At 36.1% G+C, this 518,568-nt stretch overlaps 2 protein-coding genes across 42 annotated transcripts; both read left to right on the forward strand.

Annotated features, from left to right (window-relative positions):
- The first annotated feature begins 20,120 nt into the window (after positions 1-20,120).
- Positions 20,121-467,318, forward strand: RIMS2 (regulating synaptic membrane exocytosis 2). 41 transcript variants are annotated; one of them, XM_053972006.1, is made up of 42 exons: positions 20,121-20,569; positions 104,220-104,430; positions 112,278-112,289; positions 132,331-132,638; positions 208,688-209,613; positions 250,699-250,907; positions 252,274-252,393; positions 254,196-254,295; positions 255,033-255,156; positions 259,921-259,967; positions 261,117-261,229; positions 266,851-266,898; positions 274,217-274,347; positions 277,017-277,188; positions 277,733-277,886; positions 285,627-285,653; positions 292,663-292,731; positions 303,474-303,630; positions 306,795-306,911; positions 317,013-317,078; positions 317,676-317,783; positions 320,629-320,694; positions 323,157-323,219; positions 326,569-326,643; positions 329,036-329,107; positions 330,611-330,790; positions 331,904-332,013; positions 332,839-332,871; positions 339,017-339,070; positions 340,481-340,525; positions 350,962-351,051; positions 359,556-359,588; positions 369,710-369,745; positions 375,084-375,184; positions 394,672-394,844; positions 395,820-396,062; positions 412,819-413,060; positions 460,333-460,474; positions 461,859-461,971; positions 462,708-462,809; positions 463,774-463,913; positions 464,369-467,318. In XM_053972006.1, the coding sequence occupies exons 1-42, from the start codon at positions 20,400-20,402 to the stop codon at positions 464,585-464,587; spliced, it is 5,721 nt and encodes a 1,906-aa protein (XP_053827981.1). In that variant the 5' UTR covers positions 20,121-20,399; the 3' UTR covers positions 464,588-467,318. The 41 variants fall into 41 exon arrangements, with proteins under 41 accessions (XP_053827981.1, XP_053827986.1, XP_053828011.1 ...); XM_053972011.1 differs by lacking the exons at positions 326,569-326,643; positions 339,017-339,070; positions 340,481-340,525; positions 395,820-396,062 and adding exons at positions 76,514-76,546; positions 76,944-77,030; XM_053972036.1 differs by lacking the exons at positions 250,699-250,907; positions 266,851-266,898; positions 285,627-285,653; ... (10 more) ...; positions 369,710-369,745; positions 395,820-396,062 and adding exons at positions 76,514-76,546; positions 76,944-77,030; positions 250,514-250,581.
- A 39,916-nt stretch (positions 467,319-507,234) lies between these two features.
- DCSTAMP (dendrocyte expressed seven transmembrane protein) lies at positions 507,235-512,062 on the forward strand. Its single transcript, XM_053993591.1, has 3 exons — positions 507,235-508,260; positions 510,759-511,079; positions 511,777-512,062. The coding sequence occupies exons 1-3, from the start codon at positions 507,235-507,237 to the stop codon at positions 511,846-511,848; spliced, it is 1,419 nt and encodes a 472-aa protein (XP_053849566.1). The 3' UTR covers positions 511,849-512,062.
- The last annotated feature ends 6,506 nt before the right edge of the window (positions 512,063-518,568 follow it).

Genomic DNA, 518,568 nt, shown 5'->3' on the forward strand with positions numbered 1-518,568 from the left:
AAGAGGCCATAATGTATCTTTGACTCTCTGGATCACTTACCTTTATGGGGTGATGCAGGAAGAGAGGCAGATCTGAAGAGCTATAAGTAGGATGATGAGAAGAAGTGGAACAGATCAGGAAATAGGCTGATGCTGGCTGTGTGCCTGTTGTACTAATACGGTGCACTCTGTGCCAAATACAGTTTATTTTCTTCCTGAAATACTGAAAAAATTGAGCAAGAATACAAAGTCCAAAATGTGGCTTGTGACACAGCTGTAGTCAAGTCTTGCACGATTTGCAAAACCAGACTAATCTGAAATGTGATTAAAATTTTTCAGCCTTGTCAGTTTTGTGTGAGTTGAAGCCCTTGATTATTGATTTGTTGAGTCATGGTAACCTCTGGCGTGAACAAGCCCTGCTGCTTGGAATTTATTAGCTTTGGTGCAGAACTCTGAATGTAAAGAGAGCTTTCAGTTGTGAAGTTGGTTAGGTTGTGTTGTGGTATTGGTATAGAGCAATGGGTGTGAGCCATGTCCAAAGGATCTCCTCATATTCTTACACCTTTGTAAACTGTTGCTTTCAGAGAGAATCCAAGTGAGGAATTCAAAAGGATCAGGGTTGGCTAAAAATTGCTAGAAAGATTATAACTATGCTGGGAAAAGGAATTTTAATGTTAGGAGGGTACTCAGAGTCTATGCATTCGGTTATGAATTCCTTTTACAAAATCTTTGGGTATAGTTTTACACAGAGATTCATCTTGGCATCAAGTGGGGCACCCTCTTGGCATCCCAGGAAAAAGTCTGTTTTCCAAAGTCAAGTCTTGCTGTGACTTCTAGAAACATGCTAGTTGTAAAATCAGTGTAGCTCTGAACTGGGGCTTTCTGCTTGGGGAAAAAAAAAAAAAAAAAAAAAAAAAAAAAAAAAAAAAAAAAAAAAAAAAAAAAAAAAAAAAAAAAAAAAAAAAAAAAAATCAGTCATTTGGAATTTTGCAGGTGGTGGCTGCAGTCTGTCAGTTCACAGGATCCCTGGCCATGGATTTGTACATTGCTGGGCTAGCTGCTGTTGATTTATCCCTTTTGGAAACCCTTACAGTTTGTCTCTGATGCTTTTTGTGGTCATCCTCCTGAAGTACATAATACCACAGCACTCAAAAACATTTATTTAAGTGTAGTAGTTGCCAGGTGGTAGCTGTGCTTGCAAGAAGTGCTCATGTAAGTCTGTTACAGGTCATTGCTGAAATGGTTTAGAAATTAAAATAAAGGAGCTGAAGCCGTTAATCAGTTTTTATTTGGCAGGGTTTTTTATTATTTTTTCCCCCTCAGTGATTTGAGGGGCTTAATCAAACTTCATCTTAATTACCTTAATGGAGTTACCTAGATTTATCAAAATTATTATATGTAAAAAGACTGTGGCTATCTGCATGTGTGTGTACCCAAGTGTATGCAGAATAAAATCCTTAGTACCACACAAAATACTGAAAATCTAAGGAAACTGGTAGTGTTTCCCTTCAAAATTTTGGTGTTGTTGATTAAAGAAAAAAAGGAAGATGACAGATAATTTTCTAAGCCAAGACATTACCTACAGACCTGCTGAGTAAAAAAAAAACAAAAAACCAAAATTCTGTATATGTTCTTTCTTTGGGAAAAATTACTTAAGGAGCAGTTTGAAAGAAAAATAATTTCTTTATTGCATAAATACTTAGAACAGTATTCATAGCCTTGGTGAATTTAGCTGTTTCATGATACAGGAGCTGTGGAGTCATCTATGTTTTATTTCATTTTTATCATAGCCAGACTATGTAACGAAACAGATATTTGAATAAAGTAATTTCTTTTACTCTCCATGTGTTAGAGATACCTGAAACAAACTAAATGACCACTCAGGTATGTGGAAATATATAAACCTTTTAGACCAACTGAAAATTTCAACAGGAGGGTTTTTTGCCAGTGTCTGTGTGACCCTTCTTTACTTTGCTCATATTAGCAAAATCCCATGGCTTTTGGGATAAGGGCTTTTTTTTGTTTCCCCTCCCAAGCCAGAGGACCCCAGGCTGTTGTGATTCCTGTATTATCAAGCTTGTAACAATATAAAACAATACCTGTGTGCACACCTACACACAGTACAAACAATAAACACTGCCAGCCACAACTCCCAGGGGCAGAGTGTCGTGCCTGTATTGGCACCTGTGCAAACAGAGACTGTGCTGGGTATTGCTGCTCCACCCTCCTTCAGCTGGCCAGGCTGAGCCTCACCTCTGCGTGTGCACACAGCTGCAGTGGGGCTCTGCAACTGCTCTGGGAGACACTCCAGGCAGTGACTGCTTACCCTTTGCAGGCCCCTGGACCTTCAAGTGCCTCAGCCATGTGGTCCTGCTCCAGTGGATCATACTCCTGTTGTCCTGCTTGTGGGCTAGTCTCACTTGAGGTTTGCTAGTCTTGACAGGTACATGCACACAACACCAGTTAGAAATAGGGTGCAATAATAATATGGGATGGACTGCAGCAGTGCAGTGTAATTGGTAAGCTGTCTACATGGGACTGGTCCCATTTATTCTCTTTGTCCTTGATTTTCCTATGCCTCTTTCTTTCCAGTCTACTTTAGTCACTCCCTTTACACACTTTTGGTGGTTACCTTAAGCATCCCAGAGGGAAGTCTGGCACACTGCTGCAATCCACTAAAAAAATTAATCCTCTAATAAATTTTACACACTCCCTAAATTCTTATTCCTCTGAAGTCTTAAATCCTTTAGGCAATCCCTCAGTTTGCAGTTTTCTAGGGAGTTTCCTACACTTGTTTAGTGGGTTTTGCACTAAGAGCAGTCATCTGTAGTGTTCCCCTTCCATGTTACTTGGATTGGTGAGTCTGTGCACTTGGTTTTTGCTAATTGTTCTGATCCTTGCCGTGGCTTTGTGTTTAATTGGTAACCTTTAGTCAGGTAACATGCTCTGTTATGGAAGTATCTCTGCAGTACTTTCCCAGTGACTGGACCAAGAATGTGGTGGAGGCAGTAGATTTCATCTTGCTTAACCTTAGATGTCTACAGTGCAGGCCCAGTGAACAGCTTTGCATACCTGATCTGTACTCGGTGGAGGTAAATACTTATTTCAGGAGTGTTTATTCCATGCTTCAGACATTTATATTTTAGTTAAAACTGAATTTTTATACTTAACATTATGATGTGAAATATGATTAGTTAACTTATGAGTATCTGTCTAGGTTTGGACAGAATTGCACACAGAGGCAATGAGGTTTAAAATGAGCAAAACCAGTGACAAGCGAACACCTTGTGCCCCTTCTGCAATTCTGCACCTAAAAGTCTAAAAATATTTGAAGAGAGATGAATGAGATTTTGTAACTGAAGACAAAGAAATTTCTATGGATAATGGTTTGTGGGAAACAAGCTCAGTGTTAAACCAGAGAAAGATGAAAAGGTGTTTGAAGAAGAGGGACTTTAATTGGAAAGAAAAGACTGTGATGTGCTCACCCAAGACTTCTGGGGCTTTAGAAAGTATTTGAAGAATTCTAACAGAAAATCAAAGATCACAGTTCAAATACCACCAACCAAAAACTGCTGAAAGTGTCATTGCTTACCATATTAAATGAAAAAAATATACACTTCTCTCAGCTGAAGATCATGTACTTTATACACAGTTTGAAACAACCTTAAGGAATTATTTTCAAAGGTAGTGAGTAATTACTGTTAGAATGACTTTAAGGCAGAGCTGCTGTTTTCCAGTGCCTTCAAAGTTTGATCTGTTATCTCTGAAGTTTTTAGAATGTAAAGTGGAATATCTTGAGTTTCAATTTTTTTTTAGTATTAATGAATATTAATATACTCAATGATTTCATTTGTCCAGGGCTGGAACAGTTTCAGCAGGTACAAAAAATGTGTGCTCAGTGGGTAGATGGAAATGATCAAGAGCATATAGTATGTTGCATCATGTTTTCTACTTTTACGGCTTGTGTAGGCAAAACCAAAGATCTTTCAGCAGACAAAGGAGCATTGCTGATTATTAAGAAGATAAATGGATGGAGATGGTATTTTGACTCTCATTGTAAAAATGTGATTAAAAACCATAATATGATAGAAGCCCACAGATTTAATATAGATTCAGTGGACATATTGTGTTCATGTACTTATTACAATACTGACATCCAAGCCTCTAACTTGTATTCAGTCAGAGTGGAATTATTTGAAGACGTGGCTTTTTTTCTAAGAGCCTTGTAGAATACGACAATTTTTGTCAGCAACCTGAAAAATGCCAATTATTTATAGAACAGTGTATGAAAGCTGTAGTGGCATAAGGTACAAGTGGGCTGTGGGATGCAGCAAGGGATAGGGGATCTGTTACACCTGCTAAGAGAGGCCATTGCATCAAACAACTGCCTGAAACAACTCCACTAGTTCATGACAGAGCCAAGCCTCATCAACAGCTGCAGAGTCACAGTCTGGACACTCCTGCTTTTGCTATCTGGGGCAAACATCCCTGTGTAGCTAAGCAGCAGCATTTGTCATTACTCATTTCCCTTTCACTCTGTCCTGTGAGAACAGCTGTTTGCTGTTTTTCTGCACTTTGAGATCTAGGGTAGGAATCGAACAGTACCTGAGGATGAAATCACTTCTTCCTATTTGTAAAACTGTTTTGATCTGAGGATTTCAGATTTTCCAGCATGATGGTTTTCTTTCTCTTCTGTTTTTGTTCTTTTCAGATCCTTGCTTCCCAAAATAGCACCCTCCGAAATTCTTGCTTTCTCTGTGGTCATCGTTGACTTGCCTGTATGGCTTAGGTTTTGCTAATCAAAAAATATAAATGCTTCTTTCTTGAGGTTATTTCTACTGTATAATATCTGGGGCAATATTACCCCTAATCCCTCAAAAAATGAGGTTTATTTTGCTTTTAAAGACTTGTGGTTGCTTTAATCATTTGCAGATGCCTGTGAATCTACACTATGGTATGCACAGTATTTGGGATGCATTAAGGGAAAGGAAACCTGGACTCAAAAATTCATGGAAGAAGAGACGTCAGGAGAGCCAAAGGGGAAAGATTATTAACAGAATATAATTGCAGACTGGCCAAAGGGTTGCAGTTTGGCATGGCAGGAGATGGGGGAGCTATAAGGCACAGATCAAAAAGAAAGGAGCATGTCAGCAGTTTTCTTGCTCAGTTTGAGTGAAGACGAAAGGGAAAATTCAATCCCTCTTATGCTCTAAGAATGTAAGGTGAAATATCAAAAATGCCTAATTTTTTTCCTCACAAATGGGATAATCCAGCATTTAAGTCTGAAGGCAAGAGAATCATTGGCTCAGCTGGGTACCTAAAGGTATCATATTTATAGACCAGCTATTTCAGGAATAGAGCCTGTGTTCTTTTGCATCACTTAAGGCAAAATATAACCTTGGCAAACAAAACCACTGGCAATATTTGCAGTTGCATCATTCTCAAGTGAGTATTTAACATCATAAAACATTAGGACATTCGTGATAAGCTGCTGTTTTTACATAATCCTATCAGTTATGGCTGTCCAGTACTGCGGTACAATATCTCGAACAGAAAATGTTCACTATCACAAGTTAAAGCAGCATGGGATAGGTAACTGGATTATGATACTGATGTCAAACTGTGGAATAAACTTAATTCAGTAATTGGGTGTCTAAATGTGATTTGAAACTAAGGCTTAGTCAGAAGAGGGTTTTTTCCCCTCCAGGAATAAAGGAATAAAACCAGAAGTCTGGCTTAGTGACAATTCCTTAAATTATGGATAATGTGTAGTAATTTGCTTCAAAAGACAAATACCTTTGTGTTTTGTGCCTTACTCTATGGAGAGTCTTTTGTGTGAACAGTCCTAGACAGAGATTTTGACTGTATGTTGAAGAAATGTCATAGTGAATTTTGGACAGAGCCAAAATTCCAAGGGATGGTCACACTAAAGGGTGCAGTCACAGTAGCAGACATGGAAAAATGTGGCAGAACAGATCAGAACTAAATTCTTAATAAAGCTATTAAAATGAGTTTTAAAATGTTTAGTACCAAAGATTTTATTCATAAAATAGGAAAAGCTAAAATAGTATGCAGTAGATTGCTAAACTAACCAGTTTCATATTTCAGTGAGAGATACCTGAAGGAAGAAACTGCAAATCTGTCAGGTTCTCATTTTATCTGTCTTAATTCAACCTACTTTTCATATCGCCAGAAGCATAAGACTTCAGCTGCCTTGAGGAAGTACTATCAGAAGCCAACACATCACAGTTTCCCAAATTTTCTTGCAAAGCTGCTGCTTTAGTGAATACTGTGCTGAAAATGTCTCTCTGGTTTTCTTGTCTTTGGGGATGCCAATGGTCTGGTGTTTTGGGCCACAATGTCCAGTTCAAGATCAGGGCTGCTTTATTCTGTGCAACTGTTTCTGAGTAGCCAAGGGGAATGCCAATGCTGACAGCAGTTTTCCATCCGTTCCTTCCTGACCTGCAGATATATGTTTAATGCATAGCTACAAAAGACTCTTAGCTTGTCATGGAGGGCGTTAGATTTCCCTGCTGGAGGCTGGCCATGCCAAAGCAAAGCTTTCCACTTGAGTCATTTGCTCACAGTTGAAATCGTGCAAAAGTTGCTGTTTTAGTGAGGTAATAATACTTTAGACTTCCCTCTTATGGAGCCATACAGTTCTCTGAGGTCACACTGGTTTTTATCACCTTTGTTTATCGACTTTCTGACTTCAGGACATTTTATTCAGTTCTGACAGTTCTTAAGCAGCATGTTTTTTATCAATGTCTCCAGGAAGCAGATACCATCAACAATGTCCAGACCTACATGTGCGTGACCTGACCACAGAATTCCACTGTCTTGAAGATGTTTTACCTCCAAAATACAGTAAATTCAGCACAAACTTCAAGCCAGCTGGTTAGAGATCTTGGTCCATCTATCTGGTGTCTTAATGAAAACCGTAACATTTACTGTGTATTGTACAGATTCATAAAAAATTTTCAGAGATCCTCTTGAAAGCTTTCTGAAAGTCAATACCAAAGACCACAGTCTAGGTATGTTTGGTATGTGCCCTGTGTCCCCTGTGCACTGGTTGTTCAGTGACAGTGCACAGCCTGAAAATACGGTCAGCACAAGACCAGCTGCCAGAAGTAATCTGCTGTTCTTAAGGCACCTGAAGATGCAGTGATGTTGCAAATCCAATTCAGTGTAAGTATGTAGAATAATTTTCTGGAGAGGACTGTGATGCTATATCAGTCTTACAGTCACTAAAATTGTCTTTCAGGAAGTTTTGTAGGTTTTTCTTCTACATTCTTCTAAAGTGGATTCATTCTCTTGTGCTCAGTTCAAGATTTAGAGCATCATTTTGTGATTCTTTTTGCTGCCTTTGAGCAGATCTGATCTGTTTTACCCTACACTGTGTCATGCCTTCCAGTTCTTCACTTTTACGCTGTTTTTGTGTTAATGCAAGATTGTTTTCTCACAGTTATTGTCTTATTTAAATTAGCCAAATAGATTATTTTTCGATTGGTAGGACAGTTTCAGTATGAAGTGGAAGTCTCCTCTTTAATTTGGGGTAGGGTTTCTTTTCTGGTAATGGTATTTGCTCCTTTGTTTTTTATTAGTTAATTCTAGCTATTATTAAAATCAGGAACCCCCTTTTTGCTACCTGCCAATGTGATCTTTTCTTCATAAACATTTATTACCTTTTTCCATTTTAATGGGATTTTGTCCTGACCATTTGGTAAGTTCTGCTTTGCTGGTCCCTTTCTGACACTGCCACTCCACAGCATTGCTGTGACCCAGCCCTCCTACTTTTATTGAAAAATATCAGAAAAGTCTTAGTTCTACCAACATATTTTGCTGAAGATACTCAAGTTTTGTTTTTCTGAAACCTGAAAATTATGCCTTTCAGTGGAAAAATTGTTTTTGAAAGAACTGACATTTAAACACCATACATTTGAGTGGCTATTTTTTATTCACTTCTGCAAGTATTTTATTTAAATTTATTTTCCACAATGGCAGCATATCTGTCACACTCACTGTTGGCACCTAAAACTTACATGCCTAAACGTTCAGAAGAACAAATAAAAATGAATACAGGTTAAAACCATGTTGTGCCCATATTTTATTATCATCAGTCTGATGTGATTTTGTGGGCAGAAGAACATGCTCTTGCCATCAAGAGATAATTTAGTTACCAGAGCTGGATAATGGCTTTATTGGTGCTGCTGTGTGAACAGATTCCAGATACCCAGTCATGTTCAGTCCATAATTAGTTCTCCCTACTTTCCCATTTATGCCCAGCCATGTTGATGAGGGTGTGTTACTGTTAATAAGGTTCTGCAAGATGTTTTAGGAAGTGGTTTTGTATCATGGTAGCATTTGGAGGGTTTTTGTCCTCACTTACTTGAACTGTGTACCTGCTGCTTTGCTGCTAATTGGTTCCTCATCAGTCTCACAGGGCTCTTTATGTGGTGTCACTCACAATCAGTGCAACTTCTCTGTTTTCCTCCAGCAGGGGAACCTCAGTAGTTCATGATTTTATTATTGTTCTTCAATTTGATACAATCTGTTCCTGACCATCTGTACCCACTCATGCTGAGAATATCAATACTGTAATTTTCCATCTCCCTCATAACTTGAGCTGATTTTTCCAGCTTGCAGCATTGGATGTACATGCCAGGATCTTGTACATAACATGGAGCAGCAGATACTTCAAGGTTTGAGCTCCTTGCTGAGATGGGATTGGACTGATGCTTGTTGCACGGATTTGTTTGGGGCTACCTACTAATCCAAGGAGCTGAGGTGGATATTGTCGTGGAGACAAAGTGCAGGCTCAGCCAGTAATATTTCTACAGAGGAAGGTGGTCAGCCTTGCATCCAGCTCCCACACTTGAAGAATCAAGAGAGAAATTTCTGTCTGGCCTCTATCTTTGATTTACCCAGCCTTGGTAGACCTGTCGGGAGTTTTCACAAGCCTGCTGACATAACTTTGGATCAGAGTTTCCTAAGCAACCCAACACAGCAAGGTACCAGGTTCAGAAATGGGGAAAAATGGGGGAAAAGTGGGTTTGCCTGTGTGTGGGGTGTGTGTGCATGCGCGCATGTGTGTAGTTTGCATAATTCTGGCAATTTGTATTCTACTGTAAGCAGGTTAATTTGGCTTTTCCTCTATTTGTTCATATCTGGTGCTTAGAGGATTTGGAAAATCCTATTCTCAGCCATCAGCTAATTTCATAGAACCTACTACAACTGTTATATGTTGTCTGGTGGACTATTTTATGATTGGGGTTTTTTAAAATTTTTTTGAAGTAAAATACTTCTAAATGGCATGTGATTATAAATCTGATAAATTAAATCCTTTCAGTATTTAAGTAATCCTTCAGGTCATGCAGGACCTACATTTGTGTATGTGAGAATATAAGGGAAAATAAAGACACATAATGGACTATAACAGGAGGTTTCGGTAGTGTTATAAAGCACAGGAATAAAGTTCAGATAATTTATGGTCCACTTAACAGAAACTCTCAATGGAATAATACCTCTATAAATCAAAATTTGTCCATTGCTTATTTTAAATATGTGATTCTGACTCATGAATCCATGCCCTGTAGAAATTTCTATACCTTCTTGAGTCATGCAAATGTTGCCTCCTATCACACCAGATATTGCTTTCTTGAGTGATTAGCTCTGTTTAACCCTACACTGTTGTCATATATTTTTTACTTCATCTAACTTCACCAGTTTGGGGAAAAGATATTGTGCTAATGTTTCTTCTTTTTCAAAAATACAGTAGAATTCGTTGTACCAAAATTGGAGAAGTACAAGAGGCAATCAGTATATACATTATGTAGAACCAAATATGAAAAAAAAAAATATACATGAACAGAATAATTGATGCTGCTTTCTTCATGTTACCTTTTTCCTGCTTCAAATGTCTGATCACAACAAAATGTCATTTTGAAGGACATGTGGACATCATCCACTAGGGAGACTCCTCCTCAGCTAGTGAACAAGTTTACCTTTTCCTCTTTTTAAGATATTCTGTGAGAGAATAAAGCAAAGCTGAGACATCTTTGCATGTCCTTCTCATCCTACGAACTGATAGAAAGAAACATGACATAAAACAATGGAATTAAATGCTTGCTGGATATGGAATCACGGACAGTAACAGTGTAGGGCAGTAGCAGACAACTCTATGAAAGCCAAAGATGTTACATCAGGTGGACAAAGTCAGAGGAAGCAACTTTCTGACTAGAAATGAGAAGCAGCTCCTTGTGAGAGAAGCAAACAGCCGTGTGTCCAACATGTCCTCTTTGCTCTCAGGATGTGAGTCAGCAGTGTTGTAGTTGTTTGCAGTCGTCTGCTACTGCAGGTTAGGGACTAGGCTAAAAGGCTTTACTGAAGTCCAGGCAGACAATGTCCACAGCCTTTCCCTCATCCACAAAACAGGTCACACCATCACAGAAGATCAGGTCGGTCAAGCAGGACCTGCCTTTCATAAAACCTACCTTGCCAGGCCTGATTCCCTGGTTGTCCTTACATGCCCTGTGTTGGCACTCAATGTGATCTGCTCCATGACTTTCTCTGGCACTGAGGTCAGGCTGACAGGCCTGTAGTTCCTGGAAACCTCATTCCAGCCTTTCTTGTACACATTTGCTAATTTCCAGTCAACTGGGACCTCTCCAGTTACCCAGAACTTCTGGTGATGAGCGAAAGAAGCATGGCAAGCTCTTCTGCCATGAAGAAGACACATTTGCTAGTTTCCAGTCAACTGGGACCTCTCCAGTGACCCAGGACTAGTGGTGATGAGTGAAAGCAGCATGGCAAGCTCTTCTGCCAGCTCCATCAGTATACCTAGGTGGATCCCATGTAGCCCCATAGACTTGTGAATGTCTAAATCACATTGCAGGCTATTTCCTCCTGGATTATGGGAGCTTCATTCTGCTCCCCATCTCTATCTTCCAGCTCAGAGGACTGGATATCCAGAAAACAATTGGTCTCACTGTCAAAGACTGAAGCAAAGGAGCCTTTAAGTACCTCAGCCTTTTCCTCATCCTATGTCACTGTTTCCCTCTGCATCCAGAATTGTCAAGTGTTGATTTATCCTACACACATTGTGGACTGCAGTGATATGTACATAAGAAGCAATGCTTTATTTTAGTGTATAACTCAGTTTTCTACATTTTTATGGCTGAGTTTTGAATGTGTTACAGACTCTTTTTATAGGTTTTGAACTCTTGACAGCCATGAATACTTTTCAAAACAACTGTGAATGATGGATGGATACCTACAAAATCCACAGTATCACCAAAAAATGCCATCAGCTGTTATTGATGGTTTTTGCTTGGTATCTTTTGAAATAGCTGGCACAGGGGAGACTATGCACACAGAATGTGGCTACTCATCAGACCAGCTCATATTCAAGACAGAAATACAGGAAAGAATGCACCCAGATAACTAGAAAAAAAAAATTTGGATATTTAATGTTAACACATACAGTGGGAAGTAAAAAAGGTTATTTATCTGCCCACTGTTATGGAGAGAAGTACAGCAGTAATGAGCATTGTAAGGACAGGATTGCTTTAACGATGCAACTATAAACATGTGCCCCTCAGTGCAGCTGGATACTTTCTTGCTTTTGCACATGCAACAGGTTTATTGCCACCCCTCCCCCGGCCCCTCGCCCCCCACTAAATTAAGGTGTAGAACAAATTCTGTCCACTGTGTGGTCGATGCTAGAAAGTGTCAATACTTGCTCAGTTTGCTCTATGGGAGAGCATGTATATTTACTGTGAAAATATTTCCTATCGAAAAGTAGAGACAAAGCTGGGAAGTCTTTCTGCACAAGTGTATCCTCTTTGGCTTTGTAATGTATCAATTCTGTAGCATTAATCTGAACTGTAGTATGGTGGTTAATGACATTTAGGCTAAGCAGCTGTGTTAACTCAGTGTTTCTTACTTTGTCGATATCAGGGTAGTTACTGGTCCTGTTCTTTTCTTTTCCAACTTATAAACCCCCTGCTTTTGAAAGTGTCATCCACTAATTTTATAGTGGATGTAGTCCCTTTTGTAAGACACAAAGTAGACTTTAGCAGCTGATATTCTAAAGTAAAGATTCTCTGCACACTGGCACCAGAATAACTCCTTTTGCATTCAAAGAAGGAAATTCCCTGCATCTTCTTTTTTTGATATACCTCTTTGAAATGCAAGAGGAAATGTCAAAAATGAACTCATATTTTATTATTCCTTCCCTTCCATCCTTTCCTTTGTAAGACCATTCTTTATAGAGAAATATTTTTTCCTGTCCACTATAAAAACAGACTATGTTCAAGTGCTGCTACTTATACTTCACTATCATCAGGAAATCTGGAAATAAAATTACAAACTTGTCATCCATTTGTATATTAAATACCTTTGTCTGACAGCAATTCTAACATACACTTTTTGTATTAATTTGTAAGATGCTATAGCATAAAAAAGGTAATAATTGTACTCAAAGGTTGTATATTTTCTGAGACTAATATTGCTAGTAAAAATAGCCAAGCTTTTGTGCATGTGAATCACTTCTCAGAATGTTTTGATTTTCTACTTATTACAAAATCATTATGAATGTAATTATACTAATGTAGCTAGTGAATTAATCTTGTTTTAATCATACTTGTACTTTTAAGTATGGCAGAATCCTGGTCTGGAGAGCAGAACACAAAGCAGCCATCATCATGTTACTACGCATTTGCTGACTCTCATTTGGCCTAATGCAATTTTCCCCTTAGCCTAGTAAAATGCCAAAATTGATTAACGTTGATTAAGACTGTTCATAAACTTTTCATGGTGCACAGTTTGATTTTATCTGAGGCATGTCAACTAGGATCTCATGGGGAGCCTTTTCAGGGAAACAGTGCTAGAAAGTGTCAAATAAGTGCTAATGATCTCAATGTACAAGAAAGAAATTGTTTTCCAATTAGACTTTAGCTTTTGCCATTCTAGTGCCTTCTGTCTCTGGAGTGTAAAATGAAGTTTCACAAGATACTGGCTCCTTTCTTCGTGTACTGGAGCTAAAATTGTAATGTATGCTTGCTTGAATTAAAAAAAAAAAAAAAAAAAATTGCCTGTACCGTTATGCTTTTAGTAACAGTTTCACAGTGCTACCACTTCTGCCTTTATGTATTATTTGAATTAATTGAACTTCCTGGTAATTTTCTGGTCATTTGATAGATGTGAAAACTAGAAAGGTAGAGTTTTAGATATAAAATACCAGATGCTAAACTTCAATTATCATCTCTTTCAGGCATGTTTTCATTATCAAAGCTACTATAGTCTGGGTCTGTGAGAATTAACTGTAGTTGAAAATCCAAACAGCTAAAGCCCTGCTGCCTTTGGATTTTGAGGAAAGCGAAGAGTCAAACCAGTGTTTTCTATCTCTTGCCAAGGGAGAGATCAGAACTTAAACTGGATGCACTGAAAAAGGCACCTCAGTAATGGGCTGGTTTTGCATGAATGGATGTTACCTTGAGAAATTTCCACTCAAATGCTACTTTGGGGAAACTCTAAACAGTTCTACTGCAGCAATGATGCTCTGTCTCCCAAATTGTGTCTCGTTTTTCTTCAAAGATCAATTTAACACCATCTTGTAATAATGTCCATAGTCATCTTCCACTTCTCTAGTGTTGCTACCTTTATGTTACTGCTGTCTTCTCATTTCACTTGTATTTGTCTGAGTTACTCATGTATTGTGTTTTGTCTGTGCCTATCTGAGTTTTCTGTGGCAATAGGCTGTTGCCTGTGCTATTTTTTCTATTGATTTCTAGGGCACTAGACTCTTCATACATGACTAGGCTTTATAATAATAATAATAATAATAATAATAATAATAATAATAATAATAATAATAAGTCAGGATATTATTAATAATTTTAAGAATAATGTTAGTAAAACTTAATAAAAGTTAGTAAAAGTAACAGTTAAAATAACTTTTAACTAATAATGAATAATAAATTGAGAGACAAAATCACATAGTGCAGTCCATGAAAAAAAAAAAGGAAAAAAAAAGGGCAGTCATTTCTATCTAGTATAAAATCAGGAGATTTAGGACTTTCAAGATGCCACTACAATAGGAATGAATATATTCCTGAGATTTGGAACAGGATATTCTGTACCAACTCTGGAGGACAATCTTGTGACTGAATTAAAAAAAAAAAAAAAAATCACATGGGTCTTAAGAATACTGGTGTTTCTTCTAAAGCAGCTTGAGTTTCATAAATGCCGGAGGGGTCAGGGAAGAGGGATTAGAAGGCAGCAAAGAGGGAAGACAATGCTGCATCCATAACTTACAGGAACATATGATAATGTTCTAAGCACCAACTGTGCCAATGTAAGCCTGTGCTTTATGTGTTGAATAACGCCTATATACTCATCATTTAGAAACCAGTGTAGTATCTGACAACTCAGAACAATTTAAAAGAAATCAGAGCGCTCAAGCTGGGGACAATTTTTAATACCAATAAAGGTATTAAAACCAATGAATATTTTGGCCTGTAAGTGGCCAAAAGAAATAGACTTGTATGATTTTCGTAGGATTCTTGATTCTACAATTCTTTTAGCTGGACAATTGCAACACTGTTGATGTATTACTATCAGGACTGTTAGATTATAAGAATTACCTTGCTGCCCAGTTACTTAAAAACATTGCTGGTACAGGTAGAGAATCAAATAGAAATGTATAATCAAAGAACTGTCATTACACAGGAACTTTTAGGTTCTTTCAAAACTTCCTCCTTTGACTTTTAATCAACTAACTGAACAATCAAAATTGAACTATCAAATTCAGATTGAAAATACTGATTTTAAGGTCCTGTAAAGATTTTAGCCTCCAAATTCAGCATGTCTTATGTCACAAATATGACAGAATCTTTCAAACTGAGCATGGAAACAGAAGTGCAGGAATGAGGCATAATAAAGTTTATAGCATTGATCATATTTACAAACTTATGTACCCTGTGTCTGTGTATAACTGCTTTGGACAAAATATCCAAGCTGCAGAAATCATGTTTAGCAAGTATCCCATTAATAGAATAGTTCAGGTTGGAAGGAACCTTTAAAGGTCATCTAGTCCACCACCTCTCTGAGCAACATGTTCCAGTTTTTACAACCCCTATGATAAAAAAATTTCTTCCTTCTATATATCTACTTTTGTCTGCAACAGGCTAAAACATATTTCCCCATCTAACTTACAGACCCTCTTTAGGTGTTTACAGGCTACATTAAGCTTACCAGAGCCTTCTCTTCTCCTGGCTGAACTACCCCAACTCTCCCAACCTTAAACCAGAAAACTATCTAATTGATCTGAGCCTCTTTTCAGTTTTCAGCCAACTGTGCTTACAGAAAACCTATGTGCCAGGGCCTCTACCATACTGCATTTCAAAATACAACCCAGCTTCTCGGTCCACTGAGAGAAGGCAAATCAATCTCTTCCCAGCAAAGATTTAGGAATAAGATTGGACATCCTCCATAACCCAAGCAGTTCCAATGATGCCCATGGAGAGCCCCCAGTCCTCTAATCCAAAAGGTTTTTGTTAAAGGTTCTCCTTGAGCAGGGAAAGGGTTTGGAACTGGGTAAAAATTAAGTTACACATTTCAGCACAACTTAAGAAATTCACTCTTCTGACTCGGTGAAGATACAGATCATATGTGTAGAGTGGAGGAAGAAATGTGTTCTCTAGATACCAATATCTTTCCATCTACTGCAGACAGATCCTTAACACCAGTTAAATTGGGAGGAACTATTTCACTAATATAGTTGATTATGGTCAATACTATGTATACTATGGATGATCCTCTTTTATAGGAAATGACATTAACAAAAAAAATCTAACTTCTACCCATAAACATCTAGCATTGTTCAAATCACTTGTGGGGAAGTATCCAACTAATAGAAATATAGAGGAAACATATATAATACATATGTTACATAACATATATAATATATGTTACATAACATATATAATAGGTTTCCTCAATTTAGACAGAAAAAAGATGGGAAAGATCCAAAGCTGCACCAGAAAACCAGCCAGTGATGGTTGGATGGCACTTAGTACAGGACCTGGAAAACATAATTTGTTGCAGCGCAGTTTTTCCTTCCTGTATGGGAATTTGAGCAGTCCCTTGCAGATTGCTTTGATGAAGTGTCCTGCAGGAAGCATTTCTTGCTGGTTATACATCTTATTTGATCCACTGAGAGTCTGAGTACTGGTCATTTTCAACCAAGAATATGTTTTTAATTTCCTCCATTCACTGATCCATAACAGAATACTTTAAAGTTCCCTTCTTGTCAGCTACATAAAAAATGTTTTCTGTGTTTCAAATTGGGACAAAATAATAAATAATTAGTTACATTGGATTTTTTTCCCTTATACAAAACATTATACAGCAGATGTTAGCACTTCCTCTTCAGAGACGACTTATACTTGACATGCTTAAACAATGAATCTACCAACTCATTTACTCTTGTAGTTGCTATGAGGTAGGAAATGGGAGTAAGTATAATGAGACCCTTAGAGAAAGACATTTTGTGGTGATATATAAAACTAGGTTACAATATCACTGTTTCCTTGGGAACCCCTCATGTCTAGCGGAACTGAAAAGGAAGGGATTAAAAAGGGTATAAAAATTATATTAATAACACTGCTGGTGTCAGTACATTTAGATGACTTACAGAAGCCACCAAAAGAAAGTACCACATGCCTTTGATACACAATTAGAGTGAATTTCCATTTACAGATTTTGCAGCGAAGAACAATTTCAGCAGAGGATTGTAAACCAGGAATGGGAATAGGGTTTTTTGGAGGATCTGAGTGAGTTCAGAATGAGAATTGAAAAGAACAGAAAGGGCAGGAACCTGGAGACATATGAATGGCTAGAATTAAAAATGAATGCTCCTCAAAAATAATTTTTGTAAATTATCATACTACATGACAGTATGATCATTTGTTGGTTGATTATAGACTGCTGTTGACCCCATTACACTGGAGTGGGTAGGGAAGTTGGTGCTGTGTTTTCTTCAATATATCACCTGGGTAATGTAAATAACAGTAACAACATGAGACAATTCTGTGCAGGCTGACAGGAACATGAACAAATAATTTTTGTTTTCAGTTGCAGAAAAATGTGAGGAATGATAGGTGGACCTGCTTGTGAGAAAGGAAGGTAGAAGCTTAGAAAGGTCAAGTTGAACCATTTTTTCATTGTCATCAAGATGGGATACCTTCTACCCTGAATCTGCTCTCTCTTCTCAAAAGTCTGCTCTCTCTTTTCAAAATAGCTAGATAACATATGGGTATTACAGTTCCTGTCCCTGTATTTGTTTGTTTACAGTCACCCATCTAATGGTAGGGGATTTTGTGGAAACAAGGCAAATACCACGGAGAAAAGAAAGCTCTTGAAATTCTACAGTAACGCTGAGAGCAAGTATTTGTCATTTGTGGATAAAACCTCACAGGCACATTGAAATGAAGCAGGCACTGTAAATCCAGGGAGTTCAAAGGTAAATATCTGTTGGAAAGAATCTTAGCTGAATGAGACAATGCACAAAAAAACTGTAGTGATGTCTTGCAACCAAAACTACAGCCTGAATACTGCTTGTGTTTATGGTTGAGGAATGTCATGAAATATTCTTGAACCAACTGTGTAACCTGACAGAATGATTGCTTTCAATCAGTCTGGTTCTTTGTAATCATTCTTAGAAGTGATTGAGTGATTTATCTCCTTCTTCACTTCCCTGGGATAAAATGTATTTTCCAAAGGCTTCTGTACAGTTAATTCTTCCATTCAACATTCACAGATTGATAAAGAATGTACTATCTTTGGTAATCTGATGACACATGGATCTAAATTTCCTCTTCTTTTTGACTTCGATGCCAGATTTATCTAGTGCCTGGAAGAAACAAGGAATTCAGTGAGAGCCAGCTGGCTGGAATCCAGTCTGAAAGGTGAAGGTGATGTGAACTGGAAGAGCAGAATGCTTTCAGGAATGAATGAAAAATCATATAGTTTATTTTTAAAGATATCTGCTTAAATATAATACGCTCAGTGTCTTACATGATGGTTTATGGTTTTTACCATAGGGTTTATTATAAACAAGTTTATGTAAAGAAATGTAACAGTCTCCTTTAGCTAAGGATGCCAGTGACATTTCTTAGAAAAAATTAAAATTCAATGAATATATGTGCCTGATAATAGCTAGAGATTATTGTTAAGACCTGCTTTACCACAGCAAACCTCTCATGTCCTTCTGACAATCTATTCCTCCAGAATTTGTTTCCACGAAGGAATGGTGTTTTCACACACAGGCAGAACTCTTTAATTTGTGGACCTGCATCCTAGAATTTATTCTCTGTGGAAATACAGCTAATGAGGATCATGATAGGTTCTGGAAGATGACTTTTTTACCCCATGTATTTGCACCTGGTTATAAATTGATGTCATGGCAGATAACGAATAACACCAGCTCCAAGACTATATGATCTAGAATGAGATTTCAAACTGCTCAAATTAAATCTTTAAAAATCACTTTATTATTGCTGTATACACTTCCATGTTATCCAGCACTGATGTTATGTCTCATGAAGTGAGAGAACAGCAAGCAGAACTCTATTGTCTCTTACAGAGTAAAAACATACAGATTTGGATTGAATCGTTTCTTTGGCATTCTTGGATAGGGTATTTCCCATTTATTTGGTCTGAATGGCATTTTGGGTACTTTAGGATGCTATTTCCAGAAATTATTTCCTGCCACAAAATGACTGCTCAGGTGGGGGATTTATAGGTAGCAAAAGAGTTTTGAGAGGTTTATTTCACCACTACCTGGTGCCCATGTGGGAGGAGGACTTCTCCAAGCTTCTCTAATGGGTGTCACATTCTTGCTCTTCTGGGTCAGAAGAATCTGTCCAGACAGAGGCTGGGGTAGAGTTCACACCTTGCGTGGGGTGAAGGACACTCCAACAGGACCTTTTGTGGGGGATCGTGGAGCAGCAGGTCTGTTGGGCTGGATTCGCACGACTGAACAGCGATGCGGTTCCCTCCCCGAGGGCACCGGAGGCCGGCCCGGCGCACACCCCGCGGCTCCCTTGATGTTGCTCTGCGGTTCTCTGCCCGAACTACGGAGCGTGCCGTGGGGCCTACGAGGGGAAGGGGATACGGGTGCTCTGCAGCCCTCCCGGGCGACTCCCCCTTGCCTTTCCCTCTGCCTCCATTTACTCCTCCCGGGGCCGGCGCTCCCCAGCGCCAGATCCTCCTCCCAAGGGCTGCGCTCGGGGACTGGCCCAGCCGAGCGGGTGCCCCTCTCCGGCCGCCCTGCGGGCGGCAGGGGCAGCGGGAGCGGCATGAGCAGCGGAAGCGGCGGGAGATGCGGGAGCGACGGCCGCGCAGCATCTCCCCCGCCCTTCCCCCTTGCCCCCCCGCGGCCGCCGGGCTCGGTCCTCCCAGCGCGTCGCCGGCGCCTTGGCTCCTCCTTGTCCTTCCTCGCGTGATTTTTATCGCGTCCATTTTTTGTGCGGGGATAAATAAATAAATAAGGGCAGCTGCCGCCCGCCTCCCCACGCCGCCAGCCCGCGCGGCGCCGCTAGGGGCGGCAGCCGGGCCCCGCATCGCCCCGCGCCGCTCGGCTCAGGAGAGGGAGGCAGCGGGGCGATGCGGAGCCCCCTCCCGTGACTCCGGCTCTCCGCCATGCCATGGGTTAGGCGGACTCCATCCCGCAGCCGAGAGGGCACCAGCCAAGCGAGGCGGCGGCAGGAAGCGGCGCGGTCCGGCAGAGGAGCGGCGGGAGGCGGCGGCGGCGGGAGGCGAGCGCGGCGCCCCGCGGCCCCTTCCATGGACAGCGGCGAGGAATTATGAGCCGCGGCCGGCGGCCGGGACTGGCGCTCGCCCGCTCGGGCTTTCCCCGCTGCGCGCCCCGGGGCGCCGGGGCTCCGCTCTCGTACGGCACCCCCCTCGGCCCCCCCGGCAGTCGCTGCCCCCGTCTCCTGACCCCCCGACGCTCGCTCCGTCCCCCCTCTCCCTGCCTGGAGCTCGGGGTTGGGATAATCTCGCTCGCACCCAAACCACAGCGCTCCCGCGGCTAATCCTGCCCTCTCCCCTCTCTCTCCCCACCCCGCCCCCGGCCCTTCCTCTCCCGGCGCTGCCTTCTCCCCTCCCCGCTCCCCCTGCTCGCCCCCCGAGGCCCCTCCGTCCCCGTCCTCCCGCTGCCGCCGGCGGCCCGGCGGGTGGGTGCGAGGTCGGGGCTGCCGGGCACCCCGCCCCTCCCCGGCGGGGCCGTCATTAGGCTGCCGGTTGATTACAGGGTATTGATTTGTATGTGCTTCTCCCGGCGCCGGCCGCTCCCGCTGGTGCTGCTGGAGTTCGGGCAGCGCTTCTCGTAGCGGCGGCGGCAGCTCCCACCAAACATGTCGGCTCCCGCCGGGCCCCGGAGCGGCCCCGCCGCTCCTCAGCCTCCTCCGGCCCCGCAGCCCGAAATGCCGGACCTCAGCCACCTCACGGAGGAAGAGCGGAAGATCATCCTGGCCGTCATGGACCGCCAGAAGAAGGAAGAGGAGAAGGAGCAATCCGTGCTCAAGTAAGGAAGGGCGCATCCCTTTCTCGTCCTCCCGGGCCCGCGGCCGCGGAACTCTCTCCTCTGGCCCCGGGGGCGGCACGGCCAGGGCGGGAGAGAGGAGTCGGGCGGCCGGGGTCGGGCAGGGGGCTCGGCGCCGGGCGAGTGTGGGGCACGGCGGGAGGGACCTGCGGGAGCGGCCAGGGACGCGGCAACGCTCGGTTCCTGCCTTAGTCGCGCTCCGCGGGGCGGCTCCGGCTCGCACGCCCCGGCGCCGGCGGGAACCGGGCGCCCAACATGGCCGCACAGGTGCCGTCCTCACCCGGCGTGTTCCATCGGGAGGACGGGGGTGGGTCGGGGCGGCGGTCGGCGCCGCCGGAGGGGGCGGACCGGCAGCATCGGGCCCAGTGCCGGGGGCGCGGCGGGCTCCGCGCTGGCGGCGGCGGCCCCGCCGGGCGGAGCGGCACAGCCGGGGCCTGGGCTCCGGCCGCCTGGCTGGTGGGTTTGCCACAGCCGCCATCTTCCCCCGACAACGTGTCTGCCGCCCGCCCCCGCCCCGCTGCTCTTTCCAAGCGTGAGCCCCGGCGCCGGGGGAAGCGGGACGCCTTCCGCCTGCCCGGCGCGGGCGTGGGGGCGGCCCCGGCCCCGGCACCGGAGCCGGGAGCTGTCCGGAGCGACCCGGCTCCGGCACTGGGAGCTAGCTGTCCACGGCCACCCTGCCCAGCTCAGCACCGGGAGCTGTCCACGGCCACCCTGCCCAGCTCAGCACCGGGAGCTGTCCGCTGCCACCCTGCCCGGCTCAGCACCGGGAGCTGTCCGCTGCCACCCTGCCCGGCTCAGCACCGGGAGCTGTCCGCTGCCACCCTGCCCGGCTCGGCACCGGGAGCTGTCCACGGCCACCCTGCCCAGCTCAGCACCGGGAGCTGTCCGCTGCCGCCCAGCTCGGCACCGGGAGCTGTCCGCTGCCGCTCGGCTCGGCACCGGGAGTGTCCGGGCACGGGCGCGGGGCCCGGGGAAGCGCGAGCTTTCCCCGTGCGCTGTGCCCCGTTCCCGGGGTGACACCGGTCTCCTTGCAGGGGTCCCGCTGCCGTGCTCGGCGTGGGTCACGCCCTCCCCCCGTCGGCTGGCAGACACTGAGTAAAGTCGAGAAAACTGTTTTCCCTTCGTGATGGAGTAACCACGCTGACTTCTAGTGGCTTAAAAATAAGCAAAGCTACTGCTGTCGTGAACGTGACTTTGATGAGTGTGGTGAAGATGAAGCTCTAAGCTCCAAGGGTTTTTATTTTTTTTTGTACCAAAATTAGCGTTGTGTCTTAGGCAAGTTAATTGCAGCTGGCCTTTCACACTCAGCACCTGGAAGCTGTCTTCTGGGCTTTAGTTGCTGACTTTGGAAGTCTGTTTCCAAGATTCACCACATTATTATTAGCATCATACCAAAAACTTCAAATATAATTTGTGTGACAGCTCCTAGATATTGAGGAGATCTAAAAACATTTCAAAGTCTGTTTAAAAAGGTTTCTTGTTGGATGAACATTCTGAAGCATGTCAGTGTAGTGTGAGCACTGGAAATAAAGTACCATACCTTCTTCTGTCACCACATCTTAGTCTCTTACTCTACAGTTTATTTGCTATTGGGATACTTTTATTTTGAAACAATTTAGACTATTTCATTAAGTTGTGTGATATAGCAAAATAAATGCAAATTTTTGTCTAAAATTTCTGCACTCTTAAAAATCATTAACAAAAATGGAAGTTCAAGTTGGAAGCTGCAGGAATTCAAGGAATTAAGGTTGCATTTTAAATATATAATAATAGCATTAAAATTTTAAAGAAGGCTCCTGTTAACTTTTGCTGTGGACAGTAATATTTATGACCAAATATAAAGTAAAATATCAGTACAATACTAGGATCAGCTTGAATGGTTAAGCTTGCAAATGAAGAATAAACTCAAGTAAGGTAAAGCTAACTTAAGAAATGAAGCAGAATTGTTTTCATTTGTAATATTGAGAATCTTGGAAGCAGACAATGGGCAAAAAAACAGTCTTGATCAAATCTAAAGATAAAATTTATGTGGGGTTTAGTTTCTCATTATGTCTCACTAAAAGTGTCCTCTTGAGTTCTGTGTAAGCTGTGAGGGAAATGGTAAGGTGTAAAGTTTATATATAAAGGATAGCCAAAAGCAGCACTATTAGGAACACGGAATTTGAATAGATGGCCCACAATATTTTAGAGGGTAGTAAGAAGTGAGCTGGTGTCAGATGAATAACTCATCAGTTTCATTTTTCTTAAAATGAAGTGTCTCCTTGAACCATCAGGTATATGTTTATTCTAAAAATATCTACAGATTTATCAAGCACAACTCTCCACCAAAGTCATACCAGCTCTTTATGTAGATATTACTGAGTTTAATTCTCTTGATATATTCCTTCTGTCAAAAGAAGAGAAAGAATAAAAAATACCTCCCATGTTTATATGAATGAACTACTGTTATTGCACAGAGATAAATATAGAGCTAAATACTGCAGTCTTTGTTCAAGTGTAATTCTCCTCGAAGGCAAGCTTCTTTTGAAGTGGAAGGTATTTTTGCCTCAGCAATAGAATTGTGTAATTTCATTCCATGGAGAAATATAGCAGGATTTAAAAAATGCTGAAAACAAAAGTTGATATTTAGAGATATTAACACAAGAACTGTTCAAATGTTGAAGAAAGCAGCAAGCATGTGTTCCCTCTATTTATTTTTTAAAATAATTTATTGTGATCGAGTGTCAGTATGAATGACTAGTCCCTGGGCTCTACTTCCTTTCTCCATTCTGTTTCTATCTTGTGTTTTTCAAATTCTTATGCTGTTCCCATCACTGTGGTATTTGAGCATTTTCCAAAAGAGCATTAAGTAGTGTGACTCACATCTGTAATGTGGACTATTTATTCTTTTCCTTTCACTCCCTGGGGTAAAGATGTGTGGATTTAAAATAGATACACAACTTCTCCTTATGCTTGTTTTACTCTTTTTGGGGAAAGGAAATACAGATGGTATTGAGTTGTAGTCTGTAGCAACTAATAGTGATCGGGTCAGCGTGAATTCTTGCCAGGATTTGATGGAACATGATGGCATGGAAAGCAGAAGCTTTCCAGATTTGCTCTGTCCTTTGGCCTGGTTTGGTCTGTGAACTACGCTGAGCTACAGTTGTGCACTGTGTTCCTGAGGTAGAACTTTTGCTTCAAAAAGGATGGGTGGCAAACTTTGCTGTTTTGACTGTCTCTTTTCTGGAATTTTTGGGACCCTTGGAGTGCATTTTGAACATTATGGGCTAAGAAGTTGTCTTTTTGACAAGGTTATTGAATATATATTTTGCATAACAATTAATATGCATAATGCGTGACAGAGTGAATTTATGTCTGCACTCTGGATGTAAGTCTTTGCTGTTTAAAGAATATTTACATATTTTCAACTTTTTTCTTTGTGGGTATTTTACTGACTTGGATAGAGGATAGAATTTTTGATGATCACTTTTAAATTATTTGCGTCCTTCCTCTTATAAAATCTGGTTTTGTGTGTGTAACAGATTATAGACGGCACATTTCCTCCATACAGACTGATTTATGGGATCAGTCTTGTGCTTTTTAAATTTGAATTTGTACTTTATTTCTGTATTGAAGAATCATGTTGAGAGAATGCACACAGGAAAAAAAAATAGATGTTAGGATGCTGCCGTTATTTATTAAGACTTCTGTTTCCGTCTATGTGATGTGCATCTACACTTTCCTACTTCAAATATCATGAATTTCCAGCTCTTTTGCTGAGCAATTCTAAAGATAAAATGTTCTCCTCATAAAGTCAGACTCATAGCTCTGAAAAGACATGTATTTCAACTTTTCACAAGAGTCTGGCCCAGTAGTAGACAAATTTTCACAAGAGAAAATTTTTTAATGAAATCATACAACTTTTCATATATTTGCAAAGCATCACAGGTTTACCATGAGGTCCTTTTAAAAGATTTCTTTTAAAAGTGTGTGGCTTTGTCAGCTGATTTACCTAAGAAAGGTGGATACACAGTGGGCTAGCTAGAGGATGGTGGCTCTCTGTGAACCACCACTGTCAAGTCCAGAATGAACTTTAGGAAGGTACATGTGACTGTAGGCTCAGTTACTGTGGTAGTGATAGCACAGACATGGTAAAAATGGGGTAGCTACACTGAACGAAACAAAATCTCTGACAAGCAAACCTCCAGGAAGCTAGGCTTTGTGAGCTCTGTATGACACTGTGAGTGAGTGAGGTGTGGGGCAGGATATATATATATATATTTGTATACAGTTGAGGAGTTGCCCTCTTTCCTGCCCTGCCATGTCCTATTTCCTTCCTACCACCTCATTCCGCTCCCCTTGTATTATTCCTTATAGTCTCCCCTTTCGTTTTAATAATTTGTACTGCTTTTTGGGCCTCTTTCAAAATTGTCATTGTTCCTTGCTCTTCATTCTTACCACATGCTTAGACATTTTATACTGTAGATAATGCTTGTCAAGTTGTTATGGCTTGTACCATTTGCTCTTCAAGAAGACTTAGTGTTTACAAATGTTCTCTAAAGAGCCTAAATCACTTTTAGACACTGTCTACAAATGATTAAAGTAGTACTTCTTAGCGACTAAGCAGAATGTATTTGGAGATTATACAGGGGCAGTTACACTAATTATTTGGTTTGATAATTTTTATGTTGAGTAAAGTTTTGGAAGACTGCAATAGTGCTGACATTCCACATTCAAGAAGTACAAGTAGGATTGGTTGGATGTAGAAAGGTTTGACATCGTATAGGGCTGAGAAATAGTCTAACAGATGCAGGATTTAGTTAAAAAAGAACCCCCAAAATAGACCATTCAACACCAGATAGTATGTGCTTTCTGTAATCTTGTCAATAAATATCTTTCTCTGCTTCTTAAAAAAAAAAAAAAAAAAAAAAAAAAGAGAAAAAGTCATTTAATTTTACATCCAAAAGAGAGGAGTAGAGATCAAATTTTAAGGTGCTGGGACTGTATCCTAGAAAGCAGTGACTGGGTGAGATGCAGTAGTCTCTGGAGATGAGTTTAGGGGACTGAATGGTCCATTCTGGCTTTTGTCTGCATGCATCTCTGAGTTGGGTCACATCTAAATAACTGAGAATGTCAAATAATTGATTTTTCCATTGAAACAATGGCTAATTAGTGTATATATTGTAAGGTCAAAATACACAGAAGTGATAGGTTACTGCAGAACTGGTGTAAAATATGGTTTTACCCTGCCAGTGAAGTTTTAAAATACTTGCAATATATTCAAAGTTCCATAATAGGGAGGAAAAAGTAAATTAATAATTTGAATTTGCAATTTTAATGCAGTGGAATGGGATTTTTTTCAGCTTAATGCCACCTCTCACCCACTTGCTTTAGTGGCTTCCTTCAAGTTTTGTTATCATGTTTACAGTCAGAATGCTAGGGCAGTTTCTAAGACCATTAGAACAACCTTTTCCAAGAAGGATTATTTTGGTGTGATCTTTTCTTTTCCTCTAACGTCTTCACTGATGATGCATTTTGACAGAAACGTGGGGAGATAAAATCCCAAGAACACATTAAGTGATGAGTTATGATCTCATCTGTAACTGTTTTACTGCAACTGAAATTATACATTAACAATGACATTTGAGGTAGGGATGATTTTTTAAGTTAAGTTTAGATCACATAGACTGTTTTAATAATATGTCTTACTATATCAAGGTTATTATCTACAATTTACCATAGACAACCTAATCTCTCCAAGAGTGGGCAAGTCTTTATTTTAATTTAAACTCATAAGCAAGAAGAATCTCTTGAAATACTAGTTGTCTACGAATGGCATTAAAAAGCAGCCGTCGTTCAGAGAAAGTTATTTGTATTATAAATCTGAAGTTCATATCGACCAATATTGTTTTCAGTGCTTACTGAGTTTAGATCTGTTTTGCAGGACTACATGGTGTAACAGGAGGAACTGTTACATCCTTGAAATAATTCTGTTGAGGGTATGTTATAGTCTATTAATAAAAACAGTTTACAGCAAATCCGGTAGTGCATTTATAAATTCAGTAAACTCCATCAACTTCATCTCAGGAGTTATTTATACTTCTGGTGATACAGTAACATTGCAAAGTGAGTGCTGTGCAGCTGCTTCTGCATGATATCATGTGGTGACTGTGTCCTCATGTAGTTTCTCCAAGCTATGGTCTTGAAGTTGCAAAAATGTCAGTAAGGACTGAGACTGTAAGAGTTAATGTAACAAACAGTAAGAGATTGTTAGCTTTATAGGGGAATAGCAGAGCATATAAGAAGTAAATACCTGTAATTTTTGGAGAGTAAGAGTTCAAAGAAAGTTCTGCTGGTTTTTGTCATTGAAGGTGGAAGACAGTGTTTTTATAGTCTTGAATTTAAGTATCAGCTATCATCATATTACATGCTTGCAGAGTGATCTCAGTTGCATTTTGATAAAGAAATCAAACTCATGCATTTTGATAGAGGAAACATAATAGTCATAATAGTTGACTTTATGTTTCTGTATCTTTAGGAGTTTCTAAGTTTTGATGTGAGGTCATAAAGAATTTGATTTCAAATTTTTATTAAAAATCTAGTGAGATATCCTGGTTGTGTTAGCAGGAGTTAGCAAGAGTTGAACTCGTGTTTCAAACAAATGCTTCTATTTAGAAAATTCATAGGAAAATCTTTAAACTTTAAACAACACATAAAACCTATTATTTTCTTTGTTTACTGTCTCTATGTGGTTGGTTCTTTCTTCTTAAATCTCATATGAGGTTGCTTAAATACTTGCTGATGACCTATTCTTTATTTGACATTAATATTTTTAAGGTGAATCATTTCTTATAGCAAATATAATATTGTATTTGTACTCAGAATATTTATCAGGTCATAACATTACTAGGTATTTGATATAACGTGGCATTTTGGTTCTGTGTATTTTTGAGGCCAGACTTACTTTAGAATGTGTACTGTCTTAAGCATATGATTTTTTTAAGCATCAAATTTTTTCACCTTTAAATAAAATTGTGAGTAAGAAGCAATTAACCTGTTTTGGAAAATGGTTTACAGCGTCTTTCCTATAACTTTTCAGAAATGTGTACTCCAGCATATTAGCAAGAAATCTTTTTCCATGTCGTGTTTATCTAACTCTTGGTGCATTTATACATTTTTCTGATTACAGAAAGGATGAGTGAAAATAAATGTTTTTAAAGCTGTTTAAAGCCCAGAGAACACATAGAATAATAGAAAACATTGCTGGTTGTGACCTCAACAGGTTTTCCAATTCATCCTTTGCCTCAAGGCATGACCAGCTCTTAAGACAGCAGTTTCTGTCACTTATTTGTATAACCTTGTGATTTGCAATTGTGAGACCCCACCTAACTAGTGAAATAAATAGCTTTCCTGTCTGAGGCAAGGGCACATAGCAGACGATACACTGAATTCAAAGCTAATAATCTCTGCAAGTGCTGTGTTGCCAATGTAGCATAAAGTGAAGAGCGGGCCAAAGAGATCTTAGGGTAAAGCTCTTGTATACAGGATGAATATTTTACATTTTTTTTCAAAGGATAGGTTATTACTGAAAGGTGTGAGAAGAATGACTTCACTGCTCACTCAAACAGGGATGGAGATTTCTTGAATTCCCTAGATAATTTGTCTCTGTTACTCAAAGTCCTTATCCTTACCACTAGAATTTTCCCCTTACTGTTAAACCTAAATCTCTTTCCTGCCATTTGCTTCTTACTCTGTCCACATTGGAAATGCAATGCAGTCTGTTATTTTTCTGTTTGCAGCAACCTTTTATGTATTCCTCAAATGTGATCGTATCTCCTCCGGTATATTCTCATCACTCCTTTCTGTGTATTCAACAGGTCATATTTTCTAGATTTCTGACCATTCTTGCTGCTGGTATTTATATGTACTTTTTGACTGATTTTTTAAAAATACAATGTCCAAACCCAGACACATATTCCAAAAGTATGGGGAGAGCATGAGGATAAAACTGTCTTGAGCAGAACTCTGTCCTTGTATAGGCACTGTCACACGTGTTTGGGGTTTTTGTTGTGGTATAGCACTTATGGATTCATGGTCAGCTTGTGATCTACTATCCCTTCACCATGCTTTTCTGCAGAACTCTTGTTGATTCAGTCATTCCTCATTTTGTATTTTGAATTTGATTATCTCAACTATGCAGTGTTTGTCTTTAGTGCCATTGAGTTGTATTCTGTCTATATCAGATGCCTCTTATGGATTGTGCATTCAAGTGCTTAAATAAAATGCACAACAGCCCTTGGAGCAGGAATGAGGACTTGCCTCTGGAGAGAGAGAATCCTAATCACAGAGATATTTTGACTTTTTCTTGCTTGTCCATTTGCATTCCTGACTGCACAATTGTATGCCTTCATTGTTAGGATGCAGAATAAACTTTTCCATTCGTTTGGGAAGAGAGAGCTTGTTCAAATCTCTTCCGGATAAAGGAGGCCTTTCACCAACTTGGAAATACACAAATGCTATATTATTTTAAGGGAAACAGTTGCATCTGCTGCCATATTTATTCAGTAGGTGCAAGATGTTTGGTTAACTTACAAAAAATTTGACAAAAATTTGAGGTCCCAAAAATACATTATTACTGTAGGTTTAATGAAAATAAGAAGATGGGTAGTGGAAGTGATTGTCCATACTCCCGATTGAAAAAGTCTACTCACACCATTCTACATACTGAAGAGTTCTTATAGGGGAGAGCCAACACTGGCATCAAAATAAATCCATCATGAAGTGTGAGTCCTCACAATATCAGACTTCTTTAAGTTCAGCATGCATAGAACTGTTTGATTAATGAACACCATTGCTTCAGTTTTAGTATCTTTTTCATTCCCACATTACATCATTTAGAGCTTGGATTACACTATTTGAGCCCAGAAAATCTTTGGGATTCTTCTGACCAGATCTGAATACCTACAGAGGAAGACATCCATTTCTGAAATCACTTAGGTTCAATTTGAAGCAAATGGAAATAAAGAGGTGCCTTTTTCAAGGCATCCAAATTAGACATTTCATCTCAAATTAGACATTTCAAATAGGCCAGATGAATTGCAGAGCCTATTTCTGGCTGTGGACTTAAAAAGAAGATAGAGTGAATATGTCAGAGGTAGAGGTCTATCTCACAGACTTCTGGAACTAGGTAAGTTGAGTCTCCCTTGCAGAGTTCTGCTTTTGAGAGTAACTCTTCACTATTTGGTCCTGTAAGAATGCCATGGACACTTTGCCAGCTGACACTGACATTTATAGTTCCCTAGAAGCTGTCAATCTGCATATTTTGCTTATATTTCTATCAATTATTAATTAGGATATGCTCATTTATCCATATCTTTATTATTTGAGACTCACTGCTGGGAACCTGAGTATGCTTCCCTTTTAGTCCATGGTTATTCTTAGGATTTAGTATATTTTTTATACTGAATTCAGAAAGCCTTTGAAGAATGAGATCTAAAAGAAGACCTTGGAATATGAAATCATTCCAGCATTAAGATTAAGCATTCCCATCATCAAAAGAGCATTGCAAAGAAAACCTTCCTATGCCATTCCTCAATAAGAATGAGTAACAGATATTTTAAGGTAGAATCTCATAGATGAAGCTAGTCAGATTGCTAGATGGGAAGTCACAAACCGGATTTGTCTACTACTTGTAGGATTAAAACAATGTAACATTAAGACCCAAAGAAAGCTCTATAAACTCAGTTTGACAGTTTCTTTCCTTAACTCACACTCCATCTCTCTTTTGCTATGTATTGTTTTAATGGGATTTGTTTAGCTACTGTGTATTTACAAGCTGATAGGTCACTTTTGATGGTAGTCTGTTAGAAACATACTGTTGTCCTACTATGCATTCTGAATTCAGCATTTTCTTGCTTTGAAGGTCTGAATAAACAGGTATCTATGGAATAAGCTGTATGGTATTTAAATCAAATATATTTTTGCTGAATCAGGCCCTAAGACATTTTGGGAGCATGAGTTTTGATTCAGCATGCTTTCATTAATTTGGCTAGTCATTGTGATTATGATTCATTTCATTCTGTGTTACCAACTGCTGCACAGTAAGTGACAGCTGAACCATGTATTATCTAACAGCTAGAAAAATAACATCACTGTCATTTCAGAAGGCTGAGGATTATGCTTTTATCAAACACGTGTTTTTTACTAAAGTTAAAATGCTTCAGGAAAATATCATATTTTTTCAAACTACTTGTAACATTGCAGTAATGAAGTGATGAAATATCACAGCAAACACTATGAACTATTTAAAATGAAGAACTTAATATTATTCTATGGATAGAATGAAGCAGCTTGTTCTGGTTTTTATTAATGTATTAACTTTTTGGATAACAGGTTATGCCTGTTGATATTTTGATGATAGTCTGATTTACATATATGTAGTAAGTCTGATGAGCTATGTTTCAGTGAATTGTAAATATTTCTGAAGTGTTGATATTACTTCCGTGCTAATACATATTATATCAGAAGACATTTCAAGTGAAGCAGTAATTCTAATTTCTTTGTGGAACTTTACCAAAGATTCTACCAGATTTAAAGTTAAGCAAAATCCCAATATGATTGAAAGAAAACTGTATTTTCCCTAGTATCCATATTTCTCTTACAAAACTGTATCTTCCAATTTTAAAAATATGTATAAAAAAATCCAAATCTATTTTTTTCCTGCCCTGTTTATGGTTCATCTGAAAAAATTGCTGTAGAGGATGTTCTGAAGGCACTGGACCAAGAAAAGGTGCTTTCAGGGTAGAGTACAGAGAAAGTACTTGTTATTTGAAAGCCTTGAATTTTGTCTGCTTGATATCTGAAAATGCAAGTGGCTAAAGCTGAATGAAATTTAATGTGCTATAGCTGAGCACTAATGTACATTTATGTATTTTGAATTTATTTAGACATGGTTGGAAGATAAGTGTTTTTAGCTACTTTGTAGAGTTTACATGAGCTTGTATTCTGCAGAATTTGCCGAGTGCTCTTGTCTAAAATTTGGTTTGAGTTATATATTCCTAAGCTTTCTATAACACAGATATTCTCATGTATAGAAGTTTTTATTTGGAGAAAGACAAAATAAACATTTAGTCACATTGTTAACTTTTAGTAGGAATGATCATATTTGTTCTGCACAAAGAAGAGTGATAAAAATGATAGAATTAGTCAATGATAATGCCATGTCTAAACTTAATGTCTCAGATATAAATAACTATTTCTTAATTAAGTATGACCAGTTAGTTACAAGTAAGAAGTTTGTTTATTGAAGGAATATGGGCAAAATAGTGCCTTTGTTTAGATTTATAATTTTTCCTAATAAAACTTTAATAATCAAAAATAATTCACTGAATCTGGAGTTTCACTATGGAGACTCAATAGGTATTGAGTGTGTGGTCAATATAATACGTAAAAGCACTGATGTATATTTTTTCTTATTATTATTGAAATAATTAATGATGTAGTCCTAATTTTATTTTTAGGTTAAAAAAGAAAGAGCAGTTTAGAATTAGTAACATGTTTTGTCACTCTTCATAGCCACAAGGTTTTTCTTTGATAAGGGCTTAGGAGTGTTTTATTATAGTAATCCACAAAAAATTTGTATTTCAAAGGGACTGCTGGTCCTAACACGAATAAGACTAAACATGATGACCTATTTTAAAACAGCTCTTGCCTGCCATTGAAACTGCTGGATTTTCAGTAAAGCTGCCCAAAAGAAAGATGTTGGTTTGTGTTAAAAGAGGGAAATTGCCATTAAAAATCTTCCATCTTGGACATAAGTATATTTTATTTAGTTCCTGAATGGCATTAGGATGTGGAAGGAGGTTTAAACTCCACTGTGCCTTTCTATTGCTTGGTATGTTTGGACATCATTAGTTTCTTTTTAGGGACTGTATGAACATCTGCATAATAATAGTTTTTGTAATTACATCACCGAAATGTATTCCACCCTTAGTTTCAATTTAATAAAGATTTTTTTCAAAAATTTTCTCAGTATGTGAAACAAAGGAAGGAAAGGAGTTATTGAACTGATGTCCACCAACCCAACTATTCTTTGCCTTTTAATTCATAATTAAGTTTATATTGCCATAATAAATGGAAACTTACATAAAAACTTACATGGAAGAATGTAACTCACTAGATTCATAACTAAAAATGGTATCACTTCTTGTGGTGTGAATGAAGTATTCATGCTGCATTTACATGTCCAGGTATTGGGGTCCAGCCGCAGGGGTGGCAGAAGGCACCAAGACCTGCACTTGTGTCAGAAAAAATTGGTTTCCCCCAGCTCCAATATGGATCTGCCACTGGCTATATTGTCCATCAGTGACACTGCTGGTCAGTCACACATTATCTCTGTGAATAATGTGTAAGAGAAGATAAAAAATCTTGTGAGAGAAAGGAAGTGAGAAAAATATGGGAGAAGCAACCCTGAAGACGCCAAAGTGAGTGAGGAAGGAGGAACAGGAGGTGCCTCCAGGCACCAGAGCAGAGATTGCCCTGCAGCCCATGGTGAAGACCATGGTGAGGCAGCTGTGCCCCTGTAGCCTGTGGAGGACCTCATGCCAGGGCAGGTGGATGCACCTTGTATGAAGCTGGGACCTCATGGAGAGCCCACTTTGGAGCAGGCTCCTGGCAGGTACTGAAGCCCGTGGAAGAGGCACCCGCACTGAAGTAGGTTTCTGGGCAAGACTTCTGATTCTCCAGGGGCCTCATGCTGGAGCAGGATGTTCCTGAAGGACTGCACCCCGTGGAAGAGGCCTGGAACAGTTCCTGAAGAACTGTAGGCTGTGGGAAGGATCATGTTGGAGCAGTTCAGTAAGGACTGTATCCCGTTGGAAGGACCCCACATTGGAGCAGGGGACAAGTATGATGAAAAAGGAGTCACAGAGATGAAGAGCTCTCAACTGATCACAATGTCCCTGCCCCCTCCACCTGCACTGCTCCAAGTGTAGAGGTAGAAGGTTCATAAGTGAAGCTGAGCCTGAAAAGAAGGAAGAGGCAGGGGGGAAAAGTGTTTTCAGATTTTTTTTTTTTTTCACTGTCCTGCCCTGTTATTAAGTGGCAATAATTTTAATTAATCCTCCAAAATTAGAGTCTGGTAACTGGTGAGTGGTGTCTCTGTCCTTAATTTGACCTATGAGCTTTTCCATCATATTCTCTGCCCTGTTCTGCTGAGGAAGGGGAATGAAAGAAGAGCTTGTTGGGTGTCTGGCAGCCATCCAAGGTTAATCCACCACAATATTTATTTAGCAAATATATTTGCAAAGGCTAACTTGAGCTTAGAGATACTACTCTTCCTGGGTCCCTGTGGAATCAATACAGTAAGAAAAAGAGAGGCTTCTCTAGAAGGCAGATCTGAGAGGTTAAATTCAGCTTCAGAGCCCCAGGCAATTCTGTGCTGTCAGTGCAGCAACTGCAGCTCCATTGCCAGCCCAGCTGCTCCTTCCTGCCTCCATGACACCATCATAGCCCTGGTGCAAGTATCTGTTGAACTGCCTAGTGAAACTATTTCAGAGAGGTTAAACTAATGAAAAAATATTTTCCCCCTTCATCACTTTGGCAGAGCATCTTTTTAAGCTACAGAAAGGAACTCATCTGATTTACTCTACCATCCTACAAAATGATGAGCTAGCACAGCTGAGGGGCTGAGAAAGATTAGCTACAGTACTTTTGGAGTCTCTGAGAGCAATGGAATTATTCCACCACTATTTCCACAGTCTGCAAAGACTGGTTATGTTGCAGTCATTGAGAAAACCAGCGGACAAATGTACAAACTGATTTCTGATTTTTAAGTTGGTGTTTAAGGTCTGTGAATCAATGCCACCAAAATTAGTGTTGAAAAAATTTTTGGTGAAGAAAACAAAATGCTCATAAAATTTTTCTGCTGAATAACTGGAGTTGGAAAGTCATTAATGTTGTTACTTTAGGTAGAACTGGGTTTTGTGTCTCCATATCAAACAGCGGGTTTTCTTCTTTAACACTTTTAAAGCTCTGATTTTCAGACATAAGTTAGTTCAGCTCACAGGATGAAGACAAAAAGGCGAGATGAAATACCTCAGATGACTCAGGTTAAGTGAATGAGCTCTGTAAAGCTGTGTTGTTGCATTTTTCACTGTGATCTGGAGCATAAATAATGAAAGGTGTGTAGCAAAGGCCGTAGTTGTAATTGCTGCACACATGCACACTTGTATTTTCACAGGTGACTGGACAGTCTTTTTGTTGTGTAAAATAATGGGAGAGCTGCTTCACCCCTAGTATTTCAGATTTTGTATGGGAAGATCTTCTGATTATTTAAACCGTGTGATGGGTTTGGCTCTAAGTTTGTTTGCAATTGACTTGAAATATAGGCTACATCAATATTTTTAAAAAGAGGACATAGAAATAGTTTTGTTCTAATTTAATCTCTTACCAAAACATAATTTTAAATAGAGATCTTGTAGGTAACAAAAATTATGATTGACTTTCAATATGCCAGGGTCATGAATTCATTAACTTCTGAATGTTTTTAAGATTACATAGAGAAATACAAAGTGTGAAGTTTTCATTGCTAGTGTCTATGCCAACACAAAAGAAAAAGACCTTGCATCAAGCATTTATTTTTTTTATAATTGCAATAAAAGTAATTGATTCTCCTAAGTTGCAGACCTGCAGACTTACTTGTGCATTTGAGATGTAGCTTAATTGAATTAAAAAAAATGACTGACAAATGTAGCAATTAAAAATATTGCCATGCTAGTAGCAATTTTCTGAATGCCTACCTAGCATTCTTATTTTTAAGCAATGCTATATTTAGAAGGACATTTCATTTTTTTCAGAAGAGAAATGAATCTATCAGGACTAGGACTATTATGTAGGAATATTAAATATTCACATATTTTGTACTACTTGGTTGCTAATATTAGCCCAGTATTCATAACGACCTACATTCTACTATTGGTTAGAATTTTTTTTCTCTTGGATTGCTGTAACTGTCATCTTTGATCTGCATTGTATTGAAAAATAAAACAGCTGTCCCCTTTCTTATGTCTCCCCTCTAGAATCCTGGTAAAAATTACTACAAAAGCAATATTTTAACATGTTAACATGTGTAATATCCCCAAATGACTGTGATGATCCTCCTTTCATGATCAAAAGTAAAAGTATTCTGGGAGTTGACCATTTAAGTCTGTCAGTTTTTTGTATTTTAATACAGACTTATTTGAAGCTGTTCACTTCCCCCAACTCAATTTATAGAGATATGGTAAAGCTTGCAAGAAAATATTTGGTTTAGACCCTCTCACTGGCAAATAAAACACTTCATGGCTTTCTTGTTTTGCTTTCCTGAAAATTTTGTTTCCATAATGAAACAATAGAGGTGAATTTTGGTTTAACTTGAATTCTTTTATTCTATTAGAAGTCTACTAATGTCATTAGATCGCTTCTGATTTAATCTTATTGTGAAGGAAAAGAAATTACGTCCATCATTTCTCATCATTTATGTCAAAACTTATAAGGGCCATGCGGGAGTGAGAGACTGCAGACCACCTTGCTCCAGCCCTGTAGAATTTAAGCCATGAATTTGTATTTCCTGAACTGTCTTTGCTGCCTGAGGAAGAGTGAAGAGAACAGCAATATGAAGTGAGGTGTAGTGCCCACCCTGGTGAAATCTTGCAACAAATGAAAACACAGTCTGTCACATTGGAATTGTATTCTTTGGTTTTGTAAGATTTTCTGCCTCCTTACTTGATAAAAAGTATACTTATTTTATTTTCATATTCACTGTATAGGCTTCCAAATTTCCTGTTAGCAGTGAAATTAAAATTTACTGTTACCATTGCTTGAGCAGGAGGTACATGTAGTGAAAGCATGGATTGTAGCTTGGCTCCTAATATTTTGCAGATGTCTTTATTTTGCTTACACAGTAAGGTGTTTTCTGGTAATTTCTCTAAAGATTGATATTATTTTCCCTTCTAAGAAGTGGATAAACATCATAATATCTAGTGTTCCACCAAATGTAGTTGAATAGATAAAATATGTAAAATAAATGCAGAAAATTGAGCCAACTTGTCCAGAAATATCCTAGCAAGAGTAACATCACCGTTATCCATTATAACTATTGAAATTAATCCAGCTATTCACTGTACCTGTAAAAGGTGAAGAAGCTAGCAAGCCTTGTAGTATCAGCACTCAATGGTTTTCACTGTTGGTTCTAGACCATGCTCCTTTTATTTTTTTGAACTTAATTACTTGATTAACCTCATACATCTTTGACTACTCTGCTGCCTCTGGATATTTTTGTGTAACATCAATTTGTGCAATATACACAGTATAAAGGTTCACATTTTAATAAGCTGAAATTAGTGTGTGTTTCACAAACATGATAAAGCCTTGGGTTAAAGTTCAAGAATAATCACATGTGTAGTAAGTATTCTGCTTACAGTAATAGAAAGTGAAGGAGCTGAAGGAAATTGCAAATTGATATTTTCACTTATGACATCAGCTTTTATGTAGATACAGCTTTATGTTTTTGTTTGTTTACAGTAGATAAAGGGAGGACAGTAGGGCTTTCAATGGTTCTTGTTCTCGCTCTTTGGAAACAGCTCACCTTTAAGACAAGGCACACTATTTGAGTTACATGAATCAATTTTTATACAAATGTTTCTGGAAACAAAAAAAAGTATTTGAAGAACATTTCTGATTTAAAGCTAAAATAAAGCTATTTCAATAATAACGTGCAAAGTAGAAGTTATGAATGCACTTAACTATTACTAAAAATCTGAAATATCCTCTGTACGTGTGTGCATATGATTTTGATAAAAAACATAACTATTTTTGAAAAATAAACAATAGCTACTCAATATCCTTTGGGGTCTCATTAAGAAAATATTTCTGATCCAAAGTTTTTTACTTTGCCTTTTAAAACATCTTAACACTATTTTATCTGTAGTAGACAATATGTAAATATAGATGTTGTATTGCCTAGAATAATCTTCGTACCTACAGCTTTCTACTAGCTCTTTTTGGTGGAAAATCCCTATATTTCTCTTGCTAAAGGAATGGGTGCTAACAAAATTAACTGCTGTCCTGATAAATTCATACAGTTTCGTCAAGTAAGCATCAAAATAACGAAATTCTAAAAGGGCATATTTATTTAATGTTCTTTCTAAGAGCTGGCATCTGATAGTTGAAGCTTTTTTTTTGTGCTGTCAGCTGCACCATTTTCAACTGAAGTACTGTTTTTAATTTGCTTCTGACAGACAGCCGTGCCATTCAAAATGCGCGAGCCTGGTTCCTATCAGTTTCTGTTCATTTGCTTATTCACTTCCTTGCTTTGCTACAACCTACTTGTGTTTTCTCAATCTGTCAGATACACTTAAAGGAAGTTGTAGTCTACATTTCTACCCTAGTTTTGTTTGTCCATGTTTCTTTATTTTAACAATCTGTTTTATCCAGTTTTAGTTAGTGCAGATTGATCTATGTTCTTTGGAGAATAGATAGATTGAGTCAAGGTGCTTGTAAGAATGACACCAAAATGCTGAACGTACAGTGAAATCACCCAGCCCTGTTTCTGCCTGTACTGAAGAGGAATACAAAGCTTTTTTGAGGACTGTTTCTTTCCATCTCCAGCTGTTTTGCCGGTGTTTCCTGGGCACAAGTGGAGAGGGAATTGACCTTAACATTTGTTAGCAAGTTTTGGAATTGTCTGCACTCTCACAAAGAAGGAAGTGATTAGAAACAAGAACAAATCTGACTTAGATTATCCTTTTGCACTCCCAAAATACATTTTTACTGCCTTGAACAAATGTTGCCCCTGAAGCAGCACAAGTAGGTTTTGTTCCTTTCTCTGGGCTTTTGATAAAAATAGAGCAAAAGTGCATCATCCACGAGACTCATATCTTAGTGTACTCATCTTTGTCTCTCTCTTTCTGTTTCTTTTATTTTCTGTCCTTGAGGAAGGATGTTATTATTGCAAAAGTTTTCACTGGGAAGTCTAGTGGTTGAAAATAAAGTTGAGAAATTTGTGTTTTCAGGTAGAGTATTATTCTCTACTGAGTACTGAGAATCCAAGAGCTTCTCAGAACACATTTCCCAGTATCTGCAGCATGGTACACGTTCCATGTTCACTGGATTCAGATATGCAACTCAGCTTTGAGGTATTACTCCATAATAGCATAAAATTAAAGTGTCTACCAGCATTCCAGGCTTCCTGTGTCTTGGTTTCCACAAAATGGAAGCCTCTCTGTGACAGTTATGGTATACTATAAAAAATAGCTGATCACAGAGGTAAGGATATCTGAGTCCTGATGCATGACAAAAGACTTGTTTAGGTTTACCTTCTGTCCCCTCTGAAATTCCATTACCTGCAGGATGCATGGCATTGTAGTATCTACTGCCCATGTAATATAGCAGTACCTATTGCAGCAAAATCTGTAGCTTGCCCTGCAGTCATGTTTTTAACTGTAGTGTGTGGTGATGTGGTTCTCCCAGGTTATTCTTATTTCTTGTTGGACATGGAGGTTGCTGAATTTTATGCAAGTTATGTTTTCTCATATTTTTTAGGAAAAGTTGAAATACTCTACATAGAAAATGATTAAAGCATGAAAAAAGTGACATTGTCCTCATTTGAAAACAGAAAGTTCAGCCTCCTTGACACTTAAGGTTTTAAAAACACTATTTTGCCATTAGTACAACTGTGCCACCAGGAGAAATGAGGAATCCAGTATAACCCCATGACGGTGCACTTGATAATCATTTCACTCTTAATAATCTAATCCATCCATTGTAATGAAGCAATTAGCTTGCTCTGCCCCCAGCTGTAATCTAAGAGCGAAAAATGACATTTATTCTTGTTTCAGCAGCTTTGCTGTTGAATACTATTAGGTGGAGTTGATTTGACCTGCCGTTTCAGGCCTTTTACATTGCAGGAAAAAAATGTTTTTGTATGTCAGGAAATTTGTTGCAAGGACATTTATGATAGATGAATTTAGCTTGCTGTCATAAATTTCCTTGGTTCAGAAATAAAGGTAATATAACATTGGAGGAAATAAAACGGAAAAAAATAAAGAAAAAAAGGACAAGGAAAGGAGAAACCACAGCTGCTATTAATTCCTCAGGTTTCATTTGAAGTGATTAAAGAAGTGATCTGTGACAAAGTATTACTCTTTCCTGATTTCATCACTGACCCTCAGAAGCTTCCATGTATTTTTCAATTTCTTTTATGGTCTAACACTCAATTTCAATATATTTTATTTTTCTAAGTCTATCTGGTGAAAATAGGAACAAAAATTCCTTGTATACTTTTTAAATGGGATAAAGACAAGATTTTATTTGATGTGTAATATTTAAGGATCAAGTATGTGAGTATGTCTATTTTGACTTCACAAGAATTTGGTAGCACTTGTTTTCTTTCTTACATTAATTTTTTTCTTTCCCGTGCTGTGCTTATTCCTTGTAAGAGCTTTTTATGTTACAGGTAGGTTTTGTCTAGTGCAGTTTTTACTCCACTCCTACAATGACAAGGAATTCAGCATCAGAAATGGCATTTGGGAGATGTCAGGAGAAAGAAGGGAGGAGGAGAAGGGTGTTCAGTGCAACCACTGAAAGGCAGTTCCAGGTAAAAAGTGACTTTAGGAAGTTTTTGAGAGGAGAAAGCACCTTTCTTTTGTGTAGAGTTTTCAGGGTTTTATTTATCTTCAAATTCTACCAACAGATTTTTCTACTGCAGTGTATAGTGCATGTTCTTCTGAGCTCATTGGGATCTTTTCAGATACTCAGTAAGGTCTTGATGTACTTAAGACTTCATCACACCTTCTCAACTTTTTTTTTGAATTTGCATGTTCATTGAGGTAACAAGATATTATTTTCAATTTTTGCCAGGATTTTTTTATGACAGAACTTTTTATGTGATGCTAAAAGCCAGACAGGTTTTGATATCTGGATTCTGACGGAAGGAACCTGAATTTCTGCCAGGTCTTTTCCCCAGCTCTTTGGCAGCCTCCCTGGCAGGCTGGTGGGAAGCCTTATTCTGCATCCTTTGACTTGTTCAATCCCTGGTTCTTCAGCAACAGAGATAGCTGGAGCTTCCAGGACCCTTAATTCTGGGCAGCATGTCAGGCAGCTTTTTGCAAAACCTGAACTCCCAATTCAAGTGGGTCAAAAAAAAGTAATTCTAGTTCGTGGAAAAATTCTAAATATGTGATATTCAGTCTTCCATAAAACAAAATCACTACTACGTTTGAACCTTGTATATTCCTTTCCTTATGTGAATTTGGAATGCTCTCCTCTCTGGATTTTTTTGGTATCTCACATGAATGTAATGCCTTTCTCTCATTTACCTTTATCTTTTCCATCAGTGACAGAACAATATTTATGGTTAAAGAGTGCTTTCGCAAATGAAATATTGAAATGTTAAGAATCTGACATGTTTTTCAGGTAAGACAAAAATTTCAGCCCAGTTAGTCTATACAGTGAGAGATTATTATTAAGTTTGTCTGCCTCTCTCTTTACTGGAGACTGAAGCCTCTGAAATTACCACTGAAACTGCATAAACCAACTAAGTTTTCATCCTGAATAGGCATAAAATGTTGAATTGGTTTTGTTCTATTATTTGATTAAAATGAACCAATGCTTCATTCTTATATTAATCTGGCAGCATAGTCGGCTAAACCTTTGCTATGAAAACTTTGATATTATCTATACCATATAGTATTTAAATATACTCTTTATGTATTCAACACAGACAACAAACAAAATGTACTTCTAATTATTATCACTTAACAAGTAGCCTTCTGTTGTCTAATTTAGAACAAGAATCTTCTTTAACTCCTCAGAAAACTAAATTAGTCCCATCCTTATAGAATAGTAGAGAACAAATTTAATTGCCTTCCTTTCCTTATTTTTCCTTGTCTAATTTATATAGTTAGCATTTGGGGGCTCACAGGAGTTTTTATATTTTAGATGTTCATGGCTACTCTGGGTTATGCTAAAATTTGTGGTAACCATTTGCCATTAAAGTTTTTTTTAAAAACGTAACTGCGATTGGCATTCCCCAAAGAATTTAATCTTAAATAAGCCTCTGCTTTCATTAATTTTTGGACAATCTGGAAAAGATCTCATGCTGAAAACATACAAAGAGATAAAAATAAAAATTTATAAATGTAGTAGGAGAATAGTAAATAGAACTAACACAGATTTCAACCTTAAATTTATTTGAAGGCTGAATCCATGTTAATCAGTTTTTTAAAATATATTTGAGGCAAACTGCTAAGTCAGACACATGGTGGATTTTTTTCTTTTTCCATTTATCATCAGATATTCAAAGACATTAAGATAAAAATTATGTAGTTTCACACTTTCACCAGTTTTTAATGGCGTTTTTCTTGTTTCCTTTTTCTTTTTTTTTAGTTTAGAGGTTTTTCTTTTGTTTGTTTGTTTGTTCACTTTCACCACCAGAATTTGAAAAATTTTAAAACGGTTTTCTAAAAAAGGTTGGGGCCAGAGAATAACACCCTTCTGTTTCCTGGTTTATAACTTCCTCTACCATCTGAATTTCATGTTGGGTTATTCTCCCAGGACTACTTTACTGGAGCAGTTCCATACACTCAGACAGCTGCCCTTTTAGTCAGGAGTCAATCTCTGAAAAAAGAATAGGTAGCTGCACAAGAAGAGGCAAAAGAATGAGAGTAAGGGGAAGATCTCTGAGGTATTCACAGATAAACAGTTTGGAGAAAAATAAAATTTCTTCTGTACTATCCTTGGATTTTTTTCCAAATGATGAAGAGCAAGTGTTCTAATCAGAAAAATGCTTTGGAAGATGCTGAGGATGTGGTCTTACACCTATAGGATAAGACTAAATTACGGTTTACTGACTTTCCAATGAGGAAATCATCACAATGTCTTAAAAATCTGGAAGATTTTATTTTCATATTTTTTTAACATTCCAAGTGAGAAATCTAGAAGCTTGACTTGTGGGTGAAGTGCTCATCTACACTTGGAAGAATATAACTAATTCCCTCTGTTTTTCACCATTCTTGCTTTAAGCCTGAGTGACTTTATGGCATGTTTTTCCAGAATTGTGTTTATTCCTTGTTGCAGGCTACACGTGCAAATCTGCATGAAAAATTGGAGTGCTGTGGTGCTGTTGCCAGACTGTTTCATACTTATAGAAGCAGTTTTATTGGACAAAAAAGTGTTTTTTTTCTGAAATCCTTGAAACAGAGGAGGAATTTTTTATTATTTTGGAATTAATTTGGGGAGTGGTGATCAGTTTGGATGTTCTAAAGATTTTTGTCTTTAATCTCTTTACCTGACATCCATGGCAGACTGAAAACATACAAAGAAATTTTGGATCAAACTGGACTTCTCACCTTTCAGCCTGGCACTTAATTCACATCTGGAACTCCTTGCTCATTCTAAAGAAGAGTTGGATTTTCAGGGAAGGATTATGTGTCCTGATGATGTCTTCTGTGATGGAAAGTCTGTCAAGAAGATTTTCTGGACTTCTCTCTAGACTACAGTGTAGTGATGGAACTGAAATCATGTTCTTTCTGTCCTTCAGAGTTTTTGGTTATTTAAATTCCTCCTTTTTCTTCAGTTTCTGTTATAAAATGGCATGCCAACCAGAAAGTCTGAAGGAGTAAATGTCAGAAGATTAGGCTGAACAAAGAGACATTTGGAGAATTCTGAATAAGTAAAAAATTTGAAACTTCCTTGTGTCCGTTTTTGTTGCCACGAGGTGGGAGATTGTGTTGAGGTGGGGGTTGTCCCTCTTCTCCCAGGCAGCTAGGGATAGGACAAAGTAAAATGGATTAAGTTGCACCAGGGGAGGTTCAGTTTGGATATTATCATGATGTGGTTTTGTGGGTATGGTGGTATTCAGTCTAAGGTTGAACTTGATGATCTTGGAGGTCTTCTATAATTTTAATGATTCTGTATTTCCACTGTTTAGGAAAGGAGGTTGTTTTCCTCCAGGTACAAGTTAGAAGGTAACAGAAGAGCAGTGGGAAATCTCTGGCTTTCCACCAAAAACCTTTGCAGAGTCTAGTCTCTGCCCATTTCCAGGAAGAGAATGAAAAAATTGAGGATATCCAATCATTATCAAATGTTAGCATAATAAAATTTCATAGGCTTACTTTTTGAGAACATCTATTGAAATCAGGATTTCTATTTAATTTTATGTTCATCTGGTGTCTTCTATTTAGTCTACAGAACAGTTAGAAAAGAGGCCACCCAAAAGGTTATGGTCATAACCACCTACGAGGAATATATTGTGCTATGTTATGCACAAATATTTCAAAGAACTTCTCAGAACATAGACTTTTAGAGAGGCTGCTGGTTTTTGATTGTTTTGTTGTGTTTCAAAGTGACATAGATCAGAAAGTCTGTTGGTAATATGGCCATGTAAAATCACCAAGCATGTTTGCTAATTTTTTTTATTATTTGCTATAGCTGTGCCTATATTTAGCCCATTTTCACCTGTTTGCTTTTTGTTACATGATTGATCGAAAGCTCAGATGGCATATTATTGCCAGTCGTGTTTGAATGACTCTGTGGGTCTTTCCTAAATGCTATTTTGCCACTTCTGGGATCCCTATGGACCTGGCTGCACTTGTAAGTTCTAGCCTTGACAGATCGGGTGTGTTGTTTTACCTCTGTCTGATTATGGAACCACAAAAGCCTTTCTGTTTGCCAAATGCACAATGTAGGAGTTGGGATTGCTTTCACAGGCTTGTAATACCTGTAAAAAATGAAGCTATTAATTTTTCCTCAATTGTTAAAATAATTGTAGATTTAAAATTTTCAATTAATGAGGCTTCTGTGTCTCAGGAACATTAGGAATTTCATTTTCGAATTTTTATAAGTAATTATTTTCCAAGCTAAGGGTGTAAGATGATCGAGAAAGCAGTCACATTTGCTACTATGCACTCCCAAGATAGCTGTCACAGCTAGGAATTTGGTTTAATATTGCCAGGAGAGTGTTAAAAAATATATGTGAAAAGGGATATAGTAAAATCAGAGATTGAAAAATCTAAGGGGAATGCTATGGGCCTTACAACATCTCTCAAACTTTGTAGGATATGCTATTGTAAAGGGGATAGAAGAAGTTAATGTGGATATGATTCAAAAAACTAATTCATGGGGCAAAATAGACACAGATATGTACATACATGGTGAGAAAAAGTTTGCTAATTTCAGACCACTTTTTTTCACTTCCTACAGTGCTTTACAAGATGGCACTACAACTGAAGGGGTTTCTAACCCAGTTATGTTTGGTAATGCCTATCAACAGATCTCTTTTCCGGGCACGAGACATGTAGTTTGCAATATCCTTTGGTAACAGGTCTGTAACACTAGGCCCAGTTGTTCCCCTGGTTGGTGAGGAATAGAATTAAAAATAATGCAAAGCCTCTTGATTGAAGATGGGAATATAGATACCTGTTTATGATTTTTGAAATGCATAGTGTATTCATAGTGGGATGGTATTTACTATGGAATGATATTTTATTCTAGAGAAATGTCATAGAATATAACAGATGTATTGGGGAAGAAATTGGGGTTTTGCAGAAGAATCAGATATGATTTTGTTTTGGTTTGGTGCCAAAGGAGACTTTCACTAATTCAGTAAATGATACAGTCATGTGCACCAAGATAAACAACCTTCAACATGACGGAAGTCATGTGAGTGCATCCTTAGACTTTTAATATTTTCACCTCAAATAGCGGTGAAGAAATAAGTAGAATTTGTCAACTTCCACAGGAATATGGGGTACTAAGTTAGCCATTCTGTTGAGAGATTAATGGATGGGCAATAGTAAAACAAGGTTAATACAGATGTGATTTACTATGTAGATAAATATCTGAAGTCCTGTGCTAAGTAATTATTGATTATTCATTGATAAATATGCTGGGAGAGAAATGGTGCACTGTGCCTTTCTCAGAGTCTTCTGATGTACATTTTGCAGAGGTCGGAGACATCAGGAGTTGAAATAGTAAGAGAAACCACAGTTTCCCTGCTTTGTAATATCCTGATGTAGTAAGAACTTACACTGGAATTCAGGAACAAATATTTAAATACTAGAGGAGATCTGTCTTTTCCCCCCTCTCTCCACAGAACTGGAATAAAAATATTTTTTCAATGTTTTTCTAGTTTTTCTGTAAGAGTTGGAATGAAATATCATTTGGTCCATCTTGACTGTTAATGAGGCTGATCGACATTGGTGTTACAGTCCATTGCAGAGTGGAGAATGATCTGGATTGCCCTGTGGATTGTAAATCTCTTTGAATTTTTGTAATAAATGCCTTGTTTTGACTCACTTTCTCAATAACACAAAAGACAGACAAAATAATTTTATTTGTGAATGACAGACTAAAAGATTAATATGTACAATGACAGACTAAATGATTAAAATGTACAAATTACCAAACTGGTCCCCTGCACACATATACAGGCTGATATCTTTGACAGGGGCTAGGCATAAATGTGTACAAGAGAATATCTCACCATACAGTTTTAGGGCCTTTTTTGCTCTATATGAAAACCAATCCACCTTGACCAAATTCATTGTGTTTAAATAGAGTTTTCTATATATCCCCTGAACTGTTTGGTTTTACAGTTTAGATATTTTCAGTTTATCTCAGTTTGATCTTGGGTTCTTAAAAGTACCACACATAGGTTTTTCCAATGTGGATATCATTCTCTGCCTCTCATCACCCTTACTGTCCTTCTTGTTAGTTTTTTAAAATAAATTTTCTTCTTTCTGAGGGGTGGTAACTAGATCTGAAAGAATAAAAATATGATAATACTACATATTTATCAAGTAATATAGTAGTATATTGTCTTTCATAATCAACTCTAAAGTTATTTGCATTTGATTTACTTGATTACTATTAGAAGCTGATTTTTTTCCTGAAACATAATAGCTAATTTATCAGAGACCTTCACATCTCTTGCTAGGATTGGTTGTTGTTGTTGTTGTTGTTTTTTTTTTTTGGTTTTTTTTTTTTTTTTTTTTTTTTTTTTTTTTGTCATATGTATTACTTTTTATGCACCCACACTGACTGTTATCTGGCATTTGGTTATAAGATTACAGCAAGTTTGTACCATTGTGGAATTCTTTCACTGAAGTATATATTTTAATATTTGCCTTGTGTTTGGATGACAATAGTCAGGCTTTTTAACTGCCCTTTTGAAATGAGAATGCATTAGATTATGGGATGAAACATATATATTTAATTTAAAAATTTGTAATGCTCCCAATGAAGGTTTTTTCAGATTTTTCTTGTCCTAGGTACAGTCCAGATGAGAAATTCCTGTAGTGTGATAATTTTATTAAATCAATAAGATCTGAAGTAGATTTGAATACAAATATTATTTACTTGCCTTCTAATGTTCAGTTACTGAACTTAAATATTTTCGCACCTCAGAACTACAAGACATCATTTTCTCATTAGTGCTAGACTGTAATAGTTATATATGAAAATGTAAGGGAAATTCTGGAAAATGTGGTCATAATAAATGCATAAATATGACTTTATGCAGTAAAATTTTTTACTGCCTTTACCCCCTTTTTTAGAATTTTTGTAAAATATTTGCTTTGCCTTAAAAAGAGCAAAGCTGTACTACTTGGAACAATTTAGAGAATATAGACATATGTGTATATGGTCATAGTACAAGATTTATTTACATAGCTGGAAATCCTGTTAAAATGATATATGTGACTGTAATTTAGATAACAGAACAGATGGAGTGCTGTTCTTTTCAGGTTAAGATTTTAAAATTTATTTATTTAATATCCATTTTAATCTCTGGGTTTTCATGGATTTTTTTTTTGGTTGGTTGGTTTGTTTTGGTAACATTTAGAAAATTTGGCATTACACTGCTTTCTGATAGTTTTGTGAAGATTATAATGTATTTACTGTGTTGCATTTGCACTGTGTTCTGTGAGAGCAGTGCTTGCAAAATGTACAAGGCTCCTACAACCAGAGGATTCCACATAACACAGAAATACCTACTGAAGACTATTCCCTGAGTCTCACCAGTTTAAATACCCAAGGCACCTTTATAGCTGACTCTTGAAAATGTAGGTATTTTTGGGGGTGGGTGGGTGAGGGCATGTGTACTTAAAAATATCTGGAAGTGTTTGAGGAAAAAGGGAGAAATGCCAAGTTTCTACTGGTATACACATATTTAGTTCCAAATAAAAATTTAATTGATTCTTTTGATTTTAAGAGGAAACATGATAATTATTCTTTTTTCCTGTTCTTTTAGTATGTATGGAATGAATGGAAGATGAATCCCTAGGCAGGATGGATGACTCTTAGATCATCAGGTCCAAACCCTAGCTCTTAGTCAAGCAGGCTTAATAGCCTCTTTCATAACTATTTTATAGTTATGAAATCTATTTTATAGGTAGAGCTTGATTAGTTTAACTGTATTTTGCTCTCAATATTCTTACTTGAAGATGTATTAGTATACCATTCTTTTTGCAGCTAGAAGCCATCTTCTAATTTCCTGCTTAAACCAGTCCCAGACAATTTATGCCTGTTCTTTATTGTTTTTCTTGTTTCTCTGATATTTGGCAGTACTTTTACTCCAACTTTTTATTTCTTATTTTAGTACAACTCAGATGTTTCCTCCTATTTCTTAAATTATGCTTGTATCCCCTAATCATCCTCCAAACTCTCCAGGTGTTAAGTTCATTTTTCTTGAAGATGGATAAATAGGACTATGTGTGGTGTTCAAGGCAAAGTTTTTACAGGACCACTGTGTTGGAATTAATGCTTCTTTCTTTACCACAAGTGGCTGGACTAGTTCTCTCTCTCCAGTTGCTCTCCTCTTTTATTCTGCAAATTATTTGCCATTCCTGCTTGTTGTCTGCTATGAATGAGTTTTGTACATTGGCTTCCAAAGACTTGATCTTGTACTGGGTACAACTGGCTGTAGCACTTTGAGAAGGAACTAGGAGCACAGAGACTAAATGATCTTGTATACCAGCAGCACACTTAATCACAGATATATTTGATGTTAATGAGTTATGTGACCTCCCTGCTCCACTGAGTAGAGGGCAAGGCCTAGGAGCAAACCTGGGGGTCAGCACTACAATTCCTTACATGACTTTCTGTGAGCGGAGATTATAGAGTCATGAACGGTTTGAGTTGGAAGGGACCTTCAAAATCATTGGTATGTTGTTCCAATGCCCTTGCCAAGAGCTTGAGTGCCACTCAGTACATGAGGTTGCCCAGGGCCCCATCGAACCTCACCTTGAACAATTCCAAGAGTGGGGCATCTATAATTTCTCTGGGCAGCCTGTTGCTGTGTCTCACCAGTCATACACTAATGAAGTTCTTCCTAACATCTTAATATTTCACCTTTTACTTTAAAACTGTCCCCTTGTCTTACTGTGCAAAAAGTTGCTCTCCTTATTTTACAAACTTCCTTTAATACTGAAAAGCTGCAATTGGGTCTCCTTCTCCCATCTCTTCTTCAGGCTGAACAATCCAAACACTCTCAACCTGTCTTCATAAGAGAAGTTCTCCATCCCTCTAATCATCTTTGCGGCCCTCCTCTGGACTTGCTTCAGCAGCTCCACATCAGAACAATACTGATGACTGAGGAAATAGTTATTTCCTTTCAGTTTGTGGTTCTATAGGTCCTAAACCCATGAAATTCAACAAGTCCAGGTGCAAGATCCTGCCTGTGGGTCAGGGAAAGCCCATACAAAGATGCAGATTGGGCAGGGAATAGATTGAGAGAAACTATGAGGAGACTTTGAGGTGTTGCTGCATGGAAAGCTGGATACAACCTGGCAATGTGCTCTTGCAGAGCAGAAAGCCAGCTGTATCCTGGGCTGCTAGAGAAGTGTGGCCAGCAGGTCAAGGGAGGTATTTCAATACCTCTACTCCTGTCTTGTGAGACGCCACTTGGAGTACTGCAACCAGTTCTGGAGTCTCCAGCATATGAAGGACATGGACATACTGGGCCGAGTCTAGAGAATGGCCACAGAGATGCTCAGAGGGCTGGAGCACCTCTGGAGCCAGAAGACAGGCTGAGAGATTTGGGGTAGTTCAAACTGGAGAAGAGAAAGCTCCAGGGACACCTTATAGAACCTTCCAGTATCTGAACGAGGCTCATAAAAAAAGAGGGAGAAGGGCTTTTTACAAGGACATGTAGTGACAGGACAAGGGGGAATGGCTCTAAACTGAAAGAGGGCAGGTTTAGATTGTATATTTAGAAGAAATTCTTTACTGTGTGGGTGGTAAGACACTGGAATAGGTTGCCCACAAAACCTGTAAATGCCCCACACCTGGAAGACTTGAAGGCCAGGCTGGTTGGGGTTTTGAGCAGCCTGGTCTAGTGGAAGGTATCCCTTCCCATGAGTGATTTTGATAATGGTCTTAAGAACTTTGTTATTCTTAGCGACTTTTGTGCAGCATAATCCTCTTCAGACTTTTATACTTTCCTCAGAAATCCAAATAAATGAGGCACATCCTGTATCTTTAAGTTAGAACAATTTATCTTCATTTTGATAATATTTTTTTCTTTCTTTTTTTTTGTTACTTGTTACCCCTCTGTATTTGCTTTATTTACTTATGTTTTATTTACTCTTTTTTCCTTTCCTGTCTGTTCATAAACAGTGGGAAAGTTAATTTCTTATAACTTTTCCCTGGACTTTAGTTTATTTTCTTTACAAATCTGCTTCTTAAAAAAGTGCTCTGGCTTCTGGCCTTGCTTGGCATGCAGTATAGAAACCTGTCAGACAGCCATTCTTACCTTCTTGGATGCGTGTCTGGGAGAAGACATATTTGGAAGAATTCAGTGATTGCCAGATGTTTCAGCTCAGAAATAGGAAGGAACTGCAAAAAAGCCTCAAAACTACTTGTCTGAGAGTTTCAGTAGATATTTTCCACTCTGGCAGCTTAGGTCAGAATGGAAATTAATTCTTTAATTGGAATGTCATGTGGGCTTCTCTCTGGACTTATGCTTGAACAAGTGAGGAATTTTCAAAATTAGTTTAATACCTAGTGTGTTTCATCCACAGGACTAGTCTTTAGAACATAATTTGGACCCTGTTATCATGTTCTTTCCCACTGCACATAGTCATTAGTAGATACTCTTCCTCTTCTGCTTTGGTGGGTTCACCCTGGCCAGCAGGTAAACACAGCTGCTTACTCCTCCTCTCCAGTGGAACAGGGGGAAAAATAAAAGAAAGGCATAAAGATTTGTGAATCAAGATAAAGATAGTTTAATAGGTGAAGCAAAAGCTATACTTGCAAGCAAAGTAAAGGAATTTATTCACTGCTTTCCACTAGCAGCCAGATATTTAACCAATTTCTGGTAAGGTTGGCCTCAGTGTAGCCATGACTTTCCCTGCTTCCATGACCCTTTCTTGAGTTTTTATTGCTCACCAAAATATCATATGGTATGGAACATGATTTTCATCAATAGGATCAGCTCTTCCAGCTGTGTATTCTTCCAGTTTCTTGCCAACACCAGCCTACTTCTGGAGTGATAGACTGGGAAAAAGCCTTAGCACTGTGCAAGCCCTGTTCAGCAATAACCAGAATTCTGCTCTGTTATCAACAGTGTTAGTCAGAAATGCAGAAAACCTCAGGACCATACAGGCTGCTGTGAAGAAAATTGACTCCATCCCAGCCAAATGCAGTACACCTGCAGAGATCCTGTCTAAAAAAAACTCCACAACAGGAACAGGAGAATAGGGGATTATTTGGAATCTAGTAGTGTTATGTAGAACAAAGCTGTGCCTTTTACATGTGACACACAGCTATTCAGGTGGTTTGGACATTGAAGAAATATTCCTTTGTTCTACTTCCAGTTCCCCAACAGTTCTTTTTTCCTTACTATACCCTGAGGTGACCTTTCTCTTCCATTTAGACATTGATAAATTATATCAGTGATGTTAGGTTCATTTGGGGCCTGTGTGCCTCACCGTGTTTTATTCTCTGGCAATACAGTAATTCCTTCATCTCTGGACCAACACTTCTTTTTTTTTGTTCTTGGCTGCCATTTTTGCCTGAAATGTAGAAAGAGTCTTACGGAACATTATCCCTATAGGTTTTTCTCAGTAAGATTTCTCTTAGAAAGGGATCCAAGATCAGTTCTAAAGTGTTTGTTCAATTAAGATAATTGAAAATTGTATATTGTTCTGAAATTGAAACATGGCTTCACATCTTGGATGTCACTTTTCATATGGGTTGTCTAGAATAATTTACATTTTATGTATATTAAACAAAACTATTTTGCCCTTCCCTCTCTGAATCAGAGGCAAACAAAGATCCTCACAGTAAAGTGCATAAAAATTCTTGACTAGTATGAAAGCACTAAGAACATAGAAAACCCACCAGTTTTCTAATATATTTTCTAACTCTTCAGGTCCTCATTTTATAAACAGAAGTGAAGGTGTACAAAGATACTACATCAGGTTGCCTTGCACTGGTCCTCATAAGGATGGAACCTTTAGAATGACACCTCTGATCTCTGTTACAGGAGCTAATAAAGAATTAGCATTGGCTGTTCTTGATTTCTCCTGAAAGCTTAGAACGAGTATGATGGGATTTGTTCCCAGGGATTGTCAACATTATTAGCAGAGGAATGCTCTGGGTCATGGGTTCAGGGTTTAGCTGAGTTGGGAAATAAGTGCAACACATATTAGGATTTATAGAGGATTATAATGCATCTCCTGTAAGATGCCTGACCCCAGCAGGGAGCTCAGGAAAAAGAGTCTTTCTATTCTTATTTCAACTGTCCAGATCAAAAGCTGATATGATTCACAGAAGCTCAGACCTGTCATTATGGATATGGTTGTGTTCAGCCCAGCTTAGAAGACTCTCCTTGCAGATGAAATGTCTGGAGGATTTGTCTTCTAAAATATTAGAATTCTCTTTAGTATCTGTGATCTGAAGTTACTCTCAGAGTAACTTTTATTTTTTTCTGGTTTCTGTATGATGTCCAATGGCACATCCTTTGTTAAATATTAAGGCCTTCCACAAAACATTATTGCTCAATATGACATAATATTTTTGAATTTTTTTAAAAAATATAGCAGTTTGTTCTCTTGCAGCTTTGTTTATGTAAATAGAGACCATTATAGAGGCATTAAAGAAAGAGTGAATTAAACCTGTGATGTGGAATGTCAGGTCAAATGGTTGAGCAGTGACAAAGTTTTATGCTATTGAAACCAGTATTTTATAACAGGAAGTGCATGATCAATCTTGTCTATTAATAATGAAGAATATTTATTAAACTAAACATACCTGAATTCATATGTGTGTATATACCTTTTTTTCCCCCCTTTAAAATGATAATGTGTTAATTTTGCTTTCTTACCATAGAAAAATAATTTAGGAGACGGGCACAGATATTGCTAAAAAAAACCAGTCCATGATCTACTCTGAAAACTCAATAAGATTAATTTTACATTTGGTAGGATGTAAGGGCTGATGTTCTTTGTATGAAATAATATCTCTTTTGTACAGTGTATGAGAACAGGAGAGGCTAAAGGCAACTGATCATGTTATGTTTGAAAAATGGCTAAGTGAAAATGACAGTATGGAGTTCCACGTACGTGTGATTGAGTCTGTCACCTTTAAGAAAGCAATAAAAAAACAAAACAAAACCTCTGAAACAAAATCTTAGTGCTTTATAGTTGCTAGACTTTAAATGCTGGGAATTTTAAATTAAAGTCATAGCTTTTTTCACTTATGTTCTTTATCATATGCAAATTAATCTATCAGGAAAAGGAATGTCAGTAAATAATTTTCCTAAAAATGATTAGAGGTTAAAAGTAACATAAAATATAGCACAGTGAAAAATTAGGCTGTAAATTGAAATAGAATTTATTTCATTGTCAAAACAATGCTGGATAAATTCGTGGAGGTGAAAAATTCATGAAAATGTACTTATTAATGTAGGAAAGTGACTTAAAACCACAGAGAACATATTAAGACAGTAATTTTAACTTTAAAAAACCTATACATTATTAACAAAAATTTGGCATTTTTATGGTCTCTGACAACACTGGGAGAACTCTAGAACAACTCACAAGTGTAAAGGAACATTTTTTTTCCTGCTGTAAATGTATTTGTGGGAGGTTGTTGTCTGTGAATGTATACTTGTACTACAAACATGGTATGCCTCATGTACTACAGAATTGAAATGTACATTTGTAAAAAGAGAATTGCAATTTGTTTGCAATTGTGCATTGAAGAAAACCTTTTACATAATGAAATTAGTTTTTATGGAGAGTAGGTAGAATAGTACACTTAAATGTCTGTATTACATACATTAATTCTTTATGTTTATATAAAATTTTCTTGTTTTATTAAGGAGAACAAAACAAGAAGGAGTGCTAGATTTTTAAAGAATGCTAAGTGAGGCAGGTGTAATCAGATTTGAAGTAAAAAGAGCACCTAGGTTCATTGGTGTAAACATGGAATAAAATAATTGACTTGCTGACTCTTACTTTTAGAACACATATCAGTGTCACTCTCCACAGCAGCCTGTGCTTACAGAGGTTTTGTTTTACCTGGCATGTGCTCATGTGCACGATGGAATGTGGACCAGGAATTGTCAATTCCCATGGATGGCTCCTGATTAGAGGGGCAGTGCTGTATCTCAGCTGTGATGCACATAGCCTGTTTAAAGCACAGAAAGAACCAGTATATCCAGCTAAATATATTTCTGGATTTTCTTTCTAAGATTCTAAATAATCCTGAAATTTTATTGAAAAGTTTTTGCAGTGTACCAAGGTATATTTTTTTTTCTGAGGTGGAAACTTTTATTTTAAGGACTTAGCCTTCTGAAGTATATATAATATTTATATAAAAATTAAATAATATTATGTATTTGGTATTTAATCCTTCTTATATCAGTATAAAAATAGATAATTTGAATACTTTATTGACATTGTAGTTGTTGTTAAAATGGAAGCCTTAAATAACTGTAGTTCATGGGCCTTTCTGTCTTTGCAGAAAACCAATAACTTCTACATCACAATGTAATCCATAGGAGGAATAAATTCCATTTCACTTTTTTGTTCATTAAATTGTGCAGGTTTTCTCAAATAGAATTATGAAACCAATAATTTTGCTACTTGTTCTTCAGTTAGCAACTTGTGTTTCTGATCTGATGGTGGTTACCCACCCCGTCTGTATATGGTATTACTAAAATACTGAATATTGGATTACTTTCCCCTGTCTCTTTTTTCTGTTTAGTGGTTGAAAATTGTGATTTGGTGTAGGAGGCGTCATGCTGTCTTATGCTTCATACAACATTCAACATTCAGGAGGCTGCCAGAGCTTAGGTTAATAATAATAGATTAGCTGAGCTGTGATGGAGGAATGATATTCAGTCAATTTTGAGGGGATAAAGAAGTTTAGCAAATAATTTAACAGAAGAGCAGAGCACGATGCCTTGGCCTGGAGTGTCTGGTACTCGCTGTTGTACTCGGCACTGGCTCATGGGGGTGCTCCAGTCATGACTCTGGCGAGGTTTCTGACCTGGTGCCAATGGGAGGTGAAATGAAAGAGGAAGTAAAAGGCAAAGAAGAGATAGGCAAGTTATATGTCTTTCCTCAAAGTTTTTTTCCTGTGATTTATGAATAGCTATTTGAGATGCTTTTTATGAAAATTTTGGACTGGCTGGGATATTTCTCAGGATCAGTCCAATGAATGCTTCTACTGATGCTTTGGTTAGTGGGTCGCAGGAGACGAAGGGATGCAAATAGTCCTTCTGGCAAATGATGACTAAAGACATAATCCAACACAGCCCATTCTTCACTTGGTATTTTCCCATCATTTCAGGCTGGTTTCTGATCTTCTGTTTAGTTTACCATCACTCATTAACATTGTCCTTTGGTGATAGAAGTATATTTTAAAATAAAAGTTTTTTTCAGTTGCTAACTAGCTTTTTCTGCCTATTGTATCTTTTCCTGTCAATATTAATTGTTCTAAGACAGTTGAAATTTTAAGAGTCCTTATAGTAATTCAACATGCAAGACATGATTTATTGCAAAAGTAGGATTCCTTCTTGTTCAGTATCTTCATGTCCTGAGTTGATTAGGAATGAAGCACAGTGACAGAACAGCTGAGACTTCAAGAAGCACAGTTCCAATACAATAACCTAACTGGTTATTTTAAATTGAAATTTAGGTCTTCAAATCTTGTCAGATTCATATATACACTAATCTTACACCTAGAGTTGTTTTTGGTATTTTTTACTCTACAGTTATCATTGTATCAGTTGTCACATAAACTTTCTATTCAAGACAGAGAAAACTGCATGCTTGCACTGGTGTAAGCAGACCTTTGTCATCCATCAGAGTTCCTTCTTTTTATTTTTGTACCACTTAATGTAAAAGAAGAAGAAAATAATGTATACATGACTTATATATAGTATTATTATTACTTAAGGTGGGGCTCAATTTTTTTGCTGATTTCCATTCTTTTTTAATGAAAAATTACAAAGCAAAAAGAAATACATTTTAGTGGAAATAAAAAAAATTGATAGAAATAAATTAATTCAAACAAAATTTAGAGACAAATTGTTGTACTGATTTATTAATTTAGGATAACTTCTAAATATTCTGCTTATCAGTGTTGTTACTTCAAAATTCACTTCTGTATTAAATTCAGCGTGAAAGATCAGTACCTTGTCTGTCATAAGTAAATCATTATGAAAATTAAGAGTGACTTTTGTTGTAGGAGAGAATTGAATTTTTTGTGCTTTATTTAAAAAAAATCACTATTGAAACAATAGTTATTGTTGGACATAGTTAATTTTTTTCCATGTGACACTTTAGGCTTCCTCTTCAGAAAGAAATACAAAATTGCTGTCTCTAGTCATCTCTACTCAAAAAGTGTCAAGCTGCTGTAAACTTAATTCAGCATGGAGCCTAACATTTCATAGTTAAAATGTTCAGTCATCGATTTTACAGCTATGAGAAGTTCCTCCTAAAGAGGTGTCATTATGACCATATGGTCTAACTACTGTGTAACAGATTGTAGAATTTTTGTAGTAGTATGTGAGAAAAACTTTGGCTATGAGACCTAGTTAAAAATTTTACAGCTAGCCTTCTAAATCTTCACCTTATTTTTGGATATTCAACTTTGTTGTTTGATTACTAGCAGAATTTGTGTCCTTTCATTGTAAAGCTAAAAAGAAATACCGATAAAAGCCAGTACTCATGCTTTTATCAATACACATCACAAGATCTCTTGTCTTCCAAATGTGTATTAGTGTAAGCCCATATTTTAAACATTTCTGGTCAATTGGAAAAGTCATGAATCTTCAAAAATTTTTCCAGATCTCCTGAGTATGTTTTATTTGCCTGCTTAATTTAATCCTTAGGTTTGAGCAACTTTTCATAGTGGGACAACAGTTGGAGCTCTAAGTCTCTTGTTTTCCTTTGGAAAGGAAGATGTCTTTTATATATCAACTCATTGAAACATCTTAGATAGCTTGTGTGAACTTCTGTGAACAGTCAAACATGAAAATGCCTGTTTGATATCCATGACATCAAGATTATGAATTTATCCCTTTTGTACAGTACGTTTTGAAAATAAAAATAATTTAAAAATGGAAGTAGCCAGTCCACTTTCTGTCAGTTATGGTGAATCCTTTGCAAAGAAAGTGTTAGGAATGTGGTTTCTTATATCAGTGTGTATATATATATATATATATATATATATATATATATATATATATATATATACATATTTAATTTATATATATATATATATATTTATATATATATATATATATATACACACATATATATATATGGTGGACTTTAGAGTGTTAGGTAAATGGTTGTACTGGATGATCTTAAAGGTCTTTTCCAACCTAAATGATTCTAGGAATGTTATGTTCACTTTGTCACATGGTGATGAATTGCTCTGTATTAAGCAAAGAAGGATTGATGGCATCTGTTAGAACCCACCTGTCATGTTACTGGATATAGTTATTTGTTAGATGTGTTTTGCTTTAGGTAAGAACAATTACAGGAACTGCATTTGCGCATTTCAGTACAAATATTCATTACCTTATTGACTTTTTTACAGCTAGTACATTTTGTAATAAGTTCCAACAATCAAAAAATGGAACTTGCATAGATTTTGCTGTTTCAGCTTTTCAGATGACAAAGCTAAGGTGATACTTCAACTCTTTCTTTTGGACATATGCACTTAAATGAAAAACACAATAATTTATTTTTATGCTAGTGCTTATCTATCATTTAGACAAATGGCAAATCTTATTTTTCTAGAAACTTGTTTGAATCCTCCTTCAAATATTTGGTTTTGTAGACTGCAATAATATTTGGAAATGGATAGGTAGTGTAATGAATGATGATAGAATAAAATATAATTTAAAAAGTGGAGCTGATACTTGTTTGTGGAATGAGCCATTTCTCTTTGAAACTGAATGAACGCAGCACTGATACTAGCAGTGAACAATGAATGTACTACTTTGCCTTGAACAGCTACGCTTAACTTGAGAAAAGTGAATAATTTCCAAAATTGCTAAGGCTACTCACAGTCTTAGGAATATTTGCAAGATCAGGATGTCTAAGAAATTTATCTTCTGACCTATGCCTACCTATCACCATGCAACCTGGTATTTGCTCTAGAGCTCCTGGCATGTCTAAGTTTGGGCCTTAGCACAGATGCGTCTTAACAGGAAGAAGCAAGAGATTCAGCTTGTCACAATCAAAAAAACAGCCAGAAAAGTTCCTAACCTCTGTCTGACCATCGTCAGATAAACAGCAGGCTCACCTTATGAAAACCTGTGTTTTTGAGTCTGTCATAAAATGTATTTTAATAAGGAAATGAAAGAAGGTGACCAGAGTACAAGCCCAGACAACAAAAGGTCCTGGGGGAACGTCACTAGTTCTGGGCCACCAATTAGACTTCAATGTCTGTGCACTACACCCTGAGCCTGGCAGTCCAACCAGTTTTTCATCTGCTTGTCCAGCCCATGTGTCCCCAGTTTGTCTAGAAGGATGCCATGGGAGACCAGGTCACGAGGTTTTACATTCCCCTCACACAGCCAGTCATTTCGGCAGAGGTGGCAATCTGATAATTCAAACATGTTTGCATTCTCCTGTGCTTGGAAATGGCATCCACCAGGATATGTCCCAGAACCTTCCATGAATGTCTGGTAGGATGTTCATTCTCCCAGGTGTTGAACTTATGATATTATGCAGAAAATGCAGAGGCTGACAGGAAAGCAAGCTCTGTAGTCCTATAAGTACAGACTTCATCTGAGAGTGCAAACCAATCTGGATTTCTATCCCCTTACTTTTATTTCTGGCCAGACAAGCTATTAGCCAAAGAATCAATACAATATTTATAAAACAAATGAATTTGTTCAGTTAAATATTGACTTTTACAAGAATATTCTGTGAAAAAGATAATCTCTGGTACTATTGCACATTATTTAAAAGTTCATACATGTAGAGAAGTTACAGTCATGTACCCAACTTCACGGAAAAGACTGGAATTCAGAAGAGTAGTGTCCTTATCTTTCTGTTGGCTAGATCTATAAAGCTTATTTGTCAGATTTTGGGTGTCTGCATTATGTTTTTAGGATACTTAACTTCCTTAACGTCCAATTAAGTGCATAATTTAGTTTTCTTGGGGTACTTTTTAGGCCTCATAAGAGTGTAGCACAGTAGTTGCTAAATCTTGCTATTATTCCTTGTCTCATCAGACACTTGTGTGAAGTTAGGGATGTTCCTAAATATTTGCAGTCTTTTGTTGTATCTATGGACTTAAACATATAAGTGGAGGAAAGGAGTTGCCTATGGCCTCCGTGTTATATCATTATGCAGAGAAATAATATTTTTTGTTGGAACTCTAACTCTGTTTCTTGAAGGTTGATTTGGCCTTGCCTTGTGTAAGACTTGTGTATTTGCTTGCCTGGTAGCTATGCCTGTATTATGGCCACAGCATATGGATATGTCCCTGATGGAGTAAAAAATATGAGACATGTATAAAATAATGCTGTTATTTTTAAATGAGAAACCTGGAAAGTCTAAGGCTCTTGCAGTAAGATTTTTGTCTCTGACTGCTTAAAAGCTCTAAGCTATCAATTGTATACAAGACTAGTAATCCTGGGGTAGAATTCCTTCCAGGAATGATTACAGGGAATTTTCCCTTCTTTCCTGGGGAATGAATGATAATGAATTTGTGTTTTGCTTGTTTTAGAAAGGACTTGCAGTATCTACAACTGATTTATATTTAAAGAGCTATATAAATTTTAAGTGGTCATTGACATTCCAACCAGAATATATTTTTATAGAGCTATCATGGAGGTGGCATTTTTAGATAAAGTATATTAATTATAACAGTGTCATCACAGATGCTACTATTCTGGCCCATTTTATAGAAAATAGCTTACATTTCCTGTCTGCTTAAAGTTCCATAACAGGAAAGACTACTGTGGCTATTCCACAGGGATGTTTGACATCATACATATTTTTTTTAATTGCTAGTTGACCACCTGCTTTAATAATTCTCTTAACTTCAACTAATATTTAGGAAAATGGCTAGCATTTAAAATATTCTTGAAGATATTTAAAGACATTTAAAATTTATGTACTCTCTTTATGGTGTTCATGTTGAGCTCTGAGGTTTCTAAGTAACTGCCAATAAATAAAATTATTATACAGGTTTTTAGACATTGCTTTTAATATTATTTTTAATTATAGCTTTTTCAAAGCTGCTGTTAGTGATGTACAGATCAAATTCCCTTTCTTTGATCTGCTGTAATAATATCTGCAATTAATGCTACAATGATTATAGGAATTTTGACATTCACTTGTGGTTTCAGTAACTAATTTAGATAATGTTTATGATGAAGTCTACCCATTTACGTCCTGAAACTATACACAGGAACAACAAAAGACAAAGGGTATTATTAGTGTCAGTAAGTTTGACCACAGTGTTGTGGTGTGGTCATCTGTGGCAGATTTAATCTTCATTTTGAATTATAGGCTTCTGGGGTTTTGACAAGCTTTATAGCAAATTAGAAGTTCTGATGTGCCTTTGTTGGTTATTCCATAGTTTTCAATTTAATTAAATGTGAAAAAGAGATTTGGCTTTGTTTTTTATTTTATACTGTTCCCTCATTTTAACAATAGATATGGAAGTGATAATCCCATTCTGTTCTGCAGGGGTTCTTGTGTTGTCCTCATCAACATATATCTTTAGTCTTTCAGTCATGCATTAAATAATATGACTAACATCTGTTACATTTGGTTTGTTCTCTCACATTCTCTCCCTGGGGGAGGAATTTAATGTGCAGTTAGTGGGGTTTGTTTTAACATGGAGGGTTTAAAAAAAAATATGTATATTTCTTTGTGTTCATATTAGAAGAGGTGAGATCAGTGCACTTTGTACCTCCAACAAAAGACAGGATGGTTTAGGAGTGGATGATTGTTGTAGGAAACTTCTGTCTCCATTCATATAGACTAAAACCATTATTATGTCTGAGGAAGGAAATTGCTGAGCATGATCTTTATCTTGGACATGCTGGACACAAGATGCTGAGCTTTTTGAACATAAGAATTGAAATGTCCCACTCAATGCTCTCTTCTGTTAAAAATCAATGCAGAGAGTAGAAAAGTAGGCCAGAGTACTTATGGTGGAAAATGTTAAAGGGAATATGATGATGGCTGATGGCTTCCTGCTGATGAATTTTGGATTACTGTGGTGATGTAGGTAATTATAATGGCAGCTAATAAATACTGGCACAATTAAAGATGAATATCAAACTTTCCTAGCAAACTAGGAAAGGAGAAAACTGCTGTAGGTGCTGTATGGTAAGCCATTGTCAGGAGGAATTCCAAGAGAATTCTGAATTCTGATTGACTAAATTGATTTAACAGTTTGATGATATATATGTCCAACAAAATAGAGATACAGAAAGTGGTCTCTTGTGCCCATTCGCTTTCTGTTCAGCTTGCACCAGCTGTTCTTCATTCCTAAGGTGATCTTGTTTAAGTAGTGAAACCCTGTTATCACTTATCACTGTAAAAGTGATAAAAATCAGCACATCCAGATGCTAAGCTGGGCTTTGAAGCATCTTAGAAAAATTAGGCAAGATTTCTAAAGCCATGATCAGTGCAACTCTTCAGCTTATTTGCAAAGATATAAATACATTTTATTTATAGAATGTCTTTTTATTGACACCAAAAGAGCTTGCTATTTACTTCTGAAAACTGTGGAAGATGGCAGAGTACTTCTAGCACTGCTTTGTGTTCTAAGAACATTTTGCAAATCAGTGTTATTCTGCAGTGTTATTGTATTAGCAGTGAGAAACATTATGTGTAATTAATTAGGTAGTAATTTTATGTGCTTTTTATAGGTCAGTCTAGAGTGCTTATATTCTTTGCAGAAATCCAGTCCATTATCTAAGTAATATGATAACCAGGTATGGTTTCTGCTTTGAGCTGCAATAGGAGCCACTGTATGCAAGTTCTCCAGAAAGTAAAAAGATCCCTTTTCTCATAAGTTGGAAGAATTTTCTAATTTCTCCTTCTGAAGTTCAGTAGTTTTGAATTTTTATAGTCTTATTAAATGTAGCCCTTCCTTTTGTGTAGTGCTACTGTTTTTAATCAATGCAGACAGTGAGATAATATTGCATTTATGTGGGAAAGGCACTGTTTGTACTACAGCTATGCTGTATTCAGAGATCTATTCAGAGATGCTGAAGCAATTTTTAACAAGCTAAAAACAGACTCCCATAGTTTTAGCTACGCAAACTACAGAGATGTGTTTGGATAGTTCATGAGCAAAATGGACACATAAACCCCCATATAATTTTATGTAATATTATTAATTGTAATTTAAAAATATCTATATAGTATACATTTGAAATAGATTTAAATTTTGTGGTGGTGGTAATGTATTAAATATGCCTTATGCATCGAATGCCATCTTTATTTTATTTTCAATGCATGTTTTTTTTCCTCAAAATGTTTTAAGTTGCTGTGAAAAGTACTCACATAAAGTTAATTTCAAATATATCTCACTTTTCAGTTAGATGGCTGTTAATTTGTCATTAGGACATAGATGGTGACATATATGACTTACATGAGAGGGTGTGATCAGTTGAAAAAGGCTGCATATTTGAAATCACACAGAGGAAATTTTCTGAGTTCACAGTAGGAGAAGGGAAGAGTGATTAAGTAGATTTTAAAGTTAGATGAGGGACCATTAAGATCTGGTTGCACCACATATGTGACCAATCTCTTTGAGCAATTGCATCAAGTTCAAGAACGTGATATTTAAATAGAACATATTTTGAGATACAACCAATACTGACTTAAGTTTCACTACTGTTATGAGTAAAATGCTTCAATATTTACAAAACTTAAACTTTCAAAATTTGTTCTAATTTTTTGTTCTAATTGTTCTAAATTTTTGTTCTAATCTCTCCCCTCTTTCTTCCACATGTCTCTTGCTCAAGAACAGATATTTCAGTTTATATCAATCCTATTCTATTCTATACATTAAGATAGAAGCCCAGGCTTCCAAGCTGGGACTTGTATTCACCATGCAGACCAACTTGCATTATCTTCTCATCCATAGCTGCTTTTCCTGAGTCAAGATGACAGCTTGGTTCAGTCATAATGGGCCTGGCTACAAACTGATATATGTACACTGTGAATGGTCAAGGGGCTACAGTGCCAAAGAGAAAATGAACCAACCTCACAGTCAAAACGCCTGCTGAAGTGCCTGTGTTTCCTGTGAACATAACGTTTGACAAGATTGAAATCTAAACAATGCTTTTATAAATTTTCCTATAAGGTTAAAAATCCTCAACTCAGGTCTCACATTTTCCCAATTGTCATGTCACTCTTGCCCATCTTTTTTGAACTCTTTTAATGTTATTTGTCACTTTTCACCCCTGTTTTGCTGTACATGATTTGAAAGAAAGATTTAACTAAATTGTGTACATTGTTCATGAATTTTGGGATTCATCTTAGCTACCTTTGTCTTTCTTAGAGTTGATGTCTCTTTTAAAGGGAAAAAGAAGTGCATTATTAACTACATGAAAAAAATTGAGACAATCCGTTTCAAAATCTGTTGTTTCTGCACCTGTGACAAGCACATCCATATCTCTGCATTTTCTATTCTCCATCGGGGCTGGCTTTTCAAGTAAGAGTTCAAATGTGACTAAGAATACTGAGATCTTGAGGGAATAGAACAGATAAGTTAAAGGAAATCTGGAATGTTTGATACAGGCACGCAGTGCCACAGACAGGCCTCACAGGGTTATGATACATGTGCCTGCTCTGTCTTTGGTGAGTAGGGATCATGTGTAATAATATGAAAGCATTGTGCTTTCCAAGACAGTGTTCCCCAAAAGTATGAATCAGTTTTAAATTTTGTTCATTGGTTAATATGATTGTTTTCAGAGACAGCACATAATACCTACACAGGACCATTGCCCTTTTTTCAGGAATGGGAATGAGAAAAATTTCAGAAGTGGTTGCAGATATTCTGTACATTGTCTTATTCTAGAAGGTCAAGATCATGCTTCCTATTAATGTTTTTATTCAGATCAAGGGATCTGAATAGACAGGACTTTAGAAAATAGTTTTCTATTGGCTGAAGTAGTATTTTAATTGAGATGCTAAGATTGTCTCTAAAATTGTGTCTTAAAATTTATTTGTAAGTCACAAAGAATAAAATTACTGATTATTGTGGTTTTGTGGATTTTATTGAAAGCTATTTTAAGAGTTCAGAAAATCTGATGGAATCTCTTTTCTGGATATGACCAGAAAGAATGGAATCCCCTTTAGAAAATTGGGGTGGTGTGAGTGGAAGAAGAGCCAAGGATTAGCAGTGAATCAGTCAATTGAAATTCCAAGAAAATCAGGGAAAGAAATAAGCAAAGTTCTTGTAAGTATCTGGAAGATAAGAAATAAATGAATAGTAGTCAATGTGGATTTATCAAGAACAAATCATGCCAGAAAAATCTAATTTAATTCTGCAACAGATATCAGCTCCTGTAGACAGAGAAGTAGTAATAGATAGCGTATCTTGAGGAAGGCTTTAATATCTTCTTGAAAAACATATTCCTAAGTAATCCAGGGCAGGTGATACAGAGAAAACTACTGTAGAATAATAATACTTACCCATGAATAATGAACTAGAAAGTTTTACTTCCTATATATGGATGATTTTCTGTCTAAACAAAGATTTACCAAATGAAACTTTGCTGAAGTTGTCAAGCACATCCATTAATGTTCAGAATGATGGAATAGAGTGCACTTACAAGCATGTTAGAGAAGTTATAAATGATTTTTAGAAAATAGAGACATGTTCTAAAATTACTGAATGATATTCAACAAGGACGTTATTCAGTAAGTGCTGTGCTCACACGTAATCATTAATTGAAATTGAAGTTAGCTACTGGCTACGTGTCTATTCCCAAGTGCAGTATCTAGGCTCTAAACTGCCTCTTATGCTGAAAATGAACTTCAATTGCACGTGGTTATGGAAAGGATACTTGCTATCATAAGTTGCATAAACATTACAATGTCCTACAAAACTGTCAGGCAATAATGACCACCACTAAATGCCCACCTAGAATGAGTTTAGTTTTCAAAATTGCAGCTCAAAATAGCAGTGGGTAAGTTCACAGTAGTCCAGGTGAGATCCCTAGAAAACAGGCCATGAGAAGAGGCTAAACACTTTAGGTAAGCTTTAGGACAGAAGACTTAGGGAAACTTCAAAATTTCAAAGAAATGAAAGGCTGCTCTTTTTCATGCCCCGAGTAGGTGATGGGACAAGAAGTATTGAGCTTAATTTGCAGTTTGGGAGATTCAGAGAATATAGAAAATAGAAGGTCTAAGTTTTATTTGACATTCAGCTATTTAATGTACTGTTTTCTCATTTGCATCTCACACAACTTAGTGCATTGAACTTGTGCTTGGGGTAGACAATGACTAATGAGAAAAACCAATCTGAAACATAGTAATCTCATCCTTCCATCATTAATTTCTGCAGTTTTGAAAAGTCTACTCCTTGTGTTGATTTTGGGTAGGTTTTTCATTTAAGAAATATGTTTTCTTTAAACAAAAATGCATGTACCTATTTCCTCAGAAGAAAGGGGTATTTTTGTTACAAAACAGCAACAGAGAAATTTACTAATTTGTGAACTTGAGAATCACTTTTAAACTTTTTTTTTCTGTAGATTGCCTTTACTTCTAATTTATTCTACTAGTAGAGGTATAAAAATACTGAATTAACAAAATTTAGTTTCGTACTCCCAACTGGAAATCTATACTGGTGTTGTAGCTCTGCAGAATCTGTTCACTTGTGAATTTTTCAAGGATGTTTAGCATGTGCTACATAGGACTATCATCTGAGCTGCCAACACCCTGTTTATTATGCAACAGTGATCCAGAGCTTCGTGTGCAGAGAGACTGCAGGACACAAGTCTGCTCCAAAAGGCGGCTCTTTGTAAGGCTGGTTTGGAAGAGAACAGAAACAAATTAATGATATTTTTTATTTATGTTCCTGTTGTATCTTTTGCAATAACTCTTTTCTAGAATTGCCTGAACTCTGGAAGAAATTTGAATCCATTTCACACAATTAAATGTCACAGTCTGAGAAATACTAGCTTATTGTTTGCTGTGTAGTTTTTAAGCTCTAGTGTATATGATTTTCCCCTGGTGGGTATCTTAGAGATAATAATATTATAAAATTGTTATTTAACAGGCAAAATAACATATCAAGTCCAAAGTAATTACCAATGCATTTAAAATTAATTACAGAATTAAAATTAATTTTTTTAAATTCACCTGCTAGCATCTGAGCCCAGGGTTGCATATTTCACTAGCAGCTGGTGACAGAACAAGCATCTAGGAAAGCACTTTCTGCAGGAGATGCTTGGAATGCCATCTACTGTTGAAAAAGTAAAAATCCAATCCAAAAGCAACTCAAAACCCTTAGGAGAAATTTATTTTTTAATGGTTTGTTCTAAAATTAAACTTTACTTACATTAGAATTCAATTAATGTTCTAAAAAGGTCCTAATGTGTTTGATTTCAATATCCTAGCTTTTGTATCAGTTTTAAAATTAGGCTTTCTGCTTAATTTTATGAATTCCTTGAGAATTTCAGTTAATTGCAAAACATTTTGAAGCATAAGTAAAAAATAAAGTCTCATCTTTCCAATACAGAATTAATAAAAATTGCATTAAGTAAGGAAAGTTGTGATCCAGATACTGAAATAAATCTCCCTAAAAAATCCTTATGATTAAAATTTTAATTTAAAATATTTAAGCCTTTTTTTGAGTGCTCTCTAAGAAAAACTATTGTAGGACAAAACCTTATTTGGTATTTGATTATCTGTTACTGAAGTTCACTCTGGTAAAACTGTGTTTGGAGATTATAGATTTACTAAAGTTTGAGTAGTCTTGTACACACGTGTATGTTACATTTGGATGTATTTATGCATGTGTTATTACCTTAATAGTAGGAAATGTTTGCATTTTGGTCATGAACAAGACTATACAATTCCCAGTCATCTTTTATAGTCATCCCTATTTCCAGAAGTAAAGTATGGCTCACCATATTATAGGCAAGAATGTAAAACATTTTTCCCTCTTTACACAAAATATGTGTAAAAAAATACACATAATATTTTTTTTCCTTTTTACACAAAATATATGGCAGACCTAAGTGCTATTCCAGAACTTCTTTGGAAAAACCTGACTTTTTGAAAATAGATACAGTCAAGTGAACACTAGGTGTCAAAAATTAATCTTTGCTGGAGTTTAGGTTGTAGAAATATCTGTAACTTCAACATTTTTTCAATGCAAATCTCACCCAAGACTAGCTATGAGGTCCCCATAATTACAGAAAATTGCATCTAATAACAAATGTTATGTGACAATTGGACAATTTTTTCTCTATTCCTTCTTGGAAAATCAGAGGAAAGTCCAACATTTTTTTCAGATTAGATGCCTGCTGTCTCAGATTGATTTCTTTCATTCTCTGTAAGTCATCTGCCTGAAATATCCACCTATCTGCAGGACTTAGGAGAGGAACATTTACTAAATTGGAAAAAAAAATTAAATCCAAATAAAACTATTTCCCTCCAATGAATTGAAATGTACATGTGCTTAAAGCTCAATTAGCTAAAACATCCTGAGTGAAAGCAGTTGCTACTTACCTAGAGGCTGTGAACAAGTGTCAGGCTCCCATGTGAGGTGTTTCAGCCTGTATAAAATATGAGCACTGAGATCAGAGAGAAGTCAAGGCTTTTCAGATTGTGTCAGGGAGACTTTAGTGTGACCAAACATACAGCAGGACAGTGACTGTTGTCTCAAAGTTGATCTTTTGACAGAAATTGAAAGTTATTTGTAAGAACATTGCCTTTTGTTTTTTTTTGTTTTGTTTTGTTTTGTTTTGTTTTGTTTTGTTTTTTTTTGTTTTGTTTAAAAAGGGGTCTACTGACAGAACAAACTGATTAGATTCAAGGAGGTATTTACTTGTATCTCATGTCGTTGAAGTGGATTTGGAAATTCATTATAGTGAAGAACGATGGAACATTAGCTGCTCTTTAAATGAGCTGATAGAAACTGAACAGGTAAACTGCTTTTAAAGAAATATTTGCTATGGTTCAAGGATACCTTAAAACTTGTGTGTTTTTTTAATCTGCTGCCCCTGACATCCTTCATATGCATTAATTTGATCTTTGTTTTGTTCTTACTGCATTTCTAATACAGGATAATTTTTGGCTTTATGTGTTGCAAGTTAGCTAGTCCAATCTTGCAGCTATTTTATATGATGCTAGAGAGGAACATCTGACAGATATTGGATGCTTTAGCCAGAAAAAAGCAAATCTGTGGAACTCCTAATTAAAAAATATTAGTAACATGCTAATCTGAAAAAAAATTCTGGAGTTTTAGGGTTGAAAGATACAGCTTCACCCAATATAATTCCTTTGTTATGATTGTTTACACTGTTTTCTAGTTGTTGCCCTCTTTGACAACTTTGTGTGGTCCAAGACTTTCTATTATTTATTATTTTATAACTTTTGTACATGCCTCATTCCCTCACCAGACACATGATACCTACGTGGGAAGCAGCTGGCCTGCTGCAACTGGGCAACAAATTATAATGCTGAGGGCTTTCAAATTCTGCCTTAGAAATTCCCGCTTACTCTGTGATAACCAAAATACTTTTTTCCTTACTAAGTATAGGAAAAAGCTGCTGTAGTCCATTTTAAACTGTGTGGTAGGTTTGGACAGACACACAGACCTTTTAATATCACCTCTCTGGTCTCAGCCTCCTGCTTGCAATTTTGTATAACCTTCAAAAGAGAGCATTGATCCATGAATTAATTATTGGAACTGTATATAACGTATGTATGTTATATACAGTATATGTGTAACTGTATATAACATAATGGCTACTGTTCATTGTAGTACTTATTTATTATTACAGTTGTACTATAATAACTTTCTCACGTGCTGATTGGTGAGTTTGACACTCATTTTTATCATTTTACACCATAACAAATAGCAGGGAAGAAGTCTGGCTGAGTTAGGGCGTGCGAGAAGCAAGGGAACTTTCATTTGTAGAACACAGTGTGTCCATCTCTCATCCCAGAAATGAATGGTAGGAAACATTTCTGCCCTGAGGAGTTCATATCCTAAGATAAGCAGAATCTGATTTATTTTGCTGATTCTGAAATAATCAAAACATACTGTCATTTCTTCTGTTTTAGAGTTAAAACTACAGGGCTGTTGAGCGCTGGTTTTGGTCACATTGAACCACATTTTAGTAGATATTTTATAAAAATATTAGTGTCAAAATTTCACTTTCTGGCTTGTTTGTCTGGAACCTTAGATTAAACCAGCCCATTTCTAATTAACATCTAAATGTCAGAGTAGGCTTTATCTCACAGAACTTGTTATGTTTATGGATGATATTCATCTGATGTCATTCAGGAAGCTCATTCAGCTTAGACTGTTATAGAGGAGCATGAATACGTCTGTGCTTATCTGTAAACTACGTATGGTGCCTCCTTGTTGTTTTGGTACATCTTTAAGGAAAATTTAGTTTGGACTTCAAGGAATGTTTAACCTCTTATGCTTGGATTTATGTAGGTTTTATATTTGTTCTGTGTACCAGATGTTGTTTCTAGCTGAAGTACCCAACTTCTCCACCTGCTTGTTCACTTATATCAAATATTGGATTACTGCTCAGCTACTGATTGTGGAAGTGTTTTTTTGGAAACTACTGGTATATTGTTACAAACAGAGCAAAATTACAATAAAATCACCTGCATATATTTTCAGGAAAATATTCCTTTGGAAAGACATTACTTTGTTGTCCAAAATATGATCCTTCTCAATTCAACTACTTATACTCTCTAAATTAATAAAACACTTGGAACAGTAATATACATTAAAGACTTTAAGTTTGATCAAAATAGTTAAACTGCATGTTATTACGTCTATGTTCTTATAGCATCAATAGGGTAATCAGTGCAAAGAATCAATTCGGTAATATATAACATTTTACGGTTATATAAATGACATGGATTTATATTTGACCTCCTTTCTTGGAGTTAAACATACTTACATAATTTAACTTAATTAATCTGTAGAGATGCCTTCTCAAGAAAATAGTTGGTTGTATTTGAATATATGTCTGTGTTAAGTCCCCTGTTTTGTCAAGAGTGAATGCCGGCAAAGTAATATACTGTGTTTGTGTTGTGTCTTGACTTCCGATGTGTGAGTTAAGTCACTGCAGTCACTGCAACTAATCATTTTTGTTTGTTCATTTGGTGCAGGGCACATAATTGAAATACTGTTATGAAGATTTAGGAAAAAAAAAAAAAAAAGAAAGACTCCACAGCAGGCGGTCTAGGAAAATGGATTAATGAACCTTGCATTCTATGACAGGGTGGTGGAAACCTCTGAATGTCACTGGAGCTGATGATCTTCCATCCTTTTCAGCACAATAAAAATGAGGGCATGGGTATCCCCAACGTGGTTTGGATATAGTTATGCACCAAATGCAATGTTTTGGAAAGAAATAATGGAAGGTACAGGGAAGCAAGAGGGAAGGGAGGTTAGATTTTTTTTGTTGTTTCTTTAAATCTATTTTATTTTCAGTGCCATTTTCAAGGGTATAAGTTTCAGGGGAGGAAGTTGTTCTAAATTAAGAAATATTGCCAATGGAAAATACTTTTAGAGATTATGATGTTCATATACTATGAGAATGGGAATATATAAATTCCAGAGAAAGCTAATTACATAACTTCATTAAAATCTTTTCACTATTTGTGCATTGAAAAGACATTTGTTAACTATCAAGTGATTTTGGAATATTTCAAATCTGCTTATAATTGTGGACAGTTATTAAAGAGAGAGAGAACACTTCAAAGATGTTGGCACCTTGACTCTTGTGAAAGCTACTGTCATCTGGGTTAGTGGGGTCTGGAATGCAAAGAAGGAAAAATCCTAATCCTGAGAATAGTATTCAGTTTAATTCACCTTATAATACAATTGGTTATGAAGTAGTTAGCATTCATGCTGCTGTTTTTATTTGAAAGATAGCAGCTTTACAGATTTTTATTGCATATAATATAAATCTGGGTTTGAGACAAAATTCTCTCCTACTCTCTCCTCTCAACTATTTCTATTTCTTTATTGTGAACAAAGCTGGAGGTCAATGTCAGTATGGTATCTGCAGAGGAAGCAAACTTGACAAATCTTTTTATAGATCTGAGACTGTCCCTCACCCTTCCTGTATGATTTGCTTTAGGAAAACCAGATAGTTTGGTGCATTAATATTTAATCTTATGTTGATTCTTAATCAAGTTTAGTGTAACATGCATTGCTCATTGAGACTACTGCACATACATCCTGCTTTGTCATTAGGATCTGATTCCTCTAAATTTAAAAATTTCATATAAGTGTACCACTCTCTGGATTTCCTAGTCAATATATTTGATAAAAATAACTACTCTAGAAGCATCAACAGCTTCATTAAATTGGTACTATCAAAACTACAGCATTAATAGTGATAATAAAATATATTTAGATTTTTTTTTCATGGATGAATTCCAAGCAAAAGATTTACCTGTTTTTTCAAATCTCCTCAATTTCAACAAAAGGGCTAGAAAAAACTTCCATCTTGGTCTATCCTAGGCCACTGAGTTGGTTAGGAAATACAGAAAACATAGACTATAATTGAGCAAAAGACTGAAACTACTTGCCTGTAGCATTTTTAAATTAAAGTGATATAGAGTTATATAGTGTTATATATAACTCCACACAGTGTTTCTAGGAGACATTAGGTACACCCAGTTTACTCCTGCAGATTTGATCTCCTTGTGCTTGTAGGTCCACGGATGGCAAGTTGTGAATCTTGCGAGTATTACTGGGTTAGGGGTAGATATTATGATGTTTATCCCTGCCAAGGATGGCTGATTCTAAAATCTGGATTCCCCAAACATCACTTGAGAAGGACGAATATGGATATCTAGGAGCTGTAGAGTCTGTTTTAAGGGTTATTTTCATAGATTGAGGCACTTGAGTTCTTCCCCTATGTTTTTGTGGCTATGCATCCAAGTATGTGAAAATAGAGATGAGCTCTGGTAACAGAGTGCTTGTTAGTTTACCTGTCTCCAAAGCACCTTTTGGAAAAAATATTTTATGGCTTTGACATAGTAGATTTTAGAGAGAAGCTTTTACTGGTGGCAGTAGATTGAAAAATAGAAAAGTATTAGGAGTTTAAAGGGATAATAATAATTTTATATTGATGTTTTCATTACTTATTCTCCTGCTTCCATTTTTCTTGTTCTCTTCCCTCTCCTTTCTGTTCTGTTCTCATATTCATTCCCTGTGCCAGTGGGAATAGCCTTAATCTTTGAGGAAATTTTTAGTACACGGAGAGAACCCAACATCAAAAACTGTTCACTGAGACTTGAGATTTAGCTTAATGATTCCAGCTACTGGGAAAGATCAAAGGGGTCTGGCACTTGGACTGTGTAGGCTTGCAGAGGAACACAAAAGTAATGGTGCTGTGTGTGTTTCAAAGGGCAGAGGTTTCCCATAACAAAGTGCAAGGTGTAAAAATTCTTTATTGTTGGCAAGTAGAAAAATCCTGGCTTGTTTTCAAGTGGAGTAGTGTATGGAGTTGTGATCTTTTAAAAAAAAAGTTGTGACAAAATTTTAAAACTCCTCTAACATTTTAGAATAGGTGGTAAAATACTTAATATTCTGCACCGTTAGAATACATTGTCTCAGTTACTGTCGATCAGACACCTTATCTGCAGCCTGTTGGTGTTTTTAGATCAGAATTTGTTTCTAGTGAATAATGAGAAGTGACACTGTTCTTGGTAGAGTTTTGGGTGGATAGAGCTGAAAAGACATGGGAAGGTTAAATGAAGACAGGTAGCCTGGAAGGAGCAGTATGTAGTTATACTACTTGGGGTATTTCAGTTGGTCTGTTGAGAAAATGGAAATTTGGGGGTTTGCTGACCTGGCAAGACACTTCTTTTAAGCAATTGTTTGTTGCTGATTTTTGAAAGGAGGATAGAAAGCAATGCATAAATATGGGAGTACACAATCCAGTGAAACACAAAGCAGCTCTTGTAACTAAAGGAAATACAACTGTATGTGTACATGTAGACAGGGTTCAAGTTATCTGGAGTCTCTTTCGTCCTTTTCTGTCTAGAAAAAGATATTTAAACCACAGCAATGCTAAAAATACATTCAGTGCATTTCATCTAATATATAATTATTTCTATCAGTTGCTACAACTTGTAATTTCATCTGAATGAAATCTTTTGGAAAAAAAGAAGCAGAAATTAGTCAGTGGTTTTCAGATTTAGATCCAGAATCTGTATTCATTCTCTGACCTTGAAAGATAAATACCTGGCTATACACCTGAAGGGTTCAGGCCTGTTGATCCACAAGGTTAATATTAATTTAAAATCATATGGTAGAATCTATTAATTCATCTGTTTTCTTAATAATTTCTTTTTAAATTGTAGCGTGTCTCCTATGCTCGTTATAAAGTCAAGGAAGATAATTTCCTAATCCAGGGACTGAAGGATGTATGGAGAGTGCTCAAGGAATGCGTCACTGTTATATAATAATGGAAGCTCTCGTCCTCACATAACTGCAGTGTTGGAAAGTGGAGAGTGAATGAGACAAAATTCTAGGAGGCAAAAAGATTAATTTGTAAGAGAGATATTTTGAATTGTAGGGTCATATAATATCCTGACTTAGAACACAGTGTTCCTATAAAATGCTGAGAAATTCATTTTCAGTGCAGGTTTTCAACATGTCTTATAATGGACAATGCGTTTTATTTAATGGTGCGAAACTAAAAATTGATTGTAAGATTTTCAAAAATACCAAGGGTTTGCAGCTGCAACTGAAGCCACCATATATATACTATAGTGTGAATATGCTAGATCTTGTTGAAAAAAAATGTACCAAAGATTTCAAATTACACACAGTAGTACAGATCTTACAGTAACTTGTTCTCAATTCCACATGTGAAAAAGGATTGACCATGGTCACTATCCAAAGGGAAGATGCTGGTTGTAATCTGATTATGTGAAGGGCTCGGATTTCCTTTCTTTAGTTCTATAGAACAATTCACAATGAAGTAATAACTTAAAAGAGTTGAGTACGTATGTTTGGAAATAATGTATGGAAAGGAATATATAGATTAGTGATATATTCAGTTTTCAATGTTCAGTTGTCAGGGAGGTCACATTTCAGTGTCTAGTTCTGTGTAGGCAACTTAGGAGCTCTGAATTATTATCTGGGAATTTCCTTCTCACAGCTGACCATGGAGCCTTAAGGCTCATAATGTTGGGGATCTAAATTAAATATCCTGAGCTACCTAGTGAGAAAAGTGTGGACATGCTTTGATTTCCCATCCCTCCCATTTCTCCTGCTTTGAATTTTCTGCATTGAAAAACAAGTGTGGATTATCTTGATTAAAGATAATAATATGATTAAGATGCATGGTAGAGTGGAATTGCAATGGCATGTGACTTTTTTTTTTTCTTTTTTTGTTTAATATACCTGCTTGATTTTGTTGGCCTTGTTTATTTATTTATTTTGTTTTTTGTACTGGAATGTTATTTTTATATACATTTCTAAAGCACTGAAGAGGCAAAACCATGCTAGAAGACATTTTACTGTGTGTTGCATGTTCAGTTTTCCCTTTTGGTACTCAGTTTGGGAGAGATATTAGTCTTTCTCATTGTCCACTTACTTAAATCTCACGTAGTCACTGAATCCTGTTTATGGAGTTATTTCCTGTGCTATCATATGGTGGATGAGATACGGAGGTGTTTTGGTGAGCTTTATTTATCTGTGCAACACCAAGCATCCACTTAAAATTGTGAGCCTGTGCCTCCTGTTTAGGTAGGTGAGAGTATTCTCTATAGAGACATTCAGAATATCTATACAGGAACCTTTTTGGGTTTTTGAACATATAGGGAAAGTAGATCCTAACTTGATATTTAAGACCAATACCTGCAATTAGAGGATGTAAATATTCCTGTATGTATATGTCTCTGTTCTTGGGTTTTGTCATGGTTTAACCCCAGTCAGGAAACAAGGCCCAAGCAGCTGCTCATTCCCTCACCAGTAGGAGCAGAGAGAGTATTAGAAGGGTAAAAGATAGAAAACTTGTGGGTTGAAATAATGACAGTTTAATAGGGAAAGTAGAACCTACTCACACAAGCAAATCAAACCAAGGAATTAATTCACTGTTTTCCGTGGGCAGGAAGGTGTTCAGCCATCTCCAGGAGAGCAGGGCCCCATCATGTGCAACAGTGACTTGGGAAGGCAAATGGCATTACTCCAAACACCTCCTCCTACTACCCCCACCTTCCTCCTACTACCCCTATCTTTATTTACTGAGCGTGAGGCCACATGGTCTGGAGTATCCTTTTGGTCAGTTTGTCCTGGCTGTGTCTCCTCCCAACCTGCCATGCACCCCCAACTTCCTCACCTGGGTGGCAGTATGAGAAGCAGAAAAGGCCTTGGCTCTGTATAAGCCCTGTTCAGCAATAGCAAAAACATCTCTATATTATCAACTCTGTTCAGCACAAAGTCAAACCACAGCCCCCTACCAACATTGTGAAGAAAATTAACTCTACCCCAGCTGAAACCAGCACAGGTTTGATATAGAACATCAACTTGCTCGTTTAAGTTAAAGCATGTATTTCAGATGGAATATTTTCCTTAAGAGAGTGGACAACTATTAATCAGTACTAAACAGACCTACTATATGAATTATCCAGTTATTTCTTTAAGCAAGTCCTAGTAAAGTTCACTGATGAGTAAAATTCCTTAGCTTTCCTCCCTTAGTTTTTAGTTATGTTTTCTACAAGTCCTGACATCACTGTAGTTTAATAAATATAATGCAGATTTTCCTTTAATCTATTAGTTTAGTATACTGCATTTAAAATGGTATATTACATGTTAAAAATTTGCCTTGAACTATGACAGGCATTTTGGTTGTGAATAAAAAAGAAATAGATTGTAGTTCACATAATCAAAGCACCTTCCTTTGTATTTGTAGCTGAATGTATTGCTGGAAATGTTTTAATATGGTATTATGTGCAAAAAATTGAAAGTCAGGTAAAGAACATTACTAATTTAATTTTTAGTTTTAACTAAAAATTAACATATTAAAGTTTTCTATACTTGGCACTCCCCATTTTTAAAACTAAATGGAAATAAGCCCATAGTATAGCTTAATATAAGCATACAACAAATGTTAAAGCAAATCCTTTTAATTGAAAATAGGAACTTTTCCCTTCCCGATCGATACAGATTTTAGTACTTCAGGGTAGTTGTTTTCAACATGTTGCACTCAGTTGTGCAAACTTATCTTTTTAGGGTCAAAGAAGAGCAAAAACCACAGCCGACACAGTAAGTAAAGTATCTTCAAGATGCAATAGGCTTGACTTTTCTACCTTTGCCATGTTCTGCTCTCTGCACCTTTGATGGTATTAGCTTTCACTGATACCTGATAGGCTGCAGGTAGTTTGTCATCTGCTTCCTGACTGGCTTGTAAGAGAGCTGCCTGTAGCTTCTTACTCCATCCACATGTTAGCTGGATGTAGGTTCTTGCTGCCTGCTTGTGAACTGGTGAATTGTAAAACTTTACTTCCCTTACACCCTTAGTGGCTGACTTAGTTCCGCAGCTCACATTCCCGTTGGCTCTAGCTTTTCTGCCTGTGTATTTCTACTAACATTGGATAAGAGAACATTTAAACTAGTGTGGTTTTATTGGTTATTCAGTCACATTATTTGCTTGTTTAAACAGGTGGTTTCCCTTTAGTGGGATCACTGAGCTGGTAAATAACGTTCTTCAACCACAGCAAAAACAGCAAAATGAAAAGGAGCCCCAGACGTAAGTAAGCTGCTCTCTGTAGATTAAGTAACATCTGTATAGCATTAGAACATCCTGGAGAGTATTTTTAAAATAATTGCCCCTTTAGAGCATACAGGTGAGGGCATTTTACAAGCTGAGCACCATTTGCCTTCCAACCCCTCACTTGCAAAGGGAAAACTGAAAATCAAGTCTTACTCTCCTTATCAGTAACTGAAGTGATTAGAGTGCATTGGAGTGCAATTTAAGGAGTTACTACTACTCTGTGTTTTGGTTTTCTTTTTGTTTGGTTGTTTGGTTGGGTTTTTTGGCAAATGTTCCTTATAATGAAATTTCTGTTGAAGTGATGTGTTTTCTGTGCATGAGGAGCTGGAATTATAAGACATGTAGCATTATTTATAGCATGTCTATGCACATGCGTGGTCTGAGTCATGCATAGAATGCTATATGAATCTACATAATATGTCAGAAGAGCTTTCTAAGGACCAGGAAAATATCATGTCATTTTTTTCGTGCTTTCAGAATATCTGTAAAGTTTCAGAACTTCAGCAGATATAAGGTGAAATCTTGGGTCAATCAAAGATGAGGAAATTTTGACTTTGATGGAGCCAGTATTTCATCTGTGAACCTTTTATATGATTTTTTTTTGCTATCTGAAAATCTTAAGTTTTAACAGAAACTGGCAAAGCTAGGACATTGAGTCTTAGGGTAGAACTTAAAGCATGGAGAGGAAAATATTCCTTTAATAAAGAGAAACTAAAAATATTTATTATAAATTTTCAAATTACTAAAATGTATTTTGGATGTTATTTAAGCTTTAAACAGTTAAGTTGCTCTCTCTTCTTTCTTCTAGAGGTTTATGCTTTGTAAGTTCATGTGATAAATGGTTTAAAGCATGCATATAACTTACTAATTACTTTCCAGGCAGAATCAATTTTTGTTTATTTTTTAATATATGTATTTAAGTGGACCTTCATACTTGTGGGTCATGAAAGCCATGATGTTTTTTGAGAATACATGGTGAAAAAATGTCACAAATTAAAATGGAAAAATAGGACATAAAATTGATATTCTGTAAAGCAATGTATTATTCTGAGCTCTCTTTCTGATATTCTCACTTAACTGCTTATAAAATTGTGTATATATTAATAGTGATTTTTGGGGTTATTATTAGATACTGGCAATATTATATTTTGTTCACAACACCTCAGTACTTTGTATTCCCAGTTTCCTTAACAGCAAAAGTTGTTCTGCTCACTAGTGTAAATATGAAGCATATGGTTTTCAAGAAACTTAAAATACTATATGAGCAGTGTAAACAGATGAGCTATAGTTAACAAAAATGTTAATAAATGGTTACTGTTAGAATGGAAGGATCTTTTCAAATGGGGACCTCTTTGGGAACCAGTTTTGTTCAGTGTTTCTATTATATAACTAAGACATTAATTAATTAGTATACTCACTGAATTTATAGATACACTTCTCCCAGTCTTGTGTTAACACCTCATGGCAGGATTATATTAAAAAATTATCCTGAAAACCCCAAGCTATGGTTATGATGCTAATCAGAAGGAAAAATGCAAAGTGATGTTCTGTAGGGGTCATTTATGTGGTTGACATAGGACAAAGAAAAATTGTGTAGGGAAATGTTCTTTGGCAGAGAATCAGGGAAACCTAATAGTATATAAGTTGAGCTGTAGCCAGTATCCTGAAAGAGATTAATGTCATACAGGAATGCACAGACACTAGCCAGGAAATGCTGTGAAGAAGTTTTCCCACTGCTAGGCTTTGGTAAGGTCTCACCTGGAATAGCATACCCTTCAAAAATTATGTAGAGCAGTTGTAATTCAGTGGAGATAGCAATGAATAACTAGGTTTCTAAAAACCATGGTATGTGCTAGGAAAGAATCAAACACATGAGTTAATTTAGCCTCCTAAAGAGACAATCCCAGGGAATGAAGGAGATGGACAAGTGAAAGGAAATTATCACTTTTCCGTGTTCATCTCATGGTGAAGCTGAAAGGAGTAAAGTTATGTTAGGGAGGACTGAACTTGGTAGGGAGAACCTTTTAATGGAAAGAAAACTTAAAATGCTTGCATACTTTGTTTAGGACTTGTTTGGAAGCTGTGAAAATCTTAAGGAGCAGGTTTGGCAAATACCTGTTAGAAGAGACACAAGTGTAGCTGGTCCTGCGCTGGAACAAGAGAATGGACTAAATTACTTTCTTTTAAAAGTGTCTTCCAGCACTGCTTATTTGTGATAATTTCATTAATATATTAATTATCAGGATTTGTTTTCGTGGTTATCGTAAACATTCAGGGAGAAAATTGAACAGAAATACTAATGGTGCAACTTTTAAATTTTATTCATTTTTCTGACATTAATGGCTTGCAAAGAAGTGTTGTACTGGAGAACACTGTGAGATACTGGGGAGGAGAATAAATGTGTGTAGAAATTTTTACCACTATTTGTACATATTGGGGCATTTTCCACTTGAAATCACTGTCAGTATCTGAGTCTAATTTTGATATATACCTGATTGTCCACCTTTGCTGATGAAAAAGCTTATTTACAGTGAATCTGGGGAGGACAAAATGTGATGAGCAACAGCAGAATAGGAGTTAGAAGTGTCTGAAAACAAGGTATCATGTTACAGATGTCACTTTTGCTCTGGAAAAGGTATTTTTGTAGAACCACTGACCATGTGTCCTTATGGGCAGAGGTAGGATTAGTCTGATGCTCTTGGACATGAGTTCTTTACCACAAAAATCACAGAATGATTGAGGTTGGAAGAGGCTTCTGGAGGTCACCTTGCCCGACCCTCCTTCTCATGTGGGTCACCTAGGGGCACTGTTCAAAACTATGTGTAGCTGGATTTTGAATATATCTAGGGATGGAGAATCTAGAAAATCTCTGGGCAAGAGATACATGTGCTGGAGCTTGGTCACCGCTAGAATGAAAAATGTTTCTCTCTGCTCAAAGGGAACTTCCTGTGCTTCGGTTTGTGCCTATTGCCTCTGATCCTGTCACTGGACACTGCTGAAAAGAGCCTGGATCCATTCTCTTTGCAACTTTCCTTCAGGTGTTTGTATTTATTGATAAGATCTCTTCCCTGAACTTTTTCTTCTCCAGGCTAAAAAGTTCAAGCTCTCTGTCTGTCCTCATGTGAGAGATGCTTCAGTCCCTATCTTTTTGGTTTTTTACTGGACTATCTCCAGTATGTCCATGTTGCTCTTTAACTGGGGAGGACACAGAACTCCAGGTGTGTCTTTGCCAGTACTGAATGAAGGGTAGGATCACCTCCTTCTGCCTAATACTGCCCAGAGTGCCATTCACTTCCCTTTCCTCAAGGCATGCTGGCCTGTGTTCAACGTGGTGTGCACCAGGACTTCCAGGTGCTTTTCTGCAGAGCTGCTCTCCAGCTGGGCAGTTCCCAGCCTGCACCGGTGTGTGTGCTTCCTCCCCAGATGCAGGACTTTGCATTTTGCTTTGCTGAACATTGTGAGATCCTGGGCAGCCTGTTTCTCCAGCCTGTTAAGGTCCCTCTGGATGGCAACATGACCTTCTGACATATCAGCCACTCCTCCCAGCTTGGTGTCATTCACAAACTGCCTGAAGGTACCCACTGCCCCATGATCTACATCAGTAAGTTATTGAACAGGACTGGACTCAATATTGACCCCTGGGATAAACTTCTAGGACCTGGCCTCCAACTAGACTTTGTGCCACTGATCTCCCTGCTCTGGGCCCAGCCATTCAGCCAGGTCTCAGTCTACTTCAAAGTCTGCTCATCCAGTCTGTACTTCACAGATTCTCTAGGAGGATGCTATAGGAGACAATGGGAAAAGCCTTATTGGAGACAAGATACACAACATTCACTGCTCTCCCCTCATTGTGGTCATTTCATTGTAGAAGGTCATTACATTGGTCGAGTGTGACCTTCCCTCGGTTAATGCCTGCTGACTCCTGATCACTTCTTTGTATTTCATGTTCTAGAAATAGGTCCCAGGATTAGTTGTACCATCACTTTCCCAGGAATTGAGATTAGTCTGACCAGTCTGTGGTTCTGTAGATCCTTATGCTTCTTCAAGATGGAAGTGACATTTTCTTTTCCGCAGTTGTTAGGCACCTCTCCCAATTTCTGTGATCATTCTGATATAGAGAGTGGTCTTTCATATCTTGTCTTGATGAAGAATACTTCTATCTCCAGCACATGCATACTTCATCATGAGTTTTATCTGCAGTGTTTGAGATATTTCCATATTTTAATCCTTGAAGAGTAGAAATTCTTAGCTGCCCCCTGAAGCAGCTGTCTTTGATGCTTAGCAATCAGCAAACCAAGTTTTATTTCTTCAGATTTATAAGGTATATACTTTGTAAAAAGTGTATTCAGGTTGCTCCTCATTAGGATGTGGTGGTCTTGTGCCTAAGGATTTGACTTGGGGTTTATATCTTTCTTCTGCATGAATCTTGGAATGTTATGTAATGGTGTTAATCTCTAATCACAATAAAGGAATTCCCATGCTAGAAGGCACTGAAGATTTCGCTATTGCAATATTGTATATTGGCAGCATTCAGCAATGAATACCTGAGAACACACATAAGGAGAAGGGTATGCATAGAATGGTTCTGATACAGGTATTTTAGTGACTTCCTGAGGCAGTGGCTGCATGCATGCTGCTGGATTTATTCCCTGGCAATAAGGAATCTGTTTGCCACAATTATTTGCAGTCCCCTTTTAAACCTACTTATATTCTTGGTTTCAAAACTTGGTCAAAAGGAATTCTACAACTTAATTGTCTGTATGGAGAAGTTGTCACCCTGTGTTTGCTTAAAAACTACTTCCTGATATTTTTAAATGGAATGTTGTGTTATATAATTTATCTGTAATATGTATAAGCTTTAAATATTTTTATTATGTTCCACGCAGTCTATTATATTTGATACAGTTAAGCTGCAGAGTCAGAGTTTTTCCTTCTATGATAGAAACTGCTTCTGGTCATCGTTGCTGTCTTATCTCCTTTTAAAAGCCTGATTAGATCTTTTTTTATTTAACAGTGATCAGCGTGACAGTATTCAAGATACAAGAGCTCTGTGTTTTTAAGCAGTGATTTAGGAAAGTTTCTAATGTTTGCTGCTTAAAGATATCCAAATATTGAAAAGATGGTGTTTTTTTTTCCCTTTTTCCATAAACATTTTTGTTTATTTTCAGGCTGGAAATTTGGTTGATTGCTAAGAACTGTAAGAGGTCCATCCTGGAATTTGACAGCAGAAATTGAGCCTCTCTTCTTTCTTTGATAGTTATGAGCACATTATTAATGAACAGTAGACAAAATACAATCAGCATCAAAAGTCATTAAACATAAAGCTTTTTGTAGCTAAACAATTTCAAAACAAATACATTATTTCATTGTCTTTTTGTATTTTTACTAGAAGAATTCTAGGGGAGGTTAAAAAATGTACATTGCTTAGCAAAACATAGGTATTTTTTTTCTGCTAAAAATGGCTTGTCAATAAATAGATATTCATGGTTATTCAGAAAGTCATGTTGTCACCTTAAGGAAATGAAGATTGAAAATTACCGTAAGATGATAATCAGTAAAACCTTTTCCTGCATGTTTTTCTATAAATTAAATTAATTTCTCTATTGTGCTAGACCATTCCAGCAAAGCAGTAAAATTTTCTGCTTATTAGAATTTCTAATGAATTCTGGTTAAACTAGATTGACATTTCTCAAATACTTAACATAAATCAATGGATCATTAATTTTGAATTCTAAATTTACTGCATAAAGAATATGTCTGCCAACCACGAGGTAGTTTTGAATGTCTTCAAATTGTCTAATGGACATGTGATAGCAAGCCCACATCAACAATTATTTAATACAATTTACACAATATATATACATATATATATACATACTCAGTGGGTTTATTTGCAGTCAGTGTAGTTCTTGTTGAGACTGCTTTTTTATACAACCTGTTAAAAACAACACACTCCACTTGAAAGAATAATTTCTGGAAAGAGAAAAATAGGTCTATGCATCCAATACACGTGTGACATTGGAGTCATGAGAAGTCTAACATTCTGCTGTGTTTGTTTTCTAGGGCAGTAAGATAGAAAAAAACAGAGAGTAAATGAGTTAAAATTATAATTTGCAGTATATTAAAAGAAAAAAAGGGGGGGGGGAGATTGTAGCTATTGCAAAGTAAAATAGAAATCCACAAAATACCTCTTAACTATGAAACTGGTTTTGTCTCCCTAATATAGTAAATATGAGGTACCAAAACAACTTCTGTTGTTTGATTCTGATAACTTGTTGCATCTCTTACTCAGACTATTAAATTTACCATTTGCAACATGACATGATAGTTTCCTTGACTGATGGTTGCCCTGGACTTTTTTCTCAAGATATTTAATACAAGAAAAACTTACTCATGTTGGTTGGATTGTTCCCAATGTTAATGAGGTTAAGATACCTCTTCAGTGAAGAAATGGCTTGTTAAGCACTGGAAGAAGCTGCCTGGGGAAGAGATGGACTCACCATCCCTGGAAGTGTTCAAGGAATGACTGGATGTGGCACTTGGTGCAGTGGTTTAGTTGACTGGTGGTGTTTGGTCAAAGGTTGAACTCAATATTGGAGGTCTTTTCCAACATTAATGATTCTATGAATATAGTAGAATTCAGTTTTATCAGCAGGTAAATATAGTGATCATAAGACATATATTTCTTAATTGTAACCTAACTGATCTATTTTAATCCTTAACACACATGGATTTGTAATTCAGCAGAACCACAGAATATGATTAATTAAAAAAGAATAGATGCTGCATTTTGGAAAAATTAATAAAGTTGATTAATAAGGAATTTTAAAAAGAGCTGGAAAAAATGTAAGAAACCTATTGTCCATTTGTGAAAGATAGAACTAAACTTTAAACAAAAGCCATGTAGTATGGTACAATGAAGAATTCCTTGTGGATCTGGGGTTATAAAAAAAGACTTGCATATAGAAAGAAGAATACAACCAGAAATATTTAGCTGACCAGCAGTTAGCATTATGGGCAAGGAAAAGGTAAAAGAAAATCTCCAAAGTGACATAATCTGTGTTTATATACTTTACTCAAATAATAAACTGGATAAAAGAATAAAAAAGTGAAAATATCCACTTATTTATGAGATAGGGCTGAATTTGAGCTTTATCTGACCTATTTTGTATACTAAAATCTCTAGAAGTTTTGTGTTATGCAACAGAAGTAAAACATATTATGTGATTGAGGAAGGGAGTGTTTCCACATGTGTATGCATAGAGGTGTAAGGTGATGCTTACTAGACAATAAATTAACATAGAACAGCTCCTAAAAGCTTTGTGGGAATTATTTTTGCTCTAATTTTTGCAATTTCTTAGATTTTGTGAATGTCACAGGCTGTGGCACTACTAATATGCTGACAACATCCTGATTTGAACTGCTTTCAAAAAGAAGTAGACAGTACCCCTAGAGGGATGACAGGTTGTCTGAATGAGATAAGCAAATAGATTTAGAAAATGCTGGCTTAAGCTTAACTTAAACAAGACAGAAGTGATACTCTTATTATAAGAGGAAACCATGTTAAGCCTGCAGCTAAATCAGCAACCTCAGTTTCAAATGCAACTTTTAGGACAGAGGCAAAAGATGTTCTTGCAAAACATAGAGGCTATACACTCATTTTGGCATTAACTGTAACCCTAATGAATGCTGTAATTTTTATTTTCCAAAGAAGAATTGTGCATTTCATTCTGTGAAGAATTGATTATAAAAGTCATACATCAATTTATATGATTTATCAAGTCTTGTTATTCGGAAAGTCAAAACTTCTACAGCAGATCAGACCCCAGCTGCTGCACTCTACTGGCTCTACATTATTCATGATAATTTAATGTCATTCTCCTTAAACTGACTGGGCATGTTGTATTCTGTAAGTGGAAGTGATGTGAACCCTATTTTACATGCAATAGTACTAGTTCCAAGTAAGATTATTCCAAGAAGTGGCATAAGATGGTTTTAGGTTTCTAAATGAAATCTGAATCTTTTTTTTTCTAGTTTGTCAGGGCCTAAACTGGCAGAGGAGTGGCTTTTATTTCTGAGGCATTCTGACTAAACTATGGTGAAAATACAAAAAAAAAAGTAAATGCAGGTAATTATAAATTCTTGTAAATATAGATCTACTTTGTTGAAAACTTTTTTTTTTTAAATTAGAGGTGACTATTCAGTGCAGCCACAGCTGCTATGATGTATAGAGTTTTTTTTTTTTTTTTAATGGATTATCTATAAATTTTCAACCATTCATGGTACATAAGTTTTTATTTATGTCAATTTGAGGGAAATTCAAGTTTGTGGAAGTAACTTTTTAATAACTGGTTTTTTTTTCTTTTAACCAAGGAAATATTGCAATAAGCAATATATTCCTAGCTTTCTTATAGAGATTCTGTCTTGATAAAATAATCTCTTAGTCACATTATAGAGATGAATTGGCAGAGACTAAGCAAAAGAAAAGAAAAAGATAATATCTTCTGGTTCATTATGTCTTTTTTTTAAGTTGGTAGAGAATTCCATCAGCTTTTTTAATATGTTTGCCTTTCTGTTCAAGCGAGGAACAATTGTCTTCTCATAATTGGATAGAAAATAAAAAATACATGTGTGATATTACACTGGTGAATTGTGGTCTGGTTCATGATTCTCATAGTGAACATAACAAATATCAAAATCTGAACTTCCATGGGGTTTATATTATCTCATTCACTTTGCATGGCATGCTTTATGTCATTATTTGCCCTCTGGTAGTTTCATTTTGAATTAATATTCCCATTAGGAATATTAGCCCAGCACAAAAACTTTATACTATAGAACAGCAGTTAGAGTGCTTGAAATGGAAGGGAAGCTTGGGAGCTCAGCAATTCTACAGCCTTCCTGCACAGACTGAATCCTAGTCTGAAACCTAACAGAGAAAACCAGAATGTACAACCAGGCTGTGCTTCGTGTATATGATTTCTGGGCACCAGTTAGTTGAGACAATTCCTTTTAATAACACAAAAATTGTTTTCATAGACCATCTTCTTCCAACTCAAGACTACTTTTTTTCTAGTTTAAAGATACTCTTATCTCTCTTTAGCAAGTTCCCAATGTATTTTATTTTGGCTGTCTGCACTGCTCCACTCTGTTAAAGTTTTCCTCACCATGGATATTTGTTATTTTGTCAGTATTTTCTGTATTCTAAACATTTTGAATTTAAGTTAATACTATTGGATTTGGAGAATAGATCAACACATTATAGTGTTTTCTGCATTATCTAGTTTAAAAATATGTCAAAATAGATGCTTATAGGTTAGTGTTCTTCTTTTTGGTTGAATTTTCCAAGAGAAAATAATAAGCTTAGCTGTCAGAATCATAAAATCAAAGGATATTGGAACTAGTTAGACTTTAATGGAACTGATCTCTCTCTTCCCTGAAGCCATGCTTCTGTGAGTCATGCAGCCACCCTCATAGTACTGCAAATGTAAAGAGTATGTTCAGGATGCACTCACACAAGACAGCAGAGTTATGAGTGTCTGTTTTCATCATTTGGGAAGAATAATTACGGTTGACTTGGGCTTGTTTTGGCATTACATCTCTTTTTATATGAAAACTGCTGACTTGAGCTTTCTAGCGTTCAATACTTGTAATTAGGCTCACCTGGTATTATAGACTAAGAACTACTTTCTCCAGGGATGATTCTCTAGACTTTTTGCATAAGACTGTAGATCAAAACAGTCCTTTGGTACCTCTCCTCAATATATTTCTCCTTATCATCGTCTTTCTACCTATTTCATCCTTTCTACATTTTACCTGAAAAAACTCAGCATGGCTTTTACAAAAGAGGAATGACCTCCCAGGATACTGAGGTTATTGAGGTATGACACATGAGTAAGGGTATGAATAATGTAAAGTGTTAACTTGTATAGTTTTTGGAGAGCAGTATCTTTATCCCAGAGTAATCCTGGTTTTGTGTTGTTTTGGTTTGCTTTTTTCCCCCATATAAACTGTTAGTAAGAAAACATGAACAGAAGATACCTTCATTTCTTCTGCTCTACATGCTACTGAGTGATGGGAAAATTTCTGGAAATAGCTAGAAGAAGTTTTTAAATTATTGGATGAATTGGGAAGACAATTCATCCAATAAGATGAATTGAAGACAATTCTGATGAAGAATTTGAAGTCAGAGATGTATAAAAGTTTATTTAGTAGTAAAAAATAACATTTCTTGAAACAATCTAAATGGCTTTACTGATGGCTTTTAACTGTTTGTATCAAATACATCAGGCTTCTTAAATCAATAGTGACTGGTGCAATAAAAAAAGGCTTTCAAAGGGTAGTTTTAATGAACAGTAATTTGACATAAAATTATTATAAATATTTCTATTTTGCACTGCAGGTAGAGTTATCATGATAAGAGCATAAAGAAAAATGTTGAATAAATATTCAGGAAAGAGGAGAGATTCAGTGACCATGGTTGAATCAATTATAACACCATAACTGCATAAATACCCTCAAGATGTTGGCTTGAATTCTTGGAAAATCATTAATTAGGTTCACAAACCAATACCAAATTTCAAACCAGGAAGCAAGTTCTGAAACAGTTAATGCCAGGAACTATAGAAATGGATCTGGTGGATACTTTTTAACTCTATTGAGTTTCTTGGTACTGAAGATGTTTGGTACCTCACAATGGCTTCCTGTGTGGTCTAAGCCATATATATTAAGATTTACTGCTGAATGCAGGTGCTGAGAGTAGTTTGTACCTCTGGAATGACTTCCACAAATGAGCCAGCTGTGGGCAGTGCTGAATGCTAATATGGGCACTTCCAGCTGCTAATACCAGTGGAAAAAGGGATGGTTTTCATACTGTAGGTATTTTTGCTTGCTTGCAGGTTGAAAGCAGAACCAGACCCATCAGTCAACAGCATCTGGGGAATTCCTGTCCCCTGGAGTCAGGAAACACAATTAGGCTTGCTGAAAATACAATTAGGCTTCCCAGCTGCAGAGCTTTTCAGATGAAAGTTCAGTAATGTCATTTACACGCTTTTAAACTCCCAACTTCTTTCAAAAACATTTCTGTCTAATTGATACCTGTGAGTTAATGCAGAGTTAATGCTGTGTTTGTCTTTGGGAGGGTTTAGTCTCTCAGCTGTGTATTTTTATTTTGATGTATTTGCAGTGGTTGTGGTACAATTTTCAGAGTGAAGATGAGTAAAGCGTTATTATCACTGTTGTCTTGTTTTATTCCTTTGATAAGGAATAGTTGTAGTATTTTCTCAATTAATTATATAAAAATATAATTAAATGTTCATTCTTTAATTGAAGAGTTGTTGGGGGGGGGGGCAGCAAGGCTAGAGGAAAAAAGTGTCTATTTATTCTCCCTTATTTAAGACAGGAAAGGATTAGACTGATTTAGAAAGGCTGACTACAGGATGTGGAGCTCTGCCACGTTTACTTACGGAAGACATACTAGATGAGACAATTGTCTTTTATCACCAGGAGATTTCTGTTATGTGGTGGTAGTCTTCACTCTAGTTTGGTTGTAGAGATTTGAGGACAGTTGAACAGATAGTCAGAACATTCAGGCATGCTCCAAAAGGAGGCCAGTCCACAGAATATTTGTATCATGAAACCCTCTCTCAGCTCTTCTATTTTACAGATGAGTGTACCTTTTTACTTTTTCAACATCATCATTCCCATTTGCTTTTGCTTGTGAACTCATGGGTGCCTTCTGTGATCACAGTAGAAGTAACATTGATTTTTAAAAAGTAGGAAATGTACTTATCTCTTCCAAAATATGTTTTTCTGATTATGTTCTATATAGAGGGAAAGTAGAAGTAAATTCATAGTGATGTGGCTCCTGGAGTATCTTGGACTCAGAACAAACACAGACAGATGGTGCCAGAGTGAGTTGATCAGAAGCCTGGGGTGAGGAGGAATACTACTGGGTACGAAGTCTCATCTATGAATAACATTAACAGACGGTGAATATTCTCACAGAGCAAAAAAAGACACTGTCACAGAAACAAAAATCCAGTTTTTACCAAGTCCTATTTGGAATTTGGATTTGTCACTGACATGATTCAATCTGAAAGCTGATCAGTAATTCAAGTTACTCTTTCCACATGTCACCTTTTTCTCATCCTTTAGGAAGTTTTGCATCCATTTGTATATTCTCTGTTTCAACAGCTGATTAGTAAGAATAGGTTTGTAGGAAATAGATTTTCTTGTTTCAGTGTGATGCTATTAAGCAGAGAGAACTTTGATTTTGTCAGCAGGAAGAGAGTCAGGCCTCTAATCTCAGGTGTACTTTATCCATATATACAGACTACGTCAGAAAACAGTTTTGGAACAGTTATGGACACCCCCTTCTCCCAGTTATGTGCCTAAGAGCTAAACATGTTTTATTGTTTCTAGTGCAGTGTTCACCAACAGGGTGAAAACCACTAATATTTGTATGACAAATGATTAACAGGTAACTTCAGAAACAGCAGCATGTTGTCTGTTTCAAGATTAAATGTGAATTGAAATTAGCAAGTATACTGTAGTCATATTTCATCATATCTAGTGATGTTGCTACATTCTTCTCTTTACAGTATCTATATTGAGTTTCTTAAGAAAATATAATGCTATGTGCTTTATGTTGGAAATTATTCTTTAAAAGAATAATAATAATATTCTTTAAAATAATATTCTTTAATAATAATTATTCTTTAATAATATTCTTTAAAATATTAACTATTGGATTTGGAACTCCATTGTGTACATTTCCCATTTCCTAGCTGTTACAGTACTAATTACCTATGTAACTAAATGAATATTCTTTCTTTGCTTAGACATGCAACATTGATGAATTGTAATAATCCTAGGATCACAACTTTATCTCCTCTGGTGATTTGTTCATGTATTGGCTGTGATATCACAGCCATGCCTTTGCCTCTCTTTTGACTCTGCCTTTAGAGGCCAGGGAAAGATGAAAATAAGATGTAGATACAATAAGCTACTTCTTTGGGTATCCATATTGAAAGAAAGTTCTTGCTTCCAAGGTTGGAAACAGACTGTTACAAAGATCCTGCTGTAGCAGCTTAGTTACAATAGCAGAAAGAATTGGAAATATATCAGTATTGATATTGTTTCATCTTTAAGCAGTGATGTCTGGTCAGTCCTGGATACAAAATACATACAAAAAAAGAATGGCAGTTGATTTTGAATATGATGGAATTGACCACGTTCTGCAGTAGGGAGGATAATAAATATTCTTTTTTTTCCCCCAAATTTTATTCCACAATGTCTACAATTAGGATAGTAGATCTTTTACAAAGTCATGGCAGTTGAGAGTACCTCTGTGAGAAAGAGCAAAAGGAAAACCACCTAATAAAGTAAGGCTTTCCTTCTGCCAGAGTTTGCAAAGTTTGATTTGCATTGAAGACACTTAGGGATTAGGCCTGCAGATTTTATTATTTAAAAAAAAAAAAAAAAAAAAAAAAAAAAAAAAAAAAAAAAAAAAAAAAAAGGAAAAAAAGTCTTCTCAGCAATTTACATGATGGCATAGCAATACAGTAATCTATGTGCCCTGATTGATAATACGGAAAAATAAAATGCATGAAAATAAGAACTATGATGCAAAAGAGGAAGTGCTTGATGAGGAGCAGAACTAAAACTTATTCTTCTTGTTTAAGTGCAGTTGTGCTAATACAAATGTGAGTAAAATCTATTTATATTTACAACAGTATTCAAACTTTGTAGGAAAATATATTCACAGATCTGTCAGTGTCCCAGGGCCCGCTGCTGCTGCTTCCTTCTCTCTGTGGGGTTATGGGCAGCAGGTCAGCTGGTGGCTTGGCTTCATTCTCTTACAACCCTCATGTATGCCCAGTAACTCTGAGCTCTTAATGGTTAATTAATAGGATTTAATTAAGAGGTTAAAGGATTTGAATATAGGATTAAATTCTGATCTTCTCTCTGACACTGATTAGTTTGGGTGGTTTTGTACAACTACAGTTACTTGGAAAACTCAAGCATTATCTGTCAGAAACAGAATTAGATTTATTATTATTTATACAGCTTTTGACGCAAAATTTCTTATCTTTTACCAAATACTTTTTATCAAATACTTTTAATCTTAAATGAAGAAATACTGCTACAACCTAAATTGACACATTTTACTTCTGAGAAGCAAAGTTTGAGTTCAATGCACTTCTACAGTGAAGGGGGAGGTATGGAAGCATGGATTTAGATATAATTAGTGTGGGGAAAATCACTACACACCTTGTTCATGCACTTACAAAAAGACCCTCCTGCAGGTGAGAACATCAGTCTCTCTGAGCTCCTTCCTCATTTAAAAAAAAATTATATTAGCATGATGAAAGTAATTTGTGTTTTGGACTTCCTGTTACTTTAAAAATATGAGCAGTATGGAAAATAAAAGTCTTCTGAGAATTGGCAAACTGTTTCAAGAGGCTCTCCCCCTAGAGAGCTGCTAGCAATGTGGCTTCATTGCTACTACTTTTACGGTAAGAATACTGGCACAGTCAAAGCCAAGATGCATCAGAAATAATTGCAAACACCACTTCTGGTGGTGATTATTCAGCATCAGTTGTGTTGACCAGTAATTTGCTTGGGTGAAGTTGAGACAACCATGTGTTTAGCACAGCCAAGACTTGCTTACACTGGCTTTCCCAGCATTGCTCACATTTATTTCCTGTTTGTTAGAAAAGGAAAATCATCAAGATAGGAACACTCCTGTCACAGAAGTAAAAAGATAGGGGCTACTTAATAATTGAAAATGCTCATGAATGTTGTAAACAATGTGGAATGAACTCATTCTAATCATGATACTGCAATGTCAGGAGGTGTTACATTTCGGAGCCGAGACAGTCTGACCTATTATTTAGTGTGTGTTTATTTTGGCTATGTGTGTAATTGTCCAATGAAAAAGTAATTTTTCCTTTCATAGTAAGGATAAAAACGTTTATCACAGTACCTTACTTATTTTGGACATTTCTGAAACTACAGGTGTGAAGTGAATGGCTTCCTATTGCAAGTCAACAGATGATGCAAAAAAAGTAACCCGAGTGACTATGAGAAATACTATCTCTGCTGGAGAAGCCCTTTATAAATGTAATAATGTTGCAATGTGTTTAATTGCCAACAACTGAATAAGCCTCTATTTCTGCCACATTTGGGGTAAATACTGTATTCCTTTAAAAGGAAATTTAGAATAAAGTTAATAAAGGTGTCATTTGTGGAAACAAGTAAAATATAAGATAAACTGTGAAACTTCTTCTGAGTGAATAATTTAGATAGAACAGTAATTTGTATACTTTTAATAATAAGGTTGTATAAAAAATAATTTCTAGTAATTAAAATATTTATAAATGTGTCTCAAGCTCCTTAAAACTGATATTTAATAGAATTCCTAAAATCAGCACTATCAGCAAAAATGTAGAGATAATTAAGGGGCAACTAGATTTATAATGTTTTTATATTAGTGTAATAGTTCTGCTTCAAAATAGCATTCAAGTGAATCAGGAAGAAACATCTAACTATAAAAATCAGCATGTTTTTATCAGCATAGATACAAAAAGTAGAATGATAGGATAAAAACAGACTGTAAAACGAAACTTCTTTGGGAGCCAAGTGTATTTCTAGGAGTTTAGATTTCAGGTGAGAATTTTTTTATAGAATATGAAAGTTTGTGTACATCCTGTCTCAGCTGTGTATGAAAAATATCCCAATAGGATTCTTGAGTTTTGCATAAAGCTCATAACATAGTAAAGGTGCTGCAATAGCTGCAAAACAATTATAATTCTAGAAAATAAAGTACTATTCTATTAAAAAAAAAAAAAAAAAGGGATGCTATTTCCTTTCTGTTCAGCAAGGAGCTCTGACCCTTTCTACTTCTTTTTTTTTTCTTTTTTTTTACCTGGGGGTTTTTTGTGGTTGATTGACTTGCAGGTCTAGAGACATTTTGGTTTCTGAGCTGCAAGTGGTGGTAGTTGAGAGTGTCACGATTCTGGATGTGAATAATGCTATGCCTGATGTGCTTATTTTGCACAATATACAGGCTACAGATCTTCCCTTTCTGTTGCGCCTTTTCTCCTAGAAATTAAGGACAGATGCTGGTTGTCATCAATATGAGTCTGAGTGCAGAAGGAAAGGCTCACTATTCCTATGCACAGTTTCTGAAAACTCCACTTTCAGTTGTCCAAAGTGCTTAGCAGCAGCAGTACATGATAATTCTATGGCATTAGTAGAACTGAAGATTCAAATAGTATCACCTATTGTAAGGTGTCTCTGATGGAGTCCTTTTTAATATTCAGTAAAACTTGAGCTCACGTTGCATTGTTACCCTTAAATGAGAGAGTTCTAAAAGTTTCCTTCTGTCACTAGGACTATTTTCCGAACTTGAAACACATTTGTATTTGAGACAATTGGTTTTTTTCCTATCAGAATTCTCAAAAATTATTTAAATGAAGTTGAAGGTATTTGGATATGTAAAGCATGCAGATTGACTGTTTACATCTTTTTTCTTTTGTAATGAGTTAGTTAAAAAAATTGACCATAATTATCTGTAATTTTTACAGTTCCTGGCAGCCTACTTTTGCTGTAAGTTCAACTGCTTGCTCCTGATCGTAACTGTCAGCTGAGGTTCAGTTCTTACAGCTTCAGCACTTTATCAAGGCAGCTCCTTTGGGATAGTGTGGATTACAAACAAAGGGATAAGGCCATGGAACTGGAGATAAAATATTTTTAACTGCATGAATGCAGTTGTGGAATGAACTTGGAGAGTTTCCTTGGAGAGTCAGGCACATTTTCAATTATAACTGGCATGGTCAATCTTGCTTCAAATGAGACCTAAAATTACCTGGGAAGTGTTGGCCTTGTTGCAAGGGTAAAGAGCAGAAGGAAAACTCTCACTGTTGTGCGTAACAGTATGGATTTAGCTTACCCACTTGATGCTTAGACATTAAAACCAGAGTCATACTGATACTTCCAGTACAGCTGGAGAGGTAAAGAACTAAATGAAAAAATCTATTAGAGGAAAAAAGAAGAATTTTTTTATGGATAAAGAATTAAAAATGCAGCTAAGAATGTTCATTTTAGAATCAAATGAGAAAAATATGGTAGGAATAGACAGACTCACAATGGTTTAAGAAACGATTTTCTAATTTTTTTTTTTAAACTATGAGCAGCTATTGAGCAGCATGAGCAGCTATGGAGAATGAGGAAAAATACCATAGTGTAATCACCATAATATTTGCATGAAAGTTGTGGAAACTTCTGTTTTAACATAGGATTTTAAAAAAGATCCAGAAAAGAATAATTAAAACCTTCTCAGTTACATTGAAATAAAATAGAGTGGTGTGAAAATATTCAAAGGTGTAAAGTAGTTTCCATATGGACTTACAAAGGAACCTTACTTATTTACAGGTGGTTACTCTCATAACTATCAGCTATGGAGAAATTAGGGAGCTTTGTCTGAATGATTTGGCCATTAAACTTCTGGAGCAATCTTTAATTTTAAATGCCCATATTTCTTATTATCACCAAAGAAGTGTTGGAAAAGATCTTGATAAATTGGATGTTTTACTATATTGTGTCTGTTTAAAACTTAGTTGTAACTTTCTAGCTTTATGTCTATTATAGATTGTAAAAGTAGAATAAACAATTCAGTAAAAGATGAATTTTAATAAACAAGAAACAATTAGAAAGATACCCCTTCTCGGTTTAATATTGCAATTAGTTTGAACTGCTGAGGAAAAAGTAGAAGCAAGTATCTGTTGTTCTGGGGAAAACTGGAAGTGACAGGTACAGCCAGGAACTACCTACTTCCTTTTAATGCATCTTGTCTGGCTTGTCTCAATATCATTAAACCCACACAGAAATATGATAACATTAATTGTGTCAGTCCTTTTTAGTCCATATGTTCATCTTCTTCATGTTCACTTTTTCTTGTGTTCACAGGCCTATTGTACTTAGCTATTGCTCCCCTGTTAACAAAGAGCAATTTCACTTCTGCTAATAAACAAAGTTAATAAACAAAGGCTGCAGTTTATTCAATACTGAGCATTATAAAGAGGAAAAAAAAAAAGGTAAAGTAATCCTTTCTGTTCCAGGTAGGCTTTTTCTCTAGCTGGTATGTTTTCTGTTGATTCATTTACAGTCATATCCTCATTTATTAAAATCCAGGGCCTTTTTTTCCCCACATTTTCTTGTCTTTTTTTTTTTTTTTTTTTTTTTTAATGAGTTTCTGACTGTAGTAAATTAAACTAGAGTCACTGACATGACTTCATCTGTAGTTAAAAATTTATTTAGGGTCATACCAAATTAAGTAATTCATTCTGACATCAGGAAGAATGCAAAGGGAGAATATTTTCTATTTTGTGAGGGAGGTCAAATAAACTGTGAACAAACTGTGATGCAGAAAGCCCTAGTAAGTGGGGAAAAGAGAGAATGGAGCAAGGCCAAGTTGAAGACATCATATTGGCCATGTATTTTACTTCTAAGGACAGCCTGTTAGGAGGTTCCCACCAGCAGAGAATATTTGGGTTCATTCTCCAGCATGAGGCAAATGATGTTAGGTCATAACAGAGCATCTTTACCCTGATCCCTTGCATGGAAAAGAGAGACTGAAACAGAGATCTGGTATTTTTGGATGCTCATTAGCTCTGATATAGTTGGCTTTTCCCACTTGAATTATAAGTGAGCAGCAGCACTGGTTTGAACCAAGGGCAACATCATTTAGCAACCACACTCCTTTCTTTCAATTCTCTTTCCTCTTTTTCTTCTCTTCAGCATTTCAGGCACAGTCAGTGTAATTCACTTAGATTTAGAATATATTTATGCACACAGACTAATAATATATGAATTTTACAGTATTTTTTCAGGGAAACTATCCAAAGACATCATGTTTCATATGTGTGAACTTATTTTAACTCTGTTTGTGTCCTTTTTACCTAGGATTCAGATTTTGGCCATCTTGTGGTTTTTTTTTTGTTTTTTGTTTTTTTTTTTGTTTTTTTTTTGTTTTTTTTTTTTTTTCTTTTTTTTTTTTTTTTTTTTAGGTTTTTTTTTGTGAATTCAGTAAGAGTATGATATTGCTAAATAAATACTTCACTGATTGAGAGGCAGGTAGTATTTTTATTAGTGTGAACAAAGTTATTTCTTTTTTAAGTAAGTAAATATTTCACCATGTTTAGGGCTGTCTTATTCTCTAACTAGTAATTTTCTGTAGGCTCTTTAAAGATGTTCTGCACTTAAAATTACATCACTGTTCCTCTTTGTCTCTTTCATGTTAATGAATATCTCTGAATAATTAAAGTAAAGAATAATTCCTTTATAGGGTAGAGATTAAGAGACATGAAAATCATGGGTCTTTTCCTAGGTACCTCTACCTGTAAAACAACTCAAACCATAACAGGTAAAAAAGCTAAAAAATTCCAATTTTCTGACATTTTCAGGAGGATTTACTCTGTATTAAGAAAAAAAGTCACAGTGAAATATCTCAGTATTTGACACTGCTGAATAAGGCTGTTATTGTCATTATACAGCTTACATTTAACCTTCTTTTTCTAAACAAAATACTGAAAATGCTAGGAAAAATCTGTCTGTTAACTTTTAAAGTGGGGAAAATGCATTTCCCACCTGAAAAAAAATAGTGTACATTTAGCTATATTCTTTGCTTAAACAGATAAAAATCAGAATATTTAGGCAAAGTGCAACTCAAAGGAGAAACTATACACACTTTTGAGATAAGCTTGGGAGTTATTGTTTCTGCATAGATTTCTTGGACTCAGAGCAGAGGTAGAAATTCAAATTGGATTTTATAGTATCTTTCTGTTTTAAAAGAAAAAGTTTGTGAACATTTACCTAAAACTGGTACTTTCAGCAGGAATCAAAGTAAGCACCTGTGACTAGCTCTTTTCAATATCTTAGATTTCTCCTATTTATTGTAAATTCCAGTGCATTGCGGCTTTGGTTTTTCTTGCCCCGATCTCGGGCCGCTCGGAAGCCCGGCTAGGCTCTGAGTTTTGGCCGGGAGACCGGGGCTGCCACGTGTGTGCGGAGCTCTAAGGCTGAGCCCCCACATGGGTTTGCCATTCTTTGTAGCTGAATGCTGAGAGGAGACAAAGGGATGAGGAAGGCACACCTTGTCCTGCGTGGCTGGAGAATGTTTATTCCTGCATCGCCGCCGCGGTGGCTGGAGCGGCGCCTGTCTCCTAGTGTGTGTGGTCAAGATGGCGCCAGGAGAAAGGGAGCACGGGGTTATTTGGGGGGCGGGCAGACAGGGGCAGAAGCCCCCCTCGCCCAGTGGGGACAGGCAGCGGGGGAGTGACGTGGACCACGGCAGCCAACGGGAACACAACAGGGGTGGGTACAGGGTTCTGGGACGAATGGGATTGCAGGGATAGGGTGACTGACACAGAAGTTTCAGGAATGAACAGGGGGTGGCTACAAGAATGGCATGGGAAAGCTCCTATGGCAGATAACCTGGAGTGAACCACTGTGAGGGGAAAATGGGGGTACATAGAACCGGCTAACTAACATTTATTAAAACCCCTAACTGAACCAGCCCAGGATGCAACAGTGCATAGATTAAAAAAGCAACATTTTTACTTGACAGTTTTATTTTTAAGCCCTTTCAACTTGCACTCTCTGAATGTATTTTTTTCAATCTAAGGTCTAAGCTTTGACATTTCACTTAGATAGGTGCCCCTGAAGTTAAACCTACTGACGGTTAGTTAAAAAATAGTTAATTTTTATTTGAGGAAATCGGACAGTTAGAAATAATACACCAATTCCAATGAGGCAGTTCCAATGAGATCTTGCCAGTGAGAAGGTTAAAGTGCTGTGAGTTGAGTGAATGTTTGTAGAGATCTCTGCTGATTTTCACTGATATGAAAGCTGAAAACTCTAAATTGTGAATGGCTTCAGTACTCTAGTTGTGTTATCTGCCTGGGTATGATAACCTATTCATTTCAAATAGAATTGGATGTGAGGTATTTGTTTGAAGTTAGATTTGAGTCTTTGGTTGGTTAATAATTTTTCTTTATCTGGTAGACTTAGAGCAGAATCATGGTCTTCTGAAGAGGAGTTTTGTGTGATACCCTTTCTCATTTCAGTTGAATACTTGTAAAATCAGCATTTTTCAATTAAGAAATGTCCTATTTTGCATTGCTGAACATTGGGGTTTTTTTAATTTTTCATTTCTATTTTACTGCCTCTGCATATCCATATCAAAGCATAAACTCAAGGTTTTTCTGCCCTTTTCACTTCACAGAGTTGAAAGCAAATTGGGTTCATTGGTCAGATTTTGAGAGAGCTATTCTCACAGTAGTTTATAAAAAACATAAAGATCTGTTTTTTTCTGTTAGTAAAACTGGTTACTTTTTTTTTTTTTCAACACTGCTAAGCCAAATAGTTCTTGTTGAATATTTTTCCTCATGACTCTGCTTGAGTTTATACTTCATATCTCTTGTCTGATTCCATAAAACTCTTGCCAATAATGTAACAACAGGAATGTTTTCTGAAGAGAGTCTTTGAACTGACCTACTGCTCAGAGCATGGTTATTGCCAAGACTCAGTTAAGGCAGCTGGAGATCTGTCTGGGCAAGTTTTGAAAAGCTTCAAACATAGTGATCCCACAGTGTATTGGGACAACTTTCTTCAGTGCTGCATTGCCTTCCAAATGTACATGCTTCTTCTAATGCCCAGTCTGAACCCCCTCACAAAGTGCCATTTTAGTACCTTTTGCTGCTTGATTTGGATTTTTGACTACCAGGAAGAATTTGGCTCTGTAATTTTTCTTTTCAGGTAATGTTTAGATTAGATAGCTAGTTTCAGACAGGTGTTAAATCACTCCTTAGTCCTTTCCTCTTCACTGGATTAAACAAAGACATGATAATTTCTTTTTTGTTGACAAACTGGACTTGTCAAATGTGTCCAATTTGTCCACATCCATCAATAACAGGCAGACACCAACCTGGGCACAGTAGTCCAGGTGCAGCCTTGCCAGTGCCAGTCAAAGGGAATAAATAACTTCCCTTAATCTGCTGCTCATACTCTTGCTAATATGGACCCATATGTAATTTGTCCAATTTGTAATGCAAGCACACACACCACTGGCTTATTGCCTGGTTTCCACCCTATTTTCCAGGGGTTCTTATCAGCAGAACTGCTGTTCAGCCTGCTGTTTCCCAACCTCTACTAACACATGGGGTTATATATATAAGAGTAATATCCATTAAGAAGTGGGTGTAGGCAGTGACAGGTTAGCTGGCACAATTGTAAAAGCAGGAGCTTCAAGAGTACAGTACAGGGAAGAATGTCATATGCTACCAGACAGTCACTGCCACCAGCAGAAAAATTGTTAAATGAATGCACTTGGCAGAACTGAAAGTGAACAAACCCTTTTTGAAGCCTGGATTAAAGCCACATCTGTGCTCCATGCCTGGGAATACAAAATAGGCAAGTGCTACATCTGTAATAAAACTTTGAGAGAAGTGTAGCCAGGAAATGAGAAGTGGCTTCTACACTTACATCTGGCCTAAACATCCTGGATTCTTTCTTAACAATTGCCCTTCTAGTGGTAAATTCTTTAGCAGATTTAGAAATTTCAGAAACATTTATGTGAACTTTTAGGGAGGCAGGTATAGTTTAAGAACTTCTTGTCAGTAATTTTTTTGTTTTTTAGCTTTGGTAAAATGCTGAAAGTTTTAGGGATATTTCTGGAGTGGAGGAGAAAATGAAAACTTCTGTATGGTAATAAAATGTCAATAATAAACTTGATTTTTTTACTTGCCTTTGGCATCAGGAGAGGCTCACAGTTTGCTGCTTTTTTACTGATATTGAATTTTCCATTCCTGGAAAGGTATGGGCAATCAGGAAAAGCAGAATTAACTCCATTCCAGAACAAAGCAAGTATTCCAATACAAACTATATCTTGACACTGGCAGAGCAATCCAAATTCTTACAAATAGTTGCTTTTCACACTGAGATGTCTTCTATGAAGTTATCTTGGATATGTTATTAAAAAAAAAAACCCAAACTTGTCTAGTCATATAAGCTTCATGAACTTCATCACTGTAACTTCCAGCTGATACAAGTGTGGCTCAGGGAAGTAATTCTCACAAGAACAGAACTCAATTACCAGTTTCCCAGACTAAATTTTCACTATCATTAGGTGTCTGTGTAAACTCATGCCAACTTCTCCTTTTCCTTTAAAATTTATAGCATTGTTAAAGTACATACTTGTATTTTTGAAGCAAATGTAGTAAAGGAGTGAGGACTTTGCATCAGTACAGATAGATGGCATGTGCTATAGGGGCCATTGCCAAAATACATTTATATAAGGGTCATGGATATGCATTTCTGAGTTTTCTACTTAAATGAGCTGTTAATTATGATTTAATATAACTATCTGGATTTACAAACAAAAAAAGTCCCTATCATGTCTAAAAATAAGGCTTTTCACTGTGGATAAAATTTTGGCCCAAAATACAACTCTTGGGCAGAACGCATTTTTTCACTACTAGAAACACATTGAGGTGGTGAAGTGTGTGCAGAGAAGGGCAATGAATTTGGTAAAGGGTCTGGAGTCCCATGAGGAGCAGCTGAGGGCGCAGGGGTTGTTTAGCCTGGAGAAAAAGAAGCTCAGGGGCGACCTTATTGCTCTCTACAACTGCCTGAAAGGAGGGTGCAGCCACGTGTGGGTCAGGCTCTTTGTTCAGGTAACCAGTGGCTGGATGAGAGGAAATTGTCTCTAGCTGCACCAGGGGAGGTGTAGATTGCATATTAAGAAAAAAATTCTCCATGGAAAGGTTTTTCAAGCATCGGAACAGGCTTTTCAGGGAAGTGTTTGAGTCACCATCCCTGGAGGTATTTAAAAGATGTGTGGATGTGGCATTTGGGGACATAGATCAGCAGTGACCTTGGCAGTGCTGGGTGAACAGTTGGACTCAATGATCTTAAAAGTCTATTCCAACCTAAACTATCATGGATCGCTCTTGACCTCTTGCATTAGCAGAGTAACTCACTGGATAGCAGGACTGGAAATTGTAGTCTTGGGATACCTGAGTTTGGTTTCAATCTCTGAAGTTTGTCTTGGTACTGGTTATGTTAATTTCCCTAATAAGTGAACTTCCAAACCCCTCAGGTAGCAATGAATGCAGACAGCTTGAACAAAATGGAATTTTATTTTGCATTATGTTTTCTGAAAAGTATACATTATAAAGGTTTTGCTAAATGTGTTTCAGATGCTGTGCTATTGTAAACACCTAATTATTGCTGCGTGTTTTTAGCTTAAATTTTGGCTTCAACCTGTGCAGGCTAGATTAAAAAAAAAAAAATTATCTACAAAATAGATCAAAAATTTTTAAGTGAAATTCCTAAAATGAATACTCTATATTTTGTTTCAAGTACGCATATTCATCTCAGGTGGTTCTGCTTAGTAAATAGAACACATATGGTGTCTAACTGAATATTTCATAGATTCTTGTCTTCTCTGTTTAATCTTTTCTGACAGCTATCAATACATGTAATATTTTTCTCAAAACAGAAAAAGATGTAATTTTGGCTGATTATGTGTTTCTTACTAGAACAAGGATTTTTTTTTAATTTAATTACTCTGCATAACCTTGGAAAGTTAATACTTTAAAGGAAAAGTTATGACCTTTACATAGATTCTTGTGCCCAAGAGGAAACACAAGTGAAATTATTTTAGTACATGAGGCTTAAGATTTGGCAAAAGCCTTGTGCTTTTTATGCATCAGTGAGACTGGTAAGCAAGTAATCATACAAACAAAGGCTGTAGATTATAAGGAAGCCACAAAACTGAATGCAGCCTAAAAATAAACTTGGAGTTCAGCATAGATAATATGCTTTAAATGAAGAATGCAGTGTTAAGCAAAATTAAAAGGCAGGCAAGGTCTCAGAGATTACATGTGTTATTGATGGAAACAGGCCAGACTGCCAACTACCAATTATATAGTGTTGTCATTGTAAAACGCTGAAATGTGCCAGGTTTCCAGACTTCCACATTTTTTTTTCAACTTCATTCAGCTCTTTCTTATTAGTAACTCATGTCCTGCCCCATTCAACAAAGAGCACTCAACAGTGAGCTCTTTGGAAGCAAGGAGAAGGCAGAGGAAGCCCCTTGCTCTTGACTGCCCAAATGGCTTTTAGGGCAATGCCAACTCTGCCATCCCTCCTGCAGAGGTCTCAGATGAGCCCCTTTCCCTGCTGGTGCAGGTGGGACAGGGCTGAAAGTGAGGGGAAACTGAGCCATTGCTGTTGGGAGTCCACACTGCTGGCCCTGAGGACAGCCCGTGGACTGGTCTTGAAGTGACAAGAGCAGGTACACAGAAAAAGGAGACATAAGCAAATGAAGTATCCCTCTTTCCCTCTTCCTGGGAAAGGGTTGGTGGCAGCTGGGAGCTCAGGCAGCAGGTCAGTACAGAGGAGAGGCACGACTCCAGCCTCCTGTCCTTCCTGCTGGGGAGAGGGAGCTGCCTGCCTGTTCCTACAATTCCTCTGCGGTCTAATGTAAAGTACATTCTTAGGGGAGTTTTCCTGAAAAATAAGATAAATCCCAGCAATTCTTGCCATATATGTGAATATCCACAATAAATAACTGCCTAAGTTAATTTTTAACTGACTTGTGTGATATTTGTTTTGGTAGGCACCTCTGAAAATTCTGATGAAATAGTTTTGCATCATTAATTTATATGTGATCTATGTAAATGATATATTTATACTTAAGGAAGTTGGTCTCCTGGATTTAGTTAGGAGGTTATTTTTTGTTCTATCTTATGATCCATGTGTGCTTTTTTATTAACTTAATCTCAAGATTCTCAAGAAGAATAATTCTAAGGAAAAATAAATGCCTTTTGCAATTTTTTTTTTTTGTCTTCTGTTACCTTTTCAATGTTTCATAAAAAGTGCTTAATTTTTTGGGTTTTGCCTAAACTTATTCAGGGAACTAAAAAATCTGCCAAAATTAGATTAATAACTTTCAATTTACTAAACTTTACAATCTCGATTGCAAAATTAGGCAAGTTAAATTCCATGATAAGAATTTAAATATCACTGTTCAGACCCCTTTAAATCACAATGATAAAAAAGAGAGAAGTCAAAGTTCTTTTTTTTTTTTCTCAATGGGTTTGAAACTCTCATGATATGCAATGTCACCCTTCCCATCTTTTTCAGAATCTGCAAAAACGAAAATATTATGGCTATGTATAATGAAAATTTAATTTCCCATGACATCATTTACCTTTAGAAACAGAGCTTTTGAGAAAAATTACCATTAAAGAGCATTAAATATGTCTGTAGGTTTGGTCAGCATGAGACTGCCTATTATCATGTATTGAGATTTGATGATCGTGGACTCTGGAGTATGAATGAATTAACATGAATTAACTTTGCAGTTCTGGATGCTCATGGCCACTGACTGCATTTGTTTCTAGTTCTGGAAATAGATGGTAAATGTATGTGTGTATCTTAAGCAATTTTTCCTGCATTTTACACCTAAGACTGTCTTCTACTTTACATTTTACATGAGATGACAGTTTCTATCCAATGATATGAATGGCTTAAATGATTTATAATAACTTGTTAAGGTGAGGCAACTTATTATGGGCTTAAACCCAGTGCTTGAAAAATCAGTGAAAAAACATTTTGGAATCATTATTCTATGCAGTATTGTTAGATAAATGAAGATAAGCCAGATCAAGAAAATATATTTGCATCTGACTGGTGGAATTAGGTAAAAGTATACTTTAAAGAATGAATTAGATTTTTTTTCTTCCTCTTTGCCAGTTTATTGTTTAGCACCATGGGCTCTTGGATCACTTATCCTATGTTTCCAGGTGTTGTATTTGTAGCAAACATCTGATCCCATCCTAAAGCAAAGTTACATCTCTTTGTAACAGCTGGACTGTGAGCTCAATGTTATCAATGTTGAACTTCCTCCTAGAGTTTAGTTATAATGAAAAAGAAATAATTCTGGAATGTAATACTTCTGGAGCATCATAAATTAAATATATTTGCTTTACTACAGTATTTCTCTCTGATTTGTAAAAATGATTATGATTTAGTGACTGTGAAGTATTTGTGGGCAAAAGTAAACAACAACTAATGATCTCTTCTCTTCTGCAGAAAATTACATCAGCAGTTTGAGATGTATAAGGAGCAAGTGAAGAAGATGGGTGAAGAATCACAGCAGCACCAGGAGCAGAAGGGTGATGCCCCAACCTGTGGCATTTGCCACAAAACCAAATTTGCTGATGGCTGTGGCCATAACTGTTCCTATTGCCAAACTAAATTCTGCGCACGCTGCGGAGGAAGAGTGTCTCTGCGGTCCAATAAGGTATGGAGCTATGAGAGTTGAACAGCAGGCTTCTCCTAAACTCAGGATCTCTTACTCATTGCTTATGAATCCAAATCACATAACTACTGAAACAGATTTCCTTTAAGGAGAAATCTACTCCAGGGGCTTTTAAGATCTCTGTCCTCATTTCACGTAATTTCCAATTGCATATGAATTTGTGATTATGGCTTTTAAGTTAATACATATCCTTTTTTGACAAAGAAACTCATGCAAGTACATTTCTTTGATTGGAGGATGAGTCTCTGTTTGAGAAACAGAAGTATATCTAGTGATCTAGTGATGCTAACAATATTGATTATTACAAACTAGAGCAAGGATTTGTTTCTTTCTTGCTTGCCTAGGCTCTTCTGTACAAGATTATTGTAAAATTAGTGTTAGAACATTTTATATAATATTGTGCTTTAAAATATTTATTAGCTCTTGTACATATCCACAAATATTATGCATATTTATATGTGCATACACATGCAAATGTTAACCTATTTCTGGGAAATAATTAAATGCACTAACATATATTGTTCTGTGTATGCTGGTGGTTATTGTATAACAAGTGGTAAACCAGCAATCTGAATTTTTACAAAAGCTGAAGGATAGAGTAAAAAATTCAGCACAACTGATGTAATCACAGAAAACTCTTTTGAGATCATTTTGCTCAACATTTTAGAGAAAATGTTCAGATCTGATACACAGAATCTTTCTCAGATTCTGACAGATACTTGTAGAAGGCATATGACAATATTCAAGAAGTATTATGCTAATCTTTTTTTAAAATATGTATTTTGTAAACAATACAATTTTATTGTTTTAATGTTTATTCATGTAATATTTTTATATCATTTATTTACATAAGTATTTTTTTTCAGTAGTATGCTCATTGCAAATACCATGCAATTGATAAATATTATCTTTTGTAAGGTAGGAGACAATAGTATGCATACTATGTATTTCTTGGCCTAAGATTGAAAAGTAGGTTTAAATAATGGACTGAAGTTTTTGATTAACAAAGTATAAAATAATAAAAAATATAAAAAATTAATAATAGTTCCTGATAATTAAAGTAGCTGAGATTATGTGTAAATGTGCCAAATTGTCTTGGTTTTCATTAAGGTAACTTAAAAATGCTGCCTTCAGTAGGTTTACGTATTTTATTTGGTTTTTTTTTATAACTGACTAAGTCATGTTGCTAGTAATAAGAGAGATAATTTCTGTATTCATTTCATCTGATTACAAAAGCCAATTAGGACAGATATTTGAGTCATTATGCCTACATCTTTAGAAACATAGCATTAGGAAGAATGCTTCATTTCCTAATGACACATTCTGTTACACCATTTAGATTCTCCTTGAGACGGATCATTTGAACTTGACAGACAGATATATGTCTGACTTCTCTTGTCAGATTTCCAATGAGATTCTTCCACAGAGTCTTGGGTAATTCCACTGCTTCACCATGCTCACCACAGATAGCTTTTCTTACTGTCTAACCTAAATCTGTCTTTCAACAAGTCAGCTTCTCCATTCAGTCTGACACTGTTCTGCAACACTTCTTAGCTGGCATTTTCTTCTATTACTTTTGCTAATTTAGTGCGAGGCTTTCCTGCACCTCATTCATTTTTGTTCTAGATAATTTATGAATAAGGTGAACAGAGTATCTCTAGACTGATCTCCTGTGAGGCTTTGCTGGTGGAAACTTTCTCTTAAAAAACACTGGATCATTTATTCCTGTTTTTTCTTCTTGTCCTTTCATTAGTTAAGTTTTCTCATGGATGAATTTATTCCTGTTTCATGGCAGCTGAGATTCTTTAAAAGCCTGTAATCCCAACTGAGCAGTAGGAATAAATCCCATTTTCTCACTTTCTCTGTGACTACTTGAAAGAATTCTAATACATGTAACAGATGTGAATTCCCTCTACTAAAGCCATTCTGACTTCTCCACATTTTATCATCATTTATTCATATGCTTGCTAATTTTATTGTGTATTTGAGTTTCTGAAAATCTGTCCAATGTGGATGTCAGACTCCTTTGTCTATTCTTCAATTGATATAATGTTGAAGTTCCTTAAAAATATCATGGTATTTCTGCCAACTTTTATACTTCTTATCAATGAAAGACTGTACTACAGCTAATAATTATTTTAGACTGGAGATGCTTTACACTAACTATCATTTAATTTGAAAAATATGGGGTTTTTTGTTGTTTTTTTTTTTTTTTTTTGACTCACTTTATAGCTTCTCTTTCTGAAATATCAGTTCCAAGTACGTCCTGCAGTTTATTCTGCATAAAATATTCTCGAGTAATTACCTTCCTAATCACTGGGAATAGGAACAAAAATGATCTAATTCAGAAAGATTGTGACAGTCTCCTATTTATGCCCTGCTTTATGCCTACACTGATTATTTTATTAAAACTATTTTGGTCTACCAGAATTCATTCTTATCTCTCTTCTTTTCTGAATACAACTTCAGTTTCTTGAAGGATGACTTCTAATAACTTCCTATTTTAAATTTGCTTTTTTTGATCTTTTGATCAAAAGATCTATTGACACATTACATATATATATCTTTATCTATATATATATATATGTATTACATATATATATATATCTGCTTTGGACCTTACATAAGGTGATACTTACACTGTTTGAAATGTTCTTTGGTGGATCTGTTTGAGATCTTCATAATATCAAATTTCAAGCTAAAATCCTACCTTTTACTCCAGATTCTCCTCTTAAATTGTTTAGTACAGACCAGTATTAGCAGCATGTGCCTCAGAGGATGGAGAATTGCAAAGAATACTCCTCTTTCAAAGGTCTCAAGGCTGACTACTGCTTACAAGGTTCATGGCCATGAGTAGGAGCAGGGAGTGGAAATGTTTTGACTGTTGCCAGAACATTAGATTAAGATTCTCAAAATGTTTGGATGACTTATTCCTTTTATAGTTTCATTGAAGTGACTTATATATTTAAGCATTAGCATTCAAAAATTATCATTATGTGGGAGTTCCTTCTAGCTCAAACAAATAAAAATGATAATGGTAGCACTTCTGTACAATTTGTTATCTTGGTGAATGGTGTATTTAGCTAAATGGGGATTAAATTTCAAGGGAGTAAAAAAACCTGACAGTCATCTTTTATGTTTATGAACAGTTTCAGATTGATTAAAATTTAAATAATAAATCATGTGAGAGCAAGCAGTAATAGTTCTTAGTAATAAGAGTACCACCGATATATAAAATATACTCTTGTTCTTTCTTTTTTTTTATTATATGCTAATTTATATAGGGAAATGCACATTGAATGAGTCAGTTAACAACAGAATGAGGTTAATGCAGGTGAGAGATCTAAATGCTAAAATTTTAGAAAAATACAGCCTCCAGATTTGATACAACATTGTGTGCAGCGAATATCAATTTTAGCACCTCAGAACGGCAATTCACTAAACCAACATTTTACTTGTACAGAAAGGAAAAAAATGCTTGTCTGTAAAGTTAATGCATGCTGAATACCTTCTTTCAGAGTGTTTGGCAACTTACTATCACTTGGAGCCACTGAAACATCCTTCTTTCTTTGTCTTTGAAGAACAAAAGTAAGAGATTTTCAGTTGTTTTATAGGACCCAAAACCAACATGGGAAACACATAAGGTGTAAATAGGGAATTTCTCTCAGTTCCCCTGGTTCAGTGCAAGCTTTGCATTCTGATTATTTCCTCGGAGTTGTTTGATTTTGAAAAAACCATCAAGTTATCTTTGCTTAATGATTCTAACTGCTGGACTTGCAATGTGATCTGTATGGAGTTGCAACACGATATTATAGCATATTTGTGGTAATGCATAATCCTTTCATTCCGTTGAGAATTAGCAAGCACCGAAGAATTAGTCTGTCACAATCAGGTTTTCTAAGTCACTAGGATTTGGAATAAACTCCATGATTTATTATTGCATACAAGTAAGTTGGTCTTCAAGAGATGTGGTTTGACTTTGCATTTCTCTGCAAAAGACACTAAAAATAACTCTAAAAATGAGGAAAGGGTTCCTCTAAACAATTTGTGAGTTTTTTCTTTTAAGTTTAATCCATGTAAAACCTGTAAAAACTGATAACCTGCAACTGTATTCATCTTTCTGAAGAACAAGTATCTCTGGAAAAAAAAGAAAGTCAGTGGTAAATTATTCCAAAGACATTCCAGTTCTTATTCAGAAGTTGTAAATTCACAGTTGGAGGGTTTAAAAGTTATGCTTCTCATTGGGATGAATTTCACATCTCAGTCTCCCCATGGATAGAATAGAATTTGTATTATCAAATGTGTTGAAGACTTTCAATCTTAAACCTGGTCCTGATTATATTGGACCAATATTAATGCCATAGGAACATCTATGATAGTTAAGACATCTCGAAGTGATGATAATTTAGAAATGATCAACCCCCCCTGTTTTATTTGAGGTGATCAACCTCTTTATTCTTTTGAAAGTTATACCCAAACTTGTCAGAACTACAGTTCAGCTAGTGTACTTCATGGTCCTTAGCAGCTTTCCCCACTCCTTTCCTGGCAGAGTTTGGCTTCTCTGATGTGGCACAGCTGCAACCTGGGATCAGCCTTGGGGAAAGAGCTGTGTGAGGATGATTTGCAATAAGCTCCCTTGGGAGCTCCAGTCCTTTGCCTGGGAGCTGCTCAGTGCTCAGCCTTGGTCCCTGCCTCAGCCATGCAGGTGCCTGGATGGATCCCTCGCTGAGCCTAATCGATTGGCTTGGCTTCCTGGATTGCCTCAGCTCTGCCTCATCACCATGGACTCTGCTGGGGACCTGGATTCTTTGTTGACCCTGGGCCCTATCCTTGGGTTCCCCTTGGGTGCATGCTGTGGGACACAGGTCTGCAGGTGGGAGCATGACCTGCTTCATCCTCCCTTTCTGCCTTCCCCTGGCCGTGGCCGAGCTGCTGACCCTGCTTCTGCTGGGACAGTACAGATGTGGTGCTGCCCCAGCGTAACCCTTCAGCAAAACACTTCTTCAAATTGTTGCATTTAATGCTGAGAGTTAATACCTTGCACAAGTACCATTTTGAACCAGGAGATATTGCTCCTTTCCAGTCAGAAAACATTACTTGCAAGCTAATACCTAGCAGAACTAATATTCAGAATCTGCATTTCTGTACTGATTCTTTACATTCTCTTGATTGTTAAAAAAACCCTGTGATTTTAATACAAGCAATGTGGATATGATCAGTCCCTTCAAATGACAATTGCACAAACTATTTCTGTTATTAATTTTATTTATTTGAAACTATTTACATTCGATAGCTCTTTTGATCTCAATAAACAGCAAATGATGGTCTCAATTTCAACAGAGGCTACGTGTTTGAACTCTTCACTACTTTAAAGCTTTCATAAACCTTGGAGGTTGTTATGATCCTGACACAGTGAAGAACTCACAATTTTACCCAGACTTATAATTTTAGGCAATTAAAGTGAGAAAAATACAGTCTTGAAGAGTAGCTTTGGCTCCTGCAGTCAGATGCCAGATTGACCTCATAACAGATCTTTTTTAAAAAAGGATAAGGGATAAATACTGACCCATTCTAGGTTTTTTTTTTCAGTATAGGATGGAATTTCACTAATTTTGCTAACATTTCTGTGTGTCTGAATACTCATGTAGATAAGGCCTTGTTCCTTAAAACCACTGTTAAAATATACCTGCGTTTTCATGTGGAACAGGACAAATACCCCTGTTCTTTGAAAACTAAATTGAATGATTTCTCTAATGTCTTTGCTATTGAAATGCCTGACTAGGCTGTCTTTCATATTGTCAATCATGTCATTGCTTGCAGTGTATTGCTATGAACTCAAGAATGTTTGACAGTGTGTGTGGAGGAAGCTGAGAGGCTGGAGGAAGTCATAGGTGTTTGATAAAGTGTGGTGGCATGTCTTGAACTTCACATATCTTTGTATTTCGTAGCTTGTTTCTGAAAAGAGATTCTTCATCCTGGATATTATTCAACATAGGTTGATTGTGTGAATTAAGTCTTGGTTACTGTTATGATCAAAGTATGTATGACAGTATTTTGAATTCTACTTATGGATCATAATTGTCTTGGATAGTAGAGTGTGTTTCTTCAGAAATGAGGATGAGAAATCAAGGCTGTAGTCGTTTCCATATAAAATGCCTCTGAACACTACTTTCTTTCTTACTGCAGTGGGACAGGAGATGATGCTAGGAAAGTATGAGGCCAGCTGGTACTGAGCAGAAAAATATGTCGCTGCACACAGAGTGATAATGCATGGATGTCCTGTGATTTAGATAGCTTCCTATGCTATTTACTATTTCTGTAACTGAGAATATCACTAAAACCCATAGCATCTTTAAAATACTTTAATCTTTTGCCACTGAACATAAGATCATAGAATAAATTGGGTCAGATGGGACCCGTGGAGGTTTTTCCAGACCAAACTCCTGCTCCATGAGGATTAACTTCAAAGTCAGATGAGGTTTTTAGGATCTTGTTCAACTGAATTGTAAAACATCCTAGGAGAGCGAATCCCTAACCCCACTGGACAACCTCTTTCAGTGATTAACAACTCTTTTGATTTTCTTTTTTTGTTACATACAATACAATCCCTTAATTGTTGCATTTTGTTTATTATCTGTGCATCTTCAAGAAAATTCTGTCTTTGTGTTTCCTATAGCTAAACTTCAAATAGTTGAGGGATGCAAGTAGTTCCTGTCTTCCCACATCCTTCCCTATCCCAGCCTTCTTTAGACTAAACAAGCCTATTTCCCTCAGCTTCTTCTTGTATATTTTGTGTTTTATTGCCTGATTGTCTTGTTTGGCCTCTGTTGTATTCTTTCCTGTTTGTTTGTAACTTTAGGATTGGAGGGAACCTAAGTCTTCTCTAAGAGTTACATGTTATAAAGTTACATTTCATACAGGTATCGGAACAACAAATCTATAAAATTAATTGTCACCCTATTTTGGCAAGCAGTTGTATTCCCAGCACAGCCAATGCTTAAGCAAGTGCCTAGATTTAGTCTCTGTATTGGCATGTGAACTTAAAATACCAGATAAAAATCATCATTCTTCGTTCAGTAAAAGAGGGAATATTTTTGACTGAAAATATTTTGAATATTTTTTTTCTAAAGTATTATTCCATTTACCATTTTAGACAGCTAAAAAGAAAATTTCTTCAAGGAAAATAACAAATAGGAATGTTTGTATTTAATATTGATGGGTATGAAAAAGAAAGTATATGTGTTATAAACCTGGCATGACACGCAGCAAATACTTGTGACACTCTGTCTCCTTGTGCTTTATAACTCCAGGATTTTAAAGATCTCTAGAGTGACTAACATGCAGTTTTGCCATTTGAATGCCCTTTATTTGTCTGTAGTAAACATTCTTAATTTCACTGAAGTCTTTGCAAGTGCAAAGCATAGATGAATGCTAATCATTTGCAGTACTAGGGTCCAAGGTGTGAGCTAAGTGCTGCATCCTTTTGATGGGATGACCCGTTCTTTTGTGAAAATAACTAAGGCATGACTCCCAAATTATGAAAATAATTTCCTTTGAGCATTTTTTGTACAATTTTTTTATTATAAGATAGTCTCAATTTCACTCATGAAAAGATAATAAAAATTATTAAAATTACTTATTTTTCACTATATCTCTTTCACCACTAGGGAAAATAAGAAAGTTATATATTACTTCCTTTGATATTTATTTGTTTATCTTACTAAAAATTTCTAGTACTTACTTTCAAAATGGATGTGATTCTTTTCTTATTTGTGGTTTTTTTTTTTCCCCTGTCCTTTCTTTCTTGCTTTCGTGGATATGAACTCCAGGAGGACAAAGTGGTTAGAGCCTTTTTTCTGTTTAAAGTTTTTTCTTTTATGGTTGACTTATTTCCTGCCCTACATTTGCTCTCATTTACACAGGTGTAATTCCTACTGAAGGCAAGGGGAATTACTGTCATTAAAATGAAAGCAATGCTTGGCATAAATGGCTTAACTGTTTTTCAAATAGCTTACTAATAACCTATGAGTTGTTGTGAACAGTATGCATGATATTCCTCTCTGTTTGCAGCTTTTGTGAGCATGCCCCTGCCTTTCCTTTGCTTTTGCAATATATGTGCACAGCTTAAAAAAGTTAAATGTCATTTGTGTCATAGGTGTTTCTTTGATAAAATTCATTTGTATTCTTGTCAAAGTGGCATAAAGTGATCATAACGATTTTTCCGCTCTGTATCACTGATATGTATGCTCTCCACATTTTAGGTTGTAATTTTTTTTGGCATGGTAGTTCAGTTCTGATTGTCAATGGCAATACCTGTAAATATTAAGAAAACATATCTATCCTAAACGCTTAGGATATGCCAGCAATGTCATAGAGTTATCCACTAATATAAATTATTTTCCAAACTGGTTTGTAGGCTTTCCTAAAATATAGTGCACATATTGTATTCAGCATAATGTTGAAACAATGTTAAATGTTATGCATGTCACTGACATTCTGTTTGTCTTGATAATAATACACATACAGGAAATATTTTAATCTTTATTTTAGCAAGGTTAAAATGGTAGTATAAATCTGAATTTGGGAATAAGCCTGGGTATGCTTCAATTTTTACCAAATTGGTGTAACTGCTTTTAAATAACAGAATTGAGAAAACTACATGAGCTAATATAAATCTGTTTTTCCATCAAACTCTGCTGTATTCTAAAGAACTAAAATTACAAAAGCAATTTGCCCTGTAATGCTTGGCAAATAAGTTCCTGATTGAGATGGAATAAAGAAATTCTTTAATGTTCGTATACTTTTAGCTAATGTATACAGGAAACAAGAGTGTACAGGCTTTTTTCTATAATAAAATGTAATTTTTTCTTCCTGATAGAAGTGTCAAGGCTCACATTTGACTTGCACATATGATTCAGAAATTGCTTCACACAGAAGTTGTAAGCCTTTATTGTAAGCCTCAATGTTGTTACCATTGAGGACATATCTTTAGTAGCAGGAAGTGACATTTGAGGTGGGCCATCTCCTGGTGCCCCCATCTGTTAGAGGGTACGCAGCTTGCTTTTGGCCTACATCATCAGAGGTTTTCACAGTTAAAAGGCTGTGAAAGTTCGAAAGCTGTGAAGTAACAGCAGTTTGTAGAATAAAGAGGTAGCTGTCAAATACAAAAAGCAGCTGAAGAAAAGGAACAGTTTTCTCCTTGAAGAATGTACCCTTTCTGTATAATCTTGCAAGTAATTGATACATGCTAACAGTACTTATTTCCACAGTCAGTCCAACAACTGATGCCTGCGATATCATCTATGTTGGAGTCATGTCAAATACTAAATTCACCTGGAAAATAAAATTAAAAAAACACGTGAAGGTTATATTATTATCTAGCTTTACCATGTACATGTGTTAAGGAGGAAAGGAACAGGAGCTTCCCTAGCTAATCAACTAGTTAGATTTTTCCATGAATAAGGACAGTGGCTGGAGTTGCTTTATGTAATGTCTGTTTCTGCTGATTTTGAAATAGATATTTTAGAAATTATGAAGGCAGAAAAAACAATGAATATATTAAGTCAACTTTTTCTCAACTGTAAACATTGTAAAGAAAGAACAACAGTGGTATTTTTCTTTATATTTTAGTACTAACTGTAAGGTTAAAAGCCCGGGTGTATTGAATGCAGTGTAATGTATCAAAATAGGTGCTTTCAATATAAACAGTATTTTTTTGTATGCTACAGCATTTACCAGTAGATTAACACACCTAGTGAACCCTTAATATTATTTTTTTATCCTTAATTTTCCAGTGTTAGTGTAGAAGGTCTCAATTCCAGTATTTCTTAGGAGGCCTATTCTGTATTATGTAACCATGGAACGGCAAGTTCAATAGAAAATGCCCCTAGATAAAGCTATAGATACTTCATGACTGTTGATGGTTTGTTGACCCACTTAAAAAAAACAGCTTTGGAAAATGAGATGTATTGAAAGTATCAGGTCTGTAAAGAACTAGAAACATATTTTATTGTGGCCCCTGTAGAAGTCTTGTTACAAGATTGCAGGGAGAAGCTGGGACTGCACATGGAGCTGAAAAATTGGGACAACCGTAGAGCAGTTTATTGGTGCTATTAATGGTGGTGGGGAATGGAGTTAGACATGGATCCTAATTGTATTTCAGTGTTTTACCATTAAACATGCACAGAAGGGAACTTGTACTAGCTGTCCTTCTATTGCACTTGTGAGACCTCACCTGCAGTACTGCATCCAGCTCTGGGGTCCCCAGCACAGGAAGGACATAGACCTTGGAGTGAGTCCAGAGGAGGCCACCAAGATGATCAGAAGAATCAGAGCACCTCTCCTATGAGGAAAGGCTGAGGTAATTCTCCAGGCTGAACAATCCCAAGAGAAGACTCTGGGAAGACCTTATAGCAGCTTTCCAGCACCTAAAGGGGTCCTACAAGGAAGATAAGGCCAAACATTTTTAGCCGGGCCTGCTGCAATAAGAAGAGGGGAATATGATTTTCAACTGAAGGAGGGTTGGTTTATGTTAGATATGAGAGAAGGTTTTTACAGTGTGGGAGATAAAATGCTAGAACAGGTTGATGAGAGAGGTGGTGGAGTGGCATTCTGAGCAGCCCAGTCAAGTTGAAGCTGTTCCTGCCATGGCAGGGGGGTTGGACTAGATGAGCTTTAAAGGTCCATTCTATTCCCAAGCCATTCTATGGTTCTATGATATTAATACCTCTTCCGTGTTTACAGCTCACTGTGCCTCTTCCCACACAGAATATGGGAATGACTCATGAATGTCTCAGTCCTTCATTAGTCAGGTATATAAAGAAGTACTTTTACAAAATTGAGGCCCCAATGTGCCAGAAAGGAATAATTTAAAATTAAAAGAGTTAGATCGTATCTGAGAAGGAAACAGTTGATGTTTTAAAATTGAAAAATAGTGTGAATTTTTTCCAACTTTTGCATGTTTTTTCTTTAAGAAACAAAGGTACATTTTAAAAGATTTCCTGCATTTCTGTCACTAATTTTCAGTCAAAATGTGACTATGAAGTAGAATTTTCTTTGAGAAACCAGAGTCAATTAAGGCTGTTAAAAATGAAGTTGATTTAAAAAATAAAGGTACACAGGAGCATCTCCCTTTCACATAGATTTTGACAATTCCTAAGCAAATAACTTTATTGAAATGAGCAACACCCTTAGCTAGAATAGTAAAAATTTTTTACTATATCACTGAAAGTCATGGAAAATGTGATTAAACTGATGAGGATCTAGGAAGTACAATACAGTTTGGGCAAAAATATATCTTCATTTTAAATAGTAGGAAATGAAAAAGTAGTAGAATTTCTAAATTTTTACTGAATTTTATCCTGAATTTAGATGAAATTATAGACTTTGTACCTTTCATTGGAGACCATGACCTTAAAGTAACCACTGATACTTTGGAGACAGCAAATAAGTAAGCAACCTAATACGTTTTTGGAAAGAGCTGACGGGAGAAAATGGGGTTCCTTCACTTTGCTGGTCATTGTTTGGCTTTTTAAAGCTGATACAATTCCTGTGGAGTGTTTTGTTATGGACATTTGAGGTTTAGATACATTGATTCATATTTTTAAGTGTTTGTTTTCAAGTGACAAGTTTTGTAGTGACATTAAATCAGCAGTGGGTTAGCCCTCAGAGCTCCTGATACTTTTTTGGTTCATTCATCTCTTCTATTGGATTCAGGAGCTTGTTTTTAGAGAATCTGTTTTAAACTGCCACAGATCAAAGGCTTCACCAAAACTGTTTATAATTTTGTACAGGAAAAACCTGAGGAAGAATGCAAGGGAGCTTGCTTTTTTTCTGTCTTTATGTCCTGTGCAAGGAAATAAAATATTTGGCACTTTCTTTGAAGTAAGTCTTCTACCATTCTAATGTTATTAATTTTGAAATACTTAAGACACAGACAAATAGCTTGTATTTAAAAATCTGTTCTGAAACCTCCACCAGTCCTAAGAACTTTATTTTTTACTTAAAGAATTCTATATAAAATTACAGTAGAAAGGACAAAAAAGCAATTATCATAGGGCATTATTCTTTATCCCTTTATCTTACTGCAGTATTCTCCAGTTTTACTTCACAGGTTCCAAAGTAATCAACATTGTTATTCCAGTCAGGAGAGACCTAGGTGTTGATGATAATGTTTTCTGTCACTTTTGTGAAAATTTCACTGTTAAAAAAGAACATTTTCTCATTTTACTTTTGCCATTCTGAAGAGGTCTTGGGCCCTACCAAGTTCCATATTATTTCTAAACCATCAGTGTTGTAGTTCTGTACCTCCACAACACCTGAAAACTTTCTCATCTCGAATTGAACAAATGTGAGAAATATTTGTAGAAGCCATAGGTTGCTTCTCCTACCTCTGCCTTCTTGCTACTGGAAAATATCTGCTTGGGGAAGCTCTTACCTTGTTCTTGACATTTGACTCGAGCTGATTTTGTGTCTTATGAAGAAACAGACTCAGAGTCTCATCAAGATTTTCATGGCCTGTGTATGCTCTATGTATCTTTTTAACAAAGAAATATGTTAATTTCCAGATCACTGAAATTTGGAAAAAAACCCTTTTTTAGAAAAAGACTCACAAAAACTATAGAATATTTCCTATACTTAGAATACCTCTGACAAAAGTCTCCTGTACCAGCTATTACATAGGATCATTTTCTGAGATACCTCTTTGCTGTGGGAAGCTTAATGATTTTCCTCAGCTCTTGAGTATTGTCTTTCAGATTGGGATCTCTAAAAGGCATTCAGAGAGTTGGCAACTTACATCTTCCTGAATCCACTTGGGCCACTTGTCCCAGCCTGTTCTCTGATCCTGTTTCTCACATATCTGTTTGTCTAAGTTGCTCTCCTTTATCTTACTACATTCAGTCTGCACTCTTGTTTCCTTGATCACTAACAGAAAGCACCTCCTGTAGCAGAAGGTGAACAAACTTCTTGGTTGAAATTGGATTGCCAAACATATTTCAATACTAGGTTTTCCTTTTGCCTGTCAAAATTATCCTGCAATCAAGACACGTCCTCTACTCCAAATATGTTATCCAGCTTTATTTTCAGTGTTTTCAGGACTGTCATGATGTGACACGATAGAATGTAGTCACTGTACATAGGTTTTTAAATCTGTAAGTAGCAGACAAACTTGCCTGAAATCCTGGTGAAGACTATACATAGTAAATATCTCCTACTAATGGTTAAATTGGCATACAAATGTTTTCTCTAAATTATATCTCATGTGTTGCTAACTTTTTGGGCCTTACTGTCATACCAAAATACACTGTTGGTTGGCCATCACAGTCAAAGAATGGGAAGATTACACTACATTGTAGTCCATAGTCCAACTTTATATTAACTTCTTTGAGTTGTTGGAGATGTTGTGGGATTTCATTTTTTTTTATTTTCTTCTTTTTTTCTCTTTTTTTCTTTTTTTTTTTTTTTTTTGCCTTCTCTGCAATGCCCATTGGTCTATTTTGTCATGCACAGATTATTGGCTTACACTCCACAGTGTTCAAGGAAAGGGGAATGTCTTCCTAGGAACTGCCAATCTCCTTTTCCAGCTTCTGCTTGATATTTAATTGGAAAATAAAAATAAACTTCTTCACATTATGTAGGTTCAAAGAGGTCTTAGCTATTTCAATCCAATGGCTATGTGGGGTTTTAGATCCATGTAATGAGACTTTTCTTTTGATATCTATGTTCCATGCTTAAAGAACACACTCAGATATGTTTCTTGCTTAAGAAACAGAAAAAATGACTATGAGTGAGTCTGAAATTCTTTTTACAGTCATATTTGTACTTCTGTATTAGATGAGTAAGGTTTTATATACCTAAAAGCTTGTATAATTTTTTTACCCACAACAGTCAGTGTAAAAGACACTAATCCTTCCTATAAACCTTGTCCCTGACATATACACTGTGGTGGTGTAATTTTACAGTACAGAAATTAGAAGTAGCTGGTTTGATTTTAGATGTACTGAATTTCTGAAAAGCACTAGAGGTGATTTAGAGAGAGTCCGGTGATATTAGAGTGACCAGTTTTTGTTTTGCTAGCTATTTTTCCCATCCTGATAGAAATTTATCTTTTAACTTCAAATTATTGAAAATAGATTAATTTTCCATTGAAATTCTTCTTCAAGCTATCCTAAAATAATCTTGTCTTAAAACATGTATGGAAACATTGCTATAACAATAAAAACTATAGCACATCAATAAAGTTTCACTTTGTTCAAATTAATAGAGCAAGATCAATTACAAATAGCAATTCTGGAACCAGAAGATGAAACAGTTCTTGAGCAGTAAGTTTTATTTGCCACCTGTTGCAATATTCAGAAACATTACCATGTGCTATTAAGTTCCAGGTGTAGACCTTTATCAAAAGTAGCTCAGCAAATTCCTCATTTCAGTCCCAGGTGTGTAACAGCACACCTAGGACTCTTTGGACACAGTTAGACATTATGGCACAGCAGGGGATGGTATAAATGTTTAATTATCTAGATTCAGCTTCAGTGGCTGGAAACCAGTGCCTATATATATAAATAATGAAGACATTGCTAGTAATAGAGCTAAGCAGCAAACCTCCCAAGGTGGTTTTCCCCCCCTCAACTGTTTACTTAGAGCTTTATTTAGCAAGTGCCTTCAAGGAACAGTTTAGTGGTAGGTTGAGGAATTAAATGAAAAAGGCCTTGCATCTGAGTTAATATCTATTTGCTCTTTAGATCTGCTGTGTGAAAAATGGAATTTGCATGGCCAGCATCTGTTGATATATGAAATATTGTATGCACAGACAAGACAGTTATTCAGCTTAGTATGAGTGCACTTATGTAGACAGTTTCAGCAGATGTTGAACTTCATGCATTCAAGGAAAAATTTAAATAAATGTGAAAAATCCTGTGTTAAAACAAGATGTCACCTATGAACTATAAACAGGGTATTCAAAAATTAAAACTTCCTTGGTTTGAATTATTACAAAGATGCCGTCATTCGGCGTCAAGAAGATCTATGGAAAAGCCTGGATTTCAGGTAGCTAATACAATTTCGGTCAATTTATATTTGTTACTGTTTGTGGCTTTTTGAGAATTAGTTTCATGTAGTTCACAAGCCTTTTTTAGCATTTTAGATCTGCAAGAAATGAAATACCAATGGTTTGTAAACCAAACACATATTAAAAGGATTTCTGTTTGATATGGGGGATAATATGCTTTCACAAAATAAATCCATACAATGTTTTAATACTGATAGAATCCAGATGTATCTTTATTAAGTGGGAATCTGAGTAATATTTTTTGCTATGTATACATGTACCTCCCATTTATCTTTAAATGTTTAAAGTTGGACAGTGTTAATCATTAGTGTTCCTTTAACCTGTTCATCTTTCAGTTTCAGTGTAATTGCTACATAACTTCAGAGTCATGACCTGTTTAATTAAGATGTTCTTGCTCTCAGATACTTGGTCATGTGATTATGAAAGATGATATTTATTACTATTAACGATTTGGATTTCTTACTGTTTTAGGTAGACGAAGTATGGGATCTTTCTAAGGGATTAGAATAGTTTAACCTCCACATTGAAGATAGGGTTCAAATGCCTATTTCTCCCAATGTGTGCAATTGCCTAGTGTCCTTGCATTCATTATTAGTTAATTTTTAGATTATAACACCATGATGATTATATATTTTTCAACAAATTGGTTTTGCTCTGTAGGTGTGAAACAAATTCCTCCTACTCTGCTTCAAATTATTTTTTAGTTTTATCTAGTCTTTGTTTGACTTCTATTTTTTATTGACATCATTTTGAGTGGCTAAAGAAAACTTCCTGTGTAGTGAATGTCTGGCCTCAGTAACTTGGGAGGTGCATAATTGTTTACATTTTTGTTAACATTGTTGTATAGCAAAAAGTGAAAATTAGTTTAAAATGTAGCCTATAGATTCAGACACCAATCTCAAGTACTCATTAAAAATGCCTCAAAAGCTGTATTTTATTCAAGAGAAAGTGCTTTATTAATGTTAGCCATGTTGCAAAAGACTTTTTTGGTTGTTTCCAGAGATTAATATGATTGCTTTTGTTTTATAGGTTATTCATCTGTTTATCTTAACTGGCTATTTATAAAAGACTTTGAACTAAAATAGCTGTGATCCTAGAATTTTAGACTTCTGTAATTTTTTTGTTCCATAAGCTTAAAAAAATGCTGTAGATATATTTAGTATTATGAATGGGATTCTGATACCATCATAGGTAAGGGTTTGTTCATGCCCCAAGTCCACCGGATGGCTGCCTGCTGTGTAAGGCCCTTACTTAAAGGAGAATGTGCCACCATTTACACCTTACACTTAGCAGTTAGGGAAGAAACAGAGGGCTTTATCAGAGAGAAGTAGATCACCATCTTTACCTTCCCTGGACTTAAATGTGGGTTAGGTCTGGTCTAGGTCTTAGAATTGAGAATTAAAATATATACAACTTAACCTTCTGAGAAGATTAAAAATTCTTGCATAAAGCAGCCATTGTGTCAGGATTTAAGCTGAACAAAAGTGCCTGTTTAACCACTTTTCTTTCTAAAGCCTCAAACATTTAGTCTAGCCCATTTATACAGGCTGCATGTGGTGTCTTCACAGAGCTGACTTTCTTCCTTCGACATTGTCTGTAGTGAATATTGGAAAAAATGAACGGAGAAGCAGAAGCCACATGGAAATGTATCAATAGTAAGATTCAGTGGTTTAACAGGGTAAATTGATAAGAGCTTCCAGTTGGAGTGTGAGTGAGTTGGAATGTAAAATTACACAGCCTATTTAGAAAGAATTCCCAACAAACTCCATGGATTTTTAAGGCAAATTCTATGTCCTTTCTAAGGCACAGACATAGTTTCCAGGATATACTTCTAAAGCCTTTTATTCTTGCGAGAGCTTCAAATACTGATGCAAAGTTTTTCAGGACAAAATTCTTTTTATAATTCAGTAATATTCTTTGAAAAGTTTGCTGTTGTTAGCTGTCTAACTTAGTTGTTAGCTACAAATTGAAATTGTAGTGTAGGTTCTCTTTTTAAGAGAAATTTAGTGATTGATGTTCTTCAAGACACTTTGTCCGTGACTTTTTTGCTGTTCTTGCTTCATTTGGATTCTCATACTAGGAGTTTAGAAGAACATGAAGGACTTATTAAAATATGACAGCTTTGGACTATCAGTTCACATACACAGAATATGTAAGTAAAGAGTTCTATCATGATATATTTAACTTTTCTTGCAAGAAGGAATGATACCAAAGAACTATAAAGCAGGAAGTGATCATTAAACTGTCGATACAATTATCTGAATGAATTTGAAATAGAACTAAGTTTAGGGAAGGTGATAATTCTCACTAATAATACTTTAAAGCCTGCTAATTTATAATAGCAGAGAAGGGAAAGCATTCACCTAGCTACCACTGCTGAAGTAGAAAAAGGGATTACATATGTGGAATTTGTAGCTATTTAAAAGTGAGAAGTAATTATGGAAGTATATAAACATGTCAATATATATAAAGTAGAAGTATAGGCAGTTAACTATATTTGCTTCCTAACAAAGGGGACTATTTGACATTGGATTAAAAAAAAAGAAAAAAGAGCTTTATTTCATTGTTCTTTTTTCCTTTTGTTTAATATAATTGTTCTCTCCAGCATATTGATAGGCAGATATACTTGACTGTGTGAGGTGTCACTAAGTGTGTTGCTTTTTTACCCTTAGTCTGTTCTATTTTGAAATTCACGAAACAAACATACTGACATACATATAATTATTTTTTTAATGTTAGATTTTCTTGCTGTTCCGTCAGGGTTAGCTATGGCTGCATCTATTGCAGGCATAAGATGTGCAGCTGTTGTAGTATGCAGCTTGGTGTAGGTTTCCAGGCTGGATAGCACAGCACTGAGAATGGTGCAGGGAGCTGATTGTCCCACCATGCCATGAGCTGATGTGGCTTCACTGAGTGCTGTGTGCAGTTTGGGGTACCACACTGTACAAAGGACATCAGACTATTAGAGTGAGTCCAGGGGAAGGAGATCAAAGTGGTGAAAATTCTCAAGGGCAAGACTTATGAGTAGTGGCTGAAGTCGCTTGGCTTATCCTGGTTGGAGAAGAGAAGGCAGAGGGGTGACCTCACTGCAGTCCACAACTTCCTCACTGGCACAGGGAGGTGGGCTGGGGAGCTTCAGATGGGACATTATGAAAAGGCTTTCCAACTAGAGGGTGGTTGTTCAGTGGAACAGTCTCCCCAGAGAACTGGACACAGCACCAAGCCTGTTCCAGGAGCATCTGGATAATGCTCACAGTGATATGGTTCAGTTGTAGGCAGTCCTTTGAGGAGCAGGGAGCTGGAGTCCATGCTCCTTATGGATCCCTTCCAACTCAACATATTCTATGATTCTGTATGTTATACATTTTGCTGAGAGCTGTGCTGCTGTGACTACATTGTTAGAGCCCAGGCAGCAAGTTCATGTAAAGTTGAAGAATGTTTATGTGGGATTCAATACAGCAGTAACTACATGATAAGCATCTCAATTTTTCTATTACCATTATGTTACACTTCATTAGAGTTGGATCTTTCATTTTTCTCAGACAATTTCAGTAATGAATGATGACACAGATGATGTAAATGGTGTAATTCTGTTGATTTCAATTTAGTGCCATCTGCGTACAGACCCCAGGCTTATTGTGGTCCTGTCACATCTCCTCTCTTTTGGTCCCTTGTTGATGTTGATATTGTGTCTTATATTTATACATAACTTGTGAGCACTTAGTGTGCCATTCATCTTCAGACAGTTTACATGTGTTAATTAACGAATATGCTCAGCACCTCTGGGCTGTAGATAATTTGTTATTTTTATTAGCTGTTCCCTTAATGAATCTGTGACATTAGTACAGATTTTTTGAACACAAAGAGGCATAAATAACACCTAATTGAGAATTTTAGGAAACAAAAGTCTCAAAATGAAATCACTTTATGATACTTGAATATTATTTAACATTGCCTTTGACAGCAAAAGTCTTGGTAAAATAAAATAAGTTGGAAGTGTCATTTGGATTGTCAAGTGTCAAGTATCCACCCAATTTTCGTAGAAAACAAATATTTAGTATAATAATAGCTAATAATAATTAATTTTTATTAAAATATTTAAGAAAATATTGTAATAATATTTTATTTTAAAAAAACTGTAATATTTTCAGACATTCAATATTTGTTCAAAAGCTGTGAATATAATTCACTTTGCTAGAAAAGTTTTGAAAATTAGTAATTCTAATGCCTATTTGTGTTTTATTTGTATTCTATTTGTATCCTTATTGCAACCATAATTGCCTATTTGTATTTTTTACCAAAAAGATTTGTCTTTTCTCCATCACAAATTTCTAATCCATGAGCTCTGACAACAGTCTTTACAGAGAAAATTATTTTTTGAGGAATTAAGGGAACAAATAGGCAAAAAATATTGGACTGAGGAGTTAAGTAACTTGTTTTTGTGCAGTGATGGCTAAGGGTTAGTGTAAAAAAAAAAACCTAACTTCTTTGCAGAAGCTTAAATTATAGAAGACCAACAGAAATTACAGGTTAAACTGAAACAATGAAGATTAATTGAATAAAGAAATAGAGGGGAAAGCTGTAATCAACTTCCTAGATGAGTTCCTCAAGCCTTAGTACTGGGGAAGACCTTTAATATCTTCACTAGTGGCTTTGGCATAGAGAACAAGAAAGCTGTAATTAAATACATTGGCCACAAAAAGTTGGATACTTATCAGCACAGGGGAGCAATGGGATACTGCACAATAGAGAACCAGATGACCTTCTGAACTCCCGTAGTGAAAATGAGTGCGATAAAACACCTAAGTGTAAAACCAGGAATTTAAGAACTAATAAGGTTTTGTTCTCTGAACTGCAGGCCAGGGCCTCTTGTGTGGCTCAGTCTTGATCAACAGTCCTGAATTCTGCTTTCCATAGCAGGGTAACTGAGTCCAAGCTGCTTATTAGGAGCAGTTTTTGCTCCATGCTGTTCTCCTACACTGTGTGCTGGCATTGTCTGGGAGATACTGGTTAGCAAAGGCCTGACTGTGCCAGGAAGCATAAGAATGAGCAGGAATCCTGGGCCAGCACCTGGCTCTGTGACAGGGTTATGTCTTGCTAGTATAGGCATAGTCTCAAAGGGCAAAATCTATTTGGTCTTGAAAAATGAAAGCAGAGAGGGTATGTGATTGGTTATTGTAAAAACATCAGGCAGCAACCACTGAGGAGAGAAAGGAGCTATTTACATTTAATGGCAATACTGGTAAAAGAATAAATAGCAATAAACTAGTTTGGAATATGTGAGCACTGGAAATTGAAAGGCATTCTTTCCATTGTAGCTGTAGGACTTGGGAAAGTGTTTTGACAGATTTTGGGCTCATTATTCTTACTTAACTTTAAGAAAATTTATTATGTTATGAAGTTTAAAAAAAAAATTATTTTCTTTGAACCAGCAGGCAACTGGAAGCAATCCATGAGGTTTCTTCCTATCCAGTATACTTAATGAGCTTAAGTTTACTAAGAAAACTGCAGGAGCTGTGTGCTCGGTTCTTTTGCTTTTCTGAGACTGTTACAAATCTGAAAGTTTGGTAAACATGTAGCTTGGTCAACTGTACATTCTCAGTATATTAAGTAATTATTCAAATTTCCAAGGTTAAAGATATCCTCTGTGAACCATGTTGTAAACTTTGTTCACTTAGAGCAGGTTTATTTCATACCAAACTTAGTGCACTTACTTAATAAACCCTCACAGCCCTCTGGAGCTCTGTGTAGGTTTATGGATTCCATTTTGGAAGCAGTGCAGCTGTATTTGTTGAGACATAATACTGACCGGTTTGTGCTACGTCCAAAGCACACCACATGTCACAATAGCCATTTTCTCACTGGAAGGCTGTACACCATTCTAGTTCTTCATGATGTCATGAAAGCTCATGAAGGAGCTAAGTATGGTCAATATGGCACTGTGTAGAAATTATGCACTGTCTTCATTGGCATGGACTGGACAGTTCTGAGTTGTGCCTGTGCCATAATGAAAAACAAATTATTGCCTTTACAGATCTTCAAGAATATCAGATATTTTATACATTAACTTCTTCATTTTATACAATGTGTTTTAGGAAGGATGTGCTTTGGCTTTTATTAACCCAGCTAGATTAGTGTTCTAACAGTTTCTAGTCCTACTGTGCATGTAGATGGGTTGAAAAAATGTATGAACAAAATTACTAGTATATGTCTTAAAGATAGTAAAAGAGTGATACGAAAGAGATACACTGTCCATTAAGACAAAGTCACCATTAGTACAAAAGAGTATAGCTTTTAAAAATTGTAGTCACATAATTTTCTCTTCTGCTTGAAAGATAGTGTCATGTAAATATATATACACTGCATCACATGCATGCACAAGATGTGATATGCTTATTTCACTATGACTTTGTTGTTTATGGCCATTATAACTTTTCATACATAATGTATCCATTCACTACAAAGTCAAGAGCAAATATAATCACTCCCCCAGTACAAAGAATTTTTGTAGTGCAAATACACATATCCCTTAAAATATATGTAAAGGTATTTGTCTCATACTAGTATTATAAACTTTCCCACTTTTCTTAGCTGGTATTGGAATTCTTGTGATATTTAATACAATTTTGAGGGATAGATATCCATTTCTCATTATAGATATAAGACAAATATTCTAGCAGTTTTGACATTCAGCCAAACTGATTGTAACATGAAAGTCAGTACCATAGCACAGACTAGTGGCATAGCAAAATATTGAAAAAACAGGTAATCTTTATCAACTTTTATCAAAGTCATGAATTCAGAGATTAACTTTGCTCATGCAATGTACCTCACTGACTAAATGCGTTAATGGAACAGAAGGAAATGAAAAGGGGACTTGTCTGTACAGTCAGAACAGTAAAATGAAATGGAAGATTTTCTGTTTCATTAAAGTTATAACCAGACTCTGCTGCTTACAGTGTATGACCATAAAGATTTATTCCAATAAATCTAAAATAATGATTTTGTGTCTTTAAAATAGATCTTAGCAGCTGCAAAAGATGCATCTGTATTCTGGACCCAAACCTCTAGAATTATGTCTCTATAGAGAAATCCTACAGACATTGCAAAAGGTTCTGTGTTTTCCAAAAATATAAATGTTGGCTATGGATAGCACATGCTATATATAAGTCTTCCACACTCTTAGACACTTCCATTAGAAAGGGATACCCAGAAAGCCAACCCAGAAATTTTTAAAGGAAACACCTTATAGAAAACAGCACAAATTTTCCCTCACCAGTAGTGGAAATCAGTACTCTTGGCTGTAAGAGAGAACACAGACTTCAGATGGGGAGAGCAAAAGGGAACTATTATTTCTGTAATGAAAACATGAGACATGTTTTGGTAGTGTATAGAACCAAGTAGGCAAGATTTTATATTTTAGCTAACTTCTATAAGTCTTCCAGTCTGATTTGAGGAAGATTGAATTCTAAATAATAAGTAGGGTACTAAAAAGTTTTACTTCTGACAGGGACAACTAATAATGTTGTTATTTTACTGAAAAATTTTGGGAGAACTTAATGTAATCTGAAAAAAACCCAATAACCAGAAAAGCAGTTCCATGTAATTTTCTGGGGAGATGATGTTCAAAGGGATCCTCACAGTCCCAAACCCAAGACAGTCACTTATTAAAATCATAGTACTTTGGAAAAAATGTTACATTTCAAATAGGCAAGATGAAGAAAGATTAGCAGAAACAGGGACTAGAGGTAAGGAAGATACCATTGACCCCTACTGAGACTGGGTCTGTGTTCCCTGAAAATGGACAGATTTGCTACAGTAAATTGTAGTTTCCATGACTGCGCAGAGGAAGGTGACTCATGTTACATAGTGGCAGTGCTGGTTTGGCAGTGTCTATTCCACACTGGCATGTGGACTCTTTTGGGTGGTGACCAGTGACAGGATAAGGAGCAATGGCCACAAACTAAAATACAAGAAGTTCCACCTCAGCATGAGGAAGAGTTTATTAACATTGAGGGTGGCAAAGCAGTGGAAGAGGCTGCCCAGGGATGTCGCTCCCTCTCTGGAGGCATTCCAAACCCACCTGGACACGTTCCTGTGTCACCTGCTCCAGATGACCCTGCCTTGGCAGAGGGGCAGATCTGGATGATCTCCAGAGGTTCCTTCCAACCCTAATGATTCTGGGTATCTGTCATCAAAGTGACTAATGGAGAGATGTACTACATCCCTGAAGAAACTTCCTTAGTACAGGGGGGCTTCAAACATTGCTCTGCTTCATGATGTAATGAAGTTTTGTACCGGTGAAATTACGGGGAAAAAATAAAAGGACAAGCAGTAATGTGTTTGCAATCATGATTAGTTACCTTGATGACCAAGCAGGGTTTTTCTACTCTTCCTTTTGTCTCCTATTTCTTTTCAGTGCTGTAGTCTTGTTACCTTATATAATTTTAAAAGAATTGTATCCTACATGAAATATGAGAGCCAAAAACCCCAACATAAACATGTGAAATTTGCTTAAGACTACTAGCAGCAAGCACAGCAGTTAATATAATGCTAATATATATTAGATTCTTCTGCCAAGCAGGTGAACTCTAATAGATTTGGTGGAATACTATGCAAGCATTGCACTACAATTTTTCACCTCAGCACACCTTTAATTTGAAGTAATGTTCTAAAGGCTGATGAGGATTTGTTGTAATCATTTCTTAGGTTGTAGTGTCAAAGCTATCAAACTCAAGCTTATGCATAATCAAATATATTGAGCCTTTTAATATCATCTTAAATAAAATAAGGTTTTTATTTTCTTCTCAGGATTTACTGTTAGACCATCTATAACTGTACTTAGAGGAACAGTGAGTGATGTTTTTTAAGGTAGCTGTCTTTTCACACTGTCTATCTGAAAATACTAAAATGTGTCCTACTATATCCTTTTATTAAAATGTTTTGTTTTCACTTGAAATATTTGCAGATGTAATTTACTGATAAATATATTTCCCATTTATTGTGGTATGTCAAATATGTTTTGAAGAATTTTATCTAAGAACAAAAAATGTTAATATATTTTTTAGGACAGTACAAAGAAGTGATTGTTTTGTGCATTATTTATTTCTGATATGTAGATGTGAAATTGCTGATTCCTGTAGGTTTTGCAGAATTTGTTTTATGGGCCCATGTAATAATAAGTGCTAATAATATGTGATGAAAGCTGCTGGACAGTGTTGGAAGTGGGAGCATGTTAAGAATAATCTTGCCAAAAATAGTGAAGAAATCAAAAATGAGTTAGAACTTATTAGTTCACTGTATAGAACTAACCTTTGAGAATGGAAAGCAGATGGAAGGTTTAAGATCAATTTGTCTAATCCAAATTTGGAACACTTCTTTTCAGTGTTGTATATTTAAAAAAAATATTATTTGAAAGAATGGATGTAGGAGATAATGCGAAAATGTCGGTATGTTTAGTGCATTGTTTTCAGCAATGAAAAGTTGCTTTGAACTTCAGCAATGCCTCTTGCATGCACTAGGTGGAGTTTCAGCCTTTGCTATGGAAAAGTGCCACTAGCCCCTGAGGTTCTAGTTTTGAGCTAGTACTTAGCGTTGGAGAGGAGATTCTTTCCCATATTTTCCTTTTCAAATTGGCAGTGTTCTCGTGTGGAGGATTGACGCCCACAAATTTCAACACTGATTTTTGTGTACCAAATGTGCTCATGACTGTTTTTAGGAGGGCGGTTAGGAGAGTTGCAAATGTGTGTAATTGATAGTGTGCCTACTCTGGAGTGCAGATTTCTATGTAAGGGGTTAGTCTTTTTTAATTTCAGTTTTAGAAGGGAAAATTCTGTTTTCTTCTCCCAGGTTTGCCAAAATGCATGTATTGAGCATGCAGACCACTCGTGTGGTCTTTGCTTCTCTGCAGTGCTGCTGTCCCAGTCCCAGTAATCGCTCTGGCCTGCAGGGACTTGGCAGGGCCAGAGCTGCTCTGCATGTGTGTGAGCTGCTGAGCACTGTGTCCCAGCACCTGGGGGCAGGAGGAGAAATCCTGTCCAGGAACATGCCACCGTGCCGTCTGTGCTCTTACGACACCATCTTACAAGTGTGTCTGTATGTAATTGAGAGGTCTGCACTATAAATTACCAGTATTTTTTAAACTGCAAGAATGCTTCTACATGCTGCAGTAAGATGGGGAAGGCAATTTTGTCCAGTGCTATTTGAGGGCTTGTAATTTTTGTGCTCACTGAAAGTACAAACATTTCTGTCTATGTGACAGTTCCCATTCTTCCCACTGTGTGTGATTATTTGAAGCTAAAATTTTGTTAGGGTCAACACTATGATATCCTGCATGTTGAAGTTATGTTGGAAATAAGGCTTCATCAGAAGTGTGACCTGTAATTATCATTAAACACTCCTAGAAAAGCAGAAAAAAAAAATCTGCAAAATTCATACATCTCTGCATTTTAAATGCCATGCGTTTGATATTTTTTTTTTTCAATCTGAAATACCCTAAATAAACTTTTCAGGAATCAGGTTAGGTCAGGAGTGCTCTTCCTGATTCTACTCTTAGAGGAGGGGATAGGAAATAATTTTATTTCAGAGGGAACTCTTATTCTGTTGGGTACAGGAGAATAATACTGGTCATCCTGGAGTCCATTGTCTGGGGACAAAATTTTGACTGTCAGCCAAGGAAAAAGTTGCCCAAGTGTTTTGGCTGTAGTATCTAGCTTTTGTGATATTTTAACATCTACTAAAAGAAGTGAAAATAGCAAGTGAGAACTTGGGGGGATTTTATCTCATTGTCATTCAAGTTGTTATATATTTGTATACTTACATAATTGTATCACATCTGGTCCTTTCATTGCTCTGACACATACATGGAAAGTTTAGGACTACTTTCAGCTGTGTACAGACCTAGCAGAAATATTAAAATCTTTTAATTGCTATTGATGAAATAGGGCAAAATTACTTCTGTCTTGGGTTCTGAAATTTCACTTTGCTGCTTTCTCATGTACTTCCTAGCTTAATTAGCAAAGGTAAAACAGACCTGTTCTTAAATATGTCTTTGAATGATGTCCAGGACTGAAGCATACACAGTTTTGTCCTTTGAATGTCGTCTAAGGACATCAAATGTACCTGAGAGAGCAAGCTGCTTCTTGGGGAGTCTCTCTTTTTTGCCCTCAGTGCTTTGGTGGTTTGTTCTGTGTTGTTGATGTATGCAGACATGAGTTCTCATAAATGTTAAGAGCCCTATAAAAAGATAAGAAGGAGGTTTTCTAGGATGGGGCATACCACCACCATTAAATGGGCAAGTGATGCCTCCTTTTCCTGCCCCAGCCCAAGAGTTTGAGAATGAGGCAGTTGGTGACTGTAGTTTGAGTATGAGCCTTGCATCCAAATAACCTTCTATATGAAGCTCTCATTGAAAGATTTTTTGTGAGACTTGACTAGAGAGCATGGCCCAAATTATCTATTAGAAAACAGCCCGGAGAATGAAAGCAAGATACTGATGGCAATTTCTGAAACCTTTTCTGGGGGGCTGAGCTAGATGTATGGTGGAGGTAGAAACTACATCTTCCATGTGATTCCATGGAGCTGGCTGCATTTAAAAGAGTGATGAAGATTGATGTAAGACTTTTCATGTCCTAAACTCTAAACTATTGAAAAAAAGTGAGCTTGCTGCAGGATTAGAACTGGAGACATAACTAGATTGAAGGCTGAGCATAGACATTCAAGGAATATATAGTAAAAATGGTACAATTTTGTCTATGAACTTAAACAAAAATAGATAAAGGGAAGAGAAAGAAAAGGAAGCTAAGGCTTAAGAAAAATGAAGATTAAAGAGTGAAGGAGGAAACTTGCAGTGAATTAATACTGTCTAGAATCCAAATTTTAAGGTAACACAATAATCAGTTTGAATGTGTTCATGGCTGGTGTGTTGTATTTGATTCACTGCATTCCGATTTATTCTCATATAACATAATAACTCAATGTTATTATGAAATTAACTTACAGGTAGTTGGTGTTGATTTCCTGAACTGCCATGTGACTAGGGTAATCAGATACAAAAGCTTTGCAAAGAAGTACATTTTAGTATGTTAAAAAACCTCATTACTATATGCAGGATCACACAACTGGGAAACTGCAATAATTTTAATAATTTAGTAAGTATATAGTGAAAGCTAAATTGTGGGTGTGAAGTGGATGGACACACCACCTTATACATTGTGTTATTTTAGTTATAAAATGGCTTTAATTTAAAGTTGCTATGAAATTGTAGTCACTTTTTGAAGTCAGCATCTTCATGTAAGCATTGGATATAGACCACCATGGACAAAAATTAGCATAGCATTTTGGCGAGTTATAAAATTACTTGTTTGCAACAGAAGATGGCCATTTCTAAAGTTCCTTATTCTTAGTGAAAGAATTAAAATGGATTAAAAGTTTAATGATTTTTAAAATTCATTTTTTCTCTCATCCTCAAATTATAGTGCTGATTTGCAAAGCTTATATTTATTAACATTGGAACCTCAGTATTAGAACCTTTTCATTTATATAGCTACTATCTTTTTTCTTTGTATTAAAAATAATGAAAAAAAACTACTAAAATTATTTTTGTTTGTATTTTTTTCCAGAACTAGTTACTTCAAGGTTGTACAGACATATTTTATTGTATTGTAGCTAAGATATTGTAATTTTAAAAGAATTAAAACCATAGTCTTTCTGCCTTTGGAAATGGTAACAGTCAGTTGATGTGTGCTTGCTGGAAACGTTGTATACAGTGTTTACAAGCTAACATTTACATTTTACATTTAAATATGTCTGAACAGGTGATGTGGGTATGTAACTTGTGCCGAAAACAACAAGAAATCCTCACAAAATCAGGAGCCTGGTTCTATAACAGCGGGTCACACGCACCACAGCAGCCAGACCAAGAAGGAATCAGAGCTCTGAGGAACGAGGAAGCACCTCAAGAGAAAAAAGCAAAACTGCAGGAGCATCCGCAGTACCAGGGACCATCAGGTGACATATCCACACAAGCTTTGGACAAAAACAGATCTCAAGGGCTCACAAGGCAAGACTCAATTAAGAATGGTTCAACAGTAAAGCATCCAGTAACAAGTGACACATCAGACAGGTAAGAAAGTATTTAATGATTATCCTGGTATTATTTGATGAATTTGGGCTACAAATTTGCTTTTATCTTTTACAATTTTGTCTTATTTTTATTGTGTAGCCTATAAAATACATACTGGGCATTTTGAAGAGCACTGAGAAGCCTTTTATTGATTGCAGATGGTCATATCCAGTGTGTACTCTTCATTCCTTCTCACTGAAAATAAAGGCAATGAGACAGTTGCAGTGTGACAGAGTTTGTCCATGTGCTTGCAACTTTGTCAGATTACAGTAACTGTGCTGTGCAGAATGTTACAGTATTTCTTTTGTGGCCACTGTAGCAAATCCAAAATAGGACTCAAAAAGGCAGATTAATGGAAGACAGCATCTGTTCAGACTACTGAATTAAGACATCTGGTTGTACTTGCAGTACATAGTATTGAGGATGGTGAAATCTTTGTGTAATGACTTGAGTCTTTTCATGGTTTCTCAGTTTCTTGCTGTTAGCTACTGTCATATGTCTAAATATTTTTTTCCTTCCCTGGTTTACATTAGTGTTACTGTGTTGTTTGAAACTGTAATTCTATCAGTGCTAATGTAGTTAAGAGTTGGTTTAGCCAGAGACTGGAGCAGGAACTTCCCTCTCTTTTTCTTGATGTGATTATTCCAAAAGGCACCAGACAGCTCTCAACCCCAGTGGCTATGTTTTACAGGAACACAAAAATAAAAATTGTTTCATTGAATGAATTTAAATTTTTCATAAATAACACTGCTATAGAACTTTAAATATGGTGGGAAGGGAAAGATGAGAGTGTGGTTGTTCAGGTGTTTCCATGGAAATGATATCCTCATGCGCGTGTGAGAGACCTCCAGCTGGAATTTGGCAGCCAGAGCAATATGATCTGGCAGCTTTTCTCTGCTGCCCAGATATGACATCATTACAGCATTTATTCTGCGAGCTTGGAACAAGTTACACATATATAGTATCTTTTACATTTAGTATAAGGAAAATAGTTTCCGTTTTTCTTCACATCTTGTATTCCCCCATATTTTATTTCCTATTTTCGGTCTTACATGAGAGCCAATTGAATGTAATGAATCTAACCTTTTTTGTTTAACTTATTCTGCCTATTGCTGTTTGCTCTGATTTCGGCTGTTGGCTTCAGTACTTAGTTGTCCTGAGTGCTCCTCAGTTACATGTACAGTGTCTGAAAAACACAGCTGGCACCCTAACCTGACATTAGGGAGCAGGAGTGACAGACTGATTCTCTTGTGGTTCATTTTTTCCCACTGATTTTGCCAGGAAATTTGTATCATAGATAATGTGATAATAGAAAAATCCCAAACCCTTGTTAGCAGCAGCATTTTAACTCTAAAAGTGTTTTTATATTATATGCATGCAGAAATATGGAGGGAGAGAATGATACATAAATAAATATATAATTGAAATATGCAATATGCATTTACCCTAAGTAGAGTTAAATGATAAACATGGACAGTATAAAGTAATATTTTCCTACAGGAAGAATGTAGGCTTTGTGCCTGAAATCAGAACTATTTTGCTGATTGTGATCACTTCTACTTGATATATTATTTAAGTTCAGATAGTTTTTTCAGTCATTAGCCTCTTTGTGTTTTATTTGGAAAATAATACTGATGTTCCCTAATTAACATATATGAGTATGCTTTGAATATGATATATATTATATAGTACTGAAGAATAGAGGGTCTTCTGAATAATTTTATTCCCTCATGTTCCTCATATAGACTTTTTTTTCTGGACCTAATGAAAAAGATTCCTCTATGATGCCCATTCAAGTCTTACTGGTCAAATGGACTTTTAGAGGAGAATATCAACAGCTCTGAGAAAGACTACCCCAGAATTCAACTAGGTACCTGTAAAAACTGAGCAACTAACTAGTATGTTAGACCATTTGTCTGCATGAAGGAATTCTTTGAGAAAAACATGGCCATTCAAAATGTCCAAAATAATAAGGAAATATACAAAAAAGTCTCAAGTATTTAGAAGTGGCTGTTGCTTGCCTTGCACAATCACAATAATGGAAGTAAGTAGAAAGTGAGAACTATATTTTCTGTCTTATTTTTCATCAGAAGGACATTAGTTTTGACACAAAAAATAATTTAAAATGTTAAAAACAATAACCACTTGTCAAAAGAAAGTTATTGCTAAGGCTTTATACATTTGGGTTGTGATTTGAATAGAAAGGTAAAATATATTCTTTTTGTCAAAGGTTTTTAGTTCTTTCTGTAGCTTCCATGGGTGTTGCAGCAATGCTTAGAAGTTCTTTAAATCAAGTATCATATATCTTATCTTGGTCATCTGGAGACATGCTGGTCACAGAGTAAAGGGCAACATTCAGTCCTTTAATCTCAAGATCATCAATGTCCTTTCTGTCTCATTCCTTACCATGTCTTTTCTGGTTGTGTTTTTTTGTTTTTTCATCCTTGAGTAGGATGGAAAGTAGGACTGATGAGTAGGACTCACCATATTTTTTTTCCTGTTTTCTTTATTAGTATTATTCTTCATTAAAATTTTATTGTTTCAACCATTAGACTAGTATTCTATTTCCTTGATGTAAGCAACAGTCCCATTTGCAATTGATAGATCCCAGCCTGTTTAGACAGGTAGATAGGTACTTATTTATAAATCTTCTCTGACTGATCTGTAATTTTTTGCCTGAAGAAGCCTGGGATGATTTTGGATTGCACATTCTCCAAGAACATGTTTTTTATATTGTATCCATTACAGAAAAAAGTAAAATGTAAAAAAAAAAAAAAATAAAAATGTTCAGAAGTAAGTTGTACTTAACAAGAGCAGAACAGTTTTTCATTACTTTTTTTTTTTCTAGTTCATATAATAGAATCACAGCATGACTTAGACTGCAACCTTAAAATCATCTAGATCCACCTCACCTGCCATGGTCAAGGACATCTTTCACTGGACCACTGCTTAAAGCCCCATCCAGCCTGGCCTTGAACATTTCCAGAGATGGGGCCATCCACAGCTTTTCTGGATAACCTGTTCCTGTGCTGCACTACTCTCATAGTACAGATTTTCTTCCTTTTATCTAGCCTAAATCTACCCTCTTTCAGTTTAAATTCCTTACCACAGTATTTACATTCTGGCCCATGGTGCTTTTACTGACTTTTATATAGTAAACCTGTGGGTAGGGCAGGGGCAGCAGGCACACGTGTATGATTCACTAAATGACCATGGTGTGTTTGACATAGTTTGAGGTGAGACCAATGTAATTTGTCCCACATGGGGGTTTTGTGCTAAGCAGAGTTGAACTGTGATCATGTGTAGTGGTTTTCACAGACTTAACCTTGTGTGCATGTTGTATGAATGCTGATACAGTGTAACATTTGATTCCCTGAAAACTGCAAAATGATGTGAATCCAAGAAATGTGAAATATTATTTTAAGTAAACCATAGACTCAGAAGGTCTATTTTGAGGTCTGCTGAGCACAGATGGTAGATTTGTAGCTGCAGTTCTTTGATTTGCAGATTCACGTTAATTCTGGATTAGGCAAAGAGGTCTGATTTTATTTTATTTTCATCAAGATCTTTCATGTAGTCTATTGTTCCCAAGATCTACACTACTCATCATACAATATGTGTTTTATTTCTAGCAGAAAAATCATTTAAACAGACATAATATTTTTTTTTTCAGTCATTCTGCAGGAGGCAATCAGCTCGTGAAATGGTTGGTTTCTTCATTCCAAGCCCATGTTTATATTGTCCTATTAAAATGTGTACAACATCCTAACATTAAAATCTGGGAAACAAGGAACCTAATGCTGATATGAAGCTTTTTTTTATTTGTCATTCTCTTTGCCTGAATTATTGGATCTTTATGCTTAGCTTTTAAAATAATTATTTTTCTTGCTCTCAGTACGATCCATTGTAAAGCCATTTCAGTAATTTTCCACATATGAACTCAGTGTTTTAAACGGTAAATATTTTGTGACATTCCAGAGGTGTTGCTTCACAAACCTTTATTGTGTACATATACATAGCTCTCTAAAAGTAGTAAACGACTCATGCATCTTCCCAAAGCAAGGTTACAATGACACAGCTATTAATATATATCTGTTATGTAGTTCAGGTAGATGTGAATTTTTGAGGGTTTAAAAAAATTATTATTATTTTCCCTAATCTGTATTTTATTAATCCAAAATATTCTTCAAAATTTGAAAATGATGACTTTAATTTCACAATATATGTTTTCTCATTAGTGGAAGAAAAACTTCCTCAAGGATATTTTTCATGAGATTCAATGAAAAAAAAGAAAATGAAAATATTGTGAGAATGTTAATTTTCATGTGTTATGAGTCAATTTATTCCTGCTATATCTATCAGAGGTTGAGCCTTGTCACAAAGAGAGAATTGGTTCTTGGTATAGGAAAAGATCATGATGTGTAAGCTCATGATCTGAAGGAAGACTAATAAATAAAGCTGCCTGAACCCTTTTCAGATTAACTGTAAGGATATGAGATTAAATCATAAAAACCAGAACGAAAACAACAAATTGAGAGAGTGAGCAGCTGCAGAGTTGCACAACAGCGGTATTTATTTTCCAGGCCAGCAGACACAGTAAAGATATATCCTACTTCCCTCTCCCTTGTTTTCTCCTTTCAGAGATACATATGTATTTGGGGGTTTATTTTCTATCAACCCTCTTACTTTGGAAAAAAAAGAGGATTTTTAGGGTGGTTTCCCGTAGGCTTGGAGAATACATTTTATTCTGAGTAAGAAATGCAAACAAGAGGCTACTTGGGTCTAAAGATGCAGGATTTGTGCATGTATTCTTTATGAAATGTGTACATGTGCTTCCCACATATAAAGGCTTTATTCTGTTGTGTCACCAAATAGCAGTAGCATTGAAAGTGGTTTCCTGTGTCCCTTTCATTCCATTCTTGGGAGGGATGCCAGTATGAGCTGGCAGTGTAGGATCTGTCTTTTGGGACTGCAGTTGGGGATGTCAGGGTGTGAACAGAGAGGAAAAAAGAGACCAAAACAAGAGAGAAAAGGAGGAGACAGGAAAAAGCAGGCATAAGTGAGACGAGAAACATGAAAGAGCAGCATGAATTTAAAAATGAAAATGTGAGTCCATCTGTTTCATGTTTATATCTTTTTAAACTGATTCTTCTTTAATTGCTGGATCATGAACAACTGACACTGAGAACAGCACTGATGGTAGTTTATTGCAATTTAAAATATGACAGTGTAACATTAAAGTCAGTCAATTATACTTATTTTGGAAAAGCTGAAAACTACCCGTTTCTTGAGATTATCACTATTTCTCTGCTGCAACACTTATGACACATCACTGTAGTGCAACCTCTGGTTTTGATTGTTTCTATTTCTGAGTACCTGATTTGATAGATTTCTAGGCCAGATGTGTTAAAACCCCTTCACTTGGACCCGTGGAGACTAAGCATGTTTGACAGCAAAGTATTTTACCTGATTCTCAAGTAAAATAGAGGTATTTTAACTTTTTTTTTTACCCATTTCTGAGATATTTAAATACAGTGAGAAATATTAAAATAATTATGTAGAGAAAGTATTTAAATTGTGTTGGTATTCAAGAGTCAGACTGATAAAGCTGTGTGCAGATTTTTTCATGCTCAGACAACAGTGTCTCTAAACTTTTTAGAATTCTTTATGTAAGGCATAAAAATATGATTTTTTTTAACATTTTTGACCACCACAGTGGCAAAACCCCACAATTGTTGAGAAGCATAATGATATTCTTTCAGTTAATGAATAAATCTAATACTCCATTCAAGAAATTTGCAGGTTGAGTTTAAAATAGAATCAGTATTCTTTTCCATGCATGACTGCAAAGGCCTCACAATGACTTTCCTTGGTGCTTGAATGGGATGCAAAGGGCTTTGGAGGTACTCTACAGTAGAATATTTAACATTTTTATTAAGTACTGACTGCAGCTAACATTTATGACACTAAATGTAGTTTTGCTTTTAACTAAAATGACACTGTAAAAAAGCAATATCAGAAAAAAATGAGGGTAGCAGCATTTATAAATTATTTCTTAAAATTAATAAGGCCAGTACCTTTCTGGGTTGAGCAGATCTTGAAGTGCAGTTTTGTTGACCTTGCATAAACTTGAATGCTAGAGTGCACTGTGTGCTCATAATCCTTAGTTGTACTGTCCTCTGTTCTTTGGAGGCTAAGTTCTCTTAAGAAGTATAAATAACAGATTTTTTAAAATTTCATATTTTAAAAGAAATGGTGTGTAAGGGTGAATAAGATACATCTGTGGAGTGTAGCTGATGGAAATTTCTGACATTTGGTGAAGAGCTCTGCTAAGTCAAGTTTATTGTTTCTAGCAGCCAAGTAATTTTGGGATCTACAGGAAGCAATTAAATGAATGGCTTTTGTTTTCATATTTTTTACCATAGCTATATAGACTGAAATAAAATAAAAAAGTGAGACTGCATGCAAATGATCTGGTGTAAATGGACAGGTGCAAATTCTTTGGCTTTTCCTTTGTGTTTCTAGAAGTCACAAATGATAAAGAAATCAATTCTGTAGTGCAATTTAGTTGTCACTTATCTTTTGCATGGTAAGATTAAAAATTTGAGTAACTGTCAATCTATCTTTTTAAGTCAGAGTTGAGGAAAAAATGTAACAATATTGAATGTAATAGGGCCAGGGTGACCATATTTTTATAATTCAAAGTTACATTATTAAGCAATAAGATTTTCTTTCTACCTTTTCTTTAACACAATTATTCTGTTTCATTTTCTGCCCTTCTTCAAGACAAATCCTTTCATCCCTTTGCCTACTCTGGAATATCCTTATATAATTATTTATTTAGTTAGTTATTTTATTAACTCATTTTTCTGTATATCACTGTCTCTTTTCCACCAGCATGAGAAACAAAACCAAATTCTGGCCAGACATTGAAAGTGGTTTCAAAGATATACCCATGATCTTTTTTCACCTAGAGACATTCTTTTCTTCTCTAAGCCACTTCTTTTACTTTCCCCATGATGTAGTTCCCTTCTTTTCCTCACTTTACAAGCAATAATTCTGCAACCATTCCTAAGTGTCCTTTCAGTTTTGTGGTGAGCAAATTGGACACTTTTCTCCCAAGCTTTGAGAAATCTTAATTTTGTGCCTTTCAGAAAAAAAAGAGCTCTCTACATTCTTTACTAACCAGAATAAAGATAGCCACAGACATTTTAAGGGAATAGTTGCAGCAAAGTAGTGCAGTACAATGTCATTTCAAGTTAAGTCGGAAATGTAGGTGACCTGAAGTCAGTGACTCTTAAAGTGGTGTTCTAAAATCCAAGGTAATATCTGTATATGATATGCAGTGGGTTGTGTATACATGTGACTTGTTCTGACTTCCTGCACTATGCAGCTCTGTTCCCTGTAACCATGCCCTGGTGTTTTTAGAAAATGACATCATCAAGTGCCCAGTTCTGCAGCACTGAGCTTCCTGAAAATGCTATTAGGGACCTCAGAAAGTGTAGCATCTTCACAGAATATCAAGAGGTTAAGTTGCTCCAAACACAGTTTTCTGAATTTCTGCTCCACTGTTTTGTCAGCTGGTATTATATGCTTGAACTGGCCCCTAGATGTAATTTGTCTGCCTAAGCAAGTTTCTGTTATGCAGCGTGTAATAGGACGAACCATGAACTTCACTGCAGAAGCCCCATTTTCTTTGTAAAAAGAAAATGGCAAGAAGAAGAGTTCTTATGGTAAGATTGTGATAGAAAGAAATACATTTTAACTGCAAGAGGTTACATTTGTAATAACTTTGTGAAAATGCTGGACTTTAAATTAAAGTTCTTGATGTTCATTTAAAAAAAATTTAAAATACCTAGCAAGGCCAAGGAGATTAAAGCAAAAACATCTGATTTGCTTTATAATGCCAAATAAATTGGTAAGCCTCAGAAGGACATTGCATTCTAAAGTTCCAAATCAGTGCACAAACCCAATTTTTTTTAAGAGGTAGATTAATTTTAATTGAATCTTTTTGACTCTGCCATGAGGTGCTGGGCTGACAAAAAATGACCTGCTTGAGTTGCATCTTTGTGCTGCAGTTAGAACTGTGAAAAATATTTAAGCTAGAAGAGAAATCAAAATTAGTTCAAGAATCTCAACCCTTGAATATAAGAAATTTGACAACTCAAAGGTTAGTTCAGTAATTCCACCTCCTCACTAGGATGAGATAATTGCATTTTATTCCTAAAATAGGCATGTAGTGATTAATCTTCCTGTACCATTTATTAACAATGTCTAGAACAAAAATGTATTCTTGAAAGAAACCAAATTTAACTTGGATATGCATTTCTTATAAAACAATGTATAATTTGGTTGCTTCTTGTGTCTCAAGTACATACAATGAAGACTGAAGAATTGACTTTCATTTATAAAATATATATCAATATTTGAAGCAATAAATTTGATCTTCTGAATAAAATAAAATTGAAGTAAAGTATAATTTAATTTCTACTCAGCAGATTTTTTAATGTAGACATTCTTTCCAAAATTAGAAAGTCAGTTCTAAAGACCCTGAGAGCCAGGGTAAGAAGGAAAAGAGGAAGATATGTCACTTAAATAATGGAAAAGATAGGAATATTTTGTAGATGGGACTCAAACTCTCTAACTTTGGATATTAAGTGCAGTACTAATAGTGCCTCAATTTTTAAAAAAAATTGTTTTGGATGGTGATAAACTGCATTGCAGTAATGATTGATGCACTAACATAGATCTGGATCATTTTCACCTACTTTACTTCTTTGCTCCTCCTTCAAGTAATTAAGAGCATATATAAGAATGTTTGTGTCCTTTTGGTAGATAGTCCCAAAAGCTGTCAATTGTTTTTGGTGTTAAGGTTAGCAAAGCTAACCAAACAATGAGATTTTGCTCAAGACAAGGATTTGAAATTTCATTCTCTATGTGGCATACAGATATTTCTTTCAGGAGCACTTTTTTTTCTGTCTGCAAATGAGATTTATTTAGAAAGTTATTCTGTGGTATGTCACCAAGTATCATGAAGCTGTACAGTTACAACAATCAATTATGAAATTAACCCTAACTCCCTTCCCAAGTGGCCAATGATGCCTTTATTCCACTAAAATAGAACTCCTGTATTAAATGGAAATCTTTCCAAAGTAAAATATTTACACAGTCTTAATGCTTATAAAATCCATGACACTGTAAAAGGAAATGAATTCCAGAAGTGTGTGATAATCAGGAAAATATTCTTCTGGTATTCCAATCAGCTGAATATAGGAGCACCCCAGGAGACCATAATGACATGAAAGGAAGATAAATTAGTCTCTTTGAACTCATCCCCAAGATATGGAAGGCTCAAATTTTTAACCAGTGGACCGAGCAGCAAAAATTAATAAACAATCTAGTGCAAAGATGTGTTATCATAGCTTCTGTTAAACTAAATGAAAACACTGATTTTAATCTTACTGTCATTTGGACAATGATCTGTCTTTTAGTTTGCACATATATTAGTCTTTGTTTCCAACACAGATCACCTGGATACATTGATACCCAACATAAGTTTGGACCTTTAAGGACCAAATCAGTCATCTGAAAGTAGAGATATGGCAATAAATCCCAAGATATTTTCCAACTGAAAAAAAAAGTAATTTCTAAAATTTCTAAAATTAATTAAACTCCCAAATTCATTGTGAATGAGAGACCATTTCTGCAATGTATAGCTAGCATGGATTTCAAGATCAGTGTAATTGCTATTTTCTTTACATAACAAGAAACTTTATGATCAGCCCCACTTAATGATCAGTTCACCAAAAAAGCGCATGTGTAAAGGACGTCGTAACTGTGGTAACTGTGTCTTTCATGAAGAAAACATTATCTCTTTATCTGAGTGTATATATTGGAATAATTTCTGTTGGGGGCATTTACATAATTGATAATCATCGTTGGACTGTTGTAGGATTTATTTTTTGCTGACTGTTTGCTTAAATGTCTATAACTTGGAGAATAAGGGATATAAGTACAAACTGCCTGTGAGCACTGAAGAAATTAACTTGCACCTTGAATACCTTATCCTGAAATGGAGAGGAAAGACAGGTATCTGCAAACTGTTAGTGAGTGTATTTTCATGTTTAGCTTTTAGTATTTTACATTATTAATCATGCATAATACTTTTTTAGTAGTATTTAAATCACCTTTTGTGTTTTTGAAAGGTGAAAAATGATCACTTTTTATAAAATTGAAGAACAGAAATCTCTTCTGTAGCAGATGAAGTTTTCAGTGCACTGTTTCAAAAATCAATCAAATCTCTGTTCTAAGCCAGCAGTTCTTGTCTTGTGAGACACATCTCATCGGTGAACCATCCAGAACTGCAAATGAAGCATAAAGCAGGATTCTTGTACTATAATGAGGTGCAAGGAAATATCAATTGATTGTAAATCAGCTAAAGGTAAAATTGGTTGAAATATGCTATTCTAAACCACATGTTCTACAAGGTGCAGCAAGTCCTGAATATTGAGCTTTTGCATCCTTGTGTATTACACAGACTTCTCTACTTCTTCAACCAGTGTTCAGAAAATTTGGTGTTCCTGTTGGATAAAGGAGCTATTCCTTTAGCCAGGGGAATGAGGTCTCAGTTAGATCTTTTCTAACTCTGATTCTTCCACCTTAATAGTACTCCTTTAATACATTTAGAAATATTATTTATATATTATATACTATTATATACTACATGTATGGACATGGACAAATGTATACCTTCACGCTAAAAGGTTAGGATGCCTAGCCATTTCAGTAAACTATCAGAACTCTAGGAAAGCAGAGAACTGATTATGGGACCATCATTTGATCCAGAGTTTCAAGAAATTTATTTTGTGGAGATGTATTTCTCCTGTAGGAAGCTGACCAGCTCTGCAGAAATGAATGAAATTAGTAGCATTTATGAATTATTTTAGTACAAAAATACATGCTCTTAGCACATGCTCTTGCAGTTGAAGTAGTGATTTGTACATTTATTAGAAAGATAGATTAGTTTTCTTGTTTGCCAAATGCAATTTCTGCCTCAGTAGCTCTTTATATAAATTATGTCTTAGGTCAGGATTGTGGTTGAAAAACCCCATTTCCCTAGATCTGAAGTCTTCTTTTTTTGTATGTGACATCTGCTATCAATAGTTTTGCTAGAAACCGTGAAGATCTCTAAAATACCTGTGTTATATGTGGGGAAAATGCATGAGTTAGAAAAAGGAAGAGAATGCACACACTTGGATTTTTTCAGGTATGGTGTCAGAACACAGCTAAGGCAGGAACTGGAAAGTGTTCTCAGATCTAGCAATAGAAATGAAACCACAGATTTATATTCCTGCCTCCTATATAAAGTAATTAGACAAGCACAAGAACATGTCATTAAATCTGTTTTTGGGTGCTCATGCAATTTTGAGTCACATGATTTTTTCCCCCCTACATATTCCTCTTTCTTTCCGTTAATTATACAGGAAGGAAAAGGTGGTTAGCTTTTCAAACTACACTCCTTAGTCATCTACATTTAGGTGGGATGAATCTGGGTGTCTTTGTTGTTAAGGTCAAACAATCTAAATTCAACCTCTGAATTTACCTAAAATCAGTACCACCTTCATTTATAAACATAGACTTCCCTAAGCAAGGAATACTTAGAAAAGCCCAGAATTGGCAAGTGAGGTAGAAGAAGGCACTGGAATTTTATTGCAGACCAAGCAAGTTGTATATACTGTGTAATATTCAGAAGGAAAAAGATGTGGGAAATAATTAAAATTTTACATAATACATTTTAGATAATTATTTGCAACCATTCCATGCCTTGTCATATTTAAATAAAATTTCCCATATTGCCTTTCAGCTAATGCATTAAAGAGAATTCTGCAGAGGGGTTTGAGAAGCCATAATCTATACTGAGCTAAGGAAATGAAACAATAAGTCAAAGTTATTCATGTTAAAGATGTCTTAAAAATAATTATACTCGGAAGTATATCCAGTTGGGAGGCATACTTATTAATTTCAAGAATTAGTACTGTTGTGGTATAGTCTATCATAATAAATAACAATAAGTTTTCAAATTATAATTTTTCTATTTCCTTTGTCTAATTTGTTTGGTTTTTTTCCCTGTCTTACTCATCCTCAAATGCGCAATTTGTGCGTGGTCAGTGCCAGTTTTTGTATGTGTCCATACCAGCCCTAACAGTAGGATTTCCCAAGTGAACATATGGCACATTTCCTAATATCTGTGTAAGGAATAAAGTTAGACCTACCATTGTGTTATCTGAGTTTTAAAAAATGTAGAATTATTTTATCAGTAAAAGAATTTATTGTATGTCATCTGACATTTAACTTTCACAAGTATTTATTTTTTCATTTCACAGATTTAAAATTTCTTTAAAAAGAAACTGACAAAAAATACAAAATATAAGCTTCCAAGTATTTTATTTGTAGAATATAATCTTTCCTAAGCAGTAAGTATGCAGGCAAAATATCATGTTTAACTTGTTTGCCACTTTTTAGGTAGTTTTAAATCTGTCCTGATCAGTGGATGATGATTATTTCTTTTATTTACTTAGACCATGATGAAATGCAGGGAAATGAGTTGTTAGGAAGTCCAAAGCTCATCTGGAATTTCCCGTCAAGACGTAGCTTTTTGGGCTGATGTACTTTGTACTCCTTGACTTCCCTGAGAATCTATAGATGTCAAGGTTAGTTTTGTCTTTTATTAAAAAGTAGGCAGTTGTCTACCTTTTTTCCTGTGTGTTGAAGACATAAGTATAAGAATTTCTGGAGATGGGAATATCCAGATACCTGTAAAAGTGCTAAAGGTAAACTGACAGCTTATTATATCCTCAGTGTAAGTAGGTTAATGAGAGCATCCTCTTTACCATTTTGAATATTGTTGTACTCACTGGGCGAGTTCGTGACTGAGGAGCAGAGCACAGACTGCTTCCACTGGCACTAGAGCAGTTCAATATCTGGAAACGTGCTAGAGGCGCAGTGTTGAACTGTGCTTTTGGGCCTTAATCCAAAGACTGTTGGCATGCAGTGTTATCCCTGATTTCACTGGAATTAGACTACTTAAACACTTGATGCTACAAGGAATGTATTTCAACAGACTTTGGAATGGCAAAGTTCTAGTATCCTACACAGCAAATAGGATAAGGGCTTACGGTCCACACCTCCAATGTGGACCAATGACATTACTCTTACCTGCAACCTTAGTCACATCACTTAATCTTCATATCCTAAAGCATTTAATAGAGAATATGCTTACAAGGCTTGTAATAATTAACTGTTTTTGAAGCTTATTCTAAGGATAAATTATTATTATTTCATTGTTCGATATTACTGCTGGTGGAACAGGAGATAAACTTTTGTGAGTCCTTTGTGCATGGGATGCCTGTAACATCAAGTCTGATAGAAAATGAAGAAGAGGGAGTCAAATACACCTGGGAGGCAGTTCCATGAGCTCCAGAATCAGTACAGCCTATAATGGAATATCATGTTTTTTCATCCTAATTCTTCTGTGATGTGGTGGAGGGCCACAATAACTTAAGCATCTTTTCCTGTTACTTCTGATAATTTTGTCAAAGGTCAGATTGCAGTGTTGTGCTTATTTGCTGACCATGCTCTGACTGTCTTTCTGCTGTGAAAGTCATTGAGTAATGGCTCTCAGTTCTACCTACTCTTCCTCTGTGCACAGTGACTTGGGTCTTTGTCCTCCTGTGATGATACAAATTTTCACAAGAGATTGCTGGAATTTAACTATATAAATACTTATGCCCTATGAAATTACCCAGTCTCCTCAAGCATATTAGTCATGATGATAGATGGTAAAATGGAGGAAAAAAGGGATAAACAGACTACCCAGATTTCTAAGTCTCATCTATTGGCCCAAACAGTGTAACTTACAGTAAAGGGAGAGTATAGATTAATTTAAATGGCTACATGGGAGAAATATGAAGAGGGACACTGAGAAGAATTAAATAAATGAAATGCCTCAAAAAAGAAATAAAGAAATGTGGAGATACTGAGAATAAAACACGAGAAAAACCCCCAATATATTATGGGGTAAGATGAGGATGAATTTACTTTCTTTTACATTACTATACTTTGGTAGTGGATATTTTCTGTAACGAGGTTTGGTCTCTTAGCTGGAATTTCAGTATCTTCCATTGTAGATCTGTGACCTCACTACCAAGGATTAAAATCAGTATCACTTTTCCATTCTTGATTAATGTTTAACTCAGTGAATTAAATAGTTCTTTCAATATTTAATTATTTTACGGGAGAGAGAACAGTGTCAACAGCAAAGACAAATTCCCTTAGGAATAACCAGGGGGATGTTGATAAGAACTTTGTGGGCATATTTTAGGAAGCCAGTAGAGAAACCTGGGACTCAGTTTTCCATGCTTCCTAACACTGTTCTAATGGCCCATCTACCTGTAATAAGAAGAATGGTGCATTTTGAAGGACTGCTCAGGCGCCAGCAGAACAAGAAGATTCATTTTTACGGTTCTTGGACAGAGACTGATGCTTCCCTGTAGCCTGGATTTAGGTACTTTTATCCTTTTGGGTTTGAGGTTTTATTGGCTTTCTTTAATATTTCCTATAGTAGGTATTCAGAATACTGGCTTCTATGACTCCTGTTGTTATGTGTTTAAATTTACAGTTGTAGATTTTGCATTTGTTGATAAACTTCTCTTGTGAAATGGAACCTTTGAACATTGATGTGATGAAATACAAATGGGTGTGTGCTTTATCCCAAAAGAAAGTCTGCTTGCATTTCACTTGCAGTAGTGAAGTGAAATGCCCATCCTTGAATGGAATTTCCAATAGACCTTAAAATCATGTCCTACCTTGGAGCATCAGTTTGCTGACCCAAAAGGAGTAGTCTTATATACAGTAATAATACAACACTATGTAATGTCCAAGGCCACTGTTGTTAGCTTACCTGTTTGAAAAGAATTTGTTCAGAAGTTTATTATTTTCATAATGAATGTCAGTCAAAATTTTTTAATCATGAGTATTTAACTAAATGCTTTGATAAGGGCATGTTGGAGAGCAATGGTGGTATAATACAGGTATTTATGTGCTATTAATTACAAAATTTTATGTAGAGTCTAAATGGAAAAAACAGTAGACATTAGACTTTCTGTACATTTCAAAAATCCCACTTTTATCCTCAAACTCCAAGTGACTCAGCTCTACAATTTTCTTCTGCGTTTCCATCGAACTATACTTACATACTATCCAGTAGATTAGAATGGATTTGAATCCAAAATTGTTTTTGATAGTATCTTTTATCACAGAAAAATCTTTGTCTTATAAGCTGTAATGTATAGCTTTAATAAGTTTGTATGACTCTACCTTGTTTAAACTACAATGTCCTGTGAAATCTTTTTTATATGCTTATAATAAGAAGTGATGCATGTAAGTAATTGTTTGAGATAACATTTATACATATTGTCAACTTTCTTGTATAATAGATTTACATTTCTGAATTCTCAAATCAAATCAAGGAAGTTTAATCTTATGTTTGAAATAGAAATATTTTATATAAATTTGAAAGTGCTCATATTTGGGAGCTTTCTAGATAACTTTTTGTCTTAAAAACTTGTATCTGGTGAACTTTTATTAAGATTCAGTTTGGCTACAGAGAATGGTGTCTCTGTGGACCTCAGTGTAGCTTGGCTTAATGGATTCAATGATGCTTTCTCAGGCTTGTCTTTTCATTTTGAAATAGGCTGTCAACCATGTCAGGTAGTTCAGACTATCTAGTACTCATTTTGCTCTTTAAAGTATCTGCAGTATCTTTAAAGTACTTAGTCTTCATTTCCATAAAATCCTTAATAAAATTGGTGTGAAAATGAAATATATTATTATTAAACCATAAATAGCAAAAGCATGTACACATATCTTTTTGCAAGTATAAATACACCAAATACCATAAAAAAGATCACTGTCAAAATTATTTTAATGAGGCCCTCAAAGAATAGGAAGTGCTAGAAACAGAAGTGCTTGAGCAGTGCTTGGCTTACCTGGTGCTTTTTAATACACAATTAGGGATGTTCCAAGAAAAAGAAGCCTGTGCATATAGGACCTCTTTTTCTTCTAGTGTGGGTATTGGAGAGTATAGAGTGAGAGCCCTGAAGAACAGAAAAGGAGATCTCAAGTTAAATATCAAATAGGTAGAAAAGTAATCCCTGTCTTTTTCAACATTCTTATGTGAAGCTTTTAATTTGAGAATGCTGAGGGTATAATTTCCTGAATCTTAGAAATTACACTAAATCACTGCCCTTCCCTACAGGAATTTTTTTTAATATAAGAAACAGTGACACGTTTGAAGACCCGTAACAGCATTGAAATAAGGTAAATAGACCTTTAGCATTTTGTTCTCAAACAATATCAATGTACAGAAAATAAATTTTACGTGTGGCTCTACTGACTTCTTTTGATTGTCAGTTTCATTCTGGTTCTCAAAGGATGGGTACTTCAGTGGGCAGAGCCTACTCTGCTCATGCTCCTTCATTCTATTCCCTCCAGCCTCTTCATGTTAGGTCTCCTTACTTCCTTGACTCTTCTCAGATGAATGATGACATTTTGGAAAAGGTGGAAGTACCTAAAAAGAGATGTTAGTAGGAAGTCCACATTATAGGGTCACTTCACTACTCTAGGCCACATAATAAATGCAGGAAACAATTGCTTATTGGCTAAGGGGTCTCCTGGAGTGCATTAGAAGGGTCAGGAAAGAAAGGCAATTCTGTTTTATTCTCTTCCACTCTTTTTTTTTTTGAAACAAAAAATAGTATTTTAAATCAATAGTACAGTCAATTTTGATGAAAATTCCAGATCTCCAAGAACATATGTATTTGCACAAATCCCATTTCTTTATAGCTGAATTTTCTGCTAGCAGCAACTATGAAGTATTTGCCTTTAAAAGTATTCTTTTACTTCCCTATGAAACATTTTACATGCATGAGTATCTGCAGGGCACTCTTTATTCCTTACTCCAAAATAAAATTAAAAAGCTAAGAGTTTTAAATATGTGTCTTTTGTCAGTAGTTTTAGGACAATCTTAAAAAGAAATAAGCAAGAGAAGAAAAAAGAGTGTATGCCCTAACTTCCATTTTAAATATCTGAGAATAAAGACATAGAAAGAGGAATGTCAAATGTTCAGCAATTTGTTGCAACTACAAGAGCCTTTTGACTGTGATGCCCATTCATAAGGCACACAACAAAAGGGTAATGTACTTGAAATGTATGATAAAGTACTGGTCTTGTACCTACTCCATAGCCAACATTGCCTCTGAACTGTGGAGTGGTGCATACTATACTGATTGCAATGACTTGAACTTTTGTGACAAGACAACTGTTTCTTGGAGCAGATAAGAAAATTTGTTTTTTTTATTGGAATGAAAGTAAAGGCATATTTTCTTGCATTCCAGACATGAATTCTCTGTAATATAATTAAGGTGGTTGCCGAGTATTACTTTTTCATTTTTTATAGCAAGATAGCCACAAATATCCATCAGTTCCTACTTCAGGATCTCAAAAGTTACCAGCTTTGACAGACATAGAGCCTATCACTTTTATCACAAGTTGCAATAAATTGCTCAAATACAAATGCTTCCATAATGCACAATATGCTATGGACAGAAAAAACCAGCTATTAAAACCTATTTTGGGAAGCACTTTGTAGGGTTTCACATCTGTTTTGCAAACAGATTTATTAGCAGATATTTTCATTTAAAAAAATATTTAACATGGGTGGTCGTGGGCAGTCACATATATATGTTTTTTAAGAGGGCTAGGAGATGAATTTGTCCCCATTTCTTTTTTCTTTTAAAATTTGTGTTGTAGCTGCCATCCTTCTGGCCAAAGAAGCCTGGATGGCTTCTTCCTCCTGAGCACATCAACACACTTGAATTAGCTGGAAAGATGCTTATTCCCACATCATCTGAGATTCAAATTGCTTTCAGTGGAAAAGCTTTAATAATAGACCTCATTTTATGTTGGTTTATTTGGAGATTTTGTAATTAGTGCTAAGATGTTAAAAGCTGTGGATAGAAAATGAAGTATTATAAAGGAAATATTTTTAATTGTTATTTTTTAATTTGACAGTGATAAACTATTTTCTGTATTGTTATGTAATGTCATCCTCTGGCGTAAGCATTGAAAGAAAAAAAAAAAAGGTTTTTAGTCAGGGATACTTATTTTCTGTACATTTCATGGTATTCCCAGTGCATACTATGTTGCAAAAACTCACTCTGTTCTGTTAGATGACTGATCCTGCATCTTGCTCTTTGATATCCAATACTTATGTGTTCCAGTACACAGGCTCCTAAAATAGTGGGTTTTCCTGGAAATAGATGGGTTTGGAGCACCCTAAGAAGTGATTGATTTTTCTCAGTTCTATCATGGCTGATTCAGTGCAATAAAGTTTTAAAAGATACCGAAGACATTTCATTTTGAAATGCAGTGCTTCTGTATAATGCAGCTATTCATTTTAGTAATTGTTCAAGTTTGCATGCTAAATCATTGCCTTGATGCTGTATGTACAATCCCTGACAGAATGATTACATATAGGATGTATACTGTTTGCTTCAGTCATGAATTGATACTACATTTAAATGTTTGCACTAGAACCTGTTATCTCAGACACAGTATAGCTTTTCGGATATGAGACAAAAGATCTGTTGTTACAGTCTCAGTGCTACATGTTGTTTATTATGTGCAGATTTTTTATTAGAGTGGTCTTTCAGTCCTTTAGAATTGCTATTACGTTAAAAAAAATTAAGAATTCTACATACATGGTCACGGATATTAGTCATTTTTACAGGGGAGGGAAGGAGGAGGGGAAGATGCAGAAATCCTCCTCCTCTTAGATAGTAGTAACAGTGTGAGGATGTCTTGTCCTCCTTTTTTTTACTTCTGAGATTTTATTGCTGGCAGCCAGATGTGCTGAAACTCCTGACGACAGCATCTATTCACTGTGTGTTTTTAATAGGCTTAGAGAAATATGAGTAGAGTACATGAAAGCAGCTCAGCTTCACACTTCAGCTGGGAATGCCCAAAAAGCTTACTGCTGTTTAGAATTCTTGCTACAGTCAGGAGAAAGCTGCTCGGGTACTAAATCTTCTACGACTGAATTAGAAGAATAATGACTGTACAATTAACTATCAGCCCCTGCTCATTTAGGCACAGTTTTTACAGAGATCAGGAGAAATATGGAACTTGATTGGCATATTTGTATTTGATGGTGTGTACAAAATAGATGACTTTTAAGACAGGTGGTGAAGAAAAATAGAAGGGAAAGAAAGGGAGAAAATGCAATTTGAAACACTGCGCCAGGTCTGCAATTCTGTTTTATCTCATTTTCATGGGGTTTTCTCATCCCCTCCAAATATTTTACAAAATGATCTTTTTGGACAAACGTTGAACAACACTAGGTAAGTAGAAATTAAATATTTTTGCTTTATCATTTCTCTTTTTATGCTGATGGCAATCTATCTGCATGCTTTTCAGTGGGGTACTTTTATAACTGCACTCCTAGATATTAATATTTTTATGGTAGCAGTGAGTCTGTTAGTGCTTTTATGTTTTATGTAAGGATTTACATGAGAACTCAATCTGCAGAAATAAAGCCAGCAAAGATAGAATAAAATATTTAAGATGGTTATGTATCTTTCAAGTACATTAACTGCCATTAGAAGCTAGCATTATTAGCTGTAATCCTTAAAGCATATTAAATATTCATAAACAAATTTGTCAGAGAAAATGATTTCTATGTGGATATGGCAGTGAAAAGATTAAATGCTCAGAGATGTGTCTGTTTAACCATACATAATTTATTGGAAGATGCAAATTAGCAGTCCTGCATACCTTTTGCAAAATAGAGAGCAGTTCCTTGTTTTTAGAAGATTTAGATCCTGTGTGTAATGCTTTTCAATAATGTTTTTAACTGGTCAAATTATAGCTGATTAGTGGATGCTTTGCAGCAGGTCAGTCAGCTCTGTAGGGTATCCTTTTGTGAATAGCTGCTGTTTTGTGGGAATTAGAAATGATAGGGTGAAGTTGTTGTTTACTGGTGTGAGACAGTTTTTGAACAGGTTTATTAGGAATTTTGGAGGGGTAAAGTGAATTAATAATGCCACATTTCTGTGTCATTATTCAGTAAACATATTACAGTACTGATGTTTAGAACTTTTTCATATGGCCATTAAATATTAAACATAAAAATATTAATAATTTTATCTAAGAGAGTGGAAGTGCAGGTCAGAAAGAAAAAGACTCCTGTAGTTTTTTATAATGATAGTGCACTGATGGAAACATTCTGGAAAAAGGGTGGAAGTAATAGGCAGAGACTACATCCAGCATTTTAATCTTCTTCTCTGTCTCTGTGGGAGAAATCTCTTTTAAATGGGATATTATTTCTTAAAACCAGGGATATTTGCACTTGATACTTCAGAAGATGGTTATAATTTTATTTCCCAGAATTTTGTTGCAAGGATTCTCTCCCTTACTGCTAATATTTCCTTTTAAAATATGTTAATATTTATTTAATATTACTGTTCTCAAGTTTGTTATCTTGGTTATGAATTTCTAACTAGGTATGTAAAATGATGTAGGTAGTTTTAGCAATCATAATCACAGTTATGAATTCACGTATTTTTAGGTATATATGAAATCTGTATTCAGTGAGATTTTTCTTATATCCCTTTGGTATACTGTGAAATATTTGGAGCTCTACAAAATGGAGCAATAATTTACGTATTATCAGCTGTGACTGTAAAGCTGCATATTTCCAAGTGCATAGTTTCAGGCCTGCAGCAACCAGCAAAGCCCTTAGCAACTGTTCAAATCAGCTACCATCCCAGTCCTGATTCCCTTGATCTGCTTTTGCAGATCAGAGTACATGCTTTTAGCAGATCAAGGTGCATGCTTATTGCTAATTTTTTTTTACAGATACATGTACATGGTGCTTTTTGCTGTTTATTTTGCTTGTGAGACTTGGGCAAAAGATGCATATAGTATCAGATCAAAAGACAGAGTTATTTTATTCATTTGCTGTGCCTTAGATTAGGAGTATATTTGTTCTAGAAGACTGGCAAACAAGAAAGGATTATTAGGAAACTGAGCCTCCTACCTAGTATGGGCTGTTTTACTTAGGACAAGAATATTTCTGTATTTATAAGGAGCAATGTTGTGTTTTTCTACGTATCAATGCTTTTGGACTCAAGAAAACATTGTGCATTTTTAAACGATATGCAGCAATAATTGTGAGAGACTAATTCATGTTTTCTCTGTCTTTTGATACTAAAGTTAGGTGAAAGTATTTTAAGGTTATTGAGTAAAAAGATTCACTCTTCAAAATAACTATTTGTTATTAAATCTGATCTTGATAAAACATTTTTGAAGAAGTCATCTATTAGTCACTAAAAAATCTCACTGGCATTTATTACAGGGGGTAGTCCTTTGATTGTCTTATTGATTTAAAAAATCTGTTCTATTTTTTTTTTTTTAATTAAATGAATGTAGTATATAATTTAGGTAGATTTTTCACTTAAGGCTTTGCATGATGAATGTAAGGCACTTGCTAAAAACGAGTTGTTCATGCATTAAGAGTTAATGCTTCAGAACTGTGGTGTACCTCCAGCACGTAAGAGTCTGCTTTGATGAGGTGTAATGTGCTCTATCACTTTAGTCTTCAAAGTTATATGTTTTGTCCTTTGATGATCCTTTCTCTTTTGAATAAGGTTTGTTTTTTCTGTTTTTACATCTGATAAGTACAAGTCAGAGTCCAGAAAGATAACAGCTGACATTACACACAGAGTGATTAATTGCTACTGACAGAAAGTAGTAATGTGAAGAAAACAGGTTAATGCATACAAATTGTACAGTAGATAATGAAGTGTAAAACAAAGTCATAGGAAAGGAGGTAGTATACTGATAATTTTAATTGAATAGACATTCCTCCTAAGTTTCACATCATTTTTTTCTTGGAGTTCTTATTCTTCAGTTCTTCAGAAAGTTTAGATATGCTGAGATTTTGTTGAAGAAAAGATAGAGATCTTGGGCTTTACTTTCTGATGCTATGCTAAACATTGACAGGAACATACATTAAACTCTTTTTTATAATTTCCCATAAAAACTTTATATGAGTTGGGTTTTTATTTGCATAGTTTTAGTTTTGTGATAACTGATGTGAGAGGGCCCAAATGGTAGTAGGCTCCTTGTGAGTTAGATTGATTTTAGCACTTAAATGGGTTTAGTTATCCCCTCCTAGCAGCTTCTAATGGAGGAATATTGCTGCTGAGTTCTCTTCTGCCAGCTAAAGGGCAGCACTTTCCTGTAAGATGCTATTGTGAGTGTAAAATAGAAAGCTGGTTTGCTGGGCTTCCCTCCTGCTCCTACACAGCTCTGTCTGACATTACCAACTCCAGCCAGCTGAAGCAGTAAGAGCTATCATTTTACCTCAAAATTGTGTTTCACTTGTGTTGAGTGGTGCTATTTCCTGGGCAATAAGTTACTTTTTATTGAAAAATTATTAGAATGACCTCATGTTGGGAAACCATAAGAATTGTTCTGCATTTTGAGCATTTGGCAAATAGCTAGTTTATGGAATAAATTCATCATGTGCCCAGAAAAGAAATCAAGAGACCTTTTATGAAAACACAGTATGTGCTTGCATTACATCCAAATTTTACAGCAGCTTCTAAAGGAGGCTTGCTTTTTTGCAGTCTAAAATTTTTCTGATTACTTTCAGTGACATGCTATTCATTCAAATGACAAAAAACAATGAAATAAAGTTTTAAAATATATTTATATATTTTAAACCTTTAGTAAATTAGTAAACTGGATTTTCAGATTTCCATTCTTCATTTAGTGTTTAGTGTACAAATATTGTGCTGTTGGATGCTCTATTTGTAGCAACATGCTTTGAGAAGTCACAATTGCTTTGGGCAGTATTGAGATTAAAACATTACTGCATAATGGCAAGCATCTTTTGTGACTAAAATTGGTACAAAATGTACAGAGGACTATCAATCCAATTTTGCAATTGCAGTTTTAGAAGTTTTTCTCATAAAATGGAAAGTGGTCAATTTACCAAAACTTGGTTTCTCACATGACATATTGTTAGGATTTTTTTACAGTTCTGTGAAAGTGAATTTGCTGTCTAGCTTGGCCACACAGGGGCATAAGATAACTAATATATTGAGCCTAGAACCAGTACAAAGATTGTTCACCAAATTCTATGTACAATAGAGACTTCGGAATTGTCTCATTTTGAAATTAAAAACACCTAGTTAAAAAAAAACAAGTTGTATTTTCTTTCATTAAATTAAACTCCAGTGTTTTTGAAGACTCTTAAGAGTCTTTCACTTTTGAAATCCCTTGGTAAGCATCTTTTACATAAATACACTGATTTTTAAAAGATGAATAAAATGCCAAAATAAATTAACTAATTGGCAAAACTAGACATTTATACTGAAAGTATCATTTTAGCAGAAACAAATGATTTCTTTTTATTATTTAATTTTCTGTTTTGTTTCCTCCAATATATCTAACCAATATATCTAGTAGCTATTTTCCAAAGGTCCATTTTATAATGAAGCGATCAAATGATGTCAAGAATTACTGTCACAGGCAATTGCTATTTTTTCTGGTGTTGATAATCATTACTTTGACATTGAAGGAAAAAGATCATTTTCCCTTCCTTGTTGGGAGAAAAAATTGCCAGAATACTTCTGTAGAATAGATTTGAGGTTGTTTTTCCTGACTATATTGGTTCAACATAGCAAGAGGTTTGATAATATTCTAAGAGAATGTTGCATTTTTAAATATTACTAGTCTAAGAGCCAAGAAGAAAATCACCATAATGGTGTTAGAACTGACAGTATATTGTCCATATTCTGTGGTGCAGTACTGCTGAATACTGTAATTGAAACTGCCTCTCCTCCCTTTTCAAAACTAGATTGTCTACAACTACCTTTAAAATTTTAGTTGGGACTTTCACATCTGCTCCTTTTTACCTCCATAGTAGATTCATAGAATCCTGTTTTAAGTGTATTCCTTGAATTTGTAGCTGATGTACTTTCTCAAGTAAAACATACACAGTGTTGGTAAATACATTTATTTGTATTCCTACCATGTAATTTTTCTTTAATGTATTAAAGACATAGCAAAGCTATTTATTTCCTTCTCTTGTTCTTAACTGTCTATGTCTTGCCTCAGACACAATCAGAATTCCAAAACTAAGCTGATTGCAGTCCTAGATCTCTGTATTACTGTAGGAAAGTTGTCCATGTCAAATAATCCTCTATCTTATTTTCTTCCTAAAATGAGAGAAATAAGCCATATTCAGGTGAATCCCTATGTGCATATATATCTATATATATGTGAACTTCTCTAAACACAAAGGGAAGACTGGCAGCTGGGGCAGCAAGTTGCGTATAAAAGGCAGAGAGAAACTCATACAGCTGTGTATTTGTTTTTTTCTGCACCTTTGCCAAACATCCCTCACAGAGCACTCTTATGTCCTCTTTGAGCTGCAAATAAGTGTATCTAACTTCATCTGTCCTTTGGCCCTTGATTAGTTTCTTTGGGACAAAGTAGGACAAGTAGTATGATTTTTTCTCATCTTCTACTCATGTTTCTATTTCCTTTGGAGGAAGCAACTGAACGTACTAACTTGCCCCAAAGCTATTTCTTTCTCAGAGGAAGTTCTGTATTCCATCCCGCTTGGCGGCTGTTGGGTTTTGGGTTTGTTTTTAAGTCCCCATTTCTAGGAAAAACCATCCCTGTAACATTCTGTTACAGATATTTTCAGGGAGAGAAAAGGAAGAGATTTCCTTACAGAACTGTTTCTTTTCCCATCTCTTCCAGCTCTGGGGAGAGATACCTTCTGTTACTTCCATCTCAGTTGCTACAGATTTAATAAGGTGACATATGCTTCCTCCATGCATCTCACAGAGCTGTGGATATTTGCAGCCATAACAGGTTTCTCTCTATTCTCATTGTGCATCAACTGCTGTTATCTGATGATGGCAATAAAATCCTAGCTGGCATGTCATCCTAACCTCCCACCAGGAAGAAAAAAGAGGCTGGATCAGAGGTGGATAATTTGTCTCAATTCAGCTAGTATGTTAAATTCAGAAATTTAAATAATCCTAAAATAGAAATGATTAAATATGCTTTAAAACTCGACTTTTTACCTCACCTGGGTGAGAGCAAAAGAAATCTAAGGAATAACTGAATTACCAAGAACAACTTTTTGAAGAGAACATGTAAAAAATATCTTCCTATTCTTGAATAACTCAGATGATTCCTGTCATTTCTCAGAATAGCCCAATAAAATGTGGGTATTATTTTCTTTTTCTGGAAAAAGAAAAGGCAGAGAGCATGATATTAAAAATGGCTATGATATTGTATAATTGAAGCATTTAAGAGATTTGTTCAATGACAAGACCCCAGTATTTCATGGGAACTGCATGTTCCAACATCCAAAAATCAAGGTTGCTAGTCTTGACCCTTGAGTAGGTAATCGGTACATCTGAGGGCAGAGCTTTGGTGACTACAACAATAACTAGCCCTATGTATCCATTTTACTCTTCTTCAGGGTACTGTCACTGATAAATAAAACTGGCATGAATGCTAACCAAACCTGCTCCATCCTGCCTTAGCTGAGTTAGTTTCTTGTATTGATGTGCAGCAAAATCAATACCTCAGACTGTTTCTTGTAGCTGATCAGACTCATATGCATAAATATTTCATTTTTCTCAACTGTGTGGTCAAAAGTTCCTAGTGAGAGTCTTCAGCAGTCCTTCTTTGTTCATTATCAAGTGTGCTAAAAAAAATCACAGAATATTCTGAGTTGGAAGGGACCCACAAGGATCATAAAATTCCAACTCCTGACCCTGCACAGCACCATCCCCAGGAGTCACATCTGTGCCCAAGAGCATTGTCCAAGCGCTCCTTGAACATGTCAGGCTGATGCTGTGACCACTTCCTTGGGGAGCTGTTCCAGTGACCAACCACAGCCTCTGGGTGAAGAACCTTTTCGTGATATCCAATCTAGACTTCCCTTGACACAACTTCAGGCCATTTTCTCAGATCCTGTCACTGGGACTGCAGAGCAGGCATCAGTGCCTGCCCCTCCTCTTCTTCTCATGAGGAAGATGTAACTGCAATGAGGTCTCCCCTCAGCCTCTTCTTGAACAGACCAAGTGACCTCAGCCACTCCTCCTATGACTTTCCCTCAAGGCCCTTCACTGCCTTTGTTGCCCTCCTTTGAATGCTAAGAGCTTAATCTTTCTTATACTATATCTATCTATCTATCTATCTATCTATCTATCTATCTATCTATATATATATATAGTATATATACTATATATCTATACCCAACAGTTTTGTTGGGTCCAAAACTGTACACAATAATGACTAACAGCACTCATGTAGCCCTCACCTTCTTTACACTCCTTTATCCTTTTAGCTTTTTTCTTTTGGATTAGTAATCACATGCACATTTATGGTAAAATCTGCCTATGAATGGCGCTATCCCTTTACTGGGTCAGGAGCAGTAATTATACTGCATTGTAGAAACATGGGGCTTTGAAAAGCATGAAACATGGGGTTTTGAAAAGCAAAACTTTCCTTACCAGAAAAAAGCTATGTCTTTTGCTTTGTTCCTTTATTGAGAAATTTTGCTGCTGTTCCTGCCACAGTTACTTATTTACTGAAGTAGTCGAATGAAGACCACTTCTGTTGGTGTGGGTTTGGACATTTCTTCATTATTTCTTTCTGTTTTGTTCTTTTGGGTATGGTATGGTTATGACTTGAAAGAGAACTAAAAGGAAAACCAGACTTTTTTAAACCTCTAATACCACGTCTTACAGATGGACAGAATAGCACAAATAACATCGGGATGTTTGGCTGTGTAGGTCTGGCTAAGCTGGGGAAGATGGAAGGGAGGAGTGCTGCAGTTACCCAGCTCCTTTCTTGTCAGGTGCAATGGGACTTTCCCACCAGTCACTAACTATGGACCCATCATCCCTTTAGATTTCTCGGGAATATACTCTGGATTTTCCACTATAATGGCAGAGTGAAGGTTTACTCATAGAGCTGCGTGAAACACTGTGTTTCAAAATGGTTCAAGAAAGATTAGTATTGAGCCTCAAATGATTTCCAGGGTTCTGAGAAAGGAATAAATTAATATAGTATTGACCCCTGAAAAAGTGTGAAATCTGAGATGAGTTTTGGAGGTAATAGCCTAATTTTAACTTTACCCTGAGATAAAGGTTTGAAGCAGAAGCTGGGGGTATTTCAAGTCCTTGGCTTCACTTCAGCATGTGCTTTGCGATAGGGAGGAAAAGTCAGCCTTCTGAAAGCTGCTTAATGGGTTCTGAACCTGAGAAGGAATAATTATGAGATTGAGAAATGAAATAAAAATATTATGTACTGGAGAAATTTGTCCCAAAGTTGCCTAAGTTTGAAAGAGATTAGAGATTGAAATGCTGAAACGTTAATTTTGTTTGTTTTATAATAAGAATTGAGTTGGATGTATTGCAAGTCAGAGGGAATTTGTATGGTGTCTTTATTTATAAGAATGAAAATATGTCTTGATTAATACACTTTACCCTTTCTGCAATATTTGAGTCATCGTTCTGATTAAGATATACTTCCAAATTCCCATCTTCTGGTATTCAAGGCAATTTTTTGTCATGAAACTTCATCAATATTTTGAATAAATAAATTTTAAGCCCTTGTCTCCTAGAAAGTAGAAGTCACATATATTGTAATAGGTTATTAATAGGTTAATTAACTGTTAAAGGTATACAAAACTAAGTTGACAAACAAGTAATGCAATTATAATTGCTTTAAGATAGTTTTCATTATTAACCTTTAAAACAGGACATACACTCACAGAGAAATGTTTAGTCTGTGGTTTAACTACAGTGCACCAAATATAAGACCTTTTGGCATGTATTATGTGTCGTAAAGAAAACATCATTTCAATAATAAATAAATAGTAGAATAATGAAATAAGAATATTTCTTGCAAATTTTAGTATTTTTTTTCTCTATATAAGACATTCAAAATATTTTTAAAGTGATGAAGGAGATGATGAATGAAACATTACTAAAAGATGGAACCTCAGAATTTCAGAAAGACTTAACACCACAATTATTGATTATTTCTTATCCTACAAAATATATTTTCAAGTATAGATATATAAACTTAATTATAATAACATTAAAATCTTTACCTAAAACAGGATGTTTAAAATCTCCCCTCCCCTCTTACCCTCTCCTCTTCTATACACAGATGTTTCTTTTTAAGTTTCTTGATTTTCCTAATATTATGTTTTAGGTTGTTGTTCCTGTGTCTTCAGATTGCACTCAGAACAAGTGAATTTTGTGTGGATTTGAGGACCCCAGGGATAGTCAGTCTTTCATTCACTTAAGGACCTTCATTTTTTCCTGCTAATGGTGGCATTGTTCTGCTACAAAATTGCAAGAACAATGAGTGTTTTAGAGAAAACTCAATTTTTATTGCTCTTCTGTATCACAGTGACTCTAAAACAGTTCAAGCATTATTCAAATAACCTACAGCAAAATCTTCAATGTGCCCTGTTTACAAGAACTCTTCCAGTAAGACATGCTTCATCTACCTGTCATACTTTGGAAGCTTTTGAAAAGTGTCAGGGAGAACAGAAAAGATTTTAAAATGTAGGAAAGATTACAATATAAAAAACTGAATAATTCAAATTATTTATGTCCACAAAAGCTTGCTTGTGCTTAACATGTCTCTTTCATGTTGAAGTTGCTCATTTGTAAGACACAGCATAATAAGGATGTATAAGGACTACCTGCAATCATAATTCAATTTTTTTTTTAATAAAGCATGAGAATAAAGTATACTGTTGTTCAGTCAAAGGACCTGACAAGTACAGAGGTTTAAATTCTACACTTGCCACTGTCAACATCTCCTTTGTAGTGCCAGGAAAATCATGTGAACTTCACAGCTGGAGTTCCCAGGAATATAGGTCTTATTTAATACCTCATGTGCATCTATGGATTTTAGTTTATAAATATTTGCAGAGGTCTTATGGTCATGAATTTGTGAGTATACACGAATGAAAGTCCAAATTAAATTTTCCCTTTTCTTTTGGAATTTAGGTACATCTCTAGGCATTAGAACATGTGAGTAACTTAAGTACCTTAGAGATACACAAGGATTTTGTGCCTTGCCCTTCACTTGCACCCTTAGTCTTAGCAGCTGCACATTATTTCATATTACTAACCAGATTGTTTCCTTAGGTACTACCAGTTACATGGCTGATGTGTCCTCACTACAGTGAGATTTTTTTTCTTGAGATAGGTCTTTCAGAACTTTTTAATTCAAATATTGAACATTATTCATATACAAATAAAGCAAATGCATTCACAAAAAAAATTATTAACAATTGTGAGGATGTACAGTAAGCATGATAAAATCGTACAGTCATAGAATCCTTTAGTTTGGAAAAGACCTTTAAAGTCATCAATTGCAACTGTAAACCCAGGACTGCCAAGTCAACCACTAAATCATGTCCCTAAAAGATAATAATAATATGATATAAAATTTATTATAGCACATCTAATACATGACACACATATTAATATTATAAACATTGTAATGTAATATACTATATAATGTAAAGTGTAATGGAGGCACTAAAAAAATTGGGTAACCATACAAGATACTCAGAGACTATGCTCTCAAGATTGCAGTAATGTACAAAAATACCCTCTTCTCCTGTTAAGCACAGACAAAAACTTATTTTTAATTATTAATTAATAATTATTTGTTTGTTATTAATTCTGCACAGAATTTTGTGTGGCCTCATGACAGTATACTGGTCAAAAACCTGCTAATCTGCATTTTTGTGGATTTTGTTATTACTTCCATGCAACTAATGCAAAGGGATTTTTTTACTGGATTTTGGTCTTCTGATGTAATCCACTATGAGTAAGTCTGTTTCTTGGAGTTCATGGCTGAATATAGAAATAAACCCATTTCCTACTTACCTTTAGTTAGGAAAGTTTTAGAATAATCACTGGTGTCTAAATGATGTCCCAAAAATCACTATTTTCATTGAAATTATGCAAAATATGTTGTATTTCATTTTGATCAAATTCAGGTGATATCTGGACTGCACTTGTGGCATACAGAAAAAAGTCTGTTGCATATATTCACCTTGATTGGAGCAAGTGGATATTGAAACCAGAGCTTAGTTCAGATTGAGAACTAATCTCAAATCTACTGCTCTTTCAGCTGAAGTGAGACGAGCTAACTAAAGAGAAGAACAAAAATAAATCTTTTAATACATCTTTGGCAGGACATCAGCTTTATTTGAATTCTGGGAGTTTCATTATAACAATTCCAAATTTGGAGTGATGTGGTATTTATGTGATATGGTTTTGTCTCCAGAAAGTAATGTCAACTTGAATGAAAATGTGTAGAAAAAGTAGACTGAAATGTAAGGAGTGCAATAGGGTGGAGGTAAGATAGGAAATAGACTTTATTGTATAGACCTATTCACTGAGTTGCAGTTATTTCTATCTTTTGCCTATCTGTATTATTTTCTTCTCCTGCTTCGGAGAAAAAATGCTGCAAAATAATAGAATATCTCATTAAATCCTATGTCATGTATCCCTCGTGCAAAACTTAATATGGCATTAGAGCGGAATATTTCATTATCTCCATGTACCTAAATAAGGCATTAGAGAAACAAATTTCTTTCCTTATTACTTTATATGGGGTTGGATCTGAATTTATTACATAAAAGCACTTAATTAAAAGTCCAAGGTCTTTCTTTGCTCATAACACTATCTAAAACCAAATAACTTATCTTTGTTTAAAATTTTAAAATGATTTTGCACTAATGGCCATTGGTGGATTTTTTACTTTCCAGAAGGGAATGCACTACTTTAAGTTATATAACCAAAACCAAGAGAAGGTAAATGTTCTCAGCCTAATAAATTAATTTCAAAAATTTTTTTTCAGCACTGTACTGGATTAGTCTATGTACTGAGCAGATCTAGAAAGAAAATCTTACTTTCTATTATTTGGACAGGTTTTGTACTTAACTACTTCATACAGTGTTATTTTAGAGCATGCTTTAGCAAAGACTGAACTAGATACCCTAAATAAAGAAATGCTACAATCATTAATCTGAACACACTTTATACTGATTGCAAATTGACTAATGCCAGCATGAACCTGATTTTATGTTTATATACCTATATACACCTACAGAAAAAAAAAGAAACATACTAAGGACCTTTGCATATAGACCTAGACTTTGCCTGTACTTTAAACTTATTGTGAAGTCCAATTTAGAAGCATTACTAAATGGGAAAAAGGGGGTTCTGAGAACTGCTGTGATGGAGAATAATGTCAGTATCACAGCAGAAGTCTGTATTAACTCTGCAGTGAAAGCATAGCCTCCATTTCACATGATTATATTTTCTTTCTGTGATGCACTGTATGCTGATTAGCTTTACTTTCTGCTGCGGGGCTCCTGCATTTTATTTGTGCTATATAATCATGTATAAAAATAAGGCAGTTTGAATATTTAACCAGGAATGATACTACATTAATGCAGGTATCCATAAATTATCATGAATTAATTATGGTTCCATAGGTAATGTAATTTCTTTTTCCTTCGAAGCAGAATATTTAACTTTGTTGCTTGTATGAAGGAAAACAATCTCAGGTGTTCTTAACATTCTCTCAGGAAAGTTAGATTTATCTGAGTATCTTGAAATCTCATCTTTAGTCCTGTAAAATAATATTATATAGATATATAAACTGGGTCTCTTTGTTTTCTGAACTCTGTACAAACAGTACAAGGAATAAGGTATTAGGATAAATTTTCCCAGTTTCTTTGTAACTATACGATCTGCTAACTGAAAAAAGACTGTCACTGGCTAAGGCTGCTTTCCCTGAATCATTATGGATCTTGATTAGTCAATCAAGATTTTTTTTTCACTCTGGTGGTTAGTTTTATTTTAAGTTTTATATTCAGAAATAATGTATTTGATACAAGAGGATTCAATATCTATTGTTACAGGATGATAGAAGGCTCGGATTGGAAGGGACCTAAGGGACCTTAAAGATCATCCAGTTCCACCTCCCCTAACATGGGCAGGGACGCCTTCCACTAGATTAGGTTGCTCAATGCCTCATCCAACCTGACCTAAATATTGTTGTCCTCCAGAAATATAATACAACAAATAGGTGCACATTTTGCCATATAATCACTGTATCTCCCAGGTAGCCATGTATTCTTCTGTAAACTGTCTTTCTCTATATTGATGAAAACTTTGGCTTCTACAGAACTAGTTGGAAAAAGGAGCTTTGTGTTTGAACTCTTCAAGATGAACATATGTTTATTGTATTTCACTTGGAAACTGAGTTTAAGATAATATGGAAAATATTTTAGAAACAACCCTGAACTTTAGACAAACATCATTTGTAGCATGGCAAGTTAATGTTTTCTACAAAAAGTCCACAGATGCCTGCTGGGGCTGATCATGGCTGGTAGGTTGTCAACTAAATAAAAATATTTGAAAACTCTTTTTGGTTTTGTGTAGTATTTCTAATTGTTAAGTATAAGGGGTAATATGCTGTCCTACACATCTCTGAGACCCTAGTATTTGGATCATTGTGCATAATTCTGGACATACATTTTTAGCAAATCTGGATTTCAGAAAAAGCATAAGGTAAAAAATTTCAGGAGAGAATAGTGAAGAGAGATGGAAATATGTCCAGATTGGTTTAGCTAGCATTTAAAATACTCAGACTAGCAACAGCTATATGTATATGATTACTTAAACCACAAGAAGAAAGAAGATTTATCTGGGAGATTAAAAAAAAAAAAAAGACATAGAGTGCAGTGTAAAGAGTGGAAGGCTTCAACTGAATACCCATGCAAATTTCTTAACTTACCACAGTATAGAATTCATCCCATAGGAAATAGTATAAGCCTTAAATTAGATTGAGTAAATTCTAGAAAAATGTACTGTGGGGAAAGATCTTTCATTGTCATGGAAACAAACTAGATGATCTAATAAATGTTTTCCATCTCTAGCTGTGTTCTATTTCTGCCATTCACTTTCAGGTGAATTTAGAAAATTGAGGTATTTTTTATTATTTTCACTGTCTGGCATTACAGTATACTATATAACAGCTGAGATTTAAGTGCTGTATCAGGAAGTTTATATTTCATTAGGATCAACTAGGAATTATTGTTTCAATACCACAAATGCCTAATTAAAACACATGGACTAAATCTCGTTAATAATAGAGCAAATATTGCTACCGTTATTCCTGTTTTTTTCTGCATCATGTGAGCATCACTTCTATTATATTTGTCTCATTGTACTGTCTCTCAGTCCAATGCAAGTCAAGTCAAAGAACTGAAATGAAAATTAATTACTTTTATTTATCCTTTATCTAAATTATCCCTTTGACAATTAGGACCTTGTTTTCAGAAAAATGTGTATATCATGTTTGTGTGTTACCTTTTACACAAGATTTTATAAAGTAAACTATTTGCTTGAAAGATTCTCAAAAGAATAATATTGCAGATGAAAGACGTGTTTCTTCCCATGAGGTTAAAAATTAATTTTACCTAGCACCAATCTAACACTCTTTCTTCCAAAGAGACAACTTTCACCTGACTGTACCAGTAGTTAAGGCAGCAGTTGTGCTTTACTTAAATTCCAATTGTATATTTAGTCTATCTTCACATGACTTAATTCTGAAATCAAATATCTATATAAAGAAGTAGTAAAAAAATCCAGGGACAGAATGTAGAGATTCTGAAGGCATTCTTAATGCTTGCTACACTTATCTGCAGTTTCTAAATTTTCAGCAGAAAGGTTTTACCCTTTGCATTGCTAAAATAATTTTCAGTTATATAAACTTTATGAGTCAGACAGTGTATTTACCAACACATGAAATGGAGCTTCTATTAAAAGTCCAAAATCTAGAAGGAATATTTCAAAGACTAACGCTGCATTGGAGGGGCTGGTATCAGGTACCAAGAAGGAAATGAGGCTTTTGTCTCACCTGACTTCACTTGCTGCTTGGAAGCACCACAGGCCTCCAGTGAAATCAGTGGAGACACAGTATTTTAGGGCAGAGCCCTATGACATATTTTAGGCAGCTGCATTAATTTAAGTGTATGGCTGAGCTGAAGAGGGGAGGCAGTAGTGGCTTCATTGTTTTCGGGAGCTCATTTACAGAGGGATGTGAGTGCAAGGGATGCAATTACTATTCCTTGAAAATTTCCTTGATGCCTAGATCCCCACTTCATGGCTCACATTGCCATCTAGCATTTCACATGCTGAAGATAATTAATCAGGTAATGGCAATTATAATGAAACTCGGACTATTCTGAGAAAAGGACTGTAACACAAATATTAATTATCTCATATGAATATGACCATTAGATGCACCCAGATTTGGAATCAGTTGTCTAAATGAGGTCAGTGCATCTTTCTTACAGGGATTTGAGTGGTTACTTTGGCATTGTAATGCATGGAAATATTTAATGGTAATGTAAAATCTAGAGAAAACTGAAGTTGCTAAAGAATAAATATTTGTTTATAGCATTAATTATTTCTTTATTTTTCCTGAGGCAAAGCAGTTCCTTCTACTTAGATTGTAAGATTCATACAGAGAAAAGAAATCATTTCTCAAATAGTGTGATAAATGCTATCCTTTTCCTTAGTAGTTGGTATTTAGTGTCTATTAAAAACCCCCTTATTGCTTCCTCTAGCTACTGTGGTTGTTGATAAGAGCAATGGTGCTGCTTAGAGAATAAACCTTAACATTTTATTATGTAACAGTTAGATTAAATACATAATATAAGATTAATGAAATTCATATTACCACAGCCTGAGTCTGTGAAAATTAAAATGCTGACTGAGGCTACTCAAATATATCTATTGAAATACAAAAAAAATCTTTGAATGTTATTTTAATGGGAGGTCCAAGCCTGCAGCAACTTTTGTTCATCCCTGTATGCTTAGAAAGCAGTGGAACTTTTCAGAAGGTAAATTTATCAAATGATTCAATGCAACCACATTTTAATGTGGTTTGCCAACAATGAGCTCTATACTGTAATACTTGCCATAGAAGCAGATTATTTTCAACTAAACTACATATCAGAGTAATAACTTCTAGAGTTAATTTTTCAAGCATACTGTTAAAAAAAAAAACAACTATTTAACACCATTCAACTTCCTGCACTGCACAGAGATTGATTTCTGAACTGAAAACTTCAAATATAATCTTGCACAAAAAATTCTCAGAAAATATTTCAGACTCATAAAACATCATCATATTCCCAATGAGGGTACATTTTAAAAGAGTCTATTTCAGCTTATTTGAATTTCTCTTAAATCTGTTCTACATCCATGATAGCCTAAGGATAACTACAGTGCTGCCTACCTTTCCTTTCCTTATGGCTGTCAACAGCAGCTGGTGCAACCAAAGACTGAAATGAAAAAGAATCAGCATAAAATAAGTCACATTTTCCAGAATACTAATTTAGGTTCCGTGCACCAAAAGAAAAATAATAATACTAATTCATTAAAGGTAATAAGCAATGCTTGCCAGATATTTGTCTAAGATGTTTGCATTTATTCTGATTGTGTTTAAAGAATAGCTACAGGACAAAAATGTATACAAGTGCTTAAAATTAAACTTATAATTGTCTATTTTAACTTCAGTTTATCTCCTGTGCTACAGTTTCCAGAAATTTCTCTTTTTTTTTTTTTCTTTTTCTATAAAGTAGAGGCAATAGAAAATTTAGTTGAATAGTTCTGAATACCATGCAATTAATTCACTCAAACAAAAAGCATACTTTACCAAATGCTTCAGAACACATATCCAACTGCAATGCCAGGCTGTCTGGTTCCAGATAAGTTTTCTTCAGTCATCCAGAGATGCAATGTAGACTGTAAATTACTGTAAAAATCCATCAAGGTTATTTTTCAGAATATGTACACATACACAGGTACACATATTTAAAATATATATTTAATAATTAACAAAAATTTGTGACTATCCTAAAGAAGAATTACTTTTTTTAAATATTTGGCATACATTTTGAAAAAGAAATATGTGTGCATCTTGTAAATCAAGCAGGTCATAGAAATCTGTGGAGAAGTATGTAGGTAGTTGGTAGATCACAGATACCGTTTTTATGACTCAGTTTGCATAATTCTTAAAGTTCTGAGAAATTCCTGCCAGTTCTGCAATGGCTTGTCACCTAACAAGCATGTAGTACTGTATGAGGTTCCTGAGTGTGATGCCTCAGGTTTCAGCTTTTATATTTTTCAGATTCTGTACTGTTTTAGTGTGTAGTTCTGCACTTCATATGAGGGGATAGTAAGCTCTCTTCACAGAGTCAGTTCCTTCTCTAGCTGGGGACCAAGGACAAATGATCCAAATTTCAGGCCGAAGAGCATAAACAACAGTGGACTGAAGAGAGAAAAACAAGAAGGATGGGACTTCATAAGCTAAAGCTATAATTGAACAATTAACTCCAATGTGCTAATGGACCAGAACTTATAAAAGTGTGAGACCTTGTGACCGGTTGTCCATTTTGTGACCATTTTGGTTTCATCTTGGGCGAGCTCTTGTACTGCCCAAGGTGTATCCATTCAGACCTTCTAATAAATACCTACTTTATTCTTTAACTCCATCTAGCCTCTCTTCTAGGTCAGCCTTCACAAGGCATCAATCGAAGCACTCTGGTGCAGTAGGGGTGCTCAGAGGCAGAGGACACTCAGAGACCTGAAGGCAGCACGAGGTACTCTGACCACGTCACAGAACCCTCATAACAGCTTAGTTAGAGAGTGCACAGCTGCAGCCTGGCATCTTCAGTCCCTGTTAGTGAAAGAATGAGGACATCCTAGAAGGTGACCGCAGTCAAAGGCTCAAAGTTGAGAGACATGAAGCAAAGCACTCCAGGCAGTGCTCACTACTTCCTGGAAGCACCAGGGAGGCGGGGGATGCTCCAGGCAATGGCAGCAGGAGATGAGGGAATGAGAGTACATACTAAAAATGCCAAAACCTACAAAGAATTTTCTCTGCTGGTCATATGGCCTGCTTCATTAGGGCCAGTAATCTGGTCAAATGTTGGAGCAGGGGCCTACATTCATTGATTTAGGCCTCCCATATACTGCTTAGAAACAAAGTGACTTAAATTCTCATATTGCTTAATCTTCTAATTTGCAATATAAGAATGGTTAATGATCAACTTTGCATTTTACTTCCACTTCATGAACTATTTAGGAAGCAATTTTCATCATTCTCATACCTAAGTTCTTGCAAGGAAGGAAGATTATCTTGTTTTCTTCTCTTTGACTCTGCAACCTTATTGTAGTCAGACCCTATTTTCTGATTTTAAGATATGATTTATTAGAAGGTGGGACAAACAGTTGCATCTATTTTTCTCTCCTATGTGTAATGGATATTTATGCACATATGTAATAAAATCTGGCAGCAGCACATTTACAAATATATCATCGTCTCTTAGAGTAAGAACAAGTAAATGTTTCTGTTTCAGTTCATTTCCTGTAAATGTAAAGCTTATAAAATTTCAAGCAACAGAATATGTGTTGAAAGCAGGCTGTTGATGAAGACAGATCTCATGAAATTGGAGAAAATAAAGGAAACTTTATAGGTTAATAGCAAGTTCATAACTAATACTTTATTTTTTTTTGGTTTTACTTTGATACACTGTTTTATATACTCTCTCTTACGTAAAATATTGAGATTTTGATAACTGTAATTAAACAACTGTTGATATGGACTGCATAAAATTGACTTGCTAAGCATATTAAGCAATATGTTGTAGATATGTTCTTGTGGGAAGATACAATAATACATAATAAGCCAGGTCTCTACTGATGGACAGTTTGAAAGAAGATATGGGCTAAAAAGTTACATTACCACGGTAAGTATTGTCTAGCTTTTTGAGCAAATGGGCAAAGTGTTGTATCTTAAAAATATCAGCAGGTCACATACATAAATTGTGAATAATTTAGTCTAATCATTATTTCTCCCTCCTTTCTAACCATTCTTTCTCCATCTCTTCTACTCAAAGGAGCTTGAAGGAATCATAAACTCCCAATGGAGTCTTAAGCTAACTGTGGAATCTCCTTCTATGAATTCTCGTTGTTAAAGATATTATCAGAGAAGTTTAAGATACCTGCTAGACTTTAATCTACAACATTAATAATTTCTGTGTAATCAGCAGCTTTTTTCCTAATTTTCTGCTCTAGATGGTAGTGTGTTCAGGTTCTAGCTAGAGATACTGAAAAGTTACATTCCTTCTGTTTTCTCCTGTTTAGTGGATTATTTACTATGGGAGAATGGTGGGATGGATGAAGGAATACTGGACAAAATTCTTTGTATGAGATTGGTCTTGATAACCTGATGAGCAGGTTTGTTGTCAGAAGCAGTATGAGAGAGACAGGACTGATTCAAATATTTTAATTTGAATGAAATTGTTTATCTACAATGCGTTCTCAGACTGTAATAAAACATATTAATAACATAGAGAAAGGGGTTGAGTGCGCCCTCAGTGAGTTTGCTGCTGACATCAAGCTGACACTGACTGACTCATATGAAGAACAGGATCCAGCCAGAGGGACCTGGACAAGCTCAAGAAGTGGGCCTGTGGAAATAGCATGAGGTTTAACAAGATCAAGTGCTGGTGTTGCAGCTGGATCAAGGCAACCCTGGTATCAATCCAGGCTGGGGGATGAACAGATTGAGAGCAGCCCTGCCCAGAAGCACCTGGGAGTGCTGGTGGGTGAGAGGCTGGACATGACCCAGCAGTGGTCACTCACAGCCCAGAAAGCCACACGTGTCCTGGGCTGCATCCAGAGCAGCGTGGGCAGGAGGAGAGGGAGGGGATTCTGCCCCTCTGCTCTGGTGAGAGCCCACCTGTAACATTGCATTCTGCTCTGGGGTCCCCAGCACAGGACGGACATGGACCTGTTGGAATGAGTCCAGAGCAGGGACGCCAAGTTGATTGGAACACCTCTCCTAGGAGGTTAGGTTAAGAGGATTGGGATTGTTCAGTCTGGAAAAGAGAAGGCTTCAGGATGATCTAATTGAGGCCATCCAGGAGCTCAAGGAAATCTACAAGAAAGATGGACAGAGACTTCTTATGAGGCCATGTAATGACAGGGCAAGGGGGAATGGCTTCAAAAAACTGAAGGAGAGTAGGTTTAGACTAGATATTAGGAAAAAAATAATTTAATGTGATGATGGTGAGGCACTAGAATACATTGCCCAAAGAGGTTTTAGGTGCCCCATCCCTGGAAATTTTCAAGGCCAGGTTGGATAGAATTCTGAAAACCTGATCAAATGAAAGGTGTCCCTGCTTACTGCAGGGACATTGGAACTAGATGATGTTTAATGTCACTTCTAACTCAAACAATTCTATGAATCTGTATGTTAGGGTTTTGATATCTCAGTAGCCTTTGAGATTTTTCTAAGGAGCAGAAAAGGAGTATGTGCTGTTATTATCAATTATGCATTAACCATTTGTCCATAGATTACAGATGACAAGGTAAGCATTGGCAACAACAAGGCTGTATCATGCAAATATATCCTTTCATTTAAAAGAAACCCCCTTCTCTATTTTCACTGTTAGAAGAGTAATTTCTAGGTTAGAAAGAAACTAGATATTGATTTTTGGTCTAAACTGCTCTGGTAACATTTACTTGTATAAGTTAAGTGAAAAATGTCCATGAAACTCTCTATTTTAAAGAAAAGTATTTTAATTATAATACAATACTAGTAATGGTCCAGCGTAAAAAAATATTTTTCTATTTTTGTCACCCATAAATAGATAATTACTTAATAAATTGGTAGATTATTATTGTATAAATTTGCTGACCCACTACTGCATTCACTGTAGCCTTGTACATTACTGTAGCTCTAAGATGCTCAAATCCTGACAGAAATAATCACTTAAAATTGTGGAGGAGAGTAATAAAACAGACCATCTTCCAGCACACTATATGGTGGAAGTGGTAAAATGATATCCAGCTGGCCTCCAAACAGTGCAGTCAAGATAGTCAACATGATGGATTTAATGAAGGGGAGTGAAAGAGGCAGGGCTCAGAGTCAGAAGGTTGTTCCCATGGTTTTGGTATAGGAAGAAGCCTCTCTGTGGATATCATAAGTGAAGTGCAAAAAACTCTGTCACCTTCTCAGCAGTATGTGACTTATTGTCATCATTATGGTTATTGTGCTAAGTTATTATGGTTACTGTAATTAAATCTTACATGTGAGAAAAGAGAAAGAACTGAGGATGTTCAAGCAGGACTGGAGGTGAAGTACACTTTGGAGCAAGAACATGAGAATCGGAAAAATTGAATGGATTACTAACATTTCAGGAACTGTTCATAAGAATGTTGCAATTCAAAGTTCACTCATGATCAGGATAAAATTCAAGGAAAATTAGTTGGGTAGAATACTAATAAAGGAACAATAAGAGTTTCAAAGGGATGAGTTGGACAATGGGTAATAGCTTGACAAGTCAGTACCTTTTTTTTGGTAGTGACTTTTGGCTTGTGTTTCATTACTTAGTTGTTCATTTAGACAAAGTTCTGTTTTTCAGAGAGGTGTGAATATAAATCAAGTATGACCAGATTCACTTATGTGGGAGATAAGTGTGAAAAATGCTAGTAAGATCATTACCTGTAGCCAGTTTTAGATTCAGTTCTTCTATAGGGATTTTCCCTCCTGGGAAGAGCTTCAGAAAGCTCTACAGCGGAGTTCAAAGTCTGGAAAACTTGCCTTAAAGTTTAAGAGGCTAAAGATGCAGCATTTTTAAAGAAGGTGAAATATTCACTTGACAACAGCTGATAAGTGTCTTCTTCCTGAAAAGTTTTCTTAGGTGCAACAAAATCCATTAGCTGCAAGGAAATTACATCTCAGATTAGAATAAGGTGGAAGTTTTGTTCTAGGATTCAGAGACTTGACATCAAAATACTCTAAATCACAACTGAATATTTTTCAGAAAGTTGTTTTTCAATGTCAATGCAATTTATGGTTTGATGTAAGAAATCTTCTAATCTTTGTAATCTGAGAGAGCTCAGAAGTTGATAAGAATAATTCCCTTACAATTTAATTTATGTAGTAACTAAAGACCAAGTGGAGGATATAAACCTACAAAAATCTATATCATCAGAGATTTTAGACAAAGGAAGATAAGGAAGGCTGTAGTAAATGTAAGGGAGTAAATGTCTGGGTGGAGATAAAACTATGCTATACAGGAGCAGAGTGTAAATGTGCATAGCAGTAATGCAGTCTGCTTATGAACACATGGTAGTTTAAAGCTGGAAATATATCAGGCAGCATGGTCATCTTATAGCTCTTCTTCCTCAAGATAATCCTATGGGAAATGGTCACTACGTTTATTTCTTGTGAATATAATATTTTTTCTGTTTTGTTACTTTGTCTATATAGAAGAACAATATCAACAATAACATGAAAAACCAGCAATATTAACTGAGCACAAACTGGTGAATATGATTTCACTTTTGAAGCAAAATTTTTGAATTTAAGAAATTATTTTGAATTCAAGAATCCACCTTGATAATAAAATATTTTACACAATGATGTTATTTAATTTTTTCTCCTTAGACATTTGTTTTGTATGACATTCATTTTTTCCAGTAAAACAGACTATTGGACTTCAGAAAATTTTGCTCTTCTTTTGGCATCCTTACTAATGTGTTTTGTAGCTGCTAGCAGTCAAGAACATATATTTTAATTCAAGCAAATTTTCCACAGCAGACATTTCAAATATTAATTTTGCTTTAAAACAAGCCTTAAGACATTGCTATCTTACCTGAAAATATTATTTTATATCTTGTTTATTACTTAAATATCTACTACTGTATGTTTTTAATTGTTTTTATTACATGCCTTATGTATAAATTTAGCAGTAGTTTGGTTTCTATGCATTTTAAGAAGCTTTTCCAGGTGGTGTGCATTGCTGTTTCCTGTAGCCCCCGTCAAAGTATTTATAATGATTCTCATAAATTTATTTGCCCTTGTTCATCTCATAAATGCTGAAGCTTAATGGACTCACGGTTTTATATTGTTCAGAAAATATTAATATTTCAAGGAACCACTTTCATTACAATCCATTGTAGTCTTTCCAAATCATTCCAATTCTAACAGGGTTATTGTTAAAGAAGCACACCTTATCATTCGGTTTCCATTTCCATGCACTAGATCATGTTACTATTTTTCTTAAATCAAGGAAGTGCCTAGGAATTTTTTTTCTCTTTTGATAAACTAAATACACTATATTGATGGAGTCTTTATTAAGTGACATATTCCCAGTGGTTGAACCATGCCTAACTGTACTTCCAGGAGTTCAATCATTAGATGCAGACCTGATTTTCAAAGGCAGTTGCAATATAAATTTAATATAATAATACAACTTCTGTAATCAATTAAATTTCCTCAGTTCTTAGTTATAAATTCAAGGATTGTATCAGTCCCTCTGCTCTCTCTTGAAAATTGAAGTGACCACTTCTCAGTTTGGAGTCTTCCATTCTAATGTTATGACTTGCCTGTTTTATCTTGCTGTTAAGAGTTGCATTTTTAGCTCTTCTGCAACATGATTTTTGAAGTTATTTCTCCCTTTATTCATTCAGTCAGTGTCATCCTGACAAGTACATGCCTATTTGGGAGATATATAAATATCAATGTGTAAATAACTATTGGCACAACACCCCCAGTGCTTCAGGGTCTAGGAAACCACAGTTAACACATCACCTTGCTCATTGTGTAGCCCATTTGAAGCTATTGTGTACAAATTTATAAATTCTGTATCATTAAAAAATAAAAGCCAATTGTTACTAACATTAATGTTTGTACTGATGGAATGGGAAATATTGTGATCATACCACCTAATATTACCCAATATCAATAAATCATGTGACTTCCTTCCAAACCACAGGAGAGCAATACTTGCTGGGTGTTTCTGTCTGCCAACTGAAAAAAATTTCTATTTCATAGCAAGGCTCATATAATTGTTAAAATTCCTGTGCTCTTAATGTACTTGCAGAAATATGTCATACCTTTCTAATCTCATCTGACAAGGGATTTTCCTAATATATTTTTGGCTCCATTACTAGGTTCTTGATAACTTCTAGATTTATGTTAATTATTCTCATCTTTTTCTCTTTTCTATGTCTTATATTTGTGTAAATGCTTTCACTAACCATCGAAGTAAAGGACAGCTGCTAAAATGTTCTTAAGAGTAATAGATCAGAATTTCCACTTTTCAGTTCACATTTTTTTCCATCGTTAGATCTGGTTCCTGATTTGAAATTGTTTTCAGCTTGGGAGTACAGATGACTTTAAACCCCATTGTATTACAGACTAGGATTTGACTGTCACTCATATAACATATACAAAGCAATTGTACTTAGGATGTTACTCAGATTCAGTTCCTGTTCTTCATCATCCTTTCAGGATGATACCTGTATTCTGTTGATGAAGAATTTTTTCCTCACTATTGACAGCTTTCTAAAAATTTCTAGGTACATTTTGACATTGATAGCCTGAGATGTCCAGTATGTGTCATATTTGGTTATTCTAATGTTTCCCCATTATTGAAAAGGTTTTATTTTGTTGCTCTGTAGGTTATAGTCTATAGTCTTAATGATTTTGTCATTTACTCAGCTAGTGTGACTGGATGCTTTGTAGACAGACTGAAGCTCAGCAGCCATACATGAAAGTGGAACAAATGATTGCTGTCCTGTCACATGGCACAAAGTACGTGTTTGATGATGATCATGCATGACTGGGAAATTATAGCAAGCTTGTACTCTGTCTTTTGTTTTATATGCTAAAACATTTGACATAATTTCACTGAAAGTTATTCAGAGAATGTAAAATAGGTAAAGGAATTAAAGGAAAGTAATTTAGAAAAGTGAATTATCTGACCCCCATTCATTGACATGAATTGTATGAAGAAATGAGTTTTTCAAGGGATGATGCACTTATTCTTTAAATCCACACCTTGACAAATGTTCAATTCCAAAATGTGATCAATAATGTCTTCAAAATTAGTCATTAGTTCCTAGTGTTCCGCAATCTTCTAACCTATGAAGGGGTTATGTGGCAGTGTCATTAATTCTAATATATATCATTGCTAGTGGCAGAAGCCCATCAGACAATAATTATAACCTGTAACTTGACTTTAGAAGGCAGTATAGCATCCAATAGTGTATCAATTTTTCACTGATTTTAAAAAAAAAAAATTCATTATATTCTGTCAGCAGAGATCATCAGTGACCATATCTATCTCTTGAATATTTCTTTCTCTCTCTCTTTGGACATGTTTATTTGGCTTGCTCTTTGGGCCGGATAGACCTTAAAGCAAGTATGTGAACAAAATATGGTTTCATTATTCAGCACTTCACTGACATCTTGAACAATTTTAGAAGCTTTCCAAATTCCTTACCTATACTTTTCTATTAGTGAGAAAAGCTGCCCTTTATCCGAAATGAAATTCAGGGGATTAAAATGCAAAGACAAGCAGCATTTTTTCCCTCCTAAGAACTGTTCCTTTGCCCAATTATTACTTAAAGCTGACTTCTGATAGCCATAATAGTATCTGGCAGATATTTTGCAAGACTGAGGTTTGTAATGTTTTACTACTTGCCACAGGACACATAAACAAAATGTCCCTTAGGTCACTTTCCTACTTCCCTAGTATTTGCACACTTTCAAGTCAAACAGCCTATTTTTCTTTTTGTCCTTTTCCTTTAGGCTCCTGTCTACTCAGGAAAAAAGCCAACAAAGCAACAACCCACCAATCTTTGCATGCCTCTAATGTGAAAAAGAATCCTTTTTGAGAGAGAGGGGTAGAGAGAGAGAGAGAGGAAAGGCCTTTAAAAACTAAAATGGAATGTATGTACCCTATGGGGAAAAGTGCAAAGGTGATTCCATTTAAAGTTTTACAAATCAATGAGATCATATAATGAAACTTACAAGAACACTTACATTTTTACTGTATAAAGAGCTCAGCCAAGCAGGGCTATGGCCATGTTTATTCGAAACCCATTCAATATTGCAGCCTATAAAACAATTCTTTGTAGCCAAATTCACCCATTTACTAAATACACTGACTCAGTGGTACAGTCTTTGTTTGGATGAGAACCCTTTGGCTGTTCTCAGCTGGACTGAGCTGCTAATTAGTGTCTTTCCTTCAGAAATGTATAAAGGTTCTCAAAGGAGATCATATATCTTCAAATACAAGATAGGGTGAAAGGTGCTGTAGTTGAGTCCAACCACTTTCATTGCTGTTTAGGATGGAAACTGACACTTCTGGAAGGTTTACAAAATACTGCATGCACTGTGAGTTGCTTTTTTCTGTTTGTTTGTCTTGTCTTTTCTTTTTGCACTTAAAAAAAATGAGACATGTTGTGTGAGATTTCAAGGAAAGGGAAGGAATGACCAAGAGCTTTACCAGTATCCGATATTTTTGAAAGCACTCAAAGATAAGAATACCGAATGACAACACTAACAGCAAACAATACTTTATACTCTAGAGAAAGAACAAATATGTTCCTGGTAATCTGACATACCTAAAATTCATTCTTGACCTCAATTACATCCATTAGGCTATCCATGAAAGAGTAAAGAAGATGCAACAATGAGACAGCTGAGATTTTTTTCATACCATCTGGAGCATGCTTGTCCTCCTCTCAAAAATCTGTTGCTAGATAGAGCCAGATTCTCACACGTCGGTGAAAACTAAAGTCTAGCAAAACTAAAATCAAATTATGCTTCCTGGAAACAAGAATGAGATCACTGAAAGCCATGAAGTGCAGGACTAGTTAATTAGATGGTGGAACAAGCAGGATCCAAGCCTTGTTTTTCAACATTTCTTTATGAATGTTAAACAGGCTTCTACATACCTAAAACTCAGGTTCATCTTTGAATATCTTGGTCAGATGATAACCTTATTTAAAAGTACTTTTTCTGTTGTAAAACAATGCAGATTTCATGCCTCTATTACTCTATTTGGAACAAAATCACAGAAAAAGATTTCTTAGATGATTAGGTTGCATTTCAGTTTTTAGTCTTAGTTCATGACTGATTTGTATTCTCTAGCAAGATATTTCATCTTGCTAGAGAAATATCCTGCTAAAGGTGTTCCTTTCTCTCAATATGTATCTCTAATTAGAGTAGAAATAAATATCTTGACTTTAATTTTGCATAGCTAGATAAGCCAAGCTATTTTTTGTAATAATTTTTAGTGAGACTCTCCATTTTCTTAGTCATTCCAGTAGGTCTTTGTATCTTACTTTTTTTTTGAGGGTGACTCAAAGTGTACAAGGTACTCTAAACAAAGTCTTACAGTGCATCATACAATGTTACCACACTTCTTTCTGTTGCCAGAAGTAACTTTCTGAATAGTCCTAGAACCATGATTGTCTTTCATATCTGGAAACTCTCAATTTTGGCTGGGAAACATGAATCATCCTGGACTGCACATTTCTGTGTTTATTTGCTGCCAGACACTATATAACTTTATAAAACAACACTTGCACAACCAAGTTTTATGACTAAGACAAGCAAAACTGAAGTTTAAAGATTCAGTTCAGGTTGGTTGAAAAATCAGAGGTTTGGAGTTTTTTCTTCTGCTCCCAAGAATGGATGTCATAACTCTTCATTTTGGTATTTTTAGGAATCAGGGTCCACTGTAAGAACTATTTAAACTTATTTAAAAAATTTTGTGTTTGCATTTTAAATGAGAGAGCTGAGATTCCATATTTTTTTTTCTTTTTCTTCCCCCCCCCCCCCCGCTAAATACATAGGTCATCTAAGTAATATTCAACTTGCAAGAATTTTTTAAGAAGCAATGAGTCCATCACTTAATAGAGGGTAAAACATGGTCTACTACACAGAAATCACCATTTGATACTTTAGTGACAAAAAAATTATTAGATATGCTGGAAAGCAAACATATTTGGAGAAAATAGAGAAACTATTTTGGCTGTATAGTTCCCCTTATAACTGTGCACCTACTCTAATGCTATAGGACTATGATGCATAATGATAATGTAAAAGTCTGGTTCCTTGTGCCTGTTAAAGCATCACCTTTATATTTTCTTTTCCCATCCTTTGACATTTTCATGATGTGAGGCCATATGGGTCAGAGATTTCTGTACTTCAGTCTCTTGTCTCTAACAATGATGGGCAACAGATGTTCAGAGAGGAATATGAACAGCAGTGGAAGTGGAGAACAACTTAGCTGCCAAAAAATTCAGGGACTTTTTGAGGCATTGTTATACATAGATGGTGTCTGGTAGATCTGTTCTCACATTTTTAAACAAATTTCTTATTCCACTTAGTGTTTTAGCATCCACACACTACTACTACAACATGTGAGTTACGTCCTTTGTGGAATAAAATTGTTTCCTTTTTGCTAGTTTTGAAATCTGTAATTTGACAGTTTCAGCCAGTATTTTCAGTTTTGTGAGATATTGTGTTTTTCCTTCTTATACATGATTTTATGAACTGAAATCTTCTCCCATGAGCCTACAGTTTCTTTTCAACATTTCAAACTATTATTTCTATGCTTTTGACCACTATTGACCACTAAGTTGATATTTCAGAAAAATGACCACAATGTCTCAGGCTTTTGAGTAGATAATAGCTTATTTATGGTTTTCTAGAAGTTAAACCTGCTTAGGTTTACTTTTGCCCCTTTATGCTTTTTAACATTTAGTATTATAAACCAGCTTATTATCCAAACATTACTGTAGGATCATCGTATAGCAACGTGTAATCTGATCACATGCTACATTTTTATTAAAGTATGTTGAGATTAATATTATGTGAATTAAATATCCTGATGAGAGAAGTTGCTAACACCTGGGTTGAAAAAAATGGGTGAAATAGGATGACTCCTAGTAAAATACCATTTATAATGAAATGAGTATGATGAAATACAGCTTTAAAAATGCAAGTGACAATCTTGTGCAGGAATATAAGGAAGTGTTTTGCCTAAGTTTGAATATGTCAGTCATCAATTAGCCTGCTCAGAATACAGTTTAGATGACACATTGTCTTTGACAGCTGAAGAATTTTTGGTCTGTTTTTATCTGTCCCATATCCCATCTCACACATTCCCAGCTCTAAAGGCACAATTTACCATCCCTTTGGACAGATGTACTGCAAGTGCTCATTCATACCTCCTTCAGGTTAGGTGGTGCATCATTGAGCAGCATTCTGGACCACTTCCTATGGCATTTTAGATACTTAATAAATAAACAAACAGTGGTTGAGTCAAAGTGAAAGCATAGATACAGGGGACCCTGTACTTTCTGTGCACTCACTGGGGTCCTGCTGCACCATAGCTTTCTATTCCATTATTTCTTAGTGATACTGAGTATTGATACTGATATTGATCATGGCAAAGAGAATATCTGTAAATAAAATTCAGAGATAATGTGTTAGTCTGCTTATACATTACTGGACTTCTATTTATTTTCATGCAATTACACTATAAAGAGAATTTGTTTTACATCGCTCTTTCTCATACATCTTAACTTCATACTAGTGCTTAGGGATCATTTGTTAGTTATGCAGCTGTACATTATACAGGGACTTTTTCTCCCTTTGAAAAACGTTTGGATTAGAGATACTTTACTAGTTGTTCAGACTTCTATTTTTGTTCTCAATGCCCTTAAACACCTATAGCAACTGTCTTTGAAGGCTGTGTAATTAGCTCCCATAGGCAACTTGAGCTTTTGTTTGAAGCTTCATTTAGGAGAAAAATCCCATGTGAGCCATTGTATTTTTTAAAAAATTTAATTTTCCACGCTGAGTTAAGAACTGCTGTACATATAATGCTTACACAGCTAAAATAGGCATCTCTTACCTTCCCTTGCTACTTGTCTTTATTTTTTTTTTTTTGACTAATGACAAGCTCCTCATAGTTATACCTCTTAAGTAAGTGTATCAAAATGGTCCTTGCTTGCTGAAGTATTATTTTTGGGAAGTAAATTTTTAAATGAGATCACACTGTAAATTAATTAGTTAGTCATGTATTCTGCTTGGTAAGGTATTCTTGTAGCCTCCAGCTTAAATGGGCTATTCCTACATAGGAAAAGAAGCTTTAGAAGAAAAGTATAATTATATCTTCTTATTCTTTTACTTTTTGGTTGCAGAGTAATTTTTTTTTTTTTTACTTGGCAAGTCCCAGTATAAATGGCAAAAGATATTAAGCATATTTTATGAAGACATTTTACTTTCCTGACATTATTTTTGAGTACTAAATGGTTGAATATGGGGCACAAGTATGCTAACATTCATGTAACAGAATATAGAATGTAGCAAAACATAATATTGCATACAGTATAATATTCCATTACCAAAAAGGAGGGGGTTATTCTGTAATGGTATGAAAAGAAGAATTTTAATCAAGTTTTTAGTGTTTGGGGTTTTTTCCTTCTGTAAATTGCTTTAAAGTGAATTATTACAGTAATTTGAATGAACAAAATGTAAGTGCTAAAATTTTAGCTGAAGCTGATGTTATTTGGAGATGAATAGCTGACTAAGGTTGCAGTGAACTGTGAAAGCACAATTGAGAATGCCAAGAATAATCAGAATGCAAAATATTTCAGATTTCATTATACCGTAACGACAAGTTTTTCTTTGTTTGGAGTGCCTGGATTATTTGCCCAGCTAATCTGAATATACTGTATTTAAATTAGACTGTACATTACTGAAACATCCTTTTGTCTCTGAACAAAGTTGAATTGTATTACCAGAATGTTCATGTAACATAATTGAAATTAACTATTGAATCATGTACCTGTTCCCAGTAAATGACCTAAGAGCCACTGTACATGCTGCAAGTGCTACTAGAAATTGAGGCCTTAATTTGTCTTTAAGAAATAATTTGCTCTTAAAATATTATTTTTCCTTTTTTAGTGTTATTATAAAAACTTTTAATTTCCAGCAGTTTTATTTAATTTTGACACAAAGTCCATTTTTTTCTTCTTTTTTCTTTTTTAATGGGCTCTAAATATATATTATTCTAACTTCCACATCTTTTTATGATGAAGGTTAAAAATTACAGTTCTGTGTTTTGATCTTAGCATTAAAAATGAGCTACTATGGGTATTTAATTTTCATTTTGGCTTTAGATTCCCATAAAAATGTGAATTACCTTTGAGATAATATATTTTTTTTCTTACTGTGAAAGTCTACAATCAAATAATATTGGGGTGTATTTTGATTGAGGATGAGGAAAAGAGTGTTTATTTAAGCTGTTTCACAGCTTTCTGAATATTTGCACTTCTAATCCTTATACCTGCTGGGTGTAAAATTAGCTGCTTACATAAATTCCCATTTTATCTTTCAAAATCTAAAAAAATATTTAAATTTGGATTCAAAGGTCTTTGTAACAATACAAGCTTCAATGTAGTCCTCTTGGAGCTAGAGTAGTACCATAATTTCCCAGTGTGAGAGTGTGTTGAAAATGGGGAAGAAGGTGCTGCAGTTTGGTTGAAGGGTGAAAAGTAAGTAGAAGTTTAACAATTTAAAAACCATGATCAAAGTGATTTGACTTGATGTACATTAGATGACACAAAATTGTTTTTTCCGTTGTATCATGCACAAAAAGTTTGCAAGTGATTTGCATTTTTTTTCCTTAGTAAATTTTCAAGGTATTTCTTGTTACTTAATAACTTGAATAAAGAAAAAAAAAAAAGGTGATTGAGGATGCTTATTAAGGAAGAGATACTTATTAAGGAGAAAATTAGATTTTTGGTAGAGCTGTGAGCGTTATTTGTTATAATCTCAGTAAATAACAGTTATAGGTGGCAATACAGAAATGGTTCCTTAATAACCATGTGTGACTTTCAAGTGTACACTTAAACACTGTTTGTTTAGGGGACATTTCTTGTCTCACCAGCTGAGAATCTCTTAGTCAGGAAATGTAGGAGCTCAGATCTCATAGCAAAACAACACAGACTCTATTGAAATGGAATGAACTCCCATAAGAACATCTTCTTCTCCCCTGCAGTGTTTAACTGTGTGTATTTTACATAGCCCTGCATTTTGACCTTGCGAACATGAGCCAGTTGCTCTGTCAGCTCGCATTAATGCTTAAGCTCAGTAAAATATCTTAATGAAGGCATCCAGCTCAGACCCTGTCAGGGAATGGGGTTTTCAAAGCTGACTGCAAAAGTTCCCTACTCAAGTCAGATGATACTGAACAGTGCCTGAATGTCTCTCAGAAAAATAATGAATCTATATTTCACTAGCATTTACTTAAGAAAATTGTTATACTCACCAGCATTTAAAAAGAGCTTTGGCTGGAACTGTTCTGTTGGATTGGCTATTATATTTGGGATAATAATATAGTACTTCAACAAACTATTTAAAAACACATATTGGCAGGAAAACTGCACATTATCTAAAACCATTGGCTATTAAAGTTTATTTCTTTGAGGGTTTTTTGGCAGGTCAATCTAACACAACAGACTGCAGAAATGTCTTCTCTACTTAGCAAAAATTTAGAATTTCCTGTAAAATTTGATGCAATAAGCTTCACTTAATTTCATCTAAACTTGTATCAATAAATTGTCACAGTAATATGGATTGATTAATGAGGCATTGATACACTTCAAGAATATGTATTTTTTTTAGCATTCAAGGTAATTTGGCCCAGAAACCCAGCCCTGTTCTGGCCTGCTTCAAAAGAAGTCTGGTTGAGGGAGATGTTCCTGCTCTTCTACTCTGCTCTCACAGGCTCCACCTAGAGTACTGTGTCCAGCTCTGGGATCCTCAGAAAAAGAAACCCATAGACCTGTTCCAGAGGAGAGCCAGAAAGAGAATCAGTGCTCTGTAGAGTTTGCATTAAAATGGAAAAAAAAAAAAAAAAAAAAAAAAAGAAGAGGGAGAGAGAAGGCTCCAGGGAGAATTTATAGCACTTTCCAGTACTTAAAGGGGGACTACAAGAAAACTGGAGAGGGACTCTATCAGAAAGTGCAATAATAATGGGAGGCAATGGTTTTAAACTGAAAGAGGGTAGATTAAGATAAAACAAAAGGAAAAGGAAAATTATGGGGAGGGAACTGATGCACTGACACAGGTTGACCAGAGAAGTTGTGGATGCCCCATCCCTCGATGTGTTCAAGGCCAGGCCAAATGAGACTCTGAGCAGCCTGGTCTGGAGGAAGGTGTCTATGACCCTATGATTCAGTTTCTATGTTATTTAAAGCTCTGTAATCTATATAGAACACTTAATTTTGACTAAATGGAATTCTTCTTATATTTGTAGGCAAAGCCTGGAGATACTCATCATTCAGGGTTAGAAACTGAAAAATTGACTGGATAATGCAAAATAATTTTATTTAATATTAACTGAAAAATCAGAACCCTCCAAGAACACTATTGATTAAGTAATCAATACTCCATTTTTTTCAGTTTACAAAACATCTTTAGGCTTAGGGCCTATTCCCAGTAAAATTTTATTAAATTTTGATTAAAATATATAAAAGGATATTTGCCTGTCCAGAAATCATGAACTCTTTTTAATATGAACTAAAAAGATATATTTTAAATTTAAAAACTTTTGCTCAAGGTACATCAATCCTATAACAACTGTTTTATTAGTCCTTTGTTCTTTCCTGACATTTAAATTATTCCATGAAGCCACATATTATATGGAGCCATATAAAACTCTCTGGGTTATTTTACAAAAGTTCTTTGATACTCTTGGAAAATAAGACAAAACCAGCTGAGGCATTATCAATGAAAAAGCCTTGCTTTTAGATCTTGCTTTAAACCTGGTGAGTTCTCTTTTTGTCTCAAAAGTCACACTGGACATTTGGAGGGCAATGTTGTCATCCTGGCTGTTAGTTATTCAGAGAAAGAAAAGAACATTCATGCCAGATGGTCTCATCCTTTTATCAGACATGTAATGGTGATAGACAGCATGTGAGTTGGGCAGCAAGAAGAGAAACAAGACGGAGGCAAGAACTATAGATGTCAAAAATATACTTTAAATATTTTGTCTTGTAGAACAATGGAATAGATACCAATGCAGGGCAGGCATCCTTTGCATCTCAAAAAGCAACATACATGTTGATTCTGGGCTTTACAACTTATAAGGGGGCAACACTAGGATAATAGTGATACAAAAATACAAAAATATTTTCCTCAACTTTAGCTCTTGTTCTACAAGATATTTTACAGTTTTCGAAGACTCTAATTCGAAAGCTTTCAGAGAAATATCAAGGAATGCAAAAGAGCAGGCTCCAGGGAGACCTGATAGTGGCCTTCAATATATAAATGGACTCACATGAAAGATGGAGAAAGACTTTTTTTAGGGCCTGCAGTGATAACACAAGAGGCAATTGTTTTAAACCTAAATAGGATAGATTGGACTAAAGGAAAAAAAAAAAAAAATGAAGGTGATTAGGCACTGTAACGGGTTGCCCAGAGATGTTGTGGATGCCCCATCTCTGGAAGTGTTCCAGGCCAGGCTGGATGGGGCCTGAACAACCTGGTCTAGTGGAAGGTGGCCCTGCTCATGGCATGGGGTTGGAACTAGATGATCTCTAAGATCTCTTCTTACCCAAACATTTTTATATTTCTATGAAATGCTCCCTGTTCTAGCAGTAAATAATCTAGTTATGCAATTTTTATTTCTCAGTGAAAACACAAGCAAAAAGAGACCAAGATGCACAGGGGTTCTATTAAACAAATTATTTTAATATTTTTTAATTTCACGTGAAATTAAAAGTTATGAAAAGTTATATAATCATTGGCAGGGTATTGAAAGTAGACTCTTAAACAACATCCAGATCAGGTATGACTACATGTAGTATTACTTTTTTAGTTTTAGGTCAATATGCCATTCATCTCAATTCATGATGCAGAAGCTGCATCACAAATACCCCACCTACACAGTCCGAAAGTTAAGGACAGGAATTTTTTTTCCTTGTACTCTGATCCTAGTAAAACTTGCTTTTCTTATAAACTTATAAAGCCAAGCTTAGAGCATGGCTTTTATTTTCCTGTTTTTCTGTTTTTCCTGTTTTCTTACATGATTGGTTTGCCTTTATTTGTTTAGGGTTTTTCTTTTTTTTTTTTTTTTTTTTTTTTTTGGTGGGGATAGTATAATGTTTTGGCTTCAGTTTGGATTCTTTTTCTGTTTTGACTTTATAAGTCTACAGTGTAAAAGTCTGTGTCTTAGTTATCTAGTCTTCCTTTAGAAGGAGATAAATAAACGAGTCTAGGAAAAAATTCATCTCTTTCCATTAAAGAGATGAAATTTAGATTCTGTAAGTGCCATTTCTTTCTAGCTAGTTTTAAGGACTGACTGATGACTAAAGGAGCTTGCTCTGGAGTGCCTAAACTACTGGGTCTTTCCAATAAGGTGAAATCACCTGGACCCTTGGGTCTGGGGTTTCTTTTTTTCCCTTTTGTTTTATGAAAATTTTCATTCTTTTTAATGTGAAAAAGGCACTAGTTCTATTGAAAACAACATTGCTAATGGTTTTAGGCTGCTTTCCTTCTGGATTTAAAATTGAGTCTTAGTGACGATGATGATTTCTAGTTCGGACATCTTAACATGTAAAATTCAGTATCAGTCAAAAGTTTCAATTTCATTTAGAAGTTTTGAAAACTGCCTATTAAATGAATGATTCTTCATTTTTTTTTCTTTCTCCCCACAAAATATCAGCCAAAGAGGTGTAGATATCAGTTCTTAGCCATGACAACTGTGGTAGTTCATTCAGACCTTACACAATGTGGTAAAATGCAACAGGTTCATAAATGTTAACTTTAGCTTGAAGATTGTCTCCCTTGGCTCTCTTTATAGTCAATGGAAAGGGTCTCGAGGGGATCATCCAGAGAACCTAAACTAAACTTAGTTTTCTGTTCTGAATTGCCCATTAGAATCTTCTGCCTCCACTGGCTGTAGTGGGGAGCTGGGAGAGCAGATTCTCAGACCTGACTTGGAGTGTTTGAATATCCCCAGTAAACACACAGAGGGCTCTAATGCTCTGGAAGCATTACAGGTCACTGTACACCCATTAAGGGGTATGCTGGGAATTAAGGTTCTTATCCCATACTGTATAGGGAGAGTTAACCACAGGCTACTTTCTTTGCATCTTTAAAAGCAGTATCACACTGTAGCATGTCAGATGGAGTAAAATCTGTTAATTCCAGGGTAAAATATACTAGATTTAATTTTTGTTTTAAGATACAGCATGATAGGGGATTTGGTGCATTTAGTTTTCTAGTTCTGATTTTTTCTGTATGTGCTGAATTTTAGATAGGAGTTTTCAAATACACATACACACACTCATTATGTGACAGATCAGGTTTTATTGCTATTGAATGCAACAAAAATATATTTATTGAATTGGATGACTTTTATCTTGATATTATCTTTAACTTTATGTAGTCTTGATAATGTTAGCCATAGTATTTATTAATTTTTAATAGATAAACGTGATTTACTAAACTACCATTATATAGGTACCTCAAAGTAAAAGAAAAAATAAAATCCCTGTGTATTTCTGATGTCATTTGGTAGTAAAATAGAAATTAAGTTATTATAAACTGGTAGGATAACAGGGTGAATGCAACATAAGGCTCAATGAACAAAATAGTCCAGAAAATCACTCTTTGTTAGCAATACTGAAATTTAATGTACCTTTGACAGCATCAGTTTTATGTTCAAGTTTAATTTTGTAGGGAATTTGAGAAGAAAGATTTTGTTTGTGACTAACCCTTTCATCACTTTTATGATACAGGTTTATGAAACCCTGAGTTATAAGCTTTCAGTGATGTTTCCCTGTAGTTAATTTTAAGCAAACTTACAGAAGGATATTCAGCATTTCCCCCCTTCTTAATTCTTTTGTTTTGGGAAGGCATTCTGTCTAGAATACAACACAGTGAATCTTTGGGTGATTTGGTATTTTGGGGGCAGGGATTTTTTGTTTGTTTGGCGGTTTTCTGGTTTTATTTGTTTGTTTGTTTTTTGCTATTTTAGTGAATTATTTTTAAGGACTATGAACATGCTGGAACTTGAGCCTTTACTTTCTGAACTGGATTGTAGGTTTTAAAACACTTCTCTCTGGGGTTAATACAGACATTTTTGGGAGAGTATTCCTTTGTAAAGGCTTATAGGCATGCTGCTCATTTTGGCAGAATTGCATGAGTCATTTTTAGATGGACTTGGAGCATCTAGATTCTGCATATCAAGTTACTGTTTGTGAGTCAGCAAAAATGAGTTGCTGATGACCTGTCATTTGCCAAAGACAGCGGATGTCAATACCTGTGGTTCCCAGAGGCACCCCGTGCCTGTGGAGGCATGGTGCTACCTCCCTGCTCACCACTGAGGGATCTCCCAGCTGGATCTGCAGTGGCCCGAGCTGCAGGACCACACATCACCCCTCAATCCTCACAGGGAGTAGGGTGTGATCTGTCAGGTACAGCCCCAACAAATACTGATGGCCTTAAGGTTCCATGGTGAGTGCCTGAGGTGTCTGTGCACCAAAGCGATACATCTCGCAGAACTCCAATTATTGTAAGGTAAGTAATTATTCTCTCTTTTGTTCTTTTTTTTTCTCTTCCCATGGTTATTCCTACAAACAAGCAAACTGATTAAGCTTCTCTGTATGCTTTAAAGGGCTTATCTGAAAAAGTGATGGCTGCAAAAGCTATCTGTAAAAACAATTTTGAATTGGTCCTTTAGTTTTAAAAATAAACTACCAAGAAGTCTGCCTCTTGTGAAATTTTTATAGATCTCCCTGATCTGCAGTGACTAAACGATGAGTAGATAAATGAAATATTTATTGCATACACAGGTGGAAGAACTAAGTATGCTTTCAAATATCCAGAGCTGTTGCATAATATCTGGTGATTCACAGAAGAGTAAAGATAATAGTTTTCAAAAGATTTCAGTCTCCTTTTGAGGTTTTAAATTCTGTGGTCATCTTACATTTTTTGAAATATAATGCTTCTAAAGAAGTGACTCAGTACTTTAATTATTATAGATATTTCTTCTCTTTTGGTGTCTGCACTTTGGAAAATAAACAGAAAGCAGACTGCTTATGTATAACTGTATATTTTCCTCTGATGATTTTATTTTCACTGGCTTTCTCTGAGAATTCTGCTGAAAATTTCTGTTTGTACAGGGCACTGAATTCTCTCAGAAAGCCACCTCTCATTAGAGCCTTCTGTTTTTTCTTCACCAGTTAATTACATTTCTTAAGCAGAGCCACAAATGTAAACTGAGACACATCACTTTTATGGTTTATTCAGTAGACTGCATTGCATATTTTGAATTGGTTAGCTATGTCCTGTTATTAAAAGAGTCTGTAAAGGAACATGTCTTTGTGATACCAGTGTGCAGTTACATTTTGTATATTCAGTGACCCAATATTTTGTAGCGTTTCATATGAGCCATAAGAGGAAATGAACAAAGACTAAATGCATGAATCATTATTTGCTGAAAGGATTTTTTATTCACATTTTTATTGTGCCTCTCAGAGTGAACATGTATGTTTTTTGTTTTGCAGGCATTGAAGGTTTTTTCTAGTGAATATCAGAATAAATGTGCAGTTCTCTCCTTTTGCTGTTCTTTCAACTGGAAAGTACAATGCAGCCCCAGCATGTACTCTCCAGTATGAAAAGTATGGAGTTTTAGAGAATATTTAGAGACTAAATGCTATATAATAAAATATATAATAAAAAACTGTTTCTGTCTAGAAAAAATCCTAACCCTGAAAGGTTCAAAAAATACATGCATTAGCAGAATAGAAAATCGCCTTGACACTCAGCCAGTTGCTTTATATAATTATCTCACTGTATAATTAATACTGGGGAAAGATAGATAAAAGTAGTTAAATACTTAATGCCAGAGGGATGGAAATTTTAATAAAGTATTAATGCATTTACTGTAAAAAATAATTTTGGTTCTGAATACTAGAAAAATATAATTTACTTGTATTTTGGCATATTTTCTTTTCTAAGCTGATAATAAAAAGTGGTCCAACCTCATTGTCTTGGAAGCAAGGGATGCTATGTATTTATAGAGATATGATGTGTAGAAACCTCAAATTAATGAATTCACTGAAGTGTGATTTTCAAGAGAGAAAAGACATGTTAAAATTTCCAAGGCTTTCTTACTCTGAGGAGCATACTTCAGGGGCATATTGAACTTTGATAATTGAGAAATTTCCATATAAATGTCTTTGGAAAAGTGACAAATGTAGGTGCAATACTCCAAAGTAGATAAAGAAGCATCTCTCCCTCTCACATTTTTGATCCAGCAGTCATTTTATATCTTGCATAATGTCCCCATTAGATCCTGAGAAGAAAAACAGCTGCAGTTTTAACTACAACAGCATAACATGTTTAATTTTACTGTCCTTTGTTTCAAAATGTTTTAGAAGCACTGGTAAATTGTTTTCTATTTCAGAAGTAATGTAATCTGGGATTTAGGAAAAAAGATTTGCATTCTAAAGACATTTACTTGCCATGTTTGGTTTTGTGTTCACTATGAAAACATAACAAATATCTCTTTTACTGATCAGAGTGTGGTATAATAGCAGTATTATGATTTATATAAAAGTGTAAATCTTAATCTATATAAAGTGGTCCACAGAGTTCATAAACATACACTTATTGAATGTTTTGATGCTAGCTTTTTAAGGCCTGAAAACTGGTTTACAGTGAAACTGTCTGATGGAATTGTCAACACCCTACTGGTAAAAAGATTTGAAACTTTATTGAACTTATGGCATGATTGCCCATTGTCTCAGCCAGCTATCATCACAGTGACAGATCTCTGGATGTCTTTTAAAAATTGGCAATATCTGTTGGTTGTGCCTGGAATTAAAATTAAAGTTACATCTGCTTGGACATCTTTGTCTTTCTAAAATCGGGCTTCCCACCAATAATTACTTTAGCCACTTACAATAAAGGCTGAGGTTATCCATATAGAAATTTGTTTCTTCTTGACATTCTGCTTTTCATCAGAAAATCTAACCTAGTAAGAGATTTTTTTTAATGGATAATTTTTTTCCATATTTAGAGGGTATGGACTTCTTTAGATGATGCCACATTATTGATAATAGTGATATCAGTAGGAGATGATCACACATGACAAATGCCAGATTATGCTTTGTTATAAATGATTCATTTTGAATTTTGACCAATACTTTTATTTTTTGTCTTATTTTTATCACAACAACAGGAAGGAGAAAATGAAAAGTTTTAGTAAAGTTAACTACAATAAACAATTCAATGATACATGGAATAATTATTTCCTGTTTTCAGTTCTCCTTTTGTAAAAATCCTGTCTTAATTATTGTTGAAATATCTTGAATTCTCTGGATATGACTGAGTAAGTGGACTTGATTTCATAACTTACATTTTAAGTAGGCTTTGAAACTTACTGGTTAGCTGATAGTTATCCTGACTGGATAAGTTTTGTGTTATTAACCACCACTACAATATGTGTGACAGGAACATCAGCTTTCAAGGAATAGGTGACTAATTCTTCAAAGATGAGACAATGGATGTTCCGCAGTCACAGAAAATTACTAGTGATATTAGAGTAGTTTTTACTCTTCAGTATAATAAAATCTAAAAAGATGTTTGTTAAAACAGTAGTCTGGATAGAAGAAAAAAATTTATTTCAACCACTCACTATTTAGATCAATTTTCTATACTGAATATTCACAAAGAATGTTAGAGTTATGAATGTTTTTCTATGTTACAGTTTCTTTGAGAGAAAAAAATGGGCAATAGTCAGGACTTTATTATTTTAAGAAACGTGTATTTTAAACAGTATTTCACATAAGTTTCTGATGTTCAGAGTGCTATTTGGCTGGGTTTTATGGACCAGCTATAAAGAGGTTTTAAATCCCCTACAGCAGCATTTCTAGTGAGATAAAAGTAAAGAAGAGGAAAATAGTTTTTCTGGTGAAGATTATCTGTCTTAAAGTAATGGTTTTGGGAAAAGTCATGAAATATGGACTGAGATGTCAGGCCTTTCTGAGAATCTCAGACTGCTTGCTGTAATAAATTTGTTGATGTCAGAACCACTAAATAGGCCTCCAAAAGTAATGAAGAGAATGTAATTTACAGTAGATTATGGTGCACATGTTCTTTGGCTCCTCTTCCCATTTCTTTTTCTACAGCCTCCTCTTTGAAGTTGTGCAGATGTATTCTTCCCTCTTTGTTCGGCCTCTCCATTTCTTCTTGTGCTGAAGGCATTGAGGAGTAATCTGTGGTCACATTCTGGCTGCACAGTAGCTTGTGAAGATTGAGTCATATATCCTTCTTATACTTTGCATTTTCCATCTAAATTCCAAATAAAGGTTTTATATTTGCCATGGACTTACTTATTTTTCATCCATTACTAAAGTAGCAAGTTCAGAAGAATGAAGTGTTACTTCTAATCAGAGTATGTGTGTGTTGATGTTCTATGCATCTTGGTTTCCATACAAGACAATATGGGCAATGCACATTGAAACTTCCTCATACATTTGCAGCATTGGAGGGTTTCCTTAAGTGTTGTGATTTCACCTCAATTGTGCTCATGACTACACACCACTCTGCACAATATTGCATAATAATGACAAAGATAGCATGTTAAATAATTTTAGCCGTAAAAGTAATTGTTAGAAATTGGAGAGTAATTGTACCATTATTCCTCAGTGTACTACTTACTGTGAGAAAATCACACAGGTCACCTCAAACCAAGAATTCTGGGAGTTTTCTAATTAAAATTGCTGGTTTTAATCTTTCTATTTACTTATTATCCACTTCTTATATCAGTGTGTTTCAGTTTTATCCCCCATGATGATCTTGAATGATTGCTTGAGAAAAACCTGTGTAGTCCGTTCATATGAAGAGATACCTTTCAATCCAATGCCTGTTTTTTTGTTGTCACCTCAGAATGGGGTATCATAAAAGATGACCCAGGAAGATAGTATGATTTGTCAGTAAAAGGGTCTGAAGAGAAATGCTTTAAAAATATACTTTGTTGGAAGGTCTGATTTGCAAACATATTGTCTGATGGAAGACATCTGATTCACAGCACTGCATCTGAAAGCTATATGCCTCTTTGTAAAAAATAGTGTAAGATCATGGAGATCTTGGATCCCTCGTGTTGGTAATGTTGTGGTTTAACCAAGGTCACAAGATACTTTTGATGGCAAAGAACAGGAATATGTGTGGATTCAGGAAGACTAACTAAAATATGAAAAGTGTACCTATATAAGGTGGATTTCTTTTAATTTTCTCTTTTGCCACCTTGTATTATGTGCCTCAGTAAGCCAGTCAACTACTGGACATAAAAAGAATTGGAAAGTTTAAAAAATGCATGAACAGAAAACAAGTTTTGCAATAAAATGTGTGTTCAGGTTGTGTTGCTGGAAGAAACCTATGTTTTGGTCTTGGCCACCAAAACAAATGAAATTCTGTGTTAGAATATTTGGAGTATTTATGTCTTGGTGTGCTACATAAAACTAGCATAATTAGTGTTAGACAGCAGGTAGCTTGACAGCAGAGGGGATCAGGAAAGGAAATCAAGTCTGACTTGAAGCTCCCTTTAATAATCAATGAGCTTAAGAAAGAAGTCCAGAGGATTAATTGTTGCTTGATCTTTGGATGTAATATATATTAAAAACCCTCTCTTAAGCTGGTGCTTGAGCTTGGTCATGGAATCAGGCTATAACACTGCTTTTTCACATGTCCTTGTCAAAATCACCTGTTGTTATTCACTTCTGAACTCTGTTCATGTGAGCATTTTTGTAGGGGTTCCTAGTGCTGATATACTTATCCTAACTTTACTCATGCAATTGTTCCTGTTTTTGATAAGATAATCACCACAGAGACATTTTCAGGCTAGCTTGCCATAAACAATGAAATATGGAGGCTTGTACACCTTGTTAAACTCTATCATGGAGATTTACTGAAAATTAAAGAGTTTGTGAGTATATATCATAAGGCCCTTTGTGATCTTGAATTCTTAATCTTGGCCACTCCCATATGTTTTGAGAGACAAAGGGCACCGTTGTTTTTGTGTGTATGTGTGTGTGCTTTGTTTGCCTTTTTTCTTTTAAGGTGAGGAGTAAATTATTGTTTTGTTGCTGGTTAGGAGATAAGTTTCTCACTTAACTCCCTCCCTTTCCATTGAGTTCATAGACAAGAAGGTGCCATTGGCAAGAAATGGTGTCGTATTCCAGACCAGAAGATCCTCTGGGGTAATATCCATTCCAAGAAGGAAGACTAAGGGACAAATCATTCCTAATCATATAAAGCCTAACAAAATTGTATTTGAAAACTTGGGAGTGGGAATGATAAGAACATCTGAAAGCAGGAATATTTCTGAGCATGTGCATAGACAACTAAATAAAAAAGAGTATCATGATTTGTTCCTGCACAGGTACTTAGCCTGTACTTACACCGAGCAAATTTTAGCTCCTGTAGAATGTACAACACCCCTTCTTGCTTCTAACTGGCATTGTTATTACATAAGAAGAAATGAGAGAATTGTAGATTAGAAATATCCTGATTTGCATTTTATGTTGTGTCCATCTTTCCTAGCACTGTTTTTTTGGTTTTTTTTTTTTTTTTTGGTTTGATTTCTGTAGGCAGTATTTGTAAAGCTGTAATCTCAATTTACAGTTCTTGTTTTTTGTTTTTTCTTTTTTTTTTTTCAAATCGCTATTTATGACAATTTCACTATCATTTTGAGTACAACTTCCTTAGATTAAGAATTTACCTTGAGATGAGATCCTTTGCCCAATGTACCAACTAGTGATCAATGCTGGTTACAAGACCTACACCTTCCATATAAAATAATTATTGCAAACATTTTAGTCCACTTCACTGAAATGCATATGCCTATATTTGTTTGTAGCTCCCCTGTATTTTTAAGATAATAGCAGTTCCCAGTCCAGGTTCTTGCAGGATTTATAGGCTTCTATGGTAGTCCCTCTGTTTATACATAATTTGCATAAAATGCCAATCATCTCATTGTCTCTATTAAAATCTTTCATTATTTCATTTTATGTGATGAATAGATCCATTATCTTTGAGAATCTGAAACAAAATCTGCAAGTCCAGGTTCTTGTACAAGTTAAAGTCTGTTTTTTAAATCTAGAATTTTTGAACAAAAAATTACCATCTTCAGTCAGTGAGACAACATGGCTCTTCTAATGTTAGGTTGACCTGACCTGAAAATGTTGAGAAAGAGAGAAAACAGAATTTTGCATTAAGTTGAATTAAGATGAATTACATAATTGCCAGCTTTTGCCAGCCTTGCAAAGTCCTCAAATATTTTGTTGCACCACCTGCTGGGTCTCAATCTTTGATGATTCTTGACAAAGATTGTTCATAATGTCTGGCAAAACGTTGAATCTCTTGGCTATGAATGAGTTTTTCATGTTAAGTTTCTGTCTTGCAGATATGTGTGTTATTCCTAATGCCTTTAGAAGTTTGACTTTTTTCTCATATTTCAGTGTAAAAAATTTCCACTTGACATTACCTTAATGTTGAAGCAGAGTAGGTGAACCTACCTCTGCACTTGTCTCTGGAGGTCTCTGGGTATGTTGCACTGGGAGGACTATCTTCTCCCAGCTAATGCTGGTGAAGTGTAACTTTGTTGCAGGTAATTAATGGCCCAGTGGAACAGACATCACAAGGCACAAGAGCAAGTGCAGAATAAACAATCAGCAAGGCAGGGCGCTCTTACATCATAAAGCATAAATAAAATTCTTCCCTCTTAGCTTAAAGGAATGAGGAAGAGAAAATACGTCATGATGTTCCTCTATTTTTGAAATGAAATTTGTGTTTTAATATTGTATTTTTATAACATTGAATAGAAAATTCTTCTGTATCAATAATGTCAGCTTTTAGCCTTCACTCTATTGATCAGCAACTGCACCTGAGTTCTCCATTCACAGACAGTTTCTAATGTGTTATTGAAGATATTGAAATTAGTCCAAAATAGCAAAAAGGGGCCAAAGAAGTGATGTCCACAGCCACTTCCCCAGTAATATCTTTCAGTCCACTTTTCACAAAACTTGACCTTAGGAAACCTTTTCTTTTCTATGAGGTATTGAGGATGATAATTCTCTTAAGAATTTTCCTGTGGTTTAGGTATTTTTTTATCTGCTGCAAGAATTTTCTAACATGGCTATAATTAACCACTTCCTTTTCTTCTCTGCTTCTCCCTCCACCCTCTACTCCAAATTTCTATGTATTTCTGAATCAAACTCAATTCCAACAGAGTAGTGTTGGTTTTTCTCACCTTGCTACAGAACTTGCAGCAGTAGGGAAATGGCCAGCTAGTGGAAATGTAATAGTTCTTCAGGTCATGCTTTTAATAGCATATCATCCATAAAAACCAAAAGAATCTAATCCATTGTTTTGGGAAATATCTCCCTAATGATAAGGGTAAATGAGCTTGGTGCCACTGTAAGGCCAAATAAAAGGAATATAATTAGATTTTTTATTCCTTCTCAGCAAAGTTTAAATCATATCTGGCATTAATCTCATTTCTGTAAAAGCATCCAGGAAGAAGGAAATCAAACTTCTTGATCATGGTTATTCTTCTCTTATTTTTATATATGAATCTATTAATATTGTAACTGTTTTGGGTTAGTTCACCTCAATATGCATTTCAAAATTACTATATACCATGAAATATTCTTTGCTAATTGTAAAAGTCAGATCTGTCCTACTACCCATTTTGACCATTTAAATTACAGTAACTAAATTACTGAAACTTGATCATTATTTTCTGCTCTGTCAACTCAAGCATCTTGAATAATTTTTATAGCCTGGCTCCCCAGCCTGTTATCCAGTTGATCTCATTCTTGAAAAGTGCTTCAGTGAGAAAACATTTAACCTTTTCTGTTCAGGTCAACAGTGAAAGTAAAGTTTAACTTAAAACATACTACTGGTCCCCAAAATTTGACAATAACAGTACTGAGAGAGATGAAGTCATCGTTAATCTCAAAAAGATTTCATGAGTTCAAAAAATGCTTTCAAATAATTGCTTTACTTTTTTTCTTGTTCCATTACTTTTTTCTTGCTCCTTTCTCTGTTGCCTTAGCTGATTGATCACACTCTGCTTAAGACTGAGTTACTGAGTGTGTTCTGTAACTTTTGTAATGGACTTGTGTTATCGGAGATGCTGAGAGCCTGTATAATTTGTATAAACCTCTCAGTCTTTGTCAGCTGTTTGCCATTTGAGTCTAGTTGGTAATGACAGGCCCTCTGGTTATTCTTATACCTTTTCTAGAAATTCTGGAATTGATGGAAAAAATTACCAGTGTTATGTCAAAAATCTGCTAATTACACAGCCTGAACTTCAGTCAGAATTTCATCATTTGACTTTGTAGGATCCTGCTGAAAACAAGTTTATTGGGTAAAGCAGATGATGGTGACGGGATCTGTAAAGCATGAATTAGTTGGGATGTTTATGTACACATTAACTTACAAAATGAGCATTATTTTAACTGTGGAATATAAAAAGCTGGCATCTCATTTTAGAAGTAAATGTAGAATAACTAAATCTACCTTCACTGCAGTAGAATGTAGAATACATTTATGGGCTTGTTTATGTTACAAGATGAAGTTTATTTTAGCTGTTTAATTTTAAATCTCCTTAGATTTCCACACAACTGTCTTGGAAGTAACATAGTCATATATTTCAGTGAATTTTATTCAGTGCTATTTTGTTGCTAGTAGTTCTATATGGACTATTCAGTATTGTTTTGATTCCTGCTAGAAGTGGTTGCTATTTTCCTCTATGTGGTCTGTACTGTTGTCATCTTAGCTGGGTGCTACCTTTTTGTATAGAAGCTGCTAAGCTTTGCACTTCCAAGTGTTCACTTCCACACATTTTCTAGAGTACTTATCTTCCATATGGATTTTTGTAAACATCCATGAATATATTTTCTTCTTTAGAAGGCTTCATATTGAGCCTCTTTTAGGGAAGGCATGCTCTAATGCAGACATCTCTAACAGATGATAAGAGAACAAAAGGGGAGGAATATCCTGAGCTGGTCTCAGCACTGCAGAAAAACAAAGTCATGCTGGTAGAAATACCTACATCAGAGATCTGAACTGAGTATCTAAGGATGGCTCTTTGACCTGTTGATGTTTCAAATCCCAGGCTGTTATTATCCATGTGAGGTTGTTATTGTATGGTAGTGTGGTGGGAAATTTTTCAGTGTCTCTGGAGACCCAGCAGCACAGACATGGTTTCCATCCTAACCTCCTGCCTGAGGGGCTCTGAACTGAAGGAGCTCTGTCTAGGCAGACATAACCATTTGATCCTGAACATTTTGGTATGTAACAGCTGTGGATTGTGAGCCCACTGCTTAAACTAGTGTGAAGGAAGTTCTTGTGCTTAAAAAACGTTGTAATATCATGTCCTACCAATACGTAATATAGTGCTGTAGTTTTTACAGAAATACAACTTAATTTCCTCTAAACTTGTGGTCTGCTTCTATGATAGACTTAGGTGCTACTTTAAAATGCAGACCTTTAATCCCAATTCACCAGTATGTTGAGAATGACAGCTGAACCAGAAATTTAAAGTTTTCTGTACCAATTACCATGGTAATTTCCAAGAGCTATTGAATGCACCTGTCTCATTCCATGGTGGTCCAGCTGATGTTCCCTAGCAGGAACACATTTGCTCTGACAGCTTGGTCTTGGAGAAACTGGTGCAGACAGCCCATCATTCATTGATGAGCCACCACTGATCTAATTCACAAGATTTAATAATGGGTCTTTACCTCCCATTACTGAGGAAACTGGACATTTTCACAGCGGTTATTTTATGCTTGCTCTTTTACGAAGGCATCAAAACAGCTCAGTATGATCTATTTCCTCTCTTCCAGACTGAAATATGAATCACAGAGATGTTTTAAAACTTAAGTTCATTGTATGATATCACATTTATTTGTAATTGTGGACACAATGAAGAGAAAGAGAAAAAACCAGAATATATATTGAATCTAGTTAATTAATAAGAGTTTTAAAAGTTCAACAGTCCAAAATAGCCTCCAGATGTTATTAGGGAAAACAATTCTCAAGTGACAGTTCACGTCACTGATATTTTCTTAGTTTGGTCATTATTGAAATAGCTTTATTTTTTATGTAATGGTGATAATTCCCACATAATAATGGAGTGTTTCTTTGAAAGAAAATTCTCCCTGTTATCAAACTTAAAGGTTTCCTTTGAAGAACCAGGATACTTCCAGCTGCTGGTAAAAGTATCTGCTGAACAATCCCTGTCGTAAGAAACTGAAACACTTAAAAAAGATTAGACTCAAAATTGGATCAAATGATGTATAGATGAAGTCTATTATGGTACATTCTCTGTGATGGCTGACCAAATAAACTTTGATGTCAGAATGCCTTTCCTAAGAATCTGAACTCATGATTATTGAGGTGGAGAAAATCTAGGCTTCTGTTAAGTCTTTAGTTTTTCCATGTCATGCTACTTTATCATAGCTTAAATATATTGCAGTCAGATTTGGTTGGTGCTTTATATTAAACATAATGTATTCATAAGCTAGTTTGCATAGGTAGAAAAAGCTGTGGAAAACTAGAAAAATATGTTTATAATTTATTTATTTAAGGCAAATGAAGACATACATTTGCTCTCTATTATTTTCATCTTTTCAACATATTTTGAATGGGAGTTTTGATGGCTGTTTTTGGAAATAATTAATCCATTGATTTTCAAAGGTTTTTTTTTTTTTTAACTATGTAAGAAAAAAATGTTTTCAGTTTTATGGTATGTGTGACACATCAGACTAATATAGATGCCACAAGTATTTTAGCCTAATAGTTGAAAATTATGCCAAAATTTGACTTCTTACAAACTAAAAGTATAGATATTACATAACTTCATTGGAGACCTAGAACATAAAGAAAATGCTGGAACTAGTATCACAAAATATGAAATACTGGACCTGCACAATTTTAAAAATAGTTTAAATGAAATGTCCTGACCAGCATGTACATTTGTAGGCAATAGTACTGTAGCAAGGCTCTAATCAGCTAAGTACCATAATCCTCCTTATAGGGTAAATTCTTACTTGACCTCCAGCTATATACAGCACATGGTAACAGCATTAAACTATAACACTCCTCTCATGCTCTCAATAGCTTCCCATTGGGTCAGCTCTCTGACTTGAATTGCTGTTGTTGCAGATACTAAACTTTATTTTTTTCCTAGATGCCTTATATTTTATAAGTACATTTTGGGGGAAGGGTTTGTAAAATACATATCTAAAAAATTGTGTCTCAAAATTAAGAGACTGTTTATATGATTTCACTGAACCTAGAGGATTAAATGAAAGCGTTAGCGAGAACAGAAATTGATGTATTCTCATGATCCCGAGGCTTCCAACTTCCCAGATGTGCAGTGGCTGATCAAAAGGTAAAGCAGGGAAGAATGTGTTGTCTGAAAACAATGTCTAATGCTCAGCATTTCTTGTTCTTCTGGGGGATGATTAGGAAGATATTTTTTACTTTTAGTAAAAAACTCAAAAACTTTTTCTTGTGCTTCAGATATATGCAAATATTATCTTTAAAAAAATATTTTGCTACCCTATAATTTAGTTTCTTAAATTGTATTCTATTTTCTGTGATAAAAATAATTCTTGAAACATTCTATTTCTTTTAATAAAAATAGTGTATATAGAATTTTGAAATGTTATTTTATTTTATATTATTTGTACTTTTTAGTAACAGTTCAGTATTATATTTACTCATTCTTATGTTAGTGTTTCTGTGATCTACTATTCTTTTAAACTAATTTGAATCCTGCTGTTAGACAGCTGTTAATTGATTCCACCCTTCTGCAAATAGTTTCTGTAGTGTCAGTACTGCTGCAGATAACAAGAATGCCCATTCCTACTAATTATTCTTGAAAACAATCTAATCAATTTGCTATTTAGTAGAGTTTTTGTTATTATATTTTTCGAGACAATTTTTTTTACTGAAGGAAAAGGTGCAATATTGCTTATCTATTAAGTGGAAATAATTAGAAAGATATTAATTTTGAAAATGTTCAGAACTAGAAATAATGAAAAATCTTGGCATGTTTAACCTATTTATAAGAGGTAGTAATTCATCAATATATCTGAATGAACACTCAGTAAAATACAGTTGTTTTATTTCTCAGTTTGCAGTTCTCTAAAATCATATTATATGATTTAAGGGCTACTGAATACTTAGGCAAAATAAAGGAGGACAAAATAATTTCTACTGTTAGTCCAGTTTTCCTATTTGTGATGTTTTTGATTTAAGGAAAAAAAAGCAAACAAACGTATTACCTAAATATTTCTAGATTGGCAATTGATACTTACAATCACCTCTTTTGTTCAGCAGTTTTTCCCACGTTATAATTCTTTTCCTCATACAAATTGAAATTAACCCTGCAATGCTGAATTTTTGCTGAATTACTCATATAGAATAAAAATGCATTGTTTCATGTTTCTGTGCAATCATGTCAAGTTCAAAGAAAAATTGTTATCAGTGGTGACTTTATTATATCAACATTTTGTTACTACAGTTTTCCTTTCATTCTGTTGATACAAGCCTGCAGTCAGTGAATTCTTATTTTCAGATAAAATCTAATAGAGATCAACATCTGCTCTACCAATCTTATGCTTCAGTAAATTTGCTGAATTGTAAACTTAATTCATATTCTTTGGAGATATTTAGCTGGAATGTGTTCTAATGTTTCTAAGAATGATTTCTATAAAATAAAATCACAAGGCATGGCTGAAATGAGGAATGAGATATTGTCTCATATGAGCTTTACCTAGTGAATTCCTTAGAGTGACCTGTGAGTGTTAGATGTACTTCAGAACAATTTTTTAAAGCCATATTGGTCAAATGCAATAAACACATTTTCTATTTATCAAAGTAGGCTGTTTAAATTAACTTGTGAATTGTGTACTGGTTGCTTACATTCTTCATTTTTTTTGTGGAGGTGAGAAACTAAGGAGAGGGGAACTGCCAAATCATAAGTTTAATCTAGTATAAAACTAGACAGCATAGAGGAACTGTAAAGAGAGATCTTGGTGAAAACTGGAACTGCTTTGAAGTCAAAAAATGCCTCCTTTTTCAATAAGAGAGCCATAGCTTCTTTGAAGAATGTACAAAATGAATTCTCCTGCACAGTATGACTCAGCAAAGGCAGAAGTTTTAAGCGGAGAATGAAGAGTAAATCATTGGCAGCTATCCTCTTAAAACCACTGCCAAAAATTTTGCAGATTTTTCAGTCTGGCAAAGGAAGGCTGTGGAAATCGTTTCCTAAATGAGAGAGTAGAAACCACCCCGTGAAAGGCTGACCCTAAAGCTGCACAGTGAGTTTTCTGGGTTCATTGCACTCATGGGGCTTTGGGTGCATGGTCCAGAGAGTGCCCAGCTCAGCTCCTGGCAGCCCAGGAACGGTGTGACAGGTGCTTTATCTGCTCCCTCTCACCATTGTTTTAAAACAAGTGTCCTGACTGCTTGTTGAGTTCAACACATAGAAATACAAAATTTCAGATAGTAGAAGAACTATTCTTAGATGATCACTCAGGGACCAACAAATGCAGTTTCCCTGACAGAAGCCATATAGTAAAGGAGAAATGAAGCTGTGTTCAGGGTATTTGATGAGGTCTCTAACAAGAAGCCCTGTATCTTGCAAGGCTTTTGTGACAAAGTTCTGGTGAAAAATGTCAATTTTTGCCTTCTCTGAATTATTCTTTCATGTATTGAAAAGATCACATTTTGAGTTAAGCAAAATTATTGCTATTATTCTTAATATGTGCAAAGTTATTATTAATATGTGCAGAAGAGATATTTTCAGTTTTAATTTTCCATTTAACATTATTCCTTGATAATTTATAGGAAAAAGAGAACAAAATTTGAAAGTATTGTTTAGTAAAGTATAATTAGGTCTTACAAGTAGATGGCCAACATGCATTTTCAAGTAGCTGATGGCTCAGGCCCACCGAGACCATTATTTAATTGACCCAAATTATCATTTTTAATTGACCCAAAGCTTCTGATAAATAATACTCTTCAAGTAAATGCATCTTGCTTCAGGTAGAGAAACACATCTTTAGAATAGATATTTTCATCAACATTTTCCCCAGTTCAAATGTGTATTCTGTTAGTCTGAGAAAAAGATTATCAGTAGGAGGGTCTGATATCTAGTTTTGACAGTGATATAAATACTTTACATATTACAATGTTTTTTAATGTCTCTGCCTTCTGAAATGTGTTGGATACTTAATTTTTAAAATATCCTTTTCTACAGTACATTTGGGTCAATTTTCTAAAAACCTAAATCAAAGCAGAAGAGTGGTTTCTCTTTAAGGCAGAATACAAGTGAATGTCAAAGAGTTTCAAGACATTTAGTTCCATTATGGAAATCACAGCCATCAAAGCTGAATAGCTGTCTTATATTCTTCTATGTTATATTTTAAGCACTTAATTCTATTGTGATGTGGAGGAGTTGAATAATTTAACTTTATGAGCAGGAGTACAGATTACAGTCAAGCTATTTGCTTTTCCATAATACTAGTGATATCTGTAGTGTACTGCAAATAAGGTTTCCATCAGTGCAGGGTTATGGGTTGTGTATTAAAAGGCCAAATGTCATGTATTAATAAATTACAATAAAAATAAATATACAGTAATTAGTAGGAAAAAATAAATTTCATAGTCTGTATCTGAAAAAAAAAACAAAACAAACATTTATGGAATGTGCCTCACAGAGATTTTTGCACAGTTTTTTAACCATAATAGAGATTTTATTTTATGGTTGTTTCAAACAAGTAGCAATCATAATGGCCTGGAGGATTTTTCAGGAAAGGTGTGATAACCTTTTCAGAAAATGTGGTAATCCTTCTGACAAGAGATATATAGTGCTTAGTTCAGCTGGCAGCTGGAGGGTGCATATTACACCCTTAACATTCACTTAGCTTTTAAAGTTCCAGGGAAGTCCTGGAAAGGCAGGAGTAGTCATTTTCCATGGTGTATCCAGCTGGAGGTACTTGATGAGAGGTTTATTAAGGTATCTTTAAGGTAGTTAATGGTGAGAAATGGATTAGACAGATGCTCACGAAGGTGAGTGAGAATTAGCTAGTGATCTAAAAATAGCAGCAGATTTTTAATAGTAGGGACAGGCCATAAATTTTCATCAGTACTAGTTGCCTCCTACTGTAATTTCATAACTCTGATTTAAAATGTATAGCATTCATTTTACAGCTCTGTACATAGCAGGTATTTTTAAAATTTAAAAACTGTTGAATATTAAAGAGATGCTAATTGTGCTGTAATGACCAGTAGAGAATGACAGACTTTAGTACTAAGGGTCTGGTGGCTGTAGGGCAGGATGAACCCTTTCCTGACAGAAGGTTTCTGACTGATCAGGTGTACAGGTACAGTTAATTTATTTCTGATGGACAGGACTACAGCTTCTGGTGAGTTCAATAACTTCAGTAGCGAAGTAAGCTGACTTCAACAGGAATGAAATTAATTAGAAAGGGGGTTTGATGATGTCAGTCAACATAGGCCATGAATTAAATTAGTTACTTTTTTCTGTTAGGCTGCTTTCTCTGAAGAAAAGCACTATATTTGCAGGTAGGTCTTTTTCTTGCATGTGCCCTAGTAATTGCCACACTCAGGGCAGCCATGCAAAGCTTTTTCCTTCATGAAAGGTTAGAGTAGATTAAGGACCCAGTTGCTCTTCACATTACTGTCAGCCATAGATGGTTTCCTATTTTTATATCTGAAATGGAAGAAGGAAAATGACTGTTTATAGTAAATGTAGCACATGAGGTTAGAGAATATTTGTGCAAGTGGTATAAAAATATAATGCTAAATCAACACATTCTCCTCTCATTAACATAGTTAATGCTAGAAAAAAACAGGAGTATTTTTTAGTAAGTCATATGCCAGTTCATCTGATGATGTATTTCCTTAATAGAAATACATTTTCCTCAGCAACAAGTCTACAATGTTTTTACTTGTACAGAAATCCATCTGTTTTATACCCCTCAACCTTCCCCCCATGACATTATATCCATAATGTCATCAGAAGAGGATTGCATGCATATGAGGACACTGTGACATGGAGTGATATATTTATTTATATGTGTATATACAGACGCACATGTTTTGTGTATGTTTATATAATCTTCTATTTGTAGCTAAACCAGTTCTTACTGTTGTGTTGTTTGTATTGCTGTAGATACAAGTATGTAGATGTTTAATACTGAAGCATGTGTACACTCAGACTGCTCCAAGGCACACACGTGAGATTTGTCGGGCTAGAGTCTGTATGGCTTTGTGTGTTACACCATTCATCATGGAGTTGATCCTGCAAACCATATGTTCTGGAGTTTTTTAATGCTTTGGAGGATCAAATTGATGCAAAAATTGTGGCTCTGATCACCTATGTGATCTATAGGTTATATAGACTGAGTATATACAGTGTGAGTATTAACAGTGTAGTAGTGCGTGTACATTTCATGTTTACATGTATTTGTCTCGATCTTGCAATGAGATTCACATGAATGAATGCCTGTGTCTGATGAATGCAGATTTTTCCTATATATGGGACACAGCTGGGGAGAGGAAGTTATGCACACTTTTGCTATAGCCACGACAGAAATTTTCAGGGATTGGGTAATTTGCTATTGGAACAACTTATTTTGGGATGTGGCATAATTTTTCATCATCTGAAGTATTTAAGTGAAAAATATTTATCTTCCTTAAAGCATTTCTGCATCTAACCTCTGTTGTCTTAATGAAGCTTCTAAGTCTTTGCAAACTTAGTCTGCATTTGGGTAGTTCTGTTCTAATTGTCCCTTCCTGTTAGCCACTCTGGTTTTAGCCTTCTGAAACTCTGTTCATGTTACATTGGAGCAATTCAAGTTGAGTCCCCAGTAGCAGAATCTGTAGAGATTTTGTAAAACTTACAGAGGTTATAATTTGTGCTGGTACTAACATGTCAATATAACAAGACAGACAGGACATCTTACCTTCACCATCAGCAAATAGGCATCTGCATGATGCTTATAGAACTTGTCATGCTTCGCACTAAGAGTTTCATTTTTTCAAGATTGAATTAGTTTTCTCATTTGTAGATGTCATTGCAAAGCTAAAGTACTTTACTATTTACAAGGCAATACTGGGTCCAAATCTTTCAAGCAGAGTTTAGTAATTCTGTATGGAACCTAAAACAGTACAGGATGCCAGTTTGCCAGTTACCCCACAGGCCATGCACACTGCACCGACAGCTGTTGTTTTTCCTTGTTGAGCAGAGACTGCATTGCTTCCTGGCTGTGAAAAGAATGTTTTCTCTCCTATCAGATAGCCAGAGCCCTTTATACTTTCCTGGGCACCGAGGAGAACCTCTTTCTTCTTCTCCCCTTCACTAAGTTGAAGTGTTTTCTTTCTTCTTCTAGGACAACTGTGACAAAACCAGAGCTTAGTATTTGCTCGCCTTTTTTTCCTGTCCTTCTAAACACTAGGCAGGATCTCCTGGCTGCTGCCTGCAAGGCTGCCCTTCAGAATCAGTCATCATTTTGTGAGTGTAGAAAATATTTTAAAAGGGATCTTAATTATAAAGGTAGAACTAAACATAAGAAGAAAGGACTAATAACGCAGAAATAGCTCCTCCTTTGTATTTTTATTACTTAAAGTTTGAGTTGATCTACATTATCCCAGAGAAGCCTGCCTCTCAGTCTCTTTTATCTGGAATCTCTGCTCAAGTTTTCTGCAGGTAACTTCTTCAGATCCATATAGGGTGAAAAGCCAAGCATAAATCAGGATATGTCTGGAAAGTAGCATTTTACATGCTTATTACCCTGTAAGGGTTGATAAACGGAAGATTTGAAGACCCAGTTTGTTTTTTTTTCTATTTAACTGATCTCTTCTAATTATGTAGCAAACAATGTTGTGTCAAACAGAAAACATAGCATTTATTATATGTTCCAGACACACCCTTTATGAAAATATTGCATATAAATGAATCACATGCTTCATTTGTCAGTGTCAGGAAAGAAGGCTTCCTCTGAAGCCTCAGTAGCTGCCTATAGCTAGATGGTGTAAATGACATCAGTGAGTCAATGCTTTATATGGCACAGGAACTCCATTCTGATATTTGTCTTGTTCAATTGCTTGGACTAATACTGCTACCATCCCTATAGGGTGGGAAGGATTGTTTCTCAACTCAGGCGGCACTTTGAAACTCTTTCCCTTCACAACACAAAAAAGTGGTTTGTTTTCTCAATTCAGGACATCTGATGTCATCTGATTTAGAAAAGTGCTGCCATTGAATCTTTGTCTGTTTTCTGCCCTTGGTACAAATTATAGTTTTGTGGGAGCTGAAATGTGTGTTTTTGAGCAGTAACAGCTGCTAAAAGAGTAAACTAACTGAATGATCCTTCTAGCCCTGATTTCCATGGTGATTATAAAACTCTATGAATCAGAGTACATGAAACAGAGTATATGAAACTCTATGAAACAGAAGTATATGACCAATTTATATTGCTGTAAGTGATTACAAAGGATTATAAAATTTTGGTACTTGTAAGGCAGTCATGACTACAAAGTATTGTATAGTATTTGTATTCTATATTTTATAAAGTCATATTAGCATTTTTCCTTCAAAGCTGTTTTTTATTCAAACTGTGCACCATAAGCAGATTTATAGCATGATATCCTTTCTTTAATTTAGTACAGAAAATGTGAGAGCACATTCACAAAAAATGCAATGAACGGATTTTTTTTCCATCAGCTGGTCGTTTTATCTTTTAACTAGCATTAACTGTATATTTGTGCTACATAAAATATTGACAGAATTCTCTTTCTGCTTTCTTGCCATCATTATTTAGGAAAAGAAGCCCTTCAATATCAAGAGAACAGAGCAGAAGATACGACCAAAGGGACGAGAGAGACGAATATTCACAGTATGCTACATCAGACAGTGCGATGCCCAGGTCACCATCAGATTATTCAGATAGGCGGTCACAGCGTGGGCCCCAGCTATACGAAGAACCTGAACTGGGTGATTATAGAGATTCCAACAGAAGGAGCCGCAGGCGTTCCAAGGAGTATCCGGTAGAAGAAGAAGATGCACAAAGCAGGGAAGAATATGAAAGGCAAAGGAGGGAAGAGGAATACCAGGCACGATACCGGAGTGATCCTAATTTGGCTCGTTATCCAGTCAAGCCGCAGCCTTATGAGGAGCAAATGCGTATCCACGCTGAAGTGTCCCGCGCACGTCATGAACGCAGGCATAGCGATGTCTCACTGGCAAATACAGAGTTGGAAGATTCTCGGATGTCCATGCTCAGGATGGAACGGCCATCAAGACAAAGATCAGTGTCTGAGCGCAGGGCCGCCATGGAAAATCAACGTTCATACTCTATGGAAAGAACTCGAGAGGCTCAGGGACCAAGTCCCAATCGTCAGAGGACCACAAATCATAGTCCTCCTACACCTAGGAGGAGTCCAATTCCTCTGGAAAGACCAGACATGAGGCGCTCTGATTCTTTAAGGAAACAGCACCATTTGGATCCCAGTTCTGCTGTCCGGAAAACAAAACGTGAAAAGATGGAGACCATGTTACGGAATGATTCACTCAGCTCGGACCAGTCTGAATCTGTCAGACCTCCACCACCAAAGCCCCATAAAACAAAAAAAGGAGGTAAAATGCGCCAGGTTTCATTAAGTAGCTCAGAAGAAGAACTGGCATCCACTCCAGAATATACAAGTTGTGATGATGTAGAGATTGAAAGTGAAAGTGTTAGTGAAAAAGGTAAGTTTTCTAATTTTTTGATTGTTTCACTATATAAATCTGATTTGGTTTCTATTATTTTGGACATTTATTTCAGCTATTTAAATTGATTGCAACCACACATCTACAGCCCTTCACAGATGACTCAACTTTGTTGTGATGGGAATTGAGATTTTTTTTTCTGATTTTGTGTTTCATTTATATAAATTTAATGATTTATGTGGAAAAGAACATCACAGCTCCTATAAGTACTCGGATAAGTTAAAGGAAAAAACATGCCTACTGAAAAACCTATCAGTGAAATCTGCAAAATATCTAAAGCTGGTCTGTCATATAAGGCCACGGTTTCATGTCCTTTAATACCAGATTTGCGTGCTCCTGGAACACAATGAGTGCATATTTGATCTGGATCAAGTGTGGGTGCATGACCGCGTTTTTGTTGAATTAACTGGAGCACATGATACAGCCCTTATGCCAGTTTCATGCTGTCTGCTGCAGGTTAAAGAATGTCTGATCTGCAAAATAACCTGTGTGTATAAAGTTAACCCACTGAAGTTTTGAGACAAATTTAAAATGACTGATGAGGTTTACACCAATGGAGATTTTTTTTCTTGTGGTGCTTATGATGATTTTTGGTTTTACTGCTTTTTGGAAATAGTTTTGGAGTTACTCCAATGTCAGAAAGAAAACTAAGATTGATTGAAATTACATCCCAGCCTATAAAAGGATAATTTCTAATTAAATATGAAAGTATTGGGGACCATGAATTTAAACTCAATCAAATGAATATTATTAGTTTGCTTACCTTCATGTATGTTGTTTTAAGCTTTTTTTGAGTTATTATTTTACCAGTGAAACTTTATTACTTCCCCTGAATGGTTATCTGCTGTTGTGGATTGCAAATAGAAAATTTTACTACTATTTATTATTATTATTATTATTATTATTATTATTATTATTATTTAATAATTATATTATATAATTATAATTATAATTTAATAATAATAATAATAATAATAATAATAATAATAATAATAATAATAATAATGCTATCAAATTGATTCTGAAGTAAGTAATTAACTTGAGTAGGTGAAATAACTCTGAATTTTCATATGTCAATATCCTCAACCATGGTCTGATAAGTAAGGAGCAAGATAGTGTAGAATGGAAGGAAATTTCACCAGGTTAAAGTAGACAGTTGCATGTACTTATGTGAAACAACTGTGCTGAAACCTTGACCCCCTTAGTCTTCCTGATGAGTAGAAAAAACTTATGCCAACTTTATGGTGTTCATGATTTTGTTCTTAGAAGCAACCTTGAGGAAAATAGGACCAATCAATACAGGGAAAGTAGTAACAAAATGTTTATTTAAGGCAATTGAATGTAGGAAATGTAGTATACAAGATAGTATAGACAATACATTTTTTGTACATATAACACACAAAGCATATATATCTAGGATTATAAAAGCATAGAATCATTTAGGTTGGAAAAGATCTACAATATTATTGATTACCACTAATTTAGCACTTCCATGGCTTCTAACACATCAATAACCCTTGTGTCTGCTGCTGTATGGCTCGCTTTCCCCTACCTCCATGGAGACAGCAGAATGAAGGACCCCACCAGCACAATGCCTCTCAGGCACTGGAAGAGTGCTGCCTAGTTTATCTGTAATAAGTCTGGTTTCATGCCTTTCCCCTTCAGACCTAGTTTAAAGCTCCCTCCATAAACCCTGCTAATGCCTGAGAAAAATCTTTTCCCCTTTTGAGACAGGTGACTCCCATTTGTCATCAGCAGGCCTAGTGTCATGTAAACTGTAAACATGATCAGAAACCCACAAAGTTCTGCTGGTGATGCCAGACTCAGAGTCAAGTATTGATCTGCTGGATCTTCCTCTCTTCCCTCCTCATTTCCTGCAACTGGGAGAATGGAGGACAAGTCCACTTGTACTCCTGTTTCCTTATCCTGTCACCCTAAAGCCCTGATGTCTCTCTTTGATTGCCCTTGGACTTCTTATTGCCACTTTGCTGCCCTCCTGAAAAATCCTAATGACTGAGGGCCTTTCCAGGATAGGAACCTTTCCCTTCACAGATGGGTCTCAGGGATGCACCAGGCTGACAAGAAGTGGGTCTGGTCTACATATTGGGCCTTTTTCTCCTTTCAGATGGGAGTTTAAAACTGGCTCTACAATTCTAGATTCTCTGTCATAATAATGATCTTACAAAACTTACAGCTTTCACTTAAATAATTTTGCGTTTTTAGTGTCAAAGAAAACATTCTTATTGATAACAATAGTTAATAATAATGACAATGTCATGTCTGTCCTGATTTCTGAGGGAGTGAATGAAGCTAGATATTTGTTATACAAATTAATTTAAAAAGCTTGCAAAGATTTTGCAGGAAAAAAAATGCTCCATACTGTGCTTTGTTAATCTTGATTGAATTAGTGTAAGCGCTTTGTCGTGACATACAGGGTGTAACTGTGTCAAAGTGGCCTAGCGGTGGCCTGCAGCTGGAAGTGATGTGGAGAATAACTTTGGTTTTTCATAAAGGAGAAGAACAACTGCTTGAACTGGGGAAGGATGTGACTGCTTTGACTGTGTCTGCTCCCAGCCTGTGCTGGGGGTCCTGGGCTGGGGGAAGTGACCATGCACAGCACAAGAAGTCATTCCAGCAGTAACACTTGCAACTGGAACCAGAGCCCGCTGTGCCAGCCTCAGCAGCCCTGGTCACATACACAAATAATATCCTCAGACCCTCCTACTTCTCCCCTGCTCTTTAACCACTGGAGTGGCATTTTTTGCAAAGATGGACTGGGACTTCCAAGCAAGGAATGTGGACCTGGCAGCGTTGACATGAAGGGCTGGGATGGTGTTTGGTGGGGTGAGATGTGCTAAGACCATGGTCAGGAGCTGACACTGACAGGCGAGTTCATTCTTTAGAAGCTCAGGAAACAATGCATGAGAACATGAGAACAGTGTTAAATGGACATAGCTAAGATTACAAATGTGTTTACCTGAAACTTAGGTTGTGCCAGAATTAGACATATTTTTCAGAATTAATTTTGTGCTAGTCTTCACAGAGATTGAAACTCTCTTTAGTGACATAACTGAGCACCAACTTAACAGATGGCCTCTGCCTTTTTCTGTGCATAGGATGAACAATTCTTTCTTATTGTGTTATTCAAATTTTTCTGAAACTCACAATATTTTTTCCGCATTATGTAAGGGACCCTTCTTCACTCTTGCTGTGAATACCAGGCCTCTGTAACTGCCAAGATTTACAACACTTACTGCAAGCCTTGAGATCAGTGTAGCAGACAGTTCAAAGCTATATCTCCATGACAGGACCTCCTGCCTGTGTTAGGACATACACTTTGGAGAAGAAAAAAAGAAGTTGCCTGTAATTAGGTATATTGCTATTTTCCCTAAGTATGAAAGATCAAAATTGCTTAAAACGTTAGAGAAAAACAATTCTTGAAATGCCAATGTTTTTATGAAATTGTAAATTATAAATGGCAGTAAAATAGCTCCTCCATCACTAAATGTTCTAGACTATAAATGTTCAAATCACCAATTCTTTCTCAAAACAATCTCAGTTTACATGGTGCAGTTTGAAGGCTCTGAGAAATGTGGCTTATAAAAAGAAAACAGTTTTTTGTGATGGTATTGTAGCAGAGTCAACTATGTCCCCTACAGAGGTCCATATAAAGCTGTATTTTGTGGTGTGCAAGTTAGGCCAACCTTTCTACATTGATTGTCCAATTTAAGTGTTTTCTATTGTGAGGGACAGTTAGAATACTTTTTTACCTTCATGTTCATTTAGATGTTTCTCAGTGCAATTCTAAGGAGTAGGCCTTAAGGGGAGGTTTGAAAGGGCTCCTATAATTTGTTAGCCAGCATGAAGCAGATGTGAAGCAGATGTGAAGCAGATGTGAAGCAGAGTCCTACTGGCTAATTCTGTGTGTCCACAGGCTTTGCAGATAAATGTACAAAATCAAACAGTACCACTGTCCATGTGTTCCTTATGGCAATACTGTCACACCTGCAGTCTGCCAAAGGACCAATCTGAAGAGTCTCAGGAAAGCTTGTGATCCCTGGGGTTGTTTTACCCCCACTCAGAACACAGGCACGAGAGACGCGACCTGCACTGAAGCTGGGGTTCTATCTGCACCTTCCCCAAACACTTGAGGGTCTTAAAAGCCCTACAAGAATTTACAAATCTCAAACTCTAGGGATTTAGCAAGAGACAATCTCTACATCGAAGAAGAGAATTCATTCAAGGAAATCTAGGTGTGTGATAGTTCTAAATATGGCCCTAATTTGTTCTATATATAAAGTAGGACATAGTAGATTCTCCAATGACGGTAAACAGTTCAGGCATACACGCACACCATGCTCCCCACACTTTTCAGAGCACCCTGTGAGAGGTATGTGTTTGCACAAATGGGGCTGACATCTAATGTGGGTGGAATCTGTGGTGGGAAAGCCAAATGTGTTTGTGTTTTGTCAGTTCTTAAATTTAGTGTTTGCTTTCACTCTTATTTTATTAAAACATGATAGCTAGTTAGTTTTTATTATCAAAGATACTCATATGCATAGAAAGAAAGAAACCTTTAGGTTGGAAGGGACCTTTGGGATAAAGTCCTGCTATTAATTTAAGAGTGACAATTTCAGCACTAAACCAGTGTCACATCTATGCTTTTTAAATACCTCCAGGAGTGGTGCATCAACTAGTCCTCTGGGCAGCCTGTTCCTGTTCTAGTTTTTTTCTAGTGTCCTGTTCCTATCTAGTGTTTGATAACCCTTTTGGTGAAGAATTTTTCCCCTTATATCCAGCCTAAATTTCCCCTGCCACACCATGACGCCATTTCCTCTCCTTTCTGTTGCTTGTTACTTTGGAGAAGAGTCCCACACCCACGTGGCTGCAACTCCTCTCAGGTAGTTGTAGAGGGCCGTAAGGTCCCCCCTGAGCCTCCTTTTCTCCAGGCTTAACATCCCCAGCTCTCTCCTCATAGGACTTGTGCTCCGGACTCTTCACCAGCTTTGTTACCCTTCTCTGGACTTGCTCCAGCACTTCCATGTCTGTCTTGTAGTGAGGGGCCCAAAGCCAGACCCCGTATTTAAAGTGCAGCCTCACCCATGCTGAGTACCAGAGGATGATCACTGCCCTGGTCCTGCTGGCCACACCATTGCTGATACCAGCCAGGATGTGACTGGCCTTCTTAGTCACCCAGGCATGCTGCCAGCTCATATTCAGCCAGCTGTTCACCAACCCCCTAACAAAACGTGTGAATAGACTCCAGCAATCTTAAAACATTAAACATCCCTGTGTTGTTGATTGAAAGCTCCAGCGCAGGCTGTGTGAGCAGAAATATGTGCTTGCAGGAGCAGGTGAAAATACACTGTTCTTTGTCACTAAGCACACTGAAAACATAAATATATAACCTTGCACTGGCTGTGTTCTGGTCATTTGCAAACTTGTGAAGAACTGCCTTTTTTTGTGATAGAAGTTAAAATATCTTCATGCCTGGAACAGCTTCCAGGACCCACTTGTTTATTGTAGATTTGAAACCAATCTGATAGACATCCAGTTTAGTTTTTGATGGAGAATTAGGTCTATTTGAAAACAATATGCTTGTCACAAGTTAGAAAAAATTATGGTATCTCATGGTGTGAGAAGCAGAAAGCACATTTCCTGAGTGCTACTGCAAGAACAGTGCATATTTTACATGAGCAGAGATGCCAAGGAAGTGGGATTCCTTCAGAGAGCTCTCACTTTTAAATTCAGAGAGATAAGGGACCTGTTTTCAGTCCTGCTTGTGCCAGTTTCATACATCTTCAACAACTTTGGCTTCAAAGTTACACTGAGCTAAATTAGATCAGAACGAGGTCATTGTTTCTAAAATTTGTTTCATTCAGGTTAGAGAGTTCCTGAAAGTCTAACTTCTCTGGAACAAATTATACTAGAAGGCAAAATTTCAGGACTGAACTGCAGCAGCTGAATGAAAAGATTTGAATTTTCACACAGTTTCAGTATAGAAATATCTTACAATTCAAAGCACGAATTTTAAATTATCAAAAGAAGAATGATTCCTTTTTTAAAATGCTGAAATATTTGACATGTTTTATTAAAACAGATTTCAGAGAGTGAAAAATTTTCCTTTTATTATTTCACTTAATATTGCAGTTTAGGAGATTGTGTTTTGTTTTTGTAATTAAGTAATTTTTCTTTTTATAGACACCTCTACCTCTTATATAAGATAAATGTAACTTAAATATATAGGTTGACTGGAAATTCAGAACTCTATTATTCCAATTTTTAAGCTTACTCCCATGAACTGCCTCTATTTTATGTGCAAATATAAGAAATATTGAGAGATAAGAAATATTACACTTTTCTCTGTCTATTTTTAAGCAATAAGAAGTCACTGCTTCAAAAGTAATTCTTACAACATTGACTAAGAAGTACCTAACTACTTTAAAATGTTAGTATTGCCTAGGATATTTTTTATAGAAAAATATTTTTCACAGATGTATAGATAAGAATAGAACTAGAAAGTTTAAAGTTACAGAAATTTCTAATTGTAGAGAATATTAAAAAAAAGTTTTGCTAAACCCTGTCCTACTTACACACTTCCATGTTCCTTAGAAGATATGATAAGGATGTGATCTTTTGCAGCATTTAGAGGACTCTACTGCAACATATTTTAAATTTGCAGGAATTTAAAATATTGGCATAAGACAATAACGTCTCTCATTTTAAAAGCCTGCCTTTTCCCTATTCTTGGCTGCATATTCACATCCTTATTATCACTCCTGCTGGCAGAAGCGTTCAGGCAGGTACACACTCATCAAGCCAGGAAACTTTTGTGGGGTAACTCTTAACTAGGCCAAAAGATGGCAAATATTAACATTAGAAGCTTCCTTATAAAATGATGATTGTCCTCTAAGATATTAAAATACATGCTGAAAAGATGTGTGTAACTTATGCATTCTCAGAATGTGAGGATAGACAAGGATTTCCTGAAGTCAGGAAGAAGAAATATTTTCATATAGTAATCAGAGCATACAGAATATTTTAGCATAGGTAAATGAGCATGAATAATTTCCTATCACTTAAATTCAAACAAAAATATCTAATATTCAATTTTATTGATTAAAACCTTGCCTAAATTGCAATCTGAACCTTCTGTATACAAATGTACAGGAATAATTAAAACTGTAATTCTTTCATCATGTTTCCTTTTACTCTGTGACTTTGCTGGAACTATGGCTATAGGGGAAATGTTGCAAAAGATTAATAATCTTCTGAGATGATGCAACACTAGAACTATGAGTTAGTACTAAAGTATTTTAGTGTATTTGTTGTAGTTATCTATGGTTTAATGTGAGATTAAGTTTATTATTAACAAAACAACATGGTTTTTAATATTTTTAACTTATGGATCATTGGAACCCAGCTTTAGTTTACCTTTTTAACACTAACTGCAACATGTAGTTTCCCCTGGAATTTGTGAAAATTTTCTATTCTGAAGGTAAAGATTGTTCTTTTTCAGTTGAAATTGAAGACCACCAAATTATATGAGTGACAAATATTATAAGTTTCATCAAAACATTTTTGCTTTCTCTGCACCTTTTTTTTATCTTTTCCAAATTTAAATAGAAAAGAAACTTGAATTATCATTCCAAGATAATTTTTTCACTATCCTTTACCATCTTGGCAGGTGGAATATCTGCTGAATAAAATCAGTAAATATCCATTAGCTTCTTAACAGTGATGAAAGAAATTTTTGTACAAACATGGCTGGAGAGGGTGTCATCCTATGAAATGCAAGCCTTCCAATGTAGGTAATTCTTATCTTATTCAATCTGCTCCACTTATTTCAAACTACAATTACAGTTTAACTAAGTTAGAGATTTTTACTTGATATCCAAATCTTGCATCAGGGCTAAGTGCTAATAATTAATACAGATTTGGCACAGATAAGACAAAATGAAGAACTGCTGGATTCTGTGTAAAACATTTCAGTTCTTTACAATGCCATGCTGGAACAAAAAAATGTCATGGAGTTTTTTTTTAAAGTTTTCTGAATATTTATGTAAATACTGTGATTTTTTAGTCTTTTTTACAGAGGAGTCCCAGCAAACAGAACTAATGACAACACAAAAAAGAAAAAAAAAAAAACACATGTACTTTCTCCAGAATACATGAAGTGTGTATTTTTCAAATTATAATTTTCTTCATACTTTGATGAAATCATTATTCTTCTAATAAAACAAAACAAATTTATCTGTCACAGATTAGACTCAGTGTCATTTTAGATTATGTTAGTACTTTCCTATGGTATATTTAAATTGATTTTGCAGGTAATTTTGTTACTTCTTCAGTTAACTATCAGAAACTAAATGGGTCACTGTCAAATAGATTTAATTAATGAAAAAAATGATTATTTAGTTTGTAGTATTTTCTCAATTTTATGGTTTGGGTTGTTTTTTATTTTTTTTTTCATTTTCTGTAAAAACATGTCTTTCTTGCTGTTTTTATTTTTATGTGTATTTCACTAGGGATAGGATAATCAGTATGGAAGAAATAGAGAAACCAAAGTGAAGAGGAAATAAGCAGAACAGAACGTACATATGTCATTCATGTGAGAACTGTTCCTAAGATGTTCTGCCCTTTAGCCCTGTTGTCCCAAGCTCCCCAAAATGTGTCATTCAAGACCTGGAGTTATTCACAGAAACTGCTTGAGGTTAAAGTGAATATTGTTGAAGGTGAGACCTGGAAGCATATGCTTGTCAGAGGAAAGCATGTTCTTTCCATCTTCTCACAGTTCTCACTCCATCCAAGTCTCATCCATTGCAATTCACAATCTGGGCACCAGGAAGAAATACTTGATATGAAGAGTCTGGGCAAAGTGGTACCAGTTTCTGTGTCCTTCTCTCTCTGGCTGTAATTTCAGCTGCAGCAGTTCAGGAGCTGCTCTATAAATGTAAAGCTGGTCCTGGGAGGAAGGCACTGGCACGAGTGTGAGGGGTGAGACAGACACTTTGGGCAGTCACAAGGACAGTCCTACAGAAACCCGTCCCAGTCAGAGCCTCAGCAGGTACTGAATGATGAGTGCCTCAAAAATCAGGCAATCTACCTAGGAATCTGTTTATTGATTTAGGAATGCAATTTCACCCTATTTCTAGCTAAATTGAAAATTCTAGCTAACTTTTTTCCAATAATAATATCCTCTTGAAAGTATATTTAAAATCCTATAAATGTGTTTTAAAGTTTTTGGTGTCTGTCAGTAATATAAAAAAATTATTAATGCATTTCTCCTGTGATGGTCCACTGATTTTAGGAGGAAGACAGAAAAAAAAAGCAATGTAATGATAATGACATTTATGATAATTAAGAAAATAGAGAATTGGGTCATTACAGTTTATCAAATTAGTGCTCAGTGGTTTTGTTATAAAGTTGTGTTGAGAAATTTATTTTGCCTTGGAATACAAAGTATCTGCATCTCTCTTAAGAGTGAAGTTTTATGCTAACATATATAATAATACTTTTACCTTTTCTAGTGAAGTAGTCTTATTTTTCATGGAAAGGGTAAGGACTATTGCACAAAGAAAACAAGAATGCTTAGCCCCCACTGCTTTTTCTTGGCTGTAAATCATAACTTTTATTGCCATAAAGTCCGTGGCTTTGAAATGTGAAAGGATTAAAAAAATTAATTTCTAATTTACTTTGGAAAATATTTCACACAAAATATATCATGCTTTTCCACTAAAATAGTGACATCCTATAATATTCAGCTGTATTGAGGACAAAGAAAGTCTGCAGACTTTTGGTCCTAAGTAGTCCTGAACCAGGTTGAGCGTCGTCACATGTTTACAGAACCATTACATAATCAAAGAGAAAGGGAAAATGGAGAAATATCTCTCAGAAATGTCACTGAGTTACCCCAACAAGATTGCCATTACTTACACTGCAGCCTGGTCCCCCTTCATATAACCCATCAAAGTCTTTACATTACTCAGTAGTTCTTCTACCCTTTACTGAATTTTGAATTTTTCTCTTCTATAGATTTTTTTACCCTTCTCTCTCTTTTGAAGCCATGTAGTTTAGGCAATGATTTGTTTGATCATGCTGCAGCACTTAACAGGCTTTCAGACTTGAAGATACTTTTAAAAGAGTTTATTTTAGTTAATATTTAACTTGCTAAATTGTCAAAAGTGCTGTGGAAGTCAGGTCCATCTGATTTCTCCATTTCACCTCACTGATTAAGTTGTTTCCAAGGAACGTTTGAGCAGCCTTTATGAGCATAAAGAAGTAGATTGTGAAAGAAGTGTGTGGCATTAGAGCTTCTGGTTTATGTCTCATCTGTTTCAACAGAAAAGTGAACCTAATAGCCTGTATTCATGCAACACTATATTCTGTGTTAAGATATTCTTTTGAAATGTATAAAGGCAGATGATCTGAATGAATATGTGCATTAAAAACACCTGTGTCACACACTGAGGTTTAGATCAGATTGAAAGCACCAATTCTTATGAAAATGTACTCAGATCAATGGTATTCTAGAGAAATATTCTATAAGAAATAGTTCCTGTGTTTATACTTTCTGCCTTTCTGAACATTTAGATTATGAATATCTTTTAGGTTCCTAGTTATATAATCTGTTTACTTGGAAAATGTAAATATATGGGCATTAGTTATATAATCTAAATAGAATAAAATAAAAGTTTTCATCACAAACCTCCATGACTATTTCCTGTTTTGCCTATTTATAGGCCATTTTCTGTATACATCTATAACATGGAGAGGCTGGCTTGTGATGCACTGGCTCAATAAGGTGAAGCTGTGGTGAGCCAGAAGCTCATTGTCATCTGGAATGAAATCACTCTCTCATCCTCATCCTTTCTCATGATTGTTGATCTGGACCTGACTTTTAGTGAGCCATTTTAGGTGACTACACTGGTATCAAACTAAGCTGCTACAACAAATGAACACATTCCTTTCGCCTTAATAAGCTGAAGAATTACTATGGCATATCACACGTTTATCAGAACTGGCACAAAAAGCACAGACTGCTGGAAGCAGCATGGAGGAGTGAGAGCCATGGCCAGTGACGAAGAGCTATTAGATAACTCAGCTGCCTAATGGACCACATTTTCACTAAGCAGTAAATAACAGCATGACTTTCAAGCAACACTGGCAACGTCATAGGCAAAATTGCAAATTATAAAGGGTGATGTGACAGCTTGAGAGGTGGCAGAGTAGGTGAGAGCCTCTTGGTATTCCTATTTTCCTAAAATTGAAACCACAGATCTTATCTAAAGATAGGTCTGCACTGCAGCCCAAAGCATGACTGCGGCTCATCTTGGCAGATGCAAACTAGTTTTGAGGGCAGTAGTTAAAAGTGCTGATAGCTGGAGCTGCAGAGTGCTGACTGCTGAGACCCTGGGTAAACATTCACGTGATGAGTGTGAGCTGAGCTGCTATGTCCATGTCCTTGTTACTACAGAGGCTCTGCTAGTGTACAGATACCCTGTGAGATAAGCAGCTTTTCAACCCTGGCCTCTTGGAAGAAGATGACTTCTCTAAGCAGTAAGCTTGTGCAAATAAGAATCCTTTGTGGCACCTGTGTAAGATGAGAAAAAGCATCTAGGAAAATGCCAATACTTCGTGTTACTGCTGTAGATTATGTTCACAAAATACGTGGTTGTGGCAAACTTTGTACCATGAAAATGTGTTATCTACTTAATGTTGTTGCCTTTTTTACTAATAGTTTTCTGTAAGAAAGGAAAAATGCAGCAAAAATAGATACACATTGAGGCATCCTGACATGATTCTCATTCAGTATTTTCTGAGCCTGAATTTCTGTTGCTCCCTTCTCTTTTTATCTGTACAAAGTAACTAAAAAGTGGGTGTAAGACATTTATATTCTGATTTGCTAGCATTAATACTAACACCTTCCTTGTGTTCACTCCAGAGCAGATCAGATGATTAGACAACATGCATTTCAGGGGGAGATAAAAGCTTTATTTTTCAAAAGTGGTAAAGTCTCAGTGTGTCTATGAAATTCAATGAGAGCACAGAATGCTTTAGTCAACACCTTTCTTCTTTTTAGATATCTGCAAAGAGACTTGCACACAGTGCCCTGTCTCTTTGAGTCGTTTACATTTGTGTCGTGTGAGTGTGAAATCCCGTCACCCTTTGAAGGCGCTGACCTTCAGTGACTCTGCACAGATACAGATCGCTGAGCGTTTGACAGAGCTGTGTGAAGCTCAAGTTCCCTTTTTATTGACAACAATAAATTGTGCTGTAGGAAGTACTATGAAAGTACATTGTAATTATGTAATTCTATTCCTAATTATAGATAACAGTTGCAGGTCACTTGTTTGGAAAAAAAAAATAAAACCAGGTTGTAGCACTGTCTCTGACTTCCTGGTTTGCCTGTGGGTTCTGTATCAGTGAGACTTGGCTGTTTGTGCTGTAGTTTTCCTTGCCAGACTTGTGCTGTAGGCTGATTTTTTTTCTTCTTTTTTTTTTAAAAATCCCCATAAAAATTCAGAAAATGTAATTCAGCCATTTCGAAGAGTGAGTCTGCAGGGAAATGTTTTGTTTAGTCCATGTTAAAACACTTAAGACAATAATTTGAAGTGGTGCATAACCTTCCTTCTGAGGGTGTGCATTTCATGTCACTGAGAAAACTGGCAGAACAAAAATCACAATTCACAGAGGCTTAGGAGAGAATTGTTAGTATTTGCTTGCTAATATCTATGGCTTTGCTGAGCTTCTTGAGGTTGCTGTGTATAGCTGCAATATATGGGGACCTTTCCTAAGGAATTAACTTGTTTTGTCTTGCATCCTCATAGCCACAAGAGGATTTTCCCTTTAAGTGCTCTGAACCAAGGCAGTACAGGATTACAAAAGAAAGACTATATATTTTGTATTCTTGATAAGTCTTCTACATCTTTCTGACCCCAGGACTCCTTATGTTGGTTGGTGAGAATTATGTTGAATATTGTTCAGATAGTACTCTCTGCAATTTAATTAAAATCATTATCATAAGTTATTTTGACTTATAAAAATATTGTTCATTAAGTAAATTCCTACAGTCAAGACCTCTGGCAGAGATGCACTAAAATACATTATTGAGTGATTTCTTTGGCAATAATAAGCCATAGACGCTGTCTTTCCTGTTCTCTATTACATGGTTCTTGTCAGTTTATTGCAACCGAATAAGCAAGATCAAAAACAAAACTTCAAAAATTGCATTTGGTGAAATGAATTTCAATAACTTTTTAGTTTTTAATATATTTCATCATTCTTTTAGCTGCTCTATATTTTTCTGAGTATTTGTTATTCCTTAGATCTTTCTGGCTGAATGTTTTTTCTCCAATTTGTTTTGAAAACTGATGCTGTAAGAGTAGAAGTTATTAAAGATTTATCTTTGTATTATTGCAGCTAGCACAGTTGCCAAATCTTTTCTAATCATATTTGTCAAGAGAGGTTGTAAATAATTTTCAAATGGATTGTCTAATAGCAAGTGACAAAAGGGAATTCAGCTCAGTTGTAGAAGATTGATGGATTTGAGTTTCCCCCTGCATTTTAGGCTTTGGATCTGTATTCATTTGTAGATCCCATTTCATGAAGTTTGTTTATTTTATCTATAACTGAAGTTACATATGCAACAGCTCCCAAAAGCTTTACTGTTCTTGGAGGACAGAGTGAGTAGGGTGTCTTCTGGTGGATAAAGCTGCAGTTCAGGTGTTGCACAGCTGTGACTGGACTGTATCACATCAGCTTATGATGTCCTAGTGTCCACTAGAAATGTTGATACATACCTTTGCCTGTCCAATTTATTCTTTATTACGCTGAGCCTTGCTGGGGTGCAGAAATATTTTGGTTCCACAAGTATATGCCAAGTAGCTGGCATTTTCATTTCCATGCTACCCCAAAACTTTCTCAGCTCCTCTGGCTCATCAGAAGCCTCACTAAGCCCACTTGGATGGCTTAGGAATGCACAGTAGGTCTTTTTCAAGGCCAGGGATCTGGCCTGCCTATCAGAGGTTTAAATTTGGTATTACATAGCATAATCCACCAAATGCTTTGGCTGTTATGTTCCCTGTAAAAATAAAGCAGATTTTGCCGAACTAGACAGCCCCATCGGATCATGTACTTGCAAACTATTTCTGATAAAAACATAAGCATAAAATTGTAGCTGCATTTCCAAATTACAGGCTGAGGAATAATCAAGAGAGTTCTAATCCTTGACTGCTGCTTTTAGATACTATTGCAATAGAACCAATATAGTGCTGTCTAGAGTCTAACTTGGTGAACAACATTTTATTGAGCAGGAGAGCTCTGCTTTAGGACTTGTAGAGTGTTTCTGCTGGTTTTTTTTTCTAAACTGTTTTTATAGCTTCAGAGAATTTAGAATGAATAATTACCATTACAACATCTAATGCAGCCTGCTATTTATCACAGTCCATTCAGTGACATGCTGTTAATTTGTTATTGAGCTCAATAACTTGTATTACTGAAGAACATCTCGTGCCTGATCAAAGGGCATTTCTTGAAAGGCATCCAGCATTTGTGTGAAGGAGAGATGAGAATCTATGATGTCTCTTAAAAGTTCATTTAAATAGGTGATTTCTGTTGCCATTTAAGGTGAGGGTTTACATTCAAAACATTAATCTAGCCTTGCATGTATTTTACACCTTCATCTTAAAAGATACAGTCTTAATTTTATGTATTCTAAAGCATTCTGGTAACGTCAGCGGTATTAATCTTAAACTGTAAGTTTCTGCATTTGCCTAAGATTGTGTGTAAACAGAAATAGAGAGCAACAATCATAACTATATGTAATCTGGGCTCCTGGGATTGCTGCAAATGGCAAAACTTCATCTCATTAAACTTGAATACATCTTCATTAATAATTATGAGAACTGAGCCTATCTAAAAAAGACAAAATAACCTTAGTTCAACACCTTAACAGGTCTCCTAACTGCTCTGATCTGGAGTTCTGCTAGATGTTGCTTCCATCTTTTAATATGAAATGTTTTGAATTTAAAAGATGTGAAGAAATAAGCAGGACAGATTATACTGTGTTTTAATTATAGAATGATATTTATGTTTGAGAATATGCATTGCTGTGTGCCTCATGTGAGCTGGCTGATTTGTTTTAGGTTTTCAGCATAGTCTAGATGTTGTGAGCTAACAACCTGTAAATAGATTCATATTATTTAAAGAGGAATATTAAAATTAGATAAAAGTTTATATAGGAAAATATTTACAGAGAAGAGAACAATAGGTTTGTTTGGAAGAAAATTTCTAAAACAATTGCATTTAGAGTAAGTTCTTTCCTGTTCTTTAAAATGAGGGTCCAAGAAAATGGTTATTTCTATCATTACCATTCCAGTAATAAGAGAGAATAAGTTATATGGCGTAATAATTTAACTATTTATTTTATTAGAAAAAAAGGCTTATTGAATTTAAAATCAGTGAGGGGAGGCAGTTCTAAAATTATATGAGGAGAAAATAGAGATTCATAAATCAGGCTCAAATTATTAATTAAATATGTTTTGTGTACTTGAAAATTGGAAATTTACTTGGAATTACTGAATTCATGACTGTTGAAGTTCAATACAATATTTTAATACATCAAATCTAGAAGCTGTATTAATTTGATGAATCAGTCAGGTAATATTTAAAAGGGAAAAAATGGGTTTTATGACAACTGAAAGTCAAATATTGAAGAAAGAAAGAAAAAGAGCTCAAATTCATAATCTATTTCCTGATTAATGCATTTGTCAAAGTGTGAGAACAAACATGAAGTCTTTTTCCTGTGGACTGCAGAAGAACTTGTGTTTTTTCAGATTTTATTTTCTTCCCCTGCAGTTTTTATTGCTGACCAACACATTGTATGGTATGGGGCAGTCCTTTGGTCAAGCTGGGGCCAGCTGTCCCAGCTGTGTCCCCTCCCAGCCTCTTTGCTGGTGGGATGGGCTGAGAAGTGGGAAAACAGTCCCTTGCCAGCTCTTATGGGGCGAACACTGAGCTCTGGGTGGCACAGGGGAGGGTTTGTGCTGGACGCACGTTCCTTCCTGACAGTGTGAGCAGGTAACACCTGCCTGACGGAGCACAGGTTGAAATGCTTGGTGAAGGTACTTCTACCTTGAAGCACTTGCAATGAACTAAAGCAAAAATATTTATGTAAACTGTGCATACTCAATAAACTTGGCATCACATGCTCTACAAGGCCTTTTTATGTAGAAGAAGAATATTGAGACTATATTGAGACTAATACTATGAAGTATTTCATGTTTGCTGAAAAGAACTGAATTTTCTGTGTCTCTAAGACTGATGTATTGTGTTACTTGGATTGGCTTGAATTTCTAACAAGATGCAAATGGGTAAAATTAGCAATTGAATGTATCCTCAGAGGTAAGTGCCATCCCCTTGTGTGCTCTGAACTAGAGCAGCATTTGCCATCAGCCATTTCTACACGTTTGTGTGTGACTGGTAATAAACTCAATAGAGTGGCTGGGGTTACCAGCATGATCACAGTTTGCATAAATACAATTATGCCCTTTGCAACTGAGGGTTTGTTTGAGCATCTCTGGCAGAAGTGGTAGAAGAAGAAAGCATGTCGGACTTTGCAGCTGATTGTATAGATAATGTCTTGGATGAGTTTCAGGACTAATCTAAGTAGGCAGCAGCCCAGAATAATTAGGGTTGGTGAAATTGCCCAGTTGATTATTTTGCATGCTGAGCTTGCTGTTGCTGCTGTAAAAGAGGTTAGTGTTTGGTGCAGTGGCTGCTGCTGAAGACAGGAAGAGGATGAGCTGAGTGGTTGCCTCAGACTGCAGTGACATCCATGGCTTGAAGGAAGCAGGAACATCAAACCTGGCCCTGAATCCTTAACCCTCACCTCCATCTCCTCTGCCTCCTTCTCCCAAAATACAGGCCATCGCTAGCCCTCAGTGCAGAAAATTTCAGTTCTCTGTACAAAACTGAGAAACTTTTCTTTGGCTCTGTACATCTGCTAACATTTCTCATCTCCTGAACAGAGCAGAACAAAGGATGAGTAGATGTCTTTCTAATGAATTTTTTCAGATCATAATCTAAACCAGCACATTGACCATCCTCCCTTTGTCTCTATAGATGATACCTTATAAAGATGGGAATAATATGTGTAATGGTATCTCTTTACTTTCTCTCTTGCAGCAACAGAACAGCTCTTTATGGTTGGTGGGCCATTAAAAAAAGGTTTTTCTTCCACAGAAATTTTTCTTTAAAGTTATTGCTACTGACATCTATAATTTCTACAGTCAAAACCAGAAAATTAATTGATAACTGGAATATTAAAGTGAAATAATGAATGACTCTTTTTCTTTCATATTCTATAACATCCTTAGAAGGAAAAAATCCCACCTGTTAAAGGGACTTTCACATGTGCAACTTGTTACTACTAGGGAAAAGGAGAGGTAATAAAATGAGGATTTTTGGCTCATTTATATTTGCTAACTTTATTTCTTCAGTTTAGGCTCATACTACTCATAAAAAACAAATAAGGAAACTTCTTTCCCTTTTTTTTTTTGGTGCAATAGGTACAGGAATATGAAAACATAATATTTGAGACTAGGTAGGCTTTTCTCCTTTCCTTTTGCTATCAGTCTGGATGATATTGCTAACTACATCTGAGTTTCTCATACTAGTTATGATGGTGGTGATAGCATGAAGTCAATTCAGAAACTGGGCAGTTTTGGAGCTGGTTATATAGAAGTCAGGAAAATGACAGAGAAGGAAATTGAAGGTGAAGGAGAAAATGTAATAGTGATTGTGAGTATATTCCTGAAAGCTGTTTCACCCAGCCAACCACCTCACAGGCTTCTGGTGTGGCCCATACATGTAATCAGCAGGAAGAGCAGTGCCATCAGGAACGGTGAGTAAAGCAGCCTGCAAGCAAAGGTTTGGTCCCCTGGATGACAAGGTGGCAGCTGCAGATCCCTGATGGCCAGTGGTATCTCCATGGTGCTCTGCAGTAGAGAAATCTAGGCTCTGCAGTCAGTGGGAGTTCTATTCCTTTTTTAGTTGTAGCCAAGTTTATTTGTTGAGAGGGGAATTATCACTGAGTATGAAACCATCAAAGTGTGTTTCCTACATTTACCTTTAAAATAAATTTATATTTTAAATGTGTATTTGAAGAGTTTGCACAAAGACCTAGACAATGAGATTATTTTCTGTCAAATTAATCTCATCAGAATATTTTTGGTTTTCCTGAATTTAGTAGGAAATCTCTCATATGCATCAATTGGAGTGAGGATTGCGTTTTAATTACAAAACATGAATCCAGTTAACTTAAGCACTTTCAAGATAACCTATTTTAACAAATGCAAGTGCTCAGCTACTTTCTTGCAAAAACTAATGTTTGCAGACTAAATTTTTCTGCAAGAAGCCAATATAAGCTGAGCATGACAGTAAGTTTTAAGTGGTCATTTGACTCAAATTTCTTAAGAAATCTTCTCAAGTAAAACAACATAAAAATGGAAAGTGGTAGAAAGTTTTAATATCAGGCACAGGCATGAATGAAAAAAGATTGTTAAGTAATAAATATTTAAATATCTGACTTTGAAGCAAGTCCACATTCATGTGGAGGACCTGTAAAATACCTGGAACAACTTCTGCTTGGTATATACTACAAAACTTTAAAAAATAAATAAAGAAGAAAGTGTTTTTCTTGCTTGTGCACTTTCAATGACACTAATTTTCCTAATTTTTATTTGGAAAAAGTCTTGAAAGTCAAATCTGTGTTTCCTGGGAGCCATAATTTTGAATTAAATATTTGTTACCTTTAAGAAAAGTCTAAATTATTTTCTTTAAGAGGAAACCAAAACTATGATTAATTATTAGTATGATAAACCTTTGCTATGATAATGTATTGACATACCAGATAAAGTCTGCTCTCAGAATGTCTGTGCAGATGTGACTAAGTAAAGCACTTACACATCTGCTGTGAAAATCATCTGCGCATAATTATTAATTGCATCTGTGCCAAGACTGCAATGGTTTTGCAAAGCTCTGCCTCATCATTGATTGAAAATTTTAGTCTTCTTTCCAAATACGTTAATATTTTTTGAGGAGGTGTTTTGAGTTACATCTATACAAATACTTCAATATGAAGGCTGGTGAGTTATCTTTATGATTTTCTAAAAGTTTCTTTTTATGAGCATATTCAGAAAAAGTATCATATTGAATGTAGTTTCTGCATAAGAGAAGTGTATTGGTGGAAGAGTAAGATTCAAACCAGGGAAATTCTGACTGGTGGTGGATAGCAGATGTACATTTGAAGTCCAGGGTTAAAATATCTCTCTGATAAGAAGGTTGTAAGGATTACATCTTTTTATAGCATCACACATATGACTAAGCAGTAAAAAGCATGTCATCTCCATTCTTTTTTCTAAACTAGGTTGTGCTGTAAAACTTGATTTATGTCATGATACAATACGGGATTGTCATGCAGTTGAAAATTGTGCATATGACATGTTTTGCTTCCATGATGTTCATTCCTCATGAAATAAAAGGCTCACAGTCTGCATAAATTATAGATGAGAAAAAAATGTAAGTCATGTGTTACTTTTAGCCAGATGCTTCAGCTAGAAAATAATAAAAAAGTGTTTGGGGACTACAAGTTCTTATGTATTATAAAGCTAAGATATTGTGATTTTGGAATTTAATTTTTAATACTATGCTCAGGTAAAGTGACAATAAAATATAGAGTTTAATCCAAATTAATCTCAAGGTTTTCTGTCCCAGATTTTATTTTTGCAGTTGTAGATATTTATATCTACAGGGAGTTTAATTTTTCATAATTAGCTTCTTGATTCAACTTATTAGTAAACAACCTACACATTCTTTTGTTTGACATTATTCACATTTGCAGAACGAGTTTGTTTGAGGTGGAATACTCTCCTAAGCCAGTGAGAAGAACAATAGAACACTTTATTTGTTAAGAATGGAAAGGATGAGAGATTACAATCATTATAATGTAGTGCTCATTCACTGAGATGAACTTCAAAGGGCGGACTTGTTCGTTGTGACCTTCTTTCTATGCTATAATTGCTCTGAGTGTTAATGATTTCCCTATGAATGCAGCTTGTGAAGATTTGCCACACAGGACTCTTGCAGTGTAACAGTTATAAACTGCTGAAAAGAGATGGGGGATATAATGGAAAACTGAGAAACAAAACTCCTTAGTGCTTTTACCAAGTCTGTAGGCAAACCAGAGTTTGCTGAGTGGTTTTGAAGAATGCTTATACTATTAGGTGTATCTAGGATGTGGAAGTCTTTAGTCAGAGAAAGATTATTCATTTTTCCCACTCTGTTTACTTTTTATGTCCTGTGACATCAATAAACAACCATCTGCCCTACAGAAGCCCCATAATCCTCTAATTCAAGTCCTTGGGATTAACCACCTTTTATCCAAACATATTTCTGTGTCTAGTCTTTAGTCTTTTTCATGTTCTGGCCTTTTTTTCCCCTGCTAGTCTTGGTTAAAGCACTGCCCTTAAGAAGAGAGACTTTTAATGTAGTAATTGTCTTGGAAGATGTAAGCACTGCCATTTAAATTTCTTTTAGTTTTCCTTCTATTAATATTTTTACTTCTTAGCAAATAGACAAACTAGGGCTTTTGTTTGTTTGAGGGGAAGAAGGCGGCTGTTTGTGACTTAATTAAATTTCAAAAAATATAATTTTGGCACAGGATGAGATTGGATCAACCAAAGTAATCATATTCACATAAGAAATTTAATTAGTAAACAACTTAGAACCTTTATATTATGGATAAAAATTTATGTTGGTTTGCTTGTGATTTGTTCACAGTGGATTCATTCCCATGGAATTTTGGTGACAAAACACTTGACAAGTAATTTCCTAACAGTAATGGTTTAATTATATGAAAAAATACGGAAAATGAAGTAGTCAGAAAGTATCTGCCAACCTGAGGAGTCAGAGTCATAGAGCAGGATCTGTCTTTGCTTTTTCTGGCACCCTAGTAAAGAAAGGGAGATAAAACATTTGGAAAGGAGAGTAGAGAGAAGAAAAAAAAATAGTGGTGAAGGAAAAGGGAGAAAAATGGAACAGTGTGGACCTGGCAAAAGGCATTTGCAACACAGAGAACTGGGACACAGGGCTGATGTAGGTCTATGCAGTAGGATAGGAGGGCAGTAAATCCGGGCTAACACCCGGGATTCGCACATAAGAGCACAGAACTGCAGTGCAGCAAACAGAGCAATCATGAAGATAATGCCTGTCATTGACATGAGTCAGACTGATAAAATGGCTAAAAGCATTTCTAATGCAAATCCTCCAAGTTCTGTCATGGCCACTCACTCCATGGCCCTTGTAAAATATAATTCAAATGATCTGTTTCTGGAACTTTGTATCTTTTATTGCAATTTCAGCTTCTTGAAACAGCTGTTCTGTTTTCCTGAAGTTCAGTGATGGTTTGGTTAATAAATAGGATGGAATGACATATGCTTTTGAAGAGAAAGTGAATTGTAGTGGGGATGAGACATATTTTCTACTCTGAACATTTATCCTTTTGCTTGTGTGTATAAATAAATATAATAATCAAAATAATCACACTGACAGCTCAGCAATTAAAACAGAGATACAAATAAGCAATTCTGCATACAAAGAAAGTAAAGGCATACTTCTTTCTTTTCAACTTTTGAATGATAAATTTTGAGAGAATTCATGAAGCTAAATTTGGAGTTTATTTCCCTTCAATGCTGTTAGATTCTATACTCTTAAGTAAATCTATACAAATTCCTACTGTTTTGCTCTTCCTTACCTAATCTTTCTAATTTGAAATATTTTGTGAATGAGATGTGGGATCCAGTGCACTCTCACAAGTCTACAGACAGCAATAAGCTGAGTGGTGCTGTTGAAACACTTGAAGGATGGGATGCTGTCCAGAGGGACCTGGACAAGCTCAAGAAGAGGTCCATGGGAACATCATGAGCTTCAACAAAGCCAAGTGCTTGTGCTGCACCAGGTCAGGGCAACCCTGGTATCAATCCAGGCTGGGGGATGAATAGATCAGAGCAGCTCTGCCCAGAAGCACCTGGGAGTGCTGGTGGGTGAGAGGCTGGACATGACCCAGCAATGGTCACTCACAGCCCAGAAAGCCACACGTGTCCTGGGCTGCATCCAGAGCAGCGTGGGCAGGAGGAGAGGGAGGGGATTCTGCCCCTCTGCTCTGCTCTGGTGAGAGCCCACCTGCAGTGCTGCATCCTGCTCTGGGTGTCACAAAATAAGAACGTGGACCTGTTGGAAAAAGTCCAGAGGATGCCACCAAAATAATCAGAGAGCTGAAAGACTTATCCTATGGAGAGAGGCTGAGAGAACTGGGGCTGTTCAGCCTGGAGAAGAGAAGGCTCTGAAGAAACCTTAGAGCACCTTCCTGTACTTAAAAGGGGCCTACAAGAAAGATGGAGATGTAATTTTAAAAAGGGCATGTAGTGATAGAATAAGGGGGAATGGTTTTCAAGTAGAAGAGGATAGTTTTAAGCTAGATGTGAAGAAGATGGTTTTTAGAAAGAGGGTGTTAAAACACTAGCACAGAATGTCCAGAGATGTGATAGATGGGAATGGGGATCCCTGGAAATTTTCAAGGTCAGGTGGGCTGGGCCTCTGAGCAACCAGGTGCAGTAGAATATATCCCTTCCCATTGCAGTGGGGTTAGTCTAGGAGTTTTAGTGGTCCCTTACAATCCAAACTATTCTCTGAATCTACAGGATTGTATTTTTAAAGTATTCTGAGATTAAAGGGTGACATTTGCTATACTGATGTTTGATGAAGAAAATAGGGAAGTACATGACAGTGGCCTTGGTGATGCTGTAAATCCATCTTGCATGCTACCAGCATTTTAAAACAATTTTTTTTAATATATGAAATGAGTCCATCATACAGAGAGATTTATCTGTTAAGGCATTCATTGCAATATGAATTGCAATATGAATATTTTTTTGTATTATTTCAAAAGAAAAAATTTACTAGCATCAGTAAATTCACGAACATCCAGAAAAATCCATGGTTTTAGAAATGTTTCCTAAACAGTCAATTCACTAGGAAAAAAAAAAAAAAAGCAGATTGTATACTATGCAATAATCTAAGCTTGCTATAAACTTCACCTGTTTTGCTTATATCTCTGCATTGTTACACAGAACTTACAACTAAAGAAATAGAAAGTAGAGACAAAGCAGAGAACTTGACACTACCAAAGCATTTGCCATTTCTTATTAATTTGTTTTGTGACTGTCATGATTTATAACAAAAATTGTTTTAATATCTTTCATTATGTTACTCTTAGTGGTGAGTCCTATTATTATTTGATTTATATGCAAATTTATAAATAAATTAAAACATGGGGAACAAATAAACTCTGAAGTTACTTTCTCATTCAGTGTAGAAATTCAAAAAAGCAAAGTGTTCATGAATCTTATGAGATTGTATTCTTAGCACAATATATTTGTTTAATATCAGTTGTATTATTCCTTCCTTAGCCACAGCTGGAAGTGTTTTATTTCCTCTGGAAGATGACTTTTAAATTGGTGTCTTAGTGAAAAGAGCTGCCATCCCTGTCAAATCTCTTCACTCCACTGTTCCTTGTAAACACCCCAGAGATGTGGGAGAAAAAGATGGTTTATTTCTCAATTCCAAAAATCAGAAAAGTTCTGCTTGCAAAGCAAGTTCCAGTTGGAGTTGTACAAGCTTGAAGAGGCTCATGAGGTACAGGCTGATTTTCCTGTGGAAACAGTGCCTTTTAAACTTGCAGTATGGGCAGATTTCATCCAGAAATCACCAGACTTCAGTGGTGCTTCACATTTTTGTAGTTCTTTTTTAGCATAACAATGACTGGAAATCTTAGTTTTATTTGTGATGTTCATTGGCAACTTTTGCGTTTTGTCTGGGCAAAGGTGACTTTCTGAAGTTCTTGTTTTGAAAGTTAGAGTTATATGAGTTTCCACTTATGCAATCTTCTAAGAAATTAGATGCTAGATGCCCTTTACCCATCATCGGGTCTTTACAACTCTGCAAAGAAAATGGCTGAAAAGTACCAGCAATAGTAGTGGAAATCCAGCATGGCAAGTGTATGTGATACTTAATGTTGGCATATTGAAAGTTCTTCATTAAAGTATGGAACTTGCTTTAGGGAAAGATTTTAATATGCACTGAAAGATACTTTTTGCCTGTAGTTGAGAAGTAATTCTACTGGTAGGAAAGGGTACAAAAATTGAATTTTCTTTTCAGTTTGAAATGTTAATGTATCCTGGTATCTGTTATCCTGAGTCATGAATAATGAACAAGGCAGAGCAAAGGGCAAAATATGCAAGTCATGAATTCAGAAGTCAGCTGAGAATTTTTCTATTTCCTTTGGAGGCATTTATACGGATTATGGTTATCTTTTCTACTAAGTATAATGCTAATGCATAGTCAAAGCTAGAAATCTAGTTAGCTTGTTTATATCTCTAACTGTTGTCCCAGCAGCAAACAATGTGAAAAAATATGGTAATATGAAATAATAGGAAATAAATTTCCAGGAATAAGTATTGAAACAGTGGCAATATTTTAAAATGTTGACTGTTTATAGTAATGTTGAAGCAGACATAATACTGTCATTTTTCTTTATCAAGTGTTCTCCATAGTGTGCACAATGTAGTGCAGATTTTGGACAAAGTTCTAATGAGAAAGAAGCTGGGGATTTATGTGCATTGTGTGCAGAAGGGCAAAATAATGAAAACAATTGATGTAGAACTGATTAACAAAACAGTATTCAACATCTGAAAAATGCCTATTGTTTTACTGCAAGCAGATCTTTTTCATTGTGAAGTTCTGGAACAATTCCATTAAATATAGCATTAGCTGCTTACAGAAAGATCAAAAGTTTGTGAATTTTCACATAAGGCTTTTGTAACAATGCACATTATGGCATAATATACTTCATGTGACCCTAGTCACCAAAGGCAAATTGTTTCAAGCTACAAAAGTAATTATGCTTGACAGATGAAAGTGATGTATTATAATTTTTACTGTATTTTATAAATTCAAAAATGAGAATTTTGTATATGAATAAAGACCTTTTTCCTCTCAATTCTAAAAAAAAAAGTGTGTCCATGAATAACTTCAGTGTATTTAATGTAGTTTAATTAATGGGCATACTTTTGTTTCAATGATCCTTATTTCTGTAATGTTAGCAGAAAGCAAAACAGAAAAATCCCCATCCACACTTATTTAAAAGGGCTATATCTATATAAAACAAAGCCAAGCATTTTCCTAAGCCAGAAGAAATAAACTACTCCATAAGTACAATGTGAGAAATGCTGACCAAATTCTTTCTCACATCTGTATTTGGAATACAATCTGACAACATTCTGGGTGATGTCAAATATGGACTGAGAACAGTATTTTGGTGTTGGTAAATATAACATAATACTTGCTAAGGTATAATTAATGCTTTTTTAATATTGACATTAACAATATCTGAATTGAGTAAAAAGTATGTGTGTATACTCCCAAGCATCACAGCTGTGATCACATTTATTTATTCTTTTACTTTATTTATACATAGACTAATTAAATTTACATTAGCTTTCTGTGAAATAGCTGAACTAGGCGAATTTTTAATGTAATTTCTTTCTCTTTTCCAAATAATCATTCTAGGATGTGATTTAACTTAAAAGCAAACAAGAACTGTAAAGAAGAGCTTTTACAAAAAGGTACTTGTGTAAAAAATTAAGGTTACTCTTGAAAACTAAATTTGCAGTGTACCAAAATAAGATTCTACATATCAGCCAGATGAATCTAAACTCTGGGCATTCACCTTTGATAAGGTATTTGCTCCTTTGTGCACAGAATCAGAGCCCATCTCTCATTACTTCTTCCCTTGAACAACATTGTTGTGTTTCAGAATCACATATGAATTAAAAAAATGTAAGTAACTAGATTGCATGGTCAGCTATACTTTGCTTTGAAATATTTGATCTGTACCAATTTCTTTTTGCTTATTACCCCATGGTCCTTTTTCAGCATCTGCCTTTTTCACTGTAGGAAATGGATGGTATCTGGAGAAATGAGACATATTTATTCTTTTAATTCTTATTAAAAGAGCTTGGGTTATTTTAATGGTCCAATCTTTTAATGGTCCTTTGCAGAACACACATCACAGTAGTGTTTGAATGGCTTGCATTCATTCCTTTATCTCTGTAAGTGGAAGAAAGCTTTATTATCTTGGTTTTATGGTCTGGAAATCAATGGATCACTGTCAGAACTAAGCTTAGCATTCAAGTCCCTTGTATTTTTGAGTCCTTTGCTCATTACTCTTTTGTGAAGAACTGAAGATCCACATTTCAGCTAACTATTTTTATAATTATTAGATTTCAGTTGAGGTCACTTGCTAAAATCTGGGTTCTGTTCAGGGACAAACCATTTAAACAAAACCGAGGATCAATTTTTTTCCTTCATTCAGTTCACTTTCCTCTAACTGCCGGCTTGCTTCTTCAACTTTCTGCATGACAGTCTTCTTCCTTCTTCTGGGTCTCGTAAAATTTGCAAAAAACAAAATCTCTAAATTCTTAAACTGTAATATACATTTTATTTTCTTCTAATAGCATTTGTTCATTTCTGTGGATTGACTTCATAACCCTTTTTCTGTGTTTGAAGCTCTCCCAAATTTGCTCTTTTTATGATTAATTTCTGTGGTAGTACTACCACAAATCTCTTCTAGCAGATTAAGTAACCAAGGCATTGTACAAGGCCAGGGCTGGGAACAGGGCCTGAAGTCTCCAGTGTGGAATGTCTGCCTTTGTCACGCAGCGTTTGAGGAAGAACAACCCACACCAGTGCTTTCCTGTGCTGTCTGCCCACTAGTTCTCCTGATGGGTGCTGTTGGAGTCCAGGACATCCCTCTGGCTGCCCTGGCTGTCTCAAGACTCTGGCAGGGAGCTCAGAGACCTTGGCAAGAGGTCCAAAACATCTGTGGCTTCAATTTTAGCCTGTGGAAAGCTGTCAATTTTGTACGAGGAATTACAAGTCACAAGGGTTTGAGTTGTGTGATAGTGAAATTAACACAGGGTGAAAAACAGAATTTTGGGGTTTTTAAGATAACGGGTTCAGGGGACAAGATGGAGGGATTCGGGCGCGTCCTGACCTTCTTGTTCTTCTTGTCCTCCGTGTCTTGGTGTGAAGGTGGAGACACACTGTCCAACATAGATCTTAGGTATTGGTGCGGGAACTGTAAACATGGTACATGTAGTTTTGAGTATATAATGTGGGAGCCACCCAGGACTCGAGGCCAGACTGCTATGGCTTCTGTACTAGGCGGACCACGGCAGGTCAGAGAGAAAATATTATAGATAAGGAAGAAATAAACAACCTTGAAAGCGCAATCACAAGCATTCCAGGCTCCTCATTTGTCTGCGTTCAGGCTAGGGAAGAAAAGACTCTCTACGATCTCTCTTGGGGTCACCCTGACCTAGGAGCCCCGAGAGAGAAATCCAAAGGGTGCCTTTAAACTAGGGAAAGTATTGCAGTCTTGACATCCACCATACCTGGTGTGCTGGTTACACAACAGTTCTGAAGTGTTTGTTACTGGAGTAGACAGCTTCTACAGAAGCTAAAAAGTGCATGAATCTTGGAGAGTCAACTATTTCACTATGCCTGCTTTAGATTACTTAGCTCCCATTCCTCAGTGTACCCAAGCTGTCAGGATGAGGTCAATGGTCATGTAGGTCTCCTGTTACACTGTGGATTGGTAGCTCATAAGCTATGGCTTACTCTAAGGTATCACCTGGAATGCTTCCTTGTCATGTTCAGGGACACAAAGAATGAAGTATGAAAGTGGCAGCTGCCAGTGAGAAGACCATGGCACTGTACTGGCTCAGGAAGTTATGGTTTGATGCCGGTTGAGACAAGTAGCTGAGTAAAATTGTATCGAAAGTTGTCTTGCTCTAGGATTGCACTCACCCATTTATTTAACTCCCATGTCTGATTACACGATGTTGATTGCATGTGGAAATAAGTATAAAAGATTTGGAAAATAAGTATAAAAGATTTTATGGTTGCAAGGGACATTTAAGTTAAAGGCTTTGAAGGATCCTATTGAACTTCTCTGCTCCCTAGGAAAAGGCAATCTCCTACTAAGTTCTTGGGGTGTGCAGTAGCTGAAATTAAAGACAAAGTGCAGTGAAGTTTTAGTTTCCCCCCATTGGAACACTTTTATACTTGGAAATATATGAAGGTCAGGAAATAGGATTTTTTTAATTGTAAAATTTTGTTGCTTCTGACTTTACTTCAAGAAATAACAAATTCCTTATTATACTTCCCTTATAAAAGAAAGGATGTTGCAAAAACAAAGAAAGAAGAAAGTTACAAAAAACTTCTTAATAACATAGTCATTTATGAAATTGAGTGTTGGAACTAGAGAATCTTCCCATCCAAATCATTCTATGAGTCTACGAAATGTAGAAATAATTTTTTTTTGCATAAGATCTCATTTGAAATCAACAAGGAAAAAGAAAAAGATGCTGAATTGTGGCAGAGAAGCAGTTAAAAATCTGTAACTGTTTACATTGAGATGAGTAGTTTGCCAAAGTTGCAAAGTTGTTATTCCCAAAGCATATCATACTTTCCAGTTCTTTATTGGATTTGACAGAGGATGATCTAAAAAAAAAAAAAAAGGAAAAGCAGAACAGCAATGTCACCCTAAAAAGTCATTAACTGCTTGTGTTGTGTAGAGTGTATAACTGTGAGCATAGCCAATTCTACATTTACAAAACCCTTTATGTCAACAAATAAACCTCTTTATGTCAACAAATGAATCTCTAGGTTTGCAAAAATCTGTGGTATCTCCTTATTTCAACAAATTCGAGAAAGGGAATTACAGTCACAGTCCATTATAAAATGCAGAATAATAAATGCTAATGGTGTCACTAGTTGTATATTTTCAGTATTACCAATCAAAATTTCATTTGAATCCAATTTTATTTTCTTTTGATAGATATGAATAGGCCAAATTTACTTGCATTATAATAAGCAGCAACAGAAAAATACTGGTGGTTAAAATTATTTCTAATCACTGTAAAATAAGTAAAATATTATCACAGACTTTTAAAAAATGGCAGACTCAGGTACTACAATAGTCTAATCATAATAAATTTATTATAGCTTATTCATGCTCTGCATTTTTATAATACCTTCACTCTGACAAGACTGCAGTACTTACAGTACAGCAAAGATGCTCTATGCAATTTTGTCTGTGCTGAGCAGACAGAGGCAGAAGAGTGTTTTGGGAAGTCTAAGAAAAATTTGCTGAGCAGTCTTCCAAGGGACTAATGGAGGCATTTCCAAGTGTTCACTGCCAGATTTAAATCAGGGGAATGATTCTTTTGTTGTTTACAAATCAGCTGGCCATATCTGTAAGGTCATTGTTTTGACACCTGTGCCAGCTGTATCCCACACCTGTTTTTTTCACATCTGAGTGTTATAGTCATTCATATTAAGAATGCATAATGAAAAGAGGAAGCCTCTTTAATTTAAAATGAATAAAAAAACTCAAAAACCCTCCAATCAACCAAAAATATTTACATGTAATTTTCATATTTCTTGCTATGCTTCTTCATCAAGGACCTTCCGCTTCATACTGCATAGAGATGAATAAGTAGTTCATAAGTGAAGTGCACAGGTCTTTGGACAAATTATGATGCATTTTCTGTTAGTCTTCTTTAGGCAGTAGCAGGTTACTTCACTAGCAGTTTATCTGAGAATGAAACTGAAGTGGACAGTCACAAGACAAATGTAAAACTTTGGTTTGAAGAGTTGTGTTAATCTGGATAAATTATATTGTCAGTGAGGTGCACACCTAAGGAAATGAGCAAATGAAGCAGGGGAGAGAATGGTTTGAACCTGGCTGTACTACAACTGTCTTACTCAACTCTATCTGAAGTCACTTGAAGTCTTTTGAAGTATATTGCTTTGTTGACCTTAATACATTTGTAACAAGAGTAAGTTACTGACCTCCCTTTAAGCTGTATATTCTCAATGTTTACATCACAATTATGCACCTTCTATTTTGTGAATGCAGCTGTTCTACCTGCAGAAGAGAAGGCTGGTCCAGCCTCTGCTACACAATGTGTCTGGTTCTGAAAACCTCTGTGTGAACCAGACAGGTTACATTGTCTGAAGGACTGCTTTGAGCAATGAGAGCCTCCATAGTGTAGGGCCTGGTCCAATTTATGAGGCAGAATTCTCTGATGGTTTCGCAAGCATTAAGTATTATGACTTTTTTTTTCTTATCACAAATTTCCAGAAATTTAAACATTAACAAGTAGAGGATGTGAGGGAATTTTCCTTGAAAAGTAGTGGAAAATACTGACCTTTTACTTAAACTCATTCTGGAAATATTTAGCCTCAGGAGATATATTTTTGGGTAATTGTGATCATACAAAAACAAGAGACTGAGATTAAATCCCTTATGTAACTTTTATTACAGCTTCAGCTACCATGAAGGCTATAATTATGAGTGTAGTTCTTGTTGACTGTGGAAAGGTCCCTGAGCAACGTGCTTCTTTATGTATTCAGTGAAATGAAATAATTGCAGAGCTAACATCCACTATTCTTCTGTGGACACTTTTTCCATTGTTCTATATTCTTCTGAAATATTGAAGACAGTGCAAATTACAATGAAAAAATATACTTTTTTTTCATTAGGATTCTAAATTAATTTAAAATGCAGGTTGTATCTGTATCTCTCTATTTATTGCTTTACCAATCTTACCCTTAAATCTCCACAACATTTTTTAAACCATATTGGTTTTCTTTGAAGTACATTCTTAGGGAATTTCTGTTTGAAGGAGATTCCATCCAGCTTGTATACATAGACATAAGCAATCTTGGATAAATGTTGGGAATATGATTTTTTTTTCTGTTTGTTTTAATCATATAATAAAATTTACTTCTTATTTTGTGAGTAGATTTGTATAAATTCTTGCCATTTTCTAAGAATAGGTATAAAGAGGGAGAACTAAAATCCTAGAAAATATTAAAGAAAAGTCAAGCCCTGTATTTCTTATGTTTGGCACTGAAAATTGTTTGGAATACTTCAAAGTGTTTGATGGTACATCTGTATGTCAGCAGCTCATTTTAGGAGGTTAATTGTTCATTTCATTATGCAGACAGTCCACAAAGAGCAATCCCTCGAATTTAACCCTGACTTCTGGAGAATATTCTCAAAGCTCCAGAGCTCTCAGGAGACAAATAATTTTGCATTTAGATCTGCATTTAGATTATGTTCAGTAACTAATAAATGGGGTCATTAACTGAAGAAACAATGATATTAACTAGTTACTTATTTAAGCTACACCTTTCTTTCTGTGCACAGAAGATCCATTGTGGGAATGGGGGACTTTACCATAGTATTGTGAAATATTATACATGAATACATTTGTATAGGGACTAAATAAATGCTTCATGGCAAGGTAAGTCTTGTACCACTCTTACCTTCCGAATATTTAATTTTGCATCCAAACCTTCTTCTTAATGTAATGTGTATGGGAATTTTCCTGCATGTATGTATAAACGTGTATACATGAGCAAAATAACCTTCATTGTGCCGAAGTGTCTTAAAAAACAACCACCATCATTGGTATTTTATTTTTGCACATCTGTTCTTTAAGCTGTAACCCAGGTGTAACAGATCATTGCTCTGAACTAATTTGATTATACAGTATCACACTGTCAAGCCTGTGCACAGAAGGTGTGAAACTAAATAAGACAGTTGATTATGATTTTTATTTCTGGGATCCACTGGAGTTTCATTTTCAGGTTTTCTGTTCCTCTTTAAAGAGGTAATTAATTTCCTTCAAAGAAGGTGGTTTGACAAAAATAGCATGTAAGCAAACTCAAAACAATAGGTATTTTTACATATACCAAATTACTTTCTTCATCATGACTGCTAAAGGGGAGATCAATAATTAATGATCCAATTACTAGTTTACAAAGGCTTTTATTGCAGTGTCAAGGTGATGAAAAAGCCTCTTGCACTGTTTTTTTTGCTTCCACTACAGCTAACTGAATCAGCAGATGTACTGCATATTTCTAGATCATTTATGGCATGTGTACTGCCAGGGATAGATGATGCTTTGGACTTACACCTGCTATTAATCTCTTGTTTCTTAAAGAAAATAATTTTAAAAGTAAAGGGAATGTATGTTGTGTCTCCTGCAGTTTAGTTTTGCGAAGGTAGCAGATTAAAAATTAAACTTGTTTAGACAACCAGAAAGTTATTTTTACTCCACATGTAAAATGTTAGGTCAGGTTTAAAGAAAAAAAAAAACTGCTATAAATTGTAAAGAAATGCTGTATTTCTTTGTTACACACAGTTTAAAAGGTGACATTTACTTCTCTCTTGATTGTTAGGTAGAATTTTGAAATTTGCCCGTGTCTTTCTGCATAATGTAAGCTGAGAATTACAGACAAGAAAATAAATCAGTTTAACTTCTGAATGATGATTTACTATTGAAATACTAGTTGTTCAAATATGTAATACAGAGGATTTTTTAAAGGTTATTTTTATTTCTAATCTGAAATGTGCATTTCCTCATCAGTGATCAAGACATTTAGAGTGAATTTAGAGTCTTCTTCTGTACCCACTGAAAGTTTGTAAGAAATTATTGGTAATACTATGCTTAAAAACATGGACTGGACCTTTTTTTGCATTACTCCTTCCCTTCAGCTGTCCTTGTAGGATAACAGCCATGTCCAAGGGTAAAAGTAAAAATGTATTTTCATCCCAAACAAAATCTAAAAACTGAGCAGAAAAAGGCAGCAAGTATATAGAACTTAGATACTGGTTTGGTTATTTTATAAGACTGTTTCACCTCAAAAAGTTTAAAAGTTTTTCTATTTTTAAGTTCTTATTATTTTTGTTGATGATTAATTTTTCTATTAGATAAAAATAATTATATACATTATTTTTATATTGTTTATCTCTTACTGAAAATCACAAAATGAGTAATTCTTAATATTACTTGTTGGTAGCAAGATGTCAGTGGTGTTGACAGGAAGTAGTGGAGAGAAAGGAAAAAAATGTGATCAATGAAACAGCTGGGTGATCCTCAGTCATGATATGTGGGTGGCTGCTGGGCTGATGGTGGAAATTGATTCTAGATAATGATGTGCCTATGAAAGGAGCCATCTCCATGTTAGTAATGTCTCCTTTCATTAGGATTAGCTCTACATGATATTGGGGTTAAAAGATAGGAAATTGTTATGAATAAATATATTTATGCTTCTTTACACTTGAGCTAAGAAGACTTTCCTTCCTGACATGTTCACTATTTCAGCTTTACTTATGGTTGATAGTTCTCTTGATGAAATTAGTACAGCTCTGTCATGAGTACAACTGGCATGTTAAGTCCTTGTCCTTATTTGTGAATTTGATATTGTGCCTCATGAAGAACCCATTCCTTTGCTGTCTTTCTTGGTCTCCTGTTGTCTTCATTTTGCAAATTTGAAGCTTACTTATTAATTAAGATATACTGATTCAAAGTTGCTTGGGGTTATTTTCTGTAATAATTAGTGTTGGCATCAAAGCAGTAAAAATTGAAAGTAAACAAGTACACAATATAAGGGAGGTTTTTTTGTTTTCTTTGTTGGTTTCTTTTTTCTTTTGTTAATAAGTATTAGAAGGAACTATGCATATAGAAAACATTATTATAGGCTCCCTGTCAATGTATGCCCATTACTAAAAGGAATGAAATGCACCTGGTTATGCACTGCCTCTCAAAGGTAGAGAGCTTATTTCTATCCAAATAGAAATAGGGTGTTACTTAGAATTCAGTTCATGTGCATTAAATCCTATGGGCCTGAGACTTGGAGATGCCAGGCAGCCTTGTTGGAGCTACTCTGGTGGTAATTTTGGCACAGTCACAACTTCAGGATGTAGAAAGTGTGTATATCTGCGGAAAGCTGAGTATAGGGTAAGCCAGGACAAAGTGAACTGCATAAACAAATATGTCTACTAATGCTAAATAGAGTTTTCCTGAAGCTACTTATTTCTTCAGTTTAACCAAGCCCTCTTCAGTGAGTGTATATAAAATGGTAATGAAAAGTCTAATGGAAATAGGTACTGAGAGCATACAAAACCCCAAAGCTGTTTCCTAAACTTTGCAGCTATTTCTCACAAATTTTCATAGTGCTCCAATTATGAACTGTCTTCACTTCAAGGGGACTATAAGGCTGGTTTCCAACTGGCTTGTCAGGTTTTACTGTTGCTTCCTGTTGGCAGCAAAGCAGTTGAGTTTGCCTGGACTGGTTTCAAAGTCTGAGGACAGAATTTCTTGTGCGTGTGTGGTTTGGTTCCCAGTTGTGCAGCAACTCCAACACATCACAGAACTGTTGGATTCTGTGCTTCCTTAGCAGTTGTCAAGATGGCTCATTTTTCTGAATCAGGATTTCAGTGATTCAGGAAATACAGGGATTTTCCTCACCTTCTAGATGCCAAATGATTCCTCTGTGCATTATATCCAAGTAGTTAACTTTCAGCAGGCTAGTCTGTGAAAAAGGTTGGGCTCGTTGGGAATACCTAAATGGGCTTTCTGGTTTTAGTTGGTGAGAACATTTTCACAGTATTACACAACACTAAGCTGCTGGAAGAAGGGCCAGATATGAGATTCTTTAATAGGATTATTCTCCCCTGCATTGTTTCCTCTTTATATAAATCCCTCATTCAGGTGTAAGCAAGCTGCTATTGCTGATACTGGTTCCAGGCCTGAGATGGTGAAGAACTTGTGATCAAGCTGTCAGTTGCAACCCTAAGGTGAAGAGATGCATGGTTATAACACACAGTCAGGGAAGATGTGTGAGGTCAGCCCAGGAATACCTATGTGGTCTTTATGGATGTGAATAGGGAAGAAAAAGGAAAAGATGTATTTTAAAAATAATAATGAAAGAGTAATAAATTGTTTTTGATTACTTGCTGCTGGGCATGATCCAAAAATACTGTCTTATTGAAACTTTTCAATGTTTTCCTTTGTATTCTGCCTAAAGAACTTCCTTTTTTCAGGTACAGGGTCTAAATTTTGTAATGACAGAAGGAAGAAGGGAAACAGTGAAAATGCTACCAGTAGGGTCAAAAGCATAATTTGAAATAAGTATCTTCCTAAGATAAAATCTTAAAGATAATCAAGCCAGAGAGAAACCCATAGGACATTACACTTAATTAGTTCTTGTTTTCCCTGATCTTATTAAAGTAGCAGGGAATATGTAACACAGGTGTGCAAATCTGAAATGTTTGAATCCTAATAAGGAAACAAACTGGCAGTGGTAGACTGGGACCACAGTATAAAATGTCTGTCTGTCTCCCATAACTAAACTGTACTTGTCCATTTTCTTGTTGATTAAGTTTGTGTATTGAATCGTATGATAGAGGTCATGGTGTGGCATATAAGGTCACACTTCAGGTGTCATATGAGAGACATAATTGTAAGTGTATAAGGTCATCCAGCTTGTGTACTGAGCTGTGACCAAGTGTATTTGCCATGTTGATATGCTTTCTTTCCATGTATTCCAAGGAAACATATTTCTCAAGATATGTTTGACTAACAGACTGAACATAATTTTGTTTTAGAAAATATAATTTTGAAGAAAGTATTTTCTGCAATTTAAATCCTTCCAGCAAAACATAATTTAAAAAAATACTTCCAGTAAATATTCTTCTATTAATAGTGCTCCTAAGTCTCAGTTTCAGGAAGGGAACCAGAATGAAATAGACATACTGAAACCCTTTCACCTTTACATTAGGTAAGCATTTACATCAAGAGTAATATGTTTTCTGTTAAGCAGTTCTTGTAGTAGTTGAAAGCAAGGCTACATAGTTTTTGAGGGTAAACCAGGGTCTTCAAGTAAAATCTTTTAGTAAGATTTTCCCCTGAACAGTATCCCTTAAAACAAAACAAAACAAAACAAAAAAACAAATAAAAGAAATTCGGGATATTACTAAGTTCTCAGCAACTAGCCCATGAGGTCCAGAGACATTTCTTTGATAGCAGCATCTCTATTCAATATTTGTATGGTGTCATTGTCATCATTCTTGCCACATGGGTATGCAGTTACCTGCTCCCACCTCCCCCAGTCTCTTTTCTCACCTGCCTTGTGGAATACAGCACTCTGCTATTCACTAATGAAGATTTATACATTTTTCTCCCCTGCATTTCTCTGTATTTCACTTATTAAATGTCAAAATATATTTCATATTCTTTACACAAAGAACAGCTTCTCTTTTTTTTGCTTTGGTAGGACCAGATATTTCAGACATTTTCCTAATCTGTTCCATGCTGAATGTTGACAAATCCAGAGAAATAATAGTTTCCCAAGAAGAAATGTTGCAATACATAGTAGGATTTTTCAAAGCCTTCTGCAAGCCCTGCAGGAAGGTGCTTCTTTTTGTAATCAGTGCTCAAACTTCATCAGTGACTGTGTTGGAAAATATTTCTGTGCTTTACAGTCAGCTGTGTGACAGGCAGTGTTGTAGATGTCGGCAAGGCAGCTTTACATCTGCTCCTGCACCAAAAGCTAGAATGTCCCTGAAATGTCCATAGCTGACAAAACAATTGTTTAAGCACTCATATAATCACCTCCAGGCAATTCTAGCTGTGTAGCTCCTCTTTGGAGTCACCCACTGTGTGGCAGTCTGGATGGATAGTATTGTTAACACAGAAAGTAACCTGCTTAAATGGAAGTTCTTAATAGCAGTAGTCCACTTTTTACTTCAGAGACCTTCTGGTACAGGGCTGCACTGGGAGCTGTGCAGTTAGGAGAAGGATATAGACATAGGTATATGGGATGTGTTCAGCTCACTGTACCTTATGCTGAAAATTAGCTTGGAGGGGGAAAATACTTAATGGCAAGGTTAAATCATTTGCAGTTTTGAGTAATGACATATATGTTCCATTACTGGCTCAAGTAGTCAGCAGTATGTGTTCAGGATACACCATGTAGTCAGGTAGTCTCCTCAGCCTAAAGTTATATGACCTGTCCTTTTTGGCAATGAGATTTGAATTTGAGAACAAGTTTTTGGTTTATTTGGTTCAAAGCAAGGATATGTTTTTAGTTTACTAAGGGAAACAGTTGACAGTTTAGAAAGGTCTTGCTTTAGGTAGAAAGGGCCTGGGTTGGGCTTATATCCTATATGAAGATGTTGGGCACTTTAGAGCGTCCAAATAACTCTGTATGAGTAGAACAGCCAATAACACAGAGTGCTTTATGGTGTGTGCCTGTTTGGAAGATAAATGATTTTGGACTTGACCATGAACTTAAACAGCATTCAAAAAGGAGCAGACATGCACCTTGTATGTTAGATACAAATTCTGTAATGCTTTCTAAAAAATACTCAGTTATTGTATTTCTGTGTGAGAAAGCCATTATAGGAAACAAAAAACTACGTAATAAAACATTAAAATAAAGGGAAACAGAAACTGACTAAAAGTCTTTTAAAATATCCTCTAACATTCAAAGTTCCCATTTCTACAGGAAGGTCCCATTGCTGGGGGTTGCCAAATATAAAAGAAAAAAAAATCTTTTCCTCTGCCTTTTCGGTTTTGTCCAGAGAAAATAGGAAAAGCACACTGAACACCAGTAAGGTTACAGTTTGGTTACAAATTAAGGTTACAGTTAGGTTACAAAGGCTTCAGCTTAACCCCGTTTCTACAGAAGGGCAAGGTTACTGATGTGGTTCTTCTCCCGACCTGATTAGCCCTTGGAAGCTTTCCATATACACATAGAACTCATTGACATTAATAAGAGCAGACCTCACATATGTCCTTTCCTATATCCAGCTGCACTCCTGAACTCAAAAGGCATCTGAATATTGTTATAATGGCATAAACTAGGATTGTATCTTCCTTAGTAATATATTAGGTCCTTTTTCCATGAATCATGATTTTGATATTATATCTTTTGTAATTTAGCAACGAAGTGACATTTTTTCCTGTGCAATTTCTGCTTCATACCCTAAATATATATATTCTCAATAATAAATTATTTTCTATTGTGGATAATTAATTTCTAAGAGAGCAACAAGTGCATTTTCTGGTAGTCAGATTTACAACTATGGTGTCTGTGTTACAAAAGATCATGACTTAACTTTTATTTTATTTTTTTACTTTTTTTTTTTTTTTGTTTTGTTTATTTACTTATAATTTTTTCTTGTAGGCAAAGACCTACGTGCTTTACATATATTGCTTTTAATTTTACAAGATTTCAACAATAATTTATCTAGTCAAGATTTTAATATATCTAGAACTTCCATTGAAAAACTGATGTCCAGTGACTTTATCAAGCTATTAATTTTATTTCAAAAAGTTGTAGGTATACTAAGCCATTCATGTCTGTCATGGAAATGTAATACACTACAGGGTTTCCAGACAATCATCCTTTTATTAACTTGCATAGTATTTATGCCTGTCATTTAGATCAATTAACACAGTATTAAGGGCAAAATCTATAAGATCTGCAATAGTTTTACAACTTCTAATTTATATGATAATTTTTGGAAACATATGATTACATATTTTACACAGATGAAACCAACCAGTGTTTGGATGGAGTTGTTGCTTATTCTAATTTAATTTTCATTTTATAAATGCCAATTATTTAATATTTACTGCGAGACACAACTACAATTAAAAAAAGCCTTCTACATCTTGTTTGAAAGGAAGGGAAAATGGTCGAGCAAGAAGAGGGAGTGCTTTTATCAGGTAACAGGCTCAATTTTGCAGGTGTTCCTCTGTGCAGCTTTAGTTCCAGGGCTTATCACTTGATGAAGAGTAACTATTTTTGCAAAATGACTGAATCTAATCTTGGACACATACTGTTTGTGGATGCACCATACAGTAATAAAATAAATGGGTAAGAGGACTTGGAGTAAGCAGAAACCAGCTATATCAGCAAATGAGCCTGGGACCAATGCTTAAAGGCCCCAAGGAATTTGTAAATCAGGCAATATGTAGGCTGGAACTCTTGCTATCTTCTGGATATCTCTAAATGTATATTTATGAGTAAGGGCTAGTTCACTGATGATTTCACTCAGTATCCCTTGAAGCAATATCTGGAGGCAAAAGTAGCACTGGAAGTTCCATTGCAGAAGTAGTGTTAGCAAAATGTTACTAGCTTTCAAAGAGTATTTCTTCCCCCTTTGGCAGGATAGCCACACTTTTATCTGTAATACAGGCAAGATGTTAACATTCATTAATAGATTTACAACCTATTTATTATTTAGAAAATGTGAATTAATTGAGGTCTCAAAATAATTTTATGAAGTTACTTTATCGCTGTTTTTATGAAAGAAAAGGCTATTTAATATGCTACAAGATCTCTGCAATGTACATGTAAGGGACTAAGTTCAAAGTATCTTTTTGAAAACAAAGCCTTTGTATTTTTAATATTTCCTTCTTTAAAATGAAAATGAGACTTGATTTTTTTTTCTATACAACATATGCAAGTTTCTATTTTAGGAGGAAACAAGTGAAAAAATTGTATTTCTCATTGTACATATACAATGTATTAGGTTGGACTTGATTTCAAAGGACTTTTCCAACCTAGCTAATTCTGTGATACCTCTCCAAGGAGAATGTTTTACTTTACTAAAGCCACTATTATTTTTTTGTAGTTTTATGGGGCTGTATCTTCACATCCTTTCTGTAAAGTTTTCTATACAAGTGTTAAGACAGTGCTAAGACTTGTGAGTTACATTTCACCACCCTACTGATGTAGTTCCAGTGGAATAGTCTGGGCAATGCTGAAACGGGATCTGAAGTAACAGAAATAGAAAAATGTTTTTTGAGGCCTGTATTACGGAACCCTAAACTACTTTGCTTTAGTTTGGTCAAATTTGATAGAAAATGAAACATTTGTTTCCTGCAAATAGTAATATAAAAATATTATGCAGCATTCAGTAGCAAAATATTTTTCATGTAACATGTAGTAACAATGGTGAGGGGAAAAAAGAGAGAGACATAATAGTGCAGAATGTGTGGGCATAACTTACAGTTTAAAGTACCTACATAAAAGAGAATGTTTTATTGAAATACATGAGTCATTCCCTAATTCTTTGGACAGCAGCATTAATTTAGATCTCTTCTTAAACTGTTTTTCAAATCTTTCTTTCTACATGGCAGTAGACATCAGTGTGTCTGCCATGGAGGTTAAATTCTGACTCTATGAAATATTTATGTTTTGTCAAAAACCTAAACACTCCCATTTGTGATGTACCTGCACTTACTAGAGTTCATCCTTATATTTAACCAGTAGACAAAGCAAAGTTAATATGCTTTTTATTCTCAATATAGTTTCTAGATTTCTTTTTTCATTTAACTTTCCTTAACATCATCTACTGCAAAGTGAATACAGTGTGCCATTCTTTTAAGTATTTTATTGATCTGATTAGAATAAATACTGACTTGTGTTAGAAAAGCAAAGAAATAAATTCCTTAAGACATGCTGTATTCAAATGCTTTCCCTTCTGGATATTCTATTAGGAATACAATTTGTCTTTTCATTTAATTTACTGTAAATAATTTTATAGGGACAGTTAATAAATCTGGCACAATGATGCTTTGCTCTGTACATAATTTTATGCACACAGAGACACACACAAATGTATCTCCTTCCTCACTGTTTTTTATATTCCATGTACTCTGTTGTTGGAGCCTCAACTTTTTATTGGAAGCCCTTTGCAAGTCCTGCTGCAGAGGTCACGAATCAGATAGGATAATCAGAAGTCTTTACAATTTTACTGTATCTTTGTTTGTCCTTTCTTTCACCCTTCCTTTACTGCACTATCTTGTCTGTCTGATTCTCACAGGAGACATGGATTACAACTGGTTGGACCATACGTCTTGGCATAGCAGTGAGGCATCCCCAATGTCTTTGGTGAGACATGTGGAGCCTTACCATTTAGTTTCCTTTATCATTTTACATTTCCTTGGTTTTATTTACACCTTTGCATGTTTTCTTTTTTTGTATCCTTTTTTTATCCCACACCTATAGGGGACAGTCAAAGGGGAAAAAGAAAAACTAGTGAGCAGGCAGTTTTGTCGGATTCTAACACCTTATCCGAGAGGCAAAAGAAAATGGTGTGCTTTGGTGGCCACTCTTTGGAAGAGGACTTGGAATGGTCTGAGCCTCAGATAAAAGACTCTGGGGTAGATACGTGTAGTAGCACAACTCTAAACGAGGAACATAGCCATAGTGAGAAGGTACTGAGATTATGGAGCCTGCATTTTAACCTGCTCATTTGGTCTTTGTTTGCTCTCTGTCACTCATTAAAATAGTGCATAAAATGAAAGATAGGGTGTTTTTAGAGATAATATAGCATTTCTTAAGGTGCAGAAAAGAAAAACAAATGAAAAGTCTTTGCTTGCTTGCGGCTTTTACTGTTTGGCAGCCTAAGAAAAAAACATTGAGAGGCATAAAGGAATGTTGTTCTTATGGTTGCAAATTAGCATATCTTGATATTACCTTAAAGAACAAAGTAATTAACAATAAGGATTCTACCAATTGGCTTATTTGATTTACTATTTCCAAAGTCCTGGGGCTGAAATTAAATTAATAGTTTAAACCCCAGGTGAAAAAGGGAGAAAATTGGGTCTCTCTGCACAGAAAAGTTGTTTTTCTTTTTTCCCTTTCACTGTCATGGTTGTTCATTTGTTTTGTTGCCATGTAATTTTTGTGCAGTACTGTGCAGAATTAAAGGCTTTGCCATCTGCTTTGGTATTTTTTATTTTTGCTTTCTGTTTGGTGGAGATTATGATAAATCTTTTTAGAGTTATTAGTTGTAATGGGAGCAGATTTATCTGTGTCTGCTAATTTTGCATGAAATAGAGCATGAAATAATATTTTTCTGTGAGAAAGTACTATGATTACACAAAAGAAAATCTTAACAATTCATTAATTAGGCCAATAGACAAGTATAACTGTGCCCATGTATAGTAATGGAATAATAATGCTCATTGTAACTGTGCTTCATGTGTGAATTAATTATTCCAAGAAAGAAACAGAATATTAAAATGAAGAAATGAAGTAACCTTTTAACAGTATTTTTTAATTTGAATCTACTACTACTGAGAGAAAATAAAACACTAAAAATATTTATTGGTCTTGGATAAAAATTGAAATGTTTGAAGTAGTGGAAAAATAAGAAATTTCTTGTATCAAACTTTCAGTTTGAGTTAAACTTCTTTTCCAGTATTATTCTTATACTAGATCTTTAGCAATGTTTTTCTCAGTACTTAGGTGTGAATTTGTGTGAATCATTGTGTGTGGATAACTATGTGTACTTGTCTATATCTGTCAAATCAAGATTGAAAGATCATTGTAGATGTTTACAAATTGGATTTAGTAAAATTGATAATGTTATTAAATATTAGACATCCATTTTGATGAATGATATGTTCAAATAAATATTTTCCAGCACAGTTTTCTGTCTTTTTTTTACATTAAATTTTAGTGTAATCATAATACTTTCATAGCATTTTTAAAATATATCAGCAAATGAAAAGTATTACTGAAATATTTTTCATTAAAATGCTATTCACTGTATTTTCCATTAACACCATATGATAGCATCCAGTAACTTGGCAACCATCCAAAGATGGAGATCGTCTCATTGGTCGGATTTTGTTAAATAAGCGACTAAAAGATGGAAGTGTGCCTAGAGATTCAGGAACAATGCTTGGATTGAAGGTTGGTGATGAACAATTTTGAAACTAACAACTCTCTCAGTTAAACTAGCTACTTTTATAATTAATTTTGCATTCTCATACTATATAGCATATGCATGCCAATATTGATAATGCCTTATCATTCTCAAAATTACAATATACACATTTTATATTCATTTACCTAGAGTAATTTTGCAGGGTCCTTGGCAGAATTTAAAAATTTGTGTTTTTCTGGAAGACTAGACATGTTTTCAGAAGTTTTCTGAGGATGTCTTCTTAGCAAAGTACGAATTACACCCTTGCTAGGCAAGCTAAGTCCTGTCTGTGTTCTTCCGTATGGAGCACTGCACCATGGTATAACTTCTATTTCCCAAGAAAGAGAAGAAAAGTGAAAAAAAAAATTATCTCCCTTGAAGACCTGGGGAACATCTGTGAGTTAAGGACATTTCAATCCAGATCAGAGTATGCCAATGGTTGAATTTTTCTCTTTGATTGTTTGATTTGCCACATTTTAGAAACACAAAATGGAAATTTTTTTAATATTATTGGTTTTTATCACAAAATGTACTCTTTTTTATATGTTAACCTCTTTTTCATGATGTAGTGCTCTTTAAATATATTATGAATTATTTCTAGCTCATATATTGACCTCAATTTTGTGTGATATAATTTGCAGTCCCAGAAATGCTAGTACAAGAATGAGTACAAACTATAAACAGTGGAAGAAACAAACATGCATTTATTTTGATTCCATATCATTGCTGTGAGAAATTATTAAGAAGTTTAAATTTTCTGTTCTCTATTTAACATGATTTTTATATCACCTCAGGTATACAGATTAGGTTATTGTCACACCCTATGAGTAAGGATTAAATCAGTGTAGTTATGTATTACATATACTAACATGCTTTGGAAAGATTTTAAATTTTTATTTAATTAATCAATAATTTTATTTGAAGTCAGCAGAGGAGCCAGTTGAACATCAAGTTTTATATGTTTATTTTTGTCTAATTGCCAGAAAATGCAAGAGAAAAGATTAACAGCACCATTAGAAAGCACTTTTTGTTTAAACATCTATGTTAAAATTTCTAAAATCTCATATTATGAAGATGAACTCTCCAGTGAGATTCATTAATAGTTCAGATTCAAGAGTAACTACTTTTTAATCTCAGTAGACATCTGGAAAGAGTGATTTCCAATAGTTATCCCTGACCTGAATTCTCAATTACATATTGAAAGTAAACGAAACTGGATTTAGTATTACAAATTTTAAATCCTAGTATGAAGACCATTAAGAAACTTCAAGAATTTAGTTATTACTGATTCTGACATGTAAGTCTGATTCTAAGATAAATATTAAGGTCAAACTTGTTGAAGTTCCCTGTAGAGAAATTTATAGTGTGACAAGTGTTTTCATATGACTTGCCAAGCCAAAGGGAATTTCATTGCTTAGTGTGAACATCCTGAGTTCTCTTACATAAATATATCTTTTTCCAGTTAAAAAATAGTGAAGTGAACAATCAAATGATCAATAACTTACATTGTTTTGGGTGGTAATTTATAACATGAGATACTATGCAGGTATTTGCTAAAATTTAAAAGCTTTGGGATTCTCTATTTTCATTGTTTTTCAATTGTACAAATTGCCAGAATAGCTACAAAAATAATCTATCATAGCCAAACTTCTATGGTGCTTTTTTTCACGTGTATATGTGTTACTACATAAAATCGAAGGAAAAAGCTAAATTCTTCTTTCTATTGCCAGAACATTTAAATAATTTAAAGTAATTCTTATAATGTGAAAATACTTCCTATTTGAAACAGGTAGTAGGAGGAAAGATGACTGAATCAGGTCGACTCTGCGCATTTATCACCAAAGTTAAAAAAGGAAGCTTAGCTGATACAGTGGGGCATCTTAGACCAGGTATGTATCTACTATAGATCTATACTGCTGAGTTTCTTTTCTGAAGATGAGAACAAGTGAGCAAGTTTAATTACATGTGAAATTATATTAAATAAATGTGATGAAATACTGCAGAATTCAACCTGACACTCTTACTAGGTGGTGGCTTTTGTGAAATATATATTCTCATGTTGTTCAAAAAATATTTTAACATTTTTGCTCATTTTTATACTCAAAATAATATTCTGTTGATGTCCTCCCCAGTCATTTTGTGGTGTATATTTTGTTTAGAGCAAACCAAGCTATGACAAAGGCTTGAGTAGAACCACCTTGGCTAGGAAGCTGCTTCTGTTCCAACATGCAAACCCTAGATTGCTACAATAGAGCATGCTCAAGAAATATTAACTATTAACCTAACAGCTATCTGAACCAAGTTGATGAGATATGATGTTTTAGTTATGAATTTTCTAAAGAGCATGTTGGGATTTTTGTAAGCCACAGCTGCCAAAGCAAGTAAGAGCAGCATCTAACTCAGTAGGGGTCCTACTGATTATATTTTTGTTTCACAGAACTTTACGTGTTTGAAGCTGGGCTGCAGAAAACCTGCAAAAACTCAGGATTTTCCTGCATGAAGGCCTCCAAACTTGTTCTGTAACACAGGTTACACAATCCAAAAAACTGACAGTAGAATGGCTTAAATCGTTATTTTAAGTGCTCTCCACAGCAAACTTCCTAAGCAGGGTGTTATTCCTTGACAGGTGATGAAGTATTAGAATGGAATGGAAGGATACTACAAGGAGCCACCTTTGAGGAGGTGTATAATATCATTTTAGAATCCAAACCTGAGCCACAAGTAGAGCTTGTAGTTTCAAGACCAATAGGGTAAGTAATTCCATGTATTTTTATAATAAATATGATAAAATTGTTCACTTTTAGGATGGAGTATATAAAAAATTCATTAACATTGTAAACAGAAAAATCTTATGCAAAAATCTGTAAACCAAAGTGTAGCTAGAATGATAGATCGTGCCAGTAAGTAAAAAGAGATGGTGTGAAATCCTGTGTTCTCAGAGTCTCGGGTATCATCTGCTATTATGGTTAAAAATAGGTTCCCTTCTCTAGCTTTTCAGTTGGTGGGCCGGCCTATATTGGCTCTGAAACTGGTTATACTCCTTGTTGTAATTCTTGACTGTTGATTTTTATTTCTCCATTCCTATTTTTCATAACACATACATAAAATTTTGAGATCATATTTGGTCTGTGAACTGATGATGAACTCTATTTATAGAGAGTCTGCAATGTAGAATTTTCTGTGAAATATAGTATGCTAATGAAAAAAATCAATATGCACATTCACATCACCTTCAAAATCAAAATCAAAAATCCACATTCACATCACCTTCATCTAGGGAACTATTAAATTATTGCTTGTTACATAATACAGAACACATCTGAATGAATAGTTAGAATTGTATGGGACTTTTTCTTTGGTGCTGTACATTGCCCATTTTTATTAACCTTCAAACCTACCTCTCAATGTCTAAACTTAATTTTTTCTTGCATAGCAGTAGTTGATTTGTTGTATTGGACTGTGAGTATTTCCCCTTCTCCAACTGTTCTTTTTCTTCCAAGTTCCTACACCCTAAAGGCATATGCATCATGTTTTTAATTCTCCAGTGGAAGTTCCATATGTGGTTACATCAGGGTTGTGAAGAGAGGAATGATTATCACTGATTTTGAAGATATTTACAGATATTAAGAATTTTCTTTTTTTCCCCCAGAATCTTTGGTGATATATAGGACACAACTGGACAGGGTGATAGGTAATATCAACTGGATTCCTTTTTCCATTTTATTTTGGACCAGATGATCTTTCAAGATCACTTCCAACCTGGACTGTTTGAGGATTCTATAATTACATTTTAATAAATATATGTGACCCTTTATTTGAATGCACAGTAACTTAATATAAGAAAACATTACTAAAAATTAAGGAGTACTAAAAAATCTAAAACTATATAATCTGAGAACGGCATTCCAGTGAGGACAACATACGGTTTCAGCTATAATAGAACTTATTGTGTTGGACACATCAGGAACTTAAGGTGTAGGAACTTAATTTGATAAGACAATTTTAAACAGACTTGATGATAACAAAAAAACAGCTTTAGCTTGTCAGTGAGATGAAAGTTTATCTCCTGCATATGTATGGAATTGGAACCCCTTTAGGGTAATGACTGTATCATCTGTCATGTCTTTAAAAACCTTTGCACAGCTTAGGAGGTGTGGGTATAATAGTAATGCTAAGGGACAGACTACATTACTTGTCTCAGAAAAGGAGGTCTCAAATTAATTTCATACACAAATATTCCATAGAATCTCTCAAATAGAAGTTTATAGCAAAAGTTTCAAGGAACAATTCACATCTTGAAAATACCCATTTTTAAAAATCTTTCTGCATTCTTTTCATTGTGTAAAATCTCCTGTATTATTTCTTGTGCTTTTGTATTTGCTGTCTCTTGTTCAGCTTCCTTATCATCATGCCCTCCATTATGTCACTGTCACTTGAGCAGGTAATCTATAATTCCTTAAACCAAGTGATGTGGGCTCTCAATATGCCTTTTTCTGCATAACCACTTGCCTCCTGGTCTGAAGAACTGAGCTAGATCAGTGATAAAAGAGTTGTTCAGTGCATTTGATTCCCAGTGTCAGTTTGCAGTAGATGTAAAAGAGTATCAGTGATGAATGCTTCCTACAAATTAGTAGGTTTTAGATTTTGGTTAGGTGTGTGCAACACTTTGGAGTTTGATATTAAGAGCATCGTGTCAGAAATGTTTTTCGTGAGGTTAGAGCTGATGAAATGGAAAGACTATTACTTTTTTCAGTTTAGAAGGTTTCAGTTCGTAATCAAATGGACAGTAAAAATTAATAGCCTATGCTTGTCCAAGGAACCATAACTTCATAGGATTATGTTCTTCTCTGGGAAATAAAGTTTCAGTGTATGTACAATATTTAAAAGTTCTTATTTCCTAGATATCAGCAGTGGCATCTATTTCATTAGAATTATTGATGCCCAGTTGAAGGATTTTGCATATGCATTGAGATAAATCTTATTATTTATAAGGAGAATTCCTTGATGGTTTTATGGCAACACTTTAAATAGTGCAAGAAATTTTCAGTTACCAGCAATTAACTGAGCTGAGAACCTGTTTGCGTCCTGATAATCTGAGAGCAAAACCAAACTCCAGTAAACACAGTTATTAGTTTTTTCTCTTTTTTATGGGCTGAGTGCTATGAAAATGGAAGATGACAAGCTAAGCTGACACGGCAAATAAAATTGAAAGCCATTCTGAAAAAATACCAACAAAACAAAACTTGCCAGTTTGTCATGCAATTTACCACTTTTTTTCATCTTAAAATAAAAATTGATGGCCAAGTTGCTAGTCAGTGTGAGCTGGCTATCCCTTATACACAAGAACTTACTATTTTCTGCCTTCTAATTCTCAGAAACAGTAACTTAAAATGCATGTTATTTTCATGGTTTCTTCAGTTTTGAATTTGGAAGAAATAATGCACTGTGTTTTAATAATTACTCTATACAACTTGTGTGCAGTGGAACATAACTTACTGTGCAAAGTCTTTATGAAACTAATTTTGCTTCTCCTCCATCTGTTTATCTCTATGAGAGTTCCTTGTAAGAAAAGCCATTCACACTACCATGAAATACAAGGATCTGTATGCTTTAGGAGCATAAATGATAATGTTCAAAGCTCTCAAGTTAATTTTTTCAGCTATGTATAGAAAACTCCTATTCACTCTGTTCAGAATGATTTATGTATATTATATATATATATAACTTTTTTTTTCAAAGTTTTCTTTTCAGACTCATACAATAGAAGAAATTTTTTTGCATTTATGAGTTAAGCTCAAGAGTGTAGTTCTGAGTCAATTACTAGGCGAGTATTGGATCCTGTTATAAATTCTCCTTATATACAAACTTATATATTTGCTTCTTCAATAGTGCTTGTGATTTTCTCACAAGTTTTGGGTACTAACAACAGAGATTTTTTTCTTGTCTGTAGTGGGCTCTTAGAGCAGTTTTATGCCTTCTGGTTTATTTCAATTATTGGATACTGTGCATCAACTCACTTGGAAAGATTCCTCAGTGTACTTAGTAAAGCTGTCTTTCTAGTAAGTCTTGAAAAATGTTTGGAAAAGATATACTAAAGGTATTCTGGAAAAGCTTTTCTAAAAGAAATAGATAAGTTATTTATGTATCATACTGACTCTTTCATTGTTTGAAACAGTAGATATCACTGGAACTTTTTTCATTTCCCCTTCCTTTTCATTTGCCTTTGTGGTGGGTTGACCTTGACTGAGCACCAAAGACTTGCTCTTCTCTCCATTTCCCTCCTCAGCAAGACTCGGGGAGGAAATAAGACAAAAAAGTTTATGGGCCACTCAGCAGTTTCCATTGTGGACAAAACAAACTTGAAGAAGATTAATTTGTTAGGAATTAATAAAATAAAAGGACAGTGAGAAATAAAACCAAAACTGAAGCCCCCTTACCCCTACCTCTCTTCTTCCCAGGCTCAAATTCACTCATTTTCCCCTGTTTTTTCTGTCTCCCTCTCTGCCAAGGAGTCCATGGCAGGGGTAAAGGGAGTTGCAGCCAGTCCTCCTCCTCCACCTCCTTCCCTAACCTTGGTGTCTGCAACAACATTTCTCTCGTGGCCTTTTCTTATCATTGTTTTCTCTCACAGCTTGCACAGCTGTTTTGTTCTTTATTAAATATGTTATCACAGAGGCACCCAAGGAGCCAGCTGGGCCCAGCTCAGTGCAGCCGCAGCCTCTCCTCACCATGGCCACCCTTCAGGACTGGCTGTGGCCTTGGTAAAACCAACTGCACTGAAACACACAACAGGATTGTAAATATTGGTTTTGCTATGACTCAGAACTGAAGCTCTTCATCTTGCTTGCTTTTGCTCAAATAGCTCTGAAATGGTTTATTAGCATATTGATAGTTTTTATTAGCATACAGTAATGTTTGCCCCTCAGAGGAATAAGATATTCCTTTGCTTGGGGGGATGTGATTGAGTGCTTTAAAATTATGTGGCTCTGCACAAAATTTAATGCAGGTGTTGCAACTTGTCTTGTATATGAATGAATGAAATTTTACCAAATGAACTTATACATTTTATTTGGCTATGGAAAAGGTAAGATTGATTAAATTTGTGGTTCAAGGACAGTAAAGAATATACTGGAATAGCCATGACTGGCAGCCGAATATGTTTCAGTGAGACTCCAGTAAATTTAATTAATGTATAATGTCATCGTAAATCTACTGCTCACAATTTTAGTCTACCATTAACTCTGAGATTGTTCTTTTATTTACTGAATTATTTTATTTGTGATTGTGCAGCCTGTCTGCTGCATCCACCAATTTTTTTTCTGTAGGATTTAATTTGACAATGAAATTATTTATACTGGATAACAGATAATCATCCCAGTGGCTGAAGACAGCCAGCAGATCATGCACCATTCCTGAGGCATTCCATGGTGGATTGGGAAGTGTTACAGTGTAACTGAAATTTAAATATGCTTGTTAGATGAGGGATCAGCTTGTCTTAATTTTTCTGATTTCAGGGACATTCCCAGAATACCCGACAGCACACATGCACAGCTGGAGTCCAGTAAGTTTCAATTATGGGGTAGGAAAATCTTCTCTCCCTTTTATGTAAGCACAAATAGAATGAAAAATGTCCTCTGCAGTCAGTATAGGTCTTGTCCTTTTGTCTATATTTGTCTCAATATGTCATCTTACTGTATTATCTATCATCCTTTGTTTAATAATAAGCTATCAAAACTCAGGATATTGTGATTTAGGTTTGACATTGGTTATAAACTTAGATGAGGTTTGATTGAAGAAAGTATAATTCTAACTAATATATAAGAACATTAATAGCAATTTTTAATATCCTGTTCTCTTGCTTTGCATTTCAATTGCATCTCATAAACTAAAAATGGGAAAGAAATGTTCTTTGTTTACAGCCTGAGTGATAGCTACTTTGAACTCAGAATACCCTTACTTTATTAAAGCAACTCAGTGCTACTTAAATTGACTAAACCCATATTTCAAGTAGGGAAGAATAACTTGTTCTTTGGCTTGGATCTGATAAGATGGATTTCAGCCTGGAGTTTTTTTTTATCATTGTTTTAGAACGCTATTATAATGGAAGCCATGAATAAATGAAATGGCATAAGCTTCATTACAATAATAAGAAAAACTCCTTCAATGACTTTTTGCTCATTGCCCAATTCTTAAAATTCATTTTATGTTTTGTGAGATGTGGATTGTCTTTTGTATTTATAAAAATGCTTCACTTTTTCTCTATGCTTTGTATGTCAAAACTTGTCCTTTGACCATTTTCAGACCTTGTAGATTTGAAACAAAATGCACAAAAAACATAGTGTACATCTTGATATTTTTGTAAAAATATAATTAAAAATTAGTCTGATTGTGCAAGATATTAAGTCAGAAGACTGAATTCATTTGACCACAGTAAAGTGTTTATTTTTGGGCCTTCAACTTACTGACATAATTACAGTCAGAAATAACTGAATAATCTGTATTCCATTCTATAAATAAAAGCTCCTGATTGCATCTGATCACGAAAAGATTGAGTATCATCATTTGGTAATTTTAAATAGATTTTAAAAAGTGATATTTATCACAATTTTACTGCATGTTTGGTTATATTTCTACAATTTCTGTTTAAAGAATGTTGAAATATATGCATAACTGCTACTATGTATAAAATATTTTTTTTTTACAATTACAGGTTCTAGTTCATTTGAATCTCAAAAAATGGACCGACCTTCTATTTCAGTGACTTCTCCTATGAGTCCTGGCATGTTAAGGGATGTTCCACAGTTCTTGTCTGGACAACTTTCAGTATGTAAACATTTCATTGATATTAATGTACTTTTTGCAGCATATACAACTCTTACTATAGTGCTAGCTACCTCTAACAGAAATATCTTGTTAAACTAGCTGCATTTTTTGTTTAATGCTATACATCTCAGTCTAGGCAGGAACAGAATTTCATAATCATATTCCATTTTATTAGCTTTTGGAAATTTTATATGAGTTGAATTTGATATATACATATATATTTATCTGGTAAGCTAGACTGGTAGAGTCAAATTTTTACAAAGGTCAAATCTTGGCCTCCGGTTATGTTGGTGCTGTTGAGAGTAAACATTTTTTCAACTGTCACATTTGCATGTAGAGTTGGTAGATTTTATTTACTGTGTGCCTGGATGCTATGATTACTTATTTCTTATGCACAAACTTTCCCCGATATCCCTCTGATATTTTACTCATGTTGTATTCTTTGTATTGATGCTACTCAGTTTTGTTCTTCACTCTCACAGAGAAAAAAGTTCATTATGTGAATATTTTCTTTTAAAAGTACTTTTTTTTTGGTAATAAACTGAAGAAGTTGGGTTTTGTGCACCTTTCCATGTTATTTAAAATTCCAAAGTGTGATTTTTCAAAAGTGCTCAGTTGAGGCCTGACATATTGAAAAGGAAAGGCAAATGGAATGGAAGCAGTGCAAAACTGGTGTTAAACAAGTTTGGAAATGTCACATTCATGATACCTCCAAATTGTATTTGTTGAGTGTACCATAAAAATATGCATAAAATCCAAGCAGACTGTTTCTAGGTGTCACAGAAATGGTTTATGGTGTTGATAGAGGAGACAGAAAATATTTTTGTCTCTTCAGTGGCCATGTTGGCTCCATTTTGCAGTGCATGAGACATTATTTGTTTGCTCATCAGAAAAAACATTTACAATATATAATTTTCTGTAGTTGTTATACTTAATTACTTTGAAAGATTCAATCCTTTGGATAAATGGAAAACTAAAAATCTTGACCGTAGAATGCAGAGTTCTTTGCAAAAGTACAATGACAAGGGAACATGAACTGTCAAAATACGCAGACCAAAGTTTCTAAAAACCCTCTTATTTTTACAAGACAGTAAAAATTGTTGATAGGGGAGACAGGGAAGAAATAAATTCCTTTTTTCTAAACTTCATAAAATATTAGGCTATCAAAAGGTTGTGTTGCCTAGCTCCCAGCAGCAAATTGAAGAGCCAGAGTTAGCTGCTCAGTTGACCAGTGCACACACATGATGGAATAATTGGCCAAATAGGAACCACATAGAACTGACTTTCTCACTTTTCAGTTTCAGATCAAAATCATAATGAGTTTAAGATTAGGATTTTTAGTGAAGTCAGTAAGTCTTTTGATTTAGTGGTTTCATAGGATACTGTAGTTTAAGGTATATAATCATTGTATTGGGAAATTTTGAGGTATATTCTAATTTATTGAGAATAAAAGAAATCCAAAGGTTTCATTTCTCAGAATGGCATATAAAATTCAGTGTTTAACTCAAGAAGGCATAATTCCTATTTTTATTTATTTTTTAATGTTTCAATATATAAATGCCTATTATAAAAAGTTTCTTTCCATCAAAGGAAACCAAAATAATATTAAGAGACATTAGAAAATCTTTCCCTTTTTTTTGGTCCTTCCTTATGTACTGTTTGCAATTACATTCAATACTCCCTACTTGATATTATCTGTGTTTTCCTCAGAGAGCAGCTGATATCTATCTGAGAACACAAAGCTTCAGCTGAGTGAAACTGAAGTCAGAAATACTCTGTACCTCTCTAAAGTTGCAATTTATACATCTAACAATAGTAGACAGTTTGAAAGTTTGGATGCTTGTCTTGTCTGCCCAGCTAATGAAACATTGGAAATAGCTGTGTTTCATGTTAATCATGTTAAGGGTACAACCCAGCTCCTGCTGCTATTGGGTCAAGACTTTGGGAGGCAAGTACTGAACTTTTTGCTTTGCTAGTCATAGTGTCTGAAGATGCTCTGCATAGGAGGCAACATGGGGCCTAACTGGGCAAATTGCAATGTGTAGGTTAATATGCATTTTTAGAAATAGAGGACTTTATGAGAATTGGAGTATTCTACAGGAAGAGTGTTTTCAAAACAATCAGTGTAGTTTCATTTTGATCTTATATTTTAAGATAGTTTTAAAAAATTAAAAATGTTGTGACATTAGATTTGGGTGTTTATGTTCTTGAAAGTAGTATGATGAATAGTTTTTCCTTCACTTTTTAATATTTGGGTTTATCACTCTATAATTTTTAAAAGTTTTGAAACTTTAGAAGAGTTAGTGAAAAAATCCTGTTTGTACAGTTGGAGATGTTTTGAAAAATTATAGCGAACTATGAGATTTTCTAATTTTGGACCTTTAACAAAGGTGAAGTAGTGAGGTAAAACTGAATTTTGAAAATCTCCTCAAGTTACAAAAAATATTTTATTTCAAATGCTACAAAATAGATGTGCTTCAGTATTTTGGTCTTCCATGTCTTAATCAATTCTTTTCTAACAGAACAGTTGGTGCATCACATATTCATTCAAAATAGCTGAGTAAGGTAGAAATTAAAGGAAATACTAAATTCTGAATGTAATTGTGAATGTGTACTTTATGGGGAGTGCGTAGACAAGAGAATAACTACAGAACCCTGGCAATAAAGGAGCTTTAAATCAGTAAATGAGGATGTTGTTTTTTGTGGAAGTGGTGGGTCAATGATATTCTGTGTGATGGTGGCTGAATTCAAGCAGGTGTGATGGATCTGAGAGAATAGATTAAAGGAAAGATTTTGGAAGTGTTTTCGGTATTTTCTGTGCCTTTGAACAGTAGCATGTATACTGAGGGGTTGCTGTTAGTGCAGCTGTGGTTACTGTGAAATATAGGCAGTGAAATACAAGAGTTGTAGGCAGAAATGGAGATACGACAGTTTGGATGAAAGTCTGAAGTATTTGAATGAATACTGGAGCATAGGCTTATTCAGACAGTGCTCTAGATCCTTAAAGGATTTTTTAAATATAAATAGTATTTTGGAATCTATTTCTTTATGTTCAGTGCGGTTTTGGCTGGTTTAGCTACAGCAATGCCACTGTAGTATTCAGGGATGTCTTCCTCTGTCCAGTCTTCCATATGTTTTCCTCTGTATTGCCATTGGTCTGTGTAAGTGTTTTCTTTGTGGAGGTTACAGTGTCAAGTCTAGAGCTGACTAATAGGATTGACCACAAAGTAAACCATTGCACATAGACAGGAAATCCTCTTTACCTTAATAATTATTCTGCCCAAGTACATATTTAATTGAACAAATTATGTGCAACTACAGTAAACTATTGTGTGTTATAACTTGCTAATATAATTTATCCATATTATCTGTGTTTTATTTTATAGCACTTTTTATTTGTGTTGTTTTTCAGGGGAATATCTGACTGTTATTGCAATTATAGATTTTTTATTTGCTTTGTCTCATTCCTGTTTCTGTATTTTTTCACTGAGTTGTTTTTCCTTTAATATAATTTTGAAAAAGTCAAAAGTATTCTTTGTATGTTGGTGCTCTTAGCTTAACTACTGAATTTTAGCTACATTTTCAATACTGTATGAAAAGTATAACTTGAAATGCTTTTCCACTAGTTAGGTTTAGGGAATAATAATATAAGACCATGTGAATGGATACAAGTATAAAATCACAGTATTTAATTTTTGTACTGGTGGAAGTTCTAGCAGAAAAGGGGTGTCATTTATCAAATGAATCTATTTCCCTGTATACTTGAACCACAGAACCACTTCAACAGATTTTCCATACATATTCAATTTATAAAGAAATAAAAATAAAGTTATATTAATTATAGTTGCAATATATGCAACATAATTGAAAGCCTTTATGGTTCGTTATCAAGGGCCTATATGTCAGCACATTGAGGACATGAGATCAAGTACAACACATGCTACCCCTCCCTTTTCACATGTACTTTTTCCTTTTCTTCCTCCCCTTTATACCTCTATAAAATTAAATTGCTGTTGCTCTAATGTCAAGACCTGGAAAATGCTAGGTAGTGTGCACAGTGTGTTGATTTTCCTCCATTTCCAAGGCAGAATATGACAGGTGAGGACCCTTGGTGCATGGCGAGAGAGATTCTGTCCTTCTTAGGATGGCAATGTTCTGTGATAACTTATTTTTTCCCTTGTGAAATGGAGCTGAAGCAAGCTGAAGATCTACTTTTATTGTGAGTAGGTCACATTCTGACACCCTTAACACTGGACTCTGCAGCTCTGCCTATGCAGAATGGCAGGTAGAGTTCAGCTGCTGCACCTTGCAGAATGCAGGGAGAAACATCAGACAAAACTCGTGATCCAGACTGCCAAATTTTCTTATGTATCCTCTTTCTTTGATGTAAGAACAGATTACTTCACACATTTTATAGAACAGATTTCTCGATCATCTGTGCATGCCAAATAAGCGAGGAGGGTGGCAGAAGCATCATCACAGTGCCTATTTCCATGCTTTGAGTACATTTCTAATGGAAGTGAATATTAAGTAGTAGCTTCTTTCTATCATTTTGAATTAGATCAATAATCTCAGGAAAACTGAGCAGAGATAAAGGAGATTCCAACCTGCCAGATGGCTGTGATTATTGTGACCTACTCCATGCTCCTGTTCTCCCCCTCACCAGCCCTCTGAGGTATCAACACATGCTCCTTTTCCTGTCCATGGCCCATACTCTGTACCAATTTTGTGCCACTCCATTAGCTGTTGCCCTAAGCCGAAGGTGGGAAGTGGTTGCTTGGAATTTGCAGCTAGTCCAGGAATTTGTGTTGCCTTGATGTAGTTATTCTATGTAGCCATAGGAGGCCACAAGGTTGCATGTGGTCTGAACTGTTACAGCACAAAAATATGTTATACATGCATCTATATGTGCGGTTTGCTAAATTTTCTAGATCCCATTTCACGCAAGGATATTTTGTGTATACCATATGTCATTTCTGTCATGATTACTAGAGAATTGAAATACACAGATTGTACCTTCCCCCATGTAAAGTTAATGCCAGGGAGCACTAACTTTCTTTTAATTATTTTCTAAGTATTTAGGATGACTTTCCATAGACATGACTCTTAAAATTGCAAAAAATAAAAAAATCTTTTATTTTACTCACTTTCCTAAGTAACCAAAGCTGTCAGTATGTGAATGGTACTTGTTTCTCTCTGGATATGCATGTACAATCTCCCTGAAAGAGATTATCAACCTTATGTTTCTAACCCCACTTTTAAATCACACTTTGCCTACCTGTTGTTTTTGTTACATGTTATTTCTAAATCTATTGTAAATGTTGTCTATAGACTTGCAAAGAGAAATCCTTGCTCCTGGGGAATCAGTGGCAAAATTCCTGCTGATTTCCCTAAGGCAAGAATTTCCACCAAAGGGTTTTGATATGATTTGGTAACAAATTTGCAGATTTAATTTACGCATTGCATTAAAATACTTTTTGTTAGATAAATATGTTGTTGGTGTAAAGCTGTGTTTAAAGTAATAGTTATGTGTCTTTGTTTTTACTTTTGGTCTTTTAGTTTCCAGCGTGTTGTCCTTTTTGGTTTTGTTTTATTGCTTTTTCTTTAATTTTGCTTACCAGAGCCAAAGCCTTAGTAGAAGAACAACGCCTTTTGTTCCTAGGGTTCAGGTAAAGACTTCGTCTGCCTGACAGAAACTAAAGTTGTGGGTTTTTCTTTTGTTCATTATGGAAAATGCATAGTAGGAAAACGTTACATTATAGTCCGTTTTCCCATATTTTGAGTGTGTTGCTTTAAACCATATTAACAACTTTCATGTCATCTTGTGAGCAGCTTGTAAAATTCTGCATGGAGGTTAAAATATTAAATTAAAATTTAAAGAGACATCTAGTTTTTGTTTGCTGTCTGCCCAATATTAAACTTATACAGGTTTCAATAGTGATGATGGCTATGCATCCCACATACAAAATTTGTGTATTGTTTAAGCAATAAATAATTTTGTGCTTGAGTTTATTATATAAAGATGAATGTCTCTTTAAATCATTCATTGTCATTACTTAACACATATTTTTTTGCATTTTCCACATAATAGTAGCGCCTTGAGTAGAAGACAGGCAAAAAATTTGTACCTTGTTTAAATAAACAAACTTCTTGTATATGAAACTTGGTTCTTGCATTTTTAAGTACATTAAAATCACCAAAACTCTACTTGAATAAAAAATTAATTCCTTCTTTTTCTTGCACTATTTATTTAGCTTTGATATTCTGTTTAGGTACAAGTTGTTTGCCTTTTTTTTCATTAGGAAGCTTCTAAGATACTATAGATTTATGCAAAAGTAGGTTTTACTAATATTCTACAATGCTTATCTTGCTTTGCTGCATGTTTTTTATTTTTTTTTAACTAGAATATTATCTGATTTTCTTACAATATATCTTTATGGAGATGTTCATTTTTTGTGTGGCAGCTTTATAAATGTTGTTCTTTGATTAATTGACCAAAATGTAAAGGATGATCAGAAAGAGATGACTGAATTTCATTATGAAATGGAAAAGAGATCATATATATATTTAAAAAGGAATTCTAAATAAGACTGTAATTAAGACATCAAATATGACTCATATTTGATAAAGTACACTTTTTTCACAACATAGTATTCTCAAAAGTATTTCTTACATCTGCTTAAATATAAATTCAAAATTAAGAACTTCTAAAGAAATGAGAGATTAGAAAATAATGCCTTGATTGTATGATTTAAAGTTAATATATTATGTGCTATTGACATAAACTGGTTTTGTATGATAAATTTAAAACATCCTTTAGCATGATTAAGAAAGTTAGTTGCTGCTCATGATAATGAAATCAGAGAGGTACAATTACGAGTTGTTAAGTAGTTCATAGAGGTAAATATTATATATGACATAAGTAGTTTTTTAATATTTATTTTCTTTTTATATATGTGATAAATAAATTTAAAAAATATATGAGAGTTGATTGTTCAATTTAAAAAGGAAATCTCTGCCTGAAACCTGCATGTTTAATGAAATACTGTAATGTAGAAATAACATGTAGTAGTTCCTTGTTTTTTAATTCCATTATACAAAATAAAAACATAGACATAAAAATTGTTTGTTCTACTTAGACTAATATCCTCTAATGAAACAAAAAAAGTATGTTGCTCAAAAGATTATGGTAGCTGAGAAATGAAAAGAAGTGTCATGTTTGCTCGAAAATATCTAACAAGAGGTGAAAATGTTTAAGGATTACTTGCTCACCCTTTGGATGCATTATTTTTTATATTGTAGGTAAGAATTGTCCTTAGCCACAGTTTTGTCCCTACATAATCAATGCCTGTGGAGTCCTTGTGGACCTGTCTAACAGGGATTTTTTTGCAGAGCCTAGTAACTGTCAATGGCAAACATAAGGGTTTTGACAAGAGTTCCTGAAGAACTCAAAATTATGACCTTGGCAAAATCTTTACAACTGCTCTGTAACAAAAAGTCATCCATCTACCCACTTTTAGTGGTGATAGTAGATAGTATAAAAAGAATAATGTTAGATATAGTTACCATGCAGGCTGCTGAAAGAAGAGGAATTCTCCAGTGGTCTTCAAACAAGGGTATTAGGATCAGTCCAGCAGCAGTCCAGAACTCTGGTTACTTTTTTGGCATGACAAATTCACTAAATCAGAGCTCTGAGCTGCTGTTTATGGTTGTCAGGAAGTATACGTTTCATTGTGGGCTGAGGTGTAGCTGTGTCTGTAGAACTCCTTACAAGAATGAGAATCTCCAAGCATTCTCTTTATATTTATTTGTTTCATCGCTCTCAACAGGAAATGCGTATCTTTATTCTTGCTTGCATCTTCTTTACTTGTTAGTCTGAAACTGATCCTTTCTGGCAAAAGCTCCTCTTCCACACTTCCATCCATGACATTCCATTCATCTGCTAGCTCACTGAATGATTTCATAGAATCATCATTATTTCATTGGGAAGAGAAACACTCAGTTTCTTTCCTATCAAATGCCCACTGAGCTTTTACTAATTTTACAGTACTTGTAAAAATGCATCTTTATTTCCTGAACTTTTAGATTCAGTTTGGCATACCAGTAATTTTCTAACTTGTGGAGTGATGCTTTATGAACCTTTGTAGGGAAAAATCTGTTCTTAAAATTGTGTTTTCTATACAGTATCTCTTGTTTACTTGGCAAAGCATTCTTTTGAGCCAGAGTTGCCCCTGGGTTTTTTCTAACTTCAAAAATTTCAGCCATCCTTTTGGCTTTAATACAGAACATCAATATATTTGATAATGTATAAAAATATGTAAAAGGTAAAACCATTAAAAAAGAGATTTTGAAAAGAAACATAGATTAGAGCAGCCGAAATACTTCCATAATTTCCTGGCCTTTTTATCGTACGAGCTTTTCCATTTGACAGCCTTTTCTTGTAGTTGTTCAAGCATATTAGAAAGCAGCTGAAGCAGAAAGCAATAGTAGTTTGATCTAGGAACCCTCGATGCTTAGGATTTTTTAGGGGTGTATTTAACAATATTCAAAACTGGCCTCAGCTATGCCAAAGACATTACTACCTCAGGGCAGTTTCAGCATCTGCATAAGCTTAAGTCAAATAAAAAGATTAATGCAAGTATTTTTAAAAATAAACTGAGATTTTTTTTTCAAACAACAGATCCCACTGATGGATCTTTGGTTTCTGAATAATGTGAGAAAGAAAAATAGTACATAATTTAAAAATAATAATAAACATAATAAACACCTATGTAGGTTACATGAAAAATTGTAATGAAGAACAGAATTAAAAAAAATGCCTGGCCAGCTGTCTATAAAAGCCAGTGATGTCTGAGTAGGTTGTGGTGGTAAAAATCAGCTGTAGGGCAGATGGTCTCTCCCTGTGGCACAAGTTTTATCTCTTTTCATGAGACTTGTGAAGTAACCCTTATATAACAAAGACATAACTGTAGCATAGGATTTAAAACTTCAAATATTCTCTGTTTCTAAATCTAAATTCTGTCTGAAGATATATTTTGCCTGTATGTCCTGTATATAAAACTACATTGGAATTGTGCAGTTGAGCAAACAGTCAAATATTCATGAGACAAGAGTATAGGGAGTTCAATAATAACATTATATAGAATATCTTAACTGATTCCCTTATCAGGGGAAATAAGAGTAGGGGCTCTTATACATGATACTTCTTTTCTAAACTCTGACCTCAGTCAGTGCTCTAAAGTTTTTAGTGAAGATGAGATATAATAGAAATAGATGAAATATAGTAAGCTTAATTTATATAATTTATACTAACATCAAATACATTTGAGGTGCCTTGAGGAAGAGCTTTCACTTGTACAGTTGAAGGAAAGATCTAAGTACATCAATAACTGCAGTGAGTGATTAACCCAAATAAAAGACACCTAAGCCCATTAAGTCTGTTTGAAACTAAGGCTACTCCAGAGGGTGAGTTGATTCTCCAGGGCAGTCACCTTCTACTGAGGCTACAGAGGACCAACCTTACACATTCTGTGATTCTGTGAAACAGGAATGCTAGCTAGATATACTAGATACCTGCATCCTAACTTCTCAGAACACCAGCAGTCAGCTTTTATATACTGTTTGTGTAGGAAGCTTATTCCAAAAACAGGACATATACTGTTTAAATATTGTTTAAACTGAAGAGGTTGAATCTGTGTATCAAAATAGTGCCTTTATCATCAAGCTATGCCACATCCTATTCTTCTCTGGAGTATAAAGTCTCATCTGAAGCTGATACACTTTGGCTGGTAATAGGAGTGTCTGGTGTTATCACAGTATGCTTCAGTTTAGCATAGCAAGTTCCAGACCTGATACCCTACATGAGTATTGCTCCTGTATTAGACCATTACTGGTTAAAAACCAGAAAGAATGAAACTGGGGTCAGACCCACATCTCTGTTTCCTTCAATCCTCTGAAGGCAGAAGAGTTCCTGTTTCCTGCACTCTGTGGCAGTTATTCCTACCTGGTAGCCTGTCTGCAGCAGATGCACCCCTCAGTGAATAGCAGACCATCTCAGTGCATCTCAGTATCAGGAGGCACTAGATGAATTTAGATGCCTGTTTGCCTGAATGTAGGTCACAGCAAAAGCTTAATAAAGCATTAGGTGCATGTCTGGCTGCGGAAGGAGCCCAGGGAAGGAAAGTATATGAGCATGTGTGTGGCTAATTAGTCGCCAGGACTTCAGTGTAAAGTGGGAAAGTATTCAGGTTGCACCACTTTCTAAGTGAATCTTAGGTACCTACATCCAAAGTAATCTAGACAGACAAAATCCCATTCAAGAAGGTTTTGTTCAGGTGTTCGTCTCGACATTAGCATCAGCTAGGATGATTTTTTATGTAGCGTATTTTATGTGTTGTTAGTTTAGCTTTCCCTTTCCTTCATTTAGATCAGGATTGCTTTGTTGAAGTTTCTTAGATGTTCTAAACTTATAAAAATGTGTGTGTGTGTGTAAAACATCTTGCTAGATTTTTGTTCATCCCAGTCTCTCTTTCAGCATATATTGTGTTGGTTAGCATGGCTAGTTCTTTTGTCACCTCACAGCATTTCCCTCATTCATTCTATTTTTGCCCTTCTGTTAATCTCTGGTCCCTGACATTAGTGGTTCCATTCTTCCCGTGTTTCACCAAGAAGTATCCTGCCTGATTTACTTTCACAGTAATTATAAAGCAGCTTTTTATTTGTCCCTTCTTCCTTCTTCTAATCCCATTCTCCCCTCTATGGGCTTCTTTGACCATTCTCTCACAGTTTCTTCCTTCTCCTTGCATCCTAGTCAAACGACTGCTTGAGTTACAAGTACCTTTGCTGCGTATTGGAGTGCTAGCAGTGTGAATAGAGGAGAGAGAGAGAGCTTTCTGGTCTTAATTCTGACTCCTGGCTTTTTCTGCAACAAGGCAAATTAAAGAGCATTACATGGAAAATATGCCCATTTAGTTCAAGTTTTTCCAATTTTTTATTTCAGAACATCAAGAGAAAAGTAGAAGGTATAAGTCAATGCAAATTTTGAGCCCTTGTTCCAAACTACAGTTTTTAAAGCAACTCAATGAAGTGGTGTCAGATGATTTCAGTTTCTGCTTAAGTAATTCTCTAAATATTTTGACTGAAGTTTTCATGTAAAAATTCAGTCTGAAACAAATATATTTAGCTTGCATATGAACACATAATTCTGGTTGTATTTTTGGTGCCTATTTTCACATTCATCAGTCACAGTTTGTGATAGTGTCTGTATCACAAATATATTTCATTCTCCTTAAGCAAGCATAATTTTCCACAAAAAACAAACGAAGAAGATTGTCTTCAGTGCTTGAAATGTGGGACTAGCCAAGTCTGTCTTTTGCTTCAGGACTCCCAAGGAAACCTGAGGTGGATACATTTAGTGTCAAAGAACATTTAAGTTGACTTGCACTTCAGAGGTCATTAAAGCTGTACTGTTGATACAAAGCTTTCTGCTTTTGATCTATAGCTGGATGGAGATAACTAGAAGTCCAGATAATTCTCAGTGTAGAAAAAATACTGTCAAAGCCCCTGGCTTGCAAGCATGTAGGAACAACATTTAAAATTCACACACAGATGAGTGGCCACAGGGCCCTTTAACAATTAGTACCAGAAACCTTAAAGTCTGTAGCAGGGCCAATGACAAGGCAATGGAGGACAAATATCCCATTTTTAATATCCATTCAAATGGTTGGTGGCTACAAGAGTTGCAAGATCTGAAGCAATGAAGGAAGTACACTGCCACCAGTAATTGAGTTGGCGTGTCTTAGTGTAATCTCACTTAGTGAAGTATTAGCAATGGCAGAGAGCTAAATCAGCCTCTTCTTTATGGGTTAAAAGTCTCGAGAATTACATCAAGACTTTTCTTTAGGAGTCTGAAATGTTGAAGATGAGGAGCTATGATAGCAGATGACAACTCTGTTTCTGAAATTATGTGAGATGGTTTCCACAGAAAGTGCACCTTCCCCTCTTTATGTCTACATTAGCTAGGATATATTCATGCCTAAAGGTGTATTGCCTGGTTAGGTGTGCAGCTGGGCATTATCCTCTCTGATTCCCTTAAGTTCAGGCAGGGTCACTGTTTTCTTTAAATGTCCTAGTTTGTCCCGTCTCAGGCAAAGTCCTCATGCAAAGAGCCTCCTCAGTAAGCTGTAGCTAGTGATACTGCAGTGCTACCACCATGTAATGGCTCCCTGGCCATTTGGAAGGCTTTGTTTTGCCCTAACTACATCATTTCCCCTTTCTGCAGTGACTGCTCTGAAGTAGGTATATCCCTTTCTTGGCTGATGTACTTGCAGTCATAGAATTCAAACTGAAAAAGCTAAATAGCAGCTTGTAATGACTGTAGTGAAAAAGGATAGCAAATCAAGCCTTAAACTGGTTAATAACAACTTCTACAAATGAATAATAGTGGTTTTTACCTTGTTGCTGAGTTGGACTATGAAGAGGGTTGGACTACTGAGCCTTCCTCTCAGTATTTATGGAGGACTTATATGATTTCAGAATAACTGTATTTATGTTGAAAAATATTAAGTGATATGAAATACTTATGGGTTTATCCCATAGTCTCTTTAGCACAACAGCAGATGAAAAAATGTTAATTCATTGTGCATAAACTCAGAAACTCAGAAATGTATATATATGAATACCATAGTAATGCAAGTAATACAATACAAGGGAGAATAATCCTAACCAGAGCACCATGTAAAAAACAATTAGTGTGAAGTAAGGTACTTGCAGTACAGGGTTTTAAAAAAAGAGTAACTCCTGGTATATACTGAAGCTATTACGATATTAACTTATTTTTATTCTTTGTTATAAATGAAAAGTAGAATATAATATTTTCTGTTTAAGTAACCAATATAAATAGAAGCTCATGAGCAAAATTATTTTTAAGGATTAATATGCAACTTCATTGTAGAAATAAGTTCACTAATTAATATTTTCTTCCTACAGATAAAACTGTGGTATGACAAGGTTGGTCATCAGTTAATAGTGACCATACTGGGAGCAAAGGATCTTCCTTCAAGGGAAGATGGGAGGCCAAGGAATCCTTATGTTAAAATTTACTTTCTTCCAGACAGAAGGTAGGGTGAACACAAAGTCAAGGAATATTTGATTTAGTCTGATACTCAGGTGGCATGCACAGCTGAACTTATCAGCCATACTTACATGGAAAAAAGCTTACAGTGCTGAGCTTTTGTGTTGAACATGCTATGTAATAGCAAGGTGTCTTTGAACACTAAGCACAAACTTGTTTTCCCTGGTTATATTATAAAATGCTGAATAGAAAAGGAAAGGAAAGGTAAACATATGTCTTTGCATGGGGAGCTGTTATTTGCAAAGAATGTTATTAGTGTATTATAATGCCTTTATATGCTAGTTATTCTTTAGAGCAAAGAGGATGCTACACAGTCAGGTTCATAAATTTCTGGACTGATGAGTCCAGCAGTTTGGTTTGCCCCACTTTATGCAATAAAGCAGCAATAGGTTTTGTCCACAGTATAAGTTAGTTAATGCTGAAGGGGACTCAGCTGGGAGTTCCCATTTGCACTTTGAAAACTTTCCCTAAAGCACAGGACTCATGTTGATCTGGATGGTTTAATATATGCACTTCAGAAAAATTAAACTGTGGTAGGACCCCTATTCCTGAAAAGCTCCTTCACTTCTTAGTCCATGATTTTCTGTGTATCAATTTAGGTGTTGGGAAAAACAGCGGAAGAGATAGTGTGTTTTCCAGTTTATTTTTTTTAATTGATGTTTCCTCAGATTGTGTCAGTAGGGGAACATGTTTACCTTTATTTTATAATGTACCAACCAAATAATTCAAAGCTTTAATGTCACTCAAAATAACAGATCAGTGGATTGCTGAATCTGTAGAATAGAGTGTAACTGGTATTTTTACTTCCTTTGCTTTTCCAAATAGCGAAAGTAGGAAGATTCCCATTTGGCTTCAGCAGGAATTAAAGCTATTTAGTATTTTGGAAGATCTTGCTTTTTCACTTTCACTGTAAACCATATGTTGACAAGCAAATTTTCTGTGACTACCTAATTTGCTGTGTCATTGATGATTAAAAGGTTTTGGGTAGATTTTCTCAAGGTCATCAGTATTTGAACAGTTGGTTCAGGTCTCTAGTTTATTCAAACTGCTGTAGTGTGTTTGTAGCTGCTGAAGCTGTGCTAAACTGAGAATCAGGTCTGCTTCAATTATCTTACCTGCTTTTTCAATAGTAATGAGTAATTAATAGGCTAACAAAAGTGTGTTCACAATGTTTTACAATGTAAATTGTGATAAGTAAAAAATATATTGACATTAAATTTTATTAAGCTATAATTTTTTTCTCATTTATGAGAAGTATTCAGAACTTTCTTTAGTTGTTTTATGTGCTTATGATCAGCAATTTGTCTTATAGAATTGTGGTTTTTTTTCTGATGTAGAAATTCATTTTCTTTCCTTAGATTTAAAAGCTAAGTAAGCAACAGTATATTTCTTGTGTAGTAGAAAGAAACATGCTGGAGGTAAAATACTCTTAAGTAAGTCAAGCATTTAATTAGATGAAGATACTGAATTATCTTTGAATTAAGAAATTTAATTGCAAAATGTTGTACAATGTAAATTATTTCAGTTCACAAGGGTAAACAAACCTTTTGTATGCTAGAAACAATTAATTTTTTTTAATAGTGTGTCTAAAAATATTATTAGGCAATTTTTTGATCCAATTTCCAAGTAGCAGTTCAGAAATACAATGACTTTATTACAATTGCAATTATTAATGAATGGACTGCATCTGCATTGCCTATTAAAAATCCTTATAAATGAGTATGGCAGCTGCATTATGCAGCAATCAGCAGGTTTAAAATAAGCATTGTTATGAGGACTCTTGTCAGTATTCTCAGTAGGAGGAGTGTGGGTGTTTTCCAGCGAAAATTGTTTTAATCAGAAAATATTAATTCTTTCAAGCAGAAATATTCTGCAAAAGACATTGCTTTCAACAACACCCTGGAGCCGGAGCCAAGGCTGCCAGGGTAGCTTTGCCTGGAGACCTCACCTGGTAATGGAGGTCCACCTTCAGCCTGGGTGATTCATTGGAGTGACCAAAGGATTTGGGAAGCTGTTTTGAGAACACTGTTTGTTCCAGTGTTGCTGGAAAAGAACGTGTGACTCACTTTTGGGGCTTCTGGTTTCCCAGGTGGATAAGGAGCCCTTAGCCAGGAAAACCCTGCACTGCCCCCAGCTCCCTGACCATTCCTTCACGTGGGCCAGCTGCTCCTTCCTGCTCTGCAGTTGGAGGGAGCCACTGTAGGACTGGAACTTGACTGAACCAGCTGGATCATTTTTTGAAATGCAGGTGTTTGCTGTGCCCAATGTTGTCTGTAGAGATCTTCTACTGTCAGATTGTGCCTTGTGGAAATCCCATTTATGGAAATACATTTTATTTTATAAAATGCTGTTTCCAAAATAAAAGAGAATAAACCCAAAATCACATTAAAACATTTGTAGTTTTTGGGAAACATCTTAAAATTGGAATTGGCACATAAACTTGAAATGACCTAACCATAGCTTTTAATATGAACTTATTAATTATCCTCAATATATGCACTGACCATTATAATAAAGGAAAATTCATGATGTAGATTATAGTACCCATGATCCTACAAACTGAACTGCTGATTTAAGATTTCCTATTTTCTGTTATATACGTAATGCAGTTTAATGGTGTTTTGAGCATATTTAATATTTAACTGTTTTTTTCAGTGATAAAAATAAAAGAAGAACAAAAACAGTAAAGAAAACATTGGAACCTAAGTGGAATCAGACATTTATTTATTCTCCAGTTCATCGGAGAGAGTTTAGAGAACGAATGTTAGAAATCACTCTTTGGGACCAAGCACGAGTTCGAGAGGAAGAAAGTGAATTTTTAGGAGAGGTATACAAGTATTGGTAGTTGCTATAGAAATACAGTTGCAATCATACTCATGTATAGATAGAGTATTTTCGAAAAAAATACTAACTGTGCAAAGCAAAGCTGGTTTTATTGTTTTATTTTTTCTTTCACTTAGTAGTAAATGAATAGTAATCTCGCACGTATCACATAAATCTGATATGAGATTCTTTCTGTGTTTTTTCTGTTTTAGTAACAGCATGAATGTGGTTTCTCACTTTCTAATTGTTCATTAAAATCCATATTATCCATAGTCATATTTTATTAAAACTTTGGAACGTTGCTCATTAACTTGTTTGAAAGCTGTGAAGGTTCTCATAAGGTAATAAGGGTTTTGTGAAAGATTTTTTGATATATTTAGTGTTCTAAAAGGCACAAGAGATTTTTTCATATTAAAGCAATGTTTTTATATTACTTCAGACAAGTCCTTAGCAGTAAGAGAATAATAGAATAAAATTTATGAGTATGTTTATTTTAAAATATTCTGTCAGCAATGCTTTCCTACTTTTAACCATTCTTTCTTTTTTAGATTCTTATTGAGTTAGAGACAGCATTACTAGATGATGAACCTCACTGGTACAAACTTCAAACACATGATGTCTCTTCATTGCCACTTCCCCATCCCTCACCATATTTGCCACGCAGACAGCTCCATGGCGAGAGTCCCACACGGAGGTTACAAAGTAGGTTATTATTAGTTTTACACACTGTGTATAGTTCATTTGATTAATGCATAATAAAATCTATTAAATTCTTGTGAATGGAAAGCTGACAGAATTTTTATGTTAATTTGTAGCTGTTATGAATTAGATCATTTTGGTTACTGATGAGAGTCTGACGTGCTACAAATTGTATCAACCACTGCGATTACACCATTTTTTTCTTATAAGACAACTCAGTTCAGATCCTCAGCTCGAGTAAATTATCTCAGTTTTTGCAATGTGCTCTTTTTATCATGAAGCTCTTTCTTTTGTATTATGTTCATAATTTCATTGTTTAAACAAAAGTAGGTTTGCAGAACCTCTCTCTTTAGCTTGTACTTTTAAAAGTAACCTGTGTATAACATCATATGTAGATAAATTAATACTATGGCCTGTTGCCTTGCTTTGATATTATTTTATGTGCTTAGATTCACAAATAGAATTTCTTTAAAAATTCTACTTTGTAGAGTTTGTTATACTCAATCCATAGTAATTATCAGTAGATATTTTGAAAATAGAATATATAAAATACGGTAATATAAATAGATACATAAGAATAAGACAGTGAAGGGGGAAAAATCTGCTTATTCAATACTTCATGGTTTCTCCAGTTTAACTTTTCAATACTGCCAGTGATTTAAAGCTCTTCTTCACTGAATAAACTTTATAAAATACCAGTTGGCAGTTATATTAAAAAAAAGGCAAACCAAATTAACCAACCAAATTAATAAAATTCCCAAAACCCAAAAGACCCACCACCACCACAAAAACCAACAAAACCAAAACTCCAAAACAAACAAAAAAGCCCTAACAGCACAACAACAACCCAAATCCAATTTTTAAGATTTACTTGGAGTTTCTTTGAGTCATTGTATGTGAGCATGTGTGCGTGTTTCACACCAACTCACAGAAACTTATGTGTGTAGTCATGAAAGCAAGCTTGGATATTTCATATGTTCTATGTAGAGTCTTTATTACATAACCCATTGTATACAAATATTTCAAGGAGTTGATCTGTTTTGCTTCTGTGCACTTGATGGTGAGAAGGATTAAAATGCTCCATATCATAATATTCTGAATAGACACACTGTCGGAGACTTACATTGCATAGCCTTGAAGCTGTAATATTATACTTGTCCCCAAAAGGACGAAAGAAGTGATAGTTAAAAGATAAGGAGTTCTATTGCAATTCAATCCTCTTCAGTCTTCTCATATACCATGACTGTTATTTAACTAAAGTTTTTAAATTATACTTCTTATATGGTCTATACCATCTTTTAACACATTTTAAGAAGCTTCCATCAACTATTTTTACAGACCAATTGAATTCTTTGTATGTAAAGTTAGTGAAATTCTGGTTTTAAGGGAATATTCAGTCCTACAAACAAACGCTGTTTGACTATCAGAATTTCTGTCTGTGCAATAAATAATTGCCATTAAGAATGAATTTCTGATTTATTTTTTAACATATTTTAGTGATGTTTGAGTAAAGATCTGTTGGATGATATTGACTCAAAATATGAAAGACATTCAGGTTTCTTTATCTAGTAATACTACGTAATAATAAGTAATAAAAAATAGCTAATAAATACTAATCCTCATAATGTGCTCAACTGAACAATTGCACCTGTTTGTCTGTAAATATAAAGGAAAGGATTTAGCAAAACTTCTGTTTTGGTGAAATACTAAGATTTGGTATAGAAGTCTTGCTTTTCAATGAAGACAGTTTAGCCTGACTATTCCCAGGGTCCTAGTTTTTCAGCCTCAGGTTCATAAAACTTCAATCAAATAAGCAATTTTAGATGTTCACTATTATTGCTGGAAAATTCACATGTTCCTACACTAAATTATACTATTTCCTTTTGTATAGAGATAGAGAGCCTATAAAGAAGGATTTTCTCTAGTGGCCTAGGAATATATTCATGTCTTGAATCCTTGTGTATCATAAATAATTTTCAGTTTAAACAGATAGTTTGAAATGTAGAGAACATGGTATCCTGGAATTAAAATCCTTGCTTTTTGGAGTCTGAAAAAGTATACAACTGGAAATTTAGTATCTGATCAGAGTTCAGCTATGGTAGAAGAATCCATTTAGCAATGGGAAAATACTATATTTCTTTTATTTCTGTCACAACTCTGAAATGAAAATAAAAGTACTTTTTGGTGTCCAAAGAGGTCGTGCAATATCCTACTGAGAGATCCAGTACTCAACTGAACAAGGCTGTAAACAATGCAGTGTAAGTTGGCCAGGCTGAAAGAGGCACTGCACCAGATGGGCTCCAAAAATGCTCTTCCCAATCTAAATGTCATCACCAGGGACAGGTGAAGGGCAGACAGCACCTCTTAAGACTGTTTGTCTTCACCGAGTGAAGTATTTATACTATATTAATAACGCACAGAAGTGCAGGGTTTCAACTTTTTTTTTGAGGTGTAAGTAAAAAGAGTATAAAATTAATATATTAGTTTCTGGTGTCTGAAGAGGCTTTTGTATCTTTCAATAACATTATTGTATATGATGAAACAGAAAATGTTATCCAGCAGCACATTATGACAATGTGAAGAAAATCTCTAGAACAAGGCATGTCTAGCATGTTTGTCAATGTTTTTCAAAGCACTTAGAACATGTACTAGGCAGTTATCAAGCAGGCTGATTTCAGTTTTTGGGGGTGCAAAATCTGAGCAGTTCAGTCCTCCTACCTTTTGTTCTTTTCTGCAATGCCTCTATGTATAGAATCAGTGATGAAAGAATTTATTGAATACCCCCAAAAATTGTTAGTGTGAGAAATGACAGGAGAGATATTTTGAATTACAAGGTTGTTTTTTGTTTTTATAAATACACATTACACATCTAAGCTTTTTTATCTTTATGATTGTCGAGTAGGGATAAACTTATTTATTTGAAGACAATACTTAAGTGTTACTCTCTAAAGGTAGTTTAAATGAACCACCTACATTTACCACTTCTATTCTCTTTTTAATATCACTGGATTGCAATGTTCCTGAAGAAGAGCAGACTGTCAGCCCTGAGAGTGAAGTTGTATTTACAGATTGCCAGTAGCAAAGAGCAAGCTTCCCACAGAGCCCCATATGCTGTTTTTTTAGGAACCAGATTTCAGAGGCAGTAGCTTAGTTTCCACATATATTTATCTCTCAATATCTTTGAGTGGGCAGTGTGTTGTAGTACTGACTGATCTAAGTCAGCTGTCCACCTTCTCTTTCCCAGTCCTCTGATCCATACATTCCAATAACTTCCTAGTGATAAAGAATCATTCCCATACTTTCTCCTTTGTGTTTTTTGACAGACATCTACTTAGAAACTGGAACTAATATACAACATAGGATTATGATTTACTAGCTCTTTCAGCTAATTATATTTGAGATTTTCATAACCTGATCCAATGAGTATATTTTAAGCTTTTTCTGATGAGAAATGTGGGGTAATGAGTAGGTCTCTTTTACTTACTGTGCTCAACTTTCAAAGTGAGTTTTTAAAATGACTTCATTTTCTCTAACATTTACCATAAAATCAACCATACACCCAGAATTCCGACAACATTAATTAGAATTACAGCCAAACTGAAGTTCTTTTTATATTGCCTCTGAAAAAGACTGTAACCAGAAAATTAAAAATAATTTTAGAGAATATTTAGGAATTCCCATTTTTAGTAGGCTATTTTTCTATCTCACATTAGCTAAAAATCTTATTGGAGAATACATACAAAATTGATTGTGCTTTGGGTGCTGTGTCCATGGTTATTAAGATGTGCAAGTTATTGTTAGTATTTCTACTTGTTGAGGAATGACACAGAAATCAAACAAGGTTTATACTATGGGATTGTGTATCTAAAATTAGTTCCTCTCCATGAGCCCAGAATATAGAGATAGAAATCAAATTGGATATGATGCATTCTTATGCCATTTTTTACAGTTATATCCATGTAATGTGAGCATTTGTGCAGTGTGAGCTGATCTTGGAGAATTGAGAAAGAATATCGGGTTATTTTTTGTTTTGGAGAACAACAATTTTTTTTGGTTTTATATTGATGCTGAATTTGTTTTAGAAGCAGATTTTGTTTTACTCTGAGTGTTTTAAGACTTTCCCAAAATACTTAGCATTGAAAAGAAAACACTAGTTTTCTAAAATAGATTCTGTGGCTTTAAAACTAAGCTGTCTGAATTATTGATCTGCAAGCCCGCAGAGAGTGCAATGTGCAGTGTAGGTAACTGCTAAATGTGCAAATGAGAAGAAATGTGAGTATAGCAATAAACCAGAGATTTTCAGGTCTCTTGCTGCAGCATAGGTCTGTACAGCAGCAGGTCTCTACAGTTTTTAAATACCACGAGAATTCACAATATGGTTTGAAAAATAAAAATTTTATATTTTGAGCATCCTCAGTAGGGGAAAAGTAATAAATCTATAGGAGATAAACTCTGCTGAGAACAAGATCTCAAATATTTTAGAAATTACAGTGTTTGAAAATCAACATGTAGAAGTCAAAAATGTTTTTTTTTCCCAAGCTCTGAAGACCAGAAAAAATCAATCAAAATGAAAGTAAATGTAAATTAATAGACTTTGGAGTAGTTTTCTTGTAAAGAGAATTTCATTACTTTTAGAATGAAATTAATCAATTAATTCATTCACTGAATTTCATGATTCTGCAGGCCCATAAAAATCTGGAGGGAGAGAAATTACAGTAATGAAAATTTAAACTCTTGGGACAAAATTTGAGTACAGTTATGTTCAAAAAAATCTGCATATGGTGTGCAAAAAGCTGTATATAACTTTTTTTTTCCAAATTTTATTAATTTTTTGGATGGGAATAAAGAAAATCTATAATGTGTAAACAAAGTGTTTTGAGAAACATGAAAAATTTTGTTATATCTTTTCACTTTTTTACTTTGTACATTTTTCCATCAGACTGTGTTTTCTGCAGGAATGCTGAGACCTTAACATGATAAAAATTATTAAATCTGACTAGAAAAAAATCAAACAGATAGACTGATTTAAAAAATAAATAATCCCATTGCTTATTAATTTTTGAAAAACATTTTTAGATGGACTTGTCATTGCTGAGTGCTGACAATTTTTAGTTTTTGAATGTTCTGTGGCTCTATCATCTGATCAAGGAGGAATATCATAACTGTTAATTTAGTCCCTCTCTTCCATTCTTTAAATGGTAAAGCTATCAAGTCTATATTGTAGAACATCAAGATGTACATTTTCCAGTACCAAAATCATTAAAATTTTACAATAATTAATTACAAATGTATCGGAAACTTTAATCTGTAAAATATAAGCTCCTGTGAAATGATGGCCAATCTTCTTCCACTGAAAATTATTCATTTCCTTGGAGCTCTGTAGAAGCTCATTTTATTGCAGAATCAGGATCTTGCTGTCTCAGCAATTTCCTGTTAGTTTGTTGTGAGTTTGGGAAGTCAGCACAATAATTTTTGATGAATGTCACTGAACCTCACTTGAGGAAATGATAATAATGCTGTTCACTAGTAGGTAAGTGAACTGTAGTTAATGGACACATGCGTCAGAGACTTTTTTTCCAAATTATAATATGGAGCATTTTATGGTCAGTGGCACAGGCCATAATTAATTTATTACATGATTTTTACCCTAGAGAGCCAAAATGACGATTAATTTTCTCTTTCATGCTTCTTCCTTAATTTTTATCTTTCTTTGAATGAAGCACAGGCCTTGGGCATGTTATCTTTGTTTGCATGCATTGATATTTTGTTCACAGACTATGGATATATATACCAGTATTGTATTTATTGTACATCTATTATTTATTTATTATATTTTATTGTACATCTATGGTTTATTAAATACTTTAATTAAAAGGTATTTAACATGATACAGGGATGTCTAAAAAGCCTTAGACTATCAAAATATTTTCCTTTTTCTAATAAAAGAAACTCATTTAGGATATTAATTTACTAAATTGTAATTAAACTACAAAAATACTTAAAAACCTGTTTTGAAGCAGTTTAAGAGAATTACCTTATTTCTCTGATACTTGATAAAATCATGTTATTAAACTACTCTTCTGTTGTGTAATGAAGTTTTCAGATGGTTTTAATACTATTCTGACTTCTTCCTTTCTGTGCTGTGACCATATAGAAACAAACATTGCTTTCTTAGTCCTTGATGCCATGATAATCTCATTAATTTTATATTCTTGTGCTTTTCAAGAAGCTCTACACTTTTGAAGATCTATCCAGCAGTTTAATTCAGAGAGCCCATAATTTTTAACTAGATGAATAATTTCTAGACTGTGTTAATAGATTTTTTTTGTGGGCATGTGACACGCTTCCACCGTTGGTGTTTGGGTAACACCTGATATTGTCAGGGTAAATTAGGCAAAGTCCCTAACCAGCATTTTTTCATAATTTTGTAGCCAAATAATTGTAATTTTTAATGAAGTTCATAACCGAAGAGATTAGTATTAAGGAATACAAATATTAGAGAAGTTAAACAATAAATCACATCTAAAAGGTTGTAAGTGACGCTGAAAAAAACCCCATCATTCACTTTGAAATTATATTGCCTAGTGGAATTCTGGGTCTGGGACATAAAAATGTATTACATTTATCAAGAAACCAAAGTTGAAAATATAGACAGTTAGAAATTGTAAGTAGTAGGTGATTTAGTAATATGATCCACATATTAGAATAGTTAGTACGTGGATGTCAGAAAAAGTGTGACTTGCCAGAAGGCACTTAGTCATCCAGTGAATCCATTAACAGCACCATTTGGAAAGAAATTGAAATTTTCTCTAACACTGTCATATCATATCATCTGAGGTGCAGCATTTACTTACAGACTGGCACTCTTTTCTGTTTAATATCGTGTCTGTGAGCTTTTTAACTACAAGGAATAAAAAAATTCATAAAATCTTGCTAATGACAAGATATCATTAATGTTATTCTGGCTTCCTGCCTTCTTTGTATTATGACATCTTATGGAAGTCATATTTCAAAATCTATGAATGCAATTAACATTTCATGTTTCCAGAATTGTCCAGATATCCACATCCTATTCTTTGGTTCAGTTTAGAAAACTTGGTATGATTGTTTGGAAAGCTAAAATACATAAACCAGTCGGACTTAAGGAATGCAAACAATAAATCAGGTATTGCAAGTATTAATCATTGAGCTCATATCAGGATTCTAAAATTCAGTGGTAACAACAGTATGTAATTAAAGTTCTCATGTATGTACATATTTACCAGATCAAGACCAAGCAGTAGGGAGAGGATTGACTGGCACATCACTTCAGAGTCTGTTAAATTTAAAGTAGGATTCAAAACTACATCTTGGGAAAGTTCTGCTAGTATTGCAGTGCCAACAGAAGCGTGTGATATTTTTAAGGGTAGGAGCTCATATTTTATGCCTAGCTGAATATACATTTTGCCCTTAAAAAGTTAAACACTTATAGTAAAAGTGTGCAATTTTATTGCAAAATTGGAAATGACTGAAATTGCTCTACTAGATCTCTGTGGCTGTTGATCCAGAAGTGATTGGCATTTTTGTGGTTTAATTTCTCTTAGCTGCTTGAGTTTCATTTTGAAGGACTGTGGCCTACACTATCAAACTCTTCCATCTCTGGCAGCAATTATAAAAATGTTTAAGGTTCTAATCATCCCTGTTACATGTGCTGATTCATGTATTTTTCCCTGATGCTACTTCATTTCAATATTTGTTTTCCAGATAAAGGCTTATATTCATATAATTCAGGTAAATTTTCAGCATGTCAGAAATGTTTATTGCTTCCATATATGTGCAAAATTTAATTTGATATTTTATTGGTGTGCTTTTGCTACCTATTGTGCAGATACTAAAAATTGCATAAAAGTTCTTTGGCTTTTCTTGTCTGCTTTTCAGTAATAGGTCTTTCGTTGGCTTTCTTTCTCTATTGTTAATGTCTCAGTATTGATATTGGAGCAATATTGTAACACCATACTTGCTTTGCTTGCCTTGATTTTAGGTAGAGCTATGGTAGGAAAATTGTAGTGAGCTTTATTAACTATACTAGGAAAATGCTATCTTGCTTAAACTGGATTAAAAGGAATGCTATTGTGTTACAGCTGTTTGAGAACTAGTGTAAGTATTTTTAGGATACAGACATGGGGTAAGTGAAGTACTGGCAAAATCAGTATTTACACTGGTATATATTTTTGCAGTTTCTTGTTGATATAAATCCCCCATTACAAATCCAGCTCTGTCTAAGGAATTTGCCTTAATTAAATATAAGTAAATTAATAACATACAGTTTTTACCAACCTAAATTTTGTAGTGCATTTCATTTAGGACTTTTTGCAGTTTTAATTGTTGGAGTCTCTGAGAATTGGTTCAACTAATTATCTTTTAGTTATGTTTAAAAAATGAAATTCACATTGTTATGAAAACAGATCCATACCATGGTGGAGAGAAACAAAATCCCCTTAGAGCAGAACTTTCTTGAGAGTAGTAGTAATAAAATCCATTTTCCATTACATCTAATCTCACTCTCCCATATTTCTTCTACTCCTTTCTCTCCTGAAATAATCCCACATTCTTCTCATGTTTTACAATAGTTTCATATGGGGAGAGACCAAGTTTGGTGCGGCATCTGCGGACTTGTTCACCTTTGGATTAGCTGCAAATTTTAGCTGGATAGTTTCTTTTTGATTAAGGACTTCCAATTTGTATCTCTCTCTTCTGTCTAGAAGTGGTATCTCTCTCTTTTATCTTTCTCATCTATCCTATTCTAACCATTTTCAAAGATCTCTAGGAACTTAATAGAATTTGATATTTATACTCTGTCAGTGTAGATAAAGTTGGTTGAAAGCCTCTAAACCCCACTATTATGTGCAGGATGATAAAGTGACTGACATGGAGACAGCAGGACTGCATGTGAAATTAGCTCACACTAAGGGCCCTCGGGCACAGGCTGGATGGATATCAGAGAGCAAATTCTTAAAACAGTTGTTATGATACTCTTTTGGGGCTGCTTATATGCCAGCTCTGAACATAGAAGAAATACAGGCAATGCTAAGTGACTTTAAGTGATTGTGAAAGCCTTCTGTGAACTCCAGGGAAGGAACTGCAAGCATGCTTCACCACCCTTGGTTGCCCCAGGGAGTCCACAAAACCTTGTAAAAAGCTTCCTGCATTGTAAGGGACAGGATTGGGAGCCTGGTCTGCTTCTTTTTTTCCTTTTCTTTTTTTTTTTTTTCTTTCTCCACAAGAAAAACACAGAATTCCTGAGCCATAAATTTGGCACTTTCTTCTGTATTTAGACTGACTCACACTAATTTTATTTCTCATTCTATTCCCTGTCCTAGTTCATTTTGATAACTATGTTAGTTGGTCATATGCACTTTAGTAGAGCTTTGAACCTCCTGTGTTTTCTTGAGGTCTATCAGAAATGTCTGTGGGGACTATATGAAGCACAGAAGGTATTTTGTATTATTTCCTCTGTATATTCATAAGAGAGTTAAGAAAATCTGTGGGACAATTTCAGTTGTCATGTGGAAGGCAGAAGGTTTTTTGGAACCCTCCACAGATTTTTGGTTGCTTTGTAAGAAAATATTTATGTTTGCATATTGTTTCATTCATCTGGGAGAGCTCCAATTATTTAGAATATTGCTATGGAGGGAAATGTGATTCTGGTGAAATAAAATAGAATATTCCAGTTGGCAGGGGCCTACCACAATCATCTAGTCCAAGAGCCCAACCATTCAGTGCTGCCAAAAAGCTAAAGCATGTTATTAAATACATTGTCTGAATGCTTTTGAAACATTGACAGGCTTGGGAAAACCAAAGAATATTCTGTAAACAATTTTCAATTGTCCCCATATTATTTTTTATTTTCAAGCTGTTAAAGCTTCCATTGCCACCAACACTGCATCCAATGAAAGTTTTAAAAAACCCCAAAACTGTTTCCTTAATGAAATTAAATGAAACACCTTATTTTTTCTTTACTTCTTATTACTTCTTTACTTCTTTTTACTTCATCCCTGAGGATGAAAAATGAAAATATTTTTATACTAAGAAACTACTGTATTATAAATTCCTTTTCTGTGTAATAGAAAGTAAGAATGCAAATAATAAAAAATTAAATAGAAAGTACTTGCTGAATTAAAATTTAAAATCATGGTCCTAATGGTTTTTAGGTGACAGGGTTTTTCCCCAACCCTGTGAGTGCTGTGAGCTTCCAGTTCTGCTGTGCACATGTTCTCACAGAGCTGTCGTGCTGGGTGAGGTGGTAGCCTGAGCAGCATTGCAGGGAAGGAGTAAGGAGGTGTGGAAGGGCAGGAGGATGCTGAATGTTGACAAGTTCTGATGGGGAGGTTTCCCAGTGTCCCCAGAGAAAACTCTCCCCTAAAAAGTTTTATTGATACTCAAACTTGCTAAATGGAATAAAAATACATATTTTGATTTCACTGGGGCTGGGGTTATGCTGAATTAAGGCATTTTTGAGGGTTACAGTAGCATGGGATCTATTTTGCCTTCCGTCCCTAAGTGTAATAATTGTTAATCTGGGTGGAAGCGATTTGAAAGTCTGTATTTACCATCTATTACTGCCTAGTTATCAGACAAAAGCTGAATAATACCTCCAATAAAGTTTTATAAATAAACAACATACTAGTGGGTTAACTTCAGGCAAACCATTGGCACCAATGCATTCATTTAATGTAGACATGAATGAATGTCTTCATTCTACATTAATGAATGTATCCTTGAATATAAGATTTTTACTGAATTCTGAATTTATATAAGAATGGATTTAAACTCCTCGCTCTTGATTTTAGGACCATATTTTATAATGTATATATCACAGAGTTTAAGATATTAACTAAATACTAAATAACAGTTTAATTCACAATATTAATTTGCAATAATTTGTGAGAGGCTTCAATGTCACACTTCACAGATAAAATATGATTTGTTCTTTCTCTTTTTTGTAATCAGTGCTCCAAATTAATTAATGAAGTAGTACTTTGAAAAGACATGGCTAAGGTGGGGCACATGCCTAAATCTTCACATTTACATCATCAATAGGTTAAAAAGAAAAGTACCATCTAAAATTAATATAAAGCAGATTAAATTACTCTTGCAAAAATTCAAAGAATTATTAAACTAATCTGCTAGCAATTATACTGACATTACAAATACTTGCTTCAATAAAAGGTTTTGACCTGTGCACTTTCTAGTTTGTTCCATTTCTGAAGTTAATTGAATGTTTTAAATATGTATAATCTGATTCTTTTGCAGAAATGATGTATTCTGGGCAGTAGTTCTTGATATTACACATTTAATTGACATAGCATTGCTTTCCTTCCCCCTTCCTGAAAAAATTGCCAGAGATGAAACCAAGTCATTAATTCTGCTTTAAATTTCTTCTGACTTCTTTACTATCATTTAAAATTACTTTTTACGGAAATGAAAAATATTAAACATGATTATTTTTTTCAATTGGTTAAGTCTGTTAGTAGTTAGAGCTGGCTTGTAGCAGCTTGAGGAGATAGAGTGGATGATCTGAGCTGAACAAGCTTCTTTATATCTCATCTTACAGATGAAGCTTTCATATTTAAGGATGTCAGGTGTTACAAGAGACTCCCGCTTTTCAGTGGCAAAGACAGTTTGAGAAATCACTGAAATCTGATTCTTCCCTTGCTTTTATTCTTTTTCTACTCACATCCTTTGGGCAGGTCTCAATCCTGGCCTGTTCACTTTCTCTTGCACTGGCTCCTCCCTGAAGCTTGGATCTCTAGATCCTGGAAGATGATGTAGAGCTGAGATGTTAGGACATTCTGGAATGGGTGTATGTGGCTTGAGAAGACAGAGAGAGAAAGAGAGAGATAATAGAACCCTGTCTTTTGTACCTGTGGTCTGTTGTAGCTTAATATCTCTTCTCTGACAGATGTATCCTGTGACTACAGCAATATATAATTTTAGCTACACAGCTGGGAAGCGGAGAGCCCACTGTGACAACAGCTGACTATTTTCATCCTCAAAGATGCAAATATCTCCTCCTGAATACAGAATATAATATTCTAAAAATATGTTAAAGCTGATGTACTTAGCTGTAAATATAAACATAAATAAAAAGCAACCTCAATTGTAATTAATTAGATTCATTCATAAGAATGAATTAGTTGATTAGTAAATGACATCTATTCAAATAATAGTTGATTCAGCCTTTTTACATCTTTCATTATGAAAACCTTTCCAAGCAGCCACGTGGTGCGCATCAGCAAACTCAATTGCCCTCATCTTCCCATTCCAGAATCCTCTCTCTGATAGGGCCTGAGTAACATTATTGGCATCTCTGCACATCAAACCCACTGCAAGATCAGTGTCAGGGTTACCCAAAGACAGAATCCCACTGCTTTCCACTCCCTTTGGGGGCTTTTGCCTTTCAGGTCCCAGCCAAAGCCCAGCCAGCTAGTAGGTCTCTCTTGCTTAGTATTTGGTCACAAATATTGTCCTCATTTAATGGACCTGGATTTGAATCAGTGACTAAGAAGAATGGAGACTAATCTTTCTTGCTCACTGGCATGTGTATCACTACAGCAGTAGAAAATTCTCCTGAAAATGGCAACAGGGACACATCACAGGTGGAATGGATGCTTTCTTTGGGGAAAAAGAGTGACTGAGCCTTTGTAGTACTATAATTAAGAAAATAATCAGAGGAGGTTGAAAACTTTTCCATCATTTCTACCCTCATCTTCTAGGTTTTCTTGAGTGCTAATTGTCATCACTTGCTTATAATTTTTTGTTTTAGAGAAAGACTTTACTTGTTAATTCTTGAATTCAAAGATACTTGTACTCTGCCCATTGTAGCATGGCTATCTCTAAAATTTTATAATAAATTGAGCTACCATATGAGATTTGCATGACTTTCCCTGAACTAATTTTAATTTCCTATTTGTGAGGAAAGCATCAGCCTTTAGTGCAATTAAATAACCACAGTTAAAATTTCTTTACTGAAATTGCATAATGTATTGGCAGGCTATATTGTTTTCTAAGAATTCACACATTTCACACTTACACCATGTTTTAGCTGAATAAGTTTTAAACTGAGAAATTTTTATCCTCAAAGAAATAGTCTGCAGTCTAGATTACAAATTCATACACCCACATCTTAATTGCTGCAGTGACTTCTGACTTCTCCTAAAAGGCACAGAAGAAACAGAAAGTATACAAACAAATACGGCAGGAACAATCAGAAATATGGAATGGTTTGCATTTGTACAGGAATTAAGGAATGATATTTCAGCTTAAAAAATGCAAACCAAAGAGATATCTATAGCAGAACACAGAATGCTGATTCATGTTTCTCAGAATATAAAAACTTGGAGGGCATTGTCTGAAATGATATAACAGAAATAAAATATGTGTGAAAAATATATTCACACAATGCATAGTCAAACTGCAGAATTTACTGACACAGAATATTACAGAGGCCAAGAGAATACTGTGACAAAAAATGAAATTACATTAGTTTATGGAGAATAAGTTAATTGCTTCTTGTAAACAGGATGGCTTAGGAGAAGTCTCAGGTCTTGTAAGCACATTCTTTCTGCTAAAGAAAGACCTTTCACTATCCTCTAGTGGGTAGGTAAACAAATGTTCAACAGTCTAAAAAATGACAGCAGTTCTTATAATTCAAATAATTTCTAAAGTTTCTTTAAATTGAAAACTTTTTATTTTTTGTCAAAACCACTCTCAGTACATGTTCTCCCAGTTTTTTTCTGGAAAGGGAGGGTAGACATCCTTCTGTGCCACTCACCCAGATAGAGCATTAAGACTGCTTTGTCCTGGGCTTCTTTAGGTTTACTCCAAGTTTTTTACGGTTATTTTTGTGTCTATATTTTTCAGAAAATTTGTCTTGAAGCAGGAAAAAAAAAAATCTTTCACGTGATTGGAGGTGTGGTGACAATTAATGTTTCTGCCTTCTAACTACCCATTTTTAGATGGCCAGAAACTTAAAATAGACACACCATCTTGCTGAAGAACAGGGATTTTTTCACATTTAAAAGAAGTAAATGAATAATTCTCAGTTGCATGCCAGTGTTTAACCCTGATATCAGCAATCAAATACTGTTTAAAAGATGCCACAGAAGATTGAAGTAAATTTAGGCTGAACAAAACCTGACATAATTACTTTTCCTGTGTGACCTACATTTGGGCTCTAATCATGGAAGTGGAATCTGCTTTTGCCAACTCAGCTCTAGATATTTTGGCAGGTATACATTTAATAGTTTGCTTGTGTTCCATGGCACACTATATGTGTGAAGCTGCCTTTTCTCCTGATAATCCTTATTAAGAACTTCAAGAAAGTACTACATGCATTTAATATTATTGCTATTAATAATCTTTCTGTTATTCAGAGACTTTGGGGAGGGATGGTGCCTTGTATATGAAAACTTGGAAGATGTGTGGTGCCAGTTTCTGTACAGAATGAATACAAATATCTGTGTATATGGAATGAATATAAACTATATAAAATATTTCATAAAAGCAATGTGGTGGAGATGTATCTCAGAATTTCATTTTATATTACTTTAAAGATTTAGCTGAAATAATTCATGCAGTCATATATGGTCAACAATTATATAATTAATAATTACCTTTATATACTGATGCTAATGCATCATGGTAAAGTATGAAATCCATACAATAATTTAAGTATTATTGACAGAGAATAGTTTTAACTTACAGGAAGGAAAATGATACATGTCTTTTCTTTCTCCAGGATCCAAAAGAATCAGTGATAGTGAAGTCTCTGATTATGACTGCGATGATGGAATTGGTGTTGTTTCAGGTACTAATGTTTAAATTTACTTATCCAAGTTCAATAGAAATATTTCTTATTTATAATTTATTATGAATTTTGCAATATTTTTCTAATGAAAAATAAGTGCAACTTAAGTATATATTTTTCTAAGAGACACAAAATAAATATTATGCATAGTGCATATCTAATCTCAAAAATTAATAATGCGGGAAAAAGAGTCAATGTGTGAATGTCCTTATTGTTTTTATATAATGATACAAATGGCATAAAGGTAGTGCTTTTAATAAATGTCAAGAAGTGTTCATTTATTTTTTTTTTTACAGACATATGTTGTTGATATATCCTGTAAAATTTCATGATGGAATAATAACACTGCCAAAGGTCTGAAACATGAACGTTTAAGGCAGGACAGGAGATAGCAGATAATCAGTTTCACTAAGTATTGGAGAAAAAAGTTATCATGTCAAAGAATATGTCTCCTCAGAGAAAAGATAATACCAGATAAAAAATAATCATTGCTGAAAACAATAAAATCATAACCATATGTGTTTGATAACTACAATAGAGAATTGTAGTCATCAAAAATCTTAATATTATAGAATCATGGACATTTTTAGGTTGGATCAAGTCCAACTGCTAGAACTGCAAAGTCCACTAGTAAACCTTTCCCCTGAGTCCCACAGCTGCATATCTTTTAAATGGCTGCAGGAGTGGTGACTCCACCCCTTCCCTGGGCAGCCTGTTCCATTGCTGGACAACTCTTTCAGGAAAGCATTTTTCCCAGTATCCAATCCAAAGGAGGCAGCTGTGCCACCTTTAACCAGTATTGAGGGCTACTGCTATCAGCACAGAGTGGGGCACTCTTCTCAGTGTATATTCTGTTACCCTGCTGCTGTTCGGAGATTTTTAACACACAAGGTTTTCTGTGCTAGACAGTTTCTGGTTCTCTTGGGTGAGGTCCAGCTCAAGTGTTAGACAGTGGGGTTTGGGAAAGGCTGAGCAGTATAATCTGTCTGGTCTACGCAGCAGCTGTGAGAGCGTGATCCGCTCAGGTCAGTCAAAGCGTGTTCCTGCCACACGGCCAACCATCAGCAAACGGGGTACAGAACGTTCTGCTGGAGGCTAAGGAAGGGGAGACAGGAAAGAGGAATGAGAGGAATACAGCTCACCTTGGAACTAAGAGGGAATAAAAAGAGGTGATATAGGCAATCTTGAATATTGTGAGATGGTGTGAAGCCAAGTATTGATCAATCCAGACATTTAGTAAACTATCTAATTATATGAGTTGGCCTAGTCCTGTTTAAAAATCTGTTACCAGTCTGAGCACAGATGCATTTCTGTTTTGTCTGCCTAGTTATGCTTTTATTTACAGGCTATTTCATGGTTAGCTCACAGGCTGTGCTTATTTTTTGACCCTGGTATGTTACTATTCCATGCTATGGGTCTTGCACTTCCTGAGCTAAGGAGATAACTTTTTCTTTTTTTTTTTTTTATAATATATACCATGTAAATTTTATGAAAAAGCCCTTTTTATAAACTGACAACATTTTACAGACTTAATGATATGAACAGGGCATGTCATATTTGTGATAAGGTTCCAGCAATTTTACCAGATAAAAAAAAGAACACTAGGCCTGCAAAACCGCTAAAATTTCTGTGTTCCTTAAAACATTTATCTTCAAACAGTAACAAGCTCAGTTTTCAGATTATTACCTTACTTAGAAAACGATTAAGGAACACTTACAGCATTTTTATATTCCCATTCCCAGTTTGCTTTATTACAATCAGAACACAGGAAGGATAGATAGCCAGAGTGATGTGAAGTACTGGAACCAAAGAGCAGCCATCCTCAGAAGCCCTTTGTTCCTATTTAGTGTACTTTCAATCTTTGATGAGCTTTCTGTCTGTAATTAGTAGTCTCTAAGGCTTTTAAATTGCCTTTCCTCCCAAAAATAAGGGCTTTCATATTACTGTGGGTCAGTTAAATTAAAAATGTATTAATCTAATTTAGGAGCTTAAAAATAAAGGTAGGAAATAACTGGATTTAATAGATATATTTCTGTGCCCAGTGCCCAGTGTAGCATCATTTTGAAAGTGAAATTTTTTCCTGTCCTGGAAAAAGGTACCAAGTTTTGCAGATTTTTTTTACCAGGTGCTTGAACATCAGCACGATTCTTATGAAACACCTAGATTTACAACTTTGATTCAATAAACTTATCTTTTGACAGCTTGTAAAATTACGGTCTTTACAGTTCAATGAATGAGCCTACTTCCCTTACCTGAGTTTTGACACCATTGAGCAGGATGGGAACAAAGAACTCCAGATCAGAAGGCTAAGAAAATGAACTCTCTCCTTTACTTCAAATGTACTGCTCTATATATAGAGAACATTGTGTGGATTAATTTCATTGGTCTTAGAGTAAAAACATCCCACACCATTGGTGTGCAGTGAATGACGCACGGTGGCAGAACATATCTATAAACAATGTGAACAACAAGATAGATTAGAGAATTATTTACATTCTTTCCCAACTGCTTCCCAGGCTCTCTCCTGGTTAGAAAACCTTTCTCTTTCTCTCTGACAGAGCTGAGAATACCCACAGAGTTTCTGACATACCTTTAGTTTTTTAGGATCTTCTATTGAATTTTTGCTGAACAATTCTACACATTAGTTGCATTTTAATTCAGCCTGGTTGTGTGGGTAGGAAAATCTGATGGTGTTTAGGTTTTGAAATATTAATTTAGCGCCTTACCTTTTTTTGTGCTGCTGCCACTATGTTTGTCAGTGTTCTGGTTTAGTCTTGTCTTGTCTTACTCACTCTCCTTATCATTCCCTCAATTGTTTGAAGTTCTTCTATTAGTTTGTAGACTCATCACAATCTTGGTTTAAATATATGCACTGTTTGCATGAAACCATTTGTCTCTCTTTGTTTTCTTTCTTTCTTACTTACCCCAGTTCTTTCCTTTTGTATTTTCAGGTTTTATTTAACATGACACTTTGCTCTTCTTCTGTCTGCTATATAAATAGTGCATTACATGAAGTAAACTTGCAAACATCTTTCGAGTACTCTCAGTGATCCTTTCCATAAAATTAATTCCTAGTATCACACTTGTGAACTAAACTCCAGAAACCTTTAAGAGGAATAAAAATTATCTCTTTGCTCCTCTTCAATTTACTTTTATTCATAATGGTTGACTATATGTCCTTCAAAGTTCCCTTCCAATTCAAGCCATTCTGTGATTTTATGACCTCTTGGAAAAATTATTTACCAAATCTATCACTTCTTGTGGCTTGGATCTTAGCCTGCTTAGACAAATGTAACAATCTTCAGTCTGTTGTTTCTGTCAACAGGAAAGGCTTTTAAAAAAATAGTGATAAACAGCTTGAAAAATTTCAATGTCTTTTTTCTGGCTACACATGTATTCTCCAACAGCAATTGTCACAAAGGGTTATAACATATTACGTATTTAAAAAGCAAATTTATACTAGATTCTAAAATAGCTCTCTTCAACTATAATGTACATTCATCTTGGGAAACACTAGAATAGAGTCTTTATTAAAATTTCATCTTTGCTGTCATTAATCTTACCATAAGATAGTGGAATGAGCAGCATTAGCCATTCTGGTTATGTCTTTATATTGGTTATACATAGCTCTCAAACAATTTAAAGCATTTATTTTGCTGTCCTGAACAATAAACCTTGGCCCTCAAAGTTGTCTGTCACCAGCAGTTCTGTGTGGGAGTACATCAGCATCTACATCTGTCCTTTAGAATGCTTGAATGTCATTTTTGATAAAAGCCATACAGTATTTTTATATTGATTTTTTTTAATGCCAGAAAGGTTTACAAAACATCATTTATATTATAAAAATAAATAAAACTCAGTGAAAGGCAGGTTGGCTTTTTGGGTGTTTTTTTTTTTTTTTTTTTTTTTTTCTAGTGTCCAAAGTTAAGCATGCATTGCATTTAACAAATTCAAGGAATATGGACTATAATTTCTAAATAGTTTTCTTCCCAGATACTTTCTAGTATTTTTGGTACTTTCTAGTATCTGGGAACCTAGGGAATACAAGCAGCCTACTGAGTCTGAGTTTATGAATAGAGACATGTATTGTCAAGACCATTTAATCATAAAATTCTCACCTATTGTTTTTGCAACACTAAAATATAAAGTAAGATAATAATGTTTAAAATTCAGTTCTACACCAATATCTCATCTGCATTACGACAGATTACGTATTATGAAACACTTGCAATCTGAGATATGTTTCAACAGAAGCAACAAATGAATCATTGAAGAATGTAAGGCAGTGAATTCTGCATAGACTGTGTTACAAGTCTCTATAGAGAAGAGCTTTTCCGAGTAAAAGAATGCAGTCTCCAGCTTTGAGAAGGAAAACATTTATAGTGATACGTTTTTATCATTATGCAGAAGATAGCTGTATGTTTCAGGAGCAAATAAGAACACAAAGAAGATATTTATTCAGAGGATAGTTAGAGCCAAGTAAATTAGGAAAAAAATAGTAACCATCAGTACAGAAATTATTGCGGAATTTACAAAAATATTTCTGTGTTTGAAGAAGAATGAAAAGAAATTATCTATTTTTGCTTCACTTCTCAAAACACCTGAGGAATCCTTTGTTCAAAACACTGTCATGTTTCAGCCTTTGCTGCAGAGGAAATGTCTTTTTCTCTATTTGCTGATAACGTGGGCTGAATTTTTATGCCTGAATCCTGTGGATCGTTGCTTCTCAAAGCAGATACAGAAAACACTTTGGTTACAGATTGAAATCAACTGCCTATAGAAAGATTCTTACAGCATTAGCACATAGAATGGATTACTTCTATCCCTACTAAAATACAGATTTCATTGTAGCTCACCAGCTAGCCCTAAGCTAGCTGGGAGCCTGTAGTGACCCAAAAGCCCAGCAACTTCAGACATATACACTGATAAGGTTTTTATTTTATTGTATGTTGATACCAAATGCCCTGTTCTAAAATCTATTCTTTCTGGGCTCTCCTCTGAGTTAAAAATGTTAGTCTGTGTATCACAAAAATCCTCCTTCCAAACTGAAATTCAAGCCATGTTAAATAGTCCTTATGCTGGCTGCCTAGATCAGTGGATCTTTAACCATTTTCCTTTCTTTCAAACAAATAATGTATATATTATTTTCAACTCTATGCCTAAAGTTCTTTCCACATTATTATGGAAATTAATTCTTCAAGCTTTTTTTGCATTTTTAGTTTTATTTCTTATTGTATACTTTCCATTTTACATGTTTATTCCCTTATTTAAATTTGGAATGTAATACTTTTATTATTTAAAAGAATAAAGGAATTCATCAGTATTATTTCCTCAGCTGAAAAATCATCTTTCTCTTCAAACATCCAAATTCTCTCAATACATTTCTTTAAACTAGTCAAAACTATTTTTTAAATATAAGCTGTATCACTCTACTTTGAAAGAACAGATATAACTTGATTCAAGTTTTATTTTCAGATTATTACTAGTTATCAATAGCAATCTCTTTGAGGAAAGTTAAGGAACTATGAACTTGGTGTGTTAGTTTATATTTTACTACAGTCCTATATCTATGGAGTGACAAAGGCATTAAAAACCAATGAAAATTGCAATGAAATTACATTCCTATCAGAGATTCTCTTAGTGGAAAGGAAGCATGTAGCAAGAAAGTAAAGGAAATATAGCAAGAAAAGACTGATAAATTCAAATCAACAGTGTGATGAGGAGGGTAATTTGGAGGACTTGCTGGACAGATGCAAATATGCATGGATGAGTGCTTAACTAAGAAGAAACATCTTTATAGTACCTGTGGTGGTTTGGGGTTTTTTCCTCAAGCTTTGCATGTCTTTCTGGGCACAGGAACAGCACTGAAAACTAGCAAGTTCTAGTTGAGTGGGAATGCTTTTCCATAAGAAAAGAATTGTCTCAAGTGTAATAGGCCCATAAATACATTTAGTGCTGTAGAGCTAAATATACCTGTGAGGAACTGAGTTGCTATGCAGCAAGTAGCCAGTTGTTCCTTCTGTAATGTTTACTGATTCCTTTCACTGTACATTCATTCTTCCCATATTTGCAGAATAATATTTGATACAAAAAACTCCCCAAAGCAATGCGTAATGTATCTTCAACTTATAAAGTATTCAGATATTAATAATTCAATTTATTTGATCAGTGACTGTCAGCAATTTTTTTATAGAGGACATCTAAACAAAGAGTTTAGATGTTCAAATCACCCCAGAAGCTGAGCACATTTGTATGAAAGAACTGAACTCTCTTCAAAGTGCCCATATGTGAAATGTTGTTTTGTTATGCATTTCTGGCAGTTTGATTATATAATTGTTTTTAATTAATGCTTGTTCTAAACCAACCACCGTAAGTATTAAAAAGTTAAATATCTGAAAGCTTGACACTTCAATCAAATACAGATGTTAAAGTGGAGAAAACACCACTTAGCATCAGAAACAAGTCAATTTCGTTGCTTGTGATGAGCAGCCATTCTAGTACTGCCTTTCTAGAACAATTTTTGTACTAAGAGTTTCTTTCAAGTAAATCAAGCAGCAAGGAATCTAAATTAAAATCTTCATTAGTACGCTTCCCTTAATTCTTTTTAGGGCTATTTTAGGGCTGTTGATGTGAACCTAGTATTTGGAAGTTTGTGATTTTCTGCAATTTTGTGCCTGAAAGACTGATAATTTAATAATTCAATCATCAGTATTTACAGAACATGTATCCTGTGTAGCATAATATTAGCACCGTACAGCTATACTGTGTGGATTAATACTTTAAGTCAAATATATTAATAGTCTCTCTTAAATCAGATAAAACTAAAACTTCAGGTCTGAAGAAGGTGTATTTAGTGTGCTTTTTAAAATCCCTCTTTTCATATGTATCAGTTTTTAATGAAACCTTCCCATGACAGAGGAAAGTGGTGGCATTGCAGTTATCTTTGTCATGTGTCTGTCTTTGAGGTGTCTGCAGCTCACATTTGTTTGCCACTGATTATCTCTACACTGATTATCAGGTTCTGTGTACTCTCTATGTTGATTTAAGAGGCTTGCCATAGTTATAGAGCCTTTGATTCTATGGTAATGACTCAATATTTATAGCTACAAGCAGGATAATGTTTATCCTATTTTTACTACTGCTATAAATAACTATCTGCTGTGCTCAATAGCAACTCATTGGCCAAGCTGCCCTTATGACCTGTCTTTTCTGTCTATAATTTCTTTTCACAAGAAAATGTGTTACTTAACTTCTCTAACCTTATTTCCAGGATGTGCAATACTTTTGAAATTGGAAGTTAAATTGTACCTACAATACAGGCAGTTAAATCAGAGTTACATTAACTCTACAAAAGTGAAGGATAACTTTGAAATTACTTCATTAACCTATGTTAGTGGGTTGTCTTACTCAAACAATTGCTTTTCAATGTGTGACCTGTTGGAAAAAGAGGAGTTTGTAAATATAGTTGTTTTTTTTTTTAGGTAAATGCATTATAAATGTCATTTTTTTTTTTTTGCCAACAATATTATTAGATTATTAATCTGTTTCTTTGATCACAGCTAAACACCTCTAGTTTTCTTCAAAAAATGTAGCAAAAATTTATCTAAATTTAACAAAATTGCTAGGAATGCTGATTGTTTCTGCCTTTTTTATTGTCATAAGGAATCAGTACCAATGTTAGTTACCAGAAAGCACTGCATGACTACCTCCAAATTAATGTAAAGCACATATTTGATCAGGATTTGACTTGACAATTAATTACAAAGTCATATATTTTAATTTATTGCAACAATACTGCTCATTTGGTCAACTACAATAACAAATTAGAGCTGGAAGAGGCTTTTTGTTCCAAAGTGATTAATTTGTTCCTATGTGCAGATTTATAAATTCAATAATTTAGATTTACTTGTTCTCACTTCTAGGAATTTTATAGACTATTTTAGCATTTTTTATAAATTTAAAGAAGGTTCTAGTTTGTGTTTTGTTAATTGATTACCTTGCCCTTCATTATTTTTATTCACCTAGAAAATCTTATGATATTGCTCATTCGCCTCATACTTCGATGTCTGTACATACCAAATATTATATAAACTGCTGATTTTTTCAAAGGATTTACCTATATCTTCATATTACTACTCTAGATTGTTTTCCATCTCCAAAAGCAACAAATTCTCCTTGTGTATGCAGAATTCAAAGAACCGTCTCTGTCATTTATGTCAATAGATCTGCATTATTAGGATAATAAGACAATATTTCTCTCTGTTCTTGTACTGTAAGTCATGTTTTTTTATTTCAATATCTAGAAGTTTATAATAACTTGCTGCTCATTTATTTGTGGTGGATTGACCCTGGCTAGGTGCCAAGTGGCTGCCAAAACTCCATCGCTCCATCGCTCCATCGCTTCCCTCACGAGCTGGCCACGAGAGAGAAAATATAACTGAAGACTTGTGGCTGGAGATAAGGACAGGAAGAGACCACTTGCCACTTATGGTCATAGGCAAAACAGACAACTCAGAGAAATTATTTTATCACCAATAACATCAGAGTAGGATAATGAGAAAATAACCCCCTGAAATTTCAAAACTTTCCCCCCATCCTTTCCTTCTCTCTGGTCTCAATTTCACTCCTGTTCTCTGCCTCCTCCCTCTCAGCTGCACAGGGAGATGGGAATAGGGGCCGCAGTCACTTCATCACATGTTGTGTCTGCTGCTCCTTCCTCCCTTCACTCTATTCCTCTGCTCCAGAGTGAGGTCCTTCTCATGGGAGACAGTCCTTCATGAACTTCTCCGATGTCAGTTCATCCCATGAGCTCCAGTTCTTCATGAGCTGCTCCAGCATGAGTCCCTCCCATAGGGTTCAGTCCCTCAAAACTGCTCCAGGCTGGGTCACAAGTCCTGCCAGCAAACCTGCTCCAGGGTGGGCTTCTCTCTCCACAGGTTCACAGGTCCTGCCAGGAGTCTGCTGCAGGGTGGGCTTTCCACTACTGCCTTTAGCTGTCACTTTAGCTCTTTTACTTCTGGTTAAAGAATTGCAGAATTGCAGTATATTGATTTCCAGACTGACTTGCAAAAATTTTATTTATTTATCTCCTACACTTTACTAGTGAGTGAATAACACACATAAAATTTCCCTTGTCTTGCCTTTGATGATCTCAGAATTATGTTCCACTGGCCCCTATATATTTTGTCAGTGCTTATAATAATAAATTTACTTCATATATAGGATAAAAGTCTGTATTTCATTACTGACTCTTCGCTGAGGATGCACATAACATGACTGCTGTGTAGTGAGGAGAGACTATATCATCCTCAGCATCATCATATTAGTGTAATGTAATGGTGACGTGCTTTTTTTTTCCCCCTTTATGTACACATACCAGATACACACAAAGCAGTTTACATCTAAACATAGGAGGAAGAAGTTGTTTACAAATTAGGATTGTTTACATATATCGTTGGTTGTAGGGCCATGCGGTAAATATGAGTACTCAGTTAAAAGTATTGAACATACTTGGAATCATAAAGTGGAATGAATTAATAAGGTTTTGTTTAAGACCTAATGGACATTTTCCAGGAAGAAAAAGAAGAAAATCATGAGCAGAAGATTATTCTCCTCTTGGAAGATTCTCATGGCAAAAATATAACAGTTGCATGACCCAGAATTTTTCCAGTGCCGGGTGGATCTCTCTAAGTATTCTTTACTTGGTTACTGTCTTTGGAACAAAGAAATCAGTTATATCAGTTGTCATAGCCATCAGGAACTCTCTGAAGACGTATTCCTGCTAATCTTCAATTTCTTATCATTGTGTTTTAATTTCATCCTTACAAAATTTTGGGAAACTTACTTGAAATGGCTGTATATCTAGCATCTTTTTTTCCACAGAGAGTATTGCATCATGGGACAGTGAACTTAACTTTTTCAATTACATGAAGACCATCACTTTTAATACATCCAGATTTTTAAAAATATTTTTATTAAAAGCCTGTGTTAAATGTCCATGTGGTAGCCTTTTAGGCCAGTGTAACTTGGAGGCTTTTTCTTAGACTATTTATGCCTTCTATTGGGCTTATTCAAGATTTCCCCCCCATCCCTTCCTTCTCTCTGGTCTCAATTTCATTCCTGTTTCTCTACCTCCTCCCTCTCAGCTGCACAGGGAGATGGGAAGAGTGCTTGCTATTTGTGTTTTTTAATTCAGAATTGTGAGTGGAATCTGATGTCATTGAGTCATTGTTACTTTAATTATTTCTGATACAAATCTTTCTTGAACCCAATCTCATTATTTAACTCCATAGTAGCTTCCTATCCCAAATCTGTAAACTAAACTTTGGATTAATTTTTAATTATGGACATTTCTATTTGAAAAACATTATACACAACAGTTGCAATATAATTTTAATTAAAAGTGTGATAATTAGCTTTTTTTATTCCAAATAAAAATCAGTTTATTTTTTTTTTATTATTAATACATCATATTAGCCATAAAAGGTTAGTCCCCAGTTTGGTGCATGGCATTAATTTCTATACTTTTTTAAAGTATAACAATAGGAACTGTAATTGTACTTAAATAAAGCATAACAACAGGAGTCAACTTTACGTATGTATGTATTATTATAAAACCCAAGAACACATGATAATATTCTTGATCAAATCCCATCTTTTATTGAGTTTCTCACTACTACAGATATGGCAGGAAGTTGAAAAGTGCAACTTCAGATTCACTGAATATTTGCATTTCTTTTTAGATTACCGACATAATGGGAGAGATCTTCAAAGTTCAACACTGTCAGTGCCAGAGCAAGTAATGTCATCTAATCATTGTTCTCGATCAGGGTCCCCTCACCGTGGAGATAGTATAGGACGGACTAGATCGTGGTCTCCCAGTGTCCCTCCCCCACAAAGGTAAACTCTTCTTGAACTATGCAGTTATGTAAATTAAAGTGGTATTGATCTTGTACCAGTACTGGAAATCATCTCCAGACTTTCACAATGGCAATGAATTGGTTAGATCTTTCAAAATTACATAAAGCCAATAATATGTTTTTTTTTTTTTTTTACATTTAGTGATGTGCCTAATTTATATATAATTCTATGTAATTTATGGTTTATTATTGCTATTTATTTATTATTATATGATTACATAATTGTATCTTACTCCTGCCTATTTATATATGGTTTTTCATCAAAATTCAGTGCAGTCCAATCAAAAGAAAGAAAAGTATCTCTCCACATTTTCATTTTCCAGAGCTATTTACAGGTGCCATGTTTTATAGTATGCGATAGTTTGATATTTCCTTAGCAGTCATATGATAGTGGATGTTTTCAACGCTTTTATTTCTGTAGAGTTAAGATTCTGGGGAGCTTCCCTTGCTCCCTATAGAAGCTTCCTTTCTACTCTTTCTTTCATACTTCCAAATCATCAAGAATAAACTGACAGACATATAATTTAGTAGTAAAAGATATCAACTCCTGATCTTGGAAGACCTCTGGTAACTATTTATCTTGAGAAAATTAGACCAGGAAATTTCTTCCAAAAGCTAGTGCTTTTGGATAACATCTAATAATTGATTTAATACTCTGCAGGATAAACTTTCTTAAGAGAATAGAAACAGAAGGATAGATGTAAATGGGAATGAAACATGTTTTCCAGCTCTTTTGTTGCTATGTATGAGTAGGTTTCCAGATGATGTAATTCAGTTGAAATAAAAGTAGAAGTTTTCTCTTTTGCCCGTAATGTTCACAATTCCCCTTTGGTACTGAAGATCTGTTATCCAGTATTTCCTGGCAGGCCCATGTTCCTTTCCCTTTCTTTCAGCCATCCTGATTCTCTTGTGTTCTGCTTTCCTTTTTGTTATCTTTGTTCTTTTTGTTAAAATTCTCTTGACTTCATAGTATCTAACTTATGTTTTTACTTACCATTTCCTCTAATGGATGTAGCCTATATGATGTCCTTTTGCATTAGTGAGATATTAGGATTCCAGATTATCCCCCATCATCTCATACAGCTAAGAGGCAGAAACTGTGTGTTTCTTCTTGAAATCTAAATCCATCTAAAACCAAGTCAGCCTGACCTGAAATGAGACATAAGTGGTAGACACAAAAGGGCCTATTCGGATTTTTACTATACTGATTTCAGCCTAAGTAATTGCCTACGCTAAATCTCCAGAGGTTATTTGTCTTGGATATAGACATAAATGTCAGCAAAATCTCTTTGTGTGTATGTTTGTGTCTTTATGTTTTTCTGTCTGCATGTATGCTGTGTGCATTTTGGGCGGAACTTTTACCCAAGCTGGTAATTAACACTTGTTTAACATCATTGAAAAATCTACTTTTCATTTTCTTGTAGTCTTGGATTTCTTTACATGTTCAAAATCTCTTGCTTTTTAACTTTCCTAAAGCTAAATTTTTAAATAGAGTTTTGAATTTATTGCAGCTGTTTCCTACAATGTCAGAATGAAATGCATTATTTGTATAATATTTCCCTGCCCACACACCAAATCAGTTCTTTGAGGACTTGTTGAGCTCAGAAAATTAGGTTATGAGAGCTTGAGGATTTGTAGAAGACAAATATAATATATGGGTTACAGAAATACTTTTTTTTGTTCTACTGAAAATGCAGGTCTACTCAGGAAATCTATAAGAATTATCAATCACATTTGCACCCTGTCCAGGTGAATTTGTTATACATGTTATACTCTATAGATGTCCTAACTGCAGTGAGCATTCTGCATGCCCAGAGATTTCCCATTAGTCACACCTCTGCAGGCAGGAGGTTTTGGGCCATAGAAGTTGCTGTTATTTTTTAGAAACCATTTTGCAGTCCTCAGTCCTACTTAACTTTTTAAGAAACTCCACCAAAGGCCCACTGCATTGTAGCTGACAAGAAATTTTTACTGCTCTTGTTACTTTTTACTAGCCAAAGTAAACCCGATATTTGGATTCATGAATGCCAGAGTGGCAAATGCTTTATGACAAATGAGGTGTATCTGAAGGCAAAAGTTTATGTGTAATGCAACATCTTTATAGCACTTGTGTGCAGAAATAAATAATGTCATGGCAGCAGCAGTGAAGGATATATGTACAAGTCAACACTAGCCAGAAGTACAACAGGTACCAAAAGGACAGACAAAGTGACAAGAAAGGAAAGGGGAACTGAATAATGTAAAACAAAACAAAAAAAAACCAAACCAAACCAAACCAAACAAAAACAAAAAAAAAGAAACTGAGGTTCACACTAGTGCAGGTTGAAATAAAGGACAGGAGACAGAAGAATTTATTGGTCTTGAAATTGTGTGGAGGGAAGCATCCAATTTGTTATTTTCAGATCAATACAAAACAATTATGTTTTCATTATCCAATAATTATTACAGTAAACCATTGTCTCCTGTTTTCCTATTCTTGTGGATTTGTTTTACAGAGCGCAAAAAGTAAAGTAAGTGTGTGTCAGTAGGTATTGATAGATAAACTGTGCAAAACAATCGACTGGCAAAACTTTGGTCTCATTTAGTACAGGTGATCTTTACCCAAACCTGCACCAACCCACTAATTGGGTACCACATACAGTCCTGTTTTTAAATTCAGATGACAATGTTTTCAACAGGCTAAACTCTACTGTAACAGCCACAAGTCCCCATTGTGTCTGACTACAGTGTACATCTTTATAGTAAAGCCAAAATCAAGAACTCATGAAAAATTATTTACAGTGTATGTTTCTGTCAGAAATGAATTTTTGCTTGAAGTCTGGAAAGACTAATGAAATGTTGTGCAAGATTAACATTTTTTCATGAAGGAAATGAAAAAGCTTTCCTCTTATTTCTAGAAGAAACACATTGGAACAAAAAAAGAGATCTCTATCCCTATCATGGACTTGGCACCATCTTCTAAATGAGAAATTTTTTTTTTTTACTTTAAGATTTAAAATTATTTTACTTTAAATGTATGGAAAAGTCTGGTTGGCTAAAAGATATTGTTACCAGCATGATTGCTGATAATTGTTTGTACAAACCAGTGAGAGGATGTCATCCAGGCACACTCAAAACTCAGGATCTGGTATCTTCTATCCTCAGTCGGAATGTGGATCAGGGACTGCGAGGGACTCGATCCACTCCGGTGCATTACAACACCCTGAACCGGATGGACAGACACCGAGCTGTAGATGACCACTACTCCCCAGACAGAGAGAGGTAAGTACCTGGCTGCAATTAGGAACAGCTGTAGCCTACAGGCATCAACGTGAGTAACTTCAGTATGGTAGCTTGCTAAAATAAATTACATACCTAATCCCAGAGATTAGCATTTCTCGTTTATCCACTGGTACATTACAAATTATCAGTGCACATAAGGCTGACAAAACTGTCCAGTGAGTGTATGTTTGCCAGGAGGGAATCTGAAAAAATCTGTGAGAAAATGTATAATAGCTGAATAGTTTAGTTGTCGTTTTTGTGTGTTATATCAATGAATTCTTTAGGTACTAAACATCTTTTTAAAAAATCTATCAGTAGACTTTGTTGTATTTGCTGCTGAATGAAGAGGCATAAAAATAGATAATTTCAGCTCAGTATTAATGTAATGCTCCCTTTGGATACAGTGCAGTTCACAAAGTAACAAAAGTATATTCTAGTACTGTGTTCTGTTTTTGTCTTTGCTCAACCTTCTGAGACACTTTGTAAAAAAGAAAAGAAAACAAATTATTAGGACAGCATGTATGAATTCAGAGTCTTTGTGTTTAGAGGCACATCTGACTATGAATAATGTTTTGCCTAATGGAACTTCCCAAACTGTAAGCAGAGCTTTAGCAACATCTATGAATTTTAATGATGTAAAAAAGAATTGCAGCAATAATTGAACGATGTAGTTAATTTTGCTGAATTAATTGTGGCAATGACTTAATGACATTAAAAAAATTATTGTTTTTTTTTCACCTCATTGTCTTCAGGTAGAAAATCAAAACAAAAAGCATTTATTACCTTTAATTTTTAAAATATTTCAGCTCTTTTTCACCAGGTTGAAATTCCTGTACTTTATAATGAGAAGCATAATTTCTAGCTTTTGTCTAGTTTTATAATTGCATATAACAAGGAGTAATACAGATATGTTTTGTAATCTTGAGTATAGGACTAGTATTTGAAGTTAATGTTTTTACAGATAGCTATTACAGGTTATTCTTCACATGACATCAAAGCTCATCTTTGGAGTTTCTAACTGTAATACAAAGAATTCGAGAAATCAGTGCGTTTTTGTTAGCAATATTGAACAGAAAAGTTTAATATTTGTTAAGAGACCAGTAATGTGATGGTCAATGCTTGTATGGAATGCAAGACAATATTTTTCAGAAGATTAAACCCTAACCCAAACCCTAATTTCAGAAAATAAAAATAATAATTAATTTTTCCCAAAGGCATGTTACCAAAAAAGTATCAAAAGGAATTAAAACCCAAATCTATTCAAAGTGATTTGTAATTTAATTTGGTGAATAAAAAAGTCAAATGGGCAAAAATAAAGCTAATGAAAAATGGTGAAGTGTTTATCATCTAGAATAGGAACTGTATTCATTACAATACAGTAGATCAGAAGTCAACCTCTTTTTTGCATTAAAATATTTAATATTTCAATTTAAATTATGGGGAAAAAACCTATTTGGTTGATTCATTAATATATTATTTTCATACAGAAGGCAATAACTTGAAGATTCTGAGCAGTTTCCTTAAAAGATGATTACAGAATGTTTTTGGGATACAATGTTATGTTGATTTTTAGACCAGTCATCCTTGAAACAGGATTGAAACTCATCCTTAGAGCTTGTGTATGCCTTATGGAATGCTGCTGCATTTGCTCACTGTGCAAGTTCATTTGTTGCCTCCCAGATAAATATGTAGCTGTGAAAGGTTGCTTGAAGTTTGGTACCACAATGTTTTTCCATCCCTTCAGTCAAATAATCCCTGCTGGGCTGACTTGATTTAGAGAAAAATAATTGGTTTTTTTAGACTATGTCAGAAAAACAATGTCAGAAGATTGCTGGAAATGAGATTATTGAATTTTCACGACTGTTCTAGATTAAAATGTGTTTGCTTGATAGGGGTGCTCTGAATCTCTGAACTCAGTTTTATATGTTGTCTGTATTTTCTAAAACCCACTGAGAAATTCTCCTCTTCGCACATGGTGAGTGTTTGCTTGTGCAACACTTATCAATAACTTATTGATAAGTTATGCCTCTATTGTAACATGCAGTCTCTGAACAGGAAAAGACTATTTCCAGTATTAACAGTGAATATTTTTAAAATTCCTTGCTAATTTGACAGTGATTTTATGCATGGAAAGATTATTAGATTACAAAATTTTTTAATGAATATTTGTGATACTGTCACTGCTATATAATAAAACCCCAATGGTATCCCTAAAGTAGCTATTTAATAGTATTGCTCCTGAAAACTTCTAGAACTGCAGGCAGTTGGGAGAAGTTGAAAACTGCAATTTTTGTATAGGTTTGTAATCTCTCTACATGTTATCCACACTTGGCTCTGAAAACAAATCACATATTTCCTTCCCACAGCTCTGATGTTTTCTTGTTTCCATGAAACAGCTTTTGAAGCTGTTTTGAAGTACCATCTTGTAGACATGCTCAGTTGCTAAGTTAAAGTATGACTGAGAATATAATTAAGAAAATACTTTCCTTCCTTTTCTAGATAATTCAGCATTAAGTTCTCTAATGTATGTGGCACCGAGGAGTTAGTTGAAACCACATACAAAAAGCCTAATGATCTCAAGTTTAATTGCAATGTAAACATTCCTTCAAAATTGAATGCATAATTAGAATAGAAAATAAAATTATTTTTAAAAGCCCTGAAAGACACTTTAAAAAAAATTAATTGGAGATAATTTTAATTTAAAAAACCAAACCCTTAAATATGTAAAATATGGCTATATCATATACTTATTTTTGTATAATGTAAGGGTAAATTTACAGTATAAATTTGCATCTGTTGCTGTATTAACAAAAGTGTCAAATTGTATTGTGTACACTGCTAACTCAAATTGAGAAACCATGTTCATTTGTTACCTGTATATTTAATATAGGTCTACTAGTTAATTGTTATCAAAATGTGAGGTTTTTTGTGGGTACTCACAATCTTATGAAATAGCCAAGATTTGTAATGTAAAGAAATATGAATGGTTATGACCTAATATGCATCCAAGTTCCATAAGAATATTTATCTGTAATGGGATAACCTCGTAAATGTCAATTTGACATGTTTTGATAAATTCTCTAAAACTGATTTTACCTCACTTGGGAAACTGAAACTAATCAAACTATAGAAACTATTGAGAAAATTTTGGAAACAGTTGGATTTAATCTCAGAGTTTTATATTTAAACAATCAATATAATTAGGTGAATTAGAGGAAAAATGTGAGACTCTTGGCATAGTTCCAGAAAGAAAAAAACAAACAAAAAAAGCACCAAACTATACCTGTGTGTTTCTTTCTGAAAGATATATCAACAGTTAACAACAAACACCAAGACAGTGTGAGAAAATTGTACTCAGGCCCACAATGTCAACAAACTTAGATATTCAGCAACTATAATTTACCTATATTTGACATGTGAGGTGGGTCCTCCCTGAGGAATAACATTGCTAATGGTGAATTTAACATAGGTATGTTAATCCAGAGCATGCTGAGAATGCCTAACTCAAATAGTCTTGCAGGAGAAATGTATGAGAAAGCTCCTAAAGTATGAGTGTTTTTCTGAAAGGTGCTTAAAAGAAAACAAGAGAAAAGAGAAAAATTATCCACTATTCATTCATCAAAGCTATTGCACAGTTTCCATTTGAAAGAAGAAAAGTTGCTACCTGTTTTGTTAAACTAATAAGGTAGTCACAAGCATGGTTATTTAGAGAAATATTGTCCATTATTTTAAAATCACTTTAAAGATGTTATCTGGATGTGCTGGGACTAGCAGGACTAGCACACCCTTATTAATGAGGGGAGATTTCATTCACATATTTGAATACACACTTGGTTTTTTCAGTCTGTTGAAAGCATGTGGCTTGGATTTTTTTAACATGAAGTAAATGTTGAAATATATGCCAAAAAATTCCATTTTCTATAATTAAACCAGTGAATACCAAAATAATTCACTACAATGTGCCTGTTACATGTTAGCTAAAACACAGTGTAAATACCTGCTTCTATTATTTGACACAAAATTAAAGGTGGGCAAGAGCAACATCAATTTTACATTTCTAAATGTCATCTTAAACCATGCAATTGCATTATCTATGGGTAGGAGGCTCCTAATCTAATACTGCTATTAAATAGATGTCAGATTAGGTCAAACTAGGTAAAGATTTTTTGGATACATTTTTCCATATTAAAACACTGAAAAGAACGGATTTTTTTTTCAATGTGTTTATTAAATACACAGCTGAATAATATGTAATTCACTAGTCATTTATTTATTATTTAGTTAAAATTTACTGTAAAATCATTTAAATGCAGATTAAAATACAAAGATATTGTAAAGTATAAAGGGTTCCTGATGCTTTATTTGGAAATTTTGGGATAATTTTTTCAGGTTTCAGTTGTGTCTATCATGTGGGTAACAAACCCACATGGGATATGTAATGTCATTGTTTTGCTTCTTCAAATACCCAGTAAAGTGAAAGAAATGCATTGCTGAAAATTTGCTTATAGCTATGTTATAAAATGTTTGCATCAGTTTGAATCTCAATAATTGCAGTGTTTCTTTAAGTTCTTTTTCTCCTTTCAAATCACTGTTTAATTGCACAATTATCTGCACCACCCACCTGGTGCCTCCATGAGTCTGCTGAAGCATGATTATCTCCAACAGGGATGGTGGAGTAGGCAGGTGGTAAAGAAGAAGCTTTGAGTCAAATTAAAAAAAAAAAAAAACACCACGAAGAGTCATAGATCTATTCCTCAGAATAAAATGCACAAAATGCACACACAGATGAAAAAAAGAAAGAAAGCCTGTGTTAAAAAGATTGCAGTTTTGATAAAAGACTTCAGCGTTGCACCTTTGGAGCAATGATTTAAAATGCAGCATGGGGAGCACTGTGATAATGTGATACTGACTTACTTATTTAAAGTCATCTTGATGGAATGTGTGTCAGCTGATGATCATCTGCTGATAATTGCTATTGTTTCACAACTAAAGTCTTCAAATTGTCAGTTACATTCTGATGGAACATTTCTAGGATTTCATTTATTCCATCAGATTAGCAGAAATTTCTATAGAATTGATGTAGCAAAAAGCATCAATACCATTATTGGTGGAAAAAAATGTTGATATTTATAAGTAAAGAAAGACTGTTTTTTTCTTTAAAAAAAACCCCAATTATTAAATAAAATTATTCTAATGATATATTCAATTAAATATTGCAGGTGAAATTACATAACCAGTGCTTTATTCTTGAATGGCATTTGACATTATTTAAGAGTTAAGAGCTCGACTTCACATTTTATTCACATAGCTGGTGTGATTTGCCAGGTGTTTGGGAAGCAACATGGAAAACATTCTACCACAGAGAAGATTAACTGTTGCTTTATTCAGATGAGAATATAACCTTTTAGAATGGCATAACTGGAGCCTGAAAAAGTAACTAGTTGTAGTAGTTGCTTTCCATTGTTGAAATGAGTAAGCTGGTCATAGAGCTGTGCCTTTTCTCTGAATCCACATCACGTTATTATTCCCAACTCCTTTTCCCTTGAACAATTCTGTGCTCAACCTCACAGTCAATGTGATTCCAAGCACAATTTTTTACTTCATTCCTTCCCACAGAACTTTCCCTAAATTTCATATGGCAGCTTTCTCTTTTTTACCACTTTCAATGTCTCTTTCCCGCTTAAATTTCTAACTGGTCAACCCCAAGAACCACCTGTTTCTTACTCTGCAGTCTGATTAAGCTAATTTCTATTTTATCACATTGCTAGTTTTTCAGAAAATTGTAACTTGACAAATTGGGGAGTGTTTGGTTAAAGGCAAATTCATACCAGTAAAAAATTATATTTATTTTTAAACAATTTAAATAATTTTATAATTTTCCTACATTTAATTTGTTATTTCAGTTGAGAAAATGTAAAGGAGTGTTGCTAAAAATAAAGGATAATACTATTGCAAATGATACAATATTTTGCTTTAATTGCAATCAGATAATACACTGGAAACAGCTGAATATGGGAATATATAAACAGTGATAGGATGAGAGAAATTTCTTGTGTCAACTGAATTTCATTCATGCAGGCTCTAACAGAAAGGAGCACTAAGACTTATTTTGTGTCTAGAATTATTTATGGATATTTCAATAAGCACAAGAGTGTAATAATACACAGTACTTTAGCCTTTCCACAAAAGCACTTGGGAGTCTGCTGTCCACTCTAGTAGTGAAGCTGGAGTGTCAATCAGATTTTAGGCTCTGGTCACAGAGAGTGAAAATTAAAAGGAATAAATTATCTCCTAAATGCCTCTTCTTTACTATTAAATAAAATATACCAAGCAATAGAGAGCAGGTTAAACTCCCCTTGCATAGGAAGAATAGAAAGGTATTCCATGAGGCCCAAGGGAGGTACTCTGTGTGTGTTTTCAAGCATGCTTCTGAGACTCTTCTGGTATGCTAAGCCTGATCCTAGATACTAAGTACTTCCAATTTGGCAATCTAATCAGTTGCTGGTTTCTGTTTTCTTACCCTAATGTTTCACTGAATTTTGTAAGAAAATGGACAAATAGGTGAGCAATATCAGATAAATTTTAAGTAATATTCTGTTCACTTTTAAAAAAAGGAAAGTTATCCTGTTTTCCTATGTACCTGGCATCTTGTCAGAACAGTGGGAATCTCTTTTCACCTGATGCAGTGTGGAAGGGGAGATGGCTCTGTGTGTGTAAAATAATGATGATATTGCAGAACTTATAATGCTGCCTTATTAGACTAACTTCATTATTTTAATCTAAGTAAAATGAATTTTTGCTGCAAATTTTCCGTCTATTCTATCTGTAACAAAATAGGTAGATGTTTCATAAGTCTATGAGGATGCAGGTTAGGTTCATTTTGCTATACCATCATTTGACATACTAGTGCCATGTACTACTATAATGTAGGATGTAAAGAATGTGTGATGAGAGGCTAGAAATCTAAATCAAGGTTGCAAAACAACAACAACAAAAAAAGGTATCCTGTAGTTCTTTTGTCATATTAAAAATCTGACATATCTAAATTTTGTCCATGTCTCCATTGTCTTCTGAGCATTCCCATGTATATGTGCATATAGGGTAATTATTTTTATTAACAGCTCAAATTATATATTTAGTTGAGATGGAGATCTGGAACATTACTGGAATTCTTTTGCACTTAGGCAATGCAAAGCCTAATGTTTTTACTACATTATAATACATTTACTTTATGATTTTAAGTGGTTTATACTAGGGATTAGCCAAATAAATATGGTGTATGTTTCAGTTTTGGACATTGAGAATAAGTCATAGGCATTTTTGGTCTTGCTAACATATTTATAAAAGCATAAAGAATTTATTTTAACCTAAATATATAAAAATGTATAGTAATTAATTTAATGGTAAAAAATCAACCTGTGATATTGACTGGATGCTCAGAAGAAAGATGGCATTTAAGCATTTTGCTCTGCATGTTGAATCAGGCTGGATATTAAGAAATATTTTTTCACTGAAAGAGAGGAACTATGCATTGGAACATACTCCCCAGGGAAATGGTTGAGTCACCATTTCTGGAAGTGTCCAAAAAACAAGTAGAAGTGGCACTTTACAATATAGTTTAGTGGGCATAGTGGTATTTGCTTCAAGGTTGGGTTTGATGATCTTTGACAATGATTCTATGATTCTATTAAGTTAGATAGTATGGTTAACATGGACTCTAAGAAAGAAGGAAAAGTATGAATAGCCAGCAATTCCAGAGGGTCAGGTCAAGCATAAGCTCAAGCTAACTCCATTCCTATATATAGATAAGCAATGTTCTGGATGATGAGGAAGCTTATTTTAAACTCATTACAAGTTGTTGCATATCAAATTGTATAAGTGGTCGTATCTAAATACCATCTAAATGCTACCATACTCTGATTCTGAAATCCTGAACTGAATGAAAAAAAAAAAAAAAGAAAAAAAAAAAGGAAAAGGTTGAATTGTCTGCCAGTAATTCCCAAGAAAAATTCCCAGAACTTGGTAAGGACACTGGAATTCTGAGTTTCCAGAAGTATTAGAACAAAACTCGATACCAGAAGTTGGGAATTCAACAGTTTGGTGGAGATATGAAAAGTTGTTAGGACTGAAATCCTAAGCAGAACATGAACTGATGGTGTCTCATTCACATACAAATAAGTGAAGTGAACAGTCGTGAACAGTCTGGGTTGTTCCTTCTTACGGACAGTGAGTAATCTAATTGCAAATAGCATGTGCATTTCCATGTTCCATATCTTCTGCAACACATGTTCTGCCTGAAGTCCTAGTTTTGTTTAAGATGTTGGTTTTTAAATAATGGTTAAATATATTGTATTCATTGATGTCATATATTTTTCAAAGACTACCAGGAAAACTTGTCAGCAGTTCACTGGAAAGATAAAAGGCCAAGTGAATTGTTAAAATTAAAATGTCATTTACCAGCTGGAAATACTTAATTGCTTATTAATACTAGAGCAAGAGTTTTGAGGTGTTAATTCCAGGGTTGCACCTGAATAATTTAAAGGCATATTCATGTGGATGTAGCCTGGGAATGTATCCATGTAGTGGAGAGAATAACCTGGTATGCAGTTTGCCATCATTGTGCATTTAGCTCCTGGGGGTTAGACTCCTACTTTTTTATTTCATTGTTCTTCCTGTGGGTGTGCATATATTCCAAAGAAAATTTTAAGATCGTGGTGAATTTTTTTAATGTTTCTTGACAACATGCTGACTTACAGGCTGTTATGGGTAGACTGCTTTTGATACTTAGGTATTTACATTACTTTAAAAACATTCATAGTTTTTCACAGCTTGCGGTGTAAACTCTGTGACTATTTTAATAATTATTAGTCCTTCTTCAGATTTTAACTATACCATGTCAAATTGGGCCCTGTTGTATTGTCTACAGCTCCTCATTCTTGTAACAAACTGCAAAGTTTAAATTGCATAATCAGAGATTTAAGGTAGTTGTTTATAGTGGAAACTCTTCTTTTGCATTTATTTGACAAGAAGTGAAAATGAAGATATCTTATTCTATATATAATTGACCTAATATAAGGAATAGTTTCATGTGGGTGATGGTGCATTTTATCCTCATGCAAAATAGGCAAATATAAAAAGTGTAGGTAATATACCTACTGGAAAAACAGTAATCATAAGCAAATTAAGATATGAGAAATAAAAATGAAGGATGAGGTTTTCCATGTTTCTTGTGAAGTCAATTTAACTTCCAATGTGGACAGTTGTGATTAGACTTCCCTTTGAAATATCCTAGCTTCATGGAAACTGTAGTCAATAACTCCCTTTTAATGGTAAACCCCTCTCTTTTCCAAACCCTTTTCCCTGTACTGTGTGCATATACTTATAGTAAAAGTAAAATTACTTTCTTCTATTTTTGATGATTGGAGACTATCTCGTGTAACAAATATATTTAAAATATATAAATTTTGACATTGTTTCATAATACAAACAAAATATAAATAACTTAGTTTTATTATTTGAATTGCATATGTTTGTTTGTTTGTTTTTTGGGCATATTCTGGTACTGATGTTATATCTCTTAATTATTTACTTAAATAATGAAACACTTTGATCTAAATTCCTGTTTTATCACAATATGATCAGTATTAGGAGAATTTACACTTAGAAATGGGAAAGCTCTGGAGCTATGTGAGGACAGATTTCAAAATGGTGATAGCCTTTCAGACAGATTAGGTAAATCTCTTTCAAAGATATTATTCATACTAAAGTTATGACTGCCTTCAAACAAGGAAATAAGCAATCTGACTTCTTGAGTTGCTTTCAGAGATTTATGTATTTTTTCTTCCTAACTGAAATACTGTAGAAATCCCAAATTTTAGCTATCTTCTTGATCCATAATATCCCACTGGCTTCTCAGAATAAATATGTGAATCATCTAGATAATTTTATGTTTAGAACCATATATCATATTATTTTGTTAATAAGTTCAGTGGTCTTAAACCATAATGTTATTATTATAATGTTTTCTGTTTTATGTTGTGTATCATTCCTTCTCCATCTTATTGTCTCATATCTGTATTTTTCTTTCTGCCATCACCTCAGTCATTATGTTACTTTACCTCGTTCCCGATACACCCAGTCCTCAGATCACCATTACAGGGATGTCAGGTATATGTTTTACTCTGTGTGACTATGAGTGGGTAATGCATGTACTTCTGTGTACCTACATGTCCACTTCTGGTTTTATTTGTCTGTTTATAGTGGTAGAAAACTTAGAAATTGAGTTAGTATCATCATTAGTTTTGTTAACATAGTGTTCACACAAACACAGGTAATTCTTCCTGTGTTTCACTGGAATATTTTCTCACTGCCAATAGTCTATAATTGATGGTCCTCAAAGTTAATGCTTTATTTACATCACTCTGATGTCTTTTAGAGATTATATAAAGAAAATAATTTAAAACAGCAAATACTAATAACTGCTAATACTATGGTTTTAATATGCATAAAATTATATATGAGTGGCTGTATTAAAGATTATGATAAAACTGGAGAGTGATATCTTTCTCAGTCTTGTAGCTCTTGTAGCTGTGAGCCAATATACTTAAATTTTTAGAAGTAGCTTTGCAAAGTTCACCGAAGTTCCAGTCATGTTCTGTTCCAGTGTTTTGTTCTGTTGTTGACATTGCTTGCTTTTCATGTTGTTTTGTCTTCGTTTCATCCTTTTGTTGCTTTTCATTGTGTTCACCCATTCTGTTTTGGCAGCCAGGATCACACAATGTATCCTCTATTTTGTGAAGATGCAATCAGATTACTCCGCTCCCGTACGATGTGCCGTACCTATTCTGAGGGTGCTTACTATGATCTTGAGAGGTATATAATGTGGAGTATGCCATTAGCTCTGCCACACTGACACAGCCATGTTTGATGTACAAACTGAGAATGTGATCTGTGTTTTAAGAGATAAATACATGCAGTGAATATGTTTCCTAATACTCTGGGTATGTATACATCTTAAAACAGACTACCTGGGGCCATGGGTAAATCCCAAAAGGTACCAAATAGCTTTGCAGAAGCCAGTTTTAAAATAGCTTATATGGATATTATATATATCTGTGTCTTTTATAACCCTTATTTTTACTGGAATTTTCAAGAGTGCTTGTAGTATTTATTATTCTCTTTGAAATAACAAGGAAAACCCTATCTACTTTACAAGTACAAGAAAGAGTATCTTCTGAAGTCTTATACTTTGGGTAACTGAAAAATAGAGTGAAAAATAGAAGTGTATGCTTATGTAAGCTTATGTTGTATTTATTTTTATACTGTATATTCTGTGGTTTAGGACTACTTGTACACACTCACAATATCTGTGTGTGATTGCAGAGTATCACAGTTCCTATTTACACATGAAATACATGGAGAGAGAATTTGAGTCCATAACAATTTCTGTGAAATAATTTGCCACTTGAAATACAGTGGCTTTTAAGCTATGCTGCTCAAGTACTGTAATTAAGATATTTTCAGAAATGTTGCAAACTGAAAAAGTTCACATAGTTGTGTGTAAATAGAAATAAGAATATCAAACTGAAAACTGTAATCCAATAAAAAGGAAGTGGTGACTTCAGATCAGATACAATAGCTGATAGAGGTGTTGCTTTACAAGAGGGGCCACATAAAAATTTCCAGTGCAAGAAATAAAGAACTCAATATATAAACTTCATGGCTGCCCTCTGGATATGAGTCTAAGAAGTTCATTAATGCTTGCTCTGGATTCAGATCCTATATTACCATATTTTTAAGTGAATGTGACTTTTGGATGCAGAAACAAAAAAGTATCTGAAAAATCCTTTGAAAGAAGAATTTCTTTTTAAAAATTCTCCAAAGCTGTAGTGTATTAGACATTTTAACATTTACAACTCAGTCAAGCATTCCTATTCCTCATTTTTATTGTAAATATATGAACAATTACTCTTTAAACAATATTTCCTCTTTTATCTTTATACTTTTCCCCAGTTCAATGCTTACTCTATAATACATTATTTTGTGGGTCAAGATGTTATTCCTGTCTTCTTTTTTCCACCTTCTTAATCAATGTCTTTTTGATATCAAGCAACCACATCTCTTCTTTCATCTTGTATTTTACTTTCACTTTATCATGCATATGAAACAACTTTCCTTGCTTTTACCAAAATAGCAAATATTGTTCTGTACACTCCAGCATTCAGGAAAGAATCTCTCCTCTGGGACGGAGATTTTTTTATCTCACATTACTCTGAATCCATCAGTGTCTGTGTCCTGCAGGCAAATAAATGGTATAGATATATTAGTCAAAATTGCTTGCCTTTGTTATTCATGGCTCTTTTTATTGCTTATATTGTAGTCATTCACAGTCACCCCATTAACTCTTGTGGTCTCTTCTAGCATTTTTTTATTTTTTGTTTTTCCTCTCACAGAGTGACTTCTTCGTTCTCTTTCATCTTTTCTCTGCTGAATTTTGTGTCAGTTACTGTTTATCTGATATGACAGACTTCAGTTCATTAGTTCTAGGACACATTTACATTATCAAAACCCTTAATTTCTGAGGTCATTCTTAGGTTAAGGCAGTCATCATTTTGTTTTTCTGATAGCTCCCCCCTTTTGAAGAAGTCCAACTCTTTCCCTCCCAAAAGGAACAGCAGCATTGACAAGATATTTACTCCAGCATATGCCTAAGAAAGGCAATAAGCACCTGTGCATCTTCAGTGACTTCAGAGCCCTTAGGACCTGGGATCTTCCCAAGAACATCCTGCTGCTCAGTGCCACACCCCGAGTTCCCTTGACTCTTCAATGTTACAGTCAGCACGGTAGCTCCAGCTGGGATCAGCTCACCCTGCTGCAGCTACTCACACTGCATGTATACAAGGCATCATGGCTGGACATGTTGAGCTTTACTTACACTTTGATTTATATCCCCCAGTTCAGAATCCTACAGAGTTATATGAGCTAATTCATCATTTGACAGCAACACATTTTAAATTGTCTGACACACAAATGATGACAATGACAAAGTAATCTTTTCAATGTTCTTATTCTTAACCTTGTCCTTGTGTTTAAAAAAATATTAGCAGTTCATTCCAAATAAAATTATGCTCACTGTAAAAACCTCACTGTATGAAATTCTTTCTCCACTTAACAATCTCAGAGCTCAGTTTAATCAACAAAAACAGCACACTGTGCAATTTATTTTTTTCCACTTAGCCTTTGAGTTTAGTGTTGTAGGTCCATAAAAACTGGTTTGTGTCTGTTTTGTGCAGGAGGTGAGGTTTCTTTCAGGCAGCATTTCTGTTGTTTCACTTAAGGAAATTAGATTTTGCTTCCATTTTCTTTCCTTTTGTTTTACCCAGTAGACATTTTCTAACATCCAAATCCTACTTTTGATGAACACACTCTGTTGTTCAACTACTGGTTTTCTGTCAATATAACTTTTTACTTCTATGAAATACGTGTGCATTGATCAAGTGTTCTTAGTAAGTTGTTAATTATTTCTGAATAGAATTTGAAAGCAGAAGTTTAAATTTATATATCTATATATGAAAATATATGTTCAGAGTATACAGCTGTATTGAAGATAAGTGTGCTCTACCTTCATCACATCTTAATAATACAGTAAGGGAATAAATAATGAACAAAGCACCCTCTAAAATGTCTGAAATATCTGTGCTATTTATTCCATATTCAGGAGAACTAGGCAGGAGAGAAGAGTGCCTAATTCATATTATGATGACACAGCCTATACTCCTGAAAGGTATTTTAATTTATATAGTAAAAATAGATAGAGCTGAGTAATAAATTTTTATGAAGTGTAGTCTAAAATTCTAATTGACCTAGACTAATGATATTTAAATTTACAGTGCACTTTATGCCATATTTCTCTAAATACAGAACAACTAATCTCCATAGTTTTAAGTACCTCATTTTCTTTTTAGCTCTCCATTACTTTTACTTCAGATTTTTTAAGCATAATTCTTAACTTGAAAAATTTTTTATTCATTAGATGTGGGAGGAAAACTGAATAGTTCAGAGGAGCTTAGGTACAACTGAAGGTTTTTTCTCAACTTAACTGCACCATAATTTAAATGGCTAACCTCTTCTGTCACTAGAAGTCATTCTAGGGCAATTTAGAGTCCTCAATTTCATTCTTTCAATAACCCGAGCACCATAAGATGGTACTCAGCTTTTAGCATGTTACTGCCCACACTGACTTAAAAAAGGACTAACTAAATGCCTTCAAATTGGTTTTTAGTGTTTGCCATGCTAGGAACCAAAGTAGTATTGTTCTTCCTAAATTTTCTTATGCGTATAATGTATCACAGTGAGCAGAATATCACTAGAATCTGACATGTAATCTGAAAAGTTTTGGAATGTCTCTGGTAGTAGTTATTTGATAACAGCCTTTCATGTTTAAAGAGCTAGGCCAAAAGAGAAGTAAATCTGAAGAAAAGAACAAATCAATGTTCCTCTCCCTCTTTACAATTAGATATTTTATACTTCTCTGTCCATTTTTAAGTCAACGTCTGATTTTTCTCTATGCTATGTGAACAGGTAAAGTAGGGATTTTTTTTCCTAACTAATAGCAAGAAATTTTTTTTTTGTTTGATTGTTATGAATAAATACAGTCATATTTAAGAAAAAATAAAGTGCACTGCAATTTTAAACCCTTATTTATGTATTTATGGTGTCTGTAATAAAGTAGTTTTATCAAAAACTCTTATTTAATATACTCATTAACTGGAGAGACTGGCTTCAGTTTTGAGGATATGGATTATCAGGGAGAGTGTAAAGATGTACCTGTCATTCTCCAGCAGTAGCCTAATTTATATGGGATTAAATCTAAATCAAATCTAAAATTCAATTAGATTAAACTGAAATTACTTTCATCCAGCCATTGATCTGGCTACAAAACATGAAAAAAAAAAAAAAAAGCTGCTCCCCTACCATCCAGTTGGACATAGAATAAACAGGGGCAGCTAATTGACATTCACATATATTGCACCCCATATGGTCTTCCCTCAACATAATATCCAGGAGATGTGGGGTTATTAAGTTTGTAAACATACTGCAAACCCTAAGATTCTGCAGCATGGGGAGTTTGAAGAAAAGGCAGACAAGCAAAAAAATACTTCTGTGATTCCCAGGAACAGATTAATGAAAATTCTTGGATCGGTGTTTTCAAATCATTAAAAAGTTTTTCCTTTAGCCTATGGCTAATATTTTAAGTACGTATAAATGATTTTTTTTTTTTTGGTCCAAATTGATAATATAGTGGTCTCTTGATTATTTCTGATAATCCCTGTCTTCTCACTCACTGTCATGTGGAAATCTTGAATACAGACAACACAGGAGTTCCGTGGCTTTACCTAGCAAGATCCTGAAAGTATAAAACTCCAGAGATTTAGTTGAAACTCCTTAACCAAATGGTGGATTATTTTTATCTAGTTTTAATATGCTGGAGTAGTGGCACATAAGCAGTTTATCCAGATTTCTTAAAACAGCTTTTTTTGTCCCATTATTTCTTTTCCCGATGTTTTTTGTTAAGATAAAATACTTCTATATGTGCTTTATGTTGTCTTCAGCTGGTTTGATGAAGTGATGCTGCAAAGGTTTGGGCAGCCCATATTCAGTACCTGGAAAAACAATACCACTTTAAAATTTAACTAGTTTACATTGTTTGACCATTGAAGTGAATTTTCTTCTGCTTCTTACATACCTGTGAGAAACCAACTACCCTATCAAATAGAAAAAAAAAAAGATTACAACTGGACAGGTCATGTATTTGAAGTTAAAAGCAATATTTTAAACTCTTAATGTATATTATGTTATTTTAGTTACTGTTTTGTCTCCACAATTAATTTTTTATTATTCCACAAGCTCAACAGCCATTGAAAACATGAAGACATTTATGTACAAAAAGATAAGAGATCAATTATTCTTTATGTAACTGAAGTTTATGGCTTAACTGCTGAAAAGACTAGAGGTAAAACATAATAATTGTATAAGGAAAAAAGCCTTATAATTTTTTTGGTGTTTGGTTTTGAAACAGTTGCTTTTCTTCATACCTGAAAGAAAATATGAAATGTACAAAATTATTTGAAAACATTTGGAAATCTTCCCATTTTGTTGAGAAGAGGTCATGTCACATGAATTAGAGTGATAATAGTAATACATCATTTTTTAATAACACTTCTTTATTTTGACTGCATTGTAAAGGTGGTACAATGGTGCAAGTTCATGGGCAGATGATATAGTCAATGGTTCAGCTGAAAAATATGGGTAAGTAAAAAGTGTAGTGTTACAAATAAAACTAAAATGTATTTTGGATCCTTATACTAAATGTTCATTTATAATTGTACCAAATTTATTCCTAATAAATGTATTTTTCTTGATGTCTTTCTTTCTTGACTCAGAACTAAGGCACTTATGTTCTAGTCTTTTTTCCAAAATTAAATTGTTTTATTCAGTTACAAATAGAAAAAGATCATTAATTATGTTTGAACTATTTTTAAAACATGTTCTCACTGTTCAGGGCTGCTTTAATGAAAAGTGGCTTTTTAGTGATAGCTGCCTACATCTGCAGTGTTGGGGAAGGTGTCTTTGAGACCTAATACTTTTTTACTTTTAGAAATAATTCCTATTCTATCTGTCTAACCTATCTTCCATTGTGATTGATGCATAAGCCATGCAAAGTGCTGTGTGCCTTAGAATCTGTAGTTCTTCCCAGTTGTAGCTGGCTTCTGATCAAGAAAGCACACAATTTTCCTTGCTTTTAGTTCGTTGACTTTACTGCTTCCCCCTCATTTTCTTATAGCTCTTTCAAGAATTTTCTTTTTTTTTTTACTTCCTTCCTGTGTGAATGTGAACAGAGAACATGGAGACTGTTAAATAGAAATGTAAAAAATCTGATACAACCCAGAATGAATCCATCAATATTTTAATGTGGGCTTCTCTCTTCTTTAGAGAGGAAGGATTTATGAGAGTCTTTTGGCTAAACATTATTGCAGTTGCAGAGACCAGAGACCAGATATATTCTCTAGCTTTTTGAACCACAGTGCCACTGTTCATTGGCTCTTCATTTTTAAGTGCACAGCAAGGGCCATACTTATTACTTCATCCTGGAAACAGCAGAAACATGCTAAAAATGAACAGCATTTAAAGAGGGTTGGAAAGTACTTGGTGTAACAAAAGCTTTTGCTTTTGACAGTCATATTAAATAGTCTTGGCTTACTTCTCTTACTTTTTATCCTGAATAGATGCTAACATAGGTAAATATCAGGGGTAAATATCTAAAAATAGTTTTTTAGCATGAAAAAGAAACTTATTAGTTACTACTCTCCGTCTCCATTTAAATTTAGCTCCTAAAATGTTTGGCAAAGGAAAAAAAATATAACATCATTTGTTGTGAACCTTTATGATTTTTAAATAAAACATAAGGCATAGAAAACACTTTAATAAAGACTGCTGAAATGGATCAGATTCTATACGGATCAATGGATTTAAAGAATGCCTTTAACAGAAACTGAATGCTATTTTGCTCATTCATAATTTAAGAACTTAAAAGATGATAAAGTCTTACATACCTGCTCCTGCTTGAATGATCAGATTGAAATCCTGGTCTCATCAAGGGACAAAACTCTTGATGTCAGGGAGGTCAGAATTACAGATCTGTTGCCAAAAATTAAGAAGAAGAAAAACATGTATCTGAAGTATATGAACACAATAACTGTGTGGTTACAAGTCTGATTGTGGTAATTTACTTCCATATTATTGGTGTTTAAAAATGTCACTAAAAAAAAAAAACAGCAACTATGTATGTGTGCCATATAATAATAAAGTTATATTTAAGATCTGAGGAAAAAAATCTCACAAAATCCATCAAGATCCAAGTACTTTTCATATTTTGCATTTAGTACTGCACTTTAAAAAGACACATTTAAGTATATGCTTAGTTTTAAGCCTACAAGTACTTAGATTGATTAGTCTATAGTCTAGGTACTCTGCATTTGAATATTCAAGCTCTACTAGGAAATTCTTCTTTTTCATTGCTTCCCTCTCCAAATCCTCTAGCATTGTCTTATATACTACTATACTTAAGTCATGAGACACAGGTTAATTAAAATCCAGGCATGTTCCTGGTTTTGCTCATACATTATGGTATAATATTCGAATTGAGTGGGTGAAATATTGTGTTCCAAAATGGGAAAAACTGTGGAATATATTTATAATATAAAGCTGAAAGTGTAATATTTTTGAATACTTCCAGTACTTTATGGAAGTTTAGATTATTATCTGGAGAGAATCACTGCAGTAGATTCAGTTATAAAACTGAGCTGGGGTGAAGGAGAGGAGAGGATTTCAGCTCTCATCTTTGAGAATTTTGAATTCCCAGCTTTTGAATCCTAATCAGCTTTATCGTGATCCTCAGTGAGTCATCTCATGAACATAGAGATGCATATTCCTCCAGGGTGATTCTTTTATATATGTCAGTTGAGGGTCTGTGTTAAGGATGTTGAAAGTTAGAAGTAGTTGGCAAAATACAAAATACTATATAGGGCAGCTGGCTATATAAGTGAAAAGGTACATTGCAAGTACCAGAAGCAAGGAAGTAAAAACACTCTACAACTTTCTTGCAGATTAAAATTATATGAAATGCACATCATTTCAGTCTTCCAAGGATTTACGTTACTTATTGGTTTTATTGATATTTGATTGTAATAGCTAGTATATACCTCTAACTGCATCCACAGAGTCATATAATAATTTGGTTTGGAAAAAACATTGTCTGCTTCAACTCCCTATGTGAAGCTCGACTTGCTATTCCTCAGCAAATATATCAGTGATGACACATATTTTGAAGAGTACATCTCAACAGGTGTAGATACATATGCTTTCCTTAAGCATTTTTATAATTGTACCATGCCATGTGTTAGCATGGTCAGCTGTGTCAACAGCAGTCATGAAGTACTGCAGTGTCAGGCTCAGACCTGAGCAAGCTGTGAGCCACTGCATTTCTGTGGCTGCAGCAGAACACAGTGAAGCACAATGTGCCTGGGATCACAGCAGAGTTCCCTGCTTTGTTTGCTTAGCTGAGTTAGCAGAATAGTTCAGACTCTGTCATGTTGCAGTTCAGTCATGCCTGTCACTGGTGGTTATCACATATACCACAGGGTAATATGCATGTGACCAGATCATATCAGTGTATGGATGCATGTATATATCTATATCTATATATCTATATATCTATGTATATATATATAAAAACCATATATAAAAACATTATACAATATTACAGCAACCAAAATATCTTCCTTTACCTTTTTTTTAAACCAGAGTACCTAAAAGTTTTACATTCCTGTCTTTTAAAAACTACAGCAGCACATGATTTTATATTAAGTTCCTTCATGAGTGTAGATGAGTGTTCCTTTATGAGTATAGATGAGTTATTTGGTGAGATATCCTGTCACCAGTTTTTCTAGAGATTTGACAGTGTACTGCTCCTTCCCATTTTTCATTGCAATATTTATGACTCAAATTTAAGTTTTTTTGGTACTAGAAATCTCATTTGGTTTTAGACATGCTTATCTATGTTATGCTAACAGAGGATCTTGTGTCTGTGACTAAACAGCAAAGTTCCTATAGCTAGTAGAAGAATAACATGTCCAAGGATCGAAATCCAGCAGCCATCCACAGACACTGACAGGTATTGCCATTGTATATTAGCTGGAGTCTGAAATTATGATACTTAGAAAGTGTGGTGTTGTATTTTTCTTGTTCTGTTCAGTGTTTCTAGATGGAAAAGATGCACTAGGAGCTGAATTGTAGTGTACTGTAATCCTACAACAATTCTATTTTTATTTCTTCAGTTTTTTGTTACAAGAAAAACCTAATGCTAAAATGGTAATTGGCATGATCTCATCATTTGTGCAGAGTAAAAAATTTAACATGGGCTTTTAAATAAATTATTTTCAGTCATTTTGGGGAAAAAAAAAAGTTCTATTTGTTATGTAAGCTGTTACAATTACTTACTATTGGAAAATGTTCATCTCTTATAAAGCTTTCTCTATCCATAAGTTTATATTAATGACTGTAATAGTTTGTTGAAAATTATTTTAATTTGTTAAGAATAGTAACAAATCTGAAAAATTAAAAATCAGAAAGTATTATTTACTGCACTGGGAACAGAGTTCACATTTGAAATTTGCAGTATATATATGTATAAGTGAAGATAAATCAATATATAAAATAAAATTTGGTAGCACCTTTGGTTAGGTACTACAGCAACCAGAGTTTACAGTGTACCTAAATGATATCAGATTCTAGTTCCAATACTTGATGGGTTTGGAACAAGAAGTTAGACTGTGAATACTCACAGAGCTTTCTGTGTAGTGACTTACAGTGAGCTCAAACTGTCTCATAGTGGTTGGCTTGCTTGGTTTAGAAGCGAACACTGCTGTACCTTTTTCTCAGAGCAAGGGAGAGCTATGCTTGCAAGTCTTGCAGACTTTGGCATGGAAATTAGCCATCTACCATGCCTGTCTTCCCTAGCAAAAGTAGAAGGGTGCTACAATAGTCAGTACTAGATGGAGGAGGTCATTATTTGACATTTCATTTACTGTATTTTCATAATGAAAGTCTGTTAGCAAAGGTAAACAGTGCTAGTGTACATTAAAATATTATATGGATGTTGAATAGTTTAACTAAGACTACCGTATTTCCCTCTTTAAAAATCAGTAATTCATATGATACAATTTGTAATGAGAAGAAAGTTTCATCTAGGTAATTTGTAAACATAAGTCTTTAAGAATGATATCTGAAAAGTTAGAAATTTCAATTTTTAATTTAACTTCCTCCCATAACTATGGCTGGATTTTGATATCCATGCATAATTGTTTACAGTGATAAGGAAGGAGTTTCACTGCACAAGCATATGATAGATATGAATGATAATTTTCCTATAAAAGGGACAGTTGCTCAAGACTGGGATCATGTAGTATGTGTGTTTACTGTTAAAAGGATAAAAGAATAGGTAAGGATGAAGACCAGAGAGCAAAACTTTTGAATTGCTCTTTATATGTGTATGATGTAAAACCACAACGTGAAGCTTTCAAGAGGAAGACTGTCCCCTTGAAATAGCCCTCCATTTGCTGTAGTGGTTATTGAGAGGATTGCAGCCTGTAGCCTGGAACCTGAGGGTGACAATCAGTTTGATCTCAGGACTCAACTTAGTCTTCAAATCCTTCAGTCTACAGAACAGCATTGTCACAGCTTCAGAGGTTTACTGCCGAAATCCACCCTCTCCTTCACTCCAGGGAACTCCCAGTTGGTTTTGCACTTGAAGGAAATGCCCACTGGAGATTGTAACAAACTGTATACTAGCTACTGAGTGTGACATTTTTGAGGCCTTTATCTGTTTAGCTACAGTTGCTCCATGATGTTCTGCAGAACACAAAACCTGCCCGCTAAGCCATTGCTATTGATCCCAATGGTAAAAATGCCTCCTTCCTTACAATCAGGCAATAGGCCAGACCCCTAATAGCCTAAAAACTACTTTTTATACCTATAGAGCTAAAGAGAATGAGGCCTTAAGAGTAACAAATGGGAGCCTTAACTTCTCATGAAGTCTTTATGAGAAGCATGTGGTTGCCATTCACCTGTTCCTCTGTGTGTCCTACTGGCTGTTGGAAGGAGAGAGGAATGGAGTATGGAGTGATACCCTTACTGTATTGCCCAGTCCCTGCTGCTCCAGGGTAGAGGGTGCTGCAGCTCTGATCACTGACAGCAGAAATGCTGACACCCAAAAAAGTCTCTGTGGGCTCATTAATATTCTTAAATATGTGGATAAGCAAGATAAGGGCGGGTTTTTCAAGACCTGGATATAATTATTCTTTGTAATTTTGTTGAAATATTTTTTCTTGTAATTTATTCCCATAGTTAAAGAATGTATTCAATGGTCATTTCTTACCATGATGCAGATGGGTGACATTTTTCTCACCTTCCATAACACTGAAACCTTTCTTAAACAGTTACTTAAACTAAACAACATTCCTATCAAAGCTAAGGTTGTGTTTCTCTGTCTGTCAACAATGTAAAAGAAGCGAGACAGTGGATGTTTTTGCTGATGAAGCTTCCTATTCAGAAACAGAACTGATAGAAGAAGAAGTGAGGTAATCTTGTTGTGGTTTCGTGCCAGGCTCATTGTGATTTTTCTACAATCTTTAGTGCCTCAGCTTATAATTACCATTTATGTGTTTCACTGTGGTGTGTTTGCTTGTTAGGAGCTTATAGATGTAGGTTCATAATGTATGGTATTATTCTGAATCTGTCTGTGCCAAGTCCTTCGTATGCTCTAGGAGTGCAATTAGGACCTCATGGAAGGCCTGAAAAGCCTGTTTTTAATGAATGTTTTGTAAACGTGTTTGGCAAAGTCAGCCACTATATTCTTTTTCGATGCTTTTAGAAATAAAATGCTGTTATTAACATAAAAGTCTTCACAATAAGGCTGTGGTATGTCTCTCTCCTTTTTGATACTAATTAAAATTTGACTTCTTGTTACACCTAATCACCATCAAGCCACTCATTGTATTAACTGACTTCATTGTAAAATGCATGACTTCGCTCAAGGAAAAGTCCTGAAGGGTACACATTCCCCATTTGTATTCTGTATCTGTTCAGTTACTCAAGGAGAGCTGGGAGAAGTGTGGTTTTAATAAATAGCTCCATTAGGGTATGGATTTTACTTTTTAAATTGCCTTGGTTTAATATATTTGAGGATATTGCTAACAAATACTACACCTTGAAAACACACCAATTGCATTGGGAAAAAAGGTGGGGCTTGATTAATTTCTGAAAGTAATGGCCTGATTAATTGCCTAAAATAGTAGAAGATATCACTGCTTGATTAAGAAATTCTATTTTACTCGGTCTAATTTCTTCCCATTACATCTCTAACAATAACTTTTTCCACTGCTGTTTTGGTACAGTTCCATGGGTTGTGGGTTAAAAGAATTTTTGAATTACAAACTAATTTTTTTCTTGTTGTTGGAACCTTTGTAAGTACTAATGATGTAGATTTTCATCTGGTTACAGTCTCAGCACCACATATGAATCTATCACTTACTGACTAGCCTATATATAACAGACATTCCCAAGTCTAATAATAGTTAACAGTGCTACATGGTAATTATAACATCTAGATTGTGGACTTCCCTGCAAACAAAAGTGCTACCTCTAGAGAGAATGCAATCTGTAAGAAATCTGTAAAAATCTATTCATATGAGAAAAAATGCACAATTAAACTGCACTATTAATGACTTCTTAGCTTTATTGAGACTTAATATTATGTCAGCTACTCTTTTATTCCCAGGTTGATACATTAATTGAAAAAATAACAATATTTTGACCCAGAAATTGTCAGGAAACAGACTATTGCATGGATAGTCATTACTGAGACATTGGAAACATTTCAGCCCATTTATCAAGAGTATGGAGCAAGTCAAATCATATGTGTAAAAAAACTATATGTTATCAAGAAGTTATCTCAGAAAATTTATTCCCCCTAAAAATGTATATAATAAAATGATTTGCTCCAAACCAGTATCATGCAGCATATTTTATAACTAATAGAAAAGTCAAAGTTCAACTGAGCTGCTTTTTGACTAACATTACAGGAATTGTGAAGCAGCAGATAGACAGCCATATCAAAGATCCAGATCAACAGAGCAACGTCCTGTGCTAGAGCGGACCAACTCCCGCTCCCGATCCACAGAGCGTCCTGACTCAAACCTCATCAGGTCGATGCCTTCATTAATGACTGGAAGATCTGCCCCTCCTTCACCTGCCTTACCGAGGTGAAACAGACAAATCAATCGGACTAAACCCCTTCTGCCCCACCAGCTCACCATTTTATTTTCCCAGTAGCTAATTGGTATCGCCTCATCCTTAGCTGATCACTAGCAGCAATAGATACTAACCCTTTCAGTGTGAACACACTATTTATATTCTACTCTGGATATAATGGTGTGACTACCATTGCAAATTGCTTGCTAACAGTATTTAACTACATTTGTTTATGATTTCTCATTTGTCAGGAATCCTGGATGGTTTCCACATAAAGCACCTCATAACTATCATATTCTTCTCTTACAGAATGAGAAATTATTTGTGTTCATCAGACATTGCTTATGGAACAACCATCATAACATCAAATGAAACTATTTTTTTAAAAAAAAAAGTTTCTTTAAATGCACTGTACTAACTTTGTCTATTACTTATCATTTTAACCATCATTTTCTCTGACTACATTTTACTGTGCCATAGTCTGTACTGTTCCTGTTTGAGTACCCCTTATTGATATTTTGAGGATTTCTATACATTATTCTTAGCTTAAACAAACATAATACAATAAAAAGATGAGCACATTCTGGTCTAGATCATGTTCAGGAAAGCCTCTCTGTATTTTAGAACTGCAGAATACATTATTTCGTTTTCTGAAAGTTAGAGTTAGTATCATCAAATCCCCAGTGAAAATTGGGTCAAACATCATTGTCTTTCCTCAGTTCATTACTCTGTTTAGACAAATTCATGTAATGTCACTGCAACTCAAAGGTAATATAAAATTACAAGCTGAGTAAAGATAATTGAATTTGACTTGTGAATAAATCTATGTGTATGTGGCTATTATATCCATATGCACATGAATATGCACACAACATGTTTTCTGGCTTGACTGTGTGAAAAAGCATCTTATGGAAGCATCCTCAGCCTTAATTTGGCTTCCTTTAATGGAGAGATTTCTCTTTTTAATCAGGTCTTTTTCTGAATAGAGATAATAGTTTCCCTCTGGGACTGCAAGGGTCTCAAGTGTTGTAAAGTCTACTTAGTCATGTTATCAGTTCTTGACAATATTTAAGAATGACTTTGTCATTTAATGGCTGTGGTTTGTTTTGATATGTGTCTCCTAGGTCACATCCTCGAACTGGGTCTGTCCAGACAAGTCCATCAAGTACTCCAGTAGCAGGGCGAAGGGGCAGGCAGCTACCGCAGCTCCCACCAAAGGGGACGTTGGAGAGAAGTAAGTGGATGGCTTTCTCTCTAATGACATTTCCAAATTGCTCATGAAGGTCGATTATATTCATTATTTTTCTTTTGCCATTACAGTTGAAATCTCTTGAGTTTTTGTGTAGAGAGCTGGGATTTGGTAATGGTATTGCATTTTGTACTGTGTTTTCTTCTATTATGTTTTAATATCTATGATACTCTTGGCTGACATGAATAATCAGCAGTATAATGCACACAACACAAGGTGGACTATTAGCATGATCCTGTTCCTTTTGAATTCAGTAGGTGTTTTGTCATTGACTTCAACAGGCACAGGAAATGATCTTTAGTATGTTGTCTAGTGACAAAATTCTGGCTCTTTTGGGAGTCAGGAACCTAGCTGATCACTGGTGGGCTCAATGGAGTGTACTAGAAAATGCTAATATAAAACCTCTGCATCTTGAAACAGGAAGAGCAAGAAGACAGGTAATAATCTTTTTAACATAAGAAATGTCAGCTATTTCATGATTCACGTTTTACTGGTACTGTAATTGTGCTTCTCTTTAAGCAGTGGTTGATGGAGATATTTTCTGAAATGTTTAGAGACAAAGGTATATAAATACATTCTTGACAGCAAATACATTTTCACACTTCTGTTTCTAGTAACTAGGTGTGCTGTGCAAAATCAGTCTAAATGGCCATATACACTCCTTTTTTTTAATCCTTCTTAATATGTATATTATATCTTTTAAAAATTCTGTTGTTCTGTTGTTTTTTAACCCCTGTGCTTTGGTTCCTTTTTTTTGTTTGTTTGTTTTTGTGTTTGTTTGTTTTGTTTTGTTTTTGTGACTTTCCGTAGACAATGGAGACAAGGAGATAGAGTCTTATGAAGGTCTGTACATAAAGAAGGGCTTGTTTTTCACCTGAAAGGCTTTTTTCAGAGGCTGTATAGGGAAAAACAAACCCAACTGCAATTGATGTTACTTGACTGCACAGACATAGTCAGAATTATTTTCTTAATGATTTAGTCTTTATTTCTAGACCTGTGGCTCATAACTTTTACTGGATTCTATATGAAAAAAAGACAATATAAATAATACTATCTTAATATGATTGTCATTAGAAAAGTATCTAGACATGTACGCCTTTTTAAAAACCTAGAATTTACCCTATGGTAAATAAAAGCATTTCAGCAGTTATGTATGTACATTTCCAGGATTAGCAGATATTCAGGCACATGTTTATATATAAACATTGGAGGATATTTGACATGTTTTATGTTAGCCATTCATTTAATCAGAATCATGCTTTTATTGTAAATATTTTACAGTGTGATACATTTGCTGAATTAGTAGGTAATTTGCAAATATTATGGGAAAAATATTGAATTGAGATAGACTTTCAAAAAGTTAAAATATTTTTGCTTTAAAAAAAATCCTCTTATACTTTACAGTATTAAAACCATTTAATTTACTTAATAGCAAACCACAAGATATCAATTGCAGTCCTTGGTTATACCACTGAGGGTCTTTATGTAGTATTACTGTGTTTGTCTCTTCAGACTTTTTAATTTAGTATTTCCAATGTTTACAGTATTTATTTCCATTTTGGAAACAAAACTTCATGAAAAGGAAGCTCTTGTTTTCTTGGGTCATCACTCTATTATATTAATTTCTTTGTCACCTTATGTGTTGTGAATTGCTTATATGAAATAGTCTAGATATTCCAGGAAATAGTCACATCTAATCACATGATGTTTGCTGTTATTGCTGTATATGCTTGTATGTTTTACCACTCTTCCCTGCTCTTTGCTTAGTATACCTATTTAGACTGTGAGCTCCTCAGAGCAGCAATCGTGAAGCGCTGTATATTATTACTGTATTTGATTAGAGAGGGCAAAAGTCTTATTTATTATTTACATCATAGGTTCTATAGAGAGAAACGTAATAAATACAATAAAATAACTATTTTTTATAGGAATTTTAGAATTGTTTCCTCTGGTAAGTACTGCTGGGACTTGAGGAAATCTCTTTTTACTCAAATACTGAGTAATATTTCCTTTTACTTTGTCTTTTGAAAAAAGTAGTCTTTTGGAAAATCTGGGTTATGGAAAGTTGTCAGATCCATAGATTCTGATGTTCTAATATACAATCAAAGCATCATAAGTGTCTCAAGATGCAGTCATTGTCAGTAATTATGAAAAGATGTCTGGGACCACCTAACAAGACACATTTCATATTGAACTTACACATATAAAGATGGTAAACTCTTTTAAAAACCTAATCCACAGATACAGCTTTCATAGACTATTCTATGTAATTTTCTGTCATGAATTAAGAGCTCGTATTTTAATACCAATAGAGTTTGTCTTTGAGGTTTTGCTGTCCTTCTCTAGGATTTTCTAACATTTTTCTTTAAAGGGAGTAATAATTTTCTTTAAAAAGGATAGTGCTCTGCAAGAACAGCAGATTACCTAACTTTGTTCAGTGACAGAATATAATTAAGATTAATAGCAGTCTTTTTACTGTGGAGAATTGAATTTTACATAAAGTTATTTTAGGCAAATAAAGTACTAGTTACAAAACCTGAAGTTTAATAGAATTGGAAAAGCTGACTATCATAGAAGGAGTTTATGTTAGTATTTAACAAATATAGCATCAAGTAAACCTGCAAGTTTTGTAGATATTTGAGTAAGTTTCAATGCCCTTTTTTAAGCCCCAGTGATAATCAAAAGTTTTGTGTGTGGTTGGGAAGGCTATATGACCATACCAAAAGATGTTATCACAGAGTATTCCTTTCTGCTCTTACAAAACACATACTTGACTCAAATGAGAGAGGTGTTTCTATATTACATGGAAACGTGCTGTGAAGGTTGAATTTTCTGTATTTTGAAATCAAGGATTTTAGTATTGACTAGATTAAGTTAAAATCAAACTGATGAAAAGAGTTAGTTAAAGGTATCTTATAGGCAACAATGAATTGAAAGTCATCTCAGCTTTGTAAAAGAGAAAAAGAAAGAAGGAAAAACATGTGTTGCAGACTCCTACAGTGGTCTCAGTTTGCATACATTTGAATAATCTGTATTTCTTACAAGGTTGTATCTGCATACCTTTCCTTTAAATGTAGTACAAATGCTAGAACTCAAGTAGAACGAAGGGAGTAATTTGTTGCTGGAGATATTTTTATGTTACAGGGCAGCACTCACTAGAATGTGGAATATGGTGTGCTTATGGCTGTGTGACTAGAAATGGGAGGGAAGGAATCTGCAGGGAAAAACCCACCCCATTGGGTAATTGCTTTCCAAATTAGGACAACATAAATAAAAAAATATTTATTTGGGTTAGATTTAGTCCGTAAACTGTATTATGTGGTTGGGACATGGACATGAAGGTGCCTCTTCAATACTTTATTTCAAAATAGCCCAAAATGTTTGCTTTCAAGAAAGCTACCTGGGAGTAGCTATGATTAGCTATGAAGGACCATTCCTATCTGTGGTGTACTGATCCAAACATGTTAATCAGTGTCCCACATGCTCAGTAGACCATACAGTATCCTTAGTTATGTTGCATTTACAGCCTTTTATGTTTATGATATTTTTGCTAATTCCTTAGGTTGCCACTGCTGTGTTTATTGCAGTATCAGATTTGCCCGTTGAGAAGAATGACTGGGTATTTCTGAAATGCATTGCCTTCTCTACCCAGGCTATACCTTAGCATCTAGGCAGTTTGAGTTTTGCTTTAGATTTTATTACTTTACTATATTTTTATGTTATGTTGTTAGAAAATAGTTCTGAAAAGATGACTGGGACTACCTAAAAAATTATCACTACTGAAATGCCAGAAGACTTCTTTTTCAGCTAAACCTTTGCTTGTATATTATAAAATTACACTAGAGATAGAAATGTCTTGTTTAAATGACTATTTGTAGAAAGTATTGTTAAATTGAACTTGGTTTTAGTGCTGAAATATTGATGTACTCTTAAGTGTTCTGTATTTTTCGCACTAGTTGACAAGTGAATAGTGCAATATTTATAGTTCTTAAGGGTTAACGTGACTTTTTCACTTATATGTGGCTACAAAGTATTTCTTTGTTCTTAGTCGCCTTGGTAGAAGGATGAAATCACTGACCTAATTAAAATGAAACACCATAAAGTGAAAGTGTTCAGTATTCACCCTTTCAGTTCATTGTTAATTACTAATCAGAGAGAGAGTACTTTTTCCTAATATAGATTTTTTGCTTTTCCTTTTAAAAATAAACATAGCCCTTTCTTTCTTCTTTCTACAAAAACATCCCCCAACCATTCACCCGAGCCTGAAAACTAGAAAATCATGTTAGGCCAAATGGATGTAATAAAACTTTAAAATTTGGAAATGAAATGCTCAGAAATTTAACAAATAGTAGAGCTCAGTAAGGATTTGCCTTTCTATTTATGCTCTATCATAAAGACTTTCATTATATGATCTCATAGTAATCTTGTGTCTTGGAAAAGTTATTTCAGAACCTGTTAAGGCCTGACATTAATGCTGATTAACTGTCCTCTCTTAACTTCAGGTGTGGATAATCTTTTTCCAGAATTAAATGAGATATGAATGGAATTAACAGGAATATTTTATTAAGTTTAATCAGAGATAGCTAGAAACCATTAGTTAATGTTTGTATGTCTGAGATATATATTCAAATCTCTAAAAGGGACAGATGTATAGTGATAATGTACTGTTGCAACTCATGCAGTCTGGAATGGAAGCTACAGAGACATTCTGATGGTTAGAAAAGCCCAAATACAGCTGACAGAAGTACATGCTATTTATTTTAAGGGGTTTTATCTCATTTAGAACATAATTTCTTTAAATGAGAACTCATTTTGCAAAATGAAAAGGAATTTTATAGTTTTTTGCATAGACCTACCCTAGTTTGATTGGAGACACAGAAAGGTGGTTGTAATGCAATTGCAGAGGACCAGTATTAAGACGGGTCAAGATACTCTATCAGCTATGATTTTGCAGGGTTTTAAAAATATATGGCATATGGGTATTTTGTTTTATAAAAATGATTGATCACACATATAAAATATAGGATAGGATCTTAGATTACCTTCAGCTTGGCTATGAACTTGGTATCTTAGGCAAACACAGCAGTCTAAAAGATAGAAATGTAGAGCTTTGCACCATCCTCTTTTTTGTGTGGATACTTCTGTGGTACTGGCTGTACTGTGTTAGAAACCTTTATACTTGTACAGTGTAACTTGCATTTTGTGTGCTTGACAGCAAAGTAAACAGAATAGGTTAGTTAACATCAGTAACATGGCTTCCTTAGGATACTTTCTGAGTCTACTTTGGGGTTTTGATTTCAACTACGATTTTGCAAAAATACCTTTGGGTTTCAACTGTGGATGCTTAGTTCACTTTCCTGAGAGGCAGCAGAATCCTCAGACCCTGAAGAGTATTAAAATATTTAATTTGGATTGGTACAGTTTCTATAGAACAACTTGAACAAACTTTACCTTTAACCCAGTGTTTAAAGTATTTACTTAAAAGGTTCTGACCTTTCAAGGGAAGTCATAGTTTATAAATTAAATTTGAAGGAGAAATTAAACAGCTTTATGAAATTTGAAGATGTTGCTGTCTAGGTCTGAGACTACAAAGGACATGAAAGGAAAATGACTGAGAAGTTATTCAGCTGTGCTTATGACAGCCATTGTTCATTTACCTTTCAGGGTACCTACATGCCAAAAACATTTTAATTCAACTCTACTGAAAATGTTTTTTTAAGGTCTTTGGCACATCTTCTATACATTTGTTTCTATGTGAGAAGGCTGACTGTATAGATTATATTCCTGCTGAATATTATAATTGAAATTTTCAGTGTCCTGATTTCAACTGGAGTTTAAATGTCCTGGTTTTATCATGGAGTTATAGAGCAGAAATCTGAGCACATAGTAGTTTGCATTGCACTGCATTGATTATAGCCTGAATTTCTCTATTAACAATACCCTTCTAGAAACAGTAATTTTAAAATTACTATTACATGCTAGCTAAACCTAAAGTCAAGTAATTCAATGAGCTATTTAATTGAACATATTCTTATACATGTAATGAGAGAACTGGAAAGAATTCTGGATACCAAGAACATGAAAAATCAATAAGCAATCAAAATCTGAGCCTTAAAAAACTACACTATATTGAATTATATCAAAGCTGTTTAATAAATAACTGACATTTAAATTAAAGCAGGCATATGGTATATCAGTAATTCAGTTTGACACTCTTCAATATTATTACTGTTGTTACCCTCATGAGCTTTGTCACAAAAGAAAGGTGTGGTTCTTTATTAATGACATTAAAAATAATTTGGTGTTTCTTATCAATAATGGCACTTTCACTGTTGTTCCCAACAGTATTCTCTAGTATTTAAATATTCTCTAGGCAACTGTAGATACTAGTGGAAAATGTCTTTCTTTTTGTGTTCTAACTACTCTGAAGTCCAGGTAAAAGAAGCATATTATCTGGCAAAATGAGGATATTTTTTTTTCTGAACTGAAAAAGCATTTGCTCAGTTTATTGTGCTCTTTTTAAGGTACCAAGTATGTCCACTAGTTTATGAGTTATATTCAATTTTAAATATGCTGTTCTTGGAGTTTATTCCCAGAAAAACTAAAAGAAAGCCAAGCAGAAGATTCAAACTACTTATCTACCAATATCTGTCTGTTTTCTCTGCTTTGATACTTATTGTCTGCTTTCCAGTGCTTAAAAATTTAATAAGAAATTGGTGACAAAAACATTAAGGGCTGCATACAAGCATCACTACTTGCAGAAAGATCTCATTGAAATTAGCTAGAGATATAAATGAAAAATAGCGCAACAATTTATTTCATCTTTGATTCACTAAAAAAATAATTTCTGCCACAGACTGAGGGTTTGTATGTTATTGTGGATGTTTTTTGTTTGATGTTTTTCTTTTATTTGAACAGCTTGTAACAAAGCATGCGTGTTTTTGTCTTGCTTTTTCTCCCTCTCCCATCCCTTGCTTATCTAATGCAGCAGGAGATGAAGAAAACAAGCGTGCTGGAGTTGAGGAGGCAGAGGTCGAGGCAGGTCTGTCTGACCACAAGCACCTATTTCCTTTAGATATGTTTCCCCTGAGTATATAGGGAAGCTTTACCAGCCAGCTTGTAAATATATTGAGCATATAAAACACAGAGAATATTTATATCATTTTATGAAAGAACAGCACTAAAAAAATTTTTGTAGCATAGTTTATTTGCCAGTTGTGAATGCTTAAAATAATTCAACATGACAAAAAGTACCCAACTATTTTACTCTTTTTTATTCTTTTTTATGGAATTCCTCTGTCACTATGCTCAAGTAACAGACTTAGCAGATCTGGGTGGGTACTTCTTAGATGTGGTACCATCTACTTTGAATTAATAATTTTTACATGCAGGGAAGTAAATTTTTTTGCATGATGACAATTTTCTTTTCCCTTAGTTTGCATAAGCAGACTGATGCTGGACAAAAATAGTAGGCAACTGCATTAGATGGAAATACTTCAACCATTCTGTATGATGTCCTCCATCCTGCTTGGAAGACAGTTGGTAGTGTGATGACAATCGACAGTTCATGATCAAATCAAACAGTTGTAAATATTTTTTTCCACTCAAATACCATGTGTTTAAAACATAAATTTAACTTCTAATTTCAGGAAACACCCAGTACAGGTTCAAAGATATGCAGAGATCTAAAGATATAATTTCTCTGTTCTTCAGTTTCCTTTTCAAAGGAAGAATCATAAATGCATACATTTGCATTTACATGCCTTGTTAATAGGTTACATTCTGTTGTAATAGAATTACATTCTGTAATTAACAGTTAATATTCACCAAAAATGGTGGCAGTGTGGTACAAAAAAAAAAAAAAAAAAAAAAAAAAGATGAGTTGATCAAGAAACACATTTAGTATTAGCTGGTAGGAAAAATTGCTAGCATACATATGTATGCCTAAGATGCTAAATGCTGCTTAAAAGTGTAAGTGTCTGAATCCTGTGCCCTGAACCCTCTTCCCATTTTTATTTAAGAGAGGAAAATACAGATTACTATTTTCTTCTATGGAAAAAAGTCAGGAATAATTACTGTGATGGGACTCATTATGGGCTCAAAACTCTGGATGCTAGGGTAATTTCATTATTTCAGTGGCAGAAAGCAGGTTTACTTTTTTTTAAATTTTAGTTCTTACTTAGGCATCCAAAGTGTCCTTTAAGATCCTTCCCTTTTTTTTTATAGTAGAGTTTATTTGTTTATTGCTTTTGTTATGATTCCGTCTCTGTGGTGCTCAGTGGGGTGTGTGCTGTGTGCTCTTCACTCTGTGTGCTTTGTGGTAACTCAAGCCTAGTGCATGGAGTTTTGCTCACCTAGCTTGCAACAGGTTTCTGTGTGCTTGTAGTTACATTGTTCTTCATAGTAACTTTCCAACTGTTAATCATCATTGTCTGTTTTTAATGTTGTAAAGACTGTGAGGAAAAACATCAAACCCCACCTGTTAATGGGCGAAAAGGCAAGTTGATTATGATATTGCTTATGAATTGTGGGTGCTTGAGAAATTTATTTTTTTGCTGCATGTGTGTGTGTGTTGCTTAGTTCTTCTAGCTCAAAATTAGTAAGTTCACACATGTTCAATTCCAGTGTGTTGTTTTACTTCTTGGATATAATTATTTTCAGCTGAGGTTTAAAAATATTTACTGGAATCAAAATCTCCAGATGTTTATGTTTTTGCAGCTAACTCTATTACAGAAGATATAGTTTACACTAGGCAGATATGTGATCAGGTTGGCTATAGAGAGCTAAGGGGGCAGGTTTATATTTCTTCTTATTTTGGAACTCCTAGGCTGCCTTGCCCTAAGAGGCCAAGCAGAGTTTGCAGACACCTGCAAAATTGCATTGTCTTCCACTTTTATATCAGGTCTAAAATCTTTTATATTGCTTGGATATATATTTTACAAGCTTGACACTTTTTAATGTGAGTAGAAAAAAATTACCATTTTAATTATCATATACTTTTAGAGAAAGGCTTATGTTATTAGCAATCATTTCTATTGTCTTGTTTGTAGTCATGTTTGATGTTCTCTTCTCTTTCAAATGCTGTAGAAATAAGCTTAATTCAAAGCACTGAAATGTTAACATGGAGATTTAGGATTCTTATCTAAAAACAGAACAAGAATGTTGCAAAGAACAACCATAGCTTACTTTGATGTTTTACTCAAGTTCATGCTTCTAAATTGCTTTGATAATTTTGAAGAAGTATGTTACTACTTTTCCATGTACTTCTAAGACCTTATAACATGTAGATTTTGTGTCATTGATGTCTTCTGCCAGTGAAGGAAATACAAACTAGTTAGTGTCTTGGATTTATTAAAATTTGGGTATTCACTCTTACAATTCCATCTCTACCAGGAGCCTACAAGGGGTATAGACCCAATTACACTGTTATGGACCATTCCTAGCTGTCTATTCCCTAGAACAACTTAGCAGAGGGAATACGGATATCAGGAGAGCAGGGATTCTCTTTTGCCTGTGCTAGTTCATTGTCTGGGAAAGACAACCACACCATTTTTAATGTCTCTTATTATCAAGTGTAGACAAGACCAAATGGAGTGCCTTTGCAGAGAAGGGGCCATGTCACCAGCCTCTCAGGGCAATCTGAGGGGTCACCTCACTTGCTCTGGTGGGTGTCCCAGCATAGTCGTGAATTAATTCAAATCTGGGAGTCTGCTGTTGTAACTGTAATCCATGCTACTTACCAGATAGTTCAGTGTCATACTTTTAAGATCTAAATTCCAGTTGTACTAAGATTGGAGGCTTATGCCACTGATCTGACAAAGCTGACAAAACAATTAACAGTGATTTAGTCAGGCTAAAGTTGGTTTTGTTCTTGGTTTAATCTTCCACTCCTCCAACAAAACCTGTATTTTATACACTTATAGAGCCTGAAATATGTACATTGCACAATAAACTAACTACTACTAACTATTTAGATAGTTTGTTTCATACTTAAGTTCTCTAAGGCATCAATTTTATGTTTTAGAAGTTTTTTTCTGCAGAACTCTTATGCTCCAAAAGAATGATCATTGTCTACTATTGAATTTCAAATATTTATTACCCAAACTGTCATACCTTTCCATAATTCCTCAGGTCTTTTAATTCTCTTTCATGTATTTTGTATGATATCTTTTGATCATTTGAGTTTGTGAGAAAAGGATCCAGGTAATGCTGTCCTTTACTATCTTAATTTAGGGTGCAAAGAAGATGATGTAGTTACCAAAGCAAAAAGTGTTTCATATTTTCTAACTCTTCAGAATATTTTATAGGATTACATTACAGCTTTGTCTATATTATGGGAATCAGGAATGCTTTGTAGTTCTCACCTCCCAGACTGAGAAGTGTCTGGAGTATATTTGTGTCTTGAGTTTATAGCAAGACAAGACCCAAGTCTCAGTCCTGCCCTTTTTGTGCACTCTGGTTTCCCCATGCATGGGAGTCCCACCACTCTGTGAGCAGTCTGGATGCCTGAAGGAATATAACTGAAACTATGTTGTATTCCATATTATTCTAAACTGTGGAACAGTTTAGACACAATCTAAAGAATTTAGGTGATTGAAGGGCAAACTAGCCAGAATAGAGAGACTCCAGTAAAGGAAGTGATGACAGATGGACCTGCTTAAACTGACTTGCAGAAGTAGTGTTCAAATACACTTTTTTGAAAACAAGCAGGTTCCTGTCAGGCCAGAAGGTTGTCTCATCTTGATGGCCGATCCAAGCATCTTTTTCCATTCTAAGACCATTTGGATTTGTGGAATTGGGGCCTACACTTTGCCTGAACTACTGAGCATGAGTGCTGTGAGTCTCCTAGGTGCTTTTTCCTCCTCTGGCTCACTGACTCCAGACTTCACTAAGAGCCCACAACATCTTCTGAATTTTGCATGAGAAATTATATTGGATGTGTTTTACGTGGGCTGTGAGAATACTTAACATATTCCTATGTGTTATGAGTACCTAGAGAAATACTGCATTTTAATTAAATTCTAGTTCAAGCAAAGTAAGGTTTAAATAGAGTGTAGACCTGGTTAGATTGTGCTAGTTGTAGACAGGCACATAACTTGAATTCGCATGCTGGAAAAGGAGTGAAATTTTAAAAAACCCCACAATAAAACAACAAAACCAACCAGTAAAAATAAAGTACCAGTAAAATGCTCTAGACTGAAGAACCTACATTCTGTTAAAATTCCTTATGATATAGGGGGCTATTTTACAAATTTAGCTCTAAAACTACCAGGAAGATGTTACAGATGAGAAAGAGTCTAGCTACTAACTTGTCCATAAATACCTTCAAATTTTACTTATAAAAAATTTGAGTTTGCATCTTTCAAAAGTACATTGCAATACCACATGACATTTCTAAGACTGGTATGTGACAATGGGATGTCATTTTATCTGCTAGACAAACACAGTTTGTCTGGTTACAAGTCTACTGTTCCAGAAGTAATGCAGAAGAATGAAAGGGCCCTTTTGGTACAGACAGTATTTGTATGTAAAGGTGCATGTACAATTTTCATGTAAATTTGCATGCAAATTTGAGCAATAAGAAAACTTTTATGTTATTAAGTAGAAGTAATTGACATTCAGAAAACCTAGAGCTTTCTGAAGAAACAAATCTGTATTTTTCATCTTTGTGTAAGACATTGATTGTATTTTCTTTACTGGTTGGTATTAGTGCTTACATCTACTGACTTTCAGAGCCTTTTTATGAGCAGAATGACTTTTTTTTTCATTTTAGAATAATACCATAAGCTTCAGTCTTAGCTGCATTTAAAAAGGGTAGAGCACCTGTGATTGCTTGCAGAACTTTTCTATTTTGTGCGTGTGTTTGTGAGATATATATAATCATATAATACAAAATTATTATTATTTTCTGCTTAGAAAATGTTTGAAGACTTACTAGAAGATAGCATCTTTTTAAATAAATATAAAAATAACATGGAAAGAAAATCCTAAACCCTATATCAAGCCAAACCTTACCTTCTGCATTCTGCAGAGTGAATTTGTAGGCTGTTCACATTTCCTTGCATGCACAGAGTATTCCCTGACATCCAGGGCATGGAAACACAAACTGAGGAGACACTATCAAAAAGAGGTGTAGAGCAGAAATTTGTACTTTGCTCCATGTCTATTTTGGACATTACTTGTCATTTTCTTTATTTTCTTTTTTTTTTTTTTTTTTTTTTAATTCATTATTGATTAAATTCTGGAGAAATTTTTATTTTTATTGTGATTACCTAGTGCAGCAGTATGAGGATTGCCATACCAGCTTCTGACTAAAAATCCATGTAGCCCAGTGTCTGGTCTCCAGTAGACCAGGTGTGGATAGTGAGGGAAAGGGATATAAGCAGGACAAGTATTCCTGTGTTGGGAGTAGTGTGGCCAGCAGGAGCAGGGAGGTCATTCTTCCCCTGTACTCAGCCCCTCAGTTTGGGAAGGACGTTGAGACACTTGAGTGCGTCCAGAGGAGGCAACGAGGCTGGGGAAGAGTCTGAAACTCTTCAAGTCCTGTGAGGAACGGCTGAGGGAGCTGGGGTTGTTTAGCCTGAAGAAAAGGAGACTCAGAGGTGACCTTATCACTCTCTACAGCTCCCTGAAAGGTGGTTGTGGTCAGGTGGGGGTTGGTCTCTTTCTCCAGGCAGCAACTGACAGAACAAGGGGACACAGTCTTAAGCTGTGCCAAGGGAAATATAGATTGGATATTAGGAAGAAGTTTTTCACAGAAAGAGTGATAAAGTACTGGAATTGTCTGCCTGAGGAGGTGACAGATGACTGGGGAGTCACCATCCCTGGATATGTTTAAGAAAAGACTGGATGTGGCACTTGGTGCCATGGTTTAGTTGAGGTGTTAGGACATGGGTTGGACTTGATGATCTCGGAGGTCTCTTCCAACCTAGTCATTCTGTGAATTCTGTTCTAGTGTATAGTGAAGTTTATCCAGGATCCTGGCTGCCCAGTCTCCTATGCCTTGTGCCTCAGTAATCTACATAAACAGCAGTGCTATCTTTGCAGGGTGTCTTCATCTCCCTCAGAGGTTCTCTGTTTCTTGTCCCTTAAATCAGTCCTGCCAAAATGCCCCGGAGTGCTTATCTAAACAAGGGACTCGGAGGAGCTGTCCTTCCACATGTCCCAGAGAAGCCGATTGAGAGCGGCCCCGCTCTAGCACAGCCTGCCGTGGTGCAGGCATATAACCAGAAGAGGGAGCAAAGCTGCTGTATTTTAAAAACATGAAAAAAGATGTGAAACAAACAAACAACTCCTCCCCATGCTCGAAATGATACTGGAAAAAAAAGTCTTGATAGTGGCTTACAAATAATGTCTTTGTGTTATTTAAATGTACTTTACTAAATATTAATATACTCATGTTTAATGTAACATTAATTGACTATTTTCTTCTCAGCCATTTGGAGTATTAATTTTTTTTTTCCTGGTGTTTCTTCATGTTTTACAAATCCATTGTATTTATAAAAGTAGCAACATGTTACTCTGATTTTTAGCTAAAGATAGGCTATGACTTTACTGATTGTTATTTCAACAAAGGCTCTCTGGGACCTTGCCTGTAAAATGTAAAATTTTTCATAAAAATAAGCAATAGAAGATTACAATCAATTTATTTCCCATATAGAGGAATCCACTAGCAAAAACTTTAAAATATAAATTTAAAATATAATTGACTGAATTTGCAGGTAGAGAATATGATGAGAAGAGACTGCTACTGAACTAGACTTAAGTGATTTACAGTTACAAATAATGAATGTAGCCTTGTAGTCAGCTTGAAGAAAACATTTCTGGAGTAAGGAATAATCTACAGTGCACTATTATGTTTTTAATGCTAGTAACAATAATATGAAATGTAGATATGTTGCAGTACTTTTTATTGCTGACCTGATGATTTACATTGAAGTTCTTTTAATGTATTCCAAGGGCAGCCTCAGGAAATGAAGCTTAAGGTTTGGGTACTGGGGTTTTTTTGTTTGTTTTTTACTTTTTTTGCAGAATGTGTATGTAGTTCAGTAAGAAAGATGAAATCAAAACAATAAATAATTAAGATATGTCAGAAATTTTATTGGAACACTATTAATTAAAAAACATTATATAAGCCATTAATGAACAATTGATTTATTTTAAAATTTTATAACATTTCTTAGCATTCATTAGTTGATTTGGCATTAATTTGCAAACTATTTTCTTGTGAAGGTTGTGTGTACGTATGTGTATGTGTGTCCCTGCCTTTATACTGTCCACACATTGTCAGCGTCCAGGGCAATGTTCTAAGAAGCATTTAAGATTTTGAAGGAAGGACAGATCATCATGTCTCAAATACGTTGATCTCTAAAGTACAGAAACATTCTATAAAATATTCTTCCAGTGTATGGAGAAAAAAATGTAGATCAACTGATACTGTGACAAAAGAGGAGGCTAAAAGATTATGTCCTCAGGTTGGCTGTGGGTTACCTGGGGAGGCAGGAGGTCTTGTTCTGCATTTGTCAGAAAAAGACTACATGTGTTCCTACTTGTTTTTGGGTACTGGATGAGTCTTGTTCCTGTTACATCAGGGTAGGGAAGCATCAACACTGTTTTAATGAGGCACCTGAAGGTTTCTCTGGTGTAGGAACATCAGCAGTCTGGCATTAAATCTTGATTGCTGACTTTGTGTCACTTCGAGTTGGCCTTGATGCCATTAGCAGCACACTGGTGCTGCAAGGTGGGACTGGATTCATTCCAGATGCAATTTAGTACATCTGGGACGATTCATGCATCATGGTTTGAAGCCATGTGCTTTCCCCTAGTAGAGGTTTGACACACTGAAAATATTTCTCTCTGTGTGAGCTCTAGAGACTGATGTCTCTTTAATTTTCTTAGGGACCTTGTTTTGTAAAAAGTAAAACTTGTATGTCATGAATTTAGTCTTCATTATTTCTTCTTCTTGTATTCTTAATGCACGAGTTGAGATCTTGAGTATATGATTCAAAACAGTTTCTCATCTTCTGACAGTTTATCCCACAGTTTTAATGACTTATTGTGCTGCATTGGTTTAAGAAGCACTAGCCAAATCCACTTTTGACTTATTTTTACAGTAGTTGTCACATATATTATTAATAACATAATTCCTTTCTGAACATTCTTCATATAAAATTAAAAATAGAAAGAAGTTCTGAATACTTTTAATTTGCAGAAAAAGATGACTAAATTAAGCATGTCCTTATGAAAAAGTGAAGACTTTATGATAACCTAATGAAGTCTAAAACTAGAAATACACTGATAATAATTGGTTCCCAGAAAAGTTACGTGCTGAAAAAAAGATAAAAGCTGACATAGATTTAATTAAAAAAAAAAGACAAATTCCAGTAAAAGAGAAAATATATAACAATGTTTAAAGTAAAGGGTAGTTGTGAGAAATACTATTACTGTTTGTAGTATTGAGAAAAGAAGGGAGGAGGCAAGTATTAGCATTAGAAAAATCCTTATAATTAGTATCTGGTATTTTGCTGCATCATCTTGTACTTCTGCAGTTTGCTGCATCATTTCCAATTCAACTGCAACGTTCCTGGTGCTAAGCTGGCATGGTTAGAAATTCAGAAAAGCTATATATATGCAACTATTCTTCTCATATATTATTTCCACATTTTTAATATTTTTCATATTAAATATTTTAAACAAAAGTGTAAGAAATGCTGAGGTTGTACTTGACACTGTGTACTGGAGCACACCATGCCCCCTCTCCCAGGCAGCACAGGAGAGTGTCATTCTCACAGGGAATGGCACAACACCAAGTGTCAGCCCAGCTGCATTATTCACTGTGGTGTGCAGTGCCCAGGGGAAGGTGCAACTCAGTCTAAAGAAACAACTGCATCTAAAGATTGTCCATTTCATACTGGTGGGAAAAATCTGCATCAGGCACCTGTCAAATCCTTTTAGCCTTAAAAGTGCACCAGCTGATTGAAATACTGACTCAAGAATCTCATATTTTATGTAATCTATATAAGATCTTTTCGTATAAATATTTAATAATTTTTCATCTCTCTTTATACATAAGTCAAAGCTGATTATCACAACAGCTGACAGGATGAAGTTTATGTTATGGGAAGTGAGAGTGATAACAGGATAGTGATGATCTAGAAAATGTATGGTTTCTTTCAAAATATTTACTATTTGACCAGAGTTGGCTTTGGTTAAAACAACAAGGGAATAGATGGTGGCCTTTGCCTTGGGGAAAAAAAGATATTTTAGAAACTACATTGTGTAAAGTGCATTATTAACTAAACTTATTTGTCTAACCAGAGAGTATATGTCAACACTGACATTTTGGCACTTTGAATAAGCATTAGCATCTCATGCTAGTTCCCAAACAGAAAGCTGTCCTTTAAGCTCTTCTTAAAACATATTTTTCTCATCTTTGTAAAACATAGAAATGGAAATTAAATTAGAAAATGTTGAAGACAAGGTCAAATATTTGGTTAAATCCAATGGGTATGCCTATTTTTATTTCTCAGTTGAAACAATAACCATTACTAGTAAAACTCTTGCAATATTCTAGAAGTCAGTGAAGGTTTTCACTTGATCTGGAGTACTGCCATCCCCATATACTCAATCTAAACGTTGAACTTAACTGCTGATAAAATTAAACAGCCATTTGAATTTGCTGATATGCCATAAATATAACTGAAGCTATAGAAAAGAGGTCATTTGGAACCTTTTCTGGAAGTGTCTGCATGTTCATGCTATGACTTTCCTCAAAAACATATAGTAGCCTGTCTTGCTTTTTTGTAATGTTGTTTTTCTTTTTAAGGTTAACATGAGGCAAAACTATTTATTCAAATGATTGTATTTTTATTTGATTTTTATTTCCTCACTCTTGTCAGTTCAAATGTTATTACAGAGTGTTACCAAGAGGGTTAACTATTTTCTAGATACTGAGCTCTCAAAGAATTATCAAGATTTAGTAAAGCTTTTCTTTTGATAGGGAACTTTTTTATAAGTGATTTTGGTGGCTGAGACAACTACAGTTTTTAGGTTCAGAACTAAACCAGGAGCTCTGAAAAGGACTCTGACCTAGACTAAGAGAGAAAGAGAGTGAAAGAGTCTTCTAAAATTTGCATTAAAATAGCATGGAAATCACTGGACTTCCTGATATTCTTCAGTATTTAGATTATTTGTTTATATAGTTAAAAATTCCTTTAGATTACTGTATGCCTACTTTTTATCTTATTCAAAGTACAATCTCCACTATTTGACCTGAATTACAGTTAATGGTATTTTTTTCCTAGCAGTGACTAACTATTCCTTAAATTAAAAAGTAGTTTTTACTAAGGTCATTGAGTTTCTTGATTTGCTAGCTAAGAAGATACTTCTGGACTCATTTGAGAAAAAGAAAGGATAAATGACATCAGTAGATATTTTATTGTGAACTATGTATATTCATACAGAAAAAGAAAGAATCACATTCTTGCTAGGAGTAATCATATTAAGATTTTATTTCCACGGTTTAGTAATAGAATGTTCTGTTTGAAATTTCTCATTTTGTATTCACCATACATGGTACTTCAAAGATGATAGAGTCTGTTTCACCTTGCATATCTGTGGTGTCACGAAATCATTACAGTGACAATTTTACTTAAACCTACATTTCCATCCATTTCAAAAATCAAAGCAGCCTTTTATAGGACAGCAGCCTGTCATGGACCAGCAACAGCCACAGAGAAGAAGGGTGCAGGATGCATACAGATAACACTTTCACATGTTTACATTTTAAATGTTAGATATCCATCAGTTTTCTTGAAAAAGGAAAATAATTGTAAAGTCATAGGCTAAAATACTTTGCGTCAGTTTACTTTGAATTGGTAAGATTAAAAATGTTTTCCACACTTGTCATATTATTCACCATCACTGGCTATTTCTGTGACCGTAAAAGTGATAACATCTGTGGGCAATGGTTGTGAGGAACTTCGCCCTTTACAGGATAAGCAAAATAAGCAGATTCTTAACAGCCCAAAGCAAAAATGGAGCTTGGAGTATTGGATCTCTCTTGTTAATTGGTGTAGATTTGGTTTTGCCATGAGATTCCAAAGAGTTTAAAACTGATAATATTTATGCTAACTACCTAGTTTGTCAGAAGATAGAGAATAAAAATGTAAAAAAAAAAAATTGACAACCTCAAAATGCTAACAGCTCTCAAGTCTAGAGAATGTAGTTCTGTGTATATGCTTCTAGCTATATCTCTTTTCCTGAGCAGTTACATCAGAAATTCCAGTTTCAGAAAAAGGAATAATTGGTGCAAGAGTTCTTATTGAGTAGTTGAATCTGTCCAAATTAAAAACTTAATTTAAATCAAGCTCCAGATTTTGAAAATAAATCTGACTTAGTTTTGGCTTAGGAATTAATTGTTAAAAACTTTTTCAACTTAAATTAGGCATGCATGGTTGCTTGTTCAGGTTTTTTGTTTGTTTGCTTGTTTGTTTGTTAATTTGTTTGGTTTGGTTGGTTATTTTTGTTAATTAAATCTTTGCATAATCTTTTTAACCAAAATATTTCTAACTTCCTGTATAACTTACAGAAACATAATGATGATGTAAGAAGCTCTAGAATGTAGAACAGTAACTTTTAAAAATGGGCCAAATTATTGTGTAAACAAGCCCCTGGTTTTTATATCAGTTGTTAAATATTAAAGACAGCAGAATACTTGACAATTACATAGATACTAAGTTTCGGATAAGATGTGCTGTTCCAGAATGTTTAAGATGTGTAATAATTCTCTTCACCTCAGGCTTCTAAGAACTAATCTAAATTTTATTGCTAATGATAATACATTTGTTTAGATCAAGTTGTCCCAAATGATATTAGGTGTATTATAATGTAAGTTACATAATATTTCTGATTTTTTTTTTTGATTTACACTAGAAGTTACATGGGAAGACCAGCAGAAAAAGGTGAATGGTACAATAACTGATGACAAACCATTGCCGAAAAAGAAACACCATTCTGAGACAGGTTTGTCAGGGTTTGGAAAACCACATGAAAGCATGAGACTATAAAACCACATTTCATGCTTTTGTAATGCGTGTGTGCTTTATGTACCTTATTTTTTCAGTTTGGTGTGAAATATTTAGCATGTAGAGACCATTTAGATTACATAGTTCTGTTTTAGAATAGCCAAAATAGATCTGCTTTTGTAAACAATTGTGTTAGAATGCGCATACTTTAGAAAAGAGGTGTTCTGGCACAATATTAGACATAGTTTGCTTTTTAGTTTTGAATTTTGTTATGACAATATATTTGTGCAAGCCTCAGGAATCCAAGTATAATCTATGCTGATTCTTATTTAGTTGACCAAACCAAGGTATCTACTGCATGTATGGTGGGAAAATCATCTTCTACAGACTTAAATCTGAAACCTTCTTTCACTATGACACATGGCAGAAATAATGTTCCAGTGTAATTTTTTATATAAGCTGCAATTTAGATCTTCATACTTGGAAATTCTCAAATCTAAAAAATCTCTTCTTTCCTCCATTCTGTACATGAATGCATTTCTTCTGAAACTAAAAACTGTCATAAACTTTCTTTCACCCCAAATGGCAAGTTCAATTATTCCACTATCTTTGTTCCTACAAATGCATAGCAATAAAATGTAAACCTAGTAATAATAATGATGATGATAATAATAGTATTGTTCTGTCTTCATAATCAGAGAATAAAAGGTCCTAATCACATTAATTTATACACTTGCAAAGGAGTAGAATTTATACACTTTGAGGAGTAGAAAGGGGAAGGGAAAAGAAAGGGAAATGGGATCTTTATATTGCAGGTTTCATCCTGTATTTAAAGATTGATCCAATCTACTCAAGTGAATGGGATTTTTCAGTTGCAAGAATACCTTGGTTTAATTTTGTATTGCAAATAACTCTACTGGGCATATTAGTTGTCTCACTCTAATAACAGCCCTTCTCCCAGTCACACAAATTAAAGTTTATAAGGTTGGCTGGCTATGTCACCTCCGAAATTAATAGTGTAATCTCACCTACATAATAATATAATACTGATAATATCCAAGTGTTTTGCTGAAGTTCAGCTATTGTACAGCTGAAAGTGCAAGACTCAGAACTGAAGAAAACCAGCAAAATCTGTCTTGATTCTAACCTAGGAAATCGACAACCTAGCTGTAAAAGTCCAGATGTGCACTTGCATTTCCTGTTCCCCAACTTTTTGATGCATCAGAAGAAGTTACAGGATAAAACAAATACTGTTTATAAGAATCAGGATCAGAATGTGATATATCTTCCTTTCCAGCTGTTTTAACTGTTGCATGATAGATTCAAAATACAATGTCTACACATATGCTCTGTTGTCTTTCCAGGGAGAGTTGATCAGAATAGTGCCTCTGCCCTGACTTTTCCCTTATGTAATATCTGGGTAGGAACATTAACTCCATCTCCCAGCTGAGGTGAGCTTAGGACTGTGTTTTAGACAGATAATTTATTTATAGTTATTGGCAGTACTTTTAGGGCCACCATCTCCATATTTTAGAAAGAGGTAACATATTTTTTAGATGGCTATTCTTGGGGCATTCTACATTTTGGAACATGAGTAAAATCTTATAATTGAAAGACAAAACCAGTCAGAATAATAGAAATCAGAATCAAATATAAACAACAAAATGCTCTCACTTTACAGGTGTTCTGTATATTAAAATGATAGTTATCTGATTTTTATCTATTTTTCTGTCTGTAACCAAACCACTGATCTCCACTCAGAATTGGTTTGAAAAGCCACAGTCTCAATTGTCAAAGTCTAGAATAGACACAAAGTTATGTAAAAGTTGTGTTCTTCACTTTACAGTCCTAAGTCTTTCTGTGAAGGCTGAGGCCTGATAAGAACATAACTTCTGTTTTAATTTACATTATTAGTAATGTCTTGTGCATGGGATGTTGATACATGAGGAAGAAACATCTGAGGTGGTTCTGAACAAACTGCAATGGGCCTCAAATGGCACATCCCTACATTCCTCAGATGCTTTTGCAAACTGAATCTGTCAAAAAGCTTTATGTACTTCAGTGGTAGGAGTGGAGTAATGCAACTTCCAGGACTGGCATAATCTGCTATGTGTGCACACTACTGTTCCCTGTAGACATCCCTGTATCATTTCAAACAGTTATTTTTCAAGGCATAGCAGTCAGAACATCTAGAGGAAGGTGCCATAACACTATACTCACATTTGGACGCTGAGCTGTATTATATCTGTGACCATGATCTAACAGTGATGCAGCCTGACAGAACCTACCTAAGGAAGCTTCAAATTCCTTGAAGCCTTACAATATGGGATTTATCCTCTTTCTTTCATCTGAGAATGCTTTAAACATTCTGTCTGCACAGAAAACAGTGAAGTGGTACTATTAAAACTTAGTCCCTGAATGCAGAGGATGCAATGGAGGCAAGAAGGAATAGGGACACCTCATAGTTGCCTGTTTTGATTGCCTTTTCATCTGTTGATGAGTTTTCTGATATGACCTGTTATAAAAGCTTATACTGTCTTTAAGTGCAGTTTGTCAGTTAAGAATTTAACCTAACCAGTGCCATGGCATTAGTATAGCTAAGAAAACCTGGGGGAACAAAGAGGCATTGATTACAAGAGTACCATGAGTGAAGAACTGAGATCTGTGAGCAAATTGTGGAGAAAAGCATGAATAGTTAACAAAAATAATTTCAAGCCCCAGAAAAATAACAGTAATACTGTACCTTGTAAAGCATTAATATTGAATAAATATGCATGACTAGAAATGGGATTAGCAAATTTGTTGGAGGACAATTGAAGGTCATTAAATAATGTAGCAAAATGGTTCTTGTGTTGCAGACTTTGCTGCAATAGAAGATGATAAGATTTCTCTTCCTGAATAGCAGAAATCAATGTGTTTTCTTTTTTTAACAGTGTCTAAGCTCTAAGTTCTGATGCAATTTGCAGAATTAGTGTTATGCATATTTCAGATTCAATTGTATTTATGCAAAGATTTTGAAGGATTGGAAGGGTAAAACTGCAGAATCGTAGGTAAGCATAGCATAAAAATTCAAGCCATATTTTGAATCTGTGCCCTTCCTTTAGCTGATGTCAGCACTCTGTCAGAGAATACTGCATTCTAGGACAGCACTAAATCAAAAAGCATGAGAAACAGTTACTTGTTCATACCTGAGATTATTAAGTACCTTCAGCACTCACCATTGTGTCTGAGCTGTAATAGATGGTATTTGAAAGAAAGTGAATAAAACTCTGGACCTCTAATCAGATTTTGTTTGTCAGTGAAAATAAAAGAAAAAAAGGTACAGCAGGCTGTGGCAAACATTTTTACGTGGTTTTGCATTTTTATATGTGAGGCCTTCAAAGAAGAAGTTGGAAAAGAAGGTTGTGTGTAGAGAATGTGCCCTGTACTGATACAGATAAGGCTAGGCAGGATATTCTTTTGTTTTTTTTAAAGCAATTTTTATCAATATCATCACTAGTGTCTTTTGAACCCTTCAAGGTAATTAAAATGGAAAAAGGACATAGTTTAGGGTACCATGGCAGAGATACTCACTTCTGTTTCCTGTCTCATGATCCAAAATATTGGAAGCTGAATATGGTCTAGCAACCTGTGTCTCCATCCAGAGGTGAAAATGCAGAAACTGCCTTTGTAAGATAGTGAAGAAAACAGTATTGGCTTTCCCATGTTTTTCCTACAGAGAGGCAGTAGATTTGATGGCTATTACCTGAAACTATCCTGTTTCATTATCACTGGCTGTTGAGCACATTGCGGTGTCATCAAATATCCAACCTTTGCCACAGAAACTTTTGATTTCCAAGGAGCAGTTGAAGAGCAGAACTGTCACAAAGTGCTGACATATATTAATATTATTGAACAAAAGGACACAGGGTAGTTAAAATGGATTTATAAATCTTGGACTGGAATTAAGTAAAAACTGAGTGTTGTCCTTGTAATTATTTTGGGGAAAGACATATTTCTGTAAAATATGGAAGTAAAACAAAGTTTTAGAGAAATCATAGCAAGGGTAGGTTGAACACATCAGAAAATGTAAAGGTAATGTATTCTTACAAATGGTAAGTCTTTAGATGGATAGATTTACTTTCAATTTAAAGGGAATCATGCTTATTTTTGTGTGTGGAACATTTAAGTCTCTTTCCTGGGCAGGATTATGCCATGACAACTTCATAGACAAAGACCTTCAGAAATTTAATGTTATGTAATGAAAACTAATTGCAGCTTATCTCTTACCATGAATTCAATTGACTAGTGTGAAAAGAGTAGTCAAAAATCATTCAAAATTGTGTTTATTTTAATAGAAGTTTGTAGTCAGAATTGACAGTATGAGAGATTGAGAATTATGAAAAGGGATATATGGTTAGAAATGGGTGGGAAAAGGCAAAATAATTATAGGGCAGAGAGAGAGAGAGGTAATTACCTTTTCAGGAATCATAATATTTCCAATCCAATGTGTAACTATACTGCATTAATATTTTGAAGAGTTACTATTTTGTCTTTTCCCCCCTTATAAAATTATCATATAAACTTTATTCAGAGAAGCAAAACAATAAAATCTGTCTCTGGATTCTTCACTTGTTTTATCTATTGAGACTTATGAAAAAGTTATGCAATCTACATGGTTTAATTTGAATTAGAAAGTTTATGATACTGAGAATATTTACAATTTCTTCCTCTGTTATTTTCTACCATTGTCTCTACTGTCCTTGTCTTTGGATAAGAGTAAGATTTTTCATACTTACTGTCTTTACCTATTGTGTTTTTTATATAGTGTATATTACATATATCTACATTATGTAATTGCAGAATTAAATGTATTGCTTTAGTCTTTCCTGTATTTTCTTGCTGTATTTTTCAGTAAAAATGTCATCATATACCCAGTATATAGATGCTACTTTTTGTGTGTAGGTTTATGCTTTAAGGTAAAGAACTATAACTAAGAGGGAGAAACCTCATTAAAAAAGTTCAGTAGTGTGGGACAGGCTCTGTGTCTAGTTGTGGCTTAATGCTTTTAAAGACTATTAATTAATACTGATTTTATTCACATCCCAGTGTAGTAAAATAGCCTTTTCATCTAAATCTTCTGCTAACAATTATTTGTACTCTTAGCTTTTCTATCTTCTCTTGTATAGATGTATCCTTAGCATTGCAGAGTTTGAGTGGTGTCAGGGGATATCTTCCCTGAGAGTTAAATGTATTATATCAGTCTTCAGGTCTAGTCTCATCCAGATTAATGACACAAAATTTATGGAACATACAGGCTCTATGGAGCATTTCTGTCTTAGAGTCTCTTCTGTGTTTTAAGATGATGCTTATTTGATTGTGCTATTGCAGATTGTATTTTATGAGGAGTGTCCAGAAATGAGACTTTACAAATCTGAGTTTCTGTTTGCAGTGAAAGATCTTTGGTTCTTACGAAAAGATAAAAATGAAATTAAGAAAACTCTTGAGGGAAAAAAAAAAAAAAAGAGTAATTAACTGATGTCTCTCTGTCCTCTGCTGCTTTAAGAATTTTAGTTTGGTGTGCTTGCCATGTAAAGTTTTTTTGAACTGTGAGTTCCCAAACACTTCTCTTCAATGGGTGACATTACTTACAATGAACACTTCTATGTCAATGCATGATAAAAGAGATGGTACTTATTTTGGGCACATTTCAGACTTAAAGTTTTTGCTAACTTTTTATGTTTATTTATTGAGATTTAAATTTGTTTGTAAATCTGTATATAATAGCCTTATATATAATACTCTCATACACTGAGATGAACAACTGATGCAAATAAATGCTAGTTCCACAAAAAAGCAATAACTACAAATGGAGACTGACTATTGACGTAATGTAAATTTAATAGAATTGGTGACATTGTTTTATTCTTGCATTTAAGTATATTTCTATCAAAAAGATTATTTTGTAGATTCAAAGCTACAGAAACAGAGAATTTTCAAACTATTGTCTGAGATTTTTGGCATGGCATCTTAATCAAGAGGAAAAGTGATTCACATAAGTTGTACTGTTTTTAAATTAATCAGTCTGTTAGTACTTTCTTCTTCACATCATTATTTGAAAGAAGTTGGTGCATTACCATGCCACAATTTCTACTGCTTCTTTAATATTTCCAACAATAAATACCAAAATATCATAATCCATTTATCTCAACAGGTGAGGTAGCAGTTGATCAGGTATCCACAGTGAGACAGCAACTATTATCTTTTTTCCCCCTCTGGCTTCTATTAGAATTATTCTTCCCATATGTTTGATAAGTAAAAACTAAAACTGAAAAATATTTGTAATTAAGAATGATTTTTGATTGCCACTTTGATATGTAAATATTTTTTTTTCATAATAAATACTTTGCATGAGGACTTAAAAAAAGGCTATTCTTGAAAAGTATTGGTATATGTGACTGATATGCATGCAAATACTGGTCATTTGATTCTAAAATATTCAAAGAGAACTTCCTTGCTATTCAGTTGTGTCTGTCTGGCATTACTAGAATACCTTGCATTATGTTACCAGGCATATTCCAAGTTTGGAAATAATGTGATTCAATACTTTGAAAATTTGTAGAGAAGGATTTCTCTTACTGCAGTATATGTCTCAAAGCTACTCATTCTCATGGATATTAAAAAAAATAAACCAAGGATAGTGGGGTCTTGGTAGAGACTTTCAAATAACTGGTTTTACTATAGTAGGAATGCTCACTACAGGGCTATACATATGTAATAGAAAATATCTTTAGAACATTCTGAATACTTTTAGCTGTGTTTTGGTGGTGCTAATAATGATTTATTTATTTATTTAGCACTTACAGCAATTATAGCTATGTTATATTAGTATGAGTGTAACATGACACAGAGAAGTAGATCTTTCTATTTGCTTATTTGTATTTTTTCCAATGGATTCTTTGTACTTGCTCAGATAAAAAATATTTATACTCCACTATTGTTTTTTTAACATGCAAAGACATAGCAACCTTTGTCAAAACTGACAGCTGCTATGCTTTCACACTATATATCTCATATATAACTCTAATGTGTGTTCATTCTGTAAGCAAATTTAATTTCCTAAAATGATTTCTAATTATGTATGTTTCAAGCTGCTTGATTTTGCAATAATTTTGGTACAGTCTTGGCATTTGATAGTAGATTAAAATATAATCTAACACTATAATATAAAATTGTTGAAGTATAGAAGACAATTGTTATCAGATAAAATTTGGTGTTGTCTTTAATTTTGTTTTACAGATTTATGTTGCTTATTCTCATTTTGCATTTTTTCAGTGGTATATTGATATTGACTGTAAAATGCCGATAAAATTACAATATTTTTGTTGTGTGTAAAACTTTCTGGACTTTATCTAGTATCTTCAGTGTTACTAATTTATGAGCAGTGTTTTGTGACTCATTAGAAAACTGCATGTTGAAATTAGGCCAAGTTTATAGATTTTTTTTTTCTATTTCTGTTGATTTTTGGGAGAAAGCATTTGTTCTGCTAGCAACAGTGGCTTCACAGTTCTTTGTAATTATTATTACTTTTCGAGATGAATTCCTCCCATTCTTTTGCTACAAATAGATTTTCAGTACATAGCATGGCACTGTCTCTCAGACGTTTTCCATGTCTAAAATGGCAGTGTGCTTTTGAATGTGAAGTAATAACGTAAGTAATGAGATTGTTGCTTTGGCATTTGACTTGCATGCATTTGTAGTAACTTAGACTTCTGTGAGATGAGACCAACATTGGTTCTGAAAAGGTATCCTGAACTGGCCATGAGACTTAATAGCTATACATTCTCTTTTCACACGTTCTGTATTTTGGTCTTGATAATTTTGCCTTTGGCAGAGCATTACAATAATGCAGTCCTTTCCAGAGTGTGTTATGTGGATTCTGAAATGTCTGAGCTTGTACCTACACTTGCAAAAAGAAAAAAAAAATTATTTTCTGTTTTGGGTATCTGAAGTTTGGTTCAGCATAAATTACAATAATTTAATAATTGAAAAATCTAACAATACAAGTCCCTTAAACATTAAACTGAGTGTTCAGTACTTGAAAGAGAAAAATAATATTTTCATTCAAGTAGATAACTTTCAAAAGATTGAACAGTCATGAACAAAAGTATTTATGCTAGTTAACATACCTTTTACTGTCCAGCTTTTTCTTCAGCATCATTACAGGGATTGACTTTGCTGTCAGTTATAACTTTTATTATTTCCTCAGCTTCTATACTAACTCTGTCTTTGCTGTTCTTTTCTAACAACAGTAGTTTAACCACTTCTTTCTCAGCTTTCTTTTTTCTTCTAGTGTCTTTTATTTATTTATTTTTTTTTCTCCACTTACTAACTCTGCTCTGCAGACTTCTCTCTAAAACAATTTTTGGCCCTTTCCCTCAGTGTCAGTTTTAACCTTCTGAATACATCCTCTCACGCCCATCTCCTTTGTCTATGTCTGTACATTACACGATGTGATCACAGAAGAAGCGGAATCATCAAGGAGAACAAACTCAGGTCTGTCTCTTCTACTGCTTTTCTCTGTGTTATTTTTTTTCATTTTACCTTTTCTATAGATTTTATCTCAGCTCGCCTCACATACTTTTCCCTCTCTTCCCCCACAATATACTTGCAAAATATTGTCAAGGTGTAAGAATTTTAGCTTAAGACGCTTATGTAATTTCTGTTACCTATAAACTATGAACTCTATAAAAAGTGATGACAGGTAGCTGATGACAAGTAGGCTATACCTTAAGACTTTAAACTGATTTGATTTCTATCATATCAGTTCTTATTTCCCATTTCAAATAATCTGAAAATTAGCCTTTAAAGTTCCAGCTAACACATGAAAACAATATATAGTTTGTTTATCTATGCATTTGAAAAGTGCTACAAAAACTGCGGAAACTCTTCTATAATTAGTTCTTTTTGACTCTGCGAGGATATAATTTCAAAACGGAATGATTTCAGTAAGTTAAATTTCATGCATTAGAATTTCAAAATTAGGTTTTTGAATAAAACCTGTTTCAATTAGAAGTAGATTCTTTAGTGAACAAAAGCTCTTTTCTCATGCCAAAAAGTGCAAATCAAAAATTTATGATAGTATGGGAGCAAGAAGTCAGAACACTGGAGTCCTCACTTAGCTGTATTTTTTATGAGGTTTTTATTTCATATTGTACATTACTTATGGTTTCTTTCACAACAAATTTTAAGCTGCTATTTTATTGAATTTTCCATGTAATTTATATTACTGACAGAGAACTAACATCTATCAAGGCATCCTAGCTCTGAAAATGCAATATTTGTTCACATTTCCCTGCTTGTTCAGTTGTGGTATGTAGAACAACAGCAAAATTCCCCATATTTAATTAAATTAAATTCAGGTATAAAGTTCAAATTTTACAATTACTGTGTAAAAGCTTTAATTAATTTCTTGTTTCTCTGCTATTATCCCAAGAAATTAGAGAAGCCACTTGGATGCCATTTAGGTTGGCAAATCTGGAGAAGTTTTGGGGTACATTGACTGGTCCATTAAACTTAGCTGATATTTAGTGAAACATTTTTGTCTTTTCTCTACTATGACTGGCTTCTTCAGAGCTCAGTTTTACCTTTCGTGCTGGTCTTGTCCTAATTAGAGTCATAGATTATTTTTACAGAATCTCGCAGATGTTATTTGCTGTGTTTTTCATGTTAAACAAATCTCCAGATAGAAATTGTTAAAATTACAGGGTAAAAAATGTTGAGGATGGGTAGGGAATATAATTGGCAGAGTTTTCTGAAATTGTTCTTTTGTAAATCACTACTATTAGGAATTAATAAATTATGCTGTCGAAAGACTGAGCTTACTTACCTTGTACTTATAATTCACTGCCAGTTCCTATGCAGTGATTCTGAATAACTTTTATTTCAAAAATGGACTTAGCAGATTGGGTGACCCATTTCCTGTCTTTTCATAATAAAAGCTGTAGGCATTTTTATTCAAAAACCTTCCTCTGAGTTACTGATTGAATCAATATATTAAATCAGAATATGGATTCAGTCCATATCTCTCTCAGTGCTGGAAGAAATCAGACCTTAAAATGGTCAGAAAAAAACATTTTCATTACCTGTGTTTCTTGAACATATATAAGTAGGTAATACTCTGTATTATTAAATTTTTTGACATTGCAATTCTGCAAAACACTACTTAGCTCACAGTGTTAAGTAAATATATTAGGCACTGATGAATTTAATAGTCTAACACACAAATGCAAAAGCATGATCAGCTCTGCAGTTGCAATAGTTGTTATTATTGCCCTTAAACTCAGGAGAAAATTACTGTGTGTATAGTAAGATATTTTCAGATGCACATTTGAAACAGATCCTCTTCCATGTTTGCCCTTGTAACAAATTAGGTTACACATTTCAGTACAAGGCACTTGGAGCACAGCTGAAAAACAAGGATTTCATTTCAACGGCATATTTTAGAATAAAGCGTTTTCCCATTGCTTTAGAAATTACTTTAACAAATGTGAATCTAGTATTATCACTTTACAGATTTTCTTAGGAAATGGTTTTCACATAGTTTATTTATCATGGTTTATTTTTCATGTGACTAAACATTCATGTATTCCAGAGGATTAGCTATTGATTTGAGCTGTTATTAGACCAAGAAATCTTGTGAAAGCTAAATATCTGAATATGTTACAATTGTACTGATAGACAAACATTGCAATTTCCTCTCTCTGGATATTATAATCTATAATTGTAAAAAATAAAATTTTATTCCTTGAAAAAAATCTAAATTTTTTATTGAAAAATTTTATGAAAGTGTGTGCAAATCTTTTGCTGTATGTTTCAAGCACAAAACAAGTCCAGAAATATAAGCAGCAAAAGTATTTTAACATAAATTTTGTTGTCTGACAGCAGTAGAGCTTGATAGCATCCTTAATGATTAAACCCTGTTTTTCTTGGGTGAAAGAGGAGCTTTGTGATCCAGGATTTTCACAAACCTGCTTTGAGATGCAGGGTTTTTGTATTTTTCAAATTAATATGTTTCATAGGTTTAGATATTGTGAAAACTGTTGAGAAGATGTGTTCCTGTTCATATCCCCATGTCTTCATGAAGAGTACTTCCATTCAGGAGAAGTGGAAGCTAGCTCTTGTCTGCCCAAGAGCCTTAGTGAGAAACAGATATCTTTATTTTCATCTCTAAGATGGGTGAGACCAACCAGTTATCATCGCGGCAAAAATTACTGGCAATTGCACATAATACTTACTGTGTTCTTCAAACATATGAAATACAGAGAACATTCTTCAGAATTCCAACAATTGAGCTAGATGACTCAGGTAACTGCCCAAAAAATGAGCATCAAAACATTGCAAAGGTGAATCCATGCCAGTACAAAGGCAGTCAGTGCACATACAGAAGAAATAGTGCTGAGTAATTAATTCTAGGATGAGAAGGGGTGACATACTGATGCCCAGGCATTCTAAACTTTCTAACGTGGATGGAAGTTAGAAGATAGTGGGGACTGTTCCATTTCTAAAGGGCCATGAAAGGCATGGAAATAGATATTGAAGTCCTTTTTTGCAGCTTCTGGTGTAAAACTGTCATGTTAAGAGCACACAAAGGCTTGATTAGAGTTTTTGTTAACTTTCAGAGTGAAATTCAAATAGACAAGGGCTTTGAAATACCATTTTTTGGTGCTTTATTATGAAGTGTCTTTGTAATAACGTGATTGATGGAAATGAAGCCTACAAAAACTAACAAACCCTACTGAGGGTGAGTGACCAAATTGGAAGAGCTCATAGACCTGGAGAGTGGAGGGCCAAACAGTGAAAGGGTGTGGCAAATTTACTGTAGGAAAAAACAAGGACAAAAATGGTACAGGTCAGAGTGTTTAAGAAATCAACTGCAGTAGAACACAAGGAGCACAAGTCTTTTAATTCATTCTTATCTTACAGAACTGTGAGAAGTTTTTCAAGTTATCCAAAAGTGAATCTTCTGTGATATACACATATAAACAGAACATGACACCCTCTGCTTTTGAGTTATTATTATAGTCAGTATTATGTGACACACTTTCCTTTATAGAACAAGATGATGCCTTGTTCTGTTTCCATTTTCCTTATGTTGACAAAACATTTCTGGGTAGGATTTGTAAGATTTTAGCACAAATATGATTAAATTACTTGTGCATCTCTGAACACTTCTGTGATATTTAGTTTGACAGGCTTATTTAAAATCAGATACCCTAGACTGTGAAAGAGAAATTTAAAGCATCTAAATCTATATTTGGTCAACAAAACCCAAAGGGTAAACTCCAAATTCAGTCTAATTTTGTAAACTCTGAATTCAGTCTACAGGTACTTAACATAGTAATAGATGTATCATACTGGATGGCTGGGCAGCTCTTTGTCCTTATTTTTATTTTGTTTAGAATTAAATCCAGAAACCAGACTTCCAAAGTAGCCATCTGTACTAAACCACAAAAATAAAGGCTGATGATCAGTCTGCTGAAGCTAAAATAGTAAAACCATCAGATTATGTAATTTAAAATGACAGCATAATTTTGCAAAATGTTTGGTAGTTTAATTTGTAACTATTCTGAGTTCTAAATGCAGGTGATGATTTTGTGTTCATTGGTTAAACCTTTGAGTATGTTTCTAGTTATTGAGATGCTAATGAATATGTCTTGCATTCTTTGATGCTTGAAGAATCTCTATTAATACCTGTTAGCCTTTCTGAAAGCAGAGGCCCAATTATTACCAAATGTTTATGCCTATGATTGGAAATGGCTGTTTTAGAATGTGAAATTCTCTGTGGTTATGCTGTGGAGTGTACCAGTGGTGGGAACTCTGAGAAGCATGCTTGGCAAACGGGAAAGCTTTATTTATTTATTTATTGGAAAGCTTTATAATAAGGCTGTGCTCAGGTTTTCCTGAAAACAATGCAGAGTTTGTAGTGTGGCTGATCTGAATGGATTTTTATGAGTACAGAATATAAGGGCCTACTCAGACATTTTTCTTTCACACTTTCAAAATCCTATTTCATGTCATTTATATAGGAAGGATGTGCCAGGATTCTTGGGAGAAGCAAAATGGAATGTTTTAGCTAATATTTGACTTACTACTTCTTTCTTCCATGTTTTTTCCATGTAGACATCAGTACTTTATGAAAGTCACCAAAGTGTGTGTACACCTTTGTATGAGGCACAGAAAAACATCACCAGCAACCCTGCAAAAATCACCATGGAAATGGATCTAGGCAGCATAAAAAAGGGTTAGCCATAGCCCTAATCATCACTTTAATAAATATACAAAATAGAACTTTCCAATTTGTTTAAAAAGATCTTTGTCCTTTACCATCTGCAGTGATCTATACCTAACAATGGAGACCTTAGCTGACCCTGTCAATTTATAAACCCAGGATTGTAGAGATTCTTTAACTTCCCTGTTTAGATTACCACACCATTTTATTCAGTTATTGTACTAAACATATCCATGTATTCTGCAAATAATCCAAAGAAACATTGTTAACATGCTTTTAGCATTGTGATAAAAATTTATTTAAGTGGTGAGAAATGTCCCCCGGGTTTTAGTTTTTCTTTAGTGTGTCTGTGTCAAGCTTGAAACCAACAAGAAAAAAAAAAAAAAAAAAGCAAAAAGCCATCAAGCAATCCTCAAATAGAAAACAGGAATGTGAAGCCATGTTCCCTGCTAGAAAGCTGGCTGCCTGAAATAGTCTTCTTTTGAGCATGCCCTTTTAAGGGAAATAAGATACATTTAAACAGTAATATTAAGTATCAAGAATATATAAGTAATATTAAGTTGAAGAACACTTCAACAACCATTAATTATTTTCATTCAGACTGTGATGTTGATCACAGACTTGGAAAGAACTTGTTTGCTGCAACAGTACTTTTTTTAATATTTGCTGCAAATTGGACATAAAGGCCTGGAGTGAAGTTCAGTAACCATTTATATCACAGCATCTGGTACTTTGCTAGACCTGTACCAGATAGGCAGTTATATTTTTCACACTGTTGAAAGCCAGAATGACAAAATTTAGAGCTAATTCCTTAGAGGTAGACCTGGAATTTAATAGCTCAGCAAACAGGAGGAAATGTAATCCTTTGAGTACAAGACCTTTAACTGGCAAGTTTTGACATTCAAAGCAAATACTTCTACATTTTACAATTTACTTTTAGGAGACAATCTTCTTTCCTTTGTCTGATTTGATAATAGGGCTGTGAGGATGGTGGAGGGGCTTGAGTAGAAGCCATACAAGGAATGACTGAGGTGACTTGGTCTGTTCAGCCTGGAGGAGACTGAATGGAAGACCTTGTGGAAGTCTACAACTTCCTTGTGAGGGCAAGAGGAGAGGCAGACACTGATCTCTCTTTGTGGACCTGAAGGAATGGCCTGAAGTTGTGTCAGGGGAGGTTTAGGTTGGATACTGGAAAAAGGTTCTTCACCCAAGAGTGACTGGGCACAGGAACAGGCTCCCCAGGGGTGACAGCACCAAGCCTGACAGAGTTCAAGAAGTCTTTGGACAATACTCTCAGGCACATGGTGAAACTCTTGGGGCTGTCCTATAAAGGGCCAGGAGTTGGACTCAATGATCCTTATGGGTCCCTTGCAGCTTAGAATATTCTATGATTTTGTGATGTTGTTTTAGGGATTTCTTTTTCAGAATAGAATTGATTTTCCCATATTCTCATGAATGGCATTTCAAGAGAAATCTCTAGTAAGAAATTCAGCTAGCATTTTTTGAAGTACTTACCCAAAGTTAGGGTACTACATGTATATTCAATTTTAAAAATAAAATGTTATTTAATAATTTAGACTACCTTGAGAAATCAGACTCAATTTTCAATAAGGCACATAAGTAGAGGAGCTAATTTATCCACTGTATAAATAAAATTCCTAGTCATATTGCTGATATCAAGTGTCTGCAAATATGAAAAATAGAAGGATAAAACCTTTTATGTCACTGTCATATCTTATGCCTAAAATCAGAAACAAACAAGGAGTTCCATATCTGTCTTTTGCAATGACATGCGTATCCTCCAGCACTGAAAGCTGCAATTTTTTTCATTCAAAGCAAGGAGGTCAAGATTTATTTTAGGCCTCTGCTCAGTTTATGTCAATCTCATCATTCACCTGGATCCCAGGTGAGTGAGAAGAGAAAGGTCAAGACAGAACCAGGATCTAACCTTGAGTTTGGAGCAGTCAGTTGTGAGAGAAGGGAGAAACCCTGGGAAGCCCAGCACCTCCCCATTGTAACCTTAAGGCTGAAGAATCAGGCTGCCCCTTATCTTCACCAGGAAGCCAGCAAGTTTGAGCAATTGTTCAATGCTGCCGTCAGTAATTTTTGAGCAATTGTTCAATACTGCCATCAGTATCTATGACTAGGGAGAAATCTGCTATCCTGCTTCTTCTATGGAACTGTTATTCTATTCTCTCATGTGTTCCAAGGAACTTGGAGTCCCTGCTACATGAGACTTCTTGGTGTGACATGAGTGAAGTCTGATGGGGCCCTGGCACCGCCAGGTACCCATCAGAAGAGCAAAGCTCATTGCATTAAGGCATTTCCAAGAAAATCAAGGCCATTTTAGATCAGTTTTATTTCTTGACAACTCTGCTCTTGAATGAGGCTGTTGTACTCTTTTCTATTCATTTTATCTTCCAGAAATATATTAGATTGTTAGAGATCTCTCAGATATATTAGGACCAGTTAGAAAAAACAGGGAGTTAGATGATGGGAACATGACTCCCAAATAAAATGTCAGTGGTGATTATAATAACAATGTCTACTCTGATGGTAGAAGAAGGTTTTGAGAGAGAATAGTTTAGCATTTTGATCTATAGGTCATTTCTATATTTCATCCATATACTTAAATATATCTGTGTTCTGATCAAGCAGAAAACATACAGTTGCTTTCTGTAATGTGCAGAAATATCTCCTTCATAAAAGCATTTATTTATTTTTCTCCAAAGTACATTGCTCTGAAAAAAAATTAGTTCTTGATTTGAGAACATTACACCACAGGACACTATATATGTTTTTCACTTTGTAAATCAAGGTTAAATTAAGTAAGTAGAAAAAGAATGACTAATGCGATGATACTGGTCATATATAAAAAAATCAGATCAATATTTTTTAGGAATGACTAGTGACTTTGTCTTCTCATATTTTTGAGTTTGAGACATTTTAAAATAATCTCATAGTGATTTATGGGTTTTCAGCAGTTTCAAGACATTAAGGCTCCTTAGAGCTTTTTTTGTTTTGAACACATTACAAACAAAAGCATTAATTACTTTAGTATCAACATCCTGAACCTGCTCTGAAATCCTCTAGCCGTGATGAATAGGCCCATAGCTGCAGTGATCTTTGCTGCTGCGACATTAATATTGTTTTATTTGGTAAATGGATAATATCAAATTTGTAAAGTTCTGCTGCTTCCACCCAAGTAAGGTCTTTCTCAATTCCATCTTCAGTCCTTTCTAGTACTTCTTCAGATACCTCTTCACAATAAATACAAAACCTCAGTTTGAAGAGTAGAATCCACTGTGTTGAGCTTTCTACAAAAAATCTAAAGAATGTATCTACTGTAGAGATTTGTCACAGCACTTCAATTACACATTTAAAATTCAAGAATCTAATAGACTTTTTTGTTTGCTAATACTATTATATTAATTTCTACGGTCTGGTTTGAAAATATTTTTCTATATACTTTGTATATCTAGACAAGAATGAGTGAAAATTGGACAGGTTTCAAACTTCTTTATTTTGACAATGTATTTATTTAAAGATACGTGTTTGAAAGACATCTAGACATAAGGATGAATGGACTTCTAGGCGTCTTAAAAATTATTACCCTATATAAAATTTCTATATTAAGATGATATTTAGGCAAAGTAAAGATTTCTTTTCACTATGCATATGGACCAACCTAGAAATGTCATCATTTTCTCTGAGCTCAAGCTCATGGGTGTTTTAATGACTCAATTCACTTTCCTCTATTGTGCTTTATGTTGGATCAGTGATATTGCTAACAAATTACTTTCTGCTTTAGAAAGTAATGCAACAATAAAAGACACTGTATTTGTAGATTTTATATTGGTAACAGCAATTTAAAACTAAAAGAAAAATAAAAATATTGAAAGGTTGAAAAGCAAACAAAGCTATCATTCTCTGCTATTTTCCTAGCACTATCCACAGCGCACATAGATAGTAAGGCCAGGCTGCCCAAAGGCCAACTCAGAAGAATGAAAAAAGCCTTATTTAAAAATGGTGTAGAGTGTGGGGCAGGAAAGGTCAGGGAATGGGAGAAGTTCCAAGAAGATTGCTGAAAGTGTAGGCTTATGACCTGCCATATCTTTTTCCCATTTATTTGCCTAATACTTCCACTAGAAATTGCCAACAGAACAATAATCTTGATCCCACATGTAATAGGAAGCCAGATCCTATTGAAGTGTAGTATATTACTTATGCTCTCTGTAGGAACCCATTTTTCCTTCTTAGGATTCTACCTTGCTTGAGTATGATTTCTCTCTCAATTTGACTTCATCCTCTGCTTTGATACCCACCTACAAAATGATATTTCCTTAAAATACAACAACCCTTGTTTTCTTCTTCAGTCTGTGTACTGTAAATTAGATCATAATCTTTTGAGTAATCATCAATAGCTAATAACTGGAAAAATATTTAGTTCTAGTAATGCATAGTATTTTTGGTGTGTGGCTTGGGGGCTGTTGCTCCATATTCATGGTATTGTTTAATTGCATTTAATATAGTTTTAAAAGGAAACAGAACCTATTTCAAAGTTAATGTATTTCTAATTAAGGTAAATTTCATTTGACTTAAAATTCTTTCACATTATTTACCAAAACTGGATTTCAGATAATTTATGGGCTGCCAAATTATTTGATAGGGATCCAATGTATTTTCATTTCTTTGTGACAGATGAATGCCCTGAGCCAGTTACAACCTTTGATATATATTCAGAGTTGGCATCAGTCCACTGAGTTTATGTGCATGAACTGGGTTTCTGAGTATTGATTGTAATGTCTTTTGTTCTTCATAATTTTTAACTCTAAGACAAGTTACAGTAATATCATTATTAAACCTTTTAACCTGTAGAAGCTATGAGAATTGATTAAACCAATGAAGATTTAAAGTAATTGCCAAAACCCATTCTGACACATTCAATTTTTATGCCTGAACCATTAGACTGTATCTTGTGTGTGCACTGCATAAAACCTACAGCACAAGCAATTTTTTTTTAATTTCTATTTTTGTGTCATCCTGATTAAGGAAACTGGAAAGTAACTCTACCTGACACCTGCCTTGCTCTCTTTTTCTTGAGTATGTTAATGATTCTGGAAGTGCACAAAATATCCATGGGTTCCCTTCAGTAAATGTTCAATAACAGTACACACATGTATGCACTAGCATGCAGTGAATATGCCTCTAGATTTAGAGCACCATACTTGGTTGGTTGACTAAATTCTTTATGTTATATTAATTTGGTGAGTTTTGTTAATGTTTTCCTTTTCAATGCATTTTTATATTACTTTTATTATTATTTCTGCATTTTTTTTTCTCTCCCCCTCTTTTTGCTTTACATATTGCTTTCATTTGTTTGTAGAAGAAAAGAAAACAGATCCAGAGAATGGGGATACAGGTAGGGTGACTTACTAAAAATATTTTTGTGTTCTTCCCTTATATTCTTTGATCCATCATGTTTGAGCAAATATGTAGCAAAGAGTTGGAGTGCAATTTTGATGTATTTTGCAGATTTCAAAATAGACACTAGGAAATGGAACCTAAGAAAGGGCTTTTCCAAATGTATTTCCTTTGCTATTTTAAGGGTGTCAAATAAGGGTGAGAAATGGTAAGAAAGCGACGAGAATCAGCTAAATGCAGATATACACTTTAAGACCTCTGTTCTGTCCTCCCCTCTCCAGACACAGAGCGTGCTCACCTGCACACATTCTTCTGCTCTATTAGAGGCTTCTGATTTCCAAAATATCAGTCTTTATCAGACTTTAGTCCCCTCATCATAAGTTTTTTCCCCATGCCTTAGTGGCTGTGCCTCCCAAATTTTCTATCCCTTTTGTCCATATGTATTCAAAACTAAATCTGTTCTAATGTCATAAGAGAAACTCCACTCTTCTTCCATACCAGATTTCCTTTAACTCTTTGTGCCACAGAAGTCTCACTGTACAGCAAACTCCTCTTCCAAACTCAGATCCTGCTATAGGATCTCCATCACCACCATCTCTAGGAACTAGAATGGTTTAGTAAGTCTCACTGGAGAAGACAATGAAAGAAAGAATGAAAGAGCAGAGGTCTCAGCTAGTTTGATTTTTATTGTTAACCAGATAGGTTTGCCTTAGACTGAGCTGGATGATAAGGCCCGTTTGTTGTCCCTTTTGTCTCTAGAGGTGTGGATCACAGACTATCAGCTGGAGAGTCTTACCCTAGAGAGTAGCCAGTATTTGACCTGAAGAGCAAATAACAGTCTTTGGCTCTAGGCTGAATTCAGTGATTGCTTATCTCCTTGTAATACTGTGACTCAGTGAGCAGCTCAGGGGTTAGGAAAAGTTAGGTATTAACCAAATCACTCATTACAGCCCTTCACTTTAGTGGTGAAGTAGCTGAATCTTATCTTGTTTCATCTTAGCTTATTTCAAATTAAAACATGAAAATAATGTTTTTTATTTAAGCTGAAGCAGTGATTTTAGTGCCCGTCCTGAGTCCTGTTGTAGGAATGGAATTATACAGCCACCACCTAGACCATGGTAGGAATTATGTGGATCTTACCTCAATAGCGCTTATCCCTAGCTTCCACTTCAATAAAAGAATCAAGCAGAGTTCCTTTTTCTATTATGTTTAATAGGCAATAGTAGTTCCAGTTCAAGCTTGTCACTGTTGAGCAGGACGAGAACGAAAGGACTCCAAGTTAGAAGACAAAGAGAATGAGCTCTGATTTATTTCAAATGTACCGCTCTATATATAGAGAACATCGTGCAGATTGATTTCATTGGTCTTAGAGTAAAAACATGTCACACCATTGGTGTGCAGTGAATGATGCACGGTGGCAGAACCTATCTATAAACAATGTGAACAACAAGATAGATTAGAGAATTATTTACATTCTTTCCCAACTGCTTCCCAGGCTCTCGCCTGGTTAGGAAAACCCTCTCTTTTTCTCTCTGACTGAACAGAGAATATCCACACAAGCTGAGTGCCTCTTATTAGGGGCCCTGCCTGTTGCTTGTTACTGGATTTTGTAGTCTCTATAGGTGGCTTCATTTTCTGATTGCACTCCTGCTCGCGCAATCCTGTTTGCAGCATCTGGGGTCTTCTCTTCTGATTTATTCCCATAGCCTCCAGGCAGCCTTTTGTCTGTGTCTTGAGAAATTTCTCTACTTTTGTCACAAAATATCCTATAGCTAAATTTGAAATTATAGTTCATTGTCTAGTGGTTACATTTCCATAGATAAAAACAAGCATCAAATTCATGTGGCCCGAGGTTTAATTTATTGTAGTCACTAGAGCTAAGATCCGGCACAACAGTATCTCACTGCAGTCCTTGTGGATCTGAGGTTACAGGGCTGCACTGCACAGTACTTCTGTGCTTACTCTGGCATTTCAGAAGTCTTTGCTCTGTAGTTATATTACTTTTCCTCAGCACATTCTCTTCTGAAAATATGGGGAATAGCTGGTAATGAATCAGCACTTGTCTCTCTGTCAGCCAGGAATTGCCTTGTGCCCATGAAAACCCCACTGAACTAACCTTCAGGCCATGGGTTTTTAATGCTAGAGACTTCAAAATAACCAAAACTCCAGAATGTTGCCTACAGTCCAATGACCCCAGTTATAACTGGTGAGCAGCACCAGGCTTTGTTCTTCCCTTCAGTCTTAAATTTTTGTGTTCATATGGCTGGAATTTGAGTGTCTCATTGGATATTTCTGTTGGACGCACAACTACTGTTTATAAGCAAAATTCTGGAAGGATGTTCATGAAGAAATGAACGCATTTTACCTGGCCAAAATTTGGTTGCATACACTTTGATGCATTGTCGCAGTACTTCAGTATATCGGAAGCAGCTTTAACTTTTCTAGTGCCAGTCTTTATAGTCCTGAAAATGTGTTGTACTGGGCTCCAGCTCAGGATCTAGTAACACAAGGGCTCAGTCAGCCCTTGAGTGATTCAGGTGTGTGAAAGCTTATGCTCCTAATTTTAACCACTGTTGATAACTAATGATTAGATTCAGGTTAGTTCTGGTTTGTTGACACAAGCTCCATGAACAGCTCCTGACTGCAGTGGAGTCCTTAGGGTAGGACTGGTGTTTGGTGTCCAAACTCCTGTTAAAAGCTGAAGCTTTAATGCACCCAGATGGTTACTGAACTTTCTAGAAATATTTTCTTCTTCTGCTAAACCCTCCCACATAGGTGTGAGCTAAGCAGAAATTTTGCCAGAAGTGGAGGTGACGATAGCCCTGCATTCCCACCACTCAGTGCGACGTTTTCATGCTGGGCACGGAAATAGGAAGTGCCATGACACTCTCCAGCCTTTCCTGCTGCCGTGCAGGTCACAGCTGCATCTGGCTGGAGTTACAGTGAGCTCAGCCCGGGGCACACAGTAACCCTGCATTCTCTGCATGTCAGTTCTATGCATAGTAGAGCCAGAGCTTTCTTCTGCATTATGAACTATCCACTGCCCTTGGGTTTTCCTCCTTTTGTTCATAACTGAATTCACTTACTTGTTAAAGACAGTTTCAAAAATACAAAGGAAGTTAGATTTTCCTTTAATAAGATTTGATGGGAATTGAATAATTTTTTTTCCAACATTTTTCTGTCTTGTTTTTCTCTTGAGAAAAAATAAGCTACAAATTTTGCTTGTTTTGTTGCAGAGGACTCACACCAAGGCCTTATATCTTCTGCTCCCCTTTTGAATGACATATATTGTACATATCATTGGTGATTGGATTTGTGGAAATCTAATTTTCACTTTGCCAACTGATCATAGATAAGAATGAATATTTTCTCAAGTAATTCTGGAGTTTCTAATTTATGCTCAGGAATTGTTATATCTTCACTTGCACTTTCCTAAAATTTGGCAGAATGTCTGGAGACAAGGAAACACGCCATGATTTCATAATAAAACATAAGAAAAATTGAAAAAATGTCCCTTTTTGTGAAAAATGTCTCCTTGCTTACATTACTGAAAAATGACAAGAAGATTTTGATTTCAGCAAAAGATGATTTCTTTCTTTGAGAGGAGGCTGGAGTATTTTACTTAAAAAAAAGCATGTGTTACTTCTGTCATTGAAAACAGAAAATATCTTCCAGTGTAACTTTTTGTTTTCAAGAGAAAAAGAATAGAGCTTTTAAAACTAGATCCTAAAAAATTCACTTCATCTTAATGATAAATTGACAAACACTGCTATGGGTTCTATAACGGTTGAGGAAAATTATGATAGGAAAAAAACCCTGTATTTTATTTTAGAAATTTTCATCTGCTGCTCTCTTTTTCATTTTATTTCTCCCTATAAGATGCCATTTATTCTTTCTCATTATTTTTTCTTAATTTTAATTTCTTTTAGATTTTTTGATGAAGTCTTTCATGTTGTTGTAGGGGGTAAAGATAGAGAGTCAGAATACAAAAACTAGAAGTCAGAGTGTTTATAGAGAACAGAACAGCTTAGTGTTTTTGCATTCCCACTTCCTTTTACCTCTTCTCCTTCCAGATTTCCTATGAAGTGCCACATCTACCTGGCAGTTCTCCTAGTATGTGCCACTACCCCTATTGTTCTCAAGAAAGGAAACACAAAGCTGAGAGGCCCAGGTTCTGTGCCAAGCCCCACTTTGCTGTTAGATCATGACTTACAACTGAGGTTTAGAGTTTAAACCAGGTTTCTGTAGTACACTGGAATCTAATATTCCCATCTCAGTTCCATAAATGCAGTCCATATTGCTCAATACTTACAATATACAGAAACTTCTGTTTATGATTAGTGGGATTCTGAAATTTTTACCCTAGACAACTTTTGCATTAAAATGATGGATATTTTAAGACAAATGTTATTCAAAATGAATGCTTTTTAGCATTCGGTGGATAATGATTTATTCTTGACTTATACCAGGTTAAAGTGAAAAAGAATCATACTTATGTGTGTATCATAGCTAATTACATTTTGTTTGAAAATCTCTTCTGAGCTGTTGTCTTCCTCTCATTTTTCTATTTCTCAGTCTTCCACCTCAGCTTTGGCACTTCCTTATTATTTTACCTTGTAAATTGTGGTACAATACCAGTTTGTTGAAACCAGCCTACTGCTTGAGTCACGTAGTGAGACCCCATCCCTGACTAAAGCTAATCACATATGTTATCCAAGACAAGTGACTCCTGGAATTGTTCTTGAAGCTGTGTTTCATTAGAATGTAATACAGTGATGCCACTGGGTGGCTCTTTAAGATTCCTTTAGTAGCTCTTTGATTTTTTGAGCATACTAAGAATATACTCAAATAGTAAATGGAAGGTCTGCTAGTCCTAGGCTGTTACTTGATTATTAATTTGATATGTCAGATTATAATAAATGCAGAACCAGAATCTCTACCCAAAATAAGCAGGCTATCTTTACATTCCTGCTTATTAAATAAAAGACTCAATTTCTCTTGAATATTCTTAAAATAGTAAAATTATATTCCATGGAAACAATGTGTTTCATTTATATTGAGTTCTTTTCATAAAGTTGGCTTCATTTGAATTGTGTAGATAATACAACACTTATTAAGATTCTGCTGAAATAGTTATCTGCTCTTTTCCTCCTGTTACAACTTTTTGGTTTTCTGCAAAATCATAATTCAGGAACTAAAATTACATGCACGGAATTTAAGTAAATAAAATTTCATCTCTTTCTGTTAAAACATCCATGAGCATAATTTTAACCTTGGAAATGATGACTGCTTGTGTATTTATTTTCTTTTTTTTCCTTCTGTTTTTAACTTAACAGGTGCACTGGATGTAGAAGAAAGGAGTCGCCAAATGAAAATGAACAAGTACAAACAGGTAGCAGGATCAGATTCCAGGCTGGAACAAGATTATCATTCTAAGGCAAGGGAGTTTTGTTTTGAAAAGCAACAAAATATGCTAAACTGAAATATCCAACATCCTATTAGAAAGTAATAGATGAGTGCCAGGTTGTTTCTTCAGTAAAAGCTGCTTGTATGTCTATAATAAAATTCTGGAAATGTGCAGCAAAAGTCGTAACACACAGTGTTGTTGATTATTAAAATTTAAGAAGGATAAGTTGAAGCAAATGAAAGAAGCAGTGTAATTGTCTATCAGAATGAACAATAGTGCCACGATTTAAAAACTCAAAGAGTCAGAAAAAAGATGCTTATTGAGTGATGGATGGCACGAGAGCTATTGAAACTTGTTCATGGCTTTCATATAGTTGAACAGAGAGTTATCTTGATCCATTGAAAACTTGAAGATACAGTGTTACTTAGTTTAATAGTGGCTTTTTAGCACTTGGAAAAGTATTTTATACACTAACAAAAGCTTTTACCCTAGCTGTGGCAGATTGCCAAGAATCTGAATATCTATGTAGTAGTATAACCTTAAATATACTATCCAAAATTTCCTGCTATCTGGAACAGGGTCATGTCATATAGAGTATGTTAATTAAAGTAATCAAGATATTTTCAATTTAAATTTCTATTATACAAAAATAATTTAGTGTCCTCTAAAAGACTTCATTAATTGGGGTCGCATTTTAAGTGGAAAACACGAGACTTCTGACCTATAAAATTTGGCTAAGGAAAAGATATCTGGTTTAGACTTTTATTTCCCAGTTGTTTTTCCTTGCTCCCAGGATTGGCAAAGCTACTGTAAAAGGAGACATTTAGTATTTGAATGCAAATAAACAATAATTTTCTAATTATTAATTATTATTATATTTAATTATTTGTTTTCCAGATAATGTAGACTAATACACTTCACATAATTACTTTCTAGAATATAAATTTCAGTGTGGGAAAATAGAAGTGCTATAGCAAAGTCCATTTCCAAATGGAAAGCCCTATTAATGAAAATAGAATTGACAAAACCAAGATGGTGAAAATGGCTTAAGATACTTTAAAACTCTGTGGATGTGCTGCATGGTTATTTGGGTATTTTGCAAATGTAGTTTTAACTGCGCAAGGCATAGGAATGTTTATTAACATGTAAGAGGGACTTGGATACTGTTGTGTTTAGCTGTTTCTTTTATTTTGACACTTATGGAAAGTATTTCTATATTGTCGGCTTTGAAAGGTGTTACCTTTAAGAGATGAGCGTAATACTGTGAGTGGACCTTATCGTAAGTGTTGTGATTGTATGTACCACAAAAATATGACTTTATGTATTGTATGTATAACCAGACTTAATCTGCTGATTTTCCTGCTCCCTCAATGCTTAACTGAAATTTGAGTCAGAAGCAGGACTGGTGCAGATTAAATTGGTTCTCATGTAAAGGAGTGAGATAGAACATGACTACCTAAGGAAGTATTTACTACCCTTGTTTTTCCATTTCACCTACACCATATTATTGGGCATCACTCTACATCTTTTATCTTTTTAATTAAAATTTTGCCTTCAGTATTATTGGAATGTATTAAAGAGGAAAGTTATTAATGGAATTATTTTATGAATATGGTGGTTTATTTATTGCACACATCAAACAATGTCTCCAGAAATAAACAGTTAATTTCTTCTTCTGCTTAAGTGTAGTTTCACTACTTGAAAGTGAGTTATTTATTCTATCAACGAGCCTATGAAACTAGACACGGTATATTCACATATATGTAGTAATTCAACATGAATTCTTAAAATTGTGTAGTTTCAAAGCCATGTGAGAACCATAAATCTCATAAGCCATATGAGAGTTCTGACTTCACTTTTTTACTACCAGTGCTTCAGTTCCTCTTAATTAAATTCCTATATTATCTAGAGACAGAAAATGAGTAAGTAAAATTTATCTACCTGGTTTCTACAAAAATTCTTTTGGAATCATGAACCGAAACATGTATGTTGAATGCTGACTGTAATGGTCGGTACAGTGTACAGTGACTTCGATTTTTTTACACTTCTCAACTGGCACAAGCTAGCACTCATGAGTGCCATGCCTGAGAAAAATACCATTAATTAGGCATGAAGCCACATTCAGAAAAGCCAGCACATAGAATTTTCTTTTACCTTTTTTCTTTCTTTCTTTAAATAGAAGTCAACTGGTCAACAGCATCTTTATGTCCCTCTTGATTGCTTTAACTTAAGAAAAAATATCCAATATCTTTCCTTGCTGATAAGGCAAAAGCTATAAAAATAGAAGTGCTGTTAAATATTGAAACATTAAAATAGGCATCCTGTATTATATGTCTCTAGCTTTGTTCTACCTCTGAAAGTCAGTACTAGAGGCTTTAGAGGAAGGTACATACTCTTCTGTGGTGCACAGTCATACATTAAGAAGTTTGTGGGAAAAGTTTAATTCCAGACCTCAGTGTTCTTAGAAGCTGCTGAAATATGAAATTGATTCTCCCTTATATTTTTTCCTCATGATTGATAAAGATTGTATTTCCATTATTCTTAAACATGCCTCATTATTTTTGGAACAATAATTATTCTGCTTCCATAATATTTTGTATATATTAGTTTAGTAGGGTGCAAAAGACATTTCCTTAAATAACTTCCTTCAGAAACTGCCAAAGTGTGGTTTAAGGACAGACATATGGAAAGCAAGTAATATATTAACTTTCATATAAATGTTTCCAGCTAAGCAGATGCGAGAAAAACGTTGTAGGAGCTAAGGATTAGGTAAATTAATTTCTGGTATTGGAACAACTATTTATTTCTGCTTATTGGGTACTAGTAAATTTGTACTAAATAGGATATATACTAAAGTCTGAATTGCAGTGCTGGTAGATGCTGACATACTGGAAAACCTGAATTATGGAAATAAAGAAAAAATGCTCAGTAGCACAAGAATGTTCCACCAGAGGCAAAATGAGCCATTTACCGTACTGTGCCTCTGCAACACCAACCTGATTTGTGTAATTTCCCTCAAGAATTTTTCTGTGACTAGCTTATTGTTTTGCATAAGAGCTAAGCTTCCCAGTTCTAAATTGTTAAGCCAGATGTACTGTGAAGAGGGAAGGGCCAAGATGGGAGCTGAGCAAGCCACATGCTGGACTTACACAGTTCACATTTTGTAGAACTGCCCTTTGGAGTCACTTCCCAAACTACCTCATCAAACCTCTCTGAACCTCTCTTCCTTGCTTCCTGTTTTCTTACTCCCACCATTCTGGCAAACAACTTGGTAGTGTTATGTTTGGTGAGCAGCATCTTCCCCTGGCCATTCCCACCAGTGCTCAGATACAGGAATTCCCTCTGACAAATTGAGGATGAAGGGTGTGAGAAATCCTGTCATTACTCTCTCATTGCCCCATGACTAGAACATGCACAGTGGATCAGCTGAAGAGAGTTAAAAAGCTTTGTTGTAACTGAGAAAAAAAAAGAGAAGATACTTCCGGTATAAAGTACCCTAGAAATGTTTGCAATCAGTGTGAAACCAAGTGAGAATTCCATTAACTCAGGCTAATGTTAGCCACTACCGAGAAGTCTGGTCACTGATGTCAAACTAAAGGGAGCTGGACTTATGTAGGAGTTGCAGCAGTGAAAAACTATGGCTTTCTTTAGGAACAAAGGTAAAACAGAGACTGACAACTAGCTGACACACATTTAAACCTCTAAGTATCTTGAGACTCATTTTATTTGTTTTATCAGGGAAAAAATTAATGACCTACAAAAAGGCAGAGAAATCCAGTTACATAATATAGCAATTAGTAATAGTCAGTAATGTAGTAATTAGCAATAGACTATGTTAGAGCAACAAGGAATAAAGTCGGGATAAAAGAGGTAAAAGAGCAGATAAAACTGACTTTTTTGCTGAACAAGCTTATTTAGCCAAATGTAGAAAAAACTACATCAAATACAGAACAATACAGAACATCAAAGAGGATTTCCTAACTCCATCTTTAATATTGATTATAAGACTGAAACTTTCTGCATCATCAGATGTATGTAAAGCTGCATTTCTTGATAATCAATAACCACAATTCAAGTTTTAGATACAAGCATAATTCTCTGTGTTTGGTGTAGGAGAATAGCACTATAAGGCATACTAGTATGCTAGTTTGTGATCTTCTAGCCTGATAACAAGACCAAGACAAATTAAACTGTGGAAGAATCAAACATGTGTTTAGCTTTTTGAGTAGTGTAGATACGGCATGCAGACACAGAACAGCTGCAGTTCTTCAGAATGAGACACTTTGATTCAGCAGTGAATCAAGTGCAACCTTAGGGGATTTCTGTGTGAGAGAATGTGAAAAAGGTAAGATCTGGAGGTGGAAGAGGCTGAATTTGAATGACTCAGAAGCAGATCTTAATTGTAAGGTCTTGTAAAGTGCAGAAGTGCTGCCAAGAGTTGCCTTTTCCCTCTGAAACCTGCAGTAAGTAGTTGTGCCATGGGTACAGCTACATATGGAATCCTTTGACCTTTGCTGTTGATTGAAAGATTTCATGTAATGGTGTTTTGGGAATCCCTTTTTCTCCTCCTTTAAAATCAAAGCAGAGCAGTACACAGAACAGCAAAGAGTGCTAGCAAAAGCACTTGCCACCTTTCTTCTTGAAACCCTTGTGGAGAAGGGAGTTAAACAAACATTCAATTAAAGGGATGTTGGGAACTTTGATATTTGGCTGCATATAAGCTGTATTTGATTTATATTAATTTTATATTGACAACTGTTTTAGAGTTCTTGGAGGATCATGAGATTCCCAGTAATAATTTGATAATTTACAATAACTACGAATATACCTCTTTGATCTAAAATTGTTTCTTACCACTGGTGCTGTTAAGGATGCAATTAAAAATATCCAAAATACTAAATACAAAATGGAAGCTATTTAGATATCCATATGCCCTCAAAACAGTTCATAAATTGTTTTGTATATGCTTCTTTTTAACATACCAGTTTAAATTTTAAAATTTTAAATATCTGGATAAAACTTAGAGAAACAAAATAAATTGAATGGAGCTGTGCTTTAGAATAATTAAGAAAGCAAAGACTAACACAGATAAGATAACACAGATAATATTCAGTGCAGTAAATATCTGTAGAATGCCCATACAGATAAGGGCCTTACCAGTAGAATTGGGTAGGGTTACTGTGTAGTTCCCTGCATCTTCCCATTGCCCACCTCCGCACCAATAAGCTCTTGCCTTTGGAAAATAAACCAAACACCAATTAAACCAACTGAGAACTTCCCAGGTGAGGAAACATTTTACTTATTGCCTGTTCCATGGCTTTTGTACTTTCCTATGGACTAATGAGTATTGTAGTTTGGGCCAGAAACTTGGTAGCTCCACCAGCTGATCTGGAAGGACAGGTCCTGTCACTGCCAACAGCCTGTGAGTGCTCAGGTCATCTAATCCATCACTCATGTGTGTGTGATATGTAATGAATTTTGCTGGTCAGTGGCAGAGAGTCTCTCTAGCCCATAGTGCTAGTAGCATTTATATTTTCAATCAAGTATTTAATTGTATTTTTAATATGAGATTTTTTTTTTAATAAATTGCTAAAATGGAAGTTCTGGTTCCTATAAGTGAGAGGATTTAAAGCTCAATTATAAGACTTAAAAATATATCAAGATGAAATAAATTCAGAATTCTAGAATTGACCTCTATATACATGGTAATGTAGAAAATACCTCTTCTTTAATTTCTATTTTTATCAAACTGTATTTTGCTGATGTGTTAGAATTCATTTATTGACTTTGAATATAGATGTGGGTTGCTATGATTTCTAGTATTTTTTTCTTCATTAAAAGGTGTGAAAACACTTAGAAAATACTTCTGTTGCTGTCATTTTTATTTTTCATTAAATTTAAGCACTCTTTTACTTTATTTTGCCTTTGATAATTTTTTGATTTATTTTTTTAGTCTTGAGTATCCATGTCTCCATCAGAAATTTAGGGTATTTTTAAATGTAATACTGTGGTTAACAAAAATACTGCATTCACATATGATGATTGTGGATGAAATTTAAACGTCAGAAAGGAGATTGATGCTGTCTTTAGCTGTCGACAGGTACTTTCTGTTGTCACATTTTCTTAGATTTTTTGTAAGCTTCTATTGGTAATCGTGTTTAGAAAGAAGAGGTTAAATACATTATGGAATGTTATTGAAGTACCTTATAATTTTACAGTGAATTTCAAAGAGAAAAAAATGCTCAGAATGTAAAAAAATAAAACTATCATTCTATTTTGGCTCTGAATTTTCATTAGTTATAGGAATCTACTAGGGGAAAAAAGGGCTTTTCGATTGCAGAGAATTGGGTTTCCATTAAAAAAGCTCAAATTCTAACTGCAACACAGTCTTGTGTTTTATAGCAGTGAGTTAAATATTCTCTTGCAAAGAGCAAGTATTTTCAAGGAGAAAAAGTTTTAATAAGCACATATATATATATATCTAATATACTGCAAAATTTATATCAAAAGCTTTCTGTAAAAGCCAGGTTCAATTGAGCATTGTAACCATTCCATTACTAATCACATTTTAAACTCATCTGCGTGATGTTTTGATCAACTTCCATCCAGAGCAATTACTGCAATCTATCTTAAAACCTTGTATACTTTTCATAATAGAATATATTTTCATTTCTGAATAGCTTTGTATAGACATGTGAATTGTTAGTCTTTTGGTTCAGAGGTGCTCTCTTTTCATATTAAACTCAATTATTTTTGTGTACAGTTTTTTTCTGAATTTAAGCTGTAAACTTCCAAGATGCTATTGAACTAAGTGGCAATTAGTGTGCAAAATAGTGTGACTGTGCTTGAATTAATTATTTAGGTTGTTCTAAAACTGATGCTATGCTGATATTGGTGAGAAAATCTACAGAAAAAAAAGAAAAAAATTAACTGGGAAATATGTACTAAATATCTGGATACCAAGGTGTGACATTCAAAAATAGAGAACATATGAAGTTAATTGAATTGCTGCAACAATCAGGAAACTCTAAGAAATTAGAATAATAATCTATGATAAGATGTATTACACCAGTTTGTGATACATAATTCTGCACCATGCAAATATGTACAAAAAAGTCATTATTCACATTTGAAATACAAGTCTAGAGCAGTGGCTCCATGATGGACGCAGGTTTGCTAGATCAATCTGCTAGACTGCTGACCTTGAAAATTTGAGGGAAGTGTGGCACACACTTAGAAAGGTCAGACCTGAAATCTCAGTGCAGGTCTTGCATGGAGCCTGCTTAAATGTGTAGAATTCAAAATGAACCATAGAATCATAGAATGGCCTGACTTGAAAAGGACCTTAAAGATCATCTGCTACCCTTCTTTGGGCAGGGACACCTTCCACTAGACCAGGCTGCTGAAAGTTCCACCCAACCATGTCTTTATCACTTCCACATATGGGGCATCCACAATTTCTCTGGGCAACCTATTCCAGTGCCTCACCACCCTCACAGTAAAGAATTTCTTCCTAATATCTTATCTATTCTTTCAGCTTAAAGCCGTTACCCCTCTTTCTATCACTACAGGCTTTTGTAGAAAAAATCCTTTTCTGGCATTTTTTACTGAAGGCTTCTCTAAGGTCTTCCTGAAGCCTTCTCTGTTGCTTTTCGTTCTTGCAACACTTCTCTTCTCCAAGTTGAAGCAGCAGGACCTTTATCTGCTTCACAGAGGGTGGCTCAGAAGGGACAGAGCACTGTCAGATTTGCAGGCAGGAATGCTGGTTGCCCCCTCACCTCACACCCCTCCTGTCCTGCCCAGCTCCAGGAGGTGCTCCTGGGACAGCCCCTGGAGAGCTGCCCCCATGGTTTAGCTGAGCACACCTCAGGGGAAGGATTTGGCCAGAGTTTACTTTTATCCTTTGTAACTCTGGCTATAATAATGTTACAGTGGTGTGGATGTTTTATTGACATCTGGGAGTGCTCCTCTTTATTAAATAGGTTGATTTTCTTTGATAGCAACCCCAAAATTATCAATGAAAATGTAACCAGCTTATCATATTTTTTAAACAGTAAGTTTGTGGTTTTGAGGAATTTTTGCCAGCTGTTACATGGGAAAGGACTTTAACTACTTAAACTCTTAGTTAACTGTGTATATAACTGAATATAACTGTGGCTTCAAGCATCTGTACTGCAAGTACTTCATATGAAGGATTTAGAGAGATGTAGCACACAGCCATTATTCTGAAAAAGGTTCTGCACAATGGAGCTAATCAAAGTAGGGTCAGGACCTTGGAGTCTCAGCACAGGGAAGGTTTTGTAAAGCCTCAATGCCTTCCACAACGCTCATAGTGAGAGTGTTACTAAGACATGAAATTACCTCTGTGTCCTTTCTAACCTGTGGTATTTTTTATTGTTCTTTCTGGGAAACTAAAGGCTTTGCTTACAAGAACTAGTATTGTTTAGTGCTAGGAAACAGAATATTTTCTTTAATAATTTACCAGGAAGAGTATTATCCTTCTTCTGCAGATGGAAATCATTGTTTTACCAGACATTTCACTGACACTCTGGAGTCAGTGAATAATAGCAGGAAATAACACAATTTTGTCTGAGATTCTGCTTGTTCTATCACAGTAAAATTATTCTGATTTATCTTTTTTCTTCAAACTGTAAAATCCTTGAAGGATGTTATATTTGTCGCATCATATAGAGCATCTTGGATACATTAATTTCAGAGAATCAGGATGCATAATTATGTTTCTGCTCTCTCTTGAGTGACATATGCCATCATGTAAAAAACAAATCTGATGATTTGCATAGTTCTGCAGTTTAATCCAAAACTACTAGCTAATTAATAATATCTGAACTTTAATTAATATCTGATTTTCTATTAAAAAAATTCAAAGCACTGTGACATAGTGTTCTGTAAGTGAGGGACAATAATTCACTTCTGGCTAATAGGCTGACTCTCAGTTTCAAGAATTATAAAGAAGCAGATTGGGTGATATTTAGGAGGTATTTTAAAAGGTTTCCCTCATCTAAGCTAGTTTCTAGTCACATAAATTTGGGAAATATTATACTAATGCTATGCTGAGGAAACATTTGTAAAATGAAAATAACTTCAAGTCTGAAGTTATTCTAAGAATGCATAGACATTAAAGATCTTCAAAAATGTTTACAGAAGTTTTAATCTCAGAATAGTTCCAATCTAAGTACTTGTCTTGTCAATATCAAGCAATTGATATTTTTAATTGTTTCTTTTCTGCAAATGTTACGTATTTAAGTGTTTAAGTGGTTTCTGTGGTGAAGATGAAATTGTAAATAATAATAGATGTTGCATGTTTTCAGTAAAAGTGAACTCAGATTAACCTTACAAGCAAGCAAATGTAAATAATAATTTTTAAAATTACATATGGGAGACATAAGTAGTAAATGTTTTCTAATTACTCCCTCAAGGACAATGACTGAGAGAAAAAGAGAGTTCAGTTTTTCTGATCTGTAGGAGCAGTTTGCTTGCTCAGGATCTCCCTTCTGCCTTTTTTTCACTAGTTACAATAAAACAAGAATAAAGCTGCTGAGGAAATATGTTTTAGGGAAAATGTTTTCTAAGCAGTTTACCTTGTTTATGGACTGATAAGGAAAAGATGTTGTCTATTTTGCTGATTTGTTCCTCCTTTAGCTTGACATGAATCAGCAGAAAATTTTCAGGAAAGCTATCAGCTGAACTTACATTTTCTTATTGTGCAGGGATTTTCCAAGATGTATCCTAATAATCAATGAAAACAAAACATTAAGAAAAAAAGATTATGTGATGTCCCCTCAAATCATGCTTGATTTTGCAGGCTATCCTCTGGTATCTGCGGATTTAAGGACTTGGAAAGTGAAATCATAGATGTATAAAGATATATTTATATCCTGTTCTTGAACAATTGTGGCCCTAGGCACTTCTGCTTACAGGAATAAGCGCTCACCAGATGGCCATGTGTCAATCCAGCTGTTCTCTTCAGCATGAATTCTTTTGAAGGTGCTGTGTCCCAGGACAAATTTGGTGAAAGGCATATTAATGTTACATAATGAAGGCAGGATTAAGGGGAAAGTTCGTATTTCTGTTCTTAAGCCATCAGATCTGCTGAACTAGTTAACAGGCTTTTGGGTTGAAATAAAGTGTAATGAAATAGAAATTCTGTGATAAGAAAAGATGATTGCCTTGCCATCTTTTTATTTTATTTGTACTTGTTTTCGTGAGACCAAAGGACTGAAATCAAATTATGGAAATAAAGTTTAAAAACCAGGTTAATGTATAAAAAAATGCATATGATTTGATATCCTAGCTTGCATTTGCAAGTAACATCTCAAAGAAGCCCAAATTAGGTAGAACAACCATAGACAAAAGAGGTTTTTTTAAAGCAGAAATTCTGCCTTGTTACTCTCTTTAAAAAATAAGCTGTTGACTGGATTCCAGGACTATATGAAGTGCAAAAGATTTTGAGTGCTGTGGTGGAGAAATGGCATGTGAACCACTTGAGGAATGGAAACAAATATAGGAAGCATGCTTCGATTCATTTTATCCGATGTGAGTAGGGTGTACTAGTGTTAGAAGACCAATAAGGAGCAGAAAAAGCAGAGTTATCCCTCAAACTGGACCCATTAAGCAAGTGTAGGCTCACCAGGTTGTCCTACAAACACTCTGAAGTTCACCAGGAGTTAAAGTACTGGAAATACTGTTAAATGTAATTGCACAGTAAATGGGGAAGTCCCTGGATACCTGTGTTTTGCAATTGCCCTGACTTGAACAGCCCAGACTTTTTACAGTGAACTGTGTCTGTGATGATGCATCTTCAGGAGTCTTGACATGGTGCTGTGGATTGCTAAAGGATTACTGGTGTCTATTTTAAATAAATTTTCTTCCTTCTGTGTAAGACAGAATGGTTAATATATGGCGGTCAAAAAGATTCTGGGAAGTGTAAGAAGATGTACCTTAGAGTTTATTACCCGCCATCACGTAGCCAGACTGTGTACCCATTTCTTTTAAGTGAAACTTGGTGACTGACTTTACCCTGTTTTAAATAGCAGTTAAAATTCTGGTGGAGATCAGCATTATGAAAGGGAAATTGGATAGTAAATGTTTCAAATAAATAATTGGAAGAGCTTGTTTTATTTTCCAATTTGTATACTTTCCTGAATGCCTTTCACATTGGAAGAGGGGGAGTGATTGTTGAATATCCTTCTACCCTTAATTATGATTGCAAGGTACTTCTTTTGAAGCTCTTATTTGTTCACTTTCATATTAGGTAGACTCATATTTCTTCAAGATCTTGGTTTTTTTTCAGAAACTCTTGGGAATATTCTGGTTAGAGAAATGCATTCTAAGGTTCACTTATAACTTGATACAAGGCATCAGCTCTTGTAACAAGATGAAGTTCATCCACAGGGCACATAAGATTTTCTATTCCTTGCAGCTTATATAGTCAATGATAGCTGTTTCACCCTGGACATGTGCTGTACCTGGGTCTCTCTTTTGCCTCAATTAATCTGTCAGAATCAACTTTATTATTCCAGCTGTCAAAATTCCTCCTAAACATCTCAATTACTCTGATAAATAATAGAAAGCAGTTACCTTCACTTTTAAAGATGATGTCTGGTTATCTGGTAGATGAGGCATACCACCAAAGGGGTCCGTGGTATTGCTGTGGTGTCATGTCCCATGTTTCAGTTATATTTATTTGATGTATTTGATGTAGATTTGATGTAGAAGCTCTCTCTATGTGTAAGTATTTTAAGGTAGCTTTTAATGAGACATTAGGAGGCACCTGCTTGTTCATCATAAACCCTATATTTTCACTCCAATATGTAACACATCTTAGATTGCCTTTTAAGAATTTTTTGTTGTGATGTTTATAATTATTCCTCTCTTTATTTATTTGGTTTTTTTTTTATCTTAAACAACAGTTTTTCACCCACTGTGTTTTTCAAAGAAGAGATGGGATTTTAAACAGTGTCTTTGTGATTTTGAAGGGTATGGAACAATGTAGTAACTTTATATATTCCAGCAGAAAGTCTGCAGTTCTCTCTCCTTTCAGAAGTTTTAAAATTTGGTTCTGACTTAAAGTAAGATTAAATAATAACATTTAGTTCCCTAGACTACATGGAAGTATCTTTGTGAATTAATTCTGCATCAATAAGAGCTTGATTTCAGAACAGGTATTAGTGCAGTTGAAATTAGAAATTGCCTTGATATTCCAAAAGTCATATTGTATGGAAAAAACCCATCAGAGAAAAAGTCACTTGGTGTTTGAAGATTACTGCAGGAACATATTTTTTTGTAGGAAGACAAACTTGTTGACAAGCTAATTTTCAAGCTCACTTAAAGACACAAATACATAAGAGCTGCCTTACTGCTTCCTACTTTACCAAATATTTACAGGGTCTGTAAGTTCTCTTGAAGTAATGCCAGAATATTTTCTAGTGCTCTCCTGTATTTATATAGCATTGTGCACTTTGAAAGTTCTTAAAAATAATTACACCATGTGAACATATGTGAAGCTGAGGATTTTTTGTCTTTTGATTTGGCTTGCCTCTGGACAACTTCCCTCTAGATTTCTAGTTGTCCCTAGGTGCTGATACACTGGGGACTTCTGTATTGCTTCTGCCCTTGAAGTTTCAACTTCAGCTCCTGGATCACCCTGAGTAATTTGGGTTGGAAAGGACCTCAAAAACTGTCTAGCCCAACCCTTAGCAGGAGTCCAAGGCAAGGTCAGTGTGACATCAGTACAGGTTCCTCAGGGCTTTTGCTGGTCAGGTCTTGAAAGTATTCAAGGATCAAAACTGCACAACTTCCCTGGGTAACGTGATCCATTACTTCACTGTGCCTATGGTAAAATTGTGCCTTCTTACACCAGTCAGAGCTGCTGTGAAATGCTTGGCTCTGTCTTTTTGATGTTCTCCCCTGTATGATCTGATAAACTGTTAGGTACTCCCATAGCCATCACTGCTTCAGTCAGAACGAAACCAACTCCACCTAGCCAGCTTGGTGGCTTTCCAATAAACTTAATCTAGTTTATCGGTGTCAGTGTTTCACTTTGGGTCTCAAAACTGCTTACAATATTCTAGATACAGGCTAGTGACTGCTGAATAAAGGGGAATCTCTCTTGTTCTACTTGTACTCAAGTCAGTACAACTGAGGCTGTCCTTCTTTCCTGCAAAGGCCCACTGCTGACTTGATCTTTTTCATTGTTATTTTCTTTCCTTAATTTAGTAGTAAGATGCTGTTTGCAGCATTGCTTAGTTCCATAGTGAAATCAGCTTTTAGGAACTCCTTTGTAAGATTGAATATGTGAGTACTGGTTAGTGAAATTGATAAATAGGTGACACCACACTACAAAGGGAAGGATATGAAAACTTTTGACGAAAGTTTTTTTTCACATATTCAATAGAAATATGAATGTTCCTGTTTATTGATGTTTTAATTGGGGTCTAAATTTATTGGAAATTTGGATGGTTTAGAGGGTGGATTTTGCAAATCAGATTACAGTCAGTTCTTTTTTTATTCAAGGTAAAAGTTGATTGGAATGTTTTGAATACTGAGGAAAAAAATTATTGCATAAGGAATGGGAGTGATGGATGAATGTATAGAAAACCACTGTACATCCATCTGGATTAACTGGTCCAGGCACTATATTGATCAGAAGTAGCACCACCATAGCTCTCTCCTTTATGTTAATGCAAGGCAAGAATGCCAGTAGAGGTACACAGGGCCAGGCTCAGGAGATCAAAGGGTGCTGAATACAAAGCAAGAAGTGGGGGAAGGGAGAACAATTGGTACAATGCCAATGTGACTCATCAGGAGAAAATTATAGGGTGAAAAAAGTAGGATCCAAGAATTAAAAATAAAAAAGAGGAAGATAGGATAGGATCCAGGACTACAAAGCAGAAGACAGGATCAGCAGCCAAGAATGAGTCTAAGGTAGACTGGCTGCAGCTCCATATTGAGAAGCCCAAGGCAACTGTGAATCTCATTATATACCTAACATCTAATACAAGAGTAGTGCAAGAATTAATCCCCTGAGGGACTGCTGTGTGCCATGTGATAGCTAAAGCAGAACTGGCAAAGGCAGATCTGGCTGGCTGTACCTCAATTGTCTTGATCGATCTTGACAGGAGTGGCAAATGTAAACACAGATTATTGAGCTGGCTATGTATAAATTACATAAAAGGGCAGATTAATCATAGCCTTCATCTTGAGTTTTTGTGTATGCAAGCTAAAGATAAACATATGTACTTATCTGAGTGTGGTATTTTGTAAAAACGTCTGAATTTTCTGCTTTATATAAGTCTAATGTTATTGTTGTAATTGTTACTAAGTATTTGGCTTTATTTTTAATGGTAGACTTCATTAGGCAGCCATTAACAAAAGTTTTAGAAAGAACCAAACAATCCAGTAACATTCATTCAAGTCATATGTGGTAATAACTAAATTTTGCAATGCCTTTAGAGGTTGTAAATTCACACCAAGAGGTATAGAATGTTTCAAATTGCTGTGCTGTGGCTGCTTGAGAGCTTTTGTTAGTGAGCCAAAGAATTATTGAAGTAGTCCAGCATGGTTCTTTAATCTGCTGGTAGTAGCACAATAGACAATTGTCTGAAACATCTTCCCAATATTTTGATCACTATAAACATTGACCAGATTTGTATATCCCTATGTAAATGCTAGCAAATGAAACCTGATGAGTAGACTATAAAAAAAAGAAAAGATAATAAAATAGAAAGATGTTCAGAAATCACTGACAATGCAAATTGCCTGGACAACTGCATGACTGTATAGTCCAAGATGGAAGACTGGTAACAATAGAGTAAAGCAACATGAAACACTTTAAAACTCTCTTTGAACTACAAGTTCCAAACCAGTTTCTTTGCAGAAATAAGAGCATCAGTGTATCAGTGTCAGATGAGTTGCAGCTCTATGTGTCCTGTCAGCCATTTACTGGTAGTTCACAAAGAGGTCAAAATGTTTGCAGAGGTTGTTATATTAGGAAGCAGAGTAGGTATTTGTTTTTCAGCTTTAATAATAATGAATTTGTCCCTAAAGGACAGTAATCTCTTGAAGTTAAAAGGCATAGGTACTAACACTTAACTTTTGTTAGGTGTTAGGTCCTTTTGTTAGGCTCTCCAGCTGATTATTCTGCGAACACAGATAAAAATTATTTTAGAAACTTTGGAATACTTGTTGATAGAATCTGTATATTCTCATTCTTCAACACTGCAAATTAAGACAAAACTATCTTACTATGAAAATTTCAAAAGGAACTTTTAATCAATCCCTCTGCTTTCAGCAGACTTCCCATTTTTGAAGCAGCTTGAAGAGGTTGGGTTGACTGCTTAATGGGTTGCAAAGTCCAGAATGTTGCCTGTATTATATGTGTCCTTATTGGGGTGGAAATGAAATTCCAACAAAAGAGAACTGTATTTCCAGCCTGGGGAAAGTCAGGAGTTAATTTTCCTGCTGTCGTGGCTGGTATTTAAAAAGAAAAAAAAAAAAAAGAATCTGAAAGAAACCTTTTAGCTAATCTTTATAGTGTGGAGGTACATTTCACCACACCCTGACCTAATTGTTCAGCCCAGGGGAGGTGTGATGCTCATTTCTGTCCTTGCACTCGTGTTTTCTGCTGAGGGGTATTGGAGCACACAGGGTAGTTGCTGGAGCAGATGATTGAAAGCAGTGGCCATGCTGATCCAGCCATGGGGACTGCAGTTCCCTGTTGATGTGCAGTCAGATGGTGCAAATCCTACAGCACAGGATGCAGGGACAGCGCTGGAGAGGGATGGGAAATGGTATCTGTTTTTCAGATATAATGGGGGGGATAGCACTTGGTTAAAAATTACTTTTTCAGTCCAATAGTTGATCTTGTTATACAGTGGGTGACATTTAGGAAAAAAAGAAACTGAAATTTGGAGGAAGAAAGAACTTTGGATGTGAAATATATGAAGATGTGATGCTTTGGGGCAACTTTAACCACACAAAAGCTGAAAAAGCAGTAGCACAAAACTGAAAAAATGGTTGCATTTTAGAGTTGGAGTATATGACATGAGGACCAAACACTTTTGAAAAAATCAATATTTGCACAGTGGAAGTGCAATTTTACTCTTGAGGCAGTCAGCAAAGGAGCACTTCCAAAGCTGCCTTGTATAGAACCGCAATTTAAGAAGCAAATTCGAAACTAAAGTGGCAGCACGGCTTCTCTCAGGCCAGAAATACGGTTCCTTTGGTTTTCTGTGCTGGAGTAACGGAAACGCCAACGTGCAATACCCTACTGTAATCAGTTTCCTAAAAAAATTAAGTCAGATAAAAGGTTAAAAGTACACCTCAGCAGAGAATAAAGGGTAATTAAGAGCAGTTAATGAGTGAATATGAGGTATCTGAACTTTGTCCAGGAAGAAAGACAATTTAATTTCATTTACATTTAATTTACATTTCCTTGGTAGGCAGCTTTTTTGTACATATTAGAGCAGGTAACAGTAACTCAGACAAGGTACAAGAGACTGTAACTCAGACAAGGTATAAACAAAAATCTTTAAAAATATTTTATATTAAGACATTCTGATTTAATGAAATTATCAATTAACTTTCCCAGTTTTAATCTTAAAACATCCTGAAGCTGTAACAGTCAAATAATATTTCAGTGACATCTGTCTCAACAAAAAGCATTTGATAGGAAATACCTTTATGTATAACTGAGAAAAAAGAGACAAGGTAATGATTTGATGACCTTTTCCACATTATATTTCTAAAATTATTTACTTTTAAGTTGCTTTTTTTGCCAAAACAATTCTCAGCCTTCACTCTGTATCACTAGATTATAACTATTGCATTGGCTAAAAAAAACCCCAAACCAACACAATAAGGGTTTTTTTATTTATGGAAATGTCTAATTTGTTATATACACCACATTGCTATGTAGCAGTTTAAAAACTGACATTCTCTAGGTGTGGAAATGAAACAGAAAATCAAAACCGCATGTTTTTGACACTTTGTGTACTGCAGAATGACTCTAGAATAACTTTGTGCAATATGATTCAGTTTGCCACTTCGTGTTTAATTTAGAGGGGCTCATTCCCATGAACTGTTGGGCAAGCTCAGTGTAGGATCTGCAGGTTGAGTCCTGTTATTTGATGAGTCACCACATCTAATTATCTATCCCCCAACTGCAATAGGACTAACAATTCCATCAATGACACACGTATGCTGTGTTCCCCAAAGCAGAGCCACGCCAGCTCTGCCACGGCAGCGGTGTGCCCAGTGCCACGGGCAGCAGGATCCCTGCTCACACAGGCATTCATGTCTTGGTGTCTCTTAGCTTGGTGGGAGCCAGTGGCAGTGTGGCCATGGCAGCAGAGGGTTTGGCACAGCCATGCCATCTGCCCAGGGCTCAGATGGTGCTGCAGGCCTGAGGGCAGCTCTGCATTGCCTTTTCCATAGTGTGCAATGGTAGCCCAGTCTTTACTTTCCAGTCTCAATAGCTTTAGGCTAAATCAGCAGAAGCCACATTCATAACTTTGTCTTAAATGAAGAATCATCCTAGGGAAGGTTAGGTAGGGGGATAGGACTCAATGCATGCACATTTCTCTAGGCATAATAATTTTTTTATCTCTTTAAAGGGCTAAGTAGTTGTTCTTTTAAAAGGATACTCCTTTTATTCTGGTATAATGTTCCATTATCTCTGATGATCAGGACAGCTGTTTAATCATTGCTTTTACATTCCCAATTGAACGTATAAGTAATAATATGCACTGTCTTCTTCATCAAGAAAAAACATTAATGTCATCAATAGGACCAGTCAGTAAATATTAAAACTTTTGAATGTTATAATCACAGAGGTACTTCAAGTTTATGGATGGCTAAGTTCACTTTTACACTTAAAGGCTGGGAGGAACTTGAGTGGTTGTTGATGAACACAAGTATGGTAAATTAGTACAGATCAGGAAGAATGATAAAGATTAGCATAGAATGTGCAACCATTTTTATAAGTGTGGACTTATGGCTATGATTGGTCACTCTCTGCAACAGATGTACAGTCTAACTTGCATGAGCATTTTTGTCTTGTTCATTTCCCTGTCTTAAAATGAGCAAAATTACTTACTATTTCTACACATAAACATAATTTCTGAGGAAAGGCACTAAATGCTATTTTGAAATGCTATTCAGATATATCTGAAATCCTATTTAGATACTACACAGTCTTTCAGAATATTTCCCAGTATAACATTCCTTGCAAGAGAACAGAAACAAAAGCTCACAAAAGACAGTTCTTCTAAAACTATAAAAAAGGGACACATTTAACAGCTAAACCTGGACACCCTTCTCTTCTGCAGTACTACACAGGTCTGCCATTTCACATTATGATTTATTTTCTACATTTGGTTGAGTACTATGTCACTATCCTCCAGAGTTCAACAAGCCACTGGTTAGGCAGATTATTTTTTCCCATTGTTTTCTTTCAGTCTTGTCTGTGCTGCTCTTTGTCTGTACTGCTCTGTGCTGTTCTTTTTTTCCAAAGAATCACCTGGTGATCACTGACAATTGATCTTGAAGTACTATTTTCCTGAAAAGGTTACCAGTAGCAGCCCATTAGATTTCTGTATACACAGAAATGCCTGTATATGAAGGGAAGAAAAAATATCTTTCTGCTATTTACTATATTTGCATATAGTGCCATGCAGAGCGGCACAGATTTAACATTAATTTAGGGCTAACAAAACCAAATATCCATTGTATTTTGTTCAGATCTAACCTGAATACTGCTGCATGATACTGTCTCTATTGTATGGGCTTACTGCTGATCACCAGTCACCTGCCAGTTCCACGTTTGATATTACTGTTAACCAGCTCAAATACCTTCGTAATCTTTTAGTTTCTGAGGCACACATACATTTTCCCTGCAAATCACCTCTAGTCTAGTCCCATCCTTTCAGACTCCCCAGCCCAGCAGTTCAGCAAGATGCGGGTTTGTTTGCACAGCTGCAACATCACTTTGTCTTTTGATTTGATAATCTTATCTATCTATTTACTTGGAGGAAAAAAATTAACATTTTTCAGTTAGAAGTTCTTGTAAACAGGCTAGCCCCAAAAGAGACTTGTACTTTATAGATAGCACGCAGCACATTCTGTCTCCTGTTTAATCTTTCATGAGCTCAGAAATCATAGCCAAGTCACTAGTCTCTCTGCTTTCCTTTCTGCAATGGCGAAACAGTTGTGGTAAGAATATTCTATGAGGGTTTAGATGTCTTTTCTAAGCTTTGTGAAACTTTTGAACATGCTGGAAATTTTGTACAAGTTGAAACTGAGGACCGGGATAGCAAAACAGAGTAAAATTAATAGATACCAAGACATAACTTCTATTCTGTATCAGGGAAAAACTTCATTTAAAAGTTCAGGCAGTGTGGTGACAAGGGCAGTTTAGACAGCAGGAGGGACCAGGTCCATAGCTGATCTGTGGTAGCATGTCACAACAACACCATATCTTTGTCCCTTTGCTCTTGCAGTATCGGTCAGGGCGGGATCCTCATCGAGGCTCAGACAATGTTTCCAACAAGTCTTCGGACAGCGATGTCAGCGATGTCTCGGCCGTGTCCCGGACCAGCAGCGCTTCCCGTTTCAGCAGCACGAGCTACATGTCTGTCCAGTCAGAGCGCCCAAGGGGAAACAAGAAAATAAGGTGAGCATGATGAGCTATAGTGTCAGCCATAGCTGTGTAATTTTAGTAATGGAACACTTATCAATGTTTGTATTTGACATTCGCATTTCGCCTAGAATGACATTTGCAGGGATTTTGCGAAATACTGGCTTAAATGTTTTTTATACCTAATGCTTCTTGAAGTCTTCATGGAATTTGTTTTTAGCCAAGTTTTGTTGTCTTGGATTATCTAACATACACTGAAATAACAAACATGTGCTGTCAGCAAGCATTAGACATGCTTTCTGAAAACCATTTTGTAAAATATACTTAATTTGGCTGAAAAGACAGTTTTAACTTGAAAATTTGTGCCAGCAGAGGCATCTTATTTTTATTTTAAATAGAACGCTGAAGTTTTTATAGATGTATTTATTTAATACTTACAGAGACCAATTAAATATATTTAGTACGTACACTTGTCCAATTTAACTGTAGGTGTACAATTATTGAGCTGCTCTTCAACAAGATGTAGATTGTGTGTCTGTGACCAAAACACAGCATTTTCTTTGCCTGCACCCTATGTGCACTCATAGGAGCTTTGGGTTTCATTTGGTGCACAAAAAAAAGATAATTTTTCTGGAGAGTGTAACCCACCTCCATCACCTATAGAAATTCTCAGAAAATTGTCCTCTTAAAATAAATTATTTTCAAATTTAAGCATCTGCTTGTATGAGCATTGCTAGGACCACCTTGTTTCTGTCACACATTTCTTTCTAAATGTGAAGTATTGCCATGCAAGTTTTATTTGAATAGGGACTTACTAAGAAAATGCTCCAAAGCTCTCTAGTGTAGGCTGAACTCCTAGCAAGCAGGACTTACATTATATCTGCTTCTATCCTTTAGTTTTTATTTAATTTCTTTTGCATTTCCTTTCTTCATGCATGTTCTTCTCCTTACTTTAATTTATTCTTTTCTTTTTTCTTTTTGCATGCCTTTTTCAATTTTTGTTGACTTCAGAAGGACAAGGGATATAGAGGGGAAAAAAGAGGGAGGGCTGGAAGGGGATGAACAAGATGAAGTATTTCCTGAGGAGGAAGAAAAAGAGGAGGAGGAGGAGGAAAAAGCAAAAGAGCAAGAAATTAATGAAAAAGGGGAAGGGCAAGAGGTGACAGAGAACTGTGATAAGGAGGACATCAAAGAATCAGGGCATGATGAAAAAGCTCAAGAAGACCAAGCTGAGGAAGGGAAAGAGGATGACAGGTAAAATATATTTCTGTTTATATAGATCTGTTATTTTTCCTGTACTAGCACCCTACTTGTCTTCCCTTTTTATTCCCTTTGCTTGTTTATTGCCTCTGCTCTCTGCAGCTCTTTTTTTTTTGTTTGTTTTTGCTTTCAGTCATCATGCTTTCATATTTAATCAAGTTTCATTCTCAGCTTCAATGAACTTGTTCTACATACCAAATGAGGCAGCACACCAACTTGACTCATTAATATGCATACAACTGCAGCATATTATTTTTTAAATTAGTTTAGACTAAAGTTTGGGTTTGACTGTAACAAACAGTAGAAATTGTAAGCTTCTTTATTATATTTCCTACTTGAATTATTATTTAATGGAAAAATGTTTTGTTGAGTGAAAACTCAGCAATGTCAAAATTATCCTTATTTATATTTATGGCCATACTAAAGAAGAAAATTTGGAAATTTTTTTCAGTCCTCTTTGTGGTGCATACTGATTGACAAACAATTAGAATAAAGCAGAGTCTTCCTTTTTCTTTTTTTGTTCCATATGAATAACTGTTGAGGATTGCTGTATTGTGGAAGGGTCATGCACTTCACCTGCTGTGTTGCATCCAGAAACATTGCAGCACAACCAGCTCTGGTTTTATCAGATAACATTCTAGAATTATACATTTTGCCACAAATCCTTAAAACAATGTAAATGTCTGACATTTTGTATTGCAAAATCCATGCATGTTGCATTGAGAGAAATACAACATTCCTCCTTTCTTTATTAGAAAAAATGAGTTTCAGATTTGATGAATATTCTTGAACCCATTCTCAGTCACACAAGAATGGCAAAAAATCTCAGAAAAAATACATTTTGTTTTAGCCTGACAATTCTGCACTACCTCTAAATAACTTACACCTGTAAAATTGTGCTCATATACATTAGGGTAAGCACAGAGTAATCCATGGAAATCCATTTTCTTTCCTTGCTACACACTTATATATGTTCATGCTTGTATATGCTCACATACATAATATACTCAAGACAATGGGATACAAAGAGAGAATCAAGATGCCTAGTGTAGTCTTGGGTGATATGAACTAACATAGCCATACTACTGCCTTTATATATTGTGCCATCATTCCTTCACTTACGTTCATGCACTTTAGCTTTTAGCAAAAAGAGTTGCTTAGAACCAGCTAGCTTTAAGAGTGCCTTGGCATATATGTTCCAGGGACTGTTGTATGGTAGTGTGTGAAAGGATTAAAGACCTTTTTCTCTTCCGTTTCCCACTAATTTCCCAGTCTAATGGATCTTGAAGTCCTGCCTTTCTAAAGCATGACTCTGTTCCAGGTTTCTAGATTTCACTCAGGCTGGTCTTTGGCCAATATGTTGTCCTCCACAGAAAGTAAAGTCCCTTTTGAGAAACAGCTCCTTGTTTCTTGATCCAGCTTGTTCTTCTGGTTGCTAGCTGCTCTCTGCCTTCAGGAAGAAGTGACACAAGTCAAGAATCTCTACAAAGAAACAAGATGTTATTAAGTGACTGTTGTGTAGTGACTTTTGTTTGTATTAGATTTTGGCTCCCTTCATGGAAATCAGTCTCTAATATTATTTCCCCACTTTGCACATTTTGACCACTTTTAGTATGCAAGTTGTGAATAAACAGAAAAGTTTATATTCACCTTCCTTTACTATGGTAAAGGAGTATGGCTCACTTTTTAGCATTGTCTGAGCATTTTTCTAGGGTAAGAATCAAACAGAAAAGCCAGATTGATTCTTGGATAGGGGCAGCTATAGATATGTGTACACATTTATATACACACATAGCTGTGTCTCATTAACATATTGAAATATTGTGACTTGTGTATTCGGTGGACAAGCCTGAAGGCAGGATCTAATCACCATTCTGCTCATTTCTCTGGCAATTTTTAAAATAACACACACTCTTGGAAATTTATAAGATAAGGTAATGACTTCAGCTTCCAAAAAAGAATGTTTTCAGACACACCACAAATATTAAAAGTAACCAAACATATCAATTAAACATATCAATAGGTATTTGAGAGACCCAGCAGAACAAAGGCGGACAATTCTTCCTTGATAGAATAGTAGTAAATTATCATGTAGTTCTTGAGATCTTGGGCATCAAGGAAAGTTTCAAGATATTTTTTACTTCAGAGATGCATCTGTAATTGGACAGCAGCCACCTTTCCTCTGGGCACTGTGGAATGCAGGGGCTGCTCACAGTCACTCCATCATCAAAAATTACCTTGTTAAGGCTACCTCATACCTCTTGATGTTACTGTGTTTATATACTTCAGGAATAATGGTAATAGTCCCACTAGGGTCTTCAATCTGCTGAGATCATGGGTGGGTTGAAATGACTGTAAACACAGACATTCATCACTAATGCCTATTTCAAAGAGTACCTTGGCACAATAAAAGGTGTTAGCTTGGAACACTGGAGTACATTAAATAATTTTATCTTTTTTTGGCAGAAATAGTTGCAGCATCAGATTTTTAATTAAACCTTGTAAAATTAAACTTTGGCATATGCTTGACCTGTAGGGAAATCATAATTGTGTTCTTTCTATGTAGTACATGTTAGCAAACAAAGGGTGGCTCCAGCTTTGCTGTTGAATATTTATTATGTAGTGTTCACTGGCTTTTTTTCATACTTTGTCTCCTTGATAATTTCAAGACCAAAAATAAAGGCTTCTTAGATATAATCTTTGATCATTAATACCTTTTATTGAACTTAATCTGTTTAAGACTGCTCTAAATTTTATCCTTTCTTAATATTTTTCTAAATATCAATCCCAAGCATTAATTCTGATAGTCACAATAGTTTTGTTTTACCATGTGAATGAACGGGACATGTAGTGACAGAGCAGGATTTCACTGTTGAAATACAGTAGAAAAACAAAACTTCTGTTCCAAGCACACAGAGTCTAAATAATGAAATAACATATGAGTCCAGAGAGGGAAGCACAGAAGAACGAAGAGATGTTCCACAGAAGATAGGTACAACACAGTGTTAGGGACATCTTGACAACAGAGAATGAATGCTAAGAGGAGATTTGAGGAGAGAAAATAAGGTATCTTTGTGAATGTTTCTGGAGAGCTGTTTTCAAGCATTCAAGACAATGAGAACAAAACATGAGGTGCTTGCTGAAAATATATCAAGTGGATGAGGGACAGGTTTGATGATCAGGAGTTGATCTTTCAGTCTTGAGTGAGAGATGATAAATATGATAAGGAACAAGTGCTAAGATACTAGGAAATAAGGAAGAATTATGTACAACTGTGTAAAAGAGAGTGTAACTTTCTACTGATGTGTGGAGGAAGATGTGACAACCAAATAGAATGGCTATGAAACTTACCTTTTCTCTAGTATCCTGGAAGAGGTTATTGGGTAAATTGCCAGGGCTGGAGAAAAACACCACAGTATCTGTCATTTGAAATGGTGAGAGAGTGGACAAAGAAATTGTCTGTGTGGGTGGACAGTGAGGGCAGAGATGGAAAATAAAAAGCATGTGCAAGTCACAAAGTTTTGCTACGTATTTGGAAGGAATCAGTGATATCCCGTTTGAAAAAAGAAAGTGAATTCTAAAAGATGGTAGAAGGAATAGAGCTGATTAAGTAAGAAGATGACACAACCAAGAAAGGAAAATTTGTAGTAGAAAAATTCAGCTGGGATGTAATTTTGCAGAGCACTTAAAAATGCAAGAAACTGGGTGCAATGCATGGATTTAAGTAATATATTTCTTCAAACACAAAACCTTATCTCTTTCTAAAGGTTCCTAATTCTTTTTGTGCCCCTTCCATTGTTAGGTATAAAGATTCATTTCAAATTTACTTTCTATTTGTAGTTTGTTCAGTAAAAAAAAAAGACCTTAGAGAATTTAATTTGTAGGTTTTAAAACTGATTCCTGCTGAGTATTTGTTCCTTAGTTTTTCATTAAATTGTAATTTTAGCATTTCAGGTTTTATGAGCCTTCCACTGTGACTGCAGCTATTAACAGTTAAATGCAGTATTTTTCTGGAAGAAAAAAGCATGTCAAAGAAGCTTTGCAAGATCCTTCACAGGGATGGAAGCCAGTAATGGTTTTGAAAGTGTTTTTTCTGGTAAAAATATAAAAAACTGTACAAAAGATAACAGACACTAAGAATCCATTTTCAATGTCTATGTACTGTTTGGTTTCTTAAAGCTACTTCAAAAGTATTTCAATGACTGTTTCAACTGCCTCGCTAGACGAAAGAAGTTAATTGTATCTAACCTTTGTAGCCAAACAAGCCATATATTTGGAAGAGAAAATGGTAGCCTGAGACTCTTTCCCCGCTGCATGATCAGTCTTTTAGCAGAATTGCAGTGTAGGTAGTCTGTGCTTCCAACAGGGAGAGAGAGAGAGAGAGAGAGAGAGATAAGGTTCACCCAGTGTCATTTCTGCCATGGTGCCATGGAAGGAGACAGAACCTGGGTCCTTTATGTCAGTGTTCATGTAGGTTTTCAGGGAAAGCATGCCAGCATGCAGTTTCCTGAAGCTCTCAACAGAAGATGTTGGTCTTTTTCAACTTTTTCAACATGACAACAAAATGATCTTGCCATTCCTGGGCTGAGAATGGCAGGTTGCAGTACAGCGTTCAGCATCTCTTTTGAGCTGCAAAATGTTGCATTATCCAGGCAATTGGGGCAGGTGTGATGCACTGGGTCCTTGAACAAGAAGCAGCAACTTTATTTTGTGTCTCTCTAACATAACTCTTCTGCATTCTTATGACTAGATAAGCAGAGCTGCTTACATATTGCCAATCTGTATATTTAAAAACAGAGGACTCAAAAAAAAAAGGTTTTTTCAGTAAAATTTTCCTAGTATTACTGATCTGGGTGGAATCTGTTAGGAATTTTTGAAAAACTCTTGGCCATTTAAAGCATACATTCAAAGCTACTACTTTTTAATGTAAGATTTTTACCTTTAATTTTCTACAGGGAGGTAAATATTCAAAAGCTATAAATTCATAGAGCTGCTGGGTCTGTACCAACACACATGGACAATAATTTGGCCATTTGATTTTTTACGTTTTCACACATGACATTTAGAAGGAAATTATCTGTAGCTTCTGGAAAAATATTATGGAAAAATATGCAGAAGATCAATGGTTCCAAACAAAATTATATGAACAAATATATTTATGAAATCTGTACTGAGAATAGAATAAAAATAATTTAAGAAATCTAGTAAAGTCACCTGTTTCTATTTGTCACTGTCTATAGAACCCTTGGAGACTTATTTTTTCCTGTTACTTTGGAGTAAATACTAAACAATACAAATAGGCTCCTTTACAGTTAGTAAATTCATTTTGATACACTGGGATATAATAAATTAATGAATTTGGAAGTGCACATTAGTAACAGGTGAACAATAAAAATAAATAATTTGAAACAGTCTGCAGCTTTGATATAAGGCCTCCAGCAAAGAACTCAGACATTTTTACTTTGACTGCAATGCAATATCTTTGAGACTGCTTCCCTCTCCATGAAATGAAGCCTGCACTTTTACCTCTGCTGAGCCAGCTCTGACCTGTGATCCATGAAGCATTGATGCATTCCTGTTACTAAAGTTTATTTTAAAACTGTGCATCAGTAGTTTAAACAAAACAAAACCACAAGAAATGCAGGGGAAAAGCCCTGTAGACATTCATGGAAGCAGAGATGAAGGAAAAAATTAAAATGAGGGTTTGAAGCAAATATAAATGTTGAAATTACTTTTAGCACATTTAAGTGTGTTATAAAAAGATTCATTTTCTAAAAATATTTAAAGCTGGATTGAATCATAAGGTTTTCAATAGACAGACTTTTTTATCTTTATTTGTACAGGACTGAGCATGACAGATCTGGTCACAAGAACAGCAACAGCAAAAACTAGAAGTGGTATAGAAACTTATAAAAACAAGGGATTGAATATTGAAGCTAATAAGGCTTTTCTTTCTTGGACATTATGATTGGACAGATATGGCTCTGTCTTAGTGATGCCATCTTTTCACTCTTTTTACTTGAGTATTATTTGAATAGAAGAGTGACAAGATTTTGTAAAATTAATACATATTCCTAAAATTGTACTTCATTAAAAATAAATAATAAGCTTATCATTTAGTCTTCCAAGAAACAAACTCCTTCATGTTACTTCTTCGGAGTATTTCTAAAATGCAGTTGCTGGATTTGTGCTATTGCCTTTAAAACATGTTGCCAGGCCCATCTAGCAAGTGATTTGCTACATCTACTACACCTAGCAAGTATTGTACTTGAATTAAGGCTAAGGGGCCCAGTGCTGGTTTTACTACTGTGTGCTTAATAGCTATGGAAAGATAATGCTCCAGTGGTTGGGCATTGCCCATAATCTGATTGTAGTGGGTTTGGACCGAACGTCTGAGCATTTTAGGTAATTTCACTGCACCTGTGTGGTGTTCATATATCTCCTGAAGTTCATAAGGTGCTATCTAAACAAGCTGGGGGATGTGTCATCAGGTAGCCCCTAGGAGGAAATCAAATTTCCTTACAAATACCTCTGAGAGCCCAGCACTTCCCAGACAGCCATTGTTGTAAGAAATGTGCTTGCCACAGCCGTAACATAAACACCATTCCTATGGAGGCCCAAGGTAAAAAAGAGGAAAGTTGCTTCAAACTTGCATGGTGTACCATGTACACAGTGTCTCAGCAGGGACATTTGGTCCACCTGCATTCTCCAGCTCAGAAAAACAAAGGTTTCAGGCTCTTGTTCAGAAAGATGTGAGACACCTTTCCTCATATTTTCTTTTTTATGATGGTCTTAAGTTTTCTCTATGCTTTTATAATTTCCCCCAGAGACCAAAAGTGACTCAAAGTCATTTTGTCAAAGTGACAGAAGTCAGACAGGCAAGATCATGATGTCCCAGATAATGTCTCTTTGGTTGAAGTAATTACGGCTTCAGATCTCTTGCTCATGTCCATTTAGTTCTCAGTCCCAGAAGATCAATTCAGAGACATGCTATGAGTTTTGGAGATGTTAGCAGTGCCTATTCTGACCCTGATTTTTCAGAGACCTCAAGCAACCCGAATTTACAAGGATAAAGGAAATGTTAGAGTTGTTTTATTCTTTAGACAGCCACTGCCACATACATGCACATAAGCATTAAAATGAGCCTGAGCATATTCCCTTTGTGCAGTACTAATCAAAGAAATAGTCTTTCATGAGTGAAGTATAGATGAAGCTAGAGTGAGATCCATATGCTGACAGCAATTTATTTAAATAAAGCCCTTTCAAGACATTTGGCCTTTCCCTGTGTATTATGTGATTTTTCTCTTAATGTAATCTCAGTAGTGCATCCTGTCCAGTTCCCCCATGTCTATCTTCCAAAGTTTTCTAACTGTCAGTGAGTTTTCTAAATAAGTAAATCTCCCTCACAGCAGTTTCAGTTTAGCAAGATAATAAATCATGGTACTTCTTACCCTCAAGCAAAACATGATTTCTCTTACCTCTGTATATTTTTGAGCATTTCAGCCTTCAAGTCTGAAATTTTTCTCATTTTCCTGACTCAGTTTTACATTATTTCTCTGGTGATTTGTGGTCTGGGACACATACTGGATGTAATGTCTGGTTTAGCAATTCACTGCTTGCTTTTCATTTCATAGCGCTCTATTCAGCACTTCAAGAAAAAACACTGAGCAGCACTAAGCAAGTTTGCAGTGTAGACTGTGACATAGCAGGGTAAATACAGAAAACTGGGCCCTCCATCCCTGTTGGAAGACTAATTAAACAACAAGTTGGAACAGGCACACAACATTTAAATTTCAGATTAAGTACATGCAAGGGTGCATTTCTGCAAGAGAACAGTCTTGATTAAATCAGGTTGCTCATGATCAGTTTTAATTTAGCAAGTTAGTTGTTACCCAGCTTTTACAAACTGCTCCTTTGCCAGGCTGGGTTAAAGAAGATGCTTTCTAAACTCAAAGAATTTGGATGTTAATCTCAGCTCACTCAGTCTTTGACTGCAATGTATTTATTGCCAAACCTTCAGAACTCATATGGACTTCTTCTATTACCAATGAATATGACAGCTGACTAATGCAAGACTTCTAGACCTCAATTAATTTTCTTACTAGACTTTTTTTTGCATCCACACAGAGTAAAGAACTGGTTTAGTTCACTGTATCAAAGAAAGGGATTTCATCAAAGATTCATTACTGTTAGCAAGGTAATAAAGCTTTTCCGTAACTTTGTAGAGGAAAACTTGAAAATTTATTGACACTAGATGAATATTAATATAATCTTCATTGTAATTTAAATTAACATAAAATATCAAATGTATTTTTATTTTTTAAAATAGTCAATTATTCTATCAGAGAAGGTGAGAAATTTTATCAAAAATCTCTGAAGCTCCGTGTGTAATTCAACTGCTAGCATTTGGAAACATCTAGCTGTCACAGTGTTTTTTCTGCATCATTCATTTGCTGTGGCTATGATTTGTAAATAATCTAGTGCCCTGATCCCAAATAACTTTGCCATTTGTTCCTATTTGAAAAAAAAAATTGATAGAGATGTCATGAAAGAAGTTATACTTCCATTAATTTATAAAAATAAAGCAGTGTTGGACAAATTTACCAGAAAGGGGGAAACAGCTCAAGTCAACCTATGTACTGTAGCAGGTGAGGTATTCATGATTTGTAATGAAAGAGACCTTTGAAAAAAGAAATTTCATATCAAAATATTGCTATTTATATTTTGAGATGTGCCCACTAGTTTTATTTGAATAGCAATGTACATACAAAATAGAGTATAAACACTGCTCTATTTTTTCCCTCCAACTTTCTTGTTATAATTTCAATAAAATAAACCTAATTAAATCAGTCCAGTAGCTATTAGAGATTTATACCACCTATAAGTTAATAGAGTAATTTTTGACCAAGTGGATCTCCAGAGACAAAGTCATTATAATTCTGAACCTGCAGTGTTTCTCTTGGATGTGAATTGGCAGACAAGTATGTGTATTGGCCGGAAGCATTGTTCCCATGGAAATGTTATTTCCTACATCACAGCTGTCCCCATAATGCTGTTTTTGTTAAATTTCTTCAGTAAATTAATGAAATAAGAGCATCTCTGATTGAGTTAACAGGTCTATTAAGAATGGCATTAAAATTCATCTTGTAAAAAGCAGTAAACAAAGCCTTCAGTGGGTCTTCCAGTCTCACAGGAGACATATATTAGAAAATATCATTTACAACAACTCAAAAGTTGTTAAAATCCTTTCCCTAGGACATCACAGCCCACAGCTGTACTACACAGTTGGCAACATGGATTTTCACTATTATGGATGCCTTATTTTCATTAGGAATCATTAACAGAGAACTAAGCTGGAAAGCAATAATAATTTTGCTTTGACATTGAAATAAAGAAATAAAGAAACCTGCAAGGTCTGCCAAATGACTTGTGTAAATGTGATTCTCTGATACACGTTTATGGCAGAGCAATGAGATTACAAGTTGTGATTTCTAATACTGCTGTAAAGATGACTGAAAAATACAAATGGCATCCTCAAAAATCCTACCAACAATACAGGGTACAATAGATTATATTCATATCTTCTCCATCGCATTTAAAAGTATTAGCAGCATTGTAGATTAGAAAAATGCCTATGCTTCATAACACTGATTTTAGTAAAGTGTATTTATTGATAAGTGAAAAAAAATCGAGTTTTTCATAATAATTTTAGTCTATCAGTCATTGAAACAGATAAGATCTGTTACAACTTTACTTAGTCTTTGTAGAACAAGTGATATTCTTTGTAATTGGTTAGTGATTATGAAGTCACTGGGTATAAGGATTCTGTACTGCTCTCTGTGCAGCTTTCTGCCATAGACTGATGTGGACAGTCACACAGAGCCAGGGCCTGATGTAAAAGATAGTTTTATCAATCATTACTACTGCAGAACTTAGCAGGTTAGTGAAAAGGGAGGATGAAGCTGGGTGGCAGCTTTGGGGTTTCTGTCACTGGGACTTATTTTGAGCTGATAGATGCATTGTGATATCAGTGTGGGGTTTTTAGTTTGTGTTTTGGGGGTGTTTTTTTTTTTTTTTTTTTTGTTTGTTTTCTGGCCTAAACAAAGGATTCCTGATGAAATTTGGCACTTACTGTATGAATCAGCCAGTTTTTAGAAAATATTTCTGTTTCTGTAGACAGGAATCTGACCACAATGCCTTCCAACTCTGCAACTAATTCAAAAACTACAGCCAAAGATTGCAGGTTTTTACCTATGGCAACAGGATGAGATTTTCCATTTAGTACATATGTTACAATGAGCATTTATTGTGTCTGCACCTGCTTCATGGAAAATATAACAGCCAAAAATAGTATCAAATAGTTCTAAGAGTATTTTCTTGTAAGATTATTGAACGCTTTCAAGTCCCTCAGAAACTGAGAGAGGTAGGATGAAGCTTCTGACTTGTTTTTTGCACCTAGCATCCAAAACTATTGAGTAAACCAAGTTTTTATCTGGAACCTGTTTAGGATCTAGAACATTTGCCCACAGTGCAGTCCATCTTACCCAGTGCAAGAGCTACAACCCATATACTGTCCCAGGTGAAGTGGCTTCAAATCAGTTTCACTGTCTTTAGTGTTGCATCCTGGGGGCAAACGCCGCATTTAGGACAGGACTATTTCACACTGTGAAATCTTCCCTCTCCTCAACCCAAACCTCACAAACAGTTTCTTTCCATCTTGGTCAGATATCGAGGGAATGGTCTGCCTAAAGCAGGAGATACCAAGACTAAATCAGAGATCTTCTTGTGAGACTTATTCCTCTGCTTCTCTTCTGGGAGGGTTTCCTTAGGCACTTTATGGAATTCCCCTCTGTCTATGCAACATTTCCAGAACTGATTGTTTTCCAAGCAGCCAATTCTAATAATTGTTTTTTGGAAGTTTCTCTCGCAGTGTTTTCTAATCTTTCTGTAATTCAGTACAAACATTGAACAAACTGGAGAGAAAAACCAGATAATTTCTGATTATCTGCTGTAGAAAGACTCTGGAAGACTTTGAAAGCACATTTTTTCCAGACAGTAATTACACTCTTGGTTTTGAAAACAGGTGAGTCTCTGCAAAAGGCAGTGAAGATTAATGCCTTTAAGAAATCCAAAACCTTAACACTACAATTCTAGACGGCTGTGTTTGAACAGCAGTTTTAGAGTTCCTTACTGTTTTTCTTTAAAAGCATTCAGAAAAAGCTTATGGGTCAGAACTGGGCTGTTGAATATCATCATTTGAAAACAATCTGAGATTTCTAATCTCATCAAGGAATTTAAGGCTATATCTAGACCAGTAAGCAACACAGGGCCAGGACATAGTCTTGATCATCTATATTGTTTGAACAGTTTGTGTTCTCTTTGGCATAACCTTGTCCTGGACACACTGATAAGGTGCCCCTGATTCAAATCAGGGATATTCCAGGAGATGGCATAAATTGGGGTCAGTTTCCTCCAGGCAGGATGCCTGACAAAACCCTGTCTTGGGAAGGATGTAAGCTAGTGTAAGTGAGCCTGCTGTGTGGATGCAGGCTGTCAAGGCCAGACAACAGGCCTAACACGTTTGATTAACTGCTCTAGGTGTGGCACAGAACTCTTCACTGGCTACAAAGACTTAAATTAAACTTAACAGAATAATAGAGTTGGGAGGCACCCAAAACTACCATCGAAGTCCAACTCCTGGCCCTTCACAGAACAGCTCAAAGAGTCACACCATGTGTCTGAGAGCACTGTCCAAACACTTCTCGGACTCTGTCAGGCTTGGTGCTGTGACCACTTCCCTGGGGAGCTGTTCCAGTCCCCAGCCACCCTCTGGGTGAAAACCTTTCCCTGATATCCAATCTAAACCTCACCTGACACAGCTTCAGGCCATTCCCTTGGGTCCTGTCATTGGGACCACAGAGAAGAGATCAGTGTCTGCCCCTCCTCTTCCCCTGATAAGGAAGCTCCAGGTTGCAATGAGGTCTCTCCTCAGTCTCCTCTACAGTGAACAGACCGAGTAACCTGATCTGCTTCTCATATGGCTTCTCCTCAAGGCCCTTCACCATGTTTGTTGCCATTGTTTGGGTGCCCTCTAATGCCTTTATAGCTTTCTTATATTGTGGTGACCAAAACTGTCCCCAGCATTCGATGTGAGGCTGCCCCAGGGTAGAGCAGAGCAGGACAATCCCCTCCCTTGCCCAGCTGGCCATGCTGTGCCTGGTGCCCCCCAGGACACGCTTGGCCCTCCTGGCTGCCAGGGCTCTGCTGACTCATGGTCAACTTGCCAGTGACCCCCAGGTCCCTTTTTGTGGTGCCAGTCTCCAGATTCTTGTTTCCCAGTCTGTACATACAATCCCCATCCCAGGTGCAGAATCCAGCACTTGTCTTTGTTAAACTTCATATGGCTGCTGATTTCCCAGACCTCTAATTTGTCAAAGTCTCTCTGCTGAGCCTCTCAGCATTCAAAGGGGTCAGAAGCTTCTCCTAATCTAGTATTATAAGCAAACTTTAGAATATCTTTGACATCACAGGTATCTGTCAGTCTGACTCTCCTCAGCTGGCTAACATAGTATATTTTTAAAAATACTGTTTAATGGCCAGGGCTCTCATACGCCACCATTGGCTTTAAATTACAAATATATATATAGATATCTTGTAATTTCTTTTCTAACATCTTATTTTTCTCTTGTGTTTTTTTTTTAAAGGACTTTCTGCTTTAGCTTTGAGAAAGTATTCCTCTAAAATTTATGGATCTTTCCTTTTTCTTTTTTCACTGGAAAACTGAAGTGTCTGAAAAGATATTTACACTGAGACCTGTCTGTAGCTCTTGGTTTCCTCAAGAGGTTTGCTGGATTTTGGGATAGTGCAGGAACTAACGTTCCTGTGTGAGCTTTGCCCTTCATCCTGCTCATGTTGATAGTTTGGTCCTGTTAAGCCAAAGGCAATAGCCTGGCTGCCACCTTCACTCTGCTCTTGCTGTAGGCTGTGGACTGCCACGTGCTGGGATGATCAGCACATGTGTGCTGATTTTGTTCTTGTTTTGGTTCTAATAATGGTATTATTATGTCATTTTGCACATATTATTTGTAGTAGGATAATTACTTTATTTCCCCCTTTATTTTATTCTCCTCCCAGCATCTGGCTGTGTATTCTCTTTGCTGAGGGTATTTTTAAAATTATTATTATAAGACCCCTTGAGAACCCTGTTTTTACTGTGTATCTATTCATTAACTCATACAACATTATAAATTACTTTTATGTTAATTATATAATTTAACAGTTTTTAAATACTCTTGAACTTATTTGACTGGATGTATGTGAGATTAGATTTGTGTATATGTACTTATAAAGAAAACTTCCAGTAATTTCTGTTTCCTGTTAAGGAAAAAGGTTCTATGGTTTACTCTCTAAATTTTACTCTGAGGTCAACCTTTCTGTTAGCTCAGAAAGGAACCAAATCCGACATACAATACCCAGTTTTTCTGAGAATGATGCATTTGTTGCACTGTCAAAAGGCAGACTAGGTAGAAGGATGATTTCTACTGGAGCGGGTATCAAGTATCTGCCAAGAAAAATTAGTAAATGAGGGTTTGGATGGCCAGAAAGGATTCAGAGTGCTGATGAAGGAAGTGCTCATTACCACTCTAGGTTTATTTTGAGGCAATATAAACCACACATAACTCTCCTAGTATGTATTTCTCTAAGCTTTTTTGCTAAGAGAGGAATTGCAAAAAAACAAAGTCCCTGCTATGGGATGGCTTTCTCCAAGGGCTGTTTGCTGGATAGGACTGCAGCAAAGATGTATTCTCTGCTGCTTTTAGAGAAGGGGAACACCCCCAAGCCTTTAATTGAAGAAAATCGTTTTAGAGCTCAACTGGGGAAAACAATAGAGGTTTGTGAAAGAATTTTTAGCATCAGCCATTTGTACTAGTATTTGGAATATCCACTTAAATCTAAATCCCTTTCTCCTCATTTGAATTCCCTTTTCTACCTTTCTCAAAAAGTTGGCCAAGAGAAGGTGTCTGACTGAAGTCTACATCATTACTGGCAGGACTACACAGCAAAACATTTTGTGATACAGAAGCCTTTAGACAGCAGCCAAGAAGCAAACTTTGGTAATTCAGAGTACTTTCACAGCTAAACACAGTGAAACTATAGTGACCAACATCTTTAAACACACTGATTTATTTAATAAAGGCAACTATTGTAGTCCATTCCACTTAAATAGAACTATACATCTTGGAGAGGACACAAAAAAGCACCTCAAAGGCACATTCATCTCAGGAAATGGTGACATTTTTTTTCCATGTAACTTTTATCTTAAAATGCAGAATATTTCTGTTTCCACTGATGACATAGGACTTCATTGAATGGTAATATCACTTATAAAACAATGCATTAATTGCTGTTTTCCATATGACAGGAACTCGCTGATTTTCTGGGTACTATTTTTGAAAAAATGGATCACTGAAATAGGTTGTTCTGCATGCAGTGAAAAATTTACTTCCCCCACCAGTCTGTATCTGTGAATGAGCTTCTACTAGGAGAGATTCAATGACTTCTGCAATCTTTCCCCAAAGAGGCATTCATAAGGTCTCTCTCCAGGGATCTGTTTTCAAAACAGCTTTAGAAACTAAATAGCTTTAGTTTCCTACTGCTCTGTCAAATTTTATCTGATTTTAAAAAATACTGAAAAGAGAGAGACCTGACTGAAAGCACACATTAATCATATTTCCTTTGAGAACTTGGATTAAAAATAGCATTACTGGATAAGGGGCTCTAATTTTCTGATTCTTAGTAAAATTTTGCTTAAGATAAAGTTGAAGATACTGGCTCTTCACAGCAATGTTTTTTCTAGACCTCTAGTATTTTTTACGTGCAAGATAATGTTGAAATTGAGAACTAGCTTCTGTGTCATCTGTTTTCTTTGCCTGAATTCTTAGAGGTGTTAGTTTGATAAAAATACAGCATGTGAGGTTATCATCTAACAGGTAAGTTAACATAGTGCTAATAAGACACAGAAATACAAATTCTCATTTACTGTTTCCCTGACTTCCTCTTTACCTACATCCTATCCCACTCCTCCCTTGGTGATAAATGTACTAATGAGAGTCAGTGTGTACTAACATATAACAACAAAGAGAGCTAAAAGAGGGTAAGAAAAAAGCTTTCAGGTTACCACTGTGTTCAGTCTTTTGTAATTGTGTGTCCAGCCAAGGCCACTATGGCTCTCTCTCACCTTTGTTTTGTGCTTCTACATCTGCTGATCCAAACTCTCATTCATTTTTTTCCCCTGTAACTTCCCTGAGAAGTACACTCAGTATTTTTTCTATGGTAAAGGTCTACTTCTGCTATGAACCATCTCTTAGCATTCCCTCTGGGTTGTGGCTAAGCTGTAAGTCTTCATTTACTTTTGAGTGCACTGCATTAATTCCATAGATAAGTTACTGACAGAATATGTATTGCAAAATCTTCATAAAGAAACAAAAATTCCTTCCTTTTATGAAATAGATTTCAGGCCATTATAGGTAAGGGAAAAGGAGTATATATTTTTTTGTATACTCAGAAAAATTGGCTCTAGAGACATAAAGCTCTAGCAGCAGCTTTTGCATGTACTTGAAAATCTGTTTAAGAAGCAAAAATATTAATTTTAGCCTTGATATATTGGTGATTTAACAAGAAAAAAAATTCCCCTGGGTTCCAGAAATATTCCACATTTTTGTGGATTGTTTAAAATGGCATCTCATGGGGACTTTTTGGTGAGAAGCACTGTACTGAAAAGAATAATAAATGTCTAAGTTCTGTGCAAGAACTTCATTGAAATAGAAAATTCTCTATAAATTTTCAGGCCCACATGTACCCCAGAGCTTCCAGTTCTGGATATTTTTTCAGACACCTACCAATTAGATGTCAGGGCAAATTTTGGATAAATGCTGTTGTCATCAGTGTAGATTGCCATTTCTGAGGAAAGGAAAGGTCCCTTAGCCTGGTAGATCAGGTTCCCCTGGGACACCTGAAATGCTGCAGCAGATAGTTTAGAGCAGCCACATAGAGCACATTTACAGAGTCTCTAAACAAGTACAAAAGATACAACCGAATTGAATTCCATTTTATCAGTACTGATGATCTATGCCACAGAACACTCAAGTGTTGTGTGAAATTCATATTTAGTACCTGTATTTGTTGATGCAGAGATGGAGGAAAAAACCTATGGGTGTTCATTACTGTACGATGACTGAACTAAACCAGATTACTGAGAACATTCTTGAAATATCTGAATGTATAGTAACCAAAACTGGCCTTCAGACTGATATTCTTTTCCACTCAGTAGTGAATCAAGTGTCTGTTTCCCAGAGGAATATAGGTTATTTGTGTGTATGTATGTGAGAAGAAGAGGCACACAGCACTTCAGGCAGAACTTAAATTTTCCAAACAAAAAAGTGATTATATGATATATGGATGCATTAATTCTTTGGTATGCTTTTGCTGGTAATAAGTTTTAAGTCAATCAGTAAATAAGAGCTTGTTAATTAAAACACAGTTTTGATGAGTCCAGTATTTTCACAGCCATGAACCAACCAAGACCCTAGAATTAAAGTTTCTCTTTTTACCTCTTAAAACCAAACCCTACCTGTGTGATTAGCTGCTTTTACCCTTTAGTCTCCCAAAACCTTCCATCTGAAACCTGTCCTTTTCTGTCTTCCCCTTTTTACTCTTTGTCTGCACTGTTTATCCATCAACTGGCTGACAGTGTCTTTACATCCAAAATGCAAAGCAGACAGATGGCCATCTCAGGAAAGAACATGACTAAGAGCACCAGCATCAGCGGGGAGATGTACACGCTGGAGAAGAACGATGGCAGCCAGTCGGACACGGCAGTGGGCACTGTTGGTGGTGGCAGCAAAAAGAGACGTTCCAGCATTGGTGCAAAGATGGTTGCCATCGTGGGGCTATCGAGAAAGAGCCGTAGCACATCACAACTCAGCCAAACTGGTAGGAACTAGATTTTTTTCTCTCTCTCAAATTATCAGTTAAATGTACATAATACTTATGTGTTACAGTTTAATCATTTGAAGATCCTGTTGAAGTTGCCTCATCAACAATATTCTGTGGAATGAAGAAAATGGTCAATTATCTTTTTTCCTCTGAACATTTACTAAACTTTTTTTTTTAAGCAAAGATCCTTTTCAGGTTGGACTGAAGCTTTTATCTTCTGCTTACCGGAGCCTGCTTAATACACTAATTCCTTACTTTTCAGCTTTTCAGGAACCAACATGAGCTGTACTTTCATTTAGGGGGATTCCTTACTGAAGTTTCTGAAGGGTCGCTGAAATGCTGCAAGAAGCTTTTAGTTTTGTCACAGATAGTGTTTGTGTATTTCAACATGAGGTTTTTTCACCTTTAAACATGCAACCTTATTTTGAAACAAAGCAATTTTCCTGAACAAAATTATATGTTATATTACTTTAGTGCAAATGTTTTATTGTGTTTTAATTACTTTCTTTTTAGCCTACAAGTGTATTCACCATCTTTAGAAATTTTCCTCATTTCTGTTTCTCTCAATTCAAATTGAATACTTCAACGTACCGCCTAGGAAAATGGAAAGCTTTTCTGCTTTGATGCCTAATGCATTTAAAATCTTACACCTTTTTTTTTTTCTATTTTTTCCTATTCTGGGGAAAATCCATATAATACACTCTGAAAAGCTCAATGTCAAATAATGACAAGTGTATTTGACAAGTGTATTTGACGTGGAAAAAAGTTACTTGTGTTTGAATAACATTCATATAAAAGAAGCATTTAAGCAATTTATATAAGTATGCATATATATATATATATATAAAATATATATTTCAAGGTATGTATAGAAGATATGTTGTAGTCTCAGTATTTAAGAAAAAACTGTTGTGATGTTTTTGTACAGTTCAATGTAAGTTTACAGTGTCCTGCTGTGTGAGGTCCCATCTGAAAGTCTCCCGTGAGCTAACCACCATTCAAACACAAAGAAATTTCTCGGTTCTTTCCAAACCAAAGTAATAAGAGTTTTCATGTACAACAAAATGGAGCAAAACAATGATTTGCACTGTCAAAAACTGTGGTAAATTTTTAAACTAAACTTCGAGGGGCTGTGAGCAGGATTTCAAGTACTGTAAAGAGTAGAACTAAAAAAGAAAGAAGGAGAGGTAACAATGCAGAAGAAGGTAGGAAGCTTGACTGTGTGCCTTATTGAATGCAATATGAGCAGGAGGGAATGAAGAAGAGGGGAAAGAATGAAAATAGAGAAAGCCCTGAATATCATGCAGACACTGGTGACTCCATCAGTAGGCAAGTCATTGCAGCAGCCTTGTGTTTTACCAGCTCACTTGCAGGTTATGGAAAGGACAGGTTCGTGTACATTTCTATTTTCTTTGAAATAAATGACAGATAAAAGATGAAGTCACCTTTAGACAAATCTGGGAAGTGTCTGGTTAGGCAAGAAAAACATTAACAACTTGCTTAGCTGGAAATCTAAATTTTTACCTTGGGACAGTACAGAGCTATGTCAGTGTATAGATGCATTTGAATATCAAATCATATGCAATGCACTACATTACTTTTTTTATCTAATCTGGTCTCTCTTGCCATAAGAGCTATTAAATGAAGGATGTCAGCTCATTGTACATTGCTCAAGTATGTCTCATCACTAGAGAGAATCTGTATTGTGTGTTTGGTCTAGATCGGATTTAAATACCATGCTGTCTGTTATTTGGTGTTTTTAAGCTGAAGTTTTTCTCTCTGTTACATCCAATCAGTTGCCCAATGACTGATTAGATGCTCCAGTCAGGGACAGATGTGAAATATAACTGTCTAAAAGGGTACTCAAAATCTTTAGACCCACTGACCATGAGTAGGGTGTTCAGACAAACTTGAGTGAGGAGCTGTAATTCAGTGCTCTCAGAGGAGTGGCAGGCAGCCTGCATGGCTCTGGCTGGCAGCCCCTGTCCCTTGGCTGCTCCCTGGGACTGGCCGGTGCTCAGGGCTGGCCTGTGCCTGGCCCCGACCAGAGCAGCCAGAGCAGCTCCTGCTGCCATCTCCTGGAAAAGCCCCTCGTGTTGGTTGGATACGGGGATACAGGTGAGGGTTGGGGGTTGTTTTGTAGAGCTGTTACTGCACACCTGCTCCTGCTGCTCTATTGGACAAGTGTCTCCAAGGGGCCCTGTCTGGTGGCCACATGTGGCTGCTGCTACAGGACAGCACAAGCATCTTTAATCTCTGGGTCACACAAGCACTGCTGGTTTTGGTGAGCAGCATGTGGCCACAGGTCAGGCCCTGGATGAGGTGTGTGCATGGTGCTGTGTCTAAAGTGACACAATTGTTGAGGGTGAGGTCACACCATGAAGAAATACCTTGTCTATCTTCACAAAGAGAATGGTGAGACACCAGAACAGGTTGCTCCGTGGATGTCCCATCCCGGGAAATGTTCAAGGCAAGGTTAGATGGGGCTCTGAGCAACCCAAGTGGAGGGCATCTCTGCCTCCCTTAGCTAGATGATGCTTAAGGTCCCTTCCAACCCAAAGTGTTCTGTTTCCATCCATTGGTGCATCTTACAGAAAATGTTGGACACCAGCATTGTATGTACATTGATACTAGAGGATTAAAACTTGCAATTAAGGTGTTTAATTAATTTTCTAAATTTCTCTGGCTTGTCTCATCATGTTCCTTTTCTCAGATGGTGGGTGCCTGCACAAGGAATCATGTATTGGTACAATCTGGAACCAAAACACTAATTTCCTGTAGGTGTACTGTAAGTAGAGTTTTTTGGAACTAAGAGGTTGGAGATATTCAGGTGTTAGGGCACTGGTACCATGTAGAAACTGAATTAAGTATAAAGGTTTCTTAGGTACTTTCTGAAGATATTATATCATTCAAAGGGCTGGCTAAATATTTCCTTACATATCAGGCTTGAAAAAGCATACCAATATCAGAAGATAACATTACGTCTGTAGAAAGTTGTGTGCTCATATGGAAATCAGTGTAGAAATGACTATCTGAATCTCTGAAGCTTTTTTCAAGTGTTTTTGTAAAGTATAATTTTATTTCAGTGGTTTTCTTCATTCATATTTTATAATGAAATCTATGCCAGAAGTTTTTCTGAAAGTAGGTCATCATAACTGTTTTCAGGATGGTGTATCAGACTTACAATACATGCCTTATAAGGTCAGTTTTAAATGTCTTTTCAAATTATATTTGTATTGTTTCTTGTTATTTGTCATAGTTCTAAGAAGTTGATACTCAAAATAGATAAAGAAATGTATTTTTTTATTCTGGTCTGTAGTCTTTTTCAGGTAGAAACAGTTGTTTTTTGGGTAAAGAGCTTGACTATAGGAGCGAGGGTGAGTAGGACGGTCGGGACGGATGGAGACGGGAGATCTCTGAAGCCAGGTCTTGGAACTTGTGGTTTATTGCAAAGGGAGTGGGTGCAGGGGTCCTGTTTGGAGCTGCCAGCCACAGCTCCGAGCAGGCCTGAAAGAGAGAGCTAAAAGAGCAAGAGGGCAAGAGAGCAAGAGAGGGCAAGAGAGTGAAGTTCCCATTACAATACAATAAATCTTCTTCTGTGCTGAATATTCTAATTTTCACTAAACAATCTAGTACAAGATACAAATCCTATACCATTTACCTACAGCCTATAAGAATCATTACATTACCATACTGTGTTACATTTTAAACCCTAAAAACTACTCTTCGGACCCTTTCTGCCAAGCTAGTAGGGTCTGCTCTTGGACCCTTGGACCTGTCTGCAAGCAGAGGGTATCATTTAATCAAAAGGGGATTACCTTCAGTCAGCCATACTATTGTTTTCGGTTGTTCAGTAACCGAGGCTTGGTATCTCAAAACTTGCTTTCATTTCAATTTCACTTGTAGTTTCCATATTCTCAAAATCTTTTGCCAAGCAATCATATTTATAAGGCTTTCCTGTTTCATCTTCCCCAACACATGACACAAAAGTAACTTTTCATAAGGTTGCTTTTACTTAAGACTTCAGTAAATGACAAGATTCTGAAGAGTAGAGTAGCAAGATAAACTAGAATTTATTTTATTTTTGGTTCCTCTACCTTTCCAGTGCTCCAAAAATAGTTAAAGATATACTCTGTATTCTTGAGTCAAGCTATCAATTCTAGAAGCTAAAATTTGATGGGTTAGAGGAAGTTTATGTTGTAACGTTCAGGTCCTGATTCCACAGGCACTCTTCCTTGTGGAAAAGATGCTTTCTTTACTGAGGAAGATGGAATACAAAATGCAATTCTTAACAGGCTTAGCTATTCATATCTGGAATGAAATTGTTTTCCTGCTGGTCTGCCCTGAGGGAACTGATGATCAGACTTCTATAGAGACGCAGACCTAATTCTCAGTTATATTCCATTAATGAGTAAAGTCTTTGCCATCTTCTTATCATGCCATCTTAGACATCCCTTTCAATTTACACACACTGTCTCTGGCAGGCAGATACCTGGGTGCCTTCCCTTCCCTTCCCTTATTTAGTGGAGATTTCTCTTTTTGCAAGGTAAATATTCCGTCTTTTCTTTAGTTAGCCAAGACCTATTGTATTTGTAGGCTGATTATAGCCAAGAGCCAAAGCAGTTTAAGGCATATTTTCAGAATCTGGGGCACTCCATGGATCATATATACTAAAACATCACATGTGCATGTTGGGTCACCTGTACGGGTCCAGTGCACTCTCAGAGACTGAGACCCATGATGTCTTTGGTTTCAGGGAGATGGAATCTCCTTGGTTTTAGTAGATGGAATCTATTAAAAGAGATGAAAAAAGGAAGTAACAGCATGACTTGAGAGGGACTAGTGCAGTAATGCCTGCAGAGAGGTGTAACTATGTTTGGATAGAAATCAGTGCCTTCGTATGTCTCTGGAGAGCGTTGCTCCAAGGGCCCTGCACACGTAAACATAGCAGGTGGGGCTGGAGGCAGCTGACGCTGCATGAACTGCACTTGCTTTGTGGCAAAATATTGCTCCATGTCACCTAAGAACCCTTGCTAGGACGCCAAATGTGGCATGAAGTTATAGGGCTGTGAAAATGGAATTTTGAGACAGTGTTATGAGATCTTTTGACATCCTTCATAATTTTGCTGAGGTTAAACTTTTCATATATTATTGAAATTATAGTTCTCTATAGGAAAAGTACAAACAGAAGGTGATTCTTTACTAACGAAATGATGATTGATGTTGTGTGAATTCAATAGTTTTTATCAAAATGAGGCATTTCCAATTTAAGAAATATTGGAGATACAGAGTGAAAAGAGATTAAAGTATTTAGAAATGTTGATATTTCATGGCTTCATCTTAGAAGGAAATAAGAGAACTAGGTCTCAGAGCAAAAAGTTTGAGTGAGATTTTATTTTATTTGTATTTAAAATCAAATTCTGGATTATGTATGGTTTGTAAGGTGTTCAAACTGCAATCTGCAGTGCTGTACTTATAAGTAGAACAGTCTCACTTATGTCTGTTAGGAACCAATGACATAGCCTATAGAGCAATTTTCTCAACTTATGGAATAATTGAGAGGAATCTATTGGTGTGGTATAGAACTTCACATTTCTCAATTCAAAATTTGATTTATATAAAAATAGTCTTCTACTACACGTATAGTCAATGTGGTTCCTATTAAAAAGAGGATGCTTAATCACTTGGAATCTGGTGATTAAAGGAGAAACTACATTGATTGTCTTTCATTGTCTAAAGTGAGATAGTATATGGTAAGCATACAATTTACTGAATAAAAGTATTTTTTTACATAATAGACATTGTTATTTTCTATCCCTAGAAATAATTTATGTGGTAAAAATGGCAACTGAAATTATCATCCACTACTTTTAATTTGGACATGTATTTTAATTTTTTAAAAATCGTATAATACAGACAATTTGAAACAAGCCATTTGTTTGGGGGTTTATTTCCTCTCCTATTCCAGAGACAGACTGCTAATGTAATAGATTGCTTTATTGTGTTGTATTACACTTGCATCAATATTTTTGATGTGTAATCTGATTTACTTTCAAAATTAATACATAATAAGTTGATAGAAATATAGGATTAGCAATTGACAAGAGATTAGGGCATATTTATCTTACTCATTAGTTGAGAATTGTGAACTGAATCCTTTACCAAAGAGAAAGAGCTATTATAATAAATACATAACCAAGAGCATTAATCAGCTTTTACTAAATAAGCTCTGAAAAGTATGCTAATAAATAAAGAGACTCTAATTGCAAACTAAAAAGGCTATAAAATGTCATTAAATTCTGTTGTTTTCCTCTATATATCGGAAAGGACTAGGAAAGGAGATATGGCAGTGCAAAATGTATGCCACTTTCCTTAACAGATTTTCTGTAGATGAAGTAGGTGTATATTTGAGTCTTCACATGTTCACAAGGCTTTTCTGAGAGATGGAAGCAGTGAAAACAAACACAGAGTTGAGATACCAGAACTGAACTCCAGCCAATGCTAGCTGTGATCTTACAGAAGTCCTCTGGAAGACAATTCTCACACACAAAGTGTGGAAGACACCTTATACCATATATGAGGAGAAATTCCAGGAAAATGGGAAGGAAGCTCTGTGGTAGGACTAGGGAGTAAGAATAAAAGGCTTAATTTAAGGAAAAAAGGTGCAGATCATGTACACCAACTGAGCCATACTGCCTCAGTCGCAAATAACTCATCAAACTTTTTTGTAATATGCTTATCAACTCAGGTACACACCTGCAAGATTTCCATCTGCCTGTGGTAGAAGTAGAACTAATCCCCCTGGTTGTAGGCATTTATGACATTAAAAATCCTTACTTAGCATTAAAAAAAGATTTTCTACATTTCTTTACTTAAAAAGAAAGTCTCTTATATTACTACTTGAACTCATTAATAAGGGGAAAAAAAGGAGAAAGTTCGAAGTGAGATCAGAACATTTAGCTTGACCTTCCACAAGATTTTTTTCTTTCCATAATTAGAGGTAAAAATCGAGAGAAATGTAGGGTGATCTTTCTTGGTAAGAATACTGCTAAACTATTTTTCTTTTTCAGAGTGAAAGAATTCTCATAAGGTCCCTGCTTAAAAAAAATATACATCTCATAAAAACCCCCAGACTATAAAGCTGTTTTATTTCTGTTTTTGCAGTAAACAAGATTTGGGGCTTTTTTTGTGTTGTTACATAAGAAAAAATTTAGGCTTTCCTTAAGAATGTTTCCACTTAGAAACTCCTTTTGGGATTTTTTTAATCCCTTAGTTAACATGTGATATAATAGATGAGAATTTCTTGTTCATTATTCTATGAAAGAGGACTCTGATTTCAGTTATTGAAACTTGAGAGTGGAAAAAAGAACTTTATAGGGCAATCTCATACCTTGGCAATTATTCAGTTTTCACTTCGCCTGAAATGTCTGTGATATTTATCTGTAGTCATAGTTCTGTGTATATATGTCATTTATACTTCAAGGAAGAAAAAGTCAGTTGGGTTTTTTTCTCAGTTTAAATAATATTTCTAGTTTTGTCAATTTCCTACATAGCCATCTCAATGAATACTCTTTGTATTATTCTAGAAGGACAACATTAATCTAGCCATTGCTCTGTGAAGCAGTGTCACCAAATAACATTGTGCTGTGAAGGGAGATTTACTTCAGATCTCCAAAGGCCAGCAGGAAAAGGGCTCTAGTACTTTGCTGTTGAACAGTTATCAGAGACATGGTTTGCACACCAAAAATAAATAAAGATTACAGTTATATTTACAGATTCATTAGACCTGCGTATTTTTTAAATTTAACATTTCATAATAATACAGGATTTCAGTCCTTGTACTTAAGTGGAATGCAATATTTAATGTCTTTTGGCAAGTGTATCTTAATATTGAATTTATGTCTTTACCACTATCCATGCTATCAATGCTATTAATAACCCTTTGATAAATGGAAATCTCTAAGAATAGAAGTGAATTTATAGAATAATTGCCTAAAAGTAAAAAAAACCATTAAAATGGCCTCAAAACAAAAGGTGGTAATAGAAGCATGCTGTGCAGACTAATTCAGAACAACTCTCTGGCCTAGACTGGTATCCAAGTTATGTTGCTGTGTCACAGAAGTTCAGTTTGACTGCACTCTCCCGTTGCCCGTTTCAGCTGCTGCTGGGTCTCCTTACAAACACAGCAATCCGTGATCTCTGTAGGATAAAACAGGGAGGGAAAAGTTACAGAACTCCTGTTTTTAAACACCCCACAGGATGCACAGCCTGTGGGAAATCATGCAGGTACTGAGAATACAGTTGTGCTATTCATATTTCCAGGCACTTTGTGTATAATGAACTGGGCTATGACTCACAGAGCACCTCCAGGCTCTTTAGACTGGCTTTGTCTTCCACAGAGCAAGTGTGATGATACTAGCACCCAAAACTGACACATGCCACTAACAGTAAACTCTTAACAGATAACTCTACAGGAGAAATTTTATTAACAGAGTAATTTAAAATTATTTAAGTGTAGCGTTGATGAACACACAAGCAACCATTTGATCAGGAAGCTGAACCTTTTGCTCACAATCAAGATACCATATTAGCTTACAGTCAAGTCTCTTATCCATGCTTTATTTCTCATACTGGGTCATCCTTTTTCTTTTTTTGAGTGCTAATAAAAACTTCAGTTTGTAAAATAGTGCATCTCAGGTATGTGCCAGATGGTGTATGCCAGGTACAGTCCAAGAAACTGGGAAACATTTTTTTTCCTTCAGCAAGGGAGGGGCTCTGAACACAGATCTCAAAACACAGATACATGTTGGTTAGTTGGAATATGAGACAGACATTTGGTCTCTGCTTCTCTAAAGACATAATAAAATAAAGCAGGAGTCAAAACTGAATTTCTTATGCCAAGTTCTGCAGCTGCATTTTTTAAAGCTTGCCAGATCTGTCCCTGAGGCAGAATGTGCAGGACCTGTGTTTTCTGAATGCTCATGTGGTACAATAGGGCCCCTGCATCTCCATGGCGGCAAGTCAGATGTTTCTCAGCTTGTACAGAATCAAAATTAGAAGGAAAATTAGGATTAAAATACTGAATTTGAGGAACTTTTTTTACTTCAGAATGAGCTGACTCATTCCTGTGAATTTTAGGAACTTGTATCCAATACTAAACTGTTTTTCATTCATATGTGATTTTGCATTTCTGCAATCTGAGACAAACACAAGGGAAGATAAGAAAAGAACAGAAAAGAGAAATTGCTTGAGACCTGCAGAAGTCAATGGAGTGTCATAATATAAACCTAAAACTTGTCAATACTCTACTTTCTGTTTTAGCACACGAAAAGGATTCTGTGAAATTACTTTTTCTGTCCTTCTGGATTGCACATTGTGCTTCTTAACTGTGCTATTGGAGAACTCCAAGTTAAAGTTTTAAATTTTTTTAAAATTGAGATAGTAAAACACATCCTTATACTTTACAAATACCAAATGCTTTGGCAATAGATACTAAGGAAATGGATAGATTAAAGACATCCCAAGTGCATCTAAATTAAGTGGAAACATGAGAATCTAGCTCAAGGAGTGCAGTGATGAACTGTGTCTTTTTGATGCAGTATTTTATATTCTGATAGTTTACAACTGAGGAATTCTTCCACGTATTATTCTTAAATGTCAATACAGGTTTTGTTATTGCCTTTTGAACTAAGTTATTTAACTTGAACTAAGTAATATAATTTTCTTTAATACTATTAGGCATATGTGAGTTTAGTTAAACTTGCTTTTCATGCTCAGGGAGCAAAAATTGTCGTGGAGAGCATTTAATAGAAGTATAAAAACATTTAAGTTGTTTGCAAACCTTTTGTGATGCAGTCTATCTAGGAAAAGATGAAATGCCCCTTAAGAAATGCAAAAAAAATTCCTTTTTCCTTATCACCTAAATAATTTGTACATGGTTCTTTGTCTACCTATGTAAGATAAAGAGATCCTTTGGGAGATATTTTTTTAGCAGTCTTACATTTTTTGGTAAAGTAAGCAAAACATAGTTTCCTTAATGGTGGGAGGGGGATTTGTCCTTTTATATCTACTTTTAGGAGTTTTTTCTATGCTTGCAAGTGCTTGTGTGAATGACGTTCAATTTTTTACTGTCATGATTATTTCATTTCATGAAATATTAAACTATATATGTTTTCTTATACTAATTAAATCTCTGCTCCAAAAGTTACAATCAGATTTTATTCATTTTTGTAACTTTTGGGTTTGTCCTTGTCTGGTTAGAATTTGGTGCCAGCAAAAATTATTTTTAGCTCAGTCTATGAAATCACGTTGAGACTTAATTGAAAATATTCACAGTAATAAGTACTGTTCTTGTTACTATTTGCTGAAGTAAGACCTGTCAAGAACAAATTTGTACTGTAAAGGAAAAATTACTTCCCTATGATTAACTAAATTAATTAATAGTTACCAGCATTACAGATTTTTTTAATAAGGTGGATGTCTTTAATATTTTTTAAATTTTTTAATTAATACAATATCTTTTGTATAACCTGCAGTGTTAAGGCACTGCCAATTAAAATATTTATGTAGAAAAGATAACATAGTAACACATTAAAAAAAACAAAGCAAAGTTCTATAGAAATTTTCTATTTTAGATGTCCTAAAATTTGTAACTTACATGTTCTAGCAAGGCAATAGTCGACTTTTTTTTTTCTTAATACAGCAAAGAAATATGCTATGATATATGAACATCAAAAAAATACTATTGAATTTGAAGATCTAGTGAGAAACATTGCCTGCTTCACCAAAGCATTCTTTTTATTGAACAGGAAAAAGAGCTTCTCCCTGCTACCAGCTGTTTCCTTGTTCTGTCACTCTTTCCCAGTTGCTATGTCCTCTTGTTTCACTAGCAGTGCTGAGCTCCCTGCTGTTCTTGGACTTACCTACAGAGCAAGCATTTGGTTTGTTCCTTGGCTGAGTTTGTAGGCAACTGAATAATTTCTGGTCCTAACCTCTGTATGCCATGAGTTGCATTAGTGACTGAAAATTGAGCTCCCATCCAGAGGATGCAAATAAAATTGGTTCATATGAATCTGCATAACTTGAATGAAGGAAAACCTTTAGGCAGACTTTTTTATTGTTTGTCTGCTTTAAAGACATTCTGATTTTATTTCAGAGGTTGATTTTATTTCTGAGCTTGAATATTATTTATGTATGTTGGAAATTAGCTAAGTACAGTGATTACTAAAAGCATATGAGCAGCACCACTCAAGTTAGTAGCTCATTTGAGGAATTCTGACCCTCACAAAGGGGAGGAAGACATGAATCCAGTTTTCACACACAAGCAGCCCTGTTCTCTTCTGTTCTCTCTCTTTGGTGAGATCACTAAGGGACAAGAATTAGATTAATCTTCATCTCTGTCACTGCTGCCATTGCTATGCTTTGTGGTTTAACTTCACCACTCAATCAATAGCCAAAGTCATGTCTTCATCAGGAGAAGGATAGAAATGTAGTGAAGCTTAGAAAATTAATTGAAGTCAAATATCTTGCAGTTTACTTGCTGTTAAATAACGCACATGAAAGTCTGGACAGAATGGTTCCCTGTGCCATTCCATCAGTGGCTGCAGACCATTTTGCCATAGGAGTTACCTTTAAAAGCAGCACTTCTCAGCAGTGTGCAGGCTGAGAGCCTCCTCACGTTCTGTTACTGCACTGCCAAAGCCAGGTGCCAGCAGTTGGAAGGCTGCACAGGTCAGGCTGCATGGAAGTACACAGATCAATCATTTCAGCAGCTTTCCTATGAAATCTTAAGTGCTTAGTGCTCAGTAGAAGTCATTAACTTGCATGCCTTTTGCTATTCCATTTAAGCAAATGCTTTCATGCAGCGTGTTGGCTGATTATAGGAATTGTTGAACAGAACCCTACTGGGAAAAGGATTCTTTGCAATTTTGAAATGAATTTTTTTTCAGATGGTTAAAGCTGGATTCTAGATTTTACAACCATGCTTGTCTTTTCTCAGTGGGGAGCTGAATCTAAGCATGTGCCAGTTTTGTCCAAGTTGCATATTCTAACCCCTTCAAGATTAAGAAAGAAAATTTTTGTCATTTGATTTGACCTTAGTGTCATCCTATACTCATCTGGCATTTGAAGGAATGCAGTATTTGTGGAGAGGAACCTGAAGGTCTCTTTCTGGAAAGACCTCTAAAGCTCTCAATCTTATGATCATTTAAAGGTTTTATCTGTAAGGATAAATAAAATGATCACACTCTCTGGTATTTTAAACATAGCCTGAGAAAATTAGTTTTGTGCAGTCACCCCTACATGATGGAGGATTTATTTATCTGTGTGCACTGTCCATAACTCATTGCAATTTTATAATGCCTTGGTTAATTTCATCTACATATGAATAAGTAGACCACAAAACTAAATAACTTGAGGAGGATAAGGTAGATGGCAGAGCAATGTGCTCCTAATAAGTACCTACATATAAATCCTATTGCAGTCTCTGTTTCCACTTTTTTTATTCTGATTTATAGCTTTGTGTTTCCTAATTATTTTCTTTTACACACTACACACACACACACACACACACACACACACATATATATATATATATATATAAGCGTCGACACGATAGAAGTGGCCAAAATCACAGTCAGTGATCACACAGGTAAAACTCATTAAAATACTTGAACTTATTTTTTGTTTAAATTTTTGGCATATCACCAAGAATTCTGTTTCCATATGAAAATACTTTGTAGGCAGTTAGCCATTTTCAGCTCATTTAAGCTCCTTCCCTTTAGCAGAGTTAACTGCATTTTCCAGTTCCACCTTCAGCCCATCAATTCCAGCTTTTTCTCTGTCCCTCATCCTGAGTTATGGCATGTCTGTCCAAGGTCTAAACACCAAAGATGTGAACATATTTGGTTGCTTTTTTTGTTTTCAGCACAGACATTTTGGATCTCACCAAAAGTAAGTATCCTTGAAATTATATCAGATATGAAAAAAAGTGACCTCCTGGGAATTATCTAGATTTTAGGAAAAAAAGTCTTAATAATTAAAAATATTAAGAAGAAACTTTTCTGTTCTGTGAAAACAGGTCTTTAAAATATCGGTCTTAAATCAGTATGAAGGGAAGTTACTAATATCACGGGATAATACTGGCATCAAAGGAAGGCAGTGAGGTAGATCTGCTTAGTAAAAGTGTACAGGTCCAGGATGAAGGGCTCAGGGTCAGTGGCTGGTAGCAGGGAGCCTGTTGAAAAGACTTTCAGCAAAGATGAGCCACAGTCTGAGAGCAGCAGTGATTGATGAGGATGAACCACAGCAGGAAGAACTAATGTGGACTTTAATGTGAGAGAAAGTCAAGAGGTGAGGGAAGTGGAGTATGGAGGAATTCAGCAATTATAGCAGTGAAAGTGGGAGAAGAAGGCACACACAGGAGGGGACTAAATGACAGCATGGCTCTGGCTGCACATTAGAGTGTGGGAATCAGGAACAAGGCAGTTAGAGGAAGACTAGCAGCTGGAAAAAATTATAGCAAAAGACAAAAGCTTTTGTGAAGGAGAATTGTGTAGGACAGTTTGGAGTGACCAGGGCAATCCTGAGAAAGCAGAGTACATGAGCAACTCAGAGAGCAATTCCTCCTTTTTCCGTTATGGTTTCTTCTTCCCCATTCTTTGTAAGACTTAATTAGCTTTCTGCTATTGTTTGGGCTTGGTAAATATTTATTGTTAATGTATCCCCTGTTGGTTTTAATATTAATTATTAATAATTAATATTTAAATTAATAATAATATAATTATAATATTATTAATTTAATAATAAAAATGTGTTGTTGCTTCTAATATGCAGAAATAGTAATTGAAAATCACTGCTTTGTTGGGGACAGGAAATGAGATTATAGTTTCACAAAGCCACCCTCAACACATTAAAAAATAAGACAGCTGTGGTAAATTCTCTTTTTATTTTGATTTAAAAGTTCATCTGGATTTTTATGTTCCCTTAAAATGCGTTTTTTTTTTTAATATCTCTTTTAATTTTATAATGCAAAATAGAAAATATTTGATTACTTGAAAAAAATTAGATTCAACAGTCTCAAAGCGTACCTGATTTAAATGTGTTTGAGTAGTACACACTTCTGTCACAGATTTCTAATAAATACACATATATCACACATATGTATTCTCTGTGTACATATTTTTTTATTTCTTCCTAACTTCAGTTTTTCTACAAATATTGGAAGCATTGGAGAGTACATCTCTCATTGGAACGATAAGATCACATCTCTTATTCAGCCTACAGCTGTTCTTGTTCAAACCTCCTACGTCCATGGAGGTCTCTCGGCTCCCTCCCCCATGCCCTCCCTCCTGTGGGACACGAGCTGTGCAAACGGTGACTGGCACAGTCCAGCCTGAGCTTGGGCTCCTTGGTTTCATTAAACCCCTAGGAAGTTAATGCCTCTAGCTACCATGGATGTAAATGAAAATGTTTCATTGGTTGAAAAGTTAGATTGAGGAGGAGAACGCCCACATAGGAGACAGGGAACTGTGTGAGAACCTTTTACTAGGGGTTGCCAAGGAATTACACCCCTGGCTTTTGTGCTGGGCAGCTGCAGTGACCCTGCCTGGCTGCAGCACTGGGCACTGCTGGGCTCTTGGTGCATCAGGACAGGATAACCAATATTGATGGCATACTTCGTTTCTGAAGTTGAGCTTTTCTCGCTGTCACTGTCACTTTTCACTTCTGAGACGAGCACAGAATTGCTCCTGAATGTGTGAGTTGGCTTGGGTGCTTGGTCATGGAGTTTGCAATGTCTTTCTGAGGGACTATGCCATGAACTGGTTTCTCAGCCAAATTTAAAGCCAAGTGTGTGTAAGTGAAGCCAGTAAATGAATGTCTGCCTAACATAACAATTAATAGTATATTGTAGAAAGGGTGAGTTATTTTTAAACATGCAATCTACGCAACATACAGTAACTAACAGCTCCATGCTGATAGAATTTTTGCTCCTTTCCTGAATGGGCTTCCTGAGAGTGTACAAGCTGGCTCTGGCATTGGCACTGGGTAGCTGGATTAAGAGATTGCTCTGTTTCTAATTTCTGTTATTCTCTTGATGAAAAGTTATATATTCTATATATGCGATAGATATTATTCTAACAACTCCTCTCCCGTCTTCCAAACTGAGACATGATGAGAAAGTCACCATGTAACAGTGCCTATGCATATGCTTTCTCTGGAAGACAAGCAACAGCTTCGTTTCTGACTCTTCCATGCAAGTTTGTCTGCACCATGGTAGTTCTTCCGTTTATTTTGCAATAAATTTGCATTAAAAGAGTATGGGTTTTTTTGCTTCTGATCTGTCAAGAGACAGCTTTAGGGACCATTTACTGATCAATCTCCATATGCAGTTCATATGCAAAATTTAATACATTTCAGTCATGAGTGAAGAAGGCCATAGAAGTGCTCCAAGAAAGAAGAATGAGGTTTACATGAAGGCATGGAAATTATTTCTTAATGGTGACTATTACTTCCACCCACTCTTTACCAGATTGAAAACACATCAAAGCTTTGTTTTGCAAAAGCCTAAGCCCTAAGCAGGAAGAAGATCAATTGAAAGAATCACTGAAATTAAATTTAATTAATTAAATTAAATTAAATTAAAGACTTCACCATTGATTAGTCCTGGAGCTGTTTTTTCCTGTTACTTTCTTCAGGACTTAATTGTAGGTCCTTTCTTAGCTTCATAAGCTCAGACTACTTTTTTTTACTAGGATGGAATATGACAGACACAGGAATCATGAGACTTGATATTGGGCAAAAAGAGATTAGTTTTGGCTTGCCTGTAGACAAAATTACAAACAATGAATTTTTTAAGGCAAACACTATTTTACAGTAGCACCTTTTCCCAGTAGTAAAGTTCTATTGTTGTTCTGTAGAGTTCTGTGCTGTATATGCATCTCTGTCCTGCAGCCCAGCATGTTTTAGTTTCTCCTGTCTGTCAGCAAACCCTCATGTACTTGGTAGTTAAAAATTATTTTCCCTACCTACTGCTCTGGCAGACTTTCTCCCTTTCTATGTCCATAAATTTAACCTCAGTGTCCTGAATGTCAACATCCTCATGACTCATCCTCTTGTCCTAAGTTTTGCTCTTCATTAAGTTACTTTTCCTTTCTCACAGCTAAGCTAGATGCACAGATAGAGTTTAGACTGAAGAAAAACTAGAAAATTATGTTCACAACTGTGGGTAGACCATGGCAAGGACCGTATTATCAATACCTATTTATACATCATTTTTGCGTAAGTTCCTTTGCTCCATTACAAATACAGCCTTGCATATTTATAAATTAGGTAAATTATCTCTCTTTTAGGTAAAAATCCTCCTTTTAGGAGTTTTAGGCCCTCAGGTTTGGGTTACATGGTTGTTCAGTGGCTAGAAAACAATGGAGCATGTGAATAAAGTGTTTTGTCTCCATTAAAAAAAAAAGAATGGAAATGAAGAAGGTTTATTGTGGGAAGAGAAGACAATTGTTCTCTCTCTCACTCACTCTGTTTACATATACATGTACACCATTATACGGCATGGAAAAAATATTTAGATTATTATAGTTCAACAAGGGAGGTAAGGTGAACATTCAGAAAAGAAATTTTGGGAGGATACTCATTCAGTGATGGAGAAATAAATATAAGGTTGTCAGACAGGATAGAGCTCAGTGGAATTAACTTTTATTAGAAGATTTGTCCTGTGCATGGTTGATGTGTAGAGTGTACTGAGTGCCTAAAATTATTCTGCCTAACCTGCAGCTCTGTTATGTCATTGGCTCCCCAGCTGTTTTGACAGAAATGTGGTTTTCTGCACACTTGGTGCTTTTCCCACTTCCTGAATGAATTCATTCAACATCCTGAATGAATGTTGAACCTTCATTCATATCATCTGATGAGCATTAACGTTATGCCAGTAAACTTATTTTTCATACACATCTTTGTTGCACTCTCTTTTGTCTTACAGTGCCAGAAAAGCACACTCCTTTTGAGTTGTATCCCAACTATTAACACACAATATTTTGATACTTTCCTAAACATTATGGTATTTTACTTCATCTGCTCATATTAAATTAGAATTAACAAGTTTTGTGGCAATTACATAATATGATCTTATTAATGTAGACCAGGACTTCTCTGATTCCCTCTATTTTGTCAAACAATACTGTACTTGCTCATAAAAGTGATAACTTGCAGAAATAGAAATAAAATATAGACAGAGTGATGGAAAATTATATCAGTGGAGAAGCAGGCATAAGCAGAATGGAGCAATTTCACAAGTGTTTATGCCAGTGAATGCCATGTGTTCCTTTTAAAACATTTTTAATACAATACCAAAACTGTTAGCATAAAAGGGTAATTACAATGTTACTTTTATTTGTCCTAAAAATAAATTGCCAGTACAGAGAACCATAAAAGGAACAGGAATGCAACTTCATTCCACTCTCAAATTCATCATTTAGACATTCAGAGCACGTACATTATCTTTTGATTTTGCAAAAGTATTTAATAAAATGTTAAATAATAAATGTGTATTCTTGAGAGTGCAGCTTTTTAAAGAAAAGGTCACTAAAAGTATCTCAGTTGTAAGGAAGAACAGATGTGTTCCTTGCTATTGAACTCCAAAGTTCTTTTAGAAATCTGTTAACCTGATTTTCATGACTGTTTATCCAGATTCATCATATTGAGCACTTATGATGCTAATATTATTTTACATCAGCATCATTATTTCTTACCCCAATTAATCTACATTTGACTGTTTCCTCCCATATTCTCACTGGTTAATCTTCTTAAACAGGATTGTGGCAAAGAAACAGATCTTGAGGTTTAATGCACCTTTGGCATTTCTGTGGAAGTCCAAGGAAAGCAGGGCAGGTGGCACAAAACATTTAATGCATCTTGATGAGAGACTGACAAATAACAATGTGGCCACCTGTAAATGCTGTCTTTTCAAACCTCATGGATTCCAAAGTCCTGTAGCAAGGGACCTGCAGCTGCAATGACCCAGGAAGTCCTTTCCAGACTTGTTTTGGACTGACACCCTCTCCAGTGCCCAAAGCACTTGGTCAGACTTTTTATTCAAAATGAACCTGATATAAATTGCAGCTAAAGGATCCTCTCTAATGAAATAGTTGTTTTATAAACACAGTATCTCACAGACCAAACATTATTTATTACTATGATCTTCCACAAATTTCTTACATTTTCTTAAAGGCTTCGTTTCATATAGTGTTGTTTCTAAAAATTAAATCCTAAGGAAGGAGGAAAGATTCACAGACTCCCCTAAAATTTAGTGATTCCTGATCTCTAAGTAGAAATACAGTAGAAAGTAAATAATCCTTTTCAAAAACTAACCTTCTCTTGACATCTTTTCTGTTTGATAGATCAGGTACAGCTGACACTCTCCAGTGGAGTAATTACAAAAGGAGGAGCTAGTTCTTGAGGTAGCCATGACACAAAATGCCTAAGTCTTCCTAATTTAAAAGTTTAGGTAGCTTTCGTGTGGTAATTTGTATGTTTGAGCTTAAATTGTGAATAAAAGACAGGATGCCATCTTATAGAACAGCCTTATGTAGGTATATGTAGCTTAAACAGCCTTCTAGCAGTAACCCTGCATACAATGCCAGTATGCAGGACCATAGTGAGAATGCAGAAGCAAACAGAAGAAAATATTAGTCTGATTAACAGAAAATCATAAAATCACGGGATGATGGAGTGGTTTGGCTTTGAAGACACCTTAAAAATCATATAATTCCAAGCCTTCTGCCACAGGCAGGATACCTGCAAAAGCATTGCAGAAAAGAAAAGATTGGAGTAAGAACTGCTAAACCTTAGTTACTGAGCAAAGACTCCCTCTTTTACTGCCTCAGAGTGACTGGGGTTGTGATTTAAAGTGTAGGAGTTGGATCTCTGTTCCAAGAGCTTGCCACAGGTGGCAGGCAGAGCTGGACAGGATACCAGCTGGAATGACCTGCCTCCTTGCACCTCAGGGAGCATGGACTAGGGACTCAGTGGAAAAGGCAATGACCACATTACTTGATGCTTTAGTCAGTTGAAAACAAAGTCAAATTTCCTGTAATGTCAGTTATGGGTGTTATCTGGGCATTTGGTTAGGAGTCCGAAACAAATCAAAGCCTCTGCTGTCCCTGTAATAAAAATAGGCACAATTCTCTACTAGTTTCACCCAATCCAAAAGGATAAATTCTGAACCCTTCAGTGGCTCTTCAAATCTCACAAGGTAACCCTCCCAGCACAATCTCCTAAAGCTGCCTTCAGCCGTGTCCTCTGTCTATTTTCCCCTGCAGTTGTTGCAAATTTCCCCATGTTCCCAATCTTCATATGATTGCTGAAGTTTCCTTTCACAGTGAACTTTTTCTGTTTTAAATTGTTTCTCTTCCATGAGAAATCCCATCTTTGGACATATTGAATTAAAATACTGCACCAATTATCTGTCTTCCAAGTGATCTTTTCATGTACTTGCCTATATTAAAAATCCTTTTCCTAGAGTGCAGAGCTAGTAAATCGTTATTCAGACCATATGTCCCTGAAGATTTTCACTATGATCACCATCCCTCTGCAGGCATTAGGGTTTTTGTCTAAAGGTTCCTTTATGTTATTTGGGCCACAAATTTTCTGGGTAGCTGGCTACAGTCATTCTTTTAATTAATTTTTATCTGTCTATCCTGAACTGCATGAATGGGATGTTTTCTTCCCCTTCCGACTGAAATTTGACAGTGAGGATCAGTGATTTCTCCTAGTCTCATGTAGAAATTGCACAATTTATGTCAAACCACAGACTGAGGTATTTTCCTGTGTAGAATGTTTTCCAGTTTCCATATAGACCTTTGTCATTTCTTGGGGTGCACTCTAGGAAGCAATTGCTTTTGTTTTATCATTGACTCATATATGATCATCACCTAACATTTCTCTCTCCAGACATGACTGCTGGCTTCCTCTGACAGATCTCTTTAGCTGCTTGCCAACATTTTAGCCACTAATTTTCCTTAATCCCATCACAAAATTCTACTTACACTCAAAGACTTTCCTACTTAGGAAGGCAAAAAAAGTTTCCCATTTTTTCTCTATAGTTTCACTTTGTAAAATGGTCCAGGTTTATAATTTTCTGTCTGTCAATTATACATGAACTTGAAATGGGATTATCTGATGCACTTCAGTCATGCTGGATGCAACAGTATTTGACCTGAGTCAAATACTGTATGCTGAAAGAGGCACAGGTCCCTGAGTTCAAGCACTCAGAGCTGCTCACTGTCTGAACACAAATTTTTATGTGTCAAGGCTTTCCAAAATAGAAAACAAATATTTTCATCATTCTTTACAGCTTAGAAGTTGTTTAAAAAAAAATGAGAGTTCACTTCTTATTTAGTCATCTCAAATTGAAGATGTGGTTTCATGTTTTTTGCCCTCTGTTTTGTCTCCACATTCAAATTCCTATGTGCTTTCTTTCCCTCAAAATATGAAGCTACAATTGTTAGGAAAATAATATAACAAAGTAGCACAGAAAACATCATTATTCTGATGTATGCACCTCTAATGGCCCCACAGCCTCCGAAAGGACACAGAGCTAAAGAAAGTAGGAAGAGATTGCAGCAGGGATGATGAAGAATGTGAAACAGGATTTTTTCAGTCCAGCAAAAAAAAAAAAAAAAAAAGACTGAAGGAGATGTTTGAGGCCTGTAAAATCAGGGATACTGTGAAAAAAGTGACTACAGAATGATGTATTCATTGCTCCCACACTCCCACAATGCAAGAACTAGAGCATTGCAGACAATTATCAGGCAAACAAGCAAGAGGAAGTACAAATTTAGACCAAGGGACCCATTCTGTAGCATACTGCATGGACCTGATGTATATACTAGCTCAAAAAGAGATTAGAAGAAGTGAGCTGGGTTTGATCTAGCAATGGCAATTAAACACAAAAAGATCTAACTCAGCCTCTAAACCAGCAGACAGCAAAATAAAGGTGTTCTTTCCCATACTTTTCTTAAATATGTTTCTTAGGCATTGGTATTAGCTATGCTGACAGAGGATACTGAGTAATTGGATCTTTGTTTTTTTCCTGATATGGCCATTTTGATTTTCTTATGTTTTGTTCATATTTGCCTCTGGTCTGGGACTTGAAAAAAGCAGTCTGACTGCTAGACTGTATGGATGTTGGAAGCCAGAAGTTTGTGTGACTTATCTAGCATGGTAGATTCAGGTCTTTAAAGTAACATCTATTTTCTCACTCTGAAGTCTTCATCTATTATAAATTTTGGTTGGCTTTTGGCAAAAGTCTAAGTAGCTTATATCAAAGCTGGTTTTCAACATCCCAGTTAAAGAGCTTAACATTTCATTAAGTTTTTTATCTTTACTACTGCTCAATAATATATTTCTCCTACAAACAATATTCTAACTATGATCTTAGCTTAATTATAAATTATTTTAAATCTAATAGGTGCATAACACAACCAATTGCTGTGCTTACCTGACCCACTTTTGTGAAACCTCACATTTAATGATAATCTAGAGAGGTTCATGGAGTAGCTACATATTTGCATGGGTATAAGCAAAGACAGGAGGTGTCTTTAGACATTGGCACCAGTAGTTTAACTGTGCAGTCTGTACTTTTCAGCTATATATGACATTTCATAGAGTAAAATAAGGCTGAAATTAAAATTTAAAACATTCTCTAAATATTTACAGGGAAAAAAATGTTCTCATATGCTCATTTGTCACAATCGTTCTTGGAGAACATTCTTCTCTCTTTCCATGCACACAGAACTGAACTCATCTGTGTATTAAATGACCCTGAATCTAAAGGTATTCCACAAACTAAATACAAAGATATTAAGATTATTATATGTGGAGAGACTGAATAAGGATAGCTATAGTGAAAATTTAAAATGTATTAACTAAACTTTATTCAAACATTAACTAAAGACTTGCATTATAAAATTAAGAAAAGAGTCAACTATTTTTGATGCACTACATAATAGGCACATGTAAAAAAAGTATTCAAATAACTAATTTGCTCAACTTAGTGGGTTGCTTCTATTCTAATTGAATTTTGAAGAGCTCTCTAAACAAGAATGCTGGTGCAGCATCCTGACATTTGTTAAGTCCACAAAGGATTATTTTAGAAAGTAACAATAGCCAGTATTCATACAGAAAAAAAAAAGGAATTTTAATTAACAAAATGTGTATATTTTTTTTTGTTTTTTTTTTTCTGAAACAAAGGAAGCAGGGTAGAAGGGAAGGAACAAGCAAAGAATTATTGACTTGATTTTTAGGGTTCTGAAAACCCAGAATTCCTGAAAAAATGCTCAAAAAGAAGTGGGAGGAATATTTCTCAGCTCCTGTGTGAAATAGCTTATGTACTATTTAGCTGAAATTTCTGGTGGAAGATGTAACAAACATTCATTTTTTAAAGAAAAACTTAATTCTGTTGATTATTTGGGTGTTATTTTTAGCATATTCATTTATATATAAGAATATTTTAAATTAAATATACATTGTTTGTGAGATATGTCATACAGCTGGGCTGTTGCCTTGATTGCTTTTATCAGTCCAGCATCAGCTCCTACCAACTCCTTTTTCCTGTACAATTTTTCCCTTGTACAAAATATGATACAAACACAACTGGGTGGGAATAAACACAATATAGCATTTCTTTATGCATGAATATCAATATGCATGTGCATACAGACAGACACACAAGTGTGTACTGCAAAGGAGCAGCTGCAGTCTGGACTGTGGGCTGCAGGTGACCTGCCTATTTCATCTATCTATAAATTGGCCCCTGGGCTTCTGGGTAGGTGAGTCAGAAGTTGTCTCTTGTACCGCCCTGCACTCTTGAGTTCAAATCTTGATGTGCCTTTACTAGTCCAAAAATATTTGAGAAGCCCTTTTACACAGCTGACAGTCACCAGCTGAATCAGATTTTTGGGGTTCTGTCATCTTCTAGGTTTAGTTCTGATATTTTTGTGGCTGTGTGTAGTTCCTGTTGGAGTCCATAGGCTTTCTATTTTCAGTCAGCATTGGCTGTTAACTCCTCTGGGACTGAAAATTCATTCATTTGCTATAGTTGGTACTCTGGCATTGCAGTCACGTTGTTTCAAATTTTTGTCCATTGTGTACAGATGCGGCCTAGGCAGCTGGTTTAAACTAGACTCCTAGTTTTAGTATGCAGAAGTGAAATGAGGTGACTCTTGGTGCATACCATGGCCACACAGCACAGCAGGGTCACAAATACCTGAGCTAACTCAGGCAAACAAGTGACATATTCTGCAAAACTATTTAGCCTGTCCAGACCCAGCACTGATGTAGTTTCCAATACCTGAGTTGGGGCTAAAGTACTGTGTCCATTGTGCTGTGTAAGTAAACATATTATGTCACTCAGCACGAACCATTTGGAGTTGGGATTTTTTTTTTTCCTTCCTCTTTAGTTAAGAGACTCTTTTCTTCTCTGAACCAGAGAAACACCTTTGTCCTTAGATGAGTCACTTACCACTAGCAATGGAAACTGCTATGACCCTTGAAAAAGAATAGAACTCTTTAAATTATATTGGTGCTGCTTTTTATTTTAAAAAGCTAATACAAGGAGATAAAGAAAGAGGCACACATTTCAGTGTCCCTTCGACTAAGGAAATCATAATCCTTACTTCAATACACCAGTCTGAAATAACACTAGTGAAAAGGAAGTTGATACAAACTGTCTCTTAATATAGAAACATATGAAAAGATTTGTAGGATGTTATTTGCTAGTACATTTGAAATATTCTATGCTGATGGAGCTTATCCAGATGGCAGGAAGTTTTTACTGCTGATTTACTGAGGGTAGTGTAAATTTGGTGCAATTTCTTTCTGTGCTGCAGCCTGAGGTTTTTATCTGCTGTACCATTAAGATTGCAAACTCTTTTAGGAAAAAAAAAAACAAATTATGAGTTTATATAGTATTTTCTACATTCATGTCCAAGCTTTCTTGCTCTTCTAGCATTATCATTAAAATAAATATGCAGCAAAAAGTAGCCAGATTCTGAAATACAAATAGCAAGTATTGTATAATCCTGGCAAAGCGGATAAAATTTGTGAAGATTATTCACAGACCTGTGCTCATAAGTGGTTTTGCAAATGAACAAAATTATCTTGAGGTTGACATCAGTTATATACCTCTCACCTTTTTATTTTCAGTTATTTACTCCTTATGTGACAGCCTAAATTGTACGTGGAAGATAATGAACCTCATATCTGAGGGATCTTTGGAAAGTATGATATATTTAGATCCTCTTGGATGGGACACCTTACTAGCTGGAGAAGTAAAATTTATTTTTTAAAGGTCAGCATAAGTAAAGAAGCTTAAGTAATTCAGTATTTTGTAGGATACACCAAATGCATTGCCAAATTTGTATCAGCACATCTGGTCTGTAATCAATATTAGCTAGTGCATTAGTAACAATAGTAGTAGAATCTTAGTCAATGAAATTTTACTGCTTTTGATCTGTTACTCTCAGTCCTGGAATGCTAGATTGTGAAATGATGTCCAGCATGGCCTTACATGTATGAAGTGTGTATGAAAGGTTTCTAAGAGTTCCAGGTTATGCACACACATTAAGCCTCCATATATGGTGTTTCAAATCCCATTTCAACTTATTAATATGGTGACAGTATGGCTAACTGGTTTTCAAACAGCTAACTGAGGAAATGTTATTTGCAGTACAGTGACTCTGAGGTCAAATAAGTTGTTGTAAAACTTCATATTTTACATCTGCAATTCAAATCCTGCCTGGCAGTTTTAAATCTGTAGCCGTGTCATACCTGAGAGAAGGTTCTACTGTGTTACAGTGTTAAGTCACACGGGGTGGTCCCCTGGCACTGAGTCCAGTTGGCACAGTTACACAAATCCATATTGTGACACACCAAAACAGACTTTGGATGTGATTTCTGGCCCATTTGAACTCCTGAATCAGAACATCTTTGGAGGTGCTCTACAGCTTTAAGCTGATACTGAGCTAGAGACTCTTGAAAATGTAGCAGTAAAATGATCCAGTTCCTAACAGAAGCCTTCCAGTACCCAAAAGGGAGCCTACAAAAAAGCTGAAGAATGACTTTTCACAAGGGCATGTAGTGATAGCACAAGGGGTAATGGGTTTAAACTGAAAGAGGGAAGGTTTAGATTAGATATTAGGAAGAAATTCTTTTCTCAGAGTGTGGTGAGGCTCTGGAACAGGCTGCCCAGAGAAGCTGAGAGGATACCCCACCCTTTGTGAAAACCTAGTTAAGACTGAAAATATTTGCACCCTATACATTTGCACCCATAAGAAGGGAAATTTATGACATCATTAAAATGGTGTAGCTTCCACTGACATTCTGGAACTCTGAGACATTCAGAGATTCCACTCTACCAGCTAGCAGTAATCATATGGATGGTAACCATAAGGTTATAGATGTAACCATATGATGGTTACAGCCAGCCTGGAAGCCAGGCTGGCTGATGGATGGAGCTGGTTACCTGTGGACTACACAGTGCAGGCAGTCTGAAAGAGCATGATTTACCAAGTAGGTGTGGCAAGTCTCTGCAGTGCTTTGCAGAGCATAAGAAGCCTCAGAAAACCCTGTTTGGTTGTTCTGCACTGAAATAATGCACAGGACTCTGCCACACAGTGTTTTCAATGAATGTAATCTGTGGTCTCAAGAAAACAGATAACCTAATAGGCACAGAACTTTGCAAAATCACAGCACCTTAATATATATTAACCTTCTGCAGGATAATTCGAAATTACCTGACTGACTTGCAAGACAAATGTCTCTTCAAGGCTGACATTTGGACTCACCAAGGCTTTTGACACTTGATGATATTACTTTTAAAATGCAAACATATTGAACCAGTCCTGCACTGTCCTTGGCAAACTACATTCTCTCTAGTCACTGCAGTTCTTGAGTGCAGAGAACAATGTGTGACAGGTACACACCTTGCTTTCCACCCTGTTGTTTACATGATCATCATTTTACATGTTGATTGCAAAACATGTTTAATCTCATCAGGATGGTCTTTGTATTTTTTTTTCCTGGCAGAATACAAGCATAAAAATCATAGAGTGCTTTTCTGCAGTACATTGTCTTCAGTAACATCAGCAGATTGCAGCACCAACAGAGGTTCAGGATACTGAGCTCCACAGGCCACTCAAGTGCCAAAAGTTCTGTAATGGTTTTGTCCCATCTCTACTGAAGATGGAATTATAAGGGAAACAAATCATGTTTCATGAAATTAGAGTGTCTGAAACTAATTACACTGTCCTCCTCTAAGACATTCTGGAAACGTTCAGTGGAGTACACAGGCAGCTGCAATAATATAATTTGAGCATATAAATGAATAACTACAGCTTGTTTCTAAACTGATGGGTCTGATGAATTATAAAGGTCACTCTCAGAGATAAAAAGGTAGATTGGGATCAAAACAGAGGAAGAAGATAGAATGTATGCATTTATAACAAAAAAAATCCCAAATCAAATCAAACAAAACCCCACCACTTGCCTTTAGTTTTTCAAACTGCCTGATATTTTTCTTATGGGGTTCTTTCTCAACACTTCTTTCCTCAAAAAAACATGTAGCTTTTTGTTTCTGTGCTCTTGGTTTCTTTCCCTGATGAAGCATTATGGAGTAATACTTTTTGCCAAGCTCTAAGACACCTTTTTGATTTGCAGATCACCTTGTTATCATAAAGATGTGAAATTACTTTAATCAAAACAGAAATAGTCAGCAGTGTAGAGGTTCTCTCTCTTACCTCTTAGCTACTTGTGAGCTATCTACATTGCATTGCTTCATGCTAGCCCATTAAAAACTCCTTTTGTTATTCAGAAAAATTATTACTTTATTTTGGTTTTGTGGTTTTCTCATAAACATTGGAGGGGAAAGTAAATATATTTTGTTTAAATAAGAACAGACAGCTTTCACATGTGATTAATATTAGCATCAAAGCATAAGAGTTACTTTTATACATTTCCTTTATATTAATTAAAGAAAGCTTAATGCAGAAGAGAATGCCAACTGCAGAACAAGCAATTTTTTATTGTTTAAGAAACTAAAATTGGTATCTTTATGCATCTGAAAGCAGCCTATGTTTCCAAGAAAAAAAAAAAACCAGAAGACTTTTCCATTTCTACCTTTTAAAACAATTTTTATGTTAAAATTTCCCAATTTTATTTTTAGAAACTGAAATTTGTTGGGTTTTTTAAAAAGATGTAGTGAAAGTAATTTCTTTCAGCTCTTCAAATCTGTATCCTTTGAAAATGTGCAAGACTTTGAAATTATATCCACAAGGGCTGAATTACTTGAAGGTAGAGTCCCGTTGGCAGATACTGTTAAGGTGATGGGAACAGCGGAACCACTATTCCCATGTAGGAATGCTGGAATTGTGTACCAGTAAATGAGTCCTAAGGTGGGCATGCAAAACATGCAGTTCTAGGAGAATCCTGTTTTGCTAATATAACTGCACTTGCACTAACAACTAGGGAATTCTTCCAGAACAGCTGTGTCAGTCAGCAAAGCTATTTTGGTATAAATCTGTACTGTGTACCTAGCTTGATATTTGGGGTGGAGTTGACCTTACAGTAGAAAATGCCAGAAGAAGTGGGAGAATGGAAAAATTTACTGTTACCATGTAAGCAAACAGAAAAGTGTACCTGCATTCTCTGTGACTGCTTAGTAGGGGATGCTGAGAAAACCCAAAATGTATGATTTAAATAAAGTAGAATTTAGGAAACTTATATCTAACTGCTAGACGTAGAAATAATGTAGGAATTATTGTTATATCATGAAAATTTAAGAGGAGAGACCACTGAAGGTCAATGCTGCATGGGAGCTATTGCCCTGGGATGGAGTTCATGACAAAGGTCATGACGAGTCAGGGACCAACTATTTAGCATGGTCTGTTGTGATAGGACAAGGGCAAACCAAACCAAATGAGGGCAGGTTTAGATAAGATATAAGGAAAAGGTTCTTTATAACAAGTGTGGTAAAACTCTGGAACAGGTAGATGTCTCAACCTTGGAAACATTCAAGGTCAGGTTGGATGGGGCTCTGAGCAACCTGGTGTAGTGGAAGGTGTCCTTGCTCATCACAAGAGCATTGGACTAGATGACTTTTAACTGTCTCTTTCAACCTAAACCATTCTATGATTCTTTGATCATGACCAAAAAAATACTAAGTCAAGAGCAGTGAATATTTATAAGAAGGGATTCAGTAAAAGCACCCATTACTTTGTGAAGGACCTTGTACATTTTGGAATCTGCCCTTTCAAAGTGCTGGGCTGGAGTTGGCACATGGCCATCTCTGTAGGGAATGAGGACAGCCAGCACAGTCCTAACATTTAGCAAATTATAGGAAATAGCAGCTTGTTACTACATGTTACAAGTTTTTATACATAAACCCTGTTTTACACTAAATGGGCCGTGTTTTTAGTGATCTTTTCAGTGTATTGTTTAGCTTTACACAAAGGCAAAAAAAAAGGTTTAATTCAGTAATAATAGCAATTGTATATTCCAGTGATACTTAATCTGGACAAATTACTGGTAACCACTTGAATAATAACTCAGTTGGAGAATAACATTTCCTCCAACCAATACTGGTATTTATTTTTCCTTTTGTGTCTTCCTAGAATTAGATAAATGCTGGGTTTTCAAACTGGGTTATTTTTTTGAGTGGGAGACAATTCAGTTAACTCTTTTTGAGTCAAGTATTTCTTCTCTGTTGACATGTTGGCTGTCTCTGATTAGTGAAGACTGAGGGCATAAGAGGAGGCAAGAACTCAGTGAAATAAAACAGAGTGTGGGAGGTGTGGGGGACTCTCCCTCCTGTTTCAAGAGGAAGCAGTTTGCCTTTCTTGTAGTGACACACTGCACAAAGATTTTTTGTAAGTGGGAATTCTTTAAGAGTTTGAATTACAATTTTAATATGTTATGCCTAATTGTTGATAGGTGTGGTGCAAGTTAAAGATAATTAACCAGCATATAAAGGTCAGCAGCTGAATTTTTTTTTTTTGAAGACAATCATGAACAAAATAAATCCCTTCTGTAGCCAACAAAAGAAGTCTGTGGGCAATTCTTGACAGAAGAGGTGACAAAGAAAAGTCAATAATTCCTTTCCAGTCCCATTCCCAGGATACCTTCCTTAATTGCAGGTTAAAGGAGAAACTTTAGATTACCCTTCCATAGTGACTGCCCTGGAGAATCCTCTCCAAAATGTGCACAAAGGCTCAAGAACTCCTTTATGGCAATGTGTGCTTTTATCTTGTGTTCAGAAGCTGAAGCAGGCTTTAGGAATTAATCCATAATATAGGCAATAATTTAAAAATAATTGCCATAAAAATTACTGCGTTCTTTACTCCAGGGAATTATGGCCTCTGGGTTCAGTACATAGAAGTAGAAATGAGAAGTGAAGAAATTTCATTTTTCCTTTTATTTTTTCTTTCTTTGATAAAAGGTATGGTTTCAAGAAGGAATCATCAAATCATTATTTTTCTGAAGCATCCTTATTTTAAGTCTAATAATTAGTGTTTACTTGAAGAAATACACTCAGTTATGGCTGAAACATAGAAAAAGATGGGGAATTCATTAATTTCCATGTTACTTTTTAAATTACCTCGCATGGCATATCTACATAAAGAGAGAAGGGTACATTTATTAAATTCTATTATTGGCTGGCTGTGTTTAGAGTAGGTTGACACCAAATATCCAGTGCCACAAATTCATCTTTTAGTAATTTTCAGGGAACACTACTAGTAAGCAATTGCTTCCACAGTTCTTTAGATGAGCCATCAAAATATTTTATAATAAATCCAGCCCTACAAATAGCATTTCTTTAGGACAGTACATACATTTATAGAAGGTGTTTGACCTTGTTCTGTTTGACCTGGATTCCTGCAACATAGTTTCTTTCAGCAAACTATGAAAATGTTAAAAAAATAGCATACCTGGGAGTCTCTTGCTTTGTCTTAATATTTAGCATTGAGATGGGAATTCGGATGCTGTTTCTTTAACAGGAATTGTATTCACTTCTACATAGTGATGCAAATCAATGAGTGTCAGTTAAAATTTAAACAATCAGCAAAACAACTGGGGGATGTTGTCAATGTCGGGGTAGTAAACTTGTTTTCTGCAGTTCAGGATGTGTCTAGATTGCCATCAATTAGATTATTTGTAAAATGCAATCATTAGAAACTGAGGACAGCCTCCCCAGGTACCATGAGAATGTATGGATTTCTCACCTCAGTTCTTTGTGTCTGCTTTCATCTCCCATTTAAACATTTATCTTAAAGAAAGAAAATTAGGACAGAAGCATATTGAGGAAGCTTGGATGGGATGGTTATCAGTGTTTTGTCACAGATTTTTTTTGCATAGGTGCCTAATATCCCAATGTCTGTTTGGGGTAATTTGTAATTGACTACAGATGGTTGAGGTTTTAAAGTGCTTTTATTGGTATAGGCTGATTTTATTAATGACTGTTACAGGATTTTTATATACTATGCAATATTAGCAAAAATGTTAATTTGTTGTTAGTGGCTTAGAAGCCTCTTAGAAGCTTCTAAGCCTCCTGGCTTCTAAGCAGGTATTATTTCTTCTACAACACATACTTCTAAGGGGAGTACTTACACAAAAATATTTATAAATGTGAGTGAAAGTAGATGAAACAGATGTTCCAAATCAGTTGCTCTTTTTTCAATATGTATTCTAGAGTTTATTTATATTTTTGTAAATATCTCCAAGTCACCTAACTGTTGTTTTGCCTTTCTCTGCATTCTCAATGTCATTTCAGTTTTATTCAACTGTTTTTGTGAAAGTAACCAGTAGTTCATATGAAATGTAATGAACATTAACTCATTTTTACTATCCAACTTCTCAAAAGCAGTCATGAATTATTATTAAATGGACATTTACTTTTCTGACAAATCTTACATTCATAAAAATGTTGAAGGAAGTTACTTTGTCTGCTTTAGTGTTTATAGATAGAAAATTCTATAGTCACCAAGTCTTTTAAAAATATCTTTAGCAATTATTTAAACAAATTTTATTGGGTTTTGCCAATTACATGATTTTGTATATTAGACATTTATCATTACGCTTTCTTTTAGAGTTGTTTGCTTTACAGTATTTCAGTAACGTCTTTTTAGAGTAAAGTGTAAACAGGAAAAGTTCACTCTACCACTTGAATATACTTTAGAGAGATGTAATGCAAAGGGTGATTTTTAGGGGAAGAGGTACTGCAGGCTGACTGGGTGTCCCCCACAGACCTTGGCAGGTCTCTGCCATCATGGAGTGCCCATGGGCCTGCCTGTGGCATACAAGAGAGGTGTCTGTCTGTCTTGGCAGCTCCCCTTCTTGTTAATCTGTAAAACATCGCAGATATGTTGGGAGGGGACAAATTTGGGCATATGGCCAGAGAAACATGACAAGCAACTAAATTCACATTTTGGAACATGACCTAAATGAGACATTTAAAAGATGTCAGAGCCTAGAGAAGCTGCCCTGGGCATCTTTTATAACCTGTAAAGAGGAAAAAAAGGATTTTTGTTCTTCTAAAGTAAGTTCCTATGATGTTTCATGAAAGGTGCTTTATTATCTTATAGTTATCTAGAAATCAAGTTATTGGGCAAATTGTAAAAATAGCTGTAAAAACTTACTACTTTGCTGTAGATTGAGTGATGAAGGTTCCATCCCTGAATGCTAGTTCCAACTAGTTTTCATTCCTCAGTAAAGTATGTCAGTGATAGTGTTGGCTGGTTTTAATATCTTATTATTATCCTTTCCAATCATCAAGGAAATACACTAAGGGTGTGAAGTGTATTTCACTCTACACACTTTCTTCATGAAGAGTTTCAGTTCACTTCAAACCATCATTCTGTCTGCAAAGGTTTTTAGATCAAATCCTAAACATTATTTAACCATTATTTTGAGAGAATTCTTTTTTTATTTGAAAGAAATCTGAATGCACCCCATGCCCTGCATTTACTATCATTACTGTTCAAACGGCCAGTAAGGAAACAACTATGTGCAAGTCTTGATAGCACTTTTGCACTGTCATGAACTATAGTGGAATAAGTTATTGATGCTTCAAAAGATGGCTAAAGTAGCTAGTACCACTTTTCAATCATGCCCAGTGCTTTAATTTCTTAGCATTTTAGGGAAAAGGTTGCCAATTGCTGTATACTCAATTAATGTAACATACTGGATAAAAGAAAAAAAGGTAATATTAAATAGTGTTGAGGAAGTAAGACTGGATAAAACCCCTAAAATTATGTGATGTAGTTATAAGCAAGTCCTCTAAGGACTGAATTCAGAAAAGGTAATCATGTTTGCTAAGGAGGCAGATGTGCTTTAGAGAAATACAGCTTGGCTTGAAGTGGAGGAGATGAAGGATTTGCCTGTGGCTTGCAGGGTCAGCTCCTCAAAAGATGCTGGGCCACTGACAGAAGCAATGGGTACAAGCTCACATACAGAAGGCCCACGCTGAACATTTTTTCACTGTGAGGGTGAGTGAGCATTGATGAGTGAGGTTTCCCAGAGCGGCTGTGAATCTCCATCCTTGGAGATACTCAAAGCCGTCTGGCCCCCAGTCAGGGCAGCTGGCTCTGTGACCCTGCCTCATGACCCAGGGACCCCTTCCCACCTCAGCCTTTCTCCGGCCCGGTGGTTCGTTCCCTCTTTTACAGAGCCCACCCGAGGGCAGACTCTGGCCCGTCGGCTGCAGGTGTGTTCTGCCGGCCAGGAATGGGGGCAGCGCTGACCAGCCCCGCTCCCCGCCGGGGCCGCTGCTGTCTTCTCCGGTCCGTGCCGAGCCACGGGGCCGCCCCTTCTCCGGCCTCCCCCCGCCTCCAGCATCCCTGCGAGGCCCCGGCCAGCCCCGGCGCGCCCCTCCCGCCTGCTGCCGCGCAGGGGCCGCTCGCCAGCCCAGCGGGAACCGGGCGGAGAACAAAGTCTGCGGGCGGTGCCTGCGGGGCGTCCCGCCGCTACCGGCCGGCGCCGTGCCCCGGTCCTGCCTCCGGCGCGTTCGGTATTTACAGCCGCCGCGGCCGGGCCGTCCCGCCCGCGAGTCTCGCACGACGGCGCCGTCCCGCTCGGCCCTCCCCGGAGCCCCGCGCCGCCGGCTGGCTGCTCGCCCCGCTGGTAGGCGGCTCCGTGCTGGCTGCGGCGGCCCGCCCCGCCGAGAGCAGCGGCAGCGGGGCAGAGCCGGGCACAGCGGGGCAGAACCGAACTCCGCGGCGCGCAGCCCGCCCAGCGCTCCCCGCCGCCCTCAGCCCCCGCCGCCAAGACGCCGCGCTTCTTGTACCGCGCCAAAGGCGGGTGCCGCTCGGCCAAGATGGGCCGGCAGACGGCGGCCGGCGGGCGCGCCATGCAGCGGTCGCAGAGCCGGAGCAGCCTCTCCGCCTCCTTCGAGGCGCTGGCGGTCTACTTTCCCTGCATGAACTCCCTGGAGGAGGAGGACGGAGGTGAGGGGCCGGGGCACGGTGGCCGCAGGTGTGCGCGTGGACCGCGGGCGCTCCGGCCACGCCAGGGACGGGCCGGGCTCGGCGGTGGCCGCCCGCCGGGAAGGCTGGGGGCCGGCACTGGGCGAGGAGCTGGATGGGGAACGCGAGTGATGGAGAGTGGCTTGGGCTGAGAGATTGGGAGCACCGTGCTTGTAGCTGGAGAATGAGATGGAATTTAACAGATTATGTTTATCTTCACATTGGGAATGAAGTTGCTTACTGAACTTTAGCTATGTTGGGGGGAGAAATAAAGGATAGAGGGTCTTTCCATTCTGTCCATTTTCTGATCATTCATACGAAAAACAAACCACACTTTCTCGCAGGTGCTTTTCTGACAATCTGTGGGCTTGTTCAGGTAACCCTTGTCTGTCATTACAACATAACTTGTATAGAACACCAGAGTTGAGCAATTAAATACTGGCCCCAAGTTCCCTTTCCTTAGAGGCAGTAGTGTAGGTGGAAGGCTAACAAGAGAAATGCAGTGGATTTTCTGTGTAGCCATGCCCCCCAAAAAGATTTGCTCTTTGGAATGCGCAAATATACTTACATAGTTATGCATGTATAACACCAAACTGAGTCCAGGATGGAACTTGCATTTCATGAGTTTGTTTTGAGTATACTGGTTTCATGAGGAAAGTAATCTGTTAAATATGTTTATGTATAGAATGAACAGATGTGCTTTCCCTTGTTTTATCAGACCTAATTCAAGATTTTTAATTTCTTTAAAATTAATGGAGCAAATTGCACCTTAAATATGTAAAACGCACTATAAAACAGAGAAACCAATGTCTAGTGCTGCTATGCAAACATGTATCAGCTGTGTGTGTACACCATTCATGATCTATTTAAAATATCTGTGTGTTCATTTATCACTTTCCACATTTCAGGTTGAGAGTTCAGTGGGTAATGTGTGTCTCCAGTCTTTGTGTGTTTTAATTTATCTTTTCATGTGCAACAGTGTCTGATTTTTTTTCCCCAAAGCATCTCTCTTTTCTGATTGTATCCCAAGGCATGGTCCCTCACCTTTTTCCTGCTCTTACTCTGGAGCTGGCCAGCTTGCCCCTTTCAGTGGAAAAGAAGTGGCTGCTGCCCCCTGGGGCAAACTCTGCTGTCCTTCAGTACTCTCATCTGTTCCCTGCCTTGAACAATGAAGTGAACTGCAAAATATTGCCAGTAGACTGCAGGGTAGGCTTCAGATGGCATTTTTAATACTGTTGATGTGCTAATAAACACTATGGCTGAAAGCACACACTGAAAATATAATAAATTATCCTAAACATATTTAGGTATTCTTTAAAGATTATTTTTTTTTATCATTCCTGAAGCTTTTTCTTTTCAGTCCTGATTTTGAGATACAATAATTGCATTAATCCTTTTCAGTCCTGATTTTGAGATACAATAATTGCATTAATCCTGTGTGAAATCAGAGTATTGATTTGTTTTGTTCTACTTGGTTTTCTTTACTTCTCTAGGAAGCATTTAATGTATTCCTTGGTGGAATCTGTGTTTGCTTAAAACTGTTCACTGGTTCAAAGAAATACAAAGTACATGGGAGTCAGTAGAGAAATATCTGTAAATTTAGGGATAATTGTAATGATTTATTTATTTTGTGCTGGCAAATTATTCAAAGAGAAGTGTTAAAAGATTGTATAATGGTGAATATGTCACATATTGTGTTGATATATGTTATCTGATCCTATTTAGATGTAGGCTACACTTGAAAATGCATTTCATTAATTCCCATGAAAAAAATAGAAATGGAACTGCTATGCAGTTTTATGGATTTGAGTTTCTGCTACCTCAATTTAGACATACCAGGTTACAGAGGGAATGGCAGGCATGACAGCGAAGATCATTTCCCAAGTGTTCTTAGTGGGATTAGAAAGAAAAAATTGTGATGTGTTTTCTGGATAGCAAGTCACCTCTGCACTCAAATTGGAATTTGTTGTCTTATGAGTGCTTATGCAATTAGATTAATGTAATGTAATTAAAGTGGTTGTGGTACATGTACTTCCATGTGCACATACAAATATTCTTTTACAGTTTAATCTGAAAAAGGTGTCAGACCCACTTCATAAATTAACTGTCCTCACGATGTAGTTATTTCTGCATATAGTGGATAGCTTCAAAAAAGATAACCTGTTACAGGGTACATTTCCTTTTCTTCTTTTTTTTTTTTTTTTTTTTTTTTTTACATTTCACACTCAGTCATATTTTTAATACAAATAGAAAATATAGAAAATCTGACCTGTTGAGGCATTACTATCTTCAAGAGATGGTCTCTTGAAGACTTTTTTTTATTAACTGCTGAAGTAGATATACTGGTCCAGAGGTGTATCTTTCGGTATGAAAGAATATAAGTACTGTCACATTCATAAGTAATTTAGTAGCAATAAACTCAATACAACAAATTAATAATTTTTGAAGCTATTTAGCTATTTTTGAACATGATGATTAAGAAGATCCATTTACATGTTGGATGATTAAAGAAGCCCTGGCATTCAAGCTGTGATGTACTGAAGAAGTGGGCTGTGGAAAGGCTGCTATTTGCTGGTTTTGGTAGCCATGAATTTGAATCATAGAATCATCAAGGTTGGAAGGGACCTTCAAGAACATCCAGTTCAACTGTCTACCCAGCACTGTCACTGTAACCCCTAAACCCCATCACCCGGAGCCAGATCCAGACACCTCTTGAACACCTCCAGGGGTGGTGACTCTACCATCTCCCTGGGCAATCTATTCCAATGCCTGACCACCCTAACAGTGAATTTTTGTTTCTAGTATCGAATCTGAATCTCCCCTGTCTCAGTTTAAGGCCATTTTCTCCCATCCTCTCACTGCAGGCATGGCAGAAAAGACTGAACCTCACCTCAGTACAGCCTCCTGTCAGGTGCTTGTAGAGAGTGATGAGGTTCCCCCTTGAGTCTCTTCCAGGCTAAACAAGCCCAGCTCCCTCAGCTATTTCTTGTAAGATGTGTTTTTTAGAGCATTGTTGAATTTCTCTGGACACCTTCCAGCACCTCAGTGTCCTTGGAGGACCCTAAACTGAGCACAGTACTCAAAGTGTGGCCTCACCAATGCAGAGTACAGGGGAATTTGTCATGGCTAGGCCTAAACTTGCCATGGTTGGCCAGGTTTGCAGTACAGGGAACTGCTATTTAAAATAGCATTTCTTACCTGCTGATCAGTTGAGATGAATCCTTCAAGTTTATGCACATTCATTATTTAGGAGTTTATTATTCTTAGTCACATATAGTAAAAGTTGTTAGAAAAAAATTCTTTGCATCATCCATTTCCTCTGGCATGTCTGCATGTATACACACAGGGCTAACATGGTGCCAGAGAAAATTATTTATGTTGTCAAAGTATCGAGGATTTTAGAGGTGTCTTTTGCATTTTATTTTGTTGGATTCATTGATGATAAAATGTATGGCCTGCATACTAAAGTGAGAATTGGTGTCAAATACCACTTAGAACAGACTTAATTTATATGGAAATTGTTGAAGAGGTATGGGGACAGAGTACAAATTGGTATCTGTATGAATGCTCTTGAAACATTCCAAGCCTCATATTTTTTCTGAAATCTTGGCTTTGTTGAAGTTAAAGAAATTTTGTGATTGTCAAAAGATAAGAGAATTTCCAGCGTAAATGCGTGTGATATCCTTTTAGATGTCTGTGTAGTACTAGTGCAAAGTGTCATGCACATGGTATATTTACAGGTAGTGCATGAGTGTACTAAACTTTCCTGTGAACAACTGAGCGAATGAATTCTTATGTACAAGAAGCTTACTGGAGAAGAAATAGTTATCCAACATGCAGAGAAAAGAAGAGAGGCTCAGGTCACATGATGTGATCACTAGAAAGCCTATGTCTGTTTTCATGAGTGGGACTGGTAACTTGGGGCTTCCTCAAATTACACTGTGTATTGTTTACTGTAATACATTTTCACTATGATTTCCTTTTATACTCTATTTATGTTCACTTCTGATTTGCATTTACACTGAAGTGTTGTTATAAACAATTAAATAGCACATTGCCAGGAGTGCAGTTGCGGAGCTGCTGGTCATGGCAAGGTCTGTGTGCAGAACTATGCCCACCAAAAGGGAGTATATTTCAATTTAATATCTTCCTTTGCCGAAGTTTTTGGGTGGTAGTGAAGCTATGAGATTGAATGGGAAAGCCAAATGCTTTGCAGGTGCTGAAGACAATTCAGGAGATAATTTATGATAATTTAAGACATAAATTAATTCAGAAAGACTGGAAAGCATCTTGGTCTCCCAGTATGTTAGAAAAACAAAAGACAATTAAAAAAAAGCCACAGAATGTTCTTCAGTCCAAGACAATCATGCCAAAAATAGCAAAAATTAGTTGTGTTAGCTGAGGAGAAGTTACATTACAGTTTTGCATATTGATATGTACTGAAATAAGTATCTGAGTGTTGGTGCAGGAGTTCAGCAGGAATAGAAGCACATTGTACTCTCCTGTCACCTGGCTGATAATTAGCTGGAAAACTTGCTGGAGGGGTTGTTCGATCCCACATAGGTGTCAGAGGGAGTGCTGCCCCTGAGTGAAGACTCAGGACTTATTTAAGGGTATGCTGAGCTGCTCAGTTGACAACTGGTAATGGCTTCAGTGGCATTTCTCACTGATTAATCACTGCACATTGGTACAGCTGGAATAAAACTCAGCAGTTCCTGGATTCTGTTCCTGTGGTTAGACCGCCAGATCACAGTGTCCCTCTGGAGGTCCCAGGAGACAATAACAAGCAGACAATAATTTGACCAGAAATAGAAATGGGGGAAGTAGTAACAATAAATTCATTAGCACAGTAATTACTAAAGAGAAGAGAATTCTGCACATGAAGTAGTTACCCTTTAAAATTATCATCTTAAAAAGAATAAAGTAATATAGGAGTATCAGGCTGTGAAGAAAACGAAAATAACTACATCATCTTGGGGGAATTGGCCTACATTTTGGCCTTGGTGGTAAAGATGACCTTGTTTATGTGGAATGTTCATCAGCAGAGCCAAGGAAGGATATGAAAGAAGGGTGTAATGCCCTGTGACAGGTTATCCTGTAAGAGATGAAGCTTTAAAGATCTTACATCATTTGATGCTAACACACTAGAGATTGTCTGCTGCACATTGCATGCAGTGGTGGGGTCACTCATCTTGGAGGATAAAAAGCACTCTGAATATGCAATAATAATTGTTCTGTAAGAATCTGCATGACATTTAAGTTTATTCTTGATAATTTTTTCTGTTTGCTGTTAGGGCACAGTTCAGGGGCTGACTTGGGTCAGCCTTTCCATCATGGTGGTGGATCTGTCCCATTTCTGCAGCTCCATGGGCTGAGTTAGAGGTAGAGGCAGTATAGCAGGCATTTTGAGCAAGTCACAAATGTTTTTACCAGTTATACTCAGGTACTGTATGAATGAAGTGGCTGTAGATGACAAAATTGATAAGACCTTTAAAAAAATAAGCATAGAAAAAAGTATGCTGCTGCTGGCAAAATAGAGACTGTGACAAAAAAACCCACATGCATTCTAGAAAACTAAGGGAAAAGTGGAAGAAACTGCAGAAAGATTGGCATTCAAAGCACAACATACTTCAACCTGAGTTAGAAATGGCCAGTAGATTTTTAAAGATGTATTTCTCTTATAGTTGTGTTTCACTTCTGAGCTGCTGGTTACACTGCAGCATGTACCTGAATAGCTGACAGATAATTTGGATATGGCTGTAGCAGCAGCAGTGAAGCTACAATGTATGATAGGTTGCATCTCTGGTGGTACCCACATAAACATGTAAAAACCTGTCTCATATCTATGTGCTGTAATTGTAATTTTTCAGTGTCAAGGTCAAGAATGTAGCCAGAACAGTGCCATTGTTTCAGTTTGGAGAGGTAAATGTTGAACAGCAGTAGTTTGAAAATAGGTCATTACAGTGTGAAATTTCCTCCTTTTTTTGTGAACTGTGGTTATTTAAATAATGGTATTTGCATAGGATCATTATTCATCTTAGACAAAGCAAGGGAGGAAGAGCTGTTTCTAATTTGTGTAATCTCAGTAGCCATACAAGTTCTTGGCACCATCTACTTCATTAAGCCTTAATAGAGGGTGTTGAATTGTTTCAACACATTTGCTACATCATTCAAAAATGTTGTCCAGATCTGTCTGATAGTGTATGCAATGACCCTTGCTACAATAAAAATAATCGAGGTTGGGATAAAGAAAAGTGTTACTGCCATTATTCCATATTTAGAAAGTATCTCTCGCTTCATATAATACAAAAAAACCAAACAAACAAACAAACAACCAAACAAACAAAAAACAAAACAAAAAAAAAAAAAAAAAAAAAACAAAACCAAAAAAAGGCAATTCTAAGCTCCTCAATATATGTACTCTTTGCTTCTTAAGCATTTTTAATCTGCTCTTGACACTGCATGAAATAATGGTTATTAGTAAATACATAAGAATGGTATACATCCAGAAAATTGAATGTCCATGTAAACATAAAAAAAAAATGCCTCTTAAAACTGCAGAAATTGTTTCTGTTTACTTTGGATGATTATCCTTTGTCATTGGTAAAATCAGAGACTGGATGTGAAGAGTTCTGTGATGAAGATGTACACCTATCTAGTTGTACATCTATATTCTTTATATAAATGGTGTACAAAATTAGAATGTGATTCCACAAAATTACTTTCTCTGTTTATCGGGATTTTAATAGATTGGGGATGAGACTGATTTCCCACTGCTTTGCACTTTTTGTAGTTATATAGATTATTTTACAGGGTGTACAAAGTGGATATAAAATGCTACCATTCTGTTTTGACATGCACAAAATATGCACAAATTATTATAGACCTATTACATTTGAATGATAAGAACATTTATTTGTGTAGAGATCATAACTGGTCTAAATGAGGGCTCCTGAAGATCTGTTCATTCAGGTCACTTGTTACATGGGACATACAGCTGTGGGCTACAAAGACGTGCTTTTTGTTGTATCTCTGTGTTCAGGTTTACAGCAGGTAAATGGCTTTTAACAGGTAAATCCTCGGACCACACCTAGAAAACTGATGGCCTTATCAGTAACAGAGACCTCTGCAGTGGTGCTGGAAGGGCCTGAGTGGCTGTGTGTAGTTCTATTCCTGATCTGCATCTCACTGTCAAGATCTGTAATCAGCACCTGAAAAAAAAAGGATCCAAGCAGACCTGCATAGCTTGTTTGTTGTTATACAGTCAGAGCCAGGTAACCAAAAGACAAATGGAAATTATGTCAGCACTAACCCTTCTCTTTCTTACAGCTGTGGTTAATTTGTTTTGATTCCCAGGGACAGCTGTCTCTTACCAGGGGAAAATTCTTTGTCAAGGGAACAGCCAAGCATCATACCTCTGTGCTGTATATACTGTACATATACAATGATTCTGATTCTGTATATACTTATTTGGGATTACTGGGAGTGTTACTTAGCACAGATACTGAAAACAAACCATAGGGTGTTCAAGGTGGTTATGAGTCCTTTTTATATGTAGCATGTGATTCTGAATAATAATGCCGGGGTTACTAAAGTTTTAGAACATTAAGTACTTATTGTGTATGCAGGAAAACAGCTCTTTGTTTACAGTTCAGTGCTGTAAAAATATTTTAAAAACCTTTTTGGGAACATAAAACCTTAAGTTGAAGATCCTAAAGTGATGGGTGTCGCTGTCGAGCAGGACGGGAACAGAGAACTCCAGATCAGAAGGCAAAGAAAATGATCTCTGATTTATTTCAAATATACCGCTCTATATATAGAGAACATCGAGAAGACTAATTTCATTGGTCTTAGAGTAAAAACATGTCACAACATTGGTGTGCAGTGAATGACATACAGTGGCAGAGCATATCTATAAACAATGTGAATAACAAGATAGATTAGAGAATTATTTACATTCTTTCCCAACTGTTTCCCAGGCTCTTGCCTGGTTAGAAAACCTTTCTCTTTCTCTCTGACTGAGCTGAGAATATCCACAGATGGGTGCTGCACAGAGACAATACCAGTTTCTCTTTTCTGACGCTTTTAACAATTTGCTGAAGGATCAGTTAAGACTGGAGAATGGACATCAGAGCAACAGTGAAATTACAGTGGCAGATGTAATTAAGATGTGGGAGAGAATAAGGGGCAGGTGCTTGCCTTAAACCACAGCATTGCTCAGAAGCCACATGATAAACTGACTTCACATCACATGGCCACAAAAAGGCACGGAGTTGGCTGAACATACAACCAGCCTTGCCATGGCAGGGAAGTAGAATGCAGACAAAGGATGCTGCAATCTGGCCAGGAACAAATGAGATTCATGATGCCTCTTGGGTTCTGTAAGAAATCCATCAAGAATGGGATGCCAAATCTTCTATACCAGCCTTTGACCAGAAGTGCAAGCAACAGTTTTGCAGTTGATTATTGTTGATTATTTAATTCAGTTCTCTCTTTTACATTTTCTTGGGTGCTATCTTGAGTAACCATGCCTCCATTATGGCATGGTTAAGAGGAAGAAACAAAAAGAGTAGGACAAGAGTGAAAAAGTGTTTCTTGCCCAAAAATGAAAAACTAGTGAGGCCTCCTAATAAATTTTAAAATGTGTGGGGGCAGACTGACACTCTCAGCCCAGACTCTCTCACACTTTCCAAACCTGGCTGCTCCCATACTGAAGAGCTTTCTTGCTGAAGGCAGCTCTGCTTTGGGCATATCAGGGCAGGTCATTCCTGTCCCAGTCAAAATTTATCAGTATTTTACATTCAGATACTCGTGGAAGCAGGAACTAGAATGCAGATCTTCCTTTCTTCCTTACAAGTAAGAGAAGGCCCCTGGTTACAGTTTCCCCCTGGCTCTGAAATGCTCTTTGGGTTTCAGAAATGCTGACAGCATGCACTGTGAAAATGTCCATTGGAAGGACGGTAACACAAAACTTCATAAACTGATTGTTCGCACTGGCCTATGAGCATCAGTGAAATGAGCTCAAACTCAAGTGGCAATGGAATCTGTGTTTCTCAAATCCTGCTTAAATTAATAGATCCTAAACTATGTCTTCTGCTTGGGGTCTGTGGGTAACACAGTGAAAGAAATAACTTGGCTGTGCTTCCTAGTGCTTCAACAAGAGCTAAATGCCTTGTTCAGTGCAAACAAAACTTGGACTACTCCAGAAACAGATCTGTGCAGCTGCAAGGGAATTCGAGACCTATCCTATCCCCCTTTTCTTCTGTAGGTTCAAATTTTCTTAGGCTGTCTTTTATCTAGCCAGTTGTTAACATATCTGGAGCAGGTAACTAGGTATGTAAATAATTTTAGTCTTAAAAAATGGGCACTTAAAGGCAGCTTATTCTCTTTGTGGATCTAACTCTTGAGTTGAGATGACAATGCTGAAGGAGGTTTTATGCAGCTTTTCCGGTGAGGTGGGGAGAGCAGAGAAGAGCCACCTCAAGCACTTAAGTGTGTTTCTGAAGCCACAGATGCTCTGTACTCCCTACAAGTCCTACCAAGAGCTCACATACCAGCTGGGGACTGGCATAGCCAGCCTGCCTGTGCCTGTGCCATGTCTTCTCTTGGCTCTGCCTGCTGGGGAGCAGTTGTAGGAAGCTCCTGCCGAGAGCAAGCTGAGAGCTCTCACTCTTACACCAGCAGCAGATTTCATCTGGCTAGATCCCAGATGATGGAAGGTAATCTGCTGCATTCACTGCAGTTTTTAACTTCTCCTCATCTGCTATTGAAGATTGTATCAGTAGTTTTGCATCCCTAATTTGTAAGTGATTTGCACTCCCAAGTTGTGGGAACAAATAATTCTGTGCGTAACTTAGAAAATGTGGCCTGCAGAGTCTATTTGCAGTTACCATATTAGTTAAATTACCAGTGTGATTAACTGTAAGAATGAGTGTGCTTTCATAAATACCAGTGCAATTATTTCTGGTAATTTATTCCAGTCCTTACAATATGGCTGCGAGAATCTCAACTAGTGTTTTTCAGATAATATATTCCATTTTGTTGAGGGACTTGAGAGAAATTTCTTTTTGCTAGGGCAATTAGCTTATACTAATTTGGAGAATATTTTCAATGTTCTTTATTAGAATTTAGGAAATTAGTTTGATTGTAGGTACTCAGCAACATAACAACAAAGTACACTTCTGAGCTCTCATTTCCATATCTTTTCATTTGTTAAAATTAAAACAGCATGCATAACATGAATGTATAAGTATATATACTTTAGGATTTTAAAACCAACCCCCACTTTTACAGTGACACCAGTTAGATAGTTCTTTCTGAGTGAGTGGTACATTACCAAGTTACTTGTTTAGCTAGAGGTCTTAGTTGGATTCATTCAGCTATATTCTTGTCTTGACAAATATCCTTTCCAAAATCATCTGTCTTGAAAGAAGAACATCTTTAAATCATATTTTTGTTTGTTCCTTTTGATTTGGGTCCAGTATGGAATGCAGCCACATGAGTAGTTAAATTAACACAAGAGAGGAGGTTTCAATTTCCAGGCAGAAATGAGGAAAACAGTTTGGCTTTAGTAGAGTGATATGATCTTCAATCAGATGCTGTACCAGCTACAGCTTGGAAGTATGGCACCAAAGGCTATTTCTTTAAGTTGAGCAGCTATTTTGTGGTTTCATTGCTTCTTGAAGCCTTTTTAATTTTTGAATGCTGAATTTATGAAACATAAATTATGGATGGCACAAATACTATCTTTGCTCTTAAATTGTTTGAGGAATTGTAGGATTATTTTTGATTTATTAACATTTTTCGAGGGACAAATGTACTGCTAGTATTGGGGGCAATCAAGTGAGGATATTTGTCATGTATTATTATGTATTAGTTTAGCAAAGTTTCAACTGAAAGAATATTCATGTCAAAAGCAATGGCTCAGAAGTCATGCCACCCAGATCTGGGTCTTCTGTTAATTCTATTCCAAGCTGCCATTTTGCTGTTAAAATCGGCAATTCTTACTTCAAGAAGCATCAACATCATGATTAGGAGCTTTATTGATGAAAGGTCAGATCTTTCTTTTTGGAGACCATTCAAGAGCACTGCCTGTTTCTATTGAAAATTGGGAAATAGTTATTCACATAACCTCCTTTCAACCCTCCTTAAATTCCATGTTAAGGTCAAAATATTTACTGTTTACCACTCATACAAAAGTTGGATATACTACACTTATCTAACTTTCATGTTGTATCAAAGTTCTATCTTTGTCTGCCTTTTGTCATGTGAACCAAACCAATTATTTCAGTTAAAATGAATGTGGGAAAGTAAAACTGCTTTAAATTAAGGTTTAGAGGGATGCTGTAAGCACGTGTGCCTTTGTGAAGACTTGAATGGCAGTTGCATGAGTTCTGTCTTGATTTCTCAGTAAATTGATGTGCAATGGATACGTACATTTTTTTATTCTGTTCTTCTACAATGAAGGCATACAGACTTACGATTTTAATTCAGAAAAAAAATTGACCTACAAATTAATAAAAGTTACTATATACTCCTTCACATATTTCATAATCGAACATATATTTCTCCCAAACTCCCAAATCTTTGAAAGTTATATGAAGATACTGAAGAATCATGCAAAATTGAGGTGTTCTTTTAAATTTGCGTTAAGGACATCATGTTTACAATAATGAATTGAGAATGACCATCATTCAATGAGGCTGAATAAAAATGAATGCTTACTCATCAAAAGAGTTCTTAGAAGAGTAATATCCTGTGGGGCTTCAGAGTTGTATGACTTTCACTTGTAACTATGATGAAGTGTACCTTTTCTGCAAAACTACAGCACGATATTTTCCTGGCAGTTTGTGGGAATATTTCTTTGAAATGAGTGCTTGTATTTTAGAACAACTCTGGAGCACTGTTGGAAGTCAGCTGCCAGCTTTCATTAGTTGAATATAAATAATAAACCAGCAGGCACTTGGAATGGTGCAACCCAAAAGAAATGAAATTGTTGATTACTGACCTTCATTTTTTGTATGTTGTAGTAGCCTGGTACCTTTTTTTTTTTGCATTTCTTACATCAGGTATTGATGGGCATTTTTAGGAGTAATTTTGATGCAATAAAATTTATTTTTTCATTCTCCTGTGTACTGAATTCATTTGTGTAGCTGAAGTTCTAGAGGAAAATTTTTACTTCTATTATTATTACTATTTGTATGTTCTGATTCAAAGTGATGGTCTTAAGGAATATGTAGAAGGCTTTTAATAAGAAATATGATTTGAACCACTCATGATACTGCTGTCGAAATGTCTCACTGCTGCTAAATATTGCAGAGTTATTAATCTTTCTTGACAAGGAGGCAGTGGTTTTCAAGGTATTTTTGGTGTCTAGTTCCCACATCACTACATTTCTCATGTTCTTTATTGACCTAATATTCCTCCTGACTGAGGGGCCTGGGAGACTTCAACCCACGCTGCAGCCTGTAGGAGAGTGACAATGAGTGCACACATTGAAATTAAGGTCTCTCTCCCATTCCCTGTCTGAGGGTGCAGATCCTCTTACTCTAAGCCAGTCCTTGTGCTCACACATTCCCCCTGGGGCATGACAGTCCTCATCTCAGGACAATCTCCTCTTTTTGCTCATTTCCTTTTTCAAATCCCTAAAGCTTCACCATCCTCACAGGTCCAGAAGATCTTCTGACCTCTAGTACATGACGAGGCAGAGAAGGTGTAAAGGGTACCAGATGCTACAAACAACTGCACAAGGAAATTGAGTCCATCGATATCCTATGATATTGGATATTACTCTACCCTCATTATATCAGTATTTAAGAATTGTTATTATTGTAGTGTTTTTAAACTTTTTTTCTCTTTTATAATATCGGTATATTACACATCACTGTGCTGCACTCAGAGGTGTATAGAACAGATAAAAAGAAATAAGTATGCAGAATTCCTTGGCCCATTGCAGGCAACAGCATTTAAAATCAGAAATTACATGGGGTAGCTGTCTTATTCATGAAAGAAAAAATGAGGCTTCATTCCTAACTCATTTCACCCAGTTGAGGTCTTGATCAAAATTCCTACACTAAAATGCTATTATATTGTTTGAGTATTTTTTCCCTTGTCTGATACACAGACATCTGTCACGCTCTAAAATTATACTATGCAAATAGATAGAAAAATTGTTACCCTTGAAGTTGATAATAAAGTTTCTTATTGTGCATAAAAATACTGTATATTTTAAATATAAATTTAAATTTATCAGCTAGTGAGTAGAGAAGAAAGCATGGGAAGGCTTCTTGATTTTTAGTTTACTATCCTCACTAATGGATATCTGTAACTTGATTTAGGAGATAATGACCAAATGCTTTTAAAACAATAATCCATCTGAATTAGAACATTTCTCTTCAGGTTTTGACATCATGGTAACATTTTAATTGAATTCCTAAGAGGGATTTATTCATCCAGGGAAAATATATTTTAAACATGCTAGACTATGGATTGCTTAAATCTGGTTACCTCTGTGAGCAGACTTGTGCTGTCTGACCTTGGAAAGCAGGCGGTGACAGAACTAAGATCCTGATCCTGTAAAGAGATTTATGATGCTGTTTTCCTGTTACTAAAAAATGGATACATTTTAAATGGAAATTTTGTTACAGGTCATTAATTTGTGGCTCTGACTGTGCCACGTGGAGCAGGGGTGTGCACAGTAGCCCAGCCGCAACAGCACAGTGGCATGGGGGCTTCTCTTTTGTCTCCAACAGAAGCAGGGGGCAAGAAGCTGCGAAGCACCGTCCAGAGGAGCACGGAGACAGGGCTGGCTGTGGAGATGAGGAACTGGATGACTCGCCAGGCGAGCCGGGAGTCAACGGATGGGAGCATGAACAGCTACAGCTCTGAGGGAAAGTAAGCAGCATTTACAGCTATTTTCCTGATGTTTCTCCATGAAGCTGGGGGATGTTTCTCCATGAAACTGGTTGTTAGAGAGAAGCACAGTGGTGTTGAAGGACCCGTTCAGTCAGAATTCCCTTCACAAGCCAGTGCCATTGATGGACTAAGCCTAAGTCTTCCCCTGTGACTGAAAAGAGTGTCCCACTGTTGGTGCAGGAATGGAGGAGGGTCATTTCTGATGTGCCATGAGAAGGGCACATGGTGGGTCAGATCATCATCATAAGGTGTGTCAGGAGAGGAAGCAGGTGCAGTACACCAGGTAAAACACAGATATGGACAAGTTCTCTTCCAAAAACTCCTGGCGTACATCAGTGCTATGCAGAGCAAAGCATTTCCAGAGCATTTCCGGGTCACTGGGCTCAAGAGTTCTTCAAAGATTCTGCTACTTTTAACCTGAAGAAATTATCTGGGCAGAAGTACAAGTCTGTCATGTATCATGGTTATCATAACATCATAAAAACCAAAGCTAAAAACTTCTCAGTGATATATCTGAGACATTGTCCAGAAAAGTCTTATTGTGGGTTGATTTATTGGTGGTGTTCACAGCACCAGACAATCCATCTGTGCTGCTCAATATATATTATGTTTCCAAGTTGGTGTACTCTATGCATTTGAAATGGACATTTCTCAATGATAGGTCATTACAAATTTCATTAGTTCTTGTTACTTTTTAATGGGTAATTTATGGCAAGCATTTTAATTTTAAGTTATTTTGGTCATTTGCCACAAAGGATTTCAATTCTGTTATTGAATAGACGTCATTCTCAAAGACATTTTCAACAAAATATTTTGAATGAATGGTGATTTTGAAAATAGCAACCAGTATTTAGTCTCATGTCATAATTTCACTGTGTACATTTGATATTTAGCCACTGAATTTACAGTAACTTGAGAAGTGTGAGCAATTTAACCTTCATGTAACTGAATCAGTGGTAAGGGTGTGTGTTAGTATCTTAATGAATTGGTCTCATATCAATACTTTGATAATTAACAGTGGTCTTTAATGCGTTAGAAAAGGAGAACATGATGGAAGAATACAAATTTGGAAATTATTGAGGAGAGTGCTTTCTTTACCTGTTTGTTTATGTGCTGGAGGCTAATTGCTAAATTGCTGCTTGTTGAACACTGTGGGATTTCAAAAATTACAGTAATTGTTTTGTAAGTTCCTTACAGTACTACCAAACCCACAAACATTAAGTGCAAAACATCTAGAAAACAAAAAAACAAACCCAAGCCAAAACAAAACAAAAAAACCAACCAAATAAATAAAACCCACAAACAAATAAAGGGCAAATTTAAGTGTATTTTTGTTTGGTTTCTTTTTCAATATTATTTCTAGCTTGATCTTCCCTGGTGTGAGGTTGGCTGCAGACAGCCAGTTCAGTGATTTTCTGGATGGACTTGGTCCTGGCCAGCTTGTAGGACGACAGACTTTGGCAACACCATCAATGGGTAAGTGTTTATGTTCTCTAGATATGATATATTCTATTTGGTCAGGTAATTAGGACATAAAATTTATCTAGATTCCCTTTAAATATGGATTTCTGTTGTGGTTTTGAACAATTCAGTTAAGACCGAAGCTGTAACCTTGGCCAAAGTTGAATGTAATCATGGATGCTTATGAAGACATGAAAGTTGCTTTGAAAAGTTCAGCCTTTTACCTCTTCTTCAGTTTTCCATCTTTAAAATGGGGCTAATGAGATCCAACTTTTTTCTGAATCACTTGGATCATATTGTATAAAAATTGGTAATTTAGGCACAAAATATTTGTTATTATTGTGTTTACGGGCTCATATATTCGCAAGTTATCTTTTCATAACTTGTCTTTAACTAGAGGCATGGTGAAGAGATTTCAAGCAGTTTTACAGAGCTGCTTTGTCTTAATTCCCTTGCTGCCTTTTTTTTTAATATATGAAACTCTTAGGAAATAGAAATTAATTTGAAGTAATAGAGGCATGGAAGATGGGAGACAAGGTGTTATTGCAGAGGTTTTAAATTGCTTACTAACATAAACAGCAGTGAAGAGGGTAAATATTAAATTATATAGTAGTGTTAAAATCCAGATCATACTTATTGATGAAAAACAGATGATACAAGTTACCACATATTCATCCTAGAAATTTTTTCAACATTTTGTATATTAAAGTGGATCTGAATTACAGTGCTGGGATTTCTTTTTATTATCTAGGAGATATTCAGGTGGGAATGATGGATAAGAAAGGACAACTGGAAGTAGAAATAATCCGAGCCCGTGGCCTTGTTGTAAAACCAGGTTCAAAGACACTGCCAGGTAAGGAAGAAAAACCTTAGTAACAATCATAGCACAGGGCCAGGGGTTGAACTTGATGATCATAATGAGTCCCTTCCAACTCAGTATATTCTATGATTCTGAGAATAGCATTCTATGAGAAAGGTCTCTGGCTTTTCTGTTCAGCTTTGTCAACTCTTAACAAGTTCCAATCTCTGTAGGTTATAATGTTGTATACTGAAATGCATACTGTATTGAAATGATACACCAGAAATCAGCCCTACTTCAGGAGGAAATTAAAAATCAGGCTGCTAGAAGACCCAAAAGTATTTTTGGTAATAGCAAAGGCATCCTTAGTTATGGGGTAGGAAGAAAAGTATATACTGAAGATTTTATGTAGGAGTCTTAGGAATGAAGAGGGAATCAAGAGGTGTGGAATAGGTATCTACTCAAAAAGTAGACCAATATCTGATACTTACTCCTTATTTTATAATCTGATGTCCTGTAACACTATGTGAAAAGGACAATATAATGATATTTTTAGCAAGCTCTTCCGACAAAATAGAAATTGTGTCAGAGTCCTTTCTTCACTGATTCTCACCTTGTAGATAATTTTAAATTATTAACAATTTGGAGCATTGATCCAGATTTCACCAAAGTCATTGCAAGTCTTGCATTTACTTAATAGGCCTATTTTGCCTATTGTACAGTATAGGGATGCTATATAAAGGAATACTTGATTTGTTCAGGTCAAAATCTGAATTGTTGCATGGTAAAAGAGACATACAAAAAGAAGTCAAGAAAAAAATACACCCAAGGAGAAGAGTAAAGAAAATGCATGGATGCTTTGTATGGGAATAATTGTTAATATTGCTTGTGGAGATTTGTTCTTACAAGTTAAATATCCTTTAGAAGCATATTTTTGTATGGTGATAGAAAGTGTGTGTTACACAAAAAAATCTGGACGACTTCTTTACCTGCTCTTCTCTATTTTCATTCTTCTAAGCACCATATGTAAAGGTGTATCTATTAGAAAATGGAGTCTGCATAGCCAAAAAGAAAACAAAGGTAGCAAGAAAAACGCTGGAACCACTTTATCAGCAGCTTCTATCATTTGAAGAAAGTCCCCAAGGGAAAGTTTTACAGGTAATTTGAATAAATATTCCTCTGAACCTAAAAATGTCACCTGTACAGTTTTCACTGAATGAGTTTCAAATTTCTTTCAGGCTTCATTTGACAATAAATACTCATATTTTATTTACTTGCTGAGCAGATAAATACAACAGTAATAGCTATTTATGCAAGTATAAACTGAGTATGCAAGTAGAAGGGAGCAAAAGTGAGTTATAGATTATTTTGCTTCTGCTATATATATGGGCTCTTCTCACTGGGCTTTCCCTGGTATCGTGGATAACTGTTGTTTGTGCCCAGATAATTTCTGTCACTGCATCATGATTAGGATACACAGAACTAAACTATGTCAGCAGCTGGATATTTCCTTTCTTACTGTAATTAAAGAAGCAGAGATTTTTGACAGATCAGATTAAAGCTTTTGACATTTTCACTTAATTTTTTCTATTTTCTTTTGCTTTACCTAACAGATAATTGTTTGGGGAGACTATGGACGTATGGATCACAAATCCTTTATGGGAGTGGCACAGATACTTTTAGATGAACTGGACCTGTCCAACATGGTGATTGGGTGGTTCAAACTTTTCCCTCCTTCTTCCTTAGTAGACCCAACCTTAGCTCCTCTCACTAGAAGAGCTTCCCAATCATCTCTTGAAAGTTCAACAGGACCTTCGTATGCTCGCTCATAGCAGCTGTGAAACTGTTGTCATAGCAACCAGCATTACAAAAAAATAAAATTACAGGTCGCAAACCCTGGTAACACTGCATGCTTAATGTTGTGTCTTCTGAGCCTGTTTCTAGGGCTGCAACGCGATCCTGTGTTCTCAAGGAAGTTGCACACATTGTGCCCTATGGAAGGCCCTCAGGTGATGGACTGAAATCAAGAAGAACTGATAGGTTTGGAGTTCAGGGACTCAGTTTTGGTCCAATCTGAAGCCATGGACTAAACTAAAAAAATCAATCTGTTTCATGCAACAGAAGTCCTTTTCAATGGCATATCTGTTTTGTTGCTCCCTTTTCTTTATTTATCTGCCCTCCCCTCCTAAAGCCTGGTTATGCCACAGAAACGGAGTTACCCTCCCATGGAACCATGTTACAAGTCAGTGGATTAGCAGACACTGGAAGAAAAGAAAAATCTAAGGATACTGGAAAAGTCAACTGGCACTTGCAGCAGTTGCTTGAGATCTGAAAACTCTTCATATTGAAAAGGTTCAAGACTTAAAGTGGCGGGCTTCATACCTCCAGCTGTTCACACAGTGAAACCGCAGACATGATGGACTCTCTGAAAAATAAAAAGTTCTGTGGATATACTGTACTGTATGAAATTAAGAAACTTTTTTGCATGGACACAGATTTAGCTGAACACTTAAATTATTTTCTTGGGGCTGCAACTTGCAAAAACAAAAAAGAATAAATCAGCCATTTTCAACAGTTTATATTATTTTTAAAGATAAATTTCACTAGTGCATGGTTTTAAAGGGAAGAGAATGCAACAGGGTGATACAAAGACACACCACGTTTATCATTCTTTAAACCAGTCATGGTCTGTGTTTTTGCAGACTTATATTAAAAAAATAATAATTTCTAGCAAATATTTAAAATTCTGTTTATGTGACAAGAAATAAGTGTAATATATTAAATTTATTTAAATGTAAAAGGTACAAGCCTTGTAAAGTTCAACATAATGTGCAAATTGTACACTTCTTTTACCTCCTTCTTTCTCTATCTCTCCTCCCAATGTCCCTTCTTCCTTTTGTTCTTTTCTCCCCTCTACCTCCCAGGATGATCAGCATATTCTAAAATGGCTACCTTTTGACTTATTACTGTCTTATGCCCCATATTTGGTTCAGGGTTGCAGATTGTTCTGCATTTCTGAATTCTTTGAGAAAATTATTGTTTAAGAGCTTACTTTTTTTCAAGCATGTTGAAAAGGATTTTGCAACATGGCTTGGGAGTACATTAATGTAATTCAGCATGTATTTGATAAAGAAGATATTTGAACTTTTGCAATTTATTGTACAGTGCATGGTAACTTATTTTCATTTTTCCTCAATTTCAAATTGAATTCTACAGCAAAATACTGGAATCCTGTGGCCATTGTAAGATGTCTTCAATAAATTTGTGTTCAGCACCAGCATCTTTCATTCAAAGACTGAACTATTATTTCTTGAAGGTTTTTGGAAAGACGAAAAATTAAGTATGTGATTGATTTTTATGAAACAAATTTAAGCACTTTTATTTGCACTTAACCAAATTGATTGCAACATTTTTGAAATAACAAAAGCAACAAAGGTTACAAATCCATACAGTTCTTCTGCTGTAAAGTTCAATTTTCATAAATTACATTTGCGTTGCAAAAGACATAATTAGGTTATATCAGTCTGGAAAGTATCAGTCTTTGGTTCGTAAAATAGCCTTAAAGAAAGCTTATCAGTACCACTCCGTCAGCTATTTAACACCATTACCAGAACCTCGCTGCAGGTAATGGATCTTCACAACCCTGGGTTTGGTAGCAGACAGTAACGACCGTTGGGTGGTGCTGCAAGTTCAAGCTTCTCATTAAGTTTCGTTACTTAAAGGGAATGTAACTGGCTAACGTTTAATAACAAAATATCCTTTTTTTTTTTTTTCTGAGTCTTTGTATGCCTTTAATACCTACTTAAGGTTTAATATTGAAATCTTGCAATAAATTTTGAAGGACGTTACATTTACCTTTATGGCCACACAGAAATATTCTGATTTTATTTGAAAATCTGTTGAAGTTTCCCATTAACAAATTGTACATGCCTCGTAAGAGGGAAAAAGTAATAACAGTATCACTTATAATGCCTTTTACTTTGTGCAATATCATAGAAAATGAGATTGTGTCTTGTCTGCAGAGTTTATATAATGGATTATTGTTAAGTTAATAGACAGACTGGTAAAATTATATTTATTGAAATAATTTAGACATCTGTCTACCAGCAGCAAATAAATACTACTAACATGCAGTCTACAATATCCCCTAGGATATTAAACAAAAATACATAACCATTTTCCTGACACTGTGAGATGTGCTCACACATTCTTGTATGCATAGTCCTCTATAAATTATTTCAAATTTTAAAATCAAGGACACGACGCATGGAAGGTTTGTACATAATTGTCATTATGCAGTATTTATTTTAAAAAAAAATTAATGTATTTTTTTTAATTTTCACACATCTGCAATTCTACTTATGGTTTAGTCATGTAAATAGTACTATTCCAGTGATCACTGCTGTCTTGTAAATAGTACGTTTTAAAAAGTTAAAAGGAATTACAGTTGGGGGAAAAAAAAAAAAGGGCAGATTAGGCCTGTAATGAACACCAACTAATGTAAATCAAACTCATTCTGGTGATGGTATTTAACACTTTAAATAAAACATTTTCTTTACAGAATTTGTGTGCAGAATTTTGTTGCTTTTCTCTAAGGTGGTCAGCAGCATCCCTCCACACCCTTCAGTGGAGCTAGAGCAAGCAGCTCACGCAGCTGGAGAACAAGCATGCTTTTCTTCCCCAGCAGGGCTGCAGGAGAAATGCCAGTTCCACGGTGCCACTGTCACTGCCGGGCTCAGGAGCGGTGGGAGCCAGGTGTGCCCGTCACCCAGCCAGGTCCTGGGCTCTGCGCTCCGGCCACCCTCGGGCTCCCACATGCCCAGTGCATGGCTCCCAGGATGGAGCTGGCTCCAAGCTGCCAGCTCTGGCTGCCAGGACGCGCTCCAGCTCTGATATAACCAGCACACTAAACGTGTGAGACTGTGAAGAGGTCCCATCAGCTGCTCTGGAGTGGCTGCACCATCCAGTTAGACTTCTACCGTATCCCTAGATACCACCTAATATTAGCTGCCTTTTTTCTTCATGAGCAGGGTACAAATGAGGACAGAATGCCCACCTGACAGTGGTGCCTGCAAGGGCTCATGCAGCCTCTGCAGAAGGGATCTGTGGTCCACAGTGGTCCACACCTCTACAGCAATGAGAAGGATGGGTGGAGATGGGAGAGTAGAGAATTTATCTCTACCTGACCCCTCAGAGGCAGCATCAGCACAGGCAGTGGTGACTGGGTAAAACTTGAGCACTGATGACTCAGAAATTTACTGAAGAGTAAGAGTCTGGCTGGCAGTTTGCACAGCAAAGTATGTGTATTTATTTCCAGATCTGAGGTGAAAGAAAAGCACTGCAGTACTGTCATGAGAAAACCACCAAAAAAGCAAGCAAATATATTTTGGGCTGAGCAGTTGCGGGAACTGTGAGGATAGGAACTCCATTTGTTGCACAGCATCTGCAAGTGGGTTGCTGGAGGAACAGACACAGGTTTCTGGTGCTTTAAACCACTAATACTCCAGCAGGTCCCTCTTCTGCTGAGGCTGACATTGATGTTGCAAGCATGTCAGACAAGTCTCTGGGTGGGAACTGGACTATGGGGACAGGTGAGGCTGCCCCATGCCCTGGAACACATCACTTCCAGCTCTGTAGTGGGGTGGGCAGCAAAACACCTCGTCCCACAGCTGAACATGAGACTGTGTCTGTCTTTGCCACTTGTAAGAACTGTACACCATTACACTCAGTGAATCCTTGAAAAGGCCCTTTGGACAGACCAAGAAATCTACAACATATACTTTTCTAAAGGCTTCTATTCTCTGAGACGGTTTCTCAAGATTGTTTACTGTTTCCCCTCTCCAATTTCTTCTTGTCTATGTCCACTTTATTTCAAACCAAACAAAACTAGATCATTTTAATGTTAACAGTACCACCTTACTCATGACTACTAAACATTGGCTCAGATGGCTGTAAAACACCATAGTGCCCTAACTGTGGGGCTTTTCTGCTTCCATGCATTTACTTCAGATTTACAAGGCTTAAGTAATATGATGGCATAGTAGTAGTATATCAGGCACTATGTTGGGGGTGAGCCTGGGGCCAGCACATCCTAACCAGTGCACCATTGCATTCTCACAGTTTCCCACTACTATCAAATATCTGTTCACAACTGGATAATAATTAAAATGTAATAGTTTTTATATAAAGGTTTAATATGGCATAAAATGCAACAAAGCAATAGGTTTCACAGTTTTCTCACAAAGTTAGATAATACTGTGTGGAAGTCTAGAACAGTTTGTACTTCTTTCCTTGCCACATTTCTGTGCAATTCTCATCTCTCTGATACCCAAGCAGCAAAGAGCAGACACCACAGCTGTAGATATCACAATCAGCTTCCAATTGTGACTATCCCCTTGGTAACTATTTACAGGAATCCTTCACTAGGAGCAAGAAGCAACGCAAGAAAGAAGATACATGTGTCTAGCAAAGAATGGTTCACCTTCAAAGGACAGGTTTATGGAACCTAGCTTAGCTGGCAAGAAAAAAAAAATCAGCTATCTGCTACTAATACCGAAGATAAATTAACTTCTGGCATTATTTGCTTAATACCTGCCTATTTTTGATGTCTTGTTTAGGATGGGATGAGTCACGCTGGGGACATCAGATTTTCTCCTTCTCTCTCCATTGGCCGCAGAGGCAGAACGTGATGACTGCCTTGTGTTGAATTTCTACCTTCACAGCAGCTGTGCTAAGGAGAAGCAGACCCAGGCATAGTAGCCAGAAATAAGAATGAGGATTCCATAGTCCTTCAGTAGCAAGACCTGTCTGAACTGCCTGTATAATTATCAGAAGTGAGGGCAGTAGGCAGCCAATAACTGATGAAAGAGGAAATGGATGTGAAATGACTTCCCAGATCTGACACACTGTCATGTCAGGTCACTCTTCAGCCCAGCCTCAGGGAGAAAGAGAAGCAGCCATACTTATTAAACCACAGAGCACTGATGCTCTAAAATATGCCATGAGGTCACATGGAAAGGAAACAGCATCCTAGATCTGCAGAGGGTGCAGGGCACAGGACTAAGAAAAAGTTTGTCATAAGTGCTTGTCTGCTGTGACTATTCCTGTGACCAAGAACAGTTTATCAAGTGCTATCCAAAATGTAGATGTTATGGAAGTGATGCTGGCATGAAGATGGAATAGGTGAATGGCGCTGGATGACATTAATTTTATAGACATGGAGGTTTAGGATACCTTACTGAGGTGAGAGCAGGTTTGGCACTTGTAGAGTGTTTCAAGATCAAGACTCACAAACAGTGGCTGAAGTCACTTGGCTTTTTCAGCTTGGAAAAGGATAAGGAGTGATTCCACCACAGTCTAAAGCTTCCTCCTGGTGGCCAGTGGAGGGGGAGTTGCTGATCTCCTCTTTGGGGAGCAGTGGTAGGGCACAGGGAAATGGAATGGAGCTGCATTGGTCGAAGTTCAGACTGAATATTAGGGAAAGGCTTTTCAGCCAGAGGGTGGTCACTCACTGGAACAGGCTCTCCATGGAAGAAGTCATGTGTTCAAGGAGTGTCTGGAGGATGCTCTTAGTCACCTGGTTTAGGTAGTCGTGTGAGAAGCAGGGAGTTGGAGTCCCTGCTCCTTAGGGATCCCTTCCAACTCGAGATACTCCATGATTTCTTTGGACAGCTGTTAGGGCTTATGTAAGAGTTGTTAGTCAAAGTCCTTCTGTCTAGCTACAGTTTTGGTAAAGGAATTATCAGTGTTTTAAAGATGATATTTATAGTAAGGTGACACCATTCACTGAAATGAAATGAAACCAAAACACCAAAACTTGATAGGCCAAAGCTCAGTATGTCCTGCTATGCTGATGGTGCAACTGGCACATGAAGAAAAGTGCCAGTACTACCCTTGCCAGTGCATGTTAGCCTAGGTTGAATGCCAACAGCAGCCAAAATTATTATCCCCTTGATGAGAATTAAAAGAGATTTAAGTAATACTGAGGGATTAAATAGTAATGTGAAATTATCAAAGTAGCAGATACTTTATTGGTATCTATTCTGATCCCCCCCTTTTGTTTCTTATTTATTAGTATTTTTGCTGCAACAATCCTGAATACTGGCAAGACAGATCCCTGAAGATGAGGAAGAGTCATTTATATCAGGCACCATCTCTCAGGGACCAGCACACTGTGAGTTCTGCTGCTTGGGAAGAAACTCAGTTAAGAACCTTGAGGACTTTTGAAGTTTCTTCTTACAGTCTCCCACACACTGGAAACGACACAAAGTTTTTCTTTATCTGATAGACTCTCACCCCATATTCTGATTCCGTACCAAATTCTGAGCTGTGATTTTGTGTTTTGGAATTTGTACTCAAGAACTGCTTACTCTCAGATCTGCTAACCTGGCCATCCAAATGCCTCAGTTACCATCTGCCACATGCCTGAGGTGTCAGTGCACACAGTTACACAACCTCATGCACAAACAAATGAGTCCTGTCCTTCACTGTGTTTTGGCTGTACAAACGCTGTTTTGGCTCAACAATCTGGAAGCCAGCAGCTCTGGCTCTCTAGGAACAGCCCTGGGGTAGGAAGGCACTTCACCAACAGACAACTTTATTCTTCACTGGCAAAAATACAGCTTGGAGAACTGACATTTTTTATATATCCTGATGCACTTTGGCAATTTAAATAAAGTAAGAGCTAAGAAGGGTGGATCTCGGAGTGAGCCAAGAAGCATTTGGGTAACATGAAGGGGAAAAGGCCACTTAAATCACTTAAAATGCAACTGCATTTCTAAGTTGTCCCCTGAACATATGAGTCAGGTGATAGACAAAAAAATGTTGAATCCCTGTTCATACAGAGGTGACATATTCCTGTCAGCACCTTAAAATACCTTAAACAAAATAATACAAAGCAAAACAATGTTGGCACAGTTCCAGCTCTGAAAGTTTCATTAAGATTAAAAACTAAGGAAAATGAACATAAGAATCCTCATTTTGGATTGCTGTGAATTCTTCTCATTTCTAATCCAGGATTTTTTGTTTTCAATTAGCATGGTATCAGTAAAAAACACAGTATCTGTGCAGCTGTAGGACTCGTTTCTTTAGTTATACATGTTTAACTAAGAACATATTTAATATTGTTTTCTTTACCTGTTTAGGCACAGTTTTTTATTTTCTTGTTGTCTTTAAGATCCAGAACCAAGATGCTTCCTTGTGAATTTTCCACATCTCATGCATATCTGATACTTAAAATATGAGCAGGTGCCTTAGGCAACAGATTCAGAATACAGTTTTCTTACACCCTCAGCAGCTTTGCTTTCCTAACCAGTGCTGAGTTACAAACTCAGAGGGTCAAAATTAATAGTCTATTTAATTGCTCTCAATGAAAAGAGACAGGAGAACTTCCATGGTAACTCTAATTTAGGATCTTCTGGAAAGCCATTTTGAACACTTTTCACTATCAGCTGTAAGGCAGTTCAGCTTCCAAGGTATATAATGCAAATAGCTCCTAAAATGAGGATGCCAGACATGGAAGAATATCAGGTCCTTATTCTCTTTGGTACTTTTTGCTCCCAGAAAACATCTGGGAATATCTTCCTCCTGAGAACCAGATTACAATGAAATTTAATATTGTGAAAGCAAAAATGTGGGGAAGAGAAAAAAATGGACCCACTAAATCTTCTCCATCCTCTCATGCAGACCTCAGCCCTTCAGACTAACACCATGGCTGATCTTGGCCTCAGTCATGGTCATGGCATGAGGTTTGGTCATATTCCTGCTCTCAAACAGCTACTTGAGCTCCATTTGCAGACAGCAAAGTGTCAGCTGGCTGCTGGAGCCCTACAACAGCTTTGTCCTGGCATCCCTGCCTCCCTTCAGCCTCTGGCCCTCGTTCAGTTAGGTCACATCTGCACTGCTCACTGAAGCATGCCAGCTCCATTTTGCAGGCCTGGACAGCCAGCAGAATGGTGTGCTTTGCATCCGTACACCTGAACTGTCTTCCTTTCCTCTTGCTCCTTCCCTGCCCCAAATAAGTTTTCCTCTCCCAGATTTCTGGGGGCAAGGGCTCACAAATGCCACCATAAAGCATTTTCTGGGAGAGCGCTGTCTCCTGTGGGTTAAAACCATGGCAGGGGCCATGCCAGCGATGGCACAGTGAGTGTGGCACAAGCCAGGGCTTTCGGGCATGGCCTGTCCCTGCTCACAGATGCAGCCTGGCCACCTTTGCATGTGGAGAGGCAGAGCCAGATGGGAGTCCAAGGGTAAATCAGTCCTTTTTAAACTGGGAACACAGCACTTCTTTTGCCAAATTTGAAGCCTGTTCCTTCACTCCATGTGATCTTAAACAAATCTGTAAATAAATGCAAGTCTGTTAAGGGAGAAAGGCTGAAATCAACAAGAATTTTTAAATTAAAAGCTATTGTAAGATGGCCAGGCTCCTGGGCACTGTGAGCAAAATTGGAAGTTTTGGTCTGAAGCACACAAGGAGCTACTGCAGAGGGTCCAGCAGAGGTCCCAGAGATGATGAGGGATGCAGCCTCTCTTATAAGGAGAAACTGTGGGAGCTGGGCCTGTTAATTTGGAGAAGACTGAGTGGGGATCTCATCAATACATACAAATATCTCAAAGGCAGGTGCTAAGAGGATGCTGCCAGGCTGTTTTTGGTGGTGCCCAGAGAGAGGATGAGGAGCAATGGCCACAAACTAAAATACAAGAAGTACCACCTCAGCATGAGGAAGAACTTTACCTTGAGGGTGACAGAGCACTGGAACAGGCTGCCCAGTGAGGTCGTGGAGTCTCCCTCTCTGGAGACATTCAAAAACTCTCTGGACGCATTCCTGTGTCACTTGCTGTAGGTGACCCTGCCTTGGCAGAGTATTGAACTGAATGATCTCCAGAGATCTCTTCCAACAATTCTGTGATTGTGAAACATCTGGGTGGTGTTTAAGGACCACAGTGTGCTGCTGCCACCACAGGAGAGATGGAAGGTCTGGAAGGAGAAGAAGGTACTAAAAAGCACTATAACCATACCCTGCTTCCCATCAGCAGGAAAGGTAAGAGCCAACAAGCTTCCTGAGGAAATGCTGCAGGAAAAGTAAATTACAGGATCCATTCTCCACTTTTCCAGAAGTCTGCTGTCCTGGCTGAATCTTTACCTTGCTCAAGTTGGTCCTACTTGTACAAGTTTGCAAAAGGAGAACTGACTCTTGGTCAGTCAATTAATCATAATTAATAAGGATAATGTGAATGAACCAAGCAAAGTAATTAAAGCCTGAGAAGGGGCAAAAAACCAAAACACCTGCTAAGGTGTTAATTATTTCCTCTCCACCCCTTGCCTACAACCACAGTGTTGTGTTGTCTTGTCTTGTTCAGCACCTGTGATACTACCCCATTATTGTTTCAACAGGTAAAAAAACAAACAGCATGCTGGTGGGTTTTCTCATAAAGAGCCATCACTGATCTCAGTATTGCAACCACTCCTAACAAATTTCTGGAAATGATGCAATTACTCAAGTTTCAGGGCTGAAAATGGTTTCTAGGCACAAGAGAAATTATTTTGTTAGGTCAGATTACCCTGCTTCTATCCAAAGAATATAATATACTTTCTTCTGAAGCATTTAGCAGGGATACTTATCAAACCAAAGTGAAACAGTAGACTGGGATCCAGGATGGTGACTCCCATGTTTTTCAAGGCCAGCTTAATCTTGCTGCTGGTCTGTCTTTAAGGATGCCAAATAACAGTGAAATGCGATGGCCCAAAGATGAGATGACTTGTTTGTAAGTCATCGACACCTGCTTTCTTTCTCAAGTATCCTTACATCCAAATGTGATTTTGTTTTATATTTTACTATGCTATTATTTATTGACAACATGTATCCAGGTCATAACTGTTAATACAGCTTGAATTGTTCAAGACAAATTCTTCTTAAAAAAAAAAAGTGGTTTTCTTGAGCAAGGGCTGAGAAGAATATGGTAAATTGGAAGGAAACAGCACACAATTAATGCAGAAAAGGAAAGTTAAGGAATAAGTGCCTGCCTTGCAAGGCTCCACAATGGGCCATTGTCAACTGATGCCAAATCACATACATCATCTTCTCTGGAAGTGAAGATCTATTACCCAAAACTCTGCAGGGGAAGAATAAGTTGGAAGAAGCTGTGATGCAGTCATCTCCCACAGAGCTTTCTCTGGAACTTTCCTTTGTTGGGAGAAGAGCTCAAGTCAGCCTCAGAGGAACCACTTGTGGGGGTTGTGAAACCACAAAGATCCCTTGAGATCTTCAGAGATGATGGGCATGGCTGAGTTGGATGCTGATCAGCATGTAGCTTTGAGACAAGACCTGCCCTCTAATCATTGCTCCAGTCAGCACTGAATTATGTTATTAAGTTACCAAACCCTTTCAGTTCATGGTCTGAGAAGTGCCCTCTGCCACGTGCTCACTATCCTGGAGGATTGGAACCCCTCATGACAGGTAAATAAACAACACATTGGTATCTGCATAAAAGAGGTACATTATCTCCCTCTGTTGGGTATCCCTTTGAGAAATGACTCTTCCAGCTTTTTCATCTAATGGTGCTGGACAGATTTTGTGATGATTGATCCCTGTTACAAATTGGGCTCTCTGCCTGCCCTGACATCAGGTCCTATTTCCTGCTGCATGGGTTTCCTAAAAACCTAGCCTGGGGTTATGCATGCCCCTTAACTGTATCAACACCTCCCCTGTGTTTTGCAGTGCCTTCACCCAGGTACTGAAGCTTGAGGGTGCTCTTCTGTCTGGCAACTCTATATGAATGTGACTCATCTCACCTAATTTCAGTGGTCAGCCAGATGGGCATGGGTCTTCTGGTTTCTCTGTATAGGCAGTGGAAATGGTACTTTTGAAACAATTTTAGACATCTCCTTGTCCTGGTTACAGGAAAAGTTTTGCACTATGTGTATGTAACCCAAACTGTGTATTCTACTCCCCTCTATATGATTTCTGACAAGCTGTTAATCAAGGGTCTTTTGCAGGAGCTGCTCAGTGCACATCCAACACCTCAGGCTACAAGCTGGATGTTAAATGAGACAAAGGAGAAGGGGCAACCCTTAGAAGTAGGGCAGTGCTTCTTTTTCCTCACAAACAACTCAGTTGTGATAACTCCCTCCAGGGAAGCACCAGCACAGTCACACCCTTCCTGAGGGTTCATCTCTGCTAGTGGGCCATCATGGACTCAATGGCACCACCAAAATGGGCAGATGACTCACTGGATTACTTCATTCCATTGTAAAAAATCCTGCCCTTGGTGGGAGTGGTACTGAGCATTCCCACCCGAACCTGACCATATATAACTGGGAACTTGGGACATCACTACCACCTCTCAATGGATCCAGAGGATGACAAGATCACCACTTTTGACTGCAACCATCACTTCAACAGGACTGTAACCACCACCCTGACCAACAGGGTGCAAGGTTCTACTCTGACTTATTGTGTTTAAGCCAGTTTTCTGGGTATCATTGCATTTATTGTAATCTTTCTATTGCATTGTAACTCCAACCTGAAATCTCTCTTAAGGTTATTATGTGGGGTTCATTTCTCCTACTGGTTTACATTCAAACTAGCACAATCCTTTAAGAAGAAAATGAGTCATAGCTTAGCTGTACCTATTCTTGTCACTGGCTATGAAGGGAATAACGCAGATGCACATCTAGTCCACTGGAACCCATAAATTGAGTCTTGCTGTTGACTCAAATGGGCTCTTCTCTTCTCTTCTCTTCTCTTCTCTTCTCTTCTCTTCTCTTCTCTTCTCTTCTCTTCTCTTCTCTTCTCTTCTCTTCTCTTCTCTTCTCTTCTCTTCTCTTCTCTTCTCTTCTCTTCTCTTCTCTTCTCTTCTCTTCTCTTCTCTTCTCTTCTCCTGGGATATTATTGGTTAATATGCTGCTAGCCTGCAGCCATGATGCTTTCAGCATTACTGTTAGTTTTAGGGCCTGGTTGTTGTACTGAAAAATTACCTTCCGCATGAGGGAAGACCTGTGACTTTATACAGGAATTTCAGAGATGGGTTCTGTGGCCTAAATTTACTTATCCATTCTCACATTCATCTGTTTTCCTCTGCACTCAGAGGATGAGGAATTGATCATCTGTTTGAAACCACATTTGTGCAAGCATGTTGGTAAACAAATATAACTGTTACTTTGGAGAGAAGATTTGTGCAGGATTGTTTTTAATATTTATTATTATTTCTGAAGCAGATGAAATTAAGTTGAATGCCATATTTCTGCCTATGCCACTCTCTCTGGCCACTCTCTGGCTTTGCTATTAACCTTGGGTTGAAGTATTTAACTTAAGCCTTATTTTGAACCCAAGCTTGTAGAAAAGATGTATAAAGGAAGATACTGGAACTTGCAAGTCAGTCTGTGTTTTCAGTACAAGCTGAGAACACAGAAAAGCAATGAAAGAATTGTATTTTCTGTTTTAAAACAATTTACTATTTAAACTTGAGGAGCTCACCCTGGAGATATCTGTCTCAGTTCCTTCTTTAATAACATCATCAACAAAATTCCTGTTGATTGTTGCAGTTAAAACTGTATCTGGTGGACATCTGTCTATTGACTTAAGGACTTTGGAACCTCGGAATGGAGAAAAGTATACAATGTTTTTTGGTTGGTTGTTTTTTTTTTTTTTTAATATGGTGAGTATTAAGATGAGCAACACAAAAATATACTTTCTTGAATGTTTCTCCAGAATATAACAAAGGTAAATAAAGTGTTACACTGATAAGGGGGACAATTTCCAGGATGGGTGAGGACAGAGCCATGGAGAAAGATTTGCAGCCTCTGCTCTGAGTCATTAGGGGCCCTGCAGAGTCCCAGGAAACTGGTGGGAGATAACAGGCTTGCCTTGTACACTGAAGAGTGGCAGGAAACCAAAATCTAAAATGTTTTATCTCCACTAAAACCTCTAATTTCCTATATTAAAAGGTTTGATCTCTAAAATAAGTTTCAGTTTTAATGGTGATCTGAACATTTTTGCTTTCTCTAGCCCAAGAAAGGAAAAGTGGAGAGTTATCTATCATTAGTTTGTTCTTTGTGAATTAGTTCTGAGGGCTTTGCGCCACCTGTGGAGAAAGAGGTTTTCCTTCTCATCTTTGTACTGCAGGATTCATTTATTCCACTGCAGATCACAGCATACTCAAATTATAGAAAAGAGTTCTACATTAGATGCTTGTGCTAATCGTTACTGGCACACGAGAGCAGAGCCACAGGCTGGCAGCAGACTCCCCTGCCAGCACACACACAGCCCTTGGCTGCCTGTCCGTGTCAGGCTCTGCAGTCACACTCCCAGGCACGTGATGTGCAGGACAGAGATGAACTTCAGGTTAGATTATCTCACCCTTCAAGTGCAAGGCTCCATGGAAAGGGTGGCTGCAATGAGATGTTCAGCCATCACAGCACTTCTCTGAAAAGCCTTTTGCTGAACTGTGCCACATGCACTGCTTTTTTCCAGCTAGAAAAGAGCATTATTTAGCAATGGGTTTTTATGTATTTCTCTGTGTTTTTTCCATTCTACTTTTCCCTGTTCAGCATTATCTTTTGTATGTACTTCATTTGACAGACAAAAGCCAGCCATGCACTCACAGGGACAGTGAAGACACCAGTGTAGGCTACGCAGCGAAATGAATCTGTTCGGTGGGGTCCTGACATCTTCCCTGTCCTCTAGCTCTGATGGCATTTTTCCCTTTGGTTGACTTAAGATGCATCACTGTCCCACTTAACCCTGTTATGTGACCACTAAAGTACATGGTTTAATATTCTGACCTTTTTCTTGGAGGAGAATCCCATATTAACATTTAGTAAAGAATCAATACTTACAAATAAGGGCCATGAAATAATTAGATAAAAGAAGGAGGGAAGACAAGATAAACTCTTGCAGTCTACTCAGGTTGAATTACTTTCTGTTCAGTTATTCATCTCACACACAGTGCAAACTAAGTCTGAGGATCTACAAACCCCTGATGTTGAGATGGTGCACTTGTTTTTCAATCACTGCTCTCTACTAATCGCAGCAACCAGTTTCACTTCTCAGATGTATGAGATACCTATGAGGCAAGGGTGACTGTGTACAAAACATGTGCAGTACTGCACTGGATTTCAAATCTGTGCTTTAACTTCCAAGGATTTGGGTATGAAAAACCTTAAAAATGCAGTCACAGTATGGGCATTCAATGTTCTACATGTTCCAGACTAATTAATACCTGGGCTATAGTATCAGTGGCTACTTGGTTGAAATTGCCTGAAAGCTTTGCTCTGAAGGCAAATGCCAAATCACAACTTTCATCACTGAAAAATGCATGAGTATTTTCCACTCACTATAGAAGGGGGTTTTGCCCCTGCATCATCTTGTTGGATCACCTTGGATAATTAAAACTGATTTCACAAATTCTTCTTTGGCCAACACTGAACCGAAGCTGCTGGAGACATTCTTGGAGCCAGCTCGATAGCCTTGGACATTGACGTTTTCCTTTTACCTACTAAAGCAGTAGGTAAGCAGTAATACAAATATTCCCACATGGCCTCTAAGTGCTGGTAGACTTTAAACCACTTATGCTGTTTCCAGAAAATGAACAGTCATGAGCAGTCTTGCACTAAAACCTTGCCTCCAGACCTCCCAAACACAACAGAAATCAATAGGACTGTTTGTGCCTATTGGGACTTTTTTTAGGAACTGAATGCATTCATGAATTGTTAAGGCTGAGACATGAAACATAAGATTTCTGGATGCTAAAGAGTAACCATAAAAAATATTTTCCCCGTATTTCCTTAGTGTCAATAATATATTTTATAGTGTTAATAATATTAATATCAAGTCAGATGGTATAAATATTCACTGAAGGAATTGAAACTCTATGTCAAGAGGGAGGAATAACTAGTTCAATTTTCTGTAAATGGAGAATTCTGTATGGATAGACTATGGGTGGTTTCAGAGTTATCTAATAGGATGGATGTGGGGCCTGCAACTGGATGGACCATAGTCAGTGACTTTTCTGAGATGCCTGCCTTTCACAGACTTTTTGTGAAGTCATGAAGGAGTCACTGAAACAATATGTACGTACAATAAACATTCCTGTGGAACTCAGTTCCCAATTTAGAAGAAAATAATAACAGCAACAATAATAATGCCACACTTCAGAACACAAAGGATTTCTGTGTACCTCGCTTTTCTGCTTAAAGGGTGATTCCTGAAACAAGAATCCAATTAAAAATCGTTGTACACATGCACATTATTTTCTACCCCTTTTCCCTCTCATCCCTCTGCTGCTCCAATGGGTCTTAAGGCTGGTAGCTGCGTTCTGGTGATGGTGGGGGAGATTTCAGCATCTGGAGTGCCTCTCCGAATGAATATAATGTTCATGTTTATGGTTTCTTCTTCCTCTCTCCAAGATCCATCCAGGTCATCCTTTGCTAATATGCTCTTGCACTTCTCTCCTGTCTTCACCAGTTTGCAGCTCCATGTTGTGTCTATATTTACTGTAAATTCTACCTTTTATATTGGTTAGATACTACCTTTCATTCTCTTTGTTACCCCTAAACCCAGTTTTCTCCGTATTTGTCTCTGTATTTCTTTAACTGACCTTTAGGGCACTATTTATAGCTACAGTGTCTCTGGTGACAGTCTACACCCCATTCTTATCACATCCTTGCCTGTGCTTCTCTACATTGCATCCCATGTCCCTGCTTCTCAACATCTTTGCTGTTGCACCAGGTCTGTATTCTTCTTCACTGCATCTACTGCTGGAGTGGTGCATCTCACTCAGTGCAGACTGCTTGTTACTCTGACTGTGTCTCCCAAAATAAAAGACATTAGCCATAGACATCTGAACAGTCAGAGAAGTTGCTCTCTCAAATTAACCAAGTAGGCCAGAGCTGGAGGCAGGTGAGGAAGACTTCAGGCAAGGCAAGCCTGACCATCCTCAGTCCTGATGGCTTTCGACTCATCAAAGCTTATGGTCTGTTACTAGGGATAGCAATAGGATAGTCCAGGGCCTTGTGCTCACACAGTTCCCAGATGTCCCAGTGTGGTGCTCTAAGGATTTGCTGCCTGTGTTAGTGAAAACAGAGCAAAACCAAAAGCAATTGCAGAAGCAGATGTGATTTTTTTTCCTGGTAAGACATATGTGACCAACATTATGCTTATCAATTGTCTGTAGGTAAATGCCTCTATAACCTAGATGGAGCAAATATCTTGGAAAATCATTTTAAGTACCATAGCCTACAAAGTCCTGAGGCACCAGGTCTTCCATTTACAGAATCACAGATTGGGTAAAGGGTGGAAGGGACCACAGGGGGTCATCTGGTCCAACCTCCCTGCTCAGTCAGGGTTGACCTAGAATGCATTACACAGGATTGTATCCAGGTGATTTTCTTATATTTTGTTACTTTTATTTTATTTATTTATATTTACATGTGTTTGCTCCCAGTCTTTCCTCCCATGATTATAAACCATGATTTCCTGCTTTGCTAAGTCAGCCATGAAAACAGAAATACTGTAAAACAAACTAGAGAAGGACTAGAAAAAGGTTCCTCCAAAATATAGCTCTGAGCAGCCTAAAGCCATGATTTATCTTGCACACATTATATAAATGCACCTGGCTTAAGGAACTATTTTATCAGCTTCGCCTAGGGTTGTGAGAGCACTGTGGTGGTGACAGGCAGATAGGGGCATATAGGAGGTAACTGGCAGGGCTATCAACACTTCAGCAGGGTGGTGGGAAGGTTTTTGAATAGCACGGAGTTTCATACTGTAGGCTGGGGACAGCCTCTTGTAATACCTGGTATTACACTTTTACATAACAAAAATAAAGGAATGTAATAGCTGAATACATGATATTCTGGTTTTAATAGGAAGGAAAACCACAGCAATGTTGCGCAGCTGAACATGTTCTGCAGCCAGACCAAAAATGTGAAGGTTGCCTGAGCCAGCTATTGTGTTTTAAAGCAAAGGGACAAAGATTCACAAACCCCACCACAATCTGTGAAAACTTGTCTTCCTACAGGGTCAAATGTAATACAACACTTCCATAAATGGTGTTTCTCCATAGGCTATGAGAAACGTCTGAAACCAAGTTCTTGTCACTGTAATGTTTCCCATGCCCTACCTTTGACTCACCCAAGATAGATCTGTATCTCTCACCACAGAAGTCATAACTAGCAGCAGAGACATTTTTAAAGTTCCTCTTATTGTGTTATTTGTCAAACATAACCATTAAGGGATCATTAGCACATAAGTGCTACTCAAAATCATGTTCTGATGCCACTAGAAGGGCTTACTGCAATTTTTTACCTATACCCTTGTAATTTTATGTTTACCTGAGGAAATATGCCATACAGACTTTATTTCATTCCATTTAAACTTTTTTTTTTTTTTCTTATAAGTTAAAGGGAGGAAAATAAGCCCAGAAGAGGCCTTAAAAAAACCTGAGCAGAAATATGAGATAGGGACTGGCAGAGAGAACTCACATGAGAAATCTGCAAATTTCCTTGGTAATTATTTTGGTAGTGGGACAAGATGAGTTCAGTTATTATTCACACAGTCATCATGTGATCCTTTGGAATGCTAACAGGTCATCTTTGCCCACTTTGTATTGAGTTTGACATTGGATTTCAACAGCTCCTTGTAACTCAAGGCAAAGCATATAAATCTGAATGGGATTTCAGGTAAAGTTAGGCTGAGCTCTGCCATACTGCCAATAAAAGCTGTATTATGCCCAGGAGTAGATCTCATTAGTTCTCTGATCCAGTAACCATGTAGTTGTGTGAATCTGGGGCTGGCAGACAATGGTGTTGAGAATACATGGGCACAGAGTAAGGGCAGGGAGGAGCCACCTTCCCTGGAAGCAGCTTGGACTCTGGCTGCAGAGCTGCACTCTAAGGGTGGGTCTCTTCAGGGATTTCAGTGCTGCTCCTGGGACCTGGCTTCAGGCAACATACTGGAGCAGCTTGCATGTACCTCCTGAGCAACAGAGCAGAGTCTTGGTGCACATGTACCCTTAGTCTCTGCTAACTGCCTCTGTTAACATGGACCCCCGTTCTGCAACTGCCTACAGCAGCACACACAGCTGCCCTCACTCGTAACAGGGCTCAGGAAGGTTTTAAGCAATAAAGCTGCATTGCCATCTGATGATTTAGTTAAAACTGCTTGCTACCAAGTCTTGCCTGGATTCTCTGTACATTGACAAGAGTCATAAACTAAGAATCATTTTCAGAATATACTACCCATAGTATTAAGTGTCCTCATTTTGGTGTGTAAGAATCAAATATTCACTGGCCAGGGAGAAGCACCAGACCATGGCACTGCTACACAGCTGTTAAAATCCAGGCTTTAGACACTCCATCCACAAATCCTGCAGTTCTTTCTGCACTTATTTAGTTGTTCCCATTCACATCTTCACCCTCACACACACACAATTTCTTGTTCAGTTCGTTTTAGTAACACATGCTGACACATCTGTAGGTCCTACTGCCTGGAGTTAAGTCCAGAGAGCAGATGGTCTTCAGCTGTATGGCTGTGCTTTCTTGAGCTGAGCTATTCAAGTGGGATATCTCAGGGTCGACAGGAAGCTCGTAGGAAAGCTCTGAGCAACAGAGATGAAAAGCAGCACTGTCAGTGCAGGATGTGGTATTTTCCCACTGAGAACTGCTGCACTGATGCTATGCATGAATTTATGCACAGCATTCTCCTAAAGGAGCGGATTTGCTTATGGATTTGAAGGTGAGCCATTCTGGCCACTGGGATACGTAAGAAATGTGATGGGAACTCTGCTGTCCCAGGCAATTGTATCTTCCTGGCAGAGGGATCTCTGCAGGTTCAGCTGGGAAGGGAGCTTTGCATTGCTTGTCTCCATGTGACATGGCTGATGTGATTAGAGTCACTTTTTGCTCCTACTGAACAACCTAATTGGTATGTGGCTGATTTATGTCACTGTATTGTGCCTCACACATAAAAAGCACAAGTATAAGGTCTTCAGTAATCTCTGTTAAAAATTCAGTGATAGTATCTGACCTGACATTTCTATAATTTCATACTACATATATTTCTGTATTATTACTATTACTACTGTTTATGTCTCATCACTAATATACTGTTTTATAATATATTATTAATAAAATATATTGCTTATGAAATACATTAACCAATTATTTAATGATATTAATTCATTATATATTTTTCCTATATAGTTTTCTATACCTAGTCCTTACATAAAATTAATTGATTGTAACAAACTCAAGTGCTGTGAAAGTGAAATCCACACAGAATTTAGAAATCCATCAGCATGATCCATTGGTTTTGGTGATATTTGTTCTGATTGACTGTCGTGTCTTCTCTGCTTGTAGTTGAAGAAAGGAAAAAACTGTCTTTACATGCTCAGAAAATGTGTCAAGGGCATACCATGAATTTCACCCACTTTCAGAAAAGATCTGAAACAGAAACAGAAAGCTTTGTCATGGCATCACAGAGAATGATGTTTGGGATCCTTTGGCAATTCAGAAGATATTTTTGGATCATTCCTAACCAGCTGCTCCTAAAACCTGCAGTCAGTGTGCACCCTGCAGCTGAGTCATTGCAGCTTCTTCTGTGCAGGAAATTTCTACTTTCTGAAGTGGTACAACACTGTTGTAGCCTTACCCTGACCCTTGGGTTTTGCAATGCCCAGTGGCTCATACATATTCCAGGCAAAAAAGCCTCCAAACTTTTGTCCTTGCTTCAGTAAGTTTAGACATTCCTGAATGTACAGCTTCAATAACACAAATACTTTATGACAAGAATAGTCAGAATTTGGGGAGTTTTCTTAGCAGTAGTACTGAACGTGTATCTATAGAAGAATTTGTAGAGTGAGATGCAAAACCACAGAAAAACTGGAATTGGTTTTCTTGTTTATGCTCCCAGATATGTTAAGATGGCATTGAAGGAAAAGGAAAGTAAAGGAAGCAGAGAGCATCAGAAAGTTATAACTTTATTATAACTGTTTGTTACAAACCTGGAAAATGGTATTTGGATTGTAACTTGAGATGAAGTAACCTGTAATATCCTTAGAACATCCAAGCATCTTTGGCTCTGCTTTGCAAAGATGAAATCCCATAGCCATCCCATTTGTCTTGAGAGGGAGATGGCAACAGTACAAGAGAGGGAGGAAAAGCACAGAGAGGGAGAAAAAATGAATTATGATTCTGAAGAAACAACTGACTTTTTTTCCCTCTTTCTCTCTTTCTTTCCTGGGCAGAAGTGCTTACCTGCAACCTTGAGGTGTTTTTGTGGGACTGGATTTTGCACAGTCATATTCTTTGAATGGGAAGGACTGGCTTACATTTCTTTCCCTAAAAAGTGAACTAGAAAGAAGCCATTGTGTGTATCTTTTCTCCAGTGCTTCAGTGAAAGGAGGTTTTGTGTCAGGTCCTTGCATTTTCTAAGGTGATTAAAATTAATTTTTCTTTTTTTTCCCCATAACATGTCTTCAGCACAGGGCAACTTGGGCAAGGGCTGAAGAGTGAAGGAAAAGTAACACATTCTGGTGCCCTGACCATTACAGCCACAGCAGTAAGAAGCAGCATCACGCCTCTTTGGTTGTGGTTTTGTACGATGTGTTGTCAGCATGTGTGAGACACTCAGTGCACCCCTAAAAGGAGGCCTCCGACATGACTTTGGTCATCTGGTGAATCTTACCCTTATATTTTTCTTGACAGACTGAAAGGATTTTCATACACCATCACAGGTGTTGCAGGCCTGCTGCCTGGGAAGCAGCTTTGCAGAGAAAACCCTGTGAGCGTGGTCAAGAAGTTAATAATGAACCAGCACTGCGGCAAGGAAGCCAATGTACCCTGGGCTGTATTAAGTCAAGTATTGCCAGCAGGTAGAGGCTGGGGATCCTTCCCCTCTGCTCAGCACTGGTGAGGACCATCTGGAAAGCTGTACCCCTGCTGAGCTTCCCAGTACAAGACAGACAAGGACATAATGGAACAAGCCCAGTGAGGGTTCACAGGTTGACAAAAAAGCAGGAGCCTCTGTGATATGAGGAGAGGCTGAAGAGAAATTACTCAGAAAAATCTCATATGTGTTTGTAGATATCTGATGGGGAGTGTGTGTAAAGAAGAAGATTCAGACTTAGAATCACAGGATCAAAGAATCACTTTGGTTGAAAAAGTGATTGGACTTCTCAGTCCAGCCTCTTCTCAAAGCTCAACTCTTCTCAGTGGTGCCCAGTGTGAGGAGAAAAGGCAATGGGGGTACATTGAAATGGGAGATTCCACTTCCACATAAGGAAAATAATATGTTTACTGTTCAGTTGGTCAAACAGTGGAGCAGATTACCCAGAGAAGCGGTGGACTGACAATCCTTGGAGATACTCAAATCCTGACTGGACATGGTCCCAAAAACCATCTTACTCTGAAGAGGAGGCTGGACTAACTAGATAGTTTCCAGAGATGTCTGTCAGCCTCAAGTACTCTTTGATTTTGTGATTTTTTTAAAGACCTACTTTTAAAAAATCTTGCTTTCACATTATCACTGCTGGGAAGCATTAAGCTTTTGTGGATGTCTCAGTGATGCATCACTAGTAGTCAGCATAGTTCTGTTAGCTTGATTTTGAATTATCTGAGTTCAGAGTAGGCAATTTGGAGTATGTGTTTCTTACCCCTATCTTGCTAATGAGCAGCTTTATCTCCATTCTTGTCTAGAATGTCTTTGGGCTTTAACAATTAGCATTGAGTCTATAAATAAACACTGAACAACATCCCTTGCTATTTTTAATGTTTTCCGTTATGGAGTCTGGTGGCAAAATCATTCAAATTTTTTCAGCTTTTAAGGAAAGATTCAGAACAGTCCATTGCAGCCAGAGCTCACTGGTCAGCAAAACCATGCTTGCTTTGTCAGAGCAGCAGAAAACCAGCCAAGCATTACTTGTCTCTAGTTTTCAAATGTCTGATTTCCTTAGCACAGTGTTATAAAGACCAGTATTTTGTGATGGACAGAAAAGCCTCTTCACCTGTCCTTGAGTCATTACTGAAAATACAAGCATTGCAGGTCAATGGTAACAGTTAGACATGAGAAACTCTTAGCTGTCAACTACAACTCATATAAAATACTCATTGAAACAGCTGCTGTCTAGAGTGTTTAGAATGTAATTGTTTTCCAACCCTAGTTGACACATAAGATTACTCTGACTTTAAACTCCAGTTAAAGTTTGGATAATCAGACTCATTTGAGACAGAACCAAGACAGGGAAAGGAGACGCAGTGAAGCTCTTAAAGACTGTAGAGTTGACCTGAAAAATGGATCAATAGACCCTCATGGCAGTTCTTAAAAAGCTCAAGAAGTAAGAGCTGACAGAGCATGTGCTCTGTTTTGCAAACATGAAGTCCATCAAGTATCAGAGTGAGGATGTGACCATCTAAACAGGTAGACAGCTAGATGGGTAAAAAACTGATTATGCAGTCAGGATTAATGGGCAGTGGATAATGGGATATAATCCATAGAATTCTGGATGCTGCAGGAGTAGAGTTCAGGGGTGTCTCCTGGGACCTGTCAGCTCAAACGTCTTTACTGATGACCTGGTGGAGTTTGCTCTCGGCAAGTTTGCATTCAACACCCAGTTGAGGGGCAGGAATCAGACAACATGCTCGAGGGCTCTGTGCCATTGGGTCAAAAGCACAAATTCAACAAAGACAAATGCAAAGTCCTGTACCTGGGAAGAAATAGTAGAATCGTAGTAGGGTAATTCAGGCTGGATGGGACCTCAGCAGGACTATAGTCCAGCCTCCTGCTGGAGATGAGACTTGAGGGGATATGGACATCATTGTACAGGTGATGTGACCTGGTGGAGCTAGCTGGGATGAGGGGTCCTCAGTTTGACATGGAACATGTCTGAGAAAACATGTACCATTTATGAGATTCAAGTTCTGAAGTGCAAACTGTAGTGAAGTCTAAATTTACAGGATTACTGCAAAAGTATGTTCGTCAGGATTTATCACACATAATAGTTTGCTACAGGAATACCTCTTGGTTTTAGTATGAAACAGGAGTATTTGAAACACTGTAGAACAGAAGGGGTTTAGTGGTGGTGTTTTTAAGGGAGATTGCATGCCAGACAGTCTAAATTATCTGTTGGCACTATTCCATGCCAACTCTTGATATTAAGTGGAAAAGCTCTTTGGAAAGGTATTTCCAGAGCATTTCTGCAGAAGCAGGCAGCTACCTGGCATAAGGCACAGACTGTGCCAGGCGTGGGCTGGCACAGCACGGGGCTGAGAGCTCAGGGAGCTCAGGGTGGTGGCAGGCTGTCTGCAGGGATGTGGATGCTGCCAGCCCAAACTCAGGCTGGCTTTTCAGCAGGATCAGCCAAGACTGAAGGCTGGCAGTGGAGGTGGCAGAAGGGGCAGCCCTGGGGTCCCCAAAGGAGAAACTGGGAGGTGGAAAGGACTTGGGGAGGGAGCAGGGACTTTCAGGTTGTGGAGCTAGAGGACAGCCAGGAGGCGAGCTTGGCAATTCCAGAGCCCTGTGGGAGTTTGTAAACACAGTGTAAGGGCCATGTCCTTCTCTGTGTCCCAGTGAGTTTGTGGGGATCAAGGAGCACTGTGGGACCCTCCAGCAACCATGTGCATCTCTGGATGTGGTTCACCACCAGCAGGCAGGTATCACTCTCCTGAATTCCGTTGTACCTCTGGAATCCAGATCTGTCCTGTATTCTTCATGGACCCTAAGAGTGCAAACTGTCTGTACTGTAACATTTACCTCCATGGGAACTTGCTGTCTGTTGATGGACTTGCACTGACTTCAACACTTTTGTCTTGGAATCCACACCCCTTTTTCTCCAAAATCTGTGGTTTGGTAGCTCATGGATGGCTGTGCCATGCTGTCCTACCAGTTATATTTGTGCTGGTGAAGGATCACTCAGTTATTTCACCTCTGACAGCTGGTAAGTGGCCCTCAGCATCACTGCTTGTGTGCTGCAGCATTGCTGGCTCGGGGCAGAGCCTCAGCCACCTGTCCAGGCTGCATCTTTAGTGGATCCTTCAAATCCAAGGCAGACAGTGTTAGGCATGGTTGATAAAGACAAAATTCCGTTTCAATGCAAGTTGAGAGTAGCATCCATGTTGGTTTCAAGGACAGCAGGACAGTTTGAAAAATTTTCAAAACATAAACATTTCCAGTGACAGTTGTAAATGATTTATGAGTCATTCTCCATCTGCATTAAGAACTAGCATATGAATAATAAAGAATAAACTTAAATAATTCCATACAATTACTGCTTCCTCAGATGGTCATATTATATTACTTAAAAATGTAGTTTGTTGTTTAACTCTGCTCTGCTTGTGTTAACACAAATGACTACTTTTGTCACCAGTTGGCTAATGCAGTGCTTGGAAAATATATTTCCTGAGCTAATGGCACAAACAAATAGCCACAAAAGAGTGAACCATTTACACATGTCTCCTTTGGGATACACAGTTCAGCCTCATTACCACAAACACAAAAGATGCTGTACTGGAGTTTTAATTAAAAACAAAAACAAAATAAAATACACACAATCATTCTGAGTTTGGGAAACAGAAACAAGTTCCATTCTTCTTTGCCACATGGGCTAATTAGCGGCTTTAATCTGCTGCATTTGTGTCACCAAAGTCATTTATCCTAACCTGTTTTAAGTAAAGAACTTTAATTTTGAGAGAAAAATATCCAGAGGCCATTTACATGGTCTTTCAAGTATTTCTTTGTAGTTAAAAGGGAGAAAAATATATAAACTAAGTATTTTATGTCATAATTTCATTTACTTCATAAATAAAATCACAATATTCTGCAAAAAAAAAAAACAACTTCACAGTTATACTGAAGATACTATTTAACCCTGGGTTGTGGACAGAACAGCTGCATGGAGTTGTGCCTGCACAGAGTTTTTAAATCAGTTTAGTGTAGCTCAAGGACATGTTTCTCAATCACATTGGGGTGAAGGATCAGCAGCAAGCTCGATGGTACATTCTGAGTAACCCTGATGTTGGATAGGAAGTGCAGTAGACTCTTTTGCCACTGGATGCCCCAGGAAGACCCTGTCCGCCCACTCAAATGTACCTTATGGCACTCTCAGTGATTTCTATCCCACTGGCATCCACCAGGTATGGTCAGCTGAAGAAGTGTTTTGCTCTTCTTATTTCTTACAACTCTTAGACAAGTGAAAACAAGACATTTTAGTTAGGCTCTAAAAGAGTCTTATGTTTCTTCTGACACACACCCTCACACAAGCACACCCTGCTACTCTAAAACTAAAAAGCAACCTATTAAATGCAAAGATACATGAGAAAGTGCCATCAAAGAATAGTCCTAGAGGCTGGGTAAGTATTTTATTGACACTAGGTCAAATAAACTTCAAATGTGCATGGACTTGTTACACAGCTTTACACATGTGTGGGGCAAAATCCTTCAAATCATCCTTGGGAAGCCAGCTCCACACTCCCATCACAAGCGCAGCTGTTGATAGTCAAGGCAGCTTGAGAGTTTTCTTTATATTATATGAAAAAGGAGATATGTATCCTGGACAGGGAGAAAAAAAGCAAAAAAGAAAAAACAAACAAAACCCAGACCAACTGAACAAAAACAAGAACAAAAAAAAAATCAAAACAAAAACTCCCAAACAATCAAAAAATCCCCAGACAAACTGATGCCCAGCTGTGGGGCTGGGAGAGCCTCCAGTCCAGTTTAAGGAGGGAACTATGTAGGTGATTGACTATGATATGAGTGTGGACCAAGACTATCAGCCAAGGTTAAAGCTCTCCTTCCTCCCCTGTCCCCAGAAAGTTCTTAAAACTATTTGATTTAGTTTTCCCTCTCTCCTGCCGTCTTCCTCACAAATATCTCCTCTCCCAGTGTGTGGGGGGAGCACAGGAGAGCATTGGGCTGGTACTGAGGAGCTGCAGGGAGCTGTTAGGGCTGAGTGCTGCAGGAGTGCTGCTACCTGGGCTGGTGGTGGGAGGTGGAGAGGGCAGTGTCTGTGACGAAGCTGAAGCACTGGGTGCTCCTGTGATGCATGTCACAGCTCTGACCCTGGAGCAGGGTGTCAGGAAATCTGTGCACTGTGGCAGATCTGCCCTGGATCATTCCACATGAGCACTGGAGACAAGCCCATTTTCAGCCACTTTCTAATGTATCCGGGCTGAGGAATACAACCACCAGCTCTGCATTGCAATTTTATGATCTCTAGCTAATTTATGGTGACATTTCCAGCTGAAGACATGTACTGCCACTGCTATGTTATTACTGAAGTAGTCAAATCTGCAAATTTTTTACCTTCACCTTTGACTGAAATTTTTGGAAGTGGTGACACAGAACTAAAATCAGACTTCTGTGAAGCTCTAAAAGACTTCTGCTTGAATCTCTGGACAAGGGCATGGCCAAACCAAGAAGGCACCTGAGTTGGCTGGTGGGGCCAAAGGTCTGGTGGGGTCAGTAATAGCAATCTGAAAAGGGCTTTTTTCATGGCTACATCCTGATATGGGTTATAAACTATACAAAAAGGAAGTTTGGATGTTTTAGAAAGGGAGAAGGATATGAGAGGATATGAGATGCTCCATGATTTGAAGAAAATGCCTGGTGTGGAACATGGAGTTTGCTTCCCAGGGAGAAAGATAAAAGCCCAAAGAACAGGAGTTGGGAAGCATGGAGGTATGGAAAGGTGCATTATATTGTTTGTTTGCATTATGGTTTGTTGGGTTGCATGAAGAAAGGAATCATTTGAGTATTAGAAATGTTAACATAATTTGTGTGGCTATGAAACATCATGTGTCTAAATCAAAACCTAGATGTTCTGCTTGAATAGAGCATTAGAGCTGTAGGAAAAGGTCCAAGGTGGGATATTTGCCAAAAAAGAGGGCAAAACAATTGACTACCACCTACATAAATTGCACTAATGTGGATTAAGTCTTTCCCTTCTCAGGACACTGGAGCAGTGGCACTTAGAAAAAAAAAAAGTTTTTCCATTAAAAAATGAAACAAGCTAATTGTATTTTAATGAGTATTTAGCAAACTACAGGAAATGTAGTGTTCATACATAACAGACTTAAATAGTTACTCATTATACTGGAGCAAGATTATACTCTTCGTGACACTGGTGTTCTGAATAAATGGTAGCAAATCAATTTGACTAAAGATGTGACAAGGATTTTTTCTTTCCAGTAACTAAGATATAAATCTTGTTATGAAACTTAAGTGAAACAAGGATGAAATTCACTGACTGCTACTGAAAAGACTTGGTTGCACTTCCTTTTACAGTAATTTAATCTCATTCATATTTAAACAATCTCTATGGAAAAGAAATAGAAATAAAGAGCTCTCAGTATAATGGTGATGAAGAGGGAAGATCCATTGAGAACTGGTAAATCAAGAAATAGGGAAAGTAATTACAGTGTATTGAGCATCTTCCTTTATTCTCATCCAATTGAGTAAAACATGTGCAGCATGCCAAAAGCAAAGAAAATACAATAATTATGTCATAGCACTGATATTTTCTTTTGGAACACTGAAAAGTACAAAACAGGGCATTTGCCAGCTAGGAGCAAGTTTTCCAGCAAGAATTATTGACTTTAATTATCCTATGGTAGAGCTTTTAAAATATAGTATAATTTATATTTTAGATTTTGAGCACATCCCAGGCTAACTCCCTTTGCAAACTCTCTTCTATGCTGCCTCAGGTTCCCAAAGGGGAGCGAGGAACCAGCCTCAGGCTCACTCTCTGTACTGCTTCCAGGAGGTTTGGCTGGTGTCTAAACAATCCTTAATAATGTCATGGCTATTATTGAGCTCTTTCAGCACAGTAATTCATCCCATTAGCAATTGCAGTTCAACACAGAAGTGTCCTCAAGACAGCTACCTGTGCTATAAATCTTTTTGTTAAAATCAGTTTTTAACCATGTTTACCTGGTGTTGGCATATGATCTGTGTTTTTTGAGTGCTTGTAGAAAGCTCAGGGTCTGACTGGCTAAATTCAGCTGGAAAGTTGTCTTCCTAAAAGTCTCCTTACTCCCCTGTTTTCTGTCAAACGCCCTGTTACTTGAGAAATCTTTCATGCTGCAACCTGTTTCCCCCCAGTCTTTCCCATATTTACAGAAAATTTTGTAGTTCCAAATTGGCTTGTCCCATCCTGAACACAATCTTTGCCTGATTGCAGGAAAAGAAATGGCTCATGAGCAGTTTTCTTCCTAACAAAGTACAAATGTTGACAAATGCTAATTGAAGTTTTGATTACTGAAGAAAGGATGATATATGGGAAGCCTGAATGTTGCTTTTCATAAAAATGCAGAAGAAAGTTGCAAGAATAGAAACTCCTTTTCTTATAAATCATATACATTACCATTTAATGTTGGGTTTTATATTTTGCTTCATTTGTTGTATGCTGTTTACCTGTAACAACTTAAATAATTCCTCAATCACTATATGAGACTTACTTCAAAACTTATAATGAATCAGTTTAAGATTAAAAAAAAATGTATAACCACAGGAAATTTCTTTCATTTTCCACTCTTTGCAGACAACTAGCAGTATTTATACCATCAATAAGAAAATGCTTTTCTTTTACTTTTTCACTACCAAATTTCTTTTAAGGTGTCATATAGCTAATCCTATGATTTTATGAGTAAATATCAGGGTCAAAAAAATTCTGTATAGGTCAGAAGGTAAGCAAGATCCTGCCTTTCAGTTTTTCACACTGGGAGCTCACTATTTACTAGAGTTATAATATTATTTATAAATATTTACTTCATATTTGAGTTATCCTTCTCCTGACCAGAACTGTCATGAGCTGCAACTTCCAGTTAGTAGGCTGTGTGCCATCTCTCTTTGCATACTTCCATAAGGAATAATATATTTTAAAATGACAGGGAGTAGATTTAGATTAGATATGAGGAAGAAAATCTTCACTATGAGCGTGGTGAGGCATAGGCTGCCCAGAGAGGCTGTGAATGCCTCCTTCTTGGAAGTGCTCAAGGTCAGGCTGGATGGGGCTTTGAGCAACCTGGTCTAGTGGGAGATGTTCCTGCCCATGGCAGAGGAGGTGGAAGTAAATGGTCTTTAAGGTCTCTTTCAACCCAAAGCAATAATTATCCAGGGAGATAGCATGTCCTGTAAAGTTACAGGGCAGATGGGATCCTGTAAATTAGTATTTCATGAAAGTGTAACTATTTCCATAACTCTGCAAACTTATATGTGTTGAGGTTTGTTTTACAATGCTCTGTGGGTTTCATTCTGTGTTTCCCCTTTGTTTTACCACTTCTTTCTCATAACACTTTATTTCTATACTGATTTTAGTATCATATATTCATTGTGCATGAGAACTAACTTAATTGCATCAACCATTTCCTCCCTCGTAATTTCTTTTTAATATAAAGAAGCCATTCTTTAGCACAGCCACGTGAAAGGCAGAAAACAGAAGACAGAAATTTCAGTCTTTGGTCAGAAGCAAACAACACAAGGAAAGGCTTTGGAAAGAACTGTGAAAATATTGCCTTGTATAACTCAGTCTGCCTTATTTCTTCTTCTTTTTTTTCCTCTTTTTTTTGTCAGAAGGCACTTTCTTATTACTAACAATACCCAAACATCCACGCAAGGCTGGAAAATAATACTTTACTGCAAGTTTCAAGCAGGTTAGCAATGTTATAAATGCCTTCAAAGTAACTGAGGGGTAAAGATGGAAATGCCAGATCTATTTTATAGCAACATTGCCAGATGCTTTGATAGATCCATTATAAATTCAACGTACATTATTCTAAGCTAAGATTGCTATCTAGTTGCTGTTCCTTGGATATATTATTTCTTTTCTTATCTCACTGACTCTTTTCATAGCATACAGTAAGAAATTTATTAGTAATGTATCAGATTTCCTGGTAAGATATGGTCCAACAAATGCTGTTATTATATTTTACTCTTTTTTCCATAGAACCTTTTTCCTTTATCATTTTTTTCAGTCTTTACTGTTTGGGCATCTTCACTGGATCAATGCTGGCTTCGGTTATCTGGAATAGCATACATTATAGAAAAATGAGATTGGAATTGTTTGTTATTTCATTACACTGTAACTGTCTGGGGCAAAAAATTTTTGTGGCACATCCTATTTGTTTTGCATTTCCTTTGAGTCTTTTAAAGAATTCAGTTCTTATGTCTGGTGTATTTTTGCTCTGGTATAAAAGCTAATATGATATTGAGTAAATATTTGGATGAATACACAAAGGAGATAAAAAGGAATTAAAAATCAGTTATCAGTGTATGAATAGTTTGAGGGTCACTTCAAGCCGAAAATAATCTAGAAGCCACTTCTCGGAAATGTGCCTTGTGAGTGTCCCCAGGTGTACCCCCATCAAGCAGGAGTGCACACATCATCTTCAGCCTGAGAACTTTCTGTGCTCTTCCCAGTCTATTCCCATTATTGTGGCTCAGCAGAGAATACTTCTCCTCCCAAATTTTCTGGAATAATCTCTTGTTCAGTCTCTAGCCAGTCTAACAGTGTCAAAGTGATACCACTTATTTTAAGGGTTTTAAGAATGTATTTTTTCTAAGCAGTGTGATTTTGTAATGAGTTAAATCAGGAATGGGTGACCAGCTGGGTACATAATGCTAAGGAGGGTGGGAATGCTCAAGCCAGGGACTCAGTTGAGTCCAAAACAAGGTACATGACTGCACCAGGCAAAACTGCAGCCCAAAAGTATGTGCCCATGAATCTGCTCAACAGTTCAGTCTGTGGAGTGAAGGGCAGGAATCCCACAGGCAGCCATGAACCAGCCAGCATTTATTTCCAAATAAGGTTGTTGTTACAGACCCCTTAATCTAGGATCTCACAGATGCTCTATCCTGTGTTTTTGGAAGAGCTAGTTTGGCAGGTGCAGCTTCTCGTTATAACTGTGAAACTACTAAAAGTGCTTTTTTAAACTTTGATTTTATGTTCCATTTGAAAGGCTTATTCTCTCTGCATTTGGAGGTAGCAGCTGTAGCTGGCTCTATAATTTGTTGGAAGTGGCATCTCCTACATAGAAGAGGTTATGAAATATAAACAAAGTAAAGTGACTTACAGCAGCAAAGAGAGACACTTCCAGCTTTCATGAAAAGAAGGATGTGATAAATCTGCGCCTTGAGCAGCCACTTCATGATATCTGTTGGACACTCAATCAAGACTCCATAGAGAGTCATTTTCCTGGGACCAAGTCAGAAGCATATATATGGCTATCAATGACAATTAGTCAGCTGAAAACTCCCAGCTTAACTGCTTTCCTGGAGACTTTTAGGAACCTTCCTCAGCTCTGCCTACAGGAATAGTTCATTATAGCAAACATCCAGTCAGTATTTTCAAAGATTCAAACAATACCTGTATATCATATGAAGATTAGTTTCAGCTACCAGCATTAAATACAAACTTTACCCAAGCTCAGCGGTATTTGGATTGGGTTTTTCACTGGGGCCCCTCAGAACTGAGTTTCTACAATCCTGATTCAATCCAAGAACCATTTACTCATAGCTGTTTGGTTGCTGGCTCCAGACATACTGCTCATCCGGTGCAGCTCATTGGGAATAACAATCCACTGTCATTATTTCATTTCCTCAGATATTTAGAAAATAAAATGCAATTGTCTTTTTTTAATTGAAATTTCTGCTGTAGCAGTAAAACAGAAACGATAATTAGAACCATGACTCAAAAACAAGGGTGCAAATATTTACAAATGTTTATGTTTGTTTCTTTCCGTGCTCTCTGGAAGCTAGCCACAAGGAAGGACTTATTTGCTAGCTGATCTTCCTTAGGTAGGAAGGTAAAGCAGAATAGGAAGTGCTTTCAATAGACATGGTGTTCAGAGCTCTGAACTTGCTTTGTTTTTGCCACACACAGCTGCCACAAAAGGAAGCAATCTTCAGTATCCTAAATAAAAGCCCAAAAGCCACTCATCCAGCCTGCATGTTACAATGGTTGAAGCACAGTGTAATCCAAACTATGCTAATCACAGTTGAAATTAACACACATACTGTGTTGCTCACATCATTATCTGTTGAAATGTATTTAGCAATTGCCAGAACAGTAGGATTTCAAGCAGTGACATTTTATGTGCAAGCAAGTTTTGCTAGTCATTCTGCAGCAGTTAAGAAGAAAATTGGGAAAAGGGTCATAAATGCACTAATTTTGAAATGATCCTCACTTTTTTGAGTACAGAAACATCTACACTGCACTGGCAGACAGAGCAGAAGAAAAAACAGCAGCCATCATTGCACTGTTCAAATTTGTGAACTGTCAGTTCCTCCCATTTTACAGTGGCCAGTAACACCAACAAGGAAGTTCAGGGACCAGACAGCCCAAGCAGCTGATGTTTTCTAGGGATAATATTCCCCCAGCAGAGGGAATATTATTCCCTCTCAGCCACCACCAGCCAGTAGGCATCCACCTTGATCCCAGAAAATGTGGTACTGAGAAGAGTTTGTGAGGGCATGCTGTGAGTGGGTCACTAAAATATTCTGTGTTAAAAAAACCTGCCAAAAAATGCAGTGACACCAGCACAGCTGGTTGCAGCATATGGGTTGAGAAAGACCAGCTGAAGCTCTTTATCAAAATGCTGTCTCTCTGAAGGGAGCTATGGCCTTAGGTAGCTTTCAGACTGTGGGGTTGATTTCTACATTGTCTGTATGTACTTTAAATACAGCATACAGCATATTTGATTCTCTAGGAGACACTAGAAATGCTGCCAGTCACTGCCAGCACTTGATCCAAATTGGTGGGTATGGGTAAACCTGCCCATACAACTCCTTGTCCTTGAAAAAGTAAGGGGTGGAGATAGTCCATCCACATGACCATAAACTACTTTCTTTCTCATATATAGCCCAAGGGAATGCAAAAATGCCTTTCTTGAACTGTGCCTTTACTAGGAAGACCAGCCTTTTGGAACCCCAGGCCTTTGAGAAAAGGGCAAGGATGGAGCAAGGAGGACTTAACCTTGGTGGAGGAGAATCATGCTGGGGCACATTTAAGCAAGTGTGCATCCATGGGACCTGATGGGAGGTACACATGGGTGCTGAGGGTGCTGGCTGATGTCACTGTGAGGCCACTTTTAATTGTCTTTGAAACATCATGGGGCCTGGGAGACATTCCTGGAGAGTGGAAGGAAGCAGATGTTACTCCCATCTTCAAGAATGAAAGGAGGATGATCCAGGGAACTGGTCAGCCTCATTTTGATCCCTGGGAAGGTTACAAAGCAACTAATCTTGTAAATCATTTGCAGTAAGTATTCAGCATGCATTTACAAAGGGGAATTCATGCTTACCCAATGTGACAGACTGCAACGAGGTGACTAACTAAGTGGGGGAGGGGAGAGCAGTGGATGCTGTTTACCTCCCTTTCAGAAAGGCTTTCCACAGTGTCTCCCATGATATTCTCATAGAAAAGCTGACAAAGTATTGGGTAGATAATGGACAGTGAGTTGGATTGGAAACTGGATGAACTACTGGTCCTGGGGTCAGCCACAGGAAGTTCAGTTACACAAATTTCACTTGTGGGGTGTCCTATGGGTTGATACTGGGGCAAATACAGTATAACATTGTCATTACTGGCCTGGAAGGGGTCCACCCTCAGAAGCTTTGCAGATAATAATAACCTGAGAGAGTGCTTGATACTCCAGATGGCTGTGCTGCCATTTGGATTGGCCTCAGAGGATGGAAAAAAGAAAAGAGGAATGTCGATGGTCATGGAATCAAAGAATAGTTGAGGCTGGAAGGGACCTCTGGAGGTCATCTCTACCCCTCCCTCACCCCCATGCAGGGTCACCTAGACCATGTTCTAATGGTCCATATTCCCCATTGTGGGACTCTGTAAATATCTGCTGTATGCTGCTATCAAGGCTGATGTGCTGGGTTCAGTGGAGGCTTGTTCTGATTTAATATGCACCTACCTGCATCCCTTAACAGAATATTCTCTTTTATCACAATATGAACAGTATGTTCTGCTAAAAGATCATTTCATCCATTCAACCTATAATAATCAGAGACTTTCTCCAGTTATAGATAGTCCACTGTATCTAATTATAGCCCTACATTATGCATAATTTAGATGCTATGAACATTATGCTATGTTCACCATTCTGTCTGACAGCTTTCTGAACTTGTTCAGTAGCTGCTCTTGGAAGAGCAGGGGTATGGCTGCTCTGTAGAGGGGAAACCTGGGCTCAACCTGCTACTTCAGTACTATCAGTATCTGCTGGAAAACCAGCTGTCTGGAAAATTACAGGCAGGGACATTTCAACCAAGGGCAAATAGATAATGTGCATGCCATCACTACAGTAGCTACTGATTGGATTCTGCAAAGAGCCCAAGGACAGAACCGAGACTAGTGTACAGCTCTGGATCTTTGAAATCAGAGTCTAAATGAGAGTCAGTTTCCAATTTAGAATTCCTTACGTGTAGCAGGTAACATCTCTGCAATGGACCAAACCACCTATGACATTTCTGAGAAAAATTAATCTGAAAGGTTAAACATAAACAGTAAAACCATCATTGCAAGTTAGTTCTGAAAATGGCTGAAAAAAGCAGTGTATGAAGGATGTTATTGAAAAGGTATCATAGGTATGTAACAATCCTCTTACTCTTTTCACTGCTGTTGTCCTTGTGAAGCTGTGTATCAGCCTTTGATTTGCTTTAAATCTGTTGTCCTCTTTATCAGATGGTCTTGATGACCACTGAATAAAGGACTGACTGGTTCAATAGATCAATCCAATAATTAGTAGGATGTGTGCAACACATTTCAACTGAGGAGTACAGGTGTCCAGAATTATCTTTCTCCTCTGTACACACAAATGCACATGCAAACTGTGTCTGCAGAAACCAATAGCAGATTTAAAATAAAAGTTAAAGTTCCTCTGCATAGCAGTTCTACCCTCCTGTATATAAATTATCTTAATTGTATATAACTTTTGTCTTTATTTTATATTTAAGGTGTGTCTTACTCTAAGGACCATATTCTGACAGACTGTCTACAAAAGTATTTGCATGTATCTCAGTAGGAACATTTTTGGGGTGAAAAGTATTATAGCTTTAAATTTATTTGGGTACTGAATTGCTGCAAGTGTCAAAGGAAGTACCAAAATAGCTAAAATGTTCTAGACCTAAGGCATTACTCAACATAATATTAAATTGTTGAAATTTGGGCCCTGAACTCATTTGCTGATATCTATTACTCTGCCAGAAAAAAAAAGGTAGAAAGTGGTACTTGCAGATTATATACTATTCTGGTCTTGTGCATAAGTTACTTCCTCATGAATCTTTGTCAAAACCAGAACAATTTCAAAATTGTAGTGTGTCTGACTCATTGAGGGAGGATATAGGAAAAAAATTACTCATGTGAGATTTTTTACTACTGTCTGTCTCAGTTCCCCACCAAAATCAAGAGACACACAGCACTGGGAAGAACCTTCAAGTGCTTTACAGGAGTGCCTGTAAGTAATACTTTAAGGTTAATATCAAGGAACTTTGGACAGTAATCATGGGCTGAGCTAGCTGTTCTAAGGTAAAAGGACTTGCTTTAAGTTAACTGTTGTGACCTTACTGATTGGAGAGTCTATTCCTAAAGTTTGTGAAGCAATTTACCCCTAAACTCTCCCAAAAGTATGTGTAGAGCTATTCTATGTAGGAGAGGGACTGTGTAATCTCATATGTTCCCTGTCTTCCCTCACACTTAGAATTTTCTATGTTTTGTAGAGTTGTTTTTGGCAATAGGCAAATTGCCATTTGGGTTTCCCAAACTGGGCCTCCATTCCTTCCTGTGTTTTAAGGGAAGAATATGTCTGTGGGTTTGTTGCATCACAGCTTCCTAACACAGCCCATACGTTTGTGAGAAAATTTGATTTCTTGTTCTATGTCCCTTCCATAACTGTCCATTCTCTATGGCTGCCCACAACATATTTTCTGTGTCCTTCTCTGGGTGTCCAGCTTAGTGAAATACAACCTGTGCTGGCAATTAGGAACACAGGGAGATGTTCATCTTCCCAGGCTTTGGATAGCTCTCTCTGAGTAACTCAGACACTTTTCACAGTTTGAGCCAAAGTTCTCGTAGAATGCAATCCATCTTCTGTGAGGGTGGACTCCTAAAACAGGTCTGAAGTAATGGTTCTGGGTGACTGCCCTTTTCTCTTCATTCACACACAGGCAGCTCAGATGTGGACATCACAGAATCATAGACGACTTGGGTTAGAAGAACCCTTTTTAAAGATCCTCGGGTCCAATCTCCAGTGCTATAGACATCTCATATTAGATGACATTTAATCAATTTGTGGCATCCTAAAGAACTTGTAATATCTTGCAGTGTTCAGAATTATCCCAAGCTATTTTCAATACGTGAAGAGAAAGAGATCTCACTCAGTTGCTATTTTTGCTTGTTTGTTTGTTTTTCCTTGTGTATAAATTGTTATGTTTGCATTGCTGTGTTGTTTAGTATTTCAAGTTCCTACGTGCACATATATGATTAGATATTTTAGTCATCCCTTCTGTTTAAAGTGTTTAGTACCATTTACTTTCTTTCCTTATGCAGCTAAAAGCAAATAATGTGAACTTGAGAAATTGTAAGGGTGTCAATGAAGACCTGGGATAGCTTCAGTAGTGTTGTTGGATTTTTGATTGGGCTGTTATTTCTTTATTGAACGCCCTGCACTGACCAAAGGAAATAATGTGGGACTCCCTCCTGTATTTTTGCTTTTACTATGCTATAGTTTGGCACTGGATTTTTTGACGGTATCCAAAAAAGGGAAGTAATTTTCTACATTTCAATGTAACTGATTCAGGCTAGAATAGAAGGCTCCTGAAACTGCCAAAAAAGGAAATATTTGTTTTTTAAATCTTATTGTGTGCTTTCTATTCTTTAATTCTTGTATAAAATCCCGACAGGATTTATGAGGCAAAGCAAAGATCACTGTGTAGCTGGGCATCAGTGGGATCTAATGTTTCTCTTAATAAGATCTTGGTTTTATGTATAAGGATCCTGCACACTATTCTGGGCAAAGGGCCTGCCAAACTTCCATACTGCTCCTGGGATCAGCCCAAACAACAGTGCAGAGAAAGTTATATCAGACTTGGTGTGAAGGTGCAAAAACTGGGTAGTACTATTCAGTCCTAAATCAATGGCACTTGTAGTCCCTAGGCTTTGCCTGACTTAGGTCTGTGTCAAAATAGACTTATGTCATGCTTTGCCAAGTCAGGTGTGTCTCTGTCAAAAACCCCAAATTATTTACTAAATCCCATTCTTTTACTCACTATTATTTTTTAGGAGATACCTGCTTCTTCCATTATATTCAAAATTGGCAAGGTGTTTGCATGGGTGACTAATCCATACACTAGACATGTAGACTTCCTGTTCACCTCTAAGCAATAAATAGCCTAGGTAGAAAAGATTTCCCAAATACTCTCTGCAAATATTTAGAGTTTCAATCTATTGCAGTTGGACTAGATGATTGTTGTTGGCCCCTTCCAACTCATTCTATTCTATTCTATTCTATTCTATTCTATTCTATTCTATTCTATTCTATTCTATTCTATTCTATTCATCTGTAGCAAGGCACCATCAGCTGCAGGGTGAGCAAGGGACTAGGACAGGACCAAGCTGGTAGCAGAGGCAGCCACAACTGCTTGGAGGATGAATATGGAGGAGTCTCCATAGAAGGCAGGGAAGAAATCATACGTAACATAAACATATACTATTAAAAAGTTACATAACTCTACCACAGGGTTCATGGCTGAATTGGAAGGACATTTTCTAGGGACTCTTGATACGATGTACTTATTTTCTGCTTCCTCAAATCTGTAGCCATATCTGAAATAACACAAACAGGACCTTAAAATGCTTTTAAATTTTTTCTTGTTTGTTTTAAAATGAAACTAGAAAAATGCCTTTTAAATATTTGGCATTAATTTCAGTACATCACAAGTCTTAAGAACTGTGGCCCAACGTCCTTGCCAGAGAAGCTCCTTCAGAGAATTTGTTTTTATTATTATTCCTGCCAGCATGCCATATGGTAGAAGAATATCATGCTCCCAGAGCAGAGTAAATATTTCCTAGAGAGGGAAACTAAAGCATAGAGAGGTTCCCCTTGGACCCAACTAAAAAATCAGTTATGGAAGCAGAACTAGAGCACAAGAGTTTCCAACTCCCCTCTGTGGGAGGGGGAGTTTTCCATCACTAGAACCTATGGTGAAAAGAAATTGGCAGTTCAGAGCAAGAAACAGCTTTCCAAGAATCATTCTTTCCTTATGCTACATAAATAATGGCAACAGCCTCCATCTTAGTTCATGTTACAGGACAGGAGAAAAAGTACTTTGCTTCAGACTGCAATTGAAATGAAGGTTTTGTTCTTGTCAGCCTCCTATTATAATTCCTAACTGCACCAAACAGCTTCAGGAAACTTTTGTGATTTATGTTTTTAAGAATAATCATTCCAGAAGGTTCTCAAAGTTTACTATTTCTTTAAGTTCTGAATTAGCCTCTTTTGTGATGCCAACAATTTATTTCTACCTCTAAGCCAGAGTATTATTTTCCTTTCCCAAGCATTAACTGCTGTAGAACTGCCTGGTAATATAACAATGTTCAGCCTCCAAACATTTTTTTTTTTTGGTTTAGAGTTTTCATCCTTTGAGTGGTTCTCCTGTACTCAATGCTGAATAGCTATACTTGTTGCCTGATGCCTTATGTGGGGAAAACTGAGGTAGGTGTCAGACAAGCCACAGAAATGCACACCGTGAGCTTGACTCTTACAAAAGTTTAAGCCTAGAGATGGGCTCTTGAGGGGATGAGGATGCTCCTTTTGTGACCTTCAATGACCATGGAGAGACATCTGAGCATCCATGCCACAGGCTCCAAAATTCACTGTGTCTTTACAATGCCTTTCCTGCCTTAAAGCTCTGGGTTCATGGAGGTTAAGGACAGACCTACCATGTATGTTCTGAATACTGCAGGGATCTCATGTAACAGCATTGAATATGCTCAGAAAAGGAGACTTTTTGATTCTTTTCAGGTTCTGTCCATATTTTGCAAGTCTCTAACCTCCCAGTCCAGAAGTACTTTTATTAAATCTAAGGATGCAGTCATACCAAAATCCCAGTCACATATTACAGCCATTTACTGAATGCTTATAAGCATTAACCCAAATTCACCATATCCACACATACAAATGTAAACCATGTAAAACTCAAAACCATGTAAAAACTGTGCCTGAGAACAGCTGAGAAATTGGTGCTGCTAAAGAAAACAGAATATTTACTCTTTTCTTACACAGAGGTTTTGGACAGCATTAGATAAATGCTAGACTTTTTGCATTTTATTTTGTTAAGGTTTCTTAAAACAAGAACAGAATGCCAGATATGCCTTCACTGTGCAAGGCAATTTTTCTTGGATCTATAAAGAAGTTGTGGTGGCACATACTGTTTAATGATCTGATCACAGAGGTGCAGGATTTGCTGACTAGGTTTGCTGGCTGTTAGGTCTGGTTCTGCTTGATTTCAGGACCATAAACATCTCCTTTTTGATTATGTTTCCTAAAAATGTCTTTCAGTAGAAAGAGGACAAAGCAGACCATCCACATAAGCAGAAGGGCAGCTCTGCTCATAGCAGAGCTGGAGCCAGGCAGCTTGTGGGCTAATTCTGCTCCTCATTTCACTTGCAGCACCTTCCCAAAAATGGTGACTTCTACTTACTTCTGGGGCATTGACAAACTAATTTTGCTTCTGTGAAGGAGCTGTTAATTGCTCTTGTACTTCATTTATAGCTGAGTTCACTTAGGCCCTGGAGGGGAGCAATTTTCTCAGCCTTCCCAGGACCTGTCATAGTGCTAGGAATTAAGCCCACCTTGAGAGCCTATTGCCCACTGTTCACCTGTGCTGAAGTGGTTAAGCACAAAAAACACTCAGCATTTTTCAGAATAGTCCTCAGCACTATAAAGGATCAGGCCCAAGTAAGGCCAAGGAAAAGCAGCACATCAGTACAAGAAGGTCCCAGCTGGTGATGGATGCTTGCTCCCATAATATTCAGCTCCTGTTGCACACAAAGGAGATAATGACACAACTAATAACTAATTACAATGAGAAGGAGGGGGAAATGGTGCAGTGAATGCTAACAGGATTCATAGAGGCTAATGCTAATAAAATACAGTATGTGTACAAAATTATAGTTTAGTTCCTGACTACCTGCTGTGTTCAAGCTAAGCAAAAGACAAAGTAGTATCTTCAGGATGTATTTTACAAAGACAACTGTTCCCTATTTAAGATAAATTTAGCACTGTTTATTTTATTTAATTAGTATCTCATTTATTCTAGAATGTTAAAATGCTAATATGCATATGAATTGACCTTGCATCTTTGGACAAATTGCACTATAAATATTATATTATAATATCTCCCATCAAACTGAATTGAATCACAGAAATACTCTGTAATTTACATAACGGGCATACTGGTAACCAGGACAGATGGTGACAAGCACAAGCTATTAGGCTTAATAAGGGTTAAATACAAAGTGGTAAGGTTGGAAGGGAGCACAGTGAGTCATCTGCTCCAAACCCCCTGCTCAGGCAGGATCATCAAGGCACAGGATTGAATCCAGGTGGTTCTTGAGTATCTCCAGTGATGGAGATTCCACAACCTCTCTGGGAGCCCTTTCCAGTGCCTGGTCACCCTCACAGTTATGAGAGCCTGGAATGATTGATGTCTCGAGACATTTTGGGGTGCGTGTGTGTGGGGGAAGGGGCAGGTGGAGCCTTGCCCTGGTGAGGCAGTGCCCCGCCCTACACCCCCCACCCTAGAGCCTGTATTGCAGCCTGGCAGTGGCTGCCAATCACTGGCACACTGGAGGCAATGCTGCACACCCCAGCCCTAGAGCCCCTTACCCAGCTCCTGAGTGGCCAAATGACTGGAAGTCCCTCCTGGGGGAAGGGCCAAGGGGTGTTTAAAGTGGAACATGAGGCAAGCATGTCTTGACTCTACCGCCTCTTGGAATTTCTATCAGTTGCACAACACTGGAATCCAGGAGTGGTAGTTTTGTGGCTCCTCTTTTATGTATTTTCTTTCTGTTTCTAATTCTTTCTTCTTAGAATTTTTGTGTAATTTAACATCAGACAGACTTAGAGGTTCCTAAGTTAATGCTTTGAGAAGTGTTTTATATTGATTGAATGTTGCACTAAGTCTTTTGCCAAAGTTCTCTGATTTTCTAAAATTGCCAGTAAGGTTTTTTAGTTGTTTTGACCTCTTGAGAATATCTTGTCCATATTTATCCTATGCATCTAACTCAGAGCTTACATGAACAACTTTAAGCCCTTCTAAGAGCCATGTCGAGCAAGGTTTTTGGAGACCTTACAAGAGTAAAGAAGTTTTTCCTCAAGTTCTGGTGGAACTTCCTATGCATCAGTTTCTGCCCATTGGCTCTTGTCTGTCGCTTGGCATCACTGAGAAGAGCCTTGACACCTTCCCTTCAGCTCCTTGTATACATTGATGAGATTCCTCTCTCAGTGATCTCTTCTGAAGGCTGAACACGCTCAGCTCCCTGAGCCTGTCCTCCTAAGAGAGATGCTCCAGTTCCCTCATCATCTTTATAGCCTTTCACTGAGCCTCAGGAGCTCCAAGCACTGAGTTTCAGGAGCTCCAAGTCTCTCTTGTACTGAGGAGCCCAGAACTGGACACAGCACTCCAGATGTGCCATCAGGGCTGAGCAGAGGAGCAGGATCACCTCCCTCAAGCTGCTGTGAATATTCTTCTTAAGGCACCCCAGGATTGGCCTTCTTGGCCATGAAGCACACAGCTGGCTCATGGACAGCTTGTTGTATATGGACCAGTTTGTAGGTGTGCTATCCCAGGAGAGACCCAAAGAAGGAGTGGTGCCTCTGAGGCACACTTTCTTTGCTCTGTACTAACTTACCTCCACCTGAAGAAGCTGTGCTTCATTCCCCATCCCTGGGCAGTGTGCACATGCTGCTTTACCAGCTCCTTCCTCCCTGCTTCAGCTGCTCCCCGCAGATTGAGCCATGCTCCCCTTCGTGGGGCTACCAATAGGAAGTTTCTGTGCTCCTCTCTTTCCCTTCTTGGTGCTTACAAGGCAAAGCTAGCATCTGTGGGGAGCAGTGGGTGCTACAGGAAGCTGGTGTCTCTCATATATACACTCACACCCACGCATATACATGTGCATGTGAACCATTATCTCTACATAGCTAATGAGAAATCAAAGTGTGCAAACATAAAAGGACAAAAGATAGAAATCCTTTTAGAGTCACCTTCTCAATATTTACATCTGTGGCATTGGGTACAAATATTTTGGTCTCATGTGCGGTGGTTCAGCCTCATGTGAGTCAGACCTGCTGATTTTGAAGTGTGAAGAAGTACCAGTCAGTTAAATGCACATCACTGTCAGTAGTATGACCCTGTAAATGACAGTGTTTTTCTTTTCCTTTCCTTTTAGTGTGAGCCATTGCAGTGTCAGCAACAATCAGAAGAAAATGCAAAAATTCATTTCAATAGCTCGGAACGCATGGGAAATTTTTATATCTGAAAGGAAGCCTGGCTGGAAGTATCAAATGCAGCTTTTTGCAGTTTGCTTTGCAGTTGGCTTCCTCTCCAGCTTTCTGTTTTTCCTTAGCATGCAATTCTCCTTGGCACACCATTCCTTGGGTCCTTTGCTGATTTCTGGATTCATCTGGATTTTACTTTCTATCATGCTCTTTTGTTTCAAGCACCTGCGCTGTTTTAGTGTTCTGTTCCTCCTTTCCTGTGGATTGAAAAATGGCAGGAATGCTCTTATTACTGCTGGCACAGGTGTTGTGGTGGCCAACAACATTAAAAATATTTTTCACAATCTAAAGGTTCTGGCAGACAGTATAACCTGTCATTTAAAGCACGAGCAATTTGCCTTGATAAAATATTATGTTGAGGCAATAAAATGGATTTATGAGGTGGCCAAGCTTCCTCCTGAGCTACCCAAAGATTTAGTGGTCCTAAAGCACGAATTTACACCGTCTTATTCAATTTTAGATGATGCATTAAAACAAGAGCTAAATGACACAGAGCAAGAAATCCAGAGAATTGCTAACCAGATATCTTTTATGTTGACTATACTGCCCTATATAGGTCAGAAACTATTGCCTATATTTGGGGTTTTTCTAGTTTCTTTTGGAACTGGCCTCTTTATCAAAAAATTTGTGGGTTCTCATAGTGCCAAGTTTAAGAATACTTATATCACAAAAAAGTTCATTGCATTTGATGAGCACCAAAAGCAACAGCAAAGACCTTGTCTTCTGCCACTTAACAGGAAAGAGAGAAAAGATTATGTGACAATCCCATCCTTTTTCTTTACAAGAAAGGACAGGAAAAAAATGCTGTGTTCTTTTCTCCCTATAATTATTCATCTTTGCATCTGGCTTCTGTTTGTTGCAGTAGACTCTTTGTTTTATTTGTTAATTATTTCTGTGAACAAGTATCTCCAAGAAGTACCGGATCTAGACATTCAACTCAGTCTCTTTCAGAATGTAAGTACTTATCAGTACCATATATTTCTTAGTTTAGTGTTGAAAAATGTCCCTTCATCTTCAGCAGCTGCAAGAGCAGACAAATAGCAATGAGCCATCAATTCTTTCCTGGAATATCATTCATTTCAAAATAAGTCATTGCCTCTACAGATACATTGGTTGGATGGAACCAGACAGTTCTTTCGAGAGCATTGTAATATTTCTAGAGAATGGTAAATTTTAGAAGGAGGATTTTCATTCCTCCATTTTTATACTTGAAGAAAATCAGAGGTTTAAAATTGGAAACTCACAAAACTGACATTTGTGAAGCACTACCTTTTACAGTCAAAAGTCACTGTGACACTGATGTAAGAGATGCCTATCTTACTTTATGCATTTTCTTTGTGTGCATGGGCACATACACACAAAATAATTGCCAAAATCTCCAGGTTCCTCTAGCAGGAGCAGCAGCAGCATAGAGAAACATAAATTAACTAGGTTGGAAGGTAAGTCTGGAGGCCATCAAGACCAACCTCATGCTCAAAACAAGGACAACTGGCTAGAGCATGGTGCTAATAACACCAAGGTTGTAGGTTTGAGCCCCATATGGGCCATTCATTTAACAGCTGGACTTGATCATTCTTGTGGATCTCTTCCAACTCAGAATATTCTGTGATTCTGTGGCAAACTTCAGAGATAGATCAGATTGCTCAGGATCTTGTCTGAATATTCTTAAAGGAGAATATTTTACCATTGGAGTGATGCCTTTAGTGCTAAGTAAAGCAACCTGTTTTGATAGTTCAAGAATTATTCATCCCAACCAAATCAAGCAAGGGCAGCTGGAGGCCAGCATGGGTGAGCAAGGAGCTCCTGAAAAAGCACAGAATAGGTGAAAGGAAGAGCAGTCCCAGGAGGAATGGAGATACACTGTCTGACTGAAGATGGGTAGCATGCTTTGGGAACTTCATTTCTCCAATGAACATCTAACAGAAGTGTTTGGCCGCTGTAGGGTGATTAGAAAAGCCACAAGGAAGACCTTATTATTCCTTTGACATGATCAGAAAAGAGGCTGGGTTATTCAGTGTCCCTACAGTGTTCTTATTCACAGAACAGAAAGTTGCCTGATAGTATGGTCCCAGCAGCATGTCTAATTCACCCTTATTGAGCATTTCACTCCACAAGCAGTGAAAGACATCAGCTAAGCAGAGGCAGCAACAAGAGGAGGTCAGGCAGCCTCATTTGCGTGACAGCCTTTGGTCAGAGCGCTGCCTGGGCCAGTGTGTGGCTGCAGAGAGGGGACAGGGCTTAGTGCCATGTGGGCATGGCTGGGTTGCTGTTCTATACCACGCACAGCATCACTGCAGGTGTGGTTTCAGGGGGAAGAAAGGGTGAGAACCCCTGAACATGATACATTTTTACCTTCCTCTCTCCATTGGGAAGGTTGTCAGATCAGCCCTGCCCCTGCCTCTCCCATCATCTGGTGCCCATTGCCCTCCTGCTCGTCTAAGACTTGACTCAGGCACACGGTGCTGAACAGCTCTGGTGCAAAAGGCAGCTGCAGGGAACAGAGCGGGGAGGAGAGCCCGAGCCCAGCCAAATCTGAGCTGAGCTGAAAGGACCTGACTGGAGTTGGGTGGGGCAGTCAATAGCACTAGGGCCAGTGCTGGAAACAGCTGCACAGAGTTGAGTCCAGTGTCCCAAGCGGAGGCGCAGTGTGGTGGAGACAATCATACTTTCATATTTTCAGGGGTTTGTCTGTCATTGTCTTCTGCTGTCTCAGGCTGAGGGACAGAGAGAGTGCTGTGGTGAGTGAATTCCACCTTGTCCTTTGTCTGGGGACAGCCATGTGGTACCGGCCATAGGAACAGCCACCATTTTGGCTTTGTCCCAGGGCCACATGGAACTAAACTGAGATGGTGAATACCTTTTGTAGGTAAACCACCTTCTTTTTTATGTACTTTTGTTAATAATACTGCTGCTGTTACTGTGCATCTCTTATTCCATTGCTTGCTGCTTTCAGTAACTTGCTATTTCAACCCATAGTCTGGAAGGGGAGAGGCTTATTTGGAGTTTAATTTCTGGCTGGTGTTAAACCACCATGGTGTGGAAGCACTGCTGATTGTGTGCTGAGACAAAACCAAAAGGACAGACACTCTGCTTTGCAGTTTTACTCTCAACAAAGGACCCTCCAACAGGGCATCTGAGCAGTCATAGGAGTGGAAAAATAATAAACCATTACAACCAGATTAGTTAAATATTTCCCTGTCAGAGCCACTGAGAAGGTAAGTTTTTAACAGTCAAAAGTGCTGGACATTGTCCCAAGAGAAATCATGAAAATAAAGTCCAAAACATTTATAAATAGCCAATAAATACATTGTTTTGAGCATACTGTATATAGACACTGGATGGTGTAGATGATTTAGAGTCCTTTGTAAATCTGAATATCCAGTGGGAGAAATATTAAGAAAGGAGGGGATCTATATTATAACCAACACCTTTTTTCCACTTTTCTTGTGCAGAAGAATGAGAAAAGCTATATCATTTCTATGAAAGAGCATATTGCAAAGACTGATTCTTTCAAGATCCCTTTGGTTAAGCAAAACTGCATCCCTCACCCAGAGCTCGCTCCCTCCACAACATGGATTCAGCTTGGAGTCATCATCTTCTTCTTAATAATTTTTGGGTTATTCTCTGGCCTCCTGACCCAACTTAAAATACTTGTGTCAACTTCCTTTTATCCTGATACCGAGATGAAACGGATACATTATTTACATGCAAAATTACTCAAAAAAAGAGCAAAGCTACAAGAGAAAACTGGGAAGAACATGTTTGCAAGAACGGTAAGCCATGAGCCCTGGGGAAAAAAATAAACCTTCTTATCGGGTGGTAGCCAGATCCAGGAAATACTTAAACACTTGTTAACTTCAATTATGTGCTAATAGACTTTTCCCAATATTCAGGAGCCAGAGACATGTTGCCTAATGGTAAGATTAGATCATCCAATCATTTTGTTCTGTACTTCAGTACACATGCCTCAGACATGACACTGGTATGCTCAAATGACTATGTGCTGGCAAGAAAATACTTCTCAGATTCAGAGTCCTCCAGAGAAGAAACTTTGTTTTCCTTAACGTATGAAAAGCACTTAGAGTATTCCTGTAATCTAGACAGCAAATCCTAGGCAGCAAGAGCAGCCCTAAATGTAGAGAAAGATATTCTAGTATTGCTTAGCAATATGGAAGGTGATATATTTCTGTTTTAAAACACAGTGTGACTGCATATACTACTAGGAAACAGAACTTTTGCTTGCAAAAACATCTTTCCTGTACATGTATGTATAAACACACATACACACTAATGGAAACAACTAACACACATGCATATACCTATGGCATACCCAGATAGAAAGCTGCAGATATATAGTTTGTTTAAGTTCGTTATTTTACAGCCTCCAATACTGACTATACAGGGTGTTGGTGTCTGGGTGATCTGAACTCAGTAATACTATAATACAGATCATATTTCTGTTTTTTTCAGGTCAACTTTTGGTTTCCAATACTCAAGGCAAGACAGGCAGTGAGGAAGAAAGAAAGGAGTGTAGCAGAATGAGAGGATGATGTTAAAGAGACCAAGTGCATCTTTGGATATGGCTGAGATGCTTTAGCTCCACCTGTGTTTTGCACCATCTTTCCTATAGAATGTCAATTGTAAAATGCAAAAATTTCACACTCAAAGGCTGAGCAGCAGTATTTTGGAAAAGATGTCATTGTGGATAGTGTGCAGTTCATCACAGATTGCTCTGGATTAATTAACAGTTTTTTTCAGCTTGGGGTTTGCATTATCTGGTACTTGAGAAAATCATGGATGATCTGTTCTTCTGTCTAAACGTAATAAAATAGTTTGGAGCTTTTGGGACTACACCAGAAACCTCTCTGGGTTGAGCTAACAGAGGATATAATGACAGCAGCAGGTTTGTCTTCTTCACATTTGCCAGACACTGAAGATAGAAGACACAGCAGAGGCTGTGCATCCATTGCCTTCTGGGATATCCAAGAACTGGGACTTAGATATTTCTAGACATTTTTATCTGTTTCTCAAGCCTCAAGCCCTTCAGCCTGGATCTTTGCCATCCCCAGTTTCTAGTCTCCTACCTAGTCTCCCACCCAGATTTCCTTATTTGATCTTGGTCCCCACTTCCACATATCCATAGACTGTATCACTAGTGTAGATTGTTAGATGCCTTTGATAATCATGAGAGGTCATGTAACAGGTAGAAGTGAGAATGGTCACAAGAGCTAGAATAGACAGGAAACAGCTGCTGTGGGTGCAAACAAGGTATCTTTAAAGGGTGAGGCATGTAAATAAAGATGAGCAATGTTTCAAATCTTGCAGACTGAGGAAGCTCACAGAAGAGACAAGAATGGGCTTAATTATGCTGCATAAGCACCAATGACTTCAATTCAATTAAAGTGAGCCAATACTGAAGTGCTTCACCTATTCAACCAACATTCGTGATGTGACCTTCATATGATATAAGGGCAAATGCAAAATTCCTAAAGACGTAGAAATGACTTATGTAGCTTTAGAGATTCAATGCAGTGCTAAAAAATGTACCAAACAGGCAGTGTATTTCTGATTTTCAGCCACAGCCAACTTCCTTTTTTAGTCTGAATAATAGGAAATTCTGCTCTCTTCCTCTATAATACATGCATGGTTTCAGGACAGCCATTGATCAATGTCTCTATTATCTGAATGAATTAAGACTTAAAACTCTCCAGTAGCAAGTGTCAGAAGTTATTTTGCACTTAAACCACTGAAAAACACAAAGACTGTATTTCTTTGAGCTTTCCTAAGTCTCGCTTCTCCATGCATGCAGGTGGTTCAGGTTGCTGGTGTGATAACAATTTGGGAAACAGTGCTGGATTAAAGCCACGCATTATTAAGGGTTGTGCTGAATGTCTCTGAAAGGCCTGACTATGTCCTTTTTGCTAAAGTGGGACAGTCCTGAATAGTAGCAGAATGTCAGCTTGTATTTTAGGTGCTACTGTCAAGCACCAGTAGCAAGAAGCATTCTGGTGAGAGAGAGGCAATTAGAAGGTTGCTCTAAATTTGGACTCACAGGACAGAATAGCCAGCCAGGTATTATTGATAAGAGGATCACACTCTTGTTATCATTTCAAATGAAAGAGTTACATGTCAATAAGAGCTAAATATTTTTGGCAGAGTTCTGACTAATTGCTGGCAGGAGTTGGACATGCTCCTTTCAATCAGAAGGGACAAGATGGTGAGAAGCCCAAATATGGGGCAAGTCTGATTGACAGCACTACCACAAAACACCATGCACTTATCATCAGGAGGAAAACTTTGGCTTGGAGTTTCTTGCTTTTCCTGTTTGATGGTGTTACCACTCAGATTACCTTTTCACTCTGTTGTTCTACGAGGAGCACACAAAAGCTTTGTAGCCCATGGGAATGGTTCATCAAAATTACTCAGATGTTGGTCAATCTTTGAGAGAGGTGCCTAAATCTGTTAGGATTTTGAGTTCCATAGTACTGTCAGGACAATGCCATGTCTGTATTTTTCATTTACTTAAGGATATTCATCTGATGTTGAATATGGACGCTCCCCCCACTACCTGTCAGGACAATTAAACATTGCTCAGTTTGTCCTTCAAACTGCTAAAAAACAATCTTTATTGGGTAACTAATTGTAATTCTGTATATGTTCAGTTCTGGTAAATATTTTACCTAGATGCTTGACCCTAGTGACAGAAGACATGGAAAAGCCCAAGGTGTTTCTTTGTCTTGGTCTTTAGCCATAAACCTTTCAGAACTGAAGGAAAAGCTAGAGCAAGGAAGACTTACCCCTTGTAGTTAGAGAGCTCTCAAACACCATGAGACATGAGGAGAGGTATCCATGGGTATTGAGGGTGCTGGTTGATGTCGCTGAAAGGTGTCTTGATTTTTTGTAAGAGGTCTTGGTGATCAGGAGGCATTACTGAGGACTGGAAGGAAGCATGTCACTCCCATTTTCAAGCAGGGCAAGAAGGAAAATCTGAGAAACTACAGGTTTGTCAGACTCATCTCAATCTGTGGGAAGGTGATGGAACAATTTCCCCTGGTAGCTGCTTCCAAACATAAAGGCCAGGAAGTTGACTGGTACACTGAAACACAAGAAAAACTTTTTTACTGTGAGGGTGGTCAAACACTGGAATGGGATGCCCAGAGAGGTTATGGAATCTCCATCCTTGGAGATACTCAAAAGGCACTAGGCATGGCTCTAAGCACCTCAGAGCAGCAAAGCTGGAGCAGATATTTCTAGAGCTGCCTGACAGCCTCAGCCATTATATGATTATTGATTTTAACACAGCACGTTTCAGGAAAAATACTAGATATGCAAAGAAAAAGCTTGTTTTAATTTGTGAATATGTTGTGCCAGCATCAAGGGTGCCACCTGACAAATATTGTTACCATTACAGTCAGACAAGAGTCACATACTTGAGTGGACTAATGCACACTTTGTTTCTGTGATCATACACAGAAAAATCCTCCAATTGGATCAAATCTGTTTTGTAAAATTAGTGAAAGGCTGACCCGATTGTCTTGTGACGGTAATTCAGAGAGACATGCTAGTGCTCCTGACCCTCCCGACAAAAAAGGACATTTCCTTTCAGCAGCTGTGTTTATGGACCTCTCCTTATCAGCACCCCATACCCCCAGACCTGGCTGGCTTCTAAAGCCAAGCCAAGCTAAAGGCTTCTTTTCCTCTGTGCTGGTTTTGTTGCAGCATTTCATGTGAGCAGCTGGGTGTGCAAAGGGTGCTGGGTTATAACTGCTCTCACCGTGACCCCTGCTCTGTCAATATTATCACATTGACTCCCTGCTTTCATCGCAGTTTAAATAGCCCAGAGATGCAGTTAAAAAATAAAGAATAATCAAAGCTTTTCCTCTAATTCTGTTTTACATTGCAAAAGTGGAGAGTAAGGATCAAAGGATCCCTCTCTGCTGCTGATAAAATAGAGCCTGAAAACAGGGATGTTACTGTCGGCTTTAGGGACACAGATTTCAAACCGCGAGCACGCTTCACGGGGGCTGCAGTGCATGACAGTACCTTCCTCCTCGTTTCACTGCTGATACCTCAGACCTGCCCTGCCCTCCAGTGGCCCAGTGCAGCCACAGGGCCCAGGATTGCTGCTCTGCAGAGACCCACCCGTGATGCCTCAGGCTGAAGAGAGAAGAGCTGCAGGTGTGGGTGTTTGCACCACAGCTGTGACTTTCACGGGTGGTGAGCTGAGTGCCAGCAATAAGCACATACCGTCCATATGAGGCTTTCTCTGGCAAAGATGGGGATGAAAGCAGTATTGTGCAATCAGATCTCCAAACTGCTTTTTTGCTCCTGCCTCTGGAATCCACATCACCAGAATGGAGTACTAAAGACCCCAAATTTCTGTCTGGGTGGGAAGAGAGATGAAAATCTGGTTAACAGAATTTTCTCCTTACTTTAACAAAGTGTTTGAATCTTCAACCTTTCCATACAAGAAAGAGATGGAAACCAGCAGCATTCCAAGGAGAAGTGCTAAGGAAAGAAAGGATGGTCTGTGTTTTAGCTTCGACAAAACAGTTCCTTGTCTCCTCTGCACAGATATTGCTCCAGATGAAAAGGGTTTTAATGCAGCAGTAACACCTTTCTAAGCAATCAGAGTGACCAAAAGACTGAAGGAAGAGTCAAAGCAAGCAAACCTTTTTCTCAGTAAGTGGTGGAGCCTGAGGATTATGGCTAAATGAGATAGGATTCAAACATCTGGGAAAGCAATTATTGTCTTACTTTCTCATGAAAGGGTCAGGACAAATCTGTGGGCTGCAGAACCTCTCTAAATCACCTTTCCAACCTGGTGTGTGGCATCTGTTTTCTTAGCACAACATTTATAGAACAGAGCAACAACTTGAGAATGCAATGAGCAAGTGACAGGTCAGGGATGAGATTACAGAATGAATTCAGAAGTCTTGTCAGGGTCTAAAGACTGAGGTACAACTGAGAGACCAGTCAGTGCTTTTTCTAGTGCTCCAGTTTAGGACCTATGCTAACATAATTGTAATTCCATTGAATCCCAAACTATATGCCTACTAAAAAATCCCATGCTACTGTTGGCTCTGCTGTCACTCCTTACTGGTGTTTTGGAAGAGAGACCTGGGCAGTCCCAGAATTGCACCCCTAGGGAGATTCCACCATTATAGCCTAGCCCATGTAAGGGGGAAAAGAACAAGGATGACAGAGATTTGCAATCTGACAGTTTCAATATTAGTAGGAGTGCCTGAACGGCACAGTGGAAATTCTTTTGATGTCACACAGTTCCTCAAGGGCTATTACTTGGCACCTTGTGGCTTGAGGCAGGATTCAGGTACTGGGGCCAGCACGTGTCATGGCAAAACAAATATTCATAAATAGAACAAACCTGACAAGCTCAATATCTTGTTGCACCCAAGGATGCAAAAATACAGCAGATGATTTGGTGGAAATCTCAGTTCACAATATGCAGGTAATTTCTTTCATCTGCACAATAATTAAGAATCACTGGATTTAAAAAGTTGGTATTTCTTAAACAAAAAATAGTATAGCCCTATAGGAAGAATAGTCCATGATACAGAGCAGTAAGTATGAACATAGGGAACAGGAATTCCTTGTAATTATACAGGAGGAAGCTCAATCATTTCTAATCTAATTCAAATGAGTAGGAAACCAAAAAGTATCATACATTTTTCCATAGATAATACATGTTCACAGTTTGGAGATTACTCTTACCAAATTTCTGCTCTTCTTCCAATGTAGCAAAATATTAATTAGAAAGAATGGATTAGTGGTTGACATGCACTATTGATGAGACAAAACATAAGAAAAGACAGGCATCTTTCATACAAGAACGTTCCAGTTCTGAGAGGCAAAGGTGGGCTGAGTGGAAGGCAGCTGTAGAGTAGAAGTCTGCACCATAGTTACACAGCCTGTATAATTTTTGTAGCCAATGAAGAAAAACAAGCATTGCAAGAAAACTGCCCCCCTCATCCTAAAGAACAGCTCCAGACAGATTCATCTAACCTGTGTGAGATCTTGATGCAGAGACAAAAAAAAAGTTGCAGAAGCATCTCTCTCTCTGTTGATTGTAAAGGGAGATGGGACAACAAACTGAGATGCAGAGTATGACAGTACAGAAGTCTGTACTGAGCAGTAAACTCTGTTTCCTTGTAGTAGTGCTGGATTGATGGTTCTGCCACCCCAAAGATAAACCTGAGAAATGGGAACTGGTGCTAGACCTTGTCAGCCATACCCATAACTATCCTCCATCATCTTATAAGGAAAACCCTCTTTTTCTGTTTAGAGACACAAGAACTACTGACCTAGTAGGAGTTTGTTTTTCACAAAAGCTCAAACATCACTGCATGCCTATGAAAATAGCAGGAACTGCAAGTCTGCTTTCCACTGTCAAAAATAATAGTAACTATCATATGTTTAATCTGTATGTCTTAAAATATGCAGCAGCATTTTCTGCGCCTGTTTGGCCTGTGGGTTGCAGAATACAGGTTACATTGTTTCTACATATAGGACAGCCAACTTGCTGCGCAGGTGATTTTGGGTTGGCCTCTTTTTTCTCTGTGGTGTTTTTGGCTGAGGTAGAGTTAATTTTCTTCACAGTAGCTAGTGTGGAGTTATGTTTTGGATTTGTGCTGGAAACAGAATTGATAATTCAAGGCTATTTTCATTATCAATGAGCAATGCTCACACAGCATCAAAGCCTTTTTTGTTTCTTGTCCCAACCCATCAGCAAGAGGGCTGGGCATGCACAAGGAGATTGGATGGGACACAGCCAGGACAGTTGACCTCAACTGACCCCAGGAATACCCTAGACCATATGCTCATGCTCAGCATGTAAAACTGGGGGAAGAAGCAGGGGGAACATTCAGAGTGCTTTCCTAGGGATGCCTGAACACCTGCCTGACAATGGGGAGTGAATTTCTTGTTTTGCTTTGCTTGTGGGCATGGCTTTTGCTTTACCATTTAAACTGTCTTTATCCAAACCTAAGAGTTTTCTAACTTTTACCCCTCTGATTCTCTTCCCCACCTAACTAGGGAGGGGGGAAATTGAACAAATGTCTGTGTGGTACTTAGCTGCCAGCTGGGATTAAACCATGACACTCTCTTAATTTTTTCCCAGTGGCAGCTGCTTAAAAAGAAGAGCTATTACATATGAAAGTGCAACTTTAAACAACATTCCAGTTCTCCAAATCCAAATGTTTGTCTAGACAAACATTTCCCTTCCAGATAGGGAAAATTAAAAAA

This window comes from Vidua macroura, chromosome 1 (genome assembly GCF_024509145.1).
Source record: "Vidua macroura isolate BioBank_ID:100142 chromosome 1, ASM2450914v1, whole genome shotgun sequence".
NCBI lineage: Eukaryota > Metazoa > Chordata > Aves > Passeriformes > Viduidae > Vidua > Vidua macroura.

Bases quoted from the DNA above. Each gene is read 5' to 3' on its own strand.
- RIMS2 (XM_053972006.1), top strand. From the start codon at position 20,400: ATGTCGGCTCCCGCCGGGCCCCGGAGCGGCCCCGCCGCTCCTCAGCCT. The intron at 209,614-250,698 runs GTAAGTTTTCTA...CCACACCTATAG, and splicing joins TGAAAGTGTTAGTGAAAAAG to GGGACAGTCAAAGGGGAAAA. The intron at 250,908-252,273 runs GTACTGAGATTA...ACCATATGATAG, and splicing joins AACATAGCCATAGTGAGAAG to CATCCAGTAACTTGGCAACC.
- DCSTAMP (XM_053993591.1), top strand. From the start codon at position 507,235: ATGCAAAAATTCATTTCAATAGCTCGGAACGCATGGGAAATTTTTATA. The intron at 508,261-510,758 runs GTAAGTACTTAT...TTTCTTGTGCAG, and splicing joins AACTCAGTCTCTTTCAGAAT to AAGAATGAGAAAAGCTATAT. The intron at 511,080-511,776 runs GTAAGCCATGAG...TGTTTTTTTCAG, and splicing joins AGAACATGTTTGCAAGAACG to GTCAACTTTTGGTTTCCAAT.